Source organism: Typopeltis vanoorti, chromosome 7, assembly GCF_054136105.1.
Source record: "Typopeltis vanoorti isolate ZY-2024b chromosome 7, IOZ_Tvanoo_1.0, whole genome shotgun sequence".
NCBI lineage: Eukaryota > Metazoa > Arthropoda > Arachnida > Uropygi > Thelyphonidae > Typopeltis > Typopeltis vanoorti.
Genome location: NC_143555.1, coordinates 136,151,162 through 136,715,691, shown reverse-complemented (window position 1 = coordinate 136,715,691; position 564,530 = coordinate 136,151,162). Strand labels below are relative to the sequence as shown.

General features: G+C 36.0%; 4 protein-coding genes across 11 annotated transcripts; 1 reads left to right on the top strand and 3 right to left on the bottom strand.

Annotated features, from left to right (window-relative positions):
* Nucleotides 1–6,304: 6,304 nt before the first annotated feature.
* On the bottom strand, nt 6,305–71,322 carry LOC150105108 (small ribosomal subunit protein eS7-like). 2 transcript variants are annotated; one of them, XM_090396157.1, is made up of 6 exons: nt 71,268–71,322; nt 61,311–61,385; nt 48,588–48,683; nt 27,841–28,022; nt 17,592–17,742; nt 6,305–6,427 (listed from the first exon to the last, which is right to left on the bottom strand). In XM_090396157.1, exons 1-6 carry the CDS (start codon nt 71,268–71,270, stop codon nt 6,350–6,352), a joined length of 585 nt encoding a protein of 194 aa, XP_090252283.1. In that variant the 5' UTR covers nt 71,271–71,322; the 3' UTR covers nt 6,305–6,349. The 2 variants fall into 2 exon arrangements, with proteins under 2 accessions (XP_090252283.1, XP_090252284.1); XM_090396158.1 differs by lacking the exon at nt 71,268–71,322 and adding an exon at nt 71,190–71,214.
* A 45,981-nt stretch (nt 71,323–117,303) lies between these two features.
* LOC150105107 (thiol S-methyltransferase TMT1A-like) lies at nt 117,304–129,834 on the bottom strand. The gene is made up of 2 exons (XM_090396156.1): nt 129,301–129,834; nt 117,304–118,224 (listed from the first exon to the last, which is right to left on the bottom strand). The coding sequence occupies exons 1-2, from the start codon at nt 129,829–129,831 to the stop codon at nt 117,979–117,981; spliced, it is 777 nt and encodes a 258-aa protein (XP_090252282.1). The 5' UTR covers nt 129,832–129,834; the 3' UTR covers nt 117,304–117,978.
* Nucleotides 129,835–155,958: 26,124 nt separating this feature from the next.
* LOC150105106 (arginine-hydroxylase NDUFAF5, mitochondrial) lies at nt 155,959–311,525 on the top strand. 5 transcript variants are annotated; one of them, XM_090395489.1, is made up of 12 exons: nt 155,959–156,339; nt 189,558–189,598; nt 207,172–207,235; nt 211,138–211,185; nt 230,108–230,214; nt 230,298–230,337; nt 244,568–244,678; nt 251,089–251,175; nt 267,449–267,509; nt 274,173–274,256; nt 291,384–291,466; nt 308,980–311,525. In XM_090395489.1, exons 1-12 carry the CDS (start codon nt 156,115–156,117, stop codon nt 309,082–309,084), a joined length of 1,056 nt encoding a protein of 351 aa, XP_090251615.1. In that variant the 5' UTR covers nt 155,959–156,114; the 3' UTR covers nt 309,085–311,525. The 5 variants fall into 5 exon arrangements, with proteins under 5 accessions (XP_090251615.1, XP_090251617.1, XP_090251616.1 ...); XM_090395491.1 differs by lacking the exon at nt 251,089–251,175; XM_090395490.1 differs by lacking the exon at nt 274,173–274,256.
* Nucleotides 311,526–311,661: 136 nt separating this feature from the next.
* Nucleotides 311,662–476,561, bottom strand: Tasp1 (Taspase 1). 3 transcript variants are annotated; one of them, XM_090395485.1, is made up of 14 exons: nt 476,415–476,561; nt 468,231–468,306; nt 440,126–440,193; nt 427,832–427,900; nt 392,373–392,493; nt 384,278–384,362; nt 372,864–372,943; nt 368,759–368,859; nt 358,432–358,587; nt 346,750–346,828; nt 337,623–337,736; nt 324,764–324,841; nt 313,339–313,412; nt 311,662–312,039 (listed from the first exon to the last, which is right to left on the bottom strand). In XM_090395485.1, exons 2-14 carry the CDS (start codon nt 468,259–468,261, stop codon nt 311,950–311,952), a joined length of 1,146 nt encoding a protein of 381 aa, XP_090251611.1. In that variant the 5' UTR covers nt 468,262–468,306; nt 476,415–476,561; the 3' UTR covers nt 311,662–311,949. The 3 variants fall into 3 exon arrangements, with proteins under 3 accessions (XP_090251611.1, XP_090251614.1, XP_090251613.1); XM_090395488.1 differs by having other exon boundaries at nt 324,776–324,841; XM_090395487.1 differs by lacking the exon at nt 476,415–476,561 and adding an exon at nt 476,223–476,347.
* Nucleotides 476,562–564,530: the final 87,969 nt, after the last annotated feature.

Here is a 564,530-nt window from a genome sequence, read left to right as displayed (position 1 = left end):
ACCTGTAAAGACTCCAACACTATCAGATCTTACATTTCTATCATCCAAGGCACTTTTTTACTGTATTCTCCCATTCTGTTTAAGTGACCATACCACCTGAGATTAGCTCTGCTAACACATGCCTGGATGCTGACAGTGGCAAGTTTTTTTCTAATATCCTCGTTTTCAATGATATGATATTGCCATTAATGCCATCTGTTCATGCCCCTAATCTTTTTCAGGATTCTCATATCAGCAGTCTCTAATCTTTGGTCAAGTGTTTTATTTCTGACCCAGCTCTCGGATCCATAAGTTAAAATTGGTTTGAATACTGTCTTGTATACTAATTTCTCTTATTCCATATAAATTTACTCTGTTGACTGCCTACCATAACAGCTTTGTTGATTCAGTAGTCTATTTCCATATTTAATTTACCATCTTCACTAAAAATCATGCCTAAGTAGCTGAGATGTTTTACTTTCTCTATAGGTTCTCCATTCACAATGCAGTTGATATTTTCAATGTTTCTGCCTATTTTCATTGTCTTTGTAATGCTGACCTTCATACCATATCTACTACAACAGTTATTCAATTTTAGTCAAAGGAATCTTGCAGACTTGTAGCGGATTTATTTAGAAGTATAACATCATCTGCATAAAGCAAAGATTAACATCTCCAATTTTGATCATGTTTAATACCACTTTTCTTCATAATGTGATCCATATAGATAATGAATAACAGAAGCGATAATGTACATCCTTGTCTAACACCAGATTTAACATTAAACCACCTTCCAGTACTTCCTTCAATTTTAACTACTCACAACTCATAAATAAAGATTGAGTATTGCTTGATATAACGTGCAATGACACCATATAACTAACATTTTGAATAGCTTCTCTCTTGGCACCTTGTCATGCCTTTAACAGATCTACAAAACTTAAATACAGATCTTTGTTATATTCCCATGATTTCTCAACTGTCTGTCATAAAGTGAAAATCTGATCCTGACAACCTCTATCTGGCCTGAATCCAGCTTGTTAGTCACCAAGCTTCTCTTCTAAAATCCTTCTCAACAGTTTCTCAAGTATACTTGCAGAAATCTTACCAGTAACACTCAGTACAGATTCTCATATATTCAGTTTTATTCCGTTTTTATATATATGGGTACTATGAGAGCTCTACTCCAATCACCTGGAATTCGTCCCTCTGTCCAGGCCTTCTGAACTATGCAATGCAGCCACTGTAAGACTTTTATACCTCCATACTTGACCATTTCTGGTCAAATATCACCTACTCTACTGCCGTTCCACATTTCAGACTATTGATGGCTTTTTCTACTTCAAGTATGAATATGTATTCTTGATAGCATACCTTGTCAGTGTTTTTTACCACTGTGCTGTCATCACTGCTTGTTTCATTTAGCAATTTTTCGAAGTATTTACTCCATACTTCAAGAATCTTTTTCTCCTGTTTTTCACGTCACCTTTTTGCCCTTCTTGATATTTATTTTCTATGTGCTTATCAAAGTCCTCCCATGACTTTTGCTTAGCCAGTTTTAGTGTTTAGCTTTTTTACATTTGTTTCTATATTCTCTAAGAGCACAAGCTGACTTATTTGCCAGAAACTTTTGATATGCTTTCTTCTTTTCTTTCACTTCCTGTGTCCACCATGGAGTTCTGATTTTTCTATTCTTACAGACAACCTCACTCCCTCTCTGGATAAATCAATCAATATTTTCTTCAGTGCTTGCCGCTGAATCTCCAAAGTTTGATTCCTGTTCTCAAACTCTTGCATTTTTTCTTCAATCATGTTTGTGTATTTTAGTCTACAGTTCACATCTAAGCTAAGAGCTGCTCAACTTCTATACGCTTTAAAACTTTCTTACATATTAATTCTTTTCAATATGAAATTCAATTTAATCCTGCTCAAGACTAAATAGTAATCACTTCCAATGTCAAATCCTGTGTACTCTGGTGTCCTGCACCAGGAAGAAAACATCACTATCAACAATAACATAGTCATTGAGACTTTTCTCATTCCTTGCCTCTTCTCTCCATGTGAATTTGTGCACATTTTTACGTTGGAACATGGTGTTAGTAATAACCAGTCCATGTACTGAGCAGAAATCCAACAGGTATTTGCCATTATTAGCTTTGCTCTTTTCTCCAAATTTTCCCAAAATATTTTTGTATGTCTGACAATCATTTCCCACTCTGCTATTTAGATCCCCAACAAGGACCAACTTTTCCTTTTTCATTGTCAGTTGCTTTCTCTAAAGCCTCAAAAAATTCCTCCACTTCTACCTTAGTAGAACCTTCTGTGTTACCATAGGCACAAGTAAGTCACATTGTCTAGTTCCCCATTCTGATATTTGCCCACGTCACTCTACTTGAGACTGCCATTCAAGATTAGCCTCTTATTTAGTGTTGAATACAAAGGCTGCTAATTCTTTTCCTTGATTGTCATTGCCTGAAAATAACATTTTGTATTTATTGCTCGGAAAGATCTCACCAGTTTTTGCCTTTTTTTTTTGTTTCAGTCATCCCTATTATAACGATCTGGTACTTATCCAATTCCTCAGCTAGCTCCATTTCTTTGCCATTCAGGCTTCTTATGTTGAGAGTACCAATCTTGAACTCTGGTGATATTGAGTTGGGTTGGGTTTTAGGATTTCTTCCAGTAGCTGACTTTTCGCTGTTTGTCCTGGTTCCATGGCAAAAATAACAGGGGGGGGGGTCTTGTTTAACTGGGAAATTCCCCAACCGGCATGAAGTTCTGTCATGTTGTACCATCATTTCTTATTTTGGTTTAAGCCAATGAGAATACAATTTGGTCAGCTAAATCCCATCCTTGTTTGTTCAGTATCCAGGTAGATACCTAAATGGTGCACCACAAGAAGGTGAGGATTGGGCATTAGGTCAGAAGCGCTGATTGGTTCTCTGCATTCCTTTGAAGGCTATGTGGAGGTCTCCTATCGGTTGTATAGCTTTGATTTATTTTTCATTTATTTAAAGTATTTTTATTTTTCCATTATGACTTTGAGTTGCTTCAGAGAAGAAATAATTGCAAAACTATCTGGACTGAAACAGAAGCTGATTAACCTACCTACTGGCTGAGGCAGATGAAATAGTGAGACCAAATTGTAATTCTTATCCATGTTATTCATCGTGTGTTATAGAATTATATCCAGATTTAGCTGGATACGATTCTGTAACACACATATACATATAAGCAGGTTCTGTCCATAGTATTTTATTTGTACAGATGACATATCTAGATCTCGGGTAAAGTCAGTGACACATAAGCAAAATGCAATCAGTTAATAGAGAAGTGATTATATAATGCTATTTACTAGTGGTACAAGCAGGTGATTAAATACTTGATTAACCAATTATGTTATCTGGCCCAGAATGAAGTCGCAGAATTACTCAGGCACCAGTAGTTCTAGATAACCAATACGCAATGAATTTGTTTCTACACATACCTGACCACTGATTAGAAACCTTTATGTAAATGTAAAGTTACCTATGCAAAATATACATAAAAAATTCTTGGTCACATGCATTACATGTTCTAGGCAACTATTTAAGAATGCTGCTGGTCAATAGATCACACTGGAAAAAATAAAGGATCATTTGAGTTCAATAAAAGGCTTATTGTGGGTGCATCAGGCTGAGCCACGTTCATAACAGCAGAGCTGACTGGTTACTAAAAAAGGTGAGATATCCCAGGTGTTGAATCAGTGGAAAAATAACCCACTTTGTTGTCCAAGAGACATAACTGTTATCATAAGACATTGCGTTTCTTATGTCAACATAAGCACAATCGCCATCATCCGAGAAGGCTTGAATAGACAAACGGAACTTCCTACGTGGAGCAATTGGTGAAAGCATTTAATGAGGACCATTTCTGACCCATATCTCATCAAATTATATGCAAAGATATGCAAAGAGGATTGGTATTAGCAGTTGCATACCTATACAGAAACCAGATTTCTGTGAAGTTTCTAATTCAGTGGTGGTACATGTAAGAATCTAGTACAGCATTTCTCAAACTATATTGAGTTGCAGACACCTTTTACCCTTTATTTTTGAAGCCCTCATTAGAAAATAGTTTTTTTTTTTTAAATAAAATCAAGTATAACGGGGTGCTTAAGGGTCAAAGCTGTAATAACTGAGAAGAGACCTCCACATAGCCTTTAAAGGAATGTGGAGAACCGACCAGGACTTCTGACCTTTATGTCCAATCCACACCTTCTCATGGTGCACCCTGTTAGGTATCCATCTGGATACTGAATGAACGAGGATGGGCTGGCAATTTAAGATTTAGCTGAACCAAACTTTATTTTTATTGGCTTAAACGACATATGAAATGATGGTACAACAGGAGAGAATTTTATGCTGGGGTGGGGAGCCACCAGGTTAAACCACACCTTTATTGTTTTTGCAAGGGAACCAGGGCAAACAGTGAAAAGTCAGCTACTGGAACAAATCCTGAAAACACACTCAGGTACTATCAACATGAGAAGTCCGAATGGCAAAGAAATGGAGCTAGTTAAGGAGCAAGAAAATTCAGGCAATGACAATCAAGGAAAAGATGGAGTAGCCAGAGTATTCAACACTAAATACGAAGCTAATTTTCTCAAATGGCAGGCAGTCTCCTGCCTGTCATTCAACAGGCAAATACCTATTGGATTTCTACTCAGGACACGGACTGGTTATTACTATCACAATGTTCCAACATAAAAATGTGCATAAATTAACATGGAGATAAGAGGCAAGGAATAAGAAGTCTCATTGATTATGCTATTGTTGATAGTGATGTTTTCTCATTGGTGCAGGAAACTAGTGTGCAAGGGATTTAAAATGGGAAGTGATCACCATTTAGTCTTGAGCAGGATAAAATTGAATTTCATATTGAAAAGAAGAACATTTAAGAAAGTTTTAAAGTGAATAAAAGTTGAGCAGCTCTCAGACTAAAATGCACAAACATTATTCAAGAAAAAATGAAAGTTCGAGAACAGGAACCAAACCTTGAAGAAAACATTGATTCAACCAAAGAGGCATGTGTTGAGGTTGTCTGCAAGGATAAAAAAAATTACAACTCCATGGCGGACACAGGAAGTTCCTGGCAAATGAGTGAGCTTGTGTTGGGGATGAGAAACTATCGTTCTATTGGACACTTCCTAATACCAAATCTTATGCGCCATCACAGTTGATGATGACCAGTTATTTTCTGGTTGAAATATTTGCAATAAAATATTCTTGTGAATATATCTAATAAACTTCATTACACCACAACTTACGGGGTAGAAGGTCATAAAATCAAAAGGCACTTCTCCAGTGGTACAAGAAACAAGCAGATATCCTTCTTCACAGATGAGAAGATTTTCAACATCAGTCATTTAACTCCAAAATGATTGGGTATATGCTCCAAATGGTCACACAGCACATCCCATAGCACCCAGCATGCAGAGGTCATCACCTCACTTCAGTGATGGTTTGATGGGGTGACATATCACAGGGGTATCCAAGTTGCATTTCTGTGAGAAAGGAGTCAAAACTCACCAAAGTGTATCAAGACATTGTGGAACCTGTGGTGTTCCTTGAACAACACCCTGTTTCACCAGCAGACTCTCCAACAGGACTCAGCCTCTACATACAAAGTAAGGACCACATAACAGTAGTTGGAGGCAAATGCACCCAACCACATATCACCATCTGATTGGCCATCTGGAAGTACTGATCTGAATCTGTTGAACTTCAAATTGTGGTCAACGTGGTCTGCAAGAAACAACACCCTAGCATCGTCTGCATGAAGAATTTGGAGTGAGCAGTGGAAGCATTACCATTGGATATTGTGTATGCTGCCATCGATATGTGGCCTCACAGACTTTAGGCATGCATGAAGGCAAAAGGGGGAACATTTCTAACATTGAGTGCTGCTATATGCATGTTATACAGTTTGTATGTGCTGAAAGCTGTAAATGATTTACTGATAGATTTAAATGTTAATAAAGGTTTATGCACTGTTTAAATTGCAACAGTATTAATGGCTAGACTAGGTATATCATTTCCTTAAATATGGGTCTATAACCAGACTGAGAAATGCTACTCTACAAGAATGAAAAGATGATTTCTGTAGTTCCTGAAAACAATTAAAGAGACAAATGTGCAAAATACCATGCCCATTAAAATCTGTCTTTGCAGCAGAATTTACACCAAAAGGTATGTAAAAAGAATTAACACCATAAGTGTTTGCAAAACAGCTAAATAATTTGCTTTGGTGAGGAAAAGTATTTTCGTGAGAATGATTTTCAGACTTAAAAAGAAAACACATTTTTTATTTCATAATTCCATTTATTCGTTTAAAATAAAGGCTCAGGAAACTGAAATACAACTTCCTTCCCTGTGAGAGTTTTGTATACTGCTGTAAAAATGTCAATCTGAAAAAGAAAAAAAAAGTAAGTATTACAGTATATATATATCCCACATACAATATACACTAGGATCAAAATTAAAATGTTACTCTGATATTCATATGACAATGGAACAGCTAAAGATTAAAGACAGAAAAATACCATGCAGCACACATCTACAAGTCTTAGATCAGTGTGACTTCTGATTATATGCCGCCTGAGGTCTTGCGATTCTGTAATAATCTTGCTTTCCTAGGATATCAATCTTGGCTTCATCTGAAGATCAGTTTACTATTGAAATTAAGCCTGCAAATTGGACAATGCACATGCAGTGGGATGAAATAAAAAAACCTACTACTTCCACGAGCTTAGCCAACTCACTATCAATTGAAAAGCATTTATGCATGTTCCTTTCATACTATGATGGGTATCTAAACCTGGGTTTTCTTGATCAAAGGAAGTCATTGGTAAGATATCTTGTGCTACAATATCAGTGATATTACACGTGCTGACTTCACTATAATTCCAAAAGTATGGGTGTGTATTACATGAAACTATCATCAAAGTAGGGGGAAAAAAAATGAAAAATGAAAAACTCTTCAAGTGATTTAGAAACAATAACATTGAATGTAACTGTAAGACAGAAACCGACGTGCAAAATGTTACACAACTATTCTTATGAGTTGAGCTTAAATAACAGCCCCCCCCCCCCTCCTCCCATCTACAATTAGTCATTTCTCACAAAACTTAGTGACTGGGAATGAGACCTGCTTTAACCCTTTCTGACCTGAATTTTTTTTTCCAAGAGAAAAACTTTTCCTATTTATTTTGTCTTTAGGTCTAAAAAAACAAGAGTATCAAGTATTTTGATCAAAAATACATTTCAGGATAGGAATTTTGACCAACTAATTCCATATGGAATCATTATATTCTGGTAGCAAATATTCAACTTCTGAGCTTATACTCTATAATCCAATATATGCATATTATTCTACTAAGTCATAAAAACTGATATTGGTAAGATTTATACGTATAATACATACCTGTTATTATATTAAAGAAATGGAACTACGATGTACAATACCAATTGGAATAATTCGCCAAGTAATATGGGCTACGAAAGCCAAGACAGTTTAGTTTATCAGTTGTGCAGGAAATGTGCACAACTGTGAAAGATAAGTCACAGAATATGCCGGAAGCGAGAAATTACTAGCCTGTAACTTGTTTGTGTAATGGTTTGGAACCATAACCTTTATGTAACATAATTCCTTTAAGCTAATACCATTCACAAAGAGAAGGAATAGCATGATATTCAGTGGCTCTGACTGGAACTTTATAAAGCAGTTTTGTTCCTCTGCCCTCAAAAGGTATGGTTCATGCCATCACATAGGAACATCAATTTAATTATAGTTAACCAGCATGCAAGAAGAGAATTTAAAATGTTAAAGGGAATTTAAGATCAGTTAATGTTAAAAAGAAGTTGAACCTTAATAACTAAGATGCAATTACATCTGGAAAATGAACTGCATGGAACAATGACTCAGCATCTATTATAAATTTCCCAACACATACATCTATGCCTCAAGAGACATGGAATGCTATCATTATATCCTATAATTGCATTAACTTTATTATTAGCTGCTACCTATCAATTTTCTTTGCCATTTATTAATGATTTCTAAACGTACAATGCAGGTCCTGCCAGCATGAAGAACTTGTGTTCCATCTCCATTCAAATGTCATGTAATTGACTCAGTTCCAAGTGCAAAAGTTCAATCTCTTTACTTAGTATAAATAAAAGTTTACTTATTTGCATTTCTTAAATATCTTTTAAAATGTTTAAGCCGCTATTAGGCATCTGATGTACCAAGTCTAGGAGATAGTGGCACTCAAGTGTATCTCCAATTTTAAAAGATCAATTCACAACGGAGCTGGTATTCACTGTGTCAACATTATCAGTTCAAAATATTATTCTTTAAGCCTTTTAATGTTAAAGGAGTTTATATCAATTTCAGATATCACGAGCAAGACATAAGAGCTATGTAAAGTCTCCAAGTTCATGTAAAAGCATAAAGTCCAAATTCACATCTAACAAAGTACATTCATACTATTATGTTGGAGGCTTAATGGATTTTTTACAACACTCAAAAAGAATTAAAATAGACTTTAATACTTCCTATATTTCGTCATAGTCACTAGGACATCTATGGGATTACAAAAAAATTATTAATGTAACATATGCACAAATAACAAACAATACTAAGCCCAACCACGTGGGTGACACTAAAGTCCTATCTAGGTAGAGCGCCCTCTAAGGGCAGTAGTAGGTGGCCTGGAATGTAAGGCGGGAACTCTGGTGATGAGTGTTTCCCAAATCTTCGGAAGCTTAATGCACCCATATTTATTGAGATTTAGTTGGTTTTTGAGAGCTGCTGCTGCTTCTAAGAAAAGTCTCTCTTTCTTGAATTTGCTGTGGTGGAGCATGGTGGTTTTCTTCCATGATACCCTGTGGGTGGTGTCCAAAACATGGTCAGCCAAGCCTGAATGGCCATAGTTGTGTTTGAAGATGTAAGATTTGTGTTCCTCTAGACGGATGGATGCTGATCTGCCTGTCTGTCCAAAGTACGCCAGCTTACAGGAACAGGGTACTTTGTAAACTCCAGGCAGAGAGAGAGGAGGGAGCTGATCTTTCGTAGAATGGATAAGGGTAGCAAGTTTGCAGTGGAGCTTATATGCTGTGTGTAGGTTGTACTGTTTTAGTATCTTGGCTATTTTTTCCGATGTGCCACGGATGTAGGGTATGGTGATGGCATTTTTAAAATCTTGTTGACGAGGACAGGGAATGGGGGAGGAGTTGATTATTTTTTGATACTGTGATCGCTGTAGCCATTGGAGAGGAAAGTGTTGTGTATGTGGTTAAGCTCAGTAGTGAGGACGGTTCCACTGGAACAAAGATTGTGGGTTCTCTTGGTAAGAGTTTTAATAATGCCATATTGTTGAGAGGGGTGGTGGTGGTGGGAGAGTTTGTGAATGTATCTGCCTGTGTCTGTGGGTTTCAATTAAGGGAATATTGGTAAACAAAGAGGAGATATCAAAACTTACCAACATGTCTGTCTTATTCAAGGTTAAATTTTCTGTGAGGGCTTTAAAGTGGGTCGAGTTTTTTATTTTTATTTAAAGCCCTCACAGAAAATTTAACCTTGAAGAAGACAGACATTGGTAAGCTTTGATATCTCCTCTTTGTTTACCAATATTCCCTTAATTGACACCTTCTCTCTCTTAGAAAAGGTTTTTCCCTCTGACATCTTAGATCTCTTTTCCTTTGCCATTAACTCTGGATATTTCTCGTGGAACAACAAAATCTACAAGCAGATAGAGGAACTGCCATGGGTTCCCCCCTCTCACCCCCCCTTGCCAATTTCTATATGGAAGATTTCGAAAAACGAGCCATAGACTCAGCCCCACTCAAACCTTCTATCTGGCCAAGATATGTAGATGATGTGTTCTCTATTTGGCCTCATGGCCCAGACACGTTAGACTCTTTCCTCAGTCATCTCAATAGTCTACATCCAAGAATCCAGTTCACTATGGAAAAGGAAAAGAACAATTGTTTACCCTTCCTAGACACCTTAGTCACACGCCTGCCTAATGATACACTTACCTTCACCGTATACAGAAAACCCACATACACAGGCAGATACATTCACAAACTCTCCCACCACCACCCCTCTCAACAATATGGCATTATTAAAACTCTTACCAAGAGAGCCCACAATCTTTGTTCCAGTGGAACCGCCCTCACTAATGAGCTTAACCACATACACAGCACTTTTCTCTCCAATAGCTACAGCGATCACAGTATCAAAAAAATAATCAACTCCTCCTCCATTCCCCTTCCTTCTCGTCAACAAGATTTTAAAAATGCCATCACCATACCCTACATCCGTGGCACATCTGAAAAAATAGCCAAGATACTAAAACAATACAATCTACACACAGCATATAAGCCTCACCGCAAACTGGCTACCCTTATCCGTTCTATGAAAGAACAGCTCCCTCCTCTCTCTCTGCCTGGAGTTTACAAAGTACCCTGTTCCTGTAAGCTGGCATACTTTGGACAGACAGGCAGATCAGCATCCATCCGTCTAGAGGAACACAAGTCTTACATCTACAAACACAACTATGGCCATTCAGGCTTGGCTGACCATGTTTTGGACACCACCCACAGAGTATCATGGAAGAAAACCACCATGCTCCACCGCAGCAAATTCAAGAAAGGGAGACTTTTCTTAGAAGCAGCAGCAGCTCTCAAAAACCAACCAAATTTCAATAAATATGGGTGCATTAAGCTTCCGAAGATTTGGGAAACACTCATCACCAGAGTTCCCACCTTACATTCCAGGCCACCTACTACTGCCCTTAGAGGGCGCTCTACCTAGATAGGACTTTAGTGTCACCCACGTGGTTGGGCTTAGTATTGTTTGTTATTTGTGCATATGTTACATTAATAATTTTTTTGTAATCCCGTAGATGTCCTAGTGACTATGACGAAATATAGGAAGTATTAGTCTATTTTAATTCTTTGAGTGTTGCAAAAAATCCATTAAGCCTCCAACATGATGTCCTCACAGCACTTAAGCCTCTACACACGTATTCATACTATTAGTTGGTATAAGATGAAGCCTATAATCAGCAACAAGTTCTTAACTGTACCATTAATAATGATTTGGCTCTTTTTGTTCCTCTAATTATAAATCTATGTACTGGTTAGTTCACCAATATTTTAGCTCAGATTTATGTGTCAATATTTTATGGTGTAAATTTGCAAGGGTATTGTGATAAACCAACAATACTGATGTTGTATTATCACAATCAAGATTTTATAATTGAAGCCCTATCAACTTTCTTCCAGTGGTCTACTATTTGTCAGGTCTCTAATTTGACCAGATCCTATATTTCAATCTTTCAAAATACTCCTAACTGCACAACTCATATATAATATTAATCATCTTCTTTATCCTGCCAACTTTACTTCAAACAGTTCTATCTTTCTTCTTCCATTCCACAGTCTTAAATAATGTCAAATTTTGTTCTGATATCTTCATGTTCTTTCACATACGTCGAAACGATCACTACAGTGAACCATATTCAAAAAGTGATAATGCCAGAATCCACATTCAAAAATGCTCACATACTTAAGATGCTATACCTTGAAATATGACGGCAGCCCTGCCTAACTGAATGGCTGCTGAAAACCCACAGCGTGGAATCGTTGAACAATGCTATATTTTATAAAATTTCTTCAAGTATTTTGTGAAGATTTAAAGGGACCAACAAAACTCTTAAATGTTTTAAGTTATGAAAAAGAAGGCCATACACAAAAAGAGTGTAGTCTGGTGGCCAAATTTGGAGATCAAAACAACTAGTTCTGCATGCTAGTGAATATCTTGTCTTGAATTCTTCTCTTGACATCAATTTTGCTACTTTCAGCCATGTTTTCAAGTTAATTCACAATGATTTAGATTAATTCCCTCAATACAAAAGTCCAAAATTAAGATTGGTAAGATCTGAATTAATATTTTTGTTTTAATCTGAAATATTATGACATAAGGTAACAAAGCAATCAGTTTTATCCTTACATATTTAAGAGACTCTGGACCCCACTCAGTATACATGTATAGCAGAATGTATATAATATAGGATTAACTGCCCTATTGCATTATTTAGAATTCTATAAAACCAAGTTATATGACTGAAAGGTATTCACAGCCTATATGTTGGTGGGATCAGATGGGGGGGGGGGGGGTAGATGAGATATTCAAAGCTTAAAATACCAATGACTGCCAATTACCAATCAATAGTGGAAAGCAGGGGAGGGGAAATTACAGGCCATTAAAAGCACCTAGTGGTGGGGGAAAGGAAATGGTTTTCTAAGAGGCGCACTGAAAGCTCTGTGTGGAATAAGATCAGGCTAAAAAGCTTCTCTTATTTTTCATGTTAGGCTCAGTGGCTTACTACACCCACACAACATGGCTTCTTAGAGACTTGATACTGCTTATGAGTGGGTAATCCTATGGCTACAAAATTGGATGTTCTTCTGGTCAGTTTGCTGTTTTGTAATGAAAAACTTGAGTTTTCTAAAGGAAAAACCCTTCCACCACCATATGAGACCAACTGACTCATCTTCAGGTGACCCTGAAGATGAGTTAGTTGGTCTCTGTAAAACCCTGATAAAGATTCTTTAAAACTAATGGGTAAATGATGGTACAACATGACAAAATTTCATGCTGGCTGGGGCATCGCCCAGTTAAACAAGCTCCCCCCCCATTGTTTTTGCCAGGGAACCAGGGTGAACAGCAAAAAGTCAGCTACTGGAACAAATCTGAAAACACACCCCAACTCAACATCACCAAAGTCAAAGATTGGTACTATCAACATAAGAAGCCTGAATGGCAAAGAAATGGAGCTAGCTAAGGAATTAGATAAGTACCAGATCGACATAATAGGGGTGACTGAAACAAAAAAGACAAAAACTGGTGAGATCTTTCTGAACAATAAATACAAAATGTTATATTCAGGCAATGACAATCAAGGAAAAGAAGGAGCAGCCATAGTATTCAACACAAAATAAGAGGCTAATCTTCTTGAATGGCAGTCAGTCTCAAGTAGAGTAATGTGGGCAAATATGATTATGGGGAACTGGACAATGAGACTTATTTGTTCCTATGGTCCCACAGAAGGTTCTACTAAGGTACAAGTGGAGGAATTTTTTGAGGCTTTAAAAAAAGCAACTGACATAATGAAAAAGGAAAAGTTGGTCCTTGTTGGGGATCTAAATAGCAGAGTGGGAAATGATTGTCAGATATACAAAAATATTTTGGGAAAATTTGGAGAAAAGAGCAAAGCTAATAATAATGGCAAATATCTGTTGGATTTCTGCTCAGGACATGGACTGGTTATTACTAACGCCATGTTCCAACATAAAAATGTGCACAAATTCACATGGAGAGAAGAGGCAAGGAATAAGAAGTCTCATTGACTATGTTATTGTTGGTAGTGATGTTTTCTCCCTGGTGCAGGACACCAGAGTGTACAGAGGATTTGAAATTGGAAGTGATCACTATTTAGTCTTGAGCAGGATAAACTTGAATTTCATATTGAAAAGAATAACATGTAAGAAAGTTTTAAAGCGAATAAAAGTTGAGCAGCCAGATGCGAGCTGTAGACTAAAATACACAAAGATTATTGAAGAAAAAATGAAAGAGTTTGAGAACAGGAATCAAACCTTGGAGATTCAGTGGCAAGCCTTGAAGAAAGCCCTGATCGATTCAGCTAGAGAGGCATGTGGTGAAGTTGTCTCCAAGGATAGAAAAATTAGAACTCCGTGGTGGAAACAAGAAGTTAAAGAGGCAGCGAAGGAAAAGAAGAAAGCCTATCAAAAGTTCCTGGCAAATAAGTCAGCTTGTGCTCTTAGAGAATACAGAGACAAACGTAAGAATGCTAAACACTGTGTAAAACTAGCTAAACAAGTCATGGGAAGACTTTGGCATGGAACTTAGGAATGGAGGAAAGAGTGCTGTAAAAGGATTTAGAGATGATAAAGGTGACATGAAAACGGGAGAAAAAGATATCCTTGAAGTATGGAGTAATTACTTTGAAAACTGCTAAATGAAACAAGCAGTGATGACAGTACAGTGGTAAAAAACGCTGACCAGGCATGCAATCAGGAATACATATCCATACATTTAAGTAGAAAAAGCCATCAGAGGCTTGAAATGTGGAAAGGCAGCAGGAGTAGATGATATACGACCAGAAATGCTGAAGTATGGTGGTATAAAAGTCTTACAGTGGCTGCACTGCATAGTTCAGAAAGCCTGGGACAGAGGGATGAATTCCCAATGACTGGAGTAGAGCTCTCATAGCACTCATAAGGGAAATAAAACTGAATGTGAGAATTCAGAGGTATTTCCCTACTGAGTGTTCCTGGCAAGATCTATGCAAGTATACTTGAGAAACGGTTGAGAAGAATTGTGGAAGAAAAGCTTGGTGAAGAACAAGCTGGATTCAGGCCAAATAGAGGCTGTCAGGATCAGACCTTCACTTTACGACAAATAGTCAAGAAAGCATGGGAATATAATAAAAATCTGTATTTAAGTTTTGTCGATTTGGAAAAGGCATACGACAAGGTGCCAAGAGAGAAGCTATTCAATATGCTACAGTTATATGGTGTCAATGGAGCATTATATCAGGCAATACTTAGTCTTTATTTGAAGTTGTAAGTCAGCAGTTAGAATTGAAGGAAGTACAGGAAGATGGTTTAATGTTAAATCTGGTGTGAGACAAGGATGTACATTATCCCCTCTGTTATTATCTATACGGATCACATTATGAAGGAAAGTGATATTAAACATGATATCAAAATTGGAGATGTTAACAGCTCTTTGCTTTATGCAGATGATGTTATACTTCTAAATAAATCCGCTACAAGTCTGCAAGATTCTCTTACTAAATTGAATAACTTTTGTAATAGATATGGTATGAAGGTCAGCAATAAAAAGACAATGACAATGAAAATAGGCAGAATCATTGAAAATGTCAACTGTGTTGTGAATGGAGAACCTGTGGAACAAGTAAAACATTTCAACTACTTAGGCACGATTTTTAGTGAAGATGGTAAATTAAATATAGAAATAGACAACAGAATCAGCAAAGCTGGTATGGTGGGAAGTCAATTGAATAAATTCATATGGAATAAGAGAGAAATTAGTCGGAACATTAAATTAGCTGTACACAAGACAGTGTTCAAACCAGTTTTAGCTTATGGATCTGAGAGCTCGGTCAGAAGTAAAACACTTGATCAAAGACTAGAGACTGCAGATATGATAGTCCTGAGAAAGATTATAGGCGTGAACAGATGGCATCAATGGCAGTATCATATTAAAAACGAGGATATTAGGAAAGAACTTGACATTGTCAGCATCCAGGAATGCGTTAGCAGAGCTAATCTCAGGTGGTATGGTCACTTAAACAGAATGGGCGAAGATTAGCAAAACAAATGTTCTCTGCCAGGTTGGCAGCAAAACGACCCAGAGGAAGACCAAGATATAGGTGGATTGATATGGTACAAAGTGCCTTAGACGACTAGAAATATAAGATTTGATAATGTTCGAGTCTTGACAAGTAACAGACTGATTTAGAGGAAAATTGTAGATAGGAAGTTAGTAATGATGTAATTTTTTTTTCATGTAGTACTATCATATCCTGTAGGGTACATGACACCCCTTGAGGGTACATGGCAGGAATTTGATGATGATGATAAAACTAATGGGTACAGAGGTTGTAGGCTAAATTATTCCACTGAATGCTACCTTTATTAGCCTTTTTATTCAAGTGACCATGAAGAAGATAAATTTGCAAATCTATATATTTGAGTGCCTTTAAAAATTTACGATTTTTAGTGGAACCTGTGGCATAGTAATTAAATAATAAAGCAACACGTAAAAACCACAGTGATATCTTTAATTAGTAAAAGGATAGATATTTCGTACTAAAATTAATACTACATCTTCAGTGTCTGTAACAGTAATAGGAATGGAATACAAGCAAAACGTTCGGTGGATCACCTATTAAAATACAATTGTTACCGGGTGCTAGGAAATAATAGAAATAACAAATTTAATCTAATGTAAGATAGTTTCACAACTTTCTTTGAATAAGCGTTCATATTTGAATCTGCATCTATTTAGGAGAACTGCTTTATCCCACTGGACACTATGAGTAGAGTCAATACTGTGCTGTGCCAGACCAGACTTCAGAGGTTTGTTATAATCAATATAATATTGATGTTCTTTTGCGATGTCTCTTATTTTGGACAAACTTGCTGTTCTTTGGAAAAACGAATAAAAGAACATCAATATTATATTGATTATAACAAACCTCTGAAGTCTGGTCTGTAACAGCACAGTATCGACTCTACTCAGTGTCCAGTGGGATAAAGCAGTTCTCCTCCATAGATGCAGATTCAAATATAAAAGCTTATTCAAAGAAAGTTGTGAAACTATCTTACACCGACCGAATTTAAATAGAAATAACTGCATGTCTCTCTCAAAGATCTGGGAGACTTTTATCTTATGTAAAAAACCATTTATCTTAATAGATTAAATTTGTTATTTCTATTATTTCCTAGCATGCGGTAATAATTGTATTTTAATAGGTGATCCACCGAACATTTTGTTTGTATTCCATTCCTATTACTGTTACAGACACTGAAGATGTACTATTAATTTTAGTACAAAATATCTGTCCTTTTACTAATTCAAGATATCACTGTGGTTTTTACGTGTTGCTTTATTATTTAAAAATGTATCTATTTCCTACAGTGATTGTTTACTTTAGTTTCAGATGAGAGCAAGTGGTCACTCTCTTACACACATACACAGGTGAATGCATGTCTTCACGTCACTTCCTGTTGACGTTAGCCTCTAACTTCAACAGGAAGTAAATTTTAAGTCTCTTAATATCAAAATCACCCCAAGAAGCTCCCATCACTCTGTACAATATATTGTCCACAGAAACAGATTTTAGAAATTTAACTGATCAATTATAAGATAACCATAACAATTGTGTTTGCATTTGTTTTAAACAACTTAAGGTGAAGTGTTACAGAAATGAAGGAAACTATAAAAGTGAACATAAGGCATTCCCTGGTTTCTGCAATTCAGGAACCTATTTAGGGAAGTTAACTGTTCATCATGCGTTGTACAACATTAAACATAGGCAAAACCAGATAATTAATTCTGTAATAGTTAATTTACTCCCACTCCTTTTGGTTAATTTAGAAATTAACCAAAAGGAGTGAGAAAAGGGATGCTAGTATCGAAAACATTTTGGTGTTTTAATACACATGGCAGTTAGTTACATATAATAGCAACTAGAGTGAACGTATTATTATTATTTTTTTTTTTCACTAATGATATCAAACTTAACTAATTTGTTAAAAGTTTGTGAAAAATAATGTCTGTTTTAATAATTCTGAATTAAGTGAATATAATTTTTCACATGACAAGCACTTCTCAGAATACATTACTCCCCATGCCTAAGTAAGCGTTGGATCATCATATTCATCACAGAAGGAAAATTAATTAAAACATTAAAGCCAAGTACTCAAATAAGGCAAAAGTATAATACTCACTTTATGTTCAATATTTGTCTGCTGATTTTTATCAAGATGCACTTTAGTTATACGTGATCCACCTGATCTGATACGGATTCTTTTCCCTACGATTTCAGCAGGATACACCAAGTCTTCTAAGATTGCATCATGAACAGATGTTAATGTTCGACTGAAATTCATTAATAATAAAAAGTTACATTATTAAGATGTCTAATATTTCATCTAAATTACAAATAAAAAAATATAATTTAAAGTATACCAATTAATTGAGTAGAGAGCCTAAATGGCCTGTAATTTGATGACAAATCATTCAAAGCAAGGACAATAGGTATTCATTATTTTCATAAAGTAATTAACAAATGTGAAAGTGATTGAGAACTTAATTTGTTACAAGTTTGTGAAAAATAATGCCTGTTTTAACAATTCTGAATTAAGTGAATATAATTTTTCACGTGATAAGCACTTCTCAGAATACATTACTCCCCATGCCAAAGTAAGCGTTGGATCGTCATATTCATCACAGAAGGAAACAAACCATCAGCACGAGATGCCTTGGCAATGAATTACTAAAAATATGAACTCTGCCTGATAGGTGGTTTGTGTAATTGGTAATAAACAGTGGACATTTATTATGTTCCTTTGAAGAAAACTACTAATTTTAAATTACCATATTTGTCATTTTTAAAATTAGTCATAAAGCATGAATATGCTAATTCAGATTTATGTGTTTGTTGTAGATTAAGAAAAAAACTTTTAATGTTACTATTTTAATCCAGATAACAAGGCAAATGAACTAATCTGAATATGAACACAGAATATCAAGCAGCCATTCAAGTATTATGACTGCACGTTCCGGGTACAGTAAATGTGACTGGCTTTTTTTTTTTTTTTTTTTGTGAATTTAAACTTTGAACATCCATTTGTTTAGATCAAGAGGGTTCTATAAAGCAGTAGTCTCCAAAGTGGGGCACATGTACCCCAGGGGGTATGCAAGTCGATACGTGGGGGGTACGTCAAAAAAGTTTTATATTGATAGGGAAAAATTAATTAAAGATAAAGAATATTACTTTCTTTCATCAATTAAACATATATCTAATATAGACAAAGACATTATAACGATCCTGTAAACTTAAATTGGCAAGTAGTGCACATTGGGCGACTTTGCACACATAATTGTCCGTGGCAAAGCTGTTGTTTTTTAAAACTTGGGAATAAATCTCTTACTTCTTATCATTGCCATTGTTTGTAGAGCATCCTAGTGTTGACAAGCCCAACTAGAGAAGAAAAATTGCTTAGTTATCCTGCTATCTCAGATGACACCACAGTTGTATTAATTATTTGACTATTAATAGTAAGTTTAACGATTTTTAGTATACACTGTTTCTGTGCAATTCTAACGCCTTTTTTTTGTGCTTACTTTTACGTTTACACTAGAAATAGTGAATTAATATTATCAAAATTGCTTACATTTTTTAAAAGTTTTTGATATTATCAATAGTATCAATAGTAAATATATCAATTAAATATCGAAATAAATTAAACTTAGAACCAGACCTTCGTATCGCAGTATTAGAAGCCATCAAACCAAAATTTCAAGAAATTATGAAAGAAATGCAAGGCATTAAATATTGCAATATTTAATGTGAACATTAAATGTTCACATTAAATATTGTAATAAATATGTTTGTAAGCTATTAGTAATAAAAATAATGTGTAAAAATATCTAGCTTTTTTACTTATTATATGATGATACAAGGCATATTTCCTCTTTATAATACTTATTACAATAGATTTTTGCTCAATCAATTGGAGATACATGCTATTCTGTCTTGGGGGTATGTGATCAAAAATGTTTGGAGACCACTGCTATAAAGCACAAACAGATTTCCAGAACCTGCCACTTTTTAAAGGACACTGCTTCAGTAGTCTTTTTAGGGTAACAAGCTTTCATCTTTTAACTGCATACAGGGCATCAAGCACATTACTTGCTAAATTACTTGGCTAGTAACTATATAATTTTGGTGTTCTCTGCCAGACTAACCATAATAAGGGATTTTTACATTTGTGATATATATATATATATATATATATATATATATATATATATATATATATATATATATATATATATATATAAAATAAGAGCTCTTATTAGGTGCAGGGTTTAACAAATTTTTATTTTTAGGATCTTTTTAGAGTAATTTAAATTCAGAGCAATTATTTTTTTATGCCATACATTTATATAGAAGATAGTGAAATTAATGTTCAGATGTGCTAGTAGGATGGAAAGAAAAATATGTACAAAAAATTTAAAAATAATCAAAGTCAACCAGCTTTCTAAGGTGAACTGTAGAATCAAATATATAAATATCATTCAAGAAATAAATGAAACAAGAATCAATCCATGAAGACTCAGAAGCAAAAATGCTGTTGAAAACTAATGTTTTAAATATTATTAAGAGACCTCCAGGGAGTCAGGGACTCATTGAGCAGGGCCCATACTACTTACACCAGCTGTCATATCTGTTCTTGAATTCATTCACACTACTTGCACACAAACATCCAATGGCAATCGATTCCAATCATGCACTACTCTGAGAGAAAAATCTAGCCCTACTCCCTTCTTGACAGCATTCATTCTCAACTTTCATAGATGCTCTTGCATCCTTCCCCACTCTCCATAAAATGAAAAATTCCATCTACTGAAATTCTGTATCTCTTTCAGAAGTTTGTAAGTTTAATTCATATCACCCCTCTTTCTCCTGTTTGCTAGTGCCTGCAGCCTACAAATTATCTATGCCTTCATAATCAGTATTCTAAGGTGAACTGTAGAATCAAATATATAAATATCATTCAAGAAATAAATGAAACAAGAATCAATCCACAATCCTGATATTTTTGACACCCTTTGCATTCTCTCCACTGTATCAGAATCATCATGGAAACCAGGAGAACCAGACCTGTGCACACTAATTCAAGTGCATAACCCTTTCTTATCAAGGCTTGTAAAGAGGCAAAATGACTTTATCTTTACATGTCAAGGTTCTTTTCAGCATTGCCACTGTTCTCCAAGTTGTATTTACAAATTTTGCTGTATGACCCTTCCTATAACTTTTGCTATAACTTCAACTTCCTGTTTACTAAAACTCCAAGATCCCTATCCTGATCAATTTCTTCTAGCATAATCCCACCAATATAATATGACATTGGATATCTAATCACACCAAGGTGCACATGAACTTGCATTGAAACACTTAAATGACAGCCATTTTCATATGCCCCAAATTTCAGCCTATTCAAATCATTCTGCAATTGAAACCATTTGTAATCAAGAGTGTTGCATATTGGAAACACTCCTGATTACCCTACCTATCATTGCATTATCAGCAAATAGCTTTATGTTACATATCAAATCCTTCCCAAATGGACCAAGGACTGATCTATGAGGCACACCACTGGTTACCTTGAATCTTGCCGATTCACTCCCCCCCCCCCCGATATACGACTTTGATATCCATCAGTCAGCCATCCTATTATCCATGCCAATAGTTTACAATCCAATACCATAATTCCCTATTTCAACTATTTAAGCATAATTTTTAGTGCAGATGGCAAATTGAATCTGGGAATAGATGATGAAAAAAGAAAAAAAGCTAGAAGAATTGTTAGTCAGTCGAATAAATTTATATAGAATAAGAGAAATTACTCAAAAAATTAAGCTAATATATAAGACAGTGTTCAAATTAAGTTTTACTAATGGATCTGACAGGTTAAAAATAAGAGTTGTTCAAACGCTAAAGAGGTCAGATAAGAGCTTTGAGAAAAATTAGGAGTGAGCAGATATCTAGATATCGGAAAGAGGCAACACTATTAGCATTCAAGAACGTGCGAACAGAGCTAATCTCAGGTGCTATGGTCATGTAAACAGAATAGGATTGTAGAGATTAGTAAAATGTCTTGACACTAGAATACATTATTTATAAAAGAGTTTTCAGTTTGTTTTTTTGTGACTTCATCTTACTAAGTGAAACATCAATATATATATATATATATATATATGGATGGAATGGAATTTTTTTTAAAATTCATTTCAATAAGTAGGGCACTCTTAACACATGGCAATGAAATTCATCTATCACCTAAAGACAATCAAACATCCAAGCCCACAGCAGTATTTGAATCCACACCCTGTTGGTTGGAAAACAGATATGCCAACCACTCTGCCATTATTATAACACACTGGAAAAAATTTTTAAATGTGCACTAGACTGGACCATGGGTTGCAGTTTGCACATCCATATACATTAGAAGAATGCTCCTTCACAACATGAAAAGGAATTTCTTCCCTTATTATATATCATTCTAAGAGAGATTACAGAGCATGTAGAAAATTGATGCACTGTGCAGGATTTAAGAGAGAGAATCTATTAAGGTTATTTTTAAAGAACTGGAGGTTGTGATCATTGAGGAATACTTCATGAGAAGGCTGTTCAACAGAACTGAGAAAAATGACAGGAAGTAGCGGGTTCAGTGGGTTAACAAATAAACCATAAATGATGTCATGCAACTGCTGCTCATGTTACTCCAGTTTTCTAGAAACAGGGAGAAAAGATGGATGTCAATTCTGCTAAAGATGGAAGTTATCTATAGAAAACCTTTTGATGAAGAGAGAGAGAACTGTGGGAAATCCTTATAAGATTATACTGTAATATAGATATTTTAGTTTGAGTATCACTGATCAGTGTTTCTTAAAGTTCAAACCCAAATAACTCAGAAGATCCCCACATTAGGCTTTTAAAGAAGCCCAATGTGTGTGTGGGGGGGGGGGGGGGGGTCATAAACATCCAAACCTACAACAGGATTTGAATCCACAGCCTGGAAAGCAGTGCTAACCACTCTGCCATTATTTATAACAGGCTGGAAAAGAATTTTTAAATGTGCACTAGACTGGACCTAGCAAAGAACATACAGAGAACCAGGGCTTATGATCCTAATGTTCAATCCTCACCTGCTTATGGTACTCCCAATTAGTAGCTATCTACCCAGATACTGATCAGACAAAGATGGGCTGGAAATTTGTAGTTTAGTCCAAACTACTCCATGGCTTAAACCCAACACATATGATGGTACGTAAGATTTCATGCTGAATGGGGCATCACATCACTTAGTTAAACAAGCCCCCCTCCCACACACACACACACCACTTCCAATGTTTTTGTCAGGGAACCAGGTAAACAATGAAATTTTACAATTAAACAATTACAATGAAATTAATACAGTATATTTGGAAAGAACTTGCAAACAATGGCAAGTTCTTTCTAATATCATTTTTAATAGAATATTGCCATTGATTGATGGTCTCCATCTGTGGTCTCCAGTCTTGGATTGTATTTTATTTCTAATCTAGCTCTCAGATCAAGTTCAAATTAGTTTGTCTTGTATATTAACTTGGTATATTGATTCATTTCTTTTTTATTCCATATAAATTTTTTCAGATGACTTCCTACCATACCAGCTTTACTAATTCTGTTGTCTATTTCCATATTGAATTTACCATCTTCACAAAAAACTATGCCTAAATAGCTAAAATATTTTACTTGGCAAGTTCTTTCCTATTGATGTTCTTATTCTATAGGGTCATTATTCAGGATACGGTTGAGTTTTCAACATTTCTGCCAACCTTTGTTTGCACACCTGATTTAACAAACCATCTTCCTGTACCTCCTTCAATTCAAACTGCTGACCTACAGCTTAAATAGAGACTATGTATTGCTCGATATAATATCCCATTTATACCATATAACTGTAGCATTTGAAGAGCTTACCTCTTGGTATCTTGCTCTATGTCTTTTCCAGATCTACAAAACAAATACAAACTCTTGTTATATTCTTGAGATTTCTCAACTATTTGTCATAAAGTGAAAATCTGATTCTGACACCTTCTATTTGGCCTGAATTCAGCTTGTTCTTCACCAAGTTTCCCGTCCACAATTTTTCTTAGTCATTTCTCAGTATACTTGCATAAATCTTAGCAGGAACACTCAGTAGAGAAATACCTCTGTAATTCTCACACTAAGTTTTATTTCCCTTTTTTATAGATGGGTACTACTATGAGAACTCTACTCCAATCATCAAGAATTCGACCCTCTGACCTGCCTTCTGAATTGTGCAGTGCAGCCACTTTATAACTCTATATGTGAAGCATTTCTGGTCAAATTTCATCTGCTACATCTACCTTTCCACATTTCAGGTTTTTAATGGCTTTTTCTATTTCAAGTATGGATATGTATTCCTGACTGCATCCCTGTTGGGAGTTTTCTGCCACCATGATGACACTGCTTGTTTCATTTAGAAATCTTTCAAAGTAATTACTCTAAATAAACAGGAAGAATATTTCTATCTTCAATTTTCATGTCACCATCTCTGATTGCATTTGTGGGCAGAAATGGCAAATATGTTATAATGCCAAAATATAACATAATTGGCATTACTGAGACAGAGGGGGGGTGAAAACTAAATAGGTGTAGGATGTTATACCTTTGGGCAATAACAATTAAGGAAAGGAAGGAGGAGCAATACCATTCAATACATTTTGCTCTATATTCTCTTATGTTGACTTATTTAGCACTTACATCCCCATTTCCCAAATTAATCTAGTCCCAATTAAAAGTCATTACATCCATGGATACAAAGTTCATACATGTTTCCATAAGCAGATGTTTAGCAGTAATGAAATAAGCTATTAATCATCACTTTGTCAACAAACTTGTAATTCAGGATTTCACCTGGAAGAATCTACATGTAATTATATAAACTAACGTAAATGTCTCACATGATTCATTTTAGAAAACCATATATTGTGTTTCAAGAAAAAATTTACAATTTAAGAAAAATGTATAATGAAGTTGGTTCAGCCTTTAATCTGATGTAATTAAGATCCCAGATGATGCATTCGTGTTGTTTAGTGCCACTATAATATAGTTAGTTCTAATTCTAATGACAACTATATTGGTTGGAAAAGCATGGGTATGTTTTTTTTTTTTTTTAACATAATTCAGACATCCTACTCTATAGATCAAACATGGAACTTTTGAGTCACTTTGGTCCTCCAATAAGCAAGAGGGAATGAACTTCATCTCTCACCTAGAGACAATCCACAAGCATCCATGCTGATGTTGAAATGCAATCTTGCACTGTTGGTTGGAAAGCAGACACATTAACCACTCGGCAATCTGATGAGAACAACCTTTATAACTTATTAGATATATGAAGAGCCAAAGGCTTCAATTCGGCGACATAAGACTTGTTTAAGTTAAGGGATATTACATCCCATATCGTTTCTTAGCCGAATATAGTAGAAACCATATAAAGTTTGGCGATTCCAAGCATAAGCAAATACCTGAATACTGTAGCAACTGACCCTTAAGGTAGTGCAAGCTGAGGCAACTCATGTCAAAGGTGGAGCAAGCTCCGATCACTATTCTTGATATTTACCCATAATGTGAACGTAGCACCCAGGAGCTGTATTACTGTTCACATTATGAGAAAAGGTCACTACACAGACTGGTTTCAACCTTTATTGAGGTCTCATCAGTGAGTAGGTAGACCTAGTTAATACCAAGTTTGTAGCAAACAGAACTTACAACCCTTCTATGAGTATTGCCGAGAGGTGTCCTAATAAATTATTAGATATATGAAGAGACAAAGGCTTCAATTTGGCGACATATGACTTGTTTAAGTTAAGGGATATTACATCCCATATCGTTTCTTAGCCGAATAAGAAACTCAAAGAGTTTCATGCTGAATATAGTAGAAACTATATAAAGTTTGGCGATTCCAAGCGTAAGCAAATACCTGGATACTGCAGCAACTGACCCTTAAGGTAGTGCAAGCTGAGGCAACTCATGTCAAAGGTGGAGCAAGCTCCGATCACTATTCTTGATATTTACCCATAACGTAGCTCCTAGGAGCTGTATTACTGTTCGGGATGCAATATGGGATGTAATATCCCTTAACTTAAGCCTTTATAACAACTTTTTGACTGGTGAATTATTAATAATGTTACTCGGAGGTGTTTTTTTTTTCCATAGTGTATTTTCTCCTCACTATGAAACAGACAAACCAGTAAAATAGTTCAATGATGGATGCTGCACTTAGAGAGTCAGAGTTAACTACTTTTCATTCCAATACTAGGTTTATTAAATAGCAATGGTACTTGATACCTACGAGTCATTATATCTAATATGCAAACAAGAATTGGATAAGATGTTTATGTATATGCCACCATTATGAAATAATTTTTCACTGTTTTTCTAATTTTAAAATATTTAATAAAAAATCTTGTGCTATGCTTTCAAACTGTGATAATTACAAAACAACATAACTTTACTGGCTCATCACTAGTTAGCGATGAGCCAGTAAAGAAGTGACTAACTTTCTCAAAACAGCATATGTTCTGCACTCACAATAACAAGCACACAGCAAATATTGAAATATACATCCAATAAAATCTTTTATATTCACATTCGAATTCTATACTAAAATTTGTACTCATCATTTTCCCAAATTTCAAATCTATACAGCATAATTCAGCTTAATCCTCTTTTGCTGATTCACTTTCCTCTTCACATTCAGAAGGCAGCTTCTGTTGCTTTTTTTTTTTTTCTAACCTTTATTGTTTATTCAAATTGATATCAATAATTCATACAATTTCTACGAAATTGTTCCAATTATGCATATCATGTTCTTGGCCCTCCTATACACTCTGAGAGAAAACTTTTTCTCTTCTACTTTCATTGTATGTAATAGAATGGGATTACTATTTTCTAAGAATTGCAACTTCATTTATTTATATCCAATATAAGCTTTTCCTTTCTTCATTTTAAGTCATCCATGATGTTGCTGTTTACTAGTTCTGTAACATTTCTTAAGTTGAAAAACTACCATATACTTTCTGTATAGTATTTACAAGATAATTTTTTTTTTGATATTTGGAAAAACTAATTCACTATTAAATACCATTGCACTTTCAAATTAATTAATTCTACCAACCATACTTTACAGCAGCATAAAACTTATACCTTCTAATCTTCTTTCAGGAAACATTTTCATATGTATAGGTTTACCAGCACTAGTCAACAATGGAGATGATTAGATGAGACAACCCAAGTGCCACAAAGGGCTTTAATATAGCATCATTGTGGAAACACAAGGCAAAATAATTTAACCTCATGTACTCGATGATGCAAAAATCATTTATTATAAAATTTCTAGTACAACATGCAAGGCGAAGGTAAAAACTGAAGTTCATGTACATGATATGCACTCAATGGCACAGTTCTATTGTGTTTCAGATATAGGTATATCATTTTAATCATTTTCTGCAATAAATCAGACAAAATAGCTATAAACCGTATGAATTATATGGAAGATTTTACAATATGTTAAAACAGAAATAAGAATTTTTGAAAGTACCATTTCCACTTTTTAGCTCTTTTTAATAAAGCAGACAGTTCATTACATTTTGGCACTTAAGATTTCTCAGTTTCCTGAACTTCCATAAATTAGAAGTTTCACGCTTCCCATTCCTGAAAAAAAAGCTACAAAATAGATTTTATAATTTTATTCCCCCTGCTTGAAAACAAATTTATCTTCATATTTGTGTTAAATACCATAGCCACTCTCTCCCCTACCTGATTTCTAGTGCATGAAAAAACAACATAGTCAAATCTTATTTTCCTAGTCTCAACAAATCAATTATGCTATCATGAAATTTCTTTAATTGTTCTGTTAGCTCCAGCTCTTTTCCATGAATGCTTACATTATTCCCTTCACTTATTTAAATTTTATAGTTTTAGTGAAGGGAACACTGGTTGTGGTTCTTTTATATAGCTTATTAATTATTTATCTGGAATAACTTGCACAATAAACTTGAAAACTAATGCTAAGAAATAACTTGTAGCAATGATGCCTATAAACATCTATCAAAGCTCTCAATACATCTGGAGAGCGATTGTTATTCTGTTTACTACTCAATATGTCAAGTACTGATGGTTAATTAGTATTAAACAATGAAATGTAAAAAATAATGAAATAAAAATAACATTTCTTTAAAATGCATGTACACAAAGGTATATATGAAAATGAAAATGCAATATTTTCATATACATGAAAAACATTAAGTTTTATGAATATTTAAGACATGAAATGCCTGCAAATTTTGTGCAAATTATTGCACAAAATATACTCATGTATTAATTGCTATTACCTTCTTGGTCTTTTCTGCTTATTTTTAATCTTCATCTTTCTAGTTGGTTTTCTTAGCATTGTTCGCTTAGCAATAAAAACCACATGTTTACCGCTAAACTTTTTCTCAAGTTCTCTGACCAGCCTTGTTTGAATTTTATGGTAGGATTGCAGCTGTGGAACAGGTACGAAGATGATAATAGCCTATAAAGCAAAAGTAGTTATACTTAAGTGTTAAATTAACAAATTCTACATAGCTCTAAAGCCGTTTAGTTCCAATAACAGAAGAAACCTCAACTGTACTAAAGGAATGAGAAAAAAAACTGTCTATAATATAATGAACCTCTTTGGACTGGAATTCTATTTTCTCATAACCACACTAGTTCTTGAAATAGCTGGCTTATATGATAAAATACTATCACTATATCAAAATTACTGATTAATAAACTACAGAAAAGTTTCAACCAAATCTCTGCAGTACCAATGCTATTGTGAAGTAAATATAAAAAAACAAAACAAATATCATTATTCAGTAATTAAGAGTAAATAAGAGTCTGTCTAAGGGATATTCACTGAAGCTCTAAAGACTAACTCGTTTCTTATCTATGCCCCTTTCTGGAAGATATTTGGCACTGCTCCAAAACCATTGTTTTCAGAATATCAAAAAACCTCAAACTTTGGAAATTAATAAGGTAAAAAAAAAAAAAAAACTCCTGGTCTTGGAAATCTGTGATTTATAATTCTCCCATACAATTTTATTTTTATTTATTTTTAAATTGACATGAGATCTTTATTCCAATCTAGGATTCAACCTTATGACCAAACCACCTGAACTCAATGTATCTAGCGCAACCTTTATACAACCACATTTTGACATTTTAGGGCAAATATCTATATCTAGGGCAAAACACTTGCCCTTCAATATGTCAGGTTGCTGATGGCCTTTCCAATATCAAGTACTGATATATCAAAAGATCTGAGAGGAACGTGTTTGCTGATGATGCAAAGTTGGGTAGAGCAATAATTAATACAGATGACATCAAAATTTTGTAGGATGATTTGGATAGATTGGCAAACTAGGCAAAGGAGAATGGATGTCAGCTTAATGCAGCAAAGTGTCATGTTATGCATTTTGGGGTGAAAAGATTATGAACTATATACCATACTGGTGGAAATGTACTCCAGGAAATTGACAAAGCCAGAGACTTGGGAGTGTTAGTGGATAGGGAGTTAAAGTTTAGGTGGCACAAACCAAAAGTGGCTAAACCAACTCATCTTGGTTACTGAAGAATGCTTTGATGAGCAGAGACAAGTAGGTTGTTGCTCCTCTTTATCGAGCCTTGATAAGACCCCCATTTTGACTACTGCATGCAGATCTGGCACCAGGGATTCTTGGTGATGAGGAGGAGAGTGACCAAGATAGTAGCAGGTCTATGGAATGAACCTTACAAGAACAGGTTGAAGATTTGTGGATTACAGAAATTGGTTGATATGATTGAGACATACAAATTACTGAAGAGTTTTTACAAGATTAATTCAGAGGAAATTTTTCAGAACAGGTCTGGTGGTGGGAGAACTAGGGGGCCATCCATAGGAACTGAGTAAGAGTATAGTTAGCAAGGGTGTTACATTTTTGGCTTGGAGAGTAGTGAATGAGTGGAATAGGTTGCCAGTCTGTTGTGGGTGCCATGACTGTGAATGAGTTCAAAGTATGATAGATGCTGCACAAATGTTCGATAGTTCTTGACATGATGTTTAGGGCCTCCCTTGATGAGTCTAAGGACTCCTTGGAATAGCCTGTAATAATAATAATAATGATACTCCTGACATTCCTCCTGGATATTGTCTATGGCTAGGATGACCTTTTACTTGTGCAAATCCAGGATCTAAAGTTTTTCTGAACACCAAAAAGGTTGATCAATTTCATATTGTTCTAATTTAATTCCTGAATATTTTTCACCTGATACATATCATTTCGAATATGAAATTTTATTAAATAACTCGTGTGATAACTCTTTCATTAATATTCTTTCAAAATTAACATCTATCTACTCCTTCCAGCCAACTGCACTTTTTTAATGTAACCCATTTGAACTGCCACAGAAATTCACAAATTGTTCAACAATCCAGTTGTTTTGTATACCACTATTTACATTTTCTTCAACAAAGAATTTGAAGTTGGTGGAAAAAATTCACAAGAAATTCTTTCCATATATTTAAAGACCAAATCATTTAGTTGATTGATTGACTATTCTATTAGTAACTTGAATGAAAAATATTATTAACACTCTCAATAAGACTTTTAAAATATTGTTGCCAACAGGTGATGACTTAATTCAAAGTGCAAATTTTATTATGAAAACACCGTAATCAAACAATGCTTTCGGTGCCTGGTAGTGAACTGACAAGTGTACTAACAGTGTTGCAACTTTCATGCGACTTTTTTAATTTAACTATCATCCTAAAAATAAAATTTTCAAAATCCAGGACAAAGTTTCAGAATACATGGCTGTGCCAGAAAATCTGGTATGGCTGGTCAGACTATCTATAGCTGTTCTATCACCTGTTACTTCATTTAAGTTTTCCCAAGTAATTATTTCAAACATCCTCATCCTATACATTTGTATCACTATTTCTCCCATTTATAAACTTTTTATTAACCTCCAAAATGATGTCACTTTTATGACACTCATCTTCTATATTCTTCCTCAATTCTTCCAAGTTTTTAGATAATTTTTACAAATAATGTAGCAATTCCATAGGCCATGCTGACTTATGAAAGAACTTTTTATTTGATCTTTTCTTTTCACGGAATGCTTAATTTCCGGTAATATTTTCTATCTTTGCAGTCACGTTCACCCCATGGTTCCCTGTTTGAATCAAAACTAAACAGGCCTCTACTTTCTAATATCATCCTTTTGAAAACCAGGTGGCCAAATCTGTGCACAGTAATCCATATGTACTCTGATCAAAGTCATGCACAATGGTGTTAAATTGTGAATGAAGCTATGTTATGTAATTTATTATTTTTCATTCACATTTAACATTGCTTATTAAATATTAATCATGACTTGTATAAAATTATTTATTATTCCTTAATTAAGAATTACTAATTAAATATTTATTTAAAACCTGACCTACTATTAATTTATAGAATAATAAAATGTATAGAATATTGTATAACCAATTATATATGATGTATCGTAAAGTGTTATTTTATATTTAACTGTATACGTAATCAAAAAGTTAAAGAAGTAGCTTAAATATTATGTTGTTCTTATTTGTGAAATATTTAATGTTATGTAATCACTGTAGTAGTAGTAAAAGAGCATACATTACATTAGCGAAATGTTTACGCTTAGTCTATTGTCATGGAGACGCACGCGTAAACAACAACGAGTGAAGAGAGCGTGGCGTTCGAATGTAAGGTGGGAGTGAAGGTCATGGATAGATAGAAAAAGCAGAAAGGAGAAGGAAGGTGATAGATAGAGAGTTAAGACAGAGAGAGGGAGAGAAGAATTATTATTAAGCGAGGGAGGAGAGAGTTTTGCGGAACCAAGATTATAAAATCCTTAGGGCAGGAATTTATGAAAGTAGTGTTCGGAAGTGAACCAATAAGTAGTGAATCATAAGCTTTAATATTATAAGCGAAATCAGCTGTTGTTATGAAGAAAGGTTGATGCCGTAATCAGATAAAAAGGAAACTGGACAGTCAATGCGAAAATTCTGATTAGTTCCAGTTAATCTGGATTACGATTAAATTCTGAGTTGCCCTAGGAAAAGGTTATATTGATTACTTGGAGAAAAGTGAACAAGAAAAGATATCAGTACCTAATTACTGTTGTTTTGAATAGTGAAGTGCGACTAACAGTAGTACAGTTAAAACTGTGCAGATTTTTATTATGTGTGTTCTGCTAACGTTAATTAAGTTAATTCAAAAGTGCTCTCTCAATAATTTGATGTATTGAAGAATTTGTCTGGTAAGAGTAGTTGTATAAGTTTGTCTATTTTAGCATTAACTGTAATATATCTCCGATGCTGAAGGACCGGAATATATTTGTTTGGAATATTGCTTACATAGAGTATTGCCTGCTGTGAATATAAACATTGAGCTGATAGATTTGTGAAGACTGATTAAATGTGAAGTTGTTATATTGACTTGAAATAAGAAGAATTGTGTTTTTGAGACTGTGAATTGTATATGAAAGTTAGAACGTTGAATTGGAATGAGTGACCTAAGAAGAAATATTAAGTTAATTGTATAGTTCCATTTTAAAATAGAATTCTTGTATTTGTTAACCATATCATATATTAAATGTTTTATTTTGTTGATCTAAATATTGTGTTTGCCTGAATTCCTTATTATTGCACCGTTCATGAATATTCGAATCTAGTGGGAACCCCAAGTAAAAATGATAATAAATAATTCGGCCTAATGAGATGACTGCTAAACTAATTTAGAATTGATCCTACTATTTATATAGACTAATCTAAGAATAGGGTGGCGCAGTATAAATATAAATTTCCCTACTTTTGGATCGGTGATCATTTCGTAATTAGTTATTTTATTTATAAAAGTGACTTGAATCTAGATGGTAAATTAGAACACGACGGAAAAAAGTCGTCACGACAATGGAATCATAACATCCTTACATGTCAGTGTTCTCTGCGCCATTGCCATAATCCACCTCATTGTCCTCACAATTCTGGCAAAATGTCGCCGAAATTTCAGGTTCTTGTCTGCCATCACTCCAAGATATTTCACCTCCTCCACCAATCCTCCACCTATATTCTGCATCCCAAATTTTAAAGCCTTACACTTTGCTACATTAAACTGACATCTCTCTCTCACATACACTTGTCTATTCATAGTTTATTCAAGTCCTCTTGCAAGACATCTGTTCTACTTCTTATAACTTAACTTTCCCCAACATTGTATAATCTGCAAGCAACTCTATATCACCATTTAAGCTGCTTCTAATATCATTTACATACAAATTAAACAATAATGGCCCCAAAACAGACCTCTGGGCCACACCACTAATGACTTTCCTCTTCTAAGATGTCACTTTCCCCATACACAACTTGCTATTACCTATCAGACAGCCAATCTCCAATCCAACACACTAATCTATTATCCAACCCATCTGTTCCAATTTAACTTCTAGCTTGTCATGTGGGCTTTGCAAAATCTAAATATACTACTCTGTAAGCATTTCCCCCCCCCCTTGTCCAATGCATTTGTCACATTGTTACAATAAGCAAGCAGATTTCTAAAACATGATCTGCCTTTGGCAAACTCATGCTGTCCATCAAAGAGAATTCTGCTGCTGTCAACCCAGTTCTGAATCCTGGTCCTTACTAGTCATTACCCCAATGCTTTGACCACAACTCCAGACAAGCAGATTAACCTAGAATTTGAAGCAGAACAATTTTTCCCTGTTTTCACTTGGGTGAGCAGGATGTATATGAGGAATTGAGTAAACCTTGTCAATAAGGCCATACAACTTGATGATATATCATGTCTTGAGGAAATGTTCCAGGAAGTTGGTATATTAAAAAAGGTAAGTTAAAACTGTTTTTAACTTCCTGGAACATTTCCTCAAGACATGATATATCATCAAATTGTATGGCCTTACTGACAAAGTTTATTCAATTCCTCATATATTTCCTGCTCACTCAACATGAATGGTTCTTCCACCATTCCCACTGCTCTCAAGTTATGCATTATGTTACATGTACAAGGATGGAATATTTTAATGAGTTACTCATTTAACACCTGCATTAAATTCTCCTCAGTTGTTATCACTGACTGACATCATCCTCCCATAATCATTCTTTCTCCTACTGACCACATATCAAAAACACTCCCTAGGATTTCTTTTAACCTTATTTGCTAACTGCTACTCATACTGCAGTTTTGCTACTCTCACCAAGTGAATCACTTTTCCTTGCTCTTTATACTTCTCATGTAACTGATTATTGCCAAACATCTTGTTCTGCCTCCACAATGCCTTTTCTCCTAGTTTACACCTACCTTGTTTAATCTCCTGACCTTTGGAATACGATCAATACATTTGCCAGATATTTCCGGAGTAATGACCAAGCAGTATTGATTTTCTTCATCTCCCTTCCCATCCCAATTCCTTATCCATGATATAGCTGCAAGCTGCCTCCTGAATTTGTCAAAATTACCCACCTTATAGTTCCACATATAACCCTTTCTCACAAATCCTTATCTGGCTTCACACTGTACTGCTTTTATACCACTGTCACTATTTGCTCCTTGCATCTCCACCTTAAATGAGCATAACTCCTCCGTCATCAACAGCACTCCTCCTCCCTTTGTGTCATCTGTCTTCATGAAAAACTACATATCCCTCCATCTCTATTTATGTCAGAATATCATCCTCACCCAACATCTCACTTATTCCAACAATTTTTGGGTAGATGAACTCTTATTAACACTACAAAACAAGTCTCATTGACTGTTTCTCAAATATGACACCTCCATATTTTTCCCCTGGCTATTCCTCTATCATTACTGATATTACAATCTCCTCACACCAAAATGTTATCCCCATTTCATTGACTATCTCAATCCTATCTTGCATGGTCACATATCCACTCCTGAAACTATGATCTACACTTCTCACACCTTGACCACCTCCATTTCCCTGTCAATCTTATGTTACATCTCTCATTCTCTTCGCTCATGCCACTCACCTCTCCATTTGCACTCTCCTGCTCATCTACATGTCTTACATTCACTTCAGTCATTACTTTCTCTTGCAGCAATAGTTCTCCAGCTGAGTAACAAATCCATTTAAATGTAGACAATCTCTTTTATACAGCTCCATCCATCACTCAAATGCATTCCACATATTCACAAAATGAACTCCTTTTTCCTAATACAACTCTGCTAGCATATTCATAATCTTTGCTCACCTTAACTTATCATACCTAACTAGGTGACTACCTTACCTACCACACTGTTATCTTTCACTCTCTTCAACAGCCTCCTAACACCCATCCTTGCATTCTATTCGTTATCGATAGAATCGTTTGTATTAAAATTGGTAACATCACTGGTATCAAAATGCAAAGATTTTTTAAATTATACATTTTCTTAAATCAAGTACTTCTCAGAATGTTTTTTCCCCACATATAGAGTAAGAGTTGGATCGTTCACATTCATCACAGAAGTAATAAATTAAAATAATATACGTACAATATTAAATACTATCAGAGTTAAACATAAAATTTTTTCAAATACATTTATAACCAATATATTTTTAGATAGTAACTTTCATACAACTGGCTAGTTGTATTATTTCCTTTAAAAGTAAACCAAATAATTCATTATTTAGTGCAACTAATTACCCTTTGAATCCAGGTCAAAGTTAAAAGATCTTTATATTTACACATTTATTATAATCGCATATACTGTAAAATGATTATGAACTAATGTACAAAGATACATTCTGGGTATACAAAATTATGAGTTATCAAACCCAAAAGTTTGATAACTCAGTTTTTTTGGTTTTTTTAAGTTATGAATTCAAATTTTATAAAAAAAAATTAGAATTTATGAAGCAAAACTTTCCTTAACTAAAGAAAAAACATATGACCACAGTGTAAAGGTAGAATATTTAACTAAATTAATTATGATATTCTGAGTTTCTCAATATTGGTGCACAAATTTAGGTGGAAGATGATTGTCTTTGCCCAGTATAAGACCACTACCCACTTATTAGAGACCTGAAGTGGCTTGAAAAAGTTCTATGTTTGGTCTCTAGAGTAGAGTTTCTGGATTATGTAAAATATATATATATATATATATATATATATTTTATCCCACGGGCAGTAATCTTTTGCCAACTTTAGCAAATCAAAAAGGATGCATAACTGAAAAATTATTAACAATGTTCAGACATGTTAATTGTTAACATATCCTTATGGTTTGTGTAGTGGTATATAGTGATTTCTGACTTATGATAGGGTCACTGAAATGGAATCTTATTGTATCTCCAGGACCATCTTATAATTCTCCAATGGTACAAATGTCATTTTTTGATATCACACACTTTATATTGTATTCTTTTGCATTTCTTATGGTGGTATAGTAAGTTGGTTTATACAGACTTGAACATTTTCCACTGGCATGGATGTCATTTCCTGTATCATAATCCATATTAAACTTAATTACATTCATGGAAATTTGGTCCTCACTAAAAGTGGATTCTTTATTGGTGATCATGATTTGGTTGCATTATCCACTTATAAAGAAGATCCCTATGTTTTTTCAAGAGACAAGAGGTCCTATTTTAAAACCATAAATGTTTAAGCCTTGTGTTTTGGAAAGGTAAACAGTGTTGGCAACTTCAAAGCACAACTCATTAGTTCCTGTTTCTAATCTAACAAGCTTTTTTTGGAACATGCAGGAGAAAAAACAAAAATTCTCTTTAGGCATTTAAAAACTATTTCTGTGGACCTGACAATATTTCTTCTGTGTAGAAATATATAGATCAAGATTTACAAGTTTTTCTTCAAAAACTTGATTCATTTGATTAAGATTAAATTTATCCTTAGAAAAGAATAAGAAATACTGTCCCTTCCTGATGTTAGACAGGAAACAGGTTTCCTTCTACATGAATTTACCCTAAACCAACTTATGCTGAGTGTTAAGTCTTCTGCACAACATCTGTTCCAAAGGCCAGCCATTTCCCTTAGACCTACCTGGAGTATACTAGGTCCCTTGCAGTTGCAAACTGTCCTATTATGGCCAAACAGGCAGGACAGCCAATATCAAGATATCCAAACGAGGACTACATCCGGTTCCATCAATACAGCCACTCAGGATCTTGCTGACCATGCATTGCACACCCACCACAGAATACACTGGAAGAGGGCTGCTTTATTACACTGCAGCAAGTACAAGTACGTAAGATTATTTATACAAGGTGATAAAAATCATGTACAGGATATTCACTTACTGTGACAGACTTGCATTATAGCCCCCACTATAAGAAAATGATGTGCTATAGCCTAAGTCTCACAGAACCAATAATATTTTGTAGTAGTGATGAACAATAAAGTTCATTACTATTACAAACCTTCGGGACAGCGAAATGAATTTCCTCATTTCGTCACATAACGTCACAAAATCCAGCTATCAGGAGTAATCCTCTGAAATACTGAATAAAATCTCTTTTTGATATTAGGATGCCAATAAGTGCCAATATAAAAAACAAAGTTCATCCACTACTACAAACCTACAGGACAGCGAAATGAATTTCCTCACAAATAACGTCACAAAATCCAGCCATCAGGAGTAATCCTCTGAAATACTGAATAAAATCTCTTGATATTAGGATGCCAATAAGTTTTTTTCTTTCTCAACCCCTATTTGCATCTCATAACTGGCACTGATGTGCTATAGGTTCTTCTGCTCTCACGTGTGGAATATAAAAAACTAGAAAATAAAAGAAGAAAACTGAATAGAGGAAATGGTGAAATTGTACACTGCCGATAGAATACAAACAATTGGCAAGAACCATACATAATGCATACAAAACATGAAAAAAAGTACAAATGCAAACAATGGAAGAATAAATTATAAAAATGAATTAACATTTAAATTTAAAGATGTTGTATGTTAGCTTAAATTCATCCCACTTATTTGAAATCATAATAAACAAAACATATGGTCTGCACTATTTAAAATCAAAACTAACATGAAACTTAGCAGTCAGTCAATATAGTATAATGGTCACCTTACACTTGAATAAAATAATGTTCCAAAATTTTTTTTTTAAAAAAATTAAATTTTTAGAAACCTTTTACACACAAAATAACACTCCAATATCAGTTTAATTAAAAAATAAAAAAAAATTTAATTATATTTATTTAATAAAAAAAAACTTTTCACAGCTTGTTCGATGATACCAAGTTTGGTAATCAGTAAACTTTGTAATTTACTGATTTAATTGAATATAATGGACAAGTGATTCTAGTGAACATATCTTTTTATTTTGTTTAAAAGATATGTTCACTAGAATCACTTTTCCATTTTTGTAGGTGTTATAATGGGGTAAACAATTGCCAATTCATAAAATGATAGCAAATGACTGAGGTTTGCTTTTATTAATGAAAATTGTTCAAATGTTCTGAAGGCTAAATGTCTGCACATACTTTATGCATAATTGCTTGACAAATACAGATTTTTTTTTAATTTATTTTATTTTTTTATACTCTTTTGCTTTGGTGGTGCTACCCACAATCTTGCAATCTGGCATAAAAGAGAGAAAAATTGAAAACTATCTCCGAATAAATAGAAGCAACAAACAAATCTAATACATAAATATGCAAAAAAGTGGATGAAAATTTGGTAGACATAAAAAATACTGAATGCACAGTCCATTTAATATTTATTCTATGGCATGACATCTTGTGGGTTCAGTACCTTATTCCTGAGTAAATACTTCTTGCTAATAGGTAGTATTAAATTTCACTTGTTTGAAGTTGAAAAATAAGCATTTGTTTGCATTTGAAATACTTTTTGCCTGGCCAAGCAGATTTGACTAAGTATTTTATATATATATATATAGAAAGTATTTTACCTTGGGTATAATAAATGTTAAAGATACCAAGCTATTTTAAACCTGGTTTTACTCCATTTCCCAAGTAAGCAAACAGACAAGTAGGTCAAGTTTGCGCCTGCAAGTATTGCAAGTCTGGATGACCCCACATGTAATGCAAGTCAAGGCAACTCGTGGTAAAGGTGGATAAGCTCTGATCACAATTCTTAATATTTACCCTTAATGCAAAGCACATCTCCTGGAGGGGATGTGTGATGCTATGTATTAAAGGCAAGGGGCCACTACCCAGACTGGTTTCGACCTTTATTGAGGTCTCATCAGTGGGAGCCAGGCTAGATATACCAAGAATTTAGTAATACAGAGCTTATAAGTATTTTACAAGAACAAGTTACCATAAGGTGTTTTGACCTTATTAAATAAAAATCTCAGGATGAGAGATAGATGTAGAAAGTATTTTACCTTGGGTATAATAAATGTTAAAGATACCAAGCTTTTTTAAACCTGGTTTTACTCCATTTCCCAAGTAAGCAAACAGACAAGTCAGTCAAGTTTGCGCCTGCAAGTATTGCAAGTCTGAGTGACCCCACACGTAGTGCAAGTCAAGGCAACTCGTGGTAATATATATATATGTATAAAATGTACTTTGAAAGGAAAATCAGCATAACGAAGATGGCATGGTAAGTGTTATCGCAACATAAAGACATCCAATGAACTACCTAAGACATCTGCCAACTCTTATAGAAAAACTTTTTTTTCCCCATAACACGATCTGTTAAGCATGTTAAAAATTATAATACATTTTATTAAACTCCAACAGTTTTAGTATGTTCTCTAGACACATTATGGGTACAATTCTATTTAGCCCCAATCCTGTCACAACAAATGCTCTGACTGATAACCCAAAACTGAAATGCTTTTACTTAACATAATGTTTTTATCCTCCATTAAGTCTTTTAATAGTGAAAAAAATATATTTCTAACACTTTTCATTAGGGCATTAAGAAATGGATCTTCCAAGATACCTATTAGGACCAACATCTTGTAACAACTGTCAGTTCAGCAACTCTTAACCAAAAGCACAAATGAGAGTCAATATGAAGTTCTTGTCAGTCATTTTTTTAATACCACAATAATGAGGCAATGCAATGCTGAAGAGGCTTGTAGTTTGCATATTTCTTATGATGAGTCTTTGGACCCCTTGAAGGTGTCATGTGATAATATTAATAATCATTGAAACTTATAATGAACATGAAGCCGAGATAATTGTCACGTTTAATGTGTGGCGCAAAATTATCATGAACAAGATAATGTCAAATGCTCCATATAAAAGGTACGTTGTAGTTCAAAGTTCTAAAATATTCCCATCTCAATTTTCTTATGACACTAAGAGGAATTTGTCTACACAAGTTCTCAATCACTTTTGAAACGTAAAATTTCAAGGCAGACTTATTTTGCATAGCTGGTATAAAATAAACATATTTTCATTGTTGAAATCCTTTAGATAGATTTAAATATTTTTAACTACATAACTTATTAAAAATGTAATGTTTCAATAGCTAATCAACCCAACAACCTTTTCCAGGAGAGTTTACTTTCTGAGAAAAGCAGCTAGCATCAGATTAGCAGAACAATACTCTATGGTTAGAACAGTAATGGATAATGTCTATGGTGCAGTTGAATGAATACACCATGGAGTATTTCCAATCGAAGGGCTCAATATTGGTACAGGACACTGCACCCTTCAATCGAGAAGACTTCAATTTGATTCTCATGAGGAAAACAAAATTTATATGGGCTTTTTCAAATGAAAATGAGCCAGCCAATAATCCTCATTTGATACAGGTAACTAAGTTTGTCCTCCTTTGTTGAGACAGAGGATTAAGTAGTGTTGATAGCGAGTTGTGTGGCATGCCTTCTTATGATGAATCCTTGACCCCTTATCACGTCATAATAATAATATTATTCTACAGCTTCTCCCACTTAAGTGGTGTCACTGTTTGTTATGAGTCTCCTCCACACCTTCCTGTCTTGGGCTGTCACCACATCCAAGTTCTTCATCTTCAAGTCCTCTTCTACCAGCTCCCTCCATCTCTTCTTTGGCCACCCACGCTTCCGCCTTCCTTGCACATCCATCTGCATGACCCTTCTTCCCACATATTCGTCCTCCCTCCTCATCACATGACCAAACCATCTCAACCTTGCCTCCTGTATTTTCGCTCCTAAATTCGTAACTTTCACTGTTCCCCTGACATAGTCATTTCTCAGATGATCCTTTCTTGTCACACCGCACATCCACCTAAGCATTCTCATCTCTGCTACTTCCATCCTGCTGATGTTATATTTCCTCAGGGCCACAGTTTCTATAGCATATGTCATAGCTGGCCTCACTACTGTCCTATAAATTTTGCTTTTCAGATTGATCGGCACCCTCTTATCGCATAACACTACAGCCATCTCCCTCCAGTTCCTCCAACCCGCTTGTATCCTGCATCCCACTTCCTTCTCAGCTCCTCCATCTTCTTCCACTGTTGAACCTAAGTATCTAAAGTCTCTCACCTTCCTGATGACATTTCCTTCCAGCTCCAGATCTGTCTCCTGGCCACCGCCCACTGCGCAACACATATACTCTGTCTTACTTCTGCTCAGTCTCATAGCTCTCTCTTCCAGTACTTTTCTCCATCTTTCCAGTTTAGTTTCCGCTTCTTCTCTTGAATCTACACACAGCAAGATGTCATCTGCATACAACATTGTCCAAGGTGCATCTTCTCTCACCTCCTCTGTTACCACCTCCATCACAATATTAAACAGAAACGGACTTAATGCTGACCCTTGATGCAAGCCAACTGTTACTTGAAAACTTTCTGTCTGTCCCAAACAGGTCCGAACACTTGTCTTCACATTTCTGTACATTTCCCGCACCAACCTGACATATTTCTCCGGCACCTTCTTCTCCCTCAGACACCTCCAGACTTCTTGCCTTGGCACTCTATCATATGCTTTCTCCAGATCAATAAATACCAGATGTAGCTCCCTTTATTTTTCCATCATCTATAGCATCTGTTGTTGATCTACCAGGCATGAAGCCAAATTGTTCCTTTGCAATCTCCACCTCCTCCCTCAATCTACCATCAAGAACCCTTTCTAGGATCTTCATTGTGTGGGACATCAACTTTATTCCTCTGTAATTTTTACAGTCTTGTGCATCCCCTTTAGCCTTGTAGATGGGAACAAGAGTACTCTCCCTCCATTCCTCGGGTATATTTTCCTGTTGGCAAACTTTCATGAACAGGTCCCACAGCAGGTCAATTCCCTCTTCCGCCAGTGCCTTCCATGCCTCCACTGGAATTCTGTCGGGGCCCACCGCTTTTCCATTCCTCATCCTCTTCATGGCCTCCGTCACTTCCATTCTACTGATGTTCTGCACCATCCCCTCAGAAGGCTGCCCATCTCCTCTGTGAGTCCTTGCATTTTCCTCATTCAAAAGTCCCTCAAAGTATATTTTCCATCTGTTTCTTATGTCCACATCCCTCCATAATACTCTTCCTTCAGCATCTTTGATCTGCCTCACATACAAGATGTCCTTAGCTGCTTTATTTCTACATTTCACTAGTTGGTAAATTTTTCTCTGTCCTTCCTTTGTTTCTAATTGATCATACAGATCTTGATATGCCATGGCCTTCGCCTGTGCCACAACTCTCTTGGCTTCTTGCTTTCTCTCTTTGTACACCTCTCTGTCCTCTTCCACTCTTGACTCATCCCACTTCTGCTTTGCCTTCCTCTTAGCTGTCACTGCCACTTGTACATCATTATTCCACCACAAACCCTCCTTCTGTTCTCTAATCTTTCCAGATGTCTCACCAAGCACCTCGATTGCACAGCTCAGGATTACTTTTGAATTATGTTTCCACCAATCTTGTACACTTTCCAGTCCATCCGAAATCCTCTCTAACACTCTCTCCCTAAAACGATTCCTCACACTCTCCTCTTTTAAGCAAAACCACTTAATTGTCTTCATCCCATGGCAACCAGAAGTTCTTATCTTCGATCTTATTTTAAAGTCTGTGCACAGCAGTCGGTGTTGTTGTGCTACTTGATCTGTTGGAATTACTTTACAATTTGTCACAACCTTAAGATGTTTTCTTCTAGTCAAAATGTAGTCAATTTGTGAGCCGTTGTTACCACTTCTAAATGTTATCAAATGTTCTTCCCTCTTGAAGAAAAACGAGTTCACAATTGCCAGATCAAACACTACTGCAAAGTCCACAACCCTCTCTCCTTCCTGGTTCATCATTCCCACTCCGTGGCCACCATGCACCCTTTCACAGTCTCTATTCTGTCTTCCTATGTGCCCGTTCAAGTCTCCTCTGACAATCACCATCTCATTTTCTTCCAATTCCCTCATTTCTTCATCTAACACGTTCCAGAACTCATCTTTTTCCTCTGCTGTACAACCAACTTGCAGGGCATATACACATAATACGACCACCCGCTCTTCTCCAAGACCCAATTTCATTCGCATGATCCTGTCGTTCCTTCTACCCACGTCCAGTACTTCACCCTTCATTCTACCACACACCACAATTCCTACACCATTTCTTCCCTTGTTATTTGCTCCAGAGTAGAAAAATTTATATCCCTCTCCCAGTTCCTTTGCCTTTCCCCCTTTCCACCTTGTCTCCTGCACACATAAAATATCCAACTTCCTCTTCCTCATCATGTCTGCCACCTCTCTTCCCCTTCCAGTCATGCTTCCAACATTCAGTGTTCCCACTCACAACATCCTCTCCACCTGCTGGGCTTGCTTCTTTAACCGCACCCGCCCTTGATGCGGTAGCCCTCGTCCACTTCTCACAGCTGTAGGGTGATGTGGCTGCGCGTCGCTTAAGGGGTAAGCCCTAGCCCTTATATCATTTTCTCTTCGACTCATAATCATAGTTTGAGTTGGCACTGAAGTTTTCCGACCAGATACCTTTCCTGACATCAACCCTTGCATTTATCCGGGCTTGGGACCGGCACCTATTGAGGCTAGCTTGCCTCCTTCAGTAGCTGCATAAGACGAAATTACTTGGCAAGATAGGAAAGACTCACCCCTAGCCCCCAAATACTCTAATAGCATCAGGGGGAAGGAGCAAGGAGAGGAGAAAGAAGCAAAGAAAGAAGAGGAGGGACCAGTCTACAGAATAATATAACAGATATATATTACATGAAGTAAGGAATGGTCCAGCATCAGGTACCTCGGGTTTGCCATGCCCGTACTCACTAAAGTGAGCCCTTACAGATCACATCATAATAATAATAATCACCGAAAATTATAATGAACACGATGCTGAGATAATTGTGTCATCTTATGTTTAATGTGTGGTACAAAATTATCATTAACAAGATAATGTTGAAATCCTCCATATGAAAAGTACTTTTTGGTTCAATTCTAATCTTCTGACAAGGATTTGAATTTACAAATCCTTGTCAGATATGTGTGTGTGTGTATATATTTCTTTTTTTTTTTTTTTTGCTAATCTCCATAAAACATTAACTACAGCAAATACTATGCAGTGCTTATTTAACCTGAGTGTTAAATGGTCCAAAAACAGCACAGTAGAGATCACTGTTTTTTCTCAACCCTACCAATAAGTAGGGCAATGTTTCAGAAAAAAAAACTGCATGTATCTCAAATATTATGGAGTCCTCCAATGGAACTAATTAAAATGTTATTTTATCCTCCTAAGCACATGTTCCACCAGTTTGTGATAAGTCAGGTATTATAATCAATTATCCCTTCAACATGGCCACCTGTCCTTGTACTGCAGTATGAGAACTGATTTGGCTACATTCAACATTTAAGTTCATTACAAATGTGTTCTGAGTTGAGATCAGGACATTGTATGGGTTATTTAAGTTTACCACATTTTCTTTGAGCTGCCATGTTACAGCAACTGCAGAATGACACGTTCCAGTGCATGATGCAGAGACATGGGTCTGTCCTGTCCTTTAAAATTGCCAAAATGCAAGAATCACATTCCCACAAGGCGCTGCATATTTAACTGTACATTCTTCCAGGCACTATATACAAAGTGCTAGAATTTCATGTTTTCAAATGCTCCAGACCATTACACCTTCACTACTAAACTTCAGAGATGAATGTTGCCATCGAGCATAAGGAATTCCCTGGGCATCTTTTACGCACTTACATATTTGATAAGAGGCAGGTGTAGTGCGATTCATTACTTCACATCATGGACTGCCAACAAATTACTCAAAATATTCTTTACACTAGGCAGTCTATGAAAATGACTGCCATGGCTGATGAATTTGGCTTTTGTGCAGATGCCCTTCTATAAAGGGCATCTGTATGCCCTCTGAAATTCTGACCAATCATTTCCATTATTTACCACTCTTTGGTGTATCTATGAATTCCTTGGATGAGGATGAAACCTCACATAAAATCAGTCAGTTAACAGTAATCAGAGGTCCCAGTTTACATCCTAGGCCATCTACAAACACCCACAGAGAACACACCACCTGGATAGGACTTTAGTCACCCATGTGTTTTATTCAATATTGTGTTATCTTTCTTATATAACGACACCTGTGGTGAGTTCATCACTACAAGAAATGCATGTATTAACCACAGTGAAGATTATTTAATTGTAAATATTTCATCCCAAGTATCTTAGGACATCATCAGTATAGTTTAAACAATAATAGGAATAGCATACGGTTAGGGCGCATGATTATAATAGAATATCAATAAACGTGCGTGATGTGTTACAGAAGTAAAAAAAAAAAAATTATTTTACACAATTTTGTATGACAATTTCCCATACTTTAGGAATAGTAAGAACATTGTTGCGGTTTAAATTTGGTCTGTGTAGTAGGGCTTCAGCACTTTCTTTAAATAAATGTTCATGTTTATATAGAGATCTATGTAAAAGTTTAGACTTTTCCCAATGGATCCTATGGCTTGGATTTGCAATTCCGTGTTGAGAGAGACCAGATTTCTGTGATTTAAAAAGACAAATGTGGTCTTGATGTTCCAAGATGCATTTCTGAACAGACCTACCTGTCTGTCCAAAGTAAGACAATAGGAAAAATTGGTCCTTGTTGGGGATCTAAATAACAGAATAGGAAATGATTGTGAGACATACAAAAATATTTTGGAAAAATTTGGAGAAAAGAGCAAAGCTAATAATAATGGCAAATATCTGTTGGATTTCTGCTCAGGAAATGAACTGGTTATTACTAACACCATGTTCCAACATAAAAATGTGCACAAATTCACATTGGAGAGAAGAGGCAAGGAATAAGAAGTCTCATTGACTATGCTATTGTTGATAGTGATGTTTTTCCACTGGTGCAGGACACCAGTATTCAGAGGATTTGAAATTGGAAGTGATCACTATTTAGTCTTGAGCAGGATAAACTTGAATTTCACATTGAAAAGTATAACATGTAAGAAAGTTTTAAAGCAAATAAAAGTTGAGCAGCTCTCAGATGTGAACTGTAGACTAAAATACACAAAGATTATTGAAGAAAACATAAAAGAGTTTGAGAACAGGAACCAAACCTTGGAGATTCAGTAGCAAGCCTTGAAGAAAACCCCGATTGATTCAGCCAGAGGCATGTGGTGCGGTTGTCTGCAAAGATAGAAAAATCAGAACTCCATGGTTGATACAGGAAGTTAAGGAAAAGAAGAAAGCATATCAAAAGTTCCTGGCAAATAAGTCAGCTTGTGCTCTTAGAGAATATAGAAACAAAATGTAAGAAAGCGAAACACTTGTAAAACTAGCTAAACAAGTCATGGGAGGATTTTGGCAAGAACATAGAAAATAAATATCAAGAAGGTGGCAAGATATTCTGAAGGTTGTTGAAGAATCTTAAAAATGGAGGAAAGAGTGCTGTAAAAGGAATTAGAGATGATAAAGGTGACAGGAAAAGAGGAGAAAAAGATATCCTTGAAGTATGGAGTAATTACTTCGAAAAATTGCTAAACAAAGCAAGTAGTGATAGCACAGTGTTAAAAAACACTCAGCCTGCATACAGGCAGGAATACATATCCATACTTGAAGCAGAAAAAGCTATCAAAGGCTTAAAATGTGGAAAGGCAGCAGGAGTAGATAATATTCGACCAGAAATGCTGAAGTATGGCGGTATAAAGGTCTTACAGTGGCTGCACTGTATAGTTCAGAAAGCCTGGACAGAGGGACAAATTACTGATGATTGGAGTAGAGCTCTAATAGTACCCATATATAAAAAAGGAAATAAAACTAAATGTGAGAATTACAGGAGGTATTTCCCTAATGAGTGTTCCTGGCAAGATCTATGCAAGTATATTTAAGAAACAGTTGAGAAGATTGTGGAAGAAAAGTTTGGCGAAGAACAAGCTGGAATTTGGGCAAATAAAGGCTGTCAGGATCAGATCTTCACTTTACGACAAATAGTTGAGAAAGCATGGGAATATAACAAAGATCTGTATTTAAGTTTTGTCGATATGGGAAAGGCATATGACAAGTACCAAGAGACAAGCTATTCAATACGCTACAGTTATATGGTGTCAATGGGGCATTATATCGAGCAATTCTTAGTCATTTCAGTTGTAAATCAGCAGTTAGAATTGAAGGAAGATGGTTTAATGTTAAATCTGGTGTGAGACAAGGATGTACATTATTCCCTCTGTTATTCATTATCTATATGGATCACATTATGAAGGAAAGTGGCATTAAACATGATATCAAAACTGGAGATGTTAATGTCAACTCTTTGCTTTATGCAGACTATGTCATACTTCTAAATAAATCCGCTACAAGCTTGCAAGGTTCCCTGATTAAATTGAATAACTGTTGTAATAGATATGGTATGAAGGTCAGCAATAAAAAGACAAAGACAATCGGTAGTATCGTTGAAAACGTCAACTGTGTTGTGAACGGAGAACCTGTGGAACAAGTAAAACATTTCAGCTATTTAGGCACGATTTTTACTGTAGATGGTAAATTAAATATGGAAATAGACAACAGAATCAAAGCTGGCATGGTAGGTAGTCAATTGAATAAATTCATATGGAATAAGAGAGAAATTAGTCAGAACATTAAATTAGCTTTATAGAAGACAGTGTTCAAACCAGTTTTAACTTATGGATCTGAGAGCTCGGTCAGAAGTAAAACACTTGATCAAAGACTAGAGACTGCAGATACGAGAGGCCTGAGAAAGATTATAGGCATGAACAGATGGCATCAATGGCAGTATCATATTAAAAACGAGGATATTAGGAAAGAGCTTGACATTGTCAACATCCAGGAATGCGTTAGCAGAGCTAATCTCAGGTGGTACGGTCACTTAAACAGAATGGGCGATGAAAGATTAGCAAAACAAGTGTTCTCTGCCAGGTTGATAGGAAAAATGACCCAGAGGAAGACCAAGAAATAGGTGGATTGATACGGTACAAAGTGCCATAGATGATAGAAATATGAGATCTGACAATATTGGAGTCTTGACAATAACAGACTGATTTGGAGGAAAATTGTAGATAGGAAGTTATTAATGATGTAAATTTTTCATGTAGTACTTTCATATCCTGTACACCCCTTGAGAGTACAAATCAGGAATTTGATGATGGTCGTTCTGTGTTTGAATCCTATCCTGATAGATGTCTGCAAAAGTTTTTCAACAATAAAGGATTTTTTTTACAGCATGAGACTACTCTGTTTATTGGGGATCTCACATGACTTGAAAATGAATCATGTTTGGGTTCTACATTAGGATTCCTGGTTTATATATCCTTCAGTCCAGTGCAAAATGAGCTATGGTTTTTGTGGGTAGAATTATCATTAGTTTCCTCACTGATGGTTTTAACAACTGAAATTAAGGTATATATGCTATTGTTGTTTAACAAGTAAACCATTTCACCAAAAACAGCAAAAAGTCTGCTAGTTAAACTTCAATATACCCCATCTATAAAACAAAAATACAAAACTTTTGTCTTTAAAAGATGGGAGCTTTTTTTTTCAGAATATCTCAATAACTATGAAGCAATATTTCAAATATGCATGTTAATATGAATATGTGCAATATGATTATTATTAAACCATTATACATTTTCCAGTAAAAAAAAACTCGTTCTAAATTAAAAAAAAAAAAAAAAAATTTATATGAAATCATACACAATAGAATATACCTTCTTGCCATTTACATCAATGTTTTTTGCACTAGTTATATGTAATTCTCTAAGCTGAGCTTTCAAGTCACTGTTCATTTCCAGTTCCCAGAGAGCCTAGATAAAAAAATAATGAATAAATATATAAATAAAAATAAAATAACATATACAGTTACACCCAGTTATGCAACACGCAACTTATGTAAATTTGCAGTTACGTAAATCTACTAGCGCATGTGAACACGTTTGCAGCTTTGCACAGGTGCATCTTTAACAGCCTTATTGCAGTACAGTAGTAGATGTACTCACATAGTTAGCTCAGTCACTTGTTATCGCTGCTAATTTTGTAGTTTTTTTTTACCCTTAAAACGGAATGCAAACGCAAAACCGAATGCGCTGGTAATAAATCTAAAAAAACAAAAGGTCTGCAATTACTTTAGAGAAGTTTAAAATAATTCATACATATGAAGGCGGGAAAATTCTATCAACAATAGCTCGGGAAATAAATCGACCTATTTCGACAGTGAATACAATAGTGAAGGATAAAGTTCGCATTGTTGAAAGCACGAAAGTGCAGTAGCGTTGAAGGGCACAATTATTACCGAGAAGAGGCTGGGCCCAATATGTTGTCTCACTGGATCGATGATCTGGCACAGAATAATATACAGTATGTATATTATTCACATACAATTGATAAATTTTTTTTAATCACCCAAAAATGAAAAATATCTGATTAATGACAAAAAAATTAATGTAAGACAGCAGTATGAGTAGCCAATTGTATGTAATTTTCAAATTCGACTTACGTAAAGGTTTATGGAACACATTACTTGCATAACTCAGGGTGTAACTTTATGTATATAAACAATGATGGCATAATTTTCAAAAATATACATTGTATGAAAATAAAACAGACACACCTGGTAAAACTGTAATGATTTAACAAAGTGTAATGGTTATGAACAAATTTTTAGAGCATCACCCATTAATTAGAATGAACATATCAATCTTCATGACTGTCTTGAAAATTAGTTTTTTCCCCCGTGTATAAGACAAATCCTACTTTTTCGAACACAAAATTAAGAAATCAATATTTTAAACATAAAACCAAACACATTTGATATTTTTTTAAATATTCAAAGTATATTTAGTAATTAGGTCATATTTTTAAGATACATACTAAGATGCATTTTCTGGGCTAACTTGGTCCATGTTCTCATGGCCAACCCTTCTCTCCTTATAAAGCTGAAGCACCATTTTGCCTTTCCTGGGAAATCAACAATGTTCATTTCTTTTTGCCTCGTATTGAATAAGCTTGGTTGACACATATCCCGTTCTGGCACTCCATAATTCAAGTCTTAAGCTTCTACTCAGAGTTTGGCCATTTTGCTGGTTTTCCTTTTAAGACCCTCTTCTTTTTTGGCATCTTGAGTAGTTGTTCTTCCTGTTTTCTCCACTCAGTGGGAGGAGGTCCAAACCGTCTCTCTGAAGCTTTATTTCCATGTTCTTTTGCGTAATTGATGACTTTTAACTTGAATTTTGAAGAATATGACAATCGTTTTTTATTTTCAAACATTTTTATAGGCTAGAACTCAAAATATTGTTACCGCATTAACTTACCCTACCGAGTTGCAGACGTATGAATGTTTTCAGAATTCTGATTGGTTTATTCAGAATCAGCCGTTAATGACATCAATCGACAGAGTTAACAAAGGCTAGTGATTGGCAGAAGCCTGTTCATGGAGACAAGGTACTGGCAACCGCAGGTCTCTCAACTGGTTACCCCCCCATATATAACACGACCTCCCCTCAAAAAAAAAAAAAAAATCACAGATTACAGAAAATCACAATTATGATTTGCTATAGTAGAGCAGCCAAAGAATACAATGCAAGTTCAATGTAAAAATCATTGGTTTTTGTGAATGTTTTTAATATAATAATGATAAAATTGGCTAATGCCTTTTATTTTAGTACAGACTACTGTATTGCCAAATTAAATTAAACCTTTACTTACAGTTAGCTAGCCCAAGGTTAAGAATGATTTTTATAAGCATTTGGAGAGAGTATGCCAGGCAACTGTCATAATTCTATGGTCCCATAGAATCAGTTTTTTTTTTTTTTTTTTTTTTTTTGAGATGAAGCTCAAAAACCTAAGTTTCCAGAATAAAAATCCTGCTTGCCTGTGCCAAAGGTCAACTAACTCAAGAACCACATGGGGAAAAAAAAAGTTCCTTGAGCTGGAGACTAGATTCAAATTTGATAATGATTTTCTTTCTGACACTCCAGCACTAAGGAAGCAAATACCATTTCCACAGGACTACAAAAAGACATTTTGTCATGTGATGAACATTTCTGGTTATTATTTCTTGTAAATATGATTTTTGTTCTGATATGAACATGTTTCTTATTGATGGATGCACTCCTATCAGCAACTGCAAGCAGGTTCTATTCCTATACATGACATAAAGAGCCCATTACCAAGACTTTTAGACTAATAGTGAGTTAGTCAGTCTCACAGGGTGGTGAGGGTTTTTTCTCCAGGAAACTCTGGTTTTTCATCTCTCAAAACAGACAAATCAGTCGCATGAACACACCTACACTTACTGCAAGGTAAGGAAGACAACAGGAATCCACCTTGTTCCATAATCATTATTCCCTAGTAAAGTGGCACATTGCAACCATAAGATTGAGGAGAGAAGACAGGAATCTAAATTACCAATCAATTTGCACACAGATAAAAACACTAAAACATATTTACAATAATGCAACTTCTGTAATTAAATTATAAACAAACAGTGAAAGTTTCCAGCACAAAAAGCATCCAGCAAGGTGATACTATATCTCCCAAAATATTTACAGCTGCATTAGAAAGCTTTAGAAGCCTTGATTGGGAAACAAAAGGAATAAACATAAATGGAGAAAGGCTGCATCACCTGAAATTTGCAGGTAATGTCCTAATATAGTTCGCCCACAGATCAGAGACCCTTCGACACTTCTGCGCATGTCACAAAAAGGAGAATCTATTCCGATAATAGGGTAATCATTCCGTATTGCGGGATGAGTTGTTTATTATTACACGTTGGAAAATTAACTTCTGTTTTATGATCATTGTAGTTAACCATGTTGTTTGTATAACAGTTGGAAAAATTTACCTATAAAGCAAGTGATTTCATGTGTTGGCGCACATCCTTCATTTCTTTCTTCCCTTCAGCATGAATCGACCATTCTTGGCAATTTTCCAAGTTTAGATCTCAAAAGTGTGGGTATACTATAGCAGATAATCTTGAAGATCTGGAAGAAATCAGCTAAATGAAGCCTCCGGAATAATTGGATTAAAAATAAATAGAGAAAAAACAAAAATAATGATGAATAAATACATAAACCAAAGAACTGTCAAAGTTGAAAACCATGAAATTGAATAAGTTACCTCATATGTATATTTGGGCCAACTGTTATCCTTTGAGGATTGCCAAGAGACTGAATAAAGAATTCACCTTGAATGGATGGCTTATGAGAAAATGAGAAGAGTCTAAAAAAGGAAAGCTTTCAACCGGTGCATACTTCCTTTCTTAACATACAGGGGAAAAACATAGACTTTAACAGAAGCCCTAAACAAAAAGCTGAGAACAACACAACATCGCATGGAAAGTATGCTAAGATTTAACATTGAGATAAGAAGACAAATAGCTGGATAAGATCTCAAATAGGTGTCACGGATATTGTAAAATACATTAAATAGGCTAAGTGGAGATGGGCTGGGCATATTGCCAGATGCAATGAGAGATGGACTAGAAAAACAAGAGTGGAGACCAATGGATGGAACAAGACAAAGACCGAGAAGAAGGTGGAGGGATGAACTGGAACAAGTTACAGGAGTGAGATGGATGGGAGAGGCAGAAAACCAAGTGGCCTGGAAAACCATGGGGGGAGACCTTCGTCCATTTAAATGATTTGTACCATTTAAATCATTAAGAGATTAAAATGTTCCTCTGGCTGAAAAACATTCAATTCCCAAAAGACACTATACTGTAGAAGCATCATCATCTTCCTATCTGGTATTAGGCCTTGGGGCTCTTACGGTCTCATTCCATCTTTGATATTGTCTTCCAACTGATCTCTTCCCCAGTGTGTATGTTTGAAAGAATGGACAATAGTAGAATCACTAATTTGCTGTTTCCATTTCCATCTCTACTTGTCGATATATTCTATTATTGGTTGTTCATTCATTTCTTCCATGGTTTCTTTATTTCTTTTATGATCTAACAAGGTATATCCTACAGTTCTCCTCATAAATTTCATTTCTGCTGCAATTATTCTTCTCTCATCTCCTTTTCTGATCGTCCATGCCTCACTTCCATAAATTAGCACAGTAGAAGCAAAACAAGTAATTTTATTGTATCACTAAATACAGTACAGAGACATTTACAGTCAGTGTAAGTATAATTAGAGACAACTTGAATGACAAGAAAAACATGTTTGTTCCTTAAGTTACTGTACAATACTGCATAAGTAAGTTATTATTAGTTTCCTATCAGCATATCTTTTTCAAATTATTGTCTCATTTGTCAGGTATATGTTGCTCAATCTCTTAATGAGTCAAATGGTTAATAGATATTCTGTGTGCAAATTAACTGGTAGTTTAGATTCGTATCTTCTCTCCTTAACCTTATGGTTGCTGGGATAGCAACATGCTATACTTTACTAGGGAATAATGATTATGAAACAAGGTGGTTTCCCTGTTGCCTTCCTTGCCCTACAGTAAATGTTTGTAAGTGTGTTTGCGTTCACGTGACTGATTTGCCTGTTTTGACGGATGAAAAACCAGAGTTTCTTGTAGGAAAAACCCTCCACCACCCTATAAGACTAACTCACCTTTAGTAAAAAGAGACCTATAATGGTTCCTCATGTCATGTATCGACCCATTCAGTGGTTAGGAAGAGTTGTGTTGAGATAATTACGGACATTATGGTGAAAGTCAGGCAGCATCCCATCTTGCATGAAAATGAAGTCAGCAGAGTATCTTTAAGTTGAGAGAACAACCAGATTTGTAACATAGAGGTATGATATCCCAGTTACTGTGGCCTCAGCAAAGAAAGGCCCATAAATTTTCCTGTGAGAAATGGCACAAAACACATTCACTTTTGGTGAGTTTCTTTCATGTTCGATGTTTGCATGTTGATGTTCTATCCCCCCCATATGCTCATGTTTGTTGTGGTGAAGTGACAATTCACTTCACTACTTAACAATTCAAGTTGGGATGGTAGTAGCTCACTTGCCACGAAACTATCTAGTGAAGCAAGCGAAATTACTAGCAATTTCATTCCTAATGAAAAGCAGAGCATCAAATGCCCTGCTTTTCATAGAGGTTTCTTTAAGTTGAGAGAACTTTAACTAATCCTGCACTGAGGTGAGGGGAATAAGTGAAAGGGAATGTTCTTTTCAGAATATATTAAAAAACAATAATTAAAGAGAATAATATATTTGATTATTAGTTACTATACTTGATTTACTAAAAGATGTAAAGAATAGCAAGTATAAGAAAGAGAAATAGGTATGAAGAGAAATGTTTTCAGTACTGTAAAATGGATTATGAATAATTTACATTTGTAATATATGTGTGCTTGTGTTATAAGTATCTAGGAGAGGGAGTGCAGAATACAAGAGCCTATAAACTCTACTTTCATATTTGCATTTTGTTGGGCATAATTTTAAAAAAAATTATGAATAGAAGGAAAGGAATTTGTTTGCAAAATATAAATCACTAACAGCCACTATACTACTGCAAATGCAAGAAAAACAGTTTCATTGTATAACTGAATAAGGTAAAGAGACATTTGCAGTCTGTGTAATATATGTGTCAACAAATAGTGCAATTAGTGACAACTGGGAAAAAAATGAGACTACCTAATGAAACACCTCCCCTGCATAGAAACTATGCTACATAGACTCAAGCAAAATCGTTTGTTGTACTTCCAAACATTTTCATTTGCATGAAGTAAGTGTTTGTTTGATTGCATTTTAAATTTTAAAAGTCATTAAGACAGATCACAAATACTAACTTCAAATAAAATTCTACTGAAAGATTTGCAACTAACATGCAGCATAATTTTTGCATCAGTTCAGCCTCCCTGCACAACACAAAAACGGCACACACACACACACACTAATGAAAAGTCCTGTCAGTACAATAAACATGTAAAACACTTCCCAACATAAACATGTTAGGCAAAAAGTTGATTCAAAAGAGTTGGGCTGCAAAGGCACTGTCCTCCATGTCATCTAACAATCTTATGCAATTGTCTAACCTTTTTTCTGTCCCCAGGGTGTAGTGCCTGCATTAACTGAAACTTGTAGCCTTTCATATACAATTGTTTCCTGAGAACCCACCATACCATTATTTGAGGAACACCTAATTCCTCGCTTGCGTGGCTTGTGGATTTTCTTTGGTTGTGTACGAATGTTTGTCGAATTCTTTCACATTAACTTCAGAAACACAGACTGTCTGGACTTTTTTCCTTTACAGATGCATCCCTCTTCTTGAAATTTTTTGTACCACAAGCAAATCTGCTTATGATGAGGAGGTTGTTTCTGAAATTGAGTGTGGAATTTACATTGAGCCATAATTACAGAATTACACTTTGCAAATTCAATAATACAAAATACTTTCTCCTGCAGAGCTAGCTTTTTTTTTTTTTTTTTAACTCTAAGAAGGCAAATAAAGGATCTTATCATTTCAAGCGTTGACATATAACATGTGTTTGTATCATTAGAAATAAAAATTTCACAAACAAGTACAATTTGCTCCTTCATTTTGAATTAGTAATACAATAAAACTTTTTTTTTAGCAGTATAGTATCTGTTTGGGATAGAATGCTTATATGGTATAAGAACATTTCCATACAAGTCTTCATAAAAAACAGACTGTGTAAAAATTTATCTATTCCTGAATAAAATCAATCTTATGTATTATAACAATTGGACTATACTTATTCATCTCCAATAACATATTAGCTTTTTTTTTTTTTTTTTTTTTTAATGTGGCTTCCATCCCCAAAGAGTTTATTTGTGAACCTGTAGTACATTTGTACCATGGGTGGGTTAAGAATTTAGTTTCTATTTTTGTTGATTTTATATATTTTTTTTTTTTTGTATTAAAAAGAAAAAAAAATTAACAAGCTGGAAACCCCCCATCTAGAGACCAAAAGTGGAACTTTTTCAAGCCACTTCAGCCCTCCAATAAGTGGGGCAGTGGTCACGAAATCCATAAAGAAATTCAAACATCCATGACCATGGCAAGATTCACACTCACAACATGTTGGTTGGAGAGAAGATATGCAAGATATCTATTATTCATAAGACAAAAGAGTCGCTGACAAAAAGAAAAACAAGCTTATGTAATGAACATAGGATTTGAGAAAGGGCAGATAATTCTGATGACTGGAAATTATTTATGTATATATTACTATGTAAAAAGTGTACGCTGATTATCAGTGAATAAAAGAATTCTTAGAGTATCAAGCAAAATATAAATAAAATGTGGAAATACACACATTTTGTGCACAAATGGACAACACAATTATACAACATAATTTGCTGCTCCATCAATCCACATGTATTCCTGCCATGCCTAAATGAACTATCTGATTAACATTAGTACATCTAGTGTGCCACAAGGTTTAGTCCTTGGTCCAACCCGTACATTAATGACATTGGGAAGGATTTGTCATGTGACATACACCTATTGATGATGATGCAAAGATAGGTAGGATAATCAGAAGTGCTGCTGATATGCAGTACTTGCAGAATGATTTGGATAGGCTGGAAATGTGGGCATGTGAAAATCGTTATCAGTTCAATGTTAGTAAATATAAAGTTATGCACTTGGTTCAGATTATGCTAAAAGAAACTGATCACGCTAGGGCTCTTGGAGTTTTAGTAAATAGGAAGTTGAAGTTCAAGGGCCAAATAACAAAGATTGCAAATACAACTCAGAAGATAACTGTAATGCTGAAATGGACTTTGACACATAACGATAAGGAAGTCGTTTTGCTCCTTTTGATGAGACCTCACTCTGACTACTGTGCACAGGTCTGGTCTCCTGGTTTCTCACAGTGGCTGAAGTCTGCAGAGAGTAAATTTCTGCATTTTGTCTATTCTACAGATATTTCCGTGAGTGCTGTTCAACAGAACTGGCATCCATTGTGCTTCCCCCTTTCTGTTACACCTATAACAACATGAACAACTGACCATCCTTTTAGAATTGAACTGCTGACTTTGCTACTCCTGTTTATCTTGCGTTCCATCTATCTTAGTTATGTGAAACAGCCTTCCCTATGAAGGGAAGGCTGTTTCACGTGACTGTTTCCACCACTCTGTTACTTTTGTGTGTTACTTTTCTCTTGACTTCTGCCTATATACAGCACTGATTTGCTATTGACTGAGCAGCCTCTTGTGTCTGGGAGTGATTAAAAAAAAAAAATCAGATTCAGATATCACAGTGGTACAAATGTCTTTAAGTAGAAGATTCTTATTATTATGACCTTATTAGTGGTACAAATGTCTTTAAGTAGAAGATTCTTATTATTATGACTTTATTACTATGTGACACCTCCAAAGAGTCCAGACTCACTGAGGGAGGGCCACCTACTCTAACAACTCTCCATCTCCACAAGTGAACTGCATCATCTACACCAACGCCATCTAGTGCCCACCACCACTAGTATTTTCACAATCACAAACATCCATGCCCATGGTGAGATTAGAACCTGCAGCCTTGGAGGCATAAAGAAAATGAGCTATGCTTGATTTTAGAGCAAAGCACTTCTGGATTATCAAACTTTAAGTCCATTGGACTCTCACAATAACAGACTTGTAAGGCCCATAAGAATACTTTATGGGAAGAAAAACTCTAAACTGTTTTGGCAGTTTGTTATAATAAATGATTTTGCAATATTGATGTCTGCTATAGTGACAGTCGACTGTATTGTGTACAACATGGGTGTCAAACTCGCGGCCCGTACCGAATATTTTTGGGGCCCAGCCAAACGTTTACCAACGAAAGCGATTACTACATATAGCAATGTTGCATGCATTTCCTTTACATGCAGGCAAACCATTTCCCCCACTATTTCTACCAGCCGATTATATACCTACTATCACGTGCCAGTGCCATGTCCACGTCTAGTCGTCAGTCTTGTTTGAACTGACTTGTGTGGTGTGCATAACAGGAAATATTTCGCTTTTGGTGAACAAGAGAAATAAGTTTATTTACGTTGTGCTTATTAATTTGTGCAGTTATTTAGTGTCTGGTAAGTTGATGTTCAAGAAAAAATATCAGTTTTTATTCAAATATTCTATTATTTTATGTTAACAATTATTAATTTTTATCAGTCCTTTGTATTCAGCATGTCTCTATTGAAACCAAGTAATAGTAATAAACGAAAAATTGATAACGAACATCGAAATTTCCAAGAAAAGTGGGAATTGGAGTATTTTTGCTGTGAAGTAAAAAATAAAATAATCTGCTTAATATGTAATAATGTTATCAGTGTACCAAAGTTATACAACCTTAATCATCACTATGAACAACATAAATCAAAATATGATAATTACGAGGGATTAATGAGACAAGAAAAGTTGAAAGAGCTCAAGTCGGGACTGAAAAATTCATGTTTACTAAAGCATCACCAGAAAGTGAAGCGGTGGTGTATGCAAGCTACGTCTTGTCGGAGTTGATAGCTAAACACTCAAAAACTTTTACTGAAGGAGATTTCATTAAGGAATCTCTAATTAAAGCTACAGAAATTATTTGTCCTGAAAATATGAAGGCTTTTCAAACAATCTCTTTGTCTTGAAATACAGTTGCGGAAAGAATTACTGATTTGGCCGACAATTTAAGTGTTCAGATCAAAGCAAAATAATCTCGTTTTGAAGCTTTTTCCATTGGCTGTGATGAGAGTATGGACATTGGGGGTGTAGCTCAATTAGCTGTGTTTCTTCATGCTTGCAATACGGATTTCAACATTTTTGAGGAATTATTGGAACTAGTACTAATGCATAACACTAGTACAGGATTATTATATTTAATTGTGTTTTTGAACTTCTGCAAAAATACAATCTACCTCTGTCAAAATTAACTTCTGTAGATACAGATGGAGCTCCTTCTATGACCGGAAAAAACAATGGTTTCGTGGCATTACTGCAAAAAAAAAAAAAAGTGAAATTTATGCCAGATCCAAGATTCATCATACGCATTGCATTATACATCAAGAAGTATTATGCGCGAAAGTAATAAATATGGAAAATGTGTTGACATCTATCAAAAAAATCATTAATTTCATAAAATCTCGAGGCTTAAATCAGCAACAGTTCTCTGCTTTCTTAAGTGAATTAGACAGCAAATATTCCGGTTTGTCCTACTATACCGAGGTATACGTTGGCTATCCTGCTCCAAGATTCTTAAACAGTTCTGGGACTTGAAAGAAGAAATATGTCAGTTCTTAATAACTAAAAATCAAGACATAAGCCTGTTTTTTGACACAGTGTGGTTGCAAGATTTATCCTTCATGGTTGATATAACAAAACACTTATATGATTTAAATTTAAAACTGCAAGGAAAAAATCAGATCATATGAACATGTGTGACCAAGTTAAGGCATTTAAATGTAAATTAGTTCTTTGGGAAAAGCAGTTGAAAAATGAAGATTTAATGCACTTTCTGACATGCAACGTGAACAAATCAAGTTTAAGTGAAACTGCATCTTATCAAAAATACACAGAAAAAATTCTAAGCCTTAGAACTGAATTTGAAACAAGGTTTGCAGATTTTAAATTTTTGGAAGACTTTTGGAAGTTTTCTTTGTTTTCTTCGAATTTTTCAATAAATATTGAATCAGTCCCTAATCAAATGCAAATGGCGGTAATTGAGATCCAGTGTGATTCAGATTTGAAGGCGAAATTCAGTGACGTTAGCATGACTGGATTTTACAAATATTTACCTGCCAGGTTTAAAAATACTCGAAAATTCGTATATGAAATTATATCCATATTTGGAAGTACTTACCGGTGTGTCTACAATTATGAAGGGAAATAAGACTCCTGTCAGACAGATCCAGAATTAGTGACATTCACCTTGGATCAGTTTTGAAAGTAATCACTGCGAACAAGATTTTCCCCAAAGTAGGAAAGATAGTAGCAGAGAAGAGATGCCAAGTGTCAGGGAGAAAACATTAATTTTATCATTGTTTTTGTTCTTTTTTTATACTATACTTTTCAAAATAAACCTGTGTTTTTATGAATATCGAAGTTTTTGTTTTTTGCTGCCCACATAAACTTAAACATCGTTTATTTTGACATGCTTGGTGTACAACCTTTCATGGATGTTCTTCATATATAAAAAGGGAAAGTATGAATGCTAATTTAGCACTGTGAACTGTTAGCTTTTGTATTTTGGATTGAAGAGATTACTGACTGTATCATATTGGTGGGACTAAGAGATTAAGAAGGCTGAGGATCTAGCTAAGACAGTGGATAGGAAGTTGAAATTTGGGAGCAAAATGCAAAAGGATAATAATAATAACAACAATGCAAACTACCATGTTTATTTTAAAATACAGTGATAAATAGGAATAAGGAGGCTACTAGACATTATAATGTTTTTATATGAATGCATCCGGAGTAGTGTGCACAAGTCATCACCTCAGTTTCAAAGAGATGTAGCATCAAAACAGGAGTGTGTAGAAGCAGATAACAAAGATGACATATAAGCTATGAAATGTTGAATGCAAGGATAAATTACAGGAGTGTTGATTGTGAAGTTTAACCAATAAGTGGAAGGAAAAGAGCGAATTAGAGATGAGTTGGCAAAGTGATTTTAAAGGATAGGTACAAGGGAAGATTTTTCAATCCATGGCAAAAAAGGAGTCATCCTTGTAATCTGAATAAGAGTATTTAACAAGGAAGTAATTGTTTGAAATTATGAAAAAAAAAAGGAAATGAATGGAAATAAGTTAAATAGGTTGCCTGAGATGTGTGAACTGATGGTGCATGATTATGATTAAAACAGATGCAACAGGGGAACAGGGGTAATGAGTGAAATTATGTGTGAGGGAGAGGAAGAGAATGGTCTTCCAAATGAGTCCTAAGATTCCATGGAGTTACCTAATAAATAAGCATAATATTGCCTATAGGAATGAAATTAATCATAATTAAATCTTATAATCATTCATAAAAACTAATTTATTACCACTGTGTTTAGGCAATACTATTAAATTACACCTTATTGAAATATATAATTTCACTGCCTATCGTCTGTCTCTACATCAATACTCATGGGGATAAAAAAAAATAAGCATTTTATTTATCTTGTCATTCACTAGCAACCAAATACTACATATGAAGTATGCAGTAGTCAGTTGCTGCATACTACACACTCAAGTCAGTTGTACATACCACATTTAAGAATCAAAGCATGAATTGGTATAAAAACCGAGAAGTCACAAGACATACAATTATTCATTTGAGAAATGTTCAATGCTTTCCTAATATATGAAAAATAAAATGCAATTAAAAGTGAAAATATTTTTCATAACTCCATAAATTTAAATTAATCACAATCAAGTTATGTAGTACTCTCTGCAATGTGTTTCATTTGTTAGTTGTTCTATCAAAAATATTGTGAATAAATAAAAGAATTGCAAAATTTGATGATCATCTATTAACTACACACACACCAGAAAAGCTTACCTGGGCAATAGACAATTCGAATTCATCTGCCTTTTCACCCTGCCGCTTAACGATTTTTGTACTTGCTGAATACATCTAAAATAGCAGAAAGAACTATTAACAAAAATAAATAAAATATAATAAATAATAAATTTTTAAATTGAAAAGTAAATAAACGTTAGGAACACTAACCAGTCAGAAAACATCTGTTTTCATTTAATAGTTTGGATAAATTCAATTTTTGCCTGCTACAGGTAAAAAATATTACATCATAAGTCGAATGCATTTCGCAACAGTAAAAACTTGACAATTCTGTGAAAGTTTCTTGGTGCTCATGATTCACCTTATCATATCAAAATTTATCTATTAGGAAAAGAATCTACATATTGGTGCACCACACTGAATGTCTTCAAGGCAAGGTATGAGAGTTATTGTCATGATCATTTGACTTCCCACATTAAGTCTTCAAACTCCATGGAGACTTGGAAGTAATACTATAATACATTTTGCCTGTTATTAATACCAAAAGAATGGTGTCCTTAGACCGTCGACAGCATGAACCATTAACTAAAATATGAAAAGTGCAGAATAATAAAATCAAACAAAAACAGCTTGTATATATAATCCTAGATTTGAATAAATGCACTTCCAAAAACTATTTTCATCCACTGCTGCATACCATTAGATTCAGATGAAACTGATTGTATCATCCAATGTGTTAATTTATAATGGCCACATAATTATGACATTGTATGTGGCCATTAAAATGCCCAAACTTGGCTTTAACTCAATTTCTAAATTACTGTAGCCAACTCTAAACTTTCAAAACTTACACATATAGGACATCTGTGTGGCTTGCACCTGATATTTGGATCTGCTCATAGCATGGTAAGCCAGACCGAAATTATCACTGACATGTTCTAATATATTTCACCTAACAATCCAGTCTGAAGTGAATTTTGAGATCATAGCAGCAATTTCATTTATAGGCATGAAAATTGCCTTGATTATCATTATACTAAAGTATAGTTATCAGTTAACATTCTTGCTGTTAGAAGACAAGGACATTTAAATGGCCTTATATTCTAACAGCAAAAATAACTTTGTGAAAAACAGCTGTCCTCGTGTAGTCATAGTACATTTTTGTAGAAATGTTAGAATTGGTACAAATAAATCTAAGTTATAATTAAGAATATATTTGCATGCTGCAATTGTTATAAATTTTAATCTGCAATCATCTTCCTTGACAACTAATGTCCACAACTCTAACTAGCCCCATTTTCCAATATTAGTGACCTTCAGGAAAAAAAACATATTTGGTAAGCAATGACCAAAAACAAACTATCAACCAATTAAAATGTTCAACAATGTTCTCTACTCAACATTCTGGATCTTTTCATTACCTGTTCTTCAAAGATGGACACTGAAAAGATGTCATGCAAGAATCAGCATGACATCTTTTTAAGCATCACCATTAGGTATGGTCCAGTATATCTAGCAGCTGGTCAGCAAAATAACTGTTTTAAAGCTATATCCTCGTTTCTATTTATCATACATATATATTTTTATGTTGCTCCCACCGACAAAAGGTTATTCTCTTGCTAACCTCCAGTACATTTTGTACCATGAGTGGGCTAAGAATTTTTAATTCCTTACATTTTTTTCCTGATAAAAATATTATCAATTTTATATTTTTTAAATTAATTTTTTACATAGTCCAGACACCTTGCTCTACAGACCAAACATGGAACTTTTTTTCAAATCGTTTTTTCAGTGTTGCAAAGTGTAAGATTTTAAATTAAAGAAGCAAAGATAGAATGCAGGGTATGCAATTGGCAAGGATATCTTAGAGGAAATGAGGGATCTCGTAATGGTCAACAAAGACAAAATTTCATTTCAGAGACATTAGGACAACACAGAGGATTATGGCAATGATGTGGAGGACACTGATCTGTAGAAGGATGTTATGGTTCTATTGTATAAAGCTTTGATCAGGCCATTTTTTCCAATTTTGGTCAACCTGATTTTCAAAAGGATGAAGAGATATTGGAAAATATCCAGAGTCAACTGACTAATATGGTTTCTGGTCTCTGGAATGAGTATGAGTTGAGTGTGGTGAGCATGGAGATAATGCATTAAAAGCACACAGCATAATGAGCTGTGTGAGTGAAAGTGGGACCTCCCATGATTAACCTTTGGATCTCCTGCAGGCCTGATAAAGATAAGATAGCAATTACCTGAAGAACCCCCCACATCATTCTATACTACAAATGCCTTGGAAATGTCAACTGCAACAGCACAGAATTCCTCCAATCTTTCAATAGTACATCTACACGTTGGCAATATAAACAAGATCTACTGTAGATTTTACTAAGATCTACCATAGATTCATTATTACATGGATATCTCCAAGGAGTCAGACGATTCACTGCAGGAAACCCACATTAATCTCTATACACACAACACCTATCGCACCTTTCCTTAAAATCATTCACTGTCAGGGCACTCCCAACTAATTCTGGCAATCCATTCCACTCACTTACCACTCTCCAAGAAAAAGATGTAGTCATCACACTCTCTACCACTCGTACACAACTTCCAGTTCTCTTTCTTTCTCTCTTGATACACACACACACACACACACACAGAAAGTTTTTTTATGGGTTTACATAATATACGTTGAAGATACCAAGAAATTTTATATACTTGGTTTTAATCCTTTTTCCCAAGTAAGCAAAACAAAGTTTTGGCATGAAATATATTCACATCTGAGCTACTTGTATATAAAAGCTAAAGACTTCATATTAAAACCAAGTATATAAAATTTCTTGGTATTTTTAACATATATTACACCCTAGGTAAAAAACTTTCATCTTTCTCTCATCCAGAGATTTTTATTAAGAAGGTCAAGTACTTTTTGTCTACTTATATAGGAGATATATATGACTTCTGCATTACTTCAACCTTGGTATCTCTCCCGGGTCTGGCTCCCATTGAAGAGACCTCAATAAAGATCGAAACCGGTCTGGGTAGTGGCCCTTCCCATTATGCATTGCATTATACATGCCTGAAAGGGGGATGTGCTTTGCATTATGGGATATATATACTAAGGCAAGTGATATGAAGTCATTAGCCTCTATATAAAAGTAACTCAGACGTGAATATATTTCATGTGCAAAACTTTGTTTTGCTTACTTGGGAAAAAAGGATTAAAACCAACTATATAAAATTTCTTGGTGTATATATATATACCAAGTTCTATAAGATCAATATCATGTATTGATCTTATAGAACCCCTTTCTATCATGTCCATTCCTATATACCTATCAACTAACTTTGCAACCCACACACCTTCAACTGATCCTTATAACAAGCATTCCACAGACCTGTCACCAGCTTAGTCACTCATCTCTGAATCCTCTCCACTACCACCTCCTGATCCCCAAGAAACTCAGATGACCAAATCCATGCACAGTAGTCAAGATATTGCTGAATCATAGCCTTATAAAGAGGATTAATAACTTTCCTATCTTTACTTGATAGCATGTTTTTCAACATTCAAGTTATCCTTTGGGCTATATTATCAACTTTTGCAATAGCCCTCTGAACTCTATCCACCATTATCCCCACATACCTAACCCCATCAATTTCCTGCAATCCAGTACTATCAATGTGATATGTAATGTTTTCAGCCCAGAGTGAATAACCTTATATTTTGCAACATTAAATTGACAATCATTATCCTTCACCTACAGTGCCTATTTATTTAAATTCTGCAGGATCTTTACATTACCTTTATTAATTATTGTTGTCCTCTCCAGTTTAGCATCAACAAGCAAGTGAATATCCTCCCCCTTAAATGTTTCCCTATATCATTAATATATGTTATAAAACAAATGAGACCGGTGAGTGACATGAGGGTGATAATGCGACTATGAAAGCACTGATTGAAAGTAGCAAACAGCATGTGAGTAAGGAGATTGTATTCCTTGGGGGGGGGGGGGGGGGTGTACTCAAGAACAACTACTTTATGCAGCATGTAATTGAAGCAACACATGGGACGTGTTGTATTTAACTTCTTAAAATGATCACAGAAGATGTCTCCATGATGCCACCAATTGGAGAGTGATCAGGTGGGAAGTGGCTAGGCAAATAAAAGCTTCACAGAACAAGACATGGAATTACAGTGTGTGTGTGGGGGGGGGGACTATGATAAATTAGGGAAACAGACTTGTGTTATGCTGCGACTTAATGAGGAGAGAATCTGCAATGCCTAGGACTTGGTCTGAAATCAGTTACTGATGTCAGATTGTATTCCTTGTTTGGAGGATAAAGTAGGAGATGAAATGGATAAATCTTGGATTTATACATGGGTTTTTGAGAAAAAGGATGGTATAGGTTAGGATGATATTGAGATACCCATCAACAGAATGGGGAGCACAAGGCAGGCTAGGAAGGTGATGAGTGCAGTGAAGGAGAAATTGCATACGAAAGGAGTTTGGCCAAAGCAGTAAAGCAAAAATCTAGAGAATTTCACAATTATGATGCAACTATGGGTGAATATGAAAGATTGACTTTAATTGCTGGAGATGGAACTCAGGTCATCTTCTGAAGATGGCATGGAAATGTTCACTAAGTATTTTGTTAGAGGGAGAACTAGGAGTAGTGTTGAATAACACTACAAAAGGAGGACAGAAGACTGACAGTTATGGCTGGAGAGTGGATATGCTCTTGGCCAACCAGGCTGTCAATATGAAAGTTCTGAGAAAAATTAAGGGAGTGGCATTGATGGAATAATCATATTAAAAATGAAGATAGATAATAGAAAGGTGCTTGACATTATCATTCAAGAATGTGCCAGCAGAGGTAATCTAAGGTGGAATGGTCACTTATAAAGAATGCATGTGGAAATGTTAGCAAAACAGTTGTTTGATTCCAATATGGCTGGAAAGAGATCTAGAGGAAGACCACAGCTAGGTGGATGGATTCAATCAGAAGTGCATTAAAAGCACAAAATGTTAGATACAGCAATATTGGAGTGATGCAAGTAATAGACTAGCTTGCAGGACAATTGTAGATAGATTAATAATAATGTAAACTTAATCATGTAGTACTGTCATTGTACCTGAAAACCCCTTGGGGGTAGAAATCAGGAAATTGATGATGATTATATGCCTTATGTGGTGCTTCAGCAAGACATACATAGAATACTAAAGATGCTAAAAAAAAAAAGGCTTCCAGTCGTGATGCCATTCAGTTGTACTCAAACTAGCACCTGAGCATATAATTGTACTCTAAATCTCTTAATCTTCTATACTCAGCTGGCACTTATATCTCAGCATGTGGAAGGCAACCTATTCCAAACAAAGGGAAATAAAGCCTGCCACCCAACTACCAACCAACTGCCATTACCTTGGTCCTTTCCAAAATAATGAAAGTAATCAACATCAACTTCTCCACTAACTAGAGGCCCACCAGTATGGATTCCACAAACCTTGTTCCACAGCTGATTCCGTTACATACATCACCTACCAGTAGACACACATCATGGAAAGGTTCGGAGAAACATGCACAGTCACATATCTAGATCTCACTCTTGATCACGTTTGCCATGAATAACTGTTTAGCAAACTGCCTTCCTTCGGTTGTCTGTCATCCTCTGTATTGGCATGGGAAGCTTTCTCTGGTCATTCACTGCACATCATGGTAGATGGCACCCTCTCTTCTCTGCCACTAAATGGAAGTGCCTCAGGGCTCCAGTCTATCACCACACATTCTTTTTTCCAATATTTAAATGACCTACTTTAAATCAATGATAGTATGATCTATTCATCCTACTCTCTCAACAAACCATGCAATTTTCAGACATCCCATGCTTCTAGATCAACTAAAACCGATGCCTTAAATGCTGATCTCCATACCATCCTTCAGTGAAGCAAGGATAACTTGGCCATCTTCAATGCCGCCAAAAGCAGTCCCGTCCTTTTCTCAAGCTCATTTTCCTTTATCCTCAGTGATACACAAATCACCAGGCAGAACTCCTCCTTGGATTGATATTTACCTCCAGCCTCTCCTGGCATAAGCACATCATATCAATAGCTTCCTTTGCCTCTATAAAAAAAAAAACTAGGCATTATTTTCTGTGCAATTTTTATACCCTCCCAACTACTAAACTTGTACAACATACTTTACTTCATACATATGAACTATATGTTGTTCATATGTATGAACAACATATAGTTGTTCTATGATACTATCCAGGGGAAAGCAATTTGGCTCACAGACAATCCTTTCTTCGGACTGACTTCAACTTATATCATAAAAATGCACTGTTTCAGCAGTCTCTTCTGTAGGTACTACCATGGTCACTGCTCCAACTAGCAAACATAATTCCTGCACTTTCTGTTGGACCTGTTAAAACAAGAGCAGCAGCTATCAACCATTTCTTTTCAGTATAACTCAAACACACAATCTCCTCATTTATTCCATCTACCTCTGTCCTTTGGAACAGACTTGCTAATAATGAATTTCACAGCACCTAATACATGCACTCCACACACAGGACAGTTGTGCTATAAGTTATTGTACTTCTTGTGTTGGGGATATTATAAATTGATGTAATTGGATTTTCCTTTTTAGTAATAATTTTGTACATCTTTAAAGTTGCTTAAAAAAATTTTAAATTCTCTTTTCTCAGGCAATGCCATGATTTCATCTATTTTGCTATCCATTCACAATCCAGAATGAGTATAACTTTCAACAATTTAAATATTTTGAGAATTATCATTTAAGAAAAACTCATAATTCTCAGAAGCCTCATATTCTTGGTGCAAATGAATTTTCTGATTAGATATTTAATAAAAAAAAAGTATCCTAGAATAATAGAACAATCAACAGCTTACAACATCTAACAAATTAATTATACTGGTATCTGTGGATGCTGAAGATTAATCACAGGAGACCATTATTCACAGAATACCTATAATCACACCTCTCCTTAAACTTGTTCATTGATGAAGCACTCACAACCACCTCTGGCAACCTAGCCACCCATTCAACACCCTCCAAGAATAAAATCTCATCTTAATATCCTAGCTAGCAACATCTCCCAAGTCAAGACAGCATGAATGCTTTCCTCAAAGGCAGCATTGCTAGATTGATTACTGTTAAGTTCTCTGAATTAAGACCAGACAGCACTCTCAAACCATGTGCCCCATCCACTGCATGCTGTCTCATGTAATCTTAGACGTATAAATTCCATTTCTTTCCCTGCTTGTAACCATTTCTCTTCCCAGTCTGTCACATAGTTGAAACCTTGTATGATAATTACTTGATGCTAATTTTAATGTATGCAATCTATATTCTCCCTTATACTCCCAGATTATAGCAGCAACCAATTCCATATTTTGTCCTATTGGCCTCAAATGAACTTCCTTCTACATTATTGTCCTCCTGGTGGACGTCTACTCTTTCTGGCTTTGATTCTGATACTCTTAGTAAAACTACTCCTTTATTCTGTTCCATCTGACCTCACTTAAGAGACTATATCCTTTGTATTCTATCCCCATATATCAACTAATGACCTATCTCTATATATAAAGACCTTCTCCAGAAGTAAAATCATTACTAAAAATAAAATTTAGAACAAATTAACTGCTTCCAATACCTTGAATGTGCTGTATTATATACAAAAGAAGCTGACACTGATGTAAAAAATTTCAAACTTCCTAAAGATTACATGAATGATCTTTAGGAACATCTCTAGCCAAGTTAAAAGCATACAAGAATAAGAGTTTATAGTCTTGGCAAGACCTTCTCTACTGTATGAAAGTGAATTATAGACCATAAAAACTGAAAAAAAAAAATAATAAATAATAATAATAGAAATTGGAGAAATAAAACTATAAAAAACAGCAGGCTATACTCTGTGTGTGTGGGGGGGGGGGGGTGTCACAGAAATACATAAAGAGTAAAACTCTTACTGGACAAAGTATATGAATATCGAAAGAAGCGGACTGAACATATTAAAAGAATGGACAGTTGAAGACTACCAAAAAAATAAAATAAAAAATACTTCGATATAGGAGTATTTTCTCCCTTACTCCTATGTCCAGCTGGAGGAAGCAGAAGTCAAGGACAACCAAGGAAAAGATGGAATGAGACTGGAACAGAAGAGTGGGCCTAAATCCCTAAAAGGATGATGATAATATCCTCAGTCAGCCAAGTCTCCCTACTGAATATAATTCATAATGATACACACTAATAAAAATTAATTTTCATGAAATAATAAATGGTACCAGACTTGCACTACCACATATTTGCATTATATTAGTGCATTCGATAGAGGTTGCACTATCCTGACAGCTGTTTTGAACTAGATGGTTCTCTTCAGACACTGTATAAGTAAGAGTCTTCTCCAAGACACTAGGTGATCCCTCTAACCTGAAACTTTATGTCAAGAAAATATGAGCTAAAAGATTTTAAAACAGGAGGAGAGAACATTACACACAAAACAAAAATTCTCCCTGATCACAAGAACACATTTCTGCCACCATATCATATAAAAATGATTTCCACAAATTTCAAAAGGCTAACTTGAAGGTATTTTCATTAGATCTCATTAAAAGGACATATTAAAAGAGTATTTCTAACAATCACTCAAAGACCCCCAGCAGTGGTTCTACTCAGTGACAGGCTGACCCTACCAGCAGAACTGCTGATCTCTTGCAGAAAAGCACCCAACAAAGAGCCCCAATAAAGACATTCCGTAAAGGCAATACCATAGACTTCAGTGAACACACATCCTTGGAAGCTTAAGAGAGCAAAAACTCTCATTCAATACTAAATCCAATGTCAGAGAAATGTATATTTCATAAGTGAAAACTCTAGGTTGGTGCACGAGTAGTTAAAAAAAAGAACCATGACTTCATTTCGGGGACAGAAATTATACAGAGATGGTGGATATTTAGACTCGCCATTATTTGAAAGCTGAACATAAGTAAAAACTATGAATATTTCGTAATTTGATCCGAGCTTATGAGAATACGATCCTTGCCATTGATTTAGTGCCCAGAATTTTATTCTCATAAGTTCTGTGATCAAATTACTTAACTCTTATAGTCTCTACATACATTTGGCTTTGAAAAAATTTTAATATCCACTCTTCATTGCCGAAATAAAGCCATATGGCCCTTTCTTTATTAATAAGTGGCAAATGCACGAAACAGAGCTAGCATCTGAAAGATGCCAAACTATCTTACTATTACATCTATCTATCTATATATTCACTGGACATCCACAGATGCCATATGGTCACTCCGATGCTCAGTGATGTGTAACATTAGGTCTCACTATGTAGTCCTGTTGTTTGCTTTACCAGAGAGTTCAACTCTCTGAAGATTAGTTGCTCCACGAACACCATCAATCCATCTCATGGATGGTCTATCCCTTCCTCTTTTTCAAGGAACTTTATCTTCTATTACTGTTCTGAGAAGTCACCCTTTCAATATTACAAACACCCAGAAAATAAATAAAATAACAATGTAATATTAAGACAGTTAATATTAAAAAAAAAAAATGCTTACTGATGAATTTTTGTTGTCAAGTCTGGCATGGAATACACGAGATAACGAGAATTCACCAGTAAGAATTTTTTTTTACAGAAAAACGTGGTTGCTCTATCATCCTTCATGAATAAACAACATTTCAACTTTGCAACCGTTATAAAAAGAAATAAAAAAGTACAAAAAAAAATAGAACGTTTTATAACACAGAGATGTCTGTTAATAACACGAACACTTTCCATACACTATTGTTAAAACAGAATGTGAACAAAGATACAAGCTACCCATAATCAGGATACAATATATATGCACCATACCGTAAGTGAATTTAATTTACCTTAAATCATATACAATCCAAGAACATTTATCAATACAACAAAGTATAACTTAAATAAATATATATATATATATATACCATGCCCAACACATGCCACGCGTTACACGAAACGGCCAGCACCAAAATGGAAGATACCAATAGATGGCGCTAACCTCTAATTCTCCTTAATATGACAAACCATGATAGATAGTATAACCTCGAATAATAATCATCATCATCATTTGCATCAGTCTTGGGACTGGTAGCTCAGCAGAAATTTCCTCCATTCCGCTCTGTCATTGGCTTTCTTCTTAACCTCCTGGTAGCTCGTCAAACCCGTGCTGTCTTTGACTTGGTCAAGAAAGCATTTCCTTGGTCTGCCTCTTCTTCTTTTCCCCTCTATTTTGCCTTCACTTATTCTTTTCACAAGTCCATCATGTCGAAGTATATGTCCAAACCACCTATCCCTTCTAATTTTGATCGATTTAATTAGCGTTCTTGTTTCGTTTATCTCTCTCAGGACTTGTTGGTTTCATTTTTTTTCTGTCCATTTTATTTTGTTCATGTGGCGCCAGCACCACATTTCAAAAACTTCCAATCTTCTTACATCTTCTCTGCCTAGAATCCAGGTTTCACATCCATACAGTGCAATGCTCCATACCCAATGTCTTTACTAATTTTTTTTTCAATGCAGGTTGAGGTTTCCTGTTAAAATGCTTTTCATCTTAGAGAATTGGGCTTTTGCGTTGTTTATTCTTGATCTTATGTCTTCTCTTGTTCTGCCATCTTTTGTTATTAGGCTTCCTAAATATTTAAAGCTTTTCACTTGTTTTATTTGTTCTCCGCTGATGTCCATATGCTCTGTTGATAGGGATTTTGCCAATAGCAATGATTTTAGTCTTAACTCTGTTCATTTTCATTTTGTATTTTTCAAGGTTATTATTTAGTAATTCTAGCAATTGTTTTTAACGTTCTTCTGTTTTCTGCTACAAGGGCTATGACATCAGCAAATCTTATACACATGACTTGCTCACCATTTATCTTTATGCCACTATTTATTTTATTTTTAGTTTCCTAAATGGCCTTTTCAATATATAAATTAAATAAAAGTGGTGAAAGTATACATCTTTGTCATACTCCACTCCTTATATTTATTATTTTTTCCTTATCATTGATTTTAATCCGTCCATTTTGATTTTTGTAAATTTGATAAATTATTTTCCTATCCCTCAAATCTATGCCGATATTAGTTAGACAATTTCGGAGTATTTGCTGGTTTACTTTATCAAACGCTTTCTCTAAATCAAGGAAGCAAATGTAAGCATTTTGACTAAGGTCTAATCTTCTCTCTATTATTGTTCTTAAACAGAGTATTGCCTCTTTTGTTGCTTTATTATTTCTGAATCCAAATTGGTCTTCATCCAATAGACAATCTATTTTTGAATATATTCTATTTTGAATAATTTTTAGCAGAATTTTGCTAACATGTGGGATTAAAGCTATTGTTCTAAATTGGCTGCATTTGTTTGCATTATTCTTTTTTAGTATTGGTATTATGGTTGATTTCATAAACTCCTTTAGTATTTCTCCTCTATCATAGATTTGGGGTATTAATTGATAGTTTTTGTCTAATCACCTAGATTTTGTAGCAGTTCTATAGGAATATTGTCTACACCTGGACTTTTTCCCTTACTCATTTCGGACAGTGCTTTATTAAATTCTTCTCGCATTATTGGGAGAATAATGCGAGAAGTATCAATATATATCTTTGGCAGACAAAGCCTCGAATAATATAACATTCTTATGTAATACTTTAGAACACCGAAGAGAAATAAAAAAATCTGCAACCATGTTAACTACACCTTAACAAAAAATAGTGAGTATCCAATAATTTATAATTAATAATAATAATAATTTTACGGTTTACTATAATATTGTTTATTTTAATACGATTTCAAAAGTCAATGAATATAATAAGATTTTAGTTATCCCTGAACCAAAAAAGAACAACTTGAAAATAACTCTGTGTTTTAAACAACAATGCCAAACATAAGAAAATGATAATATATATTACCTCATGTTATTATTATTATTATTATTATTATTATTATTATTATTATTATTATTATTATTATTATTATTATTATTATTATTATTATTATTATTATTATTATTATTATTGTTGTTGTTGCTATTATTGTTATTATTATGTGACACCTCCAGGGAGTCCAAAGACTCATCGAGGGAAAATGTGCCTACAATATCGAACGATTGGGCCCCTTCTAACTACTAACCGCTCTCTATGTACATTATAACATAAGGAAAAATCATGTATAGTATTACAATGTTTGTTAAGTTCATGATCATCAATTTCCTGATACGTACCGGTAAGGGATATCACGCGACTATGACAGCAATACATAATTAATTTTATATTATTATTAATCACCGACCGCGCGGTTAGCCTAGTAGCTATGCGCATCGCAACTATATGCCTGGGCAAGGAGAGTCCTGGGCTCGATTCCCATTGTCGACATAAGGAGCTTAAGGATCTTTGGAAGACATGGCCAAGTTAGCAGGTTTTCGGCGTGGACAGCAGGACATTCCTCCCCACTTTATCTTGAGTTTTTCCTAACGCAAGCTGGTTTTCCTAACGGCAAACCAGCCCCGTGAACACATGCAACGACAGCCATAGAATATGCCGGGAGGCACAGGACTAATAACCTTATCCTCGGGACGGGCACGACTTAGAAGGGCGTAAGATAGTTCTCTAACAGCCCAGCAGGCCTAACAATCAATTAGAACGGAAAAGAAGAAGAAGAAGAAGAGAATTGCCTATTCACAATTGTTTCTGCAAATTACTCTATTATTTGAAGCACTCCAATATTGTCGTAATTAACATTCAGTGATTCTAAGACACCTCTCACTAAATCAATCTACCTGGACTGTGGTCTTCCTAACTAGATCTCTTTCCTGCCATATTGAAAACAAACAAATATTTTGCTAACCTTTCCATACGCATTCTATTTAAGTGGCATAGATTACTTTTGATGACACATTCTTGAATGATAATAATGATAAGCTTCTTTTTAATATCTTAACTTTTATGTAATTATTCCATTAATGCCATTCGTTCACTCCCCTAATTTGTCTCAGAACTTCATATCTGTGGTCTCTAGTTTTTGTTCAAGTACTTTATTTCTAACCCAATTCAGATACATATGATGAACGTGGTTGGAACCCTATCTTGTATACTACTAATCTGGTGTGTTGGTAAATTTCTATCTTATTCCATAGATTTTTATTCAAGATTTAACTTACCATCTTAACAAACAACTGTGCCTAAATAAACAAAATATTTCAATTGTTCTATACACTTTCCATGCAGAATATAGTTGTGGGGTTCGATGTTTCTGCCTATTTTTAATAGTTTTAGTGTGTCTTGCTAATTTACATGCTAAATTCGTTACAGCTTCTATTAATTTAGTTAAAGAATCCTGGACTTCCACTAGATGTGTTTAGGAGTACAACATCATCAGCATAAAACCAAAGAGCTACGTTTGACATATCAAATTCTAATATCAGGCCTAATGCCACTTTCTTTTAAAATATCATCCATGCAGATGATGAATAAGAGTGTAGATAATCTGCATTCTTGTCTTATCCCGGATTTTATATCAAATCATCTTCCTCTATTTTCTTCAATTCTACCTGCTGACTGAAAACTTAAATATAGTCTACATATTGCTGAATGTAATGTACCATTCATCACCTACAATTATAGTGTTCTGAAAAGAGTTTCTCTTTTATAGAGTTTCTCTCTGGGCTCCTTGTCATATGCCTTTTCCAGATCCACAAAAACTTAAGGACAGATTATTGTCATATTCCCACGATTTTTCACCTATTTATCGTAACGTAAAAATCTGATCATTAGAACGTCTATTTGGTATGACCTCAGCTTGTTCTTCATCGAATTTCCCTTCCAGAATATTTCACAACTTTTTTCACCTATCCTTGAATAAATCTTACCTGAAACACTTAGTAGTCAAAATCCTCTGTAATTCTCACATTCAGTTTTATTCCTTTTTTTATACATGGTATTATGAGAACTGTACTAAAATTACAGGGAATTCGACAATTTGACTAGATCCACTTATTTATGCAGTGTAGCCACTGCAAAATTCCATACCTAAGCAATTCTGGTCGAATGGCATCTACTCCGGCGGCCTGTCCATGTTTCAAGTTTTGATGTGCATTCCTCTTTCCATTCCTCTTGAAAATGTTCTACAGGGGATATTTTGGTTTTCTTGTAAATTATAAAGTTATAAAAATAATTTACAAATGTAAAACATTAATTTTACAATATTCTTAATATACAACAGTGTAGAACACGCAATTGCATACAAAATCATGTTAATACCTGTCGAAACGTCTCTAAGACATATTAACATGTGGGAGGGGGCATAAAATCATGGCTTGTTGCGCTCACTAACACAGTGCATAATTATCACTTCAGTTGTAAACTTGTGTCACGTACCACTCATTATTTTGTAAAAAAATGGCAGATCAACGTGATATCCCGGAATGCAAGGTTTGGAGAGTCGTTGGGGTATTTAGAAGCTGGACAAATGCAGCAATTTGTCACTCGAGAGTGTCATGTATCTCAAACCATAATTTCGCGACTTTGAAATCGCATTCTGGAGAAGGGAAATGTTTGAAATCGTCTTCATACCACAGGTTTATATGCTCAAAGACCAATGGTTTACATTCCACTTACTGGAAATCACAAAAGGGCCCGAACAATTTGGTCACAGAAACACCACAATTGGACAATTAAGGACTGGGCTCGTGTACTTTTTAGTGACGAGTCCAGGTTCAGTCTCCAACCAGATAACCGACGTATCTTGATATGGCCTGAAAGTGGAAGAAATATTCCACAGTTTTTCGTGAAAGACCGAAACATCAAGGTGGGAGTTAATGGTATGGGCTGGAATAAGTATACTGGCCATACTGGACTCTATTTTATCATAAACAGCCCAAAGGTGTCACGATGAGATTTTGAAACATATAGTTCGTCATATGCAATTGACCAAGAATTCATTTTTATAGATGACAATGCTCATCCACACCTTGCAAATTTGGAACAAGAGTAGTTTGAGGAATAAGGTAATGAACGAATGGACAGACCTGCCTGTTCACCAGAGTGTAATCCAATCGAACATGCCTGGGATGCTTTAGGGAGACGTTTTCTGCTCGACTACTGCCACCACGATCGCTTCAATAGCTCGAAATTGCTCTCACATAAGAGTGGGGAAATATCCCACATGAAGTGCTTGATCATCCTATGCGATGCACACAATCAACATGTACCATAGTTTTGGCTGTTAATGGAGACCATACTCCCTATTAAAAATTAACAAAAGAATTTTGGCTATTCTTGTTAAAATTATTTCACGCTAAAATGTATAATTTCTTAAATTTGTAATAAAATCGATTATTCAAACAATATCTCATTCATCACACACCCCATCCATAAGTAATAAATATTTATTCTTTTGGTTGTATCACCATCATTATCAACAACTATGGGTTCAACGCCCATAGGTGTCTGATGCCATCTTGATGAGATTCTTCCATTGCATTTTATTTTGTGCAAGATGACTGTTTGTGTATAAAGTTTTTGCACCATTTGACAATGTCATCGCCCCATTCTCTGTTTGGACTTCCTTTTTTGTTCTTTCCTTCAATCATCCCAAACAGCAGCATTTTTATTTTCCTCTCATCGTTCATTCTACATATATGGCCAAAGAGATGTAGTTTCCTTTTGATTCTTTTCTGGATCAGGTTTTCTTTTGGTTGTATTCATCTGTAGATTTCCTCATTGTTCATTTTCTGGATCCAGCTTATTCTCAAGCTCTTTCTATAGCATTTCATCTCAAAGGCTAATATCATCCTTTCAGTTTCTCTCAGGAGTACCCAGGCCTCACACCCATTGAGCATGCTGCTGATGATGCAGGTTTCTACAATGCGCAGCTTAGTTTGCATCTTTATAGTTCGGCTCTTCCATATTTTGTCCAGGGCTTTTAAAATAGTTGTTGCTCTGGCTGTTTTAATTTTTATCTCTTTTTTTGGGGTCCAAGTCATCGTTATGTGGCATCCAAGATATGTGAAGTGTTCCTCATTTTCCAGTTGAAATCTGTCTATGATAACTCTGTTCAGTAACCCCTGTTGTCCAAATATCATTGTTTAAGTTTTTTCAAATTTAGTCTATAGCTTTTTCCTTCTGTGTATAATGTTTGTAATGTCTGTTCCAGCCTTGTTGCGTCTTCTTCAATAAGGACTATGTCATCTACAAAGCAGAGGTAGTTTATTCTCATGCCATTTATTGAAATGCCTCCACCTTTTTTAATTTTATCTAGTGTTCTTCGCAGAAGTCATTAAGATGATTGGTAATATCGAGTCCCCTTGTCTTTTGCCTTGACTAGTGGTAAACCAATCTTCAGTCACACCTCCTATCCTGACTGTTGCTTGTGCTTGGCTGTTTTTATCTTTCAACACGCGGATCAATTTATTGTCCACACCATAGGATTCCAAGACAGTCCATGTAATATTTTGGTCAATATTATCAAATGGTTTTTGGAAGCCCACAAAACAGTAGTATATCTTTTTGTTCTTTCTTTGAGTTTTCTCTGCTGTTAATCTTAGTGCGAGTATTTGTTGCACTGTACTTCGATCTTTTCGAAATCCGGTTTACTCATCAGGAAGATGTTCCTCTGCATGGCCCTTCGGGCGCTCTGTTAGTATTTTCATCAGCACTTTGACAAGATGACTCATTAGTATAATAGTTGTGTAATTGGTGCATTCTAAAGCACTGCCTTTCTTATGAAGAACAGCCAAGACTTATTTTTTCCACTCTTCAGGGGCATACCATGATCTCCATATTTCATTACAGAGCTTATGCATTTCTTTTACAACCAATTCTCCCCTATGCTTTAGCATCTCGCCAATTATGTTGCCATTTTCAGGAGTCTTGTTCTTGAGATGGTTTATAGCCTTATTCAGCTCCTCTTCTAAGATGTCATTTTCAAAGATCTCTGCTGGTGGAGAGATTGCTTTTAGTTCTTTGATTACTTCTGTTGTAGTATTATTTAGTTGATTTTTATATAGTTCGCTGCAATATCTTGTCCATCTGTGTATGATTTCTGTCTTGTCAATCAATACTTTACCATCTTCATCTCTGACTGCTACTGATCTTGTTTGCCACTTCCTATTGACTATTCTTATAAGTTTGTAGACCTCTCTAGTTTTGTGTTCTTCATAGTACTACTTAATGTCTTTGCACTGGTCCTCCAGCCATTTGGCTTTATCAGATCTTGCTGCTTTCCGTAGTTCATTGCATTTTTGACGGTATAACTCATCTGCGCATCTTAACTATTTCTTCTAAGTTCAGTTCTCTTTTATCTTGTACTAATTTTAGGGTTTCCTGAGTTATTCATTTCTTGTTGATGTTTTCTCTTTGAGGAATTACTTCCTCTGCTTCTTGTTTTTAGCACTGTAGTCAGTTCTTTTGCTCTTGTATTTATATTTTGTTTTTCACCTGGAGTCTTAAGCTTAGTTTTCAATAACACTCCTTTGTACTTTGGTTTCAGTTTTAGTCTTATATTCGCAATCACTGAGGTCCAAACTGATTTTTTCCTGTCTATTAATATCAAGTCGATTATGTTCATGTGTTTGTCATCGAAGTAGCGCCATGTCCATTTACGACAATCTTTTCGTTGGAATTTGGTATTGCAAATCATCAGGTTGTTATCGGTGGCAAATTCCAGAAACATCTGTCCACGTTCATTTCTTTCTCCATATCCAGATTTTCCCATAACCTTTTCCCATCTTGTGTTATTTTTGCCAAACTTTGCATTCCAGTCTCCTCCAATGATGAGTATATCCTGCTTCGACACCTGATCAATTTCTAGTTGTAGATCCATGTAAAATCTCTCAATGTTTTCATCTGCACTCTCTGCAGTATTTGAATGGCGCATATATTTGAATGGTTGTGGTATTAAATGGTTGGGCATTGTATCTTCCAACCATTATTCTTTCACTAACTGGTTTGTATCCTACCAATGCCTGAGAGGCCTTGTTACTTAACAGGAAACCTATGCCTACTTCATGCATACTTTCATTTCCTGACCAGAGAACTCGTCCACCATTTGATTCTCCTGACAATGTCCATCTCATTTCTGAAATACCCAATATATCACATCTGTAGTTCTTCATTTCTTCTTGAATCAACTGCAATTTTCCACTTGGCCAGAGTGTACGGACATTCCATGTACCAATTGATATTCCATTCTTTACAGGTGTGAGTTAGTTTTTTTTTCTTTGTTTTCAGTAACTGATTTTTTGATTCAATCCTAATTACTCCATTGGGGACCTAGACCTTGTTTGACTGGGCGATGTCCGAGCCAGCATGAATCTTTTCTCTTGTTCTTTGGCATCAGATTTCAATCATGTTTTCTTTTTACAGGTGTGAGTTTGTTTTTTTTTTCTTTGTTTTCAGTAACTGATTTTTTGATTCAATCCTAATTACTCCACTGGGGACCTAGACCTTGTTTGACTGGGCGATGTCCAAGCCAGCATGAGTCTTTTCTCTTGTTCTTTGGCATCAGATTTCAATCATGTTTTCTTTTTACTGTCAACACATCTACACTTACCTGACAAACACTTAGTCTTTCTGGAAGAGCTTGGGAGAGAATCAAGAAGGAGCATATAGATTTAAGCTTCGGGCAGGCTAAGCTCACCTTCATGCAGTAGCGCCATTGGACTTCTGTGAAACTTTATAGAGTCACTGGTGTTTTCCACCAACCCACCACATCCTATTAGTATTGTCGCCTCTTCTCGGGGACTGCTTATTGGCTATATTTAGCTAGTCACCATCTCTGGTGGCCGGAGAGGTCTCATAACAAATAAATCATGTTCCCGAGACACGCTCATTGTCTCGCACAATACTAATTTTGTATGAATTAGAACTCTCAGTTAAAACCTAGTCTGTTACTTTCATATCGCTTACCAATTCTATCCCTGAAGATGTCAATAACAAAAATCGGTGAAACTAGTAGGACGAAAAATTAAAACTCACTTGATTAACATTCATAAAAAGCGTTATAGTTTATTATACAAGTAGTCAAGAAAAGAAAATCACATCAATCTTTAAATGTGTTATTGCTATGCCCTCTACTTTAAAGAACTTTGTTAGAAATGAAATCAATTAATTGGTTGGACAAAATATGACGTTTGGCTGCCTGCCAATATTTAAAAAATCACCGTTAAAACAACACTTTTTGGAGTTCATTAAGACACTCGTTTTTATAGTCTTGCAATGCTTTCATAACGAGTGACAACCATATGAAAGAAGACAGACTAGTTTGTTGGAAGTTTTTTTTCACAAACTAAATTTATTAAAAACAAGATTGATTCTACCTTATGCAACTGAAAAAAAAAAAAAAAAAAAATAATAATAATAATAATCGAACGGGAAGCACATCATTCACGCTACTTCAGACGGCAATAATATGGAAGTTAAGAACTGGAGAATTCAGCGGATGCCTGATGTCACTTTGTGACCCATAAGTGTGTAAATCAATTAACAAGAATTATTAAGGTAAAAGACAGCGGGCTACCAAATTTTCCAAGTTTGGTCAGGATTTTAGGGGTCTTCAATTTCACAAAAGTAAGAGGATGACTCCTTAAATTCTAAACAAACTTGGAAGATTTGGTAGCCCGCTGTCTTTTACCTTAATATAAATAAAAATAAATAAATCGGCTAACGCCTTTTATTCCCTTATAGGGAGTAGGCGAGGCCTTTTAACCCTATCTAGCTTTTGGAGACTGAGTGGGCAGTTTAATCTCCACCGGTAGCCAATCAGAGATAGCTGGCCCATGTCTATCACTAATTATAGCAGCCACCGATGAAGAGGCTGGCAAACAAGTACTGCCATCTCTTGGTACCTAACCCTAACAAGATATGTTACTGTCTGACATAATGTGGGTACTACAGTCGATTTTCTTGAGTTTATGGGATGAAAAACCCGAGTTTCCGGGAGAAAAACCCGTTTACCCATGCCAGAGATCGACTAACTCGGGAATCGGTCAAAGAAAGGCTTAGAAAAAGTTTCTCCAGTCGGAGACTAGACTTGAACTTAAGTCTGACTTCAAGCGACCAAGCGCAGAGGACGCAAGCGCTACTTTCACTGATCTACACAGGCCTTAATAATTCTTGTTAATTGATTTACACACTTATGGTTGACAAAGTCACCAATAAGTGTGTAAATCAATTAACATTTCTCTGATTTCTCCAGCGGATGGTTAGTTGAAGAGATAGTACTTAGTTGAAGAGACTATTGCATTTTAATTTTTATAATAGCTTATAGGAAGTAATATTACTTAGAATATATTCAAAATATTTCCCATAGCATACATCTGCTAATATATGCTTCTCTCACGCCACAGAAATGTGAAAAACACAGAATGTATAATTAATACAGCAATAATTTATTTGTGAATAATTACTTTCTCACTACTAGTAATATGTGTTTTTTATATGAGAATTGTAATTTAAAAAATCCTCTTATGCTTTTATTCCCTTATAGGCGTTTACCCTGATCTAAATTTTGGAAACTGAGGAGGCAGTTTAATCTCCACTGATAGCCAATCAGAGATAGCTGGCCCAAGATTATGACTATTATAAACAGCATTCAGTGAAGAGATGGCTACCAGTGCTGAGAACTTATGACCAATGATCCTAACATGATATATTTAGTGTTAGATAAGGTGGATACTACGATTGTTGTTGTTTTTTTCAGTTTACTTACGAAAAACAAGAGATTCAGCAGATTTCGCGCCATAGATGGAATAGTTCGGAATCCAGATGAAGAAAAGATTAGCAACAGTTCCTATAATTGAACCCCTAGGGCTTTCGGCGGCCGAACGTCATGGGGTGCAAATGATATGTCAGCTGAGCTACACTGGCTTAGGCGATAATTTTAGTATGAATAAATTATTTTAGTTTAGCAATGAATTCATTTCAAGAACTTAAACTAACAAGGTAAGTAATTGATTTAACATATCGAATTATTACCCATATCCTGTGGTCTTTATTCCGTGTTCAACTATTTTGTTTCTAACTAAGCTCTCGGATCAATACGCTAAACTTGGTTTGAAGCCAGCTTATAGCTGGTTCAGAGTTTTGGCTAATTTTCTCTCTTAATATATATAAATGCATTCATCCCCCTTCCAATCATATCACTTTTGATTATTTTCTCTTCAAACATTTAATCTGTTATCTTTACTAGTGATGGAATATAAATACTTGAATAGTTTCATTTGTTCCATAGATTTTTCAATGGGTATGCAACTAACGTTTTTTGTGTCATGTTCTTCTAACGTAGTTTGATCAGAAAAAGAGTCCTGAAGTTCTGGATATCAAGAGTGTAAATCATCCATATAAAAGCAAACACCTGACTTCAGTATTTGCTAATATGAGAACTGTTTCATCCCACTTTCCTTTATGGAAGAATTACTGTGTTTGCCGGCATATAGGACGCACCCCCTTTTTTGTACACATATTTTAGAAAAAAACTTTATCACTGAATATTCTAATAAATTTACAGTATTTGAAATATAAAGTAATAAGTAGGTCTACTTTCAACAAATACCTAATTAACTAGGAAAGAGTACCCACCTTTAATCGTCAAAACCCAGAAATTCATCTCAATAGCTAAATGAAGAGAAACTTTAAACCCCTTGTAAATCAGAATCTGAGTCCTCATACAACAAATTGTCCTCTGTATCATCAAGTGCATTACTAATTCCACACTTCTTAAATGATTTAACCACTGTCTCAGTTTTTGCAGCATCACATGAAGCTTTGACCCACTCACAAACTTGCTAAATGCTAGGCCTCTTCCTTCTTCCTGATGGCGAAACCTCAAAATCTGAAGACTGCATCCAGCTTTCCAATTCTCCTCCATAAATCCCTCAGATGGTTTATTAATACAGACATCTAAAGATTGAAGCTGACTGGTTAGTCCTCCTGGAATTACAGCTAACTGAGTTTTCAATTCCTTGAGTTTATTTTTAACATCTTCTGTTCTGTGAGAACGTAACTAATCCCATACTAGCCTGGCAGGCTTCTTCATCAGTCCACCAGGGCGCCAAGACCAAATTTTATTTATCCATAACTTCATTCCTCCTCCATTCATCTAGCCTTTTGCGTGAACATATACAAACACCCCTTTAAGCAGTTTTTCTTTGGGTAGTGTCTTCCTTTTAAAAATCGATAGTGATGGCAATTTTGTCCCATCAGCACAGCAGGATATCAGGATAACCGTGTAGTGAGTTTTTTCGTGCGCCGAAATTTTAATAGTAACACATTTAGTGCCCTTCGAATCTGCAGTTTTGTTTGAGGGCACATCAAAAGTCAGCAGAACCTCGTCCATGATTCCTATTTGCGCAAGTTCAAACTATTCTGGTTTCCTTGCGTTAATGACGAATCAATGAAATTCAATCATTTTTTCTTTATTTTCATCTGGCATCTTTTCTGATATTTTTGTTTTAATCCGCATACACAGCTGGTTTCTCTTCATGAATTTTGAACACCATTATGTTGATCCAGTAAAGTTGGCGATCCCTCTGTTAGTGGCTATCGTTTTCACTTGATGAATAATCATTTTTGTAGACACTGAAAATCTCGCTTTTCTTTGGTCTAAAATCCAAGTATTCAGGTTTGCCTCAAGTTTTGGCCATTTTGCAGTTCCACTAGGTAGGTTATGTTTATGTGAGTTGCTTTTTTTAAATCCTCTTCATGATTCCGCCAAGTTCTTATCATTTTCTCAGTTGGGAGTGGTCCGAATTGCCTCCCTGCAGCCCTACTTCCATGTTCTTTAGCATACGCAATCACACGTAGCTTGAATGCAATATTGTAACATTGTTGGCTTTTTTCAGTCATCATTTGCCAAGAAATTTAGAGAAAATTTAACGTCAGAAATTTATCACTGTTCACAACTGCGAGAACAATTGGAAAGTTTAAACGAACAGGACACATCTGTGATCGTCGATGACAGCGCATGCGCATCCACTAAACTCTACGTCAGTATTTCTCAAAGTGATGGTAGGCGAAAAGTCTTCAGGGGGTCCGTGGCAATTTTCGGCTATGCGTCATTAACGCATAGAATAAAATTTAATGTATCCGTGAAGCTCGAGATCGTAAAAGGTTCCTATTGTTTCACTGAATAAGGTACAGAGACATCTGCAGGCTGTGTAATATGTTTCTCAACAAACAGTACAATTAGAGAAGACTGGATAAAAACGACACTAACTAATGAATCGCATGGTCTCCTCCCACAGAAAATGGTGTATGATTCAAGTAAAACCATATGTTGCCGGTGCAACATATGGTTTTGTTTGAGTGAACATGTTAAAACGAAGAAATATATAGTAAATGTGTTTCAGATATTATATAAGGAATTCGGTTGAAGAGAAGTAGCATTTTAACTCAACTGTCGGCTTGTATTTGTCATTTAGTAGCATGATCTTTTCTTAATACCGCACCAATCATATGAACACGGATGTCTGAAGTTTGAGAAACACTGCTCTACTTAACTGGAATGCTTTCACACACCTCAAGGAAACAATAAAGAAATCACGTAACTCGGAACAGAGAAAATTTCTAGAAATGAAAATAATAAAAAACTGAGTATCGGCGTATAAGACGCACCCTGTTTTTCAGACCTATTTTCAAAGGAAAAAAGTGCGTCTTATACGCCGGCAAATACAGTAAATAATAAATGTTTCTTATAAGCACGCGATAACTTTGAATACTTTAATTTATCAATTAATTGTAACCAAATATTTTAGAGTAGAAGACAATGGGCTTGTTTCAGGATATGTTAGGAAACAATAATGACGGAAAATGCTATATTTGGTTAGTTTTTTTGAATTACTCCAAGACAAATTACTCAAAAAAAAAAGGAGTAAATTTGAAAGAGGAAGATGAGACTTAACTCATTCGACCACAATCGCACAATCCTCAAACGCTCTGGCAGCAAACGGCACATTCAGTAGATCGCCAACATTGTTTCCCATTGTAAATGTGGGCAAAAAGCATAAATTATTTATAGAAAATTATATTTTAAAAACTAGACTATAACGATGTCCTAACCACTTCAGGGACGCAAATCACACGAAACTTAGAAAACAAAAAAAGGTAACTTCTGACAGCATGCAGTTGGATTGGTTGACATAATAACCAAGAGCACCCAGAAATCTCTGGGTGCTATTGTCTCAGCGTACACCCTGACTCGCATTCTGGGTCGTTTAAAACTACTGGAACGCTAAGAATTTTGAGTTTAAGAACGTTAAAAAAATTAGAATAACATGTATTAGTGTAGATATTCGTGTTTTTAGAGCATTAGTATATTTATAACATTTTTATTCTGATATTGTCAGCATGACACCAACGCCTCGAAAAATGGCGGCAAAGACCACGCTGTCGAGGAATTTGAATTTGCAGGATATGTATGCGTCGAGAAAATTAAACAATATCTGAAAGGAGATTGAAACTGGAGAGAGAGAGAGAGAAAGAGAGAATGTATTAAGTGATTTGAAAGTGGGTGTCTGTTAGGTGACGAGGACGCAATAAACACCGACGATATTATGGAAAATAATGTTAGTAATGGCGAACGTGCTGTCGTGGAAATAGAGGAGAACGAAATGGATATTGAAAAACTGCAGAAGCGGCAAGAGTTAAGCAGGACTGAAAAAAGAAAGAAGCAGATGATCCGACCAAACAAACAAGAAAAACAAGGTAAGGAGAAAATCATGTAGTGAGACAATAATCGGAGAGAACTTAACGAAACTATGACAAAATTGTGTTTTTCCCCTACAGCAAAAATTCACGATATTAGCCACGCAATACAGATGAAAAAGGTTAGTCGAAGGAAATGATTGACTTGGGTGGTACCGATGATTTGAGAGGCGAGAAGTATTATATGAGGGAGGATGTAAACGAGTTGCTAGAAAAGGCAAAACTGAAGGGCGAGAAGGCGAAGGTTGAGTTTCCTACCATGGTATGATACAGGCAAAGTGAGGAGGGAATTGACAGCCAACGAGTCTACGTACATTGTGCAAACGAACGATGTAGAATTTATGGATCTCTGTGCTCTGTTTGATGGAAAGAAGGATTCGTACAATGAGTATGGACTGCATCTAAATATTTTGGTGTTAGGTGTCTGGAGATAGCTTTGTTCACTGAGCATGCTGAAGTGCAAATTCAGAGAAACCTAAGCTATTAAGAAACAAATGAGCTTGTGTGAAGGCACCCATCCAAGTGAATTTGAGAACGAACAAGACAGAATCTAGAGTCTCCAGCAAAAATATTGAATAAGGTTGTCAATTCAGAAAGTAAAGGTGGGTGGAGGAATAATAGGATATTACCGTTTCTATGTACCAGATGTATCAGGAACAAGAGGGAGGAGTTTTTGACACTGGTCAGTGCAATCTAGCGAACCGATACAGGCATTAGTGAGACTTGGCTGACAGCAGATAATGTAGTTACAGGGATTAAATGTGAAAACTTTAGAATTTTCTGGGAAGATAGAGAAGATAGAAAGCAGAAAGGACCACTGCTGATAGCAGATGAATAGCAAACAAAAAGAATAAGAAACAAGCAGGGGGGTGGCTGTTCATTTGAAGCAGTCTGATGTGAGATTACGACCAATAAGAGAAATTATAGTTGTTGTTGTATAGGCTAGGGAATTCCACAGATGATCTGTAAAACATGCATTATCAAATTAGTACAATGAGTACAGGTCAATTGATTATTATGGGGAGACTTCAACTATGGATATATATAGACTGGAAGGAACAAAGATCGCATAGCAGAAAGGAAATAGAATTTATACACGCTGAGGGATAATTACTTATGGCAGCATGTGATGGAGGGAGAATAGGAATTGAAAGTATTGGGCCTGGTCATAGGATCAGAAGTGCTATCTATAACCAAGGTGACAACATTGCTCCAATTGGTGAAAGTGACCGTGTAGTCTTGAATTGGGAGATTGTAAAACATGGGGCATATTCTATCAAGGAGTATTTGTGGAACTACAAGGCAGGTGATTATGACATGCTTCGAAAAAAGCTTAAATCTGTATACCATGAAATAAAACATTGCAGTGTAAGGGTGTTAGTAATGCATGGGATATAGTTAAAGATCTTCTAGAGAAAGCAGTATTAAATTGTGTATCTAGGGTAAGGAGGGTTAATTGGGTAAACGTTAGATGCTTGAGAAATATCATTAAGCATGAGCTGCAGAAGAATAAAATGTTGTGGAGGGTATATAAAGAGTAAGTTGACCAGCGAACTTTGGAACTGTACAAACTCAGACAAGAAAGGTGACCAGCATGGCATGGAAGGCAAAATCAGTTTATGAGAAGAATTTAGCCGAGCAGGCCAAAGGAGAGCACAAAGAGTTCTTTTGTTATATGGCAAGAGGAAGAACTCAGTAACTTAATGGATAAAATCGTTGAGTTACTGAGTGACCACTTTGCAAGCATATGTCTTCCTAGTGAGGATACTGCTTTAACCTATGTCAGAGATAAGGAACAGGAGTGGATGAATTGGGGGTTCTTAGGATATTGCACTCAGTGTAAATCCAAGGGTAGGTTTAGATGGGATATCAGCTAGAGTTTTGCATGAATGTGCATAGGAACTGGCAATGCCTTTGACTAAGACTCAGCTCTGGTAGAGTTCTAAGGGAATGGAAAGTGGGCAAAATAATTCCTTTGCATAAGGCAGGTTCTAAGACTGCAGTAGCATATAGAACACACAGTATTTCAGGCGTGGTGGCAAAAGCAGTAGAAAAATTGGTAAAAAAGAGAATTCAAGAATGGGTAGATAATAATATGATACTGCTTGAGGGTCAAGATGACTTTGTGAAGGTTGGTCATGCTTTACTAATTTGCTAACTTTTTATAATAGAATAACAGCTGAGTTGGATGAAGTAAATGGCTACATGTGATTATGCTGGAGTTTGCATAGGGATTTGACAGAATACCACATGGAACTCTGTATGCAGATTAAAACAAATTGGAATGGATATGACACTCGTTAAGGGGATAAGAAGGCCTGTGTAGCTCGGTGGAAGTGGCACTTGCATCCTCAGCGCTTGGCCGCAAAGATAGACTTATAAGTTTGAGTATAGTAGCCGACTGGAGGAACTTTTTCCAAAGCTTACTTACTTCTGTCTGGCACTGGAAAGTGACTTTTTTCTTCCAGAAACTCGAGTTTTTCATCTTGTAAACGGAAGAAAATCGACCATAGAACACACATTATTTTAGACAGTAATATATCATAATTTCATCGTTTAGTACCAAGAGCACTAGTTTGCTCATTTCGTCATCGGTGCATCCATAATTAGTGATAGACATGGGCCAGCTGTCTCTGATTGGCTACCTGTGGAGATTGAACTGCCCACTAAGTTTCCAAAGTTAGATAAGTTTTAAAGGCCTCGCCTACTCGCTATAAGGAAATTAAAAGGCATTAGCATTTTTTTTTTTTTTTTTTTTTTTTTTTTTTTTGTGATATAACATCACGCGGCATGTTCTAATTTCAACGATCTATTGTTAGTATTCTAGCTTGTATATTTTTTAAACTGTTCTTGTAATACCACCGACGATGGTCTGCTATTTCCAGACCGAAATATTTGGTTAAATAAATATCTTTCTTGTGATTACGTGATTATATCATTCAGTCTTATGTCGCAAGTATCCTTAAAACAACAAATCCCTATGAGGATAGATTAAAGGTGTGTGGATTGCAGAAGTTGGAATTGCAGATGTATATGACACTGTTTTAGTGGATAAGAGGGAGGCTGCTGGACAGAGGAGAAAACAGGTGACTAGTGGTGTGCCACAAAGTTTGAAGTTGCTTAAAGTATTTTATAATATAGATAGATGCAGGGGAAATGTGTCAGCATTTCGCTAGAGGGACCAGAACAAGGGGTTCATCCCTGGAAGTTGAATAAAGGTATGGTTAATAGGGTTGTGATGACTAGATTTTTTGCTTAGAGAGTGGTTAATGAGCAGAATGGGTTGCGAGAGACAGTTGTGAGTGATTTTTCTGCTAATCGGTTCAATGAGAGGTATGATAGATTGGGTCTCCCGCGATGAGACTTTCTGGGCTATTAACATCCAGGCTATTAAAGCGAATGCAATGTGATGTTTATGTGTAGAATATTGTCCTCTTCAGGAAGTATTAGCATATTGTGTTTAATTTTAAGAATCTTGCGAAGCCAGGAAACAATTAAGGGAGACTTGAACAGGAATAAATGCGAAAATATAATATAGATGATTTTACTATTCCATGGGTGAGTACCTCACACCTATCACACCCTGAATATACGCCCGTGATATATATATGTGTGTGTGTGTGTGTGTGTGTGTGTGTGTGTGTGTGTGTGTGTGTGTGTGTGTGTGTGTACGGTGTTCGAAAAAAAAACTCCAGCCTTTCAATGAAATTTATTTTGATATTTTCAAATTGAAATCTACATATCATATATTATCAAAGTACAATATCACGTTTGATTACCTGTGCGCTATTTACAGCCCTTCCGACTTGAAAATGGAATTCCACCTGAGACATCACTCAGGCAAGCACATCCATAGCAATTGCTTCTATGGTTACTGTCATTCTATGGTGCAGGTGGACAAGAGACTTAATTTTTATTTGATACAGATTATCTTTTATGTTACCCCAATAGAAATCCACTCGAGTGAAATCGAGACTGCGAGATGAGCAATTGGACCTTCTCTACTATCCATTTTTCTGGGAATCTGTTGTTGAGCACAAACCACACAGTCGTTGCATAGTGTGGCTGGGATTCCATCCTTTTGGAAAATGAGGCCCTCTACATCTCAATCTGGGAAAACACGTTCTCTAGCATATTCCAGTATGCCGCACTAGTAATCGTCTCCTCATAGATAAATTGACTCAACCATATGTTTATCCGTGATCCTGCACCATTGAATTTCGGATTGTTACAGAAAAACTCCACTACTTTTCTGGCCTCCACATCCGACAATTATGACGATCTACAACTCTATGCAGGTGAAACGTTATCGCAATATAAAACGCGATGCAGGTAGTTGTCATTTTCAGCAATGAGGTCTAACATTGGTCACAATCTAATCTCTTTGTGGCCTATTACTAGGGTGGATGTGATGAACAAGCAGCAGTTTATAAGCATGGCGTTTCAATCTCCAGTGGACCGTGCTTTTAGTAATGTTTAATTGAGGACTCACTATGAACATGAAGCCATTCAAGGATGCTTTTATCACTCGAAACATTCTCATCGTACTCCCGCCTGAAATTCCTTTGGACAGTTTTAATTAAACAAGAATAACAGCAACCATAGAAGCACTTCCTATGGATATGCTTGCCCGAGTGTGGTCTGAGGTGGAATTCCGTTTTGATGTCTATACGAATGTAAATGTACACGCATTGAGTTACACTAACAGGAAATCATACTTGTGAAATCGTACTTTAATAATATATGCTTCAAACATTTCTACTTCAAAATGTCTTAATATAAATTTCATTGAGAATTCGGAAGTTATTTTTTGGTCATCCGTGTATGTTTGTATGTGTATATATATATATATATATATATATATGCTTTTTTTTTAAATAGATTTAATGACTTAAAAACCGAGATAACTTATAAAGATTTAATAAGATTAATACAACTAGTTTCGGCTTATAATAGCCTTCATCAGGTATTCTTAAAGATGAGAATAGTAATAAACATTGAAGTATCTAAAAACTTGAAAATACAGGTAAAATATCGCCACACATAATTGATACATAAAAAACGTTGTATTTTTTCAAGTTGTTCTAACAGACGTGCCATTGTTTATTGCAAGTATGCGTGCAGACTCACGTGAACGCCAATATTGAATAACTGCAGCATGGCTATCTGGGATGTTATAACTCAAATCGTTGTTTAAGTGTACAGGATTCAGAAGGATTTCCCTTGATTCTATAATTTTTCTCTCAAACTCATCATCAGAGCGAAAAATATTTTCTGATCTATCCCAGCAAACGGAGTGGCTTTGTTGATCATCGTTAGGATTATTTGAAAAAAGAACATGACTGGATAATGCAGTTGCATGTGATATTTTGTAAGAGATGTCTCTTTTATGCTCTTCTATACGTTGCTCAACAGATTTGTTAGTTTGTCCAAAATAAGGGATATTGCAATCGCACCATAATTTATATACACCTGGATATTTTAGGTTGTGATGAGGAGGCTTCGGATGGCTGATGGCACGTCTGTTAGAACAACTTGAAAAAATACTTTTTTTATGTATCAATTATGTGTGGCGATATTTTACCTGTATTTTCAAGTTTTTAAATACTTCAATGTTTATTACTATTCTCTTCCTTTAAGAATACTTGACGAAGGCTATTATAAGCCGGAAATAGTTGTATTAATCTTATTAAATCTTTATAAGTTATCTCGGTATTTAAGTCATTAAATCTATTTTTAATTTTAAAAATGTATCACAGTGTTGTGTCGGGAAAAAAATGATGGGTCATCCTTTTTTCCCGCCCAAAATTTAGTTACCTCATAAGGAGAATATAAGGACATGCTTATGCCTCCGGACAGAGAATGTGCCTTTTTACAATCCAAGTACATGTAAATATCCAAATGTGTAAGCTCTAAACAATGTTAGAATAGCCAATGATTATAAATAGAGAATAGTTGTAAATGAATTAAAATATAAGATCATGTATAAATTGCCAAATAAATATGTATAAGCTAGAGCAAACTTTAAGCCATGTAAAAGCAGTTCGTAGCCACGGCGTCCAATCGGCAGACGCCGTATGCGTGACGACACCACCGCGTGAGGGAGCTGTTTTGGAGTATAAAGGGTTCGGCGGGAATTCGAATCGCTCTCTTATTATGGTTTTTGTTTTTGCTGTCACTGTGATCGCACGTGTTCATTTAGACTCTACCTAGTTGATTTTTATATATGGTTTTTCGGGAAGCTCGCATTTCACTGGAACTAACACAGTTCGTGATCTACTATCTCCCCCTCCGTATGAAATATGCAGAGGTCTAATGGCCGGTAGGCCCCACCCACAATGAGGACCAGTGGTGGTTGAATGGCTTTTAGGGAGGTAGATCGCTGCACTGTGTCCAAGTAAGCTCCTGAAACTCCCTTTTCCTCGTTTTTAGGATAGTCTACTATAACAGACTAACATTTTGCTGGTAGACGCTTATTCTAAGCTGTCTACGGGATTTGCTAGTAGACTTTCAGTCTACAAGATTACCCGGGAAACTGCTAATTTCTCTCAAGCCAAACTATGGACTCTCCATACGACGAGCTTGATTTCAAACAGATTTTGGCTGTCTTTAAGCATATTAGAGGCCTACTACAAAGGAAATGGCCAGGTAAGGTGGCAATCCACCAAGTAGAAGAGGTGGATACAGAGGACTGTCAATCCCCTGACCCTCTCCCCAGCACTTCTCAAGATAACACCAGAGAGACTATGTCACCGGTTAACGACCAGCCCCTAGTGGACTCAGATGACTCTACAGATTATCAGGTTGTCTGCAGAAAAAAGCGTAACCTGAAATAGTATGTCAACCCTTGAAAAAAACAACTCCAATGGAATTAACAGCACAACCTGACGAAAGGACAAAGACTGTCTCCAAGGTACAGCCCAAAGAGAGGCTTCCACCTGTAATCTTAAGAACAAAGGATAAATGGTCTGCTATCACAACCACGATGAGGAATTCAAACATCAAATTTACATTAGCCAAAAGCACAGATGAAGGAATCCGAATCCAACCTGAAGGAATTTGACTACCGCCAGCTCACCAGATTTATGGATGAACTAAAAGTCCCATATCATACATTTCAGCTTAAAAGCGAAAAAAACTTAAAAGTCATGATTAGAGGGCTGGCTGAGGCCATTCCAGTAGAAGAAACAGCTACAGACCTCAGATCAATCACAGGGACTAGAGCCGATCAAAATTTCACGAATGTATCGTGCTGACAAGCGCCCTATGCCTCTGGTCTTGGTCGAGATCAGTAAAGAGCATAGAGAAATTTACGATCTTAAAATAGTATGCAGTTTAGTCATCAAGACTGAGCCTCTAAGAAGAAAGGCTTCAGTTGGTCAATGCCATCGCTGTCAAAAGTATGGGCATGCACAAAAACTATGCAAAGCGGAATACAAATGTGTGAAATGCGGTAACAACCATCCCTCACACACCTGCATCAAACCACAAACCACTCCTGCAGCAAATTACAAGGGATGCCCACTCCAACCATTCAACCTGCAGAAGGCTAGAGAGGAACATCCCCTGACCAATCAGAAGCGAATTACACCTGAAACCAAAACACGGGTCGTTACTCCTGAAAAGTCATATGCATCTGCGGTCTCTTCAAATAGCAAACTAGCATCTTGCAACCAAAAAAAAAGCAACCCTAATTGCTACTTTAGGAGAGATGTTAACAGCCTTTAGCAAAACAAATCCCAATCAGGCTGACACCAACAAATTCCTCAAAAATACACAAGTCATCTTCTCTATGATTAATGGATAATACAATCAACTTAACTAACTCATTACAGATTGCTTATTGGAATGCCAACGGGCTAAACAACAATCTCCTGGAAGTAAAAGAATTTGCTGAAAGTTATAAGATAGATATTCTTTTAATCAACGAGACGCATCTTCGGCCTTGCGACAATCCCAAAATAAGGCACTACCGCTGCTAAGATCAGATAGACTCAATGCCAGAGGGGGCAGAACTGTTATATTTGTCAAAAAAAGCATTAGATACAACGAGATCAAGAAATTAGCAACCACAAACCTGGAAGGAACTGGAATTGAAATACATACAAAAAACACAGGCAGTCTAAAACTATATTCAGTCTACAACCCTCCAGGCAAACCATTTCTGGCCTCTGTCCTCTCCCTGCTCCTTGACACAAACGAAGCAACAATAATGGCGGGAGACCTAAACGCAAAACATCCTGCATGGAACAGTAGAAACACCAATAATAATGGGAAGAGCCTACACAAATTCGCTATGACAAGAAACATCACCATAGCAGGTCCTGTTGAACCAACACACTACGGACCACTCGGTAAACCTGATGTGCTGGATATCGCCATTTTCAGGAACACCCAACATCTTAGCTCCGACCACAATCCAGTTCTGCTTAGCCTAGGCGGAGAAGCAGAAACCATCCCAGAGCAATCCTACACAAATCTGAAGAAGCTCAACTCATCTCTCAAGAACATCACAGGCCCCGTCCCATCTATCTCCTCACCCAAAGAAGTAGACATAGCGATCAACAAACTGGAAAGCACAATCCAAATTGGCCTTGCAACAGCCCCCACAGTTACTGTTCCAGCCCAAACTAACCTGCTCCCAGAAGAGATTCTATAGCTTATCCACAGCAAAAACAGAATTCGGCGTCGGTACCATACAACACTATCACCTCAGGATAAGCAAGAGCTTAACAGAGCAACAAACCTAGTGCGATATGCAATAAAAGACCATAAGAATCAGCAATGGGAGAGGAAACTAAGCTCCGTTTAAAAGCTGAAGATAACTCACTATGGAAAATGACTAAAGCCCTCCGCAGCGATCACCCCAACATAAAACCAATACATGGATAAAAAGGTACAGTCTATCGAGATGATGAAAAAGCAGAAGCTTTTGCAGACTCTGGAGCTGCAATTTCAACCAAACTACACTCATGCGGACTTGCGCTTCATTGAAAAAATCCACAAGCAAATACGCTATGCACTTCATCGTTCCACCACCCATGAAAACACAAACTATACCACACCAAATGAAATATACCAAATCATCAAGAACCTCAATAACAGAAAAGCATCAGGTCCTGACCAGATTTCAAACAAAATTATAAAAGCACTCCCTCACAAAACAATAATGCATCTAGTGGCTATCATTAACGCGATGCTAAGACTCAACTACTTCCCCACTCGCTGGAAGCAGGCAGATGTAATCCTTATCCACAAGCCAGGAAAGGCACCTCAGTTCCCCCAGAATTACAGACCTATCAGCCTCTTGTCAAGCCTGGGGAAAATAGCAGAAAAAGTAATTCTAAAACGCCTACAAAGTGAAACGGACAATCTAGGTCTAATCCCAAATGAACAATTTGGTTTTCGAACTGGACACTGCACAACTCAACAAATCCACAGACTTATAGAAAACATAACTATTGGATTTAACTGGAGACAACATACAGGTGCAATTTTCTTAGATGTGGAGAAGGCCTTTGATAAAGTGCGCTACAAAGGCCTCACCACAAACTAATTACTGCAAAATACTCACTAAACCTCATCTAAATCATAGATTCTTACCTAAAAGACCGAAAATTTCAAGTGAAACGTCGTGGGCTCAGATCAACCACAAGAAGCATCGCAGCAGGTGTCCCATAAGGCTCCCTATTATCGCCGTTGCTGTTTAACATATTTATCTCTGATGTCCCAAACACGACATCAACCCCATGACATTTTATGCGGATGATATGGCGATACTGACCAGATCGCTCAGACCATACCTGGCCACACAAAGACTAAAAAATGCAGCAAAGAATCTTGAAAAATGGTTTCGGTTATGGAGGATTGATGTTAATGCAGATAAAAGTACGGCCAATCCATTTACAAGGAACTAAGCAGACCATCATGGAGCAATCACGATGTTTAATACTGTTATTCCATGGCAAAAAGAAGTAAAATGCCTGGGAATCAAACTAGATAATCATCTCAGCTTCAACTCCAACATTGCTGATGCTTGCAACAAACAAACTCTGCAATAGCTCAGCTCTACCCTCTACTCAACCATAGAAGCAAAGTCAGTCCAGAAAACAAATTAAGAATATACAAAGTAATCATCAGACCTATTCTGACTTATGGTTCACCACACCTCTCCAAGCAACATCAAACGACTACAATTAATCCAAACCAAGTGCCTCCGAATGATCTTTGATGGCCCGTGGTTTGTAAGGAACACTATTCTCCACCAAGACAGAAACCTGCAGGACATACCTACATTTCTCCTCCAGACAGCAACCAAATACTTTGCTCAGGCATCACTCCATCCCAACCTACTCATTCGTGATCATCAGATTATGATGAAAAAGACAGATGGAAGCATAAACGCCCAAAAGCGGCCCTGATCACAAATTGAAATCTCTCAACACAGCCCTAATTAGGGTGATCCAAGCGTTCAAAAATATCTTCCATTAACCGGATATTATTCAAACCGATGAAGGGATTACAGTCCACGGGACTGATATCCATCAAGCCAGAGAAGTTATCAGTTATCAGAATCGCTTTCTCATCTCTTGTCTCCGGGTTTCGTCAGCACCTAGTCCTGTCGGAGAGCTGTGTAGAGCTTGCCGCCACGTGTAGCAAGAATCCCCCTTTCTATGTGTGCTACGTGGACCAAGGCTGCAACTACAATGTATTCAGATCCATAAGAAGAAAGAGCCACTGATGAAATCAACGTTAGTGTACAATATCTGTGTACAATATCGGTTCGTATGGAAACAAAGGAATAGCAAGACCGCCATCAGTGAAGGTACAGTATGACGACCAAAGTATCCAGTTCAAGGCAAGAACGGTAAGCAGAAGATTTTCTTATGTTAAATGTTGAATTAAAGTGACCGAAGAGTAGGGAAACAGAAGTTAAGGAAGCATGCTATTTCTGTGTAGTGTTATAGGAACAGTCTGTGATTTGGGCACTTTTGTCTACAGTTGAGAAGGAAGCATATTAAGCTCCAGCCGAACAGGAGGCCGAGGTCCGAACTATGTGATTAAAGAACAGTAATGTTATATGGTCAGAACGTAACTAATTGTTAACTAAAATTTTGGAGGGGGGATTAAGTAAGATTAAGAAGTATTATCCTAGAGAAATTCATGTCAGAGGTATTGAGTTGTCTTGTGTGTATATGAAATATTACATGTGTGATAATATTAGGTAACTTAGTTATAAGAGTCTGAGTACGTTTAGAAGTGAGGAATTTATGTCAAGTAAGGGACTATAGTATAGAAGTTGTTTTGTGATTAATTAAGTAAAGGGAACCCAGGCTCTTTTAAGATTAAGGATTTGATTAACATGTATACTTGTCTTTGTGCAATAATAAATGTGTTTCTTAAAATATAATGAAATGAGTTTGTCATCCCTTCTGCGGATTTGAGCTACCGTTTGGAAAATTTCGTACCGTGCATTTAAGGGGAAACCATTAGTGATAGAAGAATTGGGACCACGACTGCTTACTTCCTGATCCCTACATTTTCTTTAAGTATTCTTGGATGACATATCAGAATTTAGTTGCCGGCTGGCGCAGTCTTTAATCAATATAAATTCGTCGGCAAACGCATATCTGATATTAAGTGATACAAAAATTTATGTTAACTGTAAGGCTAAAGTAAAGACAGAGATATAACAATAAGGCAGTCACATAGTCACACAGACATCCAAGATATAACAACAACAACCGAGTTGAAGCATATATATATATATATATATATATATGCATATATGTGTGTGTGTGTGTGTGTGTGTGTGTGTGTGTGTGTGTGTGTGTGTGTGTATCAGGGACGAATATTCTCCGGGTGTGCGGTATCACACAAAATATCAATATCACCGATATTATCTTTTTGCATTTATTCCGGTTAAAGACACCTAATTGTTTGCAGACTTCGCGCGCGATTCCTAAAATTGAACACACTATACTATACTAATGCTTCATTGCCCTCTTCACGAGAATAATAAAGTATTAGTGCTTCATGAAGAAGGCGCTTTTTGCCGCGTAAACATTGCGTCACATTCTCGTTAATAGCCCGTAAGGCTCTAAATAACAGGTACGCATACAAGCGCCATCTTAGTTCCACCCTGGCGGTTAGGGCTTGTATCCTTTATCCATAAAAAGAGGGTTGTATAACGTTCGTTCATAAGCATTCATTTTTCCTGGAATTCGTAAAGAAAGACTTCCCATGTTCTTTATTATTGGTTGTACTGCTTTATATGTATATATTTTTTAGGACATAATTAAGTATTAGAGATTTTGATAAAATACATAAGCCATGGTTATACAGTATACTTATATATCGCGTATCATTTATCAGTAAAAGAAGTAGCTGTATAACGTTCATGAGCATTCACTTTTCGTGTAATTCATAAAGGAAAGATTTCCCATGACCTTTATTATTGGTTGTACTGCTTTATATGTATATAATTAAATATTACCGTTCGCTATAAAGTCGAAAAAATCAAGAGCTCAAACTAATGCGACTCCGAACACAAAATAGCTGCAAGTAAGAGTACCTGTTATTTAGAACCTTAATAGCCCGGGTGAGCTTTCAAAATGCATTCACCTTTGAACCATTCGAAAAGATGTAAAGAGGGCGCAGCGTGTCCAATTCTTAGTGTTGTATTATTTTTAAACCGCTGAGAAGGCATGACTAGGTGAGCTTAAATTTTGAGCTCACTCAGCGCCTAGCGGCTGTGATTGGTGATTGTGTCAAGCAATCCAATTGAATGTTGTCATAAGTTGAGAGATTACTATATCCGATGGCTTTATTATAAACAGTTGTTACACATGTTTTCTGGAACTGAAAATTTGAAAGCGAATGGTTAGGAGGAAAAATGCTAAAAAATTGTTTTTTCTTTTGCCTGTGTAGTATAGTATCTGTTGAGGTTGCAAAGTTTTTTAACGGTATAGAGACATTGTTATTGTAGTATTCGGAAACTTGGACAGTAAAAAATATCTATTCCTGAAAAAAAAAAAGAATATTCTGTGTATCATAAGACGTTGTTGATCTGCAACAAAATACCAGCATATGGATCGATAAGACAGAAGAACTGCTGACACTAAAAAAAAAAAAAAAAACTAACAAATTTAGGAATTCCCGAAAGTGTCGTTAATTCCGAAAATAATCGGATGTTATGTATACTGAGTCTCAGTAAACAAAATAAAATTCTTGGAAAACGGAGCGAAAAATATACACAAACCAGAGAAATACACATAACATGTGCAACAAAGTTTACCAGATGATTTGTTGCTCACTGTACTTATTCCATATTTATGGCACGCATAACGCATAACGGTACTGACTTGATGGGTGAAGCATAAATGCTTTTCATATTCCCCTCCATCTGAAAAGGAAAGTTCTTTGGGTTGAGAATTATTGAGCTTTAAGCTTGCCCTGAAAGGGCAGTGAGGTTAACTCTGTTCACCTGAGCATATAATTTACTTGGGTCTCTTGTATTTGCAGAAATCTGCTTCATTATAGTCTGAAGCTTGCTTGATCAGTGGGTTCCGATGATTAATTGTCTTATTGAAGAACTTTTCAGCTAGGTCATGAAGAAGAGTTGTGATGTAGGGAATGCTGACGTCTCTGTGAATTTGGGAGTTTCTGATAAACCATGGAGCATCTAAACTCATTCTCAGACATTTGTTTTGTATTCTCTGCAGCTTCTGAATATTTGTCTTCGAAGTGTGACTCCACGCAGGAGATACATAAGTTATGACTGGGCTTATTACAATCTTGTATATGAGTAGTTTGTTCTGAGTATCTAATTTACTTTTTCTGTTGATCATGGGATAGAGCTGCGCTATTGCTTTAGACGTCTTTGAACTTATGTGTTCTATATGGTTGGTGAATTGTAGTTTTTTATCCAGAATTACTCCAAGATATTTGACTGTATTCTGCCATGGGACTTTAACAACTAGTAAATGTATATCTTCCTTGATTTGAGGCTTTTTTCTAGTGAACAGTATGGCTGAGCTCTTCTGTGGATTGGTTTGAATTCTCCAGTCCATAAACCATCTTTCCAGCATGTGAATGCTGCTTTGGAGTCTCTTAATAGCCAGTTTTGGGCTGAGAGATCTTGCTAATAATGCAGTGTCATCAGCATATAATTCAGTGATTGTTGAGCTTGGGTTTTGAGGGATATCAGCAATATAGATAGAAAACAGCAAGGGAGCCAAGAGTGAGCCCTGTGGTACTCCTTCCAGAACCTTGCGTCTGGTTGATACAGTTTCGTTTATTTTGACTTGCATGTATCTGTCTCTGAGGTAAGAGTGAATTATTTTAACTAGGTTGATAGGTATATTGAATGCGATGAGTTTTTAGGAAGACCTTGATGCCACACCTTATCAAAAGCCTTTGCAGCATCTAAAAAGACTGCAGCTATATTTAGATTCCGGTTGAAACCATCGGAAACATATTCAATCAGCCTGTGGATCTGCTGAATGGTAGAATGGTTTTTTTCTGAATCCAAATTGCTCATTTGGGATTATATGTAGTTGGTCCGTTTGTGATTGAAGTCTAGTAAGGACTACTTTTTCTGCAATCTTTCCAAGGTTAGACAGAAGACTGATAGGTCTGTAGTTTTCAGGGAGTTGAGCGTTTTTTCCCATCTTTTTGATTGATGTGACATCTGCTATTTTCCATGTTAAAGGGAAATACTGGAATCTGAGGATGGCATTAATTATGTCGACTAGATGTACAATGGCTTTCTGGGGAGAAGTTTAATTATTCTGTTTTTAATTCCATCTAGACGCCTGGAGCTTTATTGTTGTTCAGGTGGGTTATAATGTTTATAACTTCTGTTGGAGAGGTGGGTGTGAGAGATTCTAGATCATTTTTTTGTTCTTTTATGGCCTGCCTAACTCGGCGTTGAGTCTTGTAGATAACATTGATGTTCAAATTTTCATATGAGGGGTTGCATTGAGTTTCCAAGCTGTCGGCTAGAGACTGCTTTTTCCCCATCATTGTGAACTATTCCTTTCAAGGTTTGAATTGGGGGTAAAGGTTGCCTTTTGGTGCAGAAGGTTCTCAGAAACTTCCATATGGAGTTGTCCTCAGGGTTTAATTTTGTTAGCTTAGATTCCCACTCCCAGTTTCGATGTGTCTGGAGAGCTTCACGTACTTGTCTGTTTAATTTGTTCAAATTTGCTTTATCTTGAGGGGATCTTGTGTTATGATACCACTTTCTGGCTTTGTTTTTTAGTCTAATTAAATCCCTAATTTCCTCGGGGATCCGTCCACTAGGGTGAAAAACTGTGGTTTGGGTAACTGCCTTTATTGCATTTTTGATTTGATCGGTAAAGTTGTTTGCAGCCATTTCTATCTCCTCTTTAGTGTGAATAGTAGGGACTGGGCCAATGTGATCAGGTAAGATTCTGGTGAGTTTGTCCCAAGATATGGAAGATTGGGGAGGGGAGAATTGTTCTTGTGTACCAAGTTTAAGCAGAATGGGGTTGTGATCTGATGAAAGTTCATTTATTGCTTCCAGCTGGTATTGGTATCTGATGTTTTTGAGGACAACCATGTCAAGTACATCTGAACTTCCAGTTGAGCTATGATGGGTGGGCTCTGTGGGTCCGGTTACAATAGAATTTTGCGTTGCGTAATGGTTTAGAATTCGACCTTTGTCATTGATTGTGGAGCTATGCCAGGCTGTATGTTTGGCATTAAAGTCACCAGCCATGATGATGGAGTCAGAGAAGCCAAGAATGGGGTTCAAATCGGATACCAGCAATGGAATGCTGGGTGGATTATATGCAGTGTAGATTTTGATATTGCCAGCGTTGTTGGTATTAACTTCAATGCCTGTTATCTCTAGGTTCTTGGTTTGGGGATTGGTCAGAACATTGTGGCTTAGATAGTTTTTAATGTATATATATAGCTGTTCCTCCCCCACTTCCGGTTAGTCTATCTATTTTATACATAGTATAGTTCCGTAATTTGGGATTATTAGCTGGGTTGAGATGTGTTTTGTTTACCAGTATTATGTCAAGATTATGCCTGTGAGAGGACTCTTGTAGTTCTACGGTTTTATTACTGAGTCCGTTGGCATTCCATGCCGTGATCATGAGAGAGTTGGGATGGAATTTTCTTGTATTCATTGTTGAGGGCTGTCAGAATTGAGTGGGTACCTTGTAGGAATCTTTTCGTGGAGGACGGTGAAGGATTCGTCATACTGAATTCTTGTAACATGGTAGCTAGTGAGGCAGTTAGTACTGAAGTTAGATTTGAGCCTATATGGTCATGAGATGGAGTAGCCTTTATTCGTGCTGTCTCTGCATAGGTTTTAGGCATTTGTTTCCTTTCTTGTGTTGTTGGGCTACTGATAGTTTGGGCTGGGGTGTGATTAGCACGGCTGACTTGAGCATCGCTGAATTGTGTTGGAGGGGTAGTTTTTTGTAACCCTCAGTTATTTGGGTGTGTAATGGATCCCTTGTAGTTTGCAGGGTGAGGTCCTCCACAATTTGCGCAATTAGCTGGAGTGGATCTTGGTTTTGTGCTCATGACTATCTGGTGGCCCTCGCCACATTTTAAACATCTGTAATTTGCTTTGCAGTGTTTTTGGGTATGGCCAAACCTTTGGCACCTATGGCACTGCCCAGCCATCGACTTCTTACTTAGTGGTTCAGTAGAAATTCTGAGGCGACATATCGTTAATTCATAAATCTCTTTCTGTCTTATCAATTTCTACGAGTATTAGTGGCATTGGTCTTTTATCTGCCCTGAGCATCCTGCTCACTTTCACTGGTGTTAGGTTCCGACTCATAAGATCAGTGGTGACTTCACAGGTGACACCCTCGGTCACTCCCCGAAGCACAACCTTGAGATTTTTCTCGCTTGGTAAAGCAAAAGTATGATATGGGAGACTTTTGTTATCCATTAGTCTAGTCAGCTGTCTGTAGTCAGTGACTGAGGCTGGTTGGATTTTGACTCCTTCGTCTTGATTTTTTGCCCAAGAATATGCAATTTTGTGTTCCCTAATGGCTGTGGTGACAGTGATACATTTGTCCTTGTCCCTTAGTATTACTGGTGGAACCTTTTCGGTGTTCTTTAGGACTTCTAATGTACATGTGTCTTCATCCATCTGGTCTTCTATGATTCTTCTTCTTTTGTAAGAGTGTTCCCCTTGAGAGATGTTTTGACTGGGGGATTTTGGTGACAGAGAAGCAATGAGATCCTCTTGTGAGATCTCATTCTCCTCCTCCTCTCCATCATTAGAGTGAATGCACTCTTTTATGAATCCTGGCCAGTCAGTTTCTAATTTGCTTATAAGTTTGAGCACTTCTAGAGACTGCTCCTTGTTAAGGAACTGGATGTGATCTTTGATGTTGTCCATCTCAAAGTGGCGATTTCCTGCCAGCAGAGATGGGTTAAAAGCAGTATAATAATCCCGCAGGGCCGGGGGCCTGCCAGCAAAGAATCCTGTAGACCTAGACGGACTACTAGCAATATATGATCCCGCAGGGCTTGAAGCCTGCCAGCAAATGTCCTGTAGACTGAGTTAGTCTACTAGCAAAATCTTCTTAGAACCTACTAGTTTGGGAAAAGGAGTATCAATATCTCACTTGGCCACAGTTAGAAACCTACCTCCCTATAAAACCTTAATACCACCACTGATCCTCATTGCGGGTGGAGCCTGCCGGCCATTTGACCTCTCGCACTTTTCGTGCAGAGGGGGAGACAGTAGGAATCACACTATGTTAGCACCAGTGCAATGTGAGATTACTGAGAAACCTTGTATGCAATGAAATCAGGCTCAGTCTAAAGTAACACGTCCGTTCTCAAATCCCTCACTCTTTTCCATTTACACTCATTCTTCCCTTCATTTTTTCTCCATATTTATGGAATAAATCAAACCATATTTATTCCTGCAATACCTTCGCTCTTTCATAAGTTTTTTTTTTTAATTATGACATCACAAAATCATTTATTCATTTTTAGAATATATAGGATCCTGTTACTCGCTCTACCCAGCAATTTATAGGAGACACATGATAATTATTAATTATTCGTTTACAATTAATGAAAGTGTTTCTACTCACTTATTCCTTCCTATTCTCACGTCTTATAAATGATGGTGCACATATTTTCATTTTTGAATATTTCAAATATACCATTCTCCTTCGTTGTTGTTTTCCAATCAATCATAAAACAGATTGTTTCCCACCCTACGCAGAAGTATTTAAAGTTATCCTGCAATTAATTGCATTGGAACAATTAAGATAAATGCTGATGCGCTATGCCCTCTCAAAACTATCATATATCGATAAAATGCAATCCCACGGTCAAAGGCGTTTTCTGATTCGTGAAAAGTGACCGGTTACTTTGTCCTCTGTAAGTTAGAAAGTGAAGTGTGAATTGTAAAATTATAGTGAAACAAATTGAAACAAAAAAAAAAAAACATTTTTAAAAGGTAAATGTATGTAATTTAATATTATTTTACATTTTACTTGTTAGTTTTATTTTATTTTTATTTTTGCTTTTAAACGGAAATAATTTAATTTAGGATTAATTAGTTGATTTTCAATAAAATATGCCGGTCAATTTCTTAATATATGAAATTGTGCTAAAAACTATTAATTCTGAATACCCCCCCCACCCCCAAGAATTAAAGATCATTAAATCGATGCAAAATGAAAAAAAAAAAAAAAGCTAAAAGACGTTTATTGATGTAATGAAATCAATAATTATAAAAATTTATTGATGTAATTATTTGTCTCCAAGCTTCCTCCCCCCTCCTGGAAAACATGACAGCACACCCAACCGAAATGATCACGCGACGCCACTGTAAAACCAAGTTTAATAAATTACTTGGGAACTTTTAACATATATATTCGTCTAGTCTGGTTAAAAGATCGGGATGTTCCCCAGTTATTGTTTTACGCTTTTCAGGATAATTAATAAACAAAATGCTTTAGCATCCCACAACACCGATGTCATGACCTTTCCTGCTGACGGAACCGACTTTTTTTCTTTGGTACTGAACAACTAGCATCTATCAACTGTTTGGACTGCCGTTTGAATACTTATGTGTAATGGTGAATCCACGTCCATCCATAGTAATAAGTCGACGCACAAAATCAGTTTCATTCTTGTTAAAACGCTCCAAGCACTATTTAGAGATTTTTACGCGAGTGCGGTTTTGATCTGCTGCGAGCAAGCATGTCACTCATCTTGCACAAAGCTTTTTCATTTGCAATTCTTCATGCAAAATATATCATACACGTTCTTTTGAAATGCCTATAGTTCAAAGCAATTTCACGCACTTTGACTCGCCACTCATCCAATACCATATCGTGCAATTGATCAGTGATTTCTGGTGCATCATGTGTTTTGGACGTCCCACACATGGATCATCTTCAAGGCTGGTACGGCCACGTTTAAACTCGGCGGCCCATTTCTTAATTGTCGAAAATGTACGAAAAGAGTGCCCATAAACGTTTATGAACTTCGAATGAATTTCTTTTGGCATTCAACGTTCTTTTACAAAGTTTGTATAAAACAAACTGCTTGATAGAATGGCTTGCAATTTCACATGGATGCTTATGATAGATGTACTAAAAAAAACTCTTGCCGATAGTGTTGCGATCTATGGTTGAGAACTTTTCAGATCATCCTTGTGTGTGTGTGTGTGTATATATATATATATATATATGAGGGGCGAATATTCCGGGTGTGCAGTGCACATCCATGAAATACCAGTATTATTGATATATTTTTGCATTTAATCCCAGTTAAAGACTCCCCTAATTGTTTCCTGACTTCGCGTGATTCCTAAATTAAACACAATATACCAATGCTTCATGCCCTCTTCTTGGAGGGCATTTTTCGACAGTAAAAATTGCATCACATTCGCGTTAATAGCCTGGGTGTGCTTTCAAAACACATACATCTTTGAGCTTTTGAAATGATACAAAGAGAGCAGAGAGGGTCAAATTCTTAGCGTTCTAGTAGCTTTAAATCGCTGAGAAAGAGAGGCTGGTTGGGCTCTCAGGCAATAACATCTAGAGGCTGCCATTAGTTATTGTGTCAACCAATCCAATTTAATGATGTCATTTGTTGTGTTGCTGGTTTTGTTTTCTGAGTTTTATATTTTCTGTGCATGAAGTGTGAACTTGAACTAACGTGGTAGGCAAGTTTTTAATATATTATTTTCCATAAATGTATATATCTTTCTTGCCCATATCATGGGAAAGTGTTGACGATCTAGTGAATGTCCCGTTTTTTGACAAAACATTTGGTGGATTGTATGACTGTACTTAGGGGGTAAGCCTATTCCAAATTTACAGAGCATGCACAAAGATCAAAAACTGAGTATATGAGACACTTAGCTACTTCACAATACAGTACAGAATGGTTAACTGGACGCAAAGTGCAATCAAGACCTTTTTGTTGGCCTTGTTTATTATTCTCCAGAGAGAAGGCGTTTGGAATAAGCACGGATGTTCTGACCTTAACTTTAACAGCAACAGTGCCAAAACATGAGCTGGGTGGTCCAGGAGTGTATGAAGTTCCCTGTGACTAGGCCTACTATGGACAAACAGGAATATCAGTTAACATCAGCTTGGAAGAACATAAAAAATACATTCGCTATTATTACTATGACAAGTCAGGACTGGCAGAGCACACTTTGGACATCCCTTCACAGAGTATTAGATGGAAGAAAACGTGTGCTATTTAGTTGTTACAGATCTGAAAGATTTTTTTTGAGTCAGCAATGATGTTGAAGAATTCTCCTAACCTGAACAAGTATGGTTACATTAATTTGCCAAAAATTTGGAAGACTGTCATCCTAAGAGCAACTCCCACATAGCTGTAATGATTTTCCCCCAACATTATTAGAGGGTGCCATGAATAGGACTTTAGATCTTTTGTACACTGCAATTTTGTTTTACTTACTCACTGTCGTGTGTGTGTTGTGCTCTGATGATGCTGATTTGAAATTCAGCGAAATATAAGCAGTTAATAAAACATCTTTTGATTAAATTGCTGTTAATACTGTTAGAAGGGCTTACTTTGAGGCATGATGTTTCTGAAGATTCAACTAACCGAGGAAATTATATACAATTTTTAAATGTGCCCTGTGATCTTTTAGGCAGTCATTTAAAGAATCCGACTGTATTTCAAGGAACTTCCAGTGTAGTTAAAGATGCCATAAAAAAGAAATTGCTGCCACATTTATGGCCATTATATTCTGTATGAAGCATATGATGTCATGCCATGTCAAAATTGCAACATCAACTGTTTTCCGTTTTGTCCCTAATGGGCAAATAGACAAAAAGGTACATCGGATCTACAGGCCAAAAGATGATAGAACGTCTTGTTCTATCGTCTCTTGGTCTCTAAAGGGAGCTGAGGAATTTAGCATCAAGGACAAGTTAGTCAGCCAAACCTATGATTGGTGCCTGTAATGAGTCGCAATATTAATGGCTTACGGAGGAAAGTTATCAAGGCATATCCTTTAGCAATATTTACATGCTGTGCCCATGTTTTGAATTTAGTTCTGAAGTAAAGCCTCCAGAATATCAAGGAATGTAGATGGTTTTTCCAAACTATCAGTGCATTCGCAACATATTTTTCGAAATCATTGAAAATAATTTTGTTGCTAAAAAATTACCCTCCATACCACCAACCAGATGGAACTTTACTTCCCGTTTAACAAAGTTAGTCACAGAAATCAACTCATTAAATTTTTTTGAACACAGTCGAGAATTCTGGTGAATTGGACCTGGATGCTGTAATGATATATTGTACTGTTGCAAAAAAGGGCATGACAGTATGAAGCAGCTTATGAATGAAACAGAACATGGATTTGATATTTGGGTTTCTGCATCAAAGGAGAAGCATACACTTGATGAACCGAGACCTAAGAGACAAAAAGGACCGGAAGAGCACGTGTTTTCGATTATACCAGGGAAGTCGACTGCATGTGCCTGGAGATGGAAACTCACTTTCGAAACTTTAATTTTTTATAACCCCTTTGTAATCATGGTCAGTTTGCGATATCTCCTGATGGTATTTTGGAAAATTTAAAAGATTCCTGTGACCCAGGTTTTGACTATTCGTTTGAAAAATGAACTGAGTACTATTTTCTTCTTAAGAATTTGCTAGGAAACCAGTGCATCACCTAATATAATTCATGCAAGGAAATCAACTTGAGATTGCATTCAAGGAAATTTATATGTTAGCAGAAGTCATGTTGATTCCGAGCTCTACTGCTATATTCGAGCGTTCTTTTTCGGCTATGAAGAGAATACGTGTTATAGAGGATTACAAACACAGGAAAGGCTGCGTGGACTAAACTTAATCGCTATTGAAAAGACACTGATGATGGAACAAGGAAAAACTTTCGTTTTATGATGTGTTAACACAATTCCTAAAGAAAAACAGAAGATTGGAATTTGTTATTAATCAAGTACATAAAACGAGTTATTTCAGCCTTTCTTTGATTCAGTCCGGAAAAATGATAATTTCTCAAGTGATTACTTTTTATGATGTGTGAATTATAATGCTTGTATTTAAAAATCGTATCAAACTTCAAATTATCCCTGTCTGACTCTACTATTTACAAATGATAATCTATAAACTCACCACAGTGCCGTAGTTAGAGCTTTTTCCACCCGGGTCGATCCCTGAGTTTGCCGCTCCTCTCAATACACACCAAAAATCAAAATGATGTATAGGGAAATATAAATTAAAACACTATGTTTATTTTTGAAGTAAAACTCCGACATTCAAGTAATTCCAACATTCTAAAATGTTATTTTTTCTTACTTTTCCGTTAGCAAAATCGTTTAAGTCTATTTCATCACTCAGTTGCTGTTCTGTAGACAGTATAGCAAGATTTCTTAAACGCAGTGCCGCCCTTCCCTAGCTACACCCCTGCCTCACCAAGAAGCATAAAAGCATTTTTTCTCCAAAAAAAAAAAAAAAAAAAAAAAAAAAAAAAAAAAAAAAAAAAGCATGCATGAAGCATAGCTATTGTTCACTTGACCTTTATGCTTTCCATATTTAAAATTATATTAACACGTCACGTGCGAACGTGACGTGTTATTCTGTCATTCCTTTATTCCCTGCCAGGTACTAGCTTTCAGCGTATGTATACAGCTTCCGCGTCGAGCGGTCATTTTCACAAAGCTTATATGGCATGTTAGTCCAACTTCCCTGGTAGAATTTTATTTCTAAAATTAATTTTTTTTTTTAAGTGTCTGGTTGATATCAAATATCTCAAATGCAATTCAAACTTATTTCAAGTATGAATATATATTCATTTTGGTTTTCATAAATTGGGCACTTTCTATATTCAATGGCTGTATCACAAATAGCTGTTACACATTTTCTAGAACTGAAAATTTGAAAGCGAGTGTTAGGCTAAATGTGTTTTAATTAGGTGTTATGTTTAGTGCTACAATAAATCTGTTCTGTTCGCATTGCCTGCGGGAGCGGAGTGTTTTTCCATTAAGTGTGTCGTTCGAGTTGTCTTACACTAATTGTTCCTAAATATAGTGCACAGATGTTAAATATATTTCCTGTATTTAGTGATAAATAAAGCTAACTGTTTTTCTTGTATGTGAGTATAGCATCTGTTGAGGTTGAAAAGTGTTTTTTTTAACTGTATAGAGACATTTTTATCCGTCTTCCAAAACAAGACGGTAGCCGGCCTGGTTGGCCTAGTGGTCAGCTTATCCCTTTCCAGCCAAAAGGCTGCAGGTTCGAATCTTGCCATGGATGTTTGCGATTGGCTGTGAAAATATTAGTGGTGATGATGGGTGGTATATGGCGTTGGTGTAGATGCTGATGATGGTAGTTGCGTTCATTGTAGTTGGACTGAGTGGTGGAGACAGAGCTGTAGAGTAGGTGCCCTCCCTCGATGAGTCTTTGGACTCTCTGGAGGTGTTACGTAATAATAAATATTGATCTAGTCTTGAATAAAAATGAATACTTCTGTGTATTATAAGTTGTTTATCTACAACAAAATACCAACATATGTGAGATCAATAAGACAGAAGAGCGCTGCTACTAAAAAACTAATGAATGTAGAATTCCTGAAAGTGTGGATAATTTCGATAATTATCAGATATTGTGTATCCTATTATTGCATAAAATGTATACTGAGTCTCAGGAAAAAAAAAGAAAATTCTTAGAAAACGGAGCGAAATATATACATAACATGAACAACAAATTTAACGAATTGATTTGTTGCTCCATCAAACCACATGTATTCCTGCTACGCCTAAATGAATAATCTGATCAGCATTAGTTCATTGGATTAGCCTCTCCCTATAGTTTTCAACTGAACTACTAAATGTATTAGTGGCTATTACTGGTTAGTTATTTATACGTACTTTGCAAACAAATATCTTTTCCTCTTCTTGTCCTTTTTTTTTTTTAAATTATGCCATCATAAATTCACTTATTCATGTCAGACTTTATAGGATCACATGCAATTCGCTTTACCCAGCAGCTTATGTGACACACATATCACAAATGTTAATTAATAATTCGTTTGCCATAAATGAAAGTATTTCTACTTACACTTATTCTTTCCTTTTATTTCCAATTCTCATGTCTTATAAATTAAGGTTCACATTTTTTCACCTTTGAGTAATTCAAATATACCAACCAAATAGAGCATTCTCCTTCATTGTTGTTTTCTAATAAATCGTAAAACAAACAGATTGTTTCCCTGACTCAATGTAGATTTGGTTACAATTAATTGATAAATTAAAGTATTCTACAATTAATTGCATTGGACCAATTATAATGAGCTATGCACTCAAAACTTTCATACATCAATAAAAATGCAATCATATGGTCAAATTGATGTGACTTTTGTAGTGCAGGCTGCCTAACCCACACCCAACCGAAATGGGCATGCGACGCTACTGATAGACAAATATCTATACCTCCATCCTTATATATTCTTCAAGTAACCAGTATGGCAATTGCCCTTGGTTATGCATGTATAATTATATTTATTATTGTAAATCCTATTTTGTATATTTCATCATCCCATATTATAAATGCTTATCTTATATTGCATATCTCATATTGTAAATTTTTTTTGTTGCATTTTGTCTTATTTGTACTATGTATTAGTACAAATATATAAGGCATAATATACTACATATTATTATGTGATAATTATTAATTAATTATTGCATATATTATTTTATCTCATCTTGTAATATATACTGCATTGTACTGTGTTAACGTTAAATCCAATTCAAATCCTCCCATGATAGACTCGGATGATTTTCATATTTGTTGTATATGACTAAGTAACTCACTATTAAAAATTAAGATATGTTCTAGGGAAACTGCTGAGGTTGTACTTCTGGTCTTCAGTTTGCTGTGCCCAAACCAAACACAAAATTCTGCTACCACTACTTCAGACTGGTTACTTAACTGATTTTGCTTGAAAAGTAAAGATCTAAAAAATTCTTCTCATATAAGTTTCAATCAAAATCTCTTCTCCAGCCACCTAATGCATTACAAACCACTAAAAGTACAGAACAAATTTTGAATATTTTCTACAAGAAAGTTTAGTGATGTTACTGCTGTTTTCTTTTGTTAACTATAAGAGAATTGTTACATTACAAGTAAAAATGATTCTGCCTGAGGTAGTCTTGAAATAAAATCTCCATGAGAGCACAAAAAAAGACAGCCTGTTTGTGTGTGTGTGATATAATCTGTGGAAATCAGGTCCTTGAAGCTAGTTGAACAGTTCTTTGTTAAGTTAAAGAATGACAGTTCATATGAACTGAACAAATTTGAGGAAAGAAACTTCCTGAAATTTTTGGAAATATCAAAACTGAACTGGATGAGTTACAGAATTATACTTTATGCAATCAGATAGTGCTTATTCTCTTTGCTTTGTTATAGCAAAGCAAAGCTATGATTACATAATTAAGAAAACCCCTCTCCATCCCAAAATAAATGACAACTACTGAAATAGCAGCAAGTATATAATAATAATAAGCCTGGAAATAAAAACCCAATAAAGATATTTATTGATATGTCATTTCTACTATATACACAAACAGGTTCCCAAACAGATAAGTTCCAACAATGTACAATATATTAAATGATTATTAGAAAAACATAAAAAATGTGCCTTTCTATCAAAGTTTATCAGTTACTGAAACACAGTAGCATGCATATCAAACCAACAGCAATAAGTTAATTGCTATTTCCCAAATCCCAAGATAATAATAACCACGAATCAGTAATAGCAAAAAAAAAAAAAAAAAAAAAACAGAAATGGATGGAACACATTGAAAGAATGAAAACAGAAAGATTACCAAATCAAGTTTTCAATTACAAACCATTAGGAAAAAAGAAAACCAGTCCTCTGACATCCTCTAAAGAGATTCAACGATGACTTCTAGGCCTGGAAAAGGCCACTGTAGGCCTAAATTCTTAAAAAACGTGATGCTGCTGCTGCTGATCACAAGACTAGTGGTGGTTGTAATATAGTTGAAACACAAATAAAAGCTATGTGTAAAAGTAGCTAGACAAAAGTCATGGGAAGACAGATAAGAATATGGAAGATAAATATCAGTTTGGCAGCAAAATGTTCTGGAGGATACTGAAAAAGCTTAGAACAGGTGACATGAATACTGTACAGGTGACATGAATACTGAAGATATTCTAGATGTAATATTATTATCTTAAGGCCTCATTGAGTCAAAGACTGTTCTAGGATGTCCCTTTGTTATACACACACAGCTAGCTCATCAAAGCATGCCTTAAACACATTCAAATTCTCTGCAGACACCACACTCTCAGGCAACGCATTCCAATCATTCACAACTCTCCATGCAAAAAACTTGCTTCTCACTCCCTTCACACCTTCCAGGTATGACTTGTTCTTCCATAATCTCCTACCATTTTATGAAAAACCTCTTCAACTTTAATCCTATAACAATTCTTTACCAACTTATACATCTCTATCATATCACTCCTCTTCCTTCTATCCAATAGACTCTGTAAATTGCATCTTCTCAACCTTCCTTCATATTTAACATTCCAGAGATCAGAAGTTACCTTAGTATGGAGTAATTACTTCAAAACTGTTATTTGAAATAAACAGTACATAACAGTAGCAAAAGACATTTAAGAGTAATGTAAAACAAGTGTACACATCAATAATAATAATAATAATAATAATAATAATTATTATTATTATTAAGTGACACCTCCAGGGATTCCAAGGACTCATCAGGGGAGGGCACTCTACACAGAAATTAGACTTGGTAGAATTAACTGGTGAGCACATTAATGTTTTATCTGTGTAGAGTTGATAGAAGTTAAGGTGCAGTAAGACTTAGGTTGGTACAAAGTCAAAGACCATGACAAACTAAACTAAATAAATTAGATATATAAATCATAATATATATAATATTTTTACAAAGGCACAACAGAAGACATATTTTACAGCAGGTTCGATAAGTTTGCAGTTGTACTGTAAAAGGATTTTAGATAGCTGCTGCTCTTGTTTAAACAGGCCTAACAGCAAGTGGAGGAAAGATGTCTGCCAATTTACTGGAACAATGGTCACGGAAGTACCTGCAGAAGAGACACAGAGCTGACACATTGCATCTGTGAGGGAAGGATCATCTATGAGCCAAACTATTCTCCTCTGGACAGCATCAAGAATTTTTAAGAAGGTTTTAGGTGCACCACCCCAAATGTGTAAACAGTATTCTAAGGATGAGCACTGGGTAGGTGTAAAATATTGCCTAATTTTTTTTAGAAGTAGAAGAAGCTACTGATGCGATGTATTTGTCCCAAGAGAGGTTGGAGATAAATGTCAATCCAAGGAGAGATAGTTCATCCTGTCTGGTGATGTGTGTAAGGTGAGCTGGGATCCCTTTTACAGGAGAAGAGGCAGGACTGTGTTTTGGTGGCATCGAAGGTGACGTTAACCTTGCCAAAACCAATTTTAACTGAAGGATGATATGGAGATCACTAGTTGCAGATGATCTTGATGTAAAGGATGCCTGGAAACTACACGATTTGTCACAGGAGTAGGATGAATGAAGAGTGCTACCACTGGCAAAGCTATGGATAGGATATTTAGTGATTGAGAGTAGGCCATTTATGTATAAGAGAAAGAGAGTGGGTGACAGAATGGAGCCCTGAAGCACTATTGCATTGTTGGTAAAGCTTGAGGAGAGGGTGCCATCTGCCATGACATGCAGTGAATGACCAGAGAGAAAGCTGGCTATCCAGTTACAGAGGGTGTCAGGTAGACATAAAGGAAGGTAGTTTTCAAAGCAGGCCTTGATGCCAAACATGGTCAAAAGCTTCAAGGGCCACAGCACTTGTTTATCTGAACTTTTCCATGACATGTTCCAGTGGTGAGTGATGTAAGCTATCAGCTGTGGATCTGGATTAGCAGAATCCATACTGGTGGTTGCTGATTAACTGATGAGCTTGTAGGTAGTGAAGACGTTAACCACTGATAACTTTCTCCATTATTTTGGAGAGGACTGAGGCAAATGGCAACTGGTCAGTCGTTGGACAATAGGCTTTTGTCTCCCTTTTTGAATGGGTTGTATATATGTTAGTTTCCACAAGTTGGGATAGTTGCCAGCTGAGTATAGAAGGTTGAAGAGATGATAGAGGACAGGTGTTAGCTCTGGAGCACAATGTTTAAGTACTGGGACCAGATGACTTTGTATTTGAGTTGTTTAATTTTTTTTTTTTTGTCTTTCTGCCTAAAGGCCACTCCTATGGCTTTTAACATTGGTGCCATCTGAATGGGGGAGAGAGAGAGAGAGATGGGAGTGCAAGTGAGCAGAAGTTGCATCTGATGGCTTTTGTAAGGGACCAGAAGGCATGGCTGTTGTTTGGACAAGGGACAAGTTTTCTACTATTGACCTTTATGAAGTTAGCTTTGGATTTGATGATAGCCGATTTACATTTATGGATTGCTTCTACATAAAATGAATATGAAGCCTGATTTTTCTCATACATGTAGGTGGATTGATACAGTGAGATGTGCCTTAGAAGACAGAAATTTAAGATCTCGTAATATTGGAATCCTGACAGATAACATTTTGTTATCTGTCAAGACTCCAATATTATTGTAAGGTGGGGGAGGGGAATATTCAGTTGTTTGCTGATGATGGAAAACTGCAGGATGATTTAAATAAATCAGTAATGTAGGCAAAGGACAACTGTCATCAATTTACTGTTACAGATGATACTGGATTGCAAGAAATTCACAAGGCTATGATTTGGGGAAATAGGACAGAGATTTGATGTGTAGAGAACATACTGAAAAAATTGCAAAATAGTTCAAGGGATTAATTGAATGTTGAAGAACACATTGATATATAAAGATAGGGGGATTGGGTTTATTATAGTTCTTTATAAGGGCTATGATTTGGCAACATCTGGATAACTTGAACAAATCTTGTACAGATTTGGTCACCTTGATTTCTTGAAGTTCAATACATGGAGGATTTTGCATTGCATTGCAGTTTTTCCAATGGGCAAAGAGGTGGTGGGCTTGATGGAAAATTTTAAGTTACTAAAGAGATTCTATACAATTTACACACAAGAAATTTTTCAATACACGATATGTAGGGAGAAAACTAGGGGTCATTATTGGATGTTGTGCAACAGTATTGTTAATAAGGGTGCATGGACTAATAGTTTGCTTGGGGAGTGCTAAATGAATGGAAAGGATTGCTAGATATGATTGTGAATGAGTTTAAGGAGAGGTGTGAAAAGTACTATGTGAGTAATTGTTAGCGTGGGCCTCCTGTAATGAACTCTTCTGACTCTGGAGATAACTGCTTTAAATATAACCAAATCTAATCTACACCAGTATTTTTTCCCCTAATCCACATTACTTTTCTTTTTTGTCAGTCACACAGGATGCATGTGATGTAGATTCTTAGTAAATTCAATGCAGCTATGTATAGTTTTAAATAGTAACAGCTATCTAGTGGTGGTGTTTATATTTTGAAGGAGCTAGAGAGAATAAGAAGCCATTCCTGAAATTTGCAAAAGTGTTTTATGCAAGACAGCAAAGAGCATTTTTACACTGGAAGTGAGAGATTAGCAGAATACTGTCAGGTAGAGTAGTAAGTGCACAAAATGTAAAAATGCATTTATTTAGTGTTGAAGACATGTCTTCAGACTATGAAGTTCATAAAATATGTTAACAAGCTCTTAAAATGTGGCTGATCATGCACTAATGCCTTTTGATCCCTGTAATTCTAGTAGTAATGTTGTAGAACTGCAAAAGTTTAAAGAGCCATATCAAAATTAATAATTAACTATTCCATTATTATGCAATACACATTAAAAATATCACAGTTTGAAAATATAAATGTATCATCATCAACAATATTTTATAAAATTATTAAATATAAACATTTAAGGTTAAATAAAATATCATAAATAATATATTCTTTGGTATAGTATTGCATATTCATGATTTAATTTACAGCAGTCTTGCACATAACACAATAAGAAATACTAATAAAAAAATATATACAAGCCAAAATGCTCCATACCGATACATTAATTTGTAACTGAAACAGATAGTTGGAATATTAATTGTTTTCACTCACACTTGATGAATGAGAACAAAATTATTTCAGTTCAGAGGGATAATTTCTTAAGGTTTTGGTGAAACTTTTTTACAACCTCTTTTTTGGATTTAACCTTACAAATTTTTTTTTTCTCCCAATATGTTTTATGATCTTAAGTTCATACAGATACAAAATACAGTCAAGTCAACTTTTTCTATAGTGAACTTATAAACAAAAGAACAATTTATGATCATGAAAAATATGCAACAATAAACTTCTTTAATTTCCATTGGTGATATGGGATTTTGGCCAGAACTTTTCAGTAACTGGTTTAAAGCGAGGGAATTTGCTATACAAGCATTTGGATTAGGGAAAGCTGATTAGAATATGTATTCCATAAAACAAGAAAGGACTATGTATATCCAAGAGACTATTTAAAGAAACTGATGAGACCTTAAGAAATCAGCCTAACATGAACTGAAACGATACTATTTGCATCCAGAATGTTTGGCCGATGCCTCTACCAGTGGCGGCCCGTGAAGTTTTTAAGTGGGGGGTGCTGCCAATACAAAATAATTTAAAAAAAAATATTTTTTTCTTAATTAGTAACCAATTTATTAATAAATAAATCTACAGATTTATTTATTAATAAATTGGTTACTAATCAGGAAAAAATAATGTTTATAAAATTTTTTTGTATAGGCAGCACCCCCACTTAAAACTTCACGGGCCGCCACTGGCCTCCACATAATTAAAATGATACCTGAGTAACCAGCTTCAGGATTACCTTGCTTCAACCTATTATGGCATGCATTTTTCTGTCTAATAAGTGTTATATATGTCTTCTTTCCTATATTACTCAAAATAACATTTTTTATATGATTGCTTAAAATCATCATGAATGTAATAAAAGTAACTTAAGTCATACTTATTGCAAATACATTTTTTTTCCTTCCTTACATTTTAATTTATTATTATTATTATGTGACACCTCCAGGGAGTCCAAAGACTCATCGACAGAGAGTGTGCCAACAGCATCGAACGATTAATCTCCTTCGAACTACTAACGTGCTCAAACTTGCTTAACTTTTTGTGAGCCATTAGTAGCAGAGGCTCTACCAATCGACCAATCTTTGCTGGCAATTTACTCTTCATTCATTCTTCGGTTTAATCCTCAGTATATAAATATGAAATTAGGAGAGAACATACTTTATGTTAGTGTTTCATTTCAAAAAATATTCACAGTAAATAATCTAAAAAATGCTTTTCTATAAATAAATGATGTTTTGATTGTGACTTTTTCAGTCTTCTTGAGGAAGTTTTCAGCTTAATTCTATTTAGTAGCAATACCAACTAATGTTGGATGTAAAAAAATACCAAGAATTCTACCCCAAGGTTTGTAAGTCTTCATCTGAATAACATCAGAGAAACCTGCCAGACTGATGAGAGAACACAAATCTCTTGTTAAATGGCATCCATCAAACAGAACTTTCCACACTGGATTTATCATTTTCTGCATAACATTTCTCCAGTCATCAGGATCATGACACACATGTTCAGCATAAAAGAATTTACCTCCCTGTTAGAAATAAAAATCAAAAAAGGTTATTAAATTATACATATAGTGATCCCTCAATTACCCAATCTTCAAATAACCAAATCCTCAATTAATTAACCATTAAATGGTTTAATATGTCAATCCTTTCCTTCATGGTTACAGTGATCAGAATTCATTACAAAAAAATTATGGAAACAAATACTGCGTTAGAGTAAAACTTCAGTTTAATATAAATTATTTTTTAATATGTCAACTGACTTCTAATACAGTACCATGTAATAGAATGTTGTGAACCAAACCATCAATTATCCAGCAAAATCTTTTTCCAATGTGATCAGAAAACTGAAGGATTACTGTGTTATTAGCAGAGACTATCAGGGAGTCAAGAACTCATCGAGGAAAGCCACACATCACCCATACTAACTAATACCTTTTCTGGAATTCAAATTCACACTACTTGCACTCACACATAATCCCCAAAAGTAACCATTCCAATCATGCACCACTCTATGAGAGAAAAATGTAGTTCTCATCCCTATCTTGACTGCCTTAATTCACAAGTTCCATGGATATCCACTCCCCACCCTCCATAAAATGAAACATTTTGCCTACTATTATCCAGTATAACACATTCTATCTATTATCTCATAAGCAGAAGACCAGATCTGTGCACAGTAGTCTATATGAGGTCATATCAAGGCCTTGTAAAGTCTATAATAATACACACACAAGCTTCTAATGGACAAATGATGTACAATAAACAGCCCCTCCCTTTCAAGTCAACCCCACCTTCCCATATGACGTGTTTCCACAAAAGGGGTTTTAGTGAACCCAGTGACGCTACTACTGCAAAAGGATGCCCTCGTAGTTTGAAGAAATGCCAACTAGATCCGCTAGGTGGTAGATGACCATCAATACCTACTTGGCGGGCAGAGAGAGAGAGAGAAAATTTAACATAGGGAAATTTTGGAGTAGCCCTTGCAAACATTTAGAAGTGTATGAAACAGTTGTATTCCAAAAGAGGAAGGTCACTAGTGCAGTACCAAAAGTACTATTATTTAACTTGTATGCTAATGGCACTGGAACTGGCTTATATCAAGTTGTTATAAATGTTTGTCAATAGTGCAAAGTTAGGAAGAATTATGAGAAGTAGAGCAGATGTCATGGCCTTGCAGAAGGATCTGACTAGATTGTGTAAATAGAGCAATAAGTTTAATGTTGCAAAGTGCACAGTCCTGAAATTTGGTAGACAATTAATAGGCAAATTTTGAGGGGTTGAAAGAGATGAGAGATCTTGGGATGATGGTGAATGGAGACTTGAAGTTTAAGGATCACACTAAAATTGTAAGAACATCACAATGGATTATGACAATAATGAGGAGGACACTGACATCCAGAGGCAAGGAGATTATGGTTCTCTGGTATAAGGCTACAACTCTGCCAGGTGGAGCTTATGCTCGTCCCTATGCTGGGTCCTAAGCCTGGGTAAAAGAGGAAAGTTGAGTAATGGGCTAATCACCCATCCTCGTAAAAAATCCCCATTACAGAAACTGTGAGTGAAGCAAAAATTCCCTTGGGGCAGAGTGCTATGACCCCTCCCTGACAGACAACTATTTACAGGACTTTGGAGAAGAAAGAACATCTATGATGAAGGTGGGGCCAAGCCTTATGGAACCTCACTTCTGGATGAGGTTAATCACGCTTGCTAAAATTAAACTTAAAATCAGAACATGGAACGTTCACACAATGTATCAAATTGGAAAAACTAGGCAGATAGTTTTTCCAATTTCCAGGGGAGATCCATTCTTTAATTATTTAACTAAAGAATGGATCTCTCCTGATGGGAAAAAAAAAGAAAGCATCGATCACATTGCTATATGTAATACTTTCAAGAAGACATTACAAGATGTAAGGGTCAAAAGAGGAGCCAATGTAGTTTCAGACCATTTTCTGCTAACTGCAGTAGTTAAATTAAAGCTAGGAAGAAATTCAAAACTAAGAAAGAATAAGAAATTAAATATAACATTGATAAACTGAAGGAAAAAAAAAACAAAAGATAAATTTACCAATGAACTGAAGAACAGATTCTGAGTTTTCTTGCTAAAATTAAACTTAAAATCAGAACATGGAACGTTCACACAATGTATCAAATTGGAAAAACTAGGCAGATAGTTTTTCCAATTTCCAGGGGAGATCCATTCTTTAATTATTTAACTAAAGAATGGATCTCTCCTGATGGGAAAAAAAAAGAAAGCATCGATCACATTGCTATATGTAATACTTTCAAGAAGACATTACAAGATGTAAGGGTCAAAAGAGGAGCCAATGTAGTTTCAGACCATTTTCTGCTAACTGCAGTAGTTAAATTAAAGCTAGGAAGAAATTCAAAACTAAGAAAGAATAAGAAATTAAATATAACATTGATAAACTGAAGGAAAAAAAAAACAAAAGATAAATTTACCAATGAACTGAAGAACAGATTCTGAGTTTTGGAAGAATTAAATGAAAATGACGAGGAAAATAAGATTGAAACTAACTGGGAAAGCGTAAAGAAGTCTTCAACAAAACTGCAGAAGATATTTTAGGAGTAGCAAGTGGGAAGTCACACAAAGAATGAATTACAGGTTAAATTAAAGCTTCAATTAAAACTAATTGAAGGAAGGAAGAAGATAAAACAGCTGTTGGTTGAAGATGCTCAGAGAGTGAATGATACTGGAAATCTTGGAGAAGTTCATAAAATTATAAGGCAACTTGGAGGAACCTATGAGAAGAATGAATGTGGGGTTAAAGATAAAAATGGTCAACTACTAACTTAAGAGCAAGAAGTCCAAAGATGGAAAGAGTACTTTGAAGAATTATTAAATGTTAAACACGATTCTATAAATCCAAATATTGAGTCCCCTTTCAAAGAGATACTAAATGAATTCAAATTTGATGTAAACATGGGAGAGATCACAGTGCAAGAAATCATGGAAGCAATCAAGATCCAAAAAAATAGAAAAGCAAGTGGAAGCTGACCTAAAAACATCAGCAACTATACTGTATAAACTGTTTATTTTCATATGGGCACCTGAGAAGATTCCGAGTACCTGGAAAGAATCACAAATAGTCAAAATTCCAAAAAATGGTGATCTTACAAACTGCACCAACTAGAGAGGAACCAGCCTATTGTTAGTACTATCAAAGATCTTCACTAGAATCATAATAAATAGTAGCACTGAGAAAATAGTGAGAATAGAACAAGCAGGTTTAAAAATGGAAGAAGCACATTAAATCAAATTTTTATTCTTAGGAAAAAAAGTGGCTTCATGCACCTTACAGGTGTAAAGGCAATAGGCAAGCAAGGTACAAGGCTACATATGGACTACTGTGAGCAGATATAGTCACCTGGTGTTCAAGGGGATGAGAATGTATTAGAGAGGGTTCAGAGAAGGTTTGCTAAGTCAGTTTCTGGCCTAAGGGATGTCAGATATGTGGAGAGATTGAGGGAATGTAAAGTTGCAGAGCCTTGTGAATAGAAAGAGAGGGAATATGAATGAGACATATAAGTTGGTGAGGTGTTACCAGATTAATGTGAAGATTTTTCATAGAGTAGAGGAAGACAAGGGTAGAACAAGAGCCCATCCCTGGAAGCTATATTACGAGAGTGTGAGCAGGGGGAGTGAGAAGCAAGCTCTTTGCATAGAAAGGGATTGGTGAGTGGAATGCATTGTTTGAGAACGTGGTGAGTGCAGAAACTGTGAATGGGTTTAAGGCATGGTTCGATGATCTTTTTTGCATGGACCTCCCATGATGAGTCTGTTGACTACATGGAGGTCAGATGTTAATAATAAAACCAGATAAACCAATCAGAAGGATACATGCAACTGACAGCCATAACATACCATGCAGACAAGATTATCAGAGCAGTAAGCAGGTTTTAAAAGAAGCCAAGTTACTTGTTCGTGACAGACCACTGGGTCTAACATGCATGGGGAAATGGGAAAATATGAGTTAGATTAATTTTGTAACTAGACTACCTGTAGCAAATTACAGTCTAGAACCATTTTTTAAAGTTTTCTTCACTCTCTACTTCCTTATTTAAAATTATATATAGGCTGCACTTACATACATGCAATCCTGGATTGTCCAATACTTTACTAATCTACTTTGCAAATGTATTTTATCTGTTACTTCCCTGGCCAATCTGCCTGTTTTGCAGGAGGGAAAACCCACATTTCAGGGAGTAAAAACTCCAGAAGACCAGTTAACTCTTTCATTTGGAAATCCATATAAAGATTACTTCAGGCTAAATAATAAATTTGCAAATAATGTTAATCAATATTAAAAAAATTCTTATATTTGTAAAATGCCTCTCCCAGTATTTGTTAATCACCCGTGATAAATCATTTTTTTGCTCTACCCTTCATGATAGCAAATTCCATCTTCCTAGTTGTTTTCTATAAACAATTATTATACATTGTAATATTTCTAAATATGCACAATCTTCCATCTGGTATAGAATAAATAACACATCAACTGCCCTTTAAGGTGATTAATAGATTTATCTGATCTTAAAATAAATATTTTGAAATCAATATTGATTTTTGATTTTTTGCTACAATAAATTACTTTAATTTCTAGTGAGAGTTTTCATACATATCAACAGTTAGTGTTACACCACAATCATTTCCAACTCATGTAACTGAGGAAGTAAATTTAAATTCTCCACTTTGTAAGAGTTACTACACAAACAGGTTTAAAAAATGCCTTTTCAGTTGACGAAAATAGGGTAAATATCACCAAATGTACTGTGTTTCATACTATCCAAATAAAGCAATGTGTACTTTTAAATCAACTCTGTATCACTTAAGTTAATTTTTAAAGAATATTTTCACAAGTTTCAATCTTTGCATGTGCAAAGGTCTAGGTCTATACTTAAATAACACCACGTATTTAACAATTGCTAGGATTGCTTGTATGCTTGTGTGTAGATCTATACTTTACCAATGTATGCTTGCAAAACCAAATTCAATGGAACAGGATGGCTAGCCCTTATTCCTTAAATTAAAAATGCCAAGAAATTATATCATCATCAATTTCCTGATATGTGCACCCAAGGAGTGTTCAAGTTACTATCAATCACAGCATGGCATGATTAAGTTTACATTATTATTCATCTCTTAACAACAATTTTCCTGTGAATCAATATATTACTTGTGAGCACTTGAATATTGGTGTTCCTCTGGGTCTCTTTTCTGCTATCTTGGCATCAGACACCTGTTTTGCTAATCTTTCCCTCACCCATTCTCTATTTAAGTGGCCCTACCACCTTAGATTAGCTCTGCTGACACATTCTTGAATGCTAATAATGTCAAGTCCCTTTCTAATATCTTTATTTTTAATATGATTATTCCGTTAATGCCATCTGTTCACTCTTCTAAATTTTTTGCAGAAGTTTCATATCCATGGTCTCTAGTCTTTGATCAAATACTTTATTTCTAACCCAACTCTCAGATCCATACCTTAAAACTGGTTTAAACACTCTCTTGTATACTGCTATTTTGGTGTTTTAGATAATTTCTCTCTTATTCCATATAAATTTATTCAGCTGAAGTTGAATAAATTTACATAGAATAACCAGCATTTCCTATTCCGTTGTCTATTTCCAGATTTAATCTCCCATCTTCACTTAAAACTGTGACAAAACAGCTGAAATATTTTACCTGTTCTATAGGATCTCTATTCAGAATGCAGCTGAGTTTTCTATGATCCTGCCTATTTTTATAGTTTTGGTCTTTTTATTGCTGATTTTCATGCCAAATTTATTACAGCTGTTATTCAATTTAGTTAGTGAATCCTGGAGACTTGCACTAGATGTGTTTAGGAGTACAACATCATCTGCATAAAGCAAAACTAAGTTTGACATCTCCAATTCTAATATCAGGCTTGATATTTCTGCTGATTGACAACTAAATATAGACTGTTTTTTTATCTGATCCACACACGAAAGGCCGCAAGTCCTATAGTACATTAGCGCTGTGTGTGGGGGGGGGGGGGGGGCAAGAGGAATAGAAGAGAGGATGAGTCTGTTCACATTTTGCTTGAATCATTCCAAAGGACAGAAGTAGACTGAATGAAAGAGGAGGCAGTGAAGTTGGTTCAGAGAGTTTCAAGATGGACTATAAAAGGGTGTTAGTTAGCAGTGGCTCTTGTTTTAATGATTTTGGAGGAGAGTGGAGGAATAATACCGGCCAATTGCACAGAGCACTGTCTATGAAAGTATCTGTAGAAGATGCACAAGGCAGAAACTGAATGTCTGTGAGAGATAGATCATTAATTTACCAGCCACTTTCCCCTAGACCAACCTGGAATATAGCAGGTCCCTTTCAGTTGCAAACTGTCCTACTATGGCCAAACAGGCAGGACAGCCAATATTAGGATATCTGAACACAAGGCCTACATCCTATTCCACCAATACAGTCATTCAGGACTTGCTGACCATGCTTCGTACATCCACCACAGGATATGCTGGAAGAAGGCCACTTTATTACATTGCAGCAAGTACAAGTATGAAAGACTATTCCTTTAATATGCGTCATCTCTGAAAAACTTTCCAAACTTCAGCAAATTTGGGTGCATGAGACGGTCCCAAATTTGGGAAGCATACATTCTAAGATCAGCCCAACAGCTAAGACAACCCAATTTAGCCCACTAGGGGGCACTGTTTAGGACTCTAGAACTGAGCCTTTCTTCAGCCTCATTTCCTTAGTGCGAGTGCTTGCATGCACATATTATTTTGTGATCCCTGAAGATGGCAATGTAACATTGCCGTAATATGGATAGTTATTAAAGTTTTTATAATTAATAAACTAGTTTATGTTGTCATTTCCTAAAAAATTAGAAGCGATGTCTAATCAATGTATTAGCTTATCTACAAGATTACCTGAGTGTAAGCAAACAAAGTTTGCCTGTGAAATTTCTTCATGACCCCTTTTCACTATTTGTATATGGGAGATGACTTCTGCATTACTTCAACCTCATCTCTTGTGGACCTGGCTCTCATTGATGAGACCTCAATAAAGGTCGAAACAATCTAGGTGGTGGCTCTTCCCATAATGCATAGCATTATGGGAAGAGCCACCACCCAGAAAGGTACTTTGCATTATGGAATACTAAGGCAATTAATGTGAAATCATTAACTTTTATATGCAATTAGTCCAATCATGAAGCACCTTCACCAGCAAACTTTGTTTACTTATACTTCTATTATTCTTATACTTCTGCCATGTTTAATTTAATTTATAACCAATTTAAAAAAAAACTTTCTACAGCACTGAATTTCTGTAATAAAGGACATGTGTTAATTGTGTGCATTTTCTACATCTTTCTTGCAAGATGGAAAAATTCTATTTTTTTTTTTTTTCAGGAGCAAACAACCTTACACACTCTGTACAAGACCAGCCAATACACAATCAATTAAAACAGCATGGAAAAAATAAGGTAAAAAATGTTGAATTCCAACACATAGAGTTGCCTTTGCATTCATCCATGGAACTTTGGCTATGGAGGGATCCAAAAGTGAAAATATTCATTATAAGTCAGTCTTCACCCCCCTTACACATTTTTTTTTAAGCTTAGATGATGTGCTCCAGGATCTTGAAGACTCCAAGATACCACTAAGAACACCAAAGTTGGAGAAAAAGAAATAAGCACACCAGACTAGCTAGAACTTACATTCTGCAAAGGCAAATTAATTCTTATATAATAAAAGTATTTGGTACCTTAACTCCAATCATTGCTGAACAAAAAATGATATAAGACTAAATAAAAATCTTTATGTTTTTAAGTAAACAAAGCTGTGGTTTTTGGGAATGCCAACAAATACCAAATAAATTTCTTTAATTTCACATAATAAGAACTAGCCTAAATTACATTTCTTGTATTAGATTTAGAATCAGCAATGATCAAATGTGATCATTATTCCATTCTAAGAATCACTGTTGATAGCAGAAGAGGTGTTATGCTCATCTAAGGTGGCCATAACTCATATTCACACATGGGGCAAATAGTGGCAGTAGTTTTGGGGCAGTGTGAGGTAGAGGTGAATAGGATGAAATATTTAATTGGGTGTTGCTATAGCCTATGGAGGACATTGAGAAGGAAATGTATAGGCATATTAGCCTGGTAAATAAGAAGAAAGTGATCATTATGGTAATACAAAGTGCAATAAAGAGATGCCATCTAACAAAAAAAAAAGAGTTTCTGGAGTTTCTCAGAGACAACCACCTTAGGCAATATGTAACAGAGGGCAAATAAAATCTTTTTCCATTTTGTGAGAGACATGAGATAATCACCTGGAGTGGAAAGACACGAGGACTTCTGTGAGAAAGGGATATTACATGACACCTCCAGGGAGTCCAAAGACTCATCAAGGAAGGACACCTACTCCACAACTCTCCATCTTCACCATTCAATCTGCCAACTACAACGAACTGCAACTACTCTCATCATCCACACCAACCACTAGTATTTTCACAGACAATCACAAACATCCATGCCCAAAGCAGGATTCGAACTCACAGCTTTTTGGCTGGAGATTGGATATGCTAACTACCAGGTCGGCATATATGTAGAACTATGAGGATGGTGATTATGATAAACTCATGAGATAGTTTATAGTAATAACAGTAATAAATAGGACATGAGTGAAATGGATGAATGAAGTGGTAAAGCATGCCATCTGAAGAAGCTATTATGGAAGCAACAAAAGATGAATGGTAACCAGTTGCACAAGGAATACAAAGAGTAGGTAATGATAGTGACTTACTTGATAAGGGTGGCAAAAGTGCAGTATTAACAGCAGTTGTAGGGGATTGATTTTACTGCCTAGCGTGATACCACCCCGATTACACGGGCCTGAAGTGGCTTGGGAAAAAAAAAAGTTTCATGTTTGGTCTCTAGAGCAGGGTTTTCAGACTATGTAAAAATAAAAATACAAAAAAAATTGTATAAAACTGATAAAAATTAATAACAACTCGTTAGCTCACCCATAGTACAAATGTACAATAGGCTTGTAATTAATATTTCATGGGTGAGAGTAAAAGGGAAAAAAAAAGTTAGCTATTAAGGCACACAAAAAAAAAAAAAAAAAAAAAAAAAATTCTAGGAAGTTTTTTTTGATATATGGTAAGCAGAAGAAAGAATAACTATGAAAGGATGATATAGTGATGACAAGGGGCCATCCCTGGAAGTTACGAAAGGAAGCTGTGAGCAAGAGGGTGAGGAGTAGTTTCTTCGCATGGAGGGTGGTTGAACTGTGGATTGCATTGCCTAATAGAGTGGTGAGAGTGAGAGCAAGAACGGTCAATGAGTTTAAGGAGTGGTATGATAGACTTTGTGTTTCCTAGAAGGGACCTCCTGCGATGAGTCTTTTGACTCCATGAAGGCCTGAATAATAATAATACTAGTTGGTGAAAATATCAGAATAATAACTACACATAGGATACCGTTGATATTTAATGAGCAATTCATAAAAGTATTTCATTTTTTGTGAATATGGCAACATGAAGAATTTTAATGTAGTGGGAAGGGAGGATGAGTAGAAGGCACTGATAGTAAGTCAGCAGAAGGTATATGAGGAAATGAGTGAACTTGATGTTAATATACTTTTAAGGGGATGACATTACATGTTTTGAGAAAATGTTCCAGAGTTAACAACAGCTTTGATGTACCTTTTTTAACATGATCTTGCATTAAGTCAAGTTCCCAAGGATGGAAAGAGGAAAAATTTCTTCTCCTTCATAAGGGAAGTTATAAGACTAAGGCTTAGAATTATAGGTCAATCTGTGTCTGGAGTTGTAGTTAAAAGCATCATCAGAGAGGTTAGTAAGAACCAAGATTCAGAACTGGGTTGACAAACCACCATTCTCTTTGATGGCTGGCATGGGTTTACTAAAAGGAAGATTGTGTTTTTGCAATCTACTTACTTATTATTACAGGGTGACAAACACACCAGATAAGGGAGATACACAGTGGTATATGCGGATTAATTTTTCAAAAGGCCTTTGATAGACTACCACATAAGATTAGAAAGTAGAGTATTGTGCTGGATTAGAGATTAACTGTCTGATTGGCATCAGTAAATTGTGTATGGAGGAGGAATATCACAGAAAAGGAAAGTCCCAATGTCAATTTTGGGATCACTGCTGTTTAACTTGTATGCTAATGATACTGGGATGGGCTTGAATTGTGATATGCAGTTGTTTGCAGATGATGCAAAGTTGGGGAGAATAACAAGCAGTACAGCATATGTTGTAGCTTTTTAATAGGACTTGATTGCTCTGGCTGAATGGGCAAGTAGGTAGGGTTAAACAGTTTAATGTTGTGAAGTGTAAGTTATTAAAATCTGGAAAGCAAAGATGCAGAGTACATAATTGATAGGAATGTCTTAGAGAGGTGGAGGAGACAAGGGATCTGGAAGTGACTGTGGACAAATGCCTAAAATTGTAAGGACAGCACAACAGATTATGTTAATGATGAAGAAGACTTTTACATGTGGAAATAATAATGCCATGGTTCCATTATATAAGTTTGGATCAGGTTACATATGGATTATTGTATTGTGCACAGATATGGTCACCTGGTTTTCAAAAGGGCACAGCGATATTGCAAGGAGTCCAGAGACAATTCATTAAGATTATTTCTGATCTCTGGAATGTTGAGTATGAAGACAGATTGAGGAAATGCACTCTGCAGACTAGTGGATAGGAAAAGGGGGGGGCGATGATAGGACTGAGACCATATTAATGTGGATATGAGATTTTACATAGAATGGGGAAAACAAGGGAGAACAACAGGCCACCCATAGAAGCTATATAAGGAGGGTGTAAGCAACTGGGGGATTGCAACTAAAGAAATTGTTTTGTGCAGGAGGGTTGGGTGATTGGAATGCACTGCCTGAAAGTGTGGTGGGTGCAGACAGCGAATGTATTGTATTTAAGCTGTGGTATTATGAACTGCATGTGTGACAGTTGGACCTCTCGCGATGCGTCTTTTGACTCCATGTAGGTCTGATGGTGATGATAATAACAATAACAAGGTAATTCTAATACTTACTGGTACTAAAACACGCTTGATTTCTCTTAAAACTGCTTCAACATCTCTAACACTACATAATACTGCTGTGGATACGATCACATCAACACTGCATTTTTCAAACATAATTAAGTTTTCTGCAACACCCTCAATAAAATCTTCAAGGTGGATATATGGAAATTTTCTTAAATTCTTAATAAAGTAATTATGAATATAAGGATTTGGATCAACGACGATCAGGTTGCAGTTCCTTGGATAATAGTTAAAATTGGATCCTATTCCTACTCCTATTTCTAAAATGCGAATCCTACCCTTATTCCTTAAATTCGTATCACGGGATGAAACAGTTTGTAGGTCAGCGAACAATGAACTTTTGATACTCTTTTCACCAAACGATATCTCATATGAAAAACAATTTAATAGCCAGGCAAACCATCGCTGCCTTATACGATGGTACGTTCTTAAAAATATTATCAATACAGTTAGCAAACAAGCACACGGAATACCAAAATTTTTTAAGAGAGAAGCGAAAAATGCATCCACATAGGACATTGCTCTCGCCCAAAGCACTGACACGAACTACCACAACCCACGTGACATCATCCCCATGATAAACAAAGGAAGCATCCAATCACCCTCAGCGAAGTCACTGCCAATCAACCGTGTCACCCGTTGCAATCACTGTACAATTTATCACACAAAGTTCGTTGATGTACATATTTCATGTGACATTAAATAGATTAATGAAAATGTGCACCTAAAAAACTAAGTCATCAAATGCAAAATATGAAATATTTCATATTATTCAATGCATTTCGTAATACCAGCGGGTATTAAGGGCATAAAACTAAAACGAGAAACCCACGATCGCTTTAGGGTGTGTGTATATATATATGTGTATATATATATGTGTATATATATATATATATATATATATATATATAATAGTGCTTATTAGATTAATTATATAATATTATTATATAATAGTGCTTGCCTAATGGACTTGACACATACATATATATATATATATCAAGTCCATAGGCAAGCACTATTTTGCCACCTCTGCATTCAAAAAATATGCACAATTAAAAATAAAAAAAAAATGAGGATTTTATGGATGACATACAATTTTGCAAGTTTTTGCCGCCCTCCGAACTTTACCCACACACGCCACACATGAAGTTTGGAAGGCGGCAAAAACTGGCTAAATAGTATTTTTTAAAAAAAACTACGCAACTCAATAAAATCAAAGTAAAACTCCCATAATTTCAGACACTAATATGTACTATTACATGATATTAGGGTTGCAAGATTTCGGAAAACTAAATACGGGAAAATTTGGTGAGTTGGTTTTACAAAATAAAAAATAAACTTTGGCGCTTCATATAGCTAATAATTTATTAGGACACCTCTCGGCAATACTCATAGAAGGGTTGTAAGTTCTGTTCGCTACAAAGTTGATATTAACTAGGTCTACTTACTCAATGATGAGACCTCAATAAAGGTTGAAACCGGTCTGGGTAGTGACCTTCTCTCATAATGTAGAACAGAAATACAGCTCCTAGGAGCTAAGTTCACATTATGGGTAAATATCAAGAATAGTGATCGGAGCTTGCTCCACCTTAGACATGAGTTTCCTCAGCTTGCACTACCTTTAGGGTCAGTTGCTGCAGTATCCAGGTATTTGCCTACGCTTGGAATCGCCAAACTTTATATATTCTACTATATTCGGCATGAAACTCTTTGAGTTTCTTATTCGGCTAAGAAACGATATGGGATGTAATATCCCTTAACTTAAACAAGTCATATGGCGCCGAACTGAAGCCTTTGGCTCTTCATATATCTAATAAAAAATAAACTGTATTTAGTTTTACAAAATAAGTATCAATACTTTTGGAACTGGAACTCAAAATGCTCAATTTGTGTTTCTGAGTGTTAATGTGTTGTGTAATATCCGATCGTTCCCCCAAGTGCAATACTAAACGTTCGTCTACAGATTTATCATTCAACTTCGTCGTTGTGTTTTCCTTTTGCAATAAAATTCCATTCTTTCGAATAATCATCGTTAAGAACGCACTTAGAGCCTGTGTAGCTCAGTGGATGTGGCGTTTGCACACCACCGCGCTAGGCCGCACGAAGGAAGTCTTGGTTTCGAGTCTAGTCGGCGACTAGAGGAAATTTTTCTAAGCCTTTTTTCGACCGGTTCCCGAGTTAGTCGATCTCTGGCACGGGCAAGCAGGTTTTTCCTCCCGGAAACTCGGGTTTTTCGTCCTGTAAACTCAAGAAAATCGACCGTAGAACCCACATTATTTCAGACATTAAATATATGATGACTAAATTAATGATGACTAATACTATTAAACAAGAGTTGCAGATAAAGAAAAGGTTGTGGAAGACATATAAAGAAAAAGGTGATGAGCGTTCCAATGAGCAATATAAGGTACAGGCAAAGAGAGTAACCTGTATGGTAAGGAAAGCCAAAGCTAATTATGAGAGGAAGCTAGCTGATGAATCCAAAAGAAACCCTAAAGAGTTCTTTCGCTATGTGGCTAGTAAAAGGAAGAATATCCATGGAAAGATTACTTTAAAAAGTGTTGATGGTAAGGAAATTACTGAAGCTAATCAAATAGTTGAGTTGCTTAGTGATCATTTCGCAAAAGTGTACCATCTTAGTAGTGATAGTGCAGTGTCAGATGTGACATTGACTGATGAGAGTATAGAGATAGATGAAATCGAGGTGCTTAATATATTAAAGAACCTTAATGCTAACACTGCCATTGGGTTAGATGGCATATCGGCCCATGTGTTACGAGAATGTGCAAGAGAATTAGCAACTCCTCTAACCAGGATATTTAATTTAAGCCTCAGTTCTGGTAAAGTGCCAATAGAGTGGAAAGAGGGGAAAATAGTTCCATTGCACAAGGGAGGCTCTAAGACTGATGTTGCAAATTATAGACCAATCAATATATCTGGAGTGGTGGTTAAGATTTTGGAGAAATTAGTTAACATTAGAATTCAGGACTGGGTGGACAGCAATATGATACTTTATAAGGGGCAACATGGTTTTGTGAAAGGTAGGTCTTGCCTAAGTAATTTGCTTACGTTCTATAATAAAGTAACAGTGGAGTTGGATAAAGGAAATCCTTACTCAGTGATACTGCTTGACTTTGCAAAGGCTTTTGACAGGATTCCACATGGAACTCTGTTACATAAATTAGAGCAAATGGGTTTGGATCCGAAGATGGTGATTTGGATTAAAGGATGGCTGGCGGACAGATATCAAAGAGTGGTTTACGGAGGAGCTGAGTCCAGGAAAAGGCAAGTGACTAATGGTGTACCTCAGGGCTCAGTTCTTGGTCCTCTATTGTTTAATTTGTACATCAATGATATTGGAAATACCTTGAATGGAAATATCCACTTGTTTGCTGATGATGCAAAATTGGGAAGAGCGATAATCAATTCAAATGATGTGGATATTTTACAGGATGACTTAAATAGGCTGACGCTATGGACTGAGGTAAATGGCTGTCAGTTCAACGTGGCTAAGTGTAAGGTGATGCACTTCGGGAGGATGACATCGCATGCTGTTTACTATATTAACGGAACTGAACTGCAGGAAGTTGATGAGACAAGAGACTTGGGAGTTATTGTGGACAGAGAACTTAAGTTTAAAGGGCATATTGCTAAGATTGCCAAAACATCACATCAAATTACATGGTTGTTGAGGAACACACTAACTAGCAGGGATAGGGAAGTTATTATTCCACTCTATAAGGCATTAATAAGGCCGCATTTGGACTATTGTGCACAGATCTGGTCGCCAGGATTTCTTGGTGATGCGGAAGTGGTAGAGAGGATTCAGAGGCGGGTTACAAAGATTGTTGCAGGTCTGTGGGATGTTCCCTATGAGGATAGATTGATGATCTGTGGGCTCCAAAAACTAGCTGATAGACGTAGGAGAGGAGATATGATAGAGGTATTTAAATTGTTAAAGGGATTTTACAGGATTGATACTGATGATATTCTTAAGACCAATGCAGGATGTGAGAGAACGAGGGGCCATCCCTGGAGATTGTGTAAGAGTGTGGTTAACAAGGGTGTTAGGACTAGATTTTTTACTTGGAGGGTTGTGAATGTGTGGAATGCTTTGCCAGAACTGGTTGTGAATGCTTTAACTGTGAATGAATTTAAGGAGAGGTATGACAGGTATTGTGTAAATAATGGTTAGTGTGTCAATGTCGGGTCTCCCGCGATGAGTCTTTTGACTCCATGGAGACACCGTTAAATAATAATAATAATAATAATAATAATAATATTGTGTTAGGGTTAGAGACCACGAGATGGCGGCACATTTGAGCCGTCTCTCTTCACTGCGTACCGCTTAATCAGTGATAGCCTTGGGCCATCTGTCTCTGATTGGGTACCAGTGGAGATTGAACTGCCCACTCAGTCTCCAAAAGTTAGATAGGGCTAAATGGCCTCGCCTACTCCCGTATATACGGGAATAAAAAGGCGTTAGCTGATTTTTTTTTTTTTTTTTTAAGAACGCACTTTCGTTTTGGCATTGTTAAGGGCTTAAGAAAAGAAACAAAATTTAATTCACCTTTGTATAATTAATAACGAAACTCAATTTACCTTTAATTATACATTTTATGTATTAGCCAAATATCACACATACGAAAAAGGCGAGATATTATTTTTTTTATATATAATTATTGAAATAACATCCACTTACTATACCGATAACGCACCGCACAAGGTCCAAATAAGAACTGTTTGAAAATAAGCAAATGCAATATATCTGTACAGAATTATAAATAAAATACTCATATTAAATAAAAAGCGGTGAATGAAAGGGATCGCCGCCGCAATAAATTGTAAAACACAATTAATTTCCTCGAATTGTCAGTTTTTACGGTTTAAAAATCAATTTAAGTTGCATTATTCGAAAAGAATATTGAAAATTATAATTGCTTAACATAATAGTGCAATTGGAAGAATGACTGTACATTGTGCCCTTCGATTGGAATAGGTTACAATTTGAGTCGAAGGTGAGTTAGCCGATCTCATACGGAGGTAGCAGGGTTTTTCTCCGGGAAACTCGGGTTTTTCATCCCGCATACAGACAAATCGGCCCTTCGGAACACACGCAATTTACAGACATAGAATACCAGTTATGGTGGTGGTGGGCGGTAGATGGCGTTGATTCGTAGTAGAGGTTCGGTGTAGTTGAGACAGTTGAAGGTATCCTCCTGCGATGAGTCTCCGTACTCCTTGGAGGTGTCAGGAATAATAATAATAATAATAATAATAATAATAATAATAATAATAATAATAATAATAAATTTTATCTGTAAAATACTGGACATTAGAGTGTCCCTACAAGTACAATACTGGACAGCAAACTTCGACATAAAATACGGGACGGCTGGCAAGCCTACATTATATATACATAAATACAATGTAGGTGATAGTGCTATTATAATATAATAGCAGTGCTATTATATTATAATAGCACTATCACCTACATTGTATTTTGCATTTATTCCAGTTAAAGACTCCACTAATTGTTTCCTGGCTTGGCATGATTCCTAAAATTATTATTATTAATGTTATTATTATTATTATGGGCAAACTCATCGAGGGAGGCCCTAAACATCATGTCAAGAACTATTCAACATCCACACAGTATCTGTCATACTTTACCTTCAACTCATTCACAGTCATGGCACCCACAACAGACTCTGGCAATTTATTCCACCCATTCACCACTGTCCAAGTAAAAAACCTAGTTCTAACACCATTGCTGACTACATTATTGCCCAGTTTCCATGGATGGCCGCTAGTCCTCTAACCACCAGTCCTATTCTCAAAATTATCTTCTGAATTAATCTTATAGAAACCCTTCAGTAATTTGAATGTCTCAATCATATCATCCCTTTTCCGCCTATCAACCAATTTCTGCAATCCACAAATCTTCAACCTGTTCTCATAAGATCCGTTCCACAGACCTGCTATCATCTTGATCACTCGTTTCTGGATCCTTTCCACCTCCTCCCCATCAAGAAGAAACCCTGGCGCCCATATCTGGGCACAGTAGTCTAGATGGGGTCTTATCAAGGCTCAATACAGAGGAACAATAACTTGTTTGTCTCTGCTTGTTAAAGTATTTTTCACAAACCAAGTGATTTGATGAGCGGATTTAACCATTTTTGCAATGTTCCCCCTAAACTTCAATTCCCAAATTCCTGGCCTCGTCAATCTCCTGGAATACGGTTCGACCAATGTGATATACTGCTGCTAATCTTTTCACCCCAAAATGCATAACTTTACACTTGCCACATTAAATTGACATTCATTCTCCTTAGCCCAGTCCTCCAAACTATCCAAATCATCCTGGAAAATTTTGACATCCTGTGCACTCACTATTGCTGTACCCAACTTTGCATCATCAACAAACAAATGAACACTTTCTCTCAGATCCCTTCCTATATCGTTAATACTAAATATTAGTTATAAACACAATATACAAAATTAAACACAATATATTAATACTTCGTGAAGAGGATATTTGTCGACACGTGAACAATTCATCACATTCTCGTTAATAACCCGGGTATGCAGTCACAGATAGATGCCTTTGTGCCCTTTGAACAGATGTACAGATGGTGCAGCGGGCCAAATTGTAAGCGTTCCCGTGGTTTTAAACTACCTAAAAAGCGAGGGAGGGTGTGCGCTGAGACAATGGCACCCAGAAATCAGTGGGTGTGATTGTTTATTGTGTCAACCAATCCAATTATACGTTATTTGTCATGAGTTTCTGTTTTTGTTGTCTGAGTTTCATCTGTTTTGCATGGGTGAAGTGCAGGACACCGATATAGAAAATTAATATATAATTTTCTATAAATAATTCATAACTTTTTGTCCATATTTACAATGGGAAACAGTGTTGACGACTTTTTCGGATTGTATGATAATAGTCAAAGGAGATAAAAGTCAAAGACGTATAGGGAAATTATATTTTTTTTAGTTGTAAGTATAGCTGTTAAAAACTGATATTAATTAAGTAATAAAAATTAGCATAAATAAAATAATCGTCGAAAAATAAAATTGTGTCTCACGTAAAAAGTGCCGCCCATGGAGGAACTCCTCCCCCTATCTATGCCACTGGCGGTAGGCCTCGTCCTCTCTTTCAAATTTACTACTATATTTTACACCCTTCAGTAATTCAAATATAACAACCAAAAATAGCATTCTCCTGCTTTATTGTTTTCTAATATATCTTATAACAAAACACATTGTCCATCATCATCACTCTATGAAGAATTGGTTACAATTAACTGATAAATTAAATTATTGAAATTTATCCTATAATTAATTGCATTGGACAAATTAAGATGATGTGCCGTGCACTATTAAAACTTTCATACATGAGTAAAATTAAATCAAATGGTCAAATTGACGTGAATTTTGTAGGGTTCATAAGCCACACCCAACTAAAATGGGCACACGATACCACTGATACACATATACACTGCGTGTGTAGCTCAGTGATAACCTCATTATGATGGAAACAGAGAGAGAGAGAGAGAGAGAGAGAAAGCCCGACTTAATGAAATTAATGGCTCCACATACTACATTTTGGTAATAAAATAGTGTTAGACGATTTTCATTATTATAATCTTCTAATCAATATATTTGTGAACATATTAAAGGCAAACAAATGGACACAAGGACAAATCTGAACAATTTTTGATCATTGAAGTATGACCCAGTTTCATATGAAGGCGATAGGGTGTTTATCATGTTATCTTACAGACAGACTGCATTGTTCTTAATTAGTATTAAGGCATAAATCGTGATTCCAAGCAAGAACAACAACAAAAAAAAACAGTTGTTTTATGGCTGTTAACCAACATCTATGAGACGGTAGCTTTGGCCCTATCTAACTTTCAGCGACTGAGTTGGCAGTTCAATAACCAACAGTAGCTAATCAGATATAATAAGCACAAGACTATGACTAATTTTAAGCGCCAATCTATTAAGAAACTGGCAACAATGCCATCTCGCGGCTACTAACACTAACAGGATATATTATTGTGTAAAATAGTGTGGATTATATGGTCGAATTTCTTGAGTTTACGTGACAATACACCCGAGTTTTCCGGAGAAAAAATACGCTTCGTTCACCGAGCCGTAGATTGACTATCTAGGGAACCGATTGAAGAAGGGCATAGACAAAGTTCTTATAGTTGATGACCAGACTTCAACTTAAGTCTATCTTCGGGCGGGCTATCGAGAGGATGCATACATCAATTCCAATCAGCTACACAGGCCTGTTAATCAACATACATAACCGATGCTTGTTATTGAAATGCCATTAAAGACGTAGGGAACAATTCTAAGGTATTATTCAGTTTCATATGAAGGTGACAAGGTGTTTATCTTGTCTTCCCACAAACTCTGTTATGTCTGTTAATCCATTGTTAATTATTGTCTGTTGAGTACGCTTGTTCTCCTGGCGGATTTTATGCTTTTTGGGATGAAATATAGAAGTTTCTGGCAGGCAATTTCGTCTATCAAATGAGATCGTTAGATAAGACAAGATAATTAATCTGAAAAGCCGTCATAAGGTTCTTCGTACAATATTCAGAATATTCATCTGAGTCTTTCTTTCATCAATACCATGTGAGTGGCAAAAGCTGTAAGAGACTGTTTCAGATAAATACATGCAATCAACTGGAGAGGAAAATATGCATAGTACATATCAAGCTGGCCCTTTCAAGCCACATTCCGAATTAATGAACACGTATTAATTCGAAATATGGCTGATCTATTATTTCATATTGTTTTCTCAACGCAGGTTAGTATTTCTTGGGCATTTTGTTTTATATTTATTTTATTAATTTTTGGTAATTTTATTTTTATTATTTTTTAATATATAATATTTTTATTCATATTACTAATAAAATGTAATTCATTTTATTAATTAATTAATTTTTTTTTTCTAGGAAGACTGTATCTCAGAAGTACCACGTGTGTCGACAGCGCTAAGTTGCCCGAAGAATGACGAACTCGGTCAATTTTCTAGTCGCCGACTAGAGGATACAGACTTTCTAAGCCTCTTATCAACCAATTCATGAGATACTTGATCACTCGCACGGAAAGCTGGTTTTATCTCCCGGAAATTGGGGTTTTTCTTCACATAAATTCAAGAAAATCGACCTATAACCTGCAATATTTCAGAAAGAAAAATATAGTATCACCAGGGCTGGTTTTATCATTAGGCGAACCTGACAATCGCCTAGACGCGTCACATGTGTACGTGTGCTTATGTGAGTATAACAAAATATATATAGAGAGACAATGTATAGGAGCGCCCACATTTTCTTTGCTTAAGAGAATCAGATACTCTTGCACCGGCCCTGTTTGTGTGTCAAAAACACGAAAATAATGCTTTTGTGCAGTTTTGCAAAAATGCTTTTCTCTTCAGAAATGTTTTCTCTTCAAAATAACGCATTACAGCACACATCAACTGTTACTCATTTGAAAATGCTTATTCGCTACATAAATGTTTCTGTAGCTATATGGAAGTGTTAACTATCAAACAGTGCAAATAAGAAGTTAATCGGGTGATATGCAAATTAATAAAAAAAATCAACATTAGTTCGATCTCAGCGCCCTCTAACGGCATAATGTCAAAACACCGTATAATTCACTATACTATGTATTGCTAGGTTCTTTAACAATCTCTGCGTTAAAATTATGTACTATATAACGAAAGATACTTAAATACACGCAAATAGCAATTGATAGCGTTTGTGTGCAGGACCGGTTTTATCATTAGGTGAACGTAGGCAATCACCTAGGGACGCCACATGTGTAGGTGTATGTGTGCTTGTGTGAGTATGACAATATACATATATACAGTGTATATATATATATATATATATATATATATATATATATATATATATATATATATATATATATATATAGAGAGAGAGAGAGAGAGAGAGAGAGAGAGAGAGAGAGAGAGAGAGAGAGAGAGAGAGAGAGAGAGAGAGACAATGTATAGGAGTGCCTAAATGTTCTTTGCCTAGGGGCATCAGATACTCTTGCACCGGCCCTGTTTGTGTGTCCAAAACATGAAAATAACGCTTTTGTGCACTTTTGCAAAAATTGCATTTTTTCGTGTTTTCTCTTCAAAATAACGCATTACAGCACACATCGACTGTTACTCATTAGGAAATGCTATATATCGCTAGGTAAATTTTTCTGTAGCTGTATAGCAGTGCTAACTATCAAACAGTGCAAATAAAAAGATAATCGGGTAATATGCAAATTAATAAAACATCAAACATTTATATGGCAGATAAATTATCTGCCATATAACGAAATATACTTAAATACACGCAAATAACTTCAATTGATGGCGTTTGTGTGCAGGGCCGGTTTTATCAATAGGCGAACCTAGGCAATCGCCTAGGAGTGTCACATGTGTAGGTGTATACCTGCTTGTGTGAGTATGACAAAATATATAGAGAGAGACAATGTATAGGAGCGCCTAAATGTTCTTTGCCTAGGTGCATCAGATACTCTTGCACAGGCCCTGAGTATCAGGATTGTTCCATGTAATGCTGTTTTTTATAGATAATATGTGACCACTTCATTGATATCTACTTCTTGTAAATAATTGGATCGCGTCTTTCAAACTGTACCGAGTTCATTGTTAACTATTGGAATGACTTTGTATGTTTAAGCTACAGCGGCCAACTTCAATTACTTTATCTCGATATTTAGTGATTTTTTCCAATTCTTTGTTGTTGTTGATGTTGTCATCAGTGGGAACGGTGATGTCAATAATCCAACATATTGATGTTCAAGTTATGTCAGAACCCGTTGGGTTCCAAAGGCTGATCGGTTTATATTCGAAAGTCACTCAGAATTTTTGCTGTTTCATTTTCCAGTGCTATCCTATCATTGTACTACTACTACTAGTGATAATTATTATAGTACGCCCACAGATGCGAGAACTTTCGACACTTCTGCGCATTTCGGAAAAAGGAGAATCCATTCTGATAATAGGGTAACAAATCCGTCTTATGGGATGAGTTTGTTTATTATTACAGGTCGGAATATTTAGCTTTTCTTTTACGAACATTGTAGTTTTTAAAGTGGTTAACTAATTTGCTTGTATAACAGTTGGAAAAATTGTATGTAGAGTATTAAAAAAAATTTAAAAAGTTATACATAAAATAAAATTTAACAAAATTTATTTTAAAAAAATGTGTATAAAATAAAAATAATTATGCAGAAAAACAGAAATTTGTTCAGATGAACTTAGATATTCTAAACTTACAGTTGAGAGAACTCAGACACTTCAATGTCCTAAACCGATTAATTATTTATGACTTGCTGTGATTCTTTAACAAAACCATGCAAAAAAAGGTTGAAAAATAAAATACCATTATCAAATCCTTTTAATCTTCATAGTCATCTGAATCGGTGTCCGAATCGCCATCACTTTCATTTAAATTGATCTCCAAAGGTTCGCATAATTTCTCGGTAATTCCATTTCTGTCCCAATACATATTTTCCAATAAGGTGACATGAGAGCAATATTTTCCACAGTTTTGAACTGTAATACTTTCAGTCACCTGTTTTGAAAGCTTAAAAAGTTTCGACATATCAATATCCCCAGTTACTTTGCGATTACGAATGATATTTTTCACTTCTGCTCAAACATACTCAATAGCATTAATATAAGAATGATATGGTGGTAGCCTCAAAGCTAGGAATCCATGCTCGTTGAGAATCGTGTCGAATTTAAACAGTTTAGTTTTGGGCGAGTTTCTTTTGACCAAGTTAGGCAATTCAATTTTTCACATATCTAGGGAATGAGAAATGTTATTTGCAGAAGCCAATCCATAAGAACTTGCTTCTTATTAGACCAATTTGGAACTTTATTTAATTGAAAGGAGCGATATGGCTCATTATAAATTATAACAACAGCATTTTTAGGAAGGTTTGTTATCAGTTTTTCTTCTGTCCACTTTTCAAATATCATGGAATTCATTTGCCCATGGTAAACTGTAGTAGTTGAATTGGCATTGTATAGTAAGTTTGAATTCGGTGAAGAAAAACCCATTTCTCCACCCCCACACAAAATTATCATGTCCTGCGCGGCATTTCCGGTTTGTAGCACTTCACATTCTTCTTTAGATTGCCAACAGTTTCCAGGAGTTAAATTACTGTCAATCCAAGTTTCATCTAGATACACAATTGGTCTTTTCTCCTCCATTAAACGGTATTGCTCTCAAATATGTGTTCTAGAAAAAACAATGTCACTTCGCTCCATGATAAGTTTCCTTTTATTCTGGGAAACTAAATCCGATTTCATGAAGTATTTTCCTAAAAGTTTCTCTTTACCAAGTAAAATTAATTTTTTCTTTCAGCACAGGAATCAATTTCGGAACAGTTTGCACTCTTTTCTCGACCATGTAAAATTCGTGAATAGTATAACATCTACATCAAAATCATTCAAAGCGACGTCTTCGATGGTTTTTTTCCCTCTGGCATTCTTTGGAGATTTAAATTTTGACTTACCTTCACCTTTTGATTGCATACGAATTCTTTTAACAGTCGATTCCGATACGCCCGCAATTGCATTTGCACGTTTCATGACTTGAGAAAAGGGAATAAAAAGACTGCCTTCTAACGATTCTTTTTCGCAGAATGTCAGCACATTATTCAACATTCTTTTGCAAGAGCTACTGAAAGGTTTAACACCAGAACTTGTTGACTGTACAGGATCCATCATACCAATTAATAATAAAACATTTAATGCAAAAAAAAAAAGCAAAAACAATAATCAAACTACTACTAGTACAGCGACAGACAAGACACTACCTGATTTCGCGTGTTGGCGACATCATACATCCTTCATTTCTTTCTCCCCTTCAGCATGAATCGACTATTCTTTGCCCAGAGCCAAGCGGAGCTGAAACAAGTGTGGGCGTACTCTATTACCACGGTGGCCAAACTGCGGCTCGCGAGCCGCATGTGGCTCTTCTTAAGTTTTATTACGGCTCAACTAACAAATAAAAAATATTTATAATTTTTCTTAATTTTCTAAAAAAAAAAAAATCAGCTAACGCCTTTTTATTCCCGTATACGGGAAGTAGGCCAGGCCATTTAGCCCTATCTAACTTTCGGAGACTGAGTGGGCAGTTCAATCTCCACTGGTACCCAATCAGAAATAGATTGCCCAAGGCTATCGCTAATTAAGCGGTACACAGTGAAGAGAGACGGCTTAAATGTGCCGCCACCTCGTGGTCCCTAACCCTAACACTATATATTTAATGTCTGAAATAATGTGGGTTCTACGGTCGATTTTCTTGAGTTTACAGGACGAAAAACCTGAGTTTCCGGGAGGAAAAACCTGCTTGCCCGTGCTAGAGATTGACTAACTCGGGAACCGGTCGAAAAAAGGCTTAGAAAAATGTCCTCTAGTCGCCGACTAGACTCGAAACCAAGTCTTCCTTCGTGCGGCCAAGTGCCGTGGTATGCAAACGCCACATCCACTGAGCTACACAGGCATTTTCTATTGTTTTTAATTTAATTTTTCAATTAACTACATTGCTGTTCGGCTATGTAGTTATATTTGTATTACCTTGTCAGAAAATTTAAAAAGATACATTAAAAGATACATAAGAATCAACTGACATTACAGACCAACCACAATTAGCAATTTTTGTTCGTTTCGTTCTTGAGGACGGAGTGACGCGAGAAGAATTATTAGATTTAATAGCATTAAAACATAATACTCGTGGCGTTGATATTAAGGAAGCATTTGATGTTGCCCTTAAAAATGTTCCAAAAAGTAATTTTGTGGCTCTTAACAATTTCTGGTAGGTAACTATGGCTCTTGCTGGAAAAACTCTGGCCATCCCTGCTATATTACATCACACATCCAAGGACTGATAATGGTAGGGCACTCTACTCGGGTACACACAATTTGACATTTTTTTCTAGTTAATCCTCGAACTTCTACTACTACAGGAACTACATCATTAGCATCAATGCACAACACCATCCAAGAGCATTTTATCTCTGTAATTTTTTGTTTTCATGGCCGATTTTTTTGTATGCGGAATGAATAATCCGAGATTCCGTTAAACAAAAAACCATACTATCTTCGTGTCAGATCCGTACATGGCCAGTTCAAAGTTTCCTTTCCTCACGACGAGAATTTAACTCAGGTCTTTTTCTACAGACTTTTTTATAATCCCCCCCCCCGCCCGAAAAGTCCTATTTTAATCCATGAAAATGGAACATATAAATCACACCATTTCAGACAGTTTCAGAAAAAAAGGAGAAGCTCCTTTGGAGAATAAAAGGCGTTCGGAAATAGTAATTATTATTTTAAAATATTAGAAAACAATAATAATAATTAGGGTAGGAAACTATCCTGGTTATTTGGATTATTAGAGCTGTAAACTATCGAATTTAATAATAATAATAATAATAATAATAATAATGTAAAGCCCTTGAGCAACACTGCCTTGTCGTGGCGGTGGGGCTTGCATGCTGCAATAATAAATAATATTGAGAGCTATGCTGCCAATAGCATAGCTAAAAGCAGGGCCACCCTTCTCACACAGGTCTCAACTGAGGAGCTAGACTAATAAAGCAAGAAGAAATCCATACCGGAACATTCGACGTAATGGTCAACAAGGATTGCGTCAGATGTTAGGGATCCTGGGCGTCAGGCAACAAGTGGGCTACAGGGTCCAGCTCTCCTTGCAGGGCATCCAGAGCAGGAAGCTAAAAATCGACTGGAAGAAATCAAACGTTAAAAATGGATTGTACAAGAAAACAGAGCAGTTATGAAATGTTTTTACAGATTAACACCAGAAAAAAGGGTTTTAGAAGGCATATGCAATTTAATTTTGAAACAAAATTCCGAGAATCTTCAATAACAGAATAAAGATTTCTGTAACAAAATATTTACAGACTTTGAGCTGCAAGAGTTACGTAATAAACCATCGACTCCAGCAGCAGAAAATCATCAGGAAGTAGCTATACCTAACTTTGGAATTCATCTCAGTAAGAATCAAGCTGCTGGCATATCAAAAAAATGTCAAAACATTCTGAGGTATGTCAGAAACTTCATTTTACACTGTCTGAAGTACAGTGCAAAATGAAGTCAGGGATATTGAAATATATGAACTTCATAAATGACCATAAAAAATTACCACCATTAAAAGACATAAATCTAAGCTAAAACAGCTCTTCATAAACGCAAATGCTGTGATAAAAATCATCACAACCAACAGTATAAAAGTAACAAAACAACTCCTATATGGCACCCTGTGATGATATTGGCTGTGCTATATAGGAGCTGATAAAGGGTCTTAAAGAAGATCGGCTGAGACATAATAGCATGGAATATAAACTGATTAACACATATAATTTGGCTAACAAAACAACTGTTAACTTACATATACCCCTACTAACGAATTGCAAGACCAGTGTACCCATATATTATTATTACTACGATACCCATCATTGCTATCGTAGTAATAATAATATATGGGTACACCGGTTTGGCAATTCGTTAGTAGGGTATGTATGTATTCGGTTCACTTAAACCTTGGTATTCCAGGTCTACCTACTCACTGATGAGACCTCAATAAAGGTTGAAACCGGTCTAGGTAGTGACCTCTCCTCATAATGTAAAACAGTAATGCATCTCCTAGGAGCTGCGTTTTACATTATGAGAAAATATTAAGGATAGTGATAGAGCTTGTTGCACCTTTGCTCCTAGTTGCCCTGGTGTTGTACTACCCAGGTGTTGACTTACGTTTGGACTCCCGATAGTTCTTCGGCATGAAATTCTTAGATTTCGATCTCAGAGTTTCGTATCCGGCTTTAAAATAATGAGGGATTTATTAGCCCTTTAACTTAAGCAACGAAACATGATAAGAAGTGACCCCATATGAACTACAAAAAACAGCATGTTGAAACAGTCCATATTTTACGACGCTACCTGGCAGACTATTCTTAGATTCTTGAGTAGAATATCAATTGTTCTGTATCACCCGTCAAACTCTTGTTTAAATGATATTTTGTTTTTGACTGTGTATCAATTATGTGAATAAATAATAATAATAATAATAATAATAATAATAATAATAATAATAATAATAATAATAATAATAATAATAATAGTTCTCGTAGAACTGCCTGTTCAGAGGCATTTAACAGGCTAGTTACTTGCCCTCGGGAAATTTAATATACGTTCAAGTCTCATCCAAAGAAAAACCACACGGATTATCAGGGAAAGAACCACCATTCAGGAAAAGGTAAACGAAATTGGAAAAAGGAACATATAATGAAGATTGAAACATGAAATGTGAGAAGCGTCGCATACAAAGAAGAGGAACTTGATAAACAACTAAAGCAAGATAACATAAAGATGTGTATAGCATCAGAACAAAGCAAAAACAAAAGGGTACAAAAGAAACAAAGTTATAAACAAATCTACAGTGGGCTAAAAAAAGAAGAAAGAGAAAAAGCAGGTATAATGATTATGGTACAGAAATCTATAAAGAAAAATATTGTATATTATAACTATCTGAACGAAAGACTAATAGAAATTATACTCAAGAAGCCATTAATAATAATCGGTGCATATGTACCAGAATATAGAAAAGAAGAAGATAGCAATATATTGAGAATTATCCAAGATCAAGAATTATAATATGCCATAGATAAATCAAAGGAAATTAACTATTTACTACAAGCAGGAGATTGAAATGCCAGAACAAGAAACAAAAAATACAAAACATACTTAAATTTGGCGAAGATACATGTAATCAAATGGTCACAGACTTCGAGAGTTTGTCATTTATAATAATATGAGAATAATGAATAGAGGGTTTAAACACAAGGAAATACAAAAATATACTTGGTCAGCCACAGGATGTAAATTAGTAAATGACTACGTTATCGCAAAATTTAAATTAGCAGACTTAATTTTAGACGTAAGAGCATATCCAGGCTTTGAATTAAACCCTGATCATTATATGGTATCAGCAAAAATTAGATTTCAACCAAAGTGGCTCAAAATACATAAAATTGAAAATACTTATCAACCGAGTTACAAAATTTCTTAATTACAAGATCCACATGTTAAATTCCAATATCAAAAATGCACCAACTTATAAACAGAAACCACGCATTAATCAAGTGATATAGAAGATGAATGGGAAATTTTGAAACAAATTCTCACAAAACCAGCAACAGATTGCTTAGTAATAAAGGACAAATGGATTAGAAAAAGAGGACTACAAGACTGGAACAAAGAAATAGTAAATATAATAAAAACAAAAAAGCAGATTTACCAAAACGGCTAAATTCCAAAAAATTAGAAAGCTGAAATAATATTTAAAAGAAACAGTGCAATTGCGAAAACCGAAGTGAGGAAAAAACATAGAGAGAGAGAGAGAGAGAGAGAGAGAGAGATGGAACAATCTCATAACAGAACTAGAAAAGGATACATTTAAGTTACAACCCAAAATTTATTATTATTATTATTATTATTATTATTATTATTATTATTATTATTATTATTATTATTATTATGGGCAATCCCAAGGAGTCGATAGACTCATCGAGGGAGGCCCTAACATCATGTCAAGAACAAGTATTCGACATTCACACAGTATCTATCATACCTCGTCTTGAACTCATTCACAATCATGGCACCCACAGCAGACTCTAGCAGTTTTTTACTCTCCAAGTAAAAACCTAGCTCTAAAACCCTTGCTGTCCACATTCTTGTCCAGTTTCCGTGGATGGCCTCTAGTCCTCCAACCACCAGTTCTATTCTCAAAAATATCTTCTGAATTAATCTTATAAAAACCCTTCAGTAATTTGAATGTCTCAATCATATCACCCGTTTTCTGCGTATCAACCAATTCCTGCAAGCCACAAATCTTCAACCTGTTCTCATAACGTTCATTCCACAGACCTGCTATCATCTTGGTCACTCGTTTCTAGATTCTCTCCACCTCCTCCCAATCAAGAAGAAACTCTGGCGCCCATATCTGGGTACAGTAGTCTAGATGGGGTCTTATCAAGGTTCGATACAGAGGAACAATAACTTGTTCTCTGCTTGTTAAAGTATTTTTCAGAAGCCAAGTGATTTGATGAGCTCATTTAACCACTTTTGCAATGTGCCTCCTAAACTTCAACTCCGAATCTACCAACACTCCGAAATCCCTGTCCTCGTCAATCTCCTGGAATACGGTTCGACCAATGTGATAACTGCTGCTAATCTTTTCACCCCAAAATGCATAACCTTACACTTTGCCACATTAAATTCGCATCCATTCTCCTTAGCCCAGTCCTTCAATCTATCCAAATAATTCTGCAAAATTTTGACATCCTGTGCACTCACTATTGCTGTACCCAACTTTGCATCATCAGCAAACAAATGAACACTTCCTCTCAGATCTTTTCCTGTATTGTTAATGAAGAATTTGAACCGTACTGGTTCAAGAACAGAATCCTGCAGCACACCACTAGTAACAGACCTTCTTTTGGACTCCACTCCTGAATAAACTACTCTCTGATATCTCTCCATCAAACACCCTCCTATCCACCTCGCCAACCCTATATCCATTCCCATATGCTGCAGTTTACTGATTAGAATTCCAAGTGGTATCCTGTCAAAGGCCTTAACAAGGTCCAGTAAAATCACTGTAAACCCATTACCCTTATCCAGTTCAGCCGTTACTGTGTTATAAAACGTGAGCAAGTTACTGAGGCATGATCTAGCCTTTACAAATCCATGCAGTCCTCCATACAGTATCCCATTTACATCTATCCAATCCTGTATTTTCCTTTTGACTAATTTCTCCAAGACCTTGACAACGATTCCTGATATGCTGATCGGTCGGTAATTTAAAACAGCAGTCCTGGAACCTCCTTTATGCAGTGGAATTATTTTCCCCACTTTCCACCCCCTCGGGACTATCCCAGACCCGAGACTCAAATTAAATAAAATTGTCAAGGGCACTGTCAATTCTTTAGCTGCTTCAAGTACGACACGAATTGGTATGCTGTCCCATCCCATAGTTGCGTTGACATTGTGGTTTTGTAATAGACTATTCACCTCAGTAGCGCACCCAGGGAGGGGGCCAATGGGCCCTGGTCCCCCAAAAGAGAAAGGAAATAAACACTAGAAAATTTTCCAAAAATCTTTTCCGATTTAAAATTAATTTTTTTATTTATGTTGTGTCTTCTATTTCAATACTACTTACCATGTATTGGCGATCACTGCAGATGCTCAGTCATAGGTCGTATGCAATGCGCAGTGTGTATTCGTAAATCGTCTCCTCACTCCCCCCTCCAAGACTATTCACCGCAGTAGCGCATCCAGGGAGGGGGGAAAGGGACCCTCCCTCAAAAAGAGAAAGGAAATAAACACTAGAAAAATTTCCAAAAATCTTTTCCGATTTAAAATTAATTTTTTTATTTATGTTGTGTCTTCTATTTCAATACTACTTACCATGTATTGGCGATCACTGCAGATGCTCAGTCATAGGTCGTATGCAATGCGCGGTGTGTATTCGTAAATCGTCTCCTCACTCCCCCCCCTCCAAGACTATTTACCTCAGTAGCGCATCCAGGGAGGGGGGAAAGGGACCCTCCCCCCAAAAGAGAAAGGAAATAAACACTAGAAAAATTTCCAAAAATCTTTTCCTAATTAAAATGAATTTTTTTATTTATGTTGTGTCTTCTATTTCTATACTACTTACCATGTATTGGCGATCACTGCAGATGCTCAGTCATAGGTCGTATGCAATGCGTAGTGTGTATTCGTAAATCGTCTACTCAACTCTCTCACCCCCCAAGATAAAATCCTAAGTGCGCCACTGATTCACCTCCACTTCATTCACCACAATTCCTGTATAAGTTATTGGTTCATTCATTCCTGCAATGTCACCACCTGGATGATACACTCTTGCTCGCTGAGTAATTGCACTATATCAACTGATTCGGTTACCTCCCTACCATCGGCATTCTTTAAAATCAATATGTCGTATACATTTTTTCTTTTACTTGCAACATATCGAAAAAATAACATATCTTTAGCCTGCATGGCTAATGTTCTTTCATAAGCCGCTTTTGTTTTTCTTACCACACTCGTTATCCTTCTAGCCTGCGCTTTATACCGTTCATGTGCCTGCCTGTCACCTTTCTCCTTAAATTCCATCCACAGATTTTTCTTTTTTTTTTGTAGCTCAAGCTTAATGGTGTTATTCATCAATTTAACCCCTACTCGATTTATTATTCGGACTCTTGGTATACAGTCAGCCAATGCCTCCTGCAAAGTAATTGCCTGCTGCAATATAAAGTAATTATTATTACTATTATTGTTAAAAACCTACATGCAGTCAGACTCATTATGTGAGGTTCACTATTATACACATAGTAAAAAAGTAACAAAGTGACATGAATAAAGAAATGAAAGAAAAGATAAAATTACAAACAATAGATTTAGAAAAATGGGTGACGTATTTCGAAAATCGCTGGATAGATGAGAACAATGAAATAAAATTTTATAAAACAAAGAATGACTTGGCAGAAAATATTACAATGCTAGAACTGAAAAATACAATAAAGAAGATGAAAAATAGGAAAATAGCGGAAGAAGTCAATAGAAATAGAGAACTATACAAAAATCTCACGCAGTCAAATACCGAATCGTGCAATTGATCAATGATTTCTGGTCTTGTTACACTTATTGGACATTCTTCACGTGGATCGTCTTCAAGGCTGGTACGACAACGTTTAAACTCGGCAGCCAATTTCTTAATTGTCAAATACAAAGGAGAATCGTGCTCATAAACTTTTATGAATTTCGAATGAATTTCATTTGGCGTTAAACCTTCTTTTACAAAGAATTTTATAACTGCACAATACTCAATTTTATCCATTTCAAGGGATACGGACAACACTTTTGATCCGGATAGCCGTTTAAAACAAGCCACTTTTTAGAATGACTTGCAATTTCACATGGATGCTTAAGACAGCTGTACCAACTTAGAAAAAAAAATCTCGCCGATAGTATCGCCATCTATGTTCGAGGCCGAGAACCTTTCAAACTACTCCGGTATATATATAAAATCATAGCAATCTGGAAACAGTGTAACCCATTGGGTATAAAAATAACCCTTAAAATGACAATAGATACACTAGTATATGATGATCAAATAGTATTAGCTGAACCCGAAGTTAATTTACATCATTGCAATCATTAAATGATATCTCAAACCAATATAATACGGGTGTGGCAGGAAACGTTGCCATCTATGGTCGAGGTCGAGATGGCAACACTATTGGCATGATTTTGTTTTCTAAGTTGGTACATCTGTCTTAAGCATCCGTGTGAAATTTCAAGTCATCCTACCGATTAGTTTGTTTTATATAGCTGTCTGAAGCAAAAATGTTGACTGTATCGCTTGAAATGGATAAAATTGAGTATCGTGCGGTTATAAAATTCTTCGTAAAAGAAGGTTTATCGGCAAAAGAAATCATTCGAAGTTCATAAAAGTTTATGGGCACTCCTCTCCTTCGTTTTCGACAATTAAGGAATGGGCTGCCGAGTTTAAACGTGGCCGTGCCAGTCTTGAAGATGATCCACGTAAAGGATGTTCAAAAAGCGTGACCCATAAATCATTGCTCAAGTGCACGATATGGTACCGTATTGGATAACCGACGAGTTAAATCATGTGAAATTGCTGAGACCATAGGCATTTCTAAAGAACGTGTAGGATATATTTTACATGAAGAATTGCTACTGGAAAGCCTTTACTAAAGATGGGTCTAGCGCTTGCTCACAGTAGATCAAAAACCCAATCGCATGAAAATCTCTGAACAGTGCTTGGAGCGTTTTAACAAGAATAAAGCTGATGTTGTACGTCGATTTATTACTATGGACGAGACTTGAATTCACCCTTACACACCAGAATCCTGACAATAGTCAAAACAGTGGTTCAGTTGTTCAGCGCTAAAGAGGTCAAAGTCGGTTCCATCAGAATAAATTGTCATGGCCAGGGTCTTCACCAGGCTAGATCTCGCCCTGAGGCAAGCAATTAAATATCGCCCCTGATGGATAAGAGAAAAATACAAGAAAATATCCAGCTGCTATTTTGCTTTTCTTACAAGAGAAATATTAATGCAAAACAATTACATAATAATATTAATTAAATGTTTGCTCTACGAGTATATTGCACAATAAAACAGTTATAAGCTCTTCTAAATTTTAAGCTATGTCCGCCTCTATCGATATGGTTCCAAGGCCAGCCAATATTTCTTGGGCCATTGCTGTTCGCAAATAACTTTTAATCAGTTTAAGCTTGGAAAAACTTCTTTCCACTTGGAAAAACTTGCTACGCTAACAGGAAGTGTTCTTTGGGTAGCGATGGCGCTTACCGCAATATGGCTGTAAGTGCGCCCTTATTAAGTCGTGCCGTGAGACAAACAGCCTTTATTCTATACCATGTCGACGGTACTGTCATAGCATCGGTGTTTTGGAATACTAAAGGCATTTTGTTTATCAATTATCTTAAAAAGGGTAAAACAATAACCGGGAAATATTATTCCGATCTTGTAACCAGACTAGACGAAAAAATTCGTGAGAAAAAACCTGGTTTGCAGAAGAAAAAAATCATTTTTCATCAGGACAATGCACCTGCCCACAAAGGTGTTTTGGTAATGGAAAATCAAGGGATCTGCACGATGCATTGTTGGAATAGCCACAGTATTCCCCAGACTCCATATGACTTCTATCTCTTCCTTGCTGGTCAGCGTTTTTTTTTTTTTTTTTTTTTTCAAATCAAGAGGTGATAGCAGATGTAGAGGGGTATTTTGCAGATCTTACTGAGAACTACTACAGGGATATCGGCGCTAGAGTATCGCTGGAATAAATGCATTAGTCTTAAGTGGGATTATGTTGAAAAATAAAAATAATTTTGAAATTTTAAATTCGTTTTTTCATTGTTAGGCCTAGAGCTTTTCAGACCACCCTCGTATGATAAAATCTAAAGAAAAAAAAATAATAGCATTCAAAGGAGAAAACCCAATATGAAATAAAATAGTGACAGATAATGAAATATTAGAAGAAGTGAATACTTTCAAGTACTTGGAATGTGATGCTTTGTCATATGAAGAAGAGAAAGACATAGATACTAAAACATCAAACTTTGTCTAAGTAAATGGCATAATAAATAATATATTAAAGTCATTTTTAGTAGAAAAATACACAGGAATCAGACTATATAATGCCCTATCAAAACCAACTTTATTATACGGAAGTGAAATGTGGACCATAAAACGGAAAGATGAAAACCAATTCAAACAGCAGAAATGAAATTTTTCAGACAAATAGCTAGATATACCATGTGGGATCATAAAACAAATGAAGAAATTTTACAATCTCTGAATATAAAACCAATTAATTATTACAAAAGACAGAATAAACAAAAATGGATAGAACATTTAAATCGAATTGACAACAACAGACTACCGAAAATATTATATAAATATAAAATAAGTTGAAAAAGAAGAATCGGAAGACCAAGAAGAGGTGGCATGAGACGGGGACGGACCACCTGACGTTATTAGGAAAGGTTAGGAATAGAATACAAGATTGGGTTGATAGAGATGGTATACTTTATGGCAATCAGAATGGATTTGAAAAGGATAAGTTCTTGTTTCAGTAATTTATTTGCACTTCATAACGAGGTCAGGAGTGTGTTAATTAAAGGAAAAATCATATACAGCGATATTCTTGGACTTTGCAATAGCATTTGATAGATTGCCACATGATAAGTTGTGTACAAGCCGGAGACGATGTAAATGGATAGTATATTGGTCAGATGCATCAGAGATTGGCTGTCTAAACTATACCAACAAGTTTTAACGAGGATAAAAAGAGGGTAATGGTAAGCAATGATTTGTCCCAGGGTTGTGTGTTTGTGTCCTTGCTGTTTAACTAGATTATAAATGATAAGTCATGTGAACTGACTGGAGACCTTCAGTTTTTTGCTGATGATGCAAATTTGGGGAGAATTATAAGTAGCACCTCAGATAGATTTATAAGTTAAATTATGAGTAGCACCTCAGATATTAATTTCTTTTAGGAAGGTCTGAATAGATTTTGGACTTGAATAAAGGAGCAGGGTTATTGTTTTAATATGTGCAAGGTGTTGCATTTTAGAGTGTAGAAATATAAGGCTGTGTACTATACTGATGGTTCTGCACTCCAGGATCAGTGCAGTGTATCAGATTCAAGAGCTGGGAGTGATGGTTGACAGCTCACTGAAGTTTAGACATCATCTTGTAAGCATTGCAAAAACTGCACGCCATCGTGCAGCTATGTTAAGAAGTGCTCTAATATGTAGGGTTAAGGAAGTGATTGTGCTACTTTATAAATCACTGACCAGACCACACTTGGACTATTGCCAGATTTAGTCGGCTGGTTTTCAATATGATGTGGAAATATTGGAGACGATCGGGTGAGTTTCAAAGATAATATCAGTGCTGGATATATAGAAAGGTTTGAAGATATGCAGGGCTGTCGCCAGATTTGATTGCGCCCTGAGATAAACAATTAAATCTTGCCCCTGATGGTTTATAAGACAAGAATATAAGAAAATCTCTAATTGCTATTTTGTTTTATTACAAGAAAAACATTAAAGAAAACGATTACATAATAATATTAAATAAATGTTTACTCTACGGGTGTATCGCACAATAAAACTGTTTATAAACTCTACTCTTCTAAATTTAAATTATAAGCTATGTCCGCGTCTGTCGATATAGTTGATAGACCACCCAATCTCTCTTGGGTGGTTGCTGTTCGCAAATAATTTTTAATCAGTTTAAGCTTGAAAAAACTTCTTTCTGCACTTGCTATGCTAACAATTCCTGTTAACTTAGCGACGGCGCCTACCGCTATATCGCTGAACGAGCACCCTTATTAAGCCGCGCCGTGAGGCAAGCTGCCTCTATGCTACACCCAGTCGACGGTACTGGAAATATGCATTACACAATTTGGTGGCTAAGAGAAAAAGAGATGATATGATCGAGACGTTTATATTAGTGAGGGGATTTTATTGAATTAATTGAAAGGGGAATGTAAAATGAACAGAATGCGAGAGAGGAACCAGAGGGCATCCCTGAAGTTGTTTAAGAATGTGGTGAAGAGGAGTGCAAGTGGATTTCTTATGTGGAAAATTGTCAGTGAATGTAACGAATCACCGAAATGTGTTGTTAATGCAGGGAATGTTATTGGAATTCCACCACATGGAATTCTAATCAGTAAACAGCAGAACATGGGGATGGATATACGGTAGTGAGATGGATAGGAGGATTGCTGATAGAGAAATAACGGAGAGTAGTTTATTCAGGAATAGACTCTAAAAGAAGCCCTGTGAATTGGGGCGTGCTGCACGGTTATGTTCTAGGACCGCTACTGTTTAATTTGCACATTAACGATATAGGAAAATTTCGGAGATGAACTGTTCAGGTATTTTCTGATGATACAAAGTTGGGCAGAGCAATAGTTAATGCAGATGATGGCAAAATTTTGCAGGATGATTTGGATAGATTGGCAGAATGAGCAAAGGAGAATGGATGTAAGTTTAATGTGGCAAATTATAAGGATATGCATTTTGGGGTGAAAAGATTACCAGCTGTATACCACATTGGCGGAATTGTACTCCGGGAAATTGACGAAGCAAGAGACTTTGGAATGGCAGTAGACATTGATTTAAAGTTTAGGGAACACGTTAACAAAAGTGGCTAAAGCAGCTCATCAGACCACTTCGTTATTGATGAATACTTTGACGTGCATAAACAAGAAGGTTATTATTCCTCTTCATCGAGCCTCGATGAGACCCCATTTTGACTACTGCGAGCAGATGTGGTCACCTGAGTTTCTTGGTGATGAGGATGAGATGTAGAGGATTCAGAGGCGAGTGACAAAGATGGTAGCAGGTCTATAGAATGAACCTTACGAGAACACGTTGAAGATTTGTGGTTTACAGAAACTGTCTGATAGGCGTTAAAGGGTGATATGACTGATTCATGCAAATTACTGAGGGGTTTTTACGAGATTAATTCAGAGGAAAATTTTTCAGAACACGGCTGGTAGTAGGAGTAATAGGAAACTAAGGAAACTAATTAAGAGTATAATTAGCAAGGGTGTTAGAACTAGGTTTTTTGCTTGGAGAGTAGTGAATGAATGGAATAGGTTGCCATAGTCTGTTATGAGTGCATTGACTGTGAATGATTTGAAAGCTAAGTATGGTAGGTGCCGTGCAAATGTTGGATTATTATTATTATTATTATTATTATTATTATTACGTGATACCTCCAGAGAGTCCAAGGACTCATCGTAATAGTTCTTGACATGATGTTTAGGGCCTCCCACGTTGAATCTAAGACTCCATAGAGAAGCTCGTAATAACAATAATCGTTTGTGTATTTATAAAATAAAAAATAAATAAAATAAATAAATCAGCTAACGCCTTTGTTTGTGTATTTATATTTACTAAATGTATAGTTCAATGAATTTACGAACGTAACCTAGGCGGATTTTGTTGTCCGTGAAGTGAACTGTGTAAAGCCAGCATGGTTTGATTTTTGACTTTCACTTAACGAAACAACTTGTATTAATTAATATTAATTTGTTTTTCTTGTTAACGTCATGAAGTTAAATTTCGACAGTGTTGCTGCCTAACTCATAGAGCGATGGTTTCTGCAGTTTTTACTCGGTCTTGGACCCTTTTCCGAAAACGAGGTATAATGTGCCTTTGCCAGCTAAAAATAAATAACCATTACCATTCAAAAGCTTCGTTATCATCAAATTCTACTGAAAATCTGTTAAATGTTTTTGACAGACGAGCTAAACGTCTTCAAAGGGACATTGCTGCCGGTGCCTCTGATGTAGCTGTTTATGACTATTTAAAAGATGAGGTGAGTGTCACTTGGCATTCGTAAATTTTGGAGTGGTGAATTGTGTATGGTTGTTATGGTTTAGAGAGAAATTGCAATTATTATTATTATACAGGTGTCTCCATGGAGTCAAAAGACTCATTGTGGGAGATCCATTTATTTACATACTAGCTATCGTTCATACAATACCTATACTTCTCCTTCCCCACTGATGAAGCACCCACAACCACTTCTGGCAACCCATTTGCCACCCTCCTAGCAAAAAACATAGTCCTAACACCCTAACCACACTGTTATACAACTTTCACTGGTGATCCATTGTTCTCTCCCTTCTTGTCATGTACTGAAAAAGATCTTCACTCAATCCTATAAAATGTCTTTAATAACTTGTATGCTTTTCTCATGTCTCCTCTATTTCATCTATCAGTGAATATTTGAATTCTACAGGCTATCATTCTATTCTTATAGGTAGCATTACACAGATCTGCCACAATCTTTGTCACTTGCCTTTAGATCCTCTCAGTGAATTCCCTTTTTTGCATCTTATTGATCTTGTTGTTTGGTAGTAGCAGCAAAGGAGAAACAGCATTTTCAAACAAAACATTGGAGAGTGGGTTAAAATCATTCTAATATGATTCTGAACAACTAGGACATAGAAGTACCTTGCAGTGGTGGTGGTGGTGGTAGGGCATCATGGAGTTTTGAGGTCACACGGGTGTCAAGAGGGGATAAAGTATAACCTTTTGTGAGAGAGCAAAGAAAGTTTCTAGGATATCATAATAAATGCTGTCAAAGGGATCCAGGAAAATGTAATGGGAAGAAAATACAAAAGGTGCTGTTTTGCTGACATAGATAATTAATAATTAATAATTTTTAATATATTGCCAACACACAAAAGGTTGCAAGGCCTGTTAGCATATCAGTCCATGTGTAAGAAGAAGAAAGAAGGAATTTATTAATATTTTTTGAATAGTTGAAAAGCAGAGTTTGGGGAACACTTGATTGAGGAAGGCTTCTGCAAAGAATAGATGCAGACAGAATAAAAAAGGAGGAAAAGAAGTTGGTTTAATAAGTTTGGAGTTTAATAAATGGATATTCACTGGCATCCTTAGAAAAGGATTGGCTAGTTCAGCAGAACATGCTTCATAAAAGTATGTATAGAAGAGATAAGAAAGAAACTAAATGTTTGTGAGAATGACTGGAGTGAATGTCTGTGAGAGAGGGTTCATGAATTAATTAGATTGTTTGATGCCATTCAGGAGAGTAATCTTAGAGAAGTTTGGGAGCTTCGACTCATATCTGAGGGCAGTATTTCTTGACTGGGCAGATTTGGGATTTATAGGGTGTTAGAATTTCTGATGAGTAGTGGGTCATGAGCAGAAAAGTATACCTAATTTTGTGGATGCTGAAGGCTCTTGGTATGAACACATTTCAGCCATAGCATCTTGGATATAAGTCAGCCTAAGAAGAGAAATTTGATCATATCTGGAGATCTGGGTATTATCAAAAGTAATGAGAAGTGATTCAATATTTTTCCAGAAATTAGACAATAGTATTTCAGAACAGATAAAGTACTATAAATGTTGAAGACAGAATAATAGATTAAAAATAAATTCATTTCATTAAAAAATAAAATAAATTCATTTTATAAAAATAAAATGAATTCTGTGAACACTTGCAAAGCATATATAATAAACAAAAAGTTATTATGTGTATTAACAGAAGATTGAAATGCAGGAATTAAAAAAAAATAATCATAATATTTGAATCAATAGATTAAATACTTTAAACAAAACTGGTTAAAAAATTAAAATTTTTTATTAAAAATTTATTAACTTTTATAATGTGTAAAAACTGCATTTGTCGACCAATGGAGTGAATGAGAAATTCCGAGCATTCACTGAAACATGAATTTGCGCATAAACATTCAGAACTGGGCAGCCTCACAATGTTGATTTCCATGATTGGTTTCCACATTGGTTTCCATGTGGGGCTTGCAGATTGGTTTCCACATTCAGCAAGCCCAACATTACCCAAACCAACATGCAGCTTCGTCTTCTTGTTGGACATCGAAGCTTGGAAAGCTGTGTTATTGAGCAACGAATCACACTATATACTTCTACTGAGCAGGATGGAGGGTATGGATGTGGTGGTATGATCCTGTTTTTCCTGGTTTGGTCTCAGACCTCTGTTTGTGATACTACAAACATTGAACTCTGAGAGGTATCTGAACATTCTAGACAATGCAATACTTCCTACTTTGTTGTGTTTCTATGGAACCCATTGAATCTTTTAGCAAGACAATGCACCATGTCAAGTGACACGGTGACACTGATGTCCATAAACCATACAGTTGCAGCAACAGCAGTAACTGCATGGTTTGTGGACATGATTGTCACTATACTTGACTGGCCTCCATCCTAATCTCCAACCTACTGAACATCTGTGGGATGAACTAGAGCATTGGGTGAGTTCAAGGGACATCCACTCCACAACAGGGACCTCATTACATGCCTACAGGAAGAATATTCCAAAATTCTCATTGATCACTATCATACACTTGTGCAAAATATGGTCTGTAGGATTGCTGCATTCATTGCAGCAAAAGTAGGTCCTACATCTTATTAAGATGGGTGCTATGGCTGTTTGTTGCGCATACTATGGTGTCCACTAACTTCTTTCCAAGCAGTGTATACGTAAATTTACTTCGTCAGCAAGAGGATGGAAAAATTAAATATATTTTTTATTTAAAATGAAAAAAACATCCAAATTTTCTTTAGAATTAGATGGCACAGTAGTATGAAATGGAGTGATCTAAAATTAAGATTACTACCTGAACCATTACAGTTAATGAGAAAAAAATAAACAAAAAATTTTTGAATATGTGAAGGCACTGGCATAGCCCTTGACTTGATCAGAAACAATAGTAATTACAAAATAGCCAATATGATGTATATTGGAACTAAATGAAAAAATATTGGAACAAGTAATAAAATTTAAATACCTAGCAATAACAGTTAATAGTGAAAATATAATGCTGTAAAAGAACAGTTACACCATTTGGACTGCATCACTGTAAGCTAATAAAACATGAGATTGTTTAAATTAATCTCTCTCTCTCTCTCTATATATATATATATATAGAGAGAGAGAGAGAGAGAGAGAGAGAGAGAACTTACAGAAATAAACCATCTCAAAACTTCTTTCAAAGTTAATGGATATTCCAAGAAAATCATTGAAAGATTCCTTCTTAATCCTCCTAGACATCACTCAGAAGAAACAAATAGATTCAAAGGCAATATATCTATTACTTACATAAGTACAGTTTCACATGAATTAGCAAAAGTTCTAAGAACTTTTATCTAATTTATGTGATTTATGAATTTATTCTAAGAACAATATCAGAACTTTATTCACTCCGCTTCCAAAAATCCGTTTCTTAATATGCCACCCAAAACTTGTCATCATCATCTTAAATACCCTGGTGTATATAAAATATTGGGTTATTGTGATATTCCTTATTTTGGGCAGACAGACAAAACTGTTGGATTGCGTATGGAAGAACACGAGGACATTACTTACAAGAGACAGCAAGCCAGTGCATTATCAAGTCATATCCTTTTCTCGGCTAATCCTAATGATGAAAGCCAAAGTCACACAGTCTGCTGGAAAAAATCTATTAACATCTTCCGTTGCAATGATCAACTAGAGAGAAAAATCATGGAATCTAGGGAAATCATGTTCATCTAAATAATAACTTGAGCTGCAATCTCCCAGATAGTCATTCAGCTGTAATTGTGTACTGGCGTTCACGAGATGCTACTAGCACGCATTTTCCCAACAATACAACAAACGAAAGAACAGCTTTAAATACAACCACAACGTTTTAATGTCAATTATGTATAGAAACTCTCTATGTTGTTCATAGTTTATTTAAGCTTTGGTGTTTTAGTGTTTTTTCTTTCTTTTATAATGTCACCTGATGAAGGCTGTTACAAGCCGAAACTAGTTTTAATGTTAAAACCTTTTTACTTAAATCTTGGATTTAGTCATTCAATTCTTTAAAAAATATATATGTGTGTGTGTGTATATATATATGTAATGTGATGAACTTTGTGAAGAGATCACAAGCTGTGTGCTATATTGATGGAACTGAACCACAGGAAACTTTCAAAGTTAGCCAAAACAGGACATCATATTACATGGCTATTGAAGAACACACTACTAACAAGCAAGGAGAGAGATTATTATTCCCTTATATAAGGCTTTAATAAGGCCACATCTGGATTGCTGGGCACCTGGAGATGAAGAAGTGGTGGAGAGGATCCAGAGGAGAGTGACAAAGATTATGGCAGGTCTATGGAATACTTCTTATGAGAATAGATTGACAGCTGTGGACTTAAGAAAAACTAGTATGATAGGCGAAAACATGATGGAAGCATATAAGTTATTAAAATACTGATTATGTATGCTCATGAACATACTGATCACTTTTTTTGTTTAATATTCTTTCCACAGTGCTATCTTTTTTTTTTTTTTTTTTTGCAACTCCTGGTTTATGTTGTTATTCATTCACTTAATCCCTAGTTGGTGTATTGTGTGAACAGTAACTATTGTTTTTGAATAATGGATCTCCTGCAAAGAGTCTTCAGACTCCATGTATGTATGTAATAATAATAGTAATAACGCATAAACAGATGGATAAAAAAAAAAGATCATGGTAAAATAAGTAAAAAGATAGAATGAGCAGGGTTATTGAAGTTGAATAAGAGGAGTTCATGAGAAAAAGAGTTGGTAGTTGTAGTTGGCTCAAATGATTTGATTGGAAACAAGGAGAATGTAAGGATGGATGTCAGAAGGCTGTTAAGAAGAATGAAAGATAGCAACAGTAGGTAAGATAGTTCATATGAGTTGAGAAGGCATCAGCGATGTTAGCTAGAGTTATGTGAGGGGAAAGGAGTTCATTTTGTGAATATGTGGGATGAATTTGATGGACAAATAGACCTGTATAAAAAAATGGGCTACATTTCAATGAATTTGGTGTTAGACAGTTGGAGAAACTTACTGAAAGAGAAAATAATCACTAAAGTGAAGAGAAGAGCTGAAGAAGTAAGATGTATTGTGGAAGAGCAGGAAAGTTTGTAAATGCATGAGCAAAGAGAATGAGAGAGAAGGAACACAAGATGAATATGGAAATGGGGGGGGGGATAGTCATGATGAACAGGGAGACACTGTATGAGAAGTGCAGATGATGGTTTCAGGAGTAGATGTGTGTGTGTGTGTGTGTGTGTGTGCACACAAGAAAGAGTTAAGATAGTCAAGGATATGGATATAAACATTTAGGTCTAGGAGAGGTGTACGAGGGTGGGCTGAAAAGTTCTCGGCCTCACAATGAAAAAACGAATGTATAATTTAAAAATTATTTTTATTTTTCAACGTAATCTCTTTAAGACTAATTTATTTATTCCACTGATGCTCCAGTACCATTATCCCATCCCTGTAGTGGTTCTCAGTAAGATCTGCAAAATAGCCCTCTATGGCTGCAATCACCTCTTGATTCGAAGAAAAACACTGACCAGCGAGGAAGAGTTTTAATTTTGGGAAGAGATAGAAGTCGGAGGAATCAAATCTGGGGAATAGGGTGGATATTCCAACAATTCATAGTGCAGATCCCTTAATTTTCGCATTGCCAAAACACTTTTGTGGGCAGGTGCATTGTCCTGATGGAAGATGATTTTTTCTTCTGCAAACCAGGTCTTTTTCTCACAAATTTTTTCATCTAGGCTGGTTAAAAGAGCAGAATAATATTCCTTGGTTATTGTTTTTTGCTTTTCAAGATAATTAATAAACAAAATGCCTTTAGTATCCCAAAACACCGATGCCATGACCTTGTCTTCTTTTGGGCTGAACAACCGGCTTCTGTCCACTGTTTTGACTGCTGTTTGGATTCTGGTGTGTAATGGTGAATCCAAGTCTCATCCATAGTAATAAATTGATGCACAAAATCACTTTTGTTCTTGTTAAAATGCTCCAAGCACTGTTCAGAGCTTTTGATCTGCTGTGAGCAAGCGCCACCCATCTTGCGCAGAGCTTTTCATATGCAATTCTTCATGCAAAATATATCCTACACATTGTTTTGAAATGCCGATAGTCTCAGCAATTTCATGCACTTTGACTCGCTGATCATCCAATACCATATTGTGCACTTGATCAATGATTTCTGGTGTTGTTACACTTTTTGAATGTCCTTCACGTGAATCATCTTCAAGGCTGGTATGGCCATGTTTAAACTCGGCAGTCCATTTCTTAATTGTAGAAAACAAAAGAGAAGAGTGCCCATAAACTTTTATGAACTTCGAATGAATTTCTTTTGGCGTTAAACTTTCTTTTACAAAGAATTTTATAACCACACAATACTCAATTTTATCCATTTGAAGGGATATAGACAACACTTTTGATCCAGACAGCTGTATTAAACAAACTATTTGATAGAATGACTTGCGATTTCACATGGATGCTTATGATAGATGTAGCAACTTAGAAAAAAAAATCTTGCTGATAGTGTTGCCAGCTATGGCCGAGGCCGAGAACTTTTCAGACCACCCCGTAATATTAGTCAAAAAAAAATCAGCTAACGCATTTTTATTCCCATATATAGGGAGTAGGCAAGGCCGTTTAGCCCTATCTAAGTTTTGGAGACTGAGTGGGCAGTTCACTCTCCACTGACAGCCAATCAGAGCTAGCTGACCCAAAGCTATCGCTAATTAAGTGGCACGCAGTGAAGAGAGACGGCTCAACAAGTGCCGCCATCTCTTGGTCCCTAATCCTACCACAATATATTTAATGTCTGAAATAATGTGGGTTCTATGGTCGATTTTCTTGAGTTTATGGGACAAAAAACCCAAGTTTCCGGGAGAAAAAACCAGCGTGCCAGAGATCGACTAACTCGGGAACCGGTCGAATAAAGGCTTAGAAAGATTTCCTCTACTTGACGACTAGATTCGAAACAAAGTCTTCCTTCGCGCAGTCAAGCGCCATGGTGTGCAAACTCCCCATTCACTGAGGGGTGGGGATGGGATTATTTATTTTATTTAGCGTATGGCAATCTACATGCAGTTATAAAGGTACATAAGTCAAAATAAATATATAGAAAGTAAGTGACAAACAATTAGAATAAAACAAAGACACTTATAGTTTCAACAAACAAAACATTTATAGGTTAATATGAGGTTGTCTGATCCATTCTATAACAGGCGGTGTCGCCTCCAGGAAGTCGTTTCTTTGGCCTGTGTATGCATGAAGACTGCACTTGGTAGAGATGTGGTGGATTGATTGATTCGGGTGCTCGCAGTCACATTCCAGTGAGGGAATTTTTCCCCACTTGTAGAGAGAGCTTGCACATCTTCCATGTCCAGTGCGAATCCTGTTCAGCATTGTCCAAGTCTTTCAGCTCAGTTCCATACCTGAGATGTTGAGATGATGCCTATCAAACCAAGTTTGGAGTTGAGCATTGGTATTTATGCTCCACGTTCGCTTCCATTGTTCTTTGGTGTTGTAGTTGATTGTTTTCAGGTGTTTAGCTTCACAGAGAGAGGGCTTTCTTGATTTCAGTCTGTTGAACTGTAGCTCTAGTATGTCATTGTGTATAGGCAATTCAGTGTTTCTAAGTATTTTATCATATTCACGTAGTAGAGCATCATGTCTTCGTAGGTTTGGTGATGTGATGTTACTCAGCATTGGGAGCCAGTAAATAGGAGTTGTTTTTATGGTTCCAGTGATAAGTTGCATTGTGGTGTTAAGCTGGCAGTCAATTAGTTTGGTATGGCAGCTGTTGAGCCAAACAGGAGCGCAGTACTCTGCCACCAAAAAAACCAATCTCAGTGCAGATGTTCTTAATGTGGTTGCTGCTGCACCCTAAGATGTGCCACATAATTTCTGGATGATGTTGTTTCTGGTTCTAATTTTTCCAGCTGTGTTTTCAGCATGTTTCTTATATGATAAGGTGCGATCAAGTGTAACTCCTAGGTATTAGGATATTTGTTATGGTGTAGAACTAAGTTTCCAAATTGGATGTTCAGTTCGTCATGTGCCAGTTTATTACTGAGATGGAATGGGGAGGGGGAGAAGAGTATGGAGGAGTCCTATTTGAGAAGTGGGAGTCAGTGGGACTTGTTATAGAAACAGAAACGAGCTAGCGTTTGTATGTTTACAGATGCAAAGTATTTGAAACAAGGGAAATTAAATTATGGCATTGATAGAGTTCATTCACCCAAAAATTGCTGGAACGAGTGAGACACAGTTGAATGAGGATGACATTCTGGCATGAATGGAAATGTAGTTTTTTTGTGTAGACAGACAAGGCAGAAAGAGAGGAGGAGGAGGAGTGGTGTTGATGATGGCAGAGGAGGTGTTCCAATCTAGGGTTGTGATGCAAGGAGCAAATGGTGACAGTGTTTATTGTGTGGAATTTATGGAGACAAAAACACACGTTAGAGCAATTACTTTACTTACAATTAAGAAAATACCAACATCTATATCAATATTATCATCATGAAAACATATACATGAACATGACACAAGCTACATGACATTATGCAAAAGTAAGATAAACCTAAAAAAAACTTCCAACAACTATCTCTATTCCAGAGTATTTTAATAATAAGGTGTGATACCTTTTGGCAACTTGTGTCATGTTGAATGTAATGCAGAAGTCATATGAAAATATGACTTCTGCATTACTTTCGCCTTGGTATGACCTCAATAAAGGTCAAAACCAGTCTGGGTAGTGAACCTTCCCATAATGCATAGCATTATACATACCCATAAGGATATGTGCTTTGCATTATGGGATACTAAGGCAAGTGATGTAAAGTTATAAGCTTCTATATACGAGTTCATATATATAATTTCTTGGTATCTTTAATTTATAAGATAAATCTAACTGCTTTGTTAATCGCTTATACTAGCCTGACCTGGTGAAAAAAAAATTACAATAAAATAAATAATTAAAAATTGTATATAATAAACATAATAATATACAGATGATTAACAAAAATTACAGTGGAACTACATCAAATGCATCTCTGCATTCCTGTTATCATAAGGTTTTCTTGTGTTGGGATTCTGCTATCATGTTCTGGATGCTAAATAGGTTGCAGATGGGTCTTCCAGAGTCTTGGAATTAGTATCCATCATTCTAGTTGAGATTAGGATGATGAATCGGCATCTCAAAAGCTATCTGAAATTTTTTTTTTCAAACCATGTTTTGGTTCAGTGCATGAACTTGGTGCCTTTCAAGTTAATTCTGTCACATGTTTAGAGTGCATCGTCTGAGAGGCCTGTTTTACTATAGAAGGAATTTAATGTGGCATTTGTGTTTGTCTTTTCTTGCTATAAATCTGCCAATGTGGAAGGCATTTGGAAAGAAATGTTTAGGCAAATTGGTCTGGCTAATAAGAAAAGAATGATCATTATGGGTGAATTCAATTATTACAATATAGGCAAGAATGAAGAGACAGCATTTAGACCCAAAGAGAACATATTTCTTGAGTTAATTGAGGGACAAATACCTTGCCAGTGGTGGCGAACCTTTTTGTGCACGTGCCAAAAATTTACAAATCAAGTTGATGACATGCCTGGCAGTTTTTAGTAGGGGAAAAATTAATAGAAAATCTATTAATTAATTTATAATAATGTATGATATTTTATAAATAATTATTTATAATTTTATAAATAATATTTTATTTTATTTATAATGTTTATTTATATATACATTTATAATATTATTCAGCGTAAAATTGATTATTGTATTATTATTGATTTTAATGTTGGTTTGAAGAAAAAAAAACTTTAGTGAGAAAAATATTTATGCATTGTAACTCACCACAGAAGTCAGCTGAGCAGGGGGAAGCTCAACTTGTGAGTGAAATGCTTACCGTATTTACTTGAATATAACTTACTCCTGCGTATAACTCACACCCCTGATTTTACTTTACGAAAAAATACATCAAAAAGTTTTGCATGTTACCTTGCATGAAATATGTTTAAACATGTTCACGTCGAGGCAATAGTAACTTGACCCCCCCCCCTTGGTTAAAAACATGCCCTCCCCAAAGCCATTATACTACAGATGCAAGAAAAACAAGTGTAGTTTTATTGTATCCCTAAATAAAGTACAGAGGCTTTTGCAGTCTGTGTAATATATTTCTCAACAAATAGTGTGATTCATTAGTTAGCGCCGTTTTTATTCCAGTTGTCTCTAATTGCACTATTATTGTCCCCTCCCACAGAAACTATGCTGTACAGACTCAAGTCAACAACTGTGTTTCAGTGCAACCATATATTGCACTGATACACAGTATCTAATTAAAAACTATTGTCCAATTTTTCAGTTGGAAAGATATATCGAATGATTCGAGAGTGGCTCTCTATGGAGATTCCATTATTAGAGGTGTGGTGAATGAGAAGATGCATAAGGTTTGTTTTCCTGGTGGTAGAATGGAGAGAGTGATTGAAGCATTGGACATGAGGAATAAGAGAGCACAAGAGTTGGTGGTTGTAGTAGGAACAAATGATTTAAATGGGAACAAGGAAAATGCCAGATTGGATATAAGGAGATTATTAAGGAGAGTAAAAGATAACAGTGTGGTAGGAAAGGTAGTCAGTGTGTTGCCAAGGTATGACAGTGATAAGTTGAGGAGGCGAGTAAAGATTATGTATTGTATAAAGAAGATGAATAGATCTGAGGTGGTGCGAAGTGATATGAAAGAGCAAAAAAGCAGGGTAGGGAGAGGTATTTGTTCACTTGCAAATGGGGAGGTGAATATTATGAATGAAGTAAATGAGAGAGTGGAGGTACAACACAAACAGGGAAATGGAGGTGGGGGGGGTCAAGGTGGACAGGGAGACACTTTAGGAAACATGCGGATACTGAATTCAAAGGTGAATGTGTAAGCGGGCAAACACAGATCGTCTGATAGGTGGGGAGAGTTTAGGTGTGAGGAAAGTTGTAGAATTGGTGGTAATATAGAGGAAGTGACTGGGGAAGGTATTGAAGAGTCGCATTGTAGGAGTGATGTTTGTAGGACTTGTAGAAGCAGTAATGATTTCTTATGTTTATTCACTAATGCTAGAAGTATTCGAAATAAGGGGAATGAAATTGTTGCTTTGCTTGAGTTTATTCGCCTCAATATTGTTGGTATAAGTGAGACGTGGTTAGATGACGATGACATCCTGACAGGAATAGAGATGAATGGATATGATATTTTTTGTGAAGATAGACAGGGAAGAAACGGAGGAGGAGTACTGTTAATGGCAGATGAGTTGTGCCTGTCTAAGGTGGATTTGCAAGGTGCAAATAGTGGTCACGGTTTTGAGGCAGTATGGTGTGAGGTAGAAATAAACAGGATGAAATATTTAGTTGGATGTTGCTATAGACCTGGTAGTATGGAGGGTAATGAGAAGGAAATGTATAGGCAAATTGGCCTAGCTAGCAAGAAATGAGTTATCATTATGGGCAACTTTAATTATGGTAATATAGACTGGAAGCAAGAGACTGCATCTGGGGGTAAAGAAAATGAATTTTTGAAGTTTTTGAAAGATAATTACCTTAGGCAGCATGTAATGGAGGGTACACGTGGATCAAGAGTATTGGATTTGATCATCTCATCATATGATGCTATTATAAATGAGATGTCAAATCTTCCACCAGTTGGTGAGTGACCATGAGGTGATCACTTGCAGGGTGACCAGTCATTCGAAGATATCTGTTAGAAAGGGATATATGTGGAATTATAAGACTGGTAATTACGAAAAGCTCAGGAAACAGCTTGCGATAATAAATTGGAAAGAGGAACTGGATGGAAAGGATATCAGTGCTGCTTTGGCCATACTCAAGAACTATTTGGTGGAGGTAATATCAGAGTGTATTCCAGAAGTTAAGAGGGTAAATAGAGTAGGTGTAAAATGGATGAATCAAGAGGTAAGGTATGCAACCTGGAAGAAGAAGGTATTATGGAAGAAACACAAAATGAGTATTTATAACAACCAGTTGCATGAGAAGTACAAAGAGCAGGTGAGGAAGGTGACTAGCTTGATTAGGGGAACAAAAATGCATTTAGGTAAAGCTGCCAAAAAAAATCCTAAGGAGTTTTTTCGATATGTGGCCAGTAGAAGAAAGAATGATTATGGTAGGATGGGAATGATTGGTGAAAACGGAGGAATGATAACTGCTGCTGTGGAGGATATAGTTGAGATATTTAGTGAGCAATTTATAGAGGTATTCCATTCTTGTGAATGTGGCATCATGCAGAACTTGAAAGCAGTGGGAAAGTAGGAGGAACTGTAAGTGAGTAGTAAGTGAACAGGAAATATATGAGGAATTGAATAGACTTGATGTAAATAAGGCTGTGGGACTTGATGTTATTTCACCACGTGTCTTGAGGGAATGTGCCAGAGAGTTAACAACAGCTTTTGCATATTTTTTCAACATGAGTCTCTCACTGGGTCAAGTTCCAAAAGAGTGGAAAGAGTAGCCTCTTGGCACTTTATCAGAGTGGAAAGAGGGTAAAATTGTTCAATTCATAAGGGAGGTGATAAGAGTAAGGCTTTGAATTATAGACCAGTCTGTGTGCCTGGAGTTGTGGTCAAGGTATTAGAGAAAATTATTACTATTATTATTACTATTATTACGGGCAACTCCAGGGAGTCATTAGACTCATCGAGGGAGGCCCCAAATCATATTCATCACAACTATCTGACATTCATGCAGTATCTATCATACCTCGCCTTAAACTCATTCACTGTCACAGCATCCACTACAGACTCAGGGAGCGCATTCCACTCATTCACTACTCTAAAAGTAAAGAACCCAGCTCTAACACCTTTACTAACCACACTTTTGCCCTTTTTTAGTTAGGACTAAGATTCAGAATTGGGTTGACAACAGAAAAATTCTCTATGGCGGTCAGCATGGATTTACTAAAGGAAGATCATGCTTTGGCATCTGCTTACTTTTTATAATAAAGTGACAAATGCGTTGGATGAGGGTGTTGTATACACAGTGGTATATTTAGATTTTGCAAAGGCGTTTGATAAATTGCTACATGACAAGCTGGCGATTAAATTGGAATGGATGGGGCTGAACAGTAGATTGTTCGCTGGATTGGAGATTGACTATCTGATAGGTATCAGCGAGTTGTCTATGGAGGAGCGATATCCCAGAAGAGGAAAGTTACTAGTGGTGTACCTCAAGGGTCTGCTTTGGGACCATTGCTGTTTAATTTGTATGTAAATGATATTTGGAGAGGTCTGAATTGTGATATGCAGTTTGCAAACGATGCAAAGTTGGGGAGAGCTATCAGGAGTAGAGCGGATGCTGTAATTTTGCAAGAGGACTTGAATTCACTGACTGAATTGGTAAATGAGTGGGGATGTCAATGCAATGTTTCAAAGTGTAAGGTTTAGAAATTTGGGAAGCAGAGATGGGATGTAAAGTACACAATCGATGGAAATATCTTGGAGGAGGTAGAGGAGATGAAAGATCTGCGAGTGATTGTAGACAAGGACCTAAAATTTTGGGGACATGTTACTCAAATTGTGAAGACAAAACGGCGGATAATGGGAATGATGCAGAGGACACTGACTTGTAAAAGTAAGGATGTTATGGTTCCTTTGTTGATCAGGCCACATATGGATTACTGCGCACAGATCTGGTCACCTGGTTTTCAAAAAGATGAAGATGCGTTGGAAAAAGTTCAGAGGCGATTGACTAAAGTGGTTTCTAGTCTCTGGAATGTAGAGTATGAAGACTGATTGACAAAATGCAATTTGCAGAAATTGGTGGATAGAAGGAGGAGGGGGAATATGATCAAGACATATAAGCTGTTAAGAGGTTATTACCAGATTAATGTTAGGGAGGTTTTGCACAGAATGGTTGAGGACAGCAAGAGAACAAGAGGTCATCCATGGAAGCTGTATAAGGAGGGTGTGAGCAAGGGAGTGAGGAGTAGGTTTTTTGCATGGAGAGTGGTGAGTGATTGGAATGCATTGTCCGAGAGTGTGGTGAGCGCAGAGACAGTGAATATATTTAAGGCGCAGTATGATAAACTGTGTGTATAATAATGGACCTCCCACGATGAGTCTTTTGACTCCATGGAGGTGTTTTATAATAATAATAATAATGTCTTTGGGTTGCGTGATCTTTTGTTAATACTGCACCAATCATATGCACGTCTTCATAGCTGCTCTCTCGTGTAAAACAAAATTTAACTTGTATGTATTGTAATAATTAAAAAAAAAAAAAAGCTGAATAATTTATAAGCATATAAAAGGATATCATCTGTAAATCGTTGACGTGCCTGCAAAATTCTCGGATGTGCCACAGGCTCTTGGATTTGATTATCTCATCAGAAGACTATTATAAACGAAGTGTCAAATCTTCCTCTAGTTGGTGAAAGTGATCATGAAATGATCACTTAAGTGGTGGCCATCTGGCCATCACCTAAGGCCTTTTGTGAAAAACGGTTATATGTGGAACTATAAGTCAGGTGAAAATGACAAACTCACAATGCAGCTTGTAGAGATATCGTGAAATGAGGAATTGGATTGGAAGAAAATTAATGCTGCTTGGTCTCTGCTCAGGAACTATTTGTCAGAGACAGTGATTGAGTATATTCTAGAGGTTTGGAGATTAAATAAAGTAGGTGTAAAATGGATGACTGAAGAGGTGAAGCATGCAAAAAAGTCTGGAAGCAAAAAAGGCATTGGGAAAGCAGCACAAGATGAGTGGCAATAATCAGTTACATAAGAAGTACAGAAAGCAAGCAAGAAATATGACTCACTTGTTACGAGTAGTGAAAGTGCAATATGAGCAGCAGTTAGCAAATGAGGCTAAAAGAAATCCTAGGAAGTTTTTCAATATGTGGCCAGTAGAAGGAAGAATGATTATGGGAGGAGATGATAAACACTAAGGAGGATGTAGCAGAGCAGGGGTGAATGCTGTCTTGAAATTCATGCTTGCTCTTGTTATCATTCAGGGAGTGAGAGGTGTGATTGAAGTCTGATTAGCAGAATAATGAATTACTGACCATTTTAAACTATATATTTAGAAATTTATGTGCATCTAATCATACAAATACAACATTTATTTTACAAATTATATTCTATCTTTTTCAATATAGCTACTTGGTTACAAATTCCACCCTACGGTTCTTCTTTATGAACTGGTCAATGACATCGTCATAAAAAGTCGGTTGTAACTTAATTTTCCCAAGGAACATGCACACTTGTAAAGGCTGGCTGAAGCTCGCTGGCTAGAGCTACTTTCACTGCGTATGGCCTGTGTTTAAGACGACGTGAAGGGAGCGGAAATGGCTATGCGCGATCATGAAATCACAGTACTGCAGCCAGGACCCGGAAGCTCCAACAACCGAGCATGCATCGGCCTTCGATACACAACGCAAAACTCAATTGTTGCCATGTAAGCTTAAGATAAAAGTAAAAATAAAAGCCTAAATGGAATGCTTATAAATGCATGCATTTATTAACAAATAAATATTACTTCTTTCTCAAGTAATGAGCTTGCACAGCAAGCATGAAAAATTCGCCCCTGTAGTAGAGGTGTTAAATGAGCAGTAAAATGATGAATACATTGGACAAGGGGGATGCATATGCAGTAGTATATTTAGATTTTACAAACGCCTTTGATAGATTGTTACATGACAAGCTAGTAATTAAATTGGAACAGATGGGGTTGATGGTAGGTTAGTGCATTGGATTGGAGATTGGCTCTGTGATAGATAGTAGCAGATTGCGTATGGGGGAGAGGGACTGATATTTCAGAAGAAGGAAGTAATAAGTGGTCTGCCCCGGGGATCTGTTTTGGGACATTGTTGTTTAATTTGTATGTAAATGACATTGGAAGGGGCTTAAATCGAGACATACATTTGTTTGCAGATGATGCAAAGTTGGAATGTGGAGTATAGAATTGGTGAGGTATAATTTAGAAGAGGTGGAGGAGATGAAAGATCTGGAAATGATGGTGGATATGAACTTGAAATTTTGGGGACATTTTGCTAAAATTGTGAGGACAACACAGTGGATTATGGCAGCAATGCAGAGATGATGATGATGAGTTGTTGGAGAGGGTTCAGAGGCAATTGACTAAGTCGGTTTCTGGTCTGGGATGTGAAGTATAAGCAGAGATTGAGAGAATGCAAATTGTAAAGCCTACGTGATAGGAGGAGGGAGAGACATGATCAGTACACCTAAGTAAGGAGTAATTACCAGATATATGGATGAGGTTTTTCATAGAATGTTTGGAGGTTGGGAGAACAAAAGGCCATCCCTGGAAGCTGTATTAAGGAGGGTGTAAGCAAAGGGGGGTGAGGAGTAGATTTTTTGCATGGAGAATGGTGGATGATTGGAATGCATTGCTTGAAAGATAGTCAAAATACTATCCTACAAGATCCTACAAGAATTGTTTACATAAGAGAAGTAATTGTAATTGTATTTATGAGTTGATATTGAAGTATAGAAGCTGATTTACTTGAACTTTTAGTATTGACCTTTATGTACATTTCTTCGAATATGAATAAATTGCTTTCTTGTTTAAATAATTTGCCTGATTCCTGTTACCAATGCTCTGCTCATTAAATTCGAATCTGTGTATGTCATTGAATAGCCACGACCGTAGAAAAGAAGTTTTATGTTGCAAGATTTAGTTATAGGTAAGAGAGGAAGGTTCCGTGATTAACTGAGTGTTTTTTTTCGGAAGGATCATCTCCTATCCACGAATTTTGGTGGTGCAGGCTAGAAATCAAATAAATTTTTCAAAATTCAATTTAGAATGACACCAGTTGTTCAGACAAAGAGATTGGCTCTAGCCTGAGGCATTCTCTTAGATCTGAAGGTTTTGCACACGTGAACAATAATATTTGCGGCCATAACAATAATATTGTCTGACACCAGATTTAACATTAAACTATCTTCCTGTACTTCCTTCAGTTCTAACTGCTGACTTACAACTCAAATAAAGACTAAGTATGGCTTGCTATAATGCCCCACTGACACCATATAACTGTAGTGTTTTGAATAGCTTCTCTCTTGGCACCTTGTCATATGATTTTTCCAGATCTACAAAACTTGAATACAGATCTTTGTTATATTCCCATGATTTCTAAACTATTTGTCGTAAAGTGAAAATCTGATCCTGACAGCCTCTATTTGGCCTGAATCCTGCTTGCTCTTCACCAAGCTTCTCTTCCACAATCCTTCTCAACCATTTCTCAAGTATACTTGCTTAAATCTTACACTCAGTAGGGAATTTCCTCTGTAATTCTCACATTCAGTTTTATTTCCCTTTTTTTATATATGGATTACTATGAGAACTCTACTCCAATCAACTGGAATTTGTCCCTCTGTCCAGGCCCTCTGAACTATGCAGTGCAGCCACTGTAAGACTTTTATATCTCCATACTTGAGCATTTCTGGTTGAATATCATCTACTCCTGCCTTTCCACATTTCAGACTTTTGATGACTTCCAGATCTACAAAACTTGAATACAGATCTTTGTTATATTCCCATGTTTCAACCCTACTTCAAGTATGGATATGTATTAATTACAAGCCTGGTCAGTGTTTTTTTTTATCAGTGTGCTGTCATCACTGCTAGTTTCATTTAGCAATTTTTTGAAGTAATTACTCCATTCTTCAAGGATATCTTTTTCTCCAGTTTTCATATCACCTTTATCATCTCTAATTCCTTTTACAGCACTCTTCCCTCCATTTCTGAACTTCAACAACCTCCAGAATATCTTGCCACCTTCCTGATATTTATTTTCTGTGTTCTTACCAAAGTCTTCCCATGACTTTAGCTAGTTTTACACAGTGTTTAGCTTTCTTATATTTGTCTCTGTATTCTCTAAGAGCACGAGCTGATTTATTTGCCAGGAACTTTCTATATGCTTTCTTCTTTTCCTTCACTGCCTCTTTAATTTCCTGTGTCCACCATGGAGTTCTGATTTTTCTATCCTTGCAGACAACCTCACCACATGCCCCTCTGGCTGAATCAATCAGTGTTTTCTTCAGAGTTTGCCACTGAATCTCCAAGGTTTGAATTCCTGCTCTCGAACTCTTTCATTTTATCTTGAATAATGTTTGTATATTTCAGTCTATTGTTCACATCTAAGAGCTGTTCAACTTTTATTTGCTTTAAAACTTTCTTACATGCTCTTCTTTTAATATGAAATTCAATTTTATCTTGCTCAAGACTAAATGGTGATCACTTCCAATTTCAAATCCTCTATACACTCTAGTGTCCTGCACCAGAGAGAAAACATCACTATTAACAATAACATAGTCAATGAAACTTTTCTTATTCCTTGCATCTTTTCTCCATGTGAATTTGTGCATATTTTTATGTTGGAACATTGTGTTAGCAATAACCAATCCCTGTCCTGAGCAGAAATCCAATAAGTATTTGCCATTATTATTAGCTTTGCTCATTTCTCCAAATTTTCCCAAAATATTTTTATATGTCTGACAATCATTTCCTAGTCTGCAATTTAGATCCCCAACAAGGACCAATTTTTCATTGTGTCAGTTGCTTTCTCTAAAGCCTCAAAAAATTCCTCCACCTCTACCTTAGCAGAATCTTCTCTGGGACCATAGACACAAATAAGTCTCATTGTCCAGTTCCCCATTCTGATATTTGCCCACATCACTTTACTTGAAATTGCCAGTCATTCAAGAAGATTAGCCTCGTATTTAGTGTTGAGTATTATGGCTACTCCTTCTTTTCCTTGAAGAAGATCTTACAAGTTTTTGCCTTTTTTGTTTCAGTCACCCCTATTATATCAATCTGGTTCTTATCCAAACTTCTTATGTTGATAGTACTGATCTTGAACTCTGGTGATATTGAGTTATGGTATGTTTCAGGGTTTGTTCCAGTAGCTGGATTTTTGCTGTTTGCCATAGTTCCCTGGCAAAAACAGTGGGAAGGCCTTGTTTAACTGAGCAATGTCCCAGCCGGCATGAAATTCTGTCATGTTGTGCCATCATTTAATATTGTGGCTTAAGCCAATAAGAAGACAATTTTTGTCGGCTAAATCCCAAATTCCCAGCCCGTCCTCGTTCATTCAGTATAGATACCTAATTTACCACGTGATGCACCCTGTTCAATACCTTACAGGTGCACGACGAGAAGGTGAGGATTGGACATTAGGTCAGAAGCCTCGGTTCTCTGCATATCTTTAAAAGCTACGTGGAGGACTCCTCTCAGTTATACAACTTTGATCCTTAATCACCTCATGATGAGTCTCTTGACTTTATAAAGGTCTGATGATAATATAATATGAAGGATTCAGAAAGACTAGTTATATCCAGAACTTCAGAGGAGCTGAAGCTCTGGATATAACTAACTTTATAATTAACCTTACTCTAATGGCTGCCAATCTTAATGCTAAAATAAAGATTAAATATTTTTCATCACATGCAAATCAACTGAGATACAATATTAACAAACTAAATATAATGGAAGAGAGAAAATAAAATATGATCGTGAATTAAAACAGAAATTTAAAAATATGCAACTGGAAGAGAATGAAAATATTGATAACATCTGGAATTGTATCGAGGATAAAAGTAGCAGCAGAAAACTTAGTTGTTATTCAAAGTACAGTGTAAAAAATGGTTTAGTGAAGAATGTGAATTGACAGTAAAGAAAAATTTTAAAAAAAGATAGAAGCACGTGGCTTAATAACCCAATTGATATTCATTCTGCTCAGAGATGAAAAGAAAGCAGCAAAGAAGCCAATAAAATAAGACAATAGAAAAGAAAGTTTTTTGTGAACAGATTGAAGAAATCCAGAAATACTTTACAGTAAATAAACCTAGAAAATTTTCCATGAAATTAAAAAACAAAAAACATGCCCACACACGAAAACAACAATAACAATAGCAATGGTCAAATACTAGCCACTAGAGATGAAACGGCAAACAGGTGGAGAAAGTACTTTAACAATCTCCTAAATTGTGATGAACCTACTCTTTCCAGCAAAGTAGTTATTATATTTGTCACTCAGAAATATTTAAACCTTCACTAGCTGACGTAGAGGAAAATATAAAGCAGCTGAAAGACAATAAGGAACCAGGTACTGATGGAATAGTAGTCGAATTCATTAACCACTCCTATACATAAGCTTGTAAATTTAATATTGGAAAAAGAAGAGATACCTGCAGGATGGAAAGAATTGCTAATCATTCCACTATATAAAAAGAGAAACAAAAATGAATGTGAAAATTACAGGGGAATATCGCTACTGTCAAAATTTTATCTAATACTAAAAAGAATCTTACCATACGTTGAAGAAAACATTGGTGAATATCAAATGGGATTCCAAAGAAATAGATCAACAGTTGATCATATGTTTACACTTACAGATAATAGAAAAAAAAATTGGGAATATAATTTGTAGGTGCATATTTTATTTGTAGACTTCAGAAAAGCATGTAATAGCATTCATAGAGAAGGCCTTTGGAGAATATTAGTTGAACTAGGAATACCTCATAAGATAATACATTTAATCAAAATTTACTCCACTGACAGCTGAAGCATGGTATTAGCTAATGGAATTAGATCAGTAGTAAAACATAACATAAACAGAAGAGTAATGTTAGGATATGCAGATGATATATGCCTTTTTTGGAGAAAATGCTGGAGACATTAGAACAACATTTAGAAAACTCAAAACTGTTGCTGAAAAACTAGGATTATAAATCAACAGGATAAAACTGAATATTTAAATATATGCAAAAATCACAATCAAGGAGAAAATGATCATTTTACCATGATGGAAAATGACCCAGAGGTAGACTGTTGATGTGTTGGGAGAATAATATCCAAAAACTTAGCTGAGATGGCAATCAAGGACTGGAATGAAGGAGCTCAAGACAAAAAGGAATGGAAGAAGTTGGTACATGCAGCAAAGAACCTTCAAGGTTCATCTAGCTGATGATACTCTTATAATCTCACCAATTGAAGATGCATCAGTGTACATATTTCTGACATTCATTTTGATTTGAATGCAGAAGTTTTGGAAGTATGGGCTACTTACATCTCGCCTATTTTATTCTTTATAATATACAAAACTGTTAATTTTAAGGAAAGAACAATGTATATTATTATATTAACTAAATAACTTTAATTAATACTTTCACTATTTCAGTAATGTTACATTACCATCTTAAGGGAACAAAAATTAATGAAATGTGCACATAGGCACTGACACTGAGCAAAAATGGCTGAAGAAAACAACTGAAGTCAGTCCTAGAATCCTAAAGGGTACCACCTAGTGGGTCAAATTGGGTATTAATCTTAGCTGTTTGGGCTGATGTTCTAAGAATGCAAGCATATTCGGGGTAGTCTCATGCATCCAAATTTATTGAGGTTTGAGGAGTTTTTTAAGGCTGAGACTGATTCTAAGAATAATCTCTCATATTAAAACTTGCTGCGGTGTAGTAAGGAAGCTTTCTTCGAACGTATTTTATTGCAGGTGTCCAAGGCATGGTCAGCAAGTCCAGGGTGACTATAACGGTGGAAACAGATATAATTCTTATGTTCAGATATCCTGATATTAGCAGTCCTGTCTGTTTGGCCAAGCATACTTCCTTTTGGATTTGTATATTGCTGCATTATTGGAAGGGTCACTAGATCAGTTTCAACTGTGGGAGTTAGACCAAGGAAGATATTGAAGTTAAATCTTGAAAAGATTTTTCAAGTTTATTTATTGAAAGTTTATTTTTCACTTGGTTAGAGTATAATAAATTTAGTTTAATCATTTATCCAAGTGTGAGCAAACAAAGTTTGTGCCTGAAAGTATCTTCAGGACTGGGGTAAGGTGGTACAACAACAGGGCAACTCGTTGCAAAGGTGGAGCAAGCTACCAACACTCCTATCTCAGTATCTCCTATAATGCAAAACACATCTCCTTGCGGATATGTCTAATGTTATGCATTATCCCAGTCCTGAAGATACTTTCAGGTGCAAACTTTGTTTGCTCACACTTGGATAAAGGATTAAACTAAATTTATTATACATGCAAAGTTTGTTTGCTTATGCTTCGGTATAGGGTTAAAACAAGAAAATAATTTGTCTATTATAATTATTATAATTGTTATTATTATTACGGGCGACTCCAGGGAGTCCTTACACTCATCAAGGGAGGCCCTAAACATCATGTCCACACAACTATACGACATTCTCGCAGTATCTATCACACCTTGCCTTGAACTCACTCACCGTCCTAGCACCTACAACACATTCTGGCAACTTATTTCACTCATTTACCACTCTAAAAGTAAAGAACCCAGCTCTAACACCCCTGCTAACCACACTCTTGCCCAGCTTCCATAGGTGTCCCCTAGTTCTCCCACCACCAGTCCTGATCTCAAAAATATCCTCTGAGTTAATCCTATAGAAACCCTTTAGTAATTTGAATGTCTCAATCATATCTCCCCTTTTCCGCCTGTCAAGTAATTTCTGCAACCTGCTATCATCTTAGTCACTCGTCTCTGGATCCTCTCCACCTCCTCTCCATCAAGAAGGAACCTAGGTGACCAAATCTGGGCACAGTAGTCGAGATGAGGTCTTATTAATGCTCGGTACCGAGGTACAATAACTTGCTTGTCTCTGCTCGTCAAGGTATTTTTCAACAACCAAGTGAGTTGATGAGCTGATTTAGCGATTTTTGCAATGTGCCCCCTAAACTTCATCTCCCTATCCACCAACATTCCCAAGTCCCTGGCCTCATCAATCTCCTGGAGTACAGTTCCACCAATGTGGTATACTGCTGCTAATCTTTTCACCCAAAAACGTATAACCTTACATTTTGTCACATTAAATTGACATCCATTCTCCTTAGCCCAGAACTCCAATCTATCCAAGTCGTCCTGCAAGATTTTGACATCTTCTGCATTCACTATTGTCCTACCCAACTTTGCATCATCAGTGAACAAATGAACTGTTCCTCTTAGATCCTTCCCTATATTGTTAATGAACAAATTAAACAGCAGTGGTCCAAGAACAGAACCCTGTGGCACACCACTAGTCACACAGGGCGTCCTTTGGACTCTACTCCTGAATAAACTACTCTTTGATATCTCTCCATCAACCACCCACCTGTCCATCTCATCAACCCTATATCCATTCCCATATATTGTAGTTTACGGATTAGAATTCCATGTGGTATCTTGTCAAATGCCTTTGCCAAGTCCAGCAGTATCACTGTAAATAAACCCATTACCCTTATCCAGTTCAGCCGTCACCATGTTATAAAACTTGAGGAAGTTACTGAGGCATGATCTACCCTTCACAAAGCCATGCTGTCCCCCATACAGTATGGCTTTGTGAAGGGTAAAGGAGGTTTTCATCAATCCATTCCTGTATTTTTCCCTTGACTACTTTCTCCAAGACCTTGACAACGACTCCTGATATGCTAATCGGTTGGTAATTTGCAACCGTAGTCTTGGATCATCCTTTATGCAGTGGAACTATTTTCCCCTCTTTCCACACCTTCGGTACTAAACCAGACCCGAGACTCAGATTAAACAACATGGTCAAGGGCATTGATAATTCTTTAGCCGCTTCACGCAAGACCCGTGCCGGTATACCATCCAATCCCACAGATGTATTCACATTAAGGTTCTGTAATAGACTATTCACCTCCACTTCATTCATCACAATTCCTGTATAAACTAATGGTTCCTTCATTTTTTCAATGTCACCACCTGGATGATATACTTTTGCAAAGAACTCGCTCAGTAACTCCACTATATCGACTTATTCAGTGACCTCCTTACCATCGTCATTCCTTAAAATCATTTTGCTGTGTACAGTTTTTTTCTTGCTTGCAACATATTGAAAGAACTGTTTGGGATTCTCTTTAGCTTGCATGGCTAGTTTCCTTTCATAATCTGCTTTTGCTTTTTTTACCACACTCGTTACCTTTCTGGCCTGCACTTTATACCGTTTGTGTGCTTGCATGTCACCTCTTTCTTTAAATTCCATCCACAGTTGTTTCTTTTTTTTGCAGCTCAAGCTTAATGGTGTTATTCATTCATTTATCCCCTACTTGTTTTGCTATTCCAACCCTAGGTATACAATCAGCCATAACCTCCTGTAAATGCTCCTTGACCACTTCCCATGCTCTATTAACTTCCAGCCTTTGTAGTTGTACATGCCATGGCACTGATCCAAGCAATCTCCTAAGCTTGTCATACTTGCCAGCACGGTAATTCCACATATACCCTGTCTTAATCGAAAATTCCACAACTCTAGCCAACTCCCAGGTCAAGACCTTTTAATCACTCTCACCAATAGGTGGCAACATAGTCATATTCGTTACAGTCAAATTCTCAGATGCTATTACCAGGTCAAGCACTCTCACACCCCTAGTATTTTCAATTACATGCTGTCTCAGATAGTTATCCCTTAATAATTGAATAAAATCCATTTCCTACCTCATATGTGTCCTCTTCTCCTTCCAATCAATGTTACCATAGTTGAAATCCCCCATAATAATTACCCTCCTTCCACTCATTTCATCAATTTGTTTATGCATACTGTCTCCACCATCTATTCCATCACCTGGTCTGTAGCAGCACCCAACTGTATATTTTATTCTGCCAGTCTCAATCTCACACCAATAGCCTCAAATGAGCCCTTTTCACTATACTGCGATACAACTTCAATTCTCCTTGGCTGCAGTTCATCAGCTATCATCAATAACACCCCTCCCCCCATTTTATTCTCTCTCTCCCTCCTAAACACACTATAAGCTACACATTCTATCCCACTAATTATATCATCTTCCGTCAGCCATATTTCAATAATTTACTTGATTACTAAAGAAAAAAAAAATTCTACAACTACTTCAAGACAGAAGTAGCAAATTATAGACCATTCAGCATCTCACGAGTGGTGGTTAAGCTATTGGAGAAGTTGGTGAAAGGCAGAGTGTAGAAATGGGTGAATAGGAATCTGATACTCTATAAGGAACAACATGGTTTTGTGAAGGGTATGTCTTGCATTAGTAATTTGCTTAATTTTTATAAACAAGTGACAATGGAGTTGGATAAGGGAAATGGCTACTCAATGATATTTTTAGAGTTTGCAAAAGTATTTGACAAGATTCCACATAGAAAGCTATTGCATAAATTGGAGGAAATGGGGATGGATATAAATCTGTTGATTTGGATTAGACGGTAGCTTATTGACAGATATCAAAGAGTGTTTTTTTTTTGACATTTGAAAGAACTTGTTGCAGGAAGATTCTAAGAATAGGATGGGTACAGAAAATCACAAATGAAGAGCACTATCGGAAGATGCAACCAAAAGAGAATCTAATGCAGAAGATTATAAAATGGAAGCTGCAATTATTTGGACACATCTGTAGAATGAGTGAGGACCAGAAAATAAAGACATTTATGTTTGGTATTTTGGATGGTTTAAACAGAAGAGGTAGACCATACAGAGAATGGATAGACGATATAAAGGACTGGTGTGGAATGGGTGACTGAAACTGCGACCTGTGCACTGGACAAAGAAATGTGGATGAAGATATTGAAGGAGGCATCAGACACCACCGGGCAGTAAGCCCGTGGTTCGTGATGATGATGATGATGAAAGAGTGGTTTATAGAGGAGTTGAGTCCAGAAGAATGCTAGTGACCAGTGGTGTACCACAGGGCTCGGTACTTGGTCCTCTGTTGTTTAATCATTTCCTATATCAATGATATAGGAAATGATTTGACAGGAAATATTTAGTTGTTTGCTGATGATGCTTAAACTGGGAAGAGCAATGGTAAATGAAGGTGATATAGAGATCCTGCAGAAGACTAACAGATGATGCTTAAACTGGGAAGAGCAATGGTAAATGAAGGTGATATAGAGATCCTGCAGAAGACTAACACTAGAAGTATAGGCAAAGGTAAATGGCTGCCAGTTTAATGTGTCCAAGCTGTGTGCTGTATTGATGGAACTGAACTACTGGAAATGATGAGGCCAGGGTCTTAGATTGTGGACAGGGAGTTGAAGTTTAGAGGGCATATTGCGAAGGTTACCAAAACAGCACATCAGATTATGTGGTTGTTGAAGAACATGCTAATAGCAGGGATAGAGAGGTTATTGTTCCCCTATACAAGGCTTTAATAAGGACACATCTGGACTACTTCACTCAGATGTGGGCTCCTGGATTCCATGGTTGATGAAGTTGTGGAGAGGATCCAGAGGCGAGCGACAGATTGTGGCAGGTCTGGGGAATGCTTCTTAATGAGAGTAGATTGACAATCTGTAGGTATCAAAAATTAACTGATAGGAGACATGATAGAAGCATTTAAGTTATTAAAGGAGTTTTATAGGATAGACACTCAGGACTTTTTTCATTACATGACAAAAAGGGAGAGAACAAGGGGTTACCAGTGGAAGTTGTATAAGAGTGTGGTTAGCAAGAGTAAGGACTAGGTTTTGTGTTTGGAGGATAGTGAATGGGTGAAATGTGTTGCCAGAGGTGGTTGTGGGTTCTTTATCAGTGAATAAGTTTAAGGAAATGCATGATAGGTGTTGTGTGATTGATGGTTAGTGTATGTGAATAAATGGATCTCCCACAATGATCTCCCCATGGAGATACCTATATAACAACAACAATAATAATAATAAAACTGTCTCTGATCTAGACTAATTTAAAAATATAGTGACACACTGTTTTTACTATTTGCATATGGAAAATGTGTTACCTCTGTATTGATTTAACCTCAGTATCTTCTTAGGCTATTCCCACTGAGGATCCTTCAACAAAACTCTGGGTGGTGACTCTTCCCATAATGCATAGCAAGGTATATACCCAAAAGAATGTGTGATTTGCATTGTGGGTTGCTAAAGCAATTTTTTTTAAAATTTATCCCATCCATGAAAGATACTAAACCTATTGTACATTAGTAGCATGAACTAAGGAATAATTTCTTTTTCTATTTTTTATTAAATTTTGTAATTTTTTTTTTTTTTTGGTATTTTTTTAAAATTCATTTTTTCCTGGTCTGGAAATCCTGCTCTAGAAGCCAAACATAGAACTTTTTCAAGATAATTCAGGCTAGGGATGTGGTCTCACACTGGGTGATGTAGTTCATCTTCCACCTAAATTACATTTGAACCCACAGCCTATTGCTTGGAGAACGGATACACTAACCTCTCAGCCAGCCAGACTTGCAAAGGCAAATAAAAATTTGCTGCAGTTTTATTCATAAGCTTCTTTTGATACCATTATACTATATCTTTCTACATCAGTTTGGAACTGTGGTCACTTAATAGACAGCTCATATGATTTTGATATGATGTGAAGTTAACAACCTCTTTATAAATGTAGTAAATGTAGCTATGCAATTATTTCTTGGGAACTTTGTTTGCATATGCTTGGGTGTAGGATTAAAACAAGAATATTAATTGTCTATTATAATTTATTAACAGATCTGTCTTAATCTAACGAACAAACCAAATTATTTTTATTATATAATTAAATTTTTGGAGAATTAACCATGCTATAATCTTTAGCGGTACCTGTGGCATAATTAAAATTAATAAATTAACCACGCTATAAGAGCAAAAAATTAACTGTTAATTGTATTTAACTCAGTTGCTTCATCCTTGTTGATGACATCATCAAAAATAAAGAGAGCTCCAAGCTTAAAAAGCTCTTATTTGCCAGTAAATACAAGAACAGTAATATTCTTTTTGGACTATTCTCCTGACAATATCCAAATTTTGCATGGAATTGTGTGATAATAGTATTTTTTGGGCATCTGTGGAGTTAAAGACTTATTTTGGTAGGCCAGATTTCTCTACAGATGATAGTATGTATCATACTTTACTTTGAAAACATTCATTGTTAGTGTTTGTCAACTGCCCTGATAAAACATTCTACTCATTCTCCAACCACCATGAAAAAAAATTTTTTTTTCATTTAATTTATTACTATGTAATATTTCTCCTGTGTCTACCTGACAGGTTCCTCTCATTAACTTATGGATGTCATTCATATCATCTCTTCTATTTTTTCCAAATCACTTGTCTTAAATACTTGGGCTCAAATCTCATGTAGGATGCAAAGAACTTTTACAAGATCTTTTCAACTGAAGATGAGTTATCTGGTCTCATACCGAGGTGGCAGCATATCTCCTCTCTGAAACTTTGGTTTTTCGTCTCACAAAATAAGCAAAATGACCAAGGAAAAAAACACGCATGCACGCACACACCATAGCCACATTGTAGTCACAAAACAAATGAAACTGCATCACATTAAAAGACAAGAAGCAAAACACCTGGATAAGAAGCCAGACTCACATCACTGAGATCATTCTTCACCATGAGTGACTAAGATGGAAATGGGTCGGACATATATCCAGAAGAGGAGATGAGCGATGGACCACCATATTAACAAACTGTATTCTAAAAGAAGGGAAATGAGATGGAGAACGTCCTAAAAGAAGGTGGAGTGATGAATTGTCAAATTTTGTTGGGGAAAATTGGTCAACCATTGCCAAGAACAGAGAAAGGTGGAAAGAACCGGAGGAGGCCTTTGTCCAGCAGTAGACAGAAAATGGCTGGAAAGAAGTACCTCTCAATAATTATATGTCTGAATCATATCACCCTCCTTCTCCTAAGTGTATGTACCAGACTATATACATTTCATCAGCTATCCTCTTAACTGACATTTTTCATTTTCATGTGTTTTTGCTTTTTATCTTGTAATATGATGCCTAGCATCATCCTCTCCATTTTTCTTTGAGTTGTTGTTAGTTTATTTGCCAGTGCTTTTGTTAGTGACCAAGTTTCACAACCATATGTGATGACTGGAAGTATACATTGGTTATAAATGTCTTCCTTTTTAAACAGAATAGGGCATCATTGCTTTGAAAAATGCTTTTCAAAACTGTACACTACCTTGATCAAGCACCAAATCTTGCACAATGAGTCCAGATATGGTGGTTGATCAAGGTAGTGTACAGTAGAAACCATGTCCTTATTTATGGAGCAACCCTCTATATTGTCCTCTCCTCCTCGACATGTCCTGTAAGCTTGATCTTGTCACTTGTCATCATAGGTTCCCTACCTCCTCAGTATAGTTCTGCCAAAAGAATATGTTACTTTCTGTCTTGAATTTTAAACTGGTAATTATACTCACTCATTTGTATAACTTACCACCTATTCAAATCCTTGAAAAGCTGCTTCTACTTTCGTTTCTAAGGATTTTTTATCTGTAAATGATTTTATTTCTCCCCTTGTGGTCCTTTCGCAATGTTATTAGCATAAATATTCAACCTACTAAACCAACCTTTCTTCCTCTTTTTTCCCCCCCACCTACCTCTGATTCTTTGAAACAACTTCCCTCACACTGTATTCCTTAAAGACTACAACTTCAAACTATTCATGTAAAGTAAAAATCTAAAATATTAGATTTTTACTTTCCTTCTTAACTTTTATCCATGTTGCACTGGTATGCTATAGGCTTTGCAGTCTTTTTTTTTTTTTTTGTGTGTGTGTGTGTGTATGTGTGTGTGAGAGAGAGAGTGATTGATACAACATTCAGAGTACATGATATTCCAATTACATCCAAATTCACTTTTTATCATCATCATATATCCTTCCTCTACAATAAAAGCTGTACCCAGATAAAGTGATTGTCAAACAGTTCTGTAATGAAATGCACATATCATCAAATTGCCTTCTCCATCCACTGGATTTTCTTTAGCATGTAGCATTAGTCTCCTTTTATTCCATTTTCTTGCTACTTGTCATCTTAGCTTGAACCAGTCACCGCTTTTCAACTTTGCAGTTCCTGTTTGCTTCTTCTCTTAGTCATCCATGTCACTCCACATCTATTTCTTTGTCTCATCATGGAAATACAGTATGTTACTGCTGTTATCAAATATCTCTTAAATTAACTTTCAAGCCTCCATTGCACAGTCAGTGTTGACACTGTCCTTTGGTTGGAAAGACATGGGTTCGATCTTATCTAGAATGCAAAGAACCTTTATAAGAACTTTTCAGTTGAATGTGAGTTAGCCAAATAGATTTAGGATTTTTATCCTAGAAACCCAGATTATTCATTCCATGGAACAGACAGACTAACCTGAAGAACACACTCATTAAACAGACATAAAACACTAGCATTATTGCTTTAGTTAGTTTGGCCATAACTTCAACGAGTTCAAATACACTGCACCATTGACCTAATTTCTTTCATGTTCTTCTATCTGATATAGCTTTTAGCTGATTCCTGAGTCCATCATAATCAGCTGCCTTGCAATTCCATATTACTTTCTTTCTTCTTGAAACTTCCATATACTTCCTGAGATGATATCTTCTGCCATAATCAAATCTGGAAAAACTCTTGACTCTTGTTTCCTTCATTATAACATGTTTGTGATTCTAAGGGGATGGGAGCTGTTGATTCTAGCCAATTAATAAAAGCCTTATCATGTATTTAAATATTAGATGAAGGATAATTCATGTTATGATGACTGTTGAAAGGTTTACCTTCTGCATGCTAAAAACTATTGTGAGCTGGTTGTGGAGCAGTGATTGGCATTCTTAAGGAAAATTGGAGCCATTCACCTTTTAAATGATTGTATCAATTTACTTGCATTAATAATAATATGTGTAGAAACATGTTTGAATATAAAACTATACTTCATTATCATCATCAGACTTCCATGGAGACAAGGACTCATTATGAGAGGTCTTGTTATCAAACTCATCATACTGTGCCTTAAATGCATTCACTGTCCTCCCACTCTGCAACACTCTCAGCCAATGCATTCCAGTGTGCATGTGTATATCAGCATCGTCATCAATTTCCTGATATGTACCCCCCCCCCAAGGGATATTCAAGTTACTATGACAGCATAACATGATTAAGCTTACATAAACCTCATGTCAACAATTTTCATCCAAATTAGTCTATTACTTGTGAGCACTCCAATATTGTCATATCTAACACTTATGACTGAATCAATCCACCTAGACCTTATCTTCCTCTAGGTCTCATTTTGACATCAACATCTGTTCTGCTAACCTTTCCTCACCCATCTATTTAAGTGACCCTACCACCTTAAATTACCTCTGCTGACACTTTCAAAAATGTGTCAACAGAGGTAATCTAATGTGTCAGCAGAGGTAATCTACCACCTTAGATTACCTCTGCTGACACATTCTTGAGTACTAACAATGTCAAGGTCCTTTCTAATATTATCATTTTTAATATGATTATGCCATTGATATCATCAGTTCACCCCCCCTAATTTTTATCAGAACTCTCATGTCTGTAATCTCTAGTCTTTGATCAAATGCCTTATTTCTAACCCAACTCTTAGATCCATAATTTAAAACTGCTTTGAAACCTGTCTAGTATACTACTAGTTTGGTGTTTTGGCTAATTTCTCTCTAATTCCATGTAAATTTGTGTATGCGAATTAACTGCCCCCCATGCTACGAAAAATGCGCATCATCTGTCCAGAAGATGTTATACAACCATTGTGGATCTTTTGCGACTTTTGTCAAAACCCACAGTGCAAATTCCCCCCTCTTAGTGGTATCATTTGGTAACAGCTGGTGAAGAGATTGCAACTTGTATGGATGTCCATATTATTCCACATCCCATGAAAGATGCAGAATACGGACGTTTTTACTATGCCTGTGATTCTTCCTGTGCATTGCTTACACCTCTTGTTGATTGTGCCACTAGGGCATTCATTTGCGATACCACAACACTGGTAGTTTCAGATAATACTAGTCTGCCAGTGTGAGGGCAATCTGACAAATTTCCAGTTTCCTTGAAACATCATATTAGAGACTGTAGTCTGACAAGAGTGATAGGACCTCAACCTTTCTTTTCTATGTTCAAAACTTTTATAAAGCTTCTGCCACTGATTCCCCACTTACATAAAAAAATTTCACTAACAGTGCCTTATCCACCAATGTAAGCATCACAGCAACAAATTTTTCTTTTCATAAAAATAATTCTGTTCACCCCAGTGACTTACGATTCATTACTAGCTGCCAGCAGGGCAGCCTGTGTTTTATAGAACTCATGTTTGCATGTATTTGCAAATGAGGCATGCGGTATAGCACCCTCTATCAATGAAAATTTGAACAAAATTTTTTTCTTTCTGTCAAAAAACAACCCCCCTCGCTATTCATTTTTGTGCAAATCACACTCTAATATACCAATTTTTCTGATTTTTATGAATTATTGAAATATTGTGAGACTTATACAACACCCTGTATATAAGTGATATTATAAATGGTCTAGGAGGAGGTGTTTGGTTGTTTTTCTGATGATACAAATCTAGAGAGAGAGAGTCCTCAGAAATGTAGCAGATATAGTGGCCTTTCAGGAGGATTTGAACAACTGCTAATATCAATGGATAACTGAAGGAATTAGTTCAATGTAGCCAAATGTTAGATTTTGCGCATTTGGAATTCAAAGATGGAAGGCTGCATACAGTGTTTGCAAGGCTGTACTGTAAACAGTAGAGGTAACAGAGGCTCTTGAACTGATAGTTGATGTTGTAGATAAGGATACATTACAAAGCATATATTGCATTACCTTTGATACATTACCTTTGACTCCATGGAGGCCTGGATAATAATAATAATAAAAAGGTTTAAAGACACTGGCATGGGATTACTGGAAATGGTGAATATGCATGCAAGTAAAACAGTATTATCCTTTCCTTGTTGAACCTGGATTACTGAACAAATTTTGTTGCCTACTTTTCATGGTTCTAGAAAGGGTACATATTTAGTTAAAAGATAAATTTCTGTGGAATGCAAGTTATAAGGATAGATTGAGTATTACAGAGCATAGTAAATAAAAGGGTTTCTTTGATGGGAAGAGCTAATCTGACAGAGATCAGAGAGGTTTTTTTTTCCCCCTTTAGAGAAATTCTCTCTGATCAAAATGAGAAACTCTGCCAAAAGTGTGAAGAGCAGTAGTTTCTTTGCACAGGGAATGGAGGGAGAATTGAAATTCATTTCCTGAGTATCATGAATGCAAGAACTATAAATGAATTTAAGAAGTTCTATAACTGCCATAATGTCATTAGAATGAGTCTATCATATTGAGTCTTTTGATCCATGGAAGTGTTTTTAATAATAACATGAATAAAGCATAATATTGTTTTTTATAGATTGGTAGCAGAATAGCCGATCGTGTGTCTGACATAAAAAGGTATTTTTTTTTTGACTCATTATTATAATTTTCTATTCAACAATGTGAGTAACAGTAACATTCTGTTATCTTTCTAACTAAAGGGAAAGTTTTGAAATTCTGTTCTTTATAAAGTGAAGTTGTGATACTTCATGCATTAGACAAATCCTTTCCATAGCATTTTGATTTACAGTGGTGGGATCTATAATGCTGATTGTTTATTAGTTGAGTGAACTTCAAGAAAGCATAGGGTTGAGAAAGAACTTTAAGAATTTGGGTGATGTCAGATGTCAAAAATTTGTTGCCCTTCTTAGAATGCGTTGAATATGGAATAATTTCCTGGCTGCAGGACAGATATCACTAGAATATGAGAGAATGAAAAGGCAGCACAGAACTGGCATCAACTCAAACACAAAGTACAATTGGAGATTATGTCATCAGGACCAGGAGACTTTTTGTTATCCAATTTGAACAAAATTCTAAATGCCTTCCTATAAAATTATAGGAAGGCACTTAGCAAGATCATCTTTGTAAGAATTACAGGAAAATATGATGCCAAGCAATTGATTTTTTCTGGTTGTACAAACATGGATGTACAAAAGTTACTGCTTAGCTCTAGCAAGATACCAGAAGGTATGACTACTGTTTCGACGAGATGCAAATTTCATGCTTTTAACCTTTTTGATGTTCTGATAGTTTACTGATATTTCATGCTTTGGTATAAACAATAAAGGAAGATTGGCCCACTCATGGTACAACTATATTATAGGTTTACAAAAACTTTTTATAAGCAGAAGCTACATAAAAAAAAAATGAAAAAAATATGGAGATTTTGATAAAAGTCAATTGCAATATGTCCACCTATACAGCCTGAGCACACTTTTTGGTAAAACCAAGGCTTAGATAAGGGTTGAGAATTTAAAATGGAATGGGGAATTGCTTCAGTGATATATTCAATGTAAATATAATCTTATCAAGGCTATATAAGGAAATGATAAATTTCTTACCTCTGCTTCCCAAGTCATCCTGGGCTACCTTGGCTACTTTAGCTATTTGTCCTCTGGACTTCAACTGATGAAGCAATTAAAAATGCCAAGAAATTTTTTTCATGTTTAATCCTTTATTCAAGTGTAAGCAAACAAAGTTTATCATTATTAATATTTGATCTCCATGAAGTCAGAGACTCGTTGTGGGAGGTACACACTATTGTACATAATGCTCATCCAACCATGCCTTAAGCTGATTCAGTGTGTCTACACCCACAACACATTAGGCAATGCATTCCACTTACCAACCACTCTCCATGCAAAGAACCTACTCCTCACTTCTCTGCTCACACCCTCCTTATACAGTTTTCAGATGATCCCTTGTCCTAGCCCCCCCCCCCCTCTCCCATTCTATGAAAAATCCCCTCCATATAAATGCAATAACAACCCCTGACTAGCTTATATGTCTCAATCATATCCTCCCCCACTTCCTTCTATTCATGAGGCTCTGCAACTTGCATTCTCTCAATCTGTTCTCATACTCCACATCCAAAGATCACTGACCACCTTTGTGAATCTTCTCTGGACTCTTTCTAACATATCCTCATCAGCATGAAAACCAGACGACCAAATATATGCACAATAATCCATATGAGGCCTGATCAAGGTCTTATACAATGGTATCATGACCTCTCTATTTTTGCATGTCAGGGTCCTCTGCATCATCTGCATCAGTTATCCAATGTGACATCTTCACAACTTGTGCAACGTAGCCCCTGAATTTCAGGTCCTTGTCCACCATTACTCCTAGATTTCTCATCTCTTCTACTTCCGTTAAAGTTTTGCCATCAAGTGTATGCTTTGCATCTCATCGTTGCTTACCAAATCTCAAATCTTACGCTTTATAACATTGAACTAACAGTTCCACTAACCTGCCCATTCATGCAGTCTATTCAAATCCTCTCGTAAGGCTATAACATCCGCTTGACTCTGCATTGCTCTCCCCAGTTTTGCATCATCTGCAAACAGCTGCATATCACTAGTTAAACTCATCCCAATATCATTAACATACAAATTGAACAACAATGGCCCCAAAACTGACCCTGCGGTTGTGAGTAACCTTTCTCTTTTGGGATACTGCACCCCCATATACAACTTTCTGATACCTATCTGACAGCCAGTCACTGATCCAACTCAGAAGTCTGTTATCTAATCCCATCTGTTTTTATTTATTTAAGAGTTTGTCATGTGGCAGTCTATCAAAAGCCTTTCTAAAATCTAAGTACACCACTGTACATGCATCCCCCCTATCCAAGGTATATAGTGCCTTGTTACATGCTTGTTATAGTACATAAGCAAGTTAGTGAAACATGATCTCCCCTTAACAAACCCATGCTGATAACCACAGAGAAACTGCTGTTATCAACCCATTTCTGTATCTTACTTCTCACCAATCTCTCCAGTACCTTCACCACAACTCCAGATATACAAACTGGCCTATAATTTGAAGCTACAGCCTTATCACCACCTTTATGCAGTGGAACAATTTTATGCTCCTTCTACTCCCTTGGAATCTGTGCTGTTGTAAGACTTATTAAACAGGCATGCCAATGCTACAGCCAAATTTGCACATGAAGTTTCTTTAAACCTTGTTTGCTTACACCTGGTTAAAGGATTTAACCAGGTACAAGAACATAATTTCATGGCATTTTTAATTTAATTTATAACCAAGTGAAAAATCTACAGTATAGAATTACTCAGTCATCTAATCTGTAGACAGTTTTATGTGAGAAAGAGAAGAAAGCTTATTACTGTACTGATAATTTTATGATGCAGTTACAGCTTTATAATGCCAACAACTCATATTTTAAGATGATGATAATGTAGATGATATAACTACAATAAAAAAAAAATATATATTTTCTTTTTTTTTTTTTTAATTGCCAAAGTCAAATTGTCATTTTCAGGAAACAACACACAGATTATAATATGTACCCACAAGCATTACATGAATAATTGAGACAAATAAAACAAAATAATCACAAAAAGCAAAGGTCTTGTCCTAATGCACCATTTAGAATTGATTATGCTTGGCCATTGATGGTCTGAAGTAGTTTTATGCATCTAAATTTATTGAGATTAGGATAGTTTTTTTAAGACAGAAGCAAACAAGGAACAGTCTTTTTTACTTGCATTTACTTCTGTGGAGCAAACGGATCTTTCTTCAAAAAATTATATGCATATCCAAAGCAGAGACAAAAGCGCAGACTTGTCGGTAACTTGGTCACCCACCTCTAGATCCTCTTCACAACTTCTCATCCCCAAGAAACACAGGCAACCGATACTGCACACTGTAGTTCTGTGTGGTCATGTCAGTGTCTCATAAAGAGTGGTAATCACTTCCTTTGCCTTAATTTTTTTTACTGTTTTTTTTTTTTTTTTCCATCCAAGTGTGATTTTTTTAACCTGACTGGTCCACTTTTGCAGTTAGCTTCAGTTTCTTGTCCACCACCACCACCATCCACAGTCTCATTAATCCCCTGCGGTGCCATTGTAATACACAGTTGGTCGTCTTTTTATCCCAGAGTGCATAACTTACACTTTGGTATATTACACACTGACACCATTATCCTTGTTCACGTTATCATTCTATTGAAATCATTGTATAGGATCTCTACATCACCTTTATTAACTTTTATCCTTTTCAGTTTAGTATCATCAACAAACAAGTGGATTCCCCCCCCCCCCACTTAAGTACAGAATTCAGTAGCACACTTAACTGCTGTCTTATCTGTGTCAAATTCATTTCCCCATTTGCTTCCATTTATGTAATACAGTTCAGTGCAGTATCCTATCACATTGTATCCTATCACATTGTTCAGTGCAGTATTCTATCACATAGCTATACCATAATATCCAGCAATATTATGGTATAGCTATTTCCTTGTTCCAATTGTTACCTTATTACAGAAAGTGAGTAAATTACTAGGGTATGAATTCTACTTTTAACAACCTTTTTAATCTCATGGCTGTATTCACACTAAGATTTCATAATACCTTAAGTATCTTCTGTTCACTTACCTCTATTCTTACATTGATTTCTGTCATGTCTATCCACCTTGGGCGATGAATTTTTGTGTGGAATTTAAGTTAAGACAAGGTATATGTGGAATTACAGGGCGGATAAGTATGAAAGCTTAGGAAATTGCTAGGATCGGTGCCGTGGCATGTAAAACTGCTAGGGCTGGATGTTGATAGTGCATGGGAAGTTGTAAAGAAGGAGTGTTTGAGTGAGGTAATGGGTGACTGCATACCTAGAGTCAGGAGAGTAAACCAAATGGAAGTTAATTGGATGAATATCATCATTAAGCTGGAGGTGCAAAAAAAAAAAGAAAAAAAAAAAGAAACAATTGTGGAGGGAATTTGTGGAGAAAGGTGACCTGTAGGCACATGAAGAGTACAAGGCACAGGCCTTGTACTCTTACTACACAATAGTTACCAGAAGGGTAACTATTGTGATAAGAAAGGCAAAAGCAGATTATGAAAGGAAGTTAGCAATGCAGGCTAAAGAGAATCCCAAACAGTTCTTTCTATATGCTGCAAGTAAAAGAAAGAATGTATATGCAGAATGATTTTAATGAATGCCTATGGTAGGGAGGTAACTGAATCAGTCGAAATAGTATAATTACTTAGTGAAAACTTTGCAAGAGTATATCATCCAGGTGATGATATTGCAGGAAAGAGAGAGCCATAGACTTATATGGGAAATCAGGTAAATGAAATATAGGTGCATAGCATATTGAATACGGCTGTGTGGTTGGATGGTATACCAGCTCGAGTTTTATGTGAAGCGATGTGGAAATTGTCAGTGTCCTTGACCATATTGTTCAATTTAGTCCTGAGGTGGTGGAAAGAGGGGAAAATTAGTTCCATTGCATAAAGGAGAATCCAAGACTGGTGTAGCAAATTACTGACCAATCAGCATATCAGGAGTTGCTGTCAAAGTGTTGGAGACGTTGGTCAAGAGCAAAATACAGGAATGAATAAATGGAAATGGGATACTGTATGGGAAGCAGTATGGTTTTGTGAAGGGTAGGTCATGCCTCATTAACTTGTTCATGTTTTATAATACAGTGACAGCTGAGTTGGATAAGGGTAATGGGTTTACAGTGATACTGTTGGACTTTGCAAAGGATACCACATGGAATTCTAATCAGTAAGTTGCAGCACATGGGGATGGATGTAGGGTTGGTGTGATGGATGCGATGTTTAGGGCCTCCCTCGATTAGTCTAAGGACTTTAGAGTTGCCCATAATAATAATAATATTTGTTACGGCATTTAAATTATGTGAGCTATATCATCTTTGTCCAGATGACATATCTTACAAAGTTGTCACTCAGTAATTTAACTATTTCTTCTTCGGGCCGTGGGGAGTGGAGAGGATGTTGTAGCCTTACAAGAAGACTTGAATAAATTGAGTGATTGGGCACGGAAATGGGGATGTGAGTTCAATGTTGCAAAATGTAAGGTTTTAAAATTTGGAAAATCTGTGACTTTGCAAAGGATACCACATGGAATTCTAATCAGTAAGTTGCAGCACATGGGGATGGATGTAGGGTTGGTGTGGTGGATGCGATGTTTAGGGCCTCCCTCGATTAGTCTAAGGACTTTAGAGTTGCCCATAATAATAATATTTGTTACGGCATTTAAATTATGTGAACTATATCATCTTTGTCCAGATGACATATCTTACAAAGTTGTCACTCAGTAATTTAGCTATTTCTTCTTCGGGCCGTGGGGAGTGGAGACGATGTTGTAGCCTTACAAGAAGACTTGAATAAATTGAGTGATTGGGCAGGGAAATGGGGATGTGAGTTCAATGTTGCAAAATGTAAGGTTTTAAAATTTGGAAAACAAAGATGGGATGCAGAATTTATGCTTGGTGAGGATATATTATTGGGGTGGAGGAAATAAGAGATCTCGGGATGATAGTGGATAAGGATCTGAAATTTAGGGGACACATAGCCAAAATTGTGAAGGCAACACAAAGGCTTCTTGGAATGATGCAGAGGACACTGACTTGTAGAAGTAGGAAGATTCTTGTTCCATCGTATAAAAACTTTGATAGGCCACACATGGACTATTGTGCCCAGATTTGGGCGCCTGGTTTTCAGAAGGATGAAGAGATGTTGGAAAGGGTCCAAATGCGACTGACTAAGGTAATTTCTAACCTCTTGAATGTCGAGTATGAGGAAAGATTGAGAAGATGTAATTTGCTGAGTCTAGTGGACAGGAGGAAGAAGAGAGATATGATAGAGATCTACAAGTTAGTCTGGGGTTGTTATAGGATCAATGCTGGAAAAGTTCTACAGAAAATAGTGGGAGAACCAGAGGTCATCCCTGAAACTGTATAAAGAGGGTGTGAGTCCGGGAGTGAGAAGCAAGCTTTTTTTGTGCAGAGTTGTAAATGATTGGAATGCCTTGCCTGAGAGTGTGGTGTCTGCAATCAGTTTGAGTGTGTTTAAGACATGGTATGATGAGCTGTGTGTGTGTGTGATAAAAGGACCTCCCAGATGAGTCTTTGACTCCATGAAGTCTTGGGGTAATAATAATAATAATACTTGACATGAGCATTCATGAAAGTTATCGTTCCATAATTATTCTTCCTTGTTTATACCTCTTTATATATTGTATGGCTGTGATTAGAGTGCAGTGCGCTTGGTAAGCAAATCTTGGTATTCGAATTGGTATTGGAACTGATTTTTACTAGAGCAGATAAGAGTGCCAGTTTTTCTGTGTTGTCTAAAAGTTTTCATTAGATAGTATTTTTTTCAGGATTTTTGCCACCTTTTCAGAGATGCAAATGAACATATGGGATGATAATAGATGTATTCTAAATAAAGTGTGATAGATATGTATGGAGTTGTTTTTTATTAGGTAACAACTGTGGCAAATCAGTTTTGCATTGTTGACCAAAATTTTTATAATGCCATGTTGTTGTTGGCAGGGGACATGTAGTGGCATGACTGTTTGGGACATATGTTTACCGTTTGCCTTTTTGTAGGTTTCCTTTAAATGGAGTGTAGGATCTGTCAGGATGTCTATGAAGGGCAAACTTCAATAAAGAACTGGCTATTAGAAATTATTATTAAGAGAGACCTCCAGGGAGTCAGGGACTCATTGAGGGAGGCCACATACTACATGCATCAGTTATCATACTTATTCTTGAATTCATTCACACTGCTTGCATTCACAACAACCACTGGCAATCGATTCCAGTCATGTTCCACCCTATGAGAGAAAAATCTAGCTCTCACCCCCCCCCCTCTTTTCTTAGCGACATTCATTCTCAACTTTCAAGGATACCCTCTTGTCCTTTTCCCACCTTCCATAAATTGAAAAATTCCATCAGCTGAAATCCTGTATAAACCTTTCAGAAGTTTGTAAGTCTCAATCATATCACCCCCCTCTTTCTCCTTATAAATCAGTATTCTGCAATCCTGATATCAAATCAAAATTCTGATTCTGATATAGTGGAGAGAGCACAAAGGAGAGTGCTCTCTCCACCATATCAGAATCACAATAGAAACCAGGAGACCAGACCTGCACACAATAGTCCAATTGAGGTTTTATAAAGGCTTGTAAAGAGGCAAAATGATATCCTTATCTTTACATGTGAATGTTCATTTCAGCATTGCAATTATCTTTTGAGTTGTATTTGCAATCTTTGCTACATGGCCCCTGAACTTCAACTTCCAATTTACTAACACTCTAAGTTCCCTAGCCTCATCAGTTTCTTCTAGCACAATCCCACAATATAATATGACATGGGATATCTAATCATGCCAAAGTGAATGACTTTACATTTACTGACATCTATTTTCCCTTGCCCACAATTCCAGCCTATTCAAATTATTCTGCAAGTACTGCATATCATCCGGTCTGGAGTCTTTTCCCCAGAGGCAAAGCGACATGCCACCGGATGGGTCTCCAGGTTGTGGATCAGGGAATGGCCACCAGAGATGGTGCCTACCTGTGAATAGCCAATAAGCAGTCTCGGACAAGAAGCGGCAATATTAATAGGATGTGGTGGGTTAGTGAACAACTCCAGTAACTCTGTAAAATGCCACAGAAGTCTAATGACGGTACTGCGTCAAGCCGAGCTTAGGCCACCCTAAGCCTAAATCTATATGCTCCTTCTTGATTCTCTCCCAAGCTTTTCAAGAAAGACTAAGTGTTTGTCATATAAGTGTCAATGTGCTGACAGTAAAAAGAAAACATGATTGAAATCTGATGCCAAAGAACAAGAGAAAAGACTAGTGCTGGCTTGGACATCGCCCGGTCAAACAAGGTCTGCATCTGCAATGGAGTAATCAGGATTGAATCAAAAAATCAGTTACTGAAAACAAAGACAAAAAAAAAACAAACTCAGTCCTGTAAAGGATGGAATATCAATTGGTACATGGAATGTCCGTACACTCTGGCCAAGTGGAAAATTGCAGTTGCTTCAAGAAGAAATGAAGAAATACAGATGTGATATATTGGGTATTTCAGAAATGAGATGGACGTTGTCAGGAGAATCAAATGGTGAAAGAGTTCTCTGGTCAGGAAATGAAAGTATGCATGAAGCAGGCATAGGTTTCCTGCTAAGTAACAAGGCCTGTCAGGCAATGATAGGATACAAACCAGTTATTGAAAGAATAATGGTTGCAAGATTCAGTGCCCAACCATTTAATATCACGACCATTCAAATATATGCACCCACTGCAGAAAGTGCAGATGAAAACATTGAGAGATTTTCAGGGATATACATCTAGAAATTGATGAGGTGCCAAAGCAGGATATACTCATCATTGGAGGAGACTGGAATGCAAAGATGATTGGCAAAAATAATACAGGATGGGAAAAGATTATGGGGAAATTTGGATATGGAGAACACAAAGAAATGAAGTGGAGAGATGCTTCTGGAATTTGCCATGGATAATGATTTGCAATACCAAATTCCAACAAAAAGATTGTCGTAAATGGACATGGTGCTCCTTCGATGGCAAACAGAGGAATATGATCCGCCTGATATTAATAGACCAGAAATGGAGAATCTCAGTTGAACAGTGCAGATCATTCCAAGGAGCTGATATTGATTCGGACCACAGCTTAACGATTGTGAATATAAGACTAAAACTGAATCCGAAGTACAAAGGAGAGTTCCAAAAAGCTAGAGACATCTCAAAACTAAATGCAGACAGGCTAAGAACAGCATATCAGAACATCAGAAACTAAGACCCCAAGTGAAAAACAAAATATAAATATGAGAGCAGAACGACTGACTACAAAGCTAAAAAAAGCAGTAGAGGAAGTAATGCCTGAAAGAGAAAAGATCAACAAGAAGTGGATAACTCAGGAAACCCTAAAATTGGTACAAGGGAAAAGAGAACTGAAACTTAAAAGAGAGAATTCAGAGGCAGGAGATGAATTATACTGTCAAAAATGCAATGAAGTACAGAAAGCAGCAAGATCTGATAAAGCCAAATGGTTGGAGGACCAGTGCAAAGACATTGAACAGTACTATGGAGAACAGAAAACTAGAGAGGTCTACAAACTTATAAGAATTGTCAATAGGAAGTGGCAAACAAGATCAGTAGCAGTCAGAGATGAAGATGGTAAAGTATTGATGGACAAGACAGAAATCATACACAGATGGACAAGATATTGCAGCGAACTATATCAAAATCAACGAAATAATACTACAACAGAAGTAATCAACAAACTAAAAGCAATCTCTCCACCAGCAGAGATCTTTGAAAACGACATCTTAGAAGAGGAGGTGAATAAGGCTAAAAACATATAACCTTATCAAGAACAACAACAAGAGTCCTGGAGATGACATAATAGATGAGATGCTAAAATATGGGAGAGAATCAGTTGTAAAGGAAATGCATAAGCTGTGTAATGAAATATGGAGATCAGGATATGCCCCCCGAAGAGTGGAAAAAATCGGTCTTGGTTGTTCTTCGTAAGAAAGGTATGCTTTAGAATGCACCAATTACAGAACTATTGCATTAATGAGATCTTGGCAAAGTGCTGATGAAACTACTAACAGAACACCTGAAGGGTCATATGGAGGCACATCTTCATGATGAGAACCTTATTTCGAAAAGATCGAAGTACAGTGCAACAAATACTCGCACTAAGACTAATAGCAGAAAAAGCTCGAAGAAAGAACAAAAAGATATACAGTTGTTTCGTGGACATCCAAAAAGCATTTGATAATATTGACCAAAATATAACATGGGCTGTCTTGGAATCCTATGGCGTGGACAATAAATTGATCCCTCTGCTGAAAGATATAAACAGCCAAGCACAAGCCAAAATCAGGATAGCAGGTGCGACTGGAGGTTGGTTTGCCACTAGTCAAGGCACAAGACAACGGCATCCAATATCAGCAACATCTTCATCACACATCTGGGAAGAACACTAGATAACATTGAAGAAGAAGGTGGAGGCATTTCAATAAATGGCATGAGAATAAACTACCTCTGCTTTGCAGATGACATCGTCCTGATTGAAGAAGATGCAGCAAGGCTGGAACAGACATTACAAACACTATAAAGGAAAAAAGATACGGACTAAATATCAACTTTGAAAAACTAAAACAATGATATTTGGACAACAGGAGTTACTGAACAGAGTTATGATAGACAGATTTCAACTGGAAAATGTAGAGCACTTCATATATCTTGGATCTCAAAAAAGAGATAAAAATTAGAATAGCCAGAGCAACAACTGTTTTAAACGTCAAGGACAAAATATGGAAGAGCTGAGCTATAAAGATGCAAACTAAACTGCGCATTGTAGAAACCTGTATCTTCAGCAGGCTCTATGGATTCGAGGCCTGGGTACTCCTGAGAGAATCTGAAAGGAGGATATTAGCATTTGAGATGAAGTGCTATAGAAAGATCTTGAGAATAAGCTGGATCCAGAAAGTGAACAATGAGGAAATCTACAGACGAATACAACCAAAAGAAAACCTGATCCAGAAAATAATCAAAAGGAAACTACATCTCTTTGGCCATATATGTAGAATGAACGATGAGAGGAAAATAAAAATGCTGCTGTTTGGGATGATTGAAGGAAAGAACAAAAAAGGAACACCAAATAGAGAATGGGGTTGATGACATTGTCAAATGATGCAGAAACTCTATACACAAACTGAGTCATCTTGCACAAAATAGAATGCAATGGAAGAATCATATCAAGATGGCATCAGACACCTATGGGCGTTGGACCCATGGTTGATGATGATGACTGCATATTAGCAGTATTTCTAATTATGCTACCTATCTTCGCATCATCAGCAAATAGCTGTATGTCACTTCTTTCGTGATATCATTAATGTACAGATTGAAAAACAGTGGACCAAGCACTGATTCCTGTGGTACACTACTGGTTACCTTAAAGCTTGCAGACTCACATCCTCCATATACCACTTTTTGATATCTGTCAGTCAGCCATCCTCTTATCCATGCTAATATTCTATAACTCAAACCCATATTCTCCAATTTATGCAACAGTCTATCATGCTGTATTCTGTCAAAAGCCTTAGCAAAATTCAAAAGTATCGTGTATCCATCCACCTTGTCCAGTTCAATGGTTTATTATACACCCTCTGTCCAAAAAAAAACCGAACTTTTCAAAAATAGAGAAGAAACTAGTGGTGCCACCTGTTGTATCTTTTTGTTGTCGAAAGTGGCAACCTTCATTAGTGTTGTGCCAACTGTTTATGTCATTTGTTTCATTAGAAGCCGAGTTATAGTGCCAAGAGTGTCAGTGTGTTTTGATGAACGGTTGGAAAATGAGTTTCAAACAGAGAGCTGCGAATGACTTTTGTGTTCAACTTGGTAAACATTTTACAGAAACATATCAAATGCTTCAAAAAGCATATGGTGATGAATGCTTATCCCGTACTCAAGTTTACGAGTGGTTTAAGTGATTTCAAAGTGGTCATGAGATGCTTGAGGACGACGAAAAGCCAGGTCATCCAAAAACTGGACTGAGCAAAGTTAACATTCAAAAAGTGTGCGATTTCATCAAAGAAAACCCAAAATCATCCGTGAGATTGATTGAAGATGAATTGGGGATTCCAAAATCAACTGTGCACAACATTTTGACCAAGAGTTTGGGCCTTCATAAATTGAATTCGCGATTTGTTCCCCAGAAGTTGACTGACGACCAAAAAATGTATCGAATTGAACACTGCAATGATATCATTAAAACTGTTCATAAGGACATCTTCATCACCAGAAACGATCGTTACTGGTGACGAAACATGGTCTTTTGAGTATGAGCCTGAAACAAAGCGCAGTGCTGAGTGGAGACCACCAGAAGAGGGGCATCCGAAAAAAAGTTGCTTGGAGAAGTGAAAAGTAAAGACATTGGTGATTTGTTTCTACAATTCCAATGGCATTATCCACAATGAATTCGTTCCGCCTGGCCAGACCATCAATGGCGAGTTTTATCTCAAAGTTTTGAAGCGATTGATAGCAAGAATTCGTCGTGTACGGCATGAATATCATGATGCAGGCAGCTGGTCACTTTTGCATGATAATGCACCATCTCATCGTTCGAACATTGTGAGACAGTTTGAGCAAAAACCAAGTTTATGTGTTGGATCACTCACCGTATTCACCTGATTTAGCACCCTATGACTTTTCTCTTCCCCTGACTTCATTTGCTGATGAAAGGAAAGCGATACGACACCACTGAAAAAGTTCAAGTGGTAGTAACTAAGACCCTCAACAGTATCCCAAAAACCGATACAAAAAATTCAATTAACAAATTAATTGACATTAATTAATGAATTAATTAATGTATTGAAGCTGAGGGAGAGTATATTGATTGAAATAAATGATTGGCCTGTGTTTTATTTTGTATCAAAAGTTTGGTTTCTTTTTGGACAGAGGGGATAGAATATGAGCATGTTGCTAAAACATGACCTTCCCATTGTAAACCCATGTTGCTCATTGCAAAGTAGAGATTCACTGTCAACTCAATCCATACCACACAGGAATGTCTTTATTTTCCAATCCTCACTCATTCTGCAGATGTGTCCAAACAATTGCAGCTTCCTTTGTATAATCTTCGGCATTAAATTCTTCTTTAGTTGTATCTTCTGATAGAGTTCTTCATTTGTGATTTTCTGTACGCATCCTATTCTTAGATCTTCCTGTAACAAGTTCTTTCAAATGCTAAAATTCTTTTTCTTGATTCCTTATTTATTACCCTCTTTTCAGATCCATACAGTACACCACTAAACTAAAGAATCATGTTTCTAGTACTCTTAATTTCATTTGCAGGCTGATCGCTTTACTTTTCCAGATTTTATCCATGGCCTTCAGATTTTTTCTTCCCTTTACAATCCTGATCTTTATTTCTTTTTTACAGTCCAAGTCATGTGTCGTTTTACTTCCCAAATATGTGAGTTGTTATACATTTTCTATATCAGTTCTATCCACTTGTATCTTTTGTTTCATGTTCTTCTCACCAAATACTATTGTCTTTGTTTTTTTCAAGTTCATAACAAGCCCAAATCTCTTCCCTTCCTCATTTGACGATTTCAATGTTTTTTGTAGTTCTCTTTTGTCTTCTTCAATAATAACAATGTCATCTGCAAATCAATGATTGTTTTTTCTCATCCTGTGTATTGATATTCCTTTTGCATCTTCCTTCATTTTGTCCATTGCTCATTGTAAATGTGCATTGAAAATGCTTGGCGATATTGGAATACCCCTCTCTAGTAGCTCTGCTTGTTCTTAATAATCTAAATGTAGGTTATTAAATTGACTTATTTCTAGAACAGTTATGTTACTCTTTTATTTTTAATATTATGCATCATGTTTTCTTGATTAAAATATTTTTGCATGTAACATTTCATAATTCCTTCCAATAATTTTTTAAGAAAGTTTTCATAGGGGTTTCACAAAAAAAGAAATATTTTTATATGAGGTTCTTTAATCTCACAAAGATTAAGAAACATTGACTGATCTAGCTTACAGTGATTGACAAAACAGAAGACAACAAACATCAGAATCTCTGAACACAAAGACCACATCTAGTAACATTACTAGCTGTTCAGGAAATATAGGAAATACCCCTTAAGTGACGCGCAGGCATATCTCCCTACAGCTGCGAGAAGTGGACGAGTGCTACTGCATCAAGGGCAGGTGCGGTTAAAGGAGTGAGCCCAGCAAGTGGAGAGAATGTTGCGAGTGGGAACGTTGAATGTTGGAAGCATGACTGGAAGGGGAAGAGAGGTGGCAGACATGAAGAGGAAGTTGGACATTTTATGCATGCAGGAGACAAGGTGGAAGGGGGAAAAGGCGAAGGAACTAGGAGACGGGTATAAATTGTTCTACTCTGGAGCAAATAAAGACGGAAGAAATGGTATCGAAATTGTGGTGTGTGGCGGAATGAAGGACGACGTACTGGAAGTGGGGTAGGAGGAACAACAGGATCATGTGAATGAAACTGGGTCTTTGAGAAGAACAACTGATCATTTTATGTGTATACGCCCCACAAGTTGGCTGTACAGCAGAAGAGAAAGATGAATTCTGGAACATGCTAGATGAAGAAATGAGGGAACTGGAAGAAAACAAGATGGTGATTGTTGGAGGAGACTTGAACGGACACATAGGGAGACAGAATAGGGACTGAAAGGGTGCATAGTGGCCATGGAGTGGAAATGATGAACCAGGAAGGAGAGAGGATTTTGGACTTTGCAGTAGCGTTTGATCTGGCAATTGTGAACTCCTTTTTCTGTAAGAGGGAAGAGCAATTGATAACATTTAGAAGTGGCAACAATAGTTCGCAGATTGACTACATTTTGACTAGAAGAAAACATCTTAAGGCAGTAACAAATTGTAAGGTAATCTCAACAGATCAGGTGGCACAGCAACACTGGCTGCTGTGTGCAGACTTTAAAATAAAGTCAAAGATAAGAACCTTTGGAAGCCATGGGAGGAAGAAAATTAAGTGGTTTTGCTTAAATGAGGAACCGTTTTATGGAGAAGGTATTAGAGAGGATTTCAGATGGACTAGAAAGTGTACAAGACTGGTGGAGACATAATTCAAATGTAATTCTAAGCTGTGCAATTGAGGTGCTTGGTGAAACATCCGGAAAGATTAGAGAACAGGAGGAGGGTTGGTGGTGGAATGATAATATACAAGATGCGGTGACGGCTAAGAGGAAGGCAAAGCAGAAGTGGGATAAGTCCAGAGTGGTATAGGACAGAGAGGAATACAGAGAGAAAAAGCGAGAAGCCAAAAGAGTTGTTGCTCAGGCAAAGGCCATGGCATATCAAGACCTTTATGATATGCCACGGCCTTTGTCCGCAAAGGTCATGGCATATCATAACCCTCTCTAGGATCTTCATTGTGTGGGACACCACACAATGAAGATCCTAGAGAGGGTTCCTGATGGAAGACCGAGGAAGGAGGTGGAGTTTGCAAAGGAGTAATTTGGTTTCGTGCCTGGTCGATTGACGACAGATGCTATCTTTGGGTTACGACAGATGATGGAAAAGTTTTGAGAGAAGCAGCGGGAGCTACATCTGGTTTTTATTGATCTGGAGAAAGCATATGATAGAGTGCCAAGGCAAGAAGTCTGGAGGTGTTTGAGGAAGAAGAAGGTACCGGAGAAATATGTCAGGTTGGTGCAGGAGATGGACAGAAATGTGAAGACAAGAGTTCAAACCTGCCTAGGAGAGACAGAAAGTTTTCCAGTGACAGTTGGCTTGCATCAAGGGTCAGCATTAAGTCCGTTCCTGTTTAATATTGTGATGGAGTTGGTGACGGAGGAGGTGAGAGAAGACGCCTTGGACTATATTGTATGCAGATGACATCGTGCTGTGTGCGGAATCAAGAGAAGAAGTGGCAGCTAAACTGGAAAGTTGGAGGAAAGTACTGGAAGAGAGAGGTATGAGACTGAGCAGAAGTAAGACAGAGTATATGTGTTGCAATGTGGAATGCAACCAGGAGACAGATCTAGAGCTGGAAGGAGATGTCATCAGAAAGGTCAGTGACTTTAGATACTTAGGTTCAACAATGAAAGAGGATGGTGAGGCTGAGAAGGAAGTGGGATGCAGGATTGAAGAACTGGAGAGAGAGAGAGAGAGATGGCTGGAGTGCTATGCAATAAGAGGGTGCTGATCAATCTAAAAGGCAAAATCTCCAGGACAGCAGTGAGACCAGCTATGATGTATGCTATGGATACTGTGGCCCTGAGGAAAAATAACATCAGCAGGATGGAGGTAGCAGAGATGAGAATGCTTAGGTGGATGGACGGTGTGACCAGAAAGGATCGTCTGAGAAATGACTATGTAAAGGGAATGGTGAAAGTTACGAACTTAGGAGCAAATATACAGGAGGCGAGATTGAGATGGTTTGGTCATATGATGAGGAGGGAGGAAGAGTATGTGGGAAGAAAGGTCATGCAGATGGATGTGCAGGGGAGGAGGAAACGGATGGCCAAAGAAGAGATGGTGGAGAAGGACTTGAGGATGAAGAACTTGGATGTGGCTACAGCCCAAGACAGGAGGTTATGGAGGAGATTCACCACAAACAGCGACCCTACTTAAGTGGGAAAAGCTACAGAAGAAGAAGAAGAAGTTGAAATATAGGAAATAATATTTAAATTTTTATTTATTTTATTTTATTTTTTTTTTATATATGCCAATCAGGTTGGTTCAGTGGCTAACATAACAACCAGTCAACAGACCACAGGTTCAAATCCATCCTTGCTGTGATTGTCTTTAGTTGGGAGATGAATTTCATCGTCCATATGAGGTCACTTTCCTTCTTATGGAAAGCCCAAGGTGGTTTGACAAAGTTCCATGTTTGGGTAGGGTTTCCAGATTGTGGGAAAAAAAAAAAAAAAAACACCTGTTATTATCTTAAATTTTAAAATACCAATGCAAGGAATAATCATTGTCTGAACACTAATACCAGTAAGAAAAATTTTCATTTGCTTGCTTGCTTGTTTGTTTATAGTGTGTCCCTAGTTTATAGTGTTTGTATCATTTATCCTTCAGTTAAAAAGATTTAGGTTTGAATCTGGTAAAAGACGTGGAATCTTCATAAGAACTTTTTAAGCAAGATGAATTAGCTTTGCTCATATGGAGGTAGTAGTGTTTTACATTCGAGAAACTGATATTTCGTTCCATTACACAGATAAACTGTCTATGAATACATGTGATTAATTGATTTAATGTACTAAATGTACTAAAATGTACTAAATGTACTAATGTACTAAAACCATGGGAATCATGGTTTTAGTTCTTTGGCTCTAATTTTGGCCAAATCAGTTTAACTAATTTATTTGTCTGAACTATTCATGAAGTTGAATTTTATTTTTGTTTTATTTATTTCCTGTCTGATTTGTCCGGGTTAGTATAAACAAGATAGTTTGAATGTACATAAGGCTATCTTGTTTATACTATTCAAACAAGTTTGAATAGTATAAACAAGATAGCCTTATGTACATAAGGCTATCTTGTTTATACACAGATACACTGATGTACATATGTATATTTTTAACTATTATTTTTATGTAGGAAATTTGATGTGGCAGTAGATCTTGGATGTGGAAGAGGACACATTGAAAAATACCTGAGTCATGTAAGCAAAGATAGTTCATTTATATAGTAGAAGTAATTAATATCATATTTAATGCATTCAGATAGGCCTAACTATTGTGATTATCTTAACTATAGTATAAATATTTTGACATTTATTATTCTGATGGTAATTTTATTTGTGTGCATGTTGAGTGTTTTTTTTTTTTGAGCCTATACATGAGAGGTTGGGTGATTAATCCATACATTTTTTAAAAAGAATATAGAAACAACTACTGTGTTATAGTAAAATTGGTTTAATATAAACCAAAATAATCACCAAACGTTTTGACCTTCATATTGAGGTTGTCACCTGGAGTACACATGTACATACAAAGAAACGAGTTGCTGCGTAGTATGCCCAAGTCACACTAATTTGATGAATCGTTAACACTACTGGCCTGACCTCTGGAAAAAAAAAAAAAAATCTTATTATATCTAAATGACTAAAAGATAAATTAAGCTAGAGATTATTCACTGATGAATTGGAATAAAAACAGTATCGATGGTGCCAATAATAGCTGAAATTATTGCTTAAGTAAGGTGAGTCCTAAAGTAAGGGTTTGCTGGAGAACTTGAAAGAAGCTATGTGGGCTGAACATGTGCCATCCATATTTTTAGAAGTTTTATGCCACCATTAGTTTTACATTGGGATGGTTGATCAAAATTTGAAAGACTTCCTTAAATTTACATTCATAACAGGTTTTTATAGGATTAAGGAACAGGTACCTTTCCAATCAGTTTGGTGTAGGTGTTTACAGTGTGATCCGAGATACCTGCTTTACCAAAATTAAATTAGTGTGTCATTTGTGTTCTTTTTTAGATTGGAGTTATGTCCAGTTTCACCAATATAAGATAAGTTACAGTTTTAATGGATTCAGTATACCCTAGGGTGAGCCAATTGGGGAGGGGGGGGGGTAGGTGGTTTAAAAGTAGCATTAAGGTTGTAATGGTGTATTATTTGAACAAATAGCTCGGGCTCAGTGAGTAAGAGTTTGAAGATGCTGTACTGTTGGGAGGGATGGTGGTAGTGGTGTGATCGTTTATGTAAATCTGCCAGTATGAATGGTTTTTTGTAGCTGGAGAAGGATAATGAACCATTAGGAAGTTGCATCATTAATTTATCAAAAAGGATATGTTGAAAATGTATCTAATGTGTCTGGACAATGAAGCCAAATGGCACACTGGAAGACTATCATTTTTAAGGCCTAATAGCTAGACTTCTCTAAATTAACTTTGTAGTTATCTGATCCATAGAGAGTGTCAGATTACAAATTTCAATTGTTTCTACAATTACTTAGTTTAGTGCTGTGTGCCTGTCACAGTTATCATTGTGCTTTGATGATGCTGGATAGAAAACCAGTGAGATATCAGCGAGTTTAATAAATGCATTTTTCCCTCTTGGTGTTGATTATACTGTTAAACCTATTACGAATAATGGACAATACCTAAGTCTTTCTTTATATATATGTTCATATTGGTTGTTCAGATGGCTGAGGAAGGTGTTTAAATGTGAGCAATTTGTAGTTTAATTAATATCTTAGTGATTTCTAACCAAATAAATAACAGGACTCTAGCTTTGATGTAGTAAGGTTTTTTTTTCCCCCACCAGAGGTCAGACCGGCAGTGTTAATAGTTCACCAAATTAGTGTGACTTTGACATATTACATAGATTAATGTAGCTTATTTCTTTGTATATATGTGTACATTCCAGATGATCTTGATATGAAGGTCAAAACATTGGCTGATTATTTTGGTTTATATTAAACTGAATTTTTATTATAACATGGTAGATATTTCCATAAAAAAAAAATAAATGTAAATTATCTGCCTAACTATAAAAGAAATGATTAACCTATAGTTACATAAATACCATATATGGTTAGTGAATTAGGAAAGGGGAAATTTGTTTACAAAGGCCTATATATTGTATTCCTCAGAAAGATATGGTGGGTAACTGTTCCACAATGAGTAGTAGGAATGAAGGATGAGGAAAGAAACTTATTCTAGGAGTTTGGAGTTGAATTGTAAAGTGATAGCAACATTTGTATGCATTTCAGTAGATTTAGTAGCAAGTGGAGGATTCATTGATGCTTGTTCATCATATAAACATTTACCATGGAAATATTTATAGAAGATACATACTGCAGCAACCAAATGTCTGTGTGAGAGTGAGTGTTAAGAGATGGGTCATTAATCAAAATTGTCCTCTTCTGTATTGAGTCAAGTATTTTTAAGGAATGCTTACAGATTCTACCTCAAATGTGAGAGCAATATTCAATAGTTGGGTGGATTCGTGATTTGTATTTACACTCTCTATCCAAAAAAAACCCGAACTTTTGATAGAAAATAAAACACAGGCCAATTATAATTATTCAAATAATTTATTTCAATCAATATACTCTCTCTCAGCTTCGATACAGTATTTGGCACGGTCAATTAATTCGTTAAATTAGTTTTTTATATCGGTTTTTGGGATACTGTTGAGGGTCTTGGTGACTGCCCCTTGAACGTTTTCAGTGGTGTCGTATCGCTTTCCTTTCATTGGCAAATGAAGTCGGGGGAAGAGAAAGAAGTCACAAGGTGCTAAATCAAGTGAACACGGCAAGTGATCCAACACACAAACTTGGTTTTTGCTCAAAAATTGTCTCAATGTTTGAACCATGAGATGGTGCATTATCATGCAAAAGTGACCAGCTGCCTGCATCACGATATTCATGGCGTACGTGATGAATTCTCACTATCATTAGCTTCAAAACTTCAAGATAAAAATTGCCATTGACTCTTTGGCCAAGCGGAACAAATTCTTTGTGGATAATGCTGTTAGAATCAAAGAAACAAATTAAAATTTCTTTACTTTTGACTTCACTAAGCGACTTTTATTCCGGATGTCCCTCTTCTGGTGGTCTCCACTCAGCACTCTGGCACTTTGTTTCGGACTCATACTCAAAAGACCATGTTTCATCACCAGTAACGATTATTTCAAGGAAGTTTGAGTCCTTACAAGCAGTTTCAATGAAGTCCTTGCAATGTTCAATTCGATACTTTTTTGGTTGTCGGTCAACTTCTGGGGAACAAATCGCGAATTCAATTTATGAAGGCCCGAACTCTTGGTCAAAATGTTGTGCACAGTTGATTTTGGAATCCCCAATTCATCTTCAATCAATCTCACGGATGATTTTGGGTTTTCTTTGATGAAATCGCACACTTTTTGAATGTTAACTTTGCTCAGTCCAGTTTTTGGATGACCTGGCTTTTCGTCGTCCTCAAGCATCTCATGACCACTTTGAAATCACTTAAACCACTCGTAAACTTGAGTACGGGATAAGCATTCATCACCATATGCTTTTTGAAGCATTTGATATGTTTCTGTAAAATGTTTACCAAGTTGAACACAAAAGTCATTCGCAGCTCTCTGTTTGAAACTCATTTTCCAACCGTTCGTCAAAACACACTGTCACTCTTAGCACTATAACTCAGCTTCTAATGAAACAAATGTCATAAACAGTTGACACAACACTAATAAAGGTTGCCACTTTCAACAACAAAAAGATACAACAGGTGGCACCACTAGTTTCTTCTGTTTTTCGAAAAATTTGGTTTCTTTTTGGACAGAGGGTGTAAGGTTAGCTGTTCAGAGGTGAAGTAATGCCTTGAGCAGAAGAGAAATCCTAATTTTTTGGAAGCCAAGGAAGTAATGGTTGTAATATGTTTTTAGTAAAATGAAAATTTCTATTTCATAAAATAAAAATATTTTCTAATTTTTTTAAGAAGATGCTAGGATTATGAAATATGTTTTATTTTTTAAAAATGTAAAGATTTATATATATTTAATGAAAATATTAACTGATCTGGTGTATCCACATCAAATTTCATCCAAATCTATATTTTTTTTTCTTTTGCCAGGAAGATATCAACATGTTGATTCAGTGTGATATATCAGAGAAGTATCTGGTAAGCATAACACATTCTTACTGTTGAAAGCACATTACTTATTCACCCCCCCCCTGCCTTTTTCTGTTATACAATAATTTCATAAACAGTACTGCTTTTTCCCTGTACATTCTTTTTTATATAAGATAAGAGTTATAGGATTATTTGTGATTAATGCTCTATGACATTTACCATGCAGCAGTTGGTTAAATAATTGGTTATGGATTCAAAAAAAGTGAGTGAAATTGTATTTTTTAAAGAATGGGAATTATCAGGTTAATAAAATATCTTTCATGCATTATTAAATTAAAGAGACTCTTTTAAATGGAGGATATTTTTTTATTGTTATAAAAATTTTTATGAAAGTTTTTCGATGGGATTAAGAAGGCTAAAGGTAATGTGCTTGAGCATTAGATTACAGTTAAGAGGGAAATACTTAACTAGGGAGAAATGTACAGTTTGTAGTAAGTACTGATGGAACTGATGTTCAGATTATTCAAGCTGGAGTGTGTATGGGTATGCGTGTTGAACTTCATTAAGTGTATGCACCAATTAAAACTCCGTATGTACCTTATATACCTTTACATTGTAAGCTTGTTAATAGCTTCAAATTATCTTTCTCAGTTATAAGCATTAGGTCATTGAACTGAAGGACATAGCTGTATAGCAGTGAAGGTGCAGTGATCACACCACTCAGTAAAGGTAAACACATTCATTATTATTATTATTTATATGGGTACTCCCACATGGAGTCAAATGACTCATTGTGAGAGACCTACTTTATCCATTAACACAATGCTTATCATACATTTCCTTAAACCTATTCACTGTTGGGGTGCTCATGACCGCCTCTGGCAATCCAGTCCACTCTTTCACCACTCTCCAAGTAAAGAACCTAGTCTGCACACCCTTACTAACTACACTTAGACAACATCCAGATGTGATCCCTTGTTTTTCCCTTACTCACCATGTATTGAAAATTTTCTTTTGTGTAAATCTTATAGAATCATTTTAGTAACCTATAAGTTTCTATCATATCCCCTTTCCTCTGTCTGTCACCCAAACTCTGCAAACCTCACACCCTCAATCTATCCTCATAGGGAACATTCCGCAGACCTGTCACCAGCTTCGTCACTCATCTCTGAATCCTCTCCACCACCTCCCAGTCCCCAAGAAAAGCAGGTGACCAAATCTGTGCAGAGTAGTCAACATGTAAAGAGGGATAATAACTTCCCTATCTTTACTTGTTAGTGTGTTCTCCAGTGCCTCCTCCTCTGAGCTATTTTGTCAACTCTTGCAATATCTCTTCTGAATTTCAAATCTCTATCCATCATCACCCCCAGATCCCTAGCCTCATCAGTTTCCTGTGAACTAGTACCATCAATATGATATGAAGTACGTAATCTTTTCATCCTGAAGTGCATTACCTTACATTTTACAATATTGAATTGATAACCATTTTCCTTTGTCCCCACACTTCCAATTTATTTAAATCATCCTGTAAAATATTTACATCACCTTTATCCACTATTGCCCTCACTAATTTTGCATCATTGGCAAACAACTGACTATCCCCCTTTCAAATCTTCCACTTTATCATTAATGTACAAATTTAAGAGTAGTGGTCCTAGAGCCTTCGGGCACTCCACTAGTCACCCTCATTCACTTTGATTTCACTCCAACATACACTACTCTCTGATGTCTGTCTATCAGCCATCATCCATGTCACTAGCCTAATATCCATTCCCATTTGCTCCTTTAACATATTCATGCTAGGCATTGCTTCTTGTGTGTGTTTCATTTCAAGAGGAAACTTGCTGGATGGTACATATTTCCCTTCCGCATTGGACAGGTACATTTTTACAAAGTTCAATGTCCAACATTGAAAGCCGCTCTAGATCCTCCTTTGACACTTCATGTATCTCCTGCAGGTTGCCTTGGAAACAGCAAAGGGAGCATGTTTTATTTGTTTTTGAAAATTTGCTTTATATAATCAGTTGGTTTCTGCACCCAATGACTGCCTTATGAACAGGTTTCACCATGTATTTTCACAACTGATAATTTGAAATAGATTGTTAGGACAATATATTTAATTATACACCATGTTTCATGTTACAATAAAACTTTGTTTTCCTGTAAGTAGTATAATGTCTATGGTAGTGGGAGTTGTTTTTCATTGTGCAGTGTCATTTTTTTTAGCGTACATAGACCTTAATTGTCTCTGTTATTTAGTGATATATTAAAAAAAGACTACTTATTTTTTCTTGCATTTGCAATATTGTATCTAGAGTTACAATATTACAAATATTGTAACTCTAGATACAATATTAGAGTGGAGATGTTTCACGTTTTAAAGGGATTCTCGTAGACAGGCTTATACTTTGGTTATGCATTATTAAAACACTTAAGGAATAGAACAACGTAGTTAAGAATATAAATTAAATTAAACTTTAATAAATATCTTCCGATATTTCGGCAATGTCACATTACCATTTTCTAAAGGAACTTACAAAAAAGTTACATGCACGTAGGCACTACAACACAGAAACTGGGAATGAAGAGATGAAGCTATTGTTCTCCTAACAGTTCTGATGGTGCCCTCTAGCAGGCTAAGTAGGTGTTCTTGGCCGTTGGGGGTCTTGCTTTGGAAAGGACACAGGCTACATCCAGTCTTACACTGTTGGCGACTTGATGTGGAAGGTGGTGGATTCCGCGCTCGATCTGGATCATAATATCCTCACTAGGTATTTTATTGGGAGCAATGGTGAAGTTGTGTCTATGTGCCAGCGCGTTGAGTGCTTCAGGCTTCAGGGTGACTGAAGAAAGGTTGATTACCGTGTTGATAGCAGGTTTTGGAAAGACGGTAGAGTTCCTTTTTAATTTTTCGAACTTTTTCATTTGTCGGCCTCGTATTTTTTTAAATTCTTTTTTGGCAGAGCTACATGAGACGTCATGTAAAATCGACCAAAGTTCGTGATTCAAAGTGTACGAAAGTTCATCTTCGATGGTACGAATAGCTTCGTTAATGTCCGCTAAGAATATACCACGTGGCGGTGATTTGTTCGCGTAGCAACGCGTAGCTAGCGCGGTTATATATTCGGAGAGCTTTTTGTTACACAAACCGCTGCTTAAATTTCACACAGTTCGGGATTACTTTATTATCCCGGCAGCATTTCAGGAACGCTAGACGATTTAATTGTCTAGACAGCTTCAATTTCAATTTACCGTATTGGCGGGGCTTCCGTGCAATTGTATCGCCGTGGATCATGTTGATTCTCGTAGACAGGCTTATACGTTGGTTATGCATTATTAAAACACTTAAGGAATAGAACAACGTAGTTAAGAATATAAATTAAATTAAACTTTAATAAATATTTTCCGATATTTCGGCAACGTCACATTGCCATTTTCTAAAGGAACTTACAAAAAAGTTACATGCACGTAGGCACTACAACACAGAAACTGGGAATGAAGAGATGAAGCTGTTGTTCTCCTAACAGTCCTGATGGTGCCCTCTAGCGGGCTAAGTAATTGTTCTTGGCCGTTGGGCTGAAGGTCTGCAGATGTAGGCCTCCCAAATTTGGGGCAGTCACATACACCCAAATATGTTGAGGTTTGGAGAATTTCTTAGGGCTGAGGCTGATTCCATAAAGAGTCTTTCAAATTTGTATTTGCTACGGTGTATCACTGTAGCTTTCTTCCACCGTATTCTGTGGCGTGTATCCAGAACATGGTCCGCAAGCCCAGAATGACTGTATTTGCGAAAACGGATGTAGTCCTTGTGTTCCGAAATTCTGATATTTGCTGTCTTGCCTGTTTGGCCAAAGTAAGACAGTTTACAACTGCAAGGGACCTGGTACCGTCTTTCCAAAACCTGCTACCAACACGGTAATCAACTTTTCTTCAGTCACCCTGAAGCCTGAAGCACTCAACGTGCTGGCAAGTGGACACAACTTCGCCATTGCTCCCAATAAAATACCTAGTGAGGATATTATGATCCAGATCGAGCGCGGAATCCGCCTCCTTCCACATCAAGTCGCCAACAGTGTAAGACTGGATGTAGCCTGTGTCCTTTCCAAAGCAAGACCACCAAAAACCAACATATCAAACAAGGAATATAAAGCTCTACAGGAAATGAAGAATAATAAAGAATTAGTTATCACCAAAGCGGATAAGGGAAATGCAACTGTATTACTTAACCAAAAGGACTACACAGGTAAGCTGAATGCCCTTCTATTAGATCGGGCCACTTACCTCCCTAACAATTACAATCCTACCAACTCTCAAATTAGAAAACTTCACAGGCTCCTTAAGAGAGTCACTTCTTGGCCTGTAGAAGTTACCAACAGGTTAAAGCCGTTTAACCCTATACCCCCCCCCCCCGTATTTACGGACTCCCAAAAATACACAAAGAAAATGTGCCATTACGTCCCATAGTGGATGGCATTGATTCCCCCACATACAAATTAGCTAAACATTTGGCCAAAGAGCTCACACACTATACTGGCAACACACCATCACACATAAAAAACTCAGCCCATTTCAAAGCCAGCATAGAAAACCTTACACTCCAACATACTGACATAATGGTCAGCTTTGATGTGTCCTCTTTATTTACAAATGTCCCACTCAAGGAAACTTTAGAGCTAATCCAAGCTAAATTTTCTCCCGACATCTCAGCCTTATTTCAGTTCACAATGAACTCAGGGCTGCCAAATGAAATAGCCTGAGTTCACAATGAACTCAGGCTATTTCGTTTGGCAGGGAAAATTCTACAAACAAATAGAGGGCACAGCCATGGGTTCACCACTCTCCCCACCCTTGGCCAATTTCTTTATGGAGACCTTTGAAGAAAAAGCCTTAGCCTCTGCCCCACAAAAACCAATCATATGGCTTCGCTATGTTGATGATGTGTTCGCTTTTTGGCCACATGGCTCTGAAACACTTCTCTCCTTCTTAACACACTTAAACAACCAACACCCCAGAATCAAATTCATTTTGGAAAAAGAGGAAAACAACAGCCTCCCTTTCCTAGACACACTAGTCACCTGCCAGCCTAATGGATCCTTGGTTTTCTCAGTTTACAGAAAACCCACCCATACAGGCAGATACATTCACCAACAATCCCCCCCCCCCCCCTCACAACAATATGGAGTAGTGAAAACACTATACAACAGTGCTAAACTAATCTGTTCAAATGACTTGGCCCTAAACACTGAACTAAATCACATCCTCAACACTTTCTCAGCCAATGGCTACCCCTGCTAAAAAAATCCAAAAAATATTAGAACCTACGAACCACAGATCCCCTCCCTCCCCCCACAACAAGGATTACTCTAAATCCATCACCATTCCCTACATCCGAGGCACTTCGGAAAAGATTACCAAAATCTTAAGAAAACACGACCTGACCTCCTGTTACAAACCTTACAGAAAATTGGCATCCCTTATCTGCTCCACTAAAGACCAACCACTTCCCCTAGACCTACCTTGTGTTTACCAGGTCCCTTGCAGTTGTAAACTGTCTTACTTTGGGCAAACACGCAGGACAGCGAATATCAGAATTTCGGAACACAAGGACTACATCCGTTTTCACAAATACAGTCATTCTGGGCTTGCGGACCATGCTCTGGATACACGCCACAGAATACGGTGGAAGAAAGCTACAGTGACACACCGTAGCAAATACAAATTTGAAAGACTCTTTATGGAATCAGCCTCAGCTCTAAGAAATTCTCCAAACCTCAACAAATTTGGGTGTATGCGACTGCCCCAAATTTGGGAGTCCTCCATCTGCAGACCTTCAGCCCAGCGGCCAAGAACACCTACTTAGCCCGCTAGAGGGCACCATCAGGACTGTTATGAGAACAATAGCTCCATCTCTTCATTCCCAGTTTCTGTGTTGTAGTGTCTACGTGCACGTAACTTTTTTGTAAGTTCCTTTAGAAAATGGCAATGTGACGTTGCCGAAATATCGGAAAATATTTATTAAAGTTTAATTTAATATATATTCTTAACTACGTTGTTCTATTCCTTAAGTGTTTTAATAAAGTTTTAAAGGGATATTTTCATTCTTCTTCTGAAAGAATAGGCATATTAAGCAAAAATATCCATTATTTTGAATAAAAATGAATCCTTCTGTGTTTTATAAGAAAAGGACTGCATCTAATATTCTTGAACACAATATTAGCACACATGTCATTATTTACAACTTGTAAAATAATGTAATTATTGTGATTTATAATTTTTTACTGTATTACAAAAAACACTAAATTATAAAAAGATGCTTAGTCATTCATTGTTTTTCATGGTAGATGGCCTCCTCTCATCAGATTTCTTTATCAGTGCTTCAGTATCCCAGGGGTCTGTACTCTCACCCACTCTCTTCCTCCTTTACATCAGTGACCTTCTCTGTTTGATTCGAGATCTTATTCATAGTTTTACAGATGACAGTATTTCCATTCCTCTTCATTCAAGAAATCCTGTAGTATTCGTATGATTGAAGCCTCAAGCGCTTCAATAACAATGACTTAAATACTGATCTCATCAACATTTTCAAATAAGGAAGACAATATAGTGAATTTTAATGGTGTTAAAAGTCAGTCCTGTTTGATTACCTGCAAGAAAGATATTTCACTTCCACTGACAATGTTGATAATATTCCAAAATCCTTTCAAGATCACTCCCCCCCCCCCTTCTTGGGCTAACTGTCATCCAGCTTATCTTAGCATAAAAATACGAGGGTGGTCTGAAAAGTTCTCAGCCTCAACCGTAGATAGCAACACTATTGGCAAGACTTTTTTTTTTCCAAGTTGGTACATCTGTCATAAGCATCCATGTGAAATTGCAAATCATTCTATCAAGTAGTTTGTTTTATACAGCTGTCCGAAGCAAAAGTGTTGTCTGTATCCCTTGAAATTTAAAAAATTGAATATTGTGCGGTTATAAAATTCTTGGTAAAAAAAGGTTTAATGCCAAAAGAAATTCATTCGAAGTTCATAAAAGTTTATGGGCACTCTTCTCCTTCGTTTTCGACAATTAAGAAATGGACTGCCAAGTTTAAATGTGGCCATGCCAGCCTTAAAGATGATCCATGTGAAGGACATCCAAAAAGTGTAATACACCAGAAATCATTTATCAAGTGCATGATATATGGTATTGGACGACCGGTGAGTCAAAATGCACGAAATTGCTGAGACTATAGACATTTCAAAAGAACTTGTAGGATATATTTTACATGAAGAATTGCAAATGAAAAGGCTTTGTGCAAGATAGATGTTGTGCTTGCTCACAGCAGATCAATCAAAAATGCACTCGCATGAAAATCTCTGAATAGTGTTTGGAGCGTTTTAACAAGAATAAAACTGATTTTGTGCATTGATTTATTACTATGGATGAAACTTGGATTTACCATTACACAGCAGAATTCAGTCAGCAGTCAAAACAGTGAACAGAAGCTGGTTGTTCAGCACCATAGAAGACAAAGTCGGTTCCATCAGTAGGAAAGGTCATGGCATCGGTGTTTTGGGATGCTAAACACATTTTGTTTATTAATTAGCTTGAAAAGAGTAAAACCATAACCGGGGAATATTATTCAGTTCTTTTTACCAGACTAGATGAAAAAATTCGTGAGAAAAGACCCGGTTTGCAGAAGAAAAATATCTTTCATCAGGACAATGCACCTGCCCACAAAGGTGTTTTGGCAATGTGAAAATTAAGGGATCTGCACTATGAATTGTTGAAACATCCACCCTATTCCCCAGATTTGGCTCCCTCCGACTTCCATCTCTTTCCCAAACTAAAACTCTTCCTTGCTGATCAGCATTTTTCTTCGACTCAAGAGGTGATTGCAGTTGTAGAGGGGTATTTTGCAGATCATACTGAGAACCACTAGAGACACCGAATAATGGCACTGGAGCATCACTGGAATAAATGTATTAGTCTTACGGCAGATTATGTTGAAAAATGAAATTAATTTTAAAATTATAAATTTGTGTTTTCATTGTTAGGCTGAGAACTTTTCTGACCACCCATGTAAGTAGTAAACTTGTTTACCATATGTTGTAATCCTTATGGAATAACACAGCATTGTTATATTTATATTATAAATTATTTTACGTTGTTTACCATAGTGGTTTTTATATCAAACTAGTAATGTGCAATCACTTTATTAATGGCACCTATGTTTTCACTTGAGATTTGCTTTGAATCTTGGTAATGGACATGCCTGTTGGTTGTTGTTTTTAGAACAGCTGTGAATAGATAACAGGAATGATAGAAAGCAAATAGTAGCAAGCAGATAAGGAGAGCCAGAAAGGGTCTAATAAACTACCCAATTAAGTTCTCTAATCTTGGAAAAGTTTATATATTTATCTTTAATTACTCTCCAAGGATATGAAATTTGAAGTTAATAATTGTAGGTAAGTATAATCATCAAGCCTTCATATATGAAAGGCAAGTGATATATGTTCCAAGGAACAATATGGAATCTATGGTAAAAGTTCTTTTTATTGGAGGTGCATTTGGAACTGTTTAATTAAATGTATTCCTTATTGTCTGAGTGATTATTTGTTATGCCTACTTCAGAAAAATGAGGAAAAGCTGTATTAAGGAAACTTGTTTACTTAAAGGAGTCATATGCAAGTATATTAGTTAAGTGAGGCCTTTTAAACTTTGTATTCTAAGGAATTTGAGAGATAAGACTGAATAAATGAATGAGCAAAAACAATAAAATAAGTGCTGCAAAGGAAGTTCTCATATGGCCAAGTAAAAACTACAGAACTTTTAGCTGAATGCTATGCTCAGTTTGTTATATAAATTTCATGTTAAATATCTCTCAGTGTTGAATTTAACTGTGAAAGTTGGAGTATGAGAGAGGGGATTCTAAATTAGTCACTCTCTGGCATGCACTGTCTGTACTAAGGCACAGGTGTTACCTGTGTGGCAAAACAAATGGCACAGTGTGTAATTTGAACATTGGTAAGTAGATATAACTTCCTGTTTTGTATCAGTTTAAATCTGGAGCAGAAACCTTAAGAAGAATTGGAGAAATGCCATCAGAATCTGAAGACTTTTGGGCATTTAGTTTGGACAAGATTTTTCTTAATCTCTTTCTGGTTTAACATTGAAGGAAGCATTTAATGTTTTATGTTTGGAACGATAGGGAGACATTTAGCATCAGTTTATCATCTTGCACTGGGATCATCAGTGCAAGAATTTGAGAAAATTTAAGAAGCCAGGTGATTGGCTTTTCTTTAGATAATTATGTAATAAAACCAACTGAATGCAAGGGTAGGAAGCAGCATTGGACAAAATAGCCAGTAATGTGACAAGAGACCTGAATACATGATTACCATTTGGAATAATGCGAGTTTCCTGCTTTTAGCCTATTTAGAAGCAATTTTAACTGAAGAAAGATCACATGACTAGAGCGAGAATGTAGAATATTTAATTACTTAAACCAGTTAACAGATATTTTGTTTTGAGTATCTCAAAACATTGCCGGTGCATAAAAGTAGAATGCTTTAGGAGTTAACTTTTTTTAAATGGCATCACATTTATACTAGGTTCAAATTATAACACAGTTAGGAATTCTTGGGGGGGGGGGAATTATTTTACAGAGTTAGAAATTATAATTTTCCTAACATCCAGAACAAAGAATTCATCCTTGCAATTATGATTTGGACAGTGAAAAATGGCTTCAGAGCTCTCTTTGAATAAATGTTCATATTTAAAAATGCTTTGATGAATCAATTTGGTATTATCCCCAAAGAATCCTATGGGTGGTATCAGTAAATGAGTTTTTATCAGCTGAATATAGCATCAGGGTTCAGAGATTCAATTCCCATCTGAATAGCCTGTTTAATCAAAGCACAAGATCATGGAATTTAATAAACTTACTTGGTGATAATAGACCAAGCTTGCCTTTAAGATATGGCAATAGTTGGTGGCTTGTTTTGATGGATTTTAAGATAATTGCAAGATAATGCAGATATGACCCCATAGTCATTTGCTTTCGCTGTAATCCCAAATAACAAAATCCTGAAGATTTCATCTTCATTTGACAGATATCAAGAGAAACAGTCAGTGATTTTTGAGTCACCCTTGGATTATAGTAATTTAAGTACATTTTTTGTGATAGAGATTTCTATTAGAGAAGTGTTCTCAGGATTAAATGAAAGATAACACTGTGATGCATAGAGGTCACTGTAGGTCAGATGAACTTTTAAGAATCAGCATCGCCTATGATGAAGTGTTAGGGTACAACTTATTGAGGCATAACTCAATAAGTATAACTGCTTTAATTTTCCAAAGATCTGAGAAACAGTCATTCTAAGACCAGATTTAGTTTGACTTCACTAAATTTATTTCATTTTATTTGGCCTGTAGTGCTGTCACAAATTTGATGTGAAAATCAATATCAAAATCAATATTTGATATGAAGAGAAACGTTGAAAAATACGAAAACAGACAGGAAAATGTGAACTGTGATAAATCTGTATGTTTTAGTGAAGATGTCAAATTAAATCTTCTTCTTCTCTTCAAGGATAGGCATTTGCTTGTTCCGGCTTCACTGGTCTTTCCTTCTAGCCGCTGGTCTTCCTCTCTCTTCCCCTTTGGTCTATATCTATCCACTTCTTTTGGTAGCCAATATCTTTCCATCCTAAATAGATGTTCTTTCCATTTCTCTCTAACAAATTAAATATGGAAGTGGATAATATAGTAAGGAAGCATGGAAAATGGTGAGACCTCTTGAATATACATATGTATATGGAATAAGAGAGAAACTGACCAGAACACCAGATAACAATATACAAGCCAGATCATGTTTAACATGTGGAATGAAAAAACAGAACATTGGATCAGAAGATTGGACATGTGAGAACTTAGGAAAATGAGGGGATATACAGATTTGGCAGAATCAGAGCAAAAATGAAAAGAATGGTATATTATTAGTATTCAAGAATTTGTAAACAGAGTTGCTCTGAGTCAGTATTGTTATCTAAACAGATTGTGAAATGAAAGAGTAGCTTAACAGATTAGAAAAAAAAAAAAAAAACGTTTCTAATGAGGATAATACTAAATTATATGAAATAGATTTATTTCTATAATAGTTCATCTCATCATCATCATCAAATTCCTGCCATGTACCCTCAAGGGGTGTACAGGATATGACAGTACAACATGAAAAAAATTACATCATTACTAACTTCCTATCTACAATTTTCCTCCAAATCAGTCTGTTACTTGTCAAGACTCCAACATTATCAGATCTTATATTTCTATCGTCTAAGGCACTTTGTACAGTATCAATCCACCTATATCTTGGTCTTCCTCTGGGTCGTTTTGCTGCCAACCTGGCAGAGAACACTTGTTTTGCTAATCTTTCCTCACCCATTCTGTTTAAGTGACCATACCACCTGAGATTAGCTCTGCTAACACATTCCTGGATGCTGACAATGTCAAGTTCTTTCCTAATATTCTCGTTTTTAATATGATATTGCCATTGATGCCATCTGTTCATGCCTATAATCTTTCTCAGGACTCTCATATCTGCGGTCTCTAGCCTTTGGTCAAGTGTTTTACTTCTGACCCAGCTCTCAGATCCATAAGTTAAAACTGGTTTGAACCAGTTTTATTCTATTTTCATTCTATAATAGTTATGTTATTTTATGATTTGTAATATTATGTATCAAATGTTTCTTGATTAAAATATTGTGCAATAACAGTTTATTATTTCATAATTCCTTCCCAATATTTTTAATGAAAATTTTAATAGATGGTTTCCTGAAAAAGGAATATATTTATATAGGGTTCTTTGGTCTCAAAAAGTTTAAAGAAACATTGTTTTAGAAGACAGAAATGGGTGAAGTAATCAAATCAGAGACCTTGCAAGTAATAGACAATTTTTTTGGGGATGGAAAAATAAATTATGATTATTAAGAGAGACCTCCAGGGAGTCAGAGACTCATCAAGGGAGGCTACATACTACACGCAACAGCTATCATACTTATTCTTGAATTCATTCACACTGCTTGCACTCACAACATTCAATGGCAATCCATTCCAATCACACACCACCCTCTGAGAGAAAAATCTAGCATTCACACCCTTCTTGGCAGCCTTCATTCTCAGCTTACAAGGATGCCCTCTCATTCTTGCCCCACTCTCCATAAATTGAAAAATTCCATCTGTTGAAATCTTATATGATCCTTTCAGAAGTTTGTAACTTTCAATCATATCACCCCTATTTCTCCTGTTTGCTAGTGTCTGCAGTCTACAAATTCTCAACCTGTCTTCATAATCAGTATTCCACAATCCTGATATCATTTTTAACACTCTCCTTTGTACTCTCTCTAATATATTAGAATCACAACGGAAACCAGGAGACCTGACCTGTGCACAATAGTCCAAGTGTCTTATCAAGGCCTTGTAAAGAGGCAAAATAACATCCTTATCTTTTCATGTCAACATTCGTTTCAGCATTGCAATTATCTTTTGAGTTGTATTTGCAATCTTTGCCACATGATCCCTGAACCTTAACTTCTATTATCTATTAATTAACAACTATATAATATCTATTAACACTCCAAGATCCCTAGCCTCATTAGGTTCTTCTAGCCTGATCCCACCAATATAATACGACATTGGATATCTAATCATGCCGAAGTCAATGACTTTACATTTACTCATGTTGAACTGATACCCATTTTCCCATGCCCACATTTCTAGCCTATTCAAATCATTCTGCAAGTACTCCATATCAGCAGCATTCTTGATTATCCTACCTATCTTTGCATCATCAGCAAATAGCTGTTATGTCGCTTGTCGATTCCTTCCCAATATCATTAACGTACAGATTGAATAACAGTGGACCAAGCATTGATCCTTGTGGTACCACTTGCTATTTTTTTATTATTTTTTATTTTTTTTTAATCTTTGTGCTGGTTATGGGCAATACTACCCTTACATCACATCCAGACATCTCGTCCAGACTTGATATAGGCCTAAGCTTTTACAAGTGTTTTACCCTGTGCCTGTTCTAGTTATCATTGTAGTCATTCTCTGGTGGCAACACCATGCCACCAGTGTGCCCTGTAGGGCCCTCAAGGAAAGAACTTTTATATCCTTCTGCGTAAGCCCCAGCTGTTTTAAGTCCTTATAACCATCTATGCTCCATACGCCATGTAAAGAGGTGGTGACGCTGGTAAACCCCGGAGTCGTGCCATGATTCTGTACGTTAATGATATTGGGAAGGAATCGACAAGCGACATAACAGCTATTTGCTGATGATGCAAAGATAGGTAGGATAATCAAGAATGCTGCTGATATGGAGTACTTGCAGAATGATTTGAATAGGCTAGAAATGTGGGCATGGGAAAATGGGTATCAGTTCAACATGAGTAAATGTAAAGTCATTGACTTCGGCATGATTAGATATCCAATGTCGTATTATATTGGTGGGATCAGGCTAGAAGAACCTAATGAGGCTAGGGATCTTGGAGTGTTAATAGATATTATATAGTTGTTAATTAATAGATAATAGAAGTTAAGGTTCAGGGATCATGTGGCAAAGATTACAAATACAACTCAAAAGATAATTGCAATGCTGAAACGAATGTTGACATGAAAAGATACTTACTGACTAGATCTTGGTTATTTTTATACTAGTTCACTTTATTATTATGGCTATAGGCTAGTGGGTGCCCTGTTCCCACCACCTAGGCATCAACTACCCAAACGTCACCATCTCTTTTAATCACTAAGTCTGGCTTACGCAAACCTGCAGAGGTCCTATAATGTGGTTCCATCGCTGTCACCCACCCTTTGTTCTTAAAGCGATTGTTCAGAATGGAGACTACAGCATCATGCCTCCGCACGCAGACCCCACGGGTGCGGAAGCAATACTGGGCTATATGAGACAATGTCTCGCTGTAGTGGCAGCCAGCCCTGCAGTCTGAGTCATCACTACCCCATCGAGCAGTGTGGGCTCGAGTAGGCAGGGCATTGATTCTCGTCCTGATAAGGTCAATTTACTCGAATCCATGGAGGAGTCTGGTGCCCTTACCCAATCATGCTGGGGAGGTACCAGATATGACTCTTTTAAAGGAGCACCATCTACAGAACAGTGCAACAGAGATGCCCACCTCCTGTGTGTTCTGCAGGTGCTGACTCAAGCCTTTAGCCTGCCTAAAGTCTTCTTGTATTAATGGGCTATAGAAAGCCTCTGCAGATTGTGGAAGAAGATAGTTCTAACTTTGCAGTTCTTGACAGCCACAGGCATGGGATCAGCCATCTAAGTGATGGAATCCCGAGCCCACCATACTTCACCCTTGCGTGGAAATATGCAGTAGGGGTGTCAGTCAGCAGTCGGAGCCATGATCTCATGGCTGAACGGATAGCCCTGTCCATTTGGGACAGTGCCGAGGTATATGTTCTACCAAGCACCAACTTGTGGTAAAAGCGAGGTAGGAGGTAGTGGGAAAGGATAAACAGTCTTTGCTGGAGCTTAAGAGGAGCTTTCCTCAAAGAAGCGATCCCAGCTTCTAGGATAGAAGGAACAGAAAACCTTCCCTTTGTGGGTGAACATGATACCGAGGTATCTCCACTTTTCCAGGATCGATCGAGGCATGCAATGGCCTCCCGTGCAGGGAAAACTTCTTCTCACGACCAGAGGGGACAGGAGCTAAAGAGCAGGACTTCTGCACATTAATGGAAAGGCCTCGAATAGAGAAGAAGTCAACTGCTCAGTCAAGGAGTTCCTGCAAGCTTATCTTAGTAGAGTCTATCATGCTGTGTTCTGTCAAAAGCCTTAGCAAAATCCAAAAGTATCATGCGTATCCATTCCTCTTGTCTAGTTCAATGATAACATTGTTATAGAATGTGAGCAAGTTGCTAAGACATGACCTTTCTTTAGTAAACCCATATTGTTCATTGCAAAGTAGAGATTCACTGTCAACTCATTTCTGAATGTGAGCCCTACCCAATTTTTCCAAAATCTTGACCACCACTCCTGAGATACTAATTGGTCGATAGTTGGGTACATCGGTCTTTGCAGCACCCTTGTGCAATGGAATTACCATGCATTTCTTCCATTCCTGCAGAATCTTCCCTGTTCTGAGACTCATAATAAACAGTCTGGTCAAAGGAATGGCCAGTTCAACTGAATACTCTTTTAGCACACGTGCTGATATTTCATCAATCCCTATTGCTGAATTCTTATTCATTTTGTGCAGCAGCTCTAAAACCTCGGCCTCACACATCTGCATTTCTTCATGTAGTGAAGAGGTAACAGTGAGCTCAATGTTGCATTCACCAGGTTGATAGCTTTTAACAAAATGGGTACTCATTAACTGAACCTCTTCTGCATCTGTAACCCTCATGCTATCTGGATTTAGAAGAGTTATTCTTTCATATTCATTCTTTCTTTTAGTTACAACATATCAATAGAATTCTTGTGGATTGTCTTTAGCATGCAGAGCCATTTTCTTTTCATACTCAGACTTTGCTTTACATACAATAGTTGTGACTATTCTAGCCTGCTGCTTATAATGTTCATAACAGACGTCATCCTTATGCAAACGGTATTCCTTCCACATAGTCCTTTTCTTACGAATTTCTTGCTTAATATTATTACGCATCCATTTGACTCCTACCCTATTTATTCTTCAATCTCTCGGGACACATTCTGATATTGCATCATTTAAATATTGTTTAAATGCTTCCCATGCACTGTCGATATTCTTTCCATCTAGCAATCGATCCCATTCCACTGAACTCAGTATACTCTGTTGGATCCTACTTCGTCTTAATCTATACTCTGGATCCGACATGTTATTTACTACGATGTTCTTAACCTAAAAATAGTTACTAGTTGCTTTCTAATTCAAATATAGAGAAAATTTATATTTAAAGACTGCGCCACTCTATATCTGAATTAGTTCAAGAATTGAAGAAAAATCAACCTTCAACTATCTCTCCTTAAAATATACTGGCCGAGTATATTTGACTTACTTAATTTACCCGCTTTGGTTCGAATATTTTATGAATGGTGCAGTAAAAGAGATTCAGGCAAAATACATCTTTTAATTAACAAAATCAAACATTTAATTTTAAAATCACAAATTATACACTTAAGATCAAAATACTAAATAAGTTATTATAAACAACACTTCAGCCTTTCAGATAATAAAGTCATGCAAACTCAGACAATGGTAATTCTGTTATCTGTAATACAGTCTTCTCACAGTTCTTTAAGTTCTAAATACAATAAAATCGCAGTAACACCACTTTACAAGCAAACACCTTTAAATTTACACTTCAGCTAATTTCTGAAATAGTTACTGTTAGTATAGGGAAATTCTAGGATGAAACTCACACACTTCCCTGTATAGGAATATTAATCCATGCGTATTAATGGTTGGAATAATCTTACCGATAATCTTCTATCTTCATCTACTTATACATTTACACCTTTTACAACTGTAAACACTTTAAACAGTAAACGGCACTCATTAAATAAATTCTTCTAAGCAATAACTGAATTAATCATCCGTCACAATACACATAAACAAACGTTGTTGCATAAAGTACTACTGATCACTCATGAAATAAGGCAATACACAATAATTCCTTAACTTTAGGTTTTATATGCACAGTTGTTCATTCCTCCGGCATCCGATTAATTCTTTAGGCACTATAATTCTAAGCACAGCTAACGGTAAACTTCAATTTTTACAGCCTCTACTATTCTAGTAACTCCGTGCTTTATTTCAAGATTCTGTGTGTCCTTGACAGATCGGCCCTGAAATTAAATCTCAACTCAAGTAATTGCTAGTCTATCCGTAATCACTTAGCTATCTTCCGTAGCTTTATTTGTTATTCCGAAACTTATAAGCTAACCGCTTCTCGACTAGTAGACTTTATTTAGCTGCTTGAGTGATTTGCCGATTCGCTATTATCGCACTGTGATTTTCGAATGCCGAATGCTCCGATTCCAACCTAATGCCAATCCCTCTCTAATAAATCTCTAATGCTTTCAATATATTAATAATTCCAGCGTTCGTCACTTATATATCTGTTTTTCCTGCCTAAATTGTTCTCGTAATCTAAAACTCTTTTTTATAAACCTTCTCCTCATGTTGTGTTCCAATTCTGGTGCTCGCTTGTTTACATGCATCTCCATGACAACAAAACAAAATATAATAAAATTAAGGTATTGCATAACGCTAAACTTCTACAAATAGGAATAAATAAAGAATATTTACATTTCAATTAATCTACAGTTAAATGTTAAATACAAACTCTCATAATATTAACATAGTAATAATTAAATTAGACTTAATAATATTTAAATACAGAGTCTAATACCATTATTATATATCTTTAATTAATTAATTATTATTAGAACTTCAAGGAAAAATACATGAATAATAAGTCTTAAGCAAGGGACTAACAAATAAATATAAACAAGTCTTGCTTAGTATATGGTATATTATGTTAAATGTGAATGAAAAAAATATATATACAAACAATTTCATTCACAGTTGAACAACTCCTCAGCTGGTCATAATTTCCTGCTTTGTAGTTCAGCATGTAACCTTTTCTGAATAGAATTCATAAGCTTAGTCACTTCCCTAGTGAGTACCGCATGATCACTGTCACCAACCAGAGGCAAAACAGTTACGTCTTTAACTGAAATGCCCTCTGACACTATAATCAAATCTAGCACTCTTTGACCTCGAGTTCCTTCTGTCACATGCAGCTTGAGGAAATTGTCCCGCAACAGCTCAATAAATGCATTTTCATTCTTCTCATGAGATTCTGCTGCTACCCAATCAATATTTTGATAATTAAAGTCTCCCATTATGATTATTTTTTTCTTGCTCATCTTTTCTATTTGGTAATGCATTTCTTCATCACTAGCAATCAATCCACCAAGCCTGTAACAACTATGTTTATATGTATATAGGAAACTAGTTGTGAAAATCCATAACTATGTTGGATTATCGTAGTATCCTGTGAAGGTATATACCAAGAAATGATGATGAAGATATTGGTGAAGGGTCCATAAAAGTCCATCTAAGGTGGTAGTGATATATATTCCCATATTAAAGGGAATTCCCATATCCCCCCCCCCCCCCCAAAAAAAAAACATATAAAGATTCCTCTTCTCAGGTTTTTTCATTTGAAGGTGAGTTAGCCATCTTATATGGAGGTAATAGGTTTTTTTTCATCCTGGAAACTTGGGTTTTTCATCCCACATACTGACAAATCTGCCTTTAGACCATGCAATTTACAGACAAAAAATACTAGTAGTGGTGGGTAGTAGATGGCATTGGTGTAGGTGATTATGATAGTAGTGGTTCGCTGTAGATTAAGTGGCAGAAATGGAGAGTTGTAAAGTAGGCACCCTCTTTCAATGAGTTTTTGAACTCCTTGGAGGTGTCACGTAATAATAATAATAATATTGTACAAATTATCTACCTACTTTCTGCCTCATAGCATTTAGAGGTGAGGTGAAAACCAGTCATACATGCGAAGTACAATTTGCATGTATACTCTCTCTCTCTATATATATATATGTGTGTTTGTGTATGTGTGTGCACGCACGTGCCATGAGAGATGCTTTACGATAAGTACTTCGACTATAATGAAATCAAATTGCAGTCTACAGAAAACATTTGTGAAGTAATTCCTTCTATAAATTATTGTTGATATAATATGAATGAAAGTAAGCATATAAAATTTTTAATTATAATAAATTAATCAAATCAGCAAAAATAAAAAATAAAATAAATGACTAAATAAAATAAAATAAAGTTCTGTTCTTAGATCAGATCCTTTATTAGATTTTCATTCACAAATTAAGAATTTATTTGAAATGGAAGACCAATTGCTTACTGTAGTAACTTTAAATGATTTCCTTCTCCCCTTCTAACAGGTACAAAGTGAAGTGTGCGAATCCATACCAACTAATAAGATGGTTGTTGATGAGGAATTTTTGCCTTTTTCTGACAATTCTATTGATATCTGCTTTAGTAGTTTAAGGTGAGTATATAATTTACCATTTCTTTTGCTATATAAGCAATCATATTTTAATATTTGAGTTTATTTTTGATGTTTTCTTTCAGTCTTCACTGGGTAAATGACCTACCAGGAACACTTAAGCAGGTAAGTTTAATAAATTTGGTCTGGTTTGGTTTGTTTATGTAAACTGTTTAATATAAACAGGCGACATACTAGGTTGAAAGGGACTGTTTTTTTTATCCCCCCCCCCAGCTCAAATTTTGTTTTATAACAAACTGCTTACAGTTTTTGAGTTAAATGTTAACAAATTTTAACTGCTCTACATGATCTTCCTTTTACAAACCCATGCTGATAGCCACAGAGAATACTGCTGTTATCAACCCATTTCTGTATCCTACTTCTCACCAATCTCTCTCTCTCTCTAGTACTTTGGCCTATAATTTGGAGCCACAGCCTTATCACCACCACGAATAACCTCAGAAAAAACTTTTAAATTGTGTGGTCATGGGAAGACAATATAATCATCATCAAATTCCTGATATGTACTCTCAGGGGGTGTACAGGATAATTTTGATAGTACTACATGAAAAAGTTACCTATTACTAATTTCCAATCGACAATTTTTTTCCAAATGAATTTGTTATCTGTCAAGATTCCAACATGATCATATGTTATATTTCTGTCTTTTAAGGCACTTTTATTGTATCAATCCATCTACATCTTGGTCTTCCTCTGGACCTTTTTCCTGCCAACTTGGCAAAGAATACTTGTTTTGCTTATCTTTCCTCTCCCATTCTATTTAGATGACTATACCACCTGAGATTAGCTCTACTAACACATTCCTGAATGCGTGGCAAGTTCTTTCCTAATATTCTCATTTTTAATGAGATACTGCCATAAATGCCATCTGTACACTTCATTGATTTTTTCTCAAACTCTCATGTCAGAGGTTTCCAGTCATTGATCAAGTGTTTTATTTCTAACCAAGCTCTCAGATCCATAAGTTAAAATTGGTTTGAACACTGTCTTGTGTATTTCTAATTTGTTGTTTTGGCTGATTTATCTCTTATTCCATATAAATTTATTCAACTGGCTTTCCACTATATACCAGCTTTACTTATTCTGTTGTCTCTTTCCATATTTAATTTACTGTCTTCACTAAAAATTGTGCCTAAATAGCTGAAATATTTTACTTGTTCTATAGGTTCACCATTCAGTATGTAGTCGATGTTTTCAATGTTTCTGCCTGCTTTCATTGTCTTTGTCTTTTTATTGCTGATTTTCCTATCAAATTTATTACAACAATTATTCAGTTTAGTCATGGAATCTTATAGACTTGTGCCGGATTTATTCAGAAGTATAACATCATCTAAATAAAGTAAAGAGCCGAGATTAACACCTCCAATTTTGATATCAGGTTTAATACAGGAATACCTCGTATAGCGCAGTTTTGAATAACGCGGGTTTAGATCTAACGCAGTTTTTATTATTACACTTATCTATTAGACTAACATTGTCAACACTGACTGGCGACTCCCGGGCACTGCAAGTGGCAGTCGAGAGCCACGTTTATGCAGTAGTTATTCGATTGGCTGTCATACACTCGTTCTTTCCCCGCAGCATTTCATTATTTATGTTAATATTAGAATTTAATATTTTTTTATTATTTAAGTATGAGTGAAAAGAGACAAAACAAAGAAGACACTGTTGGAGTAACAAAAAAACGCAAGTGGTTGACATTAGAGAAGAAACTTGAAATTATAAAATGTCACAAGAATGGCGTTTCATTTGCTAAAATAGCACGTGAGAATTCAATGAATGAGTCATCTGTACGAACAATTATTCAGAGCAAAGAAAAGATTAAACAACATGGAATGAGCACCACTTCTTATATGTCAAAAGTGATCAGGAGAAATCGATCTTCTACAATGGAAAATATGGAACACCTTCTAATGATCTGGATTAAAGATTGTAATCAGAAAAAGATTCCTTTGAGTCAAATGATAATCCAGGCAAATGCAACAAATCTATATGATAAAATGAAAGCTAAAATGAAGGAGGTACAACCAATGAAACTTTTATAGCAAGTCGTGGGTGGTTCTACAGTTTAAAAAAAGCATATGGGGCTCCATAACGTAAGAATCCAATGTGAAAGCGCAAGTGCTGACACTAAAACTGCAGAATTATTTCCCAATGAATTGAAGGAGCTTATTGAGAAGGAAGGCTACACAGGTGATCAAATTTTTAACGCTGAGGCTTGTTCTGGAAAAGAATGCCATCGCGCACATATCTATCAGAGAAGGAAAAAACACAAGCTGGGTATAAAGTGTCAAACGATCGATTGACACTTTTACTATGAGGTAATGCATCAGGTGAGGCATAGGAGTGACCATTCTATCCTCGTATTTCGGTTACGAAATCCAAGCATGCTTGGAAGGTTGTGGGCCTTAAAGGCCTGTTAAAGCCATTGGGATAGAATGCATCAGGTGATTTAAAATTAAAGCCACTGTTAGTGTACAGAACGGAACAAAACCCAATCTTAAGGGCTTTACAAAGAACAATTTACCTGTTCATTTACCTGTGACATGTTGCCGCTAGAGGGCTACATGGTGTGTAGTGTTTTCAGAGAGCTCCCGAAAGCTAAGTATAATTTTGAGTGAAAATTGGAATATTGGTTTAAATCTTAACATAGTGTTGTTTATTTTTGGTAGCTTGTTGCGTCTGTGTGATTTTGGTTTGAATTCTGTTTTATTTAACTTAGTATTTTAACGATACATTTCATAGAATACCACATGGCGCCAATGCGACGTATGATAATGGCGTCTAAAAATACGACGCCTTTGTTCAAAAACTGTAATGTGAGGGAGTTTGTCCAATGTGATGTGTGTGGGATGTATGCATTCCTGAAGAAGGCTGGAGTTTGGATGGAAAGTGATAGTGGTGGGAGAATGTGCAGAAAGTGTAAGCAAAGTGAGGAATTGAAGTATGTGTCAGGTCGTGAGATAGTTATGGTTGAAGAAAGCTAGAATGTGAGTGAAAATAGTGCCTTGATAGGGAATTGTGATGTTGTACAAGATGGCAATGAATGCGGTGATCAAAGAGAGAGTGAAAGCAACTATACAGAGAGAGAAAATAATTTAAATGATGAAAAAAACAAGGAATTATTTGTAGGGAGTGAGATTGCTAGGTTGCATGCAGTGACACACAGTGCGCAGCAGCAATTGGAGCACATGCAAAACTCTTTCCAGAGTGCCTTGGCTAACGGAAATAAACAAGTGTTTGAAAGGAAAAATAAGCGTAAGAGTGGGAGAGTTTTTGAAATGAAGGAAAGATTGTTGTATGGTGACTCATTATTAAGAGGAGTGATAGATGGGAGTTTAACTAAATCGTACTTACCGAGTGCAGAATTTAAGTATGTAAGTGAGAGTATTAGAGTGCAAAAACAGAGGATGAAAGAATTGATAGTTGTGGCAGGAACGAATGAATTGAAAGGAGATAAATTTTTTATGAGAGAGGACTTAAAAGTATTGTTAAAGGTAGCGAAAGAAAAGAGTGATAGAGTTAGGATGCTGAGTCTGTTGCCGCAGTACGACAGAGAAGAGTTTAGAAGGAGGGCCATAATTGCAAATGACTTTATGTGCAGGTTATGCAGATGGTGTGGTGTGGAATGAGTTTGATGGACAAAAGGATTTATACAAGATGGATGGCCTGCATTTGAATGGATTTGGTGTGCGGAGACTGGAAAAAGTGTTGCTGAATGAAGTGAAAATGGATGTGCAGAACCAGGGAAACTAGAACTACCAAGGAGGGGGAGAAGTGGATATGCGGACATCAGTGAGACAGTTGAGTGTAAGAATGTATATAATGTACCCCCGAGCCAATACTAAGGACAAGAAATTGGAATGAAATGGTTAGAATAACGCATTAAGATAGGGGTGGGACAAAGGGACATTTGCATTTCATGTATACTAATGCCAGGAATATTAGGAACAAGAAGGAAGAATTTTTGGCCTTGATTGGCTCTTCCTGGCCACAGGTTATTGGCATTAGTGAAACATGGCTGACGGAAGATGATATAGTTAGTGGGATAGAATGTGTAGGTTATAGTGTGTGTTTAGGAGGGACAGAGAGAATAAAATGGGGGGGGGATGTTATTGATAATAGCTGATGAACTGCAGCCAAGGAGAATTGAAGTTGTATTGCAGGATAGTGAAAAGAGCTCACTTGAGGCTATTTGGTGTGAGATTGAGACTGGCAGAACAAAATATACAGTCGGGTGCTGCTATAGACCAGGTGATGGAATAGATGGTAGAGATAGTACGCATAAGCAAATAGAAGCAATAAGTGGAAGGAGGGTAATTATTATGGGGGATTTCAACTATGGTAACATTGATTGGATGGAAGAGAGGACACATGTGAGTAAGGATCTGGATTTTATTCAATTATTAATGGATAACTATCTGAGACAGCATGTAATTGAAAATAAAAGGGGTTTGAGAGTGCTTGACCTGGTAATAGCATCTGAGAATTTGACTATAATGAATATGACCATGTTGCCACCTATTGATGAGAGTGATCATAAGGTCTTGACCTGGGAGGTGGCTAAAGGTGTGGAATTTTCGATTAAGACAGGGTATATGTGGAATTACCATGCTGGCAAGTATGACAAGCTTAGGAGATTGCTTGGATCAGTGCATTGGCATGTACAACTGCAAGGGCTGGACGTCGATAGAGCATGGGAAGTGGTCAAGAAGCATTTACAGGAGGTTATGGCTGATTGTATTCCTAGGGTCCGAATAGTAAAACAAGTAGGGGTTAGATGGATGAATAACACCATTAAGCTTGAGCTGCTAAAAAGAAACAACTGTGGAGGAAATTTAAAGAAAGGGGTGACCTGCAGGCACATGAACAGTATAAAGTGCAGGCTAGAAAGGTAACGAGTGTGGTAAAAAAAAGCAAAAGCGGATTATGAAAGGAAACTAGCCATGCAAGCTAAAGAGAATCCCAAACAGTTCTTTCAATATGCTGCAAGCAAAAAAAAAAAAAAAACTATACACGGCAGAATGATTTTAAGGAATGACGATGGTAAGGAGGTCACTGAATCAGTCGATATAGTGGAATTACTGAGTGAGCACTTTGCAAGAGTATATCGTCCAGGTGGTGACATGGAAAAAATGAAGGAACCATTGGTTTATACAGGAATTGTGATGAATTAAGTGGAAGTGAATAGTTTATTACAGAACCTTAATGTGAATACATCTGTGGGATTGGATGGTATACTGGCACGGCTGAACTGGATAAGGGTAATGGGTTTACAGTGATACTGCTGGACCTGGCTAAGGCATTTGACAGGATACCATATGGAATTCTAATCCGTAAACTACATCATATGGGAATGGATATAGGGTTTGTGAGATGGATAGGTGGGTGGTTGACGGAGAGATATCAGAGAGTAGTTTATTCAGGAGTAGAGTCCAAAAGACAGCCTGTGACTAGTGGTGTGCCACAGGGTTCTGTTCTTGGACCACTGCTGTTTAATTTGTTCATTAACGATAAAGGGAAGGATCTAAGAGGAACAGTTCATTTGTTCGCTGATGATGCAAAGTTGGGTAGGGCAATAGTGAATGCAGAAGATGTTAAAATCTTGCAGGAAGACTTGGATAGATTGGAGTTCTGGATTAAGGAGAATGGATGCCAATTTAATGTGACAAAATGTAAGGTTATGCATTTTGGGGTGAAACGATTAGCAGCAGTGTACCACATTGGTGGAACTGTACTCCAGGAGATTGATGAGGCCAGGGACTTGGCAGTGTTGGTGGATAGGGAGATGAAGTTTAGGGGGCACATTGCAAAAGTGGCTAAATCAGCTCATCAACTCACTTGGTTGCTGAAAAATACCTTGACAAGCAGAGATAAGCAAGTTATTGTACCTCTGTACTGAGCCTTGATAAGACTTCATCTTGACTACTGTGCCCAGATTGGTTACCTAGGTTTCTTCTTGGTGGGGGGGGGGTGTAGAGGATCCACAGGCGAGTGACCAAGATGATAGCAGGTCTATGGAATGAACCTTATGAGAACAGGTTGAAGATTTGTGAGTTGCAGAAATTGGTTAAGAGACGGAAAAGGGGAGATATGATTGAGACATTCAAATTGCTAAAGGATTTCTATAGGATAAATTCAGAGGATATTTTTGAGATCAGGACTGGTGGTGGGAGGACTAGGGGACACCTATGGAAGCTGGGCAAGAGTGTGGTTAGCAAGGGTGTTAGAGCTGGGTTTTTTACTTTTAGAGTGGTAAATGATTGGAATAAGCTGCCAGAGTCTGTTGTGGGTGCTATGACGGTGAGTGAGTTCGAGGCAAAGTATGATTGATACTGTGAGAATGTCGTATAGTTGTGTGGACATGATGTTTAGGGCCTTCCTTGATGAGTCTAAGGACTCTCTGGAGTCACCTGTAATAATAATAAAATTGTCGTTTGAATAAAAAAAAGTGTGGGTGACTCGTTCAATTTTCGAAGACTGGTTTAAAACTTGTTTTTGCCCTGAAGTTAAAAGCTATTGTAAAAAGAATTATATTCCTTTCAAAATTTTGCTTTTATTAGACAATGCACCAGGCCATCCAACTCTATTGACCGACTTAGATGAAAATGTCAAGATTCATTTTTCCTTCCAAACACAACATCAATTCTGCAGCCGATGGATCAAGGCATTATCTCCACTTTCAAGGCTTACTGTTTAAGACAAACTTTTGCTCAAGCTATTAAAGCTGCAGCAGAAGAAGATTCTTGGACTTTGATGGAATTTTGGAAGAAATTTAACATAAAAGATGCCATTCAAAATATTTATGAATCTTGGCAAGAGGTGACTCCAAGCAACTTGAGAGCCGTATGTCGTAATATCTTGCCGTATTGTTCAAAGGACTTTGTTGCCTTTGCAACACAGAAATTGTGCAGATGGACAAAGATCTTGGTTTTACAATTAGTTACAGATTGTAACTAATTGTAAAACCAATTTGGATTGGTTTAGATTGTAACAATGTGAACGAATGTATTGATTCTCATTTAAATGATCTGGACGATTTAACCCTTTTGGAGTTGGGACAACAATGGGCCTATGAAGCAGAAGAAGACGAAGATGATCCCACGAAGACGAAGAATTTTCCTTTGCTGACCTTTCAACTTTTGTGAGAAAAATCGACGAAGCTTCCGACTTTCTCATAAATGCAGACCCGAATTTGGATGAATTTGAGAAATGCAGACCCGAATTTGATGGCATTATTGAGACTTTGTCTCAATAATGCCATCAAATGCTACATAGATCTAGTACTTGAAGAGACAAAGAAGACAAGAATGGGTCAACGAACACTAAAAGACTACTTTAGTAAAACGTAAATTACTGTATGCTAAAATTAAAGCAATATTTGTTTTGTTTTCTTCAACTTTTATATCCGTTTAAAAGGATTTGATTTGTTATTTAGTTAATAAAAATAACAATTTTTTTTCATTTTTAAACATTTTTATTATCTCAAATTTTTGTAATAAACAAATTAAATCGAAAAACTTCATAAATAGACCTCAAACAACACAGTTTTGCATAGTGCGGACACTTCTTGGAACCAATTAACTGCGCTATACAAGGTATTCCTGTACTGCTTTCCTTCATAATGTGATCCATATAGATAATGAATAACACTGGGGATAATGTACATCCTTGTCTGACACCAGATTTAACATGAAAACCATCTTGCTGTACTTCAATTCTAACTGCTGACTTGGGGTGCTTAAGAGTCAAAGCTGTATAACTGAGAGGAGACCTCCACATAGCCTTTAAAGGAATGCGGAGAACTGACATATCTAATGTCCAGTCCTCACCTTCTTGTGGTGTACCATGTTGGGTATCTACCTGGATACTGAACGAACGAGGATGGGCTGGCAATTTGGGATTTAGCTGACCAAATTGTATTCTTATTGGCTTAAACCAAATTACAAAATGATGGTACAACATGACAAAATTTAATGCCGGCTGGGGCATCGCCCGGTTAAACAAGGGCCCCCATTGTTTTCGCCAAGGAACCAGGGCAAACAGCGAAAAGTCAGCTACTGGAACAAATCTGAAAACACACCCCAACACAACATCACCAGAGTTAAAGATCATTACTATCAACATAAGAAGCCTGAATGGCAAAGAAATGGAGCTAGGTGAGGAATTAGATAAGTACCAGATCGACATAATAGGGGTGACTGAAACAAAAAAGACAAAAACTGGTGAGATCCTTTTGAGCAATAAATACAAAATGTTATGCTCAGGCAATGACAATCGAGGAAAAGAAGGAATAGCCATAGTATTCAACACTAAATACGAGGCTAATCTTCTTGAATGGCAGGCAGTCTCAAGTAGAGTGATGTGGACAAATATGAGAATGGGGAACTGGACAATGAGACTTATTTGTGCCTATGGTCCCACAGAAGGTTTTACTAAGGTAGAAGTGGAGGAATTTTTTGAGTCTTTAGAGAAAGCAACTCTGACACAATGAAAAAGGAAAAGTTGGTCCTTGTTGGTATCTAAATAGCAGAGCAGGAAATGATTGTCAGACATACAAAAATATTTTGGGAAAATTTGAAGAAAAGAGCAAAGCTAATAATAATGGCAAATACCTGTTGGATTTCTACTCAGGACATGGACTGGTTATTACTAACACCATGTTCCAACATAAAAATGGGCACAAATTCACATGGAGAGAAGAGGCAAGGAATAAGAAAAGTCTCATTGACTATGTTATTGTTGGTAGTGATGTTTTTTCCCTGGTGCAGGACACCAGAGTGTACAGAGGATTTGAAATTGGAAGTGATCACTATTTAGTCTTGAGCAGGATAAAATTGAATTTCATATTGAAAAGAATAACATGTAAGAAAGTTTTAAAGAGAATAAAAGTTGAGCAGCTCTCAGATGTGAGCTGTAGACTAAAATACACAAAGATTATGAAGAAAAAATGAAAGAGTTTGAGAACAGGAATCAAACCTTGAAGAAAATCCTGATTGATTCAGGCAGAGAGGCATGTGCTGAGGTTTTCTGCAAGGATAGAAAAATCAGAACTCCATGGTGGACAGAGGAAGTAAAAGAGGTAGTGCAGGAAAAGAAGAAATCTTATCAGAAGTTCGTGGAAAATAAGTCAGCTTGTGCTCTTAGAGAATACAGAGACAAATGTAAGAAAGCTAAACACTGTGTAAAACTAGGCTAAACAAAAGTCATGGGAGGACTTTTAAAGAACATAGAAAATAAATATCAAGAAGGTGGCAAAATATTCTGGAGGTTGTTGAAGAAGTTCAGAAATGGAGGAAGGAGTGCTGTAAAAGGAATAAGAGATGATAAAGGTGACATGAAAACAGGAGAAAAAGATATCGTTGAAGTATGGAGTAATTACTTCGAAAAATTGCTAAATGAAACAAGCAGTGATAGCACAGTGGTAAAAAAACACTGACCAGGCATTGTTTCCGCACGCCTACGAGCCGCGACCAGTCGTCAAAATGGAAGTGTCCTTGGAACAGCATTATGCGATTAAATTTTGTGTGCGTTTACAAAAATCGGCATCGGACGCTTTTAACATGATATGCGAAGCTTTCCACGATGAAGAAATGTCGAGGGCAAGTGTTTTTCGCTGGCATAAAACTTTTAAGGAAAGAAGGCAAAATGTGGAAGATCTTGAACGTGAGGGAAGACCTTCAACATCCATCACAGAGACAATGATCAACACAGCAGCGATTATCATCAAGGAGGATTGCAGAATTACAGTACGTCAGCAGCATGTTGTCTATTTCTTGAATATTTCTGTGGGAAGTGTTCACTCAGTCATAACATTTGGGACTGAAACGTGCTTGGGCCCGATGGATTCCCAAACTCTTGACACCTGAGCAAATGCAGCATCGAGTGGATGTGTGCAAAGAATGGAAAGAAAGACTGGAACAAGAAAGCGACAACTTCTTAAAATGCATCATTACAGCAGATAAAGCTTAGTTTTATCACTATGACCCTACAATGAAACAACAAAGCAGTGAATGGAAGCATCCGTCTTTGCCTACCCTCAAGAAAGCAAAACTGTAAAATCGTCTGGTAAAGTTATGACCAGAATGTTTTTTGACTATGAAGGCATTGTTTACCAACATGCTGTAGAACCTGGGAATACTGTAAACGGCTATGCGAATGTTTTACGGACAATGGTACAGCACATCAAAAGGAAGTGTGCACTGCTGAAGAATGGCTTCTTATTGCATCACGATAATGCAAGGCCACATATTGCTGGTGGTCTAGTGGACGTTTTGCAGAACAACAACATAGATATCCTACCACACCCTCCATACAGTCCTGATTTCACACCGTGCGATTTCTGGCTGTTTCCTCAACTCAAGAAAACCACTAAGAGGCTGCCATTTCTAAAGCAACAAAGCATGTGTAAAAGCTGCGGAGGTGGTTTTGAAAGAACTCTCAAAAAATGGACTTTCACATGTGTTTAAGAAGTGGACGCAACTTTGGGACATATGCATCGCGTCTCTCACAGTAGTTACTTCGAAAAATACCTTGTGAATGATGACGATTGAAGGTAATCTGTTTTCTGTATAAATATAGTCTTATAACTTATTGAACAGCCTACGTAGATGGATTGATACGGTACAAAGTGCCTTAGACGATAGAATTATTAGATCTGATAATGTTGGAGTCTTGACAAGTAACAGACTGATTTGGAGGAAAATTGTAGATAGGGAGTTAGTAATGATGTAAATTTTTTATGTAGTACTATCATATCCTGTACATCCCTTGAGGGTATGATGATGATGATGACTTACAACTTAAATAAAGACTAAGTATTGCTTGATATAATGCTCCATTGACACCATACAACTGTAGCGTTTTGAATAGCTTTTCTCTAGGCACCTTGTCAAATACCATTTTCAGATCTACAAAACTTAAATACAGATCTTGATTATATTCCCATGATTTCTCAACTATTTGTCGCAAAGTGAAAATCTGATCCTGACAGCCTCTATTTGGCCTGAATCCTGCTTGCTCTTCACCAGGCTTCCCTTCCACAATCCTTCTCGACCGTTTCTCAAGTATACTTGCATAGATCTTACCAGGAACACTCAGTAGGGAAATACCTGTGTAATTCTCACATTCAGTTTTATTTCCCTATTTTATATATGGGTACTACGAGAGCTCCACTCTAATTATCTGGAATTTGACTTTCTGAATTATGCAGTGCTGCCACTGTTCAACTTTACATTTGGTCAGATTTGATCTTCTCCAGCTGTCTTTCCACATTTCAGGTTTTTGATGACTTTTCTACTTCAAGTATGTATTCCTGACTGAATTCCTGTTGGAGATTTTCTGCCACTTTGCTGACACTGCCTGTTTCATTTAGAAATCTTTCAAGGTAATTACCAGAAATCTAGGATATCTTTTTTTTTTCATGTTTTCTTTTTTTTTTCACTTTTATCATCTCTGATTCCTTTTACAGTACTTTTTCCTTCATTTATAACCATTTTCAGTAGGCTTTCATATTTTACCACCATCCTGATATTTAGTTTCTAGGTTCTTATTAAAGTTTTCCTATGACTTGTTTAGCTAGTTTTACACATTGCTTTGCTTTCTTAACTTTTTTTTCTGTTTTCTCAAAAAAAGTACAAGCTGACTTACTTGCTTAAACTTTTGATATGCTTTCTTCTTTTACTTGACTGCCTCTGTAACTTCCTGAGTCCACCATGGAGTACTGACTCATATACCTCTCTGCCTGAATCACTCCAAGTTTACTTTCGAGTTTGCCACTGTATCTCAAAGGTTTGGTGCTTGTTTCCAAACTCTTTCAGTTTTTTTTTGAATAATGTTTGTGTATTTGTGTTTACAGTTCACATCTGATAGCTGTGGAACTTTGATTTGTTTTAAAACTTTCTTACATATTCTTCTTTTAATATGAAGTTCAGTTTTATCCTGCTCAACACTAAATGGTGATCACTTCCTATTTCAAATCCTCTGTATATTCTGTGTTCTGAACCAATGGGAAAACATTACTGTCAACTGTAACTAGTCAATGCGACTTTCCTTATTTCTTGTGTCTTCTTTCCATGTGAATTTGTACACATTTTTATGTTGAAATATGGTGACAGTAATAATTAATCCATGGCCTGAACAAAAATCTAGCAGTCATTAAATATAAAATTTGACAATATTAGAGTGCTAATGAGTGGCAAACTCATTTGCAGGAAAATTGTTGATAAGAAATTTGTAATAATATAAACTTAATTGTGTTGTATAAATTAAAGATGCCAATAAATTATATTCTTGGTTTCATCCTTTATCCAAGTGTTAGCAAACAAAGTTTGCTCGTGAAGTAACTTCTTGACTAGGCTTCTTGTATAGAAGTTAATGACTTCGCAGTAATTGCCTTAGTATCCCGTAATGCAAAGCACATGTCCTTATGGACAAGTATAAGCTGTGCATTATGGGAAGGGCCACTACCCAGACCGGTTTCTACATTTATTGAGGTCTCATCAGTGGGAGCCAGACCCAGAAGTGATATCAAGGTTGAAGTAATGCAGAAGTCATACTTCCATATACAAGTAGTCAAAATGTGTCATACCTTGTTACTGAAATACTCTGGAAGTATGAGTTCTGCATTCTTTACTGAGACCTCAATGAAAGTAGAAACCGGTAGTGGCCTTTCCCATAATGCATAGCATTATACTTGTCAGTAAGAATATGTGCTTTGCACTATGGGATACTAAGGCAATTACTGTGAAGTCATTAGGTTCTATATACAACTAGCCTAGTCATGAAATTACTTCACTTGCAAACTTTGTTTGCTTACACTTGGATGAGGGATGAAACCAAGAATATAATTTTTTGGCATCTTTAATGTATAGTATAACCAAGTGAAAAACTTTCAACATCTAATTGTGTATTAATTCTGTTATAGTATTCTTTATATCCCTTGAGGGACCATATCAGGAATTTGATGAAGATGATGATAGAAAAAAACAAACAAACTCTGCCTAACCATGATACTAATGTACTGTAGCTTTTCTACAAATGACCCTGAAGAGAAAACAAATTATTATATTATCAGTAACAAAACAACTGTTTACGAAAACATATAAGACCTGCATTACTTCAACCTTGGTATATCTTCTGACTATGGCTCTCACTGATGAGACCACAATAAAAACCTTTTGATAGTTTTTTCACTTGGTTTTAAATTAAATTAAAGATGCCAAGAATGATATTCTTATTTAATTCTTTATCCAAGCAAAGAAAGTTTGCATTTGAGGAATCTTCCTGACTAGAGGCTAATGACTTCACACTAATTGCCTTAGTATCCCTTAATGCAAAACACACATCCTTTCAGCTAACGCCTTTTATTCCTCTATAGGGAGTAGGCGAGGCCCTTAACCCTATCTAGCTTTTGGAGACTGAGTGGGCAGTTCAATCTCCACCAGTAGCCAGTCGGAGATAGCTGACCCATGTTTATCACTAATTATAGCAACCACCGATGAAGAGGCTGGCAAACAAGTGCTGCCATCTCTTGGCATCACATCCCTTCAGGAGTGTATAATGCTATGCATTATGGAAAGGGCCCCTGCCCAGTCTGGTTTCAATATTTATTGAGGTCTCATCAATGGGAGCCATACTCAGAAGATATACCAAGGTTGAAGTAATGCAGGTCATATATTTCCAATACACAAGTAGTGAAAAGATGTAAAACAAAAGGTGTTAAAGTATTTATGCTCTATATATACAATATATGTTTCTTCTTCTCCCTGCTACGTGTTAGGTCTACTGGCCTGTTACAGAGCTGTCTTAAGCCCTTCTAAGTCGTACCCGTCCCGAGGATAAGGTGACTAGCCCTATACCTTCTGGTATATTCTATGGCTGTAACTGTGTGTGTTAATGGGGGCCAGTTTGCCTGTTTGCAGGAGGAAAAACCCCAGATAAACTGGAGAGAAAAACCTTTCTGTCCATGCCCAAGTCTGGTTAACTTGCCTATATCTGAGAAAGATTCCTCATGTCTGCGATGGGAATCGAACCCAGGACACTCTTTTGCCAGGCATATGGTTGTGCATAGCCACTAGGCTAACTGTGCAGTATATATAATATATACACCTCTACATTCGTATAATCCATAACATCTGTATAATTAGTTACTTCCTAAGTTATTACAGTATAACTGTATTTAGTAATTGTCGTTCATTGAAATGAGATTGAATTTTTTTTTTTTTTAACTTAAGTTGCATTGTGCTTTAGATGAAGGTATTTTAAGCTTTATATTTAATACAATGCAGCTTATATTTACATTTGTTTTTGTTAATTTCTTTTGTTTTAAAATTAGATCCATAATGCATTAAAAGAGGATGGTGTATTGATTGGCTCTCTCTTTGGAAGAGACACGTTATTTGAATTGAGATGTTCACTTCAGTTAGCAGAGATTGAAAGGGAAGGGGTGAGTATTTTATTTATTCTCTAACTTTTTTTTCATAATGAATTCACACAAACACACGTTTATTTATATCTTCAAAGTGACTGTATTATGCAAATTGTAATGTCAACACCCTGGAATATTACATTCAGGAAAGACCTGGGTTTGTATTTGTTTTAGAATGTCAGAAACACCTATAAGATCTTTTCAACTAAAGAGTTAGCTGATTTTATGTAAAGGGTCAGTTTTTTTTTTCCCCAGAAATAGTTTTTTCACTCTTGAAAAATAGAGAAAAAAGTCACACATTCTTTTGATTGCAAACTAAAGAGAGAAGTTCAACATTCCTCTTATTGTCAAAAATTTTGGTCTATAAAGGTCTATATATTACTTGGCTGCAACAGGCCACTTGCTGAAACATGAAGGAATATGGGATGGAAAATAACTTCATGCTATCTTTTATATGGTAATAGTGACAAGAGAGAATACTATTCCATCCTTATTTCTCCTGATATACCTGCCTTGCCTCATCGGTGTCACTTTGTTTTCATATAAGTTTGGTGTGAAATCTTCTTATCATATTTCGACTTTTCATGCACTTACTCATCTGTCTTAGCACATTTCTTGATCTGACACATTATTTACTTGGGATGGGGGGGGGTGATGTTTGTGCACTCTCCATCTTACTTCATCAGTCTCTTCTGACTCTTGTACTCTGCTTGCCAAACCACCCTATTGTGAACTAACTTGCATAATTAAGCATTTTTGTTAATACCATTATTCTACTGTATTCACATTTTTCTGCTTTCTCTTCTTCCTCCTCCTCCTAGAAACTTCTTATTGACTGTCACTCTACATTTATTTTTTTCTTGTCGCACCCTTGTTCCCCTGCCAAAGGTCAGTGTTACAAAATTCTTATCTTTGAATATTCTTATGCTGGTTAACTGAGATGACAGAGTTGTATTTTAAGCCAGTTGATTTAAGATACTTGCTAGTATCTATTATTATTTCTATGTGACACCTCCATGCAGTACAGGGACTCATCATGGGAGGGCAGTCTATAGCACTATATGATTTGCCAATACTCTACACAGCACACTATATATACTGCCCAGTAATTAATTTTTGTCTTAATATTATGTATTCTCCGACTAATTTGCTTGTATGCTGGGTGGAAAAACCCTGCTCTCTCCATATAAGATCAGCTAACTCACTTTCAGTTGAAAAAGCCCATATAAATTTTCCTCTCTTCATGACAAGAATTGAATTTAAATCATTCATAGGGTGCATTGTCCAATTGTTCTTCCAACTGTGCTACAGAGGCCCAATCTTTGAACCAGCATCTATCTATCCTCCTCTTTCAAACATTCTATCTAAGTAAACCTCCTCGTTAATTTCTTTCAAACAGATATCATTTAACTGCACCATAATTTTAGACATTATTCCACTCTCTTCAACATTTGAACACTATAATTTTTGTTTTTCTCACTGTTTAAGTTTTTGCTTCTTACATCCATCTTTGGTATGGTTTATAAATAGCATGCTATCCACATTTATATGCATTCCATAATTGCGTAAAGAAATTTTGCAGTTGCTGATTTGACAGACTGATGTTAGAATTGATATAGATGAACCAGAGGTGCCCATCATTGAAAAATATCAGTCGGAATACAGCAGTAGGTTAGGATGGCATGTTAGACTGTGTGCTATGAGAATGTGCAAGAGAATTGGCAGTGCTGCCAACAAAGTTGTTTAATCAATGTTTCAGTTCTGGCAATATTTCAAAGAAGTGGAAAGAGAATAAGATAATTCCATTACAGAAAGATGGCTTCAAGACAGAAGTAGCAAATTACAGACCATGCTGCCCACCATACTGTATGGTGAGTGGCATAGGTTTGTAAAAGGTAGGTCCAGTCTTAATAATCTAGTCACATTCTATTATAGTGACAGCAGATAGAGGAAATGGCTAAACCATGATACTGCTGGACTTTACATTTGATGGAATACCACATGGAAAACTGTTACAAAAAGTTGGAGCAAATGGGAATGGTTATGAAGCTAATAGCATGGATGAGAGGGCTGGCAGACAACAGTGAGCAGTATATAGTTGAGTGGAATCTATGAGACTGAGGTGACTAATGGAGCACGTGACTCTGTACTTGGGCCATTACTCTTTAATTTGTATGTAAATGATACAGGGAATGATTTAAACCGAGATATTTAGTTATTTGTTATATTCAGGCAATGACAATCAAAGAAAAGAAAGAGTAGCCATAGTATTCAACACAAAATACGAGGCTAATCTTCTTGAATGGCAGTCAGTCTCAAGTAGAGTAATGTGAACAAATATGAGAATGGGGAACTGGACAATGAGACTTATTTGTGCCTACGGTCCCACAGAAGGTTCTACTAAGGTAGAAATGGAGGAGTTTTTTGAGGCTTTAGAAAAAGCAGCTGACACAATGAAAAATGAAAAGTTGGTTCTTATTGGGGATCTAAATAGCAGAGTAGGAAATGATTGTGAGACACAAAAATATTTTGGGAAAATTTGGAGAAAAGAGCAAAGCTAATAATAATGGCAAATATCTGTTGGATTTCTGCTCAGGACATGGACTGGTTATTACTAACGCCATGTTCCAACATAAAAATGTGCACAAATTCACATGGAGAGAAGAGGCAAGGAATAAGAAGTCTCATTGACTATGTTATTGTTGGTAGTGATGTTTTCTCCCTGGTACAGGACACCAGAGTGTACAGAGGATTTGAAATTGGAAGTGATCACTATTTAGTCTTGAGCAGGATAAAATTGAATTCCATATTGAAAAGAATAACATGTAAGAAAGTTTTAAAGCGAATAAAAGTTGAGCAGTTCTCAGATGTGAACTGTAGACTAAAATACACAAAGATTATTGAAGAAAAAATGAAAGAGTTTGAGAACAGGAATCAAACCTTGGAGATTCAGTGGCAAACTCTGAAGAAAACATTGATTGATTCTGCCAGAGAGGCATGTGGTGAGGTTGTCTGTAAGGATAAAAAAATCAGAACTCCCTGGTGGACACAGGAAGTTAAAGAGGCAGTGAAGGAAAAGAAGAAAGCATATCAAAAGTTCCTGTCAAATAAGTCAGCTTGTGCTCTTAGAGCATATAGAGACAAATGCAAGAATACTAAACACTGGGTAAAACTAGCTAAACAAAAGTCATGGGAGGACTTTGTCAAGAATATAGAAAATAAATATCTAGAAGGTGGCAAAATATTCTGGAGGTTGTTGAAAAAGCTTAAGAATGGAGGAAAGTGCTGTAAAAGGAATTAGAGATGATAAAGGTGACATGAAAACGGGAGAAAAAGACATCGTTGAAGTATGGAGTAATTACTTTGAAAAATTGCTAAATGAAACAAGCAGTGATGACAGCACAGTGGTAAAAAACACTGACCAGGCATACAGTCAGGAATACACATCCATTCTTGAAGTAGAAAAAGCCATCAAAGGCTTGAAATGTGGAAAGGCAGCAGGAGTAGATGATATTCGACCAGAAATGCTGAAGTATGGTGGTATAAGAGTCCTACGGTGGCTGCACTGCATAGTTCAGAAAGCCTGGACAGAGGGATGAATTCCCGATGATTGGAGTAGAGCTCTCATAGTACCCATATATAAAAAGGGAAATAAAACTGAATGCGAGAATTACAGAGGTATTTCCCTACTGAGTGTTCCTGGCAAGATCTATGCAAGTATACTTGAGAAACGATTGAGAAGAATTGTGGAAGAAAAGCTTGGTGAAGAACAAGCTGGATTCAGGCCAAATAGAGGCTGTCAGGATCAGATCTTCACTTTACGACAAATAGTCGAGAAAGCATGGGAATATAACAAAGATCTGTATTTAAGTTTTGTCGATTTGGAAAAGGCATATGACAAGGTGCCAAGAGACAAGCTACTCAATACGCTGCAGTTATATAGTGTCAATGGGGCATTATATCAAGCAATACTTAGTCTTTATTTGAGTTGTAAGTCAGCAGTTAGAATTGAAGGAAGTACAGGAAGATCAGATTTAACATTAAAATGTTAAATCTGTTGTGAGACAAGGATGTACATTATCCCCTCTGTTATTCATTATCTATATGGATCACATTATGAAGGAAAGTGGTATTAAACATGATATCAAAATTGGAGATGTTAATGTCAGCTCTTTGCTTTATGCAGACGATGTTATACTTCTAAATAAATCCGCTACAAGTCTGCAAGATTCTCTGACTAAATTGAATAGCTGTTGTAATAGATATGGTATGAAGGTCAGCAATAAAAAGACAAAGACAATGAAAATAGGCAGAATCATTGAAAATGTCAACTGTGTTGTGAATGGAGAACCTGTGGAACAAGTAAAACATTTCAGCTATTTAGGTACGATTTTTACTGATGGTAAATTAAATATAGAAATAGACAACAGAATCAGTAAAGCTGGTATGGTGGGAAGTTAATTGAATAAATTCATATGGAATAAGAGAGAAATTAGTTGGAACACTAAATTAGCTGTATACAAGACAGTGTTCAAACCAGTTTTAACTTATGGATCTGAGAGCTGGGTCAGAAGTAAAACATTTGACCAAAGACTAGAGACCACAGATATGAGAGTCCTGAGAAAGATTATAGGCGTGAACAGATGGCATCAATGGCAATATCTTATTAAAAACGAGAATATTAGGAAAGAACTTGACATTGTCAGCATCCAGGAATGTGTTAGCAGAGCTAATCTCAGGTGGTATGGTCACTTAAACAGAATGGGTGAGGAAAGATTAGCAAAACAAGTGTTCTCTGCCAGGTTGGCAGCAAAACGACCCAGAGGAAGACCAAGATATAGGTGGATTGATACGGTACAAAGTGCTTTAGATGATAGAAATATAAGATCTGATAATGTTGGAGTCTTGACAAGTAACAGACTGATTTGGAGGAAAATTGTAGATAGGAAATTAATAATGATGTAATTTTTTTCATGTAGTACTATCATATCTTGTACACCCCTTGAGGGTACATGGCAGGAATTTGATGATGATGATTTAGTTATTTGCAGATGATACAAAACTGGGGAGTGCTATAGTTGGTAAAGGTGATATTTTGTAGGCTGATTTAAATAAATTTTGCTTGTGGGCAAAGGATAATGGTTGTCAATTTAATGTTGCAAAATGTAAGGTTATGAACTGCAGGTTGAAAAGGTTACATACTGTATATCACATTGATAGTACTGGATTACAGGAACTTGATGGAAATTACAGGAAATTGGCTAGGGATTTAAGGGTAATGGTGGACAGAGTTGAATTTCACAGTGTATATTGCAAAAGATGGCAAAATAGTTCAAAGGATTACTTAGATCTTGAATGGCTACATCTTTACTTCTTTGCACAGATTTAGATACCTAGGTTTATTGGAGTAACCAAGCTGGTGACAAGTCTGTGGAATGCCCTCTCTGAAGACAGATTGAAACTACGTGGATTTCAGAATTTAGATAGAGGTTAAACGGTTGACATTTATAAGTTACTAAAGAGGCTCTATATAGATTTCTTTCTATAGGAAAGAAAGTTTTCAATATATGATGGGTAGAGAGAGAGAACTAGGAGTTACCCTTGGAAGTTATGTATGACTATTTGTTAGTAAGGATGTGTGGAATAAATTTTTTGCTTGGAGAGTTGTGAATGAGATTGACGGAAGCAGTTGTGAGTACCCTGACAGTGAATGAGTTTAAGGATGGGTATAGTAGTTATTGTGTTGTATAAAGGTTAGTGTGGGCATGATGAGTCTTCTGACTTCATGGAGATATTCATGTAATAATTCTACTTTGCTTGTTAAGTGTCTTACTACTCTTCAACCTAGTCAGCTGCAACAAAGGTGACTACAAAATTGGGCCAACAATTCTGCAAGTAACAAGTTTTTGTAATTTGATCCAGACATAAAATTTTTATAAGGAAATTTTAGAGAGTTGAGAGAGTAAAAGTAATGGTAAATACTTGCTGGAATGATATTCTGGATATCGACTGGTGTACTTGCATCATATTTGAGCACAAAGAATAAATTCTCAATACATCATGTGAAATGAGTGCATGGGAAAGAAAAAAGTCTTGATGTTTGCATTATTGTTGAAGTGATATTTTAGATTGCTCCTGAATGTAAAGTCTACAGAAATCAGAAATTTTAAGTAATCATTACTAATTCTGAGCAAAATCATAGGTTCAGTTAGACAGGTAACTTAGCTAGCTGTGTGTTGATTTTAATTTTTGTTGTATATTTCCATAATATTCTTGACATCACCAGTTTTTTCTTTGAACTTTATTAATGCAAATTGTATATCATATTTTTTCAGAAATGGTGAATGGTAACATAAGTAGCAGTGAATGAAAAATAATGTCGGTTAATTTATATATGCAGCTCTTAAACCCCGATTTATTTATTACAGGGATTTGCACCTCATATCTCTCCTTTTATTGATGTCAGAGATTTGGGAAGTCTTCTAACAAGAGCTGACTATAATTTACTTACAATTGTGAGTGAATTCATTGTTTTCTCTTTACTTTTTTGTACATGTTAAAAGAATAAACTCATATCTTTTAAAAATAAGCATCAGATATAGAAAATATGGGTCAAATACTGAGAAGTTGTATAGGTTTTAGTACATTTTAGCAGTGGCTACTTTGGTTGACATTATTTTTATTAGTGGTATTGTTGTTGATTTGTTATTGTTACTAGAATTTCAAGGGGACGTGTAAATTCTCTACAGTTCAAATAATCATTCCAGCCAAGTATCTGCATCCAAATTGCACCTTACCTTCTACTTTTTCAGTACTTTCTTCAGTTTTTAACATGCAAGATTCTTTTAAGGTCAATAAGGTCTTTTAAGATTATTTTATGGTCACTGATTGATAGTGATCCTTCCCCAATGCACAGCAATTGTAAAATCTCGTAGAGAATAAAAATATAAATATCTTTTCTATGTCGATTTTACATGGGCAATTAAATTATATATTATACTTGTAAGTAAAAGAATGTATAACTCACTGTACTGATATAATTGTTCTAACTAAATGTTAAAATATTTGAATAAGAATCACTAGATTTATACCTAAAATTAAGCTTAGACAGATTAGGCTAGGAGACCTAAGGCTAGCAACAGTCGCAAAGACCACTGTTGAGAAAACCTTCCAGTAAATCCGGGAGACTTAGCTTCCTCATTGCAATATATTGCACTGAGGAAACTAAGGATTTTGAAAGGGCAACAGAAATGGGCCCCACAGCTCAAAGTATCACTTGGATGCTAAGAGATGCACTGACAAACAATGATAAGGAAGTTTTTATCCCTCTTTATAAGTCTTTGATAAAGCCACATCTGTTCTACTGTGCCCACAGATTTGGTCACTTGGGTTTCTTGTGGATGAAGACATGGTGGAGAGATCCAGAGGTGAATGACCAAGAAGCTGACAGATCCAAAAAAAAAAAAAAAATGTTACCTGTGAGGATGAATCGAAGTTTGTGGGTTACAAAATTTGTTATAGGTGGAAAAGAGTTATAGGAACATATACATTACTACTTCTATTACTTATCCCACTTAAGTAGGGATCGCTGTTTTTAATGAGTCTCCTCCACATCCTCAAGTCCTCCACCAGCTCCCTCCATCTCTTCTTTGTCCACCTGTGCTTCCTCCTCCCCTGCACATCCATCTACATGATCATTCTTCTCACATACTCGTCCTCCCTCCTCATCACATGACTAAACCATCTCAACCTTGCCTCCTGTATCTTCGCTCCTAAATTTGTAATTTTCACCATTCCCCTTACATAGTCATTTATCAGACGATCCTTTCTGGTCACACCGTACATCCACCTAAGCATTTTTGTCTCTGCTACCTCCATCCTGCTGATGTTATTTTTCCTCAGAGGCACTGTGTCCTGTACATTGATTGGCACCCTCTTATCGCATAGTACTCCAGCCATCTCTCTCTTTCTAGTTCCTCCATCCATCTTGTATCCTGCATCCCACTTCCTTCTCAGCCTCTCCATCCTTTTTCACTCTTGAACCTAAGTATGCGAAGTCACTAACCTTACTGATGACATTTCCTTCCACCTCCAGTCTGTCTCTTGGCTGCCATCTACTTTGCAACACATATACTCTGTCTGCTCAGCCTCATACCTCTCTCTTCCAGTACTTTCCTCCTTCTTTCCAGTTTAGTTGCCTCTTCTTCTCTTGATTCTGCATACAGCATGATATCATCTGCATACAATATAGTCCAAGGCACGTCTTCTCTCACCTCCTCCATCACAATATTAAACAGGAATGGACTTAATGCTGACCCTTGATGCAAGCCAACTGTCACTAGAAAACTTTCTGTCTCTCCCAGGCAGGTCTGAACTCTTGTCTTCACATTTCTGTACATCTCTTGCACCAACCTGACATATTTCTCTGGTACCCTCTTCTCCCTCAGACACCTCCAGACTTCTTGCCTTGGGACTCTATTGTACACTTTCTCCAGATCAGTAAACACCAGATATAGCTCCCGTTGTTTCTCTCGATACTTTTCCATCATGTGCTGTAACCCAAAGATAGCATCTGTCATCGATCGACCAGGCATAAAGCCAAATTGCCCCTTTGCAATCTCCACTTCCTGCCTCAGTCTTCCATCAAGAACCCTTTTTAGGATTTTCATTGTGTGGGACATCAACTTTATTCCTCTGTAATTCTTAGTCTTGTGCATCCCCTTTACCTGTGAGTTAACAAAGGTGTGATTTCACACCTTTGTTAACTGAATGAGTTTAAGGAGAGATATGATAGGCATAGTGTAAATCAGGATTTCTTCCAAGAATTCCTGTGAAAAATTAATAAGTTTAAAATTCTCGATTGCTAGGAATAGTAGAAATATTTCTTAAGAAATTCGAGATTTTTTATGATATTTTCTTGGTCTTGCCTCATAAGAAATAAAATAATTAGGTCTTCCTCAAGTTCATCATAATCGTAATCATGTGTGCCATACATATGCAGCATGAAATCAAGGGCAGTAAAATAATTATTATTTTTGAATAAACAGTGAGTAATTATACAATCACATGTTTGCCACAGTATAAAATTATATTTATTTTTACCATTATTTTGTTTTATGTATCATAAGACATCATCGGTGCAAGCAAAGAACAACAGTAAAGAATTTGAACAATAGAACAGTAGAACACATGGATCAAATTTGAATCCCTCTTTAAATGTAGTTGTACATTTGTTAAGTTAAAAACTATTGGGTTGAAAATGATAATTAACTTAGTTATATTATATAAAATGACAGAAAAATTGGGTTTAATAGGTCTGAGATTTTGATACTAACTATTAGCCTACTAGTTTCGGCATGTTAACTGGTGGCTCAACAGCAAATCCAAGAAACTCATCATAGGATTTCTATTTCCATTCCTTTTGCTGGCACACTTTCACAAAAAAATTGCCAACCTGCTAAGGCCTCACGACATTTGAGTTGCCTTCAAACCAATAAAGACAGTATGCAATATGCTGCGTTCACCTAAAGACAAGAATCCTTTCAATAAACACCCTGGAGTTTACAACATTGCTTGTTCTTGTGGCCTGAATTACATTCGGACAAACTGCTAGAAGTCTAAAAATAAGACAAAAGGAGCACATTGGAGATGTAAACAACAACAGAGAAAACAATTCTGGTTTAGCTTTCCATTTTTCCAACACTAACCACAACATTGAATGAGATAAAAGTACTATGCAATACATAGAAGAGGACTACAGCTTCCGCAACATAAAAGAAGCCACAGTAGTTATCCACTCACAAGGCACCCTGAACAGAAACCAAGGGATGATCCTTTGTGATATCGGGAAATCACTTATAAGATCTCTCAACACATCAGAGTTCAACTTCGCAGACAATTATAGGATGCACCTGCTTAACAATGACTGACCATGTGCTAACATCCATGTTCCATGCGTTTGTGTAACAGTTCCTATGAATTTGATATTTTTTCATCTTTCAGTTATATATTAATTCATAACTTAAGCTCGTTTTTGTTTTTAAGCTGTTATGTGTAGTATATAGTGGTCGAAAAAAAAATTATCATGAGTTATATTATTTATAATACAATCTGTTTAGCACAATTGAGTATAATAATTTTCCAAACTTTTGGGAAGGTTAGGTAGTTGTTATGATTAAGATTTGTTCAGTGAAGTAGAGCTTCATTACTTTGACTAGCAATTCATATCTGTACATAGATCTGTACAATAGTTTGGTGATTTCTTATTGAATTCTATGGTTTGTGTTTTCAATTCCATGCTGGACCAAGCCACATTTGTATGTTTTAATGAGCTGGATGTGGTTTTGTTATTCAGGAATATGTTTATCAACAGAGCATTTTCATGCAATCTATTCTCTCCAAAAAAAAACAACAAGAGTTTGTCTTTTGGAGAGGGTAACAGATTGTGAATGTGGGTTTTGAAAGTGGCAATAAGTTGGTATTTTTTCATGATGTTTTATACTTGTTAAGAGATGTGCCTTTGATGTATGCAAATCTTGAATCATCTTCTTCTATTAGATGTTGTCTTGGATTGATGTTAGCTATTTTATGTGTTGTTCTTGAGCTGTTTGTTTGATAGTTTTCAATTCCTATTTGAGCAGTCCCTTGGAGCAACAAATTTTGTGCTCTGCTCATTAAGGAAGAAAGAGTAGTAAATATGTTCCCCTTTTCAAACCCATTAACCAAATTCACAATCTGTTACCCTCTCCAAAAGACAAACGTCAACAATGATGCTACCTGGAATTTACTAAGTACTGTGTTTTCTGCAGTCTGTTACTATGGGCAAACAGGAAAATTAGTCGATAAAAGTATTCCATCAAAACCACATCTGACTTATCACATCACGCAAATTTGGCCTGAATAGTGCTGAAGCCCTACTTCTTTGACCAAACCTTAATCATAACAATTGCCTTATCATCCCAAATTGTTATTCTCAGTTGTATTAAATAGATTGTTTGTAAATAATTTAACTTGATTAATTATCATTTTCAGCCAATAGTTTTTAACTTAACAAATGTGCAACCGCATGTATAGAGGGATTCAAATTTGGTGCACATGCTCTATTATTCAAATTCTTTGCTGTTCTTCACTTGCACTGATCATCTTATGATATGTAAGATGAAATGTTTTAAAAATAAGTATAGTTTTCCACTGTGCCACACATGTAGTTGTATAATTACGGAAACCTCACAGGTATTGCTATATAAGAAAGATAACAGTGAGTAAAATGTAGGATGAATGATTGCAGTATTTTTTACTTTTAAAACAATCAGACAGCTCATTTTCAAATGTGTTCCAAAACATTGCACTGCATTGTTTGGTGGTGCAAAGTTGGGTAGAGCAATAGTGAGTGCATAGGATGTCAAAATTTTGCAAGATGATTTGGATAGTTTGGAGGACTGGGCTAAGGATAATCGATGTCAATTTAATGTGGCAAAGTGTAAAGTTATGTATTTTGGGGTGAAAAGATTAGCAGCAGTATATCACATTAGTGGAACCGTACTCCAGGAGATTGATGAGGCAAGGGATTTGGGAGTGTTGGTGGATAGGGAGTTGAAGTTTAGGGTGCACGTTGCAAAAGTGGCTAAATCAGCTCATCAAATCACTTGGTTTGCTGAAAAATACTTTAACAAGCAGAGACAAACAGATTATTGTTCCTCTGTATCGAGCCTTGATAAGACCCCATCTAGACTACTGTGCCCAGATATGGGCACCAGGGTTTCTTCTTGATGGGGAGGAGGTGGAGAGGATCCAGAGACAAGTGACCAAGAGAATAGCAGGTCTGTGGAATGAACATTATGAGAACAGGTTGAAGATTTGTGGGTTGCAAAAATTGGTTGATAGGCGAAAAAGGGGTGATATGATTGAGACATTCAAATTACTGAAGGGTTTCTATAAGATTAATTCAGAAGATATTTTTGAGAATAGGACTGGTAACGTTGTGTTTATAGGAATCCTGTGTAGTGTTTGTTGAGAGCTCCTGATAAGATAAGTATTATTTTAAGTTATCATTGACAATTTTGCTTGAATATTACTTAGTTTTGTTTGCTTTTCGTGTCTGTTTGTGTATTTTGGTGTTGTTTCAATTATTAATTCAATAAGATACAATAGCACATTGCTCCGGTAAGAAGCAAAATGGCAGCTAGTAATAATGGTTTGCCATCTTTGTTCAATAACGGTAACATAAAGGAGATTATTCAGTGTACTATCTGCAAAATGTATGCGTTGCGGAGAGAGTATGGTTAGATGATGATAGTGGAGTGAATGTGTGCAGAAAATGTAAGGAAAATGAGGAATTAAAGTGGTTCAGGTCGTGAGTGTGATATTTTTGTCAAATTTCAGAATGTAGAAAATAGCAATATGATAAGAAATTGCAAGGTTGTACCAGAGAGCTGTGAGGGCGTGAATGAAGGTATTAATACAGAGCAAATTAATGGTTTAACAGATAATAAAAAAGATGAGATAGATGCAATGAGTGAGATGGTGCTGTTGAGCAGAGTGATACATAGAGCAAAGCAGCAGCTGGAGCATATGCACAAATGTCTACCGAGTGTACCAGCCAATAAAAAAAGTATGATAGGAAAAATAAGAGTATGAATTTGAACGTAAACAAAATGAAGGAGCGAGGGCTGTATGGAGATTTGTTAGTATGAGGTGTGATAGTAGAAAATTTGACAAAATCATACCAACCTGGTGCGACTATTAAGGACGTAAGTGATTCTATTAGGGAGCAAAAGCAAAGAGTGAAAGAAATGATAGTTATGGCAGGTATGAATGATTTGAAAGGAAATAAAATGGAAATGATAGAGGACCTGAATGAATTGTTTGAGGTAGCAAAAGAAAAGAGTGAGAGAGTTAGGATGATTAGTCTTTTGCCGTGGTATGACAGTGAAGAGCTTAGAAGGAGGGCCATAATTGCAAATGACTTTATGCGTGGGTTATGCATGATGAGTGGTGTGGAATTTGTGGATGTGTGGAGTGAGTTCGATGGGTGAAAGGATTTATATAAGAGGGATGGTTTGCATTTGAATGGATTTGATGTAAGGAGACTTGAAAAAGTGTTGTCGAATGAAGTGGATGTGCAGAATCAGGGAAACTAGATTTATTAAGGGATGGGGGAAGTAGATATGCAGCCTTAGGGAGGAAGTTGAGTGTATGAATGAGTATAATATGCCCGAGTGAATAAGGACAACAGATCAGAATGGGATGGTTAGTATAAAGCATGAAGGTAGGAATGGGGCCAACGGAGGTCTGCAATTCATGTATGCTAATGCTAGGAGTATTAGGAACAAGAAGGAAGAATTTTTGACCTTGGTTGGCACTTCCAGACACAGGTTATTGGTTAAGGGCTTTTATAAGATTAATTCAGAGGAAATTTTTGAGAATAGGACTGGTGGTTACAGGACTAGGGGCCATCCATGGAAGCTTGGTAAGAGTGTGGTTAGCAAGGGTGTTAGAGCTAGGTTTTTTACTTGGAGAGTGGTAAATGAGTGGAATAAGCTGCCAGAGTCTGTTATGGGTGCCATGACTGTGAATGAGTTCAAGGTGAAGTGATAGATACTGTGTGAATGTTGAATAGTTGTTCTTGACATGATGTTGGGCCTCCCTCGATGAGTCTAAGGACTCCTTGGAGTTGCCCGTAATAATAATTGTTTTGGAACACGAACAATCATCATCATCAAAAAGGGGACTCTGTCATTATATTGAAGATATTAATGAAAAGAAAGAAGACCAGCAAAGATGATGTGCAAATGCTATCCTCTTCAACAAAAACAAAGACCAGTGTTTTCATTTGTCATACAGCACATGCTAGAAGTGGATGAATTAGTGCTAAACTTGCAACAGTAGATGAAATTTCTATTAATACTATTTTAAAGAGCAATCTTATTAGAGAAAGTTTCTTTAATAGAAGCTTGCAGTTACCAGTGAGGATAATAAGTTAAGAATTCATGGCAGTTGTTTTTGAGCAAAGGCCTATTCTTAAGTTAAAGAAAGATTGGTGTCTTTGAAGATTTGTTTTGAAACAGGTTTAATTGCAACTACTTGTGATGGTGCTGCAGTTATGAAAAAATTTGTAAATTTATCACTGGTCTTTCAACACTTAGGTTACAACCACACACATCATCTTGCTATGATAAAAGTGTCAATTGCTATCTTGAGATTTTTTTAAATAAAAAAATCTGAAGATAGCAATGATAGTGGCAAAAGTTATGATGAGGATGTTGGAAAAAAATGATGAAGAAATAATTAGATTCTAATAATGTAGAATATGTTTTACAAGATGTTCTTTTCTCTTTCAGTATCTACTATAATAAAAGTTATTAAATTATTTACACATTATTATTATTATACGTTGTCTCCATGGGGTCCAGAGACTCTGTGGAAGACCCAAACTAACTATTATACACACTAAGCCTATCATACCTCTATTTAAACTCATTCACTGTCAGGGAACTCAACTAATTCTGGCATTCCATTCCACTCATTCACCACTCTCCATGAAACAAATCTGGTCCATACACGTTACTAACCACATTCTTACACAAATTCCATGAATGACCGCATGGCCATCCCCTGACTATTTGTCATATATTGAAAAATTTCCTGTGCATCAATTTTATAAATTCCCTTTAATATTTTAAAAGTTTTTATCATGTCCATTCTTTTCTGCCTATCAACTAAACTTTGTAACCCACACATCTTCACCTGTCCTCATAGGGAGCATTCCACAGACCTGTCACCAGCTTAGTCACTTGTCTCTGAGTCTTCTTTACCACCTCCTGGTTCCCAAGTAATCCAGGTGAACAAATTTGTGCACAGTATTCAAGATGTTGCAAAATCATAGCCTTATAAAGAGGATAATAACTTCCTTATCTTTACTTGTTAGTGTGTTTTTCAACATCCAAGTAATCCGTTGAGCTATTTTACCAACTTTTGCAATATGGTCTCTGAACTTCAGCTCTTTGTCCACCATTATCCCCAAGCCCTTAGCCTCATCAATTTCCTGCTATCCAATACCATCAATATGATACACCATATGCAATCTTTTCAACCTGAAGGGTATAACCGTACATTTTGCAACATTAAATTGACGATCATTATCCTTTGCCCACAATGCCAGTTTATTTTAATCATCCTGCAGGATATCTATATTACTTTTATCAACTGTTGCCCTCCAAAATTCTGCATCATCAGAAAATAACTGAATATCCTCTCTTAAATCTTTCCCTATATCATTAATATACAAATTAAATAGTGGCACTATTTCAAAACCTTGAGGTACGCCGTTAGTCATCCTCATTCTCCTAGATTCCATTCCACCATATACCACTCTGTGGTGTCTGTCTGTCAGCTATCAACTATCCATGTTGCTAGCTTTATATCTATTCCCAATTGCTCCAACTTTTGGGAAGTTTACTATGTGGTATTCTATCAAATGCTTTTGCAAAGGTCCTGTTATCACTTTATTGTAGCCACCTTTATGTAATGGGACTATCTTACCCTCTTTCCTCCCTTGGAACCCAACCCTGCTAGAGCTTAGATTGAACAACTTCATCAGAGGCAATGCCAGTTCTCTTGCACATTCACTTAGTACATGGGCTGACTTGCCATCTAGTCCCACTGCAGTGTTCACATTCATATTTTTCAGTATGCTGAAACCTGTTCATCTACCTTAATTTTGATATGTATCTCTGTCATATCAGCAATTGCAAAATCTCCACCTGGGATGCACCTTTGCAAAATGATCACTTAGCAACTCAGCTATTTCTTTTGGCTCAGTCTGAGCATTGCTTAAAGTCATCCTACCATAGTCATTTTTTCGTTTACTTGCTACATAACGAAAAAATTTCTTTGGTCTGCTTAGCTAAATTTTTCTCATAATCTGATTTGGCCTTTCTTGCCAAACTAATTACCTTTCTTGCTTGCACACTGTACTGCTCATGAGTATGCTGATCACCTTGTTCTTTATATTCCCTCCACAGTGTTTTTTTTTTTTTTTTTTTTTTTTCCAGCCTTTGCTTTATATCTCTACTCATTCACCTAATTCCCACTTGGCTTATCCTCCTGACCTTGGATACTGCTTCTCAAACAATCTCTGACCACTTCTCATGCACTACTGACATTCTTTCTTTGTTGCTTTTCAAGCCATGGCACTGCTCCAAGATGACTCCTAAATCTGTCATAATTTTCAGCTTTATAGTTCAAGATAAGCCCTTTCTTGACAGAGAATTCCATGTTTGGCAACTTCCCAGAACAAAAATGCATAGTTTATTAATTACTCAGCTGGTTTCTTGAAATTTATGTGTTTCACATCATCAGGAGAAATAAATGAATAAACTTAAAATCAGATTACATACAGGTAACATTTACTATAAAATATATAGTGTTGATAAGAGGTTGGCTGACTGACAGATATTAAAAAGTGGTATACGAGGGACGTGAGTCTACAAGATTAAGGTAACCAGTAGTGTACCACAAGGATCAGTGCTTGGTCCACTGTTATTCAATCTGTACATTAATGATATTGGGAAGGATTTGACAAATGACATACAGCTATTTGCTAATGAAGCAAAGATAGGTAGGGTAATCAGGAATGCTGCTGATGTGCACTACTTGCAGAATAATTTGAATAGACTGGTGTCAGTTCAAATTATTCTGCATAGTTGAATAGACTGATGTCAGTAAATTGATAGGATTATGCTAGAAAAAACTGATGAGGCTAGGGATTTTGGAGTGTTAGTAAATAGGAAGTCGAAGTTCAGGGGCCATGTAGCAAAGATTGCAAATACAATTCAAACAATAATGGCAATGCTGAAATGAACATTCACGTGTAAAGATAAGGATGTCATTTTGCCTCTTTACAAGGCCTTGATAAGATGTCACTTGGACTATTGTTTGCAGGTCTGGTTTCCTGGTTTCTGTTGGGATTCTGATATAGTGGAGAAAATACAAAGGAGAGTGCTAAAAATGATATCAGGATTGCAGAATACTGATTATTAAGACAGAGTGAGAATTTATAGATGCAGACACTAACATACAGGAGAAAGAGGGGTGATATGATTGAGACTTACAAACTTCTGAAAAGTTTATACAGGATTTTAGTTGATGGAATTTTTCAATTTATAGAGGGTAGGGAAAAGACAAGAGGGCATTCTTAGAAGCTGAGAATGAATGCTGCTAAGAAGGGGGGAGAGCAAGAGCTAGATTTTTCTCTCATGGGGTGATCGGAATGAATTGCCATTAGATGTGGCAGTTGGGAATGAATTCAGGAATAAGTATGATAGCTGGTGTGTGTAGTATATAGCCTCCCTCGATGAGTCCCTGACTCCCTGGAAGTCTCTCTTAATAATAATAATATTTGAAAGCAGGAGTAACATTGGAAAGCATGCGTGTGTGCTGTGAAGGTATTTATTGTCCTTCGCAAACTACTGGCAACTGTGTGCATGTCATGTTTAATGTGAAGTAATGTTATGTAATGTTATTCCTTGTTTCTTGTTGCATGTAAAAGGTGTTTTATCATTTCAGCTGACTACTTTAATACTCTCAGGGTTGAAATGCTCTTGAGATGAGTTGGTAATTAATAAGGTATTTCAAATTCCAGTTGTTTTATGATAAGAATACTGACAACACAACTATATTTTATCATCTTTCACATTTTCAGTTGCAGAAAATATCTGGTAACAGTTGTTTATAATACAGTGATTAGTTACATTACAGAAAGCAAATGATTTATGTAAAGCAAATCAAGTGTATACAGTGGCATAGCTAGGGGGTGTGGAGGGGGTGGTCTGCCCCGGGTGGCATTTTGAACCTTTTTGATCTTTTGCAGTTAATTCTAAAATTCTAAAATCTCGAGAACTCAGTTACAGATATTGTAATACTACTGCGAATTTTCCTCACAATTGCTGTAAGTGTTGCTAGTTGGGAGAGGAGTTTTTCTAAATAAAATTTGATCAAGAATTACCTATATACTATGAAATAGACTTTGCCAATGTCATCGATTTTGCTAACAGAAAAGCAAGAAAAATAACATTTTAGAATGTTGAAATTAAAGTTTTACTTAAAAAATAAACATAGTGTTGTAATTTATTTCCCTATATGTCGTTTTGATTTTTTGTAGTATTTTTGGTGTGTATTGAGAGGGGTGGCAATCTCAGGGACTGCCCAGGGCGACAATAGCTCTAGCTACGCCACTGAGTGTATATGCATATTCAATATATAAAACTTGAAATCAGTTTGAATTACACTTGAGATTTTTGATATAATAAGATAGTTCACATGCTAATTTTACAAATAAAATTCTTCCAAAAAAAAGTTGCAACTAATATGCCATATAAACTTGTGGTAAAGCACCTGCCTGATGCAGAAGCAATACACTTACAGTAAAGAAAGTTCTCATGGGCAGAGTTTTCATGTGTGGACACTGCTTGGCATGAATGTGTTAATAGTGTTTCCAAAACTACTTACTGAAATCTCTTCATAGACATAGCACTAATATGCTATAGGTAATGCAATCTTTCATGTTATGAGAATATTTTTAGAAAGAAAAAAAGAAGAAAAATGGGAGAGGGGACAAAAGGATTTGTTTCTTCTTCTTCTGTTTTTCTTCTGCCCTCAAGATAGGTTGAGTCCCATGTGGATAAGAGTTCACTGTTTTCTGTCCACAGCAAGCTCTTTCGTATACCATCAGCATTGAAATTCCAATGCAGTTCTAAGAACTTTATGCCATGTTAATCTCGGTTAATCTTGTCTCAAATACCAGGAAAGGAAGTCTGTCCAGTTCCATTTGTACCATGCGACCAAGCCAATGGAGTTCATGTGCTTTAACTATGTTAAGAATTGTTCAGTTAGGGATATTCAAATCTTGCAGCACTTGACATTTTCCTGATCATTTCAAAAGCCAACAGTTTCCACTCTGCTTCTTTTTTTACAGCCCAAAGTTTCTCTCCCATAGAGAGCTGTTGGTAATATTATACTTTTGTATAAGTTTATTATTAGAGTTGTAGGAATTTTGTTGTTTTTCCAAATTTTATTAAGTTTATTCATCATTGATTATGCTATGGAGAGGCTGTGTTTTTTTGTTGCTATGTCTATAAAACCAGAAAATAGAGCTAAACTTTGCAACCAGTTATTACCTATTGATCAGAGACATGGCCAATAACCAAACAAATATTGGATTGAATGAAGAAAACTAAGCATAGAGAATGGAGAGAATCATGCTAAACATTAGACTGCAAAACAAAATAAGGAATGACAATATAAGAAAATATTAGAGAAGTAATTATATCAGATGTGTTCCATTTCTCTAATATTTCCTGTTGCCTTGTATTGTGAATTTTTCATGGTGAGAGGTGAAGGAATGTAGTCTTTGGTAATCTCTTTAACTGTAGAGAAGAGACATTTGGAGTTATGATGTAAATAGGCTTCTGTACATTTATTTGCTTTATCATTCAGCCAGTCTATTTTTGCATTTCAGCACACCTGTCTAGCTGGTTTTGTAGGCTTCTGTAATATATTCTATTTTGGTCATTGAGATGTTTCATTCAGATGTTCTTTAACCTGTTCTTTTCTGCTCTCATAATCTCATTATCCCAGGTGTTATTCAGTGATTATTTTGTTTTATTGTTTGTTCTAAAAACCTGTCAGCTGAGCCGGGTATAATATTTTTCAGAGAGTTCCATTGATTTTCATTGTTAACATTTTTTTTGTTTTGACTTTCCTTTAAACATTGACTGATCTCATTTTGATATACAGCAATCCCTCGATTAATGCACCTAATGCGTTCTTTAAAACAGGCGCATTAATCGAATATAATAACCTATGGGAAAATGTATAATTCGTTCCTCAGATTTCTTTTTTTACCCTTAATTTTTTTTTTTTATAAAAGAATTAGGGTATGTCTCAGGGCCTAGTTAAAGGAAAACTATGAAGCTGAAAGACAATAAAACATATTCAGAATATAACTTTATTATTCTGCTTCTTAACAAAGAATTGAGCTAACATAGTTTGGTGGGCATTCTGTTTTTTTTTTTATACAACTGATGGTATGGCCCTATTGCCTCTTCTGCAAATTTTACTGGTTGTCTCTTCACCAGGGTCGGTCTCTAAGCATTGCTGCTTAAAAACTTTGATTGTACGAAAACTATTTTCAGATTGTTTCTGTGAAACCTCTTTGGGCTTATTAGTGATTAAATTTTCTTCATATTCTTCAGGATCTTCCTGCTGTGCATCTAAATTTAGCAGGTCAAAATCACTTAACTTCTCAGAATGAATTAATCACTTAACTTCTCAGATTTAATTAACCTAGATTCATTTGAAAAGACTCTAAAATCCACAATGTGCTTCCAAACAGCTCGCAGATTGCTAGTAGGCTGAGATTTCTCTGATTTGGCTAGAAAAGTCTTGAAAGGCATTCACTTCCAAAAAAAGGCTGGTTTCATTGACATTAAATATTTGTTAATCACAATAGTTCCCTTCTTACACAATTTTCTTCAAAATCTCTGGATATCTCCTTTGCCTGTGATTAGAACATTATGTAGGCTATTTCTCTTTTTGAAAGGCTCAAATCACCCAGCACTAACTTGGAATTCTTCTTCTTTTCCATCATTGATAGCCCTTTTTTCCAGGTTACAAAGAGACAATGCTTTTGATTTAATAAGGCCAGTGTTTAGCAGGATCCGTTTTTGGTTACAATCTTTGATCCATGTAAAAAGAAGTCTCTCTAATTCATTCGTTATAATACTTTGATTTTCAGTGCATGCATGATGAACTTCAAGCAGCCTTACCTTTCTCTCTGTATTCAGCATTTGATTCACCCATTTTTGTGTTCTTGTCCTGTTTTTCCTCTGGACTTGCCTTGTTCATTTTTCTTTATTATTTCAAGTTTTTCTTCTAATCAGATTACTTTTCGAATCATTTTCACATTTCTGTTTTTTGTTCACTAATTCTTTTACTCATGATTAAAGGTTAGGAAAATAATTTAAAATAAAAAGGTACGGAAAACAATTGCACGAGATATGATCAGCAAAATGCTATGCAAAGCAGACGACATAAATTTTGGCGGTAAATTTGGAAAATAGCGTACATGGAAATAGTGTAGTATGCCATTAAAAAATAACTCTGTAAAATGTTTCAAATCAGTAATTAAATTATTTCATCCTGGTGAGTGATTTTTTTTCAAATAGTTAGCCATAAAAAATGTATAGATCGAACATTTTTAAAATCTGTAACATTTATTTTTAAGATGTATATAGGCGCACTAATTGAATTTGGATATTGAAAAAAAATGACACACTTATCGAAAACACATTATTGAGGGATTGCTGTACTGTTTTAATAGTATCCAAGTGGAATTTTTCCAGATTTGGTTTGAAGTACTTTACTTTGATTATTTTTTTATGAAACTTTAATCAGATTATGACAGATTAAAGTTCATGATCTGTATCCATTTCATCACTACAAAGGGTTTTGACATTCAAAAGAGAGGATTTTACAGTTTTGCAAAATCTAGAATCCAATTTCAATTTACCCATTACATCATGCATGTTATCTGAATATTGTCCAACTTTGGCATTAAAAGCAGCCTTATGTGCCAGTAGGCACGGAAAGACTTCATGATGATGATTGGCTTTAAAATCACCCATGATTATTAACCGATCTTTTTTGTATGTTCTGTCAATCTCCTCTTGTAGTTGTTAAGAATTTGTTAATGAATTTGATAAATGTTAAGCATTTATTATAAAATATTAATGCCAGAAGCACTTATGCTTAATATTTTTATTGTAAAATTTTCATCTAAGTTTCATAGCCATTGTCACTACAGTTATAGAAAAACTCAAAAAAGAATAATTTATTTGAAAGCACATGATATTATGTGCAATATCGGCTACAGGCTTTCAGGTAAATTGTTATATTTTGAGTTTTTATATAACTATTTACAATGGCTACGAAACTTAAATTTTACAATAAAAATATTAAATGTAAGTGTTTCTGGTATTAATATTTTATAATGAATTCTTCTGTTTACATCTCGATTTTCAGATGAATTTGTTAAGCAAAAAAAAAAAAAAAGTTTGGAAACCATTGATCTAAATCAGGGATTCTCAACCTATGGTATGTGTACCACTGGTGGTATGTGAGCCACTGCCTTACTGGTACATCTAATATCTTGAATTAAATATAGTGGTATGCCACTGGAAAAGGTTGAGAACCCCTGATCTAAACAGTTCACATATTAGAATAGAGACAGTGCAGAAGAATTGTACATTGTCTCTATTCTGATATGTGATGAACTGAGACAATGTACAAAAATGTTTCTGCCAAAATCAGCTTAAGTATAAAAAGACATGATGAATCAGGAAAAGCAACAAAAAACTAATTTTATTTGGGAACTGATGATGAAGTATGCTTATATGTGCATGAATTTGTCGGTACCAGGGTAGGAGTTAGTGATGTTTAGAAATTTTCATGGGTGGCTGAAAACAAGTTACAAGAGAGATGTGGTTAATTGGTTGCTTTCTGTATATGCCTAAAATATAAATGTGACCATTGGTCACATGTTTGCCATGCCAGCATGTTTCCATTTGATGATCGTTTGTTTATATACAGTTTTTTTTTCGTGATACTGTTTATAAATGGATAGGGACAAGGACCATATTTGTTATTTTTATTTTTCTATATATGCAAACATAAAATAGTTACCTCCTATATAGATATTAATGAAACTTCATTTGTATTGCTGTTTTGTAGGATACAGAAGAAATTAAAGTTGGTTATCCAACAATGTTTGAGCTAATGTGGGATCTGAAAGGTAAGATATAAGGATGCAAGAAACATTTAAAAAAAAAAAAATCATCATCATCAAATTCCTGCCACGTACCCTCAAGGGACGTACAGGATATGATAGTACTACATGAAAAAAAAAAAATTATTTGTTAAAAGTTTTTTTTTTTTTTTTGTTAATGCACGCAAATCCTTTATCCAATCACATTAGGAAATTAGTATTTTTGTTCGCAGATTTGAAGGATCATTAACTTGAAGAAATGCTGTTCATGTTATTTGTCAAATTATATAATCATTGAAACTTTCATTTCTACTTCAATTAAAAAAAAGTAGTAAATAATATTTTTTGCAGAATAGCTTTCTCACAAGTAAACAAAAGAAGGCAGTAATTAGAAGATTCTTGAAATGAGGGGTGTGGAGAGAGCGAGCGAGTGTTAATCACAACTAACTCTAAACAAAAAAGTTAGTATCATCATTTATCCCTTTTCTCTTGTCAAAGTGTGAATTTTAAAGCATTGCGCTATAAAGGAGAACAGTAATGACCCAAAAAGCATTATTAGTATCATCCTGTATAGCGCGATGCTTATTATTATTATTACGGGAAACTCCAAGGAGTCCATAGACTCATTGAGGGAGACCCTAAACATCATGTCAAGAACTATTCAGTATTCGTACAGTATCTATCATACTTTGCTTTGAACTCATTCACAGTCATGGCACCCACAACAGATTCTGGCAGCTTATTCCACTCATTCACCATTCTCCAAGTAAAATACCTAGTTCTAAACCTTTGCTAACTACACTCTTGTCAATTTCCCTGGATGGCCCCGAGTTCTCCCACCACCATGCCTGTTCTGAAAAATTTCCTCTGAATTAATCTTGTAAAAACCCCTCAGTAATTTGAGTGTCTCAATCATGTCACCCCTTTTCTGCTTATCAACCAGTTTCTGTAACCCACAAATCCTCAACCTGTTCTCATAAGGTTCATTCCATAGATCAGCTACCATCTTGGTCACTTGCCTCTGGATCCTCTCTACCTCCCTATCACCAAGAAACCCTGGCACCCAGATCTGTGCACAGTAGTCAAGATGGGGGTCTTATGAAGGCTCGATAAAGAGGAACAATAATCTTTTTGTCTCTGCTTGTCAAAGTATTCTTCAGTAACCAAGTGATCTGATGAGCTGATTTAGCTGCTTTTGCTGTGTGCCCCCTAAACTTTAACTCCTTATCCACTAACACTTCCAAGTCTTTGGCTTCATCAATTTCCTGGGGTGCGGTTCCACTTTTTTTTTTTTTTTGTTTTACTACAGTAATTCACTAATGAATGGTGAATGAACAGAGAAAACACAACTGTGTTTTATGTGGGAAGATTATTTCATCCTTGGACAAAAATTCCTGACGCAAATCAAATTATGACGTGTAGTTATAACTTTTAGTTTGAGTGAGTACTTGCTATGCTTCTTCCTCTCATTGGCTTACTTGTTTTTCTATTTTGCACTATTATATGGTCTAGTTTAGTCATTGTGAAAGGACATGATTACAAAACCATGGGTTTAACGTTCAGATCATATAATAAATACGATTTGAACTTTTTCCCTTGTTTGAGATAAATCCCATCATATTTCTTTTTTTTATAATTCCATTGTATGGCTTGTCATAATCCTTACATTAGATATGTTGTTGTTATTTAATTTCATTTTTGTGAATAACAAATGATGTGGTATTGCATTATTTACTTTCCAGTTGGGAGACTATTGAAATAATATTACATAGAACATACTTCAAAGTTTGAATATTCAAAATATTTGACTTCATTTTACTTGTTAAAGAAAAGAAATAAATGATATTGTTGTGTCTGCTGAAGGAGCTGTTTCTGCAACTGAAATATTTGTTTGCAATGTGATTATTACAGTTACTACCTTCTTTAACTTCTGGACCTATCGTTAATTGTTTCGGGAATAGCAAACAGTTGAAATTATTCTAATTTTTACGTTAGAATTTTTACATTAAAAACCATTTCCTGTTATATTTTCCCTATGAGGAAGGACTTGTTCTAGAAGGAAAACCAAAGAGCTCCCAAGCATTAGTCTTGTATATATCAGAAATTTCTTGTTTCATTTTCAATCTTTTTTTATTTATTAGCAGACATTCTAAACAGAAATGTTGATATTTCTTTTGTAAACTGATAGAGTATTTTTGTCAAAATTCTGCCTTATCACTCCCAAGCCTAATCATTCCCTTCATAATTTAATTTATAATAACAGTTTCAGTTTTATTATAAAAAAATTGTAAATTATTTGATATAATTACCTTACAAAATGCAGCTATAGGCATCTAACAGTTTTTTGAGAGTGGGTGGAATATCTAGTCAACTATTCTGACTACAGTGATCTCTCAATTATCTGATGAGTGGAAAATCGCCTGCCTGTTGTGATTGGATAACTGAGGGATTACTGTATTTCAGATGATAGGTTATTTTCAGATTGTTTGCACAAGAAGTAAAAATATATTTTTACTTCTCATATTTTGCTTTGGGAGCCTGTACCCATTAGTGTGGATGAGATTTTTCATGGAGACAGGAGAGAACGAGAGACCATCCCTGGAATGTGTATTAAGTGGGTGTGAACAAGGGGAATGAGAAGTAGATTTTTTGCATCGAGAGTGGTGGGTGATTGGAATGAAATGCTTGAGAATGTGGTGAGTGCAGGGATAGTTAATGCAGTTAAGTCGAGGTACGATGAGCTCTGCATGTGAGAGTGAAACCTCCGAAGAAGAGTCTCTTGACTTCATAGAGGCCTATTAATGATGATAATAATAATAATAATAATTCGAGTTTTCCACTTTGTCAAAACCAATTGCATAAAATTATTTTATTATAGTTTTCAATAACTTCTTATTGAAAATAATTATGAGTGACATTATTAATATTGTCACTCATAATATCGCTCATAATTATGAGTGACAAGGGGTGCTTAAAGGTCAAAGCTGTATAACTGAGAGGAGACCTCCACATAGCCTTTAAAGGAATGCAGAGAACTGACTAGGGCTTCAGACCTAATGTCCAATCCTCACCTTCTCGTGGTGCACCCTGTTGGGTATCTACTTGAATACTGAATGAACGAGGATGGGCTGGCAATTTGGGATTTAGCTGACCAAATTGTATTCTTATTGGTTAAAGCAATATAAAAAATGATGGTACAATATGACAAAATTTCATGCCGGCTGGGGTGTCGCCCGGTTAAACAAGGCCCCCGTTACTTTCGCCAGGGAACCAGGGCGAACAAAGAAAAGTCTGCTGCTGGAACAAATCTGAAAAAACACCCCAATTCACCATCATCAGAGATAAAGATCGCTATATCAACATAAGAAGCCTGAATGGCAAAGAAATGGAGCTAGCTGAGGAATTAGATAAGTACCAGATCGACATAATTGGGGAGACTGAAACAAAAACAGACAAAAACTGGTGAGATCTTTCTGAGCAATAAATACAAAATGTTATATTCAGGCAATGCAAATCAAGGAAAAGGAGTAGCAGCCATAGTATTCAACACAAAATACGAAGCTAATCTTCTTGAATGGCAGTCAGTCTCAAGTAGAGTGATTTCGGCAAATATCAGAATTGGGAACTGGACAATCAGACTTATTTGTGCCTATGGTCTCACAGAAGGTTCTACTAAGGTAGAAGTGGAGGAATTTTTTGAGGCTTTAGAAAAAAAACCTTACACAATGAAAAAGGAAAAGTTGGTCCTTGTTGGGAATCTAAATAGCAGAGTGGGAAATGATTGTCAGACATACAAAAATATTTTGGGAAAATTTGGAGAAAAGAGCAAAGCTAATAATAATGGCAAATATCTGTTGGATTTCTGCTCAGTACATGGACTGGTTATTACTAACGCCATGTTCCAACATAAAAATGTGCACAAATTCACATGGAGAAAAGAGGCAAGGAATAAGAAAAGTCTCATTGACTATGTTATTGTTGATAATGGTGTTTTCTCCCTGGTGCAGGACACTAGAGTATAGAGAGGATTTGAAATTGGAAGTGATCACTATTTAGTCTTGAGCAGGATAAAATTGAATTTTATATTGAAAAGAATAACATGTAACAAAGTTTTAAAGTGAATAAAAGTTGAGCAGGTCTCAGATGTGAACTGTAGACTAAAATACACAAAGACTATTGAAGAAAAAATGAAAGAGTTTGAGAACAGGAATCAAACCTTGGAGATTCAGTGGCAAGCCTTGAAGAAAACATTGATTGATTCAGCCAGAGAGGCATGTGGTGAGGTTGTCTGCAAGGATAGAAAAATTAGAACTCCATGGTGGGCACAGGAAGTTAAAGAGGCAGTGAAGGAAAAGAAGAAAGCCTATCAAACTTTCCTGGCAAATAAGTCAGCTTGTGCTTTTAGAGAATACAGAGACAAATGCAAGAATGCTAAACACTGTGTAAAACTAGCTAAACCAAAGTCATGGGAGGACTTTGGCAACAATATAGAAAATAAATATCAAGAAGGTGGAAAATTTTTCTGGAGGTTGTTGAAGAAGCTTAGGAATGGAGGAAAGAGTGTTGTAAAAGGAGTTAGAGATGATAAAGGTGACATGAAAACTGGAGAAAAAAAGATATCCTTGAAGTATGGAGTAATTACTTTGAAAAACTGCTAAATGAAACAAGCAGTGATGACAGCACAGTGGGAAAAAACACTGACCAGGCATGCACTCAGGAATACATATCCATACTTGAAGCCATCAAACGCTTAAATGTGGAAAGGCAGCTGGAGTAGATGATATTCCACCAGAAATGCTTAAGTATGGTGCTATAAGAGTCTTACAGTGGCTCCACTGCATAGTTCAGAAGGCCTGGACAGAGGGATGAATTCCGGGATGATTGGAGTAGAGCTCTCATAGTACCCATATATAAAAAGGGAAATAAAACTGAATATGAGAATTGCAGATGTATTTCATTACTGAGTGTTCCTGGTAAGATATATGCAAATGAGAAACAGTTGAGAAGAATTGCGGAAGAAAAGCTTGGTGAAGAACAAGTTGGATTCAGGCCAAATAGAGGCTGTCAGGATCAGGTCTTCACTTTACAACAAATAGTAGAGAAAGCATGGGAATATAACAAAGATCTGTATTTAAGTTTTGTCAATTTGGAAAAGGCATATGGCAAGGTGCTAAGAGAGAAGCTATTCAATACGGTACAGCTATATAGTATCAATGGGACATTATATCAAGCAATACTTAGTCTTTATTTGAGTGTTAGTCTGCAGTTATGAAATGAAGTAAGTACAGGAAGATGGTTTAATGTTAAATCTGAGGTGAGACAAGGATGTACATTATCCTTACTTACGTAGGAAAGTGGTATTAAACATAATATCAAAATTGGAGATGTTATTGTGAGCTCTTTGCTTTATGCGGATGATGTTATACTTCTAAATAAATCCACTACAAGTCTGCAAGATTCTCTGACTAAATTGAATAACTTTTGTAATAGATATGGTATGAAGGTCAGCAATAAAAAGACAATGACAATGAAAATAGGCAGAATCATTGAAAATTTCAACTGTGTTGTGAATGGAGAACCTGTGGAACAAGTAAAACGTTCAGCTACTTAAGCACGAATTTTAGTGAAGATGGTAAATTAAATATGGAAATAGACAACAGAATCAGCAAAGCTGGTGTGGAGGGAAGTCAATTGAATAAATTCATATGGAATAAGAGAGAAATTAGTCGGAACACTAAATTAGCTGTATACAAGACAGTGTTCAAACCAGTTTTAACTTATGGATCTGAGAGCTGGGTCAGAAGTAAAATTTGACCCAAGATTATAGGCGTGAACAGATGGCATCAATGGCAATATCATATTAAAAACGAGGATATTAGGAAAGAACTTGACATTGTCAGCATCCAGGAATGCGTTAGCAGTGCTAATCTAAGGTGGTATGGTCACTTAAACAGAATGGGCGAAGAAAGATTAGCGAAACAAGTGTTCTGTGCCAGGTTGGCAGCAAAACGACCCAGAGGAAGACCAAGATATAGATGGGTTGATACGGTACAAAATGTCTTAGATGATAGAAATATAAAATCTGATAATGTTGGAGTCTTGACAAGTAACAGACTGATTTGGAGGAAAATTTGTAGATAGGAAGGTAGTGATGATGTAATTTTTTTCATGTAGTACTATCATATCCTGTACATCACTTGAGGGTACATGGCAGGAATTTGATGATGTTGATGATTAATATTGCTCTAGTTGCATGTTATGCAGAGGTTTTATGCATAACAAGTTATTTTGCAATTGTTTATTTAATTCACAATGAGCTTGTATGGGGTGCTGGAAATGGGATGCTTCAATCGAAGTGTTAGAGATAACATTATAAATTATTATGAATATCAAGGAAACATTATCATATCTATCCTTTGTCTAAGATGCAATTTTTTTATTATATAGTGAGATAATCAATATTTATTTTTCTGAGGAGTATGGTATTTGATAATCTGTTTACTAAATAAACGTTTGTATTTTATTCTATTATTTTCAAATCATAAACTCCAAGTTATCAGAATCTTCATTTTTGTTTAGATGAATATGTAAAAAAAAAAAGCCTTGCTGAGAGTTACAAAAGGCTTATAAATAGTTTGATGGCCACAGCCCTGTTTCAGATCATTAATAGTAAACATTAATTATTTACAGGGATGGCAGAAAATAATGCATCATGGTTTAGGAAGGTTCATTTGCATCGTGAATCTTTGTTGGCTGCTGCTTCTATTTACAGAGGTAAGTACTGAAAAGTATTATTATGTGACACCTCCAAGGACTCATCATGAGAGGGCATTCTACTCTACTCTACTGCACATGTCATTATCTCTGCTACTATTTAATTCTCCAACACCACTACTCAGGGTGCTTAAGGGTCAAAGCTATATTACTGAGCGGAGACTTCCACATAGCCTTTAAAGGAATGCAGAGAACCGACCAGGGCTTCTGACCTAATGCCCAATCCTCACCTTCTCGTGGTGCATCATGTGGTATCTACCTGGATGCTGAACGAACGAGGATAGGCTGCCAATTTGGAATTTAGCTGACCAAATTGTATTCTTATTGGCTTAAACCAAAATACAAAATGATGGTACAACATGAAAACATTTCATGCCGGCTGGGGCATCGCGCGGTTAAACAAGGCCCCCTGTTGTTTTTGCCAGGGAAACAGGGCGAACAGCAAAAAGTCAGCTACTGGAAAAAATCTGAAAACACACCCCAACTCAACATCACCAGAGTTAAAGATCGGTACTATCAACATAAGAAGCCTGAATGGCAAAGAAATGGAGCTAGCTGAGGAATTAGATAAGTACCAGAACGACATAATTGGGGAGACTGAAACAAAAAAAGACAAAAACTGGTGAGATCTTTCTGAGCAATAAATACAAAATGTTATATTCAGGCAATGCAAATCAAGGAAAAGAAGGAGTAGCCATAGTATTCAACACAAAATAAGAGGCTAATCTTCTTGAATGACAGTCAGTCTCAAGTAGAGTAATGTGGGCAAATATGATTATGGGGAATTGGACAATGAGACTTATTTGTGCCTATGTCCCACAGAAGGTTCTACTAAGGTAGAAGTGGAGGAATATTTTGAGGCTTTAGAAAAAGCACCTTACACAATGAAAAATTAAAAGTTGGTCCTTGTTGGGGATCTAAATAGCAGAGTGGGAAATGATTGTCAGACATACAAAAATATTTTGGGAAAATTTGGAGAAAAGAGCAAAGCTAATAATAATGGCAAATATCTGTTGGATTTCTGCTCAGGACATGGACTGGTTATTACTAACACCATGTTCCAACATAAAAATGTGCACAAATTCACATGGAGAGAAGAGGCTAGGAATAAGAAAAGTCTCATTGACAATGTTATTGTTGATAGTGATGTTTTCTCCCTGGTGCAGGACACTAGAGTGTATAGAGGATTTGAAATTGGAAGTGATCACCATTTAGTCTTGAGCAGGATAAAATTGAATTTCATATTGAAAAGAATAACATGTAAGAAAGTTTTAAAGCAAATAAAAGTTGAGCAGCTCTCAGATGTGAACTATAGACTAAAATACACAAAAATTATTGAAGAAAAAAACGAGAGTTTGAGAACAGCAACCAAACCTTGGAGGTACAGTGGCAATCCTTGAAGAAAACACTGACTGATTCAGCCAGAGAGGCATGTGGTGAGGTTGTCTGCAAGGATAGAAAAAATCAGAACTCCATGGTGGACAAAATAAGTTAAAGAGGCAATGAAGGAGCTTGTGCTCTTAGAGAATACAGAGACAAATGTAAGAAAGCTAAACACTGTGTAAAACTATCTAAACCAAAGTCATGGGAGGACTCGGGTAAGAACACAGAAAATAAATATCAAGAAGGTGGCAAGATATCCAGGAGGTTGTTGAAGAAGTTCAGAAATGGAGGAACAAGTGCTCTAAGAGGAATTAGAGATGATATGAAAACTGAAGAAAAAGATAACCTTGAAGTATGGAGTAATTACTTCAAAAAATTGCTGAATGAAACTAGCAGTGATGTCAGCACACTGATTAAAAAACACTGACCAGGCTTGCAATCAGGAATACATATCCATACTTGAAGTAGAAAAAGCCATCAATAGTCTATAATGTGAAAAGCGAGCTGGAGTAGATGATATTCAAACAGAAATGCTGAAGTATGGAGGTATAAAAGTCTTACAGTGGCTGCACTGCATAGTTCAGAAAGTCTGGACAGAGGGACGAATTCCCGATGATTGCAGTAGAGTTCTCGTAGTACCCATATATAAAAAGGGAAATAAAACTGAATGTGAGAATTACAGAGGCATTTCATTACTGAGTGTTCCAGGTAAGATATATGCAAATGAGATAAATGAAAAACGGTTGAGAAGAATTGTGCAAGAAAAGCTTGGTGAAGAACAAGTTGGATTCAGTCCAAATAGAGGCTGTCAGGATCAGATCTCCACTTTACGACAAATAGTTGAGAAAGCATGGGAATATAACAAAGATCTATACTTGAGTTTTGTCGATCTGGAAAAGGCATATGACAAGGTGATATAGTCATATGGTGTAAATGGGGCATTATATCAAGCAATACTTTGTCTTTATTTGAGTTATAAGTCAGCAGTTAGAATTGAAGGAAGTACAGGAAGATGGTTTAATGTTAAATCTGGTGTGAGACAAGGATGTACATTATCTATATGGATCACATTATGAAGGAAGGTGGAATTAAACATGATATCAAAATTGGAGATGTTAATGTCAGCTCTTTGCTTTATGCAGACGATGTTATACTTCTAAATAAATCCGCTACAAGTCTGCAAGATTCTCTGACTAAATTCAATTGCTGTTGTAATAGATATGGTATGAAGGTCAGCAATAAAAAGACAAAAACAATGAAAATAGGCAGAATTGTTGAAAATATCAACTGCGTTTCGAATGGCGAACCTGTGGAACAAGTAAAACATTTCAGCTACTTAGGCATGATTTTTAGTGAAGATGGTAAATTAAATATGGAAATAGACAATAGAATCAACAAAGCTGGTATGGTAGGAAGTCAATTGAATAAATTCATTTGGAATAAGAGAGAAATTAGTCGGATCTCTAAATTAGCTGTATACAAGACAGTATTCAAACCAGTTTTAACTTATGGATCTGAGAGCTGGGTCAGAAGTAAAACACTTGACCAAAGACTAGAGACCGCAGATATGAGAGTCCTGAGAAAGATTAGAGGAGTAAACAGATGGTATCAATGGCAATATCATATTGAAAACATGGATATTATGAAAGAATTTGACATTGTCTGCATCCAGGAATGCGTTAGCAGAGCTAATCTCAGGTGGTATGGTCACTTAAATAGAATGGGCGAGAAAAGATTAGCAAAACAAGTATTCTCTGCAAGGGTGGCAGGAAAACGACCCAGAGGAAGACCAAGATATAGGTGGATTGATACTGTACAAAGTGCCTTAGACAATAGAAATATAAGATCTGATAATGTTTTAGTTTCTTTGCAAGCGACTGATTTGGAGGAAAATTGTAGATAGGAAGTTAGTAATGATGTAAATTTTTCATGTAGTACTATCATATCATGTACATCCCTTGAGGGTACATGACAGGAATTTGATAATGATGACGACAACCTGTGTGGTGACCAGGGTTAAAGAATAGTCCCAATGTTGCCCATGCATGTCGTAAAAGGCGACTAAAATGGGTACCCAGTACCCGGGGGTATAGCCTGGTTCCTTCTTGTAAGGTTGGGTGCAGGGCGAACAACCCTGTCCTGTAAAATCTCATTTGTTAAGAAAGTCAAAAGGAAAATTAGCCAGACGTACTTCACAGAACATCTTGGACAACAGAAAAAGGATTATGAATATTGGTTTGGAAGCTGGAATGTCTTGAGCCTGAACAGACAGGAACATTGAAGAGAGTGTGTGAGGAACTACAGAGATATAGAGTGCAGATAACAGCATTGCAGGAGGTGAGATGGAAAGGAAGTGGCATATTTGATACCAGAACACATACTATTTTTTACAGTGGAGGAGATCAAAAAGCTTTTGGCACCGCATTTTTGGTTAATAAAAAATGGAAACAGTTGGTTCTTGATTTTAGACCAGTTAATGAACGACTTTGTGTACTGAGAATAAAGTTTAAGATATTCAATATTTCACTTATATGTGCACATGCACCAACTGAGGACTCTTGTGAAGAAGACACGATGAATTTTTATGAATTATTGGAGAAGATACATGATCAGGCACCGAAACATGATGTAAAAATGATTCTAGGAGACATGAATGCCAAAATAGGAAAGGAAGAGACCTTCCGATCAACAATTGGAAGAGATAGCGCACACGAAGAAAGTAATGAAAATGGCATGAGACTAATTGATTTTGCAAGTAGCAAAAATATGATCATATGTACAACCTGTTTTCCACATAAGAAATTACATAAAGTTACCTGGAGATCGGCAGATGGAAATACGGAAAATCAGATAGATCATGTGATGATTGATAGACGAATCCGACAGTTATCATTGATGTAAGAAGTTTTAGAGGAGCGGATTGTGATATGGATCATTACTTGTTAAGAATTAAATATAAACAAAGGATAAAAATTAATAAAGTAGGTAGAGGAAAGAGAACACCAAGATATGACATCCAAAAATTAAAAGATGGAAAAATCAGACAAAAATATATTGACAGATTGGGAGAAGAAATAAATGAGGATGAACATATAAATAATATGATAGATGAAAAATGGGAATGGATCAAGAATAAAATTTTTAAAGTGGATGAAGAAGTCCTGGGATTCAGAAACAAAGATAAAAGAAATGAATGGTATGATTTGGAATGTAGAAAATGTGTTGAAGACAGAAATACAGCTCATCCAAAGATGCTTGGACGAAAAACTCGAGCAAATGAGAATGAATATAGAGAAAAACGAAAACAAGCCAAAAAGATTTGTAGAAGAAAGAAATGTGAATGGGAAAAGTCAAGGCTAAATGAAATTGAGATTTTGAAGAATACAGGACAAATTAAGAAAATGTATAATAAGATAAAGGAAATTAAAGGCAGATTTCAACCCAGAACAACTTTCTGCAGAGACCATGAGGGAAACTTGCTCAGTGGAAAGGAGGACATTTTGAGAAGGTGGGCAGAATATTTTGAAGATCTCCTTCAGGACAAAACAAGCTTGGAAAATGACGTTCCAGAAGAAGACGAGTTTAACGAACTCCTGGCAAGTATGGGAAAAGCTGAGACAGAGGAAGCACCAGAATTAAACAAGGTGGAAATTAGCCCTAAAGAGAATGGAAAATAATAAAGCACCTGGTGAAGATGGAATACCAGTTGAGCTATTAAAATACGGTGGGCAGTCACTATTAATCAAAATACATAAGTGCTTTTCAGAGGTATGGGAAACTGAATCTATGCCTACTGAATGGTACACTGCTATTATCGTTCCTATACATAAGAAAAATGACAAGTCTCTGTGCCAAAATTATAGAGGAATATCACTGTTAGCAGTAATTTACAAAATATTTGCAAGGGTACTGGCAACTAGATTGGAACCCTTTATAGAAAAAACGCTGGGCGACTACCAATGTAGCTTTAGGTATGATAGATCAACAACAGACCAGATTTTTACAGTACGAACTATAATGGAGAAATGCTACGAGTTCAATATCAATCTGTACCATTTGTTTGTGGACTTTAAACAAGCCTATGATAACATCGATAGAGATAAGCTATTTAAAGTCATGAAGGAATTCCAAATTCCACCTAAACTGATAAGATTAGTTAAAATGACACTCAGAAATACCATGGGTAGAGTGCAAATACAGGGCGAACTCACACCTGAGTTCAGGATTACCAAAGGATTACGACAAGGAGATCAACTATCAACAGTGCTTTTCAACCTATGCCTTGAAAGGGTAATACGAAATGTAATTATAAACAGAGGTGGAACTTAAGTATAACGAGCTAATAAGCTTCGTTTCGGCAATGAAAACATTACTTAAATTAAGGGGATATTAAATCCTGCATAGTTTTAAAACCGAATAAGAAACTCAAAGATTGGAATCAGAGAGTTTCTTGCCGAATATAGTAAACTATAAAGTATCGGCGACACTAGCGTTAGCCAATGCAAGTGATCCTAGTACGTAGTACAATACCGGCGCAACTCGTTGCAAAGGAGGAGGAAGTTCAGATCGCTATTCTTAGGTATTTTCCATAATGTAAAAACACATTTCCTAGGAAATGTATGCTGTTATTACATTATGGAGGGAGGTCACTACCCAGACCGGTTTCAGCCTTTTTTGAGGCTTCATCAGTGAGTAGCTAGACCTAATACCAAAGTGTATAGCGAAAAGAGCTTATGTACTCTGCGAACAAGTTTTCCAAACAGGTGCAACCCATTAAGTTACTTAAGTATAAAGAGCTAATAAGCTTCATTTCGGCAATACATTTCCTAGGAAATGTGTTTTTATATTATGGAAAATACCTAAGAATAGCGATCTGAACTTCCTCCTCCTTTGCAACGAGTTGCACCGGTATTGTACTACGTACTAGGATCACTTGCATTGGCTAATGCTAGTGTCGCCGATACTTTATAGTTTACTATATTCAGCAAGAAACTCTCTGATTCCGATCTTTGAGTTTCTTATTCGGTTTTAAAACTATGCAGGATTTAATATCCCCTTAATTTAAGTAATGTTTTCATTGCCGAAATGAAGCTTATTAGCTCTTTATACTTAAGTAACTTAATGGTTGCACCTGTTTGGAAAACTCGTTCGCAGAGTACATAAGTTCTTTTCGCTATACACTTTGGTATTAGGTCTAGCTACTCACTGATGAAGCCTCAAAAAAGGCTGAAACCGGTCTGGGTAGTGACCTCCCTCCATAATGTAATAACAGCATATATTTCCTAGGAAATGTGTTTTTACATTATGGAAAATACCTAAGAATAGCGATCTGAACTTCCTCCTCCTTTGCAACGAGTTGCGCCGGTATTGTACTACGTACTAGGATCACTTACATTGGCTAACGCTAGTGTCGCCGATACTTTATAGTTTACTATATTCGGCAAGAAACTCTCTGATTCCGATCTTTGAGTTTCTTATTCGGTTTTAAAACTATGCGGGATTTAATATCCCCTTAATTTAAATAGAGGTGGAACTATTATGAATAGAAGTCTACAGCTTTTGGCTTTTGCGGATGATGTGGACTGTATTGCAAGGACTGAGAGAAGCCTTAGAGAAGGTTATAGACAAATGAGAGAGTAGGCAAGGAAAATGGGACTACAAACAAATGAAACTAAAACAAAATACTTAATTGTTGACAGAGATAAACAAAAATTGGGAAACAGCCAAAGTTTCACAGTAGATGAAGAAACCTTTGAACGAGTCCAGCAGTTCAAATATTTGGGTTCAGTAATAACAGAAAGTAATGATATGTCAGTTGAAATTACCTATAGAATAGCTGCTGCAAATAGAACTTATTATAGTATTCAACCACTATTAAAATCGAATTTGATTTCGATAAAAAGTAAAATCCAGCTATATAAAGTAATCCTCAAACCTGTGCTTTTGTACGGCTGCGAAACATGGACAATGATCCAGAGAGATCAAGACCAATTACAAATATGGGAACGAAAAGTATTAAGAAAGATCTTTGGCCCAATTAATGAGAATGGACTTTGCAGAGTGAGGAATAACAAAGAAATAATGGAGAAATTCAATGAAGTAGATATTATTACTGAAATAAAGGTGAGAAGACTGAGATGGCTAGGACATGTTCAGTGAATGGGAGATAATAGAGCCGTAAAAAAGGTCTTCATGTCTGGACCAGGTGGATCTAGGTCCAGAGGACAACCGAAAAGGAGATGGCTTGACGATGTGGAGGATGATTTAAAGAAAATGAGAGTAAAGAACTGGAGGAGCAAGACACAGAATCGTGAAGAATGGAAAGCTATCCTGAGACAGGCCCAGGTCCTAAATGGACTGTAATGCCAAGGAGTATTAGTAGTGATGACACCACTACTCTTATCAATACTGCCTTTGGCACCCATCAGCACCAACAACAGTATTTTTTGGCTGTATACGGAATGAAAAACTCTGTTATTAGGCAAACATTTTTTTTTTTGCAATCTTAAAATGCAATCTTTAGGAGAAGTTGGACAAATGTTAATTTAACATGAAGGAAACGTTTTCTATAATGATCTTTCATTTGAGAAAGGTACTGTCCTGTTATGTTAAAATGGGTACTGTAATGCTCTTTTTTCTGTTAATCTCATATACGAGAGGTTGGTTGACTATTCAACGCATCCATGGTACATTAATACCATGGATGCGTAGAGAAGGAGAAATTTGTTCATGTTTGATTTGAAGACCAATGTCTTGTACTTGTGAAGCACATCAGAGTAGAAACTGTTCCAGAATGCAGTAGTAGAAAATGAATATGAATTAAAGATATCAAGAAATTATATACTTGGTTTAATCCTATATCCAAGTATAAGCAAACACGTTTGTGCCTGAACTATTTTCAGGACTGGGGCAACTTGTATATATAACACATCACTTGTCTTAGTATATCAAAATGCACAGCACATATCCTTACGGGTATAGCTCAAGTTGCTATTGATATGGAGAGGATCAAGAACGATTTCCTTAGATTCTAGAATCTGTCTCTCTAATTCGTTATAAGATCTGTGAATGTTGTTAGTTAAATTCCAGCGTATTTGATGTTATAGGCCTTCATTAGAGTTTGCCGAAAATAATACATGCTGGCCTGAATTCTGTTGTAGGAAATGTCTCTTTTATGGTCCATTTGACTGTAGTATGGTTTGCCGGAATCGCAGAGGACTCTGTAGACACCAGAGATTATTATGTGTATCCTAAGGATACACATAATCTCCAGGATTGTGGAGATTATTATGTGTATCCTTAGGAGACGGCTTAAGATTGAGCAGAGTTTTGGTAAAGTAGTGAAAAAAGTCTTGATATTGTATTTCCTTAAAACTGGGGATAGAGAGCTAATATATGGTAAGGAAATGCAGCCTTTGGAATTCGTTGTATCTTCATTGTGTTGTTGATGGTGATGGGTAAACAGTATTCTATTTATAGCACTCCTAGAGTATCCATTGTTTTTGAAAGTATTTTGAAGTTCTTGTTCATCTGACAACAAGGATCTTGCTCGGTGACCAAGAGTTGAGATGATGCCGAACTTCTGTGGTGGAAAATGGTTTTAGTCAGCATGAATGTACCTATCAGTATGTGCTGGCTTCCTAAAAATGGAGAATTTAATATTTTCAGCTGACTTGGTTAGTAGAATATCCAAGAAAGAAAGAGAGCCATCCACTTCTAGCTCATATGTGAATTTAATATTTGGATGAATATTGATCTTTCAAATGATTTTGAAATATTTTGAGGTTATCTAGGCCATGTGGCCAAAAGAAGAATACATCATCTGTGTAGCGTATCTTCGGTTTTAATGGAGAGGAAGAAATTGCTTTTCTTTGAAGTTTTCAAGATAGATGTTTGCTAGGACTGGAGATAATGGTGGACTTCCAATTGTTAAACGGAGTTCTCTTTATAAATAGTTTTCGAATTTAAAAAATCCTGATTTGACACAGTGCGATAGTAGTGCAAAGATCTTTTTTGAAACCTTGTCCTTTCCAATAATTAAGGGCATCGATTCACACACCTACAACTTATCAAAATACCTCGTATCCTCTCTGAAACGCTTCACAGGAAAATCTTCCTTCATTAAAAACTCAGACTTTATTTCCAAGATTAACGATTTAAAATTTTCCAACTCGGATAGCATGGCAAGCTTTGACATTATGTCCCTACTGACGAAGTTATTGCTCTTGTAAAGGACAAGGTTTCCAAAAAGATCTTTGCACTACTCTCGCATATGGGATCAAATATGGGATTTAACTAACACCATTCACAGATCTTATGACGAATTAGAGAGACAGATTCTAGAATATAAGGAAATCGTTCTTGATCCCGTCCATATTGATAGCAACCTGAGCTATAGTTTGCCAGACTCTCACAGCTCTGCCATTCAATACTGAAGATCACGAGACCTTACATGCATGCATGGCCATGTTGTTACAGCCAGAGTTCTTTCTTCCATTTAAACATTAACCTCTGTTGATTTATACATTCTGCTGTGTAGAAATCCAGTATTCGTATGGTTTCCTCTCATATTTTTTATGTCCTTTTCGCTTACACCTTATGAAGTCTGGGCTCAGACGAAACTAGTCGTGTGTAGTAATAAAGCTTTTTACTCAAAACCTCGGTTTTTATTAATTAAATAAATATTAATATGTTATCAAACCAAGTAAACCCTCAATTTAATAATATATATATATATATATATATATATATATATATGTATGTATATTAAAAAAAGATAAAATTACTCTGAAATGTTTCATGTGTTGAGTACAGGCGGTCCCTGGGTTACGGACAACCCGACTTATGGCATTCCGTACGAACGGGCTCCCATAAGAATAATTAAATAATGAAATTAATAATTCTGGAACTAGTTTTCTTTCACGCATTTAAAAACAAACCCGCAATTCAGTGCATTAATAAAGCAGCTCTTTCTGTTATTTTGAAGTCAAATTTAAGGGCGTGGGTCACACTTGCCATATTTAAAGATTGGTTCTTGAACTGTTTTATTCCTGCTGTGAAGCATTATTGTTCGGAAAAGAAAATTCCCTTTAAAATTCTGCTTGTGCTGGACAGTTCTCCTGGACATCCAACATCTTTAGATAACCTTCGTTCTAATGTACAGGTCGTATTTTTACCACCCAACACTACATCATTACTACAGCCAATGGATCAGGGAGTTATTTCGGCATTTAAGGCTTATTACTTATGGCATAATATTCCCACAAGCATTCAAGGCTATGGAAGATTATGTGATGACCTTGAGAGAGTTCTGAAAGAATTATAACATTCATGATGCCATCAAAACATTGCTGATTCTTGAGAGGAACTGAAGCAGTCAACAATTAAAGGGGCGTGGAACAAACTGTGCTGTCAATTCTGTGATGATTTTGTGGCTTCACAGAAGATATTGCCGAAGCCATAAAAGCTGTGGTGGATGGTGGCTATGCACTGCAATTGGACATCAATGAAAATTATGTCATTGACTTACTAGAGTCCCATTCACAAGACTTAACCAATGAAGACTTTATTGAGATAGAGAAGCAGCTGATAGAAACACAAGATCCAGAAGATCTAGAGCCAAGGAAGTTTACAACAGAAGAATTAGCTGAAGCCTTTCATCTCATTGAAGCAGAATTTGCTCAGCTTGAGGAGCAAGATCCTAACATTCAGCAGTTCACAAAGGTTTAACTTTGCAGTTAATGAGAACATCAGCTGCTACAAGCCCATTTATGATGAAAAAAGCTGTACAAACAACCCTAGATACGTTTTTCAAGAAACCGACTTCAGTGGGAAGCTCCCCTCCTCCAGAAACAGAATCAAATCCTGATTCTCCAGCACAAGGTCCATCATCTTCCGATTAATGTTAGCCTATCTTCTTGCCTCAAAAATTTCCCTTCCAGTAAGCAAGACATTGATGTAACCTTTAATATTCTTTTTTAAAATTTCTCCTGTCTCCTATGTAAACTTTTTGTATGAGTTGGTTTGAATTAAAAGAAAGAGCTCAATAATTTCTGTAACTTATCATTACAGTACAAGCTATTATTATTACAGTATGTGCTGTTTATCAGGGATCCGACTTACATACAAATCCAACTTAAAGACGTTCTCAGAAACGTATCTTGTTTGTAACCTGGGGACTGCCTGTATATATTATTTCATTGAATTTTTAATAAAATTCAATGAAATTGAAATTTAATTAAAAAGCTAATAAATCTCAAAGTGGATCCAGCAGTATTGCTATTTCTATTGCTGGAGCTATGAAGTTATTCATAGGAAAATAGATATGCCAGACAGTTGACTCTCACTATAGCAAACCTCTAGGATTGGAAAAATGAAGGGACATTGTATGATTGGAAAAGATGAGTTCGATTCTTGTCATGACCAGAGGAATCTTTATATGGACTTTTTCATTTGAAGGTGAGTCATCCAATTTCATATGGAGGTAAGTGGGTTTTTTTCTCTCCTAGGAACTAAAGTTTTTCATCCTGTATACAGACAAATTGGCCAGAGTATGCAGGGGGGGATGGAAAGTTCTGATCAACATCCAGAGCAGAACAATATAACCACAAGTAATAACATACAAGGATATAAAAACACAAGTTACCTTTATAACTGCTACTCGTATGTGCTTGTGGTTATATCAGTTGCTTTAATGCCATTTTTGTTCTAGGTGTTATCAGAACTTTCCAGATCTCCCTTGTATATGCTATTTATAGACAAAAAATGTATTTGGCGGACAGTAGGTACTGCGTAAGACAGCATGTAGATAGTGGCATTTTTGTGTGTAGATGTATAGACAGTGAATTCTGGAATAGAGTGCCCTCCCACAATGAGCCCTTGGACTCCATGGAAGCTTTACATAATAATTAATACTTGCTGTGGATACATTTTCTTCGCATCATTGTGCCTAAGGAGCTTTGGTTGGGACGTTTTAGTAGTTTGCTATAGTGATTCAATGTGTTACAACTGGGTTTGCATAGCAGGAGTTAGCTGTATAAATTTTATATGTTGCTTTTTTGGGATTTCCGGTGAATGATCTTATAATTAACAGAATTAATGTTTTTTTTTTTTTTTTGTGTGTGTGGGAGAGTACGTTGCATCAAAGGCTTTTTTTGAGATAGTTCAACTATTCGTCTTATTCAAGATCTTGATTTTTAAAACTTAACATTTTATTTTTAAGTTTTTTAAGAAAAATACAGGAATGGATTGATGAAAATGAGATACTGTACGGGGGACAACATGGCTTTGTGAAGGGTAGATCATGCCTCAGTAACTTGCTCAAGTTTTATAACATGGTGATGGCTGAACTGGATAAGGGTAATGGGTTTACAGTGATACTGCTGGACCTGGCAAAGGCATTTGACAGGATACCACATGGAATTCTAATCCATAAACTTCAACATATGGGAATGGATATAGGGTTGGTGAAATGGATAGATGGGTGGTTGATGGAGAGATATCAAAGAGTAGTTTATTCAGGAGTAGAGTCCAAAAGACGGCCTGTGACTAGTGGTGTGCCGCAGGGTTCTGTTCTTGGGCCACTGCTGTTTATTTTGTTCATTAACGATATAGGGCAATAGCGAATGCAGAAGATGTCAAAATCTTGTAGGAAGACTTGGATAGATTGGAGTTCTGGGCTAAGGAGAATGGATGTCAATTTAATGTGACAAAATGTAAGATTATGCATTTTGGGGTAAAAAGAGTATAACATTGGTGGAACTGTACTAAGGAGATTGATGAGGCTTGGGAGTGTTGGTGGATAGGGAGATGAAGTTTAGGGGGCACATTGCAAAAGTAGCCAAATCAGCTCATCAACTCACTTGGTTGTTGAAAAATACCTTGACGAGCAGAGACAAGCAAGTTATTGTACCTCTATACTGAGCCTTGATAAAACCTCATCTTGACTACTGTGCCCAGATTTGGTCACTTAGGTTTCTTCTTGATGGGGAGGAGATGGAGAGGATCCAGAGGCGAGTAACTAAGATGATAGCAGGTCTATGGAATGAACCATATGAGAGACCAGGTTGAAGATTTGTGGGTTGCAGAAATTGGTTGATAGGCTGAAAAGGGGAGATATTATTGAGACATTCAAATTGCTAAAAATTGTTAAAAAATAAGTTTCTATAGGATTAACTCAGAGGATATTTTTGAGATCAGGACTGGTGGATGGTGGGAGAACTTGGGGACACCTATGGAAGCTGGGCAAGAGTGTGCTTAGCAGGGGTGTTAGAGCTGGGTTCTTTACTTTTAGAGTGGAATAAGCTGCCAGAGTCTGTTGTGGGTGCTATTGTTGGATTCTGATTATGTAGAGATTAGAGTAATTATTATTTACTTCAGAATCCAACATGATCTTCCATCACAAAGGCTAGACTTGTAAATATTATTTAATGTAAATAACTTATTTTATAATTTAATATTCATTTAACTACCTTAATTTTGTCTAATATTTAATTATTTATTCAAAGATATATAAATTAATAATGAAAAGACTGTATTAAATATTATTAAGCTATTTTATTTATTACAATGTTAATATTATAAGAACTTGTATTTGATAATTTAACTGCGCATTAATTGAAATGTTAATATTCTCTATTTATTCCTATTTGTAGAAATTTAACGTTATGCAATACCTCAATTTTATTATATTTTGTTTTGTTGTCATGGAGACGCATGTAAGTAAGCGAGCGCGAGAATTGGAACACAACATGAGAAAGTTTATTGAAAAGAGTTTTAGATCACGAGAACAATTTAGGCAGGAAAAACAGATATATAAGCGACGAATGCTGGAATTATTAATTAATTAAGAGCATTAGAGATTTATATGAGAGAGATTGGCATTAGGTTGGAATCGGAGCATTCGGCATTCGAAAATCACAGTGCGATAATAGCGAGTCGGCAAGTCATTCAAGCAACTAAATAAAGTCTACTAGTCGAGGCAGTTAGCTAATAAGTTGTAGAACAACAATTATAGCTACGAAAAAAAGGCTGAGAGACTATTAAATAGACTAGAGACACTTGAGTTGAGATTTAATTTCAGTGCTGACCTTTCAAGGACATACGGAACCTTGAAGTATAGAGAATAAGTAGAGGCTGTGAAAATTGAAGTTCAACGATAGTTGTATTCAGAAGTATAGTGCTTAAAGAATTAATTGAATGCTGGAGGAATGAACAACATGCATATAAAACCTAAAGTTAAGGAATTATTGTATTGCTTTTTTTCATGAGTGATCGGTAGTACTTTATGCAACGTTTGTTTATGTGTATTGTGACCGATGATTAATTCAGTTATTGCTTAGAAGAATTATTTTAATGAGTGCTGTTTACTGTTCAAAGTGTTTACGTATGAGTAAATGAAGAAGAAAAGATTATCGGTAAGATTATTCCAACCTTAATATTTCTGTACAGAGAAGTGTGTGAGTTTCATCTTAGAATTCCCTGATACTAACAGTAACTATTGTGGAGAATTAGCCGAAGTGTAAAATTAAAAGTGATTGTTTGTGAAGAAGTGTTACCGAAAATTTTATTGTATTTGGAATTTAAGGAACTGTGAGAAGACTGTAAAGCAGAGATAGCAGAATTACCATTGTCTGAGTTTGCATGACTATATTGCCAGGAAGGCCGAAGTGTTTCTAATAACTTAATTAGTGATTTGAAGTTAAGTGTAAAATTTGTGATTTTAAAATTAAATGTTTGTTTTTGTTAATCAAAAGTTGTATTTTGCCTGAATCTCTTTTACTGCACCATTCATAAAATATTCGAACCAAAGCAGGTAAATTAAGTAAGTCAAATATACTCGGCCAGTATATATTTTAAGGAGAGATAGTTGAAGGTTGATTTTTCTTCAATTCTTGAACTAATTCAGATATAGAGTGGCGCAGTCTTTAAATATAATTTTTCTCTATATTTGAATTAGAAGCCAACTAGCAACTATTTTTAGGTTAAGAACATCGTAGTAAATAACATTTCAGATCCAGAGTGTAGATTAAGACAAAGTAGGATCCAACACTATGATGGTGAGTGAGTTCAAGGCAAGATATGATAGATACTGTGAAAATGTTGTATAGTTGTGTGGACATGATGTTTAGGGTCTCCCTCGATGAGTCTAAGGACTCCCTGGAGTCGCCCGTAATAATAATAATTTTTTCTTATCATTGGCAGTTAAAAAATGGCATATTCCATACTTTTAAAGAAAAGATAGGTGAACAAATGTGTGCTTAATTGTTTCAAAAGGAGAAAGTTAAAGAAGAAAAAAAGCAGCATTGCATCTGTTTTTGTAACAGGTGCAATGAACAGCAGAAGTTCTCAAACTTCAGGCAACTTTTTGGCATCATGGCCTACTTTTGCATCACGCTATGTGATTTATTTTCCTATCACTTTATAAAATATGAAGAACTGTTCATATCATGTAAACATTGTTTTGTCAACAGTCTGAATCTGTTCAGAAGTTCAAGGCAAAATAATTCCACTGCCTCTTTAACAGTCCTTATTTATGCACTACAGTCAACCCTCCTATAATGCGGTACTCTTATAACACGGTTTCCATATAACGCGGAGCCAAAATTGCGACAGCCGTCTTATAACGCGGTTTCCGTTCAACAACATTCCATCAACTTAATTGGTTTAAGAAGATTCTCTATAGCATGAATTTATCTATGTGTTAAATTTTTACAGTTGAAATTAACGGGGAATTCCCTTCTTTTTGGTGAAGGTACATCACCATTTTCCAATTTCAGTTATCAGGGAAAGGGAATTCCCCTATAAGTGAAGAAACGATGCGAGATTGTTCACAGTGCTCTGTTTTAATGCTTAAAATAGACCGTATGATTGGCTGTTGCGTGAATTTTTTTTATCCAATAGCGCTGCCGAACTTTCACTGTTGCAACCACCCACTTTGTCATCAATTTTAAGTGCAACTTAGTAGGAAACTGTCTGTAAATCTGTGCAGACATACATATCACGATTAGTGTTCAATAAAGTGCCTTTTGCTCGCTTAATTTGTGTTATCGTAATTGGACAACATTACACAATACTGTAGGTAATATTTTTTATTTGTTGTAATATAATAATAATAAAATAATTGTTAACCCCAGGTTTGCATAATGTCAGACACAAAAGAAACAAGAAAACAGTTAAAAAGAAAGTTATTATCTCTTGAGGACAAAATCCAAATTTTAAATCGTTTAAAGGGTGGTTCCCATATAACGCGGCACAAATCAATCTGATTCGTACTAATTCTGAGTTTCTTATAGCGCTGTTTCCATACACGAATTAACCTGGTTTGCACGTTAAATCTGAGTTTCTTATAACACGGTACGAATTAATCGCATTATAGGAGGGTTGACTGTACACATTTTTAAAAGCAACCTTCAATAGTAGGATATTTATGAATTATAAACAGGTTATTTTTTGACCTGTTTGGGAAAGTATATTTTTGAAGAATTCTAAGTAGTATACCTGTTCACCAATTAGAACATATCATCCAGCAGTCTGAAAAAAAAAAAAAGCATCTGTCGAAAAGAATATATTCAGGAGGAATTACACTAAACAGGTAATGTATTAGGATGTCAAGAAAGATGAATGTAGTTGGGTTCACAGTTTTTATTCATGTTTCAAATGCTAAGCTACGATTTTCTTAATGTTCTGCTTTGTACTAAAATTTACTAAATATATTTACTAAAACTGCTTTTCTTGATATTTCAGAAATGTATGGAAATGAAGATGGTAGTATACCTGCAACCTTTCAGATATTTTACTTAATTGGCTGGAAACCACACAAATCACAGGTAAATCCTGCATAGATTTTTTCAAGTTGCATATTGTCACCATTTCCTGGATTACACCTTCAAGAGAAACCAAGTAATGATTAAATTTCATTACTAGTTTTCTTTACGACTTTTTTTTTTTTTTCCCACATTGCTCTAATTTGATCTCTTCTTGCTCTTCTACCTTAGAAGAGCAAGGAGAGATCAAATTTTACTTTCTAATCCTTTTCTATTTATAGTCAACTCGCACTATAGAAAACTCATGGGGACCACAGAAATAGTTTGTTATACCATTTTTTTTTTTAATGCAATTCCCACCACAAGAGGTTGTAAAAGCTCTAGTACTAACATACTTAGGCTTATGTGCTGGTTTAAGCCCTTTATTCTACTTATTTTGAGCATGCTTTTACAGTTTCAGATTGTAACATCTTGATGATGTTGCTGTAAAAGAAATGAAATATAGGATCCAATAAACTTGTATTCATTCCATTAAACCTAATAATGAGTTTAGTACTGCAGGTGAGCTGTTTTATTTTTTGCATACTCTAAAACACTACTCTAGAGATCAAACATGAAACTTTTTTTTAGCCTGCTTCAGGCCTCCAATAAGTGAGGCAGAAGACTCACACTTAAAGACGATCACAAACATCCATTCCTACAACAAGGTTTGAACCTACAACCTACTTGCTGGCTAGAGAGTGGGTGTGCTAACCAGGCACTACATCAACAAAAGTTGATATAAGTGAATAGTGTTTCAGCCAATAGATCATGGGTTTGAATCCCAGTGAGCATGGATGTTTGTGAATTTCTTTACCCATATTTGGTCTCTAGGTTATGTAAAAAATTTAGAAAAATAAAACAAAAGAACTTCCTTAAACCCACCCCACAGCACAAATATACTATAGGTTTACTTTTGTGGATAGGTGGGAGCTTTTACACACACACACACACACACACACACACACACACACACACACACACACACACACACACACACACACACGCACAAGTTCACTGTTGTAAATTTCTTCTTTTGAATAATATTGTAGTCATGTGGCTCTGATTGGGACTTTTTGATAGTTTATTATAGCAAGAACAGTTGTAAATAACCTTACCACTTTAGATTAAGTTGATGACATATTCTTCAATGTTAATAATGCCGAGTTTCTGTCTAATAGACTGTCATGTCATGCCCATGTCTTGCTACCACAAACACCTTTATAACAAAAATAACAAAAATCATTCACTATAACAAACTGCCAAAAAAAAAAAAAATCTCACTTATGTTGTTAGTGAGAGTCATCCACATTCCTTTTATTATCATTCTTCCATTGATGCCATCTGTTCATTTTCCCAATTTTACACAAAGCCTTAGCAGTGGTCTATAAGAGTTCTGAGTTTTCATTTGACTGATTATGGCCTATCTATTAAATCCTATTCTTATAACCCACTCACATCAACAAGCTGTTTTCTAGACATTAAGGCTCTTGGTCCAAGGATACTGTTGTATACATTAAACAGCCAAGCAGTTTAATGATACTTGTACTGCAATGAGACAAGGCTCAATGCCTGTACTATATTAATACCAGGTTGATGGGTCAAGAGTTAGATAAACTTGAAACCCTTCTTTGAAGACTAAACATGGTGTTATGCTATGTCAGACTTCTAACACTTATTTCTAATTAAAAATTATAACTCTGAAAGAAATAACTGATTATAGTTAATGGATATTGTAATGATAACTCATTTAGCACCTGTCAGGTTGATTGGGCAGTGCATCTCATTCTCACCAGCAACCAATCTACTATTTCATCTTGTCAGATTTCACCTTACAGTAAATAGCTTCAAATTCACTGCTACATGGAAAATTATTAATATTGCATTCATTCCTTCTACATTAACTCAAATCATCCGATATCATAAGCAGCACATCTCTTCTTATCTCAGCCAGATGGAACAGGAGTTATACTCTTGGTTTGTGCTTTGTAACATGGGACAGCCTGAATTTTCCAATTCCTGCCACCATACAAGTTTGAAGCAGTTTCTGAAAAGCCAGCATTATCCCATTATACTTGAAATAGGCGTCATCCTCCCTACTTTCAAAAGCTCTCCTCCATCTAGATATAATCTGAACAAGATTGGTAAAAATATAGAAATATAATAGAGGAAGAAACCATTCATATATATTTCAGGTACTGGAAAGAATACACCCTATGCTGGAATAAGGAATGTGATGACCTTCTTAAACAATACGAAGAAAGCCAAGAACCCTCAAATAGCACAAGTTAGATGCAAGAAGAAATCAAAGATGGAACAAAACAATGGAGAATTTGGATTTCACAAAATTCAGTAGGAAAACCTGGAACCTTCTTAGGAAACTGGAGGCAGCCTCTATGAAGCTTCAAATTTACTGGAAACCTCAGGTCAAGAATCATCTCACTTAGCTGATCAGATCACAATAGAAGAAATAAAAGAAGCATTAAAAATAACTAAAAATAGCCATGCCCTTGGAGATGATGGTATCCTCCCAGAGTTCCTAAAATACCTGGGAGAACATGCACAGGGCTGGCTTGCAGCACTTTATTCCACAATAATTCAATCTGGTAAACTTCCTAAACAGTGGAAAGAATCAAAAGTCCTGGCCATTTTAAAACCAGGGGAAAAAGCGTGATGATCCAAAGAACTTCTGACCTATTTTTCTTTTTTGTACAAACTTTTTGAAAGAGTAGTCCTCAGAAGAATTACCCCATCTTGGAAAGTATTTTATCCCTTCCCTTCCCTCCAGCAGCTGGGTTTCAGACCTGGATGAGAGTGCTGTGACCAAGTCCTTTCAGTTACAGCACATATTGATAAAGCATTTCAGGAAAACCAGAAAACAGGAGCTGTCTTCATAGACTTTACATCTGCCCATGATATTGTATGAAAAAAATGAACTTTTATTTAAATTAGCAAACATCCTCAAATGCAGAAAAATAATTAATGCTTTCAAACTGTAAATTCCATGTGCAGCTTGGTGCAAGAAAAAGCAGGACAAAATTCCTCCAAAATTGCCCCCCCCCCCCCCCCCCAGGGATTGGTTTTGTTTCCAGCTGTCTTCAGTGTTTATATTTATATCACTTACCTTCCATAGACTCCCACAAATTTATGTATGCAGGTGACCTAGTTATCATTAGTCATAAGCCTATTCTAGGCTAAGTGGAGAAATCCCTTGACAATGATCTAATACAACTGGAAAAGTATTTCAACTCCTCATATCTAAGACCTAATCCAGCAAAAACTGTCTCATCTACATTCCACCTGCTCAACTATGAAGCAAACTGCACACTAAATCTGTAATAATACCATAAATCATGAAGATTATCCAAAATATCTGGGAGTCATCCTAGACAGAACTCTCACCTACTAAAAGCATATACACAGTGCTGGCTCTAGAGGTCCTGCCACCTCGATGCAATTTTAAGTTGAGCATCCCTTACTTTTTTTTTTTAAATGTACTTAAAATTTAAAGGTTAAAAAAATCAAAACACACATACTTTTATGTAAAATTGTGTTTTGAAAAATACATATATTAACTTCCCAACTGGCCAGGACGTTTATATATGTCCAGCAAAATCTGGATATGATATTTGTTGAAAGAACATGGATAAGAAGTGCAATTCGGCTGTCATGTCCATTAGAAGGTGTGATAACCCTTCACGCTGAGGAGAACACTTAACCAGATTATCTTGTGATCATAGCTGCATCTATAACAAGAAACGCAGTTCCTCATTTTATGCTGGGTAACTGGACTTTGTTGTATTGGATAGACTAAAAATATAGAAATTATTTTTATTTTGTTTTCTCCTTTTATTGTACAGTTTTGAATAATCATTATGCTTGTCAAGGATTTAGGCCTAGAGTGGCCTGTTCCAGCCTTGGAAGTCATCAATAATCTCTTAAGAGGACAACCTTTTTTTTTCCTCTTTTTCTAGTGGTTTCTAAGTTAAGGCTTGTTTTGCACAGTTTTTAATGCCAGAACAAAATAAGAGATTCTTGCATACTTTCTTCACTTAAATATTGCATTACCTTGGAGAACCAGTCATTTTTAATTTTTTGTGTGCTAATTTTGTCTAACTGCTTAGTCGACAGTACATTTCATTTGTTCTTGAAGACTTAATTCAAGATATTTAAATTAAAGGGATATTAAATCCCACATTATTTTAAAACCGAATAAGAAACTCAAAGATTGGAATCAGAGAGTTTCATGCCGAATATAGTATAATAAGCTATAAAAGTATCGCCGACTACTAGCGTGAGCAAATGCACATAGTCCTAGTATGTAGTACAAACTCTGGCAGCTTGTAGCAAACCTTTGCTACGAGCTGCCCGAGTAGAAATTAACAGGAAAATAATTTAATGCCACATAACATAGGTTCACTCTTCTAAGTCAAGAGGTCATAAACATTGCAAATCCACTACAGTTAGTCATTCTCATTATTTCTGATGTTCAATTGGCGAAAATAATCATGTGTACTTTCTTTTCAAAAAACGCACGAAGAAAGTACATTATAAATCATACTTCATTCTGATTTTAGACAAATTATGTACTCTACAACTGTGTTATAAATAACTATTTTAATTTCCCGACATTTTGACCTTCATATTAAGGTCACACATATATACAGTAAAACCCCTTTTTTACTGATGAAAAAAAGTGTAAATAGCAGGAAATGTAAAAAAAATCATTAAAAAAAGGCTAAAAGATGACTTATTGCTAGTATGTGAGTCTACATACTAGATTACAAAATTTAATAACTGAAAATAAATGAATTTACAATTACTTACATTTATCTATTTAAAAAAAAAAATCTTTAATCGTCGATTGTTTTTTCTTTTTCTGTACTCTTTATAAGTTCCACCTGCCTCTCCACAGCGTATAAGGCATTAAATACCCTATCGGCTCTCCTGATGCACTTGCAATATACCACCTCAAAACAGAGATAGCTTCCGGTGCTTCTTTACTAGTAGGGACGGTAGGTTCTGGATCACAGTCTTCTTCAACCACTTCTTCTTCTTCACCAAGGTGGTTGGAAAGGATGTCCTCTACACTTGGTACCATTGATGTGATCATACTGGCATCAACAGTCTTGAAATGAGGAAGACTCATCGATCACATACCAGTTGTTGGGTACTGACATATCTTCTTCCTCCTGTAGTTGTTCCTCCTCTTCTGCAAATGTAACTCCTGCCTTCCAGAAACAGTTGGATAAGGTTTCAGGAGTAATATGCAACCATGCTTTGGCCACATAATGCATGGTATCAAGGATTGATATGGTCATTTGTTTTGGGTCCATACCATTATCATGCGACATATCTACATGTCACAGAATTGTCATCTTTTCTTCTACCGAAATACATTTTCTGTCTTTTTTCTCCATGTTACTATGGCTAACATGGATAATCTACCACTGCAACTTGCAAGCAACTATCACATGCTAAATTACTTACCAGAAATTCTGCAATATCAGTTCGTACTGTGATTGAAAAATCACGGTATCGCTCATCACTACTGCAAGTGTGCAACCACAGTGATGGTGGAAACAAAACTACAGCCGAAAGCAATGTGCAGATTTCCGCAGAAATCTATTCGAAAATTGGTATTGCCACCAAAAAAAAAAAAAAAAAAAAAAAAAAAAAAAAAAAAAAAAAAAAAAATCATAGGAAATAACGTCCACATCAAGTTGTTAATGGCGGGAAAACAATATATCGTGAGAATAGGCTTTACTACGGGACCAACGGAAAATGACGTAAATGGTTGGAAAACGTAAATTGCAGGCATGTAAAAACAGGGTTTTACTGTATATATACAAAGACAAGCTCAATTACATTTCACGCTAAAGAGACAATGATTTGATCAACAGTTATTCTACTGGCATGACCTCTAGAAAAAATAAATTAATTAACTACATCAAAGCTATATTCTATTTCAGATAGCATCAGAGAGACATTCTTTCATATATACTGCTCAAAACAATTAGGGCATATTTTGGTTTTCTTGTAAATTATAAAGTTATAAAAATACTTTAAAATGTAACACAATTTAATATATTCTTAATATATAACAGTGTAGAACATGCAACTGCGTACAAAATCATGTTAAGACTTTTTGAAACGTGTCTTAGCATGTGGGGGGGATATAAAACCGTAGCGTGTTGAGCTCACTTCCAGCGCATAATTATCACTTCAATTGTAAACTTGTGTCACCTACCACCCATTATTTTGTTAAAAATGGCAGAGCAACATGATATCCATGGCTTGGAGAGCGATTAGAAGCTGGACAAACACAGCAAGTTGTCGCACAAGCATGTAATGTTAAGCTTAATTTCGCAACTTTGGAATCGCTTTTTGGAGATGGAAAATGTTCAACATCGTCTTCATGCCATAGGCTTATGTGCTCGAAGACCAATGGTTTGCATTCCACTTACTGCAAATCACAAAAGAGCCCGAAGAATTTGGGCACAGGAACACTGCAATTGGACAAATGAGGATTGGGCTCGTACTTTTTAGTGATGAGTTTAGGTTTAATCTGCAACCAGATAACCGACGTATCTTGATATGGCGTGAAAGTGGAACAAGAAATAATCCACAGTTTGTGAAAGACTCTAACACCAAGGTGGGAGTTTGATGATATGGGCTAGAATAACTATAGATGGCCATACTGATCTCTATTTTGTCATAAACGGTTCCTTAACAGCCCAAAGGTATTGTGATGAGATTTTGGAACCTATATTCATACATATGCTGCTGCAATTGGCCAAGAATTAATTTTTATGGATGACAATGCTCGTCCACACCGTGCAAATTTGGTAGAAGAGTGGTTTGAGGAAGAAGGTATTGAACGAATGGACTGGCCTGCCTGTTCACTGGATTGTAATCCAATCAAACATGCCTAGAATGCTTTAGGTAGGCATGTTTGTGCTAGACTGGTGCCACCGCGATCACTTCAAGAGCTCAGAATTGCTTTCACAGAAGAATGGGGGAAACATCCCAAAAGAACTGTTTAATCAATATCCGGTCCATGAAATCAAGATGTACCACTGTTAATGGAGACCATACGCTCTATTAAAAATTAACAAAATCATTTTTGGCGTTTTTAAATTTTTTATTTAAAATTATTTCATGCTAAAATGTGTAATTTGTTAAATTTGTAATAAATATTTATTCATGCATAAAAGTACCCAATAGTTATAATTATTTGCAGAAATTTATAATTATCTGACAGAAATGAAAATATCCTTTAATTGTTTTGAGCAGTGTAGATAGTTTTTTCTTACAGTAGCATGAAGTCCTAATTTCACATGACAATTGTTATATTAGATTTAAGATTCTGGATTACTTATGGTTCTATTTATAGTTAACTCTTAGGGAGAAAGGTTAAGTGGGTAGAATATGTGCCTTCCATATGCTTGGGATTTTCAGACCATCATTGTTGTTAGGATTAGGGTGGTTGATAAGAATCTCACAGGCTTGCTTAAATTTATGTTCATACCATGTTTTGGTGTGACGTAAACAACTGGTGCTTTTCCAGTCAATTCTATGTAAAGTGTTCAGGGCATGATCAGAAAGGCCAAGTTCACCACAGTTATTATATTTAATGTGTTTTATGTTCCTTTTGTCTGATAGAATGGTGTATCATTACTTTCTGCTAATTTTCTATCTTTATTACCTATTCTACTGTCTAGCCTAAGAAATTTCTATCTAGGTTTATTTCATTTTTAGGTACTGACAAAATTTATATTATGCTGTGCCAGCCAGTATCCTATAACAGAAGAGATTCTTGCTCAGGGAAACAATCCTAGATCTTAAGGCATACACACTTCGTTACGGATGTTTATTGAAATTTTTAGACATGTACAACTAAGATGCAAAAAAAATCTCAATTTCATACTAAATAAAGTTCATGCTAAGGAAGTTAATATATTCCAAGTTAGTCAAACACACTAAGTTAGTTCCAAATTATTAATCAAACTAGATAAGGTAGAAAGCAAACACAATATCACATAAACTTATGATCCCTTTTCACATGCCACTCATTAATTACATATTATCCATTCTGGTGTTACTCAATTAAAGGCTATCTGTGATCTTAATTTCACTTATCAAACTCAGTCATATTCAAACATGAGAATTGCTTCCAAACAATTCTTTTGTTCAATGGAAACTAGCTAGTCCAAATAAGTATTCTCATTAAAGTTCTCTAATAAATTGTCCACATCTTATAATTACACACAATTTTCTTTCTTCTAATACTTCCGAAGCATATAATAAAGTTCTCTATGTTACCGAATCCTTTCTGGAGGTCTAGTTGCTACCACGAGTTGGTTCTGGTTACCTTCCGATTAGGCTGTCTCTGCACCTGGCATTGTGGCTACGTTGTCCTTGAACTACTGCCGGACATGAACGTATTTCTGCCGCATCTAAGGGGACTTTCTCCGCTCCTTCTGATGGGACATTCAGCGATGGCACAATTCTGCAAAGGCCGATAATTCATGAACAGCTCCACGTGGAATCTCTTAGGCATCTCCAGGAAAAGGCCCACTGTCCGACATCGCAGCACCTACGCTCCTCACTCTCACAAACCACCTGTCAAAACTCACCAAGCAGGAACCAGGAAAAAGAGAGAGCTCAATATGGCATGCATCACCTTATATTCTCCTCTCGTGCCCTCTTTTTGCTGGGCCTTTTCCACACGACCCTTATCGTTTATGCCCCTACTCTCCGGTTGCTCTTTTCATGGAAAACATGCTACCGTCACCTTCCGCGTAAGCCATTGCCTCCGTGCTGCATTCGACTTGTACGGTTCACATGCGACCTTTGGACTGCCTCATTAAGCTGTCTAGTATACTGGTGATTTACAGTATACTAGATAGCTTAATGAGACCAATAAGCCAACATTTCTCTTTTATAAATTCTCTACTTTGATTTTCTGTTAGACAGCAATAAATTTCAATACATCACATATAAGGAATACATATTCTCACATATATTAAACAAGTTTTCTTTATTTTCTGCTGGTGTGCAGGTATTTCTTAAGTAGTTAGATTTTGCATATTAAATCCTGAATGCAAAATTTCTCCATTCAGGATCTAACACCCCTATATAGGGTAGATCACAGGTGCAATAAATACGGTATACCCCAGGGTGAGCCAGCAGAGGGCGTGGGTCTTTAGATGAGTTGAGTAAGCTCTTTAATTTTGCAAGAGGTTTAAAGGTTGCATTTCTGTAGTATTCTGTTTATTTTATCTGATGTCCCTTTAATGTACAAAATGGTTATAGTTTTATAGTCTGGTTCATCTTTGTTTTTTATTGAGGTCTTGTAGAGAATTTTGTTAATAGTGTTTTGGCTGTAACCATTTTTAAGAAAAGTATTGCTGATAACTTTTTCTGTAAACAGTGAAGGAAAGACTGCCAAAAGGAAGATGTGTGACAAGCGTATCTAGAAACGGAACACTCGACTTCTCATTTCCTGGGGAAAATAGCAGAACTGCATTAGGCTACAGAGGGAGCAGTGCAATATTGCTTATGTTTGGGAAGCTTTCCCAAATAATAAGCAATATTGGAATAGTCCAAAGAATTCATAAATATAACAGTAATCAATACAATCCGCTTTTCCTCTATATAGGAACGTTTAACTGTCGAACACTTAAAGAAGAGGAAGACCTTACAGTAAGAACTGGGACATCATAGGTTTAAGTGAAGTTCACAGGCAAGATGAACATTTAATAAAACTGAATAGATACATTTCATTTTGTACATTAAAGGGACATCAGATAAACAGAAATGCAACCTTTAAATCTCTTTATTAAATTAAATTAAATGTTCTATAAAGCTTATATTTGGGAAAGCTTCCCAAATATAAGCAATATTGGAATAGTCCAAAGAATTCATAAATATAACAGTAATCAATACAATCCGCTTTTCCTCTATATAGGAACGTTTAACTGTCGAACACTTAAAGAAGAGGAAGACCTTACAGTAAGAACTGGGACATCATAGGTTTAAGTGAAGTTTGCAGGCAAGATGAACATTTAATAAAACTAAAAAATGGAGATAGGAGAAAACTGAAGGATAATACAGAGTTGAATTTCTAATTAAGAAAACATTTTCACACCTTATAGAAGAATTTAATTATACAGATGAAAGAATAATAGAAATCACATTTAAAATAAACTCCAAACTTAAAATCAGGTTCATCCAAATATATGCTCCCACCTCATCCCACACTGATGAAGAGATAGAAGCATTTTATGACTCACTGCAGCACACTCTAGACAAAAAAAGAAATAGCAATCAAAACTTTACTATAGTAATGGGCGATTTTAACGCTAAAGTAGGTCATCCCATTTACCAAATAGACACAATAGGACCATACATATCTGGTACCAGCAGCAACTCAGGAATGGCTCTTAAAGAATTCTCTATCAGTAACAAGCTTTACATTATGAATACATTTTTTAAGAAAGCCCTCAAAAGAAAATGAAATAGATTATATACTGTGTAATAATAAAGAAATAGTTCAAGATGCTCCAGTACCAAATCAAATAAAAACAGGAAGTGACCACTGACTGGTGAGAGCCAAAATTAAAATAAACCCCAAATGGAAAGAATAAAATGGCTAAAAACAAAAAAATCAAGTTTTGACTTAAAACCTATTGAAAACAAGAATGATTACGAAGAAAAACTCAATCAAAAACTAGACTTAATAAATATATTTGAAGAAGAAGAAGAAGACATAAATAAAATAAGCAGAAACCTAATGGAAGTAATAATCTCAGCATCAAACAACAAAGACCATAAACTTTCAGAGGAAATCTTACAACTACTAAACAAGACTAAATACGAAAACTTAATTTCTAAAATAGAATATGCAGAACTATATAAGGAAAAAGACGAGAAATGAAATAAGACCTTATAACACTAAAAAAATAAAAGAAACAATTGAAAACTATGAAAATACTAAGAAAACATTTATCAGTTGGCAAAAGTCAAATAACTGCAATAAAAGATAAGAATGGAACTACATTCTTAACAAGAATTTTATAAAAGAACTCTATAGTGATCCTTCAATACATAAATCAAATATAAATAATTTTTCTCCATCGCATATAGAATTCATCCCCCCATTCACTTGAGATGAAATAAAACGAGCATTAAAACAAATGAAAAATGTCCTGGTGAAGACTAATTCACACAGAATTAATTAAATGGGGAGGAAACAATATAATTCACCATGTCACAAACTTACTAAATCTATGCCTAGAAGAGCGGAAAATACCAGAAAACTGGAAAAATGCTACTCTGATACTGTTATTTAAAAAAGGGGACAAAGAAGAAGTAAAGAACTATAGAACGATTAGTATTCTCTCCAATCTGTACAAAAGTAGTAATAAACAGGTTAACCCTTCTTCTAGACTCAAATTAACCAGTAGAACAAGCAGGATTCTGTAAAGGCTTTAACACAACTGATCATATTCATGCAGTAAAATCAGTTGCCTCTCTGTTTAGCCTTTATTGATTATGAAAAAACATTTGATTCCATCAAAACTAATGCAATAATCAAAGCACTCCAAATCAGGGAGTTCCTGGAGAATATGGACCTCCTCCAGGAAATATACCACACTGCAACAATCCAACTTCACACAAATAAAATAAAATATCAATTGAAAAAGTTGTCTGACAAGGAGACTCTCTATCACCCAAAATCTTTACTTCAAGAAATATTTAATAATATAAACTGGACAAACCTTGGTATAGAAATTAATCACAGAAACTTAACACACCTAAGATATGCAGATGATATAATTTTTGCAAACTCCAGAAGACCTTAATATAATGATAGACCTATATCATGAAAGCAGAAAAGTCGGTCTAAAAATAAACAGAGAAAAAACTAAAATCATGTTTAATCATTTTTAACACCAAAAAACAACTGTGGACTCCAAAAGGAAATAAATAGGAGAGTTCAACTTGCCTAGAGTGCATTCAGAAAATTGAAAAATTGCCGAGAACACTTTTTTTTTGGTAATCTTTCCTCTTCCGTTCTGTTTAAGTGACCATACTACCTGAGATTAGCTCTGCTAATGCATTCCTGGATGCTGACAATATCAAGTTCTTTCCTGATATTACCATTGATGCCATCTGTTCAGTATCCTCATATCTGCGGTCTCTAGTCTTTCGCTGTCAGATCCATAAGTTAAAATTGGCTTGAATACTGTCTTCTAGACAGCTAATTTAGTGTTTGGACTAATTTCTGTCTTATTCTATATACATTTATTCAGTTGACTTCCTACCATACCAGCTTTTTCTGTTGTCTATTTCCATATTTAATTTACCATCATCACTAAAAATCTGAAATGTTTTACTTGTTCTCCGTTCACAACGCAGTTGACATTTTCAATGATTCTGCCTATTTTCTTTGTCTTGTTATTGCTGACCTTCATACCATATCTATTACAACAGTTATTCAATTTAGTCAGGGAATCTTGCAGACTTGTAGTGGATTAATTTAGAAGTATAACATCATCCGCATAAAACAAAGAGCTGACATTAACATCTCCAATTTTGATATCAGGTTCAATACCACTTTCCTTCATGATGTGATCCATATAGATAAGGAATAACAGAGGGGATAATGTACATCCTTGTCTCACACCAGATTTAACATTGAACCACCTTCCCTTCAATTCTGACTGATGACCTAAAACTCAAATAAAGACTAAGTAGTGCTTGATATAATGTCCCATTAATACCATATAACTGTAGCATTTTGAATAGCTTCTCTCTTGACACCTTGTCATATGCCTTTTCCAGATCTCTAACCGTCATAAGGTGAAAATGTTTCCTGACAGCTTCTATTTGGCCTGAATCCAGCTTGTTCTTCACCAAGCTTCTCTTCCACAATCCTTCTCAAGTATACTTGCATATATCTTACCAGGAACACTCAGTAATGAAATACCTCTGTAATTCTCACATTCAGTTTAATTACCTTTTTATATATGGGCACTATTAGAGCTCTACTCCAATCACCTGGAATTCGTCACTCTGTCCAGGCATTCTGAACTACGCAGTTCAGCCACTGTAAGGCTTAGTCAAGTCTGTAGCCACTGTAATACCTCCATACTTGAGCATTTCTGGTTGAAGATTATCTACTCCTGCTGCCTTTCCTACATCAAGTATGGATACGTATTCTTGATAGCATGCCTGGTCAGTGTTTTTTACCACTGTGCTCTCATCACTGCTTGTTTCATTTAGCAATTTTTCAAATTAATTACTCCATACTTCAAGGATATCTTTTTTTCTTGTTTTCACACCACCTTTATCATCTCTAATTCCTTTTACAGCACTCTCTCCTCCATTTCTGAGATTCTTCAACAATCTCCAGGATATCTTGCCACCTTCTTCATATTTATTTTCTATGTGCTTACCAAAGTCCTCCCATGACTTTTGCTTAGTCAGTTTTATACAGTTTTTAGCTTTCTTACATTTGTCTCTGTATTCTCTAAGAGCACAAGCTGACTTATTTGCCAGGAACTTTTGATATGCTTTCTTCTTTTCCTTCACTGCCTCTTTAAGTTCCTGTGTCCACCAGTGAGTTCTCATTTTTCTATCCTTGCAGACAACCTCACCACATGCCACTCTGGCTAAATCAACCAGTGTTTTCTTCAAGGCTTGTCACTGAATCTCCAAGGTTTGGTTGCTGTTCTCAAACTTTTTCGTTTTTTCTTCAATAATATTTGTGTATTTTGGTCTACAGTTCACATCTGAGAGCTGCTCGACTTTTATTCACTTGAAAACTTTCATAGATGTTCTTCTTTTCAATATGAAATTCAATTTTATCATACTCAAGACTAAATGGTGATCACTTCCAATTTCATATCCCCTGGTGTCCTTGTCCGTTCAGTATCCAGGTAGATACCTAACAGGGAGAAAACATCACTATCAACAATAACATAGTCAATAAGACTTTTCTTATTCCTTGCCTCTTCTCTCAAAAATGTGCACAAATTCACATGTTGTGCACATTTTTATGTTGGAAAATATGGTGTTAGTAATAACCAGTCCATGTCCTGAGCAGAAATCCAACAAGTATTTGCGATTATTATTAGCTTTGCTCTTTTCTCCAAATTTCCCCAAAATATTTTTGTATGTCTGACAATCATTTCCTACTCTATTTAGAATCCCAACAAGGATCAACTTTTCCTTTTTTATTGTGTCAGTTGCTTTCTCTAAAGCCTGAAAAAATTCCTCCACTTCTGTGGGACCATAGGCACAAATAAGTCTAATTGTTCAGTTCTCCATTCTCATATTTGCCCACATCACTCTACTTGAGACTGCCTGCCATTCAAGAAGATTAGCTTCGTATTTAGTGTTGAATACTATGGTTACTCCTTCTTTTCCTTGATTGTCATTGCCTGAAAATAACATTTTGTATTTATTGCTCAGAACGATGTCACCAGTTTTTGCCTTTTTTGTTTCAGTCATCCTTATTGTGTCGATCTGGTACTTATTCAATTCCTCAGCTATGCATTTCTTTGCCATTCAGGCTTCTTATGTTGATAGTACCGATCTTGAACTCTGGTGATGTTGAGTTGAGGTGGGTTTTAGGATTTGTTTCATTAGCTGCCTTTTCGCTGTTTGCCCTGGTTCCCTGGCAATAAACAACAGGGGCCTTGTTTAACCAGGCAATGTCCCAGCCGGTATGAAATTCTCTCCTCTTGTACCACTATGGTTACTCCTTCTTTTCCTTGATTGTCATTGCCTGAAAATAACATTTTGTATTTATTGCTCAGAACGATGTCACCAGTTTTTGCCTTTTTTGCTTCAGTCATCCTTATTGTGTCGATCTGGTACTTATTCAATTCCTCAGCTAGCTGCATTTCTTTGCCATTCAGGCTTCTTATGTTGATAGTACCGATCTTGAACTCTGGTGATGTTGAGTTGAGGTGGGTTTTAGGATTTGTTTCATTAGCTGCCTTTTCGCTGTTTGCCCTGGTTCCCTGGCAATAAACAACAGGGGCCTTGTTTAACCAGGCAATGTCCCAGCCGGTATGAAATTCTCTCCTCTTGTACCATCATTTCATTTGTGGTTTAAGCCAATAAGAATATAACAATACAATTTGATAGGCTAAATCCCAAATTGCCAGCCCATCCTTGTCCATTCAAGTATCCAGGTAGATACCTAACAGGGTGCATTATGAGAAGGTAATGATTGGACATTAGGTCAGAAGCCCTGGTTGGTTCTCTGGATTCCTTTAAAGGCTATGTGGATGTCTCCTCTGTTATATAGCTTTGACCCTTAAGCACCCCTTCGTCACCATACGTGACTAAAATGGAAAACTGGCCAGACATCTATCAAGAAGAGAAAATGAGTGGTGGACCACCATACTAACGAACTGGATTCCAAAAGAAGGGAAACGAGGCTGAGGACGTCATAAAAGAAAGTGGAGTGATGAACTGTCAAATTTTGTTGGGAAAAATTGGTCAACCATTGCCAAGAACAGAAAAAGGTAGAAAGAACTGGAGGAGACTGTCCAGCAGTGGACAGAAAATGGCTGAAAAGAAGAGGTTAAAACACTGATCCAATGATCTCAGATGTGTTCCATTAAATACATATTATAAAAGGAATTAACAATTTATTACATCTACTATTCTATCTCATAATTATAGCAGTGATCTCATAGAGATGATAAATGACAATAGTTTCTATCATTCCAAAAGTATAGAAAAAATAGCACCCTGCACATTGTAGGTGTACTGCCACATTCAATCTTACATTCCCCAAAAGATAAACATAACCAGTTTTCACAAGCAGGAATTTACATATAATCATGTTGGACAGTCTTTGATCAGAGGAAGATTAGTATCTGTTGGCTTAGAAGGGTTTCAATAATAGATTTCTTACCAGGAATATGACAAGTCTGGTGTTATTCAGCATGTAATGTATTCTAGTCATAGTCCTTCAAATGTTGCCAGTTTGGTGAAGTGATTTTGAATGCTGATGGTAAGGAGGTCCTAGAAACTGCAGGACTAATTGAATTACTGAGATCATTTTGAAAGTGTGTATATCACTGTATTTTTCAGGTGAAGATAATGCACTAGCTGATGGGACAGGGTTTAAGATGAGATTAGAGGCAAATGAATTAGAAGTGTTTCAGATATTAAGAAATTATAATGTGAATCATGGAAAAGTGCAAGAGAAATAGCAGGGCCTTGAACCAGAACATCACTGGTAAAGTGCCATGGCAGTGGAAAGAGGACAAAGGAGGGTTAAATACAAGTTTCAAATTATAGATTGTTTAGTATCTTAGGAGTGGTAGTTAACCAACTTTTCCAGTACTTAGGCCAGACTTCAGGAATAGGGGGATTAGGTATATGATACACGATGGGGGACAGCATGATAAAGTGATAGCTGATTTGTATGAAGAAAATGGCTATGCCATGATAGTGTTGGACATCAGTCAGGCAAAGACACCAGAGAGTAGTATATGTTGAAGTTGAATCAAAGAGAAGACAGGTGACCAGTGATTTTTTGCATTAGTGATATTGGGAATGATTTGAGGAGGAATATCCAGTTGTTTGCTGATGATGCTAAACTAGGAAGGGCAATAACTAATAAAGATCATGTAGAGATCCTGCAGGATGATCTAAACAGACTGGTACTTTGAGCAGAGGCTACCAATTCAGTGCATTAAGCTATGCTTTGGTATGAATAAATAAACTGTATTACACAGATGGAACTGCAAGAAATTGATAAGTGTAGGATAGGGATTTAGAGGTAATGGTCGGCAGAGAGTTGAAGTTCCTAAGGCACGTTACAAAAATGGGCAAAACATCTCACAGGATAATTTGAATGTTAAGAAACATCTGGACTATTGTGCACAGATTTGATTGCCCAGGTTTCTTGCAATGTGGAAGCATCGGGCATAGTTTCAAAGGCAAGTGACTAAAATGGTGACTGGTTTGTGTATTGTAAAATTTGACATTAGCTAAACTTTATAATCCATAAGCTTTTCTGTCTATTAAGGCAGAAAAGAGGAGATATGATAAACATTCTTCCAATACATGCCTGGAACAGAGAGAGAATAAGGGATTATCCCTGAAAGTTGTGTAAGAACTAGATTTTTTGCCACTCTTCAGAGTGGCACAAATTTCCACAGCCTGTCATGAATGACTAAGGAGTGATATGATATTCATTCTCTCAATAGTGGTTAGTGTGGACATCCAGTGATGAGTTGTTGGACTTCGTGAAGATGCCTATGTAATTATAATAACATTAGCATCACTGTTTTAGCTGGGAAAAAAAAAATTGTAACATAAGAACAACCTATTTATTTACTGTCATTATCTTGTGTTGTTTTGCTTAGTATAAGTGGATAATAGAAATGTTTTTAAATCCAGTTTCCACATCTAAATTTTAGTTAGCAAAAAAGTAGAATTACATGTGTGAGATGGTTTATGCAACTTTTTCATTATTTAATTTTCTTTTTTTCTTTTAGGCTGAACCATCAAAACGAGGCTCAGGTACATATTCAATTAAAGATCTTAGTCAGTTAGATCAGTACATGAAGGATCAAAAAAAAGGTTCAAAGGAAGATAAATAGAATAATGGCCATTGTCTTCATTAATTATAGTTTAGAAATAGATATAAAACACATGCTACTTAAATGCTCATATACAAAATGGAAAACAGTATAAGTGAAACTTATTTGCAAATTGTTTTGGCCTTTGAAAGCAGTACTGGTAAGCCTCTTCTTGAAATCACTGAGAAGTTCAATTTTTGTTCTTCACACTGCATTTTGGGGAAACAAAAAAGTCATGAGACAGGTGTGAGTCCATAAAAATTGTGCACAGACAACTGTGTATGTGCATGCATATGCAGCTAGATTAATTTCTTTGGAAGATATTCTCTTGAATGCTTATTTGACAAAATAATTTCATAGCCAAGGTGAGAGGAAAACATTCCTTGATGTTTGGCTAGGACCTGCCTAGTTTTCTTTGAACATTTAATGGGCTTTATCCACTAAGAGGATTGCTTTTTGTGTTGGGCCATACTAATAAACCCAAATTTCAGCTCCTGTTATTATATTGGACAAATTTCTGTTGCTTTCAATGCATTATTGAAGATTTGCACAAAGCACTGTTTATGGCTGCACAGATTTTTGCTGCAATCTGTTACGTGTTGTCAACTCATTTCTGCTTGCACTCCCCTTAGCTTTTCTAAAATTGCCACAATGGGACTTTCATCATATGTTTCACTCCTGCCTTGTTCTGAGACAAGATGCATTATTAGCAAGTTGAATAAGACAGACGTGACATGCCTGCTACCTCATGAATAACATGGTCATTTTCACAATCATATCCCACTTTTTTGGCATTTTCATCTGTCCAACTTTGAAGATGTATAACCTGAATGCTCATCTGACATTCATATATCCTTGAACATAAAAACACTAAAATATGTGTCTTCCCAGTTTCTTTATTTCCGAAGGAAACAGTTTTAAAACAACATTTGATGCAAAATATGCACTTTCATTCCACTCATTTTAATAATACAAAAAAATTATGGTGAACAGTTGGAACATAAGAGCTTCTGGATAACACCTCATATTAAACTTGCTAATACATTGTGGAGAGTAGTGTGTCCTTTCTCTCTCTAAGCAAGCTGTTGGTTGGAGAGCAGACATGCTGGAAATTTACTATGAAATGACTAAATGAAGACAGCAGCCATCAATAGCTTGATATAGTAAGCTGAGTGGAGTTCGAATCCAACTGTGGGCAAAGAGGTTTTGTGGATGTCTTTATGTAGTAGTGAATTTCACTTGTTATTCAGCACAAGACTGCTATTCTACTTATTGGAGGCAAGGAAGTGACTTGAAAAAAGTTAAGTTTGGTCTCAAGAGCAGGGTTTCCAGATTACTGAACCCTTAGTCCACTTAAAAGTTCTAATAAGAATATACTGTGGCTGAGATTGGCATAAAAAGAGAGAACTTATTCAAAGGAATGTAACAATATTTCATTAATGATGCCATCAGAAACATGAAATGTGGTTTAAGGCAGCTGGAATAGATGACATTTGATCTAAAATGATTACATATGAAAAAGGAAGGTCAAATCTCAGCTGACTGGAGTAGAACTCTCATTGTTCCAATTTATAAAAATAAAACTGAGAATTACAGAGGACTTTCTCTGCTGGCACATTTATAAGGATGCTAGGGAATATTACATAGGCTCAAGTTGTCACCCTTCAATTGTGGGTACAGCAGTTCTAGAAATCAGCTGCCAAGCTAGACTAGACTGTAGTAATGTATCAGAAATCTTCCAATCCAGCTGTTGAATAACCTTGCTGCCACTGTTATCTGTGGGATGAGGGAAATAGTTGTCCATCAAGGCTTCATATTTGCGAGTCTCATATTCCAGTGTCAGTTATGAATGTAAGGTCAAAACCCTCTTACACACACACACACACACAAAACCTTGTTTTAAGGATTTAGTTTTTGGCTCTGTATGCAAAGCTAGATAGGAATGTACATTTTCAAAAAAAGGTTGCTGACACCTCTGCCTTAAATTATATTTCATTCTCTAGATAGATGAGATTTTGTTCATCATAACTTGAATCTCACCTGGCATAAACATATTATATATATATAGCTTCCTTGCATCCAAGAATCTCATTTTGCTGTGTACATGCAGATATCAAAACAATATAATACTGTTCACATACTGTCCCTGAATTTTTTGCTTTGTCAAATGGATATTTCATTAATAAAGCTGATTAACACTGCTTAACTGTAGGCAAGAAATCAATAATTTGCATAGCTATTTAGAGAATTTGTATCTAAATTTTTATTTTTTTTTAAAGCTATAACTGTAACATGGTTACAGCTGCTGTTTACAATCTGATTGCACACAGAACTAGTTCTTCTCCACTTATTTAAATTTCTTTTCAACCTCATACCATTAATAGTACTTTGTGTTACTTAGTAATATGTTGAATAACTTTTTGTGCCTGGCTGTTTATCATTAAAATAGTTTATGCAACCTCTCAGTGAATTTACTTAGATCTTATTAATATATATAATTCCGGGGTCAGATGTTGAAAATATAAAGCACTTCATAACCTCCTTTCAAAACAAAGTGAAAATGAGGAGCATAACACAATAGTGTATGATTAGTCTACTCCAGAAGACTTAGGTGGTGACAACAGTATAACCTCCATGACTATGACTATCACCAAAACATGTTCAGGGTCAGTTTTTCATGTAAACATTAATTCTTAAAAGCACTTTCTTTCATGGTCAAAAAAAGAGACTATTTCCTTGTTTTGTATAAATATTTACTCCTTTCACATATTGCTAAATGTAACAATGTTCATGGAGAATAAAATTGCATTTATTTGTTTAACATAATTATGATTATTATACATGGAGATTATTTAAAAGAAAAAAATTGCAATTAACAGTTGAGATTTAAGATGTCTGCTTTAATTTCACTTTTCTGCCTTCCACTACAACAGTCTGGCCTGGTTGTATACTTTCAGGGAGTCGGGAAAAAGCTATCTAGAAAAGCAAATGTTTGTATAAACATACATGAAATCCATTTAAATGTATAAAAACGTTTCTGAAGACACAGAAGTGCTCTTGAAAAGCAACATATTTCTGTTTAATGCTTTAGATTGGTAATTTGTTAACATATCACTTTTTTTACATAAATATAAAAATATAATTGCATTTTAATTTTAAAAAAAGACTAAAGTTGTCTCAAACCAAATACAAAAGACTGTTTAAAGAACTAGCTAAAACTGTATATTCAGAATCACTTATTGTCAAATAAGAGCCATCAATTGCATACTTTTGTTTGATACAGCCTCTATTTTGCATGTTATTGTTAAACAGTATCATTTTGTCTCATGATGCAGTGTGTTCATGGCTGATAGTGTAGTGTACTATGTCTGGATGATTTCAGCAATATACTGATGAAATGTAGGTTTTCATTACTATAAAAACAGGCTTTAAATTAAAATTTACCCCTATTACAATTTGTATCATGTTTATCATTTCATCTTTCCCTTAGAATGTCCTCCCCCCCCTCCAATCCAAGTATCTTTATTTCAAAGGTTTTTTCCTGCTATTTTCTTACAGATATTCAGAATAATAAAATTGAGGTTTTATAATTATTTCAGATGCATAATGCCATTTCACCAATCCAGTCCATTTGTAAATATTGCTAATAAGCTTTAATTATTAGTGTGTTGAACTATTCTTATAAAGTATCTAGAAATTTATAAGCTCACTATTAAGAATGTGAAGTTCACTGTTAACTTTACAGTTGCAACATCTTTTTCACTGTTTTGTGTTTTTCTGAGGGTGCTAATAAAATACAATAAAAGCATGGATTGGTTGAAAACTAATGGCAGCTTTTTGGAGTCTCATACAGTAAAAGCAGCGCATCTGTTACATAAAAAAAAAAATGTTGATTGGGCAGAAACTTCAAGATGGGTGCACTATCTTTTATTTTTAAAAAAAGTATTAATAAAAAATGTTCCTGAACTAACAGCTTTGCAAACAACCTAAGAGCATTTTCACGTTGTTTTAAGTTACTAGTAATTGATTAAGCAGACTTAGCACACTTTATAAAGTATACTAACTCCAGAGATTTTAATGGAATGGATGGGTGGATAATAAGTTTTACATGGCATTGTGCAACTCCCATAATATGTTTCATGTATGAAAAAAATAAAGATAAGGTTCTTGAGATTTTTTTTATTTCTCTTTAAGTTTTCAATTTTGACTAGATTTCTAAATATGTCAAGTTGATCACATGAGATTCTTAAGTTTATAATATATAACATTACTTACTTTTGCTTTCTTATCATTGCAAGACATATATCCCAGACACATTGTGGAAGTAGTATGAGCCCACAATACTTCACCTGTTGAAATGAAATAGCTACAGTAAAAATTATTAAAAAAAACAATGCAGTGAAAGCTATCTTGATTATTGTACTGGTTATGGCAGGGGTTCCCAAACTTTGAGATATACATTGTTACAATAATAAATCCACCTTTCTGAAAATGTTTGGTCTCTAGAGCTGGGTTTCTGGAACTGGTTAAAAAAAAAAAAAAATCATCAATCCTACCCATGGTAAATGTACTACTAAAAATCTGTGAAAGGTTATTTACCAATAACCTTTTGCAGGGGTGAACCACAAACATTGCTTTCACTTACAGCCAGCTTGTCGAAGTCAAATTGGATTTGATGGATGATGCTGATAAGAATTACACTACAGAGCAAATCTTTACTAAGGCACAATTTCGATAATCAAACTCTTGATGAATTCTGGTGTTCTCAAATGGCTGCATACCCAGTTTTGGCAAGTAATGATGCTGTTTTAGCCTTAATATCATTTGCTACAACCTATCTATGCAAATCTGGATTTTCAACATTAGTCGCTGTGAAGACAAAGTTTAGAAATCAATTGGATGCCAGACATGATATTTGCCAAGCATTGTCAAAGGCTATTTCTTGATTTTCTGTCCTAACTGGTCGAAAGCAGGAACACCCATCTCATTAAAGCAGTTCTGAAGAATTATATATAATTGTTTAGGATAAATAATTATTTCTGTTTCATTTGAACATTTCTAATTTTTATTTTTTTATTAAAAATAAAGTTCGTTGTTCATTTTAGTGTTTGGATTTTAGGGGAGCTATGTGCATTAATATTACATCAAAGGGATGTATGATGGCAAAAAGTTTGGGAACCCCTGACTTATGGTGCGTAGTTTATCATGATTTTTTAGATACATTTTGCAAACTACATAGCACTTAATATATTTGTTCTGTCTATGTACATGTTATTATCAAGAGAGACCTCAAGGGAGTCAGGGACACATCGAGGAATGTCAGATACTACATTTACCAGCTATCATACTTATTCTTGAATTCATTCACTCAACATCCAATGGCAATTCCATTCCAATCATGCACCTTCCCACCCCTTTCTTAATGGTATTCATTCTCAGTTTCCAAGGATGCCCTCTTGTCCTTTTCCCACCCTCCATAAAATGAAAAATTCCATCAACTGAAATCCTGTATGATCTTTTTTCAAGAGGTAGGTTTCAATCATATCATTACTCTTTGCTAGTGTCTGCAGTCTACAAATTCTCAATCTGTCTTCATAATCAGTAAAGCATATTCTGCAATCCTGATATCATTTTTAACACACTCCTTTGTTCTCTCTCCGCTGTATCGGAATCACAACAGAAACCAAGAGGCCAGAACTGCACACAATAGTCCAAGTGACATCTTTATCTTTACATGTGAAAGTTTGTTTCAGCATTGCAATTATATTTTGAGTTGTATTTGCAATATTTGCTACATGGCCCTTGAACTTCAACTTCCTATCTACTAACACTCCCAAGATCCCTAGCCTTTTCAGTTTCTTCTAGCATAATCCCAACAATATAATATGGTATTCTCTATGTAACAAATCTACTTGCACCCTTTACCGCACCTTGTAACTCAACTTCCAGGGATGGCCTCTTGTTTATCTACTCTTCTGTAGTAATTGGATTTTTAAAAAAATGCCCGATTCACTAAATTCCTTCTAAATATCTAAATTTCTTGGAGCTCTTGCTAAAGCACTGCATATCAACTGCATTCCTGATTACCCTACCTATCTTTGCATCCTCAGCAAATAGCTGTATTGCTTGTCAAATCCTTTCCAGTATCATTAATGTATAGATTGAATAACAGTGGACCAAAGGCTGATCCACTGGTTATCTTAAATTTTGCAGACTCGCATCCCCAGTATAGCACTTTCTGATGTCAGTCAGCCATCCTCTTATCCACATCCATATTCTCCAATTTATGCTGTATTCTGTCTCCAAAGCCTTAGCAAAATCCAAAAGTATCTTGGTGTATCCATTCCCCTTGTCTAGGTCAGTGGTAACATTATTATAGAATAATAATATTCAATAATAATATCGGTTCTGAGACTCAAATTATATAGCTTGGTTAAAGAAATAGCCAGTTCAGTGGAACACACTTTTAGTACTTGTGCTGATATCCCATCAGTCCCTATTGCTTAATACTTATTCAGTTTGTGCAACAGCTCTAATAGTTCCTCCTCATATATCTGAGTTTCTTCATCTAATTCATCTAGAGAAGAGGTAGCAGTGAGATCAATGTTGAATACACCAGGTTGATAGCTTTAGCAAAATGGGCGCTCATTAGTTGAACAATCTCTTCTGCATCTGTCACCCTCACACCACCTGCATTTAGTATAGTTCAATGGTATGTTTCACCTTTTGCTAGAAAGAGATCAGAAAAAATTTTGCTCCAAGTGGATACCAAAAAAAAAAAAAAAAAAAAAAGAAAACCTCCTGGTCCTGATGGCACCACTTCAAACGGTTCTAAAGGTCTGTTTCCCCAGAGTTTACTCCTACATTATGCCACCTATTTACACTTTCTTATTTTGCTGGCACCAGAAGCTTGAAAAACCAGCCCATATACAACCTGTTTCCTAAGAAGGATGACTATCCAATTTCTCTAACCCTTAAGTGATGGAAAGAACCATCAACAGCCAACTCTTATGCTACCTTGAAGACTCATCTAATAAATGACTGACAGCATAGATTTCATCACTGTTGATAAACAAGGAATCAACTAACCTATATCATCCATCTCTGGACAAACACCATGGAAAGGTTTGGCAAATCACAAGTGGTTGCTCTTGATATTGCTAAGGCTTTTGACCAAGTTTGACACAACGGTTTTCTAATAAGAAAACTCCCATCATTCGGTCTGCCCTAACTTCTGCAACTGGGTAACGAGCTTCCTGGCCAGATGCTCACTTTGAGTGATGGTGGATCTATACAACTAATGCTGGGGACCCACAAGGCTCTGTTCTCTCACCCACCCCTCTTCCTTCTCTACATAAATGATCTACTCCAGCTGACTGCCAATCCAGTACACAGTTTTTTCTAATGAAAGCACACTTCACCCCTCCTTTTCATTTGACAAACCCTGAAAAGCACGAATCACCACAAACTCCAGCACTCTAATTTCTTACCCTAAATTCTGATCTTCAAAACATTCATCAATGGGGTTTAGATAACATCAACTTCAATGCTAGCAAATCACAGCTCTGCATTATTTCACAAAAAAAAAAAAAAAAAAAAACCTGTTCTTCCCATCTTACCCTTAACAATACTCAAATCTCTATTGGCACAATCATATCACTAATATTGCCTCCTTTGAATCCAAAAAATAAGGCCTTCTCTTTTGCTTGAGATGTTATTTTAATTCCAAACAGCTCTCTTAACCTATACAAAACAAAATCTATTCAATCATTGAATACTACTTTCATATCTGGGATGGTGCCCCTAAGAGCTCCATGAAAACCATGAAAATACTGGATTCTATACAGAAAAGAGCAGTTAGATTAATTGATGACACCTCTCTCTCTCTCTCTCACTAATAGACTCCACTCACTTTTGTATATGTGTTCAGTCTTTGCAACCTGCATCTTCTATAAATACTTTTATAGCCACTATTAATCAGAATTGGCATAATCAATAACTTCTCCATCCAAATGCATGCAATGGCTAATCAGCATCTTCTCACAGTTCAACTCCAAACCCAGAACAAATTTCTCCTCTTGTTTGTTTATCCCTTCTACTGCTGTCCTCTGGAACAGTCTTCCCATAGTATGTAGTAATGTAGATGTGAATAAGTTCCTTATTGCCCATCTACATTACTACATACTATGGGTTGACCAATCTGTTGTCGATGAGTTCCCCATAAATAAATAAAAGTTTATAGTGACTGTACTACATAATTCAGATGGTCTGAAGCTCAAATTTGATAACCGGAATAGAATTACAAAGGAATTTCCCTACCAAGTACTCTAGGTAACATTTATGCAAGCATACATGAAAAGAAGCTAAGAAAAACTGAACAGGGAAATTTGGAGAATAAGCTGCAGTCAGGCTGAATAGGATCACTTTCTCCTTAGACAAATAGCTGAGAAACAATCTATATTTAAGTTTTGCATATCTGGACCAGGCATAATCAGCAGTTAGAATTGAAGGAGGTAGAGGAAGATGGTTTGATGTTAAATTGCTTGTGGGACAAGGTGCACACTCTTATTCACCATTTGTATAAATCGCAATTTGAAAGAAAGTGGTATTAAACCTAATATCAAAGTTGGAGATGTTAATTTTGCTCTTTACTCCATAAAAAATAAATGTATGAAGGGAAGGTGATGATATACTCTTAAATAAATCCAGTACATGCTTGCATGATTCCTTAACTAAATTTAATAACTGCTGCAACAAATTTTGAATGGGTAATCAGTAATAAAAAGAGAGACTATGAAAACAGGTAGGAACACTGACGACATCAATTGTTTGGGCAGAAGTTTTAATGAAAATGGAAATAGACAACAGAATAAGCAAAGCTGGTTTGTTGGAAACGAATTGAATAAACTTATACAGAATAAGCAAGAAATCAGTTAAAACACTAATCCAGCTACATATAGCACCAAGTTAAAAATATTCAAAGACTAGACACAAGACCATGAGATTATGAAATTTCTATGAATAGTGGCAGTTAGATTAAAAAGGGACCTATATCATTCGTCATGTTGTACCATCATAACATCACCAGAGTTAAAGATCGGTACTATCAACGTAAGAAGCCTGAATGGCAAAGAAATGGAGCTAGCTGAGGAATTAGATAAGTACCAGATTGACATAATAGGGGTGAATGAAACAAAAAAAGACCAAAACTGGTGAGATCTTTCTGAGCAATAAATACAAAATGTTATATTCAGGCAATGACAATCAAGGAAAAGAAGGAGGAGTAGCCATAGTATTCAACACAAAATATGAGGCTAATCTTCTTGAATGACAGTCAGTCTCAAGTAGAGTAATGTGGGCAAATATGAGAATGGGAAACTGGACAATGAGACTTATTTGTGCCTATGGTCCCACAGAAGGTTCTACTAAGGTAGAAGTAGAGGAATTTTTTGAGGCTTTAGAAAAAGCAACTGACACAATGAAAAAGGAAAAGTTGGCCCTTGTTGGGGATCTAAATAGCAGAGTAGGATATGATCGTGAGACATACAAAAATATTTTGGGAAAATTTGGAGAAAAGAGCACAGCTAATAATAATGGCAAATATCTGTTGGATTTCTGCTCAGTACATGGACTGGTTATTACTAACACCATGTTCCAACATAAAAATGTGCACAAATTCACATGGAGAGAAGAGGCTAGGAATAAGAAAAGACTCATTGACTATGTTATTGTTGATAGTGATATTTTCTCCCTGGTACAGGACACCAGAGTGTACAGAGGATTTGAAATTGGAAGTGATCACTATTTAGGTCTTGAGCAGGATAAAATTGAATTCCATATTGAAAAGAATAACATCTAAGAAAGTTTTAAAGCGAATAAAAGTTGAGCAGCTCTCAGATGTGAACTGTAGACTAAAATACACAAAGACTATTGAAGAAAAAATGAAAGAGTTTGAGAACAGGAATCAAACCTTGGAGATTCAGTGGCAAACTCTGAAGAAAACATTGATTGATTCTGCCAGAGAGGCATGTGGTGAGGTTGTCTGCAAGGATAAAAAAATCAGAACTCCCTGGTGGACATAGGAAGTTAAAGAGGCAGTGAAGGAAAAGAAGAAAGCATATCAAAAGTTCCTGGCAAATAAGTCAGCTTGTGCTCTTAGAGAATATAGAGACAAATGCAAGAATGCTAAACACTGTGTAAAACTAGCTAATCAAAAGTCATGGGAGGACTTTGGCAAGAATATAGAAAATAAATATCAAGAAGGTGGCAAAATATTCTGGAGGTTGTTGAAGAAGCTTAGGAATGGAGGAAAGAGTGCTGTAAAAGGAATCAGAGATGATAAAGGTGACATGAAAACCGGAGTAAAAGATATCCTTGAAGTATGGAGTAATTACTTTGAAAAACTGCTAAATGAAACAAGCAGTGATGACAGCACAGTGGTAAAAAACACTGACCAGGCATGCAGGCAGAAATACATATCCATACTTGAAGTAGAAAAAGCCATCAAAGGCTTGAAATGTGGAAAGACAGCAGGCATAGATGATATTAGACAAGAAATGCTGAAGTATGGTGGTATAAGAGTCTTACAGTGGCTAGTTCAGAAAGCCTGGACAGAGGGACGAATTCCTGATGATTGGAGTAGAGCTCTCATAGTACCCATATATAAAAAGGGAAATAAAACTGAATGTAAGAATTACAGAGGTATTTCCCTACTGAGTGTTCCTGGCAAAATCTATGCAAGTATACTTGAGAAATGGTTGAGAAGAATTGTGAAAGAAAAGCTTGGTGAAGAACAAGCAGGATTCGGGCCAAACAGAGGCTGTCAGGATCAGATCTTCACTTTATGACAAATAGTCGAGAAAGCATGGGAATATAACAAAGATCTGTATTAGGCATATGATAAGGTGCCAAGAGAGAAGCTATTCAATACGCTGCAGTTATATGGTGTCAACGGGGCATTATATCAAGCAATACTTAGTCTTTATTCGAGTTATAAGTCAGCAGTGAGAATTGAAGGAAGTACAGGAAGATGGTTTAATGTTAAATCTGGTGTGAGACAAGGATGTACATTATCCCCTCTGTTATTCATTATCTATATGGATAATATTATGAAGGAAAGTGGTATTAAACATGATATAAAAATTGGAGATGTTAATGTCATCTCTTTGCTTTATGCGGATGATGTTATACTTCTAAATAAATCCGCTACAAGTCTGCAAGATTCTCTGACTAAATTGAATAGCTGTTGTAATAGATATGGTATGAAGATCAGCAATAAAAAGACAAAAACAATGAAAATAGGCAGACTCATTGAAAATGTCAACTGTGTTGTGAATGGAGAACCTGTGAAACCAGTAAAACATTTCAGCTACTTAGGCACGATTTTTACTGAAGATGGTAAATTAAATATAGAAATAGACAACAGAATCAACAAAGCTGGTATGGTGGGAAGTCAATTGAATAAATTCATATGGAATAAGAAAGAAATTAGTCGGAACACTAAATTAGCTGTATACAAGACAGTGTTCAAACAAGTTTTAACTTATGGATCTGAGAGCTGGGTCAGAAGTAAAACACTTGACCAAAGACTAGAGACCGCAGATATGAGAGTCCTGAGAAAGGTTAGAGGCGTGAACAGAAGGCATCAATGGCAATATCGTATTAAAAACGAGGATATTAGGAAAGAACTTGACATTGTCTGCATCCAGGAATGCATTAGCAGTGCTAATCTCAGGTGGTATGGTCACTTAAACAGAATGGGCAAGGAAAGATTAGCAATACAAGTGTTCTCTGCCAGGTTGGCAGGAAAACGACCCAGAGGAAGACCAAGATATAGGTGGATTGATACGGTACAAAGTGCCTTCGGCGATAGAAATATAAGATCTGATAATGTTGGAGTCTTGACAAGTAACAGGCTGATTTGGAGGAAAATTGTAGATAGGAAGTTAGTAATGATATAATTTTTTCATGTAGTACTATCATATCCTGTACACCCCTTGAGATGAGAGGACTCCTCCAAATTTTCCTTTGGAGGAGTTTGATGATGACCTATACCATTAGCATTCACAAATGAGCAGAGTTATCTCAGGTGGTCACTTAAACAATATAGCAAAAAAGGTGTCTGATGTCAGGAAAACGACTCAGATCGAGGTGGGCTGATATAGTTAGAAGTGCATTCCATCTATCTATTTATGGACATCAGATGTTGTATAGTCACCTGGCAAGGACTGGTGTGTCATGCCAGTCCTCATCAGGTGGTCCTGTTGTATGCTTTTCTGAAGGCTTCAAAGATCACATTCCAGATATACCACACGTCCATCTCATTGAGGGTCTACCGTTTCCTCTTTTCACAGGAACTTTATCTTCTATAACTGTTTTAAGAATCCTCCTTTCAATGTCTGAAGTATTTCAAATTTCTTCTGTCAATATCCTTAAGGCGCCTTGAAGTTCTACTGATCCTTTCGAGCATCCATCTGTTTGTCTGCCTTTCAGTATCATCAACAGCCCTCCGTAAAACATCTCAAAAAGCGGCTATCTTTTTTCTATTAGACTTCTTTAGGTTCGAAGTTTCACTGGAAAAACAGCTACATCCAGAATCCTCAACTTTGTTTCTATGGAGATAGATCCATCCTTCCAGATTTTAGACAAGTCTCTGACTGTTGTTTCAGCCATTCGTAATCTTTTTCTGACGTATGAAAAAGAACAGCAATTCTTCACAATAATGGATCCTAGGTACTTGAACCTGCTCACTTCAATTCTTTTTCCATTAAGGTACACTTGTTTCTCAGGGGGCACCCCTGTCTGTATTTCCTTTGAGAACTGTAATCTTTGTTTTGCTAGGATTGAGCTGAAGTCATCTGTTCTTACTGATCTCATTAACTTGTCAAGGATTTGACCTATTTCTTCCTTGTCATTACAAAGGAATACTGTATCATCAGCATACTTCAGATTACTGATTAATCTACCATCTATCCTAATCTCATTCAATGCTACATGCATATGTCCTCAGCATAGATACTCAACAGGTGAGGAGAAAGTAGGCAACCTTGCCTGACTCCCTTTCCAACCTGAAGCCAATCAGTTAACAACATCTGTAACAGATGCTATATTAACTGTTCTTATCGTGGCTTCTTGCTAACTATACATGTAAGCTATCAACCTGATAATGTGTTGAGGAACACCCATTATTTTCATTACTTCCTATAGTTTCATATGCTGAACACAGAAGTAGTCTCTACAGCAAGAATTTGATATCTGGTCCCTTACCTTTCTTCAATCCTATTTAGAATAATCTTTAATAAAATCTTCCTTGCATGAAGGATTAAACTAATAGTTCTATAGTTCTTGCAATCCTTAATACCTCCCTTCTTGTGCAATGGTATGAAAACTGACTTCCAGTCACTAGGCCATGATCCTCTCCTATCTCCCATTCTTGTAATAAATGTATGAATCAATCGCTTAACTCTGCTAGGATTCCATCTACACCTGGGGTTTTATTGTTGTTAAGCTGTTTAACTACTCTTTCAGCTTCATGCCTAAGCGGAGGAGGTTATAAATCGAAATTTTCCTGATGAGAGGACTCCTCCAAATTTTCCTTATCCTCTCTGCTGTATGGTTCCTCACAGTACTATTTCCATTTGTTTTTGACTTCCACTTCTGTTAAATACTGCTCCATTCCTGGGCTTAAACTTGTGTTAGGTTACAAACTAAACAAAATATCTTTTTATAATTCTGCCTCCTCATCTGGAGCTCTATCTTTACACATTCATTAACATAAAATTTTCCTTGATCTGGCTGATGCTCTTCTGACTTCTCTATGTATCTTTTATATTCTTCAGTTCCTGTGTCTGTTTCTCCAACTGCCTTCTTTTGATTAGATCTTCTTCTTCTGCAGCTTCTCCCACTTAAGTGGGGTCACTGTTTGTTATGAGTCTCCTCCACACCTTCCTGTCTTGGGCTGTCACCACATCCAAGTTCTTCATCTTCAAGTCCTCTTCTACCAGCTCCCTCCATCTCTTCTTTGGCCGCCCACGCTTCCGCCTTCCTTGCACATCCATCTGCATGACCCTTCTTCCCACATATTCGTCCTCCCTCCTCATCACATGACCAAACCATCTCAACCTTGCCTCCTGTATTTTCGCTCCTAAGTTCGTAACTTTCACTGTTCCCCTGACATAGTCATTTCTCAGATGATCCTTTCTGGTCACACCACACATCCACCTAAGCATTCTCATCTCTGCTACTTCCATCCTGCTAATGTTATTTTTCCTCAGGGCCACAGTTTCTATAGCATATGTCATAGCTGGCCTCACTACTGTCCTATAAATTTTGCCTTTCAGATTGATCGGCACCCTCTTATCGCATAACACTCCAGCCATCTCCCTCCAGTTCCTCCAACCTGCTTGTATCCTGCATCCCACTTCCTTCTCACCTCCTCCATCTTCTTCCACTGTCGAACCTAAGTATCTAAAGTCTCTCACCTTCCTGATGACATTTCCTTCCAGCTCCAGGTCTGTCTCCTGGCCACCGCCCACTGCGCAACACATATACTCTGTCTTACTTCTGCTCAGTCTCATACCTCTCTCTTCCAGTACTTTTCTCCATCTTTCCAGTTTAGTTTTCTTTTGATTAGATCCCATGTTGAATCTAACATCCATGGATCTCTCCCAATCTTCTAATTTGGCCTACATACTTCTTTGCTGTATCCTGTATTATAACCTTCACTCCTTCCTAGAGTATTTCCAAGGAGTTCTCACTAGTCTCTAAAAGACCATGCAACCAAGTTGATGTTCCTTTCATGAACCCACTAGGGATTACTCTGACATCCAGTCTAGTGGGATGGGCCTGACTTGGAAGGTTTCAGTGTCTCAGTCTTGCTTTGGCTCTTATTAGCTGATGGTCTGTACCACAGTCTTCTCCAAGACAAGTACGAACATCAGAGATGCTTGTTTTCCATTATTGGAAAGCCAGGATGTAATCAATCTGGTGCCTTGACCTATGAATGTTAGATGTCCAAGTATAGGTCTGTTTGTGTGTGTGTTTTGGGAAGCAAGTATTGGTAATAACTAATCTGTTAGCATAGGCAAATTCAAACAGTCTTTCACCACTCAGATCACACATGCCATCTGATGATACTGGAGTTGTGACAAATAATAGACTATTACGTACAAATATTGTCAATAGGAATCTAGTAATGTAAAATTTTCATGTAATACTATCATTGTATTCTGCACACCTCTTGAGGATACTATCAAGAATTTGATGATGTTACAGAACATACCTGCAAATAAAGGATTACAAAACAGAGATCCACAGGGAAGATATAATATTGCAGCTTATGTGGTGGCAATAAGATCCAGAATTTACCTACATAAGTCCATGGATGGGCAAACTTAATTTTATGAATGAGTGTTCATTAATAAGTGCAGTGTAGAACATATTTGGCACAGTGATTAGATATGAGAACTCGTTAGTTTGCTCACATGTGGCCAGTAGCAATTTTTTACTAAAATGATGACAGGATATTCCTTGAACAGTTTAGGAGTATGTAGTTCAGGTATTGCATTTGATTAAAATTGGGCTGAAGAACATGAACTTCATAGTTCTTCTTATGAAAACTCTGTTTGCATAATTATATTTAATAATGTTTGATTAATAAAAAAAATTCACTCCTAGAGCATTAAAAGCACTTGTTACTCACATGAATTTTTACCTGGGAAACAAATTAATAATAGTGCTCCTGCTAGCTTCTCTTTAACATGGGTCAAAAATGGGGATTCTACAGTAAAAAAAAAAAAAAAAAATGCACATTTTGCAAACTGAAACAATTGCTTCAGTTAAATGTTTATATAACATAAGCGAACTATAAATAAGGACAAATAATCAAGCATTTTCTGTTACACTGTATAACATGTAATGAAAATTTATATATATAATATAAATTGAGATGACTAACGCTGAAAACAGTAATTGCTGAACATTAGTGAGACATGTATATTAATAGGTTTACTTGTTCTCTGATTTTCATGAAATTTTTAGACACATTCATACCACTCTAGAAATAACAGCATGGTTTTTGATTGAAACTGGTACACAGAAAGTAACAGGGGGGAAAAAAATGACCCTAATATTCTTGTCTCTATAATTCAAGCTTTTTAATTGGCTGTTTGCAATCCATCATGATGTCAGCAGTGCCAAATGCATCTGGGTAGTTCGTAAGATGCAACAGATTAGCCAGGAGAACTGTTTACACATGCTTTCATTTTGTTTTGATGATGCTTTTCTAGATTATTATAGACAGGCAAGTTTGGTTTCCTTGCAGCTTATCAGGGATTCACATAATTTTTTTTTTTGGTCACAAACAGATCTTCTTTAAATCTGATTTTAAAGATTTTTGAATAATATTTTAAATTTCTCTATTAAACATAATTTTTTGCTATCTATTTAACTGTTCTATTACAGATATGATATGCATATCACCTGTTTCTCATCCACAGATCTACTAGTAATATTAATTTCTCTTCTCTTTCTGTTCCCAAGTTATGACACATTTCATTACTTGTTGTGTATGGGATTGCTATATAAACATTATTCTTTTTAGTAAGATATAAGCAATGCAAATAAGAATTTTTAAACAATGAATTACTTTACATTAAATTTTATGTAATCAAAATAATGAGCAAAAAATTGTAATTGTTTTGTTGAGAATACTTGATACATATAGTTTGCATGATGGAATAACACTTTTTGTTGATGTAACAATATTTCACTCATGGTAATACTTTCAATTGTACTATAATTTTGACTATAATTAAACCTTGCATAAATGAGAGCAACATAAATTATAGCAGGGCAACAGGTTTCCAATTATAATGAAAATCCCAGTAAATGCTAGTAACATTTATTATAAAAAAATAAAAAAAATTATTACCATATTTTAATACTTCCCATCAAAATTATTGATGGGAAGTATTAAAATAATACTATTTCCCATAAAACAGGCACGTAGTCTAAATTTGGATGATATAACAGCATCTTGTAACTAAGGAATCTGCTCTTAAATGGAACTTTAGAGTTACCAGAAAACCATGCATGGAAGTCTAAACCTTTATTACAACACAACTGTCAGATTTAATAAAAATAAAAACAGACAAATTCAACATAATCTCATCAAATTTATTTACTATCCGTCTTGAAAAAAATAGCAAAACCATAGCTGAAAAACCAGATCTACAAATAAATGGTATAAATATCAACCAAGTTAAATATCCAGACGATTCTTCCAGAATCTAGAGCACAAAACTTTTGGAATGAAAATAAGAAGAAATGAAAAAATTTCAATAAACTTAAATTATATACTTGAATACGTAAAGCCATTTACCTATCTTGTCAGTCTCATTACTAATAACCTGGACAACACAGAAACAGTAAAATACAGATTTAATATAGCATAGGCTAATATAAATAAATGAAAACAAATATGGAAAAATAACAGCATTTCAAAATCTCCAAACTAAAACTCTATAAAACCATTGTTTTATTGACAGCAACATATGGAGACTCAACCTAAAGAAAAATTACTAAGATGAGCAAGTCAAACATAAATTAAACTATAGAGAAGATATAGATATAATTTTTAAATAAGTAAGATTGTTTGGACACCTCCTGAGAATGTCCTCTTAGAGATTACCAAATATAGCCTTCAGTGGAATCACTGGAGCAGGCAGACCAAAAAGAACTTGGTTACAGTCTCTGAAGGAAGGGTCATAACTATTGAGATTCAGGAATATGACAGAAATTGCCAAAGATAGATCAGATAGCAAAAATTACTTCATAGTGCACTCAATCCGTCATCTGATGGATGAGGAAGAAGTTTTTCTTATCCAACAACTAAGCTTTACATCACAAAATACTGTATATACATATCTTCATTTAAAAACTGTTAGACGATTTAGACTACAGCCTATAGTTGTTGTAATGAACCATTGTAACTTGTCTCACTCTGCCTTTATTATCAGCTTAATTCAAAAGAAGTCACAATGCAGTATATATTTGTGCCCTCAAAATGTCCAGAAAGACAAAAAGTGCATTTAACAAAACAAAATACCGTATGAAGAACCTAATTTTACCAATAACTTACATTACGAGGAGTGTTTAAGGGTCAAAGCTGTATAACTGAGAGGAGACCACCACACAGCCTTTAAAGGAATGCGGAGAATTGACCAGGGTTTCTGAACTAATGTCCAATCCTCACCTTCTAGTGAGGATTGGACATTAGTTCTAACTAGAATGATCTTCCTCATAAACTATCTACCTGGATACTGAACAGACAAGGATGGGCTGGCAATTTGGGATTTAGCATACCAAACTGTATTCTTATTGGCTTAAACCAAAATTTCAAATGATGGTACAACATGACAGAATTTCATGTCGGCTGGGGCGTCGCTGGGTTAAACAAGGCCCTCCATTATTTTCGCCAGGAAATCAGGGCAAACAGTGAAAACTCAGCTACTAGAAGAAATCCTAAAACCCACCTCAACTCAACATCACCACAGTTCAAGATTGGTACTATCAACATAAGAAGCCTCAATGGCAAAGAAATGCAGTTAGCTGAGGAATTGGATAAATACCAGATCGACATAATAGGGATGACTGAAACAAAAAAAAAAAAAAAAAAAGGCAAAAACTGGTGAGATCTTTCTGAGCAATAAATACAAAATGTTATTTTCAGGCAATGACAAGCAAGAAAAAGAAGGAGTAACCTACACTAAATATGAGGCTAATCTTCTTGAATGGCAGGCAATTTCAAATAGAGTGATGTGGGCAAATATCAAAACAGGGGAACTAAACAGTGAGACATATTTGTGCCTATGGTCCCACAGAATTAGAATGAATTAGAGAAATTAGAAACGGGAGCTGACACAATGAAAAAGGAAAAGTTGGTTCTTGTCATATCATCAAATTTCTGACATGTACCCTCAAGGGGGGTACAGGATATGATAACACCACATGAAAAATTTACATTCTTTCTTTTAGGAAAATTTACATCATTACTAACTTCCAATCTACAATTTTCCTCCAAATCAGTCTGTTACTTGTTAAAATTCCAACATTATTAGATTTTATATTTCTATCGTCTAAGGCACTTCGTACCTTATCAATCCACCTATATCTTGGTCTTCTTCTGGGTCATTTTCCTACCAACCTGGCAGAGAATACTTGTTTGACTAATCTTTTCTCGCCCATTCTGTTTATGTGCGCATACCACCTGAGGTTAGCTCTGCTAACGCATTCCTGGATGCTGACAATGTCAAGTTCTTTCCTAATATCCTCATTTTTAATATGATATTGCTATTTAAGCCATCTTGAAAGTTTATTTTCCACTTGGTTAGAGTATAATAAATTTAGTTTAATCCTTTATCCAAGTGTGAGCAAACAAAGTTTGCGCCTGAAAGTATCTTCAGGACTGTGTTAAGGTGGTACTACACCAGGGCAACTCGTTGCAAAGGTGGAGCAAGCTACCAACACTCCTATCCTAGTATCTCCCATAATGCAAAACACATCTCCTTGCGGATATGTCTAATGTTATGCATTAAGGGAAGGGCCACTACCCAGACCGGTTTCGACCTTTATTGAGGTCTCTTCAGTGGGAGCCAGGCCCAAGTCGAGATATCAGGAAGAAGCATTAGCAGGTAATCTCCACCTATAGGAATTGCCAATTGGTGTGCCACCCTTTTTTAATAAATTACTCTGGATTTAGAGAAAGATGTTGAAAGTTTATTTTCCACTTGGTTAGAGTATAATAAATTTAGTTTAATCCTTTATCCAAGTGTGAGCAAACAAAGTTTGCGCCTGAAAGTATCTTCAGGACTGGGTTAATGCTAATGCTTCTTCCTGATATCTCGACTTGGGCCTGGCTCCCACTGAAGAGACCTCAATAAAGGTCGAAACCGGTCTGGGTAGTGGCCCTTCCCTTAATGCATAACATTAGACATATCCGCAAGGAGATGTGTTTTGCATTATGGGAGATACTAGGATAGGAGTGTTGGTATCTTGCTCCACCTTTGCAACGAGTTGCCCTGGTGTAGTACCACCTTAACCCAGTCCTGAAGATACTTTCAGGCGCAAACTTTGTTTGCTCACACCTGGATAAAGGATTAAACTAAATTTATTATTTAAGCCATCTGTTCACGCCTCTAATCTTTCTCAGGACTCTCATATCTGTGGTCTCTAGTCTTTGATCAAATGTTTTACTTCTGACCCAGCTCTCATATCCATAAGTTAAAACTGGTTTGAACACTGTCTTGTATACAGCTAATTTAGTGTTCCGACTAATTTCTCTCTTATTCCATATGAATTTATTCAATTGACTTCCCACCATACCAGCTTTGTTGATTCTGTTGTCTATTTCTATATTTAATTTACCATCTTCAGTAAAAATCGTGCCTAAGTAGCTGAAATGTTTTACTTGTTCCACAGGTTCTCCATTCACAACACAGTTGACATTTTCAATGATTCTGTCTATTTTCATTGTCTTTGTCTTTTTATTGCTGACCTTCATACCATATCTATTACAACAGCAATTGAATTTAGTCAGAGAATCTTGCAGACTTGTAGCGGATTTATTTAGAAGTATAACATCATCCGCATAAAGCAAAGAGCTGACATTAACATCTCCAATTCTGATATCATGTTTAATACCACTTTCCTTCATAATGTGATCCATATAGATAATGAATAACAGAGGGGATAATGTACATTCTTGTCTCACACCAGATTTAACATTAGACCATCTTCCTATACTTCCTTGAATTCTAACTGCTGACTTACAACTCAAATAAAGACTAAGTATTGCTTGATATAATGCCCCATTCACACCATATAACTGTAGCATATTGAATAGCTTCTCTCTTGGCACCTTGACATATGTCTTTTCCAGATCGACAAAATCTAAATACAGATCTTTGTTATATTCCCATGCTTTCTCAACTGTTTGTCCTAAAGTGGTGATCTGAGCCTAACAGCCTCTATTTGGCCTGAATCCAGCTTGTTCTTCACCACGCTTTTCTTCCACAATTCTTCTCAATCATTTCTCAAGTATACTTGCTCAAATCTTGCCAGGAACACTCAGTAATTCTCACATTCAGTTTTATTTCCCTTTTTATATATGGGTACTATTAGAGCTCTACTCCAATCATCGGGAATTCGTCCCTCTGTCCAGGCTGTCCGAATTATGCAGTGCAGCCGCTGTAAGACTTTTACTATCACCATACTTCAGCATTTCTGGTTGAATATCATCTACTCCTGCTGCCTTTCCACATTTCAAGCCTTTGATGGCTCTTTCTACTTCAAGTATGGATATGTATTCCATGACTATATGCCTGTTGAGTGTTTTTTACCACTGTGCTATCACTGCTTGTTTCATTTAGCAATTTTTCAAAGTAATTACTCAATACTCCAAGGAATATTTTTCTCCCATTTTCATGTCACCTTTATCATCTCTAACTCATTTACAGCACTCTTTCCTCCATTTCTAAGCTTCTTCAATAGCCTCTAGAATATCTTATCACCTTCTTGATATTTATTTTCTTTGTTCTTGCCAAAATCCTCCCATGACTTTTGTTTAGCTAGTTTTATACAGTGTTTAGCTTTCTTAGATTTTTCTCTGTATTCTGTAAGAGAACGAGCTGGCTTATTTGCCAGAAACTTTTGATATGCTTTCTTCTTTTCTGTTGATGCTTCTTTAACTTTCTGTGTCCACCATGGAGTTCTGATTTTTCTATTATTGCAGATGACCTTACCACATGCCTGTCTGGCAGAATCAATCAATATTTTCTGCAGTGCTTGCCACTGAATCTCCAAGGTTTGATTCCTCTTCTCAAACTCTTTCATTTTTTCTTGAATAATGTTTGTATATTTTAGTCTACAGTTCACATCTGAGAGCTGCTCAACTTTTATTCGTTTTAAAACTTTCTTACATGTTCTTCTTTTCAATATGAAATTCAATTTTATCCTGCTCAAGACTAAATGGTGATCACTTCCAATTTCAAATCCTCTGTACACTCTAGTGTCCTGCACTAGAGAGAAAACATCACTATCAACAATAACATAGTCAATTAGACTTTTCTTATTCCTTGCCTCTTCTCTCCATGTGAATTTGTGCACATTTTTATGTTGGAACATGGTGTTAGTAATAACCAGTCCATGTCCTGAGCAGAAATCCAACAGGTACTTGCCATTATTATTAGCTTTGCTCTTTTCTCCAAATTTTCCCAAAATATTTTTGTATCTCTTGTTGGAGACCTAAACAGCAGAATAGGAAATGATTACCAGACATAGAAATATTTTGGGAAAATTTGGAGAAATGAACACAACTAAGAATAAAGGTAAGTGCATGCAAGATTTCTGTTCAGGACATGGACTAGTTATTACTAACACCATGTTCCACATAAAAATGTGCACAAATTCACATGGAGAGAAGAGGCAAGGAATAAGAAAAGCCTCATGTTATGTTATAATTGATAGTGATGTTTTCTCACGTGTTCAGGATGCAAAAGATCTCCAATAGGAAGTGATCACTATTTAGTCTTGATCAGGGTAAAACTAAATTTTATACTGAAAAGCAGAGGGTGTAAGAAAGTTTTAAAATGAATTAAAGTTGAGCAGTAGCTTTCAGAAGTGAACTAGTCTCAAATACACAAGCATCATTCAAGAAAAAATGAAAGAGCTGAAATGAAGGAAAGGAGGAAAAGAAGAACGCATATCGCAAGTACCTGGTAAGTAAAATCAGCTTGTGTTTTTTGAGAATACAGATTCAAATGTAAGAAATCGAAGCACCGTGTAAAAATAGCTAAACAAAAGTCAAAGGAAGACTTTGGTAAGAATCTTTCTATGACTTTTGTTTAGCTATTTTTACACGGTGCTTCGATTTCTTACATTTGTATCTGTATTCGCAAAAATTACAAGCTGATTTACTTACCAGGTACTTTCTTCTTTTCCTCCTTTTCTTCATTTCAGGTAAGAACATACAAATTAAAGCTCAAGAAGGTGGGCAAAATATTCTGGAAGCTAGTGAATAAAGCTTAGAAATGGATAAAAGAGTACCATAAAAGGAATCAGATATGATAAAAGTGATATGAAAACTGAAGATAAAGATATTCTAGATGTCTGGAGTAATTACTTTGAAAGATTGCTAAATGAAACAAGCAGTGTCAGCATGGTGGTAAAAAACTCCCAACAGGAATGCATTTATAAATACATATCCATACTTGTAGCAGAAAAATCCATCAAAAACATGAAATGCAGAAACGCAGCTGGAGTAGAGAACTTTGACCAGAAATGCTCAAATATGGAGGTATGAAGTTCTACAGTGCTGCACGGCATAATTCATCATCATCATCATCATCATCAAATTCCTGCCATGTACCCTCAAGGGGTGTACAGGATATGACAGTACTACATGAAAAAAATTACATCATTACTAACTTCCTATCTACAATTTTCCTCCAAATCAGTCTGTTACCTGTCAACACTCCAACATTATCAGATCTTATATTTCTATCGTCTAAGGCACTTTGTACCGTATCAATCCACCTATATCTTGGTCTTCCTCTGGGTCGTTTTCCTGCCAACCTGGCAGAGAACACTTGTTTTGCTAATCTTTCCTCTCCCATTCTATTTAAGTGACCATACCATCTGAGATTAGCTCTGCTAACGCATTCCTGGATGCTGACAATGTCAAGTTCTTTCCTAATATCCTCATTTTTAATATGATATTGCCATTGATGCCATCTGTTCACGCCTCTAATCTTTCTCAGCACTCTCATATCTGCGGTCTCTAGTCTTTGGTCATGTGTTTTACTTCTGACCCATCTCTCAGATCCATAAGTTAAAATTGGTTTGAACACAGTCTTGTATACAGCTAATTTAGTGTTCCGACTAATTTCTTTCTTATTCCATATGAATTTATTCAATTGACTTCCCACGATACCAGCTTTGCTGATTCTGTTGTCTATTTCTATATTTAGTTTACCATCTTCAGTAAAAATTGTGCCTAAGTAGCTGAAATGTTTTACTTGTTCCACAGGTTCTCCATTCATAACACAGTTGACATTTTCAATGATTCTGCCTATTTTCATTGTCTTTGTCTTTTTATTGCTGACCTTCATACCATATCTATTACAACAGCTATTCAATTTAGTCAGAGAATCTTGCAGACTTGTAGCGGATTTATTTAGAAGTATAACATCATCCGCATAAAGCAAAGAGCTGACATTAACATCTCCAATTTTGATATCAGGTTTAATACCACATTCCTTCATAATGTGATCCATATAGATAATGAATAACAGAGGGGATAATGTACATCCTTGTCACACACCAGAGTTAACATTAAACTATCTTCCTGTACTTCCTTCAATTCTAACTGCTGACTCACAACTCAAATAAAGACAAAGTATTGCTTGATATAATGCCCCATTGACACCATATAACTGCAGCGTATTGAATAGCTTCTCTCTTGGCACCTTGTCATATGCCTTTTCCAAATCGACAAAACTTAAATACAGATCTTTGTTATATTCCCATGCTTTCTCGACTATTTGTCGTAAAGTGAAGATCTGATCCTGACAGCCTCTATTTGGCCTGAATCCAGCTTGTTCTTCACCAAGCTTTTCTTCCACAATTCTTCTCAACCGTTTCTCAAGTATACTTGCATAGATCTTGCCAGGAACACTCAGTAGGGAAATACCTCTGTAATTCTCACATTCAGTTTTATTTCCCTTTTTATATATGGGTACTATGAGAGCTCTACTCCAATCATCGGGAATTCGTCCCTGTGTCCAGGCTTTCTGAACCATGCAGTGCAGCCACTGTAAGACTCTTATACCACCATACTTCAGCATTTCTGGTCGAATATCATCTACTCCTGCTGCTTTTCCACATTTCAAGCCTTTGATGGCTTTTTCTACTTTAAGTATGGATATGTATTCCTGACTGCATGCCTGGTCAGTGTTTTTTATCACTGTGCTGTCATCACTGCTTGTTTCATTTAGCAGTTTTTCAAAGTAATTACTCCATACTTCAAGGATATCTTTTTCTCCTGTTTTCATTTCACCTTTATCATCTCTAATTCCTTTTACAGCACTCTTTCCTCCATTCCTAAGCTTCTTTAACAACCTCCAGAATATTTTGCCACCTTCTTGATATTTATTTTCTATATTTTTGCCAAAGTCCTCCCATGACTTTTGTTTAGCTAGTTTTACACACTGTTTAGCTTTCTTACATTTGTCTCTGTATTCTGTAAGAGTAAAAGCTGACTTATTTGCCAGGAACTTTTGATATGCTTTCTTCTTTTCCTTCACTGCCTCTTTAACTTCCTGTGTCCACCAGGGAGTTCTGATTTTTTTATCTTTGCACACAACCTCACCACATGCCTCTCTGGCAGAATCAATCAATGTTTCCTTCAGAGTTTGCCAGTGAATCTCCAAGGTTTGATTCCTGTTCTCAAACTCTTTCATTTTCTTTTCAATAATATTTCTGTATTTTAGTCTACAGTTAACATCTGAGAGCTGCTCAACTTTTATTCGCTTTAAAACTTTCTTACATGTTATTCTTTTCAATATGAAATTCAATTTTATCCTGCTCAAGACTAAATAGTGATCACTTCCAATTTCAAATCCTCTGTACACTCTGGTGTCCTGCACCAGGGAGAAAACATCACTATCAACAATAACATAGTCAATGAGACTTTTCTTATTCCTAGCCTCTTCTCTCCATGTGAATTTGTGCACATTTTTATGTTGGAACATGGTGTTAGTAATAACCAGTCCATGTCCTGAGCAGAAATCCAACAGATATTTGCCATTATTATTAGCTTTGCTCTTTTCTCCAAATTTTCCCAAAATATTTTTGTATGTCTCACAATCATTTCCTACTCTACTATTTAGATCCCCAACAAGGACCAACTTTTCCTTTTTCATTGTGTCAGTTGCTTTTTCTAAAGCCTCAAAAAATTCCTCCACTTCTACCTTAGTAGAACCTTCTGTGGGACCATAGGCACAAATAAGTCTCATTGTCCAGTTCCCAACATTACTCTACTTTTCCCACATTTCTACATTTTCTACATTTCTCATATTTGCCCACATTACTCTACTTGAGACTGACTGCCATTCAAGAAGATTAGCCTCGTATTTTGTGTTGAATACTATGGCTACTCCTTCTTTTCCTTGATTGTTATTGCCTGAATATAACATTTTGTATTTATTGCTCAGAAAGATCTCACCAGTTTTGGTCTTTTTTGTTTCAAGTCACCCCTATTATATCGATCTGGTACTTATCTAATTCCTCAGCTAGCTCCATTTCTTTGCCATTCAGGCTTCTTACATTGATAGTACCGATCTTTAACTCCGGTGATGTTGAGTTGGGGTTTGTTTTCAGATTTGTTCCAGTAGCTGACTTTTCGCTGTTCGCCCTGGTTCCCTGGCGAAAACAACGGGGGCCTTGTTTAACCGGGCGACGCCCCAGCCGGCATGAAATTTTGTCATGTTGTACCATCATTTTTTATTTTGGTTTAACCAATAAGAATACAATTTTGTCGGCTAAATCCCAAATTGCCAGCCCATCCTCGTTCGTTCAGTATCAAAGTAGATACCCAACAGGGTGCACCACGAGAAGGTGAGGATTGGACATTAGGTCAGAAGCCCTGGTCGGTTCTCCGCATTCCTTTAAAGGCTATGTGGAGGTCTCCTCTCAGTTATACAGCTTTGACCCTTAAGCACCCCTAATTCAGAAGGCATAATTCGGAAGGCTGAATTCTAGATGATTGGAGCAGAGATCTCATAGTAACCATCTATAAAAAGGGAAATAACATTGAATGTGAGAATTACAGAGGTATTTCTCTACTGAGTTTCCTGGTAAGATTTATGGAAGTATACTTGAGAAACAGCTAAGAACAATTGTGGAAGGTAAGCCTGGTGAAGAACAAGCTGGATTTAGGCCAAATAGAGGTTGTCAGGATCAGATGTTCACTTTAAGACAAATAGTTAAGAAATCTTAAGAATATAACAAGGATTTGTATTTACATTTTGCTGATCTGGAAAAGGGATATGACAAGGTGCCAAGAGGAAAGCTCTTCAAAATGTTACAGTTATATGGTGTAAATGTGTTCATTATATCGAGCAGTACAGTCTTTATTTAAGTTGGAAGTCAGCAGTTAGACCTGCTAGAGGTACAGGAGGTTTAAAGTAAAATCAGGTGTGCGACAAGGGTGCAAATTATCTCCACTGTTATTCATTATCTATATGGATCACATTATAAAGGAAAGTGGTATTGAATCTGATATCAAAATTGGACAATGTTAATGTCAGCTCTTTACTTTATGCAGATGATGTTATACTTCTGAATAAATCCAGTACAAGTCTGCAAGATTCCCTGACTAAGTTTAATAACTGTTAGAGAAATATTGAAAACATCAACTGTATCCTGAATGATTAACCTATAAAGCAATTAGTACATTTTCAATTACTTATGCACAATATTTAATGAAGATGGCAAATTAAATATAGAAATGGAATTAGTAAAGTTGGTATGGTAGGAAGTTTATGGAATAAGAGAGAAATTAGTCGGAACATAAATTAACTGTATACAAGACAATGTTTAAACCATTTTAACTTATGGATATGAGAACCAGGTTAGAAATAAAATACTTGATCAAAGACTAGAGACCTCTGATATGAGAGTTCTCTGATAGAATAGGGGAATGAACATATTAAGAAAGAATTTGCCATTGTTAGCATTCAGGAATGTATTAGCAGAGCAAATCTCAGATGGCAAGATTACTTAAATAGAACACAAATGTTCTTTGCCAGGTTAGCAGAAAAAAGACTTAGAGGAGGAAGACTGAGATAGGTGGATTGATACAGTAAAAAGTGTCTTAAAAGACAGAAATATAAGATTTGATAATGCTGGAGTCCTGCAGATAACATTAAGTTGAAGGAAAGTTGTTGATCAGAAGTTAGTGATGGTGTAACTTTTTCATAATACCCTTGAGGGCACATATCATGAATTTAATGATGTGAACAATACGTGACCTAATTAAAATCCTAGTTTCTACATCAAAATATTCTACAGAAAATAAAAGCATTCAAATTTGTTTTAATTATTTGTTGGTGTGGTTGGTTGAGTGGGTAGCATATCGACTCTCCAACCAACAAGCTGTGGATTTAAATCTTGCCGTGGATGTTTGTGATTATCTCTGGGTGGGAGATGAATTTTGCTTGGTCTCTAGAGCAGAGTTTCCAGACTATGTAAAAAATGAGTAAAAAAAATACAAAAAATTATTTAAAAAAAAAAAAAATTAGCCCACCCACAATACAAATGTACTATAGGTTTGCAAAAAAAATCTTCTGTGGGTGAGAGCCACATAACAAATAACTTATACACAAGTAGTTGATAAATTAACTAATTAAATCATTTAATAAAAATGAAATAATTAATAACTTTGCACATATATGGAAATAAATAAAAATTGAAGCAAATCTTAAATTCTAAAAGATACTCACTTAAAAATTTCTTTTCGAAAGCTTTCATAACAGCTGACACACTATCATCACAGGAAAGTAAACTGTCAGCACATTCTTTAGCAAACATGGTTTTAATGAGATACTCTCCTCCTCCTGCAATGCATATCAAATGTTATCTATATAATATATACCTGAATAACCTCTAATTCTAAACAGATGTACCTGATTTATTTGATGTTCATTCATGCTGAAAAAATTACATTTTATATCAGTGATCTCTCTCTCTCTCACACAAACTAATATGTGCCTTTAAGACAAAGCCAATTATTAACTTAAGTAATGTATCAACACTAACAAGAAAATCTGACATGGAAACATGTCATGGTTACTATTTCTGAATTATACTGATAGTAGTAGATATCAAATTTTACCCAAATCCATTCAGAATGTGTGTATTACAGTATAAGAGTAATGCTAGGACAGATGGCTAGTCATGTTTACTGCTCATGAAATGCAAAAATAAAAAAAATAAAAGTCAATGTCTGAATACATTCTAAAAAATATAAGGAATGGATATTGTAGAAATATATTTTTAAAATTCATCTTTAATTCTCCATTGATTATGCTCCTCTTCAGCTACTATCATCAAGATGGTTTTTATTCTGAAATAAAACTCAAAGTTCTGCTAATTCATTTATGATTTTCTTATATATATATATATATATATATATATATACCCTCTGTCCAAAAAGAAACCAAACTTTTGATAGAAAATAAAACATAGGCCAATTATAATTATTCAAATCATTTATTTCAATCAATATACTCTCCCTCTTTTTCCTGTAGAAAGGCTTATACGTTGGCTGTACATGATTATTAAATTACTTCAGGAATTTACAATGTAAACTGGAATATAAATTAAAATAAACGTTAATATATACTTCCTATATTTCGGCAACATCATGCTGCCATCTTCATGGGAACTTACGATTAAGACGTGTACACAGCCACTAAAACAGCAAATGTTTTAAAGAGAGAAGACTACTGTTTTTCTTAAAGTCCTGATGGTGTCCCCCAGTGGGCTATATTAGGTATTCCTGGCTGTTGGGCCATGATGTATGTCTCCCAAATTTGAGGCAGTCTCATGCATCCAAATTTGTTGAAGTTTGGCACGTTTTTTAGGGCTGAGGCTGATTCTAAGAATAGCCTTTCAAATTTAAACTTGCTGCAGTGTATAACTGTGGCTTTCTTCCAACGTATTCTGTGGCGAGTATCCAGAGCATGGTCTGCAAGCCTAGAGTGGTTGTACTGGTGAAACCGGATGTAGTCCTTGTGTTCTGAAATTCTGATATTCGCTGTACTGCCTGTTTGGCCAAAATAGGACAGTTTACAGCTACAAGGGACCTGGTAAACACTAGGTAGGTCTAGGGGAAGTGGTTGGTCTTTTGTGGAGCAGATAAGGGATGCCAATTTTCTATATGGTTTGTAACAAGAGGTCAGGTCATTTTTTTTAGGATTTTGGTTATTTTTTCAGAGGTGCCCTGGATGTAGGGAATCGTGATTGATTTAGAGTAATCTTTATTGTGAAGGGGGGGGGAATTGTAACCATTGGCTGAGAACGTGCTAAGGATGTGATTTAGTTCAGTGGTTAGGGCATTGTCATTTGAACAGATTAGTTTAGCCCTGTTATATAGTGTCTTAATAACACCATGTTGTTGTGATGGGGGGGGGGGGGAATTGTTGGTTAATGTACCTGCCTCTATGGGTGGGTTTTCTATAAACTGAGAAAACCAAGGTTCCATCAGGCTGGTGGGTAATTAATGTGTTTAGGCTGTTATCCTCTTTTTCCAAGGTGAACTTGATTCTGGGGTGTTGGTTGTTTAAGTGTGTTAAGAAGGTGGGGAGTGTATCTGAGCCATATAGTAGGTTTTTGTGGGGCAAAGTTTAAGGCTTTCTCTTCAAAAGTCTCCATAAAGAAGTTGGCCATGGGTGGGGAAAGTGGTGAATCCATGGCTGTCCCCTCTATATGTTTGTAGAATTTTCCCTGCCAAATGAAATAGCCTGAATTCATTGTGAACTGAAATAGGGCTGAGATATCGGGAAGGGAATTTGGCTTGGATGAGCTCTAAGGTTTCCTCGCGTGGGACATTTGGAACACAAAGAGTGGAACACGGGCTACATCCAGTCTAATATTGCTGGCGATGAGGTCTGGAAAGTGGCGGATACTGTTAGATCTGGATCATAATTTCTTCGGCCGGTATTTTTCTCGGAGGAAATGCGAAATTGTGGCCACGTGCAAGAACGTTGAGTGCCTCAGGCAAATCCATGGAAGAAAGGTTGACTAGTGTTGATTGGTAGTTTGGTTCGGAGGTCGAGTTCTTTTTCAGGTTATCAAATTTCTTGATGTGTCGACTCCTTATTTTCTCAAATTCTTTATCTGCAGAAGTGCATGAGACGTATATAGAATCATCCAAAGGTTATGATTCAGTGTGTTGGAACGCTCCTCATCTAGTGCTCGAATAGCTTTGTTTGCATCAGCTAGGAGAACATGCGTTGCGGTAATTTGTTCTCGTAACAGGGCGAAGCTAGCACGGTTATAAATTCAGAGAGTCTTCTGTGAAGAGAAATGGTGATTAAATTTTACACAATTCGGGATTACCTGATTATCCCAGCAGCATTTTAGGAAGGTCAAACGATTCAGTTGTCTAGATAACTTCAGCTTCAGTTTACCGCATTGGTGGGGCCTTGCGTGTGAAAGAATCTCTGTAGATGATCGTAATTCTTGTAGAAAGGCTTATACATTGGCTGTACATGATTATTAAATTATTTAAGGAATTCACAACATAAACTGGAATATAAATTAAAATAAACTTCACAAACAAAATAAAATTCACCAGTACAGTCACTCTGGGCTTGTATACCATGCTCTGGATACTTGCCACAGTAATACGCTGCAGCAAGTTTAAATTTGAAAGACTATTCATGGAATCAGCCTTAGCCCCAAAAAACGTGCCAAACCTCAACAAATTTGGATGCATGAGACTGCCCCAAATTTGGGAGACATACATCATGAGAACATCTGCCCAACGGCCAAGAATACCTAATATAGCCCACTAGGGGGGAACCATCAGGACTTTAGGAAAAACAGAAGTCTTCTCTCTTCGACCTCATTTGCTGTTTTAGTGCCTGGGTGCACGTGTCTTAATCTTACGTTCCCATGAAGATGGCAACATGACGCCGAAATATAGGAAGTATACATTAAAGTTTATTTTAATTTATATTTCAGTTTATGTTGTGAATTCCTTAAGTAATTTAATAATCATACTCTCCCTCAGCTTCAATACAATGTTTGGCATGGTCAATTAATTCGTTAAATGAGTTTTTTTATATCGGTTTTGGATAGTGTTGAGGGTTACTGCAGCTTGAACATTTTCAATGGTGTTGTATTGCTTTCCTTTCATTGGCAAATCGAACTGAAGTTGGCAGAAGAGAAGCCGTCACAGGGTGCTAAATCTGGTGAATGATCCAACACACAAACTTGGTTTTTGCTCAAAAACTGTCTCACAATGTTCAAACGATGAGATGGTGCATTATCATGCAAAAGTGACCAGCTGCCTGCATCATGATATTCATGAAGTATGCGACGAATTCTCGCTATCAATCACTTCAAAACTTCAAGATAAAACTCACTATTGACCGTTTGGCCAGGCAGAACAAATTCTTTGTGGATAATGCCCTTGGAATCGTAGAAACAAATCACCATTGTCTTTACTTTTGACTTCTCCAAGTGACTTTTTTTCGGATGCCCCTCTTCTGGTGGTCTCCACTAAGCACTCTGTTGCAGGCTCATACTCAAAACACCATGTTTCGTCACCAGTAACAATCATTTCAAGGAGGTCTGAGTCCTTATGAGAGGTTTTAATGAGGTCCTTGCAGTGTTCAATTCGATACATTTTTTGGTCATTGGTCAACTTGTGGGGAACAAATAAAGAATCCAATTTACGAAGACCCAAAATGTTGTGCATAGTATCCTGTACACCTCCTTCAGGGGGGTGTATAGGATAATTATGATAGTACTTCATGAAAAAGTTACACCATAGCTATCTGCATCAAAATTCAGATATCCCACAAATTAAAAAATAAAATAATTAATTTAAAGTTAAGAAGTTAATAATATGGTCTTTGTAAAGTTGTTAAATGTATGTTTCAATTTGTATGCTGCAAGCAAGATATTCTAAAGTGTCATTTTTGTTTTTTATTTTGATTTTGGAATCCCCAATCCATCTTCAATCAATCTCACAGACGATTTCGGTTCTTTGATGAAATCACACACTTTTTGGATGTCAACTTCGCTCAGTCCAGTTTTTGGACAGCTCAGCTTTTCTTCGTCCTCAAGCGTCTCACGACCACTTCTAAATCGCTTAAACCACTCATCAACTTGAGTACGGGTAAGCATTCATCACTGTATGCTTTTTGAAGCATTTGATGTGTTTCGGTAAAACATTTACCAAGTTTAACACACAAATCGATCGCAGCTCTCTGTTTGAAACTCATTTTCTGACCATTCGTTAAAACACACTGTCACTCTTGGCTTCTAATGAAGCAAATATCATAAACAGTTGGCACAACACTAATGAAGGTTGCCACTAGTTTCTTCTATTTTCGAAAAGTTTGGTTTCTTTTTGGACAGAGGGTGTGTGTGTGTTAAAGATACCAAGCAATTTTAAATAAAACTTGGTTTTTACCCTATTTCCCAAGTAAGCAAACAGACAAGTAAGTCAAGTTTGCACCTGCATGTAGTGCAAGTCCAGGCAACTCGTGGTAAAGGTGGAATAAGCTTCGAGCACTAGTAGGCCTGGGTAGTGGCCCTTGCCTTTAACGTACACCTAGTCATTGACTTACGACCACAAAAAAAAAAAAAAAAAAAAAAAAAAAAAAAAAAAAAAAAAAATCAGGCAGCTGCACATATGATAACTATGGGATGGATAAGATAGTTATCGTACGATAACCTGGGTACGATAACTATCTTTCACATACACCCAGTCGCTTTCAAGCATCTGTTGCATGTGGTGTATTAATTAAAATTCTACTGAAATACTACCCATAAAATGTCTAGTAAAAGGAAAATGCCTTCATCTACAGATATGCCAGCTAAGAAGTCAAAGAAAACTATTGAATTAAAGTGTAAAATGAAAGTTATCCAGAAGTATGAAGGCAGAAAGAAAGTGAATATGATAGCACGTGACTTGAAGTTATCACAATCCATGGTATCGATGATACTTAAGGACAAAGAAAGAATTCGGGAAGCTGTGAAAGGTTCTGCACCTATGAAGTCTACAATTTTAACCAAACAACGACAGGGACCCATCCATGAAATGGAGAAATTGTTGTTTATGTGGATGGAAGATTTAATACAGAAAAATTCACCCATGAGCCTTTGCACAGTGCAAGCGAAGGCTAGAAGTCTGTTTCAGAGTTTAAAATCATGTGCCAGAGACGACTATGCAGAAGATTTTCAGGCTAGTACTGGATGGTTTAAGCGTTTTAAAAAAAGATTTGCTTTACGTAATGTACGTGTCACGGGCGAAGCAGGAAGTGCAGATGAAGCCCAAAAATTCGTTGATAGTTTCGACTCTTTAATCAAAGACGAAGGTTATCTACTGGAACAAATATTTAGCGTAGATGAAACCAGCTTGCAATGGAAATGCATGCCTAATCATACACCAAGAAGCAAAAAGGATGCCAGGATTCAAAGCTTTTAAGGATCGGTTGACTTTGTTGCTTGGTGAGAATGCCGCGAGTTTTAAGCTGAAGCTTTTACTCATTTATCGTTCAGAAACCCCTCGTGCATTTAAGCACATCAACAAGCACACACTGCCCATTTACTACCGTTCAAACCCTAAAGCTTGGATGACTCGAGCACTGTTCAGACTGGTTCATGAACTGCTTTATTCCCCAGGCTCGTGAATGTGCAGAGAGAGGTATCCTTTCAAGATTTTATTGATTACGGACAATGCCCCGGGCCACCCTCCTCATCTGGACGACCTTCAACATGATGTTAGAGTGGTTTTTATGCCACCTAACACAACCGCTCTCATTGAACCCATGGATCAGGGTGCTATTTCAGCATTCAAGGCTCACTACCTCAGAACAACATTTGACACAAGCCATCAAAGCGATAGATTCTGATGCTGATTTATCTTTGCAAGACTTTTGGAAGCAGTACAACATTCTTCAGTGTATCAAGAATATTTCGACCGCATGGGAATTCCCCGACATACAAAGAATTGTATGTCGGGGAATTCAGAAAAAGTGTCTAAAATGTTATGCGAATACGTTTGAAGGATTTTAAAAAGGAGAGGAACTGATTACAGAAAAAATAGTTAAACTTGCAAAATATCTTAAATTAGAATGTGAAATAGAAGACGTAGAGGAGTTGCTAGATTGTGAAATAAAAGCACTTTCAGATGAAGAGTTGATTGAATTGGAAGCACAGCGAGTGTCAGAAGAAAAAGCGAGAGAGGAAGAAGAGGAGCCAGAAAAGAAATTCACTGCAAAGAGTTTATCAGATTCTTTTTTGCAACTGAATAAAGCTCTCACCAGTTTTGAAGCAATGGACCCTAATGTTATTTAATTAATTTTTAAATTATAATTTTAATTTTTACATTAACTTTAGATTGTATTTACAGTATGTACAGTATTATTTTTCACATTATGTACAATATACAATTATAAAAATAAATTATAAAGATGATAAAAACATTAGAAAGGTTAAAGAATACTGTTAATAAATATACATACGACCTGTCAGCCAGAACGGAGGTCGGTCATAAGTCGACGACCAAGTGTATAGCATCATACATCTCTGCTAGGGGATGTGCTTTGCATTAAGGGTAAATACCAAGGATAGTGATCAAAGCTTATTCCACCTTTACCACGAGTTGCCTGGACTTGCACTACGTGCAGGTGCAAACTTGACTTACTTGTCTGTTTGCTTACTTGGGAAATAGGATAAAAACCAAGTTTTATTTAAAATTGCTTGGTATCTTTAATATATAACATACCCAAGGTAAAAAACTTTCAACATCTATCTCTCATCCTGAGAATTTTAATTAATAAGGTCAAAAGCACCTTGTGGCAACTTGTTTTGGTAAAATTTATAAGCTCTGTATTACTTAAGCCTGACTCCCACTGATGAGACCTCAATAAAGGTCGAAACCGGTCTGGATAGTGGCCCTTGCCTTTAATGTATAGCATCATACATCTCCGCTACGGGATGTTCTTTGCATTAAGGGTAAATACCAAGGATAGTGATCAAAGCTTATTCCACCTTTACCACGAGTTGCCTGGACTTGCACTACGTGTGGAGTCGCCCTGACTTGCACTATGTCCAGACACAAACTTGACTTACTTGTCTGCTTGTTGACTTGGGAAATAGGATAAAAACCAAATTTTATTTAATACTGCTTGGTATCTTTAATATATAACACACCCAAGGTAAAAAATTTTCAACATATATACATATATATAAAATTAGTGACTTCATCTTTTAACTGGCTTACAAATTTCATCCATAGTTCTAATAACATCAAAACTATGGATGAAATTTATAATCTATTTGCATCTACAACCAGTTTTTTAAATCAAATGGAACCCCCCCCCCACAATCTGTGTGTATCAATAGAGAACTCAGAAATAATATTGTATTGATAGTACAAGAAAAAACACAGCAGGAGAAGAAATCACAAACTTTCACATTTGATCTAAACTGATTGCAAAGATGAAAGTGCAATAGCTAAACCCCCCTTTCGAGTTTTAAAATTCGAGTCATCAGAATTCAAGAACCGGTCTACCAGTCTGGAACTCGAGGGGGGGGGGGGGGGGCGGAAACCCCTCCCCCTTCAAGTCATCAGAATAAGGAGAATCGGCCTCCAATCCGGAATGCAGGGAATGGGTGAAACCCTCTTTCGAGTTTTCAAAATTCAAGGAGAACCGGCCTACCAGTCCGGAACTCGGGGGATGGGCGGACCCCTTTCGAATCTTCAAAATTTAAGAACCAGCCTACCAATCCAGAACTCAAAAGGGGTCCCCCCGGTGCCTGTCCCCCCCTCCCCGAGTCTTCAAAATTCAAAGAGAACCGGCCTACCAGTCCAGAACTTGGAGGATGGGCGCTGAGGAGGACCCCATTCGAGTCATCAGAATTCAAAGAAATCCGGCCTACCAGTCCAGAACTAGGGCTCCGTAGGCGTCAGGGGGGCTGACCCCCCTCCCTAGTAAAAATAAAAATATATATATAAAAATCAATAAAAATAAAAAAGAAGCCTGTGTAGATCCATGGAAATGGCATTTGCATTGACAGCACTAGGCTGCGAGAAGAAAGACCATTCTAAGTTCAATTTTAGTTTCAAAGCCCTTTCTTTGACCAGTTCCCAATTTAGTCTATCTCTGGCATAGATAAGTGGTTTTTTCCCCTTCTGGAAACTTGAGTTTTTCATACAGGAAACTCATGAAAACTGACCTAGAACACACTATTTTCTGACAATATATAGTGTTAGGGATTATGTAGTGGCAGTTGCCTGTCCTGCTCTCCTATCCAGGTGCCAATGAAAATCACTGTTAGTCTTGGGCTAGTTGTGATTGGCTGAGGGCAAATACTAGCTGCTCAATAGCCTTCAAAAGTTAGTTGGGCTAAATGAACCTTACCTACTCCCTTGGGAGAATTAAAAGGTGTTAGCAGATTATCTTATTTATATAAAAATAGAATAAAGAAATCCTTAGCACACCAACCTACAATGCTAATGTATTATAAGTTTTACTTTTCATGGGTAGGATTTGCCTAAAGAGTTAAAAACAGTGACTCTGTGTTTAGCCTTTATGAGACTCTGTTTAGCCTGGAAATAAGACAATTTCACTGTCTTATTTCCAGGCTAAATTAAAACACATATTATAAGAAAAAGTTTTAAGGAAAGATGCACTTTAAATTTTTTAAGTACACATTATTTTCAAAATTCCCTTTTGCTTTTTTGTATAAAAAAACAGATAGTGATTATAGGGAAAAACAAAGTCAAGTAAAAAATGCTGAGTTTTCCAAACAACAATTAACCACAAAAAATCTTTAAAGTCAGTAAAAACTAAACTGCAACACTAAGTTTACATTTCATCATACCTGAAGTAGATATAGCCACACAAGGACTATTTGGATGAGAAGAATTTTGTGCCCAACACCCACATCCATAGATAGCAGCCTAAAGCACAAAAGAAGACAGAGAAAAGGTTCTAAATTTCTACTATTGAAGAAATGGAATCATTTCTAAATTCTGAAAAGCACATTTGACTTTTCACATAAGGTACATATATGAAAAGTTAACCTTTGACTGCAGCATACTCTTCTTTAATAATTCTAGATTATATCTCTCACACACACACAAAGAGAGAGATCGATCTAATATATCAAATGTTGATATCACTGAAATGATTTTTTATATATTAACTAAGAATTTCTTTCAGAATGCATTACAAAAAATTTATATAATTAAAAAAATAATAATAATGATAATCATCATCATCAAATTCCTGCTGTGTACGTTCAAGGGGTGTACAGGATATGATACCGCTACATTAAAAATTTACATCATTACTACCTTCCTATCTACAGTTTTCCTCCAAATCAGCCTATTAATTGTCAAGATGCCAACATTATCAGATCTTATACTTCTACTGTCTAAGGCACTTTGTATCATATCAATCCACCTATATCTTGGTCTTCCTCTGGGTCATTTTCCTACCAAACTGGCAGAGAACACTTGTTTTGCTAATCATTCCTCACCCATTCTGTTTAAGTGACCATACCACCTGAGATTAGCTTTGCTAATGCATTCCTGGACGCTGACAATGTCACGTTCTTTCCTAATATCCTCGTTTTTAATATGATATTGCCATTGATGCCATCTGTTTACTCCTCTAATCTTTCTCAGGACTCTCATATCTGTAGTCTCTAGTACCAGCTCTCAGATCCATAAGTTAAAACTGGTTTGAACACTGTCTTGTATACAGCTAATTTAGCGTTCCGACTAATTTCTCTCTTATTCCATATGAATTTATTCGGTTGACTTTGTACCATAGTTTTGTTGATTCTGTTGTCTATTTCAATATTTAATTTACCATCTTCACTAAAAATCGTGCCTAAGTAGCCGAAATGTTTTACTTGTTCCACTGATTCTCCGTTCACAATGCAGTTGACATTTTCAATGATTCTGCCTATTTTCATTGTCTTTGTCTTTTCAATGCTGACCTTCATACCATATCTACTGCAAAAGTTATTCAATTTAGTCATGGAATCTTGCAAACTTGTAGCAGATTTTTTGTCTTTTCAATGCTGACCTTCATACCATATCTACTGCAAAAGTTATTCAATTTAGTCATGGAATCTTGCAAACTTGTAGCAGATTTATTTAGAAGTATAACATCATCTGCATAAAGCAAAGAGCTGACATTAACATCTCCAATTCTGATATCATGTTTAATACCAATTTTCTTCATAATGTGATCCATATAAATATGGATGTGTACATCCTTGTCTCACACCAGATTTAACATTAAACCATCTTCCTATACTTCATTATTCTAACTGCTGACTTACAACTCAAATAAAGACTAAATATTGCTTGATATATTTGAAATACAAATCTTAGTTATATTCCCATGATTTCTCAACTATTTGTCATAAAATGAAGATCTGATCCTGACAGCCTCTATTTGGCCTGAATCCAGCTTATTCTTCACCAAGCTTTTCTTCCACAATTCTTCTCAACCGTTTCTCAAGTATACTTGCATAAATCTTACCAAGAACACTCAGTGAGAAATACCTCTGTAATTCTCACATTCAATGTTATTTCCCTTTTTATGTATGGGTACTATGAAAGCTCTACTCCAATCATCTGGAATTCATCCCTCTGTCGAGGCCTTCTGAACTATGCAGCGCAGCCACTGTAAGACTTTTATACCTCCATACATGCGCATTTCTGGTCGAATATCATCTACTCCTGCTGCCTTTCCACATTTCAGGCTTTCGATGGCTTTTTCTATTTCAAGTATGGATATGTATTCCTGATTGCATTCCTGTTGAGTGTTTTTTACTACTGTGCTATCACTGATTGTTTCGTTTAGTAATTTTTTGAAGTAATTACTCCATACATCAAGGATATCTTTTTCACCAAGTTTCATGTCACCTTTAATTCCTTTTACAGTACACTTTCCTCCATTTCTGAGCTTTTTCAACAGCCTCTAGAATATTTTGCCACCTTCTTGATATTTATTTTCTATGTTCTTATCAAAGACCTCCCAAGGCCTTTGTTTAGCTTTCTTACATTTGTCTCTGTATTCTTTAAGAGCACAAGCTGAGTTATTTGCCAGGAACTTTTGATATGCTTTCTTCTTTTTCTTCATAGTCTCTAACTTCCTGTGTCCACCATGGAGTTCTGATTTTTCTATCCTTGCAGACAACCTCACCACATGCCTCTCTGGCTGAATCAATTAGGGTTTTCTTCAAGGCTTGCCACTGAATCTCCAAGGTTTGGTTCCTGTTTTTTCAAACTCTTTCATTTTTTCTTGAATAATCTTTGTGTACTTTAGTCTACAGTTCATATCTGAGAGTCCCCCCCCCCCCCAAGAACAGGCAAACCAGTCCCGTGAACACATGGCTACATGTCACGAATACACATGTCCCAGCCATAGGTCTGATTCGTCATCTATATGCTGGTCCTGTGCCCATATAAAATGGGGGGGGGGGAGAACCAATGGTGTACTACTCTGTAAAAAAGGAACACTTTGTGGGCAAGAATACCTGCCTATATAGTCACCTAGAGTTGGAAACAACTGAAGGGATAAATCATCATCATCATAAATGAGAGTATAGTTAGATACATGTATGTATGGTGACACAACACTGTTCTTCAGTCAGAAGAAATGCTAACCTGTTTGAGAACTGGCTGAGAGAAATATTATCATGAAGTGTGCAGGATACTGTGAAAGTACTATATAAATTTGTTTACATTATTATTAACTTCATATCAAACAAATCATATTTCAAAATTAATCTGTTATTTTCAGTTAACCAACATTGTCAAATCTCACACACCTATTTTGCTAGTCATTCCTTTCCCATTCTGTTTAAGTGACACTTTAGATTAGTTTAGTTCAAACAGTCTTGAATGTTAATAATGTTAAATTCCTTCATAAAATGTCTTAATTTTTAATATGATTTTTCAACTGATGCTATCTATTCATTCTCCTAATTCTTCTCAGAAAACTCTGATATTAGTCTAGGCTGTTGTATTTCTAGCCCAACTCTTAAGATCAGTTTGAACACTGTCCTGTATACTGCACTTTAGTGTTTAAGCTAATTTCTCTTATTCCACATAAGTTTATTCTACTGGCTCTTGACCATCATATTTATTCTATTATCCATTTCCATATGCAAATTTTTTTTTTTTATGTGATCCCCACCCAGAAAAGGTTGTAAACCTATAGTAAATTAGTACCATGGGTGGCTTAAGTACAGCTACTTCTGGCTTCGCTTTTTTTTCATAATTACCTGGTGATCAGCATTCATTATAATAAATTATGGAGAACTACCATGTTAGAGTAATAACTTCAATTTAATATAAACTAAATAATCACACAATGTTTGAGTCCAGATGATGACCTTCAAAGTAAGGTCATCATCTGGACACAGACAAGCTTAAAAATGTTTATTAAAGTTTATTAAAATTATGTTTTGTAACTATATCCCTCCATAGTGTTAGGATTCCTATGCTCCACTTCAAATTTTAGATTAAAATATGATACATTTTGGAAAGCTTAAACTGTTTAATTAATTATCATGTTCTTGAAATATGTTATTATGTTTTGAACTGTAGAATGTTGTTAGGGTCTCCATACCTCAGTTGGTTTAGACAAGCACTTTGGTTGGAAAGACCCAGTTCGAGTTCAGTCTATGATGTGAGGAACCTTTATCAGGTGTTTGCCTTTTTTGATGGAGTTGGAGGTTTTTTCCCCTCCCAGAAACTCAGGTTTTTCATCCCTCAAAAAAGGCAAACTGTTTTATGTCTATAGACATAAGACACTCCTGGAATAAGGATTAACCAAGCTATTTCATAGGATTTTTGTTCCGAATGCCTACACAGTGAAGTCTGGGTCTATGTGTGAGCATAATTGTTAGTTTAAAAGACATTTTATGGTCTGTCATTAGATTTCTAATTTTTATACAATTTTATATCTAACAGAATCAAAGATGTTAAAAATACAGGATGAGCCTCCATAGCCTGGCTAATAATTATGAAGCCTTTATTTGAAATACCTAAATGTGAATCTTTGTAAAATGCAAGAACTTTCTATAAGATCTTTTCAACAATGCTGACCCGGTTGGCTGAGTGGTTAACATGTACGTCCTCCAGCCAAAAGGCTGTGGGTTTAAATCCTGCTGTGGGCATGGATGTGTGTGATTGTCTGTGAAAATATTACTGGCGGTGGTGGTGGGCAGTAGATGACATTGGTGTACGTGATGATGGTAGTTGTGATTCACTGTAGTTAGTAGAGATGGAGAGTTGTAGAGTACGTGCCCTCCCCTCCATGAATTTCTGGACTCCTTGGTGGTGTCATGTAATAATAATAATAATGAAAAAGGCGAGTGGTCTTATATAGAAGCGACATGCCTACCAACTATGCTTAAGCTGTTCACTGCAATCATAGCAAATTCCATATACCACTACTTATCAGATAATAAGATTTATCCAATTGAACAAAAAGGAAATGTTCAAAATCCAGAGAGACAAAAGACCTTATTAATAAAATGATTCTCAGAAATTCAAAAAGACAAAAAACTAACTTAAACATAGCATTCCCTCCCACACTCCTGGATCCTAAAATCACTACAAATATTTGGAATTAGCAAAAACATATGTTCGTTTCTGGCTGCTGCTATGAAATCACAAAAACAACTTTAATAGCAAATAATGAATGATTCGGAGATATCAGCATTAAACGTGAAATTTTCCAAGGTGATTTCTTGTCAACATTGCTCTTCAACATTTCTTTAATACCTTTATCTATGATTCTGAAGAAAACAAAATTTGGATATGAAATTCCTAAATGTAATATTAAAATTTCCCATCTATTGTATATGGAAAATTGGCCCAGCAAATAGACTCTTTACTGAGCACAGTTTGTATTTTCAGTCAGGACATCAAAATGGAATTTGGTTTAGATAAATGCGCAATTTTATCTATTAAACAAGGAAAAATTAATGACACTAGCAATTTTAATTTTGATTAAGAGAAATACATAAAAGCAATTTCAGATGATGAACACTATAAATACCTAGAAACCAGTGATATTCTCCACTCGAAAGTTAAACAAAGTCCATTTAATTCTGTAAACAAAATTAAATGGATTAAACACAATTAGCGCAACGAATTCTTGGGCTATACCAGTGATCCGATACACAGCTGGCATAATAGATTGGTCAAAAGAAGACCTGGACAAATTGGACTGCAAAACTAGAAATTGAATGACTATGCATCATGCATTACATCCACAAAGTGATGTTGACTGGTTGTACCTACCAAGGAGAATAGGTGGATGAGGTCTGCTGCAAGTGAGACAGACTGTAGAAGAAGAAATTAGTTTAAGGAGTTACATCAACAATAGCTGAGCCAATGCTTCAAGCAATTACACAAGAGGGCCTCCTAAAAGAAACAGGAAACAAATCTGATTAGAAAAAGGAACAACAAAATAAGCCGATATGTGTGCTGGAAAAATAAATCCTTGCATGGCCAATTTCTTTGAGATACTGAGGACAAAATTGACAAGAACAAGATGTGGCAATGGCTACAATATGGATATATTAAAAAGAAACAGAAGGATTTATTCTAGCAGCTGAAGAACAGGCATTACAAACTAATGCAATGAAAACAAAAATTTTGAACAGCAAATGAAGATTATGTGATCAGAAAGAGGAGATTATAGAACATCTAATCAGTGCCTTCAGCAAGATAGCTCAAACTGATTATAAATACTGCCATGTTCAAGTGGGCAAAATAATTCATTTTCATGTATGCAAAAAATATGGATTTCCCACTTCTGATAACTGGTGGCATCATCAAATAGAGACAGTACTGGAAAACGAAACAGCAAAAATTCTCTGGGACTTTAGAATACAAACTGATCGGCATTTGGAACACAATAGACCTGACTTAATAATTATTGAACATCAACAGGTTTGGATTATTGATATCGCAGCACCCAGTGATAACAACATTAACAACAAAGAACTGGAAAAAATTACTAAATATCAAGATCTGGCAATCGAAGTTGGCCGGCTGTGGTTTAAACACGCCAAAGTCATCCCAGTAGTTATCGGTGCACTTGGTCAACTTCAAAGAAGCTATCCAACTATTTACAGCAATTAAACATCAACGAAGTGAATGCATATGACCTACAAAAAACAGCATTACTTGGAACATTCCATATTTTATGATGCTACATGACAGACTATTCTTAGATTCTTGGGTAGAATCTGAATTGTTCTTTATCAGCAGTCAAATTGTTTAAATGATATCTTGTTTTGACTGTGTATCAATTATGTGAATAAAAAGGTGAGTGGTCTTATATAGAAGTGGTAGAGTTTTTTCTGCCAGAAATTAGTTTCTTTTTTCATCATGTGATGAGGCAGAAAAAAAGTAATCACCATATCATAGTTTAGCTTCAGAGAACCTTATTTAATTAGGTTTATCTGAAGCTAAGTTACTTGGCTGTGACAGGTCACTGAACCTAACGTGCAAGTGCAGGAACACATGAAATGAGAGAATAGGACAGCCATAGGAATTACAGCTTCAAGATGAAACTTGAATTAATGTAAATTTATCAGCTGATAATTTTGCAAGCAGAATGATGCCTAGAAAAAAATCTTGGATTCAAGAAATAATCTACACTAGAGGTTGGCAACGCAGTGCCCACAGGCACCATGGCAGTGAAATTTTAGTGTGTCCTCAGAGAAATTATTATAAACTGCTTTGGAGCTCGCAGTGGTAATTTTGCAGCATAGATCGCAGTATATCTGAGAGATACATTACTAGTATGTGCTAAAATGCAAGAAAACAAAGAAAAAACACTGCAAATATAATACATGATGGTACAAATTAAGTGAATATTGAATCCAACATTATTTCATAGCCCAATATAGAAACTACAAGAGTTTCGTGCCGAATATATAGAAACTAAAAGTTTCGGCGGATGCAAGCATAAGTAGTGCCTTATGGGCAACCCGTAGTAAACATGGAGCAAGCTCCAGACCTCTTTCCTTAGTATTTTCCATAAATGTAAAGCACATCTTGCAGAGGTCAGCAACCTTTTTAATATGAAGAGCGCAATATAAAATTTAAAAATTCGGTCTGGCTAAATGAGAAGAACGAAAATGTTGACGTATGTGAGAAGTGTTGGGATAGGCTGGAGCGTTTAGGAATGGAAGCTGACATTGTGACCGTAGCGGAAGAACTTCGGCAGGAGTTTAAGAAAATGAAAAATGACCTTCATCTTCTTCATGAGGAAGTGGAAGTGCTCGGTAAGGAGATACTGGAAGTTAAAGCTGAGTTTAATATTAAACAGAGAAATTAGGACTATAGAGATTACTTTAGCTGAAGTAACTAGAACAGGATTACATATGGGTGAGTCTTTGGTGAATGATGCAGTAATAAATAGTATGGGAGTGATTGGGAGTCAACAAAATAAAACCACAAGTGGCCTAGAAGAAACGAGATGTCGTGAGAGTGGGGGGGGGGGTAAGTAATAGAGCTTTGAGTCATGTTGAATAGTGTAGAGAATGAGTCCATGAGTGTGGACTTGAATGAAGTTAAGAGCAGTAAGATATATGGTGATTCTATGCTTAAGGGTATGGAGAGTGGTATGCATGAGGAGTGCTTGGCTGATGGGACAATAGTGGCTTTAGCAATAAAGAGAGGGCATGAAGCAGACAAGATGATAGTTATGGTGGGTACGAATGACCTGAGAGGTAGTATAAATCGGGTAGGAAAAGATTTAAGAAGAAGAGGAAAAGTGTCAATGGGAGGATAGTGTGTGTGCTGCCTCGTTTTGACAATTACAAGTTAAGCAGACGAGCAATGATAATGAATGATATGATTGCAAGAATGTGCAAAAAAAAAGAGGTCTGGAATTTGCTGATGTTTGGAGTGTGTTTGAAGGAAAAAGGCAGTTGTATGCTAGAGATGGACTGCATCTTAACATGGAAGGACATAAGCGATTGAAGAAGTTATTGTTTTCTGAACAAGTTGAAGTTATTGGGCAGGGAAACTAATATTGAAAAGGTTGAGTGTAAGAGAGAGAAACTTTAGCACTGATTGTAAATTTATCGATCCTTATAGGCAGAATAAATTGCAGAAGAGAGGGGATAAAAATCGGCATGGGACTACGGAAGTTAGTGACTTATATCAGTTCTAAAGCCGGTACAAGATCTAGAGGGAATCTGCAATTTTTGTATACCAATGCTAGAAGCATTAGAAATAAGAGAGAAGAATTTTTGGCATTAGTCAGTGCAATCTCACCAAAAGTTGTAGGCATTAGTGAAACTTGGCTGTCAGCAGATGTGGTCACTTGAATTGAATGTGATGGGTACAGTATTTTCAGGGAGGATAGAGAAGATAGAACAGGGGGAGGAGTACTGTTGATGATAGCTGATGTGTTACAGCCAAAGTAGTATATCAAGATGATAGACATGTGAATGAGAGTTCATTTGAGGCAGTCTGGTGCGAAATAGTGACCAATGCAACCAAATATACAGTTGGATGCTGCTATAGGCCAGGAAGTACAGGGGGAGATATTGAATTCATGCATCAGCAAATTAGTGCAATGAGTGAAGGCTTAGTGATTATTATGGGGGATTTTAAATACGGTGATATCAATTGGAAGGAGGAAATATTATGTAGCAAAAATGAAAATGAGTTCACATCTTCTACAAGATAATTACTTGAAACAGCACATAACTGAAGGGACACGTGGTGTGAGAGTGTTGGGCCTGGTTATTGGTTCAGAGGTTATATGCATAAGTAAGGTGTCCTCGTTGCCTCCAATTGGTGGCAATTGGACTTGGGAGGTTGCAAAATCTGTGGATTTTTCTGTTAAGAAGGAGTATATACGGAACTACAGGTTAGGCAATTATAACAAGCTTTGGAGGGCAGAACATATTGCAAGGGAAAGATGTTAGCAGTGCATGGGATAAAATCAGCAGGTATCTGAGGAAAGCAATATCGGATTGTGTCCCCATGGTCAGGAGGTCAAACAAGGCAGGCGTTAGATGGATGAGCAGTAGTATCAAGCTTGATCTGCAAAAAAAGAAAATGTTATGGAGAATTTACAAGGAGAAAGGCAACCAGTACACCCATGAGCAGTACAAGGCTCAAGCTAGGAAGGTTACCAGCATAGTAAGAAAAGCTAAATCAGATTATGAGAAGACCTCAGCCAAAGAGATCAAGGGTAATCCCGAGTTCTTCTGCTATGTGGCAAGTAAGAGGAAGAATGACTTCGGAAGGATAATTTTAGTGGGTGATGATGGTATTGAGGTGACAAAATCAGATGTAATAGTCGAGTTACTGAGTGATCACTTTTCAAAAGCCTATCACCCAAGTGAGGATATCTCTATACCTGTAGCAATACCTAATGTGATAATTGAAGCTAAAGAATCAGAGGTATTAAATATATTACAAAATTTAAATGCAAACACTGCTGTAGGCTTAGATGGAATATCAGCTTGGGTGTTGCATGAATGTGCAAATGAATTGTCAACCCCTCTTACTTGGATATTTAATTTAAGTTTTAACTCTGGTATGGTCCCTAGGGAGTGGAAGTTAGGCAAAGTGGTTCCTTTGTATAAGGGTGGCTCTAAAACTGTGGTAGTTAATTACAGACCAATCACCATCTCAGGAGTAGTGGTAAAAGTATTGGAAAAGTTGGTTAAAGACAAAATTCAAGAATGGGTGGATCAGGATATGATACTCTATAGAGGCCAACATGGTTTTGTTAAAGGTAAATCCTGCCTTAGCAATCTATTAATTATTCATAATAGAATAACATCTGAGTTGGACAAAGGAACAGGCTACACAGTGGTACTTCTGGATTTTGCTAAGGCTTTTGACAGGATACCCGATAGAACACTATTACGCAAACTGGAGCAGATGGGAATGGATATTAAATTGGTGATATGGATAGGAGAATGGCTCAGGGAGAGATACCATAAGGTGGTGTATGGTGGAGCCGAGCCCAGAATGAGGCAGGTGACCAGTAGTGTGCCTCAGGGCTCTGTGCTTGGGCCAATGTTGTTTAATTTGTATATAAATGATATAGGAAATGGCTTACAGAGAGATATTCAGTTGTTTGCTGATGATGCAAAGTTGGGTAGTGCAATAAAAAATCAAGCTGATGTTGAAAGTTTGCAGGATGATTTAAATAAGCTGGTAAAATGGGCAAAAGATAACGGATGTCAGTTCAATGTGGAAAAGTGTAAAGTCATGCATTTTGGTATTAAAAGATTACCAGCTGTGTACTACATTGATGGAAAGGTACTCCAAGAGATTGATGAGGCTAGGGACTTAGGGGTATTGGTAAATAGAGAGATGAAGTTCAGAGGACACATTCCAAGATTGCACATAGGATTACTTGGTTGTTGAGGAACACACTGACATCCAGAGATAAAGAGGTTATTATTCCCCTTTATAAAGCATTGATACTTCCACATTTGGATTACTGTGCTCAGGTCTGGTCACCTGGATCCCTTGGAGATGAGGAGGCTGTGGAGAGGGTTCAGAGAAGAGTGACCAAGTTGGTGAGTGATATAAAAAATGCCCCCTACAATGATAGAAAGAGAAACATTTAAATTACTGAAAGGTTTTTATAGGATTGATGCAGGGGAAATGTTTCAGCTGTGTGATAGTGATGGAAGAACAAGAGATCATCTCTGGAAATTAAAGAAGAGCGTGGGTAACAAAGGTGTCAGAACAAGGTTTTTTGCCTGGAGGGTGGTGAACAAGTGGAATTCATTGCCTGACTTAGTTGTGAGCTCTTCGTCTGTAAATGAATTCAACAAGATATATGACAGATATTGTTTTGCTAGTTTGGGTCTCCCACGATGAGTCTACTAACTCCATGGAGATACCCGTAATAATAATAATAATAATAATAATAATAATAATAATAATAAAATTACGGAGGGCTCATGATACAGGCATTCTTTCTCTCATTTCAGGCTTAGAAATTCTATGATTAATTGTTTTTAAGAAAAATGAGATTTCAAATTTTAACACCTCGCTTTTACAACATATTTGTCACATATGAATGAATATAAAATACCATAAAAATAAAAAAATGAATACAAAAAGAATATTCATGTTAACAATTAGCATGTATCTGTCAGATCAGAAGCAAGCGCCTTGCTTTATCAATCATAATGGCAAATGTATTTGTTTATTATGCAATAATTGTGTGGCTATTTCTAAAAAAAGTAACATAGGAAGACAATTCAAAACCATTCATGCCAATTGTAATTTTAAGTTTAATTATTTAAATCAGGAGGATTCGGCAACACAGAGCCCTTAATATATAAAAGGTTTCTGACCACTGATCTACACCTATAGTTGTTTTATATATATGTATGTCAGAATGCACGCGAAAAGTAATTTAATATTTCTTGTCTCTCCCAAAATAGAATATAGTGTCCTTACAAAATGTTAGCATGCAGAAACACACATCATACATTTTAATATAAATGTAAGTTTAATGAACAAACCTGTCCCACTCTACCTGGCTGCTTAAGAGCTACCCCTCCACTTGATACAGCACTGGCTACGTTACCATAACTATCCAAACACAAAGCTCCAACTGTATCCAGTCTTACTTCCTCCATGTATTTGTTACTGATGCTTTCTCCTTTCACAGTTCTAGTCTATGAAAGAGCAAGAGCAAAAGAAACTATATAATGAAAACTATTACAATAAAAATAAATGTAATATACAACTGTAATGTTGTAAATCCATAAATATTTTCAAAGTTAAGAATGTGAAGAAATTAAAAAAAAAAAAATGCAAAATAATAACATAATTCACAACATGTACTCTCACCATCCCCACTTGGCACGCCATTCCACTTACTATTCTGCATAGAAAAAAACTTTCTCTCAAAAATGCTATGCTGTCTAACTGGTAGTAAAAACAGATATTAGAAGAATTAAATCATCATCTTCAAATTCCTGACATGTACCCTCAAGGAGTGTACAGGGTATTATGAGAGTACTACATGAAAAACTTCCTATCAACAATTTTCCTCCAGATCAATCTGTTATCTGACAAAGCACCAACATTATCAGATCTTATATTTGTCTTTGAAGGCACTTTTTACTATATCAATGCACCTATATCTTGGTCTTCTTCTGGGTCTTTTTCATGCCAACCTGGCAGACAACACTTGTTTTGCTAATCTTTCCTCCCATTCTGTTTAAGTGACCATACCACCTAAGATCAGTTCTGCTAACGCATTCCGGATGCTAATAATGTCAATTCTTTCCTAATATCCCTGATGATATTGCCATTGATGCCATCTGTTCAAGCCCTGATCTTTTTCAGGACTCTGATACCTGTGGTCTCTAGTATTGGTCTAGTGTTTTATTTCTAACCCAGCTCTCAGATCCATAAGTTAAAACTGGTTTGAACAATGTCTTGTATACAGATTATTTAGTGTTTTGACTAATTTATCTCTTATTCTACATAAATTTATTCTATTGATTTCCTACCATATCAGCTTTTATTGATTCTGTTGTCTATTTCCATATTTAATTTACCATCTTCATTAAAAATTGTGCCCAAGTAGATGAAATGTTTTATTTGTACTATAGGTTCTCTATTCACAATGCAAAGTTGATATTTTAAATGTTTCTGCCTACTGTACGACCACAGATGTGAGACCCCTCGACACTTCTGCGCATGACAGAAGAAGGCAAATCCATTCCGAAAATAGGATAATGAATGAGTTTCGTGGGATGAGTGTTTATCATCATCATCATCAAATTCCTGCCATGTACCCTCAAGGAGTGTACAGGATAATGATAGTACTACATGAAAAAAATTACATCATTACTAACTTCCTATCTACAATTTTCCTCTAAATCAGTCTGTTACTTGTCAAGACTCCAACATTATCAGATCTTATATTTCTATCATCTAAGGCACTTTGTACCGTATCAATCCACCTATATCTTGGACTTCCTCTGGGTCGTTTTCCTGCCAACCTGGCAGAGAACACTTGTTTTGCTAATCTTTCCACTCCCATTCTATTTAAGTGACCATACCACCTGAGATTAGCTCTGCTAACGCATTCCTGGATGCTGACAATGTCAAGTTCTTTCCTAATATCCTCATTTTTAATATGATATTGCCAATTAAGCCATCTGTTCACGCCTCTAATCTTTCTCAGGACTCTCATATCTGTGGTCTCTAGTCTTTGATCAAGTGTTTTACTTCTGACCCAGCTCTCATATCCATAAGTTAAAACTGATTTGAACACTGTCTTGTATACAGCTAATTTAGTGTTCCAACTAATTTCTCTCTTATTCCATATGAATTTATTCAATTGACTTCCCACCATACCAGCTTTGCTGATTCTGTTGTCTATTTCTATATTTAATTTACCATCTTCAGTAAAAATTGTGCCTAAGTAGCTGAAATGTTTTACTTGTTCCACAGGTTCTCCATTCACAACACAGTTGACATTTTCAATGATTCTGTCTATTTTCATTGTCTTTGTCTTTTTATTGCTGACCTTCATACCATATCTATTACAACAGCAATTGAATTTATTCAGAGAATCTTGCAGACTTGTAGCGGATTTATTTAGAAGTATAACATCATCCGCATAAAGCAAAGAGCTGACATTAACTTCTCCAATTTTGATATTAGGTTTAATACCACTTTCCTTCATAATGTGATCCATATAGATAATGAATAACAGAGGGGATAATGTACATCCTTGTCTCACACCAGATTTAACATTAAACCATCTTCCTGTACTTCCTTCAATTCTCACTGCTGACTTACAACTCGAATAAAGAATAAGTATTGCTTGATATAATGCCCCGTTGACACCATATAACTGCAGCGTATTGAATAGCTTCTCTCTTGGCACCTTGTCATATGCCTTTTCCAAATCGACAAAACTTAAATACAGATCTCTGTTATGTTCCCATGCATTCTCGACTATTTGTCGTAAAGTGAAGATCTGATCCTGACAGCCTCTATTTGGCCTGAATCCAGCTTGTTCCTCACCAAGCTTTTCTTCCACAATTCTTCTCAACTGTTTCTCAAGTATACTTGCATAGATCTTGCTAGGAACACTCAGTAGGGAAATAGCTCTGTAATTCTCACATTCAGTTTTATTTCCCTTTTTATATATGGGTACTATGAGAGCTCTACTCCAATCATCAGGAATTCGTCCCTCTGTCCAGGCTTTCTGAACTATGCAGTGCAGCCACTGTAAGACTTTTATACCACCATACTTCAGCATTTCTGGTCGATTATCATCTACTCCTGCTGCCTTTCCACATTTCAAGTCTTTGATGGCTTTTTCTACTTCAAGTACTGATATGTATTCCTGACTGCATGCCTGGTCAGTGTTTTATTATCACTGTGCTGTCATCACTGCTTGTTTCATTTAGCAGTTTTTCAAAGTAATTACTCCATACTTCAAGGATATCTTTTTCTCCTGTTTTCATGTCACCTTTATCATCTCTAACTCCTTTTACAGCACTCTTTCCTCCATTCCTGAGCTTCTTCAACAACCTCCAGAATATTTTGCCACCTTCTTGATATTTATTTTCTATATTATTGCCAAAGTCCTCCCATGACTTTTGTTTCAGCTAGTTTTACACACTGTTTAGCTTTCTTACATTTGTCTCTGTATTCTGTAAGATTAAAAACTGACTTATTTGCCAGGAACTTTTGATATGCTTTCTTCTTTTCCTTCACTGCCTCTTTAACTTTCTGTGTCCACCAGGGAGTTCTGATTTTTTTATCCTTGCACACCACCTCACCACATGCCTCTCTGGCAGAATCAATCAATGTTTTCTTCAGAGTTTGCCACCGATTCTCCAAGGTTTGATTCCTGTTCTCAAATTCTTTCATTTTCTTTTCAATAATCTTTCTGTATTTTAGTCTACAGTTCACATCTGAGAGCTGCTCAACTTTTATTCACTTTAAAACTTTCTTAGATGTTATTCTTTTCAATATGGAATTCGATTTTATCCTGCTCAAGACTAAATAGTGATCACTTCCAATTTCAAATCCTCTGTACACTCTGGTGTCCTGTACCAGGGAGAAAATATCACTATCAACAATAACATAGTCAATGAGACTTTTCTTATTCCTAGCCTCTTCTCTCCATGTGAATTCGTGCACATTTTTATGTTGGAACACGGTGTTAGTAATAACCAGTCCATGTACTGAGCAGAAATCCAACAGATATTTGCCATTATTATTAGCTTTGCTCTTTTCTCCAAATTTTCCCAAAATATATTTGTATGTCTCACAATCATTTCCTGCTCTGCTATTTAGATCCCCAACAAGGACCAACTTTTCCTTTTTCATTGTGTCAGTTGCTTTTTCTAAAGCCTCAAAAAATTCCTCCACTTCTACCTTAGTAAAACCTTCTGTGGGACCATAGGCACAAATAAGTCTCATTGTCCAGTTCCCCATTCTCATATTTGTCCACATCACTCTACTTGAGACTGCCTGCCATTCAAGAAGATTAGCCTCGTATTTAGTGTTGAATACTATGGCTATTCCTTCTTTTCCTCGATTGTCATTGCCTGAGCATAACATTTTGTATTTATTGCTCAGAAAGATCTCACCAGTTTTTGTCTTTTTTGTTTCAGTCACCCCTATTATGTCAATCTGGTATTTTTCTAATTCCTCAGCTAGCTCCATTTCTTTGCCATTCAGGCTTCTTACGTTGATAGTACCGATCTTTAACTCTGGTGATGTTGAGTTGGGGTTTGTTTTCAGATTTGTTCTAGTAGCTGACTTTTCGCTGTTCGCCCTGGTTCCCTGGCAACAACAACGGGGGCCTTGTTTAACCGGGCGACGCCCCAGCCAACATGAAATTTTGTCATGTTGTACCATCATTTTTTATTTTGGTTTAACCAATAAGAATACAATTTGGTTGGCTAAATTCCAAATTGCCAGCCCATCCTCGTTCATTCAGTATCCAGGTAGATAACCAACAGGGTGCACCACGAGAAGGTGAGGATTGGACATTAGGTCAGAAGCCCTGGTCGTTTCTCCGCATTCCTTTAAAGCTATGTGGAGGTCTCCTCTCAGTTATACAGCTTTGACCCTTAAGCATCCCATTTATTATTATATGTCAGAAAATTAGGTTTTCTTTTATGAAAATTCTAATATTTTAAAGTGTTAACTATTTTGCTTGTACAACAGTTGGAAAATTTTATGTATAAAGCATGTGATTATGCATGTTAGTGATAAATTCGTGCATTGCCTTATTCCTTTCTCCTTGTCAACATCAGGATTGGACATTAGGTGAGAAGCCCTGGTCGGTTCTCCGCATTCCTTTAAAGGCTATGTGGAGGTCTCCTCTCAGTTATACAGCTTTGACCCTTAAGCATCCCGTTTATTATTATGTCAGAAAATTAGGTTTTCTTTTATGAAAATTCTAATTTTTTAAAGTGTTAACTATTTTGCTTGTACAACAGTTTGAAAATTTTATGTATAAAGCATGTGATTATGCATGTTAGTGATAAATTCGTGCATTGCCTTATTCCTTTCTCCTCATCAACATGAATTGACTCTTCTTGGCAATCTGCCAGCAACTGCTCTCATTTCTGTGGTTGGACAGTATTTTCATTGTTTTGTCTTGTTATTGCTGATTTTCACACCAAATGTCTATATTTTGGTTGAGAAGGAATTTTGAAATGTATTCACATTTTGATTTGCTAATTCCTTCGATGTTAAGATGACAGATTCGGACTTGGATTCCGAGATTTCTAGTCAGTTGGTTCTTCAAACCATTCACTTCTGATTGCTTCATGTAGTTAGTAGCCAGAAAATCCATGGATAGACTGACTGCCAAGGTCGCTCTAGCTCATTTAGCATTATCCAGGGAGCACCATGAGGAGGCGAGCTAGGATTGCACTCCTTCCAAATCTGATTTGGAAGGGATGCAATCTCCTAAATACCTAGGAGTTACACTTGATCACACCTTATCATATAAGAAACATGCTGAAAACACAGCTGGAAAAATTAGAACCAGAAACAACATCATCCAGAAATTATGTGGCACATCTTGAGGTGCAGCAGCAACCACATTAAGAACATCCGCACTCGGATTGGTTTTTTCGGTGGCAGAGTACTGCGCTCCTGTTTGGCTCAACAGCTTCCATACCAAACTAACTGACCGCCAGCTTAACACCACAACGCAACTTATCACTGGAACCATAAAAACAACTCCTATTTACTGGCTCCTAAGCTGAGTAACATAATACCACCAAATCTACGAAGACGATGCTCTACTACATGAATATGATAAAATACTCAGAAACACTGTTTCTGAGTATTTTATCATATCCCCTCTCTATGAAGCTAAACACCTGAGAACGACCAACTACAACACCAAAGAACAATGGAAGCGAATGTAGAGCATAAATACCAATGCTCAACTCCAAACTTGGTTTGATAGGCATCGTCTCAACATCCCGGGTATGGAACTGAGCCAAAAGACTTGGACAATGCTGAACAGGATTTGCACCGGACATGGAAGATGTGCAAGCTCCCTCTACAAGTGGGGAAAAATTCCCTCACCGGAATACGACTGCAGGCACCTGAATCAATCAATCCACCACATCTCTACTGAGTGCAGTCTTCGTGCATACACAGGCCAAAGAACGACTTCCTGGAGGCGACACCGCCTGTTATAGAATGGATCAGACAACTTGATATTAACCTATAAGTGTTTTGTTTGTTGAAAGTATAAGCGTCTTTGTTTTATTCTAATTGTTTGTCACTTTTCTATATATTTATTTTGACTTATGTACCTTTATAACTGCATGTAGATTTCCATATGCTAAATAAATAAAATTCATACCAAATTTATTACAACAGTTATTGAATTTAGTCAGGGAATCTTGCAGTCTTGTACTGGATTTATTTAAAAGTCTAATATCATCTGCATAAAGTAAAGAGCTGAGATTAACATCTCCAATTTTGATATCATGTTTAGTACCACTTTCCTTCATAATGTGATCCATATAAATAATTAATAACAGAAGGAGTAACGTACAACCTTGTCTGACACCAGATTTAACAAATCATCTTCCAGTACTTCCTTCAATTTTCACTGCTAACTTACAACTCAAATAAATACAAAGTATTGCTTGATACATTGCCCCAGTGACACCATATAACTGTAGCACTTTGAACAGCTTCTCTCTTGGCATCCTGTCATATGCCTTTTCCAGATCTATAAAACTCAAATACATTTTATTCAAATTAAGTGGATATTGAAGAGTTTGAAATTCTTGTAGTTTCTCTATTCAGCTTTGAAATAATGTTGGATTCAATATCCACTTAATTTGAATAATTTTGCATCGCCAAAGCGAAGCCTTTTTATTTCAGTTAAAGACAGATCTTTGTTATATTCCCATGAATTCTCAACTATTTGTTGTAAAGTGAAAATCTGATCCTGATAGCCTCTATTTGGCATTAATCCAGCTTGCTCTTCATCAAGCTTCCCTTCCACAATCCTTTTCAACCATTTCCCAGGTATACTTGCATAAATCTTACCAGGAACACTCAGTAAGGAAATACCTCTGTAATTCTCACTTTCAGTTTTATTTCCCTTTTTATATATGGGTACTATGAGCACTCTAGTCCAATCATCTGGAATTTGTCCCTCTGTCCAGGCATTCTGAACTATGCAGTGCAGCCACTACAAGACTTTTATACCTCTGTATTTGAGAATTTCTGGTCGACTATCATGTACTCCTGCTACCTTTCCACATTTCATGCTTTTGATGGCTTTTTCTACTTCAAGTATGGATGTACATTCCTGGTTGCACCTTTTGAGTGTTTTTTATCACTGTGCTGTCACTGCTTTTTTTCTTTAACAATTTCACAATAATTACCCCATACATCAAGGATATCTTTTTCTCCAGTTTTCATGTCATCTTTACCATTCTCTAATTCCTTTTATTACAGCATTCTTTCTTCCATTTCTGAACTTTTTCAACAGCCTTCAGAATATTTTGCCACCTTCCTGATATTTATTTTCCATGTTCTTATCAAAGTCTTGCCATGACTTTTGTTTAACTAGTTTTACACAATATAAGAAAGTTAAACAGAGTAACTTTCTTACATTTGTCTCTGTATGCTCTAAGAGCACAAGCTGACTTATTCACCAGGAACTGTCAATATGCTTTCTTCCTTTCCTTCACTGCCTCTTTGTTTCCTGTGTCCATAAGTGAGTTCTGATTTTTCTATCCTTGCAGACAACCTCACCACATGCCTCTCTGGCTGAATCAATCAATGTTTTTTTCAGGATTTGCCACTGAATCTCCAAGGTTTGGTTCCTGTTTTCAAACTCTTTAATTTTTTTTCTTGAATATTGTTTGTGTATTTTAGTCTAAATATCTGAGAGCTGCTCAACTTTTATTCGCTTTAAAACTTTCTTACATGTTATTCTTTTCAATATGAAATTCAATTTTATCATGCTGAAAACTACCTGGTGATTACTTCTAATTTCAAATAGTCTGTACACTCTAGTATCCTGCACCAGTGAGAAAACATCACCATCAACAATAACATAGTCAATGAGACTTTTCTTATTGCTTGCCTCTTCTCTCCATGTGAATTTGTGCACATTTTTATGTTGGAACATTGTGTTAGTAATAACCAGTCCAATGGACGTCCTGAACAGAAATCCAACAGGTATTTGCCATTATTATTAGCTTTGCTCTTTATTCCAAATTTTCTCAAAATATTTCTGTATGTTCGACAATCATTTCCTACTCTGCTATTTAGATCTCCAACAAGGACCGACTTTTCCATTTTCATTGTGTCAGATGCTTTCTCTAAAACTTCAAAAAATTCCTCCACTTCTACCTTAGTAGAACCTTCTGTGGGACCATAGGAACAAATCAGTCTCTTTGTCCAGTTCCCCATGCTGATATTTGTCCACATGACTCTACTTGATATTGCCTGCCATTAAAGAAGATTAGCCTTGTATTTAGTGTTGAATGCTATAGCTACTAGGTGGTAGATATTTCGTCGCCTGGTGAAAGATCACCACCATCTTCTGAGTGTAACAGTTGTCTACATTATTGCTTAAAGCTGAATGATGCTCGAAAATGAAATGGTACAGCAATACCAAACTGATAAAATCCTCAGTACTGACTTATACAACCATTTAGCTAGCTCATAGCATCACATTAGCTTATGGACATTGCCAGGTTCAAATTAAACTATAAGGTTTAAGTTTGTAATCTTCCCACTCAAGATATACAGATTATCCAATATCCATATTTCCACTGATGCTCTCTGACATATGGTGAATGTAAAGTGCAATTAACAAAATAATATTTTCTCAGTAAAAAATAGCTAGAACTTGAAAGAAATATGATCTCTGCATAAAAAAACGCTTTCAAATCCCATATAGAGCTAGCTACCTTATCTACTCTCTCTTAAAGACCAATTCTCTTCCATCTCAGCTCTTATAACTTGTCAAATTATGAACTGGAAGAAATTGACACCACAGTATTACTTAAAAATGTTTTTTCTCTGACATTACTAATCTCTCTTCAACTGCTAGCCATATGTTAATTCATCTGGAAGTACATCATACAAGACATAAGATACAACAAAGGGTTGTCTTCCCTACCCACTGCCAGCCAATTTTTATATGGAAATTAATAAAAAGAAATTATCTTGAAGCTACTGTTCTCAAATCTACTATCTGATCACAGGTAGATACATTCACACATTTTCTCACTATTGGCTCCCTTCCAGCAATATTGTATTAACTAAATTAAATAAACACTTTCAACATCAATTTCTGTTCTAGCCAGGTTTTCCACACAGCTGAATGTTTTTCACTGCACCTTCTAATGGCTACAATGGAAAGTACAATTAACAAAATACTAGTTTCTCAGTAAAAAAAAAATAGCTAGAACTTAAATCCCATACAAAGCTAGCTACCTTATCTGCTCTCTTAAAGGCCAATTCTTTTCCATCTCAGCTCTTATAACTTGTCAAATTATGAACAAATTGGAAGACAAAATTTTGTCTTGAAGAACATAAGAAATATATCTTCTGCTGCAATTATGGTCATTCAGTTTTAAATGAACATACCTTGGATATCATGCATAAAAAAAACTATACTTTGCTACATTAAATACACATGACTTTTTTTTTTAAATCAGCAGCTGATTTAAAAATGCAACCAAACTTCAATAAATATGGTTATTTGAAGGTTCCCAAGATTTGAGAAACAGGAAGAGTCAAGGCTGCCTAATCATTAGGACTGAAAATCTTTTTGGACTAGAGTTTCAGTCTAATATCTTCTGCTCTTCTACTTATTCTTTGTGTGAATTATATGCATTGTTGCAATTCTTATATTTTCAATGATGTCCCTGACTGAGATGAAATAGTGAAACCATTAAGCCTCTGTTTAATTCATTTCTTGTAGTTTTTCATTTCGTTAAACCAAAATATGAGCCCAGCACGAAAGCCTAAATGCTTGAATAAATAATTATTTATATACTAGTTTATAAAGCATTCCATGCTCAGTTAAATATTACAAATGTGTTAATATGAACTGTTGTATGATCACTGGAAGATAACTTTTTAAATTGATATTGAAAATAAAAATGTATTAAAAGTCAGATTTCAGTCATGTTTGTATACTACTCAATAAACACAGATAAGAAAAGTGCATCTTATAATTGAATGACCACTTAAAGATATAAATCGCATTTCAAGATAGCAAATTTCTAAATAGAAAATTTGCAAGCTTTTTCAAATTTTAAGCATAAACACATTTTTTTTTTTTTTTTTTTTTTTTACCTTCTTTTCATCTTTTGATACTCCAGCAAACTTCTTTGTATTATTCTTTTCACAATCTAATAGTTTTCTTTTGTATTTTGCAAAGGTGCCCAAGGAACTTTCTAACAAGAAAAAAAATCAAACAGTGTACTTAAAAAAATAATGAAAACAAAATAAAAATGAAGTTCTTCCCTACTAAAATAAAATTGCTCAATGTCCAGATAACTAAAACAAGATATATTCAGAAACAAATTGGATGGAAATTAACTAAACAATTCTGAATGAGATATTATGAAACTAAGCTTACATTGGAAAATATATCAAGCGACAAATATATAACAAAACTACAGAACTCCACCAGAAATTACTACAATTATTTTCACTAAATGATAACAAGATGGGTAAAATCATAACTGTCCTAAAAAACAATTCATGGAGTTCATGCTACCAAAATTACTAGAATATCCTCTTGTGAATATGATTAAGTGCTTTGGAAGATTTTTTACACCAAGAACAGTATTTCAATTCAGCAGATTTATGATTTGTACAGTGTTAGCAGTTTTACAGGTGAGAAGTAGTGACTTGAGTGAAATAGGACACTTTGTGAATATAAAAATATCAATGTGATGTGTTTGTGCAAAGAGGGATTAAAAGAGAAATGTGATCTTGTCTGGAGATCTGAGTGTTATCAAAGGGAAGGCAAAGAGAAATGAAATCTTTCTTGTAAGAAATAAGATAGGGATGCATTTTAGTAGCAGTGTGCGCCATAAGATTATCCTAGTCCCACTGAAAAAGAGCAGATCTTAAAGTTTGGAACTTCATGTTTTTTTTTCAAACAAACAAGAGGAATGTAGTGAACTGTTGTCAGCAAAGCTATCAGTAGGATTTGTAATCAGTGAGAGGTCATTTATGCATAGGATCAAGTGGGCAGAAGTACAGAGGGAAAAAAAAAGTATAAATGTATTGTGAAGAAATCTGAAGAAAAAGGCCATCCAAAATGACATATAATGAATGACAAGAGAGAAAACTGTCAGTCAAATGTTTGGAGAATCTTGTAGTCTTCTCAAATCCTTTCCATGATGTGTCCAAAGACAGGTGAGCACCAACTAGGAGATGTACTATGGACTGAGAGCAAAAGAATCCATATCACTGGTCATTAATTAACTAATGAGCTTCCAGATGTTGAAGAAGTTGGCTGTTAATGATCTTCGGCATCACTTCTGAGAGAGCTGAAAGACATCCTGCCATCGCTCTTCTTCTCCAGCTCCTACACAGATGACCATGGTAAATTATCTCTCAAAATATATTTCGCTCTGTTCTCTTCCTCTACTATTTCAGTGGAAAGAAATTAGAGGAATCCAGGGTAGCTTTTGGTCTTGCAAGTTATGTCTCCAATTGTCCTTAAAACGTTTGCCCCAGAAATAATATCTTCCTATATCTTCTTTGCAATGCCACAAAAAATATTACATCCATTCGAAAAGAAAAAAAAAAACATGATAAAAGCCATCAAAGTAGCAACTAATTCTTATACAATAGCAAAATGGATTTTGGTACTTGTATCTATAAGGGATATGCTGTGCATTATGGGATACCAAAACTGTTTGATGTGAAACCAATCATCTGTACATATGCAAGTATCTACTTGCATATGTAGAGATGATTGGCAAAAATACTTGCTATCACTTGTCTAAGTATATGGATTACAGAAAATTATGCTTTAGAGATAAGCAAAGAGATTAGGATGATTATCCAAGTTTAGAGAGGGACTGCAAGGAATTTTAGAGCCAGAGTGGATAAAAAATACTAGATTCTAGGTTTGGAATTTCCTGATGTGGGATGTCGGATATCATGGGCACACGTGTGCTGCCCTTGCATCAGAAGAAATCATGTCAAGCATAGCTTGGAAAGTTGATGCAAGCAGTAATTGATGTCAACTGAGTATAATCTGTTCATATCATCTTGAAAATTAACATTGGTTTTGTTCCTTACATCTCTTCTCAACCTTAGATCATCTACAAACAACTGCATATTCCCATTTGAACAACTCTGAATATCATTAACATATGAGCTAAACAATAATGACTCTAAACTATATATTTCACAAATAATGCAAGTGGAGCTCATAATAGTATGTCAATAGCATAATATATTACATAGGGCAATCATAATTCAATCCAAATTACTGCTTATCTCAAGACACACACACGAGGTCAGCATATATCTTTTGATGCTATGTAAGCTATCTCAGAAAAGATATGAACTTTTTTGTTTAGTTTAACTAAACAAGATCAGCAAAAAAAGCTTTAAATTGCCTTATTCTCCCGCTTACGTAAGAATCTTTACTGACAAGAAGCTGAAGCATACTCGCTATCACATAAAGCTAAAGCTTTTTGTCACTGTTCAGGGATTATGTGGAGACAGCAGAGATCATGAAGTGTATATACAATAGTAATCTAGTTGCAAAATCAGGTATTTGTTTCTCCTGTAAAATTAGTTTCATTCATCTGCCTGCAAAACCAGCTTCTAGGGAGATAGTTTAGCGACCATGAGGTGAGAGACAGCTTTTGCATAATGCCACTCACACTGAAATTGCCTTCCTGTATGCAGTATTATTTCAAGCTAAGGGAAATGAAATTCTAGTAACATACTCAAAAAGCCACACAGACAATGATAATATAAGAGAATTCAACTACAAAAATGACAGAGGAAATTACATAAGTATATCCAAAAATAAATAACAATATTAACAATGTTTGCCAGAATAAATGTGAAATTTTTAAGAGGATAAAAATTCTTCCTGGTTAAGGTAAGAGATGTTGGAAACTTGTTTAGTAAAGAATTTGTGGAAGACCAAAAAATAAAGAACTTGTTCAGTTTTAATTAAATAATTTAATAAGTGTACAGGAGATAATGATGGCATTCTGGAAGCAAAGATTGCTACAAATACAGACAGCAAAAAATTAACTGAAAAAAAAAATTTTTTTTCAATCAATTTCTTCTTTATAACAATGTTTAATTTTTAGAATGAATGAATAAAATTTGTAGCTATTCTTTTTGTTTCTAAAAGTAATTAAAAACATACTGAATAACAAATGGATAAAATAATATATTTATCCATATGTTTAGATATGCTTCTTCAAAGCAATATTTTTGGCCAGGATATTGAGACTATCCCTCTGTGCTGGTTACATTACTTAAAATGAACAAAGTGGAATAAATGTCTAAAGCAACAGTGTATGTAGTGAACCTGAGTCTGTTTTTTTTTTTTTTTTTTTAATGTTGCTCTCACCTATGAAAGGCTATTTGTCAAACCTATAGTACATTTTATACTGTGGATGAGGTAAGGATTTTAAAAAAAATATATCAATTTTACATAGTGTGGAAACCCTGCTCTAGATATCAAACACGCAACTGAAAACAACATTTGAACTTTTGGCTGAAAAAAAAAAAAAAAAGTAATAAGTAACACTTCAGCTAAGAAAAAAAAAATTACTGTTCCTTTAGAAAATTATGGTGACCACTGAAAAATTCTATAAAAAATGATTTTAACATGCATGGATTTGAAACTATTTGACTCACATTATGAATAATGTCTGGCAATTGCTTGTTCCCTGGAAGCATTATTTTGAAATGGTACCCTACTATTCTTCACTGATAAGTTTCTGGGTGAAAAAGCCCTGCTGCTTCTTTATGAGATCAGCTAATGCATTACAGTATATAAGCTGTTTACCTCAATGTCCATCTAAATTATTTCTAATTTACTTTAAAATGACTGAAATCATATGTTGATTTTGTGCAATAAAAGTATCTTTATTAACCTCTCTACCGGCTGTTGGATGAAACAGTGAGACCAAAGTGCACTTCTTATCCATGTTATTCAATAGGTGTTTTAGAATCATATCCAGATTTTGCTAGACATCTATAGACGTCATGGCCGATTGGGGTGTTAAATGGAATCCAGTAAGATATTAAAAACAGATTTTCAAATATATTTTAACTGGTAAACTTCATCTGAAGAGCTTCTTTAATGTGATTAAAAAATTATATTAAAAATATTACAAGAAATTATGCATGGCCATCAGCTGATAGTAACATAAATTTCATAGTATACAAGAAAATACTTTACCTGAAGTCATACTAAGGGGCAAAACTGTTTTCATTCCATGCTGTATGGCCCATTTTTCAGCTCCTTTACCTACAAGTAAACTGATAACACTATATATAACCATTCATTTACATAATTAATGTTACCATGTAGGATATAAATAATAAAATATATACAAAATAATGCTATTTTATACAATATTTCATTTCACTTTGATTATATTAATGTTTAGTAACCTCATAGCACTTGAGGAGGGAAGATTCACAAATTTTCACATAAAAGTAAAAAACTGAATATCATTTAATAATTGTTTTGGGCCTAACAAATCATAGTGCTTAAGTTATGATAAAAGAAACTGGTAGTGCTTACCATTAAGGTAATATATGCAAGTGTGGTTGGATACACCAGATGTAGGAGGCCCAACTAAATAAATGTTCCTGTCAACAATTTCATACTGCTCATATCATTATTAATGTTCATTAGTGGTAATACATACTTATATCACATATGTTTTTCTTCTTTTCAGAATAATCACACTGTTGCTTTCAATGATTTGAGTTTAACCCTTTCTTATTGCCTACACTGGCATCATTACTGACTATCAGTTGATCCATAACCAAACTTCTTATTATTAACAAGGGCAAGACAGTAGTGTTGATCCCATAAGCTAATCCCAAGAATTTAGCTGAAAATTTAAAAAGGCAATGCCTTATAATCTTATGTAGGTAGTTGCATTTAAAGAGCATTATTTGTTTTAACATGCCAACGGTAATCCATGTTATGCTCATCTCCAGTATTCAAATATTATGCAATTGGGGGGGGACATGCTAAGCCCTTCAAGTACAGATATCTTAAACATGAATGCCAATTTCTATTATATAAGAGACTATCTACATGAGTTTAACAATTATTTAATGTCTAGTAGTGCTGTCTCTTGGTATTACCATCTTATCATGCACGTAACTGAAGGGACACGTGGTGTGAGAGTGTTGGACCTGGTTATTGGTTCAGAGGTTATATGCATAAGTAAGGTGTCCTCGTTACCTCCAGTTGGTGAAAGCGATCATGTGGTATTGACTTGGGAGGTTGCAAAATCTGTGGATTTTTCTATTAAGAAGGGGTATGTACGGAACTACAGGTTAGGCAATTATAACAAGCTTCGGAGTGAGCTTGCAGCCATCCCATGGCAGAACATATTGCAAGGGAAAGATGTTAGCAGTGCTTGGGATAAAATCAGCGGGTATCTGAGGAAAGCATTATCAGATTGTGTCCCCATGGTTAGGAGGTCAAACAAGGCAGGCATTAGATGGATGAGCAGTAGTATCAAGCTTGAACTGCAAAAAAAGAAAATGTTATGGAGAATTTACAAGGAGAAAGGCGATCAGGACACCCATGAGCAGTACAAGGCTCAAGCTAGGAAAGTTACCAGCATAGTAAGAAAAGCTAAATCAGATTATGAGAAGACCTTAGCCAAAGAGATCAAGGGTAATCCCAAAGAGTTCTTCCGCTATGTGGCAAGTAAGAGGAAGAATGACTTCGGAAGGATAACCTTAGTGGGTGCTGATGGTATTGAGGTGACAAAATCAGATGTAATAGTCGAGTTACTGAGTGATCACTTTTCAAAAGTCTATCACCCAAGTGAGGATATCTCTATACCTACAGCAATACCTAATGTGAGAATTGAAGCTAAAGAATCAGAGGTATTAAATATATTGCAAAACTTAAATGCAAACACTGCGGTAGGCTTAGATGGAATATCAGCTCGGGTGTTGCGTGAATGTGCAAATGAATTGTCAACCCCTCTCACCTGGATATTTAACTTAAGTTTGAACTCTGGTATGGTCCCTAGGGAGTGGAAGTTAGGCAAAGTGGTTCCTTTGCATAAGGGTGGCTCTAAAACTGCGGTATTGAATTACAGACCAATCACCATCTCAGGAGTAGTGGTAAAAGTATTGGAAAAGTTGGTTAAAGACAAAATTCAAGAATGGGTGGATCAGGATATGATACTCTATAGAGGCCAACATGGTTTTGTTAAAGGTAGATCCTGCCTTAGCAATCTATTAACTATTCATAATAGAATAACATCTGAGTTGGACAAAGGAACTGGCTACACAGTGGTACTTCTGGATTTTGCTAAGGCTTTTGACAGGATACCCCATAGAACACTGTTACGCAAATTGGAGCAGATGGGAATGGATATTAAATTGGTGATATGGATAGGAGAATGGCTCAGGGAGAGATACCATAAGGTGGTGTATGGAGGAGCCGAGTCCAGAATGAGGCAGGTGACCAGTGGTGTGCCTCAGGGCTCTGTGCTTGGGCCAATGTTGTTTAATTTGTATATAAATGATATAGGAAACGGCTTAAAGGGAGATATTCAGTTGTTTGCTGATGATGCAAAGTTGTGTAGTGCAATAAAAAATCAAGCTGATGTTGAAAGTTTGCAGGAGGATTTAAATAAGCTGGTAAAATGGGCAAAAGAAAATGGATGTCAGTTCAATGTGGAAAAGTGTAAAGTCATGCATTTTGGGATTAAAAGATTACCAGCTGTGTACTACATCGATGGAAAGGTACTCCAAGAGATTGATGAGGCTAGGGACTTAGGGGTATTGGTAGATAGGGAGATGAAGTTCAGAGGACACATTGCTAAGGTGTCCAAGATTGCACATAGGATTACTTGGTTGTTGAGGAACACACTGACATCCAGAGATAAAGAGGTTATTATTCCCCTTTATAAAGCATTGATACTTCCACATTTGGATTACTGTGCTCAGGTCTGGTCACCTGGATTCCTTGGAGATGAGGAGGCTGTGGAGAGGGTTCAGAGAAGAGTGACCAAGTTGGTGAGTGATATAAAAAATGCTCCCTACATTGATAGATTGAGAGCTTGTGGATTGCAGAGATTGGTTGATAGGCGAAGAAGAGGGGATATGATAGAAACATTCAAATTACTAAAAGGTTTTTATAGGATTGATGCAGGGGAAATGTTTCAGCTGTGTGAAAGTGATGGAAGAACAAGAGGTCATCTCTGGAAATTAAAGAAGAGTGTGGTTAACAAAGGTGTCAGAACAAGGTTTTTTGCCTGGAGGGTGGTGAATGAGTGGAATTCATTGCCTGACTTAGTTGTGAGCTCTTCGTCTGTAAATGAATTCAAGAAGAGATATGACAGATATTGTTTTGCTAGTTTGGGTCTCCCGCGATGAGTCTACTGACTCCATGGAGATACCCGTAATAATAATAATAATAATAATAATAATAATAATCATCTATTTCTGATATGCTCTCAAGGGATGTATAGGCTACTATGACAGTACTACATGATTAAGATTACATTATTACTGATTTCATATCAATGATTCTCCTCGAAATTAGTCTATTGCTTGTCACCATTCCAAAACTGTCTTATCTAACATTACAGTCTTCTAAAACCACTTCTAGTTGAATCAAACCACCTAGATGTTAGTCCTACTCGGAGCCTTTTTCTTACTGTCTTGGTATCAAACACCTTTTGTTTTGCTAAACTTTCCTCTCTTATTTTGTTTAAGTAACCATACCACTTTAGATTAGCCCTGCTCACACATTCTTGAATGAAAACAATGGCAAGTTTCTTCCTTATGTTTTCATTTTTAATATGATTCTGTGACCTTCTCAGAATTCTCATATCTGTAGTCTTTAATCAAGTGTCTAACCCGGCTCACAGATTCATAACTTAAAAGTTTAAACACTGTCTCGTGTACTTAGTTTAGTGTTTTGGCTAATTTCTCTCTTATTCCATATAAATTTATTTAAATGGCTATCCCACCATACCAGATTTACTTATTCTGTTGTCTACTTTTTTGTTGTCCAAATTTAATTTGCCATTTTCACTAAAAACTGTGCAAATTTGCAGAAATATTTTACAGGTTTTCCATTGAGAATGCATGTGAAGTTTCTTATATTTTTGGTCACGTGGTTAGCTGAGTGGCTGTGAGCTTTGCAACCATATGCCCAGGAATGGAGTGTCCTGAGTTCGATTCCCGACATTGACGTGAGGAGCTTAGGATCTTTCTCAGACATAGCCAAGTTAGCTAGTCTTGGGAACTCAATGCTTTTACAGACATAGGATACACCAGGAGACATAGGGATAACCACCTTATCCTTGTATAAGGTTGCGGTTAAATGAATAGAAAACCCTCGACGCTGCAAGGTAAAAGAGGGAAAAAGGAAGAAGAAGAAGGTCTTTTTATTGCTGAATTTCTTGTCAAATTTATTACAGCTGTTATTCAATTTAGTCAGAGAATCTTGTACACTTTCACCAAATGTGTTTGGGGGTACATTATCTGTTCAAATCAAAGACCTAATTTTAATATCAGGTTTAACGCTACTTTCTTTCATAATCATTATTATTATTACGTGACACCTCCAGGGAGTGCAAAGACTCATCGAGGAAGGGCACCTACTCTACAACTCTGTCTCCACCAACTATAACACACACAGCAAATACCATCACCATCTACCACCCACCACCACCACCACCACCACTAGTATTTACACAGACAATCACAAACATCCACACCCGCAGCAGGATTCGAACCCGCAGCCTTTTGGCTGGAGAGTGGATACGCTAACCACTCTGCCAACCAGACTGGTAATAATGTGATCCATATAGTGCACACTCTTATCTTACATTCGATTTTACATCAAACCACCTTTGTTTTCCCTTCAATTTTAACCATTGACTTAGAGCTTAAATACACAGACTATATATTACTGTGTAAAATGTACCATTTATCCCCTATAATTGTCACATTTTGAAAAGCTTTTCTCTGGGCACCTTGTCATATGCCTTTTCCATATCTACAAAACATAAGCCCTTGTTAACACTCCCATGATTTCTCAACAATTTGTCGTAAAGTGAAAATCTGATCTGGATGATCTCTATTTGCCCTGAATCCAGCTTATTCTTCTCAGAGTTCGTCATCATCATCAGCATCCATGATATGTACTCTCAAGGAGTGTTCAGGCAACTATGACAGAACTACATGATTAAGTTTACAGTATTACTAATCTCTGATCAACAATTTTCCTCCATTAGTCTATTACTTTTTAGCACTCCAGTATTGTCATATTAATATTTTGGTCTTCTTGGGAACTTCCAAGAAGGGTCTTCCTCCGAGTCATTTTCCTACCATTTTAGCATTAAACACTTGCTTTGCTAACCATTTCTCTCCCATTCTGTTTAAGTGACCATACCACCTTAGATTAACTGCTCACACATTTCTGAATGCTAACAATGTCAAATTCCTTCCTTCCTAATATCTTCATTTTTAATATGATTCTACCAATGATTCCATCTGTTCACTCTCCTAATTTTCCTCAGAACTCTAATATCCGTAGTCTCTAAGCATTAATCAAGTGATTTATTTCTAATCCAACTCTGAGATCCCCCAAGTTAAAATTAATTTGAACACTGTCTTTTATACTGCTAGTTTAGTACTGGTGAATACTAAATAATAATGGCAAATACCTTGCCCAGGTACCTGCCATTATTATTAGATCTGCTGTTTCCTCCAAATGTTCCTAGTTTTTAACATGCCTCGTGGGAATAATTTCCTAATTTGTTAAATACGATACATTATATTGGATTTATTGGACCATGATTTTGATAAACATATATATATAACTGTTGACAAGTTTCGCCAGCTGGGGTCTGTCTGGCTTTTTCAAGATGAGAAAGGTTATACTAATATTAAATGCTAAAACAAAATAATGCAGTAATGACTTAAAAATCAGTTAAACAAATTGAAGAGCACGCGTGACATCAAAATCATAGGAATTAGGTTAGAAAGCAAGAAAGCATAAAGCATGGAGACTTAGTCATTGTTATTAAACTGCGTTTTATAATTTTTCACGTAATTGAGTTCTGCTAACCATAATGAATTTATTAAGTTTTCCAAATGTTTTTTAATATTATGCCTTGGTTTCTATTGAGTTTGTCTCCTGTCCATAGTACCACTGCAGCTTCTTTAAAGATTTTACATCTGAAATCTTCTTCAACGTATGGCATGGAGCTGTTGTCCCAATCTATGGAATGGTTTGAAATTGAGAAATGATGTGCTAATCCTGAGGTGTCTGTTCTGTTATTATTTACATCTCCGACATGTTCTTTCTTTCGGATTTCTAGGCTTTGTGAAGTTTGGCCTATGTAAGTCATTCCACACGAACACGGTATGCTGTAAACTCCCGCGTATTTGTAGAAAGTGATGCTGTCCTTAGGGGATCTTAACATGTGCTGTGTAGTTAAAATAGGTTTAAATGCAACTCTGATGTTAAAAGGCTTCATGATTCTTGCTATTTTGATAAAGACTGAGCCTGCATAAGGTACGACGATGGACGACACGTACTGTGTCACTAGAGGTTGTTGCTGGGAGTTGTTTCTATAGAGGATCTTTTGAATTATATTTTGTGGATAACTATTTTTGGATAAAGTTTTTGATATAAGTGAGAGCTCATCAAGTATATCTTTTTCTTCTGTGATGATATTTTTTGCTCTGTCTTTTAGCATATGTATGATGCTAAGTTTCTGAAAGAACTAATAACATGAGGGATAGTATATCATATGCAAATAATCCTCCACATACCAACATTCATATAACACATGGTAGTAAAGTGCAATCTACAATAATCTATTGGAATTCTTCCAATTTTGAAATTTCAATGAAGGCTTCTACTCTATCGACTTTGCCAGACAGAACAGACTGGAAGTCTATTCACTCACCCACTCGTTCTCTTCTGCATCAAAATTTAAAATAACTGAGTAAACACAATAATGCTTTTTCTAACATAAAGAAGACACTTCGACATAATTCCAACTACTTCCTGTTACCTTACTTATAAGATAATAGGAAATGGCTGAGCCAACAATCTAAAAAACATGTTCTGGATATATTTACAACTTCAAGCTTATAGCAAGTGGAAGTCTTATAGTGGTTTCCAAGAGCAAAATCCCTACCACTTCTGTTTCAGATAAACCAAAACTCACCACTTAAAAAGCTTTTATGAACATTCCTTATATCCTACATAGGATTCATACCATGTCTTTTCAACTAAGGGACAGATTGACTTGTTCTCCTGACTACACCTTGGTAGCAAATGATAACATAAATGAATAATATACTAGTTATATGAAACTATAGTTATAGCCAATATATTTACATTCATGAATTATACATATTTATATAATTTGCATTTAAGATTTCAATGAGTAAATTTGCAATTTACTCATTGAAATTAGTAAATTCACTCATTTCATAGTCTTCATTGGCTACTAGATGTGTGTTCTCTCACCAGGCCCTGTGTTGTGGCATAGATAACTAGACACAAATACATTTGTTATCAATGATAAAAGTATAATTTTTCTTAAAGATCCTTTAAAATATGAATTAAATGAAGATTACATAACATGATTAACATTATTTTCACCCTGACAGGTATGGTTTGAATGAAATTGTCTCATCTTTAAAACTACAGTATAAACTAACCATGAAACTTATGTACCATAAGTGCTAAACCAGTTTATTAAAGCCTTAAACCATCCGAAAAAAAAAGCATCCTCATCTTTTCAGAAAATCATTAATCATTGATACACTAACAGCGTGGTTAGCCTAGTGGCTTTGCGCTTTGCAACCATATGCCTGGGGAAGGAGTGTCCCAGGTTTGATTCCCGTCGAAAACGTGAGGAACTTCCTCAGGCATAGTCAAGTTAGCCGGTCTTGGGCGCGGGGCAGTAGGGTTTTTTCCCACCAGTTTATCTGGCATTTTTCATCCCGCAAGCAGGCAAACCGGCCCCGTGAACATACGCTTCTACTGTCAAGAATATATCCACCTCAGCAGCAGATTAGGCAACAGGTCGGCTGGAAGTGGTACTAACAAAGAAGTCGCATCTAAGTAACATGTGGACCCTGCATAGGAAGCGGGAATAACGCATAGTGAAAGAAGAAGATTAATCATTGATACACTCAAATACTAACTTTTTTACAAATGAGAACTATTCCAAATCATCTGGAATTTGACTTTCTGACCAAGCCCTTTGCATTATGTAGCGTAGCCACTGAAAATCTTTTATACCTTCATATGTGAGCATTTCTAGTCAAATCATTGAGCAGCTGCCTTTTACACATTTCAGGCTTTCAATAACTTTTTTTCTAATTTCAAGTATCGATATGTATTCCTGATTGCATACCTCTTGAATAATTTCTACTACTGTTCTGTCACTGCTTGTTTCATTTAACAGTCTTTTAAAGTAATGACTCCAGACATCATTAATAGATATAACAAAACCACAATACAGAAAATAATCAATAATTATCATCCTTCTGCCAGACTGTAATCTGATGTTAAAAGGATCTGCATAACTTTCAAGTTCATTTGTTCAGAAGTCTCTTTAAGGGACTTCTGAACAAATAGCAAGGATTCTCTGCAAATGTAATCTGTATTACCATCTTCAAACCAGTCTGAAAGTTATCTTCTTTCCTATCACCTATTAAAGATAAATTATCGCCTTTCTCCTTGCCTGGTGTTTATCAAATACCTTGTTCCTATCAACTTTGCTACTTTGAACATACTAACTATCCTGCTGAGATCAGACTCTATGAACATCAAGGTTGTATAAGATTTCTGGAATCTGAAGGTTCAGGACTTGCTTCTCATGCCAATGACATTAGACACAGAGTGTTCATTGGAATCAATATAATATAATGTAATATAATATAATGGTTAACACTCATAGATTCAATTCAAACATAAACAATGTAAACTACATGCATCAACACCTAATCAGCTAATTTTCACAGATGATAATGTTAAACATTCTTCCAACACCCTGGATCTATTTTTCCAGCTCTTCCTCCAAATATACCATGGATGTTAAGTTGCCTCTTAGTGACTTCAACTGCAACTTTGTCAATGTTTCTACATTTTAACCTTTGGCAAGCCGGTCTTAGGCCTGTGTCTATTGGCACTAAAGAATGGTGCCCAATGGGATGACTCCCCGTGATTTCTATGCCTCTTTTCCACAATATGATTGTTACTTTCTCTCCTGATTCAAACAACCACTCTTACTGAATAAATGAAATGTATTTTATTTCATATGATAATACAACAGCTGTGAGCCCCTTTTACGGGGAGATACGGCACCATTTCAACCCCCCCCCCCATTTTATCTGGACTCGGGAACTGGGATATCTGACGAATCAGGCCTATGGTTGGAGAGACTGGTCTTAAGTATTCCTGACTATAATCCAGGAACTTTACCTTCTATTACTGTTCTGAGAAGTCCCCCTTTCATCCTTTCTATGTGGCCAAAATATTTTAACTTTCTTCTGTCAATATCCTTAAGAAGCCTTAAAGTTCTGCTGATCTTTTCTAATACCCATTCATTTGTATGTCTTTCAGTATATGATATCCTTAACAGCATTCTGTAACACCACATCTCAAAAGCAGATATCCGTTTCTTACCTGACTTTAGGTTCCAGGTCTCACATCTATAAGTCGCTGTTGGGAAAACAATTGCATCCAAAATCCTCAACTTTGTTTCCATGGAGATAGATCCATCCTTCCAGATTTTAGTCTCTGACTGTTGTTTTAGCCATTCCTAACCTTTTTCTGACATCTTCTGAAAAGCAATTCTTCACATTAATAATGGATCCCAGGTACTCAAACTTGCTGACTTCCTCAATTCTTTCTCCATTAAGGTACACTTGTTTCTCAAGAGCTTCTCTGTTTGTATTTCCTTTGAGAATCATAATCTTTGTCTTGCTAGGATTGAATCATAATCTTTGTCTTGCTGGCATACCTCAGATTACTGATCAATCTACCTCCTATCTTAATTCCTGTCCTGAGCTCATCCAATGTTTCATGCATGATGTCGTCCACATATATACTAAACAAGTGAGGAGAAAGTAAACATCCTTGCCTAACTCCTTTTCCAACATGAAGCCAGTCAGTCAATCCAACACGATGTTCTTACCATGGCTTGTTGCTCCTTATACAAGTTGGCTATCAACCTGATAGTGTGTTTAGGAAAACTCATTCTTTTCATTACTCCCACAGTTTCACATGCTCAACAGAGTCAAAAACTTTAGAGTAGTCTAAGAAACACATTACCAGAGGGAGTCTGAATGGCCAAATGAAGAAAATTTTCCTCCTGTTCAAATGGCAGTTTAGGCTTCTGGTTCCTCACTAAGGCTAGTGGACACGACACCACTTCTGCCTCTCTCAAACCTAGATAACATCATAGTAATATCACCGAAAGATATGGCTGGCCTTGATATCAGTCTTCTCCAACACTTGTATAGATGAATAAAGAAAATCACCTCCCATTCAACTAAATGTATGCCACCTCTGATCTCTGGAAAGAAATCAGAAGTGGCATACATAGATACTGTTTTCAAATTGAGCATAAGATATCAGAAAAATTCTCATTAGCCTGGATACCGGTATGGTACCTCCCAGTCCACATTATATCATCACCTTGATCGTGTTCAAAATTATGTGCTCCAAAATAAGTCCTAATATTGCCAGGTTTCCAAAGACAAACTTTCAGCTGTTCAAGAAACACATCAGATTTCTTATCTTCTGACCACATGCCAATATCACTGTTGTTTTATAGGTCTGCAACTTCTAATTTGTGGGGTTAATATAAAAAAATAAATAATCACTGCTTTCTTGTGTCCTAACCTCAAATGATACTACTGTCCAAAAACAGAGCAAATTCTATGGCTGATATTTCTGAGTTGAGAGTTGACTCTAGTTGTGCTGTTAAAAATTTCACAGGAGAAAACACCCTATTTGCCTGTGCCAAAGACTGAATAAAGTGAATGAAAAAAAAAAAAAAAAAAGCCAAGACAAAGTTCTAGTTGGCAACTAGAAATGACTCTATAGCAGTTTTTCTTCTCCCAATCTAGAGTTATCAAATTTATCACAAGCAGGAAAATATATTTTACCTCTACTTTAGATGTTCTTACTAATATAAAGTTTTAAATATGAAGAATAAATTCATCATGCTATTAGATTGCACAACATAATTTTCATTCAAATTATGTTACTCAATCTAAGCATGGTGGTCTGGTTGGCAGAGTGGTTAATATCTGCTGTCCAGCCAAAAGGATGTGGGTTCAAATCCCGCCAGGGGCATGAACGTTTGTAATTGTCCTACTAACTCTTTGTGGAAAGAGCATCTGCAACCCTACCACTTCTTCTAGAAGAAGGCTTCACTATCAAAAAACCCAGTGAGGTATGGGAGTGCCATACAGCATCAAAATTATGTCATATGTGAATTGCTAACTAACTAATCTAAGCATGTCAAAATGTTTTTTAAAAACAAGTTAATAGAGCTGTTTATTATATATTAGATATACTGATAAATAGACTGCAAACAAATCCCAAGCATTTCTTACCATGGAGGAATTCTTCCTAGTGAAAGAGGACCTGCATTCTGTTGGATTAATATTTCCTTTGCTACTAAAATAGGATTTCTGATACCTAAAGTCAAAGTATTTAATAGAAGAATTAAGAAAATTTTACAACTAGTACTGTTATAATCAACTTTATATTATTATACTCTAAGAAAGGATTATAATTCTAGACTTTATTTTAAAAATAAATTAATTGTGCTAGAGAATTTGGGTATATGTTATAATAGTGAGTCTGGCATAATGAGAGTTGGCTAATTTTTTAAAATTACAATCAACTCTCACTAAACCAGACTCACTCACAGTACATCAGTACTGTGGGTAGACTGATTCTTTATCATTTTTTTAGTATTTCATTCAATATTTTTACACAGTCTGGAAATCCTGGTCTTGAGACCAAACATGGAACTTTTTTTCAAGCCACTTCTAACCTCCAAAAGGTGGGGCAGTGATCTCACATCAACATAAAATTCTTCACAAACATACTCAAGATGATTTGAACCCACATCCTGTTGATTAGAAAGCAGGTATATTAACCACTCAAACCTACTAGGCCATTAATTATTCTCCATTGCACTTAGCAATTAAAAGACCAAATTGAAAAATTAAAATATCACTAAATAATAAACTTTCAAAATATTTAAGAAATGTTTATAAAATAATGCAGATAAAATTTTATAAAATATTCTCCATATATAAAATGGCATACAAAAATGCATGAAGTATGACAAAAGAGAATATAAATGCACAAATTAACTACATAATTTACCTATTAATAAACCTCATTAGAAGGCTCGATAACTGAGATGGGCTGGCTGCTAGGTTGAATTTTCAAATACAGTAACAAGTATGTTGTACTCAAGGTAGAAACTGTGAGTAATGAATGTAGTTATAAAACATTGTCATCATTTCATAATTTTACAGCATAATTACTACAAACACTGCTTACTCCAATAAGTACATCTGTCCCAGTTTTGACCTTTATTAAAGTAACTTTAAAGTGCAGAGTACCTCTCCCAGAACTGTTCTCTCATCAGTGGAAGACAGATCCAGTAAAAAAAAAAACCAAGTTTAAATTAATGCAAGCCAAATATTTTCTATATACAAGTAGTAAAATAGTGTGTCACCATATTATTGAATACTCCAGATCAGAGAAGATGGCTGTAGAAAATTTTACCACTCACTTACAAAGTACGTTATACATGACAAGAAATTATATTCTTCTTTTAATTCTTTACCCAAGCATAAGCAAACAAAGTTCGCATGTGAAGTATCTTCACAACTAGACTACTTGTATACAGAGGCTGCTGACTTTACACTAATTGCCTCAGTATTTCATAATGCAAAAACATAATGTATACAGAAAATATATGATTTTTGCATTGATTTAACCTTAACATCTTCCTGAGTCTAGCTTTCACTTTCAAATAATAACTAATACAAGATGTTACATTCAGACCATAATGATCAGAGAAAGGAAGGAGTAGGCATAGTGTTCGGTACTCAACACAAAAATAATCTTAAATGGTAGGCAATAACAAGTAGAGTGATGTAGGCAAAATGTAAGAAAAACATCACAATGAGACTGATTTGTTTCTTATTAAAGAAGAGAAATTTTTTCAGTCATTACCCTACACAAAACAGAAATATATTTTATGTAGGGTAAAAATGAATTTCATAATCACAATACAGAGCAACCAAACAGGCTCCAATATTATGTGTGAATTATGTAGGATGAGTGGTGTGGAATTTGTGGATGTGTGGAATGAGTTCGATGCGTGAAAGTATTTATATAAAATGGATTGTTTACATTTGAATGGAGTTGGTGTATGTACGGAGACTTGAAAAGGTGTTGTCGAATGTAGTGGAAGTGAATGTGCAGAATCAGGGAAACTAGAGTTATTAAGGGGGGGGGGAGTAGATATGCAGACCTTAGGGTGACAGTTGAGTGTGTGAATGTGTGTAATATGCCCAAGCAAGTAGGAAAGACCACGAATCAGAATGGGATAGTTAGTATAAGGCATTAAAATAGGGATGGGACAAATCGGCTTCTGCAATTCATGTATACTAATGCCAGAAGTATTAGGAACAAGAAGGAAGAATTTTTGGCCTTGGTTGGCACTTCCAGACCACAGGTTATTGGCATTAGTGAAACATGGCTGACAGAAGATGACACAGCTAGTGGGATTGAATGTAAGGGGTATGGTGTGTTCAGGAGTGACAGGGAGAATAAAATGGGGGGAGGAGTGTTATTGATAATAGCTGATGAGCTACAGCCAAGGAGAATAGAAGTAGAACTGCAGGATACAGAAAAGAGCACATCTGAGGCTATTTGGTGTGAGATTGAAACTAGCAGAACAAAATATACAGTTGGGTGCTGCTATAGACTAGGTGATGGAATAGATTGTGGAGATAGTATGCATAAGCAAATAGAAGAAATGAGTGGAAGGAGGGTAATTATTATGGGAGATTTCAACTATGGTAACATTGATTGGAAGGAGAAATTGGATTTTATGTGGTTATTAAGGGATAACTATCTGCGACAGCATGTAATGGAAAATACTAGGGGTCAGAGAGTGTTTGACCTAGTAATTGCATCTGAGAATTTGGCTGTAACGAATATGACCACGTTGCCACCAAATGGTGAGAGTGATCATAGGGTCTTGACTTGGGGGGTGGCTAAAGGTGTGGAATTTACAATTAAGACAGGGTACATGTGGAATTATTGGGCTGGTAAGTATGACAAGCTTAGGAGTTCGATTGATTCAGTGCCATGGCATGTACACCTGCAAGGGCTAGAAGTTGATAGTACATACATGGAAGGTGGTTAAGAAGTGTTTGCACGAAGCAATGGCTGACTGTATACCTAGAATCCGAATAAAAAATCAAGCAGGGGTTAAATGGGTGAATAACACCATTAAGCTTTAGCTGCAAAAAAAGAAACAACTATGGAGGGAATTTAAGGAGAAAGGTGACCGGCAGGCATATGAACAGTATAAAGCGCAGGCCAGAAGGGTAACGAGTGTGGTAAGAAAAGCAAAAGAGGATTATGAAAGAACATTGGCCATGCAAGCTAAAGAGAATCCCAAACAGTTTTTTCAATATGTTGCAAGTAAAAGAAAAAATATATATGGCAGAATGATTTTAAAGAATGCTAATAGTAGGGAGGTAACCGAATCAGTTGATATAGTTGAATTACTCAGTGAGCACTTTGCAAGAATATATCATCCAGGTGGTGACATTGCAGAAATGAATGAACCAATAGATTATACGGGCATTGTGGCGAATGAAGTGGAGGTGAGTAGTCTATTGCAAAACCTCAATGTCAATACATCTGTGGGATTGGATGGTATACCAGCTCATGTCGTACGTGAAGCAGCTAAAGAATTGTAAGTACCTTGACCATTTTGTTTAATTTGAGTCTCAGGTCTGGGTTAGTCCCGAGGGGGTGGAAAGAGGGGAAAATAATTCCACTGCATAAAGGAGGTTCCAAGACTACTGTTGTAAATTACCGACCGATTAGCATATCAGGAATCGTGGTCAAGGTCTTAGAGAAATTAGTCAAGAGAAGAATACAGGATTGGATAGATGAAAATGGGATACTGTATGGGGGACAACATGGTTTTGTGAAGGGTAGACCATGCCTCAGTAACTTGCTCACGTTTTATAGCACAGTGATGGTTGAACTGGATAAGGCTAATGGGTTTACAGTGATTCTACTGGACCTTGCCAAGGCCTTTGACAGGATACCACATGGAACTCTAATCGGTAAACTGGAGCAGATGGGGATGGATATAAGGTTGGTGAGATGGATAGGAAGGTGGTCGATGGAGAGATACCAGAAAGTGGTTTATTCAGGAGTTGAGTCCAAAAGACGGCTTGTGACTAGTGGTGTGCCGCAGGGTTCTGTTCTTGGACCACTACTTTTCAATTTGTTCATTAACGATATAGGAAAAAATCTGAGAGGAAGTGGTTACTTATTTGCTGATGATGCAAAGTTGGGTAGAGCAATTGTAAGTGCACAGGATGTCAAAATTTTGCAAGATGATTTGGATAGTTTGGAGGACTGGGCTAAGGAAAATGGATGTCAATTTAATGTAGCAAAGTGTAAGGTTATGCATTTTGGGGTGAAAAGATTAGCAGCAGTATATCACATTGGTGGAACTGTACTCCAGGAGATTGATGAGGCCAGGGATTTGGGAGTGTTGGTGGATAGGGAGTTGAAGTTTAGGAGGCACATCGCAAAAGTGGCTAAATCAACTCATCAAATCACTTGGCTTCTGAAAAATACTTTAACAAGCAGAGACAAACAAGTTATTGTTCCTCTGTATCAAGCCTCGATAAGACCCCATCTAGACTACTGTGCCCAGATATGGGTGCCAGGGTTTCTTCTTGATGGGGAGGAGGTGAAGAGGATCCAGAGACGAGTGACCAAGATGATAGCAGGTCTGTGGAATGAGCCTTATGAGAACAGGTTGAAGATTTGTGTGTTGCAAAAATTGGTTGATAGGCGGAAAAGGGGTGATATGATTGAGACATTCAAATTACTGAAGGGTTTCTATAAGATTAATCCGGAAGATATTTTTGAGAATAGGACTGGTGGTGGGAGGACTAGGGGCCATATATGGAAGCTGGGCAAGAATGTGGTTAGCAGGGGTGTTAGAGCTAGGTTTTTTACTTGGACAGTGGTGAATGAGTAGAATAAGCTGCCAGAGTCTGTTGTGGGTGCTATGACCGTGAATGAGTTCAAGACGAGGTATGACAGATACTGTGTGAATGTTGAATAGTTGTTCTTGATATGATGTTAGGGCCTCCCTCGATGAGTCTGTCGACTACTTGGAGTTGCCCGAAATAATAATAATAATAATGAAAACAAAAATATGTACAAAAGTTTAAAAAAGATTAAAGTTAAGCAGCTTTCGACAACGGAGATTCATTGGCAGACTGAAGAAAATATTGATACTGAGGTAAGGAGACATGTGAGGTTGTCTGTAAGGATAGAAAAATCAAACCTCCATAGTGACTTAGGAAGTTAAAAAGGCATTCATGGAAAAAAAGCATAGCAAGTCAGTATGTATTCTGAGGGAAAAAAATGTAAGAAAACAAAGAATGCATAAAAGTAGCTAAGTCATGAAAAGACTGATGTGAATATAGAAGATAAATATCAGAAAGCTGACAAAATGCTTTGGAGGCATTTGAAAGGTCTCAGAAATAAAGGAAAGAGTACTATGAAAGAAATCAGACATGATAAAGATGCCATGAAAACTGAAGATAAAGATATTCTACATCTCTGGAATAATTACTCTAAAGACTGCCATTTGAAACAAGTAATAACAAAACTGGTACAAAATATTCAAAAGTAAATGCAATCAGTAGTCAATAGTTGAGGTAGAAAAGGGTCATATAAAACCTGAAATAGGGATATGCTCAAATATAAAGATAAATTTTATGATTGCACTGCATAATTCAAAGTCCAGATGACTGGAGTTAGGCTCTCATCTATAAAGAATTATAAAGGAATTTATCTATTGAGTGCTCTACTAGATAAGATTTATGCAAGCATACTTGAGAAAAGAACATGCTGAGATCAGGACAAATAGGGGTCACCAATATTTCATTTTTGCTTTAAGACAAATAACTGAAACACCACTGGAATATGAAAAGAATTTGTACTTTAAAATTTTAAGATTAGGAAAAGGCATATGATAAGGTGGGGGGGGGGGAGAGAGAGAGAGAGCAGCTCTTCAAAAATGCTACGATTTTGTAGGATAAATTGGATATTACACAGAATATATAGCCAACAATTAAGTTGCAAATCAGCAGTTAGAACTGAAGGCAGTAAAAGAAGATGCAGTTGATGTTCACTATAGCAAACCTCATAATTAGGTTTAATGGAATGAATACAGCACAGAGAAATAATTAAGCAAAGGTTTAATCATTCCAATATTTTGTCTGTTATGAGGCTTTTTCTAGGATAAAATTATAAAAATTGTAATAACACACACACACACAAAACAATAAGTGGACAAAGTTAGACTAGCAGCCCTAAAGTCCTATAATGGACACTGCATGAATTAGAAGGAGTCCGATCAAAAAATAGAGTGCACAGCCACAGGCCGCCCCCCCCCTCCTCCTGTAGCCAATTTCTATATGGAGCATTTTCAAAAATATGCTCTTGATTCTATCAGTCTCAAACCCTCTATCCAGCTAAGATGCATTGATGATGCGTTCTCCATTTGTGCCACATGGCTCAGACACAGATTCACTCCTCTTCCACCTCAACAGCCAGCACTCCAGAATCCAGTTCATAATATGAAAAAGAAAATAATAGCCTGCCTTTAATGGAACACTGTGACCACAAGTCTTTCCAATGGCACTGTTTCTTTTTCAGCATACAGAAAGCCCAAAAGCCCATCCATATTGGCAGGCAGATATACACAAACTCCCCCCCCCATAACAATACAGTGTTATTAAAACCCTTGTCAACAGAGCCACCAGCCTCTGTTCCCACCAGGCTTTCCTCACAGCTGAATGCTCTTTTATTTGCCATACCATCCTGTCCAACAGCTACAATGCTGGAAAGATTAACAAAATCCTTGTTCCTCCCATCACCTCACATCTCTCTCAAAGACTACAGTGATGCTATCTATTCCCCTACATCCAGGGAAGCTCAGAAAAAATAGCCAGAACTTTAAAGAAATCTCAGCACTTATTTCAAATCTCATTTGATGTTGGCTGCCCTCATTTGCTCTCCTAAAGATCCTTTCCCTCCCTTCTCAGTTCCAAGAATTTACAAGGTCTTTACAACCTGTCATGGACAAACAGGGATATCTGCTAATGTCTGCCACCACAACTATGGTCAGTCAAGTCTAGATGACTATACCTTGGAATGTCCTGGAAGAAAACTATTATGCTTCACTGCAGCAAAAACCAAACTAATCTTAATAAATATGGGTGTGTTAAAATTTCCAAGATTTGGGAAACATTAATTCTTAGACCTCCTGGCCAACAGCTAAGACCTGCTATTAAGGGCATCCTTAACAGCAGGTCTTCTCGAGACTTCTAGAGTAACCTCTGCTTACTGTTTTGTGTTATCAATTTTTATACAGTACCCCAGAAGATGTCTTTGTGACAAAGTACTGGAACTATTAAACTTGTGTTTAATTATTTCTCTATGCTGTGTTCATTTCATTAAACCTAATTATGAGTTTAAACCGGTATCTAAGCCTTAATACCCATTTACAGCAAACACCATTATAACAAACTTACTCAAATCATATTATGAAGGAAAGTAGCATTTAGCTCAACATTGAAATCTGGGATATTCAACTCAACTTTATTTTATGCAGATGATGCTATAATCTGGAATTAATTCAGTACCGTCACTAGGTTTCCTTAACTGAATAACCGCTATAATAAGTTTGGGATGATAATCAGCAATAAAAAAAAACTATGAACATAGGCAGGCAAAAGGGAACAATTGCATTCTCAATGGCAAACCTACAGAACATGTAAAACATTTCAGCATTAAGAACAATTTTTAGCAAATTAAAGATGGATAACACAGAATAAACAAAGTTTGATACAGTAGAGAGCTACTGAATAAATTTTTATGGAATAAGAGGGAAATTAACCAAAACATTAACTTAGCATTATATGAGATTGTGTTTAAATCAATCATAACTTATGGATCTCTGAGTTAGGTTACAAAGAAGATTGACTGAAAAGATGTCACATACATGACAGTTCTGTAAAAAAAGGGGAGGGGAAAGAGGATCAATAGATGGCATTAATGACAGAATCATTAAAATAATATATTAAAAAGGAACTTAACATGATTAGAGAACATTTAAGAATGCATGATAAGAGCTAATCAAACATGGTATGGTCACTTTGTTTTTTAATATGACTTGCTAAGAAAGTTTTATTAAAAAAAATTTTTTTTGTATTTTTTTTTTTTTTTTTTACATTATACTCGCAAGGAGCACACTATGATAAGCACTATATGAAAGTTCACATTGTTACTAACTTCTTTTAGCTTAAAAAATAAATAAGTAAAATTTCTAAAAAAAAATATTACCAGAAATTGCTCCTACAGCAGCATGATTTAGAGTTTTTCCATCCATCACACTGGCATCACATTCTATATCTCCAGTTTCTGTCAGGTTAGAACCTATTCCAGCATTTGTTAAGGAGCAATCCTGAAAAAATATGCAATTATAAATGAAAACTATAACAGCAATCAACTGTAACACTATATTAAAAATATCATTGTAGTAGGTGTGACAAATGCTTAACCCTTTAACTGCTACAGTCGAGTTAACTCGAGCACGGAAAAAATGGCGACCTTGCTACGATCGAGTTAACTCGATTTGAGCTCTCAATGTGTAATACATTTTTATAATTACGAAAATAACTCAGCAAGGAGGGTCATACTGGTCATTTAGTATCTCAGCAGTTGAAGGGTTAAGCATGAGCCAAAAACTTGTAGAATTTTTTACGTGTAAATAGAGATATTTATGATTTGAAACATGTTAATCATCTATTTAAGAGATAAGTAATATGACTACAAATTAAAATAAGAAAATAAAAAGAAAAATTTAAGACAAAAAAATTACAAAACAGTCTGACAATGTTTGCACATTTTCAACATTAATATGAGATACATAAGATATACAGTCGTGCCTTGGTTTACGACGGTAATCCGTTCCAGGATTACTGTCATTATCCAAGGCGCAATTCCCCATAAGATTTAATTGAAAATTGATTAATTTGTTCCGGCTCCTCCCCACAACCATAGTACATATTAAAAATGCAGATAAAACTCATTTAAAATGTCATGAAAATATGGTAAATATCATTTATTTATTATACAGTATATGTATTTGCTACAAAAAAATTAACATTAATAAAACGAATTGTTCATGAAAACAGTTTTTAATTATCAATCTTCACCAGAAGGACAACTGGGCTCACTTCGGAGTTTTCTGACAAATGGACCTGTAAAAAACTAGGATTGTTTGCTTCTGTCTCTTTTTTAAAATGTTTCTGAAAAACTGCATGAGCTTTTCATTAAATAGATCTGCAGTTCTGATAACCTCAGATTTGTTTGGATTCCATTTCATAGCAACATTTTGAACTTCCTCCCACTTTGCCAAAACATTTTTGATTTCAGCAGTCGTAATTTGTTCTTTCTCTCCATTATCCTCATTTTCAGATGAAATTTCCATTTCCTTTTCTTCATATTGCTGCTTGTAAAGTTCTTTTAGCTCGTCAGTAGTCAGTTATCGGTCATGCATCTCCAATAATTCTTCAACATCTTCTTCCTCTACTTCCAAATTAAGATCATGAGCAGTTGCTCCAATATCCTTTACCAATTTGTGTCCTTCATCTGAAGTTTCTTCATTACCATAGGAAGGACACAGTTTCCTCCATGCTGCTTTGAGACATTTCATTGTTACTTCTTGCCAAGCCTTTACAATTAGCCTAATTGCTATAACAATGTTGAATTCTTCCTTCCAAAATTTTCTTAGGGTTATGATGGTAGCCTCACACATTTCAAAGAACCTGATAAAAAGTGCCCTTGCGTAAAGTTTTTTAAAATTTGCAATTATCAGCTGATCCATAGGTTGAATCAGAGATGTAGTCTTGGGAGGAAGAAAAATCACCTTGATAAAATCTAATTCCTCTGGAAGCTCTTCTTGTATGCTGTTGGATGGCCAGGTTCGTTATCCAAGGTTAAAATGGCTTTTAGAGGCAGATTGTTTTGCTCAAGATAGGCTTTGACAGTTGGTCCAAACACTTCGTGAATCCAGTCTCTAAATTCTATTCTTGTGATCCAGGCTTTGCTGTTAGACTTCCACAAAACACCGAGATTGGATTTAGAGACATTGAACTTTTTGAATGCTTGGGGATTCTCTGAGTGGTAGATTAACATTGGTTTTACCTTGCAGTATCCACTTGTATTTGCTGCTAAAAGCAATGTTAACCTATCATTCATTGGTTTATGCCCAGGAAGTGTTTTTTCTTCTTTTGTGATAAATGTCCTGTTGGGCATTTTCTTCTAAAATAACCCAGTCTCATCACAATTGAAGACTTGTCGAGGTAGGTATTCTCCTTCTTCTATAATTCTTGTAAAGCTATTGTCAAATTCATCTGCTGCTGCTTTGTCAGCACTAGCTGCCTCTCTGTGTCTGACCACACTATGAATTCCTGTTCTTTTCTTAAAGTTGCCAAACCAACCTCTGCTACCTTTGAAATCATCATCATCTACCTCAAAACTTGATCCCAAGTCTTCTTTTTCAAATCTTGATAAATCTGTTTAGCTTTCTGACAGATTGCATTTTGAGATGTAGTATCGTCCGCCATTTCTCTTTCTTTGATCCAAATTAGTAATAGATTTTCCATTTGCTCAAAAAGAAGCCCCCCTGACATTCAACCTCGAAGTTCCCTTAGCAACCCTAGCCACCATAAGTTCTTCTTTCTTAGCCAAAATGGTTGATACTGTAAAATGACTGGTTTCATATATTCGAGCTAGCTGCATAACCTTCACACCTTCATGATATTTTGCTATTATTTCTTTCTTCTGTTCAATAGAGAAAATTTTTCTGTCCCCCCCCCCTACTAGCTTTCTTTTTGGGACCCATTTTGTCACACGGTAAAAAAATTCGCACTATAAAAAAAAATACGCAAAATACGGTATTATTACAAATTGAACAACACTAAGACAAGGGATACAAAGAGCATATCGTCACCTGAAAATAAAAGTAAAAGTTCAAAAAAAAATTTTTGAAATAAAAGTTAACAGTTAAATTCGAAACCTGCAATTTTTGACTTAGTGCATTTTGCTTGTAAGGTGATGATATTAGATACAGCACTTACCATAACATATACTGATTAGCAGCTTATTGATACGATTAATATACAAATGAGATTTGATTTTGCTTTTTGATAGCGAACGAACAGTGACACGCACTTGCCGATTTATTGTCTATATGAACTAACACATAAAAAATAAATGCTTAAATACTCATTTTCATTATAAAACACATTTATAACCACAAATTTTAAAATAAAGCACAGTACACTACAAGAAAAGAAACAATAAACGGAAAACAAAAACAGCTGGCTATGATGGGTCAAACATATCTGAGCTTCACAGCTATGCCTTGTGGCTGTTCTCTATTCGACAATGTCTTCCCGTGCGTGGCTGAGTGCAATCGGAAAATTCCTTTTTTTTTAGATCGGATAGAGGTTTACATAATCGAGAGTCGTTAACCAAAGCCTGTTTCATTAACCAAGAGTTTTTTTCTTACAGCCACTCGTCGTTATCTGAGGCCGTTGTTAATCAAGGCACCACTTTACTGTTATATTATCAATAATTTAAACAACTAGTAATTGATGCACTGATAAGTAAAAACATTGTGTTTTGGCTCATGAGTGTCTTACTAGTTTCCAGCCAAATGGGCTGCACAGTAAAACACGAAACAGGACAGTGGTCATATGCAGATTGTTCTCATGAATATCACTGGGTCTGCTCATCTCTGTAGAACACACCTTTACCACTAATTCTTACCAAGGGATTGTTTTGGACCAGACTTCCCTACAAGGTGTCGATGTGACCAGATGGATCTGGAGTCCTCCAGCAAAATGAATGCTCTATGTCACAAGGCATATATTGTGCAAACATGCTTTGTTACGTCGTTGTTTTCTCCTATTTTCTAATCTTTATTATCTCTATAATCGCTATTACCTATTCTGCATTCGGACCTAAGAAATTTCTATCTATGGTTTGTCTCCTTTTCGGATACTGGCAAATTTATATTTTAAAGCAGCACCAATCAGTATCCTATAATAGAAGGGACTCTTACTCAGGGAGACTTTCTTAGAACTTGTACACAATAATAAACACTTTGCTATGGTCATACAGATTTCAGTTAGCAGGTGTGACCTGTAATCTATCTCTAAACACTTTCTATTTCCTCCCGCCTAGGTTCAATTTATAAGTGGTAATTTAATCTCGTAATCAGGCATAAGTAATAAAACATATTCATTGGGATTTCAAGACATTTACAACTATGATGTATCATATATTCAATGATCTCAAATTCATACAATTAAATTCATGCTAAGAAAATCAGTATATAGTAAGTTAATTCAGGAAAATGCTAAACAAAACTAGATAAGGTAAATGAAATACATTACTACTCAAACTATAATCCTTTTTCCACAAATCACTCATTAGTTACACATTATATGTTCTGGTTGCATTCAATTAAATGCTTTCTGCAATATCAGCTTCACTTATCAAATTCAGTCACACTCATATGTGTAATCGATTCCAGACAATTTTGTTTAACGGAAGCTAGCTATTCCAAATAATAATTCTCTCTAAAGTTCTCTAGTAAATTGTCCACATTCTTCTAATACACATTTCTTTCCTTTAACACAACTGAGACATATAATAAAATTCTCTACTTTACCGACTCTTTTTCCGGATATCAGGTCGCTTCCATGTGTAGGGTCTAATTACCTTCCGATTCGGCTGTCTCTGCCTGGTGTTGGGGCTACGCTGTACTTGAACTGCTGCCGGATATGCGCGTCTGTTACCGCATCTAAGGAAACTTTCTCTGTTCCTTCCGATGGGACATTCAGTGAGGGCTCGATTCTGCAGAGGCTGATATCTCACGATTAACTCCACATGGAGTTTATCAAGCATCTCCAGGAAAAGGCCCACTGTCCGACATTGCTGTACTGATGCACCTCTCTCTCTCAAATCACCATTAAAAGGATTCACAAGATGAAAAGCCAGAAAAAAAGTCCTGTAAAATGGTAAGCATCGCCTTATATTCCCATTTCGTGCCCCTCTTTTCACTGTGTATTTTTCGCAAGACCCTCTTCGTTCATGCCCCCAAGTTGATCCCTTACTCTCCTTTTGCTCTCGGAGTGCTGTTTTCGTGGAAAGCGTGCTAATGTCACCTTTCGCGTATGCTATTGCCCCCGGCCCTACCCTCAACTCACACGGCTCACATGCGGCCTTTGGACTGCTACTTACAATTTGTCTATTGATTTACAGCATACTAGATACCTTAATGAAACTAATAATTTTTTTTTATACAAATTCTCTATTTTGATTTCCAGTTAGACAGCAATAATCTCAGTAAATTACATATAAGGAATATATATTCTCACATATAGCAAACAATTTTCTTTATTTTCTGCTGGAGTGTAGGTATCTCCTTAAGTTGTTAGATTTAACATGTTAAATCCTGAATGAATAATTTACTTTCAAAAGTTCTCTATTCAGGATCTAACAAAGGTCCCTCCCTTTCAAAAAATAAAAGTTTTTCTGTTTCTTCAGAGAAATTCTTTTTATACCTCCCTCAGTTCTCTGGGGATGACTCCTCCATTCTTTGAATTTAATTTCAGGCTTACGTTTGGATAAGAGAGCATGCACTACACCCCATCTGACTAATTTAAAATTTCTCTTACTACTTGCTGTATTATGATCGTCTCGGCCTTCCTGGGTTTTGCACCAGTAATTCATTAATCTTTTACAGGAGGTAGTTATATTCCACTTAATACCAGCATAGTTGATCTCCAACGTCTTCACCTGTCTCATGCTCATTTTTGTTTGTAACCTTTTCATCTGATTGTGTCCCTCCTTCTTCTTGGTCAATCATATCAGGATTCCTTGAGATCTTCAACGAGGAGACCTCACTCTGTTCAGAGTTGGTGAGTGCTCTATGCTCAGCGTCTTCCTCAGTCAGTTTGTGCCCACTCTCTCTCTCTCTCTCTCTCTCTGGTGTTTCCAACACACATGGACACCTCCTTTACTCCGAGCTTGTGATCCCCTACCAGCTTTTGTATTTCTCTTCCTCCCCTGAAAACATACTTCCCTTCTAGAATAATCACAGGAGAAACTGTATTTAGTTAAGAAGTCATTTCCTAGGATTAGTCTTAAATGAGGGAGGAAGTTTCTTGGCAAGACTATGAAACTGTGCCAAATGCACATGCCATATTCGGGCAGGCTCACCTTCAGTCTCACTGATTTCGTTGTGTGAGAGACAGAGGGGGATATTCCCAAAAGCTTAATGGGTTTTCTCAGAGTCCTCCCCTTTACATAGGGCTCCAACTCCCTGAAATAGTTTTTGGAAATAATCGAAGCTTGTAAACCTGTATCTATCAATGTCCTGAACCTTCTTCCGCAGATCCTCAACCGAAATTCCAGGGTTTTATCTCTGATTTCATTGCCCCCTCTTTTCTACTTGTTTGCTACAAACACGTGAATTGGCCTCTGAGTGATAGTTCTCCTTTGAGTTTCCTTGCCTGTTAAAACAGTTACGGGCTAGATGTCCTAATTTATTACAGTTATAGCACCTTGAGGACTCTCGGTAGTAACCTCTTGCATTATCTCTGTCCGAGGACAAAGGAGAGTTGCTATTGCATTTGGCTGACAGCTCTGTCAATCTATGCATTACAGAGTCCATTTTGTAGAGTAGTAGTCTTTGCATCTTTTCAACCTCTTTGTGGATTAGGTAGTGGTCCTCTCAACTTGAAGGGAGGAATTCTCCTGGTTTGTCATGGAGGCTGTTGTCAACTGACTAAGTACAGCATCGAGACATTCCATGATAGGGTGCTGCAATCTCTCCACTTCTTGCTTGATTAAAGAGCAAACCTCGTTAAAACTTGGAATGCCAGTGGTAACCTGGTAAACTGCCTCAGGTCTACTTTCTTCATTTCCTTTTTGTGCCTTCTGTCTCTCCTTCTTTTCTGGATGTTCTGTCACAGTGTGCTTTGATCCCTATTGCTGTCTCTCTCTTCCTTAATTATATTCACAGACCCAACTGTGGCTGCAGGACAGATGTCTACAAGCAGCTGTTCTCTCTCTTTTATGGCTGCAAAATATTCTTCACAGTTGGTTATATCTTTCCCAAATGCTATCTCACTCAGTTCTTGCCTAAGCCCTATCCTGAAGTGCTGGAAGACTGCCCAGTTTAGATGGTGCTTGTCTTCATCAGAAACACTCAGGGTATTTGCAAGAGTTAGCAACCTGTTGTAAAATTCTGATACCTTCTCCTTGTCTTTCTGCACAATTTTCTGAAGTTTCCATAAATTTGGATCCACATTCCTTGCCTCCGAAAACAGAGATATGAGTACTTCTTTGAACGTTTGGTAATTCAAGGTTTCCTTTAGAGTTGGCGAGGAGGAAAAGAAGTTCTTCGCCCTTCCAACTAGCTTGCTGCGTAGTAAATTTAGCAGTTGGAAGTCGCTCCATCAGCCAATCTTCTTCAGTTCCTCAATGTATTCAAAGAAAGTTCTCACATCGTCAGTGTCCTCTCCGGAAAACTGAGGGAATATCTGTTGAGGGTTTATAGTTCTGAAGAATTCAGAATCATTTAGTTTTGAGCTTGTCAGGAGAGACATACCTGCATTCAGCTTACAATCTAACATAAAACCTTTCTTTCAAATTTCTACTATCCCAATAAATGCCTGACTGCTTGATGGGAGGTCAAAACCAACTTACAGTGATTATGGATCTATTAACCTTAATTTTAGGGGCACTAATCACAAACTGTCGACGGCGGCATTGTTACGTTGTTACTTTCTCCTATTTTCTAACCTTTATTATCTCTATAATCACTATTACTTATTCTGCATTCGGACCTAAGAAATTTCTATCTATGGTTTCTCTCCTTTTCTGACACTGGAAAGTTTATATTTTAAAGCTGAACCAGCCAGTATCCTATAATAGAAGGGACTCTTACTCAGGGAGACTTTTTCTAGAGCTTTAGGCATATACACAATAATAAACACTTGGCTATGGTCATATAGATTTCAGTTAGCAGTTATGACCTGTAATCTATCTCTAAACACTTGCCTAGGTTCAATTTTATAAGTGGTAATTTGATCTCGTAATCATGCATAACTCAGGCATAAGTAATAAAACATATTTATCGGGATTTCAAGACATTTACAACTATGATGTATCATATATTCAATGATCTCAAATTCATACAATTAAATTCATGCTAAGAAAATCAGTATATAGTAAGTTAATTCAGGAAAATGCTAAACAAAACTAGATAAGGTAAATGAAATACATTACTACTCAAACTATAATCCCTTTTCCACAAATTACTCATTAGTTACACATTATATGTTCTGGTTGCATTCAATTAAATGCTTTCTGCAATATCAGCTTCACTTATCAAATTCAGTCACACTCATATATGTAATCAATTCCAGACAATTTTGTTTAACGGAAGCTAGCTATTCCAAATAATAATTCTCTCTAAAGTTCTCTAGTAAATTGTCCACATTCTTCTAATACACATTTCTTTCCTTTAACACAACTGAGACATATAATAAAATTCTCTACTTTACCGACTCTTTTTCCAGATATCAGGTCGCTTCCACGTGTAGGGTCTAATTACCTTCCGATTCGGCTGTCTCTGCACCTGGCGTTGGGGCTACGCTGTCCTTGAACTACTTCCGGGCATGCACGTGTCTGTTACCGCGTCTAAGGAAACTTTCTCCGTTCCTTCCGATGGGACATTCAGTGAGGGCTCGATTCTGCAGAGGCTGATATCTCACGATTAACTCCACATGGAATCTCTCAAGCATCTCCAGGAAAAGGCCCACTGTCCGACATCGCTGCACTGACGCACCTCTTTCTGAAACCACCAGTCAAAGGATCCACGAGATGAAAAGCCAGAAAAAAGTCCTGTAAAATGGTAAGCATCACCTTATATTCCCATTTTGTGGCGCTCTTTTCACTGTGTATTTTTCGCAAGACCCTCTTCGTTCATGCCCCCAAGTTGATCCCTTACTCTCCTTTTGCTCTTGAAGTGCTGTTTTCGTGGAAAGCGTGCTAATGTCACCTTTCGCGTATGCTATTGCCCCCGGCCCTACGCTCAACTCGTACGGCTCACATTCGACCTTTGGACTGCTATTTACAACTTGTCTAGTGATTTACAGCATACTAAATATCTTAATGAAACTAATACTTTTCTTATACAAATTCTCTATTTTGATTTCTGGTTAGACAGCAATAAATCTCAGTGAATTACATATGAGGAATATATATTCTCACACATAGAAAACAATTTTCTTTATTTTCTACTGGAATGTAGGTATCTCCTAAGTTGTTAGATTTAACATGTTAAATCCTGAATGAATAATTTACTTTCAAAAGTTCTCCATTCAGGATCTAACAGTTTGAAGAGCATATCCAAGCATTCCATGTGCTTCCCACTGCCACCCAATTCTGATTTGAATCCCATCAAATGTTTGTGAGATCATGTGGAATGATGCTGCATTCCACATGATGCCTTGATCAGTCACTGATCTCTGGACACCTTCTGTGGTCTAATGGAGTCAATGCTAAGATGGGACATCTTGGCCAAAAGGAGGTCCTATACATTACTAGGAAGATAGTCATGTTCTGGCTCATGAGTGTATATTAAGAACGATTAATAAAAATCTTAAACTACTTTCTATTCACAGATAACAATGAAATTCATTGCCTACAAACAAAATTTTTAATAAAATTAGTTGGTCACACAGGTGATATGATATATTTAATGACAAATGTATTTCCATATCATTTTTGCCATTTTTGTTAAATTTATCTGTTAAGCAACTAGTAGTATACAAGAATACATATCTAAAGAATGCTTATTAGATATTAAAAATATCGTTCATTTACTGATAGAAAGCAATGAAATTTATTTTCCATAAACATAAAATTCTTCATTAAATGAACTTCACCCTGAAGTATTTATTTAATATAACAAGTGCAATTTCATAATCATTCTCCTCGTAAGTTAAAGAGTGAGCTCCTCAACACCGCTTTTAAATACTTATCTGTTAAACACACAGCAGAATGAAAGAAGGAAGAGGAACCAAACATCAAGTTATGGTCTTAGTTACCTACAGGAAATTTAATGTCTACAGAGCACTTGCAAAACATCAGAAGAGTTACAATATGGAAAAGATCAAGAATACTGGATGAGAAGTCAGTATTATCACACATTCTAGAAGAAGAGAAGAATTCATGATTAGTCAAATAAAATACTTTGGCATTTGAGCAGTTCTGATCCTGGTGTTAGATTAGAATAATGGGTGTGAAAGGGAAAAATGCAAATATAATTTGCAGAAATCTGACTCATTAGTTAGTAAGCATAAGACTAAGAAAATTTACAACTAGAAACAAGTGTATTGCTGATATGGATATGCTGTTAGTTTTGTTGATCTTTCTCAAGTATTCATTTCCAGAGAAGTTTCAGATTATTAATTACTGCAGATATGGCAGCTAGAATGGAAGGCACAAGTCTCTTTGAAAATAAGGTCTTGAGTCGTAACGTTACATCTGAAAGGTGCAAGTTTAATTTTTATTGAAAACAAAAAAATTTTTTTTTCTGTTTCCAAAGCACTGTGTTTCAGTGTATTCAATATATTACTCAAAATGTAATGCTTTTCTCAAACAGAAGACAGTAAATTAAGCATTAACCCTTTGACATATAAATTATTTTTAAACTCTAAATTCATTTGAAATTGACGCGGACTTCGTAATGTCTGCGATACATCAAAATCAATTTTGGTGCAATAAACAAAAGACGTGTCACAGACATCTTTGTATGTTAACCGGTTAACTATCCAAACGACCATATGGATGAATATATGAAATAATTTATGCTTTGAATCCACATTATTTCAAAGGTACCAAAATATTATTTCAATTTCAATGGACACTTCACAACCACGTATTTAATAACTTGTAACATATCATGGATAGTACAGTGGTTAAAAAGAAACAACATAAGTGCTATTTTAATTTCTTTTACAAAACTGAAGATGATACATAACAAAAAGAGTCTTAAGTAATTTTACAGAAACTGGAAATTTCTCCTCCTGATGTTTGGAAGAAAAAATAACACATGTAAGGGATGGCAAGAAATAACAAATGTACGTTTGCATACTATAAATGCCATACAGGTCTAAGAAATACACTTGCTGTCAAAATGGCAAACTTTTTACTAAAAAATTAACACGCACTAGTTTTAATCAAAAGTACGCTACCTAGCAGTCACTATAAGTAGAATCGTTACACTGTCAAAATATTCATGTCCTCTCTACTCTGTATCCCAGTGCTGACTGACAGCACCACTCTCTATACAACTCACTACACGTGCACCATCTACAGATATTGTCCCCATAAAGTGGCAGGGTTGCCCAAATAAGCGAAGCAATTCTGGGTTATATTCTCGATTTGTTTCCTTTCTTCAATATTTGTCCAGAATGTACTGTATATATATTTATCCCACATATGACAGGTAAAAGAACCTACAGGACATCAGTGCCATTGGGTGAGGTGTAGATAAGGATTGAGAAAGAATTATTGACATTTTTCTTAAAGAGCTGGAGGTTGAAGTTGTTGGGAATCACATTATCAGGAGGGCTGTTCCAGAGGACAGAGAGAGAGAGAGAGAGAGAGAGAGAGAGAGAGAGAGAGAGATGAAATAAACGAGGAAGAGGAGAAGTAGGTTCGATAATTTTGCAGTTGTGCTGAAAAGAGATGTTGGGAAGTTGCTGCTCTTATTTTAACAGGTTGACAGTAAGTGGAGGCATGATGTTTCCCAGTTCATTAGAGCAGTGATTATGAGAATATCTGTAGAAGAGACATGGAGCTAAAACACTGCATATGTAAGATAGAGGTTGTAAAACTATATTTGTATTATTTAAGTCTTTTATCTTTTTTTGCTTTAATTTACTTATAGTTCTTCTATATGATGTTCCTTAACTATTAATTAATTTTTTTCTCAGTTGCGCAATCAACTCTTGGCCGCCACTTAATTTACTGATAGAGCGTGCAAAACTTAGCTGACAAAGGGATTGCCTCTGGCAAGAGTCAATTCCTTTGTTTCAATTCTGGTGCTAATCCTTCTTCAAATTTAGGAAACATTTATTTGATTATGCTGCATCATCCAAAATTCTAGACAAGAGGAAATTTCATTGTCAAGGATCTAGCAATCAGAAATGCACACTATTCCTTAAATCGATATTTTCTGTTCTAAACTTTGATATCATATAAATCTTAAATTTTTCATGAGTGGTGCATTGAGACCAAGATCAGGCAGGCTATTTGATTGACAAAAAATGGATTTATTCATTGAACTAAGTAAGATACAAATTATAAAAGTTCTTTTCTTAGACTCCTGCTACTCCTCTCAGTACACAAGTAAATTGAATAAGATTCTACTTTACTGGGGATTCTGGAATTCCTTGGCTTCCTCCTTGATCGTCTATAGGATGTCCGGGTCTCATTGATCCTATGTCTGCACAACCCTTCCTAATAAAACAGACTTGCGGATTCGCTCACGACTCTGTTCCATCGGTGTAGGCAAATCTGGTCTGCCATGATTGTATCATGTGGTTCCTCATAACTTCTCGGTCTACGCCGTATTCTCCGCAGAGCCGAGGTCTGTACTCTAACTGGATTTCTGCTTGACCGCTGGGCTGCTAACCGACATCGTCTGCTTCGATCGTACTCCTACCACCGTCCTCGGGAACTTCAGAACTAGATGACCAGCACAATGGGAGAAAAAGTCTCGAGTTCGCATCGCTCAGCTCTATATATCTTTGTCGCAATGTTCTCTCTCTTACGTCATGTTTTTTTCTCTCGGCACCTAAATTTTCTTGCGCCCAATGCCATCACTCCTAGCGTGTTTACAGGTAACTTCCGTGTGCAATTCAGTCCTTGTGTACGTGACTGCTTCAAGCCTTCATTCCTAATCTACTTAGTTCGCTAATACTATGACTCAGATTTTCTCACACTAATATAATCCTTATATTAATGTGCGAAATATTTTCAAGTTCTGATAACGTCACAAGAACTAATAACAGTATAAGGCATAAGGAAAATATTAATTCACAATCAAGTTAATTTTACTAATGTACAAATATTGCTCCTGGAATTTTGTTACTTCTTAAATCTGAATGAAATAATTTACAATAAATTCTCTTTCATTCAGGATTTAACAAGGTTAAAGTGAAGTGAGCCCATGAGGAAAGATTCATCTATGAGCCAAACTGCATTCTTTGGACAGCATCAAGAATTTTTAGAAATTCTAGCTTCACGAGTGGAAAAGAATACCTAGCTTTTAAAAGCTGAGGAAGATACTGATGGGATGTGTTCGTGTCAGGAGAAGGTGGAGGTAAATGTTAGTACAAGAAGGGAATGTGAGCTGAGATCCTTTCTGTGAGAGAAAAGGCAAGACTGCACTTTGGCAGCATTGAAGGTGACTAGGTTATCCATGTCCTAGTGAAGGAGTATAGAGATCAGTGTTTTAGGCACTGGTTGCAGATGATCTTAATGTAAGGATGACTGGAAACTACATGATTTGTCAAAGGAATAGGATGAATGGAAAGAGCTACTGATGGCAAAGCTATGGATAAGATTTGTAGTTATTGTGAGTAAATCATTTATATATAAGAGAAAGAGGGTAGATCATATAATGGAGCCCTGAGGCACTCCTGCATTGGTGGCAAAGCTCAAAGAGAGGGTACTGTTCATCATGACATACAGTGAGAAACCAAAGAGAAAGCTGGTTATCCAGTTACAGAGGGTGGCAGATAGACCAAAGGAAGGCAGTTTTCAAAGCAGGTCTAGATGCCAAACACAATTGAAAGCTCTGGAAATGTCAAGGGTAACAGCACACACTTCTCCAAACACATTTATAGTGCTTGTCTTACCCCTGATTTTATATCAAACCATCTTTCTGTATTTCCATCAATTCTAACTGCTGACTGACAATTTAAATATATATGAGGGTGGTCTGAAAAGTTCTCTCCCTCAAAGAACTTTTCAGACCACCCTCATTTGACACGATTTTTTTTTTCTAAGTTGGTACATCTGTCATAAGCATCCATGTGAAATTGCAACTCATTCTATCAAGTAGTTTGTTTTATACAGCTGTCTGAAGCAAAAGTGTTGTCTGTATCCCTTGAAATAGATAAAATTGAGTATTGTGTGGTTATAAAATTCGTTGTAAACGAAAGGTTAACGGCAAAAAGAAATTCATTTGAAGTTCATAAAAGTTTATGGGCACTCTTCTTCTTCATTTTTGACAATTAAGAAATGGGCTGCAGAGTTTAAACTAGACCTTACCAGCTTTGAAGATGATCCACGTGAAGGATGTCCAAAAAGTATAACAACACCAGAAATCATTGATCAAGTGCACGATATGGTATTAGATGACCAGCGAGTCAAACTGCACAAAATTGCTGAGACTACAGGCATTTCAAAAGAACTTACATGAAGAATTGCAAATGAAAAGGCTTTGTGCAAGATGGGTGCTGCGCTTGCTCACAACAGATCAAAAAAGCACTCACATGAAAATCTCTGAACAGTGCTTGGAGCATTTTAACAAGAATGTAACTGATTTTGTGTATCAATTTATTACTATGGACGAATCTTGGTTTCACCATTACACACTTGAATCCAAACAGCACTCAAAACAGTGGACAGAAGTCGGTTGTTCAGTGCCAAAGAAGACAAAAAACAGCAGGAAAGGTCATAACATCAGTGTTTTGGGATGCTAAAGGCATTTTGTTTATTAATTATCCTGAAAAGGGTAAAACAATAACAAGGGAATATTATTATTATGATCTTTTAACCAGACTAGACAAAAAATTCGTGAGAAAAGATCCAGTTTGCAAAAGGAAAAAATCATCTTTCATCAGGACAATGCACCTGCCTACAAAGGTTTTGGCAATGGGAAAATTAAGGGATTTGCACTATTGGACCAATTGTTGGACCATCCATCCTATTTCCCAGATTTGGCTCCCTCTAACTTCTATCTCTTCCCAAAACTAAAACTCTTCCTCGCTGGTTAACGTTTTTCTTCGAATCAAGAGGTGATTGCAGCTGTAGAGGGGTATTTTGCAGATCTTACTGAGAACTACTACAAGGATGGGATAATGGCGCTGGAGCATCGCTTTAATAAATGTATTAGTTTTAATGGAGATTATGTTGAAAAATAAAAATAATTTTGAAATTATAAATTCATTTTTATAAATTTGTTATGCTGAGAATTTTTCAGACCACCCTCACATCATGTATTGCTCTGTTTAATGCTCCATTCACTCCATATAATTGTACAATTCTGAAAAGCATTTCTCTGGGCACCTTGTTGTATGCATTTTCTGATCTACAAAACATAAGTACAGATCCTTGTTACATTCCCATGATTTTTCAACTATTGTTGTAAAGTGAAAATAAGATCTCGACAACCTCTATTTGGTATAAAACCAGTTTGTTCTTCAAGTTTCTCTTTCACAATCTTTCTCAACCTGTTTTCAAGTATGCTTGCATAAATCTTACCTTCTCACATTCAGTTTTATTCCCCCCTTTTTTTTTATAGGTGGTACTGTGAGAGCCCTACTATAATCATCTGGAATTCGACCTCCTGACCAGGCCCTCTGGATCATGCAGTGTAGTCGCTGCAAAACTTGTATACCTCCATAGCATTTCTTGTTGAATATCATCTACTCCAGCTGTCTTTTCATATTTCATGTTTTTGACTGCTTTTTCTACCTCAAGTATTGATATAAACTCCTCTCTGCATTCCTCTTGAAAATTTTCTAGTACGGTTATGTCGCTGCTTGATTCATTTAACAGTAATTACCCCAGACATTTAGAATATCCTTATCTTCAGTTTTCATGCTCCCTTTATCATCATTGATTCCTTAACAGTACTCTTTCCTCATTAAGTTTCTTTAATAGCCTTCAGAACACTTTACCATCTTTGTGATATTTATTATCCATACTCTTAGCAGTCTTCCTATGACTTCTGTTTAGCTAACTTTTTACATGCAGCTTAGCTCTCTTACATTTTTCTCTGTATCCTCTTAGGGAATTTGCAAACTTATTCGCTAGGAACATTTTGTATGCTTTCTTCTTTTCCAGGATTGCTTCTTTAACTTTTTGGATCCACCATGGTGTTCTTATTTTTCTATCCTGCAGACAACTTCACCACGCACCCCCCCTAGCTGATCAATCAATGTCTTCTTCAGAGTTTTGCCAACGAGACTCCAAGGTTTGGTTCTAGTTTTCAATTCATTTCATTTTTTCTTCAATAATGTTTTATAGTTGAGTCTACAATTTACATGTAAAAGCTGCTCACCTTTAATTCTTTTTAAAACTTTTTTAAATATTCTGTTCTTTTCAAATCTGAAAACACACCCCAACTCAACATCACCAGAGTTAAAGATCGGTACTATCAACATAAGAAGCCTGAATGGCAATGAAATGAAGCTAGCTGAGGAATTAGATAACTACCAGATCGACATAATAGGGGTGACTGAAACAAAAAAGACAAAAACTGGTGAGATCTTTCTGAGCAATAAACACAAAATGTTATATTCAGTCAATGACAATCAAGGAAAAGAATGAGAAGTGTTAGTTATACGCCATTGTTAAATGGCGTATAACTAAATATATTATTTACTTTAATTACTTTTACTTATTTTTTTTTAATAACTCTTACTTAATTCTTTTGTTAAATCTCTCTAGCTTAGTTTTGTCTAAATAATATGCTCTATCTTTCTATCCATCTTAAGATTCACTCAGGGTTGTTATTCACTCTTAAGAATGGTGCACGTGGATTTTGAAGACAAAGAGTTTACTACTGGACAATGCCGATTCCCTTTGTTTCAGTACTGGTTCTGATTCCTTCTTCGGATTCAGGGAAAATTTCTACTATACTGCGCCACCCTGAATCCTAGATTATTGAACAACGCAAAATCAAGGAGCCAGAACTCAGTTTAATACACTATCTTAAATCACATAAGCTTATTTTGCAGTCATAGCCTCCCTAACAATTTATCTCCCGCTGTGGTTCGAATTTTATGAGAAGATGCAATAGAAATATAAAATCAGGCAAGTCACTAGTTAAACTTAAAGAAAAGAATATTTAATTTCTATTCAGACATTTACACATTATAAATAGACACTGATATATAATTTCACTAATATCAAAGAATGAATATAATAATCAAAACCTAAATTTCTCGCAGCATGCAACACACATCAATTCAAGTAAGCAATTTTATCTATGAACAACCATGTACTTTTATACACTTCACTTCAAGGCTAAGGATTATTCACTTATCAAATCACAAAGTAACCTCCACGTGCTTCTGCACTAATTCCTTCAAATTTTCATATATTATCACTACTTCAAAATCTAACTATCTCTAAAGTCCTTAGCATAATTAATAACCTCAAAAAAACTTAATGTCCTTCCTAAATTTTACAAGCTTTCTCCCATAACACAGTTACTTAACAAAACATAGGGTTTACATTACCATTTGCTGGGGAACTATTCTTGGCCATCTCATTCATCACGATTGAACTTTCCCTTCTTGATTCCTGGCTCATTCTATATTATCCGCAGTGTTCCACTGGTTGTCCAGACAGGACATATCTCTGCAGCCGAAAGTAACAGCCCATTGTTTTCTCGTCAACTGGTTCAACATGGCTCAGCTATTTCCTGGGGAATCGTAAACTGTCTTCCGCTGGGCTAAACGTTGACTGGCAAGCTTTCGTGAACATCATGGCATGCTCCTTCAGTCTTTGTCTCGATGACCTTCTCGAAGCATGGGACGAGAAGGTGTCACAAGGAGGATCCAAAAACCAATGGAAGAAAAAGGCAACAAAAGTACTCTCTTAGGTGCTGCAACCGTTTTTAAATTGCGCGTCATCCTTTCTTTCTACGTCATTGCTTCCCCCCCCCCCTTGCCCGAGTCAACCTACGTCTCCCAGTACGTAGCGCCACACTCTGCCATAGCGTGCTCTTCAATATGAGTGTGTGTGTGTGTGGGGGGGGGGGGAACTGCGTGCTTGCCTTACTTAGTGCACGCGTACTTGTTTCACGTGTTCAGCTTCTGGCCATCTGCACCTAATTCGATTAACTAGTCACCCAGCAAATTTACAAGCATTTACACAAAAGTAACATAGCTTAAATCAAGACAATTCACAATATATATATTACAACATGAATTATGGATAAATAACCTCAATTTAGTAATGTTTCTGGTAAGTCACAAGTAATTTAGCACATCTGATATGTCAATATGTTCAAAATTGCAAACACATGTTAAGTCTGAAGGAAACGTAAATTAATTAATTTTCAGTTAAATTCAGAACTTAATAAAGGCTCACTCTCTCTCCTCAAAAAAAAATTTTTGTAATAAAATTTTTTTTTGTTTGTTGCTATTGTTGGTCATTCCCGTGTATTCTCTGGGGGGGGGGAGTGTTGTCCTTTTCTGTTAACTCCAGCGTTTGTGAACTTCCAGCTCCAGTTCATAAGTACTGCAAATTTTGTTGATGTTTTCTGTGGACATATGTGGAATTCCAGCATTGATTGTGTTGAAATTGATCTGGCAAATGTTTTTTCCACTTATTCCTATTTCTTAATTCAATGCCTTCATTAAGCACTTCTACTGACCTCGGACAATCATCCTCTACGTCTGTCTCCGAGTTGCATGTGTCGTTGTGTAATTTCACACTCGAGACACTGCAGTTATCTGATTTGCAACTAACTTCGGGATCCGGAGTGTTCTGAGTCACAATTTGAATATTCATGATTGTTTTGTGTCACTTGCATCGTGAGTTTTCTTTATGAGGTGTTTCCTGACTTCATGATCTAATCCTTTGTTCTTCCTGGCTAACCTCTTTCTACCCATTATGAACATTTCACCTTTGTAGAAGTTGCAGGAGAATTGGCATTTCTGTAAGAAGTCAGTTCCCAAAATGATTTGCGAACTTGAGCTAGGTGATGAGGGAAGAACTAATAATTCCTGCCAAACACATAACCCAAACTCAGGCAGATATATCTTTGCATGAACCTTCTTATATGCATAACAGATTGATTTTGAAATAGTTGACAGTCTGACTGGTCTCCTCAATTCAGTAATGCCCCTCCAGATTCTCGATCTAATACTCTGAAATTAATCTTTGTTTATGATAGAGGCATTACAACCAGTATCTATCAATTTTGTACGGTCTTTATTTCTCCTCTTATTATTACAGGGCACATGCCCGAAATTTGACTCTTTGTTGTTTTTCCAGGAGGGCTTTCTGTCAGAAAGACAGTTCCAGGCAAAATGCCCAATCCTATCACATCTGAAACATTTAGGAGGTTCCCTATGATCTCTTTGAGCATAACTATTCTGTGATTGAGGTTGAGAGACATTGGATCTTTGTTTAGTCATTGATTCCAACTTCAGCATCATGTCATCAAGTCTGTTTAACATAGGCTGATTCTGTCGTTCAACTTCTTGTCTTATCGTTTCACTGATCTTTTTTGCTTGAATGATATGAGGCTCTAACCGTGATGGTCGCCTACTGTTGTATTACAGTGTCGAGGCGAACCATCACAGGTTGTTGCAATCGTTCCACCTCACGCTTTATCATGGAATTCACCTCTTCCCTGTTAATCAGACTCCTCTCTGTTATAAGGCTCTCATTTCAATTAGTCACCTGATTACAATTAATGGCCTTCTGCCCATCATTATTCCTGTGATTTCTAGATGTTCCTTTTTCTGACCTATTATTATTCTCAGAATTACTAGTTTCCATGATTATTAAGTTAATATGACCTAATATGGATGAGGGACAAATGTAGCCAAGCATCTGTTCTTTCTCTTTAACAGCATTGTAGCAATCCTCTAAGTTTGTCATCCTTTTCTTATATGCTGATTCTCTCAATTCCGATTTTAATCCCTGCTTGAACTGGTTACTGCCCAGTCTAGGTGAGGTCTATCCTCACTAGAAACACTGAGACTGTTGGCTAGGGTTAGCAGACGATGGTAATATTCTGTTACGCTTTCGCTATTCTTTTGAGTGCTTCTTTGCAGTTTCCATAGATTGGGTCCAATGCTCCTTAATTTTGAGAATTGCGAAATTAACGTTTCTTTAAATTTTGTATAGTCGAGAGTTTCTTTCAGAATCGGGGAGGAATGTAAGAAATTCTTCGCCTTTCCTGATAACTTGCTCCTAAGCAAAATTAGTAACTGGATATCTGTCCAGTTTGCCAATTTTCTCAGGTTCTCGATATAGGAAAAAAAGGCTAAAACATCATCAGTCTCCTCTCCAGAGAACTGCGGGAATACCTGTTGTGGATTCATCGTTATTTATTTCATTTAGTTCTTCAAGTCGATAAATCAAATCCTGTCAACTGCACCATTGTTAGTTACATGCGTTAAATATATTATTTACTTCACCCTGAATCCTAGATTATTGAACAATGCAAAATCAAGGAACCAGAACTCAGTTCAGTACACTATCTTAAATCACATAAGCTTATTTTGCAGTCGTAGCCTCCCTAACAATTTATCTCTCGCTGTGGCTCGAATTTTATGAGAAGGTGCAATAGAAATATAAAAGTCACTAGTTAAACTTAAAGAAAAGAACATTTAATTCAATTCAGACATTTGCACATTATAAATAGACACTGACATATAATTTCACTAATATCAAAGAATGAATATAATAATCAAAACCTTCTAAATTTCTCATAGCATGCAACACACATCAATTCAAGTAAGCAATTTTATCTATGAACAACCATGTACTTTTATACACTTCACTTCAAGGCTAAAGATTATTCACTTATCAAATCACAAAGTAACCTCCACGTGCTTCTGCACTAATTCCTTCAAATTTTCATATATTATCACTACTTCAAAATCTAACTAACTATCTCTAAAGTCCTTAGCATAATTAACAACCTCAAAAAACTTAATGTCCTTCCTGAATTTTACAAGCTTTCTCCCATAACACAGTTACTTAACAAAACACAGGGTTTACATTACCATTTGTTGGGGGACTATTCTTGGCCATCTCATTCATCACGACTGAACTTTCTCTTCTTGATTCCTGGCTCATTCTATATTATCTGCAGTGTTCCACTGGTGGTCCAGACAGGACATATCTCTGCCACCGAAAGTAATTGCCCGTTGTTTTCTCGTCAACTGGTTTAACACGGCTCAGCTATTTCCTGGGGAATCGAAAACTGCCTTCTGCTTGGCTAAACGTTGACTAGCAAGCTTTCATGAACATCATGGCATGCTCCTTCAGTCTTTGTCTCGATGACCTCCTCGATGCATGGGGCAAGAAGGTGTCATAAGGAGGATCCAAAACCAAGTGAAGAAAAAGGCAACAAAAGCACTCTATTAGGCGCTGCTACCATTTTTACATTGTGCACCATCCTTTCTCTCTATGTCATTGCTTTTCTCCTCCCTTTTGTGTGAGTCACCCTATGTCTCCAAGTACATAGCACCACACTCTCCCATAGCATGCTCTACGATGTGAGTGTGTGGGTGTGTGTGGGGTGGGAAACTGTGTGTTTGCCTTACTTAGTGCACACATACTTCCTTCACGTGTTCAGTTTCTGGCCATCTTCACCTAATCCGATTAACTAGTCTCCCGGCAAATTTACGAGCATTAACACAAAAGCAACATAGCTTAAATCACAGACAATTCACAATATTTATATTACAGCATGAATTATAGATAAATAATCTCAATTCAGTAATGTTTCTGGTAAATCACAAGTAATTTAGCACATCTGATATGTCAATATATGTTGAAAATTGCAAACGCATGTTAAGTCTGAAGGAAACGTAAATTAATTAATTTTCAGTTAAATTCAGAACTTAACAGTAGTCATAGTATTCAACACTAAATACGAGGCTAATCTTCTTGAACGGCAGGCAGTCTCAAGTAGAGTGATGTGGGCAAATATCAGAATAGGAAACTGGACAATAAGACTTATTTGTGCTTATGGTCCCACAGAAGGTTCCACTAAGGTAGAAGTGGAGGCATTTTTTGAGGCTTCAGAGAAAGACTGACACAATGAGAAAGGAAAAGTCAGTCGTTTTTGGGGATCGAAATAGTAAAGTAGAAAATGATTGTCAGACATACAAAAATATTTTGGGAAAATTTGGAAAACAGACCAAAGCAAATAATGATGGCAAATACCTGTTGGATTTCGGCTCAGGATATGGACTGGCTATTACTAACACCATGTTCCAACATAAAAATGTACACAAATTCACATGGAGAGAAGAGGTAAGGAATAAGAAAAGTCTCATTGACTATGTTATTGTTGATAACAATGTTTTCTCCCTTGTGCGGGACACCAGAGTGTACAGAGGATTTGAAATTGGAAGCAATCACTATTTAGTCTTGAGCAGGATAAAATTGAATTTCATATTGAAAAGAATAACATGTAAGAAAGAAGTTTCAAAGCGAATAAAAGTTGAGCAGCTCTCAGATGTGATCTGTAGATTAAAATACAAAAAGATTATTGAAGAAAAAATGAAAGTGTTTGAGAACAGGAACCAAACCTTGGAGATTCAGTGGCAAGCCTTGAAGAAAACTCTCATTGATTTCAGCTAGAGAGGCATGTGGCGAGGTTGTCTGCAAGTAAAATCAGAACTCTATGGTGAACACAGGAAGTTAAAGAGGCAGTGAAGGAAAAGAAGAAAGCATATCAAAAGTTCCTGGCAAATAAGTCAGCTCGTGCTCTTAGAGAATACAGAGACAAATGTAAGAAAGCTAAAAACTGTATAAAACTAGCTAAACAAAAGTCATAGGAGGATTTTGGCAAGAACATAGAAAATAAATATCACAAAGGTGGCAAAATATTCTGGAGGTTGTTGAAGAAGCTTAGAAATGGAGGAAAGAGTGCTGTAAAAGGAGTTAGAGATGATAAAGGTGACATGAAAATGGGAGAAAAAGATATCCTTGAAGCATGGAGTAATTACTTTGAAAAAATGATAAATGAAACAAACAGTGATAACACAGTAGTAAAAAACACTCAACAGGCATACAATCAGGAATATATATTCAGACTTGAAATGTGGAAAGGTAGCAGGAGTAGATGATATTCGACCAGAAATGCTGAAGTATGGTGATAGTAAAAGTCTTACAGTGGCTGCACTGCATAGTTCAAAAGGCCTGGACCGAGGGAAGATTTCCTGATGATTAGAGTAGAGCTCTCATAGTACCCATATATAAAAAGGGAAATAAAACTGAATGTGATAATTACAGAAGTATTTCCCTACGAGTGCTCCTGGTAAGATTTATGCAAGTATACTTGAGAAGAATTGTGGAAGAAAAGCTTGGTGAACAAGCTGGATTCAGGTCAAATAGAGGCTGTCAGGATCAGATCTTCACTTTACGACAAATAGTGGAGAAATCATGGGAATATAACAAAGATCTGTATTTAAATTTTGTTGATTTGGAAAAGACATATGACAAGGTGCCAAGAGAGAAGCTATTCAATATGCTATAATTATACTGTGTCAAGAGGGCATTATATCAAGCAATACTTAGTCTTTATTTGAGTTGTAAGTCAGCAGTTAGAATTGAAGGAGGTACAGGAAGATGGTTTAATGTTGAATCTGGTGTAAGACAAGAATGTACATTATCCCCTCTATTATTCATTATCTATATGGATAACATTATGAAGGAAAGTGGTATTAAACATGATATCAAAATTGGAGATGTTAATGTCAGCTCTATGGGAAGATGATATTGTCGTGTTCTAAATCTATCTAGTTTCAAGTCACCTTTATGAATAATACAACTAATTACGAAATGATCACCGATCCAAAAGTAGGGAAATTTATATTTATACTGCGCCACCCTATTCTTAGATTAGTCTATATAAATAGTAGGATCAGTTCTAAATTAAGTTAACAGTCATCTCATTAGGCCGAATCATCTATTATCATTTTTACTTGGGGTTCCCGCAAGATTCGAATGTTTATGAACGGTGCAATAATAAGGAATTCAGGCAAACACAATATTTAGATCAACAAAATAAAACATTTAATATATGATATGGTTAACAAATACAAGAACTCTATTTTAAAATGGAACTATACAATTAACTTAACACATCTTCTTAGGTCACAGATGCTAATTCAATGTTCTAACTTTCATATACTATTCACAGTCTCAAAAACACAAATCTTCTTATCTCAAGTTAATATACCAATTTCACATCTTATTCTGTCTTCACAAATCTATCAGCTCAATGTTTATATTCACAGCAGGCAATAAACTACGTAAGCTATATTCCAAGCAAATATATTCCCGGACCTTGAGCATCGGAGATATATTACAGTTAATGCTAGAATAGAGAAACTTATACAACTACTCTTACCAGACAAATTCTTCAATACATCAAATTATTGAGAGAGCACTTATGAATTAACTTAATTAACATTAGCGGAACACACATAACAAATATTCTCCATAGTTTAAACTGTATTACTGTAAGTCGCACTTCACTATTCCAAACAATAGTAATTAGGTACTAATATCTTTTCCTGTTCACTTTTCTCCAAGTAATCAATATAACCTTTTCCTAGGGCAACATAGAATTTAATCGTAATCCAGATTAACTGGAACTAATCAGAATTTTCGCATTGACTGTCCAGTTTCCTTTTATCTGATTACGGCATCAACCTTTCTTCATAACAACAGCAGTTTACGCTTATAACATTAAACTTTATGTTTCACTACTTATAGGTTCACTTCCGAACACTATACTCATAAATCTCTGCCCTGAGGATTATATAATCTTGATTCCGCAAAACTCTCTCCTCACTCCTTAATAATAATTCTTCTCTTCCTCTCTATCTTATCTATGACCTTCCCTCTCCTCTATATATCTCTCTCTATATCTATATGACCTTCACTCCCCACCTTACGTTCGAACGCCACGCTCTACTCTACCCGTGGTTGTTTACGCGTGCGTCTCCATGACAACAGACTGCACGTAAACATCTCGCTAATCTAATGTATGGTCTAATATTATTCATGAGTGATTACATAACATTAAATATTTCACAATTAAAAACAACAGAATATTTAAGCTACTTCTTTAACTTTTTGATTACGTATACAGTTAAATATAAATTAACACTTTACGTTACACCATATATATTTAGTTACACAAAATTCTAAACATATTATTATTTTATAAGTTAATAGCAGGTCAGATTTTGAGTAAATATTTAATTAGTAATTCTTATTTAAGGAATAATAAACAATTTTATATAAACCATGATTAATATTTAATAAGCAATGTTAAATATGAATGAAAATAATAAATTACATAACATAGCTTCATTCACAATTTAACAATATTATACTTCTAAATAAATCTGCTACAAGTCTGCAAGATTACCTGACTAAATTGAATAACTGTTGCAATAGATAGGGTATGAAGGTCAGCAATAAAAAGACAAAGACAATGAAAATAGGCAGAATCGTTGAAAATGTCAACTGCATTGTGAACAGAGAACCTGTGGAACAAATAAAACATTTCAGCTAATTAGGCACGATTTTTAGTGATGATGGTAAATTAAATATGGAAATAGACAACAGAATCAACAAAGTTGTTATGGTAGGAAGTCAACTGAATAAATTCATATGGAATAAGAGAGAAATTAGTCGGAACACTAAATTAGCTATATCCAAGACAGTGTTCAAACCAGTTTTAACTTATGGATATGAGAGCTGGGTCAGAAGTAAAACACTTGACCAAAGACTAGAGACCGCAGATATGAGAGTCCTGAGAAAGATTAATGGCGTGAACAGACGTCATCAATGTCAATATCATATTAAACCTGAGGATATTAGGAAAGAGCTTGACATTGTTAGCATCGAAGAATGCTAATGCATTCTTGGATGCTGACAGGTTGGCAGGAAAATGACCCAGAGGAAGACTAAGATATAGGTGGATTGATATGGTACAAAGTGCCTTAGATGGCAGAAATATAAGATCTGATAATGTTGGAGTCTTGATAAGTAACAGACTGATTTGGAAGAAAATTGTGGATAGGAGGTTAGTAATGATGTAAATTTTTAATGTAGTACTATCATATCCTGTACACCCCTTGAGGGTAAATGGCAGGAATTTGATGATGATGACGTTCGTTTCAATGCGATATTTATTTTTATCCTGCTTAGTATTAAGTAATAGTCACTTCCGATTTCAAATCCTCTGAACACTCTTGTATCCTGAACAAGCATGATGATATCACTATCAATGATGTAATCAATGAGGCTTTTCTTATTTCTTGATTCTTCTCTTTATGTGAACTTTTGCACATCTTTATGTTGAAACATGGTGTTAGTAATGCCTAGTCTATGTTCTGAGCAGAAGTCCAGTAAATACTCACCATTATTATTAGATTTGCTCCCTTTTCTCCAAATTTTCCCAAAATGTTTCTATATGCCTGGTGGGATTCATTTCCTATTCTGCTGTTCAGATCTCCATCAAGGATCACTTTTTCCATTTTCTTTATGTCAGCTGTCTGTTCTTATGACTAAAAAAATTCCTCTACTTCTTCAAGAAGAAGTTTCTGTGGGACCATAGGCACAAATAAGTTCATTATCCATTTACCCATTTTGAAGTTTGTCCACATAACTTTACTTGAAACTGCCTTCCAATCAAGATCTTCATATTTTGTGTTGAATGCTATTGCTACTACTTCCTTTCCTTGATCATTATTGCCTGACAATAACATCATATATTTTATTATTTAGTAAGATCTCACATTGTTTGGCTAAGTTCCAAATTTCCAGCTCATCCTTATTAGTTCATTACCTAGTAGATACCTACTAATGGAGCACAATGGCCAATCCTCATCTATGTGAAGATGAGGATTGGACATTGGATAATAAGCTCCACTCTGCATTCCTGAAAGTCAACGTGGAAGTCTCTTCCCAGTTATTTGGCTTCGATCCTTAAGTGCTATATTATATTTTTATCAAAAAATATTATACTATTACTAGGGGTCATAGCAGAAGCATTCACGTTGTGACCCCTGTTGGTTTGTTTACAAGCCGCGAACTCTACTATCAGTGATCTACAGTATAGCATAGTGCTATACAGTCTTCTATAGTTTTCTACAGTTTTATAGTGTGATTAGCATCTTCTTTATCAGAGACACAATGACTAAAACTCAACAGCCCTTATATGGGAACCAACACTGACATTCATCTCACACAATACAGAGGGCCTCTCCTCTGTAAAAGAAGATCTTATTGCAAAAATGTGATATTTTATGTCTACAGGAGACACACAAAGGACCTCAACATGTCAGACCTAAAATTGCTGAAACGAAGCTCATAAAAGAAATACCACATAAAAAGTATCTCTCAGGGGACCCTGTAACCCCTAGAGAGAGCGCCCTCTGGGTGGTGAATAGGGGAGCCCACCATATGTGTGTGTGTGTGTGTGTGTGTGTGTGTGTGTGTGTGCACGCGTGCATGTGTGTATATGGTGGGATGGTCTGAATATACTGAATAAGGACTCGTGGACCAACAGGGCCATAGGGGGCAATCATCTTGATTGTAAGGGAAGCGGCACTCCCATGGACCTCTAGCTGGATCTATCCTCTCCTTCTACTACTTTGAGGAAGATCCACTTACTTTAATCTTTCCTATAAGGCCTTATCAGCCAACTCTTCTTATTTTATGAACCCCTATGCTGTTAGAGTACTCGATGGCCATGGGGTCTTTTCATTTCTGGCCTTACAACTATGCCCTCTCTATAAACCTTACTATAATTCTTCTATAATCTACTCTTTCCCCCTTCAATATACCCTATTCCTCCTATGGGTTTAAATTCAGAAGAAGGCTAGTTCAGAAGCCTTAAGGTAGCAGCCCCACCACTGAACTATTCCATCGTCAGGCTGGTTCCCTGACATGGAGAACATAATTCTACTAGTAAGCTGACAAAAAAAGATAATCGGATTGAATCTACAGGAAACGTCCCTGGAATGGAAAAGGTAAAACAAAAATGGAAACGACAAAATATAATACACATAGCAAACTGGAATGTAAGAGGAATAGCATATAAAGAAATAGAATTAGACCAATTATTAAATGAAAGAAATTTTAAAATAGCAGTAATCACTGAAACAAAAAAGAAATTAAAAGGAACCATGAGAACTGAAAATTTTAATGTGATATACTGTGGAGTTGACAGAGACCAAAGAGAACAAGCAGGAGTCATGATTTGGATTCATAACTCCCTTTCAAAACAGTTGAAACATCATAAATTATGGAATGAAAGAATAATAGAAGCTAGAATAAAAATAGATAGAGGCTATTTAACAATAATTGGTTTATATGCCCCAGAAGAGGGAAGAGAACAAGATAATATTGATTTTTATAATCAGCTACAAAACATATATAATAAAATAAATAAAAATGATTATGTAATTTTAGCAGGAGACTTAAATGCAAGAATTGGAAACGAAAATTAATAATAATGTAGGTAAACAGGAATGGTAAAAAATTGATTGACTTTGTAGTTTATAATAACCTAAAAATAATGAATTCCTTCTATAAACATAAAGACATACATAAATATACTTGGGCAGCAAGAGAATGGAAATGAATATTAGATTACTTTAACTAAATGAAAAGATATCAAAATTTTCATTAGATGTTAGAGTTCACAGAGGATATGAAATAAGCAGTGACCACTTCCTTGTTAAAATAAAATTAAGATTACCACCTAAATGGCTACAAGTAACAAGAACAGAAAGAAAAATTGAAACATTTGTTTACAAAACTAGTATTGAATGACACAAATGTACAATGGCTATATGAACAAAAAATCAACCAATATCTAGACAAAATAAAACAAAATGAAGAAATAGAATGGCTTAATATAAAAATGATACTAAATGCAGCAGCAAATGAAAGCTTAGGAAAGACCAAAAAATTCAATAAAAGGAAAAAACTGAAGATCTGGGATGATACAATGAAAGAAATAATCAAAAAGAAACCTATCACAAATTGTTAAGCAGTAAATGATTAGAAGATGAAATAGAATATAAAAGAATAAGAGCCATAGCTAAAAGATAAGTCAGAAAAGACAGAGAATCATGGAACAAATTTGTTTCTAATTTAGAACATGATTTATATAAAATAAGAACCAATGTATATAAAATTTTGAAATACTTAAATGCAGATACCAAAGAAAACATAAAATTAAACACTGAATTGAAATTAGAAGAATTTCTAAATTACTACACAGAATTGTGGACAGACAAATATTTTAAAAAAGACAACTGGCAAACAATTAACAAAAATGAAAAGGAAATAACTAAAGAAGGATTAGAAATCAGCCTGAAAGAAACAAGAAATGGAAAATCACCTGGAGAAGATAAACTAAGTTCAGAACTATATAAATATACAGGAACTAGATTCAAAGAAAGACTCTTATTATTTTTAAATAAAATTTATTCAACTGGTATCCCCCCAATAGAATGGAAAAAAGCAATTGTGATTCCTATCTTTAAAAAAGGTAATAGAGATGACCCTAAAAACTATAGAGGTATCAGTATACTAAATTCCTGTTACAAAATATATAGCAGAATCTTAAATAGCAAACTAATGAAATATTCCGAAAACTTTATTTTAGAAGTACAGAATGGATTTAGAAAAGGACGATCATGTATAGACCAGGTCTTTTGCCTAAAATTAATAATAGAGAAAATAAGAGAATACAATTTAGAAACACATATTGCATTTATTGACTTTGAAAAAGCATTTGACAAAGTTAAAAGAAACATATTATTTAACATATTAAATGAAAAACAAATACCAAATAATATCCTAAAAGCTATCACAAGTATATATGAAAATAATCAAATACAAATAAGATTATATCACGAGCTATCATATACGAGAGAGATAAACCAAGGGGTGCAAACAGGGATGTCCCCTCTCAGCAACTCTTTTTAATATCTACTTAAATGAAATAATAATAAAATGGAATAAAAATTTACATCGAGGAATTAAACTTTCTCCTACAGTAAACTTAAACACTCTCCTCTTTGTCAACGACCAAATAATAATTACAAATTCTGAAGATAAACTACAGAAAGCTATTTTAGATCTAAATGAGATATCCGAAGATTAAGGTATGATAATATCAACAGAAAAATCAAAAACTATGGCCTTTAAAGGACAAGATCTAGCAAGAACTAAAATAGTAATAGATAAGAAGATCTTAGAACAGGTGAATTCATTTAACTACCTAGGATGTACGATCACATATGAAAAAGATATAAATGTAAAAATTGCAAAATATTTAAAAATAACAGGTGTAATTAACTCTATATTTAAACCAAACCTAGATCAAAAACAAACCAGACTAAAAGTATACAATACATTAGCCCTACCAGTCTTAATGTATGGAAGCGAAATCTGGACAATAAAACAAAAAGACAAACAAAGATTAACAACAGCAGAAATGAAGTTTATGAGAAAAACTTCAAAGTATACCCTATTTGATCACAAAAGAAATGAAGAAATTATGAAAGAATTAAACCAAGAACCAGGAATAGAAAAAATTAAAAAATATAAACATAAATGGATGGAACACGTTCAAAGAATGAAAACAGAAAGATTACCAAAACAAGCCTTAAAGTACAAGCCATTAGGAAAAAGAAAATCAGGACGTCTTCTTAAATGATGACTTCTAAGAATGGAACAGGACATGCTAGGCCTAAATCCTTGATGATGATGAGACATAAAAAGTATGGAAGTGCTATCTTCACTCGGTAGGAGGTCCAGGTTACAGGATGCCTAATCACAAACCAAAATAACATAGTCTTTGCTTTTGAAATGTCCCAGTACTTGACACAAAGGAAATCTGCTATTATCATAGGCAACTTTAACAATCATAGCACATAGTGGGATTATAGTGAAACAGATGAGGATGGAGAGAGAGTTGAAGAGTGGGCTGAAAGTAATCAAATGAATCTTATACAGGATCCTAAACAGCCATCATCATTTAACAGTAGAAGATGAAAAAGAGGTTATAACCCAGACCTTCGATTTAATAGAATAGCTAATCTGTGCACTAAACAGGTACTTGCACCAATCCCAAGTTCACAACATAGACCAATAATGCTGCAAATTTTCCCACCAGTCCGACTTAAGGAGATCCCACTTAGAAGATGCTTTAATTTTAAAAAAGCTAACTGGGAACAGTTCTCAAGAGAATTAGACATAAACCTGATCAACATTTCACCCAGACCAGAAAATTATGGCAAGTTCATCAAAGGCATTAGAGAGTCTGCTACTAGGCACATCACAAGAGATTGTAGAACATGTTACAATCCAGGTTTTACAGAGCACAACGTGGAAATAAATGAAAGATATTGTGACCTATATGATAAAGATCCATTTTCATCAGAAACAATTGATGCAGGAGAGGAACTTATAGCAGCACTGTCTGAAAAAGAAGTCAACAATGGGCAGAGAAAATTAAAAGCTTAGATATGAAACACAGCAGCAGGAAAGCCTGGCTCTTACTCAAAAAATTTATCTGGTGACCCCACAACAGCAGCAACCGAAGTTAATATAAATGCAAACCAAATTGCAACTCAGCTATCTCTGAATGGTAAACCAAGTACCAAAGGAAAAATACCTAAAGATTATATTAAAAAAGATAGGGATTCAGAAAATAATCTCTTCGAAGCACCATTTACTAAAGAGTACCTAGAAAATGCTCTAAAAGCCTTAAAACCAGGAAAAGCTGCCAGTATAGATGATATCAGAAAGAGATACTAAGGAATCTGGGAGAAAGGCAACAGAGTAATTGTAAGAATTTTTCAACTTTTGTTGGAAATTTGCTAAAATACCCAGCATATGGAGGCAAACATTATCCTGAAACTGGGGTAAACCTGCTGAGGATCCAAAGAGCTACAGGCCTATAGCTCTCCTATGCACAACACTGAAGCTGTATGAGAGGTTAATCTTGAATAGACTAAGTCCAGAAATAGAGAAAGTGCTGATAAAAGAACAGGCAGGATTTAGACCAGGAAGATAAAGATCCATTTTCATCAGAAACAATTGATGCAAGAGAGGAACTTATAGCAGCGCTGTTTGAAAAAAAAAGAAGTCAACAATGGGCAGAGCAAATTAAAAGCTTAGATATGAAATGCGGTAGCAGGAAAGCCTGGCTCAAGTATTAAACTTAACACAGTTTATTGAGGATGGCTTTGAAAGAGGGGGGGGGGGTAGCAACAGGAACTGTATTTATAGATTTGACAGCAGCATATGACAAATCTTAGAAAGCTTATAGTCAAAATTTACAGCATGACAAACAGCTATCGGTTAGTGCAAATATTTAGGTCGCAGCTGTTCAGCAAGAGATTCTTTGTTGATTTTCAAGGAAAAAAGAGTAGAGGGGTATCCAGAAAAATGGTCTACCTCAGGGAAGTGTGCTATCTTCCCTCCTCTTCAATATACAATGACCAATCTATAAACCCATGGTCAAGAACCTTCTTATATGCAGATGACTGGGCAATAGCTTATCAAGCAAAATACTTTGATGACATTGAACTCAGAGCTAGAGCTAGAAACCCTTACAGGTTACTATAAGGAAAACCAACTGAAACCAAATCCCAGTAAAACCCAAATGTGTCTTTTTCATCTCAATAATAGGGAGGCGAGGAGAGAGTTGAATATAGAATGGAATGGTGTGAAACTGGTCAATTATCCAAATCCAACTTACCTAGGTGTTACACTAGATAGGACCCTAAATTATAAGCGACACATAGAGAAGACAGCAGCTAAAACTCAAACACTTAATATTCTGCACTGATTAACATCATCTTGGTGGGGTGCAAATCCACAATTACTGCACATCTCTGCTTTTTGACAGTTGAGTATGCTAGCCCTGTTAGGGAAAGTTCATCACATGTCAAAATTATTGATAAGGTTCTTAATGAAACATGTCGGCACATTACCGGCTGCTTTAAGCCTACAAAAATTGACCATCTATACTCAGTCTGGTATTGCACCTCCTCACATCAGAAGGACTACAGAGAGTAGATATGAGCAGAAACAACAACTAAATGATGAACGGCATCCTTTGTATGGACATGTTGCAGTACATAAGAGGCTAAGATTAAGGAAAAGTTTTATTCACTTACTGGAACTGTTGGTTGATTCCATAAAAGCTACGAGGTTAACAATGTGACAAGAACAATCTCCAGAGGCTCTGAACTTAAACGAATCTCTTCATTCTGGCTTACATCTTGACTAGCAAAGATGGAAGACATTGAATAGACTTCATTCTGGAATGGGTAGATCAAAGCAGAATATGGCCAGATGGGTTACACAGACAATGACAGCTGCTCATGTGGTGAAACACAAACCATGGATCATCTTCTGCAATGCTGCTTAATAGATATTAATAATATATATATCCGAGAAGATTTAATGCAGTGTAATGAAACAGCTTTAAAGTATATTAGTCACTGGATGAGTGAAATTTGACATTTTAGTTTTTACTTAACATTTCATGCAAGTGGCATTTTTGTCTTTTAATCCATATTCTTTTAATGTCTATTTCTTTAAAAGTATGCTTTTAATCATTTAAATGTGTGATCTTACATTTTCTGTAGTTCGCACATGAAATAAATAAAATAAATATTATTACTACTTAGAGATAGCAGCAGCATTTTTTTTTTTTTTGATTAATATGGAAAGTACTGTTAACCCACCAATATTTGCTACTAATACATGAAATGATTTTTACCATTCAGTTATCTCTTAGGATTGCCACAAGTCATCTATTCCCATATTGTGCAGCAATATATATAACTGAGGGGGGCACATGTTGTGCATAACTGGAAACTTGGGCAACTATAACTCTTATATACAATAACCTAGCCACAATGATATTTCACATACAAACATTTGTTTGCACACACTTGGGAAAATTAGGATGAAAACAAAATTTTTCTTGTTGAGTATAATTTAATGTTTAATGTCCAGTTACATCCAGTTATGAATAGTCCTTTATGTCAACAATTTCTGTAGCCCGTTTTCATTGTAGCATAAATAACAAAATGAATCTACATTTTTTTTTTGTTTTTTGCAATGTTCCACACACACCTTAGTGGATATTTCCCACAAAAAGTACTATATCATTAATTTACAAGTTAAAGAAGCCCATGCAGAGATCAATGTGGTATGGCACGCCCCTAGTCATTTGCATTCCACTTTTGATATTTATCTATCAGTCACTCTGTCACAGCAATATTTCCATATGGATGAAAGACTTTTGCAAAGTGATGACTGCATAATTTCTAGTACTTTCTTTCTAGTAATTTCTAGTAAAATAATACTACTGCTTCGAACACCTTCTCATTATATGACTAGCATTCGTTAAAGTTACCTTCTCATAATCATTCTCCCTTTTACTTGCTACATAGTAAAAGGAAAAATGATTTCATTTGGCCTGCTCAGCTAATTTTCTCTTGTAATCTGATTTTGCCATCTTCATTATTCACTGGTCACTCTTTTCAGCTGATCACCTTTCTCTTTAGTTCCTTCCACAACACTTTATTTTTTTGCAACCCTTGCTTAACAATGTTACTCATTCGCCATTTAACAGCCACAGTGTGTTATATAAGGTGTGATAACTACTTTTCTCAAAGACACCCATTGGCTGTTTTCCATAAACTGCTGACATCCTTCTCTTATAATGGGATGATCATTATTCCTTATTGGGGAGAGTGTTTATGCAGTCTTGGACAAATCATGTGACACCATCACCAGATCTAGCATTGTCACACCTTTGTTTCTCTCTATCACAAGATGTTTCAGGTAATTCGCTATTAGTAGCTGCATAAATTAATTTCTCTCCCATCACATGTTCTTTCATTATTATGTTCTGTTATTATTATTATTTCATTATTATGTTATTATGAGCTGAATTATGTTCAACTCTGAAGAGAATGAATTACTACAATTACTTCAGTACTGTTAAAGTTATTAAGTCATTTGAAATTACAATGAATGTCTTGCCATTAAGGAACTTGGAGACATTTCATAATGTTAGATATAGCCAGCTTGGGTGGAGAAGTAGTTCGTGTATCTGTTCTCCAACCAACAGGCTGCAGGTTCAAATCCAGCTCTGGGCATGAATGTATATGATTGTATTTAGGGATACGAATTTCATAATCCAACGTGAGACCACAACTGCACTTAGTGGAGTACATGAAGTGACTTGAAAAGGTTCATGTTGGAACTCTAGAGCAGGGACACTGGATTATATAAAAAAATACAAAAAATATATAAAATGAATAAAGCTTGACAAAAATTAATTTCATGAAAAAAAATTTTTTTTTTTTTTCAAATTAACTTAAAAAAAAAAAAAAAAAAAAAAAACTTTCATGATTAAGAGGAACATAAAACAATCTTCACATAGACTGAATCACACATACATCATCGTTGAAGCATTTAATATTGCTTGATTATTCTGTTCTACTTGTAACCTTTTAGCAGTAGCATTAAAAACAGCCAAGAAACTTAAAACCTGAAAATGCTATTCCAAAACAATTCAGTAATTTTAATGTCTCAGCCTTATGTATCTATTCATGAGTAGCCAGTTTAAAGTTTTAACCTACCTCAAGAATTACCATAACTTGTGTTACGATTTCTATAGCGGAACAACCTTGTTTAAGTAATGCTACTCCCTAAAAATGTAAAAATAGTATCTTTAAAAAATTATGAAAGTACATTCAAGTTAAATATTATGAAATAAATTATGCTATCACTGCTTACTGTTCAATAAACATTTTTTTCTCTAATAAATGACAACTGTGTATGTTTTTCAGCATTAGTTATGAAAACCATTATGAAATAATGATATCAACATGATTTAAAAAAAAAAAAAATTGGTAGAGTTAATTTTTTGGGGAAAATTTGCTGTTGCAACTTGTTGAGGTACTGAAGAATATAACATTCTTCATAATTCAGGATTATGAATTCATATCTACAGAATATTAGATATATATTCACAATATAGGCAAAAATAATCTAACACTTGGCCAGCCAGCCTGGCCAAGTGTTAGATTATTTGCTGAGTGTTAGTGTATTTGCTCCCCAGCCAAAAAGGCCGCATGTTCGAATCCCACCGTGAGCATGGATGTTTGTGATTGTCTGTGGAAATAGTAGTGGTTGGCGATAGATGGGGTTGGTGTAGTTATGGTCAGTTGGTGGATTGTGAGTGGTGCAGACAGAGTTAGAGAGTAGATGGCCTCCCTCGATGAGTCTTTGGACTCCCTGGAGGTGACAAATCATCATCATCAAATTCCTGATATGTACCCTCAAGGCATGTACAGGATATGATAGTACTACATGAAAAATTTACATCATTACTAACTTCCTATCTACAATTTTCCTCCTAATCAGTCTGTTACTTGTCAAGACTCCAACATTATCAGATCTTATATTTCTATCATCTAAGGCACTTTGTACCGTATCAATCCACCTATATCATGGCCTTCCTCCGGGCCATTTTCCTGCCAACCTGGCAGAGAACACTTGTTTCGCTAATCTTTCCTCGCCCATTCTGTTCAAGTTACCATAACACCTGAGATTAGCTCTGCTAACGCATTCCTGGATGCAGACAATGTCAAGTTCTTTCATAATATCCTCGTTTTCAATATGATATTGCCATTGATGCCATCTGTTTACTCCTCTAATCTTTCTCAGGACTCTCATATCTGCGGTTTCTACTTCTGACCCAGCTCTCAGATCCATAAGTTAAAACTGGTTTGAATACTGTCTTGTATACAGCTAATTTAGAGTTCTGACTAATTTCTCTCTTATTCCATATGAATTTATTCAATTGACTTCCTACCATACCAGCTTTGTTGATTCTGTTGTCTATTTCCATATTTAATTTACCATCTTCACTAAAAATCGTGCCTAAGTGGCTAAAATGTTTTACTCGTTCCACAGGTTCCCTGTTCACAACACAGTTGACATTGTCAACAATTCTACCTATTTTCATTGTCTTTGTCTTTTTAATGCTGACCTTCATACCATATCTATTACAACAATTATTCAATTTAGTCAAGGAATCTTGCAAACTTGTAGCAGATTTATTGAAAAGTATAACATCGTCAGCATAAAGCAAACAGGTGACATTAACATCTCCAATTCTGATATCATGTTTAATACAATTTTCCTTCATAATATTATCCATATAGATAATGAATAACAGAGGGGATAATGTACATCCTTGTCTCACACCAGATTTAACATTAAACCATCTTCCTGTACTTCCTTCAATTCTCACTGCTGACTTACAACTCAAATAAAGACTAAGTATTGCTTGATATAATGCCCCGTTGACACCATATAACTGCAGCGTATTGAATAGCTTCTCTCTTGGCACCTTATCATATGCCTTTTCCAAATCGACAAAACTTAAATACACAGATCTTTGTTATATTCCCATGCTTTCTCAACTAATTGTCGTAAAGTGAAGATCTGATCCTGACAGCCTCTATTTGGTCTGAATCCAGTTTGTTCTTCACCAACTTTTCTTCTGCAATTCTTCTCAACTCTTTCTCAAGTATACTTGCATAGATCTTGCCAGGAACACTCAGTAGGGAAATACCTCTGTAATTCTCACATTCAGTTTTATTTCTCTTTTTATATATGGGTACTATTAGAGCTCTACTCCAATCATCGGGAATTCGTCCCTCTGTCCAGGCTTTCTGAACTATGCAGTGCTGTCACTGTAAGACTTTTATACCACCATACTTCAGCATTTCTGGTTGAATATCATCTACTCCTTCTGCCTTTCCACATTTCAAGCTTTTGATGGATTTTTCTACTTCAAGTATGGATATGTATTTCTGACTGATTGCCTGTTCAGTGTTTTTTACCACTGTGCTATCACTGCTTGTTTAATTTAGCAATTTTTCGAGGTAATTACTCCATAATTCAAGGATATCGTTTTTTCCTGTTGTCATGTCACCTTTATCATCTCTAACTCTTTTACAGCACTCTTTCCTCCATTTCTAAGCTTCTTCAACAACCTCCAGAATATCTTACCACTTTCTTGATATTTATTTTCTATGTTCTTGCGAAAGTCCTCCCATGACTTTTGTTTAGCTAGTTTTACACAGTGTTTCGCTTTCTTACATTTGTCTCTGTATTCTCTAAGAGCACAAGCTGACTTATTTGCCAGGAGCTGTTGATATGCTTTCTTCTTTTCCTTCACTGCCTCTTTAACTTCCTGTGTCCACCATGGAGTTCTGATTTTTCAATCCTTGCAGACAACCTCACCACATCCCTCTCTGGCTGAATCAATCAGGGTTTTCGTCAAGGCTTGCCACTGAATCTCCAAGGTTTGGTTCCTGTTCTCAAACTCTTTCATTTTTTCTTCAATAATTTGTGTATTTTAGTCTATAGTTCACATCTGAGAGCTGCTCAACTTTTATTCGCTTTAAAACTTTCTTATATGTTATTCTTTTCAATATGAAATTCAATTTTTTCCTGCTCAAGACTAAATAGTGATTGCTTCCAATTTCAAATCCTCTGTACACTCTAGTGTCCTGCACCAGGGAGAAAATATCACTATCAACAATAACATAGTCAATGAGACTTTTCTTATTCCTTACCTCTTCTCTCCATGTGAATTTGTGCACATTTTTATGTTGGAATATGGTGTTAGTAATAACCAGTCCATGTCCTGAGCAGAAATCCAACAGGTATATGCCATTATTATTAGCTTTGCTCTTTTCTCCAAATTTTCCCTAAATATTGTTGTATGTTTGACAATCATTTCCTACTCTGCTATTTAGATCCCCAACAAGGACCAACTTTTCCTTTTTCATTGTGTCAGTTGCTTTTTCTAAAGCATCAAAAAATTCCTCCACTTCTACCTTAGTAGAACCTTCTGTGGGACCATAGGCACAAATAAGTCTCATTGTCCAATTCCCCAGTTTGATATTTGCCCACATCACTCTACTTGAGACTGACTGCCATTCAAGAAGATTAGCTTCATATTTTGTGTTGAATACTATGGCTACTCTTTATTTTCCTTGATTGTCATTTTCTGAATATAACATTTTGTATTTATTGCTCAGAAAGATCTCACCAGTATTTGTTTTTTTGTTTCAGTCACCCCTATTATGTCGATCTGGTACTTATCTAATTCTTCAGCTAGCTCCATTTCTTTGCCATTCAGGCTTCTTATGCTGATAGTACCGATCTTTAACTCTGGTGATGTTGAGTTGGGGTGTGCTTTCAGATTTGTTCCAGTAGACAAATAATAATAATAATAATAATAATTATTATTATTTTTCAAACACTGATCTGAAACTTTTCAACATACCTATGCAAAATGAACTGCAACTAACATTCAAATGAATGTTCATCATCACTCCTGAGAGATGATAACATATTCAAATACAGTGAGCTACAAGCAAATATCATTATAATCTTGGTTTAAACTGAAAGGACTTGAATACACCTAAAATTTCATGGAATTTCTTACCTTTTAGTTATAACAGAGAATATTGGGGCTTATCGGTATATTTTGAATTGTCCCATTTTGAAAATCGGACTCTTTCTCTTCCAAAGGTTATTTTGTTAACATGGGAGTCTATGGGAGACCGCAGCAGAAGTATCGCTACATGAGCAGACATCTCGTCTCAGTTTTTCAACTGGACGTGATGTCCTATACAAGTCCTTTCAATTTAAATCTAAATAAAAAAATGCAGTTCCATTGGTCTTATCAGGTAAGAATTTCATTCTACTCTAACAATGGAGAAACTTAAAGTGAGAATTTTAATTCCATAAAACTTTTCTTCCATGTGGAAACAAAATTAATTATTGTGTTTAATTCAATATCTGCTTAAATTCCTAATCTTTGTAATTTCATTTTACATTTATTCTTCTGCCTACAAAATAAATACACCTAGAAATAGAGCTGTTAATGAAACAGCACATGAGAGGTTGCAAAAGCTATAACACATCAGTGTTGTATGTGGGCAAGTGTCAAGAAGAAAGATGGAAACTATTGATATGTTTTTGGACATCTGGAGATTGTGATCCTTATGTGTTAACCTATATGGAGGAAGACTGTTTCAATGCAATTAGTTTCATTTCTTCTGAATAGAGTTAGAAGAAATGACCAGCAAGTTTCCAGTGGAGCAATACTCCATGAAAATACCAGCAGAAGTGGAAATAGTATGTCAATTAGATAGCAGCTGGAGTAAGTTAACAAGAGAATGATCACTAATTAGCTGAATGGCTCTCATACTATTCTAAGGCAGAGCAGATTTAGAATTAACATCATTAGGAATAATACCTTGAGCAGAAAAGGATCCTTAGATTTTTGGATGCAGAGGACTATGAATGTGATGATCTCATGTCAGGAGTAAGCTAGATTTGTAAGTCAGTTCAAGGAGAAATATCTGATACTAAGGTGAAGATTTTTGGGTATTATCAAAAGAAGAGGAAAGAGAGAGAGAGAGAGAGAGAGATGAAGTGTCATTCTTGCATAAGATAAGGCAGAATTATCTCCATGAAAACATTTCTAGCACAGCTGCATACCATAAAAATAAAAATTGTTAAAGCAATGCACCAAAATAATGCATTCCAGTATATGACTGCAATATTTCCAAAAATTTTAGAAGGACAAACCAAAAGAAAGTATATATGCCGTACCTAAAATTAGGAGAACTTTAGAAGATGAAGAATTAAAAAAAAAAGACTTTCACAAAAAATAGAACCAGAAGCCTATCAGAGATATTGTTGAAGGATTTTAGAACAACGATAAAGCTGAAAAATTGTAAAAAAACTAACATGAAAGTGAATTTTCAGTGACATCCTGTGTCCTCTCCCATCTTGTGATCGACTGTTAAACAGTCAATCACAAGATGGAAGAGGACAGGATGTCACCGAAGAATCACTTTCTTTGTCATTACCTGAATTTCTTTCAATAAAAGTCTTTGTGCAGTGAGTGATGAACAATTCCATCAGTCTATCATGGTGTAATAAGAATGTTGAAAAACACATTAACAAGTAAAGATAAGGAAGTTATTATCCCTCTTTATAAGGCTATGATCAGTAAAATAATAATAATCATCATAATAATGGGGAAATGATTCCAAGGGAGTAAAGGATTGCTACTGTAAGGTTAAAAAAGTTGGTAAAACAGCTCAACAAATTACTTCATCATCATCATCATCATCATCAAATTCCTGCCATGTACCCTCAAGGGGTGTACAGGATATGACAGTACTACATGAAAAAATTACATCATTACTAACTTCCTATCTACAATTTTCCTCCAAATCAGTCTGTTACTTGTCAAGACTCCAACATTATCAGATCTTATATTTCTATCGTCTAAGGCACTTTGTACCGTATCAATCCACCTATATCTTGGTCTTCCTCTGGGTCGTTTTCCTGCCAACCTGGCAGAGAACACTTGTTTTGCTAATCTTTCCTCTCCCATTCTATTTAAGTGACCATACCATCTGAGATTAGCTCTGCTAACGCATTCCTGGATGCTGACAATGTCAAGTTCTTTCCTAATATCCTCATTTTTAATATGATATTGCCATTGATGCCATCTGTTCACGCCTCTAATCTTTCTCAGGACTCTCATATCTGCGGTCTCTAGTCTTTGGTCAAGTGTTTTACTTCTAAACCAGCTCTCAGATCCATAAGTTAAAATTGGTTTGAATACAGTCTTGTATACAGCTAATTTAGTGTTCCGACTAATTTCTTTCTTATTCCATATGAATTTATTCAATTGACTTCCCACCATACCAGCTTTGCTGATTCTGTTGTCTATTTCTATATTTAGTTTACCATCTTCAGTAAAAATTGTGCCTAAGTAGCTGAAATGTTTTACTTGTTCCACAAGTTCTCCATTCACAACACAGTTGACATTTTCAATGATTCTGCCTATTTTCATTGTCTTTGTCTTTTTATTGCTGACCTTCATACCATATCTATTACAACAGCTATTCAATTTAGTCAGAGAATCTTGCAGACTTGTAGCGGATTTATTTAGAAGTATAACATCATCCGCATAAAGCAAAGAGCTGACATTAACATCTCCAATTTTGATATCAGGTTTAATACCACATTCCTTCATAATGTGATCCATATAGATAATGAATAACAGAGGGGATAATGTACATCCTTGTCTCACACCAGATTTAACATTAAACCATCTTCCTGTACTTCCTTCAATTCTAACTGCTGACTCGCAACTCAAATAAAGACTAAGTATTGCTTGATATAATGCCCCATTGACACCATATAACTGCAGTGTATTGAATAGCTTCTCTCTTGGCACCTTGTCATATGCCTTTTCCAAATCGACAAAACTTAAATACAGATCTTTGTTATATTCCCATGCTTTCTCGACTATTTGTCGTAAAGTGAAGATCTGATCCTGACAGCCTCTATTTGGCCTGAATCCAGCTTGTTCTTCACCAAGCTTTTCTTCCACAATTCTTCTCAACCGTTTCTCAAGTATACTTGCATAGATCTTGCCAGGAACACTCAGTAGGGAAATACCTCTGTAATTCTCACATTCAGTTTTATTTCCCTTTTTATATATGGGTACTATGAGAGCTCTACTCCAATCATCGGGAATTCGTCCCTCTGTCCAGGCTTTCTGAACTATGCAGTGCAGCCACTGTAAGACTCTTATACCACCATACTTCAACATTTCTGGTCGAATATCATCTACTCCTGCTGCCTTTCCACATTTCAAGCCTTTGATGGCTTTTTCTACTTCAAGTATGGATATGTATTCCTGACTGCATACCTGGTCAGTGTTTTTTATCACTGTGCTGTCATCACTGCTTGTTTCATTTAGCAGTTTTTCAAAGTAATTACTCCATACTTCAAGGATATCTTTTTCTCCTGTTTTCATTTCACCTTTATCATCTCTAATTCCTTTTACAACACTCTTTCCTCCATTCCTAAGCTTCTTCAACAACCTCCAGAATATTTTGCCACCTTCTTGATATTTATTTTCTATATTCTTGCCAAAGTCCTCCCATGACTTTTGTTTAGCTAGTTTTACACACTGTTTAGCTTTCTTACATTTGTCTCTGTATTCTGTAAGAGTAAAAGCTGACTTATTTGCCAGGAACTTTTGATATGCTTTCTTCTTTTCCTTCACTGCCTCTTTAACTTCCTGTGTCCACCAGGGAGTTCTGATTTTTTTATCCTTGCACACAACCTCACCACATGCCTCTCTTGCAGAATCAATCAATGTTTCCTTCAGAGTTTGCCACTGAATCTCCAAGGTTTGATTCCTGTTCTCAAACTCTTTCATTTTCTTTTCAATAATATTTCTGTATTTTAGTCTACAGTTCACATCTGAGAGGTGCTCAACTTTTATTCGCTTTAAAACTTTCTTACATGTTATTCTTTTCAATATGAAATTCAATTTCATCCTGCTCAAGACTAAATAGTGATCACTTCCAATTTCAAATCCTCTGTACACTCTGGTGTCCTGCACCAGGGAGAAAACATCACTATCAACAATAACATAGTCAATGAGACTTTTCTTATTCCTAGCCTCTTCTCTCCATGTGAATTTGTGCACATTTTTATGTTGGAACATGGTGTTAGTAATAACCAGTCCATGTCCTGAGCAGAAATCCAACAGATATTTGCCATTATTATTAGCTTTGCTCTTTTCTCCAAATTTTCCCAAAATATTTTTGTATGTCTCACAATCATTTCCTACTCTACTATTTAGATCCCCAACAAGGACCAACTTTTCCTTTTTCATTGTGTCAGTTGCTTTTTCTAAAGCCTCAAAAAATTCCTCCACTTCTACCTTAGTAGAACCTTCTGTGGGACCATAGGCACAAATAAGTCTCATTGTCCAGTTCCCCATTCTCATATTTGCCCACATTACTCTACTTGAGACTGACTGCCATTCAAGAAGATTAGCCTCGTATTTTGTGTTGAATACTATGGCTACTCCTTCTTTTCCTTGATTGTCATTGCCTGAATATAACATTTTGTATTTATTGCTCAGAAAGATCTCACCAGTTTTGGTCTTTTTTGTTTCAGTCACCCCTATTATGTCGATCTGGTACTTATCTAATTCCTCAGCTAGCTCCATTTCTTTGCCATTCAGGCTTCTTATGTTGATAGTACCGATCTTTAACTCTGGTGATGTTGAGTTGGGGTTTGTTTTCAGATTTGTTCCAGTAGCTGACTTTTCGCTGTTCGCCCTGGTTCCCTGGCGAAAACAACGGGGGCCTTGTTTAACCGGGCGACGCCCCAGCCGGCATGAAATTTTGTCATATTGTACCATCATTTTTTATTTTGGTTTAACCAATAAGAATACAATTTGGTCGGCTAAATCCCAAATTGCCAGCCCATCCTCGTTCGTTCAGTATCAAAGTAGATACCCAACAGGGTGCACCACGAGAAGGTGAGGATTGGACATTAGGTCAGAAGCCCTGGTCGGTTCTCCGCATTCCTTTAAAGGCTATGTGGAGGTCTCCTCTCAGTTATACAGCTTTGACCCTTAAGCACCCTAACAAATTACTTGGATGTTGAAAAAACACACTAACAAGGAAGAAGTGGAACAAGTGGGATAATAAGGAAGTTATTATCCCACATTATAAGGCTATGATTCAGCCACATCTTGACTACTGTGCACAGCTTTGGGAGATAAATTTCAACTGGGTTTCTTGGGGACCAGGAAGTGGTTAAAAGGATTCAGAGACGAGCGACCAAGATAGTGACAGGTCTGTGGAATACTCCCTACCAGGTTAGGTTGAAGGTTTGTGGGTTACAAAGTTTAATTGATAGGCAGAAAAGAAGGGGACATGATAGAAACTTTTAAGATATTAAAGGGGGTTTTACAAAATTGATGCAAGTTTGTAAATCCACTGGCTGCTAGCTTGATATAGTTCACCCACCGATTTGAGGTCTCTCAAAACTACTGCGCATGTCACAAAAAGGAGAATCCATTCCGATAATAGGGTAATCAGTCTGTCTTCCAGGATGTAATAATAAACAAACTCAGTTTGTTTATTATTACAGGTCGGAAAATTTAGCTTTTCTTTTACGAACATTGCTGTTTTTAAAGTGTAACTATTTTGCTTGTATAACAGTTGGAAAAATGTACGTAGAGTGTTAATACATGCAAATACTGCGTTCTACATAAAACAATGTCACTTCGCTCCATGATAAGTTTCCTTTTATTCTGGGACTTTTTAAAACAAAATCTGATTTCATGAAGTATTTTCGTTAAAGTTTCTCTTTTCCAAGGAAAATAAATTTTTTCTTTAAGCACAGGAATCAATTTCGGAACAGTTGGCACTCTTTTCTCGAATACGTAAAATTCGTGAATAGCTCTTCTTATAACGTCTACATCAAAATTATTCAAAGCTACGGTTTCGATGGTTTTCTTTCTCTGGCGCTTTTTTTTTTTATTTTTTTTTTAGGAGATTTAAATTTTGGCTTACCTTCACCTTTTGATTCCCTATGAATTCTTTTAACAGTCGACCCTGCAATTGCACTTGCACGTCTTATGACTTGAAAAAGGGGAACAAGAAGACGGCCTTCTGACGATTCTTTTTCGCAGAATGTCAGCACATTATTCAATATTCTTTTGCAAGAGCTACTAAAACGTTTAACAACAGAACTTGTTGACTGTACTGGATTCATCATACAAATTAATAATAAAAAAATAATGCAAAAAGAGAACACCTTTTGATTCCCTATGAATTCTTTTAACAGTCGACCCTGCAATTGCACTTGCACGTCTTATGACTTGAAAAAGGGGAACAAGAAGACGGCCTTCTGACGATTCTTTTTCGCAGAATGTCAGCACATTATTCAATATTCTTTTGCAAGAGCTACTAAAACGTTTAACAACAGAACTTGTTGACTGTACTGGATTCATCATACAAATTAATAATAAAAAAATAATGCAAAAAGAGAACAACAAAAATCAAGATAGTACTAGTACAGCGACAGACAAGAAAGCACGTGATTTCGCATGCTGGCGACCAATTCGTACATCCTTCATTTCTTTCTCCCCTTCAGCATGAATCGATTATTCTTGACACAAAGCCAAGAAGGGATCTAGAAATGGTGGGCGAACTATAGCATTCCACTCTCAACAACTCTAGGTTTGAATCTAATGGCAGATATTTGTGAATGTCTATGTGAAAGATGATTTTTAGGGCCTAGAGTGAGGCCATCATCTTACTTATTGGAGGCTTCAAAAAGTACCATGTTTTATTTCTAAAACAGGATTCCTATAATACCAAAAGATATACTTTAGACTTCCAACCTTTCATATGAATAAAATATAGCCAAACATTCATGTAATTCATGCCAGCCTAATCTGGTTGGCTAAGTGGTTAGTGTATCTGCTCTCCAACCAATAAGCTGCAGGTTCAAATGCCACTGGACATGGATGTTTGTGATTGTATTGAGATGAGAGATAAATTTCATTGCCTGCTGTGAGATCACTACACCACTTATGGGAGACATGAAGTGGCTTGATAAAATTCCATCTTTGCTATCTAGAGTAAGGTGTACAGACTATGTATAAATTTAAAAATATATATAAAATCAATAAAAAAAACAGAAAAAAATACTTAGCCCATGGTACAAACGTATTTATTATAAGTTTACAAATAAATCTTTCATGAGTGGGAGTCACAAAAAAAAAAAAAATCTCATTTTTGGAATAAGTATAAGAAAAAACTGCACTGTGCTGGAGGAAAAAGGTGCATTTTTTAAAATTCTATACCCAAAATCAGAGCTTCCCAAAGTTTTCACAGCACCCTTAGTGTACCTGTAATTTTTTCAAGGCACCCCTATAGGCCAAAAGGTACCTAACAGTTCCACATATTAAGTAATTAGGTCTAAACTAAGTATTTGTGTTATAATAAATTTAGTTTAATCCTTTATCCAAGTGTGTGCAAACAAAGTTTGCGCCTGAAAGTATCTTCAGGACTGGGATAAAGTGGTACAACACCGGGCAACTCCATGCAAAGGTGGAGCAAGCTACCAACACTCCTATCTCAGTATCTCCCATAATGCAAAACACATCTCCTTGCAGATATGTATAATGTTATGCATTAAGGGAAGGGCCACTGCCCAGACTAGTTTCGACCTTTATTGAGGTCTCTAAGTATTTGTGTCCTAAAAAAAAAAAAAAAATCTTTGTAGCCATTAAAAAGAATAATGCATAATAGTTTGCTGCAGTGCCCTGGGGCACCATGGTATGCAGTTTGAGGAACCATTGTCCTAAATCATGAATTCACCTATTTTTATCATTGCTACAAAATGTGTGGTGACAAGGGTAAGAAGCGACATATAATCTGAGGATAATATAATCTGCAGAGTGAAAGCTTTTTCACAAATAACTGTTTGTATTGTAAGGATAGGATTATTGGCAGTAGTAGTTCAATCAATAAGAAATGGAAAATAGGACTTCCCACCTCTCTACTGAAGAATGGACAGTGAAACAAATTCATGAACTGAATCTGGAGGCGCATCAAAATACTGTATTATATGTGTTAAAGAATATCCTTTATACTTGAAAGAATACTAGTCTCTCACCACTAGGAAACAAAAGTAACACTGCTACAAACGTGACACTCTTCCAAGATATTAAAAAAAAAAAATTCCCCAACTTTTAACATGCTGTAAATAAATGAAATGTAAAAAAAGTTATTTTAATTTTTCTTCAAACTTCATGCATAAGACAAACATTTTTCATGTTCGTATAAAACAGTAGAAAACTCAGAAGCAAATACATTAGAGCACTACTAAAAGGAATGCAAAGTATATATATGACACTAATATACCTGACATTAATATATATTTATATAATAATCAAAAACAATAATCAAAATGTTTCAAAAACATTTTGTAATTACCTTTTCACATGCTGTTTTGCACAGAATTTCATACGTAGGCTTATTTGCTTGTGAGTGGCATCCTGCACCTGTTTATAAAACTCTTTACATTATCTAAATACATATTTTAATATACACAGTACATCAAATCTATTTCTACTAAAAAAAAATACATGCCCAGCATCTTGACATTTCTGAAGCATATAATGAGATCCAGTACATAGACTACATTACAAACTCTTGTCAATATGCTGGATCTAGTTATATAAGTCACATTTAATAAGTGATATCTGTGAAACTTATTATAGATCTAGGAATGAGCTGTGTTTGTATACCAATGCTAGAAGTATCAGAAACAAGGGAAGTAAAATGGCTGCATTGATTGAGTTCATTAACCCAAAAATTGTTGCAATAAGAGATATGGTTGGATGAGTATGATATCCTGATAGAAATAGAGATGGAAGGGTATGATGTATTTCATGAAGATAGAAATGGTAAAAAGGGAGGTGGAGTTCTATTGATGATAGAAAAAGAGTTAAGTCCATACAAGTTAGAGATGCAAGGAGGGAATTTGATCATCTCATCAGAGGATGCCATGATAAATGAGGTGTCAAATCTCCCTCCAGCTGGTGAGAGTGACCATGAAGTTATTAACTGGGTGGATGCCAGCCATGTGAAGACTTCTGTGAGGAGAGGGTATATGTAACTAAACAAACACACGTAACCACAGTAATAAGTTTTAATAAGTAAATATTTCATCCTGAATAACATAGAACATCGTCAGTAGTTAATTCAAACAATACTAGGAATAACATAGTTAGGGTGCATGATTACAATGGATTATCTACAGTCCTGTTTATAATTAACTCTTAGGGAGAAAGGTTCCTTGGGTAGAATATGTGCCTTCCATATGCTTGGGATTTTCAGACCATCATTATTGTTCAGATTAGGGTGGTTGATAAGAATCACACGGGCTTCCTTAAATTTACATTTTGGTGTGATGTAAACAACATGTGCTTTTCCAGTCAATTCTATATAAAGTTCAGGGCATGATCAGAAAGGCAAGGTTCACCATAGTTATTATATTTAATGTGTCATTAATGTTCTTTTTGTCTGATAGGAATTGTGCATCCTGTTTCCCCTATATATGGTAGATTACAGGTGCAATAAATACGGTATACTCCAGGGTGGGCCAGCGGAGGGAGTGGGTCTTTGGATGAGTTGAGTAAGCTTCTTAATTTTGCAGGAGGTTTAAAGGTGGCTTTGAGGTTGTATTTCTGTAGTATTCTGTTTATTTTATCTGATGTCCCTTTAATGTAAGGAATAGTTATAGTTTTACTGTAGTCTGGTTTATCTTTGTTTTTTATTGAGGTCTTGTACAGAATTTTGCTCATATTGTTTTGGCTGCAACCATTTTTTAGGAAAGTATTGCTGATAACTTTAAATCGTCTTTAAGCACTTGTTCATTGGAGCAAATCTTCAAAGCCCTGTTTTTTAGAGTATTAATGACACCTAGTTTTTTGTGTTGGGTGCTGGTAGGAGTTTATGTATATATATATATATTGGCCAGTATGTGCGGTTTCCCGTAAACAGTGAAGGAAAGACTGCCAGAAGGAAGAAACACGTGTGACAAGTATATTTAGAAATGGAAGTGTGTTCTGATTTTCAATCTCAATTGGGAACTATGCATTTGTGTTGTTTGTTTAGGCGGCTAAGGAAAGTGTCTAGTGTCTGCGGGCCAGATCGCAAAAAAACATCGTCAACGTACCTAAGCTAGACTTTGGATTTTAAAGGAGCAGAATCTAGAGCATGTTGCTCAAAATGTTCAATATAAAAGTTACAATGGGGGGGGGGGGGGATATAATGGTGAACCCACGGCTGTGCTTTCTTTTTGTAGGTAGAAAGCATTTTGCCATACAAAATAACCAGAATGTAATACATGTGCAAAGAGTGCTGTGATATCTGGAGGGAATTTGTCCTGTAAAAGAAGGATTGTGTCATCGATTGGGACATTCGTAAGAGATGTCAAATCTGACTAATAAATCATATTTTCTAATGTTATGTCTTTGATTATGTTTATGAAGTGTTGTGTGTTTCTGATATAGGAGGGGGAAATAAATATTTATTTATTTCCACCAACTACCAACTCCTTGAGTGTTGATGCTAATTTCTTCGCTAGGAGATAATTCGGGCTGTCTATACCTTCGACTATCGGCAGGAGTGGTGTGTTTTGTTTATGTATCTTTAGTAGACCGTAAATTCTTGGAGAACGAGCGTAGTGTGGAAGTAATTTCTTGACTGCATCTTCGGGCTATGTAGTAACTGATTTAAGTAGCTTCTCTGTTTTTTTTTTTTTTTATTCTACTGGTAGGGTCGTAGTCAACAAATTAATATGTATTGTGTCTGAGACTAGCAGATTCATTTTTTCTAAATATGTAGTTCGGTTTAGAATAATGGTGGCATTGTCTTTATAGGCTCTAGTTATTACGACGTTCTGATTTGATTTTAGTGATTTCACTGCTGTTAATTTGTGTTTCGTTAAGTTGCTTGTTATTGTTTTCTTATAATTTACATTTAAAACGTTGACGGTTTCTAAACGTATTTTATCTGCTATGGTAGTTGGGATGAATCTTAAGCCTCTTTCAATATTATAAATAAAATCCAGTTTGTTCATCAATCTGGGTGCTACGGCAAAGTTTAAAGCTTTCCTGAGTGGCAAAAGTTCACCTTTGTTTAAGGCATGGTTGGATAGGTTGACTATGTTACTTTTACCTGAGAGCAATTGGTGGCTCCTGTTATTTCTTGCTTCTGATTGGTTGTTAACGTTCACTGTGGAGAAATTCAAAAATGTTGATTGGTTTTGCCGATCTTTTAGTCTATGAAATTTGGATATGAGATTTTCTCATCATCATCAAATTCTTGACATATACCCTCAAGGGGTGTACAGGATATGATAGTACTACATGAAAAATTTACACCATTACTAACTTCCTATCTACAATTTTCCTCCAAATCAGTCTACTACTTGTCAAGACTCCAATATTATCATTATCAGATCTTATATTTCTCTCGTCTAAGGCACATTGTACCATAATAACCTCGCCCATTCTGTTTAAGTGACCATACCACCTGAGATTAGCTCTGCTAATGCGTTCCCGGATGCCGACAATGTCAAGTTCTTTCCTAATATACTCTTTTTAATACGATATTGCTATTGATGCCATTTGTTCATGCCTCTATCTTTCTCAGGACTCTCATATCTGCAGTCTCTAGTCTTTGGTCAAGTGTTTTACTTCAGACCCAGCTCTCAGATCCATAAGTTAAAACTGGTTTGAACACTGTCTTGTATACAGCTAATTTAGTGTTGCGACTAATTTCTCTCTTATTCCATATGAATTTATTCAATTGACTTCCTACCATACCAGATATGTTGATTCTGTTGTCTATTTCCATATTTAATTTGCCATCTTCACTAAAAATCGTGCCTAAGTAGCTGAAATGTTTTACTTGCTTGTTCCATGGGTTCCCCATTCACAACACAGTTGACATTTTCAACAATTCTACCTATTTTCATTGTCTTTTTAATGCTGACCTTCATACCATATCTATTACAACAGTTATTCAATTTAGTCAGGGAAGCTTGCAGACTTGTAGCAGATTTATTTAGAAGTATAATATCATCTTCCCATAAAGCAAAGAACTGACATTAACATCTCCAATTTTTATGTCATGTTTAATATCACTTTCCTTCATAATGTGATCCATATAGATAATGTACATCCTTGTCTCACACAGATTTAACATTAAACCATCTCCTGTACTTCCTTCAATTTTAACTGCTGACTTACAACTCAAATACAGACTAAGTATTGCTTGATATAATGCCCCATCGACACCATATAACTGTAGCGTATTGAATAGCTTCTCTCTTAGCACCTCGTCATATGCCTTTTCCAGATCGACAAAACTTAAATACAGATATTTGTTATATTCCCATGCTTTCTCGACTATTTGTTGTAAAGTGAAGATCTGATACTGACAGCCTCTATTTGGCCTGAATCCAGAATATTCTTCACCAAGCTTTTCTTCCACAATTCTTCTCAACCGTTTCTCAAGTATACTTGCATAGATCTTGCCAGGAACACTGAGTAGGGAAATACCTCTGTAATTCTCACATTCAGTTTTATTTCCCTTTTTATATATGTGCACTATTAGAGCTCTACTCCAATCATCAGGAATTTGTACCTCTGTCCAGGCTTTCTGAACTATGCAATGCAGCCACTGCAAGACTTTCATACCACCATACTTCAGCATTTCTGGTCAAATATCATCTAGAAAACATCATATCAATAATAACATAGTCAATAAAAAGGGGGATGGTAAATCCCTTTATGTTTTTATTAACATGTAATTTTCTTTTCTTTCTATTAACATGTTCGCCGGTAAAATAGCCTTTCGGCTTATTAAATTAGTAAATAACATAGTGAATGAGACTTTTCTTATTCCTAGCCTCTTCTCTCCATGTGAATTTGTGCACATTTTTATGTTGGAACATGGTGTTAGTAATAACCAATCCATGTCCTGAGCAGAAATCCAACAAGTATTTGCCATTATTATTAGCTTTGCTCTTTTCTCCAAATATTCCCAAAATATTTTTGTATGTCTGACAATCATTTCCTACTCTGCTATTTAGATCCCAAACAAGGACCACTTTTCCTTTTTCATTGTGTCATTTCCTTTGCTAAAGTCTCAAAAATTTCCTCCACTTCTACCTCAGTAGAACCTTCTGTGGGACCACAGGCACAAATAAGTCTCATTCCAATTCCCCATTCTGATATTTGCCCACATCACTCTACTTGAGACTGTCTGCCATTTAAGAAGATTAGCCTCGTATTTTGTGTTGAATACTATGGCCACTCCTTCTTTTCCTTGATTGTCATTTCCTGAATATAACATTTTGTATTTATTGCTCAGAAAGATCTCACCAGTTTTTGTCTTTTTTGTTTCAGTCACCCCTATTATGTCAATCTGGTACTTATCTAATTCCTCAGCTAGCTCCATTTCTTTGCCATTCAGGCTTCTTATGTTGATAGTACCGATCTTTAACTCTGGTGATGTTGAGTTGGGGTGTGTTTTCAGATTTGTTCCAGTAGCTGACTTTTTGCTGTTCGACCTGGTTCCCTGGTGAAAACAACGGAGGCCTTGTTTAACTGGGCGACTCCCCAGCCGGCATGAAATTTTGTCATGTTGTACCATCATTTTTTATTTTAGTTTAACCAATAAGAATACAATTTGGTCGGCTAAATCCCAAATTGCCAGCCCATCCTCGTTCATTCAGTATCCAGGTAGATAACCAACAGGGTGCATCACGACAAGGTGAGGATTGGACATTAGGTCAGAAGCCCTGGTCGGTTCTCTGCATTCCCTTAAAGGCTATGTGGAGGTCTCCTCTCAGTTGTACAGCTTTGACCCATTTTCTTTCTTAGTTTAAAGGACATGGTTTGACAGAAAAAAATGATTTATTAGTCAGTTTTGACTTGTCTGCCCTCTTTACGAATGTCTCAATCAATGACACAATCCTTTTTTTAAGGACAAATTCTCTCCAGATATCATGGAACTCTTTGCGCACGTATTACCTTCGGGTTATTTTGTATGGCAAAATGCTTTCTAGCTACAAAAAGAAGGCAACAGCCATGGACTCGCCATTATCCCCCCCCCCCTGCTAACTTTTATATGGAACATTTTGAGCAACATGCTCTAGATTCCTCTATATTAAAATCCAAAGTCTGGCTTAGGTACTTTGACGATGTTTTCGCGATATGGCCCAATGGCCGCCAGACACTTGATACTTTCCTTAGCCACTTAAACAAACAACACAAAAACGCATACAGTTCCTGAGATTGAAAAGCATAACACACTTCTGTTTCTAGATACATTTGTCAGAACATCTACTTTCTGACAGTCTTTCCTTCACATACTGGCCAATATATACACAAACTCCTACCAGCCACCCAACCCAAAAACTAGGTGTCATTAATACTCGAAAAAAACAGAGATTTGAAGATTTGCTCCAATGAACAAGTGCTTAAAGACAATTTAAAGTTATCAGCAATACTTTCCTAAAAAATGGTTACAGCCAAAACAGTATTAACAAAATTCTCTACAGGACCTGAATGAAAACCAAAGATAAACCAGACTACAACAAAACTATAACCATTCCTTTACAATAAAGGTACATCAGATAAACAGAATACTACAGAAATACAACCTCAAAACCACCTTTAAATCTCCTGCAAAATTAAAAAGCTTACTCAACTCATCCCAAGACCCACTCCATCCGCTGGTCGACGCTGGAGTATACCGTATTTATTGCACCTGTAATCTACCATATATAGGGGAAACAGGATGCACAATTCCTATCAGATAAAAACAATGTAAACGACACATTAAATATAATAACTATGGTGAACCTGGCCTTTCTGATCATGCCCTGAACGTTACATAAAATTGACTGGAAAAGCACTGTTGTTTACATCACACCAAAACATAAATTTAAGGAAGCCTGTGAGATTCTTATCAACCACCCTAATCTGAACAATAATGATGGTCTGAAAATCCCAAGCATATGGAAGGCACATATTCTACCCAAGGAACCTTTCTCCCTAAGAGTTAACTATAAACAGGACTGTAGATAATGCAAAATCTTAAATCTAATATAACAACTGTCATGTTAAACTAGGACATCATGGTTACTGTAAGAAAACTATCTATATGAAAGAATGTTTCTCTTATGTTATCTTAAATAATATTTAGCTTTGATATAGTTTCTAAATAATTAATTAATTTTATCTGTTTTTTTATTTATTTTTATATTATATATATACATATAAATTTTTTTTTTTTAAATATTATATTTTCACTAGAATTCCTTCCAGTAGAATAACCGTTGATCAAATCATCGTCTCTTTAGCATACTGCGTGAAATGTAACTCAGCTTGTCATTGTATATTTGTATATACTCCAGATGATGACCTTAATATGAAGGTTGAAATGTCAGGAAATTAAAATAGTTATTTATAACACGGCTGTAAAGTCCATAATTTCTAAAATGAATGCTGATCACTGTGTTATAGAATTAAATTAATCAGATAACATATATAAAAATTATTTTACACAATTTTGTATGACAATTTCCCATACTTTAAGGATAGCAAGAACATCATTATGGTTGAGATTTGATCTGTGACGTAGGGCTTCAGCACTTTCTTTATATAAACATTCATGTTTATATAAAGATCTATGTAGAAGTTTGGTGTTTTTGCAATGGATCGATCCTATGGTTTGGTTTTCAACTCTGTGTTGTGCGAGGCCAGATTTCTGCGGTTTGATAAGATGGATATGGTATTGGTGTTCCGAAATGCGCTTATTAACAGATCTACCTGACTGTTCAGAGTAAGACAATTTACAGGAATATGGAGCCTCATACATGCCAGGTAGCAGAGGTGAGAGCTTGTCTTTAGGAGAAGGTAACAAGTTATAGATCTGGTTGATTGGTTTGTAGGTAGCAGCAAGTTTGTATTTCCTCATAATTTTTGAAAGATGTTCGGAGATGCCTTTGACATGAACTATGGGAATCCTATGGGTTTGTTTTGTCTAGGCTGATGTGTGGGGAAGTGACTGATGATTTTTTTGAGTTATTTTAGGATTGTATCCATTTAGTATGGCTGTATTTTTGATTATTTCCAATTCTTGGTTTAGAGATTCTTCAGGAGTAGAATCTGTGTGCTCTGGTTGCTAATGATTTAATGATGCCAAATTTTTAAGATGGATGATGAGCAGAAGAATTGTGAATGTAGCAACCTGAAAATGTCGCTACATTTTCAATCAGTCAGTTCCCCACACATGAACCTAGACAAGAACAAGCCCGTAGGATTCCCATACCTTACATCAAATCTTCTCCGAATGTCTTTCAAAAATTATGAAGAAATACAAATTTGCTGCTACCTATAAACCAATCAACAAGATCTATAACTTGTTATCTTCTCCTAAAGGCAAACTCTCACCTCTGATGCCACCTGGCATGTATAAGGTTCCATGTTCCTGTAAATTGTCTTACTATGGACAGACAGGTGGAGATCTGTTAATAAACACATTTCAGAACATCAAGACCATATCCGTCTTATCAAACTGCAGAAATCTGGCCTCTGACAACACCGAGTTGAAAACCAAAACCATAGGATCCACTGGGAAAAGACCAAACTTCTATATAGATTTTTATATAAACATGAATGTTTATATAAAGGAAGTGCTGAAGCCCTACGTCACAGACCAAATCTGAACTGTAATGACATTCTTGCTATCCATAAAGTGTGGGAAATTGTCATACAAAATTGTGTAAAATAATTTTTATATATGTTATCTGATTTTAATGTAATCTATTTTTTTTCCTCTCCAGATATATTTTAATTTAATTCTATACGACACTACTGCATGCATATTGAGATTCCATTGTAATCATGCAGCCTAATTGTATGTTATTCCTAGTATTGTTCAAATTAACTGTACCGACGATATCCTATGATACTGGATGAAATATTTACTTATTAAAACTTATTACTGTTTGTTTAGTCATGAATACCCCACAGGTTTCATTGTACAATAAAGAGGGTATATGTGGAACTACAAGGCTGGTGATTATGAGAAGCTCAAGAGACAGCTTGCAGCTGTAGCATGGAATGAGGAGTTGAGTGGAAAGGAGAGATCAATGATGCTTGGGTGATATTCAAGAACTATCTAGTAGAAGCAAAGGTCGGAATATTAAATAAGGTAGGTGTGAAATGGATGAATGAAGCTATTAAGCATACAATAAAGAGAAAAAAAAAGGCATTATGGAGGCAACATGAGTGGTAATAATCAATTCCATGAGGAATTCAAAGAATAGACAAGGAGAATGACTCAGTTGGTAAGGTTAGCAAAACTTCAGTATGAGCAGCAGTTAGCTAATGAAGTGAAAAAAATTCTTGGTAGTTCTTTTGATATATAGCCAGCAAAAAAAAAAGCATGATTATGGAAAGATGACACTGATTGAGAAAATAGTATAAGGACAACTACTGCAGAAGATATAGTGGAGATACTTAATGAGCAGCTGATAAAAGTCTTTCATTCTTGTTAATGCAACATCATAGAGTTTAAGAACAGAGCAGTGAATGAAGAGGAGAGGAGACTGACTGAGTGAGCAAGAAGTATATGGGGAATTAATCAAACTTGCTATTAATAAGGCTGTGGGACTTGATGATATATCACTGCGTATTTTGAAGGAATGTGTCTGGGAGCTCACATCTGCCTTGATATATTTGCTTAATATGAGTCGTACATTGGATCAAGTTCCAAAGAAGTTGAAGGAAGGCAAGATGGTACCGCTTCTTAAAGAAGGTGACAGAAGCAAAGCATCAAATTATAGGCAATCGGTGTATCAGGTGATGTGGTTAAAGTGTTGGAAAGACTGATGAGAATCAGGATCCAGAATTGGGTTGACAACGGTATTATCTTTGATGGACAGCATGGATTTGCTAAAGGTAGTCTCGATTTAGTAATCTACTTACTTATGATAATAAGGTGACAGCGGCATTGGATATTGGAGATGGATACACAGTAATTATGCTTAGACTTTGCAAAGATTTTTGATAGATTACTTCATGATAAGTTGACAGCAAACTACAGCGGATGGGGTTGGATATTAGACTAGTGCATTGGATTGGAAATTGCCTGCCTGATAGGTATCAGCAAGTGGGAGAGCAATATCCCAGAAGAGGAAAGTCACTAGTATTGTGCCTCAGGGGTTGGTTTTAGGGCTATTGCTGTTAACCTGCATGTCAATGATATTGGGGAAGATTTGAATGGGGATATGCAGCTGTTTGCAGATGCTGCTAAGTTGGTAGAGCAGATGTTGTGGCCTTACAGGAAGACTTGAATAAACTGAGTTAATGGGCATGGGAGTGGAGATGCTGGTTCAATGTTGCAAAATGTAAGGTTTTGATATATGGAAAACAAAGATGGGATGTAGAATTTACTCTTGGTAGGGATATATTGTTGGAGGTGGAGGAAATAAGAGATCTTGGGATGATGGTGGTTAAGGATCTGAAATGTAGAGGACATGTTAAAATTGTGAGGACAACACAATGAATTCTGGGAATGATGCAGAGTACAATGACTCGTATAAGGCCTTGATTAAGCCACATATGGACTACTATGCACAGATTTGGTTACCTGGTTTTTAAAAGGATGAAGAGATGTTAGAGAGGATCCAGAGGCGATTGACCCAAATAGTTTCTGATCTTTGGACTGTTGAATATGAAGAAAGGTTGAAACAATGCAATTTTCAGAGTCAAGTGGATAGGAGGTAGAGGGGTGATATGATAGAGACATACAAGTTAGTAACGGGTTGTTATAGGATTAATGTTGAAGAGGTTTTTCCTAAAAATGGTAGGAGATTGAGGGTGAACAAGAGGTGATCCCCAGAAGCCATATAAGGAGGGTGTGAGCAAGGGAGTGAGAAGTAGGCTTTTTGCATGGAGAGATGTGAACGATTGGAATGCATTGGCTGAGGGTGTGGTGTCTGCAGAGAATTTGAATGTGTTTAAGGCAAGGTATGATGAGCTGTGTGTGTATGATGAGTACACAGATGACTCTGTAACTCCATGGGGGTCTTAGGATAATAATCCCAAGGTCTGCACCCCCACAACTCTAAAAAATAAATGTTAATAAGTTCCTTTTCTGTTTGCATTTCTAACCCTACAGCATAAATTTACTGTAAAATTAAGCCTCTTATGTGTGAGAATGATAAAAATAAATAAAAAATAAAAGTAACATTCAAGTATATGGATAATTTTTATGACACTAATGCTTAAAAATAATTGTCATTAATAATGGAAGAGTTAGTGGAAGAGAGGGACTGCAATCATAAAATTCTGACAGAAAGTTAAACTGTCAAAATGATACATATCCGTGCGGTTAGCCTAGTGGCTTTGCACTTCACAACCATATGCCTGGGGAAGGAGTGTTCTAGGTTCAATTCCCGTCGACAACGTGAGGAGCTTAAGGATCTTCCTCAGCCACAGCCAAGTTAGCTGGTCTTGGGTGTGGAAAGCAGGTTTTTTTCTGCCAGTTTATCTGGGGTTTTTCATCCTGAAAACAGGCAAACTGGTCCCATGAATACACACAAATGGATTACAGTCATGAATATTACCCTTAGGTGATGCAGCAAGGAGTGACGAACTGACCGCATTAATTTCGTCATGAACACCTCATTAGGGGACTCTTCCCGTCCTAAAGGGATGGATGAGATCAATCAGTCAATCAAAATGATACTTGCCTCAATTTCCTCACTGGTGACATACTAGAGGCTACCTCAATGAAAAATGTTTATTTCCTAGAGTCATAGGAAGTGAGTGCAGACATTTCATTCTGTCAACTGATTGGCCTGCCATGCCAGCCTGGTTTACTGAGTGAATAATGTCTCTGTTTTCCAATCAACAGGATTTATGTCTGAATCCCACTACAATGATTTTTTGTGATATCTTTAGGTGGCAGAATATTTTCATTATCCTGCTTATCACAGTCTTGAAGAATGTTTTGAAAAGTCATGGTTTCTAGAGCAGAACCATTTGATTATGTAACGTGTACCCTACTGATGGTACTGGACTGGTACTAAGTGTTATAGGTTAAACAGCTTAAAAATTGACAAATATCTAGGCATCTTTTAAAAATCAATCAAAATCCATATATTTAAACCAAAAGAAGCCCAACAATGTCTGAATGGGAACTCAAATGCCTCTTTCACAATTCACTGTAACATGCACTGCTTGTAATATTACATGCTTAGACACCATGGCAAAGATAACTCCAAGAATAATTCATTATATTTTCTTATCTACTTACACTCAAAAATCTAAATTTTTTGGACTTTGAACAAAGATATCTAAATCGCATTTTCTACTAGGTAAAAAAAATAAACTTCTTGCATTTAAGAACAATAATGAATCTGAGAATTTCAATGTTATGCAAATATCAAATAGATATGCACAGTTGTTTGTAACCAAATAAGATATTGGAGGCTAAACTATTTATCTAGTTACAGACTGAAATAAATACAAGGAGTAGTACAAAAGTAATGCCTACTATTTTATCTTCCGTGACAACATAATATATTTAACAATGGGATTTATATGGATTAGTCCATCTTCCATAATCATTCTATCATTTTTGACTTTATTCTGTCAAAATTCCAGCATTTGTATACACTTTTGCCATCAGTGAGTGAGATGTATGCCAACCATTTAATGGGTCGGTTTAAGTCCAGACATCTGAGCTCTTCATGGATAGCATGTTTCAGCTTTTCATCATCTGCAAAATGGCCTCTTTAAAGTGCATTCAAATAGGCAGCTACAGAATGGGCCAAACAGGTGGTGAGATGAGGAAGATCAGTCTAGCCAAATGTTGCATTAAAGATTATTAGACACGGAATCTCCTATACATGATCTGCTTTGGCTGAAGCTTTGGTTAGCTCACTTTGTTGCTTTCATTTGCTGCCTCTACTTTTTTTCCTAATTCTGATGATTTCACCAATCTATTTGACTATTTATCTCTAAAAATCAATCACATGCAGTCTAATTTCCCTAATAGTGAGATAATTTTCCTTCGTGATATCAATATCCCTGATACTGATTGGCTTTCCACTCTCCAACTTTACAGCCCAAGCTGGAACAGAAGCTGAACTGTTAGCTATCAGTAATGATTTAATACAAACTGTTCACCAACCCACTAGAACTTCTGATAATCATCATATGTCCAACACCCTGGACTTCTTAATCAGCTCTCCCTCTAAATACGCAACAGATGTTATCTCCCTTTTTGATAAGTCTGACAATTATGTTGTCCATGTCTCCTTTTCTACAGATCATCTTTCTCTCAGCCATTCTCAGTCTCAATCTATGGGGAAGATAGTAGTGTACTTCAAAAGGTGGAGCACAATCACATAGACAAAGCACACAGAACAAGGGGATGCTATCTATTACTGTCATCATGTTCCAATAAGAAAAAATTAATAAAATAAAAAAGTCATATATAAATTCACAGTAAAACAGTGAGGAAATTTTAAAAAGGGCTGCTTTCTAGTTCACCTCAATTGTTAATAAAGTATCTGAGAGAAAGAAAATCAAAAGAACTCTGTAACATGTACTATTTCTGAAATAGCATTTAGGGATTTGAAGGTGAAGATGGACAGAGAGCTGAAGGTCATAGGACATATTGCAAAAAGTGGACAAAGTAGCTTAAAGAATAATTTGGATATTAACTGACACACTAAAGTTGGGATAAGGACATTAATAATGTGTTTTATAAAATTCTGATGTGGTCATATATAAACTTTATAAAGAAAGTTAATTTTGATGTGATCAGAAGTGATCACATCAAAATGTCACTCAAAATGGTGACTGTGACGATGGTTCGACAATTTGTGGATTATGAAGTTCAGATTTTGCCTATCAGCAGAAATGGGGATATCACAGAATAGGAGAAAAAAACAAGAGGTCACTAAGGAAGTTTGTAAGGATGTGGTTAGAAGTGGCATAAAATTTTTCAATGCTGAGTGATAAATAGAGTAAATAGAGGAATGGATTACCAGAGGTAATCACGAGTGTTCTGTCAGATTTAACAATCAGGTTTAAGTACAGGTTTAACAGACATTTTAAGATACTTCGCTTATTTCAGCAAGCATTTAACCAAGTGTATATTATGATGATTTAAGATTTATATGACACATATAAATCTTAAAGTTTAAGATTTATATGGCACACATGATAAAGAAGTAAAGGTTATAATATTGATATTTAATATTATTATTCACTGTATTAACTGAAACACCACGTTATGGCAAAAACTATGAATTTATTTAAAATAAAGAGCCAATAGGCTTCATTTTGGCGATGTAAACATTATTTAAATTAAGGGGATATTAAATCCCACATTGTTTCAAAACCGAATAAGAAACACTTTGATTCCGATCTTTGAGTTTCTTATTCGGTTTTGAAACAATGTGGGATTTAATATCCCCTTAATTTATCATCATCAATTTCTTGTCATGTACCCTCAAGGATATGATAGTACCACATAAAAAATCTACATCATTACTAACTTCCTATCTATAATTTTCCTCCAAATCAGTCTGTTACTTGCAAAGAAACTAAAACATTATCAGATCTTATATTTCAATTGTCTAAGGCACTTTGTACCGTATCAATCCACCTATATCTTGGTCTTCCTCTGAGTCGTTTTCCTGCCAACCTGGCAGAGAACACTTGTTTTGCTAATCTTTTCTCGCCCATTCTGTTTAAGTGACAATACCACCTGAGATTAGCTCTGCTAATGCATTCCTGGATGCCGACAATGTCAAGTTCTTCCTAATACCGTCATTTTTAATATGATATTGCCATTGATGCCACCTGTTCACACCTCTAATCTTTCTCAGGACTATCATATCTGCGGTCTCTAGTCTTTGGTCAAGTGTTTTACTTCTGATCCAGCTCTCAGATCCATAAGTTAAAACTGGTTTGAACACTGTCTTGTATGCAGCTAATTTAGTGTTCCGACTAATTTCTCTAGTCTTTGGTCAAGTGTTTTACTTCTGACCCAGTTCTCAGATCCATAAGTTAAAACTGGTTTGAACACTGTCTTGTATACAGCTAATTTAGTGTTCCGACTAATTTCTCTCTAATTCCATATGAATTTATTCAACTGACTTCTTACCATACCAGCTTCGTTCATTCTGTTGTCTATTTCTATATTTAATTTACCATCTTCACTAAAAATCGTGCCTAAGTAGCTGAAATGTTTTACTTCTTCCACAGGTTCTCCATTCACAACACAGTTGACATTTTCAATGATTCTGACTATTTTCATTGTCTTTGTCTTTTTATTGGGGACCGTCATACCATATCCATTACAACAGTTATTCAATTTAGTCAGAGATTCTTGTAGACTTGTAGCAGATTTATTTAGAAGTATAACATCGTCCGCATAAAGCAAAGAGCTGACATTAACATCTCCAATTTTGATATCATGTTTAATACCACTTTCCTTCATAATATGATTCATATAGATAATGAATAACAGAGGGGATAATGTACATCCTTGTCGCACACCAGATTTAACATTACACCACCTTCCTGTACTTCCTTCATTCTAACTGCTGACTGACAACTCAAATAAAGAGTAAGCATTGCTTGATATAATGCCCCATTGACACCATATAACTGTAGCCTATTGAATAGTTTCTCTCTTGGCACATTGTCATATGCCTTTTCCAAATTGACAAAACTTAAATACAGATCTTTGTTATATTCCAATGATTTCTCACTATTTGTCGTAAAGTAAAGATCTGATCCTGGCTTTGACCTGAATCTTGTTCTCCAGCTTGTTCTTCAAGTTTTTCTTCCACAATTCTTCTCAACCATTTCTCAAGTATACTTGCATATATCCTAACACAAACACTCAGTAGGGATATACCTCTGTAATTCTCACATTCAGTTTTATTTCCCTTTTTATATAATGGGTAATATGAGAGCTCTACTTACTTCAATCATCAGGAATTCGTCCCTCTGTCCAGGCTTTCTGAACCATGCAGTGCAGCCGCTGTAAAACTTATACCACCATACTTCAGCATTTCTGGTCGAATATCATCTACTCCTGCTGCCTTTCCACATTTCAAGCCTTTGATGGCTTTTTCCACTTCAAGTATGGATATGTATTCCTTGATTGCCTGGTCAGTGTTTTTTTATTGCTGTGATGTCATCACTGCTTGTTTCATTTAGCAGTTTTTCAAAGTAATTACTCCATACTTCTAGGATATATGTTTTTTTTCTCAAGTTTTCATGTTACCTTTATCATCTCTAACTCCTTTTACAGCACTCTTTCCTCCATTCCTAAGCTTCTTGAACAACCTCCAGAATATTTTGCCACCTTCTTGATATTTACTTTCTATGTTCTTGCCAAAGTCCTCCCATGACTTTTGTTTAGCTAGTTTTATACACTGGTTAGCTTTCTTACACTTGTCTCTGTATTCTCTAAGAGCACAAGCTGACTTATTTGCCAGATGCTTTTGATATGCTTTCTTCTTTTCCTTCACCTCCTCTTTAACATGTTCGTTGGCATGCTACTCAGTCATAGTTTGTTCCCACACGCCAAGCGCTTTTCGCGTCTTCAAGGTCACTACGAGTAATCTCGTAGCCGGCTTATCAGACAGAATTTTGTTTCATACGCCAACTACGAGTAATCTCGTATCACTTCCATCTATATATTACATTCTGCTGACGCCAGTTTTTATTGCATCTAGTTCAGTTTTAGTTTCTAGTCTCTAAGAACCTTCAATTTCGCCATGACCATTAAAAGAAAACTTACTGATATAGAAGTAGAAGCTTATGCTAATATGAGCAATGATGAATTTCATGAAATATTTGGTTCCGATTCCGAAGATGATCCTACAGATGACTCTAGCGGTGACTCCGATGATGAAGAAACTTTTGAAGATGAAGTTAGCAACCAGCCAAATACATCAACATCAACTTATTGGGAAAATTCAGAAGAAGAGCCCCCACAATTTGACTTTGTTGAAACTGCAGGTTTTAAAATTGACATTGGAAATTTCAGTATCAAAAGGTTAGTTGAACTTTTCTTTTCTGAAGATATTCTCACAATTTTAGTAGAACAAACCAATTTATATGCTTTACAAAATATTGAGGAAAGCCGAGTTTAAAATTGATTTACAAATTACGATGTTATACTACGGATTAACTCGCGCCTAGCATACGAGGTTGGTAATTGACATACGAGTATACTCGTAATTAGAAGAAACACAGAGGTTTCGTTATTTAAAAAAGAGTATACTCCTAGTTGGCATCTGAAGCATATACACAATATACTATATTTTAGTTGAAATTATTTCTCTTCTACCAAGCCCCCAGACATGCTCTCCGCTTTATTCAGAATCCAAGGGTCCAAATTAAGGTAATAATACAAAGGGATAACTCATGTTTCGCATAGGAGGCCGGTAAATCAACATACGAGTATACTTGTAGTTGGCTTGCGAAGCTCATATACGAACTACGAATATACTCGTGTGTGGCAGCGAACGTGTTAACTTCCTGTGTCCCCCATGGAGTTTTAATTTTTCTATCCATGCAGACAACTTCACCACATGCCTCTCTAGCTGAATCAATCAGAGTTTTCTTCAAGGCGTGCCACTGTATCTCCAAGGTTTGGTTCCTGTTCACAAACTCTTTCATTTTTTCTTCAATAATCTTTGTGTATTTTAGTCTACAGTTCATATCTGAGAGATGCTCAACTTTTATTCACTTTAAAACTTTCTTACATGTTATTCTTTTCAATATGAAATTCAATTTTATCCTGCTCAAGACTAAATAGCGATCACTTCCAATTTCAAATCCTCTGTACACTCTGGTGTCCTGCACCAGGCATAAAACATCACTATTAACAATAACATAGTCAATGAGACTTTTCTTATTCCTAGCCTCTTCTCTCCATGTGAATTTGTGCACATTTTTATGTTGGAACATGGTGTTAGTAATAACCAATCCATGTTCTGAGCAGAAATCCAACAGATATTTGCCATTATTATGGGCTTTGCTCTTTTCTCCAACTTTTCCCAAAATATTTTTGTATGTCTCAATCATTTCCTACTCTGCTATTTAGATCCCCAACAAGGACCAACTTTTACTTTTTCATTGTGTCAGTTGCTTTTTCTAAAGTCTCAAAAATTTCCTCCACTTCTACCTTAGTAGAACCTTCTCAACACAAAATAAGATTAGCCTCTTATTTTGTTTTGAATACTATGGCTACTCCTTCTTTTCCTTGATTGTCATTGCCTGAATATAACATTTTGTATTTATTGCTCAGAAAGATCTCACCAGTTTTTGTCTTTTTGTTTCAGTCACCCCTATTATGTCGATCTGATACTTATCTATTTCCTCAGCTAGCTCCATTTCTTTGTCATTCAGGCTTGTTATGTTGATAGTACCGATCTTTAACTCTGGTGATGTTGAGTTGGGGTGTGTTTTCATATTTGTTCCAGTAGCTGACTTTTCGCTGTTTCCCCTGGTTCCTAGCCAAAAACAACGGGGGGCCTTGTTTAACTGGGCAACGCCCTAGCCGGCATGAAATTTTGTCATGTACCATCATGACAAAATGAAGAATACAATTGGTCGGCTAAATCTCAAATTGCCAGCCAATCTTCATTCAGTATGCAGGTAGATACTCAACAGGGTGCACCACGAGAAGGCGAGGATTGGACATTAGATCAGAAGCCCTGGTCGGTTCTCCGCATTCCGATAAAGGCTATGTGGAGGTCTCCTCACAGTTATACAGCTTTGACCCTTAAGCACCCAGCTATGAATTTATTTTATTTAGTCTGAGATGTGTGCGAATGTAACACTCAACATCTTCAGAGCCAATCCAAAAACAATATAAATGAAACAATGATTATGTGACATGCATATAACAAAGAGATAGTTACTGCATGAGAATAGGGAAAAAAAAATGGGATGACATCTATACCACAGTAGCATTCAAAATAGCCCAAAACCTTTTAGCTGGTATGTGATCAAGAAAAAAAAAAGATTATGTTTAAATTTAGCTGGCATAAAAGAAAGGAAGGAAGATCTGCTGCTACTCTCATCTGATCTTATGACAGATATTCTGATAATCAGCAATTTTGACAATAATGCTGCAAGGACACTACAGCATCCCTTTCAGAGAATCACAAAAAACATTTGCAATTTTAGTTGTGGGTTTTCTCTAAGTCAAAACGTAAATCAATCATCTTCACTTTCTTCCATCTTTATCTCCTTTAAGCTAGTTATTTTTCTTTATATATGAAACTGTTAATTTTTTAACATTAAAAGCTCAAACTGGCATATCTTCTTCCCACAATAGTTCTTCATAGTCATTGTCATAACATAACAAATCCCTCATTTCTCTGTAGCATTCTTTTCCTTCCATGCAAGCTCCACTACACATTACACTTCCAGTTTTATTTATCATAAAGGGAGAAAAGTGAGCATTACATGTTATAGTTAGTGTTTTACTTAAAAATAAATCTTGCACACTTGACATGCAAGAAAACATGCAAGTTTTTCATATAATGAATACATTTAAATTAAATTATAGTTATAATTTCAATAAAATCAATGCATTCAATATTAACCCTACACATATGTTACAGTATGTATGGCATGTAATAGGCAATCTATTATTAAAATAAATTAATAATAATTTTACTCTTCTCACTATACATATAATTTCATTAACAAACACTGGTAATTATAAATATACCCCACCCACAAAGGCACAATTTAATTAAATACTGTAGTGCATATATACACATCTTATTTTTCCAACACTTTTACCCCTTAAGTAGGTGCCAACTGTAATATAATATTGCTTTAAGCTTATTTTCACAGCACTGCTCACAACATGAATTAGCTTGGTGTGATTAAATGCTTGAAAATTTTACATAATGAAAATGCTCTTTAATACTGGTGTTTAAAAAAATACAATTATCTTGCAAAGAGAAGTCAAAGACCAGATCATGTGACTAAGTGCATCATGAAAAGTGATCCAGGCTCCATATCAAGTGCTACCTACTTTCATGAATTTTATTTGTCTTTCCTATTAAATCATTTATGGACAGTTTATATAAATTCACCCTTTATTATGAACAGTAGACAAGAGAAAACACAACCTGAGTTGTGGTATTCATTTTAAATCCAGAAAGCATCTCTCTCTCCCTCTCTCTCGGATCTTCTCATGACCTTCCTGATGATGCTTCAGCATTTCTTTCTTTCCTGTGCTTCTCTTTTTGATTATTCTAGTTTTTAAGTCTAGTGATTCTTGATATTTGGTCAATCCACCCATTGGGTGGTTTCTTCTTTTTCTTTCCTGCATGGTTTACCCTGGATGATTCTTTTTTCTAGGCAGTTGCCTTCCCTTCTACATATGTGTCTAAAATATTGTACTATTCTCTTGTCAATTATGTTTATTAGTTTTGTGTGGATATTCAGTTCTTCTAGGATACTTTTGTTTGTTCGTTTTTCTGTCCAAGACACTCTTAACAATCTTCTTCTGTCATCTTTTGATTCAGAAGCATAGAGAAAGATCAAGTAAACTAAGGTTTATACAAGCGTAATTTTGGTCTTTTTGGAGATGTGCCTGTCATTCCAGATTTTAGTTAAATCAGTCATTGCTTTCTTAGCTAGTGCTGTTCTTCTTCTTATCTCTTTTTTACATCCATTTTTTTTTTGTTATTATCACTCCAAGGTAACTGAAATTTTCGACAATTTCAATTCCTTCCACATCTGCTTTGTTTAAAACCATTATTTTGGTTCTGTCATCATTTATTCGTAAACCATGGCTCAAGCTTTCCCATTCTAATTGATTTAGGATGGATTTTAATTCCTGTTCATTTGTTGCTATTATCATTGTGTCATCTGCGTAATGTAGGTTAGTGATTGTTCGGCCACCTAATTTAATGCCTCCATTCCACTTTTCCAGAGATCTTTTCATTATAGTTTCGCTGTACAGGTTGAATAGTAATGGTGAGAGTATGCATCCTTGTCTTGAACCTTTTTCAAACTGGAATGCAGGGGACACTGGGTTTTCAATTCTTACTGTTGCTTGATTTTGTTGATATAAGTTCTTTATGAGGGTTACTAGATGGTTTAGTATTCCTGATTCTCTCCACAAAGCATATTTTTGTATTACATGTAATGTATAGTGAAAATTAAAGAATTTACTTTGTTTTTTCAACATAGTAGCATTTAATTTTTTTATTTTATTTTAAATCACTTATAACTTGAGTTCTCGTGTTTACATTATTAGTTTGTGCAGAAGTTCAATTATATTGATGGTATATGTGTGATCAGACATTCCTAGAATAAATGAAGTCATTAATGTGGTGAGTAAAGTCAGTAATGCAGTGTCATTTTTCACTGATTGGAGTTTCGTGTATGTGTCGCGTTAGGCCTAATTTACATGTGTATGACAATCATTGTTTTACTGGTAAAGATATAACAATTTAGGTGCTAGTTTCATTTTTCAAACTTGTTATTGGTTAACTTAAAAAAAAAAAAGTGTTACTAGATTATGAAGATAGAGGCTCAGCAGATCTGTTTAAGAAGGAATAATCACCATCTCAATGTATTAACTACTTTTAATGAATTGCTGTTTACTGAAACTTTTGTAGCTGTGACTTTAGTATGTGAAGGTAAGAGACATAAAGCACACAAAATAGTGTTGTCTGCCTGCAGTTCTTTCTTTCATGGCAAATTTCTTGAAAACTCTTGTAAACATCCAGTTGTTATTCTCAAAGATATACAATACACTGATTTAAAAATGATAATAGATTTTATGTACAAAAGTGAAGTGATCATTTCGCAGGGCCAACTTGCCACGCTGCTAAAAGTCTGAATGTTGAGATCTGTACAGAAGTTGCACAGAGGGATACTTCCAGTATTGATATTCAGGAGAAGAGTGAACATGATTCAAGTAACCAGGCTTTGTTACTTGCTGAGGTGCAACAGAAAAAAACGCAGCACAGAATTGCCCACCGGTAATTAAGAAGAAAAGAGGAAGACCTCGAAGTAGATATCTTCGTGGTTCTAACAGTAAAGGTATGAAGGCCAATGTGTCATCAAAAGTAAATGAATTAGACACAACAGAAGATACCAACAGGTCAATAAAGTCGTTCACAAGTGAAGGAAGGTTAGAACTGTCAGGAACTGATTATCCATTAAATGAGATTTCTGTTTCTAATTCAAATATATATCCTAGTCCAACTCAGAACTCATTTCCATCTATATAGAGTTCAGTGTTGGTAAAAGGATCACAATAAAGTGAAGATACAATAATAGAAATTGAGGAATCACAGGCGGTGACAACATCTTTTGACAGTTTGCTCCAAGATTCATTGTCAATCCCAGTAATGAATACGATGCCTATTCTTAATACTGTTGAGTTAATTGAAACTCACTCAAATAACATAGAATCAGGGCTAAGTACAGATAGCCAAATATTAGTTCCTTGTTCTGTATCGCTTGAATTATCTCCTTCTCTTCAAGTTGCACAAAGTATGATAAAAGATATCGAACTTGGTGTCTCACTCTTTACCTGGAGCTGCAGTTTCACCTTTTACCAGTTCTTCACATCAACACATCACGTAGATACATGATGTCTTTGGATACATCCAGGCCGACTGCTGTTATGCCAAACATTCCTAAAATACATGATCAGCAACTTCCATTACAGGATCTGAATGTTGCTCAAGAGAAGGAAAATGGGTCAGTTAATTATCCATGGATATCCTCGTCAGAACATCAGTATGAGGACTGCTGTAGATGCTGCGCGACCAAAAATATCCAAAGACATAATATGAAACTACACGAAAATGACAGACAGGAATATATATTGGATGTGGACATAAAAGCAGAGTTGATGATGATGAGGCAAGAGATGAACTGCATGCGAAATGAGATGAAAAGAATTAGAGACATACATGGAAGAGTGAAAAAGAGCAGAAGGAAAGATGGCCATGCGAAAGATATAATGAATGATTCGAGAGTGGTTCTCTATGGAGATTCCATTATTAGAGGTGTGGCAAATGAGAAGATGCATAAGGTTTGTTTTCCTGGTGGTAGAATGGAGAGAGTGATTGAAGCGTTGGACATGAGGAATAAGAGAACACAAGAGTTGGTGGTTGTAGTAGGAACAAATGATTTGGATGGGAACAAGGAAAATGCCAGATTGGATATAAGGAGATTATTAAGGAGAGTAAAAGATAACAGTGTGGTAGGAAAGGTAGTCAGTGTGTTGCCAAGGTATGATAGTGATGAATTAAGGAGGCGAGCAAAGATTATGAATGATATGTTAGCGCAGTTATGTGAGAAGAATGAAGTGCATTTTGTGAATGTGTGGGAGGAATTTGAGACACGGATGGGCTGCATTTAAATGGTTTTGGTGTGAGTCGGCTGGAGAGATTGTTACTGACAGGAGAAGTAATGACTGTAATGAATATATCTGAGGTGGTGCGAAGTGATATGAAAGAGCAAAAAAGTAGGGTAGGGAGAGGTATTTGTTCACTTGCAAATGGGGAGGTGAATATTATGAATGAAGTAAATGTGAGAGTGGAGGAACAACACGAACAGGAAAACGGGGGGGGGGGGGAGTCAGGGTGGATGGGGAGACACTTTAGGAAACATGTGGGTGCTGAATTCAGAGGTGAATGTGTAAGCAGACAAACACAGATTGAGATGGCCTGGGATGGGTGGGAAGAGTTTAGGTGTGAGGAAAGTAGTAGAATTGGTGGTAATATAGAGGAAGTGACTGGGGAAGGTATTGAAGAGTCACATCATAGGACTTGTAGAAGCAGTAATGATTTCTTATGTTTATTCACTAATGCTAGAAGTATTCGAAATAAGTGGAACGAAATTGTTGCTTTGCTCGAGTCTGTTCGCCCCAAAATTGTTGGTATAAGTGAGATGTGGTTAGATGACGATGACATCCTTACAGGAATAGAGATGAACGGATATGATAATTTTCATGAAGATAGACAACGAAGAAAGAGAGGAGGAGTACTGTTAATGGTAGCAGATGAGTTGTGCCCATCTAAGGTGGAATTGCAAGGTGCAAATAGTGGTTACGGTTTTGAGGTGGTATGGTGTGAGGTAGAAGTAAACAGGATGAAATATTTAGTTGGGTGTTGCTATAGGCCTGGCAATATGGAGGGTAATGAGAAGGAAATGTATAGGCAAATTGGCTTAGCTAGCAAGAAAAGAGTTATCATTATGGGCAACTTTAATTATGGTAATATAGACTGGAAGCAAGATACTGCATCTGGGGGTAAAGAAAATGAATTGTTGGTACCGCACGTCACGGGCGGTACACGAGGCTCAAGGGTATTGGATTTGATCATCTCATCAGATGATGTTATTATAAATGAGGTGTCAAATCTTCCACCAATTGGTGAGAGTGACCACAAGGTGATCACATGCAGGGTGACCAGTCATTCGAGGATATCTGTTAGAAAGGGATATATGTGGAATTATAAGATTGGTAATTACGAAAAGCTCCGGAAACAGCTTGCGATAATAAATTGGAAAGAGGAACTGGATGGAAAGGATATCAATGCTGCTTGGGCCATACTCAAGAACTATTTGGTGGAGGCAATATAGAGTGTATTCCAAGGGTCAAGAGGGTAAATAGAGCGGGTGTAAAATGGATGAATCAAGAGATAAGGTATGCAATCTGGAAGAAGGTATTATGGAAGAAACACAAAATGAGTATTTATAACAATCAGTTGCATGAGAAGTACAAAGAGCAGGCGAGGAAGGTGACTAGCTTGATAAGGGAAGCAAGAATGAAGTATGAGCAGCAGTTAGCTAAAGCGGCCAAAAAAAAAATCCTAAGGAGTTTTTTTGATATGTCACCAGTAGAAGAAAGAATGATTATGGTAGGATGGGATTGATTGGTGAAAATGGAGGAATGATAACCGCTGCAGAGGATATAGTTGAGATATTTAGTGAGCAATTTCTAAAGGTATTTCATTCTTGTGAATGTGGCATCATGCAGAATTTGAAAGCAGTGGGAAAGGAGGAGGAGGAACTGTTAGTAAGTGAACAGGAGGTATATGAAGAATTGAATAGACTTGATGTAAATAAGGCTGTGGGACTTGATGCTATTTCACCACGTATCTTGAGGGAATGTGCCAGAGAGTTAACAACAGCTTTTGTATATCTTTTCAACATGAGTCTATCACTGGGTCAAGTTCTAAAAGAGCGGAAAGAGGGTAAAATTGTTCCAATTCATAAGGGAGGTGATAAGAGTAAGGCATTGAATTATAGACCGGTATGTGTGTCTGGAGTTGTGGTCAAGGTATTAGAGAAGTTAGTTAGGAATAAGATTCAGAATTGGGTTGACAACAGAAAAATACTCTTTGGCGGCCAGCATGGATTTACTAAAGGAAGATCATGCTTTAGCAACCTGCTTACTTTTTTATAATAAAGTGACAAATGCGTTGGATAAGGGTGTTGCATATATAGTGGTATATTTAGATTTTGCAAAGGCATTTGATAAATTGCCACATGAGCTGGTAATTAAATTGGAATAGATGGGGCTGAATAGTAGATTGGTTCACTGGATTAGAGATTGGCTGTCTGATAGGTATCAGCGAGTTGTCTATGGAGGAGCGATATCCCAGAAGAGGAAAGTTACTAGTGGTGTACCTCAAGGTTCTGTTTTGGGTCCATTGCTGTTTAATTTGTATGTAAATGATATCTGGAGAGGTCTGAATGGTGATGTGCAGTTGTTTGCAGATGATGCAAAGTTAGGGAGAGCTATCAGGAGTAGTGTGGATGCTGTAGCTTTGCAAGAGGACTTGAATACACTGGTTGAATGGGTAAATAAGTGGGGATGTCAATTCAATGTTTCAAAGTGCAAGGTTTAGAAATTTGGGAAGCAGAGATGGGATGTAAAGTACACAATCGATGGAAATATCTTGGAGGAGGTAGAGGAGATGAAAGATCTGCGAGTGATTGTAGACAAGGACCTAAAATTTTGGGGACATGTTACTCAAATTGTGAAGACAAAACAGCGGATAATGGGAATGATGCGGAGGACACTGACTTGTATAAGGATGGTTTATGGTTCCTTTGTATAAGGCTTTGATCAGGCCACATATGGATTACTGTGCACAGATCTGGTCACCTGGTTTTCAAAAAGATGAAATTGCATTGGAAAAAGTTCAGAGGCGATTGACTAAGGTGGTTTCTGGTCTCTGGAATGTAGAATATGAAGACAGATTGACAAAATGCAATTTGCAGAAATTGGTGGATAGGAGGAGGAGGGGGAATATGATTGAGACATATAAGCTGTTAAGAGGTTATTACCAGATTAATGTTGGGGAGGTTTTGTACAGAATGGGTGAGGATAACAGGAGAACAAGAGGGCATTTTCGGAAGCTGTATAAGGAGGGTGTGAGCAAGGGAGTGAGGAGCAGGTTTTTTGCATGGAGAGTGGCGAGTGATTGGAATGCTTCGCCCGAGAGTGTGGTGTGTGCAGAGACAGTGAATATATTTAAGGCACAGTATGATAAACTGTGTGTATAACAGTGGACCTCCGATGATGAGTCTTTTACTCAATGGAGGTTTTTATAATAATAATAAAAACAACAATATTTATATAAAGAAGACTAATACCTTTAGTGAGTAAAATTTTTGTGTGCCGATTCAGAACAGATTTCTTCTCAATTGCTGTGCACATGGGAACTCTTCTCTACCTCATTCCTCAAGGATCTCACTTGAGCATTTGCTACACCCACGAAGATCTGTACTATTGGCAGCTCCAGGGAGGCTTACACCCTTGCATCTTCCACATGTCATCATGACACTTTTATTCACTGCCACAATAAGAGTTAGGCTACCTACAGCAGTGTGCCAGGTATGAGCTTGATACTGGAGTGGCATCCATTTTCAAGTATCAAGTTGCTAGATGCTTCAGCAAATGAGTTGTTATCTCCTTAGCCAATTCTGATTTTGATGGTACTGTCTATAGCAACTACCATCTTTCATGGAGTCTCATAAGCATCTCACATTGGGTGCCATAACCCAGCAATTTGGTTCATCCCACAGCTCCAGTCTGTTTACCAAAAGTGGCCTACTAGGCAATGCCGTCCTTTGGCCTAGACTTTGAGTCAAGCAAGCCAAACTTCTCATCCATTTAAAGTTTGAGAATAGGTTAAGGTCATTTTGGCCCAAGGCCTCTAATCATTCACTTTATCAGATAAGCCTGATTCCTAGAAGCAGCAGTACTGAGAGAAACTTAGGAGCTACTAGATGGTTTGGAATTTAAACAACCAGCATTCAAATATACACATCACTATAGTAAAAGAACCAAACAATTACTTAAACTAAACTGTTGTTTAGTTTCCCAGACACTAATTACATCCTCATAATGGTTCAATCTCATTTTCTGTTTATTCTCCCCCGAAACACATCTGTAGATACACACTAGCAACTAACTGACAGGATATCCTTAAAATATTAATATACAGAATGGCAGAACTATTGGCTTCATTGATACCAAATAATGTACACCATGTATCTACATGTGGAACAGTAATGGACAGCAATGAGTAATAATATACATCCAACTATACACTTTCCTAGGTTTGCAGCTTTTTCCACAAATAGGGCTCTGACATGTCTGCAAGAAATGCCAAGTAAGTGCTTATGTGGTAAATACTTTCAATGCTTTGTGAAACATCAGCACCTTGTATATTATACCCTGAATAGGTTTACCACATTTGGTCTTCAGTTTGTCATTCCCTCCCCCCCCCACACCTTGAATTCTCTTTATACATGAAATCAGGAAAGACCGGGATTCAAATCCCAACTAGTGTGAAATTTTAGAGTTTCCATGCAAAACAGGCTAACTCACCTTCACTTGAAAAGTCCTTACAACATACTAGATGGGCTAATTTCATGTGCAAAACATTTTTCTACTTCCTTAGGAAAAAGATTAAAACCAAGTATATAACTTCTTGGTATAAATTATATATTTAGTTTATCTTTAATGTATAATAGAGCCAAGGTAAAAAAATTTCAACAAAATATAAGATTGGATGCATTCTAAGAAACATGTTTATAAGTCTTTCACTCTTCACACTGCACGCCATGCTTTTTAGTTCATTTTTCCTTCACCACCATAAAAATATTCAGCTAACTCTCTCTCTCTATATATATATTGCACTTGTTGGGAGTAGGAATAGTTCCCCCCATCTTTTTCTTTTAAACTTTGAACATGAGAATGTTTTTCTTAAAAGTTATCTTCACAACTATGGTAATCAACTGTGAAAGTGTCCAATAATCAAAGATTCAAAGTAACTGGCATAGGACTATATAATTTACTGTTAGCTAGCTAATACTGAGTTTAACATAAATTTTTCTTTTCATGTTAAACTCAGCAACATTTTTAAGCATCAAATTTATGAAGAATATTTAACACTTACCAACATGGACTGCTACTAAACCAGGTAGCATAATGTATTCTTACTTCTTATATACATACATACATATCAAATGAACCTAAATTGAAAAGACAAATTACATTTCACAGATACTGAAATCCCTATATAATTTCTAAACTAGTCACCCAATTTATTCTTAGCATAATTAGATGATCACTTAGAACAGATACAAATAATGGCAAAATATCTCTTATAGCTTAATGATGCATAACTGTTAACATAATTTTGATCTCTGAAATGCTAATACAATGCTTAGATAGTTTTGAATTATGCATCACATAAAAATTTTTTTATATTTTAATAGCTAACATAGCAGGGACATGAAATTCTCTTTTTTTAAACTATATTTATAGCTAAACAGTTTCTCTGACAAAAGACAATTATTCCACTATTTAAGCTTGTTGTTGGAAAAAATTTCAAATCTCTCCTAATATTCCCTTTCTTTTTTTGTGAACCTGCCCTACAAAAGGTATTATTATTATTACACCCTCCATGGAGTCGATAGACTCATCGTGGGAGGTTCATTCAACTGACAACATATTTATCATATAGAATCTTAAAGTCTTTAATACTCCTTGCATTAACAACACATTCTGGTAATGCATTCCATTCACCAACAATTCTCCATGTAAAAAATCTACTCCTCACACCCTTCACCACACTTTTACATAACTTCCAGGAATAACCTCTGGTTCTTCCCCTCTCACCTTCTACTCTTTTTATAATCCCCTGTGGATTAATCTGATAAAATTCTCTCACTAACTTAAACGTCTCTATGATATCATCTGTCTTCCTCCTATCCACCAAACTCTGCAATCCACATCTCTTCAACCTCTCTCCATAGCCAGCATTCCAAAGTTCTGATATTGTCTTAGTCACTCGTCTCTGGACATTCTCCAATGTCTCCACATCACATTGAAAACCAGGTGTGGTCTGTGTGGTCCAAGTGTGGTCTGTGCAATAATTGCAAGGTGTTGCATTTTGGAGTGCAGAAATATAAGGCTATGTACTATATTGATGGTGCCGTGGATGAGATTAGAGATTTGGGAGTGATGGTTGATAACTAAAATAAGACTGATTATTAATCCTTTTTTACAAATTTATTTTCAGTCTGGACTACAGATGCTCAATATCTACTTTTTGATCTTTCAAACTGAACTTATAATTCCACCATTCTAAAACTAAGCACTAATCAATGACATCAATTTTCAAAGATTTTAATGGGCTCAAAAAAAACTAAAATAAATAAAAAATACTCTTCTCCCCAACTTAAAAAAAAAAAAAAAACAGCCACTAACAGACTTCTAAACTCAAAATTTCCTTACTCTGATTTCTTTGATATTTGTTTACAGCTGATGTACATATAATGCATTTTTGAAAATTATGGAGACAACTACCGTGTTTGAATAAAAACTTTAGTTTAATATAACAATCTACATTCGACGTTTCGACCTTTATGTCAAGGTCATCTTCTGGAGTATACAACTATACACAGAAAACAAGCTACACTACAATCAAACTGGTTTGTTAAAGATACTGACCAAGCACTACAACAATTGTTGACCTGTCCTCTGGTAAGGAAAAAAAAAAAAAAAAAATTATACATCAACGCTAGAGTCCTATTAATAGTGTTATCTGTTGGTTGTAGAAATACATTGGGTGCAATAACAAGTAACTATTTATATACATATATTAACATCATGATTATACCTGTACATTATACCCGAAATGTCGAATGTAGATTTTAGTTATATTAAACTAAAGTTTTTATTCAAACACGGTAGTTGTCTCCATAATTTTCAAAAATGCATTCGGATCACCATGTAAGCTTAAAAGAAAGGATGTACGTATAAGTTTTATTTTTTTTAACATTTAGTTTTTAGCAATTATTTTTAATTACTAATTCATTTGAGTGCTTTTTTTTATTACCATATGCATAGCTAATATTTTCAATTATTTATATACATTGATTATGTATATTTGTGCACATGTAGCATATCAAAGGCAGCAAGTCATTTGTTTGAATTTGATATGAAAAATATCAGGGGATGTAGTTTGCATGGAATATATGTGTTAGTAAGTTTAAGTAGCTTATGAGAAGAAGGTGATGGACCAAATGAGATGGCATGGTCAGTAGTGATGAATGCTAGGCAGAATGTGAGCAAGAATGCAAAATATCAATAGTGGTGTGCAAGATATGAGAGAAAGGTGATATGAAGGAAGAAAAGCATACAGGGATATATATATATATATATATACTGACTATAACCAAGACCAGAATAACAATTAAATTTATTCAAAACTCAAAACGCAACATGTTTCATCGGATTGTCAGACTTCTTCAGGCATGGGAACATAGAAAGCAAGTAAACACTATAAGAAACATCGTATCACTATAAAATGACTATTATAAAATCAGTTAGCTTTGAACTGTAGCTACAGTCCGTGTTGAAGTTCTATTCTTAAGTAGCTACGTGTGTCTGATTTCACGCATGTGCCAATATCGAATAGCAGAGCTGAAAGAGTCCGGTAGATTATAGCTGAGGTTATTATTTATGTGATGAGAGTCCATAACAATTTCTTTAGACTCTACTATGCGTCGCTCCACCTCGTCACGGCATATATGAAGGTTTGAGATTGTTGTCCAGTTTGTATCTCATGTTGACAGCCTTCATCATTTGTGTCAATCCATGTACTGAAAACAGTACATGGCTTGACAGGGCACTTGCTCTAGTTCTTTTGTAGGCAATGTCTCTCTGGTGGTCTTCTAGATGTAGGAGGATGGTTAAGATATTGGCACATGCGTGAAATCAGACGCACGCAGCTACTTAACAACAGAACTTCAACACGGACTGTAGCTACAGTTCAAAGTTAACTGATTTTATGATAGTCGTTTTATAGTGATACGATGTTTCTTATAGTGTTTACTTGCTTTTTATGTTCCGACGCCTGAAGAAGTCGGACAATCCAATGAAACATGTTGCGTTTTGAATAAATTTAATTGTTATTCTAGTCTCGGTTATAGTCAGAATATATAAATATGAACATATCCCAGCACCTAGTTAATACTACAAATTGCTATATATATATATGGTGATACTATAATTAGAGGTATATTAGATTAGCAAACAATGAAAACACATTTCTTGGGCATGAATATTTGTGACAGGACAGAAGTAACAGTTTAGCAACTAGAATGAGTGGATGATATGACTGTATTGGGAGGAATAAATGATATGAAAGAACAGTATGTGAAAGAGTGTTGAATGAGGTGAGGTAAGAATAAAAACCTAAAGAGCAAAATTCTCAGTCTGTTGCTCTGGTATGACAAGAGCAAGTGAGGAAGAGAGCTCAATTTTAAAAAAGTTACTAAATAGATTGCGTAGGAGAAAAGAAATGGTATGCAGTATGATGTATGGTGTGAATTTGATGTCTGAAATGATTTGGCTTATAAGATGGACACTTGAGCATTTGAAGCCATCAAAAGCATGAAATGCGGAAAGGCAGGCGTGAATAGATGATATTTGAACAGAAATGCTCTAGTATGGAGGTATAAATGTCTTGCAGTGGCTGCACTGCGTAGTTTAGAAGGACGAATTCCAGATGACTGGAGTAGAGCTCTTATAGTACCCATATATAAAAAGGGAAATAAAACTGAATGTGAGAATTACAGAGGTATTTCATTACTAAGTGTTCCTGGTAAGATGTATGCAAGTATATTTGAAAAATGGTTGAGAAGGATTGTGGAAGAGAAACTTGGTGAAGAACAAGCCGGATTCAGGCCAAATTGAGGCTGTCAGAATCAGATCATCATGGGAATATAAAAAAGATCTGTATTTCGGTTTTGTTGATCTGGAAAAGGCATATGACAAGGTGCCAAGAGAGAAGCTATTCAATACATCACAGTTATATGGTGTCAATGGGGCATTATATCAAGCAATACTTAGTCTTTATTTGAGTTGTAAGTCAGCAGTTAGAATTGAAAGAAGTACAGAAAGATGGTTTAATGTTAAATGTGGTGTGAGACAAGGATGTACATTATCCCCTGTGTTATTCGTTATCTATATGGATCACATTATGAAAGAAAGTGATATTAAACATGTCAAAATTGGAGATGTTAATGTCAGCTCTTTGCTTTATGGGAAGATGATATTATACTTCTAAATAAATCTGCTACAAGTCTGCAAGCTTCCCTGACTAAATTGAATAACTGTTGTAATAGATATGGTATGTAGGTCAGCAGTAACAAGACAAAGACAATGAAATTGGCAGAAGCATTGAAAATATAAAGTGCACTGTGAATGGAGAACCTATAGAACAAGAAAATATTTCAGCTACTTAAGCACGATTTTTAGTGAAGATGGTAAATTAAATATGGAAATAGACAACAGAATCAACAAAGCTGGTATGGTAGGTAGTCAACTGATTAAATTTGTCTGAAATAAGAGAGAAATTAGCCAAAATACTAAATTAGTTGTATACAAGACGGTGTTCAAATCAATTTTAACTTGTGGATCTGAGAGCTGGGCCAGAAGTAAAACACTTGACCAAAGACTAGAGACTGCAGATATGAGTCCTGAGAAAGATTAGGATCATGAACAGATGGCATCAATAGCAGTATCATATTAAAAACAAGGATATTAAGAAAGAACTTGACATTGTCAGCACCCAGGAATGCATTAGCAGAGCTAATCTCAGGTGGTATGGTCACTTAAACAGAATGGGAGATGAAATATTAGCAAAACAAGTGTTCTCTGCCAGGTTGGCAGGAAAAAGACGCAGAGGAGGACCAAGATATAGGTGGATTGATTCATTAAAAAGTGCCTTAGAAGATAAAAATATAAGATCTGATAATATTGGAGTCTTGACGGGTAACAGACTTATTTGGAGGAAAATTGTAGATAGGAAGTTAGTAATGACGTAAATTTTTCATATAATGCTATCATATCCTGTACACCCCTTGAGGGTATATATCAGGAATTTGATGATGACGGGCACTTGAATGGTGTTTGTGGCATGCACTTGGAGAAACAATTGTTTGGTGATGGAGGATGAGCCCTGGAAAGTATAATTTCTTTCCCTCATTACATTTCTACATTTTTCTTTCTCCCTACTTCTTTGAAAACACATTCACAATGTGTGTGAGAGAGAGAGAATAAATCAATGAATGAAAGAAAGAGATTTTAACAACGATTCCTGAAAATGCAGTATACTGGGTTCTATCGAGAAAGAAAAATAAATACCCTGGAAACTTGAAGAGAGGAATGAATTGGTTCAGGAATAAGCTCTAGGTCTGAGTTTGAACTGGACATGTTTCAAGTGTTTGAATACCATCAGCACATACAAACACTAATGCCAGAAGCATCATTAATAAATGTAAGAGTTCAATATTGATTGGTAGTGGTAAATGTAATGGTATCAAAAATTACGGGCATTAGTGAAACCAGGCTGAAAGAGGAGGATATTGTTATAGGAAAGGAATACAATAGGTTCAGTTTATTCATAGAAGAAGAGTGCTAATACATGTAGTGGGCTTGAGGCTGTTTGGTGTAAGACACAACTGGATGCTGCTATAGACTAGAATCATCTGATGAGGCCTGGGAACTGGATAGAGAGATAAATCTTATGGATGTAAAGATAACTATTATTATTATGGTAGATTTCAATTATAAGAGGGAAAAGAATTTATAGAACTACTAAGTGAAAAGACATTGAGTAGCATGTGATAGAAGGGATTTGCAATACTAAAACAAATTTGGTAAAAGTATTTGAAACTGTCTATAAATATTGCGGTTTAAGCCACTAAGAATGCCATTTGGTCAACTAAATTCCAAATTGCCGAATAAATAAATAAATCCAGTACAAGTCTGCAAGATTCCCTGACTAAATTGAATAACTGTTGTAATAGATATGGTATGAAGGTCAGCAATAACAAGACAAAAGAAAATGGAAATAGGCAGAAGCATTGAAAATATCAACTGCATTGTGATTGGAGAATCTATAGAACAAGTAAAACATTTCAGCTACTTAGGCACGATTTTTAGTGAAGATGGTAAATTAAATATGGAAATAGACACCAGAATCAACAACACTGGTATGGCACGAAGTCAAATGAATAAATTTATATGTAATAAGAAAGGAATTAGTCAAAACACTAAATATCTGTATACAAGACGGTGTTCAAACCAATTTTAACTTATGGAACCTGAGAGCTGGGTTAGAAATAAAACACTTGACCAAAGACTAGAGACCGCAGATATGAGAGTCCTGAGAAAGATTAGGGACATGAACAGATGGCTTCAATGGCAATATCATATTAAAAATGAGGATATTAGGAAAGAACTTGACATTGATAACATCCAGGAATGTGTTATCAGAGCTAATCTCAGGTGGTAGTATGGTCACTTAAACAGAACAGGAGAGGAAAGATTAGCAAAACAAGTGTTCTCTGCCAAGACCCAGAGGAAGACCAAGATATATGATACAATAAAAAGTGCGTTAGAAGATAGAAATATAAGATCTGATAATGTTCGAATCTTGACAGATAAGTTGATTTGGAGGAAAATTGTTGATAGTAAGTTTTTCATGTAGTACTATCATATCCTGTACATCCCCTGAGGATACATGTCAGGAATTTGATGATGACGATGTCTATAAATAGGGTGACTTATGGGAGCAGTCATGTAGTCTTAAAACAGGGAATCGACAACGCATGTGAGAAATGACTAAGAAGGTACATAGGTGGAATTAAAGGGCAGAATACTATAACAAACTGAGAAAGCAGCTTGAAGTAGCATCTTGGCATTAGAAACTGCATGGTAGAGGAATCATGAAAGAATAAGAAGTAGTCAACAGATGTTTAAAGAAAACAGTATCTGACTGCACCCCCATAGTTAAGACAATAACTCACACAGGAGTTAAATGGATTAATAACATTTTAAAGCAAGAGCTGCATAAAAAGAATGTTGTGAATCTGCTATCATGAAAAGAAAGGGATGAGAGCTACATTTTTCTCTCACAGAAAAGCATGTGAGTGGAACAGTTCACCTTTTGAAACAATGAGTGCATCTAGTATGAAGAAGTTTAAGAAGGTATGATGGTTGGTATGAGTAAATGAATGGCCTCTCTCGGTTATCATTATCTGAGCTCTACAGAGAGAACTCATATAATGATAATATGGATGGTTAAAAATCATTAAAAGTGACATTTTTTTAAACCATTATCAGTATATCCTCTCTGATATGTATGTAGCAAGGAATGAAATATTAAAGGAAAGAAATCTTTTTTTACTTGTGTTAAACTGTTATTTGACATATACTTCCCTCCAATATTTTTTATTTCTATTTCTTTTGAGAGAACGTTCATGAGAGGTATTTAAATAATAATCCCACCTATGAAAGTGTCATGGCAGGGCCATAACAAATCACTAATTTTATAATTTTATATAATAAAGTCTACAGATCAAACATATGGAACTTTTTCAACCCACTTCAGAACTCCAATAGGAAAATAATTCTCAACTCTAAAGTTCTTTTTTTTTAATATATATATATATATTAGGTTATATTATATAAGGACCTCCCAGATGAGTCTTTGACTCCATGAGGTCTTGGAGTGGTAACAATAATAATAATAATAATATATCACAGTTATGAAATGTGATATCTTATCCATTTTCAAAATGTGGCCTCTAAATTTCAAATCAATGTTCACCATTATCCCTAAATATCTAGCTTCAGCAACCGTTTAAGCAAATTCATTCCCACTAAAAGGTAAGAAATTGCATGACATGCTAATTTTGGAATTTCGAGAGGAGACATTCTTTTTCAAGCTTTGTCCGCGATTTTCCCACTAAGGTCATTCTTCCATTTACTGGCCACACAGCAAGAGAATTCTCTCGGAATTCCTCTGAACTGTTCAACTAACTTCTTTTCATAGCATGATTTCACCTTCTTCACCATCGCTGTCACTTACCCGATCTATATTTCAGATAGTTGACGATAACGCTTCAAACAGCTTTAAAAATATTTTCGCACGATTTTTCGTGATCAAAAAGCTGATTTTTCACGATTAAATTCCAATTAATACATTGACTAAAATCAATATCCATGTATTCTGTGTTAGTGAAATATAACATAACAAGGACCTATATACATGTAAACTCACAATTTCGTAGACAAATAAATAAACCAATATTTATACACTGCAACTGCTAAATGATGATTATACACGTGCTGGCGCAATAACAATATACACTCTCACCCTCTGGTGAAATAAATAATTTCTCGACATCAATAAAATAAATGGATGCGAATACCTTCCCAACTTAAAAAAAAAAAAAAAAAATGTTACTGCGATAAAGAGCCAATAGGCTTCACTTCGGCGAGGTAAATTTATTCAAATTAAGTGGATATTATTATTATTATAATTATTTCTTAGCCGAATAAGAAACTCAAAGATAGAAAATCTAAGAGCTTCATGCCGAATATAGAAAACTATAAAAGTTCGGCGAGTCCAAGCGTAAGCCAACAACTGGTACATGCTGGGGCAACTCGTAGTAAAGGTAGAGTAAGCTCAGATCACTGTCCGTAGTATTTTCCAATAATTAAAACACAACTCATAGGAGATGTATGTTGTTATACTTTATGGAGGAAGGTCACTACCCAGACCGTTTTCGACTTTTTTTGAGGTCTCATCAGTCAGTAGGTAGATCCCGATGTAAACACTGAGGTTGCAGTAGTGCAGAGCTTATTTCTTTACTGTATGAGTAGCCAAAAAGTGCACTACTAAATTACTGAGATAAAGAGCCAATAGGCAGGGCCGACGGAAGCGAGCATGCGGGCGCCGCTACGAAGGGGGCGCCGCCGCCGGGGTACGGTTCATTTTTAAGAAACAAAATTTTTATAATAAAAACAAAAAATTCTTAGAATGATCTATATTAAAATAAATAAGTCCGGATACACCGAATAAAAATTTTAAAAAATTGTATATTGGCACCTCTTTAGTCAGCCGGCTGTTTACAATTTTGCAGCGAGAATGTCTGCAGAATGTTGTGTCTATTGGAGTCTATCTAAAGTGAAATGGTGAACGGATTTTATGCGCAGAAACGAATTTTCGTACGAAACATTTGTTGTTAGTTAACCAGTCATATGATACGCATCTCAGGCTACTGACAGTACCGCAGTGCGGACTATTATTTCGTCTCTGTGTCGTGTTGTGTAATATGTTACTCATCTCAGTAGACTACTGACAGTAGCGCAGTGCGGACTATTATTTCGTCTCTGTGTCGTGTTGTGTAATATGTTACTCATCTCAGTATACTACTGACAGTAGCGCAGTGCGGACTATTATTTCGTCTCTGTGTCGTGTTGTGTAATAATTTCTTGTGGGTATAAAATAGAAATGAAATCAAAATTTAAACAAAAGTTATCTGGTGCACAAAATCCTAATCGTCATGCTGCGAAAGAAGCAGATATTAAGAAACAAACTGGGGCTCTTAATAAATTTATTAAAATATTCTGATGCAGAATGTAACCAACTCGATACATCAGAAATCAGAGTTGACGAACCGCGCACATCATCCAGTTTGCATGAAAGTACTATTGCAACTATTGAACAAGATAACAAGACGCATGATTTAAGTGAAAAACAGTTAAGAGAAAATTTAGTTGTAGTTGACCATGAACAACGCGTTGTTAGTCTCTGTAAATTTAGAAGATCCAGGTGAATGGGAAAATATTGATGAAAAATTACGAGTTGGTTTAATTGAAATGGGGCCTGTTAAAAAGAAAAATATAACATATCCCAGAGATACATATGGTCGTAAATTTGGCGGCACGTATTATAATAGAAAAATGGAAAACGGGGAGCTCGTGCTAAGAACATGGCTCATTTATTCCGAAACTTTAAATTCTGTTTTTTTGCTTTTGTTGCAAACTTTTTGCACCTACTGAATCAAGTAGTCTTGTAGAACGATTGGAGAAATGTAAATACAACTTTGCATAGACATGAGACTAGTTTAGCTCACATAAAAAATTTCTTAAAATGGAAGGAACTTGATAAAAATTTAAAAAACAAAACTACTATTGAGTACCAGAGTCAAAGCATGTATGAAATGGTAAAGAAACATTGGACGAGTGTTTTAGAACGCTTGGTTGAAATGATAAAATTCCTCGGTAGCCAAAATTTAGCTTTTCGCGGATCATCTGATAAATTATATGAAAGGAATAACGGCAATTTTTTAAAATAAGTCGAACTGTTTGCAAAGTTTGATCCCGTTATGGAAAATCATGTTGAAAGGGCCCTACAACGAAACAATAGAGTACACTATTTGAGTAAAGACAGTCAAAATGAAATATTGGAAACTTTAAGTAACGCAATCAGAGATATAATTTTATTATCAATTCGAAAATCTAAATATTATTCCATAATTTTAGACTGCACACCTGATGCAAGTAAAACAGAACAAATGACCATTATTATTCACTTTGTTTCCTGTGACAATCGAATTGTCAAGATCAGGGAAAACGTTTTAGGTTTTGCAGATATATCAGATTCCACAGGACGTGGTTTATGTGCAACAGTAATGGAACAACTGGAAAAATGGAACATTCCCATGAAGACATGCGAGGGCAAGGGTATGAGGAGTAAATATGAAAGAGAAAAAATATGGGCTCCAATATTTGCTTTTGAATAAAAATCCTCGAGCTTTTTACGTGCCATGTGCTGCTCATACTCTAAATATAATCATTAACGATGCAGCCAAAGCCAATGCAGATACAATTAGTTTCTTTGCAGTTATTCAAGAAATATACAATTTCTTTTCATTCTCTTACAAACGTTGGACCATCAATAAAGAAACAGCATGAAGCACAAACATTATGTGCTAAAATAAAGGACTACAAATTTATTTGCGCTCTTATAACGTGGCATGATTTACTTAACAGAATAAACCCTGTGATTAAATGCTTCAAAACAAAAATATGAACATTACACTTGCTTTAGAATCTATCGAAACTTAAAAATATTCTTACAAGAGTATCGATCAGATAAAAATTTTAAAGGAGTTCTAAAAACGGCAAAAGAACTGAATGATGAGGTGGATGGAGAACAAGAACTTAAAACTGTTGCAATGTGTTAGTTAATAGAACGTTTTGAACAACTAAAAACATGTTATGATAATTTCAATTTCTTGCATAGTTCACTACAAATTAATAACGAAGATTTACGAAAAAATTGTGAAGATTTAGAGATTCTCTTGAAGGACGGCGATAATAAAGACGTAAATGCAATAGAACTATTATATATGACGAGATATGTGCTGTCCGGGATATTTTTCGGAAGGATAATTTAAATATTCAAACCCCTTTCGCGTCATGTGACGGTACAGTTCGGAAAGACGCGATTATGAAACGCATGCGCAGGGCATAGGAGAACTTCACGTGTCTCGCACCATTGCGCACTTCACTTTGTTTACTTTATCTCTATATTATACTTCTTGTTTATTTCTAACGGAAATACGAAATTATTTCTTTCTCAGTGAATATTATACTCAGGTAAGTACAATTTACGTTTTATTAACTCATTAATTCAATTTTATACAACCCTGTTTTCAACACGAGTGTAAAATAATTTAAATATAGATTTAGTAAAGTTTTATCGCTTTTGTTATTAAAGTTTTAGTTTTTATTATTAATTTTATTTATTCATAATGTGTTTGCATCGTTCGTGTGGCTCTATATTTAATTTTTAATTTTTAATTTCATTTAAGGGATGGAAAAATCAAGAAAGAGGAAATGCCATTTCAACGAACGATTGAAAAAGGATTTTCCACTCCTCATATCAAAGAGAGACACCATTGTTTTCTGCAATATTTGCAGAGGAGAATTTTGTATTGTAGTTGGAAGCAGAGATCAGCTTCCAGTAGTAAAGTAACCTATTTTTTTTAAAACTTCTAATTATTCTGAAGATGAAAACCAGTTAGCTGTAATGGAGGGAACATTTGCATTTCATACCATAATTCACAATCAAAGTTTTCGTAGTATGGATTGTACAACTAAATTATTGAAAAAGTTTCACAATGCTAAATTTTCGTGTGCCAGGACAAAATGTGAGGCTATTATTAAATCAGTATTTAAAAATGACTGTGATAAAATACTTGCAGAAGACTTGAAAAATGCAGCATTTATAACGGTTTTATCTGATGCATCAAATAAATAAACCAAATTGTATCCAATACTAGTAAGGTATTATAATGTTACCAAGGGCATTCAAGTAAAAATTTTAAATTTAGAATCCGGCGAGGGCGAAACTGCTGAAATTTTGTCAAACCACCTATGCAGAGTAATAAATAAAAACAATTTGAAATAAAGTTGTTGCACTAACAGCTGATAATACAAACACAAATTTTGGTGGGCGAAGACGCAAAGGAGTGAATAAAGTCTATGTAAAATTACAAGATTTACTCCAAAAGAAAATACTAGGAATAGGTTGTAATGCACATATTTTGTCAAATGCAATCAACACATCGTCATGTGCCATGCCAATTGATGTAGAAATAATAATAACGACAATTTATTTGTATTTTAGTCGTTTTACTGTTCGTGTGGCTACTTTAAAACAATTTTGTGAAGACGCAAATGTTGAATACAAAAAACTTTTAGGATATTCAAAAGTTAGATGGCTCGCTCTAACACCTGCTATAGAGCGTGTTTTACAATTATTTGAGCCTCTCCGTTCATATTTTTTAAGTTTAGACAAATGTCCAAAAATTCTGGAATCTTTTTTCAATTATGAATTATCGGAGATATTAATGTATTTTGTACATAATCAGGCATCTATTTTTCACAAAACGATTCAAAAGATTGAAGGTGAACATATTTCAGCTACAGAAGTTAGTCTGATTTTGAACGCTTTTGTCCTTCAATATAAATCACGATTTGAAGAAAAATTTATTCCTTTAATAATAAAAAGAAAATTGTGAAACTTAGAGGAATCAAATCCGGGCATAACGGAAAAGTTTACCAAAGAAGTGCAGAATTTTTACCAAACATGTTTCCAATATGTCGAAGAATGGTCTGAAACGAATATCACAGGAAATAACCGTTTTCAATGGTGTTTTTTGACTTCATCGCAAGTAAATTGGGCAGATATTGAAAATTGTGTTGAGTTTTTATCGAAAGAAATGCCTGATATTAAAATCGATGACAATTGTCTGTTTGAAGAAATGAGAAGACTGAATGTATATTTAAATTCTGATAAATTAGAACAATGGGAAAATCAACATGTTGAAATTGATAAAAGATGGGTTGAAATATTTAACCATTTCAAAAATGAACACATTCCATATGAAAATTTAGTTATTCTTGTTGAATTTACGTTGTGCTGCCCTGGAACTAATGCAGCAGTTGAAAGAGTTTTTTTCAATTGGTAATGATTTTTGGACAAGTGAGAAATCAAGATTGAATGTTGATACTCTAGCTGCAGCACTTACCGTATAATTCAATATGAAGGATATTTCTTGCTGCGAAATTTCCAATATATTGTTAGAAAATGATATATTGACAAAAATAGTATTTTTCCATTGAATATTCATTCAACGAAAAAATACTCGTTTAATTAAATAATTAAAAGGGATGTAAGCATAATTAGTGTATTTTTGTTTAAATTAATCAAATGTTTCATTTATTTACGTTGTACTTTTTTCTTAAATTTTTTCGTCCTCCTTTTCATTGTAAAAAAATTGGTCACGTCAATTTAACATATTTTGTCAAATATTTATATTTTTAAATCACAGTTAGTGAAATAAATATGATATTTTGCTTTCTTTCTTTTGCAAAGTACCTTTATATGGTTCGTCATATTTCAATTTTAGGAACGATTTTTTTTAATGAACAACAAATAGTTATAAACTGCATTACTCGGTTGCCGATTGTGTCTTTTTTAGTATCAAAAATTTATATCCAATGGTATTCTATCAGACACTCTTCGTATTCTTCTTTTGCTTAAAATTTCAACAGATTTTTTTTCTAGGATGCACATTAGTATAATATCCAGTGCTTAACCACTGTAGATATGTTGAAAATATAACAGGAACGATATCCTGTATGGAATGACTCAAAATGTATGCTCATTTTTAAGACTTTTTACTGCATCTTCCCATCCTCTCCTCTCTTGGAATTCAGTTACATAACTACTTTACATTTTTATTGGTTTGAAAGCTTTCAGACGGTATCCAAAATCTTTTATTTCAGTTTATCGTTTTCACAAAAGAAATAAAACAATAATATTGATGTATATTCGAAGCTTCTAATTGTGTACCCTTTCTTTGCATCTGAAATCAGCTCTTCAGGGTTCTGCTGAAATTATTCTAAGATTTAGAAATACTATGCTATATTTTCAATATGTAAAACTGTTTATACATACCACACAAAAGCAAGTTCAGTTGTTTTTTTGTTTCTTTTTTTGAAAAAAAAAAATTCTAAATATTACTACTTCAGGTTGCTATTTCAGAAATATGCCTTTGAAATGCTGGACAATAATCCTCTTAGCTGAAGGAAAGTCTGAACGTCTTAGATTACTCTAATGCTTTTGAGAAACCCAAGATAGACAGTTTCCGAGAAGTCACACTAAATTGCCTTAAGCAAGAATTTTTTGTTTCGTTTTCAGTTGTTCAGAGATCTTAACACAGAAAAAACTGACTTTTCTTTTACAAGCTGATGATGCGTTTATGCCAAAAATGATATATATATTTATAGTGATCAGTTTCACTTTTATTATCGAAAAATTCTAAAATTATTTGATAATACAGTTATCTTGAAAAAAAAAAGGATTTGAATTTTTTAAGAGAAAAGGCACATATCTGTTACATAATCATTTATTTTTTGAGTTGAGGTTGGGGGGGGGTAGACCTAATCAATCTGCAGGCAATTGTTACCAATGTAAATCACTTCGGGAACATGCTCACGCAGTTTAGTGTAAAATAGTAGCAAACGTTTTACTTCAATAATGCCACGTATCTAAACTTGAAGAAAATGTCGTTATATCTGCTGATGTTACAACTCTTACATAAATATTTTTTCTGGCATGAATTCTCTATCAGCTATAATGTATTCAATTTACAGGTTTTTGTACTCTTGTATTGACAATAGAAATATGTGCACTAATTTCTTCTTTCTACTCCAAGAAAAAACCAATTAACAACAGAAGAAAATATGCAGATTTTCTTTTTCGTTAGGCGAATTTATAATGTTCTTTCTTTGTGTTTTCGAATGAAAGTGCAAATGATTATTTTCTTACCATTTTTCCCAATAGAAAATCTACTATAATTATACAAGTGATATTTTTCCGTTTTTATCCCACAGAAGAAAAGAAATTCAAAAATCAAATCAGCTAACGCCTTTTCATTCCCGTATACGGGAGTAGGCGAGGCCATTTAGCCCTACCTAACTTTTGGAGATTGAGTGGGCAGTTCATTCTCCACTGGTATCCAATCAGAGACAGATGGCCCAAGGCTATCACTAATTAAGCGGTACGCAGTGAAGAGAGACGGCTCAAATGTGCGCCATCTCGTGGTCCCTAACCCTAACACAAATATATTTAATGTCTGAAATAATGTGGGTTCTACGGTCGATTTTCTTGAGTTTACAGGACGAAAAACCCGAGTTTCCGAGAGGAAAAACCTGCTTGCCCGTGCCAGAGATCGACTAACTCGGGAACCGGTCGAAAAAAGGCTTAGAAAAATTTCCTCTAGTCGCCGACTAGACTCGAAACCAAGACTTCCGTCGTGCGGCCAAGCGCGGTGGTGTGCAAACGCCACATCCACTGAGCTACACAGGCTATTATGCAATAATATTGTTCAATCCCACGAATTTTCATTGTAGTGCAAATATTTATTATCAACCTTTGCTGTTTTGTAATAATAAAAAAATATTCGTGCTACTTTTAAAATATCTGTGTGATAGAACCTGTGTGACCTTCAAAGTAAAAGGAGCCACGACTAACTAATAGTAAGTTTCAAATGTTGCTTGACTTAGGTCAGAATTTTTGAGATATTTCTCTGTTCCGCCCAGCATTTCTCTCACTTGTTTAGGAAAGACGCCTTACACGATCTCTGATGGCGCAGTCGTTAATACAAATAAATTTGCAAAGATCAGTGTGAGAGAAAGCCAGATAGTTAGACAAGGGAATTGGCTCCAGCCAGAGGCAATTCCTAAGTTCTAAACTACGAACACATGAAGCAGAATAGGTACGACCTTGAGAGGGCAGGAATTAAATTGTAGACTGATAGGGTTGTCTGACAGATTATTTCAAGCAACAAGACAACAACATGGAATTACAACTGTTATGTTAAGTTAAAGTAAAATAACATAAATAAAATAAATAAGAAAGGGAGAAAAATATTGAATATACATTTCGAATCAAGTATACAATAAGATATTAACAAATCATAATTTTTACAATGGCAACACTGACAGGATTAATCCACGTTAATTAATTCGTGAAATTCTGGATTATATGAGATAGCGTTGGTAACGAATCAGGCAGTTGTAATTTTTTTAACTTTGAAAAATTGAATTTTGACATGGAATGTGAAATTTAAAGTACAAACCAAACTAACAGTGAACAATTGATAACATAGTATTTTTTAGAATTATTAATCCTCAACTTGTCATTTCGCAATTTTTTGGGGAAAAAAGTGACGACATTTAGTGTTTTTTAACTTCGTCGAAGAACTAGAATGGTAGGAAGGAGATCAGACTTCCAACTACTTATCTTGCTTAGGAGCAATCTGGTCGCAAAGGACAAAAGCTTCTTGTATTCACCCCCAATACTCAAAGATACTTTAGAATACTCGACGTTTAAGAAAACCGTGATTTCCTAGTTCTCCAGAGTAAAACGTCTTGTCCCAAATCTCTGGAAATTACAGAGATGTGCTCAGGAGAAAAAAAGAGAATGTGACAGATTACTACAATAAGTTACTGACACTTGCCAACAGTCTAAGAATCTCTAAAGAGGATAAACCTAACCTCGATTGGGCAGTGTTTCATCAGTTTAGGTCAGGGGTCAAGGCAGAACTGAAAGAGACTGCATACAAAAAGAAAATCACGAATCTTGAGGATTGTTTCCTCGCGGTGAAGGAGAGAGAAGAGAGACTTGGAGACATTCCTCCCGCTTCTAGGAACAGCCAAATTAACGTGATGAAAAGGGAAATGATTGCTCTTGCGAAAGTAACAGTGAAAAGGACTCAAGCAGAAGAAAGGGGAATCAAACCAAAGATCAAAAAGAAAATGAGGGAGAAAGAGAAAGATCAGTTACCTTTAATCAAGTCACTGACATTAAAATGAACATCCAGAAAGAAGTAGGACCTACAAACATGGAGGAAGTGCAATATAATACCTCCTGACTAATATAATAAATCAGGAGGTAGAAAGGCTTCAACAGTCAATGATGGACCGACTTGATAATGCTATACAGCAGTTGGCTTCAATGACAGCCAACACCTCTGAATTAACTCCACCTCAAACAGAGAGAAATAATGAGGTAAAAAACAGAAGGGAGCCTCTCAAATGTTTTGTGTCCAACAAATATGGGCACATGGCTAGCAACTGTTTTAGAAACAAGAGACCCTCCAACGGAAATGGTAGATATGAGTCGAATAAGTTACAACATCCGAGATTATGCCACTAAGGAAGTGAGGGTTAACATATTCGTAACAGAGTTTAATTTGTGTGTTTGGCAAGAGCTATTGGTCCTCCCTAGGACATCTCGCTCAAGTATACAAATTATTTTAGGAACTAACTTTCTAGAGAGGTACAAGTTCTCTTGCGACTTATCCTGCAAAGAGATGTTCCTAATGGGAAATAAATGGTCAAGAAAAGGGAACCATAATTTTAGGAATAGAGTTGAGAAACTACGTGAAGAGAGAATGCAGAATGAAAATAAGGTCGTGCCAACCGAACTGACTGAACGTAGAAATGAAGAATATCAAAATAACCAAACTGATTCTTCAATAGTTTCAGCATCCGAAAGAAACAGTCAAGCGGAGGCCTACTACATATCAAGCATCAGGCTGGTAAATGACCAAGTCAAATGGAAGAAAATTAGGAGAAAGTAATCAGGGAACAATAGCAGTAAATATCATTAAGAGATTTAAAAGATCCAGAAGTTCCGATAAAAAATCGAGGTGGAACAAGCAAAGAAATTTTGGAGTTTATGTACAAACCCAGCAGCAGTTTAATTATGCCAACTTTTCATGATAACAAGAGCAGTGGGAGGATTGTTAGTTTGGAGCTTAGCTATTGTTACAAATGCTGCACATTTGCTAACTGATCATGTAAGCTTTGTGAATGGGTTTAATTGAAATTTATTAGGAATCATTACGTTAGAAGATAACAAGGGGAATAGGTGCAATCATGAAAGTAGAGCTTATATGGAAACGCGGTACAATGTGAAGTCAAGAGAAAAACTGAAAAGGAAAAAACAATTGTAGTCATGGTCTTCTCCAGAAAATATGCAGGCAAGAGGTTTTAAATTTTTTTTTTAGAAACTTTTTTTTAGAGAGAGTAAGCCTATATAAAGTATTGTATAGAAGGATTTTAGAATAAAGTTTCTTCTATACCGATTTTACTTGGAAATAAAATTAATTTAATATACTTGTAATTTGATTAATACTTAACTCAATTTTTCTGTAATAAATCTAAAAAAAATGTTGGAATAAATTGTAATAAGAAAATTGTACAGAGAAAGAATTAACTCTGATGGGATTAACATGAACACCTGAGAACCGTGTAAGAACTTGCGAACGTCAGTGAAGTACGGGGTTTCCCGATTTGACTCAGCGACTGCCAGATGGCTGAGAACACCCCTTCAAGAAAATCCAGGCGATTAAATCTGTACGAGTTCTAAGGTTGGGAGAGCTGAACGAAAAGGGATTGAATCGAAGGAAAAGACGCTAGGATTGCTGTTCTGGTTTTCTGTTCCTGCTCTCGCTGCAAGGAATTTCCAGTGCGTCCTGCTGTTCCAAGGATGGGGATCTATATCCCGCCAACCGATGCCCTACGATGATAGAAGTTTCGTAATAGCAGTGACGGTATACTCCAGAGTTGCCACTGCTAAATTCCTTGGCGATCTCCACGTGTGAAGTATCATCGATGTGGTAAAAAGGTGCCCGTGTGTGAAAATAACCGGAAAGTGGAGGAAGAGTCAAGATCTCTAGGATCTTGTGCAATGAATTGGATGACAAAGTAACAAGTAAGACTTTTGTATAGGACCTTCCTAAATGTAAAATAAATGAAATAGATTGCCGATTTTATTGTTGTTAGCATAAAGAACAGTAGTAAAGAAGGAAAGCCGTTTTATTGAAAATAATTGTGAAGTAGTTTGCAGAGTTATCAGGAATTAGATAATGTTATATATTGAAGAACGAATTGTATGTATAAGTTTTAGTTAAGCCTAATAAGATATATAATCTGAGTTAAATTAATGTAAAGTGTGTAAAGTCTGTCCACGTGTCTAATTTATATGAGAGTGTAATTATTTTCTTTGTCATTAAGCTTAAGTGAGAAATGTTTAATTAATAGAGTGGTGAACCAGACACGTGATTTACATTGTTTCCATCTCATTTAGTTGAGTGAAATTAGAACCAGATATTTTGATAAGTGTGGTATTAATCCTTGTAATTAACTTGATTTTAGAATGAATAAATTCTTTTATTTGTTAAATAACTTGTCTGATTCTGTCTTACCAATGCACTTCTCATAAAAACCTGTGTGACCTTCGAAGTAAAAGTAGCCACGACTGTCTAATAGTAAGTTTCAAACGTTGCTTGACTTAGATCAGAAATTTTGAGATATTTCTGTGTTCTCTCAGCATTTCTCTCTCCTGTTTAAGAAAGACGAACGATTCCTTTCGCGATTTCTGATGCGCAGTTGTTAACACAAATACATGTTCAAAGATCCCTGTGACAGAAAGCCAGTTAGTTAGACAAGGGAATTGGCTCTAGCCAGAGGCAATTCCTAAGTTCTAAACTAAGTGCACATGAAGAAGAATAGTTACGACTTTGAGTGGGGGGGGGGGGATTAAATTGTAGACTGATAGGATTAAGTGTGATAAATTTTTAAGCAATGAGACAACAACTCGGTGTTACGACTGTTATGATAAGAAATTAATAAAAACAAGTAAAGGAGAAAATATTGAGGAGACATTTAGAATAAATTGAAAATACTTATATTTTTTTACGATATTCAGAAGAGACAAAATGAAGAAGTAAGAAATACCGTACCTGATGTGCTGGCAAAGTGAAGACGAGTAAGAAAAGAAAGTTCTTGTTTGTCGTCCTAATGTCTTGACGTGAATGTACAACTAGTATCAGGAATTTCATGAAAAAGAATCATTGAATAAGAGGAAGAGGGAATATAATAGACTTAATTCACGAAGTGTTTGAAGTGAAGTAAATTGAAAATATGGGATGAGTATTAACTTACTCTTAAAAACGAACGTTTTTCAGTAAGTACTTCAAATTCAGAATAACAGTTTACTAGAAATACCTCATATCAGAAATGCATTAAAATTATACCGATAATCAAATCAAGAAAAGAAGCAGCCGAAGAAATTAGGAAATATACCAATTTAGTCTCATAATTGTTGCTGGAAAAGTTCTAGAAATATGCTGATAAACTGAATAAGGCACTTTGTCTATTCAACAATCCAACTACGCAGTAATCAGTATGAACTCAGATACCTCAATCGAGTGAAGAAGATGCTATTATAAAGGTAAAAAGCACGTACCGTTTTGAAGGTTAGTTGGTATGACATCATGTAAGTATTGAGGTCATCAGACTGTGTCATTTATATCATGTGACAGTATCGTTTCTAGCGTAGTTTTAATGGGTGGTTTATCTGCTCCCTTACCAAAAAGTAAGTAAATTCATCCCCTTCTTGAGCTCTTTGACTAACCTGTCTTGTCTTGTGGTTGGCTGTAGTGAGATCATATGATAGTTCCATTTCGTTTTTGAAGACAGCTGTTGACATCATATACGACAGCATCGTTTTCTAGCGTAGTTTTAATGTATGTTTTATTTCCTCTCTTATTAAACATAATTAAATTCATCCCCCTCATTAGTCTCAGTGGTTGGTTGTTGTTAGGTTATATGATAGTTCTACATCATGATGTTTCTCTTTTAAAGTGAATAATGTTCTACCTAAACGATGTACTGTTATCAACGTCCTAGTACTTTTGAAAGCTTTTATGGTAAGATATCTACACTGAATGAATTATCTTGTATGGAGTTAACGTTGTTTTTAAGTCAAATTCATTACTGGAATCTTTTTGTTTGAGTTTTGTTTGAGCATGTCCCAAGGTTGGAAAGTTTTAATTTTCTGGAGGCATCACAGAACTTACCTCATGATGTTTCTCTTTTAAAGCGAATAATATTATACCTAGACCATGTAGTGATATCAACGACACAGTTTTTTGAAAGCGTTTACATAATACCAGAAGCGCTAAATGAGAAAACGCATATAACAATTTATCTTCCAAAATATTTCTTAGGTTGTGTAAAGACGGTTTCTATTTAATTTGAGATACCTCGAGCAGAAGATTTTCGTCTGTACAAATTTAGCATACTGTGAAGAAATGAAACAGATGTCTGACTTTCCCGCGAAGTGTTTACACAAATATCACAAAACATAGCTCAATTTAATAATAATAATCATTGCTTGTCCACGTAAAATCTGCACTTGTCACAAAGTATCCCGAAACTCAAATTGAAATACAAACATTTTTGAAATGGATAATTTTATTTTTTTGTCAAAGGAGTTTCTTATATCTTACTTTCATAAGAATAATTTTAATCAGGACACAGCAGCCACATTATTAATTATGAATGTGCTTGCAAAATCTGATTGCACACTTATCACCAGACTTTTATGACACTGGTATAAGAAGGTTTCAATTTCTTCATCAGTATGACTTATTGTTGGTGCATAGACTTCGATGATCTTAAGAGTGAATCTTTTTGAGACTTGAACAACTACTTGCTATTCGATCAAATATACTGTCAAATTCTATTATGCTGTTCTTTAATTTTTTGTTGATCAAAGAATCCAACTCCACTGATTTTTTCCTTATCTAGGCCTCTATAATAGAGTATGTCTCCGTTTTTAAATTGAGGAATTTCATCACCATTACATCTAACTTCACACAGTCCGAGAATATCCTATTTTAGTCGCTTTAGCTCTTCAGTTAACTCGGTTATCTGTGCTTCACTGCTCAGAGTCCTGCAGTTTAAAGTTCCAAGGTCTAGTTTGCAATGGCAGCATGACCTGGTTACCCGAGCATTCTCAGTACCCTCTGCCTTCATGTTTAACTGCCTGCTACCATAGGTAGTAACAATCTGGCCTCCTGGGAATGAAGACCATTTTATTTCTGTTTGATTCATCTTGGAAGGTTAGGTAATAAATTCACGACGCTGGTTCAGTGCGAATTGGTTAATGTGAATATTTTCACATGGTATCGCCAGTCCCAAAACCACTGGTCCACCCCTCTTTATTCAATATATTCAGAGCTGATATCTAACGGGTGGTCAGGGTTTCTCCCCATCCGCAACCTAGAGGAAGTGTTCGGTAGCGCGAGGGATCCCCGAGACATATATCTTACTTGATTGTTTGCTTACTTGAAAAAAAAAAAGGATTAAAACCAAGTGTAATAAATTACTTGGTATCTTTATATATTAGAGTTAATAAGTAATTTTATAAGCTTGGTTATTTAACTCCTAATCCCAAGTATGCAAACAATTAAGTTTGCGCTTGAAACATAGTTCAAGTCTAAAGATGGTACAAGACCAGGGCAACTCATTGTAAAGGTGGGTAAAGCTCTGATCACTATTCTTAATATTTTCCCATAATGTAAAGCACATCTCACTAAAAGATGTATACTGCAATACATTATGGGTGCGGTCCCTACCAAGACCGGTTTCAACCTTTTTTGAGGTCTCCTCAGTGAGTAGCTACATGTGCTTTACATTATGGGAAAATACTAAGAATAGTGATCAGATCTTTACCCACCTTCACAATGAGTTGCCCTGGTGTTGTACCATCTTTAGACTTGAACTATGTTTCAGGCGCAAACTTAATTGTTTGCATACTTGGGATTAGGAGTTAAATAACCAATCTTATAAAATTACTTGGTAACCCTAATATACAGTAACCTCAAGTTAAAATTTTATTACATATATATAAAATTTATTACATATATATAAAATTTATTACATATATATAAAATTTATTACATATATATAAAATTTATTACATATATATAAAATTTATTACATATATATATATATATATATTTTTTTTTTTTTTTTTTTTAATTTTTTTTTTTTTTTTTTCCTGAGTGTTCCTGGCAAGATCTATGCAAGTATACATGAAAAACGGTTGAGAAGAATTATGGAAGAAAAGCTTGATGAAGAACAAGCTGGATTCTGGCCAAATAGAGGCTATCAGGATCAGATCTTCACTTTATGACAAATAGTCGAGAAAGCATAGGAATATAACAGAGATCTATATTTAAGTTTTATCGATTTGGTAAAGGCATACGACAAGGTGCCAAGAGAGAAGCTATTCAATACGCTGCAGTTATATGGTGTCAATGGAGAATTATATCAAGCAATACTTAGTCTTTATTTGAGTTGTAAGTCAGCAGTTAGAATTGAAGGAAGTACAGGAAGATGATTTAATGTTAAATCTGGTGTGAGACAAGGATGTACATTATCCCCTCTGCTATTCATTATCTATATGGATTACATTATGAAGAAAAGTGGTATTAAACCTGATATGAAAATTGGAGATGTTAATGTCAGCTCTTTGCTTTATGCGAATGATGTTATATTTCTAAATAAATCCGCTACAAGTCTGCAAGTTTCTCTGACTAAATTGAATAGCTGTTGTAATAATAGATATGGTATGAAGGTCAGCAATAAAAAGACAAAGACAATGAAATTAGGCAGAATCATTGAAAATGTCAACTGTTTTGTGAATGGAGAACCTGTGGAATAAGTAAAACATTTCAGCTACTTAGGCACGATTTTTAGTGAAGATGGTAAATTAAATATAGAAATAGACAACAGAATGAACGAAGCTGGTATAGTAGGAAGTCAATTGAATAAATTCATATGGAACAAGAGAGAAATTAGTCGGAACACTAAATTAGCTATGTACAAGACAGTGTTCAAACCAGTTTTAACTTATGGATCTGAGTTCTGGGTCATAAGTAAAACACTTGACCAAAGACTAGAGACCGCAGATATGAGAGTCCTGAGAAAGATTAGAGGCGTGAACGGATGGCATCAATGGCAATATCATATTAAAAACGAGGATATTAGGAAAGAACTTCACATTGTCAACATCCAGGAATGCGTTAGCAGAGCTAATCTCAGGTGGTATGGTCACTTAAGCAGAATCGGCGAAGAAAGATTGGCAAAACAAGTGTTCTCTGCAAGGTTGGCAGGAAAACGACCCAGAGGAACACGAAGATATAGGTGGATTGATACGGTACAAAGTGACTTAGACGATAGAAATATAAGATCTGATAATGTTAGAGTCTTGACAAGTAACAGACTAATTTGGAGGAAAATTGTAGATAGGAAGTTAGTAATGATGTAATTTTTTTCATGTAATACAATCATATCCTGTACACCCCTTGAGGGTACATGGTAAGAATTTGATGATGACGATGATGATGATGATGATGATGATGATATATATATATATATATATATATATATATATATATACCAGATGATCCAAAAGTAACAGAAAAAGTAAAAATTCAATAATTCGAAAAGTATAGACAGTAGCACGATGCGGTTTTCACATAAATGTACAGAAAGACATGGGATTTTTTTTTAATAACGAAACATTTTATTTCCAGAATAGTTACATTTGTGTCACAGACAGGTGTCACTGTAGCGGTCACCGAGCTGCTGTAGTGAATACTGAAGTTAAACTTTCGACATTTAATGTTTATTACCGAAGTTAAACGGTCTGCCAAGACGAGGCATGTTATCGTTACGAGATAAAGCACTTTTAGGTAAGCTGTATTATCAGAACTACGAATGTGCAAGTGTGGCTTTGCGCACCTATCGTTCGATGCGGGGTATTAGAAGTGGAAAGGGACCGATGTCTTGTTCCTCACTGACAGCTGTGATGAAAAGTTTTGAGGACACTGGCGGTTTGGAAGCACGTGCAAGAAACGGGAGACCCAAAAAAACTATTGCAGTTGTGCACGAGGTCGAACACGAGGCCGACACACAATCGGCAGCTTCCGCACATGAGGAATGCAGTGCGCGTGAAATTTCAAGACGAACTGGCATTTCGTACGATCCTCAAGAGATATATTTGCAAAATCCAACACGTACAGGCAGGGTCGCCGAGAGAAATTTTCCGGCCCGTGGCAAGTCTGTGGTACTGGTCCCACTGTTGTTGCCGTCGGCTGCGCTACTGCAGACAATTGCTGGCATCTCCTGGTCTGTAACCTTTATAATACTGACATTGTAATTTATTATCTAAAATATTGTGCTCTAAGGTCAATTTTCATACATTGTGAGATTAAAAACTCGAGTTACCAGCAAATAAAACCAGGCTTTCTAGTGCCAGACTTTAGCTACCTCGGGAACCGCTTCAAGAAAAACTTGTAAAATCTTTCAAGTCGGAGACTAGAATCGAACTGAGAACACACTTACTTCTGCGGCACAAGGCCAGATAGGCATCGTCGGCTAATGCAATCAAGAATTTGCAGAGGACCTAAAACAACGCCAAGGACTGCTAGAAAAAATGAAATAAATAAAATTTTGTCACTCTATAGCTACAAATTCATACAGGTCTTATTAAAACAATATCAATACATTGAATAAATAAATAAGGAATCACGACAGTTAATTTTTTATTAGCCATCAAACTAACCAGCACGCCTACAACTAATAGAGATCGATTGACTGAAATATTCCAATTGCTCAATTCCTTACTTTCTCTTCCATTCAGTCGAACGATAAAATGTGACTTAAAACAGGCATTTCTTCATCGCTAGGATAAGATACCGGTATTAATTAATATTTGGCCTAATTCCTGCACTAATCTGCCGAAATTAGGCTAAAATTTTATTTCATTATTTATTAATATTTTTTGTTTATTTATTTATGATTAATATTTATCATAAATATTTCATTTATGATTTTTCGAACTTCGGGTGTAATTCACTCACATCAAAAAAGGAAGTTGTGATTCCCTTCATAAATCGCATTATGCTAGATCTGCCGATGTAAAGGAATACAGTAGATTGTCACAAATTGTTGAAGTAACTTGGCTTGGTTGTGTCTAAATCCAATCAATGGAAGAGTAACAGAATACTATTTAGTTGCAGTAAACATCCGCAGCAATATCTGTTTATTTAAATAATCTGTATATCTATATAATTTATTTAAAAATAAATTATATTTATTTTTAAATAAATTAATTTTTTTCACTCAGGGGCTAACTTTAGTGAGTACGGGTGTGGCAAACCCGAGGTACCCGATGCTGGACCATGGCTTACTTCATGTAATATACATCGGTTATATTATCTGTAGACTTGTCCCTCCTCTTCCTCCCTTGATTCTTTCTTTCTTCTCTTCTTTCTCCTTCTCCCGAATACTATTAGAGTATTCGAGTGGACTCTTTCCTGTCTTTCTATGTCATTTCGTCTTTTGCTAACAGGACATTATCAAACACTGTAACATGATCAGGCCATCAAAAAATGTTCATACCGCATCGTCCGTCGCGCGGGTTACCAAGGGACGCGTTCGGGTTTTAGGCAGAGGGACCCGTTCGAAAAATATGTTGCAGTCTCCCTTAGACACCACTTCTCAGCACTCTGCTAGAGGAAACTTCATCAATGGGCCCGTTACCCGTTTGGGGAGGTGTTTAGGGGCAGCGCAAAGAAATGGTTCTGCAAAAGGACGGAAATGGCAACAACAACGACACCAGATTATGGATTTAGGAAATTGGAACAACTTCTCTCTGACAGGGAAGGAGTTGGAACTGGTTGAGAAGCCAAGGGCTACTGGCTAGGCTTAGTTGGGCTTTCTTCGACCAAGAGGAGAGGCTCTGGAACTGTCGACCTGGATAAGGGGTGGAAGCTCTACTACTCTGGTGTCAGCTCGACAATGTCTGCTCAGGCAGGTGTGGGGATACTCACAAGACCCCAGCTGTCAGACTGTTTTGCTGAGCGGATCCCATTGGGGGAACGGGTATGCGTGTTAAGGCTTCAGATGAAGAACCATGATTTGGCTGTGGTGCAAGCCGGTGCACCTAATCTGGAGTCAGAATACTCTGCCTTCCTAGAGGAAGTGGATGCTGCATTTGACAGGGTGGCAGACATGGAATCAGTCCTATTAATGGGTGACTTCAATGCACATGTTGGAACAGATGACCAGACATGGAGGGGTGTGGTTGGGAGGAACGGTGCCCCTGACCTTAACGCGAATGGGTTGAAATAATTGGACTTCTGCTGTACTAATAGCTTGTCCATAATGAATACCTTCTTCCAGCACAGAGAAATCGATAAGTATACCTGGTACAGGGATACACTAAAACAAAGGTCTCTGATTGACTTCTTTATAGTCTCAGCAGATCTATTTTCCTCAGTGTTGGACGTTCGTGTGAGAAGAGGGGCAGAACTGTCGACTGACCACCACCTTGTAGTGTGCACTCTATGGCTTCAGAAACCAGATGCTACCATCAACGCTGGTAGGCCTAAGCAGCTATACCGCGTGAAATGGGAGACATTGGAAAATGAGGCTGTGAGGAAGAATTTTGCAGATGATATTTCCTCCAGGTTCAAAGAGATCCCCAAGCATACTGCAGATGTTGAAGAGGAATGGAAGCTGTTCAGAACAGCTGTCACTTCCTCTGCACTCTCATGATGTGACAGAAAGCGGCTCGGCATGGCAACGGGCAGTGAGAAAAGGACACCTTGGTGGAACCAAGAAGTCCGAAAAACTGTCCGGGCAAAAAAGGAGTAATACCTAACATGGCTTAGAGTCAGGTCACCTGAGATGCGTTTGTGGTATGCTGAGGCACGAAACGCTGCTGCTAAGGCAGTAAAGATAGCAAAGCAGAAGGCTTGGGAATCCTTTGGAGAAAGATCAGACTCATCCTATGCAAATGCAAACAAAGTATTCTGGCAGACCATCCGCCGCCTTCGAGGGAGGAAATCGTGCACAGCAAGGGCAAATAAAGCCTCTGATGGTGCACTTTTAACAACCGAGAAGGACATCCTCCACAGATGGAGGGAATACTTTGAGAGCCTTCTTAACCCGGGTGGCCCAGCAGTTGTGCACATCCAAGAGGTGCAGATCGGTGCAATGACTAGTCTCACAGCAGAAGAGGTCCATTTAGCAATAAAATCGCTAAATTCGGGCAAGCTGCTGGCGATGATGAAATTCGGCCCGAAATGCTAAAAGCCTTAAATCGAGACGGTGTCCTCTGGCTGACTCGAATGTGTCAGGCTGCTTGGATATCTGGGCGAGCACCAAAGCAATGGCAGACAGGCATAATATTACCAGTCTTTAAGAAGGGAGACCAGAAGGATTGCAGTAACTATCGTGGCATCTCTCTGCTTGGCTTGCCTGGCAAAGTGTATGCTAAGTGCTTGGAAAGACGGTGCAGAAGCATCGCTGAGTCAAAGTTCCAGGAAGAACAATGTGGCATTTGTCCTGGTAGAAGCACAACTAACCAAATCTTGACTTTAAGCAAGTCTTTGAGAAATCTTGGGAATATGTCAAGAATGTCTACACATGTTTTGTGGACTTGGAGAAGGCATATGACTGGGTTTCTCTGGATAAGCTTTGACAAGTAGTACAGGAGTATGGAGTGGATGGTCAACTATTAGTGGCCATCAAGTTCCTGTATGAATGCCCAGAGTTTTATGTCAGGGTAAACAGCACAAAGTCGGAACCTTTCACAGTCTCCGTTGGCCTCTGCCAAGGGTGTGTTCTGTCACCCCTCCTTATGGACTGGATTGATAGGCACAGCCGAGGCAGTGAGTGTGTCAGAATTGGAAAATGTAGCATTGGGCATTTGCTTTTTGCAGATGACCTAGTTCTGATGAGCTCTTCCACAGATGACTTCCAGCAGACCCTGGATAGGTTTGTAACTGTTTGTGCAGATGCTGGAATGAAGATCAGTGTGGCCAAAACTGAAGCATTTGTGGTCTCAAGACAATCATCCCAGTGCACTCTAAATGTATGTGGAGTCCCAATGAGGAAGTTTAAATACCTTGGGTCCATATTCACGAATGATGGAAAATGAGACGTAAAGCTAGATACTCGAATTGGCTTAGCAAGCTCAGTATTGTGGGAGCTTGGCCGTTCGGTAGTATTGAAGCGGAAGTTAAGGCAGAAGGCAAAGTTGGCTGTCTTCAATACAGTCTATGTCCCCATCCTCACCTATGGTCATGGTAGTTGGGTAATGGCCGAAAGAATGCGGACACGAATCCAAGCGGCGGAAATGAAGTTCCTTCGAGGGGTTGCGTGGATGACAAGACTCGACAGAGTCAGAAGCTCTGCAATTCGGGAACCTTCAATACTCAACCGCGGCTTCTCCGTGTTGGGAGATTACATTTACGTTGGTACGGGCACCTGGTCAGAATGCCACAAGAGAGGCTCCCTCAGCAGGCCCTCTTTGCCAAGCCAGATGGTGGGATGCCGCGTGGAAGGCCAAGGACTCGCTGGATAGATTACATCCAAAACCTTGGGTGGACACGTTAGGGAATCCCACCAGAACACCTGAGCTTGGTGGCAGAGGATCGTGACCATTGGAAGTCCCTCTTGCAGCTGTTGCCCCCATAACCCAATTAGGAAGAGTGAGCCTTGAAGATGTATGTATATGTATGTATGTATGTATGTATAAATTATTTTTAAATAAATGGCCTTATCAGTATCTGATAGGGCAATTAATCCTACTCACACTGAGGATTATGACTTTCAAATGCGTAAGTTCTTCTGGTGTTTGTGCTTATTTTGTGACATGAAAAACTCTCTCACTTCAGCATTAGACGGGCTAATTCACCTCAAAATGAAAATTAGAGTTTTCGCAAGGTTAAAAAGGTTTTTCCAATCAAAGGGCATCATTAAAACAGACTAAGCTACAGTGACTGTCGATAATAGCAGAAACTGAATAATGCATTTTTATTTCTGCTTGGCTCGTGTGAAGACAAATGTTCAATTTCTCTGTTACAAAATTATAACGATTATTATACGAGTACAAAAAAATAAAATGAAATAAAATAAAAATAAAAATATGTTGTTTTTATTTTAAACCAGGATATGTCTTTTTGTATCTTTCGGCAACTTCTGAATTACAAAGTTTTAGAGTTTATTATAAATCTTCCTCACATGGATTTTAGGCGAGGTGGCTAGTTCCGGTCTCATGCTATTTCTTTCTTGATCTTCCGATTCTTCTTTATGCACTTATTTTGTATCTATATAATATTTTCGGTGATCTGCTGTTGTCTATTCGAATTAAATTTTCTACCTATTTCTGTTTTACTGTTTTATGTAGTAATTAAATGATTCTATATTCAGGGATCGTAAAATTTCTTCATTTGATTTATGGTCCCACTTGTGTTATTCTGAGAAATTTCATTTCTGCTGTTTGAATTCGTTTTTCATATTTCCTTATTATTTTTCCTATTTCGCTTCCTTATAGTAGAGTTGCTTTTGACAAGACATTATATAGTCTGATACTAGTGTGTTTTCGTACTAGGGAAACGTTTTCGTACTTGGACTTAAACGTCGAACAAGGATATGCACAAATGCTGCTCGAATATAAAATACCATTTAAACCCATCACTTTGCTTAAATATATTATTTATTATGCCATTTACTTTGACTAAATTTGATATTTTAGTGTTATGTCTTTTTCTTCTTCGTATGATGAATCACATCTCAAGTATCTGAAAGTATTTACTTGTAATATTTTGTTACCTATCACTATTTGACTTCTTTTATAAATATAATTATATTTATTATAAATCCTCGCTTGGAATTTAAGAGCCGGTTTGAGTTATTTTCAATATTGCAGAATACCTTCGTTTACTATACAATAAAAGTAAATTTATGGTCTGAGAAGATCGTTGAATTAGAGATGGATTTGTTTCCTTGTTATGACGTCAATATGCAAAATGAATGATATGCAAAAATGCTGTTCGAGTGAAAAATACCATTTAAACCCATTACTGGCACTAAAATGCACTAAAACAAGCCAGTCTTAGATAGAAGTAATACCGGTGGATTTGTTTCCTTGTTATGACGCCAAAGAATGATATGCACCAGTGCTGTTCGAGTGTAAAATATTATTTAAACCCATTACTGGCACTAAAATGCACTAAAACAAGTCAGTCTTTGTTCAGTTCTACTCATGAAAAAGGAAGATTTGGCACTTCTATTCATATGAAAAGAGCCCTTCATCGTTAGTGCTTTGTCTAAGAACAGGTAACATATTTATTTTAAAATGAAACTGAGATTCCAATAAGTGAAATATGTGATTAGTACTCCGTATGATTAAAATAGTTGACTAGCAAGAGAATGATATTTAATTTGGAAGATTAACTGCTAAATATAACCTCTCGACTTTAGAGAGAGTGGATGAATTTCATCTTCTATTTTACATATTATAGTCCCTTGACAGACGTTGGATTATCAAATCCTTGGCCCCCTAAACAGTATTAATGTAATAATAGCTAACAACATTTTGTAGGTGTGATTTACATAAAAATTCATATTATGTTGAAATATTGGATATCCCTTTAAATATACAAGGAATTGACGGTAACATGCTCAATAATCATTTAAAACGATTTGTATACATAAGAACAACTTGAGTATAAGAGCGTTGGTTTTATTTTGTGCATTGCACCTGTTACTACTAGTTTTTTTTTTTCTCGTACATATATTGCTGCTGAAGTTTACCGCTCTAACTAATATTCTTGTACGCTTCCAATGATTGCATTTAGACACAGTTGGCTTTAAACTTACTTCAACAATTTGTGACAAACTATTCCTTTACATCGGCAGAACTAGCAAAATGTGATATTTGAAACGGGAAACAAATTCCTTTTTAGCGTAATTGAATGATACCAAAAGTTAGAGTAACATATACATACATCTTCAAGGCCCACCTTTCCTAATTGGGTTGTGGGGGCAACAGCTGCAAGAGGAACCTCCAGTGGTCACGATCCTCTGCCACCAACTCAGGTGTCCTGGTGGGATTCCCAAATGTGTCCACCCAAGGTTTTGGATATAATCTATCCAGCGAGTCATTGGCCTTCCACATGGCCTCCCACCCTCTGGCTTGGCAAAGAGGGCCTGCTGAGGGAGCCTCTCGTGTGGCATTCTGACCAGGTGCCCGTACCAACGTAACTGTAATCTCCCAACACGGAGAAGCCGCGGTTGAGTATTGAAGGTTTCCCGAATTGCAGAGTTTCTGACTCTGTCGAGTCTTGTCAGTCCTGCAACCCCTCGAAGGAACCTCATTTCAGCCGCTTGGGTTCGTGTCTGCATTCTTTCGGTCATTACCCAACTCCCATGACCATAGGTGAGCATGGGAACATAGCCTGTATTGAAGACAGCCAGCTTTGCCTTCTGGCGTTACTCCCGCTTCAATACTACCGAACGGCCAAGCTCCAGCAATATTGAGCTTGCTAAGCCAAATCGAGTATCTAGCTCTACGTCCCATTTTCCATCATTCGTGAATATGGACCCAAGGTATTTATAGTGGAATCCCAATGAGTCCCTGCCTCATTGGGACACCACTTACATGTAGAGTGCAACTGGGATGGTTGTCTTGAGACCACAAATGTTTCAGTTTTGGCCACACTGATCTTCATTGTTGCGTATGCACAAACAGCTAAAACCTAAACAGGGTCCGTTGGAGGTCATCTGTGGAAGAGCTAAGCAGAACTAGGTCATCTGCAAAAAGCAGACGTCCAATGCTACATTTTCTAATTCTGACACACTCACTGCCTCTGCCTATGAATCCAGTCCATAAATATCATGAAAAGGAGGGGTGACAGAACACACCCTTGGCGGAGGCCAACGGAGACTGTAAAAGGTTCAGACTTTGTGCTGTTTACCTGGACACAAAACTCTGGGCATTCATACAGAGACATGATGGCAGCTAATAGTTGGCCATCCACTCCATACACCTGTACTTCTTGCCTAAGTTTATCCAGAGGAACCCGGTCATATGCCTTCTCCAAGTCCACAAAACATGTGTAGACATTCTTGGCATATTCACAAGATTTCTCAGACTTGCAGAAAGTGAAGATTTGGTCAGTTGTGCTTCTACCAGGACAAATGCCAAATTGTTCTTCCTGCAACTTTCACTCGACTATGCTCCTGCACCGTCTTTCCAAGCACTTAGCATACACTTTCCCAGGCAGGCTGAACAGATAGATGAAACGATAGTTACTGCAATACTTCTGGTCTCCCTTCTTAAAGACTGGTATTATTATGCCTGTCTGCCATTGCTTTGGTGCTCGCCCAGATATCCAAGCAGCCTTACATACTCGAGTCAGCCAGAGGACACCGTCTCGATTTAAGGCTTTTAGCATTTCGGGCCGAATTTCATCATCGCCAGCAGTCATGCCCGATTTTAGCGATTTTATTGCTAAATGGACCTTTTCTGCTGTGAGACTAGTCATTGTACCGATCTGCGCCTCTTGGTTGTCCACAACTGCTGGGCCACCCGAGTTAAGAAGGCTCTCAAAGGAGTTGGAGTAATCATTAAAAAATACGTTTATAATCATAAATTCTGTATATATATATATATATATATATATATATATATATATTTGCCTCTAGGTTTTAAGATATCCGAAGCACATTAGTGCAGTAATTAGTCTAAAGATAAGGCCTTGCGATCTAGCAAGCTCTGTTTTATGTCACTTTCTTTCTCTGATCTCTAATGTGCAGCGTTTTAGATCACACTGAGCGATGGAAATATTTCTACCATCCAAAACCTAATAATAGTTCGACTGAATGACAGAAAAAGTAAGCAATTGATCGATTTTAATATTCTAGTCCACTCGACCTCTTTGGTAGATGAGTTGGCTAATTTAATGCCTAATATAACTTTATAATTAACAAATTAATTGTGATGATTCCTTATTTTATTTACGTAATATTTATTGACATTATTGTATAAGTCCTGTGTGACTTTTAGCTATAGAGTGAATAAAATTTTTATTTACTTCCATTTTATCTAACAGGCGTTGACGTTGTTTATAAAGTCGTCTGCTAATTCGTGACTGTATTATTCGATGCAGCATGTGTAGACTTGTGTCGCCTGAAGGAATTGTGTTCTAAGTTCGATTCTAGTCGCCGACTTGAAACTTTGTCGAAGTTTTCCTTTAACCTGTTCCCGAGTTAGCTAATCTCTGGCACTGGAAAGCATGGTTTAGTCTGCTGGTTACTGGTGTTTTTCATCCCTCAGTGCACGAATATCAACTGTAGAACAGGCTATTTTAGAAAATAATTTACAACGTTAGGATTAGAAGGTTTTGAGACCGGAAGATGGCGCCAATTGTCTGCGTTAATCTCTTCTCACGATGCCAAAGAAAATCGTAATAGTCTGGCTTGCTATCAATGATTGGCTACTCTCTAGTTATCAAAAACATAGTTCTGGATAAGCCTTCTCGCCGTCGAAAAAAAACAAAACAAAATTGATAGTGTTTATCTATTTAGTAGTATTTATTCCATTTCAAAAAAGTATATGTGGTTCTAATGATAATTTAAAAGTACATATATTTTGCAACTTGAACTTACTCAGGTGATTAACTGTTATTTTTTAAAATTATTTTCTGAAATTTGTATCCTAGCAATAAGTTCCCAGTCTGGCCGAAACAATCTGGTCGAGTTTCTAGACTTTTATATCTCGCAATATCACCATACTTCGTTTGATATATTACAATATTTTACAGAGAAAGTTACACAGCATAAAATTATATTATCTCATTTCAAACGCTTAAAATCATGCTGAAGGTTTGCGATAATGATGATGTCATTATACTAGAATGAAACTAAATCAAACTTAACTCGACAGATTTAAACTAAGCTTCAAAATATCAAATTTAGTTCTGTGGACTCGCTACGATTTAGAAATTATGGATAAGAATAATTTTAGGTAACCCTGTTCTTGAGACTGCTCCTGGAACTCTGAAAGAACTTTATTTCTCCAGTAAAAGAAAGGTTGACGTTGTAATGGCCATATAATTCATCTGCAGATCATGTACTTAAAAATATTCACAAAACATTCATGATGCAGTGGGTTCTGAACTCTCAGTCTGTTAGTTGTAAAGGTGGGAAGGCTCGATATCTATTGGACCATTCAAGCCAGCTGCACCTAAACTTGGCTAATTTCTGTTTACAGTGACTCCGCTCTTTGGGATCAACAGGTCCGTCTTAACAAGTTTCTCCTGGTCTGAAAACATTTGGCCCCTTCATCACATTGGATTGGGCAATAATTAAAAAAAAAACATATAATTAATTAAATAACTTTCATTGCAAAAACTTTTATTTTAAAATATATAGATATTGCACATTTTTATTTAATTCAACAATATTTATAATATAATACAATAAAGGAAGTTTATTTGTATTTATAAAAATACACAAAATAGAAAAAAGCTGCTCGGTTCTTAAGCGCCCTTGAATCAATAGCGCCCCTGAGCTGTAGCCCTTTTAGCCCAATGGATAAGAAGGCCCTGGAGATCAGAGTTCTGTGGAGGTCAGGCAAGGATAATGATGTTCATATCCACAAACCACATAGTTACATCCAGCCTTATGACACGGTGCATTCTTTGCTGAAAGAGAGAATGGGCAGTTCGTTAGTAATAGCACAAAGCAGGAAGAATTGTATTGTCCAGTTTGTTCATATAACTCTTGGAATTCAAATTCGTTGCACCAAAAACAGGACTGTACCATTACACTACCACCTCCGAATTTTATAGTTGGGGTCACTCTGGTAAAAGACGTTCACTGGGCATCCGCCACATCCTCACCCTCCTCCCATCTGCTCAATGGAAGGTATTGCGTGAATCATCACTCGATAACACAGCTTTCCAAGCTTCCCCATTACACTGTACACGCTCTTTGCACTACGCCGCATGTTGCTTCGTGTAATGTGGGATTTGCATATTGTCATCCTACCACTGAAACACATGTTATCAATCCATAGAAACCATAGTTACCATAGAAACCTAAGTTCTCAATCTTTTTATGCAGATTCCCGTTCCACTCGATGCCCAGAACTTCGTATTCAACGAGTCGGCCAATAAATGGTAATGGCGGTTTTTACATACTATCCTTCGTAACACCCTTAGAGTCACGTTCATTGTGTGCTGGGTCGTCCACTACGGGTAGCACTTCAAATTGACTCCTAGCGCTTCCATCTGAGTATGATATCACTGATTGTTGAGATGCGATGGCTCAATTTTTCAACAATTTGCCGTTTAGATAGGTCTGTAGCATGGCATCCCATCATAACGCTTCTTTCAAACTCTGTCAGTTCCATTCTCGTAGCCATTTATCCCGGACAGAGTTACTCTGACTTAGGAGCATGATATTCGCCCAATTTATAGCGGCTACAGACACGTGACTCATTACATGGCGCGATGCTCCTTGCCATGGTCTGCTTGTTGACTTCTTTACAAGCAGTCTAGTACTCCATCGTCCTGCAAAAAAAAAAAAAAAAAAAAAAAAAAAAAAAACAGAAATAACGACAATCGTTTTTTTTTTTTTTTTTTTTTTAAATTTTAAAGCATAATTCACTCTCATACTTTAGTTTGTTTGTTTTTCTTTATGAATATTACTGCAACTTTCCATGAGGGACTTATTTAACTATCTTCTCTTTACAGCATAGTTTCACAATGAATCCAGATGCAGAATTGTACAAACAGTATCAGACAGTTCAGTTCACAGATGCAAAGAATTTTTACCAAGATCTTCTTCCGAAAATGGAGTGGAATGAAAATGAGATGGTGATGGATGTTGGCTGCGGAACTGGGAATATTACCAAACACCTACTATTGTCAGGTTGTAAAAAAGTAAAGAAAATAGTAGCCATTGATATTCTAAAGAGCATGATCGAATTTGCAAAGCAGGAAAATTTTTCATGTAGGATTGACTATCATGAAGCAGATATAGAAAACAGGTAAGATTTTCATAGATACTTGCAAGTTCATCATAAATTCGGAGCAACCTACTTCTTCCTGAATCCGTTTCTCCTTTTATCAGCATTCTTCAGACGTCCGACAATAAAGGACGGAGACTGATTTTTATTACAGATTACCACAACAACAATAGATCCGTAGTCATTTACCATATGTTACTATACATTTCAATTCTATTTCAATAATAAAATTTCTTTCATTATTATGTTGTATATAATATTTGGATTTGTGACCCTGACATGTAAAAAAGGTTCCATGAAAATTCATCGAAAAAACAGTTAATCGAAAGACAATTCATCGAAAAGGCCATCGAATGAACAATTCATCGAACGACAATTCGTCGCAAATGCAATTTATCGAAAGAACAATTCGTCGAAAATTTTAACTCGAATATCATTAAATGGATCCAGCCAAAACGGAATTATTAATATCATATCGAAACTTTTTTTCGAAAATGTTATGATTAAGTGTCTATTTAGAACAAAACCTGAACCCTGCAGACAGCTTTTTGTACCGACACCGTCTGCTAATTCCGCCGAGTCACAGAGTTATTGTAATTCACAATTTGAACACGTTATTTCTTGTTGCCTCGAATATAGCTGAACTGAAAACTGGATCGGTTTGACATTTTCCTGTAAAAGTTTCAAATAGCGAATCTGAATCAGTTTCGCTATTTGAAAACTTTTATTCATCGAGTAATAATTCTATTTGAATTATTATGGGATGAATAAAATTCATCCCATAATAATTGCTGTATTGAAGTTCCATATTACTACTGGTAACAATAATAACAATTGCGCCTGCGTAGTCTGTGCTTTTCCTCCTGGAAACAGCAAATCACTCCGATGAACAGATATGAGACAGCTGTCGTACAAGAAAGATAATAAGAAACCATATTATTCTATAATTATTCCTATTAAAGAAGCATTGCTTTTTCACTCTGCACGGCTCAGTATTTGTTCTAAATGGATCGCGTTCATCATAGCATTTCCGAAAAGTTAAATTTTTCGGTGAATTGTTTTTTCTATGAATTGCATTTTCGACGAATTGTCGTTCGATGAATTTTCATTCGATGAATTGTCTTTTCGATGAACTCTCAGGATATCGTAAAAAAGGTCATTGGAAAGAACAATATCTTTGCCAATTTTAAGTGAAATTTAGAAAACATTCATGCATTTATTAACACCATTAACCGTATTATTGAAGTATTATATTTTTTCAATATGCATAATTATATCATATATTTATTTTTATTCTAATTTATGTTTGTTCTCTTGGTTTCTAAAATTAATTTCTTACTTTTCCTTTTGCAATTAAAAGAAATGAGCACAAATGACTGAGAATTGAGCGCAGAAATACCTTCAGATAAATGAAAAAAAACCCATAAAATCAATTATGAAAATGCGTAACGACAGAAAATATGAATTACTCAAATTTTTAATTTGAACGAACTCAGAATAAAGAAATGGAATGAAACCATTCTATGCATGGTAAACTAGCAACGAACATGACGAGATCTTGCCGTTTCGTTAAAACATCATCAGATAGGATAGTTGAAAAACTGTGAGCGAGACATATAGTTTTTTGTGAAACGTGTTAGGAGGAGTTTGGTTTGGTTTTTGTGTTGGCAGTACTTAAATAATTATCATTAAAAAATGTTTCATAATAATTAATCATTACTTTTTTACTTATGATATTTGAATGGTTTGTTCCTTAATTTCCTTTCAGCTACTTTCGGAAGAGTAAAGATTTTTGAGAAATTTGAGAAAATGAGGGTTACATAGACCGAAATCTTTTAGAGTAAAGATTTCGGTCTATGTAACCCTCATTTCTAATATTTTCACAAGGTTTCTCGAACATCAATGTTCCTTGTCTTCTTGCCACCTAAATCCACAAAGACCGCAGACCACTGCGAATATTCCAGATACTCGTATTCACCATCAGAAAAATACTTATAATATTAGTTCAACAGGCATGTTTACACTAGATAGTCTCTCCTTTTACTCAGTGATATACCAATATCTGAGCCAAAATTCCACACGCTTTGAACCCTTCATGGAAATATTTCATGGTCTTTTATAACAGTAAACAGTTGACATAGATGATATTTACCTTTAGATACTTACTCCATCGGCTACTGTTTCTCAGGACGTGCACCACTTGACATATAGATGAGCGAGGACAGAATAATATTGTGATTTCTCCACCAGGTGCTAACAATGAGAAAACATTGGCAAATGCTTCTGGAGAGTTCTTTAACCAGTGGAAACAATAAATAGAGAATATTTTTGTAAACTGGCCTTCCCATACTTTATTTATGAAAACGATTTGGGTTAATTTCTGAAATTGAAATATTTTATTTTCATCCGTGTCACTCTGATGAATACTCCTCTTACTCTGTTTCCCTTCAGGGACTCTTTTCTTCAAGAATGGGAAGGCCAGTTTACGAAAATATTCTCTATTTATTGTTTCCACTGGTTAAAGAACTCTCCAGAAGCATTTGCCAATGTTTTCTCATTGTTAGCACCTGGTGGAGAAATCACAATATTATTCTGTCCTCGCTCATCTATATGTCAAGTGGTGCACGTCCTGAGAAACAGTAGCCGATGGAGTAAGTATCTAAAGGTAAATATCATCTATGTCGACTAGAAATGAAACATCATTTCATAAATTAATTGTTTTTTTTTTATTTATAAGTAACACTAAAATTTCTATATCTGAAATAAAAGTGGCAATAATACCAAGGTTACTTTTGCTTGCAGACACACATACTTGTATACAAACCTCAAATAAATGTAAATTAAAATCTACCACTCGTTTATCGTTAAATATTTGAAAGTTAAGTTTCGAAAATAACGAGAGACATGAAACCGAACTTTGCACATCTAAGTTGCATGGGTACTGCAACTTAGATGTGCAAAGATACTATCCAGGAGACGATATGGCTGCCTTTATTAACGCTGTTAAAGAGCTTTCATTGGCCTGATAGTCACTGGGATTTTCTTTGGTACTGAAAAAGGGACTTTCTGCTAATTATCTTTATTGTTGCTTGGATTTACTATCCAAGAGTTGGTCATTATAACACTAATGGTGTCTGGTACGTGTTGGGATAAAAGGATTACCAGTGGAACACATAAATATCAATAGGGGAACATTGTCATAAACATGTAACATGTGAGGTATAGTTAACAACTTTACCAAAAAAAATAAAATAAAATGAAATAGTTTTGTTGCAGAACCAAGTAATTGGAACTCAGAACGACGTTAATGTCTCCTTGGAAATAAAAACTCCTATATCCAGCCTTACAGTGGCTGGACCCAATAATTACTTTCAAATAAATATTTATGTTCACAGCAAATAACAAATCCATCAGCGTTTCAAAGATTTGACATTCACACCCATAATGTTCTCATCATTTGGAATATCACATCCCAAAAGTTCGCATCATTCGATGCGAGCTTTTGTTATGCTTCTATTTTTTTTTCAGTCTGATTGGTTGTTTTTCACTATTTTACTTTAAAAATTCAAAATATGCTTTTCAAAATTTACTTTTTATATCTCCTTTGTTGACATACAGAAACTTCTTTTGCTTGCAATACTGTGGGGATGAAATTGTGATCCTTTCTGGCTATTAATATTTCATCTGGATTTTTGTACTTCAAAACTACTTCTGTAGTTGTAATTAATTTCTTTTTTTCAAAATGTTGTATTTTTCATTAGCATTAGTAAGTTTAAAAGAAATGAGACAAATGAGATTTGGTGTTAGTGATTTCATATTAGAAACTTCTTTTGCCAGCACAAAAAAATAGTTGCTTATTATTACTTCAAATAACAATTAGCTCTGTAGTATACTGGAAATTACCAAGGTATACTACAGAGCTACTATTCATTTGAAATAACAATAAATAACTATTTATTTGTGCTGTTTCTAATAAGAAACAGCACAAATAAAAGCAGTTCCTATTAAGAAATCACTAACTCCAAATCCGGTTTGTCTCATTTCCTTTAAACTTACTAATGCTAAAGAAAAATACAACATTTTGAAAAAAAAAATTTTAATTACAACTACAAAAGTGAAGCACAAGGAACCAAAGGTAAAATTAATATCCAGAAAGAACCATAAGTTCATCCTCACAGTTTCGCAAGCAAAAGCAGTTTCTGTAGGTCAACGAAGAAGACACAAAAAGTAGATTTTGAAAAGCATATTTTGAATTTTTAAAGTAAAATAGAGAAAAACAAGGAATCAGATTGAAAAATAAATAGAAGCATATCAATATCCTGCATCGAGTGATGCGAATTATCGACTTGCTGTATTCCAAATGATGAAAACAATTGGGTGTGATGTCAAAACTTTGAAAAGGTGATGAATTTCTTGTTTGCCAAGATCATAAATATTTTTTTGAGGTAAACATTTTATTTTATTTTTACACTTTTTTTTCGTCGAAATTGATTCGCATACTGTTTTCAAAAAATATGGTAACCCTACTTTCAGACGCTTGTTAAGTTGAAAGTCTTAATTTCTGTGTAGTTATGGATGTTTAAACAAAATTATGAGTGCAAAAAGCAGTTTTGGTATATCAAAACTTATATCATAACTTATGGATCTGAGAGCTGGGTCAGAAGTAAAACACTTGACCAAAGACTAGAGACCGCAGATATGAGAGTCCTGAGAAAGATTAGAGGCGTGAACAGATGGCATCAATGGCAATATCATATTAAAAATGAGGATATTAGGAAAGAACTTGACATTGTCAGCATCCAGGAATGCATTAACAGAGCTAATCTCAGGTGGTATGGTCACTTAAATAGAATGGGAGAGGAAAGGTTAGCAAAACAAGTGTTCTCTGCCAGGTTGGCAGGAAAACGACTCAGAGAAAGACCAAGATATAGGTGGATTGATACGGTACAAAGTGCCTTAGACGATAGAAATATAAGATCTGATAATGTTGGAGTCTTGACAAGTAACAGACTGATTTGGAGGAAAATTGTAGATAGGAAGTTAGTAATGATGTAAATTTTTCATGTAGTACTGTCATATCCTGTACACCCGTTGAGGGTACATGGCAGGAATTTGATGATGATGATGATGATATTACTCTTATTAAGAAATGTGGGAAAGCAGGCTCAAAGCTAGAGATCAGTTTTAATGAATACAATGAAGTCGGGATTTTCAGCTTCGGTAGGCAGATGTTTATGCATCCTCACAATTTTTAATTCCATATTGTTGAAATGCACAGTCTCTTTGCTGTGGTTTCAGTTATAAAAATACTACTGCAAGATTTAAAGTAAAATAGAGAAAACAACCACTCAGATTGAAAAAATATATAGAAGCATATCAAATGCCCACATTGAGTGATGCGAATTTTCTGGTTCCAGTATTCCAAATGATGAAAACAACATCGGGGTGAATGTCAAAATTTTGAAAAGTTGATGAATTTCTTGTTTGCGTGATCACAAGTATTTATTTGAAAGTAAACATTTTATTTTTCTTTGCAATATTTTTATGATCAACATTGATGTTGCATATTGATAACCCTACTTTTGGACACTTGTTAAGTTTAAAGTCTAAATTTCTATTTAGTTATGAAAGTGAAAAAAAAAATTACTAGCGCAAATTACAAAGTCTTAGTGAAATCTGATACACTAAAGTGTGAAAATTAAGAAACCAGGAGAACAGTGACTTAATCTCCCATGATGTCACTAAGTAGAGAACATCCACAACCGTAGGAAAAAACGTAACCATGAGAGCCACAGTGCGAATGGTATTAAGGAAATGGATAGAAACTTATAAGGAACAACAATCAACTGAATTTGATTTTATTTACTGCAATTCGTTCCTTCTCCTATCGTGTGTGTGTGTGTGTGTGTGTGTGTGTGTGTGTGTGTGTGTGTGTGTGTGTGTGTGTGTGTGTGTGTGTGTGTGTGTGTGTGTGTGTGTGTGTGTGTGTGTGTGTGTGTGTGTGTGTGTGTGTAACTGGTACCTAATTACAAAATTGCTGGCCCAATCTCTTGACTCTAAAATAAAAATTCTCATAGTCGATAACAGGACCGAAATACCACACACTTATATTGGAAAATTCGAACTGCCACTTATAGACATATATCCTCCCATAGTTCCACAATCGACACAAAGATTCCATCTGTTGACCAAATATCCTCCCTGAATTCCAATCTCTAATCATTATCCATAATGCTACATGCGAACAAAAAGCTCAATGACAAACACACCCACATCCTAGAATTGCACATTCTGACCATTACCCACAAGTCCAACTCAAACTAAACACACAAGGTGACGTCATTTATCTAATCTCTTCTGCATCTATATATATATCTATATCTATATCTTGTCAGAATTTCATACTCTAACCATTACCTAGAATTCCATAAGTAAACTAAAACACACATTGCGATGCCACAGGCAGAAGTGTCCCCGAGAGAAATTCCAAGGATTCCATATTCGATCTTATGTCTAACCATCACCCACAATTCCATTCGCAAAACAATATACACAACGTGACATCACTGACAGATGTGTCCCTCAGCGAAATTGCAAACATTCCATACTCATGACGTCACTGATCTTATCAAACAATGACGTCACGAATCCTTATCTTATCTTGATCTTGTTCAGAGTGATCCCCATACTACTCATATTGTGTCGCGTGTACAATCAATATCTTGTTATAAAGACGATAGCAATGATTAGATTAATTTCTGTTAAACATACAGAGAAAGCTCTGTATCGTTTACAGAAAACGTCAGCACGCAATACCCATTACAGACTAATACAAAGAACATCACGTTCTGCAGCTCTGTATACTAGAATTTGGAAAAGTCTATGAATGTAACAGAAATCGGAATATTTGCTCCTCTACAGTACCTCTCATTGTTATTCACCAATTGGGGTAGGCAAAGCAGTTTAGGGCTTATGTTATGAGCAACTGAATCCCATCTTTACCCATTAACAGATATCTAGCTCAAGTTCATCAAGTTTAACCATTTGATGTAAAGCGATTGGATATTCTGTTATTGCAGGATTTTGACAGACTTGTTCCAAAAACCCATTATATGGACAAACAGCAGACGATTGCAATGTACAAGAAAATGTTGGATGATGCTGGCTTTTCATTGATTAGATGTGAAGAGAAGGAGAAGTCGTACACATTTAAAGACCAAGATGAATATCTAGGTAAGAAATCTCATCATTGTTAATTCACTAAATTTAATTTTATGTGATTTCACTTATATTACTAATTGTAATATAAGTGAAGTACAGTTTATAAAAACCAGTTCAGCACAATCGTAGGAAACTATATTATAATGGAAACATTTCTCAGTTACCAGTTTTTTCATGAATTCCGTTTATCAGTATTCAGCCGAATGCTCAGAGTTGTGTACAATAGAAACCAAATGTGGTTTAGAAATGACCAACACTTACATTGAAATGCTTTCATGGACAACTGTATTAGTCATTATTCAGTAAATATAATATAATTATGATTCCAAAACGAGCTTTTGTTGACGATATTAAAATGAGCACACCGGCCAAAAAGGAAAAAAAAACAATAAAAATTATAGTCGATTAATAGATATAATGAATCGGCTTGAGAGCCGTTCATTTAGCAATAATTTCTAACAGTCCAATAATCATAGCATAGCCCATATACTATAGATACATTCTTTCATTCACAGAGGACAACATTTAGGCTCTTTTTCAAGACTCGTGCATAGTCATTCCGTCGATGGCATGAACTAAAATATCTGTATTTACTCATCAACATAAATTGGAAATTCACAATGCAACTACCGCAAATGGACTCACTCTGTTGGTTTTTTTTTTTAAACCCTAAGATAGCCATATAATTTTTGGAGCCATATAATACATTTTATATTTCTGTATCAAAATTTCCTGAGACTTCTCATTCATACATTATTATGTCATTAACGTATGTATAAGTTATCTCTTTGTAAAGTGATTTATAATACGTTTCAAATATTGATAATGAAAACCTGATTTCAATCTTTGATCATATAAGCTCTTTCATCTAAGAATCAGTAGAATCATTTCTTTAAAAATTCAATAAGTTCTATCCAAATTGAAATGATTTTTACTTTTCCTTCGTAAGCAAAAGCAAAATGTTATTGGTGGCGTAACAAAGAACATTCCTTCGTTGAATTTCATATTATCACTGTAGAATTACATAAAAAATTATACAAAACTCAAGATCTTGCATGAATGACTACGTTTAAAGACCATCTCATAACTACAAAAACAACAATGCCACGTAATTTACATTTTAGCAAAAATGAAATATTAAATGAAAAAGAAATAAATGTTAGTTGGATAATTGTTTGTGTAGTCCCTTCATTTCTATTACTAAAAAAGCTTCTTTTAGGAACTATACGATATTACCACGATTGGGCATCCCGAATCCCTTCTGAAGAAATCGATAATTTCATGGCGGACGTATCAGATGTTACCAAGAAAGTCTTCAGATTTTCGAAAGATGGGAAACCCATATTTGACTACAACGGCATGATCATTCATGCAAAGAAGCTGATTAGAAAATGAGATAATCTGTACTTTGAAAAATAATAAAACAGATATTTAGTATGATTATGGGAACATTTATCTTTAAGTTCATGTATTCTCTCCTGCTAATAAAATATTCTTCCTTTGAATCAGAAAGAAAGTTTCGTTTGGTAATCTAATACATTTTAATATAAATTATATGAATTTAATATATATTAATATATTATTAATATAAATCTGGTAACGCTTTTTATTCTCAAAAGGAAGTAATTGAGGCCGTTTTAGCTTTATATAACTTTTGCATACTAAACAATCAATTCTTCTCTCAAGAAAACTGACTGTAGAAACCTCACTATTTCAGACAATAAATCATCTTAGTATGACCACAAGTTGGTTTGAAGTGTGTACCATCTTCTCCTTTCCCGATATTATTTAAAAATCACTAATAGTTTGAGTCATTTTATCTGACTGGCTAAGGTGTGGAAATCGAGTCCACTCTCAAGTCATCAAAAGTTAGATAAGGTTAAAACGTCCGTCTCTTCTCTGCTCCCTTTGGGTAATAAAAGGCGTTATCAGATTTATTTATTTATTTATTTTATATTTCTTATCCCTGATAAAAAAAAAACTCCCATAAAATATGAAAGAAAAACATGAAAAACAGTGCCACATGAAATAGTTTCATGTAGCATTAATTGCATGAGCAAAGATATGATAGTTTTATTAATTTAATTACTCACGAATCTGGAACTCTTCCAAAAAGGGATTGCAATAATGGTTGTTAATCTCTCGAAGACAATATTAGTGTTATGATAGGATGATGGAATATGTTAAATAGGGATTCTGAATATCTAGTTTCCGAAAAGTTCTCTTTCCAAGAATTAACTGATGATCTAAAATCCATTCATTGTAGGTATTGATATTACAACCACAACAACAACAACAAAGAAAACCTCTCCAATGATTGATCTAAACGTGTGGAGCGAATTGATACAATTTCGCCTTAAGAAAAGTTTGGATATCTACTATTTATTATTGATAATATACGTTATAATTATTTAAATAAGCTTGTGTAGCTGGCTAAATGAGAAGAAACTAAGTAGGGTACAAAAATAACTATTCAAGAATTAACTGGCGATCTAAAATTCAGTCATATTAGTTATTTATATTACAAGAACAACAAACACACACACACACACACACACACACACACACACACACACACACACACACACACACACACACACACACACACACACACACACACACACACACACACACACACACACACACACACACACAAAGACTCACGGGAGATTCCTATTTCCGTTTATGACTTAATTAGTCATAATCAATCATAATTAGTATGACTATGTATACAATTTTGGATGCTCACTTGAACTGCAATGGCACGTATGGTCATGCCACCAATGATACACCCACGATCACACCGCTCTCGAGTCAGTGAGTTCACGCAGTGTTGCCATACCATCTGTATACTACTGCTACGATGATATACCTTCCTACTATCTGAGCACCAGATTTAATGTTATTTCGAAACCTGAAATGTTTCAATAATTAAAATAACAGGACTGTCCGAACAGTTATTGGTAGATGGTGTATCTTGAAAGCTGACTCTGTTTAGAATCCAGACAGCATTCAGCATACTTTTTTAAAATTACAGATGATGCACTAATCACATGTGGTAATCCATTCTATCCACTAATTACTCAGTAAGAAAAAAGGCTTGACTTGAAACCTTAATAACTTCTCTCCTCAATTTGCATATCGGAAATTGAGGAATGAAGGTATTAAAGTTTCATTATATTGTTAGCTAGGTGCCCACAATATACAAAAGATTTTATCATCTTCCATTCTCTAAAAATTCCTTGATTAATTTCCTATCATGTCACTTGATCTAATCCTCCTTTTCTTAGTTTATATTTGATATTCTTTTTCTCTCATCATATTCAACCTGCCACTGTCAGCACCACTTTTGTTAATAGTATCCATCTTCTCCACAATGATTCTTCGTAAGCACCGTCGAATAAAAATACTGGAACGAGGTATAGTGACTGCCTTATTCTCACATGTCAGTATCCTCAACTTGCTGTCATTCTGTTGTTTTGTACTCTTTTTGCAAATAGCCGATGGACTTAAACCTGGTCCACAATTATTTAGCAATTCTTATGTTATTTCTGTAATGGAAGAGAATTCTCTCAATGTAATATTCAATCTGCAATGTTGTCAACTCATAATTCATGGATATGTCTACACTGAATTGCTATCCATTATCATTTGACAACAGTCCCAGATTATTCAGATTATCTTGTAAGGACCCCATGCCAATATCGATTCATATTAGTTATTTATATGGTCAGGTTTCATAATGGTGCAGGCGGAAAACAATGGAATATTCTTTCCTTTAATCATCTTCCGATATTGTCTTCCGATATTTAAATCCGGATATTAGTTTGTAGTCCACTTGACAGCTTTCAATTGACCTCAAAGAAAACTTAAAATCATTCTTCAAGTAATAGCCAAGGTTCGTAAGCTGTTCAATAAGTAATAAGACTACATTTATACAGAAAACAGATCACCTTTAATCGTCATCATTTACATGTTCTTTTTCGAAGTAACTACCGTGAGACGCGATGCATTTGTCCCAACGTTGCGTCCACTTCTTAAACACATGTGAGAGTCCGTTTTTTTGAGAGTTCTTTCAAAACCGACTCCACAGCTTTTACACATGCTTTGCTGCTTTCGAAATGGCGGTTTCTTGAGCTGAGGAAACAGCCAGAAATCGCACGGTGTGAGATCAGGACTGTATACAGGGTGTGGTAGGATATCTGTGTTGTTCTTCTGCAAATCGTCCACTACACAACCAGCAATATGTGGCCTTGCATTATCGTGGCAATAAGAAGCCATTCTCAAGCAATGGACGCTTCCTTTTGACGTGCTTGATGATAATCGCTGCTGCTGTGTTGATCATTGTCTCTGTGATAGACGTTGAAGGTCTTCCCTCACGTTCAAGATCTTCCACATTTTGCCTTCCCTCCTTAAAAGTTTTATGCCAGCGAAAAACACTTGCCCTCGACATTGCTTCATCGTGGAAAGCTTCGCGTATCATGTTAAAAGTGTCCGATGCCGATTTTTGCAAACGCACACAAAATTTAATCGCATAACGCTGTTCCAAGGACGCTTCCATTTCGAAGACTGGTCGCGCCTTAAGGCGCTCCGAAACAAGCTTGCGTTTGGTCACGTGACACGCTAGCACATCAGCCCGTATACGCCATCTATCAACCTCTTTTGTTAATACAGACAGCAACATTTTTTTATTCCACAGAAATTAATATTGTGATGAGTGGTTTCGCCACAGTAAAATTAGTCTTATTACATATTGAACAGCTCACGTATATTGCATGACTGTAGCGTCTAGGTCCAAACTTCAATCAAGAATTCATTTGGTGTTCCAAAACAGTGTAAAACTCTGATGGAACTGATGTTAGAATAAACACAATCGCAATTCCTAAGAAAGGACTACAAACCTCTACTCTAAAGTAACGGTATAAATAACACAATGCGTCAGAAAGAGAAAGCCACTAAGACTCAATTTCTACGATCCATTGAAGTTTCTCATTAATAAATGTTTATTAGTATAGATTCTCTAACCCTCCGTTCAAAAGGTGATTGTCGTAATAATAATTGGTCGAAATTGGCTGTTGACAGTATTGACGAAAGGAATGACACTTTACTTTCTACCCAATTTCTTGCAAAATTAAAATTTTAAGATCAATAAAAAAAAATCACAAGTAAGCAGTTCAAAGGATGGGATATATTATCATATTTGCCAAAGAACGAAATTGTTTATGATTTTGCTTTATACAGGTTTTAATAAATTAATATTGCATTGTTTTTTAAGTGTCTCGCGCATGAAGGCAAATGATTCATTTCTTCATTGGAAATATATGTCGAATGATATATGCTTAAGAAAAGTCAGTGTGCGGCAGAAGGGTTCTGTCTGGACTTAAACGTTAAAAACAACCGAAGTTCTTTTTTCATGTGTTTGCAAATGAAAATCAAAATAATTATAATTATATTACATGATACTCCAAGGACTCATCGCGGAAGGATACTATTCTCCTCGCCTACAAAAATCAAATCCTCAGAACTTAATTTTTCAACTTACACAGCGCCAGCTACCGCCCATCACTACAAACAACGACAGTTTTTATTATTATTATTTTTTTTTTCGGAAATTCATTTCGTAGTTCTTATCTACTCCTTATGTATACCGTTTTTATAGATTACTTTAATAAATCATTGCTTGGAATTGTTTGTTTCGTAAATATGTAGTCAAATCGTGTAATCGGAAATGAGACTCTTTTCTCATTTTAGAGCAGCTGTTAGCTACTTTAAATTATTATCAGTTTGTCATACTTATACGAAACCCTAAACATAACGCTTTGCAGACAGCTTTGTGTGTCAAAGAAAACTAATATAACAGAAGCTTCATGATCTCATTTCGCGTATATTTATGACAAATATAAAGAAATAATGCTTATTGCAAAATATCCTTTAAACACAAATCTCGTAAGAATGACGATTTTTTACATGCCGGGTGCTTATAAAAACAGATAGTCAATCACTTCCAAGCATTTGCAAACAGTCCATTTCTAACAATTTGTCTGTGAACAGGTAAGATATTTATTTTGAAAAAACGTGGTGGAGGAATTTATTATTTAAAATATTTGATTTTTACTCCGTAGTATTAAGATATCAACCTGAATCAGAATAATAATTAATTTCGGTGATGGATTGCTAAATAGAAATATTTAGAATATATCATTCTACATTCTCCTGAAATTCGACGACGAATTGCACTATAATGTAGAATACGCTACGTTTTATACTGAATCTGCCGAACTGCATATTTATCTGTATAAGAATAGGCAGCTAAGTTCTCATAATGTTTAAGATGGAAAAAGAACTTACGTGAAAAGTATTTTTAATAATGCAAAGTCTTCGGCTTTAATTTCGGAGGCATCTTCAGCAGTACAATTACAATGTAACATAATCAAAATAATAGGAATAACAGAAGCATTATAACAAGCGCCATCGCAATGCTACTAAAACCACAATAGGTCAATAAAATTCCAAATTATTTAAAAAAAAAATAAAAATGCGTACGTTCTTCTTCTTCTTCTTCTTGGGTGTGTCACTCCGCAGATTGTTTGGTGGCAGCAGTACGTCATAGCCTACTATTTTGTTCTGTCTGTGTTTTTTCTTCACAGCTTTAGTGCCGGGTATGTTTTCAAGTTGTTTAAAAAGGAGATTCTTAGTTTGCAACTTGTCTTCTTCGATTCTACCATCTCCTCCAGTTATTCTTGTTATACGCGGTATCTGTTTTTCCAGGTATTAGAAAGCAATCGTTGGTTTGTTCCAATGGCTGTCCATAGCCAAGTAACGTTCTATAAATTGAATTCTATACTAGTGTCCTGTCAGTGTGCATGTCTACTGGCTTATTTTTATTTTTTTAGGTAGAAAAACTGTAGAATATATCAGAAAACTAGCTAATATTTCTTTAGTTGAAAAGTCTTTATAAATGTGATTTGCTTCTAATCTTTCCCAGTAAAATATATTTATCATGGCATCGAAAAATGCATTCAATTTGTTTTTCCTCTGTATAATAATTTGTGGCATTCATCAATATCTAGAAGTGTGCGCGATATTTGAAATAACGTGATTTCGTTATAACATGATTTTTGAAAACATTAATTAATTTTTCGTAAGGGTCAAAATGAAATCAATTTATGATCACTTGCACAATTTCTGTTTATAAGTTTCCATAAAACATATATAAGACAGTTTTTAACGAGTTAAAAAATAACTTAAAGGTATATCAACCCAAAATAAATCTTAGGTATCAAACGTAAGTGATAACTGAAAATATTAAGAATTATATACAAAAAGTAATGAACAATTTGTTAAGTGAAAGTTTTCTTTTAAACAGAATCGTTGCCCTGTAAGACACAGCGAAATACGTTATGGACTTTGAGGCGTATAATGGGCTGGCAACAGATGCATGAATTAATGATATTAATGAACAGTAATGTAAAGGAACAAAAACCCTGAAACTGTGTCCAAAATATCTTAGGAATAATCTAAAGTTCGGGGGGAGGGGGCCTGCTCCTGAGAGAGAGAGAGAGAGAGGTGGAGTTAGGAGATAACCGAAGACGACTAGCACAGTTCCTCACTCAGCTGTAAACCAAACAGCTAAACAACTTACCAAAGGAGTGAAATGAATTTTGTTATTCGATGAGTACCAGATAAGTGCTATGAGGTGTCCCTTTTAGGCATCTTAAAAATTGTGGTCACGATCTTTGGTTTCAATACACGCTCCGAATACTATCACCAATGAAAGTAATACATTCTACGTTTTGTTTTTTTTCTATCATTTAACAGTAGTTGAACAACATAAATACTAAATACTTATGAAAAGTCCATAGAATACAATATGACGATTTAACAGAATTGCAATGGTTATTAATCCATTTGAATAATAATTAAAGTAATATGTGCGCGGTATCGCTCACTTCAAGCAATAAAGAAAATATTAAGTTTTTTTTTTTTGCATTTAATACGAGTCGAGTCTGGAAAGTTCTTACAACATCTACACAGAAATTATATTAAAGCAACTGATATAAGAAAGAACATACTAGTAGCAGAGTTATGAAGGTAACTTATTTTCTTATATTTTTATTAGGGAGTTCCGTCCCCATGACGCTCTAGGCGCGAATCCCTCCCCATCGAGTTCCGGACTGGTAGGCCGGTTCTCCTTGAATTCTGATGACTCGAATTTCGAAGACTCGAAAGGACCTCCCCCCCCTCCCCGGCACCTACGACGCCCAACTCCCCGAGTTTCGGACTGGTAGGCTGGTTCTCCTTGAATTAGGGAAGCCTCTGAGTTGAAAAAAGCGTGACATAAAATCGTTACAGAAAAAGGCTTATCATTTTATATATATAGGGTTAATATCCTCGTATGTTCTTTCTTGTGTTTCTATCAGTTGCTTTAATATCATTTTTTCTGGGTGTTTAGCAGAACTTTGCAAACCTCTCTCATAGAAAACCCTTATTTTCTATGAGAGATCCCTGAAATCTTGTTGTTGGTTATTTTGCGTTTCAACTCTTGGTTATCTTTTGAACAAAGGCTCTCCATCCCACACGGTCTCTTGTCCTTTCTTTAAGTAAATGCAAGTTCCAGTTGGTAGGTTCTTTCATGTTGTCGATCCAACTGTCTTGTGTTTTCCTCTTGTTTTCATTCCCTCAATTTTCCTCAACATAACTGCTTTTTTCATTGTTTCATCAGCTCGCATAATATAACTAAAGTACATCAACTTCTGTCTAGCCACCTCCAAGGAGCATTCTGTCTTTATATTATCTAAAATTCTTGTAGTCCGTGGGATTCTTAATAGTCATCTCCACACCCATATTTCAAATGAATCAATTCGCTTTCTGTCTTTCTTCTCAATAACCAGCATTCGCTTCCATACATGCTACTGGAAATACCACAATGTTTGTCAGGTTTAACATTTTTTTTCATGACTATTCTTCTTTTAATTTAATCTTCACATTTACATCATTTCTTATTCTGGACCGCAGTAATTATAAGTTTCAACAATTTCTATTTTAATTCCCTTTATTATAAATTCATTTAAATTGTCAGAAGCCATAACTTGCATTTTGCTGGTGTTTAAATTAAGCCTAGTTTTCTTACTTTCTTACTAAAAAATAAAGTTGATAACCTATGCAAAAAAGCCAAAGAAAAATGGTTAGAAGAAAAAGCTAAGAAATGCCAAGAAGCATACCAACAAAACAACCTAAAAGTCATGCATGATACTGTAAGAGAAATTGCAAAGGAATTCTCAGCAAAAGCAGTAACAATGATGAACAACAAGATGACTGAAACCGGGAATATTGAATATATAAGAAAAATCTGGTCAAACCATTTTAAGACTATCTTCCACCAAGGAAAAAAAACTACAATGCCAACAATAGAAGAAAATAATGATCACCCAAAAATGTTACAAGAAGAAGTTAGATACGCAATAAAACAGATGAAAAACAATAAAGCACCAGGCATTGATACTATCCCTACTGAACTGTGGTCATATGGAGGCAACATATCAATAGAATATTTAACAACTCTATTCAATAATATACTACAAACAGGAGAGATCCCAGATGACTGGAGAACTGGAAAGATCATCCCAATATACAAGAAAGGAGACAAAAAAGACTGCAGAAATTACAGACCAATCAATTTACTCCCTCACGCCTATAAAATGTTCATAAGAATTATACAAAATAGATTAAAAAACACCTACGAAGAAATGATAGGCATAGAAGAAGATGGTTTCCGAGGAAACTATTCAACAATAGACCAAATTTTCACATTGCACCAACTAGCAGAACTTAGCTGGGAAGACCATAAAGAACTATATTGTTGTTTTAGTGGACTTTAAACAAGCTTTCGATAACATGAACAGAGAAATTCTTCTCGAAATTCTACTAGAAAAAGCAATAGACAAATATATAATACAGTTTCTGATAAAATATTACTCTAAGACAAATGCAATAATTAAAAAGGACACACTCACAACAGAACTCATAGAGATCCAAAAGGAGTAATGCAAGGATGCCCATTATCCCCATGCCTATTCAACATATATCTAGAAGAAGTTGTAAAGAAAGCAATAGACAATGAGCCCTGAATCAATGTCAACGGTTTAAACATAAATAATATCAAATATGCAGATGATCTTGTTCTTCTTGCAAGAACTCTAAGTGAACTACAAAAGTTGATCAACAAGCTATATGAAACCTATAAAACATATGACATGACAATAAATATACAAAAGACAAAAGTGATGAAAATAGGGAGGAACAGAATTACTATCTCAGCCACCCTAAACGGAGAACAATTAGAACAAGTAGACACCTTCATATACCTTGGATCAAAACTAACAGAAACAATAGATGAACTCAAAACAATCAAACACAGAATATCGATAGGATGGACCACCATGGGAAAATTACAGAAAATCTAGAAAACAAACAAGATATCTAAACAAGCCAAAATCAAATTATATGAAGCAATAATTATACCAACAGTCATCTATGGAGCAGAAACGTGGACAGTTAAAAAAAAGAGATGAGAAAAAACTGCTGGCATTTGAAATGAAATGCTTAAGAAAAATAAATAAAACAAGTTGGATAGAAACGAAAACAAACATCACAGTCAGACAAGAACTATTGTATAAAAAGACAATAATAGAAAAAATTAGAAAACAACAACTGAGATGGTTTGGACACTCTGTACGCATGGATGCAGACAGACTTCCTAACGTCCTAATCAATACTTTTCCAACTGAAAAAAAAAGACCTGGAAGACCAAGAATTACCTGGCTGAAATTAATAAAGAACATCTCAGGTGCAGAACATATAAGGAACTTTTTCGAACAGCAAGGAACAGAGAAGACTGGAAGATCCTGCTCAAGAGAAGACTCAACCCGTTTTAGACGGAAGAGAAGAAGAAGTTCTTACTTTCTTACTTTCTTAACCAATAGTCAACCGCTCCAGATCTTCCTTAGTTTCTGTTATGAGATTTGTATCATCTGCATAATCTTAAATTATTTATTTTTCTGCAACCAAACATAATTCCAGCTGGATATTTATCAAAATCAGCAATTCTCCTAATATATTCACTATAAATATTAAAAAGGTAGAGCGATAGTATACAACCATGCCACACACCCCCTTTTCCATTCAAACACTGTCTGTTTCTCGAAACACTGTTTTTACTGAAGAATGTTGGTTGTCATACAGCTCTCATATCAAGAGAATTAGATGGTTATGCATTCCCATTGATTTCTTTATAATCCACAGTCTGTAGTGATCCACACAATCAAAAGCGTTCTTGTAATCAATAAAACAGATGAATACTTCCTTCTGACATTCTCTTGTTCTTTTCATAATCCATCTCATGTTATCTATTTGCTCAGTAGTTCCTCTACCTCTCCTAAATCCTGCCTATTCTTGTGACATTTCTTTATTCACATATTTCTCCAACCTTCGTTGGATTACTTTCAGCGTAACTTCTTGCATGAGAAATAAAAGCGATTGTGTCTATAATTCTCACAATCTCTAGCATTTGATTTTTGGGGGGATTGAGATGAATACTAATGTTTGCCCATCTCTAGGCCAGCATATTTGTTTCCATACCTGTTGACAAATTTCAGTGACTATATTTACTACCTCATCCCAAGCTGCTCTCAATAATTCCACTGACACTCCATCAGCTCCAGGAGCTTTACCTTTCGGCAGCTGCTCCATTGCTGATATCACTTCACTTTTAATTATCATGGTTTCCTCAACAAATTCTTTCTTTTCAAATTCTCCTTCAATATTCATATCTTTCTTGTACAAATCCTCTACATACTCTTTCCATCTTTTTTCACTAATTTTTTCTTCCATCAGATATTTACACGAATTAATTTTAACAACTCCTAATCTAGTGATAAACTTCCTTGTAATCATTTTTTTTCCCTAAAATGATCTCCTATTCTCTTCATAATATTGCTTTCTTTATTCCCGATTTATTTCCCGATGTCTGCATAGTTATCGTTTGCATTCGGTTTGGGTACGTTTCACTCTGCGCAGGGGAATGTCAGAGTCAACTTCTCATCACCCTTATAAACCCTTATCTCTAATGTTTTGACCATTGAGTGTACAATTTGATTGATGTTTCGAAATGACCTCTGACGTTAATGAAAGATTCGTATCTTACAATTTTCGTATCTTATGCAAACGCTTCGTATCTCTAGACGATAGCTTGAAAGTTATTCTGCAGACCTGCTGCTCGACAGTATATTGGACAGTATATGTTCCACTTACAGATCCTTACAAGTATCCATGCAGCAGCAGCAGAATTCAAACCAGCAATATGTTCGTTGTATGGAGAGCTGATGCACTATTCGGTGAACTAAAATGACAAGTCACGTCACATATTTTTAAAGTCCTAAAAAATCATTATTGTGATTTCTTTATTCCTCGCAGTCATTGTACAGCTGTTTAATACATCCTGATTCGGTTTATTTTGTTAAATCTGATTTTACAGATACATGCAGGTGAACAAATCTATGCACATAGTACAGGTGAAGTTTTATCCGCGCCTTGTAAAGAAGTAAAACACTTGCTCATCTGTGTTTGTCAGGGTGTTCTTCAGTAGCCAAGTTGTCCAGTGAGCTATTTTAGCCACTTTTGCAATATGCCCTATAAATTCTATCTCTACCGACACCCCAAAATCGATGGCTTCATCAGTTTCTTAATCTACCACTCTCAAATTCCTAGTACTTTCCATTACATACTACCTCATTAATTATTCCATGGTAACTGCAAAAATTCCATTTTCCTTCCTCCCACGTGTCCTTTCCTCTTTCCAATGTATTTTCTCATAGTTGAAGTTCGCCGTGATAATCAACCACCCTCCACTCACTGAACCTCTTTGCTAATGCATATCATCCACATCTTTGGCATCCCCTGGATTTGAAAACACAAAAATAAAATCATTAAAAAATCCAATAGAGTATCTTCATTGAATAAACGCTCTTTAAAAAAAAAAGGGGCAGGGGGAAGAAGAAGACATTGAGTAGATCTTTATGTGTGAAGAGAGAAGTGAGTGTTTTCTGTTATTCCTATGTTGAATATAAATTCCGACAATAAAATATAAAATGGTTTTATGAGATTTATTTATTGCCTACATTCTATTATCGAGCGCCATATGACATCCATAGCTACCTCATCCACTCAAAAAACTTGGTATTCTTGTTCAGACTTTGCTTCTCTCATGATCAACACAAACGCTTTAAAAATCTCAAAATCCACCAACTTTAGAATATTGTTTTCCTATTCGGTGTTGTGCATAAAACCTTCTGAAGATTTATGACTGTTTACGGAAGAGGGCAATCCGACTAATAGGTAATACCATTCTTACTGATTCCCTCATTCGCGTTCTCGTATGCACTCTGTTTCTGCATTATGTCTTTCTAATAAGTACTTTCAAGTGCTTCGACCACTGAAGGAATGGCCATTACCATTCCTCTGTTCCTCTAGTCATTCAGGAACATGAGCAGCTGCTGGTCAGCGCCAAGAAACTGTCCAGCTACAAACCTCTCGTTTCTTCCTTCACTAACTCTTTTCTTTGGAACAGCCTTCCAATATTGTTTGTTTTTTGTTATATTTCAAATGAATACAACTTAACCGCTTTTCAAAAACTTATTAGATTCCTTCTTTCTCTTTCAAAAACTTTTTTTCACAGCCTTTATAGGTCTTGTGTGGAGTCAATATTTAAAAAAGTGGCAAAACTGGATGGACGTTAGGTAGGGTATACTCTTGTTGCATGTTTGAAATCTATCAATAATAATGTTGTTTTGTCAGTGTGTTGGGAACATCTATTATAAGATCGCTACTAAACAAATTTATCATAAAACTTGGGGAGAAATTTATCAAAAATTATCGAAACATATCTAAAATGTAATGAAATTAATGAAATATTAACCGGCCTGGTTAGCCGAGTGGTTAGCGTACTGCTCTCCAGCCGTGGGCATGAATGTTTGTGATTGTCTGTGCAGATACTGGAAGTGGTGGACGGTAGATGGCGTTGGGGTAGTTGCGGATAGCTGTAGTTGGTGGATTACGTGGTGGAGGATGAAGAGCTGTAGAGTAGATGCTCTCCCTCGATGAGTCTATGGACTCCCTGGAGATGTCATAGCTAAGCTAATCAGCTAACGCCTATTTGTTCCCATATAGAGAGTAGGCGAGGCCGTTTACCCTATCTAACGTTTGGAGACTGAGTGAGCAATTCAATCTCCACGGTAGCCAATCAGAGAGATAGCTGGCCCAAGGCTATCACTGATTCATTGGTACGCGGTGAAGAAGGCGACAAGCTAGTGCCGCCATCTCGTGGTCCCTAAACCTAACACAATAGTTTTAATTTCTGAAAATAGTGTGGGTTCGACGGTCGATTTTCTTGAGTTTACGGGATGAAAAACCCGAGTTTCCGGGAGAAAAAACCCGCTATCCTGCGGGAACCAGTCGAAAAATGGCTTAGAAAAATTTCCTCTATTCGGTGACTAGATTTGAACCACCAAATTCTTTCTTCGTGCGGTCAAGCGCCGGTGAGTGCAAACGCCACTTCTACTGAGCTACACAGGCTCTTATAATAATAATAAATTAATAACAACAATATTAAATCGTATGGATGAAGATGCAGTGTTCGCTTAACTCTTTGTGCTATCTGACTTATCATCTAAGTAGAAAATATATGTCATTTTCAAATACTTTTCAAGATTGCACCTGTTAGATTCGCTGTATGGTCACTCCCGTACCTAATGGGACTTTGGGAGTGAAGCATTCTACTAGAAGAAGTGGAAAGATAGCAGAGGTCCCAAACATAATTACTAGGACATTCACAAACATCCAAGGCGGATTCGAACCCATAGCCTCTTGGCTGGAAAGCGGATGCGCAAAACACTCCTGAAACCAGGCCAGCTGAAGAGTCTCAGGTCTGCTAGGTACTAAGAGAGTAAAAGGATATCAGCAGTTTGGAAGCTCCTAATTTGCTTAGATTATTATTTTCATTAGGATTATTGTTGTTGCTACCATCATTGCATTGCTAGACTGACAGGGCCATTTCCATTCTCGCTGTTACAATTAAAACGATTTCATTAAAAGAATCAAACAATTTAAACGAACAATTACAATTATACAATCTGGCTAGGAATCATGAAATGGAGTTTACTTCATTTTCCTCATTGCTGCACTGAGACATTCTTTTTAGAAAATATCACTGACTTATGCAGTTAGTAAAGCAGTCGAGTAATGGTAAAATCGATTGTTAAAAGATGCGACATATGTGAATAGTATTTTACTTTCTATCTAACCTTGCACATTTCTTTTCTATTTCGATGTTCGACGATACAAGTCAGTAGAGGACCATGTGGGAGAAGAATCGCATAACTAAACAGAACTATAGTTTCTCTCCCTCCCTCAATTTTAGTCCCATTATGACGACATTATATAGTTATGTTAAATTTTTAACCAAGTATCTTAATAAATGACTAGATTTCAATCATACTTAAAACGAAAACGGTAGGGGATTTTCAGTAATTGAATATGATTCTTCAAATTTTGCATAAAAGTATTTTTTTTTTAATTTTGGGGCCATAGACGCGAGGTTGGCTAATCAACCTATAGCATTAGTACCGTATATAGGTAGTTGGTTCGGAAAGGAGAAACATGTTTCCATTTTATTTAAAAGCCTGTATATTGTAATCCTTGGGAAACACGTCAGAGGGAAGACTGTTCCATAGAACAGCAGTAGCAGGGATGGAGGAAGAAAAAAAACTTTTTCTCTGGGTTTCAAGTACACTTTGAAAGTAGGCTTTATACAGAGCGAGGGATTTATTGATGTTGTTTCAGATTAACATTTCTCATGGAAATATTTATAGAATATGCAAATTGCAGAGACCAAACGTATATATGAAAGTAGGGAGCGAGTTCGTAAGAGATGGGTCACTTATCAGTCCTCTCCTCTAATTGCTCTCCTCTGTATTGCGTCAAGCATTTTGAGGGGTTTTTTTGGAGCCCCACTTCAGATGTGAGATAACTGGGCAGATTTGTGATTTCTATAAGGTTAACAGCTGTTTGGAGGTGAAGCAACGTCTTGAGCGAAAGCGAAATTCTAGTTTTTTGGAAGCTGACGATGCAATGGTTGTGATATATTTATGCCAAGAGAAGCCTAATGTCAAGATAATTCCGAAAAGACAAATCTCATCTTGTCTGGGAATTTGAGTGTTATCAAAAATAATACTGGGGTTAAATGGTTCTTTTTTGAGAAAAATAAGACAGAAGTGATGTTTTACTAGCATTGAAGTTGGCGGGATTATCTGAGCCCGATTAAAGGATGGCTTGGAAGTCATATTAAGGCCAGTGGTGGTTGATGTTCTGTGGGTTGAAGTGAGTTGCGTAGAGTAGGATCACTCGAATGAAAGAGAGGACTGCAACATCCTGTCATCTCCAAAACTGTGTATTGGGTTGGAGGTCAATTGAAGTAGGGCATTGATATACAGAAGGAGGAGGATCGATGAGATAACTGAACCTTGTGGGACCTCTCAACATCCAACTAATGCAGGAGTCCCACAAGGTTCAGTTCTCTCACCGATCCTCTTCCTTTTGTATATCAATGCCCTACTTCAATTGACCTCCAACCAAAGAGAGAGAATGCTGGCAATTCATCTGCAGAAGTCCTGAGATAGTCCAAATGATAGGAGTTTGCTTAGTAAGCCTTTGTGCCAGACCCAGTCAAAGGCTTTAGAGATATCAAGTGCAATCAGTTTGGATTCGCCAAATTTCTCCATGGTATTTGTCCAGAGATGGGTGATGTATGAGAGCAGATCTTTCATTGATAATTTTCTTGCCTCTGTTTTCGGCTTCAGTATAGGCATTGAAGGAGGATGGAATTCTTTATTCGAGCATACCACAACTGGAAAAGTTGTGGTATGCCTGATTTTTCATTTGGACAGCCTTGGCACATCTTTTGGGGAACCAGATTTTAGATAGGTGTTTTCAGAGAAGTGTGGGTAATGTATGTGTTCATGCCATTGAGGATTTCATGCCTTTGGTGATACGTTCGGTGAATATGTTTGGATTGGAAGACCGGAAACAATAGTCCAACCATGGGAATGAAATCTCGGAGGTTGTCCCATATGGTGCTGTTATAATGCCAACCTACTCTTGTATGGGAATGACTGCGTAAGCGTTGTTGCAAGGGGGAGGAGATGAGCACTAGGTTGAGGTTAGGATTACCCAGGGAGCTCACTACATTCACTACAGATTTGGATGGATCATTGGTTAAGAAGAGATCTACGGTATTTGGGTTTGAGTGGTTTGGGTTTGGCTATTCTGGTCAGCTTGTGAACGATTTCTGTAAGATCGTTAATGGTGGTAAATGTTTCAGCATCTCCGCCTGCAGGATTATTACAACTAGAAGAGGAAAGCCAGTTGATTTTATAGACATTAAAATCATCTAGGAGGATGAATTTACTTTTAGGAGAGTATGATGGGAGTGGAGAAAATGAACTTTTAAAGAGAGGAAATTAAAGAGCTCGGATTGGTTGGCGGTTTTAGGAGAGTGATAGAGACAGCAGATAAAGCTGACTGAGGGTATGAGGGATATTTTCAACCAAAGAAGGTCAAAGTAGGGCGATTCTAGGTTAGGTGCTCTCTGGGTGGGGATGTCAGTAGAGATGCCACCCTTGAGTCGAAAAGAGTTAAATAGTGTATAGGTTAGAAAGTTGAGATGAATAGTGCTGAGTGAAGGTGAGATTTGAGTATCACTTAAAAAGAGTAGGTGGAGTTTGGTGGACTGCAGAGGGCAGTGGACACTATTAAGGATAGAGGTGAGACCACAGATGTTAGTGAAGTAGATATTCAAAGTTCTCTGAGGCATGGATTTGACCGAAAGGGTCTTGCACGTTTCCTATGCAGTGCGTACATACTGGTCTGAGTGGCATCACTTGATTTTTGCACTAGTTTGGTTTGTTTGCAGTCTATGATCCAACTGTTGTCTCCATCTTGACCTTTTTTTATTCTAGTTGTCTTCGGAGTTGGCGTCTGTGTTCCCTCTGGAAAAAAAGTTAAATCAATTCGAGCACGTACGCGCGATTGGAGGAAAGTGTCCTTTAGCTTGAGATTTATTGGCTTTATTAATTTGGATGTATTTGTCGGTGCGTCGCAGATCACTTTTATGAGACATGGAAAGTTCATTTTGTCCTTTCTTTTGTTTATGGGTCCGAAACGATGGCATTTGACGATATTTATGGGATCGAAGTTACATTCTCCTGCTAATTTGCTGACATCTTCTTTTAATGATTTACCGTTTTCTGCTGGAAAGTTCAGAATAACGGCGTTGAGTCTGCTGTTTACGACCTCTAGCGACTCGTGTAGTTAATGCGACCTAATCATTAACGGTTCGTTAGCGGGCACGGGTGCACTTGAGATCAGATGTGGAAGTAGATTATCTCGAGCTTAGTTTCCAACTTTTGAATTTTGGAAGAGAAAGTATTGATCATAGTATTAAGGTGTTGTTCCAGGTTTTCAACTCGTTTTCCTAAGTTCAGTAGCTGTTTTACGGAAGAAAGGCACATTTTACAGAAGAAAGGCTGGTTGAGATCGGTCAAAAGGTGCACCAATTCATCTATTTCGTGTGAAATCGCACAATATACTTGTTTTTTTTTGATAACTTCGGTTTCACATCTGCGACACTTCGAATTGTTATTCGATTTGTTGGCGATCGGTGGCGCTAAGCTGGCAGGACTCGAGGTAATCTTTCGTTGTTAGGTTTTGTTGCTACCATTTTTACTCCGCGTGGCAGGCAAAGCGGTGCTTTCACATGGCTGTTGTTTAATTGTAAAAATAACTGATTTGATCGACTATGTTTATTTACAAATTGCGCGGAAGTAATCGGCTCTTTAGTACCCTCTGTTAGTTTTCCGTTTACTAATTATTTTGCACAAAAAACACTTGTAATTACTATAAAATGCGGTAACACGAGTTTAATGTAACTTATTCACAGGCGCCACCTGGCTGTCCTCAGTTACTCTCATAACTACTTGGCATAAGACTATTGATTATTATAGTATTGATTCTTCAGTTACATTTCGATCCTCGGGAATATCTCAGCCAAATGCATGTATATTATAATAATTGATAATGTTCAACTAATGAAAACTACAGAGGATTGAATTTTACTTAAAGATTCTTGTAATGAAAGTTGTGATTATTTGTTATGTCAAGGACAATACCTTCCAATCCCATCTTTTCATTCATCCCCTGTTTCCCCCCCTTATAACTCTTGTATCTCTAGTTCCTAGTCTTCTATCAACATCATCTATTTATTTCTAAATTAATTCTGATATCTGTAAGTAAAACTTGGTCTATACACCAATATACAGCTACATTTAGTATTTCACCTAATTTCTCTTTTATTCCATATGAAGTTATTCAACTTTCTCCAGATCATACCAGCACTGCGAATTCTATTATTAGTTTTCATATTTCATTCTCTATCCCCACTAACAATTTTTGCCTAAATTGTTAAAATATTTCACTTGTCCCATTGGTTCTCCATTGAGAAATGCAGATGATGATGTATGATATTTTCATTGTCTCAATCTATTTTCAGTTTTCGTTTTTTTTTTTTTTTTTTGGTCGATTTCCTCGATTTTATGGAAATTTTTTAAAAACTTTATTCTGTTTAGCTAAAAGTGTCTCGGATATTTAAACTGCATTTATTTAGGAGAAAAATACCATGTTCATGACGATCTTAGAATATCCCATTTTGATATCAGGTTTAGCATTGCTTTCTTTCATAATGTGATCCATACAGCTGATAAATAATTGTGGAGATACAAATGCACTGTTGTGTTCTACCTCACTTGACATCTCCTACACTGTTACAAATGCTGGAAAAAGGGACTGACTGTTGAACAATGGCCAATAACATCATATAACTGCAGACTTTTAAATCATTTCTCTTTGTTATATACATTTTCCAACAGAAGATTTCCAATACAAATTTTCGAATTAAAATACAAATATTAATTATATTCTTGAGATATCTGGAATTGGTCTTTAGGTTAAAATCTAGTTCTAACAACCGCGGTTTGTCTTGAACTTAGCCTGAATTTCTCAGTTGATCTGCAGTTTTCTTAGTAGGAATATTCTTCGGTAGTCGTTATATTCAATTTTACTTCTATTTTTATTTTTTATATATGTGTGCCATGAGAGGTCTACTCCGTACTTCGAATTTCACTTGTTTTACAGCCTGCTCAGTTGTGCAGTGCAGTTAGTGTTTGCTTCCTTACGTTTTGTAAGGAATTCGGCACAATCTCTCTCTCTCTCTCTCTCTCTCTCTCTCTCTCTCTCTCTCTCTCTCTCTCTAAGATGATAAAGGAAAAAGAAATATTGATTACTCTTCTGACATTTCGGATGCATTCCAGCACGTTTATATATGCTGGAACAATGCTAGTTTTCCTAAAACTTACTTTATTTATTACTAATTACACCAATAATTTCATACTGCTGGACTCACTCACTTACTTCACACCATAACCAAAGGCTATAATCCAAATAGGATAAAAAAATACTAAATGATCCTCAGAAATTCAACCCTATTGCATTCCATACACGACTACAGAAAAACTGTTGTCATCCCATAATTCAAAGTACATCTGAAGAGATTTCTAGAGTGCTTAATAGATATGACCTGTGCACTGTATGTAAACCATATATCAAATTGGCAACTTTCATCCGTTCACCTAAAGAAAAACTTTCTTCTTTATCACATCCAGGAGTTTATGAAGCGCCCTGTTCTTGTGACCTTGCTTACTATGGACAGACAGGGAGAACTGTTGACATCCTCCTTGGCGAACTTAAAAAATACATCCGGCACAATGGTTATAGCAAGTCGGGTCTAGCAGACCATACCTTGGATACCACTTAACACAAGATCAAATGGAAGAAAACAACAGTGCAACACAGAAGTCACAAGTCAGATAGGTTGCTTTTTAATCAACAGAAGCTTTATAACATACTCCAAATCTCAACAAGTATGGCTGTATAAATTTACCAGAAATCTAGGGCACAGTCATTTTAAGATTTAATTAATACTTGTTTTCTCTCTTGTTCTACCATAGATGGCGCCTAATTAGGACTTTAGTTCCTTGTGTTGTTCGTTACAATTTTTTAAACGAGTCCCACTGTTATACCAAATTGTTCTTGTTTCGAGTACAGTGACACTGTTTTTGTGCGCTGAATATTATGGATATATAGTAGCAAATAAGTTAATAAATGGTAATTATTTTCTTATTATTCTGTGTGATCATCAACACCATGAAAATAAACTAACATGTACTGGCAACATTAAGCCTTTAGTTATTTATTTGTATCTACGAATTACGTTCTGAGTTCTGATAACATCTAATATGTGTAATTAATTATTTCTAGTCTTCGTTTTTCTGTACAACGTTTACTAATACCCCTGACGATGTACGTCTGATGACTTACGAAACTTGTAGTATTATATTTTATTACACCCGTCATTTATCTTAGAACATGTGGTCTTAAGTAAGTTTTATCCAGTTGAAAACTCTCACCATTTTCAGTATCTGAAGAAAATCCATTATAAGATTATCAAATGTTCAACACAAATAGTTGAAAATCAAGCTATTAAAGAAACGTAAATATGGTAAGATTGATTATACGAAAACAACGTAACAATAAGGATGGGAAAATATATAATTTCTCTCGAAACGCCACCTGACGTCACAGTCAGAAAAAACAGTAAATTTATAAACAGACTGTGACGTTTCTAGAAAACATATATTTTCCCATCCTCGAAGTCATCGACGGTTATTGGCTTTACAGTAATCCCTCAAGGACCAGAAATTAATATGAAATTTCTTCTTGGGGGGTCCTTGCGATTCTGATTCTTAAGATAGGAACGGATGAGTGCATGAATATTCCGTAATTACCAACATAATTTAATTTAATTTAAAGACAATAAAGTTCAGGCTTACAGAACAGACTTGAGGAGAGGTGTGGGAGTTCGCGATGTACTGGAGACCCACATGCCTGAGAGTACAATATACCTATGTGTGGAGGCGTTTATTGTGTGGAGGAGAGGGAAGGATGTGGAAAACTCCGGGCTGAACCTGAAGTGAAGCGATGCACATTGTAATAAATTAAACAGATCAGATGCTAGGTATGGGTATTCATAACATCTATTATAGATATCGAATTTAAATTTAAAAAATGATCTCATATTTAATACTTATATTTTTAAAAAGTATGTCGTGTTATTTTTGCTGCAGGCAAAAATAAAAGCCACTTAGTATCGGAATGTAACTGGCACTCATTAACTGCGGTTGAAGTGTACTGGGTGGTGGGAGTGGGTGTGATAATCCAAATTAAATTTTGTAATTTTTGTATCCAAAGACAATTTTGCTAATAATGAACTTATTTGGATAGTTCGGTTTCCCCTGTCGATAATTAACAATACTCAGTAATTTAAGGCAAAGATCTCTTCAGATCCTGGTGTGCAACCATATGTTGCCCATGGAAAAATTCAAGCACAGAAATTTAATTCGAAAGTTCCCATGACAATGGCTAAATACCAGAGATGATTCTATGGTAGAAATGTTTCTATTCCAAGAAAGAACTAGTTTCGATTTATAAAACCACAATTTCACATTTAACTAAAACCTGGAAAAATAGATCGACTTGGAATATTACCTGATATTCCAAGTTATTGAATCCTGACCAACTTTTAAACTACGCTTAAAATTTAAACTGCTACCGGTTACGCGAATTTATTCTGTGGAACGACAGTTGTTTGCTATAATCTCTCCCGAGGTTGTGTAATATTTCTAGTCATGAAATTCGCGTCTTTTCCCTCCCCACTTCCCCACACTAGATTATTAATGAAGTGATAGGGGAAAAAATGATGGAAATATTTCTAGAAAATGCATATTTCAAAGAAATAATTAAACATGAATTATTTAGTCAAGTGTGAATTTTTTATTTATTTTTTTAATATATATTTATTTATTCTTTGTTTATAGAAATTGCACTCAGCATTATATTTATAGAATTTACGCTCTGTAGCATATTATTTTTCTTCATGAAACACGGAACAATACTATAAGCATATATGACAGAAAGAATATCTATGAATAGATGATATCACAAGTTTTAGCATAGTTGAAAATCCTAATCAGGATTGAAATCCTAGCCAGAATCGAATCGAATCTGTTTCCGATTAGGGCAGTGTGGTAATGAAACGAAGGATGAATTTAAATTTGAAAATGAAATAATAACAAAGGAAATCCTGAGTAAGTGACAGCTTTTCCACAAATACCGAGATTCGTGGTGCCTTATAATTTATGTTCCTCTTCAAACAGCCACAAAACTACCAAATTTATCAAAGTAAGATGATGTATAAATGCAAATGATTTAATAAACGCGAAGGAATGCCAGTCGGGGAAACTTTTCCTTTGCAGGAACTAACTGAAGTGCGAAATACTAATGCAAATGATTTGTCTAATCTATAGCACAAATATTCCGAACAATTACAAACATGCCGCTATGACGAGAAGAAACGACGATATGTAAAATCGCTAAGATATACTGTTAGATTATTCCTAATATCATTAGTGTATAGATTGAAGAAAAGAGTTAAGTGACTAATCCCTGAGATACACCACTAGTCCCCTCAAATCTCATCGACTCACTACCCGATGCACTATTTTTCTGTTACCTCTGGGTCGCTAGTGAGTCTTCACTGATACGGTTGTGAACTTTCTTCTCTGTAGAACGTGGTAATTAAATATGATGGTTTTGAAGTGTAGCTGCTAGATTAACTAGCAGAGACGCGTTTATTTAAAGTCATTAAATTGCGGACTATACTGAATCTAAGAACATCAGCAAAGGTAAGTGGACGGTAATTGCAACGAGGGCGATTCGTTAGGCCTAACAGCCGATAGAATCGCCATTGTTAGCATATCTATTCCAGATACATTTACTTGCGTTTATACGCAAACTGTCAATAATGAATGTGTCAGATTTGGACGCCCTTACAGATTCGCTGGACGAAGAGCCAGCGCTCATACTTGTAAATAAACTTCAAAGGAAATTTAAGCTCAAATGGTCATCAAACTTGATAGATCCTGATACAATTATAGACTCTCTAGATAAAGGATTGGCTTTCAGCTTCATAAAGAAACTCCTTAAGAAGTTCGAGCGTGAATGGCCCGGCTTCCTAAATCTTTACTCTTCACCTGAGACTGACGATGTTCCAAATGAAGACATTCCTCAAATGGAGGAAAATTTAAATCCAGTCACCTCTGAATCTACTCATTCAGATCAAGGAGAGAAGCACGTGCGTAAAAAACGTAAAACTCTCGCCTCGGAGTCAGCAAACGAAAATGGCATGGATGAAGATGCCCCCAACATAGATTCCTCTGCCTCCACCAATGAAAAGGTGCCTCCAGTCATTCTTAGGGAAAAACAGAGATGGACAGCCCTAAGAACCACCATGGCCAACCTGCAAATAAATTACTCCACTGCCAAGAACATAGAGGAGGGCATCAAAATTCAGCCCACTACAGTGTCTGACTACAGAAATCTAACCAAGGAGTTGGACACAAGAGGTATACAATACCATACCTTCACACTTACCTCGGAGAAAAATCTTAAAGTGGTACTCCGAGGAGTATCTGAAGACATTGAAACAGCTGAAATAGCTGCTGACCTCAATATGCAAGATCTGCCTCCCATCAAAGTCAGTAGAATGTACAGATCTAACAAGACCCCTATGCCTCTAGTATTGGTAGAAATACACAACATCTATAAAGATATTTACAATTTGAAGACAATCTGCGGGCTCAAGATCTCACCAGAGCCACTTAGGAAGAGGGCCTCTTCTAGGCAATGCCATAGATGCCAAAAATTTGGTTATGCCCAGAAGTTGTGCAAAGCCCAATACAGATGTCTGAAATGTGGTGACACCCACCCCACATATACCTGCTCCAAGCCAAAAACCACTCCTGCTAAGTGTGCTAATTGTGGAGGCCCCCACCCTGCAAATTACAGAGGATGTATATGCCACCCAAAAAGCAGACAAACTGAGTTAATCAGTCAGTCTAGCTCACTGACAGAAACGAAAGCCCCAGAAGCCCAAGTTCATCAGGCTCCTATCAGCTTGAACAAGATGACAGGTGTTCACCCACCATCAACTGAGCCCCCTAAGAAAATAAATCTTCAACACCAAACAAGAACATATGCTGATGTGGCCCGCCCCAAAAAAGCAATCCATGACCAGAATATGACAAATCCACATTCAAATATAACAGCCATCATCACCTCTTCTCTTGTAAATATGTTACAGGATTTCAGTAACGCAAATCCATCACTGAGCACTACAAAAAGTTTCTTGCAGCAAACACAGCTCATTTTATCTGCACTCTCCAATGCATAGGAAACAATTTACCCCAGATTCTCTAATGATTATCTCATGGAATGCCAACGGCCTTAAAAATAAAATACTAGAAGTACAGGAATTCAATGACAGATATAATCCGGATATATTATTAATTAATGAAACTCACCTGAGACCTGCTGACAATCCTAAATTCAAAGGATATCAGCTCTACAGGAATGATAGACTGGATTACAGAGGTGGTGGCTCAGCCATCCTCATCAAAAATCACATCAATCATCATTCTGTAGCCATTCCTACAACCACCAATCTCGAACTTACAGGTATCAATGTCATCACAAACTCTATCGGAAACATAAAAATATATTCTGCTTATAACCCACCATCAAAAACATTGCTGACCACAGATCTGATGCTATCCTCGGCATTAAACTGCCGGTTATTATTGCAGGAGATTTTAACGCAAAACATCACGCCTGGAGCAGTAGGTCTATAAATAGGAATGGCCGCATCCTCTATAACTACACAAGCTCAAATTGCGCAACTGTGGCTGGTCCCTCAGTGCCAACTCACCACAGTCCTACTGGCTCATCCGACGTCTTGGATATAGCTGTCCTTCAGAATGTTAACCTACAGTACTCCCTGGAATCATTGAATGAGTTATCATCAGACCACAATCCTATTCTGCTCCAACTGGGTTGTCAGAGGGATCTTCCCCATTCGCCTCATACCTTCATTCCCTGGGAAAAACTATCCAAAATGCTTCCAAACTACATTGATCCCATCCCTCATATTAATTCCAAGGAAGAAATTGATTCTGCAGTCAATAAACTTACTGATCAAATCAACACAGCCATAGCATCTATCACCTCAAATTCAGTTGCCTTCAAGCCTAAACGACTACCAGATGACATAATGAACTTAATCAGGGAGAAAAATAAAGCAAGAAAAAGATACCACAACACCAGAGCACCCCAAGACAAGAAATATCTCAACAAAATGAACAGTGCAGTGAGAGATGCACTTAAAGTCCATAGAAACAAACTATGGGAAGATAAATTAGCCTCCATATCACCTGGTGATCAATCCGTTTGGAAGTTCCTGAGAAACATCAAAAACAAAAACAAATCTCTTCCTCCTCTCAAATCTGACCTGAACATTGTTTACACAGATGCAGAAAAAGCCGAAACTATAGCTAAAAATTTAGAAAAACAGTGTAGCCCTTCATACAATAATCTAAATTTCAATCATATTTACAAAGTCCACCGCCACGTCAGACACGTGTTAAAACGGCCTGATACCTGTACTAGCCAAATCACACCTATTTCCTCAGCTGAAATTTATGACATTATAAAGAATTTAAAGAATAAAAAAGCTCCAGGGCCTGACGGCATCTCCAACAAAGTTATTAAACTGCTACCCCGAAAGGCCATCGTATATCTCACAACAATAATAAATGCTATGTTCAGGTTTAAGTACTTCCCTTCTGCATGGAAGTTGGCAGATGTAGTTCCTATATACAAACCAGGCAAGGATCCTCAGCAGCCTCAAAGTTATCGTCCCATAAGTCTGATATCTAATCTGGGCAAAATAGTAGAAAAAGCTATCCTTTCCAGAATTCAACTTTCAGTAAAAAAATTAAACATCCTTCCTTCAGAACAGTTTGGTTTTCGCCAATTTGACAGTACCACCCAACAAATTCACAGACTAATAGAATTCATTATCACAAGTTATAATTGGCATCAATACACCGGGGCAGTTTTTCTTGATTTAGAGAAGGCGTTTGACAAGTTATGGCACTTTGGACTACTATACAAGTTGATTTTAGCTGGCATTCCATCAGATCTAGTTCAAATTATAAAGTCATTTCTTAGTGACAGACGAATGCAAGTCAAACTAAATGATATATTATCTACCCAACGACGCATCTTGGCAGGAGTTCCTCAAGGGTACCTTCTGGCACCGATACTTTTCACGATTTACATGGCGGACATTCCGCACAATCCAGTGTCATCCATCATTGCCCTATACGCAGACGACACAGCTATACTAGCCAGATCTATTAAACCTCACCTTGTTACCAAGAAACTGCAAGAAAATCTGCAGAGATTAGAGCACTGGTTCTCGGAATGGAGACTGCAAGTAAACCCTCAGAAGAGTATTGCCATGCTCTTCACTAAAAACTCAATATTCCCCAAAGATGATATCTTCCTATTTAATACCAAGATTCCCTGGAAAGCAGAAGCCAAATATCTGGGTGTACTGCTGGACAGAAAACTAACTTTCAGTTCACATATAAAAGCCTCATGTTCAAAAGCATCAAGAGTCATTGCACAGCTTTACCCTCTAATCAATAGGAATAGCAAGCTGGATACCAAAATAAAACTGCTCCTTTATCAACTGTTGATTCGACCCATTATCACTTACGCATCCCCAGCCTGGAGTCACACCTCAAGTACAAATATCCTCAAACTACAGAAAGTGCAAAACAAATGTCTCCGCATGATATTAAACGCACCATGGTACGTCAGAAATGTCCAACTTCACCGGGATACAAATATCCCCTACATCTATTCTTTCCTGCAGTCTTCAGCAGTGAAGTTCTTCTCAGTGTCCTCTTCACATCCAAATGAATTAGTGCAACAAGCAGCAAATTATGATAAAACAGACTTCTCAAAATATAGGAGACCGAAGGCCATCCTACTTCCAAATGAAGATCTCTGAATCGCACCCACTCAGGCAGAGCTCTTAGCTCATAAACTTTTCCTCACACAGTAATCCTTATCAGATAGCAGGGAATAAAAAAGCATTTTGCTTCGCCCTTATAGTCAGCAACGTCTTGCGTCTTGCGTCTGTTACCTCCCTGCTAGTATCCAATCCAATACCCTCTCTATGCAAAATACAGTACTTTGATGTGATATTCTTTTAAATGCCTTAGCAAAGTCCAACTGTATTATAATGTAATCATTCCCTTTATACAGCTCAGCCGTTTCATTATATGAGCAAATTAATTAGAGATCATCTCTCTTTAGTAAACCCATGTTGTTTCATGCAGAGCATAGATTGTCAGCTAACCTATTTCAATAATCGAGTTCTTACCAAATTCCCTAAAATCTTCACTACCACTCCAAAGATGCGGATAGGTCAGCAGTTAGATACATCACTTTTTGCAACATCTTTGTGTAACAGGGTGATTATGCATTCTTTCCATTCCTGTGGGATCCTTCCTGAGCTAAGAATCAAATTATACTATCAGATCAATCGCTTAAGCAGCTTAGCTAATCATTCCTTTAGCATATGTTTCTGATCGCCTATCAGTCCTCACTTTTGCATTTTTGGGCAAGTTATGCAAGAGCTCTAGAACCTTCTAATGTATCTTCCTTCCTCCCTCCTTCTTACAAGCAACGACAATGACAGAATTTCGTCCCCCTAGCCAGTTTGGTTGTGCGATGAATGAGAAACTTGAGTTTTCTGAAGAAAAACCCTTCCTCCTTCATAAGATAACATCTAATTCACCTTTTGTGGAAAAGCCCTTATACAGATTCTTCATTTCTTACTTCTTCTTTGAGTGCCATCTCTTATCGGAGGTCGGCGACCACCTTGGCAAATTTTGAACGATTCTCAGCTATTCTGAGCAGTCTCTGAGAGTTCATACCAGTCCACTCTCTGATATCTGCCAGCCAAGATTTTCTTCGTCTTCCTTGTCCTCTTCTTCCATTTATTTTCCCTTTTATATTCATTTCTTACACAAGTTTCACACATTTCTTACACACATTCTTACACACATTTCTTACACACTATCTTCATTTCTTACACAAGATTCAAATGAGATCGTTCAGAGAAAAAAGAAACCATTATTGGGCACTTCCGTACCTTACAGGCTGTTACGGAGGTTCCCGTTGAGGACCACACTTAGTTATTTTCAGAGATGGCAAAATATCTAGCCAAACGTCATCTATCTCTAAAAGTAACGTACCTGATGCAGTCACATCATCACCACTAGCCCTAACTTCACAGAGATCGTGTATAATAGAACTAATTTCGAAAAAGCTAAATTAAGACAAATGTACTGAAATAAAGAGCCAAAAGGCTTCACTTTGGCGATGGAAAATTATTCAAATTAAGTGGATATGGAATCCAACATTATTCGGCTTTGAAATAATGTTCGATTCAATATCCACTTAATTTGAATAAATAAGACAAAGCAGAAAACTTGGCTATATCATAATCATCTTAACTTTTGTTCCTTGCCAAGCTAATGCTTTTATATAACATCATTTCCAACACTTTTACAACCAGATGATTCCGAATATCGTGATACGGAATCTTCTGGTTGTAAAAGTGACTGGAGCTTATTCCAACTTATTTCACGAACATTTGCATTGAAGAATGATTTCCTATTCCTACTATTGCAGATAAAATACATTCAACCCACACGTACGTTTTCACTTCATAAGTAGATCTTAGCGGTTTTACATATCGTCGTTTCTTCTCGTCATAGCGGCATGTTTGTAATTGTTCGGAATATTTGTGCTATAGATTAGACAAATCATTTGCATTAGTATTTCGTATTTCAGTTAGTTCCTGCGAAGGAAAAGTTTCCCCGACTGGCATTCCTTCGCGTTTATTAAATCATTTGCATTTATACATCATCTTACTTTGATAAATTTGGTAGTTTTGTGGCTGTTTGAAGAGGAACATAAATTATAAGGCACCACGAATCTCGGTATTTGTGGATGGGGGGGGTGGGGGGGGGGGGGGGTGGGGGGGGGGGGGGGTGGGGGGGGGGGGGGGTGGGGGGGGGGGGGGGTGGGGGGGGGGGGGGGTGGGGGGGGGGGGGGGTGGGGGGGGGGGGGGGTGGGGGGGGGGGGGGGTGGGGGGGGGGGGGGGTGGGGGGGGGGGGGGGTGGGGGGGGGGGGGGGTGGGGGGGGGGGGGGGTGGGGGGGGGGGGGGGTGGGGGGGGGGGGGGGTGGGGGGGGGGGGGGGTGGGGGGGGGGGGGGGTGGGGGGGGGGGGGGGTGGGGGGGGGGGGGGGTGGGGGGGGGGGGGGGTGGGGGGGGGGGGGGGTGGGGGGGGGGGGGGGTGGGGGGGGGGGGGGGTGGGGGGGGGGGGGGGTGGGGGGGGGGGGGGGTGGGGGGGGGGGGGGGTGGGGGGGGGGGGGGGTGGGGGGGGGGGGGGGTGGGGGGGGGGGGGGGTGGGGGGGGGGGGGGGTGGGGGGGGGGGGGGGTGGGGGGGGGGGAAGCCATTGACACATATACCCTCAGGGAAAAGCCACGCCCACCGGAAGCATTTGGTCAGAAGAGCATCCCATACTACTGCACTGCTATATTCAGACTTCAGACAGCATACAGCGGCAGCAGAATTGCCAAATAGTGAAGTCTCCATTATACAGGACAACAGTCTCGTGTCTGTCTAGGCCAGGGGTGGGGAACGCTTGGCACACGTGCCAACGTGCCATGCCAACGACTTCTTTCTGGCAAGGGCTCACCTTAAAAAATATTTCAATAAATAAATAAATATATATCCAACATCTACGCTGAGTTGTATATTTCAATTTAATAGAATACAATTTTATTAAGTACAGAGATAACAAATAAAAAGGCAATAAAGAAACAAACACAACGAAAATTTTAGTAATAATAAGAAAATGAAATAAACATCCTATTTCCAGGCCATCTATCTCCGCGATATACTGACGTACAAGATTTGTCCCGTTCAGTTGTTGCATCATGGGCAGCCAGACGTGACTTGACCCCTTTGCCATCATTTTATGTATTTTAACGTGCTTCGTAAAGAATTTATCGGTTTTCTAAAGTGTGCATATATGTGGATTTGGATTTAATTAAATTGTAAGTCATTTCAAATATACATTGTAATTATTTATTGTCAATTAATGTTTAATTTATTAGGTATATAAGTGCAAATTTTCTTTATATATATATATATATATATATATATATATATATATATATATATATATATATATATATACCGTTGTCATGTGATATATTTTTATTTGTTTACTGCTCTTTACAGATTGAGCAAAAATTCACAACCACCAGCAAAGAAACATTCAAATGAAAAGAATATTAGAGACAATTTAAAGAATACTGGACTGAAAATTTTAGCATGATTAAGAAAGATAATAAAGCATTATGTGTTTCATGTTTCAAATCAGTTGTTTGTAGGACTTCTGTAAAGAGACATTTTGAAACTGTTCATAAGAAATAAAAGTGAGCAAGAACAAAGAGAATTAATTTCTCGTGGACTGAGCAAGACAAAAAAAAAACATGCCGATACTTTGATGAAATTTATTTCAGGTAGGCCTAGTTCCAATTTAGTTGCAGCTAGTTTTGAGGTTTCTTAATTTATTGCCCTACATGGAAAACCACTCAGTCAAGAGCAGTATATTAAACAACCATGGCTAGAAGGTGCTCCTTTCCTTTTTGACAATCTTTCAGAAAAGGTATTAAAAAGTATTCAGCGCATGAAATATTTGTCTGTGAGTAGAAAATCAGTTTAGGATGGATAGGATCCTTAAGTTGGAAAGGAATAGAACAGAAATTAACAAAAGATTTGGCTTCATATAAGTTATTTTCTGTTTGTGTTGATGAGAGCACAAACATTACCTCATCAGCTAGCCTAACAATCCTTGCTCGCTTTTTTGGGTTGACGAAGAAAGCGAACAGATGAGTAACCTTGTAACACAACCTGAGCGTACAACTAGGTTGAAATATGTAAAGCAGTTATGAACGAATTATCTATTCGGCAAATTGATATTTCAAAAGTGGCATCCCTCACAACAGATGCTGCACCCAGCATGATTGGTAAGCATGCAGCATTTGTAAATCAGTTTGCAAAGCATTTTGTACATCCACTTATAGGTTTAACCACGCTACCGCCCAATACGTCTATAGACGTCAAGGTTTTCATGGATGCGAAGTGCATATTAAAATTGTAATACCATTGATATTACATTTAAAAATATGATGGATACGAAGCGTATGAGGATGCGTATTTGATCCATAATGGCCGGTAAGGTGGCTACATTGCATCATACACGAGGAGACTTTATATGAAAAAGCTGGCCTGAAGGTACTTCAAGAAGTGATGCAAACAGTACCCAAGGTCGTTAATTACATTTCTGCACGTGCATTAAATAAATGACAATTTCAGAATCTATTGAATGACATAGATTCGGTGTTCGAAGGACTAATAATGTATAACAATGTTCTTTGGCTTATTCGAGACCTTGTTCTGAAACGATTTGTTGAATGCCTGGATGAGATAAATCTTTTTTGACGAATCAACAAATGTGTTATATAGAAATGTATGACATCGCGAGGGGTTGTTAACTGATGTCTATTGCAGATTTATGAGGACAAATGACTTTAACCTTAAAATACAGGGCTGTGGTAAGATTCTTTATGTCATGCTTGATGACATAAAGGCATTTGAAATGAAACTAGGAGTTTTAAAGAGGGATGTAGAGAGTGAGAGATTTAGATATTACCCAAACCTGACGAAATGCATCAGTGCTCTCCAAAAGGATGACAGACAGACCGCCTATGTCTTCAAAAGCTATTTTTAAACTTCATTGTGTCAACTGTTGAGCAGTTCTCTCAAAGATTTGTTAACTTCAGAAAATTAGAAGAGACTGCAAAATTCATTAATTTTCAGACATTATAAAACTGGATGAATTAAACTTGCAAATATTATTGTGGTTAAATATGGATGATTTTAAAAGTCAGTTGATTGATTTTCAAAGTAGCTCAATTTGCAGGCTGAAATTTGTTCACCTCGGAGTTGACTTTACAGACGGGAGTGACAGAGAGAAGTGCGGATGACCTTTGTTAAGGAGTAGCCTTACAGATGAAACTAGTAGCGCAAGCATATCTCTAAACGTTAGAGTCTAAAGGTTAGAAAATATAAACCTGATATAAATTGCCTGTCATCAGTGATGCAGTAGCAGACGTCTCACTGATGCTAAATAAATAAAACGTCGACTATTTTTCTTTCTCTAGTTTTGATTTGATATTTTCTGTTAAAAATCGTAAAGATTAACTTCTGTTTAATATATTGCGTTGGAATAATAACATTTTATTTATCTGTAATTTTTATATATTACCCGTAAGGGATTAAGAATTAATAAAAGAATATCGTTAATTTTATTTCTTTTATTGTGTTTTAGTCAAGTGAAACGATTATGGGATTTTGCACTGCAATATATCGGAAAAACTAGAAAAACCTTATATCTGATTGATCTTTATAAACAAAACATTTACGCTTTTTCCGATGTTAAAAATTACGTCTTTAAATTGTGTGGCTGTATATGGCAGCTAGAATTACCATTACCGTTGATATCCACGCTATCAACAGGGTAGAAGGACTTTTAAGTAAAACTTCCATCACTAATTTTTATTTTACATTTACATGACTAAAAATTCTCACTCCACTTTGATTTTACCGCGCTAGTATGATTTTTGATTATTTGGAAAGATTCTCCCAATACTTTTAAAAGACACCAAATAATAATATGTTCCCTAAAATTTCGGTTGGCACGTGAAAAAAGTTTGCATCAAAGATTTGGCGATTTCGGCACATACAGTTAAAAAGGTTGCCCAACGCTGGTCTAGACCGTATTGCGATATATTGCCATATATTTATTATTATTTTTTCACATTTTTGACTTAGTTGCTAACGATGGGTATTAGCGATGTCTACCGAGACTGCCATATTTACAGTGGTTTTCTGTTCTATATGATTGTGATGAAATCATAGACGGGAATTTTTAACTAGTTACTGAGGCTTAGTAGAAATTAAAAAACGCGTTTTTTATGATAACGTTTTAGGAAAAAAAACGCGTTTTTTATGATAACTTTTTTGGAAAAAAAATAAAAAAACGCGTTTTTTATCGCGTTTTTTCCCAAAAAAGTTATCAGTATCAATTGGAGGAGACATCACTAAAAGATATCCGAAAATGATGAGCTCGCTCATCTCCACGAGGCTGAGCAGACATCTTCTGGAGGAGGGGGGGGGGGTGAGGGAAGTATTGCAGGGAAGACCTCTGTCACCCTCTTGACTACCCTTTCACTTCCACAACCTGATGCTATTTTTTCCCCTCCAAAGTTATCAGTATCAGTTGGAGGTAACATCACTAAAAGATATCCGCAAATGATAAGCTCGCTCATCTCCGCTAGCCTGAGCAGACATCTGCTGGAGGAGAGAGGGATGATGGGGTTAGAGTATGGGATGGGGGAGCATTTAGCATCAGTTGGAGGTGACATGACTAAAAGAAATCCGAAAACGGCAAGCTAGCTCATCTCCCTTAGATGAGCAGACATCTTCTGGAGGAGAGGGAGGGTGGGGGAGCCTTGCAGGGAAGAACACTGTCAACCTCTCGACTACCCTTTCACACCCAACACATAATGCTATTTTTTTTTTCCATCCCAACAATTTCGGACATCTGCAAATGGCGAGATCGTTCATCTCCTTGGTTATCAGTTTGAGGTGACATCACTAAAAGATATCTACAAATGGGTAGCTCGCTCATCTTCCTTTGGATGAATTCGAGCCACAGATATAAAGTTTGTACCATAATGTCACAAAGTAAGATAAACGCACATCAACACATCAATCCACCAGCATGCGAAAACATGTCTGTGAGTCATCTGCGCGAAAGTTTCATTTTGGAAGGAACGGTCAGGGTAAAGGGTTAGGTAAACAGTACTATAAGGAAAAACAATCGAGTCGAGTGTCTTTTCAGTTACTGCAATTCGTTCATCCAGTGCAACTATCGTATTGTGTTGTGTTGTGGTGTTTGTGTCCAGTAAAGTAAAATAATGAGTGAACCACAAATGTCTTTGAACTTTTCTTTCTTCAGGAAAATAGTGCAAACTAAATATTATGAAATATTTTTAGGTAATTACAAGTTTCGATTTTTTTTCTTTGTAAATAATATTTTAGCAAAATAAAATAAGCATTTGTAAAACTTAAATGAACAAAGATGTGTGTTGTTGTTGTGTTTTCCACAGTGAAAGTTTTACTCAGTTATTCAGTTTAGAATTTGATAATTAAATCCATAACTTTATACCTTAATGCAATTCTGTTTAATTATATAAAAAAATCACTACTGTGAAATTAATGCCAGGAACATGAGAAACCTGATATCCTGTAATTAATTATTTAGAAATTTGTCTAATGCTACCTATTGACATTTTTTTTTGAGTTATCTATAAACATTTCGTTCGCATACTCGAAAATCCTACCTGTTAGAATTTGGTGATTTTACAGAGAGAAAGAAGATAATTTTACCCAAAACGTGACTTAAACTCTTAAAGTTTGGTATAGAAAAAAAAAAGGTTTGTACTCTCCAGATAACATAAATACAAATTTTACCTTTTCCCACACAAAGTAAGATAAAAATTTGGTTATTTTACAGAGTGCAGATATTTTAACTCATCATGTTACCAAACTCTTAAAAAAGCTTGATGTAAAAAAGGAAAGAAGGTACATTTTTCTTTTCTTTTCAAATATTTGTACATGATAAAAGTTTAAAAATATATCACTGCCAGTCGAAAGCTTTTTTCTTTTTTTCAAAACTTGACAACACATAGTTGTAGTTTGGTGAATAAAGTACAAATGAACTGAAACGTGACAATTTGTTACTACATCAGTAGATACCTTCACCAGACTAGAAAAAAACAGTCGTACCAAATTCAAACAATACGACTGTTAGAATTTGGTTATTTAGAGAGAGACAACTTATATTTTAGCCTATCTGATATTTTAGCCTATCTAGCTACATTACTTAAACTCAAAAAAAGTTTATTGTAGAAAATAAAAATGGTATCGTAGCATGCAGATAACAAATTAATCAACATCTGTATATCAAATAATACTCGCCTTTGGTAGAGAAAAATCAAAAACATTAACAAACTTAATACCCATACCCGTTCTTCATTTAAATGATACCAAATGATGAAAACAATATGGGTATGAATTTCCAAACTTTGAGAAGCTGATGAATTTCTTGCTTACTATGATCATAAATATTTATTTAAAGGTAAACATTTTATTTTTCTTGCGAGTCGAAACTTATTTCAAAATTTTACCACCCGTACATTCTAGTAATGGGGGAATTAAAAACAGAGACCATACCAAATAACGGATTTGTAGTTTTGTGAATAAAGTAAAAATGAACTGATAAGTGACAATTTGTTACTACATCTGTAGATACCTTCACCAGACTAGAAAAGCAGTCGTATCAAATTCTAACAATACGACTGTTAGAATTTGATTATTTTACAGAGACAAACAGCTGATATTTTAGCCAATCACGTTACTCTCTTAAAACGTTTGTTGTAGAAAATAAAAAGGTATCGTAGCGTGCAGATAACAAGGAACCAGCATGAATGTATCAAAAAAAAAATGACCGCCATTGGAATAGAAAATCAATAACATTAACAAAGTTTATAGCCAGAACCGTTCTTCATTTAAAGGATAACAAATGATGAAAACAATATGGGTAGGAATTTTAAAACTTTGAAAAGGTGATGAATTTCTTGCTTGCTGTGATTCCAAAATAGTTATTTGAAGGTAAACATTTTTTCTTTACAATTTTCTTTCTTTCTTTCTGAGCTATATTCATTTGAAATAAGAATACATAATTATTTTTTTGTGTTGGAAAGAATATCTAATATAATAATTGTGTTAAAATATATAAATATCCCTACTGTAAAAAAAAAAGAGTCAGGGTGAGAGGACAACAGTCAAAATACAAATTTAAGTAAGACCATAAAATTTTTTTTTCTCCTTGTAAAATTTAATGCCACAAACTAACCAGATTTTTGTTATTTTATTTTATTTATTTATTTTTTTGACTCAGTGAATTAAAAGTCTTATTTGTTCATGCAAGCCCTCAAATATATCAAGAAACTGTCAACTCTTGGAAGCAAAAGAAATCGGGTATTAAATTAATAACCAGAATTTTAGTGGAGAAGATTTCACCTGAAATGTTACAATACTGCTAGAATTTGGTTATTTTACAGAGTCATTAGATATTTTAAACCAACACGTTACTACACACACACACGATTTTTCACTTAGGTACAACAAATTGGCGACCGAATAAGAGAGATATCTTTAAGATAAGACTTACTGAGAAATCTACAGTGTTGGAAAATAAATTCACATTTTATTTATTCATTAATTTTGCTCAGTTATTCTGTTAGAATATGTAATTAAACTGAATTTTAAAAGTAAAATACAGAAAATAACCAATCAATTTGAAAAAAAAAATAATAATAATAATTTCACTTGTCAGAATTCCATACTTTAACAGCAATTGGAATTCGAAACCGGAAATAACACTTACCCTAAACAAAACGGCGCATAGACTTTCCCACCAAGCTTGGGCAAGAGTGGGAAAGACTTAATACAAGAGAACCAATCGGATAGTAATGTAAATTAAGTAGTCCACTAGCTTTTCTGGTTATTTACAGAAATATCTTTCAACTCCTATGTTTTGTGGCATAAATATATGTTAGCCACAGTAACCTATAATGAAAATGTGAACTGTCTTTTCAGACTTGTATCTGTGTTCTGTGAATATATGTTAATAATCAACAATTTAGAATATTCAGAATTAATTTTGCTCAGTTATTCTGTTAGAATATGTAATTAAACTGAATTTTAAAAGTAAAATACAGAAAATAACCATTCAATTTGGAAAAAAAAAAAATCATTTCACTTGTCAGAATTCCATACCCTAACAGCACTCGGAATTCGAAACAGGAAATTACACTTACCCTAAACAAAACGGTGCATAAACTTTCCCACCAAGCTTGGGCAACAATGGGAAAGAATCGGATAGTAATCTAAATTAAGTAGTCAGCTAGCTTATCTGGTTATTTACAGAAATATCTTTCAACTCCTATGTTTTGTGGTGTGAATATATGTTAGCTACAGTAACCTATAATGAAAAAGTGAACAGCATTTTCAGACTTGTATTTGTGTTCTGTGAATATATGTTAATAATCAACAAGTTAGAATATTCAGAATTAATTTTGCTCAGTTATTCTGTTAGAATATGACATTTAAAAGTAAAATACAGAAAATAACCAATCAATTTGGAAAAAAAAAATAATAATAATAATTTCACTTGTCTGAATTCCATACTCTAACAGCAATCGGAATTCGAAACCGGAAATAACACTTACCCTAAACAAAACGGCACATAGACTTTCCCACCAAGCTTGGGCAAGAGTGGGAAAGAATTAATACAGAGAACCAATCGGATACTAAAGTAAATTAAGTAGTCCACTAACTTTTCTGGTTATTTACAGAAATATCTTTCAACTCCTATGTTTTGTGGTGTGAATATATGTTAGCCACAGTAACCTATAATAAAAATGTGAACTGTCTTTTCAGACTTGTGTTTGTGTTCTGTGAATATATGTTAATCAACAATTTGGAATATTCAGAAAACCTAGATAGTACCAAGATGTTCCCATTCTGGAAAGAAATGTAAGTTTTTTTGTTTTTTTTTTAACTTGAACATAACAATTGAAAATTGTAATACAATAATCAATGTTCGTATGTTTTTGGTAAGCATAATTCTAATACAGAATAGTTTTTTTGTTTTTTTTTTCGTAAGAATAATCATAGGATACATATTAAAGTATCAACATGGATACATTAGCGACTTTTCATGTCTAATGTGTGTGTGTGTGTGTGTGTGTGATTAAGGACACCATTATAATTAAATTATTCAGAAAACCTAATCACACCCGTCATCACGACATAATCTAACAATTCCCACCCTTTAACAGTAAAGAAATACCCCAAAATGTATTGGAAAATTAGTACAACCATCTATAGAAGAAAAAAAACTGTATGTTTGAGTTACATAGCATATAATTAAATTATTCAGAAAACCTCGAAAGACTGTCGCCATCATGAGTTAAAAAAAAGTGTATGTTTAAGTGATATAGCATATAATTAAATTAAATTATGATTCCAAACTCAATAACAACAAACATTCACGTCACGATTCCTTATCTTATCTTGATCTTGATCTGGTCAGAAGTGTCCACCAATCACGGCATGTTTCCTTATCTCTAATATATCTCCCTTTTCCATTCAAAACAACAACGTCACTTATTTACAACTAACAAATGACGTCACTTATCTACATCTCATAACAACAAACATTCATATCACGATTCCTTATCTTATCTTGATCTTCATCTGGTCAGAAGTGTCCACCAATCACGACACGATTCCTTATCTCTACCATCACCCATAATTCCATACGCGAACCAAAACACAAGAACTGAAGCCATTGACACATATGACCTCAGGGAAATTCCTGATATTCCAAACGCCATGCCCACCAGAAGCATTTGGTTTAAAGTGTCCCACCAATCACAACACGAATCCTTATCTCAACCATCACCCATAATTCCATACGCAAACCAAAAAAATCCCCCACAATTCCATACAGGAACCAAAAAAAATTCCCCACAATTCCATACGCGAACTAAAACCACGCCCACCGGAAGCATTTGGACGCTAGTGACCGGCCTACTACTAGGCTTGCAATGTATCGTCCGTCTACTTCGCCACATTGACCTCTTTAAGTTTGCATCTTCTGATGATATACTGCATTAAAATGCTGCTATACTTGCTCCACATCAGCGAGAGAGAGAGAGAGAGAGAGAGAGAGAGAGGAGTGGAGGAAGACGACATTAATCAGTCCATTGTGTGGTGATTCGTTGCACTGATCCAGATTGCATCTGATGCTCCATATGTTAAACCACACATGCATATAACATGGTGCATTGTCGATTCCATAAAACTTCCACAGTGTAGGCTGTATTGCATTATCCTGAAATATTGCATATTATTAATATTCAGTTCATCCTTCCGGGCACTAAAACCAAAAGCCGCATTACTAGCGGAAGAAACTTCTTAGGGCCATTACATCTCAGTCACCAGTTTGCACAGATTGAATGCATTATGGAATGAAGTATTTCTCAGACATCGTTATGCTTACACTCACCACATTGGATCACCAAGATATTGTTGTATTCTCATTGAGGATATCCTCTTTGGTCCCTCCAAATTAACTTTCTGGATATTCTTGGTTGATGTGATATTCTTCCATTCCTGTTAGCTGATAATATTGCCTACAGTTAAGAGTAATAATGAGGCCTACAATTGCCAGACCTTTAGGATAACGCCATTTTGTTTACTCCGTAAGATTCATGTGCCACTTTCAATACGCTGACGTATACAGTCGATTCTCACGGTATATTTGTTTCTCGTATAATAATAATAATAACAACAATAACAGCATGCATCTTATCTTTCCTGAGTGTTGGGACACGTACACAGATTAATAAGTTTTACATCACGAGTACAAATTAAACAACCTTTTTTAAATGGCTTTACGAGAAATATAATCTCCCCGAAAACAAAATTTGAATACTTTGTCAAATCTGCTTATTTCATACCTACCGCCATCTACTGGTCATTCGGCAAAGTATGTACCATACTTTTGTCGAGAGACCACTAATGTATGATATATTTTCCTACGATTCTTTCGATAAATAACAAAAGGCTTGATTCTGACACACACAAAAAGGTCATTTGCCATATATTAGTTAAGCAATAACAATATCGCTCTGTTAATCGCAACGACCTCTCCGGATAAATAGACTACTAAACTTTGTACTCATGTCAATAAAGTGCGACTTGTTCTTGGCAAAAAAATAAATAAAATAAAAATAAAAAATAAATGAGTATTCCATCTATGAGTCAGGCAATTACCTGTCATATTTATTCCTTATGTAAGTGAATCTCGATAGATAAAGCTTTTAATGTTTAAATATCGTTATTTTTAAAGAGGACGTAATATATTTGGAGATACAGGAGCAAATTGTAAATTTGCTGCTGTATATATTTTTGCATGTATTTTTGCAAATGAACAGGAACGAAATGGTATCATAAACGAAAAAGAACACTTAAGTTTTTTTTATGGAATCTACAAATACAGTGTCCTTGTGCCAAGAAAGGTAAGAAGTAGATATCATCCAGGTATATTGGTATTGTATGATTACTGTTTAATTAAAAATTTAGTCTATTTTAACTGAATTACATTTTTAAAGATTTTTTGTCCTGTTTTTAATAAACTATTTCTCTTTTTCTAATATTTTAGGTACTTTCCATCTCGCTGTGCATTTTCAACTGGTATCCCTTCAGAGCACCTCGGTGAATTCATACAAGATTTGCATGACATTGCCCAGAAAGTCATCAGGAAAACAGACGATGGAAAGCAAATATTGGATTACACTTTAATGATTATACACGCCAGTAAAGCGATTTTAAATATTTCATGACAACGTGCAAATAATGAAAACATGTATTATTATAAAGTGTATTCGTATGTCCAGTGTTTTGTTTACGGTTTCTATTAATCGGATGAGTCTAAACTTTTGAGAAGTTAAAAATAACGAAACAGTTAATGATCGCTTTGGTTAAATCCTCAAAAGAAATTAGGATTTGGAAAGGCTTTGCGAAAAGTGACCTTGAATAAAACAGTTGTTAGAAAGATGCCATTCAGCTGCAATCTGATGATCACTCACACACACACACACACACACACACACACACACACACACACACACACACACACACACACACACACACACACACACACACACACACACACACACACACACACACATACTCACACACGAAGAATCCTTGAATTCAATGAAAATTTCAGAAGTAGTGTTTCCGTATTTCATTACAGACGATGGAGTTTAGTGTCTACAGAGTTTGTAATAACTTCTATGATGATTAATCTCAGAACAAAGCCATTAAAAGTTTGATTTGTGTTACCAAACAGTAGAAGTTTTTTTCAGCCTGTTTTTACCCGATTTCAAATTAAATCTTCGGTACAAGTAGATTCTTTATTTTATTACTATTATTGCCGAATAAATTCGAAGAAACCCAGGCGCAGAATATGCGATATTCATACTTAATACTACTTAGATTAAGAACACCAGGTGGCGACAGTTGTTGGCCATGTTATTTTTTTTTTTTATTTTTTTAAAGCCTAGCTGTTCTGCAGAAATGCGTCAGATTGCTTAACTATTTCCAAAATTTTGGGCTAAAACAGTACTACCCCATTCTTTTTTCTGATAAATAAGACTGAAAATTAATTGGGGAAAAACTGTTATCAAAAGCAAATACTACTGAGGATTGATTCTCTCTTGTTTGGTTCCTAAGCGTTTAAACTGTAAGTTACCTAATAAGATGCAGTAATCTTTGATTTTATGACGAACCATTTAATCATCAAGTGGTCGATGCTCCAATGTGTTTTTATTATTTTTTTTATTATGTACTCCGCAATTCTTTGAACCGAACACAAATTGCACCGCTCTAATTGTATATATGTAAATACCAGTGGCGACACGTGCTCATTTCGGTTGGGTGTGTTGTTGTGTGGGTTATGCAATCCCCTCTGCAAATTTCACATCAATTTCACCATATGCATAGGCATCTGCAGAAAATTTTCCAGGGGCGGGGAGCAAAGCTTGGAGACAAATAATCACATCAATAAATTTTTATAATTATTGATGTAAATAATTAATTACATCAATAAACGTCTTTTAGCATTTTTTGTGTAATTTTCTGTCGATGTGAACTATAAATACATTATTTTCATTTTACATCGATCTTAATGATCTTTAATTCTTGAAGAAAAAAAAACATATTCAGAATTAATACAGTTTTTATCAAAATTTCATACATAAAAAAATTGACCGGTATATATTATTAAAAATCAACTAATTAATCCCAAAATCCTAAATCAAATTATTTCAGTTTAAAAGCAAAAAAAATCATAAAACTAACAAGTAAAATAATATTAAATTTGTTTCACTATAAATTTACAATTCACACTTCACTCAGTGATTCACTAGACACAGAAGGCAAACGAACACTGGTCGCTGTTCACAACAGTTAATTTTTATCACAAATCAGAAAAAGATGAAACAAAAACAGGAACACGTGCTTTATTGCTGCAATAAAACACGAGTTCTATGACAACCCAGCTGTGGGCCAAAACAGGCCAATTCACAATAAAATTTTAAGACAGTAAACGCACCCCATCGTTGAGGGTGTAAGGTTACATATCTCAATCACTTTTACGATTATCATTTGTTGAATTGTTTACTGGATCCCAGAGGGAAGTTCCCCGTGCTATTTTTTTGTAGATCAACAACATCTTACAATACACAGAATATTCATTTTTATTCAGGAAGAGATATTTTTTACTGTCTGTTATTTCTGTAGACTAGAATAAAAATGCCTGTATACCGTTAAAAAAGTTTACAACCTCATCATATGCTATACTGCATAGCAAGAGACCATGTAGGTTATTTTTCTCCTAACATACACTTTCAAATTTCAGTTCCAGAAAACATCTGTAGTAGCTGTTTTTAATACAACCATCATACAGAAAGCGCTCAACTCATGAAAAGTGACAAAGTTCAATGGGATTGGTTGACACAATAACCAATCACAGATGCTAGGTGCTGGGAGAGCTGAAACTGTTACTTACTCATTTAGCCACGCCTTCTCAGCGGTATAAAAATACTACAACGCTAAGAATTTGATCTGCTGCGCTCTCTTTACATATTTTCAAAGGGCACAAAGGTGTATACATCTTGAAAGCACACCTTGGCTATTAACGCAAATGTGAGGCAATGTTTACGCGGCGATAAGCGCCTCTTCCTGAAGCAATAATACTTTATTATCATCGTGTAGAGGACAATGAAGCATTAGTATATTGTGTTTAATTTTAGGAATCACGCAAAGTCTACAACAATTAGTGGAGTCTTTAACGGGAATAAATGAAAAAATATAATATCGGTGATACTGATATTTCGTGCATGAGCACCGTACACCTAGCACACTTGGAATGTTTGCCCCTGATAAATATCCTGCATGATAGTCATCAATGTGAAAACATGTACACTATTAAAAAAAAGTCAGATTTATTATTTAAACTACAACATGTAATTAAGTGAATATTATTATTATTATTATAAATACCTTCAAATAGTCAAGGTACCCACCTTAATAAGATGTAAAAGTCCTTCTTTCACTGCAAACTTCATCAATCATACGCGACATATTTTCCATAAGCGTACAATAGCGATCAATGGAAATTTTAAACCCAATCTTCCTGTAGGCATATAATGAGATCCTGGACTGTTTTGGGGGTGGATATCCCTTGTTCAGTTCATCGCACAGATTTTAAATAGGTTTGAGATCAGGGATCTGTGGAGGACAGTCAAGTATGGTGTTCATGTCCACAAAGCACGCAGTTACAAAAGTAGTCTTATAACATGCTGCATTATCTTCCTCAAAGACACAATATCAGTTCCGTAGAAACGCTACAATATAGGCAGCATTACATTCTCTAAAATGTACAGATAACTTTCAAAGTTCTTGGCACCACAAACAGAGGTCTGAGGCCAAACCAGGAAAAAAACGATCATACCTCCCACCGTCACGAATTTCATGGCTGGTGTTACGCACTCTAGTAAGAAAGGTTCAGTGGGTATTTCCCGATACCCATACCAGTTTCATGTGATTCGTTGCTCCATAACACAGATTTCCAACTTATCACGTCCTACTGCACATGCCCTTTGCCCCGCTGAAGACGAAGCTACGTTTGGTTCGAGTATTGTGAGTCTCGCATTTTGCGGTCCCACCATGGAAATCCATGCTGTGTGCCTCGGGTCTGAATGGGTTTTGCAGATTTATGTTCCAGTCGATGCCTGGAACTCCGCATTCAACGTGTCAACACATAAATGGCGATTTTTACATATCTTCCTTAGTAGCACCCTACGGTCACGTAGGATACTATTAAGCATTATTGTGTGTTCACCTGGAGAAAATTAAAAGAGAAGTCAGAAAAAGACATAGAGAATCATGTAACAAATTTGTTTCTAATTTAGAAATGATTTATATGAAATAAGACCCAATGTATATAAGATTTTGAGAAACACTTAAATTTAGATACCAAAGAAAAGATAAAATTAAACACCTAATTGAAATTAGAAGAATTTCTAAATTACTACACAGAATTGTGGGCAGACAAATATTTTAAAAAAGACAACTGGCAAACAATTAACGAAAACGAAAAGGAAATAACTAAAGAAGAATTAGAAATCATCCTGAAAGAAATAAGAAACGGAAAATCACCTGAGAAGATAAGCTAGGTTCAGAACTACATAAATACGCAGGAACAAGATTCAAAGAAACACTCTTATTATTTTTAAATAAAATTTATTCAACTGGTATCCCCCAATAGAATGGAAAAAAGCAATTGTGATTCCTATCTTTAAAAAATGTAATAGAGATTACCCTAAAAATTATAGAGGTATCATTATACTAAATTCCTGTTACAAAATATATAGCAGAATCTTAAATAGCAAACTAATGAAATATTCCGAAAACTTTATTTTAGAAGTACAGAATGGATTTAAAAAAGAGCGATCATGTATAGACCCGGCCTTTTGCCTAAAATTAATAATAGAGAAAAGAAGAGAATATAATTTAGAAACACATATTGCATTTATTGACTTTGAAAAAGCATTTGACAAAGTTAAAAGAAACATTATTTAACATATTAAATGAAAGATAAATACCAAATAATATCCTAAAAGCTATCACAAGTATATATGAAAATAATCAAATACAAATAAGATTTCACGAGCTATCATATACGAGAGAGATAAACCAAGGGGTCCGACAGGGATGTCCCCTCTCAGCAACTCTATTTAATATCTACTTAAATGAAATAATAATAAAATGGAGTAAACATTTACATCAAGGAATTAAAATTTCTCCTACAGTTAACTTAAACACTCTCCTCTTTGCCGACGACCAAATAATAATTACAAACTCTGAAGATAACTTACAGAAAGCTATTTTAGATCTAAATGAGATAGCAAATGATTATGGTATGATAATATCAACAGAAAAATCAAAAACTATGACCTCTAAAGGACAAGATCCAGCATGAATTAAAATAGTAGTAGATAACGAGATCTTAGAACAGGTGAATTCATTTAACTACCTAGGATGTATGATCACATATGAAAATGAAAAAGATATAAACGTAAAAATTGCAAAATATTTAAAAATAACAGGAGTAATTAACTCTATATTTAAACCAAACCTAGTTCAAAAACAAAACAGACTAAAAGTATACAATACATTAGCCCTACCGGTCTTAATGTATGGAAGCGAAATCTGGACAATAAAACAAAAAGACAAACAAAGATTAAACAGCAGAAATGAAGTTTATGAGAAAAACTGCAAAGTATACCCTATTTGATCACAAAAGAAACGAAGAAATTATGAAAGAATTAAACCAAGAATTAGTAATAGAAAAATTAAAAAATATAAACACAAATGGATGGAACACGTTCAAAGAATGAAACCAGAAAGATTACCAAAAGAAGCCTTAAAGTACAAGCCATTAGGAAAAAGAAAACCAGGACGTCCTCTTAAACGATGAATTCTAAGGCCGGAACAGGCCACGCTAGGCCTCAATCCTTGATATGCGTCGTGATGATGATGAAGATGAAAATTAAAGGAGAATAATATATTATTTATTTAAAATGTATTGTGAAGTAATTTAAAATAAACAACAGAAGTATTGTTATTATGGTATTCTTTTAAATAATATTGTTTTCTAAATAGATTTATATCCCCTTGAAAGGCTGAATTTCAAGGGGATATAAATGCCAGCTGGGGCGTCCCACGGTTAAACAAGGCCCAGGTTGTTTTCGCCATGGAATCAGGGTAAACAGTGAAAAGTCAGCTACTGGAACAAATCCTAAAACACAACCAACTCAACATCACCAGAGTTCAAGATGGGTACTATCAACATAAGAAGCCAACAGAATCAACAAAGCTGGTGTGGTAGTCAACTGAATAAATGTATATGGAATAAGAGAGAAATTTGTCGGAATACTAAATTAGCTGTATTCAAGACAGTGTTCAAACCAGTTTTAACTTATGGATCTGAGAGCTGGGTCAGAAGTAAAACACTTGACCAAAGACTAGAGACCACAGATATGAGAATCCTGAGAAAGGACTCTAATATTTGCACGAACAGATGGCATCAATGGCAATATCATATTACAAAGAAGGATAAAGAGGAAACGAGGAATGAACTTGACATTGCCAGCATCCAGGAATGCATTAGCAGAGCTAATCTCAGGTGTATGGTGACTTAAAAGAGAATGGGCGAAGAAAGATTAGCAAAACGAGTGTTCTTTTCCAGGTTGGCAGGAAAAGGTCCCAGAGGAAGACCAAGATATAGATGGATTGATACGATACAAAGTGCTTTAGAAGATAGAAATATAAAATCTGAAAATGTTGGAGTCTTGACAGGTGACAGACTGATTTGGAGGAAAATTGTAGATAGGAAGTTAGTAATGATGTAAATTATTCATGTAGTACTATTATATCTTGTGGATACGTGGCAAGAATTTGATGATGATGAACGGGTGAATTCATACAACTCATTAGTAAAGCTTATATATATTCTACTCTATCGCAGAATCAAGATGAATCAAAATGCAGAGCTGCAGACAAAAACACCACAACTTTCATACAAGATACGCAAAAGGAAATTTCCAATGGAACAAAAATAGACAATAGCTAAAATAGAATAAAAATGATCTAAAACGATCCATGGAATACTTCTTCAGGAATAAAACATCCTAATTTCAAAAACTTATTAGTTACGGATAAGTTACAATTTTTACTCAGTATTTTTCTATTTAGTCATACTGGAATTAAGATCATAGGAGAGTTTCATTTATTCATACTGTATATCACTTGCATTGAAAATATGATTGAAACTGCTAATGTTTCTCAGGAAATGGAATATTCCATCAATTCAATCTCATCTGTCCAAGACGAATTGAGTCCCCCATTTAGAGGTTTTACGAGGGCCATCACTTTCGTAAAATCATAAAATCTCGTAAAATCGCTTAATCGCCAACCCCTATTTATAGTTTTACGAAGAAGGAAGGTGATGGCCACTGTGTTTTGGTATTCCCAAGGAATTATCATGATAGACTATTTGGAAAAGGGTAAGACAATAACCGGAATCTATTTTGCATCACTGTTGAACCGTTTAAAAGAAGAAATGAAGGAAACAAATTGCCAAAATTGGCGCACAAAAAAAATACACTTTCATCAAGACGATGCATCGTCCCACACATCGGCCGTGGTAATGGCAAAATTGCACGAATTGAGGTTCGAATGGTTCCACATCTACCGTATTTTCCAGACTTGGCCCCGTGTGACTTTTTCTTGTTCCCAAACTTAAAAATTTGGCTCGGTGGGAAAACATTTTCTTCGAACGAGGATGTCATCAAGGCTGTTAATGACTATTTTGCACAATTTGACTAATCCTGCATTTTAGATGGAATGAAAAAATTGGAAACTCTCTGGTCCAAATCTGTAGACCCCAATGGTGACTATGACGAGAAATAAAGGTGATTTTTTTCCAAAAACATGTGTTTAACTAATTTTTTTTTTACCAAACTTTTCAAACAACCCTTGTAGGCAATAACTTGGGAAATGGAGTAAAAACCAGATTTAAAATAGCTTGGTATCTTTAACATATATATCAAGCTATTTTAAACCTGGTTTTTACTCCATTTCCCAAGTAAGCAAACAGACAAATAAGTCAAGTTTGCACCTGCACGTAATGCAAATCTAAGTGACCCGTAAAGTAGCACAAGTCGAGGCAACTCGTCGTAAATTTGAAATAAGTGCTGATCACTATTCTTAATATTTATGCCTTAATGCAAAGCTCATCTCCTTGAGGAGATGTATGGTGCTATACATTAAAGGCAAGGGGCTACTCAGACCGGTTTCGACCTTTATTGAGGTGGGTGAAAGTGAAGGAAAAACCCATCATCGGCCTATTGAAAAATAAAAGGGGGCAGAGGGTCCCCGAAGAGAAGGAAAAGATGGCTAGGGAAGTGACAGATAGGTCGAGGTGGGGTGCTGGGGGGGAGGGAGAGGGAAGGAGGAGAGAAAGCAGAATAGGATGGGAAGGGCGAGTGAGGAGGTAGGATTAGGGAAGAAGAAGAAAAATAGGCCTCAGCTCATTATTCGCATCTTGCTAGCTTAAAGCTATCAGATGATATCTCTTCACCCTCCTCGAAGATCTGCGTCAAGAAATCAAAAGGACCACGGAGGTAACCGGGTCCCAGGTGACCTGCTCCTTCCAGGGCAGCCCGCCTCGAATAGGCCTGCGCTGCCTGGGTTCTTCTCCCAAGTTACCTCCGTTTGGAGACCAATGACCAAACGAGACCTCAAAGTGGACGCAAAGACCAAAAACATGGCTAAGAGTGGAGATGCTGCTGCAGATGGAGATGTTAAACAGCAGCAAACAGAACTTGATGGTGTTATTTCTGACATTACACAGGATTGGAGGTGAACACAACTTGTTAAATCTGGTGTCACCTAAAGCCTCTCTCTCTCAAGATGTAAAAACCTCCTTAAAGAACCATAGAACATGTAGAGGACGATCCGAGAGAGATCCAACAGACTGGGATGATTAGCATAGTTGGAAAAAGGTTTTCTTACCTTCCAGATGTGCTATTTAAATTCATTGATGATGACTATTAGTAACTTCTGACTGTTGTTAGCTGGTGGAGCAAACTGCAGGAAGATCATTTGCTCCTGCAGTATGAGGGGGATGCGGAGCACGTCGCTTAGCCTCCTCCAGATGAAGATGAAATGTGACACGCGTAGAAAGTGTGCGCTACGGTGTCCGTGCTCCTACAGAATCCACATAATGGGTTCCAGTTGTTGTTGAACCACCAGCTATTCACGTTGACTGGAAGGTGTCCATAGGATATCCTCCAGGCCAGGTGCTTCCTCGACGGATAACCACGATGTTTAGAGAGGTGGCCGAAGAGGATGTCGTTGTTGTTGATTCCTAGATCCGGAACGTCAGTACGAAGGATGTAAAAGAGATCATCGTACCACATCTTGCTGTTCCGGATCCCGGCAGTGTTGACACCCGAGGAGCGGAGTTGTTGTACTAGCTGGCAAAGTCTGTTGTAAACCTCTGGAACAATATCCGCCTTGGGACGCCTGGTGGGCTGGGATCCCAAAAAGGGGAAGCTTAAGCCTAAGAAATACCGCACAGTATAACTGTAAGGATGGTTGGTCTGCAGTATCCTGCTAAGATGGAAGGCGGTATTCCTTAGGTATTTGATGTTGAGGACGGGGAGGCCGAAGCTCCCCAGCTTCTCTAGAAGTTGAAGGATCTTGATATCAACCTCCTGGTGTAGATTTCCCCAGAAGAACTTCGGGAGTTTCCTCTAAAGCAGGATTTCTTAATCCTCGCTGATGTTTGTTATATTTACGACGTGCTGGTACATAGGGCACAAGATGGTCTTGATGACAGTAGACCTGGAGGAGAGTGACAGCTGTCCATCTGTCCAGTCCTTGAGACTCTCGACTCTGGTGTTCATAAGTTGTTGGACGTCGAGCACGGGCTCTGCTGCAAATTGGATCCCCAGGATGATGAGGGGTTCTCCTGTAGGGACGAGACCCATGGAGGATGTTGTTTAGGTCCCAGACTCCATACGTCTTGTTCTTAGTTTTGTTGGGGTTGGGTGTTAACCCCAACACTTTCAACTTCTCTAAGATGTTGAAGAAGTTCCATACGGAGTCGTTGTCCCTGAGGGTACCCACCACGTCGTCCGCATATGCTATTACTTTGGAGTCATCCGTGGTGAGCGGTAGTGGAATCCCTCTCAGAGCACGTGAGCCTCAAGGACTAGTGCAAAGAGTAGCAGACTGAGGGGACACCCTTGTTTGACCCCTTTCTGGATGTTAATGGGGTCCGAAAGGTGTCCGTTGACGAGGAGGCAGGTGGAGCTGTTCATGTAGCTTCCTCTGATGATGGAAAGCAGTCCACTGCTAACCCCGACTTTCTGCAGGATGTTAAACAGAAAGGAGTGCCGGACGCTGTCGAACGCTCGGTTGAGAATGATGGTCAACAGTGTCATTGAGTACTTCTTAAGGTTGACCAGACATAGCAGTTCTCGGATAAGGATGAGCCTACCCAGACGATGGGTTCTCGGTAGCAGCTCCTTGCCTTTAATGCATAGCATCATACATCTCCTCAAAGAGATGGGGTTTGCATTAAGGGTAAATATTAAGAATAGTGATCAGAGCTTATTCTGACTTTACCACGAGTTGCCTCAACTTGTACTACTTTACGGGTCACTTAGA

Excerpts from the sequence above, each read along its gene's own strand:
- LOC150105106 (XM_090395489.1), top strand. The coding sequence starts at position 156,115 with ATGGTTTCTGCAGTTTTTACTCGGTCTTGGACCCTTTTCCGAAAACGA. Across the intron at positions 207,236-211,137 it reads TTGAAAAATACCTGAGTCAT|GAAGATATCAACATGTTGAT; the intron begins GTAAGCAAAGAT and ends TTCTTTTGCCAG. Across the intron at positions 230,338-244,567 it reads TACCAGGAACACTTAAGCAG|ATCCATAATGCATTAAAAGA; the intron begins GTAAGTTTAATA and ends TTTTAAAATTAG.
- LOC150105107 (XM_090396156.1), bottom strand. The coding sequence starts at position 129,831 with ATGTCCTATGTGGATGCATTTTTCGCTTCTCTCTTAAAAAATTTTGGT. Across the intron at positions 118,225-129,300 it reads TCAAGCGTGTTTTAGTACCA|GGAGGTAAATTCTTTTATGC; the intron begins GTAAGTATTAGA and ends TATTTCTAACAG.
- Tasp1 (XM_090395485.1), bottom strand. The coding sequence starts at position 468,261 with ATGCTACCTGGTTTAGTAGCAGTCCATGTTG. Across the intron at positions 372,944-384,277 it reads CTAGGAAGAATTCCTCCATG|TTTACTTGTAGGTAAAGGAG; the intron begins GTAAGAAATGCT and ends TAGTGTTATCAG. Across the intron at positions 368,860-372,863 it reads GCCCCTTAGTATGACTTCAG|AAAGTTCCTTGGGCACCTTT; the intron begins GTAAAGTATTTT and ends TTTTCTTGTTAG.
- LOC150105108 (XM_090396157.1), bottom strand. Across the intron at positions 17,743-27,840 it reads AAGCAGAAAAGACCAAGAAG|TCGAACATTAACATCTGTTC; the intron begins GTAATAGCAATT and ends AATGAATTTCAG. Across the intron at positions 6,428-17,591 it reads AGACAAATATTGAACATAAA|ATTGACATTTTTACAGCAGT; the intron begins GTGAGTATTATA and ends TTTCTTTTTCAG.